This window comes from Pleurodeles waltl, chromosome 1_2 (genome assembly GCF_031143425.1).
Source record: "Pleurodeles waltl isolate 20211129_DDA chromosome 1_2, aPleWal1.hap1.20221129, whole genome shotgun sequence".
NCBI lineage: Eukaryota > Metazoa > Chordata > Amphibia > Caudata > Salamandridae > Pleurodeles > Pleurodeles waltl.
This window is the reverse complement of record NC_090437.1, coordinates 293,909,731-294,486,446: the sequence shown is the minus strand read 5'-3', so window position 1 is coordinate 294,486,446 and position 576,716 is coordinate 293,909,731. Positions and strand designations below refer to the sequence as shown.

Below are 576,716 nucleotides of genomic sequence, written 5' to 3'. Positions count from 1 at the left end.
CTTAGACTTCGACCTCACTGAAATAATACACCCCAGGGCTTCCAATTGGATTCCACCACCTGAGGTGGCTCAATATGTCCAAACTAATTTAAGAAAGAGCTTCGATAAAGAAGTCAGATCGCGATTAAAAGCTGAATGCCCCAGACCAGACCTGGAAGGCAAGGTATCCGACACTCCAGAGATAGACCCTACCATGGTAACTTTTATGAAAAAATTTGCAAAAGATCCCAAAAAAGGCCTGGATCGATCCTGGCGTAGTTGCCAAGACAAATTACTGGATCTGTCTGGTCCGCTGACCAAAATCCTGGAGATGGCTTATGTGGCCAAATAATCAGGCTCCCCAGTGGACACGGATGTCCTTATCGGTTGGGCACAAAGATACATCTGTCTTTTAGGTAATTCTAATTGCGCTAATTCTGCAGAACGCAGAAAGTCAGTACTACTGCGCATAGATCCAAAATTGTCTGATCTTGCATCCTCGGAAGCGGGCCCTTCGGCGGAAGGTCTACTCTTCGGATCATCCTTTATTAAAGACTTGGCCAAGTTCTGCGCTACCTTTTCTTCCCTTGACAAAGCCCAAATGTCACTCAAGAAGGTTTTCAAAAGAGGCCTTTTTGTCAGGGCCGATCGTTATGGAGGACGTATGCCCGGCCGCGGCTCCTACACTAGTCCCCAAAACTATTATCCGAGAGGCAGAGGTGGTTGGTATGGGGAACAGGACTCCACCTTCTACCCCACCCGCCCCAGAGGAGGACGTCCTCGGTTCCGCAGGGGCCACCGCAGAGGACAGCAAGGAGCCATACAGGACTCAAACTTCACAGGTGAGCATTATTCATTACTCTCAGGTAAAGCTTGGGGGCGGAGTAGCATTTTGCTTGGATCTTTGGAAACGGATCTCTGGAGATCCATGGGTTCTTCAAACAGTCAAAGGGTTTCGACTAGAGTTTATCAGTAGCCCCTCTCAACTCTCCCCTCCAACACAGATGTGTTTTTCCCTAGCAAATCAAAATTTTATAGACAAAGAAGTGCAGGCTCTCATAGACAAGGGAGCAGTCCAGTTTACTTCCCCTCATCCTTACGGTTTCCTCAGTCCTATTTTTGTTGTGGACAAGAAAGGAGGAGGTCACCGGTTAGTCTTGAACCTCAAAGAATTCAATCAGTAGATCCTCTACAGACATTTCAAGATGGAGGGCATCCACATGCTAAGAGATATTCTCCTAGAAGGAGATTGGATGGTAAGGCTGGACTTAAAAGATGCCTATCTTTCGATTCCAATTTTCCCCCTCACAGGAGGTTCCTACAATTCCTATGGAAAGGACATTGTTTAGAGTTTCTTGCCCTTCCGTTCGGTCTGTCGTCAGCCCCTTGGTGCTTCACGAAACTCCTGAGGCCGGTGATGGAAAGGCTCCGAGCCAGGGGAGTCAGATTAATAATATATCTGGACGACATTCTACTGATGGCACAATCCCCTCAAGTCCTTCTAGATCATTTACATTGGACCATCTGTCTTCTGCAAGATTTAGGTTTCCTTATCAATGCGCAGAAGTCACTGTTGAAGCCCTCTCAGGTGATAGAGTTCCTGGGGTTCCAGATAAATTCTATTCTATGTCTCCTTCTTCTTCCCTCTCAAAAGATGCGCAACATCAAGAGGGAACTGAGATCGACATTTTCCAGTCACACGGTCTCCTTGAGGAAGATAGCCAGAATAGTGGGCTTGTTAGCTTCGTCTATTCAGGCGATCTTCTCTGCACCCCTACATTATCGAGCACTACAGAGGCTCAAGATCAGACATCTACAACAAGGTCTGAGTTATTCGGAACAGATCCCATTGACTGCCGAAGTGAAATCGGAGATTCAATGGTGGCTTCATCATATGGAGGCTTGGAATGGCAGAGCGATTTTCGGCTCTCACCCGGAAGTGGTAATAGAATCCGATGCCAGCAGATGGGGCTGGGGGGCACGTTGCAACTCCCTTGTGACGGGGGGCAGATGGTCGGAATGGGAACAATCCCTTCATATCAATTGCCCGGAACTTCTAGCGGGATCCTTTGCCATAAAGAGTCTCTCTCTGCAGAAGACAGATTGTTGCATACTCCTGCGCATGGACAATGTGTCAGCAGTGAGGTATGTCAACAAATTAGGGGGCACAAAGTCTCAGATTCTGGCAGAGATTGCCAAGGACTTTTGGCATTATTGCCTAACTCAACATCTAGTAGTCATAGCAGAATACCTTCCTGGGGACCAGAACATCGTAGCGGACTGGAACTCCAGATACCTGTCGGATTCCAGCGACTGGAAATTGGACCCTCTGATATTTTCTCAGCTAATCAGAGAATGGGGCAGTTGCGAGGTGGATCTCTTTGCATCACGTCTCAATTGTCAAATTCCAAAATTCTACAGTTGGCGTCCCGACTCTTGTGCGATAAAGACAAATGCCTTTCTTCAGGATTGGTCCCAGTTTCGAGGGTATGCTTTTCCTCCATTTCGGATGATTGCCAGGGTCTTGTCTCAGGTGCGGAGACAGAAGGTAGAAATTACTCTGGTGACCCCCTTTTGGAGAGCACAGCCTTGGTTCCCCATAGCTCTTCATTTAGCTTGTGCCTCTCCTCTTCTAATTCCTCCTCGTCAGAATCTTCTATTGAGTCCGGAGGGCCATCAAACATCCACTGCTCTTGTCAGGGAAGTTGACTCTACTAGCCTGGTTAGTCTCAGGTCTAGATGGAGTGCCCCAGATGTTTCAAAGCAAGCTGCGGACTTCATTAAGCAAGCTTGGGCCGGTAGCACCCATAAGAGATATGACTCAGCCTGGCGCAGATGGTCTAGTTGGTGTGACGGAAGGGGCGCCAATCCATTGGAGGCGCATCTTGGCCTGATTGTTAATTTTTTGGCAGACCTAGCTAGTTCTGGTCTGGCTTATCGGACGGTTAATAACTTTAGATCAGCTATTTCAGCTCGACATTCTCTTATAGAAGGTAAACCTATTGGAGAACATCCGTTAATTTGCAAGCTTTTGAGAGGTATTCGTCTCACTAAACCTCCAAAACCTAAATATTCTGCTTTATGGGATGTTAACATTGTTCTAAAATTCTTAGATTTCTGGCCTGCTAACAAGTATTTGTCCCGTAACCAGATTTCGGCTAAGTTGACCATGCTCTTATGTCTTATCTCTTGCAAAAGAGTTTCAGACGTCAGAGCTCTTGATTTAGCTGATAGAACTTTTTCTCCAGAGGGTGTCACTTTTACCGTGACAAGAAGGACTAAAACAAATTACAGGTCGGTATCATATCCAATATACACTGAAAATTCAAAGCTATTTGTAGTTCAATGTTTAAAGGATTATGAGGCGGTCACGGAAGAATTTAGGCAAGATGTTAAGGGTCAATTATTAATTGCGTTACAAAAACCTTTTAAACCAGTTACCTCAGCCACTTTGGCGAGATGGATGAGATGGCTGATGAGTGAAGCAGGTATTGATACCTCTGTATTTGGAGCCCATTCGGCTAGAGGAGCTATGGCTTCAAAATCTTTTGCCTTGGGTTCACGGTTGGAAGACATTATGAAGGCAGCAGATTGGTCTTCAGTAAATACTTTTCGTAAGTTTTATCACAAGCCTGTATTAGATGTAGCTACTGTGGTAATAGAACAGCTTTAAACTAGCATAATCGGAGCCTCCGGTCCTGACATAGAACAAAAAAAAATTCTAGCTATTGCGTCAAGAATTTTCAATTGTATTAAGGACACAGAGGCGAGGATTATCCCACCCCTTGTCTTAAAAAACCACAATGAATATGGAATATCAATTATATGAATATTTGGGTTATTGTTATTATCCCTCCCATTTTGTGTCTTTTACAGAAACATAAAGTTTATTTGAGACATTCTCAATTGTGTTGAGATATTACCTGCCTGTTTGTTGTTACAGGTTCTGAGCAGAAGAATTCCTGAAATTCTTATCGTTATGGGAAATAGATTGGTTGTAACGTTTTACCTCCGTTGAGGCTCCAGTGTTGAGTTTTCCAGGAGAAGGAGATCCAGGAAGAGAAGATGTTCATATCTCCAGACTTCTGGATGGCGTTAGAAGTTTAGTTTTCAAGTTGATCTTATCTGTTCTGACCAAAGAAAGAGGAAGTGACATCAAAGGTCAAAGGACTTATTACAGAGGACATGGATAGTGATTGGACCATGTGATAGGATGTTATGGCATCATGGGATGTGTAGTCTTTTCTTTTACTTGTATTGATTGGCTGCTGTTTTAAGTCAGTAAAGAAAGAGAAAGCATATTCCTCGCCCCCGTGTCCTTAATAGAATTGAAAATTCTTGACGCGATAGCTAGAATTTTTTTTATCCTGCTGAGCGATGATGAAAAAGGCATTGGAAACAGGGTGGTGTGTAGTTAGAGTGCCAATGAACAGTCACATGGAAAATGAGGATTGCAAAGCTGGTTGATGGTGGTTCATGCCAACTGAGAGAATGGGATTCACAGCAACACCGCCTCTTGGTTGTCAGTATGTAGCCTGAGAACCACGATAGCGCAACCTATTGCGTTAAGCATAAAAATGAATAAATAGTCCAACAGAGAAGGACCCTCCCTTTTTGGTCCATTGGGCAGATGCCTATACTACCTAGAGAAGATGTCATAAATGCTGTACAATTCATACAGACTGCCTCCCAAAACCTATGAAGTATGGGATATAAAATAGGCAAATAGTTTTCTCCTGGCTACAGTGGTGTGAAGTAGACTTTCAAGAGATCAGGATATGAGGAATTGGAGACAGGATGAATGTTTGTTATGTGAATGAGTCCACAGTGATAGGCATCCTAATGAAAGCATAGAAGACCAGGCAGGTTTTTGGGGAGGTATGTTCTAACGTCTTGTGAATCTGGGATTTCAGCCTGCCCTAGAAGTTAGGGTTCAGTGGGATTCTAGATTGAACACTTGCCATATTGAACATATATGCACTATGCCACCTCCAAACCTCCCAACCCCTATGGAGCTCTCACCTAATAACAGATGAGGTGGTGAAGACCGTGAAATGAGCATGCAGCAGCCACACCCAACAGATTTGGGAAACAGCACAGCTAGCTCTTGCCCCCGTATCAAGTGTCTTATGTGTGCACACTTCTTTTTTATATGTTTGTGTTTAGTGCATAGAAGGACAGAATGCCATTGGTTATAGTTAGAGACTTTATTATGTCTCAGAAGTAGAGAGAAGTCATGACTGGTTCCTCACACCACCATAGCCACTGTTAGAATGAATGCGTTGTACAGTAACTCCAACGAGCAAGAGGCCAGAACGCTGGCCACCATTGAAAACAAACATTCCTAAACAACTCCTGTGCCTCTTGGAGTGCAACACGCGATGAACAGATAATTCATATGCATACAACATTTTGACAATATTACTTGTGTCAGAGCAATAGATTTTTACATTCTCTTATGCACACTGGCTAAAATCTTGTTCCACATTGACCTTGCATGTTGAAATGTTGGAGGAATTAAAATATCCAATATAACAGCTTCTGTTTGGTTTATAAAAACAAACAGAAGCATTGTTTTCTATTCTGTGCAACAGATGCAGGATCTGGCTTGAAGCCTCTTGACATACCACTGTATGGGTGGCATTACAAGACTTGAAAATATGATGCTAAATTAATAATCCAGCTGTGAAGCTGATGTATTTATTATAGTCATGGGCTTATAATAAAATGCTAGGAATGTCTGATGAGCACTATTTAGAGGGCAGTTTCACTCATTTAATTTTTGATTAGTGAGCTAATATTCATTCTGGAATAGCTGACTCCAGAATCAATAACCCCATAGTGAAATCTAGTGCCTTCTCTAATTCTAAGTCAAAGCCCCCTGACCCACAGAAGTCCTGGGGGCTGCCAATGCACCTGAGAGATTCACATGGTAGGGATCTAAAGCCCATAAGCTTTTAATGCAAGCTCTAAAGAAAACCCCTCAGGTTCAAACTGAAGTAGCTCAGGCTGGGGAACATTTATAAAGAGGCAACTGCAAGAAGGAAGCTTGAACACAGGGAAAAGGCTTGGAATTACTTACCCATTGCTAGTAAGGTAAAAGACTTGGGGGGTCATTACAACATTGGCGGTAAAAGCCGCTTACCGCGTGCAGAAGACCGCCTATACACCGCCGCGGAATACCGCCACAGCTATTATGACCCACACCTCGAAATCCGACAAAATTCAGACACCCACACAAGTCCGCCACACCAAAGGTCAGTGATAAACTGGCGAAAACAAAACCTCCACCGTCACGCCAACAGAAAACGCCCATGCTATCACGACCCACAAATCCACGCGGTGGTCTTTCAACCGCGGTATTCCGTTTGCGGTACACACCGCCGCGCTCAAAATACACACACATCTCCAAAACACTGCCACATTGGACATTTCGAAAGACACACACCTGATACACATATACACCACTCCCACACACTCAATACTATATAAAACACACACCCACATCACTCACAAACCCCTACAACCAAAAATGTTGACGAAGGCCAGAGAGACAGCACAGCATAGACAACCCCACCACACAGAGGCACACAACACCATCCCCCACACTACTTCCACGCACAAAACACCACACACCACTACATATCACCACACTCATCACCACATACACCACCCCACACATCACCTACACCACCCCATGGCACGGCAAAGACACCCCAGGTTCTCGGAGGAGGAGCTCAGGGTCATGGTGGAGGAAATCGTACATAGCTGTAGAGCTACAGCTATTTGGGGCACAGGTGCAGCACACCTCCATTGCAAGGTAGATGGAGCTATGGCGAAGAATAGTCGACAGGGTCAACGCAGTGGACAGCACCCAAGAAATCGGGACGACATCAGGAAGAGGTGGAACGACGTACGGGGGAAGGTGCGTTCCGTGGTTTCCAGGCACAACATCGTGGTACAGCGGACTGGCGGTGGACCCTCACCTCCTCCCCCACAGCTAACAACATGGGAGGAGCAGGTCTTGGCCATTATGCATCCTGAGGGCCTCAGAGGAGTCGGTGGAGGAATGGACTCTGGTAAGTCAAATCTTAACTATCATATCCCCCCACCCTACCTGCATGCCATCACATACCCTCACCCTCACCCCTATCACTCCAACTCCTCACATATGTACTAATAACACAAACCACCCATCCCAACACCAAGCCCTGCATGACACAACAAAGCATGGACACCCATCACTAAAGCATGCCCACAGCACATACCCATAACACCCCCGCAACCATCATCACACAAGTCCCCACACAGGAATGCTAGCACTGGGGTACACGCTCACCCACCCATTGCACACCATGACACACACAGATGCAATAATCATGCCTTTCCACCCCTGCAGGACCACTACCCAACGTCACCAGACAGGAGGGTCCAGACATCTCTACCCCACCCACAGAAGAGGCCAACAGTGATGACAGCAGCTCTGTCCAACTGGATCCAGATGACCAGCCCGGACCATCGTGGGCCTCTGGACAGTCGGTTCCCCATACCCAGTCACAGGCCACCACAGACCTTCCACCCTCTGGTGACACCAGCACAGCACCCACCCAGCGGGCCCATACCTCCGTACCCAGGACACGTCAATCAGCTGTGTGTCCACCACTACAGGGAACCCAGGATAACCCACCACCCCAACAAACAACAGGGATCTGGGGGCAGTGGCAGTGGGCACATGGTCCAGGGGACGGAGGCCCAGGAACACAGGGGAACTGGGAGGGCTGCTGTGCGACAGGGGGCGGACAGGAAAAGGGAACCCACTCTCCACGAGGCCCTCTCCTCCATCATGGGAGCATACCACCACTCCCAGGAGACGATGGCAACGGTCCTGCCCAAGTTTCAGGAGACCCAGCGCCTGCAGGAGGAACAGTATTTGGGCTTCAGGGAGGTACTCAGATCCATCAACTCCACCCTGGGCACCATCGTAGGGGTGCTGAAGAAGATACTGAACACCAGGAGAGACACCGTGGCACTCCAAGGGGCCCCTGACATTAGCATGGACGAAGAACTGCCCACCACCTCCGCCGGCGCTAGTGGACAGGAGGCACCGCCACAGGACCACCACACCAGCACCCCACCCCCTGCAGACGGAGAACCACCCCGCAAGTGGTCCCTGAGATCCAGGAACAGGACAGAGAAGGATGCCAAGACCCTCGCCAAGAAATGAGACCACCCTGATTGTCATCCCACTGTCCCACTTTGTAACTCTGTCCATATTGGAACTGCCCCAGCTACACTTCCTATGCCCATATGGGCAGTGCACCTGTGAGACTAATAGACTGGACTCTGCCATGGACATTCCTCCACCATCACCCCTCACCATTTTACCACCCCCCTCCAATATTTAGCACTTCAATAAACACCCTTGAACCACAAAACAATCTGGAGTCAGTCTGTGATTTTGAAAATGTGTATTACCAATGACAGTGACAAAATCCGTTCTCAAATGTAATGTCAACATACCTATGTCGCACATCTCAAGTTCATGAGGAATCTAAGCAGATGACACACGTTGGTAACCACACCTGTGAAACCGTAAGGGAAATGTACACTCAGTTACCATATACTGGTTGAAATCGACAGACAGGATAGAGGTAGAAGTGTGAAAGTACTTGTAGTAGGCAGGAATGTGTTCTCACCTGTGTGTCACTGGAAATATTGCTGGATAACTGAGTCCCTGTTGTCAATGTCTTCTTCCTCTGCTTCCTCCTCATCACTGTCCACAGGCTCCACAGCTGCCACAACACCGCCATCTGGACCATCCTCCTGCAGAAAAGGCACCTGTCGTCGCAAAGCCAGATTGTGAAACATACAGCAGGCCACGATGATCTGGCACACCTTCCTTGGTGAGTAGAATAGGGAACCACCTGTCATATGGAGGCACGTGAACCTGGCGTTCAGGAGGCCGAAGGTCCTTTCTATCACTCTCCTAGTCCGCCCATGGGCCTCATTGTAGCGTTCCTCTGCCCTGGTCCTGGGATTCCTCACTGGGGTCAGTAGCCATGACAGGTTGGGGTAACCAGAGTCCCCTAATAGCCACACCCGGTGCCTCTGCAGTTGACCCATCACATAAGGGATGCTGCTATTCCGCAGGATGCAGGCGTCATGCACAGAGCCAGGGAACATAGCATTTACCTGGGAGATGTACTGGTCTGCCAAACATACAGAACTACATGGGTCCCATCAATGGCACCTATGATGTTAGGGATATGTCCCAGGGCATAGAAGTCACCTTTAACTGTAGCCAAATCCTCCACCTGAGGGAAAACGATGTAGCTCCGAATGTGTTTCAGCAGGGCAGACAACACTCTGGACATCACGTTGGAAAACAGGCTGGGACATCCCTGATGCCATGGCCACTGTTGTTTGAAATTACCCACTTGCTAGGAAATGGAGCACTGATAGCACCTGCACTTGAGGGGGGATCCCTGTGGGATGGCGGATTGCTGACATCAGGTCAGGCTCCAACTCGTCCTGGATTCCTGGATTGTGGCACGGTCAAACCTGTAGGTGATGATTAAATGTCGCTCCTCCATTGTCCACAGGTCCACCAGCGGTCGGTACACCGGAGGATTACGCCATCTCCTCACATGTCCCAGCGGACGGTGCCTAGGAAGGACAACAGCGACCACAGAGTCAACCAACTCAGAGGTATGTACCCACAGTCTACACAGAACACGAAACATAATCCAAAAAGTTGTCTGTATGTGTGTTGAGTCTAGGCCTAGGTATGTGTGACGCTGTTGAAAATGAAGCCATGTGGGCCCCTGAAATGGCGGCTGCCTGACCTCTAAACTGGGACAATGGGATGTGAGGTAACTGCGCTGGCGTTCTACACCGTCGCGGTAGGCGGTCGAAGACTGCGGCGCAATGCTGCATTGGTTAACATTGGACCCTATGGGGCCCAGGAGCCAATGATGAAGTGCGCCGGCGGTTATGATACGCACCGCCACGGACGTCACCGCCATTTTCTATCTGTTCAATCACTTGATACCTGATCTTCGACAGGAGAGGACCTACACTGCAAGTGCTGCTGTGACCTCGGTCTGGAAGAGACAATGGCTCGTGCGTCTGGGGAAAGGGCCCCTGCCTTCACTGCACAGGAGTTGGAGAAGCTCGTGGACGGGGTCCTCCCCCAGTACACTCTACTCTACGGTCCTCCAGACCAACAGGTAAGTACACAGGGAGCACCTTGTATGGGCTATGCCTGAGTGGAGGGGGCTGGTTGTAAGAAGGAAGGGGCCACAGTTCTGCGTGCATGAAGGACTGTGAATGCATGTGCCACATGGCAAGGGTAGGGATGTGGGCCACTCACTTTGACGGTGCAGTTGGTAATGACTTCTCTTCTTCCCCTGTCCATGTCATGTAGGTCAGCACCCACCAGAAGAAGGATATTTGGCGTGCCATTGCCAAGGACGTCCGGACCCTGGGGGTCCACCAGAGACGGAGCACCCACTGCCGTAAAAGATGGGAGGACATTCGCCGCTGGAGCAAGAAGACGGCGGAGGCTCAGCTGGGGATGGCCTCCCAACATGGGAGGGGTGCCCGTCGCACCATGACCCCCCTGATGTTCCGGATCCTGGCGGTGGCCTATCCTGAGTTGGATGGGCGCTTGAGGGCATCACAGCAGACACAAGGGGGTGAGTCAAACATCATTCTGCTGACTTTGCACGCAGTGAAGGTGTCTGGGTGGGGGAGGAGGGCTGTGGGTTTCCCTAGGCCAGGGCGAGTTCCGTAGGCTAGGCCCCTCCGTAATGCAGGCCATGTGGCACTCCACCCCACCTCTGTAGAGTGCCAAATACAGGTATACATGCCCCTGTGTCATCTATGTGTGAAGATGTCGACCATAGCCATGTAGGACCTATCCCAGGAATTGCATCTGTAGAGCCCAACAGCGCTGCGTAGTGCAGGGGGCTGCTGTGTCTGTATTGTCCGCCAATGGTAGCAGTAAGCCATACACTCAACCTGTCTTTCTTCTGTCGTCCCCCCCCCTTTTTTTGGTCTCCCTCTTCTTGTGTGCATCAGCATCATCAGGCGGAGGTACAGTGGCACCGGAGCATGAGGGAGCTGCATCCCACATGGCCATGGAGGGCCACACCACGGACTCAGAATACACCAGTGGGACGGAGGGTGAGGGGAGCTTCACGGCGGTCACCGGATCTGCAACCAGCGACACGCACTCGTCCTCCGATGGGAGCTCCCTTGTGGTGGCGGCAAAATCTGTGCCCCCTACTTCTGCAGGTACAGTCGCCACCCCCCCCCCACCAGCACCGCCCTTCCAGCAGCCCCTCAGCCTTCGCCCCGTGCCCGCTCACCCAGGAGGGTGGGCATCACCTTCGCCCCAGGCACCTCAGCCCCTGCCACCTCTGCTGCCCTCAGTGAGGAGGCCATTGACCTCCTCAGGTCCCTCACTGTTGGGCAGTCTGCCATTTTGAATGCCATCCAGGGTGTAGAAAGGGAATTGCAACACACAAATGCATTCCTGGAGGGCATTCATTCTGGTCAGGCTGCCCTTCATCGAACCCTGCAAACTCTGTCCTCAGCACTGATGGCAGCCATTGTCCCTGTCTCTAGCCTCCCCCCTCCAACTTCCTCCACCCAGACCCAATCCACTGTACCCCTGCCTATCCCAAGCACACCATCAGACCAGCCTGCACACACCTCAACACACAAGGGAAGCTCAGGCAAACATAAGCACCACACATCCCACAGGCACTCATGCAAGCATCACACACATACAGACACAGCAACATCCACTGCCTCCACTGTGTCCCCCTCCTCGTCGTCTCCCTCCTCCCTCCCAGTGTTCTCTACACTCTCACCCGCATACACTACCACTACAGCCACTAGGTCCCGCACCAGCACACCCACCACCACACCCCGCTCACGTGCAGTCACCACCCCACTACCATTTACACGTCCCCTGTGTCCTCTCCCAGTGTGTCTGTGACGCCCCCTCCCAAAGTACACAAACGCAGGCACACACCCGCCCAACATACATCCACCCCACGACAGCCTCCAGCGCATGCACCTGCACCAAAAGCCACAAAAGTTACACCTCCTACAACCACCTCCTCTTCCTCCACTCCCAGACCCTCTCCAGCTACCCGTCCCAGTGTACCGAAGAAACTTTTCCTGACCAAGCTTGACCTCTTTCCCACCCCCCCTCCAATTCATAGGTCCCGTACTAGCACCTCAGACAAAAAATCTCCGGTACCAGTGGTGCCTGTTAGAGGTATGTGGAGTGCACCGGGCACCAGGGCAGCCAGTGTGACACGGAGCCACAGCACAGCCATTCCCCCCCCCTGTGAAGCACCAGAAGTTGGACAGTGCCCGGCGGGAGTGGGGAAAGACTCCAGCCAGCAAAGCCTCTCACAAGGGTCCCGGGGGGAGTGTCCACTCAGCTGTGACTCCTCCCAAGGTGGGGAAGGGGCAGAAGAAATCGCCAAAGTCTGGGAAGAGCAGCACGGCGGAGAAGACCGCCATCATCCCCGCTGCCCAGGAGGCCACCGCCAGCCCCATCGTCACTGGCCAGGAGGCCACCGCCAGAGTCAGTGCCCAGGAGGGCAGTCCCATCGTCACTGGCCAGGAGGCCACCGCCAGACTCAGTGCCCAGGAGGGCAACCCCATTGTCACTGGCCAGGAGGCCACCGCCAGAGTCAGTGCCCAGGAGTGCAGCCCCATCGTCAGTGGCCAGGAGGCCACCGCCAGCCACAGCCCAGCTGCCCAATGAAGGACCGCCAGCCCCAGCCCAGCTGGGCAATGAAGGACCGGATGGCAAGCACCGCTGAACAGGTCAGACACTGCAAACTCAAGCACCGCTGGACAGGGCAAAGACCGCTGAACAGGGCAAAGACCGCCATGGCAAGCACCGCTGAACAGGTCAGACACTGCAAACTCAAGCACCGCTGAACAGGGCAAAGACCGCTGAACAGGGCATGGACCGTCAACTCAAGCACCGCTAGCCCATGAGCGGCAGGGCCAGTGACGGAACTGGGTCCGTCACGGGGAGAGTGATGCACTCTGGGCACCAGTCCCCCTCCAGAACCAGTGGAGACATGTATCCACTACCTCTGTCCTTCACAGGATGAAGCACTCTGGGCACCAGTCCCCCTCCAGAACCAGTGGAGACATCCATCCACTACCTCTGTCCTTAACAGGATGAAGCACTCTGGGCACCAGTCCCCCTCCAGAACCAGTGGAGACATGCATCCACTACCTCTGTCCTTCACAGGATGAAGCACTCTGGGCACCAGTCCCCCTCCAGAACCAGTGGAGACATGCATCCACTACCTCTGTCCTTAACAGGATGAAGCACTCTGGGCACCAGTCCCCCTCCAGAACCAGTGGAGACTGTCATCCACTTGAGAGACTGTGGCTTTACACTCCCCAGGATGGTCCAGTGGGCAAACCACCCACTGTAGAGACTTGAGAGACTGTGGCTTTGCACTCCCCAGGATGGTCCAGTGGGCAAACCACCCACTGTAGAGACTTGAGAGACTGTGGCTTTGCACTCCCCAGGATGGTCCAGTGGGCAAACCACCCACTGTAGAGACTTGAGAGACTGTGGCTTTGCACTCCCCACGATGGTCCAGTGGGCAAACCACCCACTGTAGAGACTTGAGAGACTGTGGCTTTGCACTCCCCAGGATGGTCCAGTGGGCAACCCACCCACTGTAGAGACTTGAGAGACTGTGGCTTTGCACTCCCCAGGATGGTCCAGTGGGCAAAACACCCACTGTAGAGACTTGAGAGACTGTGGCTTTGCACTCCACAGGATACGGCAGTGGGCAAACCACCCACTGTAGAGACTTGAGAGACTGTGGCTTTGCACTCCCCAGGATGGTCCAGTGGGCAAACCACCCACTGTAGAGACTTGAGAGACTGTGGCTTTGCACTCCCCAGGATGGCCCAGTGGGTAAACCACCCACTGTAGAGACTTGAGAGACTGTGGCTTTGCACTCCCCAGGATACATCAATGGGCATGGAGCCCCATCATGGATCTGGTGTGGTGCACTCATCCAGCTGAGGTGCCCCCCCTTCCCTTCCCCCTGAGGTGCCTGTTGTATTTCTATCTGATGCCCCGGCAGTGTTCTCTCCGTTTTGATTAGGTATCTGATGTGGGCCTCGCCCATGCATTTTGGGCCCAGTGGTCCACGGACAATGAATGGTGCATTACCTGCACTACTAATCGTGATGTATGTTTTGTTGAATGTGTATATATATCTGTATATATTTGCTTCCTGTATTTTGATATATTACAATGGTTGAACTCATTTCCTTTTGTCTTTGCATTCTTCCGGGGGGTTTGGGGGTTGTTACTGTAATGTTTGGATATGCATTGGTGTGTGTGTTGTAGTGGGTGAGGGTCGGGGTGGGGGTGGGGGTGTTGCGTGTGTGTGTCCCTGACTTTTGCCTCCCCCTCCCCTATGTCGTAGGTGCAGTACTCACTGTTGTCTTCGGCACCGGCGTTGATGATGGTCGTACAGGAGCAGGAAGACTAGTGCAGGAAGTATTTGGAGTTCCGGCTCCATGGTGTCCTCCTTCTTCGTGGAGTGCGTAGAGGTGAGCGTTTTCCCTTTGAAATGGCTGTTTCCGCCTTGTTTTTATCCACGGTGAATCCGCTCCGGTAAAGGTGGCGGATTGGTAGGTTGTGATACTGTGGGCGGTACTTTGTCTCCCGCCTGTCTGTTGGCGGTGACCGCCGTGCTGTTTGTCTGTACCGCCGTGGCGGTCGGAGTGTTAAAGTGGCTGTCTTTGTTGGCGGTTTCCGCCACGGTCATAATTACCATTTTTTAACTGCCGGCCTGTTTGCGATCTTACCGCCGCTTTAACACCGTTCGCCAGGGTTGTAATGACCCCCTTGCTCCTTTTTTGGCTATTTATAAACTCCCTTAATCCTTTAGGTGAGGCCCTGCCGAAGGTTTAGGGGCATATTTATACTCCGTTTGCGCCGAATTTGCATCGTTTTTTTCGACGCAAATTCGACGCAAAACTAACTCCATATTTATACTTTGGCGTTAGACGCGTCTAGCGCCAAAGTTTATGGAGTTAGCGTCATTTTTTTGCGTGAACACCTTCCTTGCGTTAATGATATGCAAGGTAGGCATTCCCGTCTTAAAAAATGACTGCGATGCATATGCGTCGTATTTATACTCCCGGGCAAAAATGACGCCCGGGAGTGGGCGGGACTAAAAAACCTGCATTTGCGCCGGATTTTAGCGCCTGGGTCAGGGCAGGCGTTAAGGGACCTGTGGGCTCAGAATGAGCCCAGAGGTGCCCTCCCCTGCCCCCAGGGACACCCCCTGCCACCCTTGCCCACCCCATGAGGACACCCAAGGATGGAGGGACCCACCCCAGGGACATTAAGGTAAGTCCAGGTAAGTTTTTTTTTTGTTTTTTTTTGTGGCATAGGGGGACCTGATTTGTGCCCCCCTACATGCCACTATGCCCAATGACCATGCCCAGGAGACAGAAGTCCCCTGGGCATGGCCATTGGGCAAGGGGGAATGACTCCTGTCTTTGCTAAGACAGGAGTCATTTCAATGGGGGATGGGCGTCGTAAAAAAATGGCGCAAATCGGGTTGTGGCGATTTTTTTGCCTCAGCCTGACTTGCACCATTTCTGGACGCCCATACGCCATTTTCCCCCTACGCCGGCGCTGCCTGGTGTACGTCGTTTTTTTTAACGCACACCAGACAGCGCCGGCGGCTAACGCCGGCTAACGTCATTCAATAAATACGGCGCCCGCATGGTGCTTCGGAATGGCGTTAGCCGGCGCTAATTTTTTTGACGCAAAACTGCGTTGGTGCAGTTTTGCATCAAAAAGTATAAATATGGGCCTTAATGTGTAATTCCCTGTCAAGAGTGGGTAGCTTACTTTTCTAAAAACTTTGGTCCCAAAGAACAGCTTTCTAATGTAGACTCTGGGAAGGATGTTACCTGTGATTTGAGTGCTAAGTTGGAATTATGCGATTCATTCACTGTGTCTGATGTAATGCTAGCCATCAAGGGCTGTCCGTCAGGGAAGGCCCCAGGACCGGATAGAATACCATCTGATGTATTTAAATCCTTCACACAGGTTTGGGCACCATTATTAACTAGTGTTATAAAAAGTGCAATAATGGGCCCTTTATTTAAAATTTGACAGGAGGCCACTATAATACCTGTATTAAAAAAAGGGGATAAGAGTCAACCCTCCTGCTACCACCCAATCTCGCGTCTAGAAAGTACAGTGAAGATTTTAGAAAGGGGGTGTACTGCCCAAACTGGAAACGTGGGCAACAGAAAATCATGGGCTCTCAGACCTGCAGTTCGGATTCAGGCCAGGCTTGGGGACAATTAAACAGTCATTAAATCTTTCCTTAATTGTGTAGAAATACACCAAGGCCAAGAAAGTGTGCGTCCACCTTGCTTTTATGGACTTAACATTAGTTTTTGGTATGGTAGACGGTCCAAAGTTATGGGCAATAATGCTGAAGCTGGGTATAGGCTGTGCAGTTCTCTTTGCTTAGTAGGCTTCATACTTATACTACAGCTAGTGTCCGCTATAGCAGATCTGTGGGACTTTCTGAAGCTTTTCCTTCAGTAACCGGGGTCAGGCAAGGGTTTCTCTTGGCACCTTTCTTATTTTTAGTTTATATTAATTCCCTGGGAGAGGATTTGATAAAGATCGGGAAAGATAATCCAAAGACTGGTTCGCATGAAACTCCTGTTCTGCTTTATGCAGACGCCACCTGGACAGCTAATGCCCTTCAGTTATTGCTAGACACTTTCAATAGTTTCATGTCTAGCCTAGGACTCAGGACACATTGTACAAAGTCCTTCATAATGAAATGTGGTCTAAACTATCAAAGTCCAGAAAATTCTTATGTAATGGTGAAGAAATTAAGGAAACTCCACATTTCACATACTTGGGTATTCCGTTTGATGTAGATTTTAGCTAGGAAGTTTTTACTGAATGTTAGAGTTGTGCAACTTCAGCTGGCAATTGAGGCAGTTTTTAGATTTTACCGAAGGTTGGGTCACAAACCAACAAGAGACATCCTTTGTATTTTTAGAAGAAGTTGTGTATCCATTGCTGCGTTTGGTGTGGGAGTATGGGGGTATGTAAACTGGAAAGCATTACAAATTATCGAAAATACGTTTCTGAGAAGACTGCTAGCAGCTTAACAGTCTACTTCAGGGTCTTTTTGCCATGAAGCGGTTGGGATTCCCTATGTTAAAGATCTTGTTAAGCTGCGACCCGTGCTACCATGGCATAGAATCTGGAAGAACCCAGAACCCCAGCTTTGCAGAGCAATACTAATGGGCTGTCTGAAGTTGGATAACTGTCTAGAAATCCAATGGCCTAGATACATTTAAAGTAACTTTGAAAGGTTGGTCTTGGGTGTTTTGTGGACCTGTTTCATGATATGCTGGCCCAATTTCTACTGTTGTTTTCCCTTATATTAAGACAAACAGTGACTGGAGGAAGTTATAATGCATGCCGCCTTCCAAACCTTGCAAAAAATTTATACATTCCACTAATTGGGGCCACTTTTATTTTGGTGCCCTGGCCTAATTTCTGGCCCAGTCTGGCCCTTCTTTCTAGGAACTGGAAAAAGGCAACATCCAAACCTGCATGCTACAACCCTTGCTCAAAACCTATCTCCGCTTACATGAAATATCCTCTAGTTGTGAACAGTAAACTCCCCTCTGTCGGCGGAGTTCACTGAGTTTTGAGTTTGGCAAATACTCCACCTGAAAAGCAAGCAGTGGTTCCCACACACTAACAAGGAATGGAGAAGATGTTCACGCCGTGCCCGAGTGATGAGATCAAGCGAAGCGGTACAGAGAGATTGCAGTATAAGCAGATTGCAGTACAGGCCTGTAACATCCAGTGCACTCTGAGCAGAGAGGCTGGGCATCCTGCTGCTTGCCATCTTGTGGCCTGCAGGAGGAGCAAGAATTAAAGCGAGGCCCGGGTAAATTAGATTGACAGCCCGCAATGGGTCTCCGTCATCTGGAGGTGCATCACCCAGAATGAGGTGAGCCAGCAAAATGGGTTATAAAAGTGAGTCTCACCTTTCTTAAGTTATTGAAGAGCCAACACCTGCTCCAGGCATCAAAAACAAGCGGTATTAACAAGCACACTGGAGGGTTAATGCTTGTTACAACGGCTGATGTGGTATAGTGAGTGCCTTGAGTTGTTTATGTGGTGTACCTACAACTTAGGTCGCATAGTACTCGGGCTGACTGCAGTCAGTCCTGCCCCCCTATTAGAGCTGTCGCTGGGTGGTATTACTAGCCCATGCATCTGTCGGTACCCCTCATCCCTCAGTTCTGCACTGCTCTGTCTCCCACAGGCTCTAAAGCCAGGCTGCGTCCCGGCAAGAAAGGATTTAGAGCAGAAGCAGACCAAACATTAGATCTTCCCACACTCATCCATCCTTTCAATGGACCCGCTTCAGGATACAGCAGCAGCTATATTTCAATCTGCCCATCAACTATAGATGGCAATGTTAACAAATAAGAGATAGTTCAGTGTGCTATGCTTGCAGTGGCAGCAACATCGTCATCCTGGGCCTTTTTTCCAGTTAGGCATAGGAATGTATGAATCACAGTAGACCCCATTCACCGGGCCGGGCACACACCTCTGCAAGACTCTTGAAGAATAGCGGCTGTTTTGCTTTCACTAATGACCAAGCTGAAAACAATCTCTGGAATGCACTTCTTAGTTTAAAGAAGACATTTATTATTACTTCACCACGAGGTTCCTGAGAGAAGAGATTAGTAGGTTGGAGGCACACGTTTAAAAGTAGTCACAGCAATGATAGGAAAATATATCAAAGTGATTCTCAATTGCAATGTACACAGCACATATATGTGATTATATTATAGAATAACTTCAAAGCAAAGAATAAAAGTCAAAATTCATCACCGTAGTAGGGCCCACCAAATGCTTCATCTTTCTCATGCCAGCAAGAAGAACAAGTCCTGTACCACTGCGAGAAAGAGATTTTCCACCCCCACGGGACACGTCAGACAGCTGGCGCTCGCTCCTGACTGAAGTCTCGGAATTTCACGCTACTGAACAGTCATCTTTTTTATATCTTTGAATAGAGAACTTTCTAGAAAGCCCTCCCCCTTAGAGGAGAATTATAAAAAATAATGCTGGCTACTGTAATTCAGAGTTGGGGAAAAAAACAAGCGTTGAAGGTTGGCCAGGTCTCCAAGGTCCGTTCTTTTCCCAAGACTGACTAGAGGGAAAAAAACACAAAATATGCACTCCCTTATCATGCTAGGGTTCGGTGAGAACAAAATACAGGAAAAAAACACAGCTTGGTCTACCATGTGGAAAAACACAGCTCATCTGCAATGTCTCAGCTGCAATGCCTAATGCCACGATAAAGCCAATAGGCAGCTAAACTTAATACAGAATGTCTAATGCCACGTTAAAGCCAATAGGCAGCTAAACTGAATACAGAATGTAATGTCTATTGGTGAACATTGAACAACTAATATGCGCAGTGGTGAAACACAAAGTCAGTGGTCAAACATACTTAATGGCATAACAGCGGCCTCTCGAAGAGACAAAGGACGCCTCATAGATCAATACAGGTAGTTTACAAGGTGGGCGGAACTCCGCAGAATGGAGCGGAGTTTGTATGTGACTGCGGAATTCCACAGAGTACAACTCCGTGAGTTCTACCAACCCCTAATATCCTCATATTGATGCTGAACAAATTTTCTTTTTCACATTGAACTCTTCTTGACACTATTAACCATGTAACTTAAACAAACATTTTCATTAATTCTCTCCCCAGTTTAACTTTCTATCAAAACCTTCAAAACTTCTGGAAGACCCTGAAACGATATTTGGGCCAGATGTACATAGAGGGGATTCACTGAAAGTAGTTGCAGATTGCATACTGACTTTTAGTGTATTCAATGATATTTTGCACATCAACCTATGCACTAATAGATCTGTTCACAAAATATCGAATTGTAGTGGATCATAATTCACCCTACCTCATGTATATTAATGAGACAGGTTGCAAATTGAGACCCACTATGATTCACTGCTATTTTAGGGATGATGACCTGCTGGAGTCAGCAGATCACCATGTCTGTAATTGCTTTCAAATGAGGCAAACAAATGTTTTAAATGCAACCCGTTTAATGCCTTTTCAAAAACATGCAACGTTTTACAAACTTTTTTGAAGAAGAGGCAAAAGTCTATGGGGCCACTGCCTACTTCTAAAAAATAAGCATTCACAAACAACAAGGGGACCCTTGGGGACCCCTTCCTGTTTGCAAATGGGTTACCACCACCTCGAGGTATCAGCAAAATATCGAATTCCGGTTACACAACATGAATACATCCCATTGGAAGACGCTATTTTGAAGGGATGCTCCAAAACACCCCTCCACATAGCAATTCATTATGGTTTCCTAAGCCCATTTAGTAGCCTTTTAATGAATCACTAAATGGCGTTAGTGCATTTGAAAACATACGTACGCATGACCCTTAGGGGCATATTTATACTTTTTGGTGAAAAACTGCACTAACGCAGTTTTGCACCAAAAGGTTTAGCATTGAATTGTGCAATTCCTGAGCACCAGCCGGGTGCCATATTCATGGAATGCCACAAGCCGGTGCAAAGGGTGGGCTAGTGTAAAAAAAAAAAGATTTCTTTAGCCGGGTGGGGCAGGTGGTATGGGAGAATGGAGTTTTGCCCCAAAAATTACTTTAGGCTGGTTAGAGTAAAAAAAAAGGTGACTCTAACCAGCCTAACGTCATTTTCTGATGCAAAACCATCCATACCACATGACTCCTGTTTTAAAAAAGATAGGAGTCATGCCCACCACCCCAATGGCCAGCACAGGGGACCAGTGTCCCCTGGGCGTGGCCATTGCAACCTGTGCCATGCAGGGGGCTACAAGTTGGGCGCCCGATGGCATTTTAATAAAAAATAATAATACTTACCCTACTTACCTAGGATGGGGTCCCCCATCCTCCAGTGTCCCTCTGAGGTATGTGGGGGTGTTCCTGGGGCTTGAGGAGGGCTCCTGTGGACCCATTCCATGGTGTTTAACCATGGAAATGGGTCCACAGGTCCCTCAACGCCTGGTCTGACCCAGGCTTTAAATAATAGTGCAAAGTAAGCTTTGCACCATTATGTAGCCCCTCCTCCCACCCATGTGTCATTTTAGCACCGGGGGATCAATATGGGGCGATGGGGTTAGCACAATTTTTTAGATGGAAACTCCTACCTTGCATCTCATTGACGCAAGGTTGGTGCACGCATCCAAAAAAGGGTGCAAACTCCAATATTTTGATGTTAGACTGGTCTAACGTCAAAATATAAATATAGAGTTAGTTATAGGGTATAGATATTCCCCTTAGTCCATATCTATGGACTCTGAGACCTTCAAAACATAATCTAGCAGGCTCTTCTTTGGTTTCATATAATTGTTGGATAAAGAGGGTCTTAAATATGTCACAAATGGCATCATCAGTTGGCACTTATTTTCTTTTACACTCACAGCAGCTCTCGGCCTTCAGTTCTAACAAAAACAGGGCGTAGCACAAACTTTTCTAAGCGCAATGGAGTTCTGCATAGTACGACCTCCAGGCGCAAGAACTGGGAGAGAGGTGACGACTCAAAATCATGTTCCTAGCATCGGTTTGCAGAGGGAATGAAGCTCCTTGGCATTAGCTTTCGTTAGTGGAGAAGATTCAGTGGCACCGGGAGTGAGTAGGGCCAACTGCACCCCAATTATGGATGTATTTTACTACCCAACAGCGAGTAAGCAGCCCTTTTCCCATTGTGGCAATAAAGCCCATGGCGCCCTGACACTGTGTGCGAGACTTGAGAGAGTGTGGCCTGTATCAGCTGATTAGATGCTTCTTAAAATGTTCGGATTCAATAATTCTTTAAAAAGATGTGTTTTAAGATCTTCCTTGACCTGACAGAGTAAAGGAACAAGTCTCTTGTGAGTCGGAAAAATTGTCTCACATTCTGGATGTGTACATGATGTACACCTTCAGTTGCTACTTCTTAAAGCACAGTTAAAGCAGCTCTCAACATGTTTCTGTGTGTTGCCATTTTTTGTTGTTGCAATTCTTCATCCCACCAAACTCGTGATGCCCAGCTTCTGTGGTTCTTTGACTCTTGAAGATGTGGCATGCTTCTGCCAAGCGTGCCGGAGGAAGGCTGATTACTATAGGCTTGTATATGACGCCGCTGGCCTTGAAGTTGATGCAGTTTTGAAGTGAGAGTAAATTAGATCTTTGAGGGTAAATAATAGGTAGTTGAATTTCTTTAGTTCGTTCTTATTGTATTAATTGTGCACAAATGTTGAAAAATACTTTATGTTTTTCAGAGACTCAGACCCTTTTACGGCGTTACATTACATCACATATCTCCCCGTGAAAGGCAGTTCTTTGACGAATGGGTGACCTAATAACAATGACCTGAGCCACACCCTCAAAGGTTATAATGCATTATATAACCACTAAAAACTAAGAAAAATACAGCTCCAGTAAGTGTCACTTAGTCAAGATGTGCTTCATTCCTACGCATCTTATAAATCCACTCGCCTCATCTTAAGGATTTTGGGGGACCTGGGCAAGACATACTTTATGGGCCCATGTTTGGAACAGATTTGCATATTATCAAGCATTTTATGCTAACTGAAGCCCTGTGATGCCAACTAATATTGACTAAGATATTAAAGGTTGAGAAGGAAAAATAGCTAGATGTCAGATAGAGAGAGACTTCACTTTCCCAGGGTGGCCCTTGGAAGGTGAGGGCCCGGGGCAATAGCCCACTTTGCCCATGCCTTAAACCATGTCTACCCCCGTATATCTTTAGGTCTCACCAAGATGTCGACCAGCTCACAGTATGTCAGTTTTAAAATAGTAGGTCATGGTATGCAACCTGTCTTGGACTTTTGCACAGGGGCCTTCAAGCTAGGTCATAAGTATCCTTCAATTTGTCAAAAGCCTTGAAAATCTGAATCAATCTGCTGAAAGCTCACCAAGCCTTATATATCCCGCCTAAACTTCAGAGTACAGAAACTGAAGATGCATGTAGGGTATAGTGGACATAATGTGAAAATTTTCTCAGTTGTCATCCATTAAGTCCTCTGCCAAATCCCTTCCCTATGTCACCAGTCATATCTAGAAATGCAAACTCTAATGACAAAACACTCCTTCCCTTGCCAGGTGTGGAAACGAGGTTACATTTGCTAAAATGTGCAAAGTATTGCTGGGACATAATGTCTCCTGGGCCTACCATGCCATACCAAAGTAGTCAGTGAACACAATACAGCCTAACACATTTAATCAAAAAGGAGTCACCTCACCTTTAAGTAAAATGTTGCATAATAGTTTTCTCCTTTTCATCATGCCTTCATCTTGAAGAAATCATAATTTCCTGGAAAGCAAACACTCCACTGTATCTGGTACAAGAACACCAGAAATTCAAAATCCTCAGAGTAGAATACATATAGCAAACTCCAATGATGACATAATTGTCACCCGATATGAAAAATTATATGTGGTCTGATCAATTGTTCAGTATAATTTTGTTAGTGCCTACATTAACAGCTGAATCAGTAAAGCTGTATATTTAAGTAAAGCAAATATAATTCTCACAAACACCAGCTTCTAATAAAGACTCAAAGGGCACTCAAAGGCAGACTATAAGAGGCAGCCAGACCAAAGACTCAAGCAGAGTCTGGCTGTAACTCAACAACTAGTAACCAAAATCAAAAACCTAGCCCTCATCACTCAGGAAGCAAACTTCAGCAGAATGACAATGAAGCATTAATGTAGGGAAAAGCAGAAAACTTAGAGGATGAAATATCAGACTGAGTCTCAAGTAAAATAACTCATGCTGCCTCCTCAAGCTGGGATAGTATAAAAGATGGATTAAACTTGAAATTTCAACAAGAAAGTCTTACAAAGACCTCTACCACTACAAAAAGAGCAAATGGTGTAGAAACAGCAATGAAAATGATGTTTTTTAAAGCAGCAGCATCAAGAAGAAACTAGTGCAAATTGTTTAAAAGAAATAACCACAAATGTAGAATGTAGTAGAAACTTGTAGTATAACATAAAAGAGTCTCAGAACTTGAAGACAGACTTAATGAAACAGAAGTTACCATCTCTCATGCAGTCAGATGCTTAAATGTTTTCTGCTCAAATCCAAGTAACTCAAAATAATTTAGAAGACCTGAGAAACAGACAATGATGAATAACCTGCAAATCTTTGGTATAAAAGAAGGAAGGGAAAGAGATATCCCAAGGGTTTCACCACTGCCCTCTTAACCAAATAATTTCGAGATTTAAACGAATATGGGCGAGATATACAAAATTCTAATTTTGCAACTCGCAAATAGAGATTCCGTAGAACTCACAAATTGGTATGTAAAAAGTGTGCGATTTCCTAATACTGATTTCTATGGAGTCACAATCGCTATTAGAAAATCGGCATTTAAGAAATTGTTGAAATTGCAACTTAGGACATGAAGCACAAAATACAGCAAAAAAGTTGGTTGATGATGTCACAGCCTTGGTGGATGATAATTACAGGGTGCAGCCACCAGCTGGATGCCTTACCCACCTACTGGAAGCAGTGAGTGGCCCAGAAACACTGCTGCCAACACAGGGAAGCCAGAGCACACCACACCATGGCTGCTGAGAAGGGAGGGAAGCTGGAAGCAGCAGAAAACATAAATTTAAGTTTTATGAGAGGGAGCTTGAGGTGCTGACAGAGGAGTGTGTTGGTAAAATGGGCCAGCTATTGAGGTAGGCCTTCTTTTCAGTTTCTGAGGCTCAAACAAACAAAAGTTGGAAGGGATATCAGACAAAGTAAATGTGCAAGTATGACTTGACTAGTCAGTCTGTACCTGTCTATGATCTCCTCCTCTGTCAGGTTACAAAGGCTGGCCTCCATCATAAATATCCTCTCCTGTCTCTCCCTACTCCTGTCCCTCACAGCCAGAATCCTCTTCTTCCTCACCAAGATATATAATGACACCATGGGGAAAGAGCCAGAAGCATTTGGGGGCACTTTTTATAGTTTGCACATGGTTATCACCTGTATTGAATCAGTGGTAAATGCATTTTCTAAAATCCCATTTTATGCCTAGTCGCAAATAGGAAATCCTTAGTACATGTGGTTGCAATTAGCAAATAGGAAATCGCAATTAGCAATTTCCTATTTTACTGATTTCCAAAATGTCTACAGGGTAGATCGTGTGTTTTGCATTTGAACATACCGAATGCAAATTTTGCATTTCTTAATGGCCCTAAACAGCAATTTGGTCAGTTAAGAAATGCAAAATCGTTTCATACAGCTGGTGCTATAGCTTTCCCAAAGTACTCCACTGTGCACGTGGCCTTCCTCTACAACCTCTGAAGGACGCCATCACAATATGCCCTTTTTTTATTAATATACAAGACTTTGTTAGCATGAGCTCTTACAAAGGAAAGCTACTTCCCACTACCCAGGAGTAATGAAAGAAGTTGGTCCAATCTTTGTTCGATGTGAGTTCTCAAGATTCACAATGGCAGAGCTCTGGCAAATGAAAGGCTTAATTGACAAGTTCATTGCCAGTTGTGTAGAAGTAAATCTACAAGAACCAAGCAGATTAAAATTGATGTACAAGGGACAAACATAATTTTGTTACGAAGTTACAAAGGGTTAACTTTAATTATTGAGGATTGTTGATGGAGAGAAAAAAGCTAAAGTATAATAATCTTGAAAATGTTAGCGAGAGAGTTCTTGTGAAGTCATAAATAATCTGTTCTTTTTGTCTTTCTTCAAATAACTGGTACTGCACTCATTATTGTGCAATGGTGACAACCTCAGATACTGTTGGGCATATCCCCAAACAGGTGCTCCTAAAGAAAAATGGCCCATAGGTCATCTGAATGGTGGGAAGTTCATTGGGAGGGACTATGGTTGGGATGCTACTTCCAGGGAAAAACTGATGACCAGTCACACCTTTGTATAACTAAGTTTTCCTTCTATTCAACACTAAAAAGCTAATAAAGGTTCTAACATGGACAATCAGGGGTCTAAATGAGTTAGTAACTGAAGAACTTAATTCGTTTTTATTGATATTTTTTCTTTATAAGAAACTCATCCTGAAACAATAGAACTGGGAAAATATTAATTTCTATGGGTTTAAAAACTACCTGTTCTCATCTATGAGCTCAGCAATTTGGAGGCTGGCATAAGGTATAATCAATAAAACCAGACAAATAATTAGGTCAAAAACGGACTTGGCAGCAAGATGGATAATCTCTCAAATAGAAACAGAAATGAGTCTGGTCACTATATGCTGCATTAATGCACTGAATCATGAAGATGTTGGATTTGGACACAAAATAGCAAATGAATTAGCAACTTGAGAAGCCCTTGTATTAATCTGTGGTGATTTTTACTGCATTTTAAATATAGACATAGGTATTTCCAATCCTGGCCACACTAAGAGGTTTTAAAAGAGCAGGAAACACAAATAGAGCTATGATGAGTATGCTTGGCTTGATTGATGCCTGAAGAACTCAACAGCCACAAGAAAAACATTTTACTTTTGTTCTCAATCACGCATAAATAATATTCACAATTTGCCATGGTGTTAACATCACATAAAGTAGCTAATCATTGTCAAATTGGAATATACCAAATAGTCAACTCAGATCACTCTGCATTTTATATTAAAACCCAAGAGATAAATAAAAACAGTCCCAATGAAGTTCATTAAGCATAAGCATTTGTGAGGATTTGAGTGAATTATATAGTATGGCTGTGCGGCCTTACCATGTAATACACTTGCAAAAAATGTCTTGCGTCTAGTTAGGCTAATTTGTAAAACCTTAAGCTCAACCCTGGGTAGCTATGGCATTACAATGCAAGGCTTAAACAAAGGAACTAGTGTAAGGCACTTAATAGTGCCAAACAATCAAAATAAGAAAGCCACATGACACGAACGAAATCAGACACTAATTTAAACTAGATTCTAGTCTTATGAATTTAAAGAGCCCATGATGAGCAAAATTAACTGGAGGGTTCTGTGGAAACAGATTTAGTAATGTCTGTAAAGTTTGTAAACTTTTAAAAAGTTCATAAGAGTTGAGCTCGACTACTGCGACCTGGCTTGGGCAACCAAATCCAACAGGTAGAAGGCCTGGGGGCCCAAAGGAGTATTTGGACAATTACCTTGTCCCCAAAGCATTTTCCTGTCCATTTCCAAACTTTATAGCATGACCGCCACAGACTTCAAAGAAGTGGTCCTGATGCTGCAGATGCAGGAGATGGAAGATGCTCAAGGATGTTCTGGGTGCTGTGTGGTCGACGGGGATGCCTCTGCAGTTATTCCTTGGTCCATGGGTCAAGTGGGGAGACTTTGACCACAGAATTCGGGACCCCTTGAGTCCCCTTTGAGACAGTAGAAGGCCAGCCACGCTGGGCTACTGGTCTTCGTCCACAGCGGTTCCAGCAATATCCTTTGTTGGCGACTGATGTCCCCCTTGGACAGCCATTCTCGACTCAGACAACACTCCTGGGTCTGTCTGACTCTGGTTCAACTTTTGACTGCTGAGGATCGGTCTCTTTGGGCACCCAGGTCAGTCAGCAGAGATTCTTCTGGAGCAGTGCTTAATTTGTAAATAAAAACATGCCAGTGCCCAAAACAGTCCTCTTAAACATACCGCTGCTGCAATTAAATGTGCGAGCACAGAATGCTGAGGCAGCATAATCCCGAAGCCATCTCGGTCCACTTTAATCCATTTACAGCCACTCCCTGCCCATTCAGCTCACTCCTGGAGCTTTCTGCTTTCTCCCAGTGTGACACTTTTTCATTTTTCTCTTCCTTTGGCTTTCCCATATCTGTCTTTTGCTCACAGTAAATGTTTGGGGCAGAAAAATAAGTGCAAGCCCTCAAAAATAAGTGCTGGTGCCCTGCACCGGAAAAAATAAGCACAAATTAAGCACTGTTCTGAAGTGACTACTGACTTGCCGAGTTCGGCTACTTCAGCTTTGTTGGCCCTGGTGCTGGTTCCATGCATAAGCCAATTGATCCTTGGAGTCATTTGTTTAGTCTGGGACAGGGAAGCAACTTTTCCCCAAGCCAGAAGCCACAGGCACAGTCCTCTCTTCGCTAGCCCTAGGTGTGGCACGTGCAGTCCAGCAGACAGTGTAGTCTCTCTTTGCCAAGTCTAGGGGTCAGCAGGGCAGTCCTTCTTCAGTCCTTGTTCCAGATCTGGTGTGATCTGAGGTTCTGAGTGCCAGGGGTACCATATGTTTCCCCAGAAAGTGCCCTTGGGGGAATATGTGGTCACTAGCCAAGGGGCTCCCAGGTTCCCGCCCTCTAGGTGATGACTTTCCGGCTATGTGTGACATTTAGCAATCCCAGAGTGCATTATTCTACTCACTCTCAAGATGTCTGAACACTTCCTCAGATGTTAGGAGCTTTGTAGCCCAGACTAGAGGTGTGGCTACCTGTGGGCTACACGCCCACGGGAAATCCACTTTGGCACTGGTCTCTCCTCTCTGTTCCCACTGCCAGCTTGTCTACCTGAACAAAGGGCACCCCCTCAAGAGTGTGACTGCCATTTGCCCACAAAAGGCGGCTTGACTTTTGAAGCTCGCCTTTTGGGGCCATAACTCTGAGTTGCTTCCTGCAAAGGGTCTAGATTAAGAAAATTTGCTATTAAATGTAATTTTGGTGAGATAATGAATGAAATAATAAAGGATCAATCAATTGTGCAATGTCATAGTAAAACATGGTACGAGGGACTGTGAGAAGCATGTAATCCATCCCTCAAATCAATTGTCTTAGTGAAAACTGTTGACCAGTCAAATTTATGCACGAAAAAGATGGAGCATGTGGAGAGAAAGAGGAACCAGGAAGTAGCTGTGATGGAGAACACTTACAGTAATATTGTGATTTATAGGAGACCATGTACAATAGGAAAGGGGTAGTAGCAACAAATAGCTAAAGGAACAATGCCCAAAGTAGAAGTGTTGGGGGGGGGGCAATGTTTGCCATATGTTTGATAGTAACTTTGACCAGACAGACTCTGAAAACTATTTCTCTGGTGAATGGAGTGTAGAAAATGTGGTAGGAGGGTTCACTCTGCACGTCAACCCGAATGTGCAAGGATGGTAGGCACAGGGTAGGTCAAATGGGTGTTCGCAGTGAGGTGCCAGAGTATTGTGTTTGAGGGACAAGTTGAAAAATCAGGGAAGGAAGAACAGGATGAGAGCAGAGATGAATATTAAAGGATGATTGTGTGGAAAATTGTATGTGTACAAAATGTGAAAAAAAAAGATTCAAAAGCGACTTAAACACAAGTCCAAAATCACAAACAAATATACCAAATCTTCAGTCACTATACAGAGAACGGGCCATCAGTAGCTCAAGCGACATACTTAATAGTAGAGGAACAACCAAACAACTTTGAAGGGGAAAGAACATGAAACCTTCTTCAATGGGAATCATTTCAGATCAACAACTGCAGATAGAGAAACTCTGGGACTCAATATCTGCATGTATTTTAATTGTTTCATATTCATCTATTAATGATCAAGAATCATGATAGAATCAATGTGTGTACATGAATTTACTGGTACACAGATTTACCATAGATTTACCGTAGATGGCAGTGCTTTAATTGGGCCGGTACTCACCGGTACGGAGTACCGGCACTTTTTTATTTTCTCCCCTTGAGTACCGGAACTTTTCCTCTCAGATGGAGAGTACCGGTACTCACAGGGGTCCTGGCATTGACAAGTGGTGCTGCTCATTAATTCCTGCCTCAGCAGCAGTTTCAGTTTCAAATGCCTCTCGGAGAGTGGAAGCCGGGGCTGAGCTGGTGTAAGAGCGCCGAAGCAGCGGCTCTTGTTTGTAGGCTTCGGTGAGCTATCTGAGCTGCATTGGAAGTTACCAGGGGAGGGGAAGGGTGTGGCTGCAGGGCGTTATCTTCAGCTTAAAAGGTGATTGTGAAACCTAATGGGCAGGGGTGTGGGAAGCATTGTTCAGGGCAGGGAAGCTTGTTTAGTAAGCCCGTTGTTTAAGATGCCTGCACATTTTCACCCATCAGCGTTTTTAAAGTGAAGGCGTTTGCGTGAAAGAAAATCTCTGCCCTCTCCACCATCTTTCCCGATTAACCTCAAAGAAAAACGACATTAGAGGCAAAATAAATGATTTTTTTTTAGCGTTCTACAAGTGGCAATCTCTTGCTTTAGAGTATGAAATGGATGTTTAAGTCAGGGACATCTTAAGGTTTTGTGGCCCTTGGCCAAACGTATTTAGGGTGCCCCTGTTTGGAACAGCTTTGAATTTATGATCCAGTTTCAGCTCTTTTTTGGCCAGGACACTGTCAGTGCACAGACACACTTGGCGAAATTCTAAATGTGTTTACATCTAGTATTCTGGGAAAGTGACCTGATTTTAAGTTTGTAACACAGCATCAGCTCACTATTACTATAAATAATCTCAGTGACACCCTCCCTTTTCTCATGTGTGAGGTACTGGTTTGAAATACAATAAACTTTTTTATGGAGGTTGCATTAAACATAAACACAACATTTGCCTGTAAAATGCAAACACCACCTACATTAAAAATATATTAAAGGAAAAGACTATTTAATACAGTCTGTTTAAGAATCAGTCAAGGTCATCAGGGCAAGACTCTCTCCAGAACAGAGCTGGCTCTATCAGAGGCCCCCCTGGAAGGCTGGATCAACATGTCTGCCATAATGCTGTCAGCCATAATGCACAGAATGAATCATGCAGATCACAGATTTGTTTATGTAGGTAGCTCAGTTGGTTATTGTTTTTGCTGCAGAGATCCTTGTGTTACCTGTCGTTAAAATCCTTGGGATATAGCTTAATGATTCATGAACCTGCATCAAGGAAATACATGAAAACAGCAAGGCATACATTGGGAATGTTGCTGTTTTTTACTCAATACATTGTTATTCTAAGATTGCTAAAGAAGGATTACTTTGGTTAATAATCACCACTTCTTTAATAAGTACTATATAAATGGCCATTAGTGTAATAACTCATGGACAGATACATCGTTCATTCTTACAGTGCACACAGATTTCTGGCATACAAAGCTTAGAATGTCCAAAAACCTAGCCCCGCCCCTTGCCCCGCCCTTAGCACCACCCTTATGCCCACCCCAAACTCCACCCCAGTCCACCACTCTTTTTGGTGAGTACCTGCACTTATTTTTTTCCATTTAAAGCACTGGTAGATGGTACATAGATTTACTGGTACATGAATTTACTGTCACATGCCGATATGAGGTTTATTCATTGTTCACACACATATACAATCACGGTGCTAGGTACATAGACTTCGATTGAGGCATTTTGTAACAAATATCAATGTGCTTTCAATTCAAATTCCAAATGTATTGCCTGGTCGTACATTCTTTTACTTTTTGCCCATTGGGACACTCTTTATGGTTACATGGTTATGTGGATAAGGTATCTTTAAATTTGTGCATCAACTCTTGTTTTTCTTCATACCATTCAATGTATATTTTCACACAATACTTTACAATTCTTTGCGTTCTGAGTCAACATCAATCCTGAACTTTAAAAAAAAATGTATTTATTGTTTTCAACTTTTAACCCCCAAGCGGAGGAAGCAACAAGTAACTCTTCTCACACGACATACATATCAGTATTAGTTACATTGGTTATATTACCTATGTTACAGTGCCACAATCGGAGTGTTCAGTTAATATACAAAAGGGGTACAAAGTATAGCAAGACATGTCTTCGCTCTCAGCACCACAAGCCATGGCAGTCCCCCATCGGCCCACACCCGGGGCCAGTGTCCCCAGCATCGCAGACACACCGAGAGCAACTGCACTATGAATTAGTAGTAACAGGGGCAGCTGCTGACTCTGGCGATCTCAGATATTCTCCCTCTGCCTCTCCGGTATCCGTACCAATCAGGTAAGTCTGGTATGGGCCCCAGTAATTTTTAGGGCAGATTTGTGGAGGGGTCTGCTCATTGTACCTATCTGTCTGGGTGTTGCAGTAAATCTTGTCAGCATGCCAGTGCCTTATTGTAGGCAATGACCCCCGGTCCCACCTCATCGCCACCCGTCGCATTGCCAGCAACAGTCCCATAGCCACCAGCCTCCTAGCTCCCTTCTCCAAGACTTTGTCATAGCCCAATAGCGCTAACAATGGTGTGGCCATCAACGCGGTACCCACTATTTGTTCCAGCTCTGCAAATATTGCCAAACAGAACTCATGGACTCCCGGCAGGTCCATGCCATGCGGAGGAAGTTGGCACCCCCCACCCCTACACATCTCTGGCAATCAGCAGAGGCACAAAGCACATATTTCTGAAGTCTTTCGGGGTGTAATAAACTTGATTAAGATATCTGAAGTGGATCAATCTGTGTCTCCCGTTTGATGATATGGATCATGTCATTGAGCAGCAGTATGCCCAATGAGCATCTGTTAGTACAGTTCCTAAGTCCCTCTGCCAATCAAGTCTGTCTTTTAATAAACCAGGCCTACGAGCCTCCTTTGCAAAGGCATATAATCTGGTGACCAATTTCTCTGGCGCTACTTCTTGTATCAACCATGAGAGGGCATGCAGTTCAGGTGACTCAAGGAGATTGTCTCCGACTATCTCACGGAATGTATGCCAGACTTTATAATATTGATATTTCCTGAGTGTAGTTCTTATTATAGTGTAGTCAGTGTAGACTTCCTAGGGGCACATTCTACCATCTTGGAAAAAATCACCAGGACACAAATACCTAGTGTACCAAATGCCGCAAATGCACCCTTATCTTTGCTCAGTGGGAACCATGTGCACCAATCTACTCTCACATGTGGGAGTACAATTGGGGAAGTGCTTGCCAGGCCATGAGTCTGTGCCATGCATGTGTTGTAGTGTTCAATGAGCCTCAAACCAAAGTGTCGCATTGGAGAAGAAATATTTGCTGCAGCAGTGTGTGCAGGATTGAGATGTTGCACTTGATGTAGGCATTGAGTGCGTCCTGGGGACCATGGATTCAGCCATGTGCTAGCATGTGGGTAGCAGCTTTATAATAAGTCTCTGAGTCAGGGGCGTTTAGTCCTCCCATTTAATATGGCAGTGTGAGTATGTTCCATCGGACCCCAGGTTTTTCCCCTGCCCAGGCAAGTCTCACCAGCAGAGATCTTAGGGGGTCATTCTGACCCTGGCGGTCACCGACCGCCAGGGCCAACGACCGCGGAAGCACCGCCAACAGGCTGGCGGTGCTTCCTGGGCCATTCTGACCGCGGCGGTAAAGCCGCGGTGAGAAAAGGGGAACCGGCGGTTTCCCGCCGGTTTTCCGCCGGGTTTCCCCTGGCCCAGGGAATCCTCCGTGGCGGCGCTGCTTGCAGTGCCGCCATGGGGATTCCGACCCCCTTCCCGCCATCCTGTTCCTTGCGGTTCTTACCGCCAGGGACAGGATGGCGGGAACGGGTGTCGTGGGGCCCCTGGGGGCCCCTGCACTTCCCATGCCACTGGCATGGGCAGTGCAGGGGCCCCCTAACAGGGCCCCATAAAGATTTTCAGTGTCTGCTGTGCAGACACTGAAAATCGCGACGGGTGCCACTGCACCCGTCGCACCCCTTCAACTCCGCCGGCTCCATTCGGAGCCGGCTTCATTGTTGAAGGGGCTTTCCCGCTGGGCCGGCTGGCGGCCTTCTGGCAGTCGCCCGCCGGCCCAGCGGGAAAGTCAGAATGACCGCCACGGTCATTTGACCGCGGTACGGTCTTTTGGCGGTTCCTGCCAGGCGGGCGGCTTCCGCCGCCCACCAGGGTCGGAATGACCCCCTTAATGTCTTAAATGTTGTCTTGGGGAGTAATATTGGGACATTTTGGAATAAGAATAGGAATCTCGGAAGGACCAACATTTTCACAAGGGTAATGCGCCCCATCAGAGAGAGGGGGAGCCTGAACCATCTGTCCACCGCTTCCAATAATTTTTGTATTGCTCTGCCATAATTATCAAGCAGGACAACTGTCGGGTCGGTGTGTATCTGAATCCCCAGGTAGCCGACAGAGTCTGTTATATACGTAAGAGGAAAATCCAGTACCACCGAAGTCATGGTTGGAGTGAGGGGAACTATAATAGATTTGTTCCAGTTATTCTTTAAGCCGGAGTAGCCTCCAAATTGGACCACCTCACAGAGCAATGGCAAAAGGTTACGTTCTTGGTCACAAACATACTACAAAGGATCATCCACATGACCCTGTACCCTGGGAAGCGAATACATCTATGGCTGTGGTATTCCAGTATGGCGCATGCCAATGGTTCTGCCACCAGTTCTTACAGGAGGGGCGACAATGAGCATCCCTGCCTAGTACCCCTGGTGATTCCTACACATCTGAAACTGTGACATTAACCTTCACCCGCACCATAGGGTTTTTGTAGAGGGTCCGCACCAGCTGAAGAAATACATCTCCCACTCCGATTCGACGCAGCACCTCAAACATAAAGCTCCATTCAACCGAATTGAACGCTTTTTGTGCATCCAAAAAGACCACTTAAGTCCGTACCGCAAGGTCGATCTGCTGCATAATGCCAAATAAGGTTCTGAGATTCATTGTAAGACTGCGACCCGGTATGAAACCTGCCTGTCCTGGCTTAACCAACCTGGGGAGGAGGGGCGCCAACCTATTTGCCAGGATTTTAGCATATATTTTGTGTCTAGATTAAGTAGAGAGAGAGAGACTGGTAGTATGAACATTGTTGGGGATTTTGCCGGGCTTGAGTAGCGTGACAATTATGGCTTCTCTCATTGATGGTGGCATGAGGGTGTCACTAGCGATTTCACCAAAGAGGGTCTGCAAATGAGGAATAAGAATCTCTTGGTAGGCCTTGTAAAAATGCCACCATGAGATCATCGGAGCCCAGGGCCCTCCCTACTGCCATATCTCTAAAAGCCCTACTGATCTCCGCCGGCTGCAACAGGAACATAAAACAATTCCTGTCATCATTTGTGAGCCATGCCACAGCAATATGTTCTAAATAATCTTTGGTGTCCGATTCATTGTGTGTTGGCTTAGACGTGTATTAGTTCACCTAGTAATCTTCAAATCTATATATGACGCCCAGGGGGTCACAGGTTAGTTGCCCCTCAGCTGTTTCTACTTTGAAAACTACATTGAGTTCCGTTTTAGGTCTCATCAGTGATGCCAGCATCACACTGGGACATTCACCTTCCCAATAGGAGCAGGCTATTGTGTATTTACCCATGTGTTTCACTTCATTTTGGGCAGGGGTGTGTCGAATTCAAAGAGTTTCTCCTTAATTTGACCCAGCAGATTATCATCCGCTGAGTTTAGGTGTCTCCTCCCTAATTCGGCTACCTCTCTCTCCAATCGGTCCAATCGTACTCGTACTCCAAACTCCTGCGTGTTTAGCAATGGTGATCCCCCTAAAGTATGCTTTGAAACCCTTCCATACCACACTAAAATGGAAACCGTTCCAATGTTATTGCGAAAGAATTCTTCTATAGTCTGTTATAGGTCACTTTTGAACAACATAACCAATAGTGCGTAGGGTGGGAACCGCCACATGAAAGGGGCAGTCCTGCTTTTGCGAGCCTCTAGTGTCAGGAGAACTGGTGAGTGATCAGAGTACATCCTAGGCAGTGTTTCACAATCAATTATTCGTGATGCTAGACTCCTGGACACCAGCCAGTAGTTGATGTGTGTGTGTAAATTATATACTGCTGAAAAGTGTGTGTAGCCACCCGTTGTGGGGTGCCTATGCCGCCATACATTGATCAGCCCTACATCTATCACTATCTTACTTACTGCGCAGGCTGCAGCCAAGGAGCGTCTTGGTGGTCCAGAGGAACGATCCACCAATGGATCCAACACACACTTAAAATCACCCCCCACCTCATCTGTGGCATATCTCCCCATCTAGCCAACGTTGCAGACAGGTCTTGATAGAATTGGGGGTTATCATAGTTAGGTCCGTAGAGCCCCACTAGCAAAATTGTTAGGTTATCTTTTTTACAGTGGATAATAGTATAGCTGCTGTTCTGGTCACAGGCGAGTTCTTAGATCTGCACAACCAAAGTCTTACCAGTCTAAATCAAAACCCCTTGGGAAAGTGAGGTATATCCAGTGGCTACAAAGTGACCCTGCATTCTACGTGTGGTAGTACCAGACTATATGGGGCTCAGTGGGTTTCTTGGAGTATTGCAACGTCTACATGATGTTGCTTAAGATATGCAATAACTGTCCGCACTTTTCTATGGTTGTTAAGGCCCCTGATGTTGCAAGTCAGGAGCCTTAGAGGTATATGATAAATAGAGTCTTCAGGCCCAATACTGACCCCGTCATGTGTCGCTGGTGGGTAATATGATTGACGTAGCGCTGTTGAGTAAGGTGTTAGTTGTCATGTGCTTATTGCAAAACCAAAACCAACAATCAGAACATTTCCAATGTCCCAAACCCCCTCCCACGACAGGCAAACCCACAACTAGCTTGTTGATTAATGGAAGCACTAGCCCTGCCCTCCCCCACTCCATTCCGATGAGAGCTCCCAGATTCTGTGGTACACAAACATGGCCAGATGTTACCAGCCAGTAATACAGTAGGCACTCCCATGTGTCGCTCTTCATTATCATCAACAGGGTTGAAATGTATCTCCCTAATGCATTATGCAGTTAGTGTTTTATTGTTTACAGTTAGTGGTCCTCTTGGCCAAAGAAGCTGCAGCAAACCACGGTAACAGCAAGGTTGAGAAAACCGCGCACAATTTTCTCTGGTCCCTAATTATTTAAGCCAGTTGGCCAACCATCTGAACCAGATAGAGCTAGGGCCCAAAACCATACAGATGTAAAGCAACCTAGTCAGCAGGGGCCACACCACTAAGGAGTGGAAGCATGTGAGTGGTGTTGCATCGGCGACCGTTCTGCGTTTTAAGAAGTGCTGCAGCATGTTTATGATCAGTGAATAGCAGTGGTTTACCATCCACCACCACCCTGAGCTTAGCTGGATAAAGCATGCAGTATTCCAGCTTAGGTTCTTGAAGTTGACACTTAGCAGGGCGAAACAGTTTCCTGCCCTGCTGTACGTGCTGGGTGAAATCAGGATAAATGAAGATATATAGGCCGTCATGTTGCGGTGTCTTAAGTTCTGGCGGTCTCCTGTAATTTAAGGGTTTTGCTATCACAGTGCGTGGCTGCACCCCTGGCGGCGGCCTGGGCACCAACCAGCTGTGGGAACGTTCCACTACAAAGATATCTGAGGAGGTCTCTCCTCCCAGCAGTGTGATGAGGAATTCCTCGATGTAGCACTCCATGTTGTCAATAGCCATCGATTCTGCTGTAGCCACCACTCGTATGTTGCTTCTGTGCCAGCAGGATTCTAGATCTTCGACTTTTGTTTGCAATGCAGCCACTGTCTTGTCCGTTTTATTTTGTGCCAGGACAACAGTGTTATGGTTGTCTTCAATTGCGAAGATTCTGCGTTCTGCTGCGTCTCTTCTCTCCACCTGCTTGTCCAGTCATTCAGACATCCTGTCCATCCTGTGGGACAGGGAGTCTATTTTGCCATTGAATGTGGCCAAACTTTGCTGCATTGCCATGAGCATATGTTGCAGCTCGGGCTCCATATCAGATTCAAGGTTCTCCGAGGCCTCTCCCGATTACTCTGTATGCCCTTCTCTGGTCCTGGGGGTCGTGCGCCTCTCAAAGTGCAATTTGGTCTGCGTCTTATCCGCCTTGCCCATCTTTTAATGGAGTAAGATCGACAGCCACTCGAGGTACAGACGTAAGCAACCCAGCGGAGCTCCACACTCTAAGAGGTAATCTCCTAAGTCCCAAGGCTACATTTAAGTTCTGTCGGACCCTCAAGGCCACCGGGGACCCCCAACAGTGTTTCAGGATACCTCAGATAGTGTTTGGGGGCTGGCACCTCAGTTCATTTGCGCTTTTATCAGTTCAGAGAGCCTGTCAATTCCGGGAGAGCGAGGGGAGAGAGCGTTCCATCACCCCGGGCTCTGGGGCGATCCCCAGGTCCTCAGAGGACCACCGTTGAACAGAGACAGCACCACTAGGCTGCAGGTGCTGTTGCACTCCCCTGGCACCACGACCGGTCACAGTAGTGTTGGATCAGGGGCCCAGCCTCACCAGTTGTCAGGGCTCCCACTGTGCAACCCCCCTCCCCCCTGCTGCAGGATCGCTTCCTGCAGGCCTCTCCTCCGCCGGCTTCCTCTCTCATCAGGTCTTCACCACAGGGCCGCACGTCTCAACGACCCTGTCTGCCTGCTAGCCCTAGCGCCTCCCTCGGCTTCCCAGGAAGGGTACTACTTCTCTCTCGCTGCAGACGACCTCAGCAACAGCGGCATCTCCAGTGACCTCGTCTGCAGGATTGTCTCTGCCGACTCGGGCTTCTCGTCTGATATCCATGACCACAAGTCTCGTCTGCCTGCCTGCGGCCGCCCAGGTAGGCTGCTTCATCCTCGCTACAAGCAATCAGCGCATTGGGCGATGATCGGCACCCCTGACCCCACCACATCAACCGCAGGCGTACAATCAGTATTGTTTGAGGTGATACAACATATTAGGGCTGCAGGAATTTGAGGGATTATGTAGCGACCACAGTAGCAGAATTAATCTGCGGCCATCTTGCTGCTAAGCAAGCTGCGCCCCCATCAATCCTGAACTTGCCGTGTGAGGTGCAACATTTTATTTCACTGAGGCCTCTTTGAAAAGATGACAAAGCATTTTTTCTGAATTCATACATTAGTTACCAAGACTAACTTGATGCAAGATCAGGTCTATCTTAAAATTCTGTTTTTTCTTTAAACAAAGTCTAATGCATGGTCACAGTTATGTAGGGAACCAAATACTTATCTTGAAACACATTATCTTTTCAACTTACTCTGACTGCACAGAGCAGGAGCATTGTCAATACACATCTAGCCATCACTGAAATAAATGATGGGCTCCACGTATTGGCCTTTCTGACAGAGCACTAGTCACCATGTGGTTTTGTGCCACTTCCAGGCTGGAGCAGTTGGTTTGTCAGACCTCTCAGTAATTTATCAGGTATGCCCATTAGTGTCAACCTTACTTGAAGTATATCTCTTTGAGAGAAAATATTGAATTTTATTATTCATGGGATTCTTATTTATCAACCGATGCTCAGAACACCATTTTAATATAAGAACAGAACAGTGAAGCACCTAAGCAAATTAGTTGTTTCTGATTCATCAACAAAATGTTTACCCACCTTTGTTCAAATGTGTGGTGAACAGAAAACGTCCCAACACATAGGGCCTCATTCCTACTCTGGCCAGACGGGAACCGCCAATTGGCCGCTACGCGGTCAAAAGACCGCTGACGGCATTCAGACCTTCCCGCTGGGCCGGCGGGCGCTAACTATGTTAGCGCCCGCCGGCCCAGCGGGAAGGAGGGCTGCAACACAGGAGCCGGCTCCGAATGGAGCCGGCGGTGTTGTGGCCGTGCGACGGGTGCAGTTGCACCCGTCGCGCTTTTCACTTTCTGCTAGGCAGACAGTGAAAAGCTGGCTGGGGCCCTGTTAGGGGGCCCCTGCACTGCCCATGCCAGTGGCATGGGCAGTGCAGGGGCCCCCAGGGGCCCCAGGACACCCGTTCCCGCCAGCCTCTTCCTGGCAGTGACAACCGCCAGAAACAGGCTGGCGGGAAGGGGGTCAGAATCCCCATGGCAGCGCTGCTTGCAGCGCTGCCATGGCGGATTCGCCCAACCGGGGCTAAATCGGCGGGAAACCGCCGGCCCCGGTTTTCTGACCGCGGCTTTACCGCCGCGGTCAGAATGGGCAAGGAAGCACCGCCAGCCTGTTGGCGGTGCTTCCGTCATTCGTGGCCCTGGCGGTCGTAGACCGCCAGGGTCAGAATGACCCCCATAGTGTTGCCATAAGTCTACTGAGAAACACACCACTTCACATTGTGGTACACCTAATGGAATGAAAAGTATGATCATGTTAAGTCAATCACGTGTCAATGTGGTCTTCACAAGGTCACAGTTTTGGCCTGTTATTGTCCCATGCAAGAGACCCCGCCACAAATGTGGAGTACCTATTAATTAAGAAAAATGTGGGATGGTAGGATGTTTGCCATTTGCCAGATGTTCTGGAGTTTTTTGGAACAGAAAACTGAAGAACTGTGATTTTTGTGCATTCTAACTTTGACAAATGCAGAGGATTTGCAGTAATTAAACATGTTTGGATTCATGCAAACCACACAATGGTGTATTCTACTGGGTCATTAGGTTTCACAAGTGTCAGTGGTTGGTAGATTTCCCTGGACCAGAGGCTAAATACTGCAGTCGTTTTTCCAATAAGGCCCACCGTCAAAGCATCCATCTTGTGTCTAGTGTGAGGATCCCTGCTCAAACACATTGAAAACTCACATATATGATATCCATACAGTCAGGAGGCCCTAGGGAAAAAAGATGTGGGTCAAGTCATGGTAGGAATATCATCCTGCAAGAGAAAGCCTTAAGGGGATTACCAAGCTTTGGAGAAAAAATGCTAAAAATATACGAAAGTTCATGTTCAAAACATTGTCCTGGCTGGCAAATCAGAGTGCAGGGGGTGTTGCAAACAACAATAGAAACATTAGGGCGTGTAGATGTTGAAAAAACATGGTTGTGTTAAGTTTTCATACAGTTCATGGTGACACTTGTGAAAAACAGAGGTACCCTAAAAGGGCATTTTGCCTTCAGTTGACTTCCAAATTTTCCAGATGTACTGCACCAAGAATTTTGCCTGTGGACCAAAAAAACTCATGGAAAAACCATAAATGTGCAGCACCCCATGCTCTAGAGAACCAAAGGAACACAATGGGGTCAGTCCAATTGCAGGGAGGTGTTACTACATCAGGAAAACTTAAGTGAATTACAATGTTGTTGAAAATAATTATACATATCTGAGAAACATCATGCTTAGGGTGCTCTGCCAGGCAGCCAAACAGAGCAAGGAAAGTCTGGCAACCTATGACAGAAACCTTAGGTTAAGCAGATGTTGAAAATATATAGTTGTAGTAGTGTTCCATAAAGCCCATTGGAGATACTTGGTACCAAAACACGGGTATCCTAAACAGGCACTTTGCTTCCAGTTGCTTTCCAAATTACCCAAATGCACTGCACCTAGTTTATCATCTGTGGACACAATTAACCCATGGAACTCCAATACATGCTGTAAAGCCTTGACAGGATTTGTTCCTGTGAGAAGGAGATAAAATATGATTGTCATGTTTTAGAAAAAACATTGCTGAAAATCTGAAAATTTTCATTTTTGCATATTCTCCAGGCCTGCCATTTAAGACAAAAGAGGTCTGGTCTGCATTATCAAATTCCTTAGGGTGTACAGAAAACATATTTTTTTATACTTTCTATACAGTCCTGTGTTTTATATCTGTCATCAAATGAAAAGTGCACAATAAACAGTGACTGCCAAAATATAACGATCTCATCTAATAATACATAATTGTTGGTGCAAGCTCCATTCCATTGGAAAACCCACATATGTTTGGTATGGCCAGACTACAGATATCCAGGGCAACAATTTCTTGGTCATCGTTCCTGGACTTTTGTTGTGCAATTTGATAAATGTAAACAAATGTGTTAAAGAATTAAAAATATGTCTTCATTTTTTGTTTTATGTTCATGCTGCAATGAGATGTTGATTCTGCGGTGACGCCAACGCAAAGCCCTGAATGTGCAAACAAATATAGTTTGGGTTCACGGAGAGACATACAAGGTACATGTGTTTTGAGCAACCTAATGTCTCTTCTTTTTTTAAAGTCCTCATGTAGGGAGGGAGCAAACAGATTAAACGTAGAAAGCCTCTTGAAACAATCCCTTCATTTATTTGTTAATTTTAGTTTCATAAGTACTTTTCAGAAATACTACGAATCTGAGGTGACGACAGAGAAATATTTTCTTAGGAAGAGCCATGGGATCTGAATGTAACTTGTACAAAGTATTCTTGATGATGACCCTAGTTAAGAATACAATTTATATGGTAAATAAATATAACACGTGTGTTTGTATGTGTGCGCGCGCGCGCGTGCTGGAGAATGAAAACTGCAAGCTTCACAGATTGTGCGGGTGTATTAAAATTACAAAAATCCATGATATAAATATAAAATAAAACATATCTAGCTAATAGACAAGTGTGTAAGTGGTCTGAATATTTTATACACAAGTTCCCAGAGGTCAAATGCCAGAAAATCAAGGGCAGGGTATTTCTTTTAGCTTTGCACTGACCTCATACCCAGTGCCACACTGCAGAGAGAGACAGTTCCTACACTTTTTAGGTTGCGCGCACAAGCGCTTTGATGTGTTGTAATCTCTGTGTGGGCTTTTAACCACGCCCATCATACACCCATCACTGTCACTTGTTCCTGTGCTTGCCGTTCAAAAATTATTTATCATTGATAAATGCTTTACGTTTGTCCCTCCTTGGGCAGTTGTATTACCGCCTTGGCCATAGACCCTTTTGCATGGATAATTGCACGTTTGCCGATACTTTTGACTGCAAGCAAACTTCTTTTTCCTTTTATGTCTTTCCTTCGCGCTCAGGCTCATGGCGGGTGTGACACTTTGTACTGGCTTGTTTATGTCAAGTGTTTTACTTTTCATTTTCAATTTATGTGGCAAGAAAACTCCTGTTAGGAATTTACAATGCTAATAGCTCTAACTCGAGCAAAAGCAAGACCAAATGCTTGTTTGTATACCTGGAGCACAGATGTTATTCAGTAACTTTGTTCTGAAATTTGCATTTAAAATAAATACCATTAATTCCATGTACAATTACTTCCTCACTATGAAGTGTTGTAAAAAAGTTGCAGAGCATTTTAAAGTATAGGCAAAGTGGACAATTGTCCATGGGGCCCATGGCACACCTGGTCCCCTTCAAAACTCATTGGTACAGTCAGAAGGCCATGTAGTAATGGTGTGCATGGAAAATATGTTTTTTTTTCATTTGACTGCTATTCTTCATAGAAGCTTAGGGCCAGATGTAGGAAGCCTTTTGCGCATCGCAAACTGCGAAAAACGCAGTTTGCAAGGCGCAAAAAGCTTAACGCGATGCACAACCTCAAATTGCGAGTCGGTACCGAAACGCAATTTGAGGCTGCGACTCGCAAATAGGAAGGGGTGTTCCCTTCCTATTTGCGACCGTATCGCCATGCTGAGTTGGTTTGTGACCACAAATGCGGTCGCAAACCAACTCGCAGTTACCATCCACTTGAAGTGGATGGTAACACATTCACAAAAGGGAAGGGGTCCCCATGGGACCCCTTCCCCTTTGAGAATGCCAAAACAAATATTTTTCAGAGCAGGCAGTGGTCCTATGGACCACTGTCTACTCTGAAAAAAACGAAACAAAAGGGTTTCGGAATTCTTTCATTTTGCAGCTCGTTTTCCTTTAAGGAAAACGAGCTGCAAAAAGAAAAAAAAAAGTGCTTTATTCAAAAGCAGTCACAGACATGGTGGTCTGCTGTCTCCAGCAGGCCACCATCCCTGTGAGTGCTTTGACTCGCTATGGGGTCGCAAACTGCGACCCACCTCATAAATATTCATGAGGTGGGTCTTTGCGACCCCATAGCGAGTCACAGAAGGTGTCTGAGACACCTTTCTGCATAATATTTTGCGAGTTGCAAATTGCGAGTCGCTATGACTCGCAATTTGCAAGTCACAAAATATTTTTTTACTACATCTGGCCTTTAGTGTCCACACCCAACCTGCGCAACATAAACCTTCACTGTCTCAGGTAGCTGGCTCTTAAATGAAAAACGAATGTGTCACATATCTTTCTCCTTTCTTCACCTCACCTCTTCCAACTCACCCTTTCTCTCTTTATCTCTCTTTCTCGACCTCTCTCTACATATCTGTGTACCTAGACTCTTGCTGTACCTTCACTCGCTCTATCTCGCCTATGTTAACCTTACATCATTCTTAATGCTCATCTTTCTATCATATATCTCTCTAACTCTAACTCTTGCTTGACCTCATCTCTTTATTTAGCACTCTCTGTGCCTACATCTACATCCCCACCTCTGTATCCTCTCTCTCTCCTTTACCTCTCACTCCACCTCATATCTCTGTGTTCTGTTTCTATTTCACCTCCCTGTATCTCTCTTACATCTATTTCCACTCAACTCTCTTTACCTCACCTTGCTCTCTTTCATCTCTCTTTATCTCATCGACCACCTCACCTCATTTATGTCTCTACCTCACATCTTTCTCACTAACTCATCCCTGGACCTTGGCTTGCTATTTCTTACTACCTAACCTCTTAGTTTACCTCATAATTCATGCGCTACCTCATCGCTCACTCTTTCTCCTCTCCCTGCCTCAACGCTCAATGCCTTACTCCTTTCTAGCTGCTTGTCTTACTCTAACTACCATTCTCTCCTCTCTCCCCGCTCTCGTTCTCATCTCTCTCTTTGTCTCCTTTTCTATTTCAACTCACCTCTTGTTGTCTCTCTCTATATGCATCACTCTACTTCGTTCATCTAGCTCTACCACACTATGTACCTCACAATTGTCTCTAAATCTCATCCTCTATCTCCCTCCAACCTTCAAAGCAATCTTTCTATTTTCTTTTCTCGCCTCAGTCTCGCTACTTTACATCTTCTCTCTATATATCTCATCTCTTTCAACACTTCACCTTCTCTATCTTTATCTTTTCTTAACTATTCTTCACTTGACCAGTTTCTATACCTCTTCTCTTTTTACCCTTCTCACTACTTTACTTCTATCTCTCTCCCTATACTTCACCCACTAACTCAACTCTCAACCTATCTGCCTCTGCCACTTTTTAACACTTACTCTAACTCATCTCACTTACTACCTCACCTTTCTCTGACTCAGTCCTAAATGTACCTCATCCAACTATCTTTCTCATCATTTACTCTTCCAGGTCACTGCACCAAGTCACTGTAAGTCACCCCTACAGTAGGTCCTCCGAGCACAGAGGGCAGGGTGCATTGCACTGGACTTCGTAAGTGTGGGGACGGCATTTTAAGCGTGTACTGGACACAGGTCACTACCTATGTCCAGCTACATAATGGTAACTCTGAACCTGGGCAGGTTTGGTATCAAACATGTCGGAATCATACCCCAATACTGGTGCCAGTACTGGTTGTATAATTCCATGCACTCTGGGAGCTCCCTAGAGAACACCCCACTATTGCTCCTACCAGTCTTCCAGGGTTTTGTAAGCAACCCCCGCTGCTGCCACCCTCCAGATGGGTTTCTGCCCTCCTGCTGCTTGACCAGCTCAGGCAGGGGAAGGCAGAACAAAGGATTTACTGTGGGAGAGGGAGGCAACACCCTCTTCCCTTGGAAATAGGTGTGACATGGCTTGGATAGCCTCACCAAGTCACCTGTATGCTTTGAAGGGTGAATTTGCATAAACTGGTTTGCACCAGTCCAAGGACCCCCAGTCCCTGCTCTGGTGCAAAATTGGACAAAGAAAAGGGGAGTGACCACTCCCTTGTCCATCATCACCCCAGCTGTGGTGCCCAGAGCTCCTCCAGGTGGCCACTTTATCTTGAATCCAAGATGTGCAGAGACCCCTGAGAGCATCTGAATGGCCAGGTCAGGTAGGTGATGTCACAGCCCCCTCCTGATAGGTGGTCACCCTGCTAGGTGACCAATCCCTGTTCCTGGGCTATTTAGAGTCTCCCTCTTGAGTGGGTCCTCAGATTCGATCTGCAAGATTCCACCAGGGCTCCTCCGCCTTGTTTACTTCATCTTCTGGTCACTAGTTCTGCATCTGGACCCTCCAGGAACCAACAATCTGCAACCCTGGCAAAGACTTCACTTTGCAACATTGTTTTACCGGCTCCTTCCAGCAACTGCAACTTTTCACCAGCTGCGCATCCCCTGAAGTCAGAAAGACTTCAGTCTGCTTGAAGAAGCAAGAAGTAATATCTCTTGGAGTGAAGGAGTCCCTCCCCTGCATCTGCAAGCACCAGCTGCGTGGATCTGCTCTCTTTTGGAACTACATGGATTTTGCATCACAAGTGGTGGTCTTGAGTGGTCCCCTTGATCCTCTCTGCCAGCTGTCCAACGTTGGAGATGGTAAGCCTTTACCTCTCTTTGCAGGACAGTATCCCTGTGCACTGCGACTCTTGCTGCACCCAAGACTTGTTTGCTCCTGCTCCAAGGGATCTTCACGCTCTGTGTAGCCCTGGCCTCCAGCACTTCTTTCTGCCAAGCACAGTCTCCTCTCTGCTGCTTCAGCGACGTGGGACTCCTCTTCAGTTGTGCTGAGTGGGCCTCACTGCAACTGCTGTGCCTGCTGCCAGTGGGTTGCCTGTGGGGGCTGCATCCTCTTTTCATGACTCTCCTGAATACAGAGGGTCACTCTAGACTCCCAACGAAGAGTTGAGTCCCCTGGACCTTGCTGGTCCTCTTCAGTCTTGCAACTCTTCTTTTTATTCTCCTGCATTCTCCTGCATTCGCCAAGGTGTGTTGGTGGTTCTTCTGACCAATTGCAACTTAACAGATGGCGTGGGACAACATGTGCATCACTTCAGGAACTCCTCTTCATCTCCTTTGCTGCGCAGCTGGTATTCTTCGTCCCTCGTTGACCTGGTCCTGCATCCACAGAAAAGTGGATAGTGGCTTCTGCCACGACCGGACACTCCATCATGAACTGGACTTGGTCCCCTTCCTTTGCAGGTCCTCTTCTGCCGGAATCCACCTTTGGGTTATTCCAGTCTGGTTTGGGTCTTGCATAATCCTTTTCCAAAATCCTTCTGTTGGTTTTGGGGAAAACCAGGTACTAACTTCTGCTCTCCTGGTCGTTGGGATGACCCTGGTACTCACCTCTTGGGGTTCCTAGTTCCTCCAGCTCCCCTCTAATTATTCCACATCCTTGGGTGGGGGACTGTCTTTCACATTCCACTTTCTTAGTATATGGTTTGGTCCTCCCCTAGGGCCTACATTATTTTCTAATACTGGTGCCAATGCTTGTTGCTCTTATGCTCTTTTACTGGTTGCAAATTTGTATATGATAGTGTGTTTACTAACTTCCAGTTAGGGGACTGCCTATTAGTATTCTAATATATGTGTTACCCTAATAAAGTACCTTTGTTTTTGTACCACTGTTTGATTCTTTCACGTGTAAGAGTGCTGTGTGGCTACAGTGGTATTGCATAAGCTTTGCCTGTCTCCTAGATAAGTCTTAGCTGCTCATCCTCAGCTACCTCTAGAAAGCCCTGGCTTCCTAGATACTGCATACACTTCACTAATAGGGTATACCTGGACCTAGTATAGGGTGATAACTCCATAGGTGTCCACCACACTCCAGGCCTGCTTCATACATTGGTGGCAGTGGTGGGATAAGACACTTGCAATAGCCTTACAACTTTGCCACTAGTCACTTTCCACAGGAAAGACCATTACTGCACTTAGTGATCAGAATCTCTAGTCTCCTAGTTTGGGTAAGTTGGGGGTCTAGCACAGCCCTTTCTCCATATCTTTCTTGGGAGCCTAGTTGTTAGAGTAGTTAGATGCACTCACACAACTCTGGCAAGATGTTTTCAGAGGATGACACAGCTCAGGTCTCAGATTCTCAAGATGATAATTGCACTTTTGAGGAATTGAGGGAGATGTGTGCTTCCAGGAAGCTGATGGCAGGGAGAAATCCCAACAAAAGTATACTTCAAGGGTTCCTACTGCAGGCTGACAAGGACAACGCAGATGTAGAAGAAGTAGGGGGACGAAGAAGTAGAAACTGACTCTCCTGTCCTAGACAGGGTAGATTTGTGCTACACTGGGGAGGGTCAGGAAGACTCTGGGGAGCATAACAGCCCTGTTAGGAGCACTGTAAGTAGTGAAAGGGGGTCATTCTAGTACACCCACTTTTACTCTTACGGAGTTGGTTCAGAGGGTCCTCAGGAGGAGGGATAGGTCTTTCTCATATGGCTGCTCTCAGGTCACATCAGTGTCTGATAGGACCCACCACTCCAAATCAGGGGAGGACTTTATAGATAGGGAACTCAGACAGCTGAGATTGGAGGAGGCCAAACTGAGGCTGCAGCAGCAGTTAGCCTAGATAGGGAGGCCTTAGCTGTGGAGAGAGAGAGACAGGATTTGGGGCTAGTTCCCTATGGTGGCAGCAATCTTAGCTCTAGGGACACCTGGGTCAGGGAGGACTACTTTGATTCCAGGACCCTGTGCAAGATAGTCCCACCTCACAAGGTGGAAGATGACATTCATAAGTGGTTCACTGCTTTGGAGAGGACCTGTAAAGTACAAAGGGTCCCCCAAAGACAGTGGGTAGCAATCTTGTGGCTCTACTTCTCTGACAAGGATAGAGAAAAACTCCTTACTGTCAGAGAAGGAGATGCAGATGATTATTCAGCACTGAAGGATGCACTCTTAGATGGGTTTGGGCTAACCACTGAACAAAATAGGATCAAGTTCAGGGAGACAAAGGAGGAGTCCTCCCAGGATTGGACAGACTTTGTCAACTGCTCTGTTAAAGCTTTGGAAGGCTGGTTGCATGGAAGCAAAGTGAGTGACTACCAGAGCTTATACAATTTGATCTTGACAGAGCACATTCTTATTAACTGCATTTCTAATCAGCTGCATCAATGCCTGGTGCACTCTGATCTGACCTCTCCCCAAAAATTGGGAAAGAAGGCAGACAAATGGCTCCGCACCAGGTGGGTAGAAAAACTCACATAGGGGGTGACCATAAAACGAAGGAAGCAGGTAAGCATCAGGACAAGAGTGGGGACAAAAACAAACCAAAAAAGTCTTCATCAGGCCACAAAACTGTTCTAGTATTGGGTCTAAGTCCTCTTTCTCTTCCAACAAGAAACCTTGGTGCTACATCTGTAGGCAACCAGGCCACAGGGCAGGTGACAGCACTTGTCATAGAAGTAGCACCAAGCCTGCTACTACTACTACCACTACTATCATTAGTACCCCTAGCTGGGGTCTCCTTAGGGACAGTAGTGGGCACTGGGGTATATAATCACAAAAGGTGTGGGGTAGTGGGAACAGGGGGTAAGACTGGGTTAGTCTTTTAACCAGTGTCTGGTTATTTAAGGTTGCTGGATAAGGGGTGCTGTATTGACCTACAGGAATGACGGGGGATTTTCCTTTACGGACTAGGTGGTCTCACACACATAGTAGTGTCATGCTTCATCATATGACCACCTAGCCCCACCTAAGTAAGATGATACTACTCAGGCGGACTCGACCTCTGGTTAAAAGAACCAGAGGGAGTGCTGAAATTAAATTGACTGGATAATTACAGTGATCCAGAGGGGGTGAATAATAAAATTACCTAACATGTCACCGGTGGCTCTTATTAATTTTAATAGTGGTGCATGTTGGTAAGACTAAAACTAAGGGGAAAGGCTCGTTAGAGGATAATGTCTCTTGGAGTCTAAAAGGGGTTGTACATGACCAACATGTTTCTGCCCTCACTAAGTGCTGGTAGGTCAGGGGCATTCGTCAGGGTCGGAGCACGTGTAGTCAATACGGTGCTCAAAGTAAACGTGTGTGTCCTACCTGAACAGGTAGTTCACGGTGGGGTAGGCCCCGGAGCTGGGGGCGTGTTGCCTCTGGTCTGGCTAGAACTGGGGGGGGGGTTTTCCCTTGTAGTCACACTCACGCCAAAGGGAATACCATGGGGGTTACCTACGTGCCGGAGCCAGGCCGCTCACGTGCTCCGACCCTGACGAATGCCCCTGACCTACCAGCACTTAGTGAGGGCAGAAACATGTTGGTCATGTACAACCCCTTTTAGACTCCAAGAGACATTATCCTCTAACGAGCCTTTCCCCTTAGTTTTAGTCTTACCAACATGCACCACTATTAAAATTAATAAGAGCCACCGGTGACATGTTAGGTAATTTTATTATTCACCCCCTCTGGATCACTGTAATTATCCAGTCAATTTAATTTCAGCACTCCCTCTGGTTCTTTTAACCAGAGGTCGAGTCCGCCTGAGTAGTATCATCTTACTTAGGTGGGGCTAGGTGGTCATATGATGAAGCATGACACTACTATGTGTGTGAGACCACCTAGTCCGTAAAGGAAAATCCCCCGTCATTCCTGTAGGTCAATACAGCACCCCTTATCCAGCAACCTTAAATAACCAGACACTGGTTAAAAGACTAACCCAGTCTTACCCCCTGTTCCCACTACCCCACACCTTTTGTGATTATATAGTTTCTTTTGGGAAGCGGTGTGGGTTAGCCTTGCTTCCCTTGCTCTCTTTCTGTGTATTTGTGGGCACTGGGGTAGCCATAGAAACCCCTGAGACAGTTATTGTCCCTAAGAGTGGCAGTGGCCTTTCAACCCTTGCAGCTTGTCCCCTTAATAGACAAAGACTGTGTGTAGAAGGGTTATATGTTGGAACCACGGGAGCCTAAACCATCCGTGGCTCAACAACGAGTTCGGAACAACGACCTCAATCTAAACACTAATGCCTTTACCACTAATGCGTTTACAACAATTTTACCGTTGTAAACGCATTCCTGCTAAAGGCATTACCAATCAGCATGCACGACCCAGCATGCTTCCACCCAAGCTCCCCCACCCCTTAAACCTAAACCCTGCCCCCCAAACCCTAATCACCCCCAGCACCCCACCCTACCGCAAAAACTAAAAATACCCTGAGTCTCCACCCCGCCCCTAAAACCTAAACCCTGTCCCCTAAACCCTAACCACCCCTCACCCCCCCAAAACAGCCCCAGTCCCAGCCCAACTTACCTCCTCCTTCACCGCGTCCACTCCGACTCCCTTCTGTACCTTAACCACGCATGTACGTTGTTCAGACATGCGTGGTTAAAGTACCAAAACCAGGAAATCGTGGAAAATGAACGTTTTTTACAACCTCATGGTTCCTGACTCGTTCTTCCAGGTGTTTCCCGTGTAGAAGAGTGGTACGCTCGAGCGAGTTGTGCGTCGGAACTGCAGAAGTGTGTTGAGCTGCTGTAGAGACCTCCGGGAAGAGAAGGGAGGAGGGAGGAGGAGCGTAGGCCGCGTTGCCTCGGCCGAGCTGCTCCAGCCGAGTCGCGTTTACTGCTGGTCGCCATCATCCGTAATCGCCCCCACTGCCGTAACTGCCGTAATAGCATTCGGACAATGCTGGTCCTTTTGATTAAGCCGCCCGACCCCTCCCTGGCATAGGGGAGTGGAGTGGGGATCAGAGGGCCAGCGGCATTGATGGCCGTTACAGCCGGACCTATAGCATGCTTCCACCGGCATCGAGCCCAGCTTTCATCAGTGGCCCAGCAGCAAGCACAAGGCGAGGGGTGGAAATCGGCCAGAAACTGCAAGCAAACGGCTCCTGGTGAGAGCATTGGGTAAGAGCAGTTATGTCTGGAGTGCCCGGGGTGAGCGGGATGCACTAGGCTGCAGCCAGTTTCATAGGAGCAGAAGAAACTGGTGTTAGGCCAGTGTGGCTTGCCATGCATAGCTGTCCTGCTCCACTTGCCCCCAGCTGTCCACAGATACCAGGCCGCTGAGTGCCCCGGAAGTGCTCTGGAAGTGGTTTGTTCTGCTACTCAGGGAACAGGGAATTCAGACCAGACTGGAGGCGAGAGGAGAGGAGGGCCCACAAAGTGCAAGCCATGGAGCAAGTGCCATGCGACAAGAATTGTTATTACAAGACAGTCTACAGGACCCCAGATGCCAGGCTCCCCCGGTTCTGCATGCTCCAAAGGCCCTTTAGGCTACTGCCATAGATTAAGGTTAGAGAATACTTTGTCACCTCCCTGTCTTGACTTGGAGCTGGTGGATTGGAGGAGAGGCCAAAGACTATGGGGGTCATTTTGACCTAGGCGGTCTTTTTTGAAGACCGCCAAGGGACCGCCGTGCGGAAGACCGCCATTGGTGGCAGTTTTCCGCTCGGCCTATTATGACCGTTGGCAGCTCTCTGTCCTTTTACGGACGGAGAGCCGCCAACAGCCATACTGGCGGGAGGCGGGGAAGTGGAGGTTGCTCCACCTCCACCGCCACGCCAACAGAACACTGCCCAGCGAATCACGTCCTGTGATTCGCCGTGGCGGTGTTCTGTTGGCGGTGTGGTGTCGGCGGAGCTGCCCCCATGGCTCCCGTCCCCTCCCGGAGGATCGTCGGACCAGGTAAGTCGATCTTCCGTGAGGGGAGGGGGGTTGTGTATGTAGAGGGGGGTGTGAGTGCGTGTATGCCTGCGGGGGTGTTGTGTGTATGGGAATGAGTGCGTGTATGTCTGTGGGTATGTCTGTATGGATGTGTGCGTGTATGTTTGAATGTGGGTGTGCGTGTATGACTGTGTGTGTGGATGTAGGCATGTATGTCGGCGTGTGTGCGTGTAAGTATGTAGGTGGTGCCTGCGTGCGTGTCGTCTGGGTATGGGTGAAGTGATGTTGGGGTCGGGGTGGGGAGGGGGGACCTGCCACCTTTGGGGGGTGGCAGGGGTGGTGGGGGGGTAAGGGAGGGAGTCGGGGTGGGGATGGGGGAGACCTCTATCAGTGCCAGGGAAGGAATTCCCTGGCACTGATAGTGCTTACCGCCATGGATTTCATGGCATTTCAAACCGCTGGAAATCCACGGCGGTAAGCCGGGTCCAAATACCGTCAGCGGTATAGTGACGGCCGCCGGGCTGGAGACCCAGTTCTCCAGCCCGGCGGGCGGAATGGAGAACCGGCGGATGACCATGACGGTAACCGCCATGGTCATAATTCCACAGAGTAAGACCGCCAGCCTTTTGGCAGTCTTACCGCCGGTTCTCTGCCTTTCGGCCAGGGTTGTAATGACCCCCTATGACCTTAAAGAAATTGCACTCCGGGCCCTTGCTCCCAGGAAGGACATGTATAAAACCTAAATCTAATTCCCTAAGGAATAAGGCTAATTCGGCCTTGCGGGTGAAGGGCCAGAATACATTTTTTACTTTGTGGGAAAAGAAAAGATCCTTCAGGAGGAGCAGAATCATGTCATACTACCCGGCATGACGTCCAGCATGGAGCCAAAGGGAATCCTGTCAAGGGGGGTTTCAAAGAAGTCCTTGTCCCTCATCTTCCTCCTCCCCCACTTTCTTGTTAGTCCTTCCCCGCCCCCAGTGGCACATGTAGGAATGGTTAAATCTGCCAAAATTCATCAGGAGATTTCTTCCCAATAGAGGGCATTTGTTTAGCAGCACCCTGTCCATTCATGGCTCTGTGTACTCTCACCTGCCTGTGACTCCGGCTTTGGATGTAAGTGGTAACCTGCCTAGTAAACCTCCAGATGAGGAGGCTAGGTTCTCCACTTCCCCGATTAGCCTAGAAAACCTACCCTCTTCAAGTTTAAAACTTTTGGAAAAATTTGTAGAAGGGACTGATTGTATTCTAGATTCTGTGACAGCCATCTTGAAGGAATTGTCTAAAGAGGACAAAATTGGGATTTCAAACCAAGGCCTCTCAGGGTCATCAGGTATCCCCCCCCCGTTGTCATCAAAAGAGCTGGTGAACATAATTATTTGTTCTTGTGTGGATGTTAGTACTCAGGCAGGTAAATCCTAGAGTAAAGAGACTATCGCTAAAGGGGCTCTGTTTGAAAGCCCAGTGGACTTGATACGTTTTATTTTTTATTGCTCCCCGGTTAAGAGTAAGCGGTTGGCAAAGACTATCTCCACTGATTCAAAGCATTGTTTAGTCACAAGAATAGTTCTGTGGTGTCCTCCGTTCTCTGCCAATAGTGGGAAAGAAAAACAAGAGGAAAAAATGTAAAGGGTTGAAAAGACCAGTTCGAAGGATCACTAAGAAAGGCAGAAGGAAAGTACACTTTTCTGAGGTGATAGATTCCCTGCAAAAATGCATGGAGGTTTCTTGCGTAATTACCCCCTCCCCCTTGGTGGCAGGGGCTGCATCTGGGACTATTGGCATAGCCGCCAGGGAGTTAGCGAGGGAGTCTGTGATTGAGCCCTTCAATGATCGCCTTTCTGGGACTTCTTGCATTGAACCCGACAGCCCCGACATTTACGTTGCCCAGTTTGAAAGGAGACTAACGGCTTTGATCATTTGGAAGGTATTCCCTCAACTGGTTGCATTGTGGATTCATGTATAGTAGCCTTTATTCCAATCTTTGACGCAGACTTAATCTTGAATAGATCTACGTTGTTAAATTGTTTTTTGGATACTGGCCCTTTGAGGTCAATTCAAAGATGCAACATTGACCTTGTTTCTTTATTGTATTCTAAAGTGGGTTTTAAGTCAAGGATTTCCTTTTGTTCCAAGTGCTTGGCCAATCTGGTCCTATGAAATGCTGATTATTTGCAGTGTTGTGGTATTGATATCCCCTATTTGGATATGAAACAAAATGGTGCTAGTGGAGAGGTGTTAGGGGAAAGGGATAAAGAATGTTATATACAACCTGAGTCCCCCAACTCTAATGACCAGCATGAGTGTAGGTCCTCGATAGATTTGCAGGACCTGACAGTTTTTCTAGGAGGGAATGGTGGGCAGGTGTCACTGCAGGAAGCATCATTTGCTTCCGATCAAAGGATCAAAGAAGCATTAATGATTTGAATGGGTGGGTCTGGGTCCCGAATATCTTAAATCAGGAGCGGGGGTCTAGGTTCTTGTTGCAACCCCACAAGTAGCGTTGGCCTAAAAGTTGTCTCATGGAATGCTGCAGGGGTAAAATATAGTAGGGAGAAGTTATTTTTTTTACAGTTCTTTAAGTCCTGACTTGATTGGCCTCCAGGAGGTATGGACTGACAGGGATTGCTGTGGGATGATTACTATGTTATATATTGTAAGGCCACTACTTCTAGAAGGGGCATGCTAAAGGGGGAGCCGCCTGTCTGCTATAAACTAAACTCACGTTGAAGTATGATTGTTATAAAGATCCTAGCAATCTTTTTATGGTCTTAACCTTTCAGGTTCATGATCCAGGGTTTTGCCCCCCTGTTACTGGTCAATGCTTATATCCCCCTGAAGCAGTCTATGATGCTCTGCTGCAGAAGGTTTTCGCTTATATAAGAAACGCTCTTGATAGCGAGCAACCCCCCTGTGCGGTTCTAGTAGGAGATTTAAATTGCAACATATCCAATCACGGCCTGCTTCAAGTCCGCGAGGTTGAGAGAGAGGAAGCCCTGCGAATCCCACCCATTGTTTTTCCCCATTCGATAAGAACAAATAAGAGAGGAAAACTCCTACTTGGTCTCCTCAGGAGAAATGACAGTATCATAGCAAATGGGAGGTCTCTCTTGGATTTGCCAGCTTCAGATAAGCATGTCTCTCCATGAGGAAATACAATATTAGATTATCTAGTGCTAGGTTACACCTCATTTTCGTTGTCAAGAGACTTAAAGATCATACTCCTGTTAGTGACAATAATTTGCTCATTTTCTCACAGGATCTGAACATGCTAATGATGGGGTCTTGGGAGTTAGGCGGGCTAGTCCCTAATTTTGAGAAAAAGACAGGGAGGACCCAGTGGGATCATAGAAGGATCTCAAGTGTGTTAGAGATTATAAACTTTGCTGTTGCAAAGATTGATAACTGGGTGGGTAATGAACTGGAACACACTGCTGAGTTTATGAAGCAGCTGTTAATTAGATCTTCTATAAGATCCTCTAAAAGTAGACATAAGGTGATTCCTCGTCCATTACTCACCTTGAATAGGGAAATAAATTCTCTGGTTAGGATTCAAACTTCTCAGCACAATAAATGAGCACTGATGCCAGTGAGACATTTATTGTAAAATGCACCCAGAGGGCATGTTAGAGATGCCCCCTGAACACCAATCCGACTTCTAGTGTTAGGCTGACCAGTTTCTGCCAGCCTGCCACAACCAGATGAGTTGCTGGCCACATGGGCAGAGTGCCTTTGTAACTCTGTGGCCAGGAACAAAGCCTGTACTGGGAGGAGGTGCTTCTCACCTACTCCTGCAGGAACTGTAACACCTGGCGGTGAGCCTCCCCCCTTTGTTACAGCACCACAGGGCATCCCAGCTAGTGGAGATACCCGCCCCTCCAGGCACTGCCCCCACTTTTAGCGGCAAGGCTGAAGGAGATAATTAGAAAAACAAGGAGGCGTCACCCACCAGTCAGGACAGCCCCTAAGGTGCCCTGAGCTGAGGTGACCCCTGCCTTTAGAAATCCTCCATCTTAAATTTGGAGGATTCCCCCAATAGGATTAGGGATGTGCCCTCCTCCCCTCAGGGAGGAGGCACAAAGAGGGTGTAGCCGCCCGCCAGGACAGTAGCCATTGGCTTCTGCCCTCCCAGACCTAAACACACTCCTAAATGTAGTATTTAGGGGCACCCAAGAACCCAGGAAACCTGCAACCTGAACTAAGAAGAAGGACTGCTGACCTGCAAGCCCTGCAGAGACGACAACTGCTTTGGCCCCAGCTCTACCGGCCTGTCTCCTGACTCGAAAAACTGCAAAGTGCGACACATCCAACAGGGACCAGCAACGTCTGAAGCCTCAGAGGACTGCCCTGAATCTAAGGACCAAGAAACTCCCATGAGAAGCGGCTCTGTTAAACCACAAGCAACAACTTTGCAACTTTCTTGCAACTTCTAGAGACTTCACTCTTCCCGCCGGAAGCGCAAGACTTCACCCTCTGCACGCGGCGCCCCCGGCTCGAGATCCAGAGAACCAACCGCACAGGGAGGACTACCAGGCAACTGCGACCCCGTGAGTAGCCCGGGACGACCCCCCTGGATCCCCACAGCGACGCATGCAGAGAGAAACCAGAGGCTCCCCCTGACCGCGACTGCCTGTAGCAAGGGACCCGATGCCTGGACCAAGCACTGCACCCGCAACCCCCGGGACCAGAAGGAACCGAACCTCAGTGCAGGAGTGAACCCCAGGTGACCCTCTGCCTATCCCAGGTAGTGGCTGGCCCAAGAAGCCCCCCTGTGCCCTGCCTGCACCACTAGAGTGACCCCTGGGTCCCTCTTTTGAATCCAATACAAGACTCGACACCTGCTTTGCACACTGCACCTGGCCACCCCTGTGCCGCTGAGGGTGTGTTTTGTGTGCCTACTTGTGTCTCCCCCAGTGCTCTACAAAACCCCCCTGGTCTGCCCCCCGAGGACACAGGTACTTACCTGCTGGCAGACTGGAACCGGAGCACTCCTGTTCTCCATAGGCCCCTATGTGTTTTGGGCACCTCTTTGACCTCTGCAACTGACTGGCCATGAGCTGCTGGTGTGGTAACTTTGGGGTTGCCTTGAACCCCCAATGGTGGGCTGCATGTGCCCAGGAACTGAGACTTTTAAGTGTCTTACTTACCTCACAATCTAACCAATACTTACCTCCCCCAGGAACTGTTAAGTTTTGCACTGTCTACTTTTAAAATAGCTTATTGCCATTTTAACAAAAACTGTACATGTGATTGCTCTACTTCAAAGTTCCTAACCCACCTGCATGGAGTACCTTGCATTTTATGTATTTACTTCAAATCTTCAACTTGTGCTTCTAAAAATAAATAAAGAAAATATATTTTTCTATATAAAAACTATTGGCCTAGAGTAAAGTATTTGAGTGTGTGTTCCTCATTTATTGCCTGTGTGTGTACAACAAATGCTTAACACTACCCTCTGATAAGCCTACTGCTCGACCACACTACCACAAAATAGAGCATTAGAATTATCTAATTTTGTCACTGTCTTACCTCTAAGGGGAACCCTTGGACTCTGTGCACACTATCTCTTACTTTGAGATAGTATATACAGAGCCGACTTCCTACATTGGTGGATCAGCGGTGGGGTCTAAGACTTTGCATTTGCTGAACTACTCAGCCAAAACCTGATCACACGACTAAATTCAAAAAAATTTCATTAGAAACTGATTTTTGAAATTTGAGCTATTTTTCTAAATTTTTAAAAGTCCTGCTAGGGCCTTGTGTAAGTCCCTGTTAGCATTTCTCTTAGAGTTTAAAAGTTTGTAAAAGTTTGGATTTAAGTTCTAGAAGTAGTTTTTAGATTCTTAAAAAGTAATCCCAACTTTTAGAGAAATAATGTCTAGCACAGATGAGATGGTGGTGGAACTCAACCTCACCCCTTACCTGCATCTAGGGATGTCAGAGTTAAGGACTCTCTGTAAGCTAAAAAATATAAAGACTGGGTCCAACCCTACCAAAGTGAAGCTCCAGGAGCTTTTGGCAGAGTTTGCAAAGGACAACCCCTCTGAGGATAATCCTACAGAGGGAGAAGTTAGCGACCAGGAAGATGACTCCCTCCTGTCCTAATTAGGGAGACCAGGGTCCCTCAAACCCTGACTCCACAAGTGATAGTCAGAGAGACTGGTTCTTCCACAGGGGAGACCAGTAACTCTGGAAGTATTGAGGGCAGCCTCAATGAAGATGGCCTCCTGTTTGCCAGGATGGCCAAAAGATTTGCTTTGGAGAGACAGCTCCTAACCATAGAGAGGGAAAGACAAGAGATGGGTTTAGCTCCCATCAATGGTGGCAGCAACATAAATAGGGTCAGAGAGAATACTGACATCCTAAAAATCCCCAAAGGGATTGTAACAAAATATAAAGATGGTGATGACATCACCAAATGGTTCACAGCTTTTGAGAGGGCTTGTGCAACCAGAAAAGTAAACAAATCTCACTGGGGTGCTCTCCTTTGGGAAATGTTCATTGGAAAGTGTAGGGATAGACTCCTCACACTCTCTGGTAAAGATGCAGAATCCTATGACCTCATGAAGGCTACCCTGATTGAGGGCTTTGGATTCTCAACTGAGGAGTACAGGATTAGGTTCAGGGGGGCTCAAAATTCCTCGAGCCAGACCTGGGTTGATTTTGTTGACTTCTCAGTCAAAACACTGGATGGTTGGATAAATGGCACTAGTGTAAATGATTATGATGGGCTGTATAACTTGTTTATGAAAGAACACCTGTTAAGTAATTGTTTCAATGACAAACTGCATCAGCATCTGGTAGACCTAGGTCCAATTTCTCCCCAAGAATTGGGAGAGAAGGCAGACCATTGGGTCAAGACTAGGGTGCCCAAGACTTCCACAGGGGGTGACCAAAAGAAATGAGACACAAAGCCTTCCCAGGGGAAGAGTGTTGAGACATCCAAGGGAAAAAGTAAAGAGTCTTCTACAGGGCCCCAAAAACCTGTTCAGGAGGGTGGGTCCAAAGCCTCTTCACAATCCTCATTTGGGTATAAGAGTAAAAACTTTGATCTCAAGAAGGCCTGGTGTCACCTCTGTACTCAGCATGGACACCAAACTGGAGGCAAGGCCTTTCCCAAGAAAAGCCCCACAATTACTACTCCAGTTAGCACTGGATTAGCCAGTCTCCAGGTGGGAACAACAGGGTGCCCAGAGGAATTCAGGCTTCACACTGAAGCTACATTAGTCTCAGAGGGTGGGGTGGACCTAGCTACACTTCCTGTCTGGCCGCCTAACATGCAAAAATACAGGCAGCAGCTCTTAATCAATGGCACTAGAGTAGAAACCCTGAGGGATACAGGTGCCAGTGTCACTATAGTGACAGACAAACTGGTTTCCCCAGGACAATACCTGGCTGGACAAACATATCCAGTCACCAATGCTGACAATGAAACTAAAGTCCATCCCATGGCAACTTTAGAATGGGGAGGGGTCACTGGCCTGAAACAGGTGGTAGTCTCTTCTGCAATACCAGTAGAATGTCTGCTTGGAAATGATCTGGAGTCCTCAGCATGGGCTGAGGTAGAACTCAAAACCCATGCAGCCATGCTGGGTATCCCTGAACTGGTGTGTGTCAAGACAAGTGCACAGTGCAGGGCTCAGGGTGCAAAAGAAGTGTTGGAGTCTGGAATAATGGCCCAACCTTCCAAGACAAAAGGAAACAAGACTGGGGAACCAGCTTCAGCACAGCATAAGAAACAGAACCTCTCTTCAAAGGAAGATGATCTATCCCCTGAGGGAACTGAGTCCATGGAGCTGGGACCTTACCAGGTTGAGCTCTTGGGCCCAGGGGGGCCTCAAGGGAACAGCTGTGTAAGAGGCAAGAAACCTGTCCCTCTCTTGAAGGCCTAAAACAGCAAGCAGCTGAGCAAGAAAAAGGAAATGTCAGTGGAACACACAGGGTCTATTGTGAATTTGGACTCCTTTACACTGAAACAAAAGATCCCAAACCTGGTGCCACTAGGAGAGTGGTAGTGCCTCAGGAGTTTAGGCAGTTCATTCTGACCTTAGTCCATGACATTCCCCTTGCTGGGCATTTGGGACAAACCAAGACATGGGAGAGGTTAGTCAACCATTTCTATTGGCCCAATATGTCCCAGAAGGTTGAGGAGTTTTGCACCTCCTGTGTCACCTGTCAAGCCAGTGGTAAGACAGATGGGCATCATCCAAAGCTCCCCCCTCATTCCACTTCCAGTGGTGGGGGTCCCCTTTGAAAGAGTGGGAGTGGATATAGTGAGTCCACTGGAACCTCCCACAGCATCAGGGAACCAATACATCCTAGTAGTAGTGGATCATGCTACTAGGTACCCTGAAGCTATTCCCCTTAGGTCCACTACTGCCCCTGCAGTAGCCAAAGCACTCATAGGTATGTTTACCAGAGTTGGATATCCTAAGGAGGTGGTTTCTGACAGAGATACCAACTTCATGTCAGCAGACCTGAAACATATGTGGAATGAGTGTGGGGTGACTTACAAATTCACCACACTAAACCACCCACAAACCAATGGCCTTGTTGAGAGATTCAACAAGACATTAAAGGGCATGATCATGGGGCTCCCTGAAAAACTCAAAAGGAGATGGGATGTCCTCTTGTCATGTCTGCTTTTTGCCTAGAGAGAGGTGCCTCAGAAGGGAGTAGGGTTTTCCCCCTTTGAACTTCTGTTTGGCCCTCCTATTAGGGGACGACTAACTCTTGTAAAAGAAGGCTGGGAGAGACCTCTCTATGAGCCTAAGCAAGATGTGGTGGACTATCTACTAGGCCTACGTTCAAGGATGGCAGAGAACATGGAAAAAGCAAGCAAAAACCTTGAGGCCAGCCAACAGTTCCAGAAGATGTGGTATGACCAAAAGGCTGCTATGGTTGAGTTTCAGCCAGGGCAGAAAGTCTGGGTTCTGGAGCCTGTGGCTCCAAGGGCACTTCAGGACAGATGGAGTGGCCCTTACCCAGTTCTAGAGAAAAAGAGTCAGGTCACCTACCTGGTGGGCCTAGGCACTCGCAGGAGCCCCAAGAGGCTGATCTATGTGAACCGCCTCAAACTCTTTCATGATAGGGCAGACGTAAACCTGTTAATGGTTAGAGATGAGGACCAGGAAGCTGAGAGTGAACCTCTCCCTGATCTCCTCTCCATTGACCCGAAATATGGCTCAGTAGATGGAGTGATCTATTCAGACACCCTCTCTGGCCAACAGCAGGCTGACTGCAGGCAAGTACTCCAGCAGTTTGCAGAGCTCTTTTCTTTAACCTCTGGTCAGATACACCTGTGTACCCATGATGTGGACACAGGAGACAGCATGCCTGTCAAAAACAAAATATTTACACAGTCTGACCAAGTTAAAGAAAGCATCAAGATGCTGGAGTTGGGAGTGATTGAGCACTCTGACAGTCCCTGGGCTAGCCCAGTGGTCTTGGTCCCCAACCACACACACACAATGGCAAGAGAGAGATGAGGTTCTGTGTGGACTACAGAGGGCTTACTTCTGTCACCAAGACAGATGCTCACCCCATTCCAAGGGCAGATGAACGAATAGACAAATTAGGCGCTGCCAAATACTTAAGTACCTTTGACTTAACAGCAGGGTACTGGCGAATAAAAATGGCACCTGGAGCATAAGAGAAAACAGCATTCTCTACACCTGATGGGCACTACCAGTTTACTGTAATGCCCTTTGGCTTAAAGAATGCCCCTGCCACCTTCCAAAGGTTGGTGAATCAAGTTATTGCTGGCTTGGAGTCCTTTAGTGCAGCTTATCTTGATGATATTGCAGTCTATAGCTCCAACTGGCAGGATTGCCTGGTCCACCTGAAGAAGGTTTTGCAGGCCCTGCAAGCAGCAGGCCTCTCTATCAAGGCATCTAAATGTCAGATAGGGCAGGGTACTGTGGTTTACTTGGGACACCTTGTAGGTGGAGGCCAAGTTCAGCCACTCCAACCCAAGATCCAGACTATTCTGGACTGCGTAGCTCTAAAAACCCATACTCATGTCAGGGCATTCCTTGGCTTGACTGGGTACTACAGGAGGTTTGTGAAGGGTTATGGATCAATAGTGGCACCCCTCACAGAAATGACCTCCAAGAAAATGCCCAAGAAAGTGAACTGGACCGTTGACTGTCAAAAGGCCTTTGACACCCTGAAGCAAGCAATGTGTACAGCACCAGTTTTGAAACCTCCAGATTACTCTAAGCAGTTCATTGTGCAGACAGATGCCTCTGAACATGGGATAGGAGCAGTCCTGTCCCAAACAAATGATGATGGCCTCGACCAGCCTTTTGCTCTTATTAGCAGGAGGCTACTCCCCAGGGATCAGCATTGAAGTGCCATTGAGAGGTCTGGTCCCTGAAGAAGTTGAGACCATTCCTTTTTGGCACTCACTTCATAGTTCGAACTGACCACAGACCTCTCAGATGGCTAATGCAAATAAAAGGAGAAACCTCTAAACTCTTGAGGTGGTCCATATCCCTACAGGGAATGGACTTTGTAGTGGAACACAGACCTGGGACTGGCCATGCCAATGCTGATGGCCTTTCCAGGTTCTTCCACATAGAAAATCAAGACTCTCTTGGGAAAGGTTAGTCTCATCCTCTTTCGTTTGGGGCAGGGGGGTTGAGTAAGGAAATGCCTCCTTGGCATGGTTACCCCCTGACGTTTTGCCTTTTGCTGATGCCAAGTTATGATTGAAAGTGTACTGGAACCCTGCTAACCAGTCCCCAGCACCAGTGTTCTTTCCCTAAACTGTACCCTTGCTTCCACAATTGGCACAGCTCTGGCCCTCAGATAAGTCCCTTGTAAATGGTACCCCTGGTACCAAGGGCCTTGATGCCAGGGAAGGTCTCTAAGGGCTGCAGCATGTCTTATGCCACCCTGGGGACCCCTCACTCAGCACATGCACACTGCCTCACAGCTTGTGTGTGCTGGTGGGGAGAAAATGACTAAGTCGACATGGCACTCCCCTCAGAGTGCCATGCCAACCTCTCACTGCCTGTGGCATAGTAAGTCACCTCTCTAGCAGGCCTTACAGCCCTAAGGCAGGGTGCACTATACCACAGGTGAGGACATATGTGCATGAGTGCCTTTGTCACTCAGTGGCCAGGAACCAAAAGCCTGTACTGGGTGGAGGTGCTTCTCGACCCCCCCACCCCTTTGCAGGAACTGTAACACCTGGCGGTCAGCCTCAAAGGCTCACCCCCTTTGTTACAGTGCCACAGGGAATCCCAGCTAGTGGAGATGCCCGCCCCTCCGGGTACTGTCCCCACTTTTGGCAGCAAGGGTGGAGGAGATCATTAGAAAAACAAGGAGTCACCCACCAGTCAGGACAGCCCCTAAGGTACCCTGAGCTGAGGTGACCCCTGCCTTTAGAAATCCTCATTCTTAAGTTTGGAGGATTCCCCCAATAGGATTAGGGATGTGCCCCCCTCCACTCAGGGAGGAGGCACAAAGAGGGTGTAGCCACCCTCCAGGACGGTAGCCATTGGCTACTGCCCTCCCAGACCTAAACACACCCCTAAATTTAGCATTTAGGGGCACCCAAGAACCCAGGAAATCAGATTCCTGCAACCTGAACTAAGAAGAAGGACTGCTGACCTGCAAGCCCTGCAGAGACGACAGAAGACGACAACTGCTTTGGCCCCAGCTCTACAGGCCTGTCTCCAGACTCACAGAAAACTGCACAGCAGCACTGTTCACCTACAGCAACATTTTTGCAACTTTCTGACAACTTTCAAAGAACTCACTCTTCCCGCCGGCAGCGTGAGACTTCACACTCTGCACCCAACGTCCCTGGCTCGAGATCCAGAGAACCAACACCACAGGGAGGACTCCCAGGCAACTGCGACCCCGTGAGTAGCCTGAGACGACCACCCTGGAACCCAACAGTGACGCATGCAGAGAGAATCCAGAGGCTCTCCCTGACCGCGACTGCCTGTAACAAGGGACCCGACGCCTGGACCAAGCACTGCACCCGCAGCCCCCAGGACCAGAAGCAACCGAACCTCAGTGCAGGAGTGACCCCCAGGAGACTCTCTGCCTAGCCCAGGTAGTGGCTGGCCCAGGAAGCCTCCCTGTGCCCTGCCTGCACCACTAGAGCAACCCACGTGTGTTCCTCATTTATTGCCCACGGGTCCCTCCATTGATTCCAAACAAAAAACCCGACGCCTGCTTTGCACACTGCACCTGGCCACCACTGTGCCGCTGAGGGTTTGTTTTATGTGCCTACTTGTGCCCCCCCCAGTGCTCTATAAAACCCCTCCTGGTCTGCCCCCGAGGACGCGGGTACTTACCTGCTGGCAGACTGGAACCGAAGCACCCCTGTTGTCCATAGGCGCCTATGTGTTTTGGGCACCTCTTTGACCTCTGCATCTGACCGGCCCTGAGCTGCTGGTGTGGTAACTTTGGGGTTGCCTTGAACCCCCAACGGTGGGCTGCCTATGCCCAGGAACTGAGACTTGTAAGTGCCTTACTTACCTCACAATCTAAGCAATACTTACCTCCCCCAGGAACTGTTGAGTTCTGCACTACGTCTACTTTTAAAATAGTTAATTGCCATTTTAACAAAAACTGTATATGTTATTGCTCTAATTCAAAGTTCCTAAGTTACCTGTGTGGAGTACCTTGCATTTTATGAATTGACTTCAAATCTTGAACTTGTGGTTCTAAAAATGAATTAAGAAAATATATTTTTCTATATAAAAACTATCGGCCTGGAGTTAAGCCTTTGAGTGTGTGTTCCTCATTTATTGCCTGTGTGTGTACAACAAATGCTTAACACTACTCTCTGATGAGCCTACTGCTCGACCACACTACCACACAATAGAGCATTAGAATTATCTAATTTTGCCACTATCTTACCTCTAAGGGGAACCGTTGGATTCTGTGCACACTATCTCTTACTTTGAGATAGTATATACAGAGCCAACTTCCTACAGAGATTTAAATCATGTACTACTTGCCTGCTGCGCAGTCTTTCATTTTGGCATAAGTGGTTAAGACTCATTTGTCTCCAGGTCTCTATTCTGTCTGTACCAGAGTTTCTTCAATCCTTGTATGATCCTCCCAATTAATTGTTTTGTTTTAGAGTTTGTGTTTTTTTAAGTGTTGTTTACCTCTATTTTAAGCATATGGAAGTTAAAGATGTTGTATTTCATATGCTGGCTCCAATGTTTGTGGTGTGAGGGGTGAGTGGGGATTTTGTAGTGCAAGGGATATGGGGCCGTTTGGGAAGTTTTCTTATTTCTTAAATGCCTTTTTTAGTGAATTGTTCTGATTTACAATTATTAATCTTTCTAAGTGCTTTCTAATCTAGTATATGGATTTTAAACAAGATGCACTTTATTGGTGGAGTACAACGTCGGTTGGGTGATTCATTTGTTTGCTTCTGTATATATTTATTCTTTTTTCTTTTGACTTTTATGTGGACCTCGTTAAGAGTTCCTTATCATAAATAAACACTTGAAACTTGAACTTGTCCCCTTAATATGGATAAGTACAAGCAACATCCCTTGATAAATGGCGTTGAGGTTGAGGCCTACAGGGACACAGGTGCCAGTGTCCCCATAGTAACGAAGAAACTGGTGTCACCTGACCAACACCTACTTGGTCACAAGTACCAAGTCACTGATGTGAATAGCTCCACTCAGTGCCTCCCCATAGCTATGGTAGACTTTAGCTCGGGTGGGGTTACTGGCCCTAAAAAGGTTGTAGTGTCCTCTAACTTACCCGTATATTGCCTCTTAGGTAAAGACTTAGACACCTCAGCCTGGGCTGAAGTAGAGTTTCAAGCCCGTGCAGCCATTCTGGGTAACCCTAAACACCTCCTTGCCCTAACCATAACACAGGCTTAAGAACAAAGAAAGCAAGGATCTCTGGATCCTGGAATAATGGCCCAGGGCCCTCCTGACAACAGAGACAGGCAGGATACAGAGGTACCCCCTGTGCAAACTCCCACTGAGTATCCCACTCCTCTAAGGGAGGAACCCACTCCCTGGGTGGAACTTACACCACAAGAGCCCAAGGTTATACCAGCTGAGCTCCTAGGGGTAACAAAATCCCTCTGGAAGGAACCTAGGGTAGAACAGCAACCCTGTCCCACTTTAGCAAACTTGGAACAGTCATCCTGTCCTCCAATGGGAACTTTGGGGCAGCAACTCTGCTCCACCCCAGAAACTTAGGACAGCAATCATGTCCTCCTCTCGAGCCTTTAGGACAGCAACCTTGCCCTGTTCTACACCCCTTAGGACAGCAACCTTGCCCTACTATACACAAGGACAGCAATACTGACCTCCTCTAATACACCTGAGCTCACAACCCGCAACTCAAGAACCAGAGGGCGTGCATTTTAGATATATTACAGGAGAAAATCCCAAACTGATAGGGTTGGCCATCTCCCCACATGGAATGGACCATGCAGTGGTAAATAATAATGGGAGTAAGCACTCCAATGCAGATGGACTCTCCAGATATTCACACTTAGACAATAAGGACTCATCTGTCCAAGGTTAGTCTTATTGTTCTTTGTTTTGGGGGAGGGGTGTTATGTAGGCAAGTACCCTCTTTTTGGCATGGTTACCACCACTTTTTGCCCACTATCAGTATGCTTTGACTGTTTTCATTGGGATCCTGCTAACCAGGACCCCAGTGATTGTGTTCTCTCCCTTTAAATGTGTTTGTCTAGGACTTTGCACACCCCATAATTGGCATACTGGTGCCCCCATATAAGTCTCTAGTATATGGTACTTAGGTAACCAGGGCATTGGGGCACCAGGGGTTCCCCATGGGCTGCAGCATTTATTGTGCCACCCGTGGGAGCCCATGCAAAATGTGTCTGCAGGCCTGCCATTGCAGCCATCGTGAAAAAGTACATGCACCCTTTCACTACATGTCACTGCACCAGGTCATTATAAGTGACCCCTATGGTAGGCCCTCCTAGCCGAGACGGCATGGTGCAGGTCCCTGTGTGTGAGGGCTCCATGAGCAGAGATGACCCTAGGAACTCCAGCTCCATTGCACTCGACTTCATAGGTGCGGGGAAGTCAATTTACCCGCATACTGAACACAGTGTCCTGTTATATAATGGTAACTCAGAACCTGGGTATGTTTGCTATCAAACATGTCAGAATCATACCTGAATACTGTTGCCAGTATTGCTTGCATGATTCCATGCACACTGGGGGCTCCTTAGAGGACCCCCCCAGTACTGCTCCTACCAGTCTTCCAGAGCTTTTCAAGCAGCCCGTGCTGCTGCCACGTTCCAGATGGGTTTCTGCCCTCCTGCCGCATGACCAGCTCAAACAAGGGAAGACAGAACAAAGGATTTCCTGAGGGAGAGGGAGGCAACACTCTCTCCCCTTGGAAATCAGTGTGACATGGCTTGGGAGTGCTTGCCTCCCCAAGCCACTGGTATGCTTTGAAGGATGCATTTGGTGCCCTCCTTCATAAACCAGTTTGAACCAGTCCAGGGACCCCGGGTCTCTGCTCTGGGGCGAAGCTGGACAAAGGAAAGGGGAGTGACCACTCCCCTGTCCGTCACCATCCCAGGGGTGGTGCCCAGAGCTCCTCCAGGTAGCCACTTGGTTCTGCCATCTTGAATCCAAGCTGTGCAGAGGCCCCTGGGAGCATCTGAGTGGCCAGGTCAGGTAGGTGATGTCACAGCCCCCTCCTGATAGGTGGTCATTCTACTAGGTAACCAATCCCCCTTCCTGGGCTATTTAAAGTCTCCCTCTTGGGTGGGACCTCAGATTCACTGAGCAAGATTCCACCAGGACTCCTTACTTCATCTTCTGGCCACTGGAACTACGTCTGAACCCTCCAGGAACTGACAATTTGCAACCCCAGCGAAGACTTTGCTTTGCAACATTGTTTCTCTGCTCAGTCTCTTGTTCAGTCCTTCCCCTGCATCTGCAGGCACCAACTGCAACCACGACTGGCTGTATAGATCTTCTCTCCTCTGAAACTGCATGGTCTGGAGTGGTCCCCTTGGTCCTTTTTGCCACCTGTCCAACTTTGGAGATGGTAAGTCCTAGCCTCTCCTTGCAGGACAGTACCCTGTGCACTGCGACTCTTGCAGCTACCAAGACTTGTTTGCTCCTACTCCAAGGGATCTTCAGGCTCCGTATAGCCCCAGCCTCCTGCACTTCTTCCTGACAAGCAAAGTCTCCTCTCTGCTGCTCCAGCGACGTGGGACTCCTCTTCAGGTATGTTGAATGGGCCTCACTGCGACTGCCGTGCCTGCTGCCAGTTAGTTGCCTGCGTGGGCTACATCCTCTTCTTATGACTCTCCTGACTGCTGAGGGTCACCCCGGAGTCCGCTCCAAGCGTTGAGTCCCCTGGACCTTGCTGGTCCTCTTCAGCCTTGCAACTCTTTTTGGTTTTTCTTCACCTGCATTTGCCAAGGCTTGTTGGTGGTTGTCCTGTACCACTGACCAACTGCAACCCGACAGACGATGTGGGACACCATCTACATCACTTCAGGGACTCGTCCTTCAGCTCCAGTGTTGCACCACTGGTCTTCTTCGTTCCTCATCGACCTGGTCCTGTATACACAGAAGGGTGGGTAGTGGATCCTGCCATGCCCGGACACTCCATCACAAACTAAACTTGGTCCCCTTCCTTTGCAGATCCTCTTCTGTCAGAATCCACCTTCCAGTCTGATTTGGGTCTTGCAGAATCCTTTTCCTAAGTCCTCCTGTTGGCTTTGGGGGAACCAGGTACTTACCTCTGCTCTCCTGGTCGCTGTGTATCACCCTGGTACAACCTCTTGGGGTTCCTAATTCCTTCAGCTCCCCTCTAACGATTCCACATCCTTGGGTGGGGGACTGTATTTCACATTCCACTTTCTTAGTATATGGTTTGGTCCTCCTAGGGCCTACATTATTTTCTAATACTTTTGCCAATGCTTGTTGCTCTTATGCTCTTTTACTGATTGCTAATGTGTATATAATAATGTATTATACGTTGGGGGACTGCCTATTAGTATTCTAGTATTTGTGTTACTCTAATACAGTACCTTTATTTTTGTAACACTGTGTCGTTCTTTCATGTGTGAGAGTGCTGTGTGGCTATCGTGGTATTGCATAAGCTTTGCATGTCTCCTAGATAAGTCTTGGCTGCTTATCCACTGCTACCTATAGAGAGCCCTGGCTTCCTAGACACTGCCTACACTTCACTAATAGGGGATATCTGGACCTGGTATAGGGTAATAACACCATAGGTGTCCACCACACACCAGGCCAGCTTCCTACAGTGTGTCTCGCATTTTTGTGAAACCACTTGAAAGTTTTACGTAACACGTGAAGGATGGAGAAGCAGGAGGATGACACGGCATTGACTTGGGTCCTCATTGTGAGGTTTCTGTCTAGGACGATACCAAGATTCCTGGTGTGCTCAGCTGGGGTTGAAGTGGGCACCAGTTCTGTGGCCAACCAGGAGATATTCATGGGGGAATTGTCGCTGTCAAAGATCAAGACTTCTGTCCTGTCTGTTTTGAAATTGAGGCAGTTATTCCTTATCCAGTTGGTGATGCTGGTCATGCATTGGTGGATGTTGTCTCTGGCAGCGGTGGAGTTTTCATAGAGGGAGAGGATGAGTTGCATGTTGTCAGCATAGGATATAATGTTGAGTCCGTGGGATCCAACTAGGCTGGCAAGGGGGGGCATGTTGATGTTGAAGAGGGTAGGGCTGAGTGATGAGCATTGAGGGACTCCACAGATGACTGGTTTGGGTTCGAAGGTGAAGGGTGGTAGGTGGATTCTTTGTGTTCTGTCTTTTAGGTAGGAGGCGATCAATCTAAGGATGAATCATTGCATGTCTATGTTGTGAAGTCTGGCAATGAGGTTGTGGTGGGAGACATCGGTGAAGGGTGCTGAGAGATTGAGGAGGATAAGGATGGCTAGCTCCATTGTCGAGAAGGGCCCAGATGTCACCTGTCACCACAATCAGGGCTGTCTCGGTGCTATGGTTGCTGAGGATCATCCAGAAGGTGATTGTGTGTCCAAGTAGATTGTAAGTTGTTGGTTTATGGCTTTTTCAATGACTTTGGCCGTTTAACTTTGAAGCACAATGGGAGGGCTTTTTTTGTTTCATGTGTTGACAGTTGTGTAGGTTGAGTGCTGATTTATAGGGGGTTTTGTCAGCTAGGTTTTTTTTTCCTGTGCCTCCTTCTCTCGAGGTGCTTGCAGAAGTGTTTGGCTGTTCTGAGTTCCTCGGTGTATGAGCTGGCTTATTTTGTGGATCTCCTGTGTTTATTGTTCTCAATTGGGGTGACGATGTCAGCACCATTTGACAGCCTAATTCATGTTGTTGTGATGTTTGGGTGGGTTTATGTTGATCCATTCGGTGTCTGAGGCCTTGCTACAGCTGTGACGGGCAGCGCTGGATTGCATTGTGGGAGGGACTGTGGTTGTCATATTGAAGTGGACGACTGAGTTGTCTGTTCATGTGAGTTCAGTGGTGTGGCTATATTTGATGCGGTTGCTGGAGGTGAATATGGGGTTAAGCATGTCTCCTGTGATGTACACAGGGTTTTGTATGAGTTGGGTGAGGCCAATGTTGTTCAGGCTGTCGAGTAGGTTGGCAGAGTTAGGGGCTGTTAAGTTGTCAGGGAGGAAGTTGAGGCTGCCCAGGAACACCTTCGAGACGATGGTGAGGGAGGCAACGAAATTAGTGATGAGGTGGCAGAAGGTAGTTCAAGTTCCCAATGGAGGGTATGCGAAGGTTCCATAAGGGTGGATTTCTTGCCAATTTGGATAGTAAAGCTGAGGTTTTCCATCGCTGGGATTGTGTTGTCTGTGGTGGTGGTGAATCTGATGGAGTCTCTCTGGATGATGGAGGTTTCTCCGCCTGGCTTGTTGATGCAGTTGCGGTGGGTGATTCTGTATCCTGCTGGTATGCGCTGGCAATGTCGGGGCTGATGCAGTGTTGAGCCAAGCCTTGATTAGGAAGATGATACTGGGCACTAGAGTGTCAATAAGGTCCCAATCCTCTGTGGCGTGTTTGCTGAGTGAGCGAGTGTTGTGGAGTGTGCATGTGAGCTGGTGGTGGGTAGGTGGTATTGAGCGTCAAGTGGCCTGGGTGTTGCTGAGAAGGATGGGGGCGTGCATGTCGTGGTAGGTGAAATGGCAAAGGGTGCAGGTGAAAGGTCTTACTGTGGAGTGTGATGCGGAGCGATGGTAGTGTTTGTGGTGGCTTCCAGGGTCGAGGGTGCAGAGGGCAGTTGAAGTGTAGTTGTGAACGGTGGTTGGACCAGGGCTCCTGGTGCTGGGTGCAGTCCAGGCACGGACGGGTGCAGGCAGGCGTGCCTTTGGTGCGCTAGTAGCTTACATAAGGCCACTGCCGTTGCACAGCAGCTGTCATTAAGTAGGTCCTGGAAGATGGGAAGGACACTCAGAGGCTTCAGGAGATGGGGAGTGGGAGAGAAATGTGGTTTATGGTTAGATGGATGGAATGCTAGGGGAAAGAGCTAGGGGCTTGTGTCACTTTTTGCCACGGCAACGTTTGTTTGCTAGTCTGGCCCAGCAGGCAGAGACTGGTTTCACACGTCAATAAAACTATTGAACGGCTGTTTCTACATTTCTACAACAATGAAATCGTTTTCACTTTTTAGCCCAACGGCTGTCAGCAGATGGCGCACCAAGGCTAAAATTCAAAAGCATTACCAACCCTTCTGTGCAAACCAGGTTCCTTAGGAAATTCTAAAATGCATGTCTGTTTAAAACTACAAGAGAAACTTCCTAACGTTTCGGAAGACCACTGGTATCTTTGGCAGAGAAGTATGGGACAGAGACCAGTTTATCAGACAAAAAATACAGCTCTGAGAGAGGGAGCGCAGTCTGGGGAAGGGGCTGCAGCGCGCTCCTTTGGCCAGCAGGTAACGCTGTTGTCGAAAGCTGCGCGCGCACCCTGCCCTCCCCGAAGTTCAAGTCTCTTTCTCCGCCCACCTCGGCCCACTTCGTCCCTCGCAGGCACCCAGCAGAGAGCAGCATGGACACCGCGGGCAAAGTAAGAGCCGAGCCCAGGAAGGGAGCGGTGGGGTCAGCGCAGGAGGCGCGGCGGGGAGATCTCCAGGCAGGCGTGTTTTACTTACGCTCGAGGCTGGCTGAACGTTTAGGGCAGACACGACGTTGCAGTGCGGTGCAGTAATTGTAATAGTATACTTTGCTGATTGCACGGGGCTGGCCGCGGGGCTGTACGTGGGTTGCTCACTCACATGCGAAACGCATGGTGCTCACTGATGTGCAGCGCTGAGTCGTGGTCCCGTTGAGGTTCAGAGTACGGTTTGTGTTTTCTCAACCATGGCGGGGTATTGGGATCCTCGGTGTATTGCACAGTCGGTCCCTAGTGTGCACAGTTTCCCTCCTGACTCTTTCTGGCTCAGTAATTAACCTTATTCAGTGAACAGAATAACTTGCGTTTGAGTCCTACAACTCCAGCCCAACACCCGTTGCGCGCACACATTCCGTGCTCAGCATGACGGCAATCTGGTCATTTCTATGGGAGCGTGGAAGAGCCATGCTGCCCAGTGTAGAATGTTTTTTCTGTGTTTGTAAGTGGATATGGTTTTAGGGAGTCTGGTCAAAAGAGATCTACAGTAGTATATTCTGGAGATCACAAGTGTATGAGCAAGAGATTTAAGATCCTGTTTCGGAATGCAATTGCGGATTCCCCACAGAAAACGTAGTTGATAGCAAATGTTTTTGGCCATGGTGGCTATTTTAGAATGTACGTTCTGCCTTTTGACTTAGAGGTCTCTCAGAGTCAGGGCACTCTCAACATTGTGGGGTTTACTGTTGAGTACGTTGTGTGTGTCTAACCAGGATTGTGGCAGTGATGTTGATTTCAAAGGAGAGGTAAGGAAAGATTCAGTTTTAAAAGGGTTTAGCTATAGGTTTATGAGAGGGCATCCAGTCGTGAACTGAGTTTAGAGTGGTGCACGCAGTGCAATATCGATTTGTGATGAGACCTTTATATAAAGTTGTGTGTCATTGGGTAGTGGTGATAGAAGGTCCCCGACTTCTTAAGAAGAAATCAGAGTTGCTGTTTGTCTGGGTTGGGGTAACAATCGACCCCTGGGAGACCATTTGATCCACCATAGTCGGTGTATAGAGACGATAATCAATTTTTACTCGTTGTGACCTGCCGATGAGGAATGAAGTGCACCATTTCATCACCATAGCCTCAACGTACATTTGATTTTTGAGTGTGTCTAGTAGCGTGTGGTGGTTGACCATGTTGAAGGCTGGTCATTGAGTAGCCGGATTAACAGATGACTCGACCCTAGCGTCTAGAAGCAGAAGATATCTGGTCATCTGTTTAATCCGGTTACGCAATGACCATGACATTTGGGTACTTGGACATCCGGGGGGTTGTGATACGCAATGCACTGGATGTTCTGTCCGCAATATGAATAAGAATATAACTGCTTAATATGCATTGAATTTATGGCCTTGGAAGAAGTCTTTTTATGGACGAAACGCGTTGGCTGTCTTTTTATTGTGATGTCTGGGTTATTTTAAAGAAAGATAAGAAGAATGAAGAGAAGATTTAACTGATATTAATGAATTGGACTCTTTGAATTTTGTTTAGGGTGGTGCACTGTCAACATTTGATTTGTTTACATTCCCCCTTGCAGGATTGCACCTAGGCAGCAGGTGTTTGAATGTTTGCACACATTTTTCCTATTTTGAGTGTTCTAATAATAGTAAGGAGATAGTGATTAGGTGCATGGAGCTATATAGCCCGCTGCCTTCTGTTGCATACATTATTTTCTCTCCTAAAGTATGTTGAAATGTGAGATTTCACAGAATATGTATTAGCCTGCAGCATTTTATACTGATGTAATGATGGTTAATATGTGCCTGGGACCAACGGAAAGATCGTCCAGGAAGTGTTGATGTCTGACTTTAGGGCGCCCTGCATGAAGTTTTTAAAACTACGTAAAACTCCAGGTGTGGCTTAAAAGAAGTTTTCACTAAACCCCATACCCTGACTCACGCTTTTAGATTTTTGTGGTGAGTGAAATGACATTGTACAAAATTTAAAACCTAAAGTGGGGTTCGTTTTTTGATTTATTAGTATATTTTTCATAATGGACCAAATTCCATTGAGTGACAGCCTTAAGGAATGGCATTAAGCAGAAATAATAAGTAGGATTAACTAACACAGATTTGCACAAAATATAGGTAATCATTTCAAACTGTAATTTTAAGGTCCCAAACAGACTTTTTCAGAGATTCGTATTATCATCAAACTCTTTAAAAAGCAAAAATAAAACAAGGATTTGCAATGCAGTGGGTCTCGTGTTTGCTAGAGCAATTAGCATTGTAAACTCCTACCTGGACTTTTCTTGCCACATACGTTGAAAAATAAAAATAAAACAGTTTCACATAATTAACTGGACTTTTCTTGCCATATAAACTGAAAAGTAAAAGTTTCACATAAGCGAGCCGACAGCTGCTATCAGCGCAAAGCAGACACACAAAGGGAAATAAAAGTTCACTCGCAGTGAAACATATCGGCAAAAGTGCAGTTATATATGTAACAGGCAAAAGTGCAATTACCCATGTAACAGGATCAGTGTCATGCAAAGAACTCAACAACTGTCCAGCGACGCGCTATTAAATAAAGAGAAAGTAGTCCAGAAACCGGATGGAAAACATGGAGCCTCGTATGTTTTCAGTAGTTGGTGCGCTTGAGGAGGGCTAAGCACCGGAAGAGGCATGACGTATGCATGCCTTCCACTAATGAAAGCAAGCAGATTTTAAAATACAAGCCCACGAACTAATGAAAGAGACTGACGTGACATGGGCATGGTTTGAAGCCCCAAGAAAGATCACAACACGGGACGGAGTGCTTTGCGTTCGTCCCTAAAAACAAACAAGTTCTTAAAATTAAAGATGCATCTATATTCATAGCTAAGCAAGTGGAAAGAACATATTGTTAATGAACAGTTTAACAAGTTAGGAAAGAGTGCCAGAAAGTGAGAGATGTGTTTACTTCCATTTAACAAAACCACTTGTTGAATCCTCTTTGTGCTGAAGGGTTTTACTTATTTCCACACTGATCTCATCGCAGGGATGTTCACTTTTTGTTTAGTTGGGTCCGATACAAACCACATATCCAAATAAAATAAATATCCCTATGTTTTGTTTAAGTTGAATAGTCAGTGGTTATTCTGCAACCCTCATGGATCTGAGCATCAGACACTTTCATTGGATTCCTTGGCCTTGGGTAGCGGTAGATAACTTGTGCTTCTTTAAAGCATTTCTTGAAGTCCAAGTAACAAAATGGGGCCTACCTCATCCATCCAGAAATTAGCACAAAGCACCCATCTGAGCCACTAACGTGCTATTACAGCCTTGAAAGAGTAAATGGTGGGCACGTTCCTCCGAAGGTATTAGCAGTTTGTCAACAGTTTCATCCTTTATTTGCTCTTATTTGAGCAAAACTGTCTCATTTTAAAGGCAACTGGGGAAGCCAAATTGAAAGTGCATGAAGTGAAGTATTATTTTTGCCCCAACATATATTGAGATGAGGTAAAAGATGACTCCACTATTCAGGTAACATTAAAGTTATTCACCCTCTTCTCCATTCGGTTAAGAGGCTATTGTCCTTTGCCTATAAATAGTAAGGGGTCATTGTCCACTCATACCCACCATCCAAGCATACCCCTTTTTTTACAATGTTACAGTGCATCCTTCTCTACTAGATTTACTCCATTCACTGCTTTGCCTATCCATATTTTATGTGAGCTAGTGGTGCAAGGGATTACACGCCCCACAACCCTTCTAGACCCTTTATGACTGCATTGGAGGAGGCAGGGCCAACAACACCTCGCTACATAGCACTGTCCTTGTGCCTGCTGTGTGGGACTTCACAACTCGGGGGAGCAACGGACTACATGTCCCACAACCCTTCTGGGCCCTTCTCGACCACCTGTTAGGAGGTGTGTGCCTGCCATACTGTGCTTCATAGCTCCAGCCACAGTCCTGCTGTGTGGGACGTGTCCAGGTCAAACTCAGGTCCGTCTGCACCCGGACGAGGCTTGGGTCGGCCACCCCTCTTTGCTTTTGGACAGAGATTTCAGCTTAGGGTAGAACCTTTTCTATTAGCTCTGCTGTTCATCTGTATCCACAAAAATGGGGAAGAAAAAGCTTATCCGTCAGCCCAAATCAGGTTACAAAGGAAACTCTTTATCCCTCGTTAATACCATTATATTTATCTTGCACCATGGGGGACATTTCTACGGAGCTAAAGCTCGTAGAGACGCTGTCTAAAAGCTGACTAAAGATCTAACAACTCATCTAGGTAACATGTGGGTTGATCTTCACAAAATGCCATTAACTGCAGAAAATGTCACCCAACCAAGAGCCCCTTCAGCTGGTCACCAACTGTCAGCTTCTGTCCAATCTATAAATCCTTGTATTGTGCATGACTCCACCCAACCCCAGATGATATTTCCATTGTTAGTCCAAGTAGTCCCCATTCAGATACACACAAATCTCCACCCCCTAAGGGTAATCGAAGTGATGGAAAAATCCAGTGGGGTATAACTAAAATTCATAACTCATACCCAAAATCGGCATTACATTCTTAGGACCTATTCAGAGTCTGCATCCCAAGAAACAGCTCTTCCGTGACTTCGAATTTAGTCCTGACTCCTAGTGATCCCAGCCTGCCCATACCTAGCCTTGCAAGATGTTCAAATAGTCAGCAAAATATTGCCATCAGTTGACCAAGTGCCATCACCTCAGACCATCACCAGTAACCTGACAGCACAAGACATGAACCTGCTAACAGGGGGCTACTGGCCCGCCTTTACTACCTGAGTGTACACCTTATGTTATAGTTCTCACATGCATTCTTCCTATTAACAGGTATACTCACAAAGACCAACAGAGTCTAAAATACAAAGTTGCTCACTGGTGCAAAAGGAAATTAGGTGGGCCTACTGATTAGATGGATGAGATTCTCATGGTGCAGAGGGTAGTATGGCTTGGTTATGCTCCCAGAACACCAACAGGGGATTGTGTGGTAATGAACTTTAGAAGTTTTTGGCTGGTGAGCGCACTACTACATTGCCTAGACCATTTAGCAAATAATCAGGACAAAACACATATGCTTCCTTTGGGCTTTTTTTATCGTCCATCATTTTGAGCAGCTTCTAGTAGCATGAAGCCTAGCCAGGGCCCCCAACTGGTTAAACTGTCTTCAGACCCACCTACCCACGAAAACCGCTTTACACTTCTTTCTGGTCTGTCAGACATTGACTGACTAGACATCCCTTTATACCTCTATTTAACATTGCCATAATCTGTACATGAACCTCCTATTTGTTTTGTTCATCTTGGATTCAAATGTCTTGCTGTCCAGTATCAATGATCACAATCCAGTTTCAGTCTGCCTAACTTGTCCTGATAATAAGACCCAAAAACCTGTCTGCATTTCTAAATTGCACCTTTGTCCAAACAAGGGGATACATATTAAATGGGGAAACTCTGGATCATAATAGTTTTTGGAGGATTTGATTATTGAAAAGAAAGTAAATGTGATGTTGTCTATCAAATGAAGCCAAGCCACAGGAAGTTTTGATAACGCCGGTAAAATGGTATCTAACAGGATGATTGTTAAGAAATCTTACGCTGAAACCACTACCCATAGATGGTTTAACCATGCCTGTTCTACTGCCCTAAAAACCTTGAATTAACTATCAGGATGCTACCCTGTAATATATTGAGGTCGTTAGATGCACTAGGAAAATTTATAAGGCAAATTTGGAAGAGAGAAAAAGAGAAATAAGAGGGAGGGCCTAGGAAGACTTACAAGCAGCATCAGAATCTATGTAGTCCAAGGTTTTCTGGGAAGTTATTAATCAGCGTTTCTTCTCCAAAGCGAAGTACTTTAAAAGAGAATGTCAGATCCCTTCAGAAAATTGGGTATCCCACTCTTCAAGAATCTTTGACCATGAGGCTTTTAATCCACCATCCTTAGACATATCCTGTACTGCGTTGAATGGTGCACACCTTTTAGCTATTTCCATTGATGTAAGTGACATAGCTTTGGCTAGCACAAAGAGCCCTGCCAGTAAGGCATCTGGCCCAATGTGGTACCTATAGATGTTTTAGGTAAAATTCAGCATTTTGGGCCCTTTTACTTCCAAACATGTTTTGTGCTGCAAGCAGAGATGAAATCCCAAGTTCTCTGAAGAAATCTACTAATGTCCCCATATTCAAAAAGGGTGATAAAAGGCAGCATCATGCTAGCGCCCAGTCTCCTTTTGGATTCCTCTTAAGATCTTAGGGATGGTGATCCTCAAAAAATTAGGAGACTGGATGGAGGAAATAAATTATTTCTCAGAAGTACAATATGACTTCCACCCAGGTGTGGGTACCTGAACTTTCTCTTACTAACCGGAAAGTATGTTAAACCCAAGGGAGGCTCTCTATGCATGCCATTTATGGACCTCCCTAGTCCTTTAGATCTGGTAGATAGGGGCAAGTTATGGGACGTGATGAGTGAGGCAAGAATTGAAGACCCCCTGATAGAACGCCTCAAACGGCTACACAGCGGTACGATTGCACAAGTCCGATATGGCCAAGTTGGAGAATGCATGCCCCCGTTTTAAGACTAAACGGGGGGGGGGGAGTCAGACAGGGATGTGTACTAGCTCCCTTTTTTCTTTTCTATATTAAACCTCTTGACCAAGTGTTGGTGGCTAGAGGGAAGGATTCTCTCATGGTGGAACGCCGACCTGTGTCCATCCTCCTCTATGTAAACGATGTGGTGTTAATTTCCTACACTGCCAACAGGCTACAGTTATTATTTGATTCCTTTCTTGAATTTATGGAGGAACTCAAAGGTTAACCATCAAAATAATACAGCATGATTTGTGGGCCAAAGAATACACGCTCACGTAGGTTCAGTATTGGTGAGATCTCTATTACTGAGGTCCAGAATTTTAATTAGCTTGGAATCATGTTGGTCACTAACCTAAAGTGGGACAAGCTTTTGACACGGGGGATCATCAATTTGCAGGGGCAGTGAATGCTATTTTTGAATTTGTCAGGAAACTCGGCCTATTAAAGAATTAACTTTATTGTATAAAGTCGAATGGCTTTCCCTGGGTACATTTAGCGGAGGCGTGTAGGGTTTCCCTGACCTAGGGTCAGAGGTGTGGAATTCATATAGCCCGATGCCCTGGATATATTGTTTGGGAACAAGGACAAGAAGTTTTCATGTCTGTTTTGTCCTTAGTAGTAGTCTTAAGCCCCTGTAGCACAAAACCTTTTGCTGCTAATTTACAGTATCAGGAAAGGGCATTGTAACATTTGTGTCCCTAGATAACATTTGTGTCCCTAGATAACATTTGTGTCCCTAGATAACATTTGAGTCCATATGTTAATGCTGTTTAAACTTCATTATTTAATGCAAAACCTTAATTATTAGGCTGAGCGCTCCAAGGAAATGTTGTAAGCCTCGGACTTCACTACTGACAGGTTCCAGTATAAAAATGTATAAGCACGTGTCTGCAAAGTTGAACAATATGAGGCTATGTTTAATGCTCCCATTATGCACTTTGACTAGATGTCAATGTTTGCAGAGTTTTGAAAGCAAGATTCATCATTCTTTGCTTTCAAAATAAATAGTTCATAAAAAAATGCAACTAGAATAACATGTTTTGCTAAACTTCTGTGAAATTTTAGGTACCATTTCTATGAAGCATCATCTAGTAAAATGTGTTGATGCATGCTAGTATTTCCCCAAAATATTCGTAATTGAAAATCAGGGTAACCAGTTTCAACAGGATTATGAAAATCATGAAAATAAACCAGCATTGGCAATCGCATGATACTGGTGGTCTGCCTTGTGGTTTTGTCAGTGCATATATTGTTTTGACATGGTTTTTGCACAACTTTATAGCTGTGGGAGTTGTCGGAACCCTCACCATCATAACTAACATTGACGAAAAAAAATTTTTTTTTGTTCTCGCACATAAAAACAGTGTTGCGGGCACTGAATAAAACTACTTTGTGTGCCAATATGCTCCTTGTGAAAGAGCAAAATGAGGTCACTCAGTGAAGTCAGTCTATAGATAATGAAACAGAACTGTAATAACAACATTAGGTCATGGTAAACACCAGACGTAAAAAAGGGGCTCAATTCTTAAAGCCATAAAAGTGCACCCATGATATATCCTTGCATTTGTGCAGAATTAATGGTTTAATTAATTCACAGGAATTTGCATAAGTAGGTTAGGAAACTGTAGTCCTAGAAAATATTTGTGAACTGCATTTTAGCATAAGTAAACATGCATGTGTAGATTAGCTCAATGTGAAAATCAATCAATAAATGCATTTATAGAGTGCGCTACTCACCTGAGAGGGTCTCAAGGCGCTGGGAACGGGGGTGGGTTACTGCTGCTCGAAAGCCATGTCTTGAGGCGCTTCCTGAAGGCGAGATGGTCCTGGGTAGTTCTTAGGTGTGCGGGGAGGGAGTTCCATGCTTTGGCTGCCAGGTAGGTGATGGATTTTCCTCCTGCGGTGGTTCTGCGGATACGTGGGACGAGGGTGAGGCTGGCTGAGCGAAGCTGACGGGTGGGCGTATAGAACGAGATGCGGATGTTGAGGTATTCAGGGCCCATGTTGTGGAGAGCTTTGTGTGCGTGGGTGAGGAGCCTGAAGGTGATCCTCTTGTTGACGGGGAGCCAGTGCAGGTGTTTCAGGTGGGCGGATATGTGGCTGTGGCGAGGGATGTCGAGGATGAGGCGTGCGGAGGCGTTCTGTATGCGTTGGAGATGTTTCTGTAGCTTTGCGGTGGTCCCTGCGTATAGGGTGTTTCCGTTGTCCAGACGGCTTGTGACGAGAGCATGGGTAACTGTCTTTCTGGTTTCGGCGGGGATCCATCGGAAGATTTTTCAGAGCGTGCGTAGGGTGTTGAAGCGTGATGACGAGACGGCGTTGACTTGCTTGGTCATAGTGAGGAGGGGGTCCAGGATGAATCTGCGGTTGCGTGCGTCGTCTGAGGGTGTTGGTGCGGTGCCCAGAGCCTTGGGCCACCAGGAGTCGTCCCAGGCGGAAGGGGATTGTCTGAGGATGAGGACCTCCGTCTTGTCTGAGTTCAGCTTTAGGCGGCTGAGCTTCATCCATTCCGCGACGTCTTTCATTCCTTCCTGTATGTTGATTTTGGCGGTGGTTGGGTCTTTGGTGAGGGAGAGTATCAGCTGAGTGTTGTCGGCGTAGGAGATATGTTTAACTTTTACAAGTTTGTTTTCTCTCCCACCACTTTTTCCCCAACCCTGGGAGAAATTTTACTCCAGCCTTTGTCAGGAGCAAATTTCCAACCTTTCTCAGTATGAGGAAAAAATAAAGAGCTGTTGAAACCCCCTAAAAATGCACTTTAGTAGGGCATTGCAACCCAGGAACTATTAGTTACCCCTACTGCCAGGCCCAGTATTTAGATCTACAGAAAGGTGGCAAAATAAGGGAATTGCTGGTATTCAAACCATACTATATTATGAGCCCTGGCATAATCAGAGAGGCTATAATCAGAGCTCTTATGCAATGACATTTCTGCCATAATTTGTCACTGCACTAAGTGACACCAAAGGGACAAGTGGATTTCTTTTACTGGCAAGTATATTTGGAAGCAGCCTGTCCCGTGGACAAGTAGATATTTTGTCAAACTCTACAAACCTGCCAGGGTGTCTGCAGGTCATAAAAAATGAATCCCTAAGTAGGCTGTTAGCAGTTCCCTAAGAGCACCAGAAGCTTTATTACCCATACATAAGTTGACCTTGCCTATGTGGATGACACGGTAAAATTGAGCCGCTTTTATTATAGTTGTAGATTGAACATTCCCCCTAATACAGGATTTTCCCATCAAGTCGGTGAAGACTGTGCCACACTAGACCATAGGGATTCTATCCCTTGTCTAGCCTATATACAAAGAACTTTTACAGAACACGTACTTCCTAATCCTTTCCATTCCTCAAATTAAATTGATAATATTTCAAGGCCTATGGTATAAACTCATTCACAGCTACAGAATACATATTAGAACCACCAAGATTAAGGCAACGGACACAGTCCACTGCTACATAGAGATTGTGACCACTGAAGGGATAGAACCTTAATTATTATGGATATCTAACCTTGAACAGAGATTCTGTGTAACCCATTTTAGATTGTGCACAGTTCATAGGTATTTATCCTAGCTTGATACAAATAAAGGGCTGCTACCATATATTCTTCAATTGCCACATTGTTTGTTCTGTTTTTTTAGTCAAATGACAACCTGAACCATTCCATCTCAGCAGTTTTTGACTCCCAAATGGTTGTAGGGCTTGGGTCATTCCACAGTCTTGGGTTTTGTTTTCCAAGGAATCCTTCTCCATCAATGCTTTACCTAATTGAAGGAGGTCAAACGACGGCCTGTGGCAGTGTTGCAAAATTATTCTTAGTTCTGGCACCAGTAAGCATTATATGTGGTGCACAGAATCCTTTTGCATCAGAGCTCATTTGAAACACGTGGGTTGACAATGTAGCAGGTTTCTCACTTGATTTAGTTTCTCGGAATTCGCAGTTTGTCTGCCAGATTCAGTAGACTCTCTTTTTTTGTGTGGACGTGGCAGTAAAGAAAATGCTCCAGTACCAAGGTTCTGGTTGTTTCCAACATATAATTGGATGCTACGGGAGGCTCTTGACCCCCACCTGTAGACCGCAAGAGTCGAATACCCTCCTGGTTCAGGGTGGCAGGGAGAGCATATGCAAATTTAATTAGGAAATCCTATTACAGATTATTTTGGATATAGAATCTTTTGGGTGACTACCCGTCTGGTACATGATCTTCCTCTTATAATAGCTGTTACAATTGTTCACCAAGGACACTTTTAAAGAAGATTTAACCTTTTAATGAGTACTTGGTGAACCATTGTTTTTTCCGGCGTGTAGTTACCGAGGTTTCTCCAGATTTATGGGTTGCTTCTGTGTTTTATACAGCTTTTTTTGTTTAATAGGGACATAACCGACTCCTCGTCAGTGATGTTGCCACATAGTTCGCTATTGTGCAGTTGACATATAAAAGTGAATAGAACATCCATTGTTCTGATGCTTACCCTAAAATGTCTCTTTGATTATGTCAAATGTTGTAAAAGCATATTATGGTGTTTGTCTTTTTAAAAGCACACTCAGTTATCTGTTGGACTTGGCTCATGTTTTCTTCGGTTACAATTGTTACATTCTACTTGTTGGTGCAGTAAAATTCAAAACTCAGTACTTTTGCTTCTATTTTTTCTCAGTTTACAAACCCATATTTCTGCTTTTCATACATCTACCTATATATAATTTGCTGAAATATTCAGGATTTCGAATTAAGATATAACGGATAATGGTATGGTTAATGTTGTAGACTATGTATGTGGTCTTTCCTATTTTCAGGCAGTAAGGGACCGAGGTAACTGGCAGTTCAGACATAAAGGCAGACTCAAGTCATGTATTTTGTAAGATTGCTGGCTAACTGATCACTTAATCGAGATGATGCATCAAGCAAAGAATGCCTACTGGAGGCCTGAAATTTGGTGATCAAAGGTACCTAAAAAGATTATAAATGCCACAGATGCTCTGGGGAGTCCTTCAACCCCGGATGTGTAATTTGTTATGCATGATATTTTCTATCAGGCACTTACATTCTTTGTTGATGACATACCTGTGCTTAGTTAATCAAAAGATGGCAGTTGGTCCAACTGCTGGCTTGGTCAGCGTTTCTGGCTGAGTGTGGTACTCGCAAACCTGCATAGCTCACCCAGCAGTGAGTTTGTGACTCTGTTTTTTTGTTGTTGTTTTTTTTTACTTAACCCCAAAGTTTGCTTTGAGAGCTCTAGAATGACTGGTTAGAAATCCTGAAGCACAGTATACTCGGTAGGTCTTACTATTGTCAGTATCCGCAGTATTGACTGAAAAATAAGTGCGATGGAGAGTACTGCCCAGAGGAAACACTATGGAGCTGGGTGCAGAAGGTGAGAGCACACTGCACTTGGAGCTGAGTGGATGGATGTGATCTCTCTGGGTGACAAGTAACTGAGGAGAATTCATATACAAAGAGTCAAAGTCTGTCTAATCAACCTGATTGATAACTATACAGTGCTCGGCCAGATGTTCGATTAAGCACAAATGAAGAAGGCTGGTAAAACACTAGACCCTAATACCTTAGTTTAATATGCCATTATGAGGCCACTCTTCCACCCTGGGTTTGGGGGTCTGAACTGGGATCTGTTTTATTCTGGAATCAGCAGACAGAATAGTTTATAGGGCTCACAGGGTGAAGATGAAGAAACCGCCAGTGAAAATGCCAGAGGGCCATAAACTGATAAAAACCATGCATAAGAAATTTGAAGTGTAAATGTTTATGGTAGGGAAGAACATAAGAAAATGGAAACTAGGATTGAAGGATCTGAGACTAGATTAGGGCTGCAACAGTACAGTTGAATAGGGATTAAAAACAAGTACCCAGATTAAAAAGAGAGGGGCTGTAAAAGGCCCCCATTTGTCAGACCATATTAGTATTGTTATGGTAGATAAGTGTTCGATAGAGTGGTTGAAAAGTGCAACAAAAGCAGGGTGTTTGTGAGTCAGAGTCTTTCTGTAGGTGGACGGTGGCAAATGCCTCAAAGGAGCACCACAGGAGGGAGTTCTTCAGTGGCCAGTTACACTGACCACCCAGAATAGCTCTTGGAATGAAACCGATGATCCTTCCCAGACCCTTTTTCCTCTCATCCCACATATCTGAAAGATGCTGCCCTACCCCTCAAAAGTGTGCAGAAACAGCCATGATAAGCCCCAAGTTCCCCGGGGAAAGGGTGATTATTGAGGAGAGTCACCCTGAAGAATAGTAATTCATGCATGCTGGTTGGTGGATAATGTTTTCAGCTTTTCGGACTTCAACTCAAATTTTCTTTAGAAAGTAAGAAATAAGAGTGATTCAAAATGAAATATCCCACCTGAGCATATTAACTGTTGAAGCTGATGAGAGCATGCTGAATAAGTATAAATAAACTCTCAGTAACTAGGTACTGTGTCTTTGTAAGACCTGTTGATGGGGCTAGATAGTACACTTGCAGATAATTTCGCTAGAACAAGGTTTCAAGTGTTTGGGTAACAATGGGGGATAGATGTAGCTTATAGTTGAGAGACACTTCTCTATGTATTCATTGTTTGATTTGAGTCCCTGTCACCTCCCCGGGGGCTCCTCAGCCGCCATTTATTTAATTTCTGTCTTTTGTAGATACGGTTCTTAGGAAAGGGTTGACTACATTTTGTTATATGACTAGAAGAGAGCCACAAAGGTCATAGGGCTCACCCTATAATGGAGATAGTTGTGTTTTAAATCTTATCTTGCTGAAACACATGTAATATTTACTGTTTCTTACATTAATCAGAAGTAGTTCACAGGCTTTGAAAAATCATAAAAATGTTACTAGACCTGCAGGTCGAGTAGTTTGAACAATCTACTTGACCTGACTGTAATGTACTTGACCTCGAAACGGGTATCAAATTGTGTGATCCTATGCAATATTGTATTTTCCAGTCGCCATTTTCTTCATTCTCAAACGAGTGTACCTTCAAATATGTGAGTTCAGCATTTCTGCAGTAAAAAAGTCCTCTTCTGTTTGATTAAATACACTAAACGTTTGCTCAGTGTTTAATAAAGCTAGCCCACATATAGGGTATACATGATCCATGCATGACTTGCCCCTTAGTTTACTAACAGCTTTGCCATCAGGGCAGGAGTGTTTCTCAGTTATGTTTAAACACTCACTTTTAATAAGTATATTACTAAAGCATGATGTGGTAGCGTGCTGTCATTTACAGTCAGTACATTTCCAAGAAATGTCCACAAACCTTCCCACTAACTTGCAGCTTTACTGTATAGTGTATTAACAATAATCTGTGAAAATTAGGTTTCAGAAAAAAATATGTATCATTTGCACATCACCAAGTAGTGATCTGACTTTTTTTCATCCTATCAAAATATTTACAGAAGTACAGAAAATGTTCTTTCACAGCTACTGATTTTTTTTTTTTAAATGTTTGTTAAGTTGACTTGGTTATATAAATGTTGTGTGTTAGGAAAGACCTGATACCCCTTTTGACCTCTGTCTGGGAACATAGAGCAAATGTGACTAGAATAAGATTTAAAGGCATCTTAATTGCTAATTCAGTTTCTGTCTGAACAGAACACCTGTCCACTTACCAGAAGGGTTGAGTAGTTTCTAAAAATAGCTCAACCTCATAAAAAATGACTTGGATTTTTCCAGCCCTGGTTCAGGTTGACTGGGATCTAACTGACCCCTATCTAGCTGCACATACATGTTTTGGTGCACCTATGTGCATTACACGAGATCAGAATAGTTTTATCAGGAGACATGTTCTAACTTGTGATTCTCTTCCTGGGTAAAGTGCCTCAAAATGCACCTCGAATTGGGGGGTTCTGGCATTAGAAACAGGCCCGGTGTTTGGTTTAGGGGCTCCATGGCACTGGAAATGCTATAGAATTTATTTAAGAGAGGTTGTGGCTGTAGCTTGTGCAGGAACAGTTCTGCTGGATATTTACTGGGTAAATGGCAGTTGACTTGAGGGGACTGGTCCATCTTGGCACCTGATGAAAAGTGTGTGCTCTGGTCGCCAAGCAACCTTTGTTCGCTTGGAAAGTCAGTCTCCTCTAGCCTCGCTGAACTGCTGCATGATCTTTGCCTCGCCCATCTAACCCCGAAAATGGTGCCGGGCTACCTTTTTCTTCAGTGGTGGAGGGAATGTATCCCGTGAGTGGGCTTTGGAGCTCATAATTGAATGAGGGGTGGAGGAGGGACGTTGCTTACATAACTGTTCCTAGTCCTATGTTTGTCCTCCAAATTAAAGCCCTGGGTCATGATGAACATAGGGCTTGCAACAGGGGACCCAGTTTTGGTCCATTTGCCTAGGCAAATCTCTCCCCCAACTTGTCACAGAAAGAGTTGGGGAAAGGTTGGGGTGGAGGCTGCAGGCAGGAAGCAGAAACATCAAGTCTGTGCAGTCACTCATAAGACACTGTGCAAACTCAAGTTATCTGCTTCCCACACTGATTTTTTTTGTGCAATGTCTTTGCTGCGCAAGACAGTGAGGCAAGTGTGTGCTGCTGCAACAGTTAAGTAATGCAGTCTAGTTTTTTCCGGTGCTCCTTGGCATTGCAGAGGAGGAGACTTGGAGTCCAAAGGAACAAATCAGATCAGCTGAGGGAAATAAGGAGAGGCCAATAGGGAGAAGGTGTCGGGAGACTGCACTGCATGAAGTAGATCTGAAAGGAGGGCAGGGGGAGTATACTGGGCCACAACTCTCAAAGGTGAAACATGTTAAGAGGTACCAGGCCTAAATTCGTGAGGGAGCCCTGTTCGAGGGCACCGCAAGCCTGTAGGTGTTGGTGTGGTGTTGCCTCGTGCCTCAGTGCGACCCCACATTAGCAAACGGCTAATGTCGTCACCTAGATGTGCAAAGGGTCATTTTTTTTCTTCTTGCTAGCAGCATTCTCATTATTGCTGACAACAATGTGGTGGGGGTGGGGTAATCTTAACTGCAAGGGAAGGAGAATGCTGCACGCTGTTAGATAGAAAAATACGTGTAACAGATTCACTTTTAAATCAGGTATGTTTCGTTTCTAAGCTCAGATAGGGTTATGTGGAAAACAGGCATGCCATTTTAAAGAAGTAATCCAAATGAAAATGTAATTGTTTTACATTCGAGAATACGTTTGTGCTTTTATAAATTGCAAGCGATTCCTCAACAATAGAGAGAACACGCACAAACCTCATGCACGTCATGTTTTTAGAGTACTTCACAATTTATATGACATGACACCAACTAATTTCCACATATAAATGAGGATTTTAAGAATGTTTACCCTACTCAGTTCGTGGCGCTTTTTTTGAGAATGTGTGTGCACAGTTAATAAATAAATTGCCTTTGTCCATTATACATGTAGATACCGTATCTTATTGTTGACAGTAAAGTTCTCTTTTAGGTCGGAGATCTGCTAGGTCTCTGACTGCACTTCATGGGAGGGGTCACTCGTGTGGCAGGTAACGATTTACCTTTGCTAATTAGTCCCTCGCTGTATTTTATAAAGCTGTGTTGATTTTGTAACTAAGGGAACCAGGTCGAGTCCCGCCATCGGCTCTACTGCTGTAATTCTGGGCAAATCAAACAACCTCCACGTGCACTTAAAAACAAAATCAAATTTGGCCTCATGTAATGTAACTGGCGCTTATGTAAAGCGTGCTGATGTCCTTTGTCCAAGTTGGAGATATATAAAACTGCCATAATTAAAAACATTAAAAAGAAATACCTTCGGAAATATGCAGTACCTTCACTTGGCATAGTGGGTCATGAAGCTATGCAGCCATTCTCCGGGAACTGAAAGCGGGCCGGAGTCGTTTCATTATTATAAAAAAATAGGAGACATGTAATTATGAAGTTTAATTTAATTAACTGCTGAGTAGTTATCCCAAATCTCCGAAGGGAACTCTTTTTAAATCTGGCGATTCCTTTCTGTCTTATAGATGTGTACATGCTTCTCAGGCCTGGGTTCTGTCTTCGAAGTGTGCCGGTTTGAGAGACCTTATTTTTGTGATTTAAGTGTGCCAGCTTTCGAGACCCTGTTTGTTCTTTTTTTTTATTTTAAAACATTGTAGTAAGAAATGCATCATTTTATCCCGTTGTTTTTTTTAAAAAAAACATTAGCCTTCCAAAAATGATGTGCCCTCCTTAACATGAACCCTGATGTTCCCACTCTGCAGCCAATGCCAGCCCCACCACCCTCAAACGTCACCAGCCGCTACTGGTATAGAAAATGTTTTTTAAGAAAAAAAATGCAATAGAAATACTCAATGGGCTTTGTCTAATACTCGATATTGGGATTATCTTTTTGAGGGGGTGCTCTACAGATGCAAACACAAGCTTGTTTGACAAGTATTTGCTAAGCCAATAGGTCTGACTTTCATGTAGTAAAGCATGCAATCGCAGGCACGCACACATGCTTTGGTGGTACTAGTGATAATTGTGGGGATTGTAGTAGTATTGGTGACAGTGATGATTGTAGTAAATGTGGTGAAATGACCAACACTTGAGCCATGACAAAAACATATTTTTAAAAAGTATAAAAATACAAAAAGTTTTTTTTTGTATACGGTGCATGTATGGTATAAGCGTGATGTGATGCTTGAGTGTAGTTTTCATATGTAAAAATGCTCTTATGCAATCCCTAGAAAGTGCAGTGACACACCAGACGGCCAATAGGATGAGGTTGGAGAGTATTACTCCTCTGAGTGGAGCCAAAATCCACCCTATCTAAATGTTAAAGAACTGGTAACGGCTGCAATGTCAAGTAAGACCCAAAAAAGGGTGCTCTTTTGGGTCTGAACTAGATGGCTATCGTCAGTCGTCCAGTTAATGCACATTTATAAAGTGGTTACCTGAGCAAAATGTTCTCTGTCCCTGAATCTTTGTGGCATTTACACAGTGTCAATCAATCAGCGTTTGCAAAGTGCAGCACTGTCACCGATGGGGGTATCTGGGCGCTGAGGGTGCCAGGTCTCTGTCGAACAGCCAGGTTTTGAGTTAATTTCTGAAGTGTGCCATGAAGTCCTATTCATTTTGCATAAATACCATGCAGTGAGCTCACTGTTCTTGTGAGATGGGTAATGCCTGTGATGCTTTTGCTACAAAGGAATCATGCTGTCACTGACTGACCTCTCATCACCACTAGGTTATTCACTGCAAGGCTGCTGTTGCTTGGGAAGCAGGGAAGCCTCTTTCCATTGAAGAGGTGGAAGTAGCACCACCAAAGGCTCATGAAGTTCGGATTAAGGTGCGTTTTACTTCATTGTCTTAATGTGGTTTGCCATTCTATAAAGCAAGAGAAGTTTGTACAACCTTAAGTGTTTTTAATGAACACGTTCATAAGAGAGAATGATCTTGTTGACTGTTTCATCTGCCTACTATGATAGACCAGACATTTTTTCCTTTCAGCACCCGGATACTAGGGTAAATAATTGTATTTGTTACTTGTTTTCTGAATCTTTATTTTGTTACATCTAAGCTAGAGGTCTCCATCCTTTTCTTTAATAAGAACAACTTGCGTTCAAAGAAAATCATCCTAAGATACTGATATTATTAGTTTCCTAGTAGAGTCCCTATCAGACAAAATTACATTAGAGACCACCGTATGCAGGATTACTGCCAGTGACTGCCTAGTTGCATAAGGCTTCGTTGGCAGCAGTAATAAAAAAAAAATAAAAAAAGTTTTCAGTTTTGAATGCCTGTACATGGGTAGTAAATAAAACCCTCAGCTGCAAGGTCCCTGATACTAGTAAGAGAGTCCTCTCCCACACAAGGTTTATCTCTCAAAGATGAGATTTAAATATATTTTAGAAATTCAAGCGTGAACTTACGATTTAGGACACAAATTCACGATTTCGTTTCAAATACACATTTTTTTATGTTGGTATGAATATATTCAATCAAGCAAAAACGTCTAAGTTAGTAGGTTGGGCTGCATAGAGAAGAGTTACTTGCATGTAGCTGCAGAGCTGCCTCTAACCCACAAGCTACTCGTTAGAGCCTGATCTAAGCTATTACGATAGTCACTCTCTGAAGAACTGCCTCTCCTTGAACAGGATTACTAGATGTAGCTCTGTGCTGATGCACCTCCCATGAACATATTTGAACTTGCACAAAGTTACTTCTTGATAATTAAACAGTTAAGGCGTTATTTGCCTGGGAGCTGACCACCACACAAGACTTAATGGCAGTTCACCTGATGTTTGTGAGCTTGCTTTTGAAAGTGGTTGTTAATTGGTTTAAGGACTAATCACTGTTGGTGTACCATCAGCTTCCAAAATGTTCTAGTAGAATCACAGAATTCCCTGCATGTCAAGAATTCCCCTGTATGGTTATTGTTGAGGCCTTCGTCATCATCATCATCATCTTCTGAATCTATAGCAGTCCTGGATCTGAATAATCTTCCTGATTTCTGAAAACAGAGGAGGTGTACCAGTCTCCTTTGCTGGGAATCTCACCAGGAAGTGCCTGAAGAATTGACATCATCCGAACTCTAGAGGTACACCACAGACTCTGATTGCTGTCCCGCACCATTATCCGAACTGGTTGCTGTAGGAGGCTGGCCTGGCTTATAGTGGGTGCCTTGTGGTACTTACACCCTGTGCCAGGTCCAGTTATCCCTTATTAGTAGAATAGAGGTGTTTCTAGCAGCTTAGGGTGATAGATGGTAGCTATGGCAAAGCAGCTTAGGCTGAACTAGGAGACATGCAAAGCTCCTACTATACCACTTATATCATGTAGCACAATATAATAAGGAAACACAATACTCAAAGTTACTAAAAATAAAGGTACTTTATTTTAGTGACAATATGCCAAAAGTATCTCAGAGGATATCCTCACTTAAAAGGTAAGTAATATACACAAATTATATGTACACAAACCACAAACAGGTAAGTAACAGTAAGAAAGGTAGTGTAAACAATGTAGAATCACAATAGGATGCAATAGGTGGACATTGGCCTAGGGGCAACCCAAACCATATACCCCAAAGGTGGAATGCGAATCACGAATGGACCCCAGGCCTGTGGGAGGTTGTAGAGGGTCGCTGGGACTGTAAGAAAACCGTAAGGGTGTCCAAGATACCCAACCCCAAGACCCTGAAAAGTAGGAGTAAAGTTACCCTGCTACCCCAGAAAGACAGAATAGTTGTGATAGGGGATTCTGCAAGAACCACAAGCACCAGCAAAACACTGAAGACGGATTACTGGACCTGAGGACATGTAAAGGAAAGGGACCAAGTCCAAGAGTCATGAAAGTGTCCAGGGGGGGGCAGGAGCCCACTAAACCCCGGATGAAGGTGCAAAAGGGCTGCCTCCGGGTGGAAGAAGACGAAGATTCTGCAACAACGAAAAGGGCTAGGAACTTCTCCTTTGGATGAAAGATGTTGCATGCCGTGCTGAAGGTTGCAGAAGTGTTTCCAGGCAGAAATACCAAAAACAAGCCTTGCTAGCTGCAAGAGTCGCAGTTGAGGATTTTGGGTGCTGCTGGGGACCAGGAAGGGCCAGGATGTCGCCCCTTAGAGGAGACAGAGGGGGCGCTCAGCAACTCCGAGCCCCCGCAGAAGCAGGCAGCACCCGCAGAAGTACAGGAGCAGGCACTTAGAAAATCTGAGGACAGCGGTCGACTCAGTCACAAAGGAGGGTCCCACGACGTTGGATTTCCACTCAGCGAGTTGGTCAATGCAGGACGGAGTGCTGGGGACCCAGGCTAGGCTGTGCACAAAGGAAGTCCTAGAAAAATGCACAGAAGCCGGAGCAGCTGCAAATCACGCAGTAGACCGGTTTGCTGTCTGGCGTGGGGAGGCAAGGACTTACCTCCATCAAATTTGGACAGAAGGGCCACTGGACTGTGGGAGACACTTGGACCCAGCTCTTGTGTTCCAGGGACCACGCTCGTCAGGATGAGAGGGGACCCAGAGGTCCGGTGATGCAGTAATTTTGTGCCTGCGTTGGCAGGGGGAAGATTCTGTCGACCCCCAGGAGATTTTCTTCTTGGCTTCCAGTGCAGCGTGAAGGCAGACAGCCCTCAGAGCATGCACCACCAGGAAACAGTCGGGAAAGCCAGCAGGATGAGGAGCTACAATGTTGCTGGTAGTCGTCTTGCTACTTTGTTGCGGTTTTGCAGGCGTCCTGGAGCAGTCAGCGGTCGATCCTTGGCAGAAGTCGAAGAGGCAAGTGCAGAGGAACTCTGGTGAGCTCTTGCATTTGTTATCTGAGGAATAGCCCAGAGGAGAGACCCTTAATAGCCAGAAAAGGAGGTTTGGTTACTAAGAAAGGAGGCTTGGCTACCTGAAAGAGGTAAGCACCTATCAGGAGCGGTCTCTGACGTCACCTGCTGGCACTGGCCACTCAGAGGAGTCCATTGTGCCCCAACACCTCTGAATCCAAGATGGCAGAGGTCTGGGACACACTGGAGGAGCTGGTCAGGGGAGTGGCCACTCCCCTTTCCTTTGTCCAGTTTCGCGCCAGAGCAGGGCTGGGGGATCCCTGAACCGGTGTAGACTGGCTTATGCAGAGATGGGCACTATCTGTGCCCATCAAAGCATTTCCAGAGGCTGGGGGAGGCTACTCCTCCCCAGCCCTTCACATCTATTTCCAAAGGGAGAGGTTGTAACACCCTCTCTCAGAGGAAATCCTTTGTTCTGCCTTCCTGGGACTGGGCTGCCAAGACCACAGGGGGTCAGAAACCTGTCTGAGGGGTTGGCAGCAGCTGCAGTGGAAACCCCGGAAAGGCAGTTTGGCAGTACCCGGGTTCTGTGCTGGAGACCCGGGGGATCATGGAATTGTCACCCCAATACCAAAATGGTATTAGGGTGACAATTCAATGATCTTAGACATGTTACATGGCCATGTTTGGAGTTACGATTGTGACGCTGCACATAGGTAGTGAGCTATGTGTAGTGCACTCGTGCAATGTTGTCCCCGCAATCACAAAGTTCGGGGAATTTGCCCTGAACAATGTGGGGGGACCTTGGCTAGTGCCAGGGTGCCCACACACTAAGTAACTTAGCACCCAACCTTTACCAGGTAAAGGTTAGCCATATAGGTGACTTATAAGTTACTTATGTGCAGTGAAAAATGGCTGTGAAATAACTTGGACGTTATTTCACTCAGGCTGCAGTGGCAGTCCTGTGTAAGAATTGTCTGAGCTCCCTATGGATGGCAAAAGAAACGCTGCAGCCCATAGGGATCTCCTGGAACCCCCATACCCTGGGTACCTAGGTACCATATGCAAGGGAATTATATGGGTGTTCCGGTGTGCCAATGAGAATTGGTAAAATTAGTCACTAGCCTGCAGTGACAATTTTAGAAAGCAGAGAGAGCATAAACACTGAGGTTCTGGTTAGCAGAGCCTCATTGATACAGTTAGGCACCACACAGGGAACACATACAGGGCATACATTATGAGCACTGGGGTCCTGCCTAGCAGGATCCCATTGACATATGGGCAAAAACAAAAATACATACAGTGAAAATGGGGGTAACATGCCAGGCAAGATGGTACTTTCCTACAGTTGCAAGCAACATCTGCAAAGTCATTGTGATTGGCACACCTGCCTAGCTTGCTGACCAGCTCCACCACCTTCACTTGCTTTCTGTGTGCCTGTAACCAGTACACCATTAGACTGGAGGTGAAGTATGTGTGGGTGGAGGCAAAGGCCTTTCGTAATCTGTGCACACAGGATATGTAATGACATTATGTATTCATAAGGATTTCCCCCAATACTGCTGCAATTTAGGAGAGCTGAACACACATTTAAAGTAACTCTGTCAGAATGCAGAAATGATCAACTTCCACTCTCAGAACCCAGCAACCCTTCCAATTGCTTGTTTACTATGTCTTTGCCTGTGGCTCTCTATAGTGCTGCACTGCCTTTCAGCTAACCATGACTAAGTAAATAGCACATACTTCCTTAAATATCTACCAGAGTTAGGTCAACATGCTTCCCAAATTAACCCCAAACCAAGTTTTTTGTTGTGCTCCCACTTTGCCATTCTTGCATGCTTTGGGGGACTCCAAAACCTGAAGACCTCTGTTTAGTGGGTCACATAGCTACCAAGTCACACAGTCTGCATATTTTCTTTGGTGGTATTCAGTACCGCAGAAGGTTAAACCTAACACCTCAAGAATTTAACTTTCATCAGAAGACGGTGACAAGGTGCCTTCTATGATGAGGATACAAGCAAGCCAGTACCATTTCCGTGAGCCTGTCAACCATATTTGGTGGAGAGATGGAAGAGTTTCAAAAGCCACAAAAAGTGAACCAACAGAAAAACCATCACCTTTGGTTTTGGGTGGCAACTTGTACTTTTCAGTCAGTCGTGGCTGCACAGTGTTTAGCTTTCCTGTATTTGTAAGTGATGTGTAGAGTTGGCCAAGAAATGTGTTTCCTGAGCCTAGCGTTTATAGGCAGAATATCAAAATATTGAGGGACTTGGCATATGTCTGGACAAAGAAAAATTACACTTTTTTGTTGTTGTTTTTTTTTATATCAAATCTGTTTGTCAGTAATACAAACGACTGAGACATAGCTTGATAGTGCATTATGACACAGTTAGAGAGATCCATATGCTGTACCCCGACATCCCCCCCCGACAAATTCCAGTTTACACATTTATCAGTTGGCAATCATTTTGGGCCTGGGACAACCAGGTCATACCATCAAGTGTCCCACAGAAGTAAAGTCATTACAGATGCTGCCTCTGTAGGCGTTCCAAGATCCCCAAATCTTTGTCAATTTTCTGGGGCAATCTCGACCCTCATACCCTGCCCTTTCAGCTAATATAATCCATTGCATATCATTGTTCCAGTCTCCCAACTGGGGTGACTGCTCTTCCTCCCAGATTCTCGCAATGTTACGTTTGGCCACTATAAGACCTACAGCCTCATTAAGAGTCTGGCAGTCCTTGGCCTGCCAGACTTGCAGCTGCAATCGGACCACTGCCAAAGCAGCAGTCCGCCCCCCTCATTATGACCCCGGCAAAGCTGCCAGGGTCCGACCGCCGGCTTCGCCAGTTCGCTACCGGTCAACAGCCTGGCAGTGCTGGCGGTCCTAATCCGCCAGGGCAGCGATGCCCTTGCGATTACGAGTCCCCTCCTTGCTGGCTTTTGCATGGCGGTTCCACTGCCATGTAAAGGCTGGCGGATACGGAGTGCAGTGGCCCCATGGACAGCCCGTCATGCTTTTCAGTGCCTGAATTACAAGCGGTGAAAAGCGTGATGAGTGCTGTCGCACCCGACGCACTGCAACATTGCCACCGGCTCGATTATAAGCCAGCGTCAATGTTGTGGCCCAGTGGGAAACTCATAATAGGGCCAGCAGACTGAATACCGAAGTGGCAGTTTTCCGTCCTAAAGAGTTTAACAGGCGGCCTCCGCTGCCCACCAAACTCAAAATGAGTGCCCTAATGTCTACCATAGCTGCAGAAAAATTCTGTAATGTTTGCTCCCAATTAATTCCTCCCTGAGCAGAAACAAACAATTTACTGCTTTTAAATTCAACCTGCCACATTGTTGCAAGTCTTCAGCCCCAAGTATAATCCACAGCCATCATGACATTTCAGTTTTTTCTCGAAACTCTGTAACCAGGTCGACTAGAACTCTTGTTGTTTTGAACTTATCTATGTTAGCTTTTCCTTTTCTGTCCTCTTCAGCTAGGAGCAAATCTTGCGCTGCTGCTGCCCCTGTCTTCTTTGTGTACAAAGGCCTGCTCTCCCTATTTATGTGGGTGACGCTTGACTGACAGTTCTTTTCCTATTGAAAAACACAATGCTTTGTTTTGTCAACTTATCCTTTGTTTCCAGCTGAACCCCAGCCATTTAATTTGCTGTCACCATTTTTGAGAGTTGATATTTTCAACCATGCTGACTGGGTTAGCAGAGTACTTACTTTACAGAATATCATTTGACAATATCTCTTTTGTAGGTGTCCACAATTGTAATTTTATTAATTTTTATGGTAGTCGGTTGCTGCTGAGCATAAAGTTCAAACTCATCTTGTTACATCTTCAAACTGTTTGCCCAAACCAGCTGCATTCTCTTCGTAAATTGTTCAGCACGAACAACCTATTTGATTGTTTAGTTAAACATTAATGTCTGGATGCCTTTTATGGGAAAAGTACTTCACTTTATGGGCATGGAGTTCTTTTTCTCCGGGTGACATCCTTTGTCCTCTGTCAGTGTTACCATTTGTAGGGAGTGGAAGTAGCTTTCTTATCTTCCCTTTTGCTTGTTAGAAATTGATGTTATTTACTCAGTATGCAGAAAACATAATATAACTTCCATTTCTTGCAGATTGTTGCCACTGCTGTGTGCCACACTGACGCCTACACCCTAAGTGGTGCTGACCCCGAAGGTTGCTTTCCAGTCATCTTGGGCCATGAAGGAGCTGGAATTGTAGAGAGTGTTGGAGAAGGAGTGACTCGAGTTAAAGCAGGTCTGAGAATTACTTTTGCAGCTTCTAAACCATAGAATAGTGTGTGCTTATATTTTTAAACTGATGTTTGTGAATGCAAATCTACTGTAGGTTTGCTGAGAAAGTGTAGGCTGTTTGGGTTATTGGTGGTACAAACCAAGTACCCTTGCATGCAGCAAGATACACTTTTAACTGAGCTAAAACTATTCACTTTGGGTGAGGTTAAGATATGCATCCTTCCTGTAGGCCGTCGTGGGCATCCCATAAGTGCTCATTGTGAGAAAGTAGCCTCTTTCTACCCTTGTTACCCCCACTTTTGGCCTGTTTGTGAGTATATTTCAGGGTGTTTTCACTGTCTCACTGGGATCCTGCTAGCCAGGGCCCAGTGCTCATAACGAAAACCCTATGTTTTCAGTATGTTTGTTATGTGTCACTGGGACCCTGCTAGCGAGGACCCCAGTGCTCATAAGTTTGTGGCCTATATGTATGTGTTCCCTGTGTGATGCCTAACTGTCTCACTGAGGCTCTGCTAACCAGAACCTCAGTGGTTATGCTCTCTTCTTTACAAATTGTCACTAACAGGCTAGTGACCAATTTTACCAATTCACATTGGCATACTGGAACACCCTTATAATTCCCTAGTATATGGTACTGAGGTACCCAGGGTATTGGGGTTCCAGGAGATCCCTATGGGCTGTAGCATTTCTTTTGCCACCCATAGGGAGCTCTGACAATTCTTACACAGGCCTGCCACTGCAGCCTGAGTGAAATAATGCCCACATTATTTCACAGCCATTTACCACTGCACTTAAGTAACTTATAAGTCACCTATATGTCTAACCTTCACCTGGTGAAGGTTGGGTGCTAAGTTACTTAGTGTGTGGGCACCCTGGCACTAGCCAAGGTGCCCCCACATCGTTCAGGGCAAATTCCCCGGACTTTGTGAGTGCGGGGACACCATTTCACGCATGCACTATACATAGGTCACTACCTATGTATAGCGTCACAATGGTAACTCCGAACATGGCCATGTAACATGTCTAAGATCATGGGATTGTCACCCCAATGCCATTCTGGCATTGGGGAGACAATTCCATGATCCCCTGAGTCTCTAGCACAGACCCGGGTACTGCCAAACTGCCTTTCCCGGGGTTTCACTGCAGCTGCTGCTGCTGCCAACCCCTCAGACAGGTTTCTGCCCTCCTGGGGTCCAGCCAGGCTTGGCCCAGGAAGGCAGAACAAAGGACTTCCTCAGAGAGAGGGTGTTACACCCTCTCCCTTTGGAAAAAGGTGTCAGGGCTGGGGAGGAGTAGCCTCCCCTAGCCTCTGGAAATGCTTTGATGGGCACAGATGGTGCCCATCTCTGCATAAGCCAGTCTACACCGGTTCAGGGATCCCCCAGCCCTGCTCTGGCGCGAAACGGGACAAAGGAAAGGAGAGTGACCACTCCCCTGACCTGCACCTCCCAGGGGAGGTGCCCAGAGCTCCTCCAGTGTGCTCCAGCCCTCTGCCATCTTGGAAACAGAGGTGCTGCTGGCACACTGGACTGCTCTGAGTGGCCAGTGCCAGCAGGTGACGTCAGAGACTCCTTCTGATAGGCTCTTTACCCGTGTTGCTAGCCTATCCTCCTTCCTAGGTAGCCAAACCTCCTTTTCTGGCTATTTAGGGTCTCTACTTTGGGGAATTCTTTAGATAACGAATGCAAGAGCTCATCAGAGTTCCTCTGCATCTCTCTTCACCTTCTGCCAAAGGATCGACCGCTGACTGCTAAGGACGCCTGCACAACCGCAACAAAGAAGCAAAGACGACTACTGCAACCTTGTATCGCTGATCCTGTCGCCTTCTCGACTGTTTCCTGGTGGTGCATGCTCTGGGGGTAGCCTGCCTCCTTCTTGCACCAGGAGCTCTGAAGAAATCTCCTGTGGGTCGACGGAATCTTCCCCCTGCAACCGCAGGCAACAAAAGACTACATCACCGGTCCTCTGGGTCCCCTCTCAGCACGACGACCCTGGTCCCTGGAACTCAGCAACTCTGTCCAAGTGACTCCTACAGCCCAGTGACTCTTCAGTCCAAGTCTGGTGGAGGTAAGTCCTTGCCTCCCCACGCTAGACTGCATTGCTGGGTACCCCGTGATTTGCACCTGCTCCGGCTCCTTTGCACTCTTCCAGGATTTCCTTCGTGCACAGCCAAGCCTGGGTCCCCGACACTCTAACCTGCAGTGCACAACCTCCTGAGTTGTCCTCCGGCGTCGTGGGACTTCCTTTTGTGTCTTCGGGTGAGCTCCGGTTCACTCCTCTTCGTAGTGCCTGTTCCGGCACTTCTGTGGGTGCTGCCTGCTTCTGTGAGGGCTCCCTGACTTGCTGGGCGCCCCCTCTGTCTCCTCATCCAAGTGGCGACATCCTGGTCCCTCCTGGGCCACAGCAGCATCCAAAAACCCTAACCGCGACCCTTGCAGCTAGCAAGGCTTGTTTGCGGTCTTTCTGTGTGGGAACACCTCTGCAAGCTTCTTCACGACGTGGGACATCCATCCTCCAAAGGGAAAGTTTCTAGCCCTCTTCGTTCTTGCAGAATCCACAGCTTCTACCATCCGGTGGCAGCTTGCTTGCATCCTCAGCTGGCATTTCCTGGGCATCTGCCCAATCTCGACTTTGTCGTGACTCTTGGACTTGGTCCCCTTGTTCCACAGGTACTCTCATCCGGAAATCCACTTTGGTTGCATTGCTGGTGTTGGTCTTCCTTGCAGAATTCTCCTATCACGACTTCTGTGCTCTCTGGGGAATATAGGTGCAATTTACACCTACTTTTCAGGGTCTTGGGGTGGGCTATTTTTCTAACCCTCACTGTTTTCTTACAGTCCCAGCGACCCTCTACAAGCTCATATAGGTTTGGGGTCCATTCGTAATTCGCATTCCACTTTTGGAGTATATGGTTTGTGTTGCCCCTATACCTATGTGCTCCTATTGCAATCTACTGTAATTCTACATTGCTTGCATTACTTCCTTTTGCTATTACAGCATATTTTTGGTATTGTGTACATATATCTTGTGTATATTTGGCATCCTCATACTGAGGGTACTCACTGAGATACTTTGGCATATTGTCATAAAAATAAAGTACCTTTATTTTTAGTATATCTGTGTATTGGGTTTTCTTGTGATATTGTTCATATGACACCAGTGGTATAGTAGGAGCTTTGCATGTCTCCTTGTTCAGCCTAAGCTGCTCTGCTATAGCTACCTTCTATCAGCCTAAGCTGCTAGAAACACCTCTTCTACACTAATTAGGGATAACTGGAACTGGTACAGAGTGTAAGTAACCCTTGGTACCCACTACAAGCCAGGCCAGCCTCCTACACTCATCCATAAGTTTTCTGCTAGTCTGGTGCTTTTTCCTTCTTCAATTTCCACCTCCAACCTCTTTGCCCTCCAAATCACCTTTTGCATTTTCACTTAGCATGCCAAATTCTCCACTGAAAAGACTGAGGCCCTCAGTATGTGTTAGACAGAGAGCAATTATCTCATGGAATTCCATTTAACCTGATACCAAGTGAGTTGGTTTTTCCATATCCATTTTTTTCTGGCTTTTGGCTTGGTGGACCGTATTTTACAGTGCAGAAATTTTGCATGGTAAATCAAATGAGGCGCTAGCTGCAGCAAGACCGATGCCTTATTGACAGTTTTTTTTCTTATGGGGGAAGCATACAATATTCCTTTGTCAGAAAGCACTGCCCCTCTGATCACGACCCACATATCCTGCAACATTTACCATCTGCTCAAAGCAGGTGATAAATGTGTGTTAATCTTCACAGAACTGGAAATTCTATGCAAGTCTAGAATCAGAAAATTCTGACCCACACAATAATTCCCTATCTTGGCAGGATTCATTTGTGATTGCATGGTACTAGGGCGGGATTTCATGCATGGTAACTGTAAAATCACATGCAGTTTTACAGTGGTCTCAGTACAGTGCAGCTCTGAATTAGGATTTAAGCTTGAACATGTCTGCCCCACCATATTACTTTCTGCTCAGTCTGTCCACTTCTGTTCCTTTTCATATGGTGGCTGGCTAGGGAACATCTCTCCATCTACCCAGCAAGCAACTAGATTGTTTGTGCATGGGAGAAATTATTGCTGTTTTATTTTTGTTAATCTTAATCATTGTCTACATTGTTTGGCCTTACTGCAAGGGTTACTGGTTTCCCATTCTGGGAACAGGTAATAATTTGCCCCTTCTAAAGAAAAACATTTCTCCTACTCGCCATATGTCTAAAATGTAATTAATTCTCAGACTTCAGATAAAAGGGTGACAGTACCGTGTCCTGAGGGCTTTAGGCTGAAAAGATGGAATCACTGGATTTGCTGGATCTGGTACCAGTGATAGAGCGGAAATTTTGGTAATGCTTTAGTGGCACAGAAGTCAGCATTAGTTGACTTTATATTTGCATTTAAAAGCCTAACTGAGATGCACTTATATGTATTTTAAAGTGTACAAGTTTTGTTTGATGATGGACATTGTTCCTACAATAGGTGAGTATTGTGTTTACCATGACAGACGTTGTGCCCATTAGTGTTTTATTAAAATGCTAACCTGATTTACAACAATGTTTGAGAAAATATTTCATTCTAATGATTAATTAATCAGTAGAAAATAATTCTGATTTATGTTGATTTAGGTTAAGGTTACATGTGTGCAGAAAAATAAATGCAAGTCTTTGTCATATTTAGTATAATTTGTTGACAAAGATTGCAATTAATACTGAAATGCTTGCATATTTTATGATATAGTATTAATGAGATATATTAATGAGTTTTTTTTTAATGTATAATTTACATGTTTTATTATTGATTTTACTAATTCATTGCGTTTCTTGTGTTAAACTGAAGTTTCATATTCGAAGCAGTAATGAAAAGGCTGAATAATTTCTTTCAGGTTAAAGGGAATGTTTCCATTAGGTCGTTTCACATGTTTAGCAAAGAGTTTTGTTGTATTGTGTATAAGCTCAATTTGCAATAGCCTTGAAATGTTGCAACACTAAAACATGAGGACTGGAAAGTAAAGCAGTACCATTGTTGGAATGCTTTTTCCCATGTGACAGGAGAAAACTGTTGTGAGCCAAGGGAAGATTTTGGAATGTTTCATCTATTGTACAGAGTTACTAGTTATTGTCATCGTCACATGGAAAGAGAGATGACTTCAGACCTACCCTGAGAGAATCTGGAGATGTTGCAAACTTAATGGGTGTTCTAAATTTCATTGGATATTGTTCTACACAGTGGTCCAGTCAAATTACATTGGATATGTCTAGTTAGGCAGAGACCTTTGTAACTTTTAGTCCGTTCCCTCCTTGCCCCTCATGTTGTTCATTCTTCACCTTGTCAAGCCCATCTTGTACTGCTACGTTGCCCATTTGAATTTAATTGTTAATTTATCCCATGCCTGTTCCTGATATGCAGCTCGTGTTCTGCGTTTTCCACTGGTGATGTTCCTTATGTACTCTGCTGGATCTGATATGTTTTGCTGATTAACCTAATCTCTATGCTGTTTTCGGGAGAGGTATAAAATTGCCAATGTTATTTGCCCCCTTGCATTATTCTAATTAGCTTAGCATGCTGACACCCGATTCTTTGGATTTTTATTAGTCTAATCTAACCCGAAATAGATTATTTTTCCAAATTATTTTTGTCTTCTTTTTCTTTTGCCAGCATGTGTTAGTCTGTTCCCACACATGCTTGTTCTAATTTGAAGTAGAAATGGGGATAACCACCTTCATAAAATTTGATGTATTAAACTTTGAATTCCGATATTGACTGATGTCACCATCTAATTAATTGAAATCTCTTTGTTACACAAATATTATCATTGCTTATGTGCGTAATATTGATGGAATGGTTAATAGTATTGATGATGAGTAAACTAAACTTGTTTCGCAGATTTGGCCAGCCTATTGTTTTCATTTATCTTTATAACCCAGTTTTACGCACTACTTACATGACTTTGGCTTTGTGGTTGTAATAAAGCTTTGAAACGTCATTTATTGGAGTTTTGGTTCCATGGCCCAGTTGGTTATGACTTTTAAATTTGTTGTTTAATTTAAACTTGTTTGATTGAGATTTGAGTGAATGTGTTTCGTTTTACCACACTCTTCACTGGGTCTAAAAATCTCATTGAACTTGGTGCAAGCATTTTGGAAACCTGACCTGGAGGAGAAAAAGCACTCTCACCAGCATGTGAGCTAATCTTTCTGAATAGTTTGAATGGCCCTGTTACACAGTTTCCAGACACAATGCTTTCAAGCAACAAAATCCAAAACACCACTTCTACTGATTGGTGGGGGGGGTGGGATGGTGGGAGGGGAGGAGGGAATTAAAAACAAATATACATATATCTGAATGGGGCTAAATTTCAGTGTCCCGAACAGCCTATAACTACCAGAGGAGAGCCTAGAAAGGAAATGAAGAGAACAGCAGAATGCTATAATTCATATCTAAGTGTAAGGAAGGAGTCTGGCTTCAAAAGTTTGTGTGTGTGTATATATATGGATATAGATATTTATATCTATATCTATAACATTTTCCTAAAGGCATTAGTGGTTGCCTCCTCGTTCATCTACACAGACGGGGAAAATGCAGTAACTCATCCTGCAGGACTTGAAAAATCAGCTCTAGCTTTCAGTTAATGTCAGCGTATTGGGGGATGTATTGATTTCAAAAAAGAAAATAAAGTGCCCTGTGCTTGACACTGACAACCAAAGTTTTGGGTCATCAAGATTTCTATATAAAAATTGCTGTCTCCTAGGAGAAAACGTGATGTCCTGCCCTTCCAGTATCTATGGCAAGAGGTCAAGGAATAGGAGTTCTGTGAGGTACTTAGTGAGACAGGTAAGGCAACACCACGATCTTCAGACACCCCTGCGCTAGTCAAGAAAGAGACCTAAAGTGTACCCACAATTGAAAAAGGAGCTATAAACATACAGTTCGACCCTTCAATCTGGATGGTAAAAGGACCTTTAAAAGGGGATGAATGGGAGGGAATCCATATAGCACCCCCTGGACACGGGAAGGATATCACATTCAGGCTTGAAGGGAGAAGAGATTGAGCAAAGAAATAGCCATGAAGGTATTGTTCTCGGAGGTAAAGAGATCGAAGTATTAAAATCTGTAACATTTTTGTAAATTCACAGGTAATTGCTTACCAAGAAGTCTAATTTGTTTCTGACTACAGCTGTGCGCCTATTCTCCCCTACTTCCGGGTGCTGCTCTGCCCACAGCCACTTGTCACAAATGGAAGCCAGAATCTAGAAACCCACCTATTGTTTTGATTAAGCACTGCCTTTGCCTGAACATGGGTAGCAAAAGACCGAAGAACTACTTAACTGGCTGACATCTCCCTCCAATTCGAAGAATGACATGCATACACCTGCAACCACATTTCTGGATCTCCTTGTTATCCCAGCTTTTCTCCCAGACACCCCTGTCTAGAATTGATGGTGAGGACTAAAGGAATGCATTGGAACAGGACAGCTTATGTCAGGATATAAGTAGGTGCATTGCTCATGTCAACACAGGCGGTGTTGAGTGGAGTTTCGTCTGCTCCCCTACACATGTAGATGACAGCATCTCCTTATGCATCCTCAGCAACTCACTGTTTTTCCAGGAGAAAGGATATGGAACTACTTCTACATTATTCATCCCCGGGGACAAATGCCCTCTTAAGTTTGTCCATAAGAGGACTTTGATTAAGGCTGGCCATGTTGAAATTGTAAAGTATGGGTTGGCAAGTTGATCAGACAGTGTGATTACAACACTCCGCACACAAGATTGCTACCTCACCTTGATAAAGCAGACCCAAATTACACCATTCAAGAAAGAAAAAAAACTCGACCCCTCTTTTCATGCAACAGTATCACTATTTTGATAGTATCCTGCTAAAATTTCTTCAAGCTGATTGTGTGGAGTAGCAAGACTGCAAACTGAGATTGATACTAGGACGGCAAAGTGGAGAAAACGTAACAGCCAGAATATGCACCAACGTTCAAGTAAGCACTAATGGACATGTAAAATGTTAAGAGTTTCCTTGCCTGAAGTAGAGGAATTCTGCCCTGCAAAGTAACACTTTCAATTAAGCCAATACTGCGTGACAAGAGGATGTGAGTTGAGGACCATCTATGGGCCACCATCAAGCACAAGTGTTGTAGTCTTGAAAGGAGAACGAGGTTCATAAAGGCATTGTAGGAAGTTGGCTCTGTATGTGCTATCTCAAAGTAAGGATAGCATGCACAGAGTCCAAGGGTTCCCCTTAGAGGTAAGATAGTGGCAAAAAGAGATAATACTAATGCTCTATTTTGTGGTAGTGTGGTCGAGCAATAGGCTTATCCAAGGAGTAGTGTTAAGCATTTGTTGTACATACACATAGACAATAAATGAGGTACACACACTCAGAGACAAATCCAGCCAATAGGTTTTGTTATAGAAAAATATATTTTCTTAGTTTATTTTAAGAACCACAGGTTCAAATTTAACATGTAATATCTTGTTTGAAAGGTATTGCAGGTAAGTACATTAGGAACTTTGAATCATTTCAATTGCATGTATACTTTTCAAGTTATTGACAAATAGCTACTTTAAAAGTGGACACTTAGTGCAATTTTCACAGTTCCTGGGGGAGGTAAGTTTTTGTTAGTTTTACCAGGTAAGTAAGACACTTACAGGGTTCAGTTCTTGGTCCAAGGTAGCCCACCGTTGGGGGTTCAGAGCAACCCCAAAGTCACCACACCAGCAGCTCAGGGCCGGTCAGGTGCAGAGTTCAAAGTGGTGCCCAAAACACATAGGCTAGAATGGAGAGAAGGGGGTGCCCCGGTTCCGGTCTGCTTGCAGGTAAGTACCCGCGTCTTCGGAGGGCAGACCAGGGGGGTTTTGTAGGGCACCGGGGGGGACACAAGCCCACACAGAAATTTCACCCTCAGCAGCGCGGGGGCGGCCGGGTGCAGTGTAGAAACAGGCGTCGGGTTCGCAATGTTAGTCTATGAGAGATCTCGGGATCTCTTCAGCGCTGCAGGCAGGCAAGGGGGGGATTCCTCGGGGAAACCTCCACTTGGGCAAGGGAGAGGGACTCCTGGGGGTCACTTCTCCAGTGAAAGTCCGGTCCTTCAGGTCCTGGGGGCTGCGGGTGCAGGGTCTCTCCCAGGCGTCGGGACTTTGGATTCAAAGAGTCGCGGTCAGGGGAAGCCTCGGGATTCCCTCTGCAGGCGGCGCTGTGGGGGCTCAGGGGGGACAGGTTTTGGTACTCACAGTATCAGAGTAGTCCTGGGGTCCCTCCTGAGGTGTTGGATCTCCACCAGCCGAGTCGGGGTCGCCGGGTGCAGTGTTGCAAGTCTCACACTTCTTGCGGGGAGCTTGCAGGGTTCTTTCAAAGCTGCTGGAAACAAAGTTGCAGCCTTTCTTGGAGCAGGTCCGCTGTCCTCGGGAGTTTCTTGTCTTTTCGAAGCCGGGGCAGTCCTCAGAGGATGTCGAGGTCGCTGGTCCCTTTGGAAGGCGTCGCTGGAGCAGGATCTTTGGAAGGCAGGTGACAGGCCGGTGAGTTTCTGGAGCCAAGGCAGTTGTCGTCTTCTGGTCTTCCTCTGCAGGGGTTTTCAGCTAGGCAGTCCTTCTTCTTGTAGTTGCAGGAATCTAATTTTCTAGGGTTCAGGGTAGCCCTTAAATACTAAATTTAAGGGCGTGTTTAGGTCTGGGGGGTTAGTAGCCAATGGCTACTAGCCCTGAGGGTGGGTACACCCTCTTTGTGCCTCCTCCCAAGGGGAGGGGGTCACAATCCTAACCCTATTGGGGGAATCCTCCATCTGCAAGATGGAGGATTTCTAAAAGTCAGAGTCACCTCCGCTCAGGACACCTTAGGGGCTGTCCTGACTGGCCAGTGACTCCTCCTTGTTGCTTTCTTTGTTCCCTCCAGCCTTGCCGCCAAAAGTGGGGGCCGTGGCCGGAGGGGGCGGGCAACTCCACTAAGCTGGAGTGCCCTGCTGGGCTGTGACAAAGGGGTGAGCCTTTGAGGCTCACCGCCAGGTGTCACAGCTCCTGCCTGGGGGAGGTGTTAGCATCTCCACCCAGTGCAGGCTTTGTTACTGGCCTCAGAGTGACAAAGGCACTCTCCCCATGGGGCCAGCAACATGTCTCTGGTGTGGCAGGCTGCTGGAACTAGTCAGCCTACACAGACAGTCGGTTAAGTTTCAGGGGGCACCTCTAAGGTGCCCTCTGGGGTGTATTTTACAATAAAATGTACACTGGCATCAGTGTGCATTTATTGTGCTGAGAAGTTTGATACCAAACTTCCCAGTTTTCAGTGTAGCCATTATGGTGCTGTGGAGTTCGTGTTTGACAGACTCCCAGACCATATACTCTTATGGCTACCCTGCACTTACAATGTCTAAGGTTTTGTTTAGACACTGTAGGGGTACCATGCTCATGCACTGGTACCCTCACCTATGGTATAGTGCACCCTGCCTTAGGGCTGTAAGGCCTGCTAGAGGGGTGTCTTACCTATACTGCATAGGCAGGGAGAGGCTGGCATGGCACCCTGAGGGGAGTGCCATGTCGACTTACTCATTTTGTTCTCACTAGCACACACAGGCTTGTAAGCAGTGTGTCTGTGCTGAGTGAGGGGTCTCTAGGGTGGCATAAGACATGCTGCAGCCCTTAGAGACCTTTCTTGGCATCAGGGCCCTTGGTACTAGGAGTACCAGTTACAAGGGACTTATCTGAATGCCAGGGTGTGCCAATTGTGGATACAATGGTACATTTTAGGTGAAGGAACACTGGTGCTGGGGCCTGGTTAGCAGGGTCCCAGCACACTTCTCAGTCAAGTCAGCATCAGTATCAGGCAAAAAGTGGGGGGTAACTGCAACAGGGAGCCATTTCTTTACAGGCATCATGTTTTGTCCAAGTCGCAGTTCTTCGACTGAAGGCTTTTCTTGTTGGTGAGAGAGTACATAATATTTATCCTCCACACCTCAGCCATTTCTTACATCTCCTATTGTAAGAGACATTTATTTCCGGTCTTGGGAAATGTATGTCCACTGAATGTCCTAAAAACTGAGTGGGAGTGGTTTGGAGGACCTGATTGCGCAAAGTTCAGTTTTGGCTCTGTTAGGGTAACAGAACTTCATGTAGGTGTGAATGGCCTGGTAGCACTGACGACTGAAGTTACTGGTTTCTGTTTCCAAACTATCAACCTGCAGGTTACCATAAGTGTAAAACTCAAAACAAACATACATTCCAAATGAGGGATGAGTTACATGTTGGAGAGGAGATAATTGCATGCCGTGAATAGTACAGGGAAGGGGAGATGGGGTGGACTAGGAAGTACTAAAGCATCTGGACCAGGCAGTATGAAAGCCTGTGTAGCATCTACGTCAGCAGGCTCTCAGCCATTGATAGGTGTGGGTCTTGCACTTGCCCTCCATTGGTCTGTCATACAACCTGTTAGCTGACGTCATAATCTGTAGTCTTGTTGTGTAATATTTATTTAATATCACGTCTGACCAGTTCTGGCGCTTCTATTTGCATAGGAACATTGATAATGAAATGCATACATTGTTCGATCTGAGTGTTGCTGCCTTCTTATAGGTTCCCGTCTTGTGCAGTTAGGCTTTCCCAAGCCAGACGAATTTTAAAATTAGGAAAAGCAAGGTAAGGAAACTTCTTTATAGAGTCCCTGTGTGAAGTAGCAGTTCCCTTTTTGTTAATTTTTCGGAGTCTTTAAGCACATATATCGTTCCCACTATACTAGCGACAACCTTGAGGTTTTCTTGAGTCCTAGCAGTCATCCCATGGTGCAGAGCAACCTTTCACCAGAGCATTCTCCGAGGTGCCACGTGAATTTATTTAAACTGGAAAACTTTGTGAAATTCAAGTTGGGCCTTAAAATGGCTTGTAATGCTGTCCGAACTTTACCAGCACCAAGTGTACAGTAACTTAAGCCTGAGCACTCCGAGGATGGGAAATGTAGTACTTCTTTACATCCTGTAAGTCTTCAGCACATAAAGAAATCACTCCTAGGCTGGCTGACTGTCCCTTATGTTGCAAGTCATGGTGCTGGGGGCCTGCAGATTTCTTTTCAGCACACAGATATAACACCTAAACAGGTTCACTGTTCTTTATGTTGCAATTGATGATGGGGGGGGGGAGTGGGGGGGGCAGGGAAGGTCTGAAGAAAACCTCTAGTTTCATGATGAGACCTATAATAGACTCCACTGTGTGTGCCACTAAATAGCCCTCACATTTCTGTTCCTAGTTCCCCAAGAATGAGAGCCATTGGCTTTCTGCAAATTGTGGAACGAGACCGAAATCATGGATACCGTCCCCTTACGGAGGGCTGTCCTTTAGAAGGGCTTTTCATTGGAGGATGCAAACAGTTGGGCCATTTTGGTTTTGTACTGCTACCCTCTACTGCCTCAGGCTTTCGATGGCTCTTCTGTGCAGATTCCTGATGAAACTTCTTGCCAAGGTGCATTTCTCCTCCTCCGCCACGCATTATAGCTCTCGGATATTATCACAGTACACTCCAGTGCACCAGCAGCCATTTTGACTCTTTCACGCCTGCTCCCTGGCCTCGTTCATGTTGATGTTTTCTTCAAGAAACCCATAAGCTTTTGGGAATGTGAACTTAATCACTATATTTGAAACTCTCATAAAGCCCCTGTCAAGGAAGTCTTCTTCAGAATACCACTGTGTAATTCCTGTTCCCATCAACTAATTTGGTGTGTTCGGAGTTTTCTGGGAACCTGTGTCTGCAAGCACTCAGTTTTCCTAAACCAGCATGGCAATCACATTATCAAATGTAAAACAGATTAAATACAGGCATAAGCTTAATATAAGTTACTAGGAGTTAAAAACATGCAAAAGCAATGTAAAGTTTCCCTTAGTAGGATCTTGAATAGTCCAGATTAATTTACTTTTTTGCGCAGTAAAATGAAAGTGGTGGAAGACCATAAATAAATCTATAACAACATAAAAATCCTAATTTGTCTTTGATATAGTGACCCTTTAGGTGGCAGGATAGTGTTATTTGTGCATGGATTACATAGACGACTGTAGAGTAGACTACCATGCTCCCAGTTCATGTTGGTTCAGATTTATAGAGACAAACCTTTTCCCCACAGAGCCTTTTATCCGAATGTGAGATGCTCTAGGCCACATTGCCTGCGCCGCATAAGACGTAAGCTCAAGACTGCCTAATGTGAAACAAAATCTTTATTGGCATCTTTTGATTGGAGAAGCGGTTGTAACCTCAGAGGTAAGACCAAGAATAGATTTAGAAGGAGAAATGCTGTCTTTGTAGGGACTTGTCTCTGTGAGTTACTTTATTTTTTAACTCGCCGAGCTCAAAACAAGTTTTCTGTGAAATGATTCATTTCTTTCAATCTATTTGACTAAATAGTGGCGATGTACTCTCAATCAAAGACTAGATAAGTGGGTTGTCTGATGACTTTGGAGAAGTGTATTATGGTGGGAGTCTTTGTGACAGCGTGAGCGATTCAGATTCCAAATTGGAGCACACACTGCCTTTCTCAACATTGTCTTTTTGCCTGCGTTTACTATTGACACTGTTTTTGACTGCCTTTTTGTTTGTGTAGCCATTCGATTTACTGATAATTTTATAAGCAAAAGAATGCCCGACTGTTTGATTTCTGTAGGACGCTATAATGTGAGGCACAGAGTTTAACTGATTAAATTCATAACGTCAGGAGTTATAAACTTTAGTATTACAACTGGACTTTAAGTTCTGGGTTAGCAAAGGCAACTGGGGTCTCTGTCCACTAGGTCCTTTCTCAGCAATATGTCCAGAGGACTGAGCAATTTCGTTGGGTTATATTTTAGTAACTACAGTGGAGGATTAAATATGACAAACAGTAGCTGTTTGGAGTTGGAAAATGTACTTCTCGCACCCAGAAGAGAACTCAAGGAGCTTGGAAAAAAGGTATTTTTCAATATATAGCCATTATTCAGTCGTTGTAGAGTATCTTCCAAAGTGCCCCTTAGCTCATTTAAAGGATTTGCAAGATCCATGCCCCATACCTCCTTAGGAGGCCTCTGTTTGCCTGAGATATTCTCATCTTATTGTTCCATAAATATTTTGATTTGATAGCCCTGCCCTCACTTGAGTTTGATTTTAAACATGTTGAGCAGATGGTGGACTTGTGACATAACCATCCTGTTCCATCAGAAGTGTTTGGTAAGCTCTAGTTCTAGAAGCACCTCGACATTATTCACTAGTAATATTTTTATTTAAGAGCTTTTTCTGTGCATCAGTACACTATGTACCCGGTATTTTAAGGTTTCTGATTGCCATCCCAAACTTGGCACCGCAAAAGTGCAGTCTGGTTTAGTCCGTTGCTCGTTCGGAACAAAATCTGCAGCCCCAAACCATGTAAAAGATTGTTTCAGTTATTAATGGTAGCTGGTAATGGTGACTCGGCTTTAAATAAGGTTAATCCGCATAAGATTACATGTCATTGTTTTTAAAAACAAAAAAATCTCTACTGAGCGCCACATAACCTCCATGTCATTACCAACTACTAAACTCTTTCTTATCAGTCAATTAGTTGTCTGGATAAAAGTACTTCGCGTTTTCAAACGCACAAAAAATGCAATGGCTGTGCGCTTCACCAAACTGATCCTTTTAATAGCTAAATGCACACTAACAGGTCTCGAAAAGCACCCTATTACAAATGAATGGGAAGACATGCTCTCTATTTAAACAAGCATTTGCAATGCAATTGGTCTCGCATTTGCTCGAGTTAGAGCTAATAGCGTAAATTCCTAACAGGACTTTTCTTGCTATATAAATTGAAAATAAAATGTAAAACAGGTGACATAACCGAGCCAATTCAAAGCACCATGGCCGCCATGAGCATGAGCGCAAAGGAGACACACAAAAGGAAAAAGAAGTTTGCTTGCAGTTGAACGTATCCGCATTCGTGCAGTTATCCATGTAACGGGGTCGATGGCCAAGTCAGTAACAAAACTGCCCCAAGAAGTGTCGCGTAGGCTCTCATTATTCTAATGAGACTACTGGATTTTGAGCAGCAGAATCACCTGCGGTGTGGGAGACTGAGTCTGACCCACTACAGGTGACACCTGTTGCCCTGATCCGGGTTTTGCTCCGGCTAACCAGCAGTGCCTCATTTCTACCCATAAGCAAGGATGATTGGGCAGCCGAGCGCATGACATAATTGATTTCTCAGGGAAACCGTGGTTACTCAGGTCTCATCTGTTTCTCTCAGTTACATTAGTCTCACATACACAATGACAAACAGAGGCAGTATATATTTCAGTATGATTTTAATGAAGCAACTGCATCTTAGATAGCAAAGCATGTGCTGCAATAACCAGGACGATACAGCATGACAAGATTAAAATTGTGACACGGAGAGTAAAGCATAGAAATAACGCTACCATATTGTCACTAGAGTCAATAGACTAATTCCTACCTAGGCTATAACAAAGCACAGCATGTTAAGCTCTAATTCTGCCCTTCTGGTTCCCCTGGGAAGACATCATCCCCCATACCCGAGCAAAGGCCTGAAATCTGCATGAGCATCTGTAGCGAAGTGTTCAGCAATCAGCATACAGTTGTGGTTCTCTGGCTGGAATCTCCCTCTAACCTGTAAGGGACAGGGAAGTGTTTTTTATAATAAAACAGCTGATGTTCTGAGAAAATGTCCCTACGTAAGGATGTGTGTTTTTCTGTGAATGTCTGAGACAAAACTTGTACCACATTCACCGGCAACCTATCTTACTGCAGCCTTGAAAGAAGCACAGAGTGAACAAGAATGTCTTGTTTAAGAACATAGTGCTGGTCTAAGCAAAAACAGCTGGATAGAAATAAAACAAGAACGCAAAAAGTGGCTATGGTAAGAATAATAAAACAAAGCTGAATAAAATATATCTAGGCTAAAGTGCACAGCGGCAGGCCTAGCATGCTAAAATAACATGCATGGAGCTATAACTAAAATGGCTACACAACAGGAGGGACAAATATAAACCATTTACCAATGATGACAAAGGAGTTTTGAAAGGCAAGCTCATGGACGAGTGATAGTGATAAGCGCGCGGTGGGCGTGGGTAAAAGCCCACAGATAGATAATAACAGGCCAGAGCACTTGTGCTCGACCTAACAATGGGGTAAGAGTTGACACACCATAACATGTCTCAACCCAGGCAGATATCCCCTTGGGAAACATCTGGGCCATAGTAATAATGAATATCATCCTTGCTGCCTGGGGCTTGTGCTCCCTTACCCAATACTAATGCAGCAATATTATTAAAAAGAGAATATCTCGCCTGGGACACATCATGCACTTTCAGCTTAGTTATTTTGGTGTCCTCCACCTCCATCCAAACTCCAATGCCACAGTACCCCTCCCAAACTCTTTCCCACAGCACTCCCACTCGCGTTCACCAGTTTCTCTGTGCTCCTTGTTGTTGTGCTCCTTGCTTATCCTGCCCCTTGTCCCTACAAATGTTTTAGACTCCTGTGCTGTAGCACCTATCCATCCACAACTTGCTCCACTGTCCTGTCTTACTTTTCTTTATTTTAAAATGCATACAACTATTTGAGATCTTGGCTGTGAGAATCTTTGATACTCTTATTCTTACATATGATCAGGATGCCACTGGTATTCCAAAAGTTCCCAGTTAGTGCATTAATTCTGCTGGTCCGTGACAGGTATCACCAGAGAGCCATTGCAAGAGGCGCCTGGGAGGCCGGATAAAGTTTTGCAACTTATACATGTTAGGTGTTACTTCTACCACATGTTTTGAATGGATGGTCGTTTTGGTGAGTGACCAGTGGTTTGGCCAGTGAATGACTTGGCCATGATCACATGGCTTCTTGTAGATTCCATTTACTGTCTTTGCTCTTTCAGAGCGGGACTGGTTGATCAGATGTGACCCAGTGTTGTTTGTAACACAATGCGTATTTGAATTAAAGGCACTTCTAGACTGTTGATCATCATTCATGCATTAAGTATCTGTTTCTCCTGTGTTTGATTTAGTTTTCCAATTTCTGTGCTAGGAGAGGCATTGTGTGGCAAAAATGGTGGTTTGAAGTTGCTATAAAGGGAGAACACCACAAGAGTGGCACAGTACTTCTAATGAGGCATTTTGTATTTTAAACTTGTTCAGTGGCACTTCAGAAAAAATAGTATGTGTAATTAAATCAAACACTGAAATGCTTCCTAGATTTGTCTTTAGTCTGGGAAATAAAATGCAAATAAATATCTTTATTGCTTCCTTTCTAGGTGATCATGTCATTCCACTGTACATTCCACAATGCGGAGAATGTAAGTTTTGCTTAAACCCAAAAACCAACCTCTGCCAAAAGATCAGGTACCTATGTTATTACATTTTTTAATCCAATGTAGACATCTGCTATGACTGTTTTTAATTACAACTGGGGACCCTTAGCTTCATATACACAAATCAGATGACCTGATATCCATCTTTTCAAGTAACACATCCAGTCTCTGCTTTTTCTGCCATTGGTTTTCTGCCAATCCTGCAACTTATTATTTATATATGTATATGTTATTTCTATAGCACTAACCTAGCCAGAAGGCCTGGAACGCTGTACACTGTCAAATGCAATCCTAAAGTCAACTAGTAATCTGAGTGGAACCTGGGTTGTGGATAGTTGAGCGTTGAGTCATCAATTCTTTCCCAAATTGAGGCAGTGCTGGGCGGTCCTGATGGATACAAGGATGTGTTCCAGATCATAGGACATAGATAGAAAAAGCCTGTTACGTTCTTATAACTTTTTTTTACACATCTTAGTTTGCACTCTGATGGTGACCTGGCTTTGGGTGTGTTAGGAATCACCAGAGTTGGTGAGCTTATCTTCAAGGTAGGCCGGAGTGCTGGTTGTGATGATTTTGTTAACGATGCAGCTAGATTTGAAGATAGTGTGGGCCGGTAGGGGAAGCCAATGGAGTTTCATCAAGATGGGGGTTGTGGTGATCCAAAAATCATGCCTGACCATGCAACCAGCTCTTAATCATCAACTCCCGTTACGCTAACCGTTACAGCTGTATTTTCCATTCTGTTCCAACATTCCAACATTGATATTTTCCTTCTCATACTCCAGTCACTAGACTTGTCTCATCACGAGCTGCGCATGAGAGAAGAATGCCACACATCTCCCAGTTTACAATAGCCATTGAAGTCCCTATATTGATTTATATAAGTTCATCATATAACAGAGCACTAAATCATTCAATCTCATACATTAACCTAACATACATGTTTGAACGATTCAAAAAACCTTTTGATGAAAGTACAACAGTTACATATCCACAAAATCCTTAAGATATTCTGGATGTTTATTTATTCTCATACTTTCTCTTTGTACCATATATGTTCCTTTGTATGAACTACTATATTGATCTACTGCACCATTCTGACTTAGAGAATCTGTTTTCACTCGTACTCTTAGGCACTTCTTAATTTTCCATATGGTTTCACAACCACAATGCAACTTAAATTCCACACCCAACCATCATCAATGTTCACAGCATTTTTAAAAGACTTTGACTGTGTACTTTTGTGTATTTTAACCATGGTGCACAAACCACTGGTGCCTTTATTTTCACTAAATCACCCACTCTCACCAAAACCTGCTTTACTTTCTTTTGTTCATCATACAATTTTTCCCTAATTTATTGCTGTAGTTTCTCTGTTTCTCTCCAAACCATCGCTGTCATGCTTTTCACCCCTTTGTTCTAGAACATCCACCTGGGACACAACTGTTTAGTGACCTCCCTTTAAGTAATTCAGATGGAATTGTACCTGCCTGAGTGAGGAGTCATTCTATGTGCCATGATCCTATTCTGTAAATATTGTTTCCAATACAATCCATTTGCTTTCGCCAATTGTATACTCTCCTTTAGAGTTTTATTCAACCTTTCTATGGCACCATTTGTTGTAGGATGATATACTGAACACTTTTTGTGTCCTACCCTTCTATTTAAAAAAAACAAAAAAAAACTCTCAAACAAAACTGAGGTCCAATATCAGATAATAACAATTTGGGAAAACTTTCCCTCTTAAAGGCTTCATTTAAAACGTCAGAATACCAGTGGAAGTTATGTCACACATACGCACTTCACTTCCAGCCACTTTGAATATAAATCCAGTAATGCAATCAAGTATGGTGTACGTTGTTCCCCCACCAAGAGGACCTATAATGTGAATTGATATTTCATCCCATGGATTGGTACGTGTGTTTTTTTTTATTTTTTTTTAAAAGAATTTTGTCACTAAGATTACACTCCATGCATCCACTTCCACAGCTATTCCAGGCCACCACAAATTAGACTTCAACCTCTCCTTCATTTTAACAATGCCCTATGTGAGCTAACACAATCTCCCTGTTTCTAAGCAAACAAGGTGGAATCAATCTTGAGTCTCTTAGCAAAATGTAATTGTCTATTGCCACTTCTTCTTTTCTCAAACTCCACACTTTTCCTTGCTTATTCCAGTCACTATTCACTTTTCTTAACTCACACACGTTTGTATGCAACATTTCATCATGCAGAAGAGCTGATTTCCTTTCCTCCTTTGTAATCGCTCCATTGGTCACTTCACATATGCTCACATCTTTAACTTCTTCATCCTGATAATTTCTGTTTCCCATTTTCTCTTCAACTGGTTCAACCAACCTTGGTAAACATCTGCAGGTTGATTCTTTATGCCTGGAAACATACTCCCCAGAGAATTCTATGTCTTGTAAAGCAACTATCCATCTCCTGATTCTTGAAGATATCTCATCTAAACTCTTTTTAAAAAAAACATTTCTCTAAGGTTTGTGGTCAGTTTGTACAGTAACTGGCATAACCCAAACTAGATTCCTGAATTTAACACCCAATGCAGTACCTAAGCTTCCCTGTCAGTGACAGAATAATTATTCTCTGATCCTCTTAAACCTCTAGCGACACAGGTTCTTTTACTTCTCTCTTACCCAGAATAGCTTCTAAGCCTTTTGAGCTCACATCCGTTATCGCAAACCTTTCATTTCCAGATATGAAACTTTGCAGATTAGGTGCCTTTTCTAAATCTCTCTTTAAGGATTCTAATTTTAATGCACACACCTAATACCACATAAATTCTCTATTTTTGACCAAAAGCTTCTTCAAGGGGGCTGATTACTTGGCAAAATGTTTTATATATTTTCCATAACATTCCACCATTCCTATAAAGGAAACGAATTCCTCCTTACTTGATGGTGACTTCACATTAAGAAAAGTGTCCACCAAGTCATTTTTATGTGCCACACCTGAATTACATATTTTGTGCCCAGGATAGTTTACTTCTGAGATCCCAAAGCTACACTTATCTCTAATAAATGTTAATCCTGCTTGCATCACCCTATCAAGTACTAAATTAACTCGATCGTGTTATTTTTTTAATCCTTACCAAATATCAGTAAATCATCTTGGTACATTGTACCGCTTCTATACCATGCAACACTTTTCCCATCACTCTTTCAAATACAATGGGCGTGGTATGAGTCCGAAAGGCATCCTTTTAAACTTAAAGGCACCAAATGATGTTAGGAAGACTGTTGGATCTTGTGGCTCCTCATCAAGCTCAATTTGAAGATATGCTGAGGCGAGATCTAGGGTCGTAAAATATTTTGCTCCTTTTAGTGCCCTAATCATTTCATCTGTATTTGTTAGTGGAAATCTATCTACCACGACTTCTTGAGTTAACACTCTCACTACCACACATAACCTAATGGCTCCTTTTTCTTTCTTGGCAACGACTATAGGAGCCAACCGCTCTGCGCCTTACACAGTTTCAATCACTCCCTTCTCCTCTACTTCTTAATAAACACATTTTTGCAAACACACAGGTATATGCATTACTGTGGCCATCGCTGGTACAGTACCTTTCTTTAGTTTTATGTGAAGCTTGTATCCCACCAACAAACCCATAGAATCCTCAAAACAAACTGCTGTACTCCTGTTCATATTCACCCTTGTCCTGGGCAATCGTCTGAATCTGCACATGTGGGTCAGCATTTGGATCCAGTTTAACACCCATTTGTTACTGGTGTGGCCAACCTATTAATTCATCTCCTTTGAGCAACACACACACTTTTCCAACAGTTGTGTGCGTACCTAGTTTCAAATGTGCCATAAAATATCCCAACATCTCTATCTGGAGCCCTCCATATCTACCTGGCTTAATGTTCATGTTGTTTAACTCAACTTTTTCCTTAAATCCAGACTTTGATAAGATTTGTCAATTAGGAACATGAATCAGACTGCAGCGAATCATGGTCTCATTGATTTGAACAAACTCACTTGGCTGATTATTTTTTCCTTTTATACCCATCTCCACAACTTGAAAAATATTTTTTTGTGTTGTTTCCTTCACCTCCCTTGGTGCCATTCTTTTAGCAACTTTACTATTACAACACTTGCTAAAATGTTCTTTCTTCTTGCATGTATTACAAGTCGCTTGCAAGGCTGGGCAGGTGCTGGAATTCACCTTGTGACCTGATCTGACAAATCTGAAACATTCACCCAAAAACCTATTTTAAGGCCATTTGTTTTCCACTTTTCTCTTTTTGCCACATTAATCACTTCATCAAGAGGTGGTTCATCTTTGATCCACATTTCCGCACATATTTTATCACTGCTACGCTTTAACAAAAATTGGTCTCTTATTCTCTCTTCCAGCGTGCAGGAAAGTACCCTCTTTCTTGGCATGGTTACCCCCATTTTCTGCCTGATTGTCAGTTTGTTTAACTGTTCACTGGGATCCTGCTAACCAGGACCCCAGTGACTATGCTCTCTCCTTTCTAAATTGGTAACTGTACCTTTTTCTTCCCACAATTGGCATACTGGTACACCCATGTAAGTCCCTAGTATGTGGTACCCAGGGCATTGGTGTACCAGGGGCTCCCTCTGGGCTGCAGCAGTTATTATGCCACCCATAAGGAGCCCATGCAAAGGGTTCTGCAGGCCTGCCATTGCAGTCGGTGTGAAACGAGTGCATGCTCCTGTTTTCTCTTCAGGTCACTAAGTCACCCCTATGGTAGGCCTGCTCAGCCCAGAGGGCAGGTTGCAGGTGCCTGTGTGTGAGGGCACCCCTGCCCTTGAATAGTCCCTGCCGCCTCATAGCATTGGACTAGTGTATGTGTACCTGAACATTTTGAGCATTAATGCTGGAACTTACAATATTCTTAGGCACACATACCTTTGTTGAAGTCCCAGCACACACATGTGGTTCTTCCCTGTGTTTTTTTCATTGCCCCACCCCACCCCACCCAGGATGGGACAGGCCTGGAAGGGGCAGTACACAGTTGGCAGCCCACTGTCTGTAAAATAATCTTGCCAAATTAGCTGGGCCAATCTTATGCTGCCATAAATCTATATCAATTTCCATCCAATTTACTTCAGAGTCCACTGACAATCTCGTCCAAAAATCTTCATCATATTGCGCCCAGGTGTTGCCTCAAATTATATCTGCGCTTTACGGATCACATCCATGTATTTGAAGAAGGCAACGCACCTCTCAGGGTGCCTCTCACAGTAGACTCTGGCATATATTAAAAAGGCGGCTGTCTAATTTTCAATTGTCATAGGTACTCTAGGATGCATTCCCAGTTCATTCTCTTCCTCCCTGGAGCCTTCCTTCACCCTCACTTCCCTATGTAATAACTTGAACGTTTCAACATACTTTCCTTTCCATAATCTTCTCTTTTGTTGTTAACTTAAGGTGCGCCCCCAACGGTTTTGTCGCTCCCATGTATGGGAGTTTTTTAATTTTCAATTCCTTCGGTTCCCCTCCTTGCTTACCGTTTCTTGCTTCGACTGGCTCAGCAGCCTGTATGCTTACCTGTTCTGACCCCGCCTTGGATTCCTTTTCCGTGTTGCTTTCTGTAGCTCCACCCCAACTACCTCCCCCTAACTCAGACGTCCCTACCTCTCTGTCCTTTACATATTTACCTCTGTAAAGTTTTGTCTTCCAGGTCCTGCCCACTCCCTGTGTCCTACCCTTGATCCGTGTTATCCGTCTTACCTGGCCGCAAAAGGGACGTCCACTCCAAAGCTAGCCGCTTTGTTTCTGCACTGGCTCTTTCCGTCTCCACCTGAGGTCTTTGCACTGTTATCATCCGCAAGACACTATCTCGAGAACAGTTATTGTGACCCCGCCCCCATCCCTAGACACTCTCACCTGCAATCTCCCCTTCCTCCATACTCTCCATCATAATCTAATTCCTCTGGCTCTGAAAATTTTCTGCGCTCCCATAAGCGCTTTGCCCCTGCCTCACCTTGTGGCTTTGTTGCCTCTTTTAACGAGGTGCTGTCTACTGCTACCTTCAATGCCTTTGCTGCCAACATCTCCATGCCATTTTGTCCCGTTGGGATGGTCCAAATTACCCTGAGGAGCTGTAACAAACTCACTTGTGTGTGGCTCCCACAACAACTGGTGTGCAGCCGATGATGTTGCAGGTTCCCACTGTCATCCCTGTGAGGCCTTAACTGATCTTCATGGGGTGCTTATCTCTTTGTCCCACGCCAATGTCCAGCTGGCAGCACGCCATGCTTTCCCTTTCCCTCGAGGACTGTAAGCCACATTGTGCTCTCACAAGTCCGCCTGTCTGCTCACCCCCGGAACCTGCAAGAAAAAAAAGTAAGCCTGGTGTGCAGTGCCCCTCAACTTCACTACCTCCTTGCTCCCAGCTATCTTTTGGGGCTAAAGATGGTGTCTCCGGCCTGAGCCTAGTTTCTAAATGTTGCAGCTTAGCGCCCCTCTTCCGAGCGTATACCTTCTGAGGTCTCCTTCTCCCCTCTCAGAAACGTGCCAGTTCCCCTTCATCCTCACTCCATTCAAAAGCTGCTACTTGCTGTGCCCTCTCCCACCTCTTATGTCTGCCACTCCTTTGCCCCCTTACTGCTCTGCTCCCGCTGAAGCCTGCTTTCCTTTCACTGTTTCTGCATCTCTACCAGGGCCTGTGCCAACCATTCCCAGTAACCCATTGATGGGCTCACCTCTACCCCACCACTGACCTGCTTGTCCTCCTGCCACCATGCAGTTCCCCTTTTCTGTGCCCTTGCTGCCGGTAGCAACACTGCCTCCTGTTGCTCTATGCCTGGGCTGCTGCCTGTCCTCACCGGGAATTGCCCTGCCCCACTTTCTATTGTACTTTTGAGGCCTCCAGGACTGTAAGACCTTCTAGCTCATCTGTGTGGGCGGAGTTACCCAAATTCCCTGAAGTCCTCTCTGCCCCGGCCACTCTTCTGCTGCCTCCCACGTGTCTCACCTTCTTATACCTCACCCGGCCTCCTTATTGTGCCATTTATTATCCGTAGCCCTCCCCCACTTAGTCCATCCCTCTCGTGCTTGACAGTGCCGCACGTATGCAGGCGGCCTCTCACTCCTACCTGAGGCCCAGAAAAAGGAGAGTGAATGCGTGGGGGCGAGCATGCTAAAACTGCCACGCCACTGGAAGCGTGTTGTGCTGACGCACTCTCACCAATGACAATATCCAGGCGTCCGGCCTCTGACTGCAACCGCAGCACCTCCTGCACTCCCAGATCCTGTTATGTGTTGGCCACCATATGTAAGGAATTCAGCCTTATTTTATGTATTTATACCTTTTGGTAACATGTGGGTGCGCTCTGCTTCAAGCAATGATCCTGTTAGCCACTGGATGCCTCGCGCTTAATCTCCATTATCACACAATACTCCCGACAGCTACACTACGCTAGATCCTGACGACAACCTCATGCAAAAATTACTGCCTGAAACTAACTACGGGGCTGCCACTGTGCACACCTGTTATATTGTCCCACTTGGAGTTCTCGTGCTGCACCTGGGCTGGCGTCCACGCCTTCTGTGTTTCAAAAATTGATGCATCAATTGTTTGGGGAAGAGGAAGGAGTGTTGATGTATCAGGATGAAATATTTATAAGTTCTGATTCAGTTCAATCTCATTTGGGCAAATTAGACAGAATTTTTAACATTCTTGAGGTTCATGGGATGACGGTGTCTAAACAAAAATGTAAATTTATGTTGGAAGAAGTAGAGTATTTGGGACATAAGATTAGTGGACATGGCATTAAACCCAAGAATGATCTTCTGTCTGCAATTGACAATTGTGCGCCACCGAAAGGTAAAGACCAATTGAGATCATTTTTGGGTTTGTGTGAATATTATTCAAGATTTGTACAGAATTTTGCTTTACAATGTGAACCTTTACGGAAATAGTTGTGCAAAAATGCTAAATTCGATTGGGGGGGAGAACAAAGTGAAGCATTCAAAATCTTGAAGAAACTTATTATGTATGCACCTGCCATATAACCTGTGGATGCAAGTAATGCTGGGATTGGAGCTGTTGTCGCTCAACTTTTTGAAGGTCGTGAACACAGTTGCTTTTGCTTCACACAGGTTAACGACGTCTGAGAACAATTACATCACTATTGAGAAAGAAGCCTTATCTTGTTTATGGGGGGATCCATAATTTTTCAACGTATTTGTGGGGCCGAGAGTTGGTGGTGGTCACAGACCATAAACCGTTGATGGGAAAAGCAAGTCCTCGTTTGATTCGGTTATTATCTAAAAATGCATGTATTTAACTTCAGGATGAAACACATTCAGGGAGAACAGAATTGCAGGGCAGATTTCTTATCGAGATGTCTTGTTACTGGTTAAGTTAATGCCTTACTTGTTGGAATAGAAGACAAAGAAGTGGTCATTGGTATAGTTGATGGGTTGGTGATTTCGAAGGAGAGTTGGGAGAAGGAGGTAGAAAATTATTGCATATCAAATATCTTAAAGGATTATATAAGGAATGGTTCTCCTAGGGAAGGTCAGGTGATGGAAGATGTGAAACCATTTTTCAAGCTCAAGGAAGAATTGAGTGTGGAGGGTAATTTAGTAATGAGAGGTACAACATTGATTCTTCCTGTTGAGCTGAGACATAAACTGGTTAGGGTGGCCCACAAGGGGCATGTAGGAGTTACAAGTACCAGCTAGAAGCTTTGCCTGTATTATTGGTGGCCTGGAATGGATGCTAGGTTGGAGGTGGTGGTTGGCAGTTGTGGTGTGTGTGCGAAAGCCGAGAAGTCTGTATGTGTACAGAACACTCCGATGTGCCCAGTGAGGTTTCCTGAGTCGCCTTGGGAGAAAATTGGCATGGATTTTATCCGTCCTATTAGTGGCATGAATGAGGGTAGGAGATTTGTTTTGGTTGTGGTGGATTATCATTCTAAATGGGTTTCATATAAGTTTTTGAGAGAACTTAACACAACTGAAGTAATAAGATTTATGAAGGAACTGGTTCATTCAGAGGGTGTTCCAGGGTTTGTGGTAACGGACAATGGTGTGCAATTTGTGTCTCATTCCATGAGGAGGTTTCGGGATAAATTAGGAATTAAAACATTTGACAATGGCATTATATAGTCCACAAAGTAATGGCATGGTGGAAAGGGTTAATTGCATGTTTAAAGAAATGATTCAGGTGGCAGTGGAGGCTGGTAATTCCATTCAGGAAGCAGTTGCTGAAAGAATATGGTGTTATATTACACACCTCACACCACGACTGGCGTTACTCCTTTTGCTTTGTTGAGGGGTAGACACTCATTCAGTTAGTTTTCTCCCAAGTGGGTGATTGAGAAATCTGAACCGGACAAATGTGGAAACTATCAGGAACAAAGTGGAGGAGTCTCAAAGTAAGGCTAAATGCAGATATGAGGAACTTAAAAAAGCAAAAGAAGTAGATTTTTCAGTAGGGGATTGGATGAGAATAAGAAGCCCTTATAAGTTCAAGGGTTCTAAATATTTCCCGGCGAATAAGGTGGTGCAAGTTTCTAAGCATTCTGTCATGGTTGCAGGAGGGAAGTGGTGGAGCGAGAGTAAAATGGCCAAGGTGGAGGTGAAGGGTGATGCGCATAGAAGTTTGAGGGAGGACAGGGTTTCTGGTGGAATATCGGGAGGAGATATGGAGGATGTGGTTGCCATGAGTAGGGTGGTTGTGGAGGAGTGTGAGGAGAGTTCAAGTTTGGATCAAATGTGTGGAGAAGAAACAATGGCTGATCTGGATGGTGAGGTTTTACAAAAATCCAAAAGGGTTGTCAGGAAGCCCAAATATCTGGAGGATTGTGTGTTGGGTTAATTTATTTTGTGCTGGGATTTTTGTTTTTGCTGTGTAAAGGGGAAAGATGTGTTATATTGTCCCACTTGGAGTTCTCGTGCCACACCTGGGCTCGTGGGTGCATAGGGAACAGCAAGTGGAATGTTTGGGTTTGATGGAAGGATGAGGTTCGAAGATGGTTTGGGGCAGCAGTTGTGAAAATGGTGGGTCGATGAGGGACACGCAGCATTTCCCGCACTTGATGAAAAAATAAAAGCATTGGATGTTTACTCACCACTTTGTGATGCCTTCTTTTTCCCGCCGTGCACATAACAACACCTACCCAAACAAAATGATGGGTGGCAGCCCCAAAATGGAAAGTATTTAACCATTCGGCTACCTCCTTTACCAGATGTATCCCGAAGGTGGCACAGTCACCTAGACTGTGCCAACCCATGCCTAAATGTCCAAGGGAGACAGGTCGGCTGTCCCCCACCCTCTCATTATCACAAGATTGCATCCAAATAAGCGCCCAGTAGATGGTGCTGTTGGCAAATGAAGCTCGCTTTAAAGTATTTAACTTGGATGAGCAGCACTGAGATAGGAGTCGGAGGACTTTAACAAAGTAAATCAGGCAGTTTTAAATAACTTCAGTGCTCTGCCAGAGATCCGTTTAACCTCTTGTGCGTGTAGTGAATCTTTAATCTGCTTGGCAATACGGTGAAACAGAGTGCGCTGCACACTCTAGCACAATTGATAAAGTAGCGTGTGCTCAGAGGCACTCAGGCCGACCTGTCATTTGAAAAGAGCGTAACTGTGCTAATAAATAGCTATGGCCCCTTAATACACTGCTGAAATGAGAGTACGTTTAGTCTGGACTGATTCTACCAACCTTCGCCACCGAAACTCCTCGCTGCAAGGGCTGATCAGTGCTAGACATCAGCTGATTGGACTCGCACATTAACGCAGTCTTGCTCAGGCCGTTGGGGTGTTAAGCACTCTCATCCTGAAAGGGATCCCATCCTCTGTCACCAGTGTTGTGATCCAAAAATCACGCTACACCACATGAAGTAAGTTGTAAGGAGAGTATTTGTAATAGGTGATGTAAATACATTCTTAGTTAGGTGATGTATTATGTGTAGCGTGGTTAGCATTCTTTTATTAGTGTTTTTATTGTCATGACATTCCATGTTCTGCAGTGCGCTCGAGCTGCTGGTTCGACGGGAAGTTCAGCCGTTGATCTGGTAGCTGGAGGCAGCTGGCTCTGTTGTGGGTCTGCATTTTAGAGAATAAACTTCAGATCTTCTTTTATTTGCAAAATCGACTTTGTGGTCATTCACCCTACTTTACAATTGGTACCAGGAGTGGGGTGACCATTTTTTTTTTTTTTTTTTTTTTTTACATTTCTGCGAACTACCGACAGATTTACTATGCCTAACGGAGTGAACAGACGGATTCTTTAACGACTTTCACTGATAATTGAGCAGATTTAAAGACACTCAGTTTGACTTTTATTTCGTTCATTCCCAGGTGAGCTATTTTTTTTTTTTTTTTGTGGCATAATTTTTCATTGGTTCCTGCGCATGAGGGAGAGTTCATCAAGTGGTTGCCTAGCAACGTGTTTCTTTGGATGCCATAGATCTACGCGCGAGAGGGTGCGCTCGTTTGAACAGCTGGGTGCCTAGCAACGCGTTCTCGTGACTGCGTGAGTTTGTTTATCAGCCGGTTGCCCAGCAACGTGCTCCTGACATCGGATTGGAATTCTACATGCGCGGAAAGGTGCGCACGCCCATCATTTCAAGCCGTTTCTTTACAATACGTCTCTCACGCGCCAATGATGATGCAATGATTTATTGATATCATTATATCAACGTGGTGACAATTGCCCAACAATTTTGTTATTTCTTTGTGCATTTCTTCAACTTATTGATTAACATTTGTCCAGAACGTGCTACAAATTACCTAGTACTTTACTTCAATTTAAGTTGTAACAGCTACCATATTGTTTTATTTTTATTACGATTTTTTATTTTATTTTTTTTGGCACCATTTTGGCAAAACAAATTTCAGTTTTATTCTAGTGACTTGTTTTTCTTATTAAATGGCTGCCACACATGGAATAATACAACTACAGCTTTTTTGCAAAAGCCAGGAAAACCAGATATCAAATGGACTGAATGGCTGCGTATATTTGATGATTATCTTACAGCCATTGATGCGAATGAATATTCCCCAGTTAGAAAAATGGCCATACTTTTCAATCATCTTGGAGTTGCAGGCCCACGTGTTTTTGACAATTTACCTCCTATCACCCCACCAGCTGGAGGTGATAATGCATGGAACTGCTACGCTGAAGGTTTGGCAAGAATGAAGAAACAGTACTCTGATGAGCCCAGTGTTTTACTGGAGAGGTTTAACTTCGCTATGTGCAAACAATCTTCTGATGAATCTGTCGAGGAATATGTCGCCAATCTACGAGTCTTAGCTTCCAAATGCGAACTTGGAACCAATGTTGATACCTACATTCGTGATCAATTTGTTTTTATTGTTTTCACACGAAAATACAAGAGAGACTTTTAGCATGCCAGAACCCTACTCTTGAGGAGGTGATTGACCTCGCTAAGAGCATTGAGAGGTCGATAACTACCTCAAGAGTCTTAGCTAATCAGAATGCTACTGTTGATTGTGTAATTAATGATGATACTGTTTGTGCTGTGTCTGACAAGCAAGACAGAGTAGGGAAATTCAGTTCTCGTGGGCGAACTGGGAAGACTCCTCGTATTTGCTTTCGTTGTGGTTCCAAACTACACATTGGCAATGATCCTTCTTGCCCTGCAATAGGGAAAAGGTGCAATTCCTGTCGCAAGATAGGTCATTTCCACAGTGTTTGCCTTGCTCACAACACCAACAAAAATTACTCAAATAAAGTTAAGATTAGCACAATAGAGCTTGATGATGAAGTTGCTCAGTGTTCCAACAAGTTTTTGAACGTGCTATTAGCTGTTGATCGTCCGGATGACACTAGTGCAAAACCCGTGAAGGTTATTAAGGCTGCTTTATGTGATGTTTTTATAGATTCTTTTAAGATTCCTGTATTTTGCAGATTCAGGAGCACCCATTACAATTCTTGCTGATCTGACTTTCTTCAAGTTTTGGCATGACACTGTCAATTTACTCACTACTGACATTACTCCGAAAGCATTCGGTGGATATGCCATAGATCTACTTGGATATTTTTGGTCTGATTTGACATGTTTAGGTAGAACTATTCATACCAAAATTTACGTTGCTGTCAAAGGGCGAGATATTATTGGCTGGAAAGATTTAGCATGTTTAGGCATCATTCTCAGGCCTGGTCATGACTCTCCCCATCATTTTAGGTGACTTACCAACCTCTTTGTCATCTAGCCACATTGCTAATGTCACCGTTCTTAATGATACTATGACCTAAATGATTAGCTCATTTCCCGAAGTCTTTATGGATCATGTAGGTAGTGTGAAAGGTTATGAACACTGTATTAAGCTAAAGAATGGTGCAGTTCCCGTAATACACAAGGTAAGGCCTGTTCCGTTGAGTGTCAGGGCAGATCTAAAAGCATTGCTACACAAATTACAGAAGGCTGGTATAATTACCCCAACTGATTCCTCAGAATGGGTTTCTCCCATTGTAGTCACAAAAAAAAAGGATAATAGTTTGAGGCTATGTGTGGATTTAAGATCAGTAAACAAAAACATAATTGTTGATTGCCATCACCTCCCACACATTCAGGAGATGATTTCCGAGGTCGGAGGGTCAAATTTTTTTTCAACCATTGATTTGCACTCTGCTTACCACCAAATCTCTTTGACTGAATCATCTCAGGATTTAACTACCTTTGTGACGCCATTTGGTGCATATAAATACTTACGCTTACCCTTTGGTCTTGCCTCCGCGGGTAGTGTATTCCAGAAACTTATGGATCAACTTTTCAGTGATTTACCTGAAGTACAAGCATTTCAGGATGATATAATAATCCACACTGACACTGAGGCCAAACATGTAGAAGTGTTAAACAAAGTTCTAAGTATTCTGAAAGACAGAGTCATGACAGTCAGGCCTAGCAAATGCAAATTAATGGTAGAAGGTGGAGCATTTGGGACATAGCATTTCAAGCACTGGTATTAGACCTAAGTGTAGCAATATAGATGCAGTCAGGAAAGCATCACCTCCAACCGACAAAGATGCTTTAAGATCATTCCTTGGTCTTTGTGAATTCTACGCTAGATTTGTTCCTGGATATGCTATGATTGTTCAGCCTTTACGATCAATGCTCAAAAAAGGTATCAAATTTGATTGGAATGAGAATGTTAGTGAAGTATTTGAGAAGGTGAAAGATTTGGTTGCAAATGCCTCTGCTTTACAACCTTTCAATCCATCGCATAAATCATTTATCATGGTTGATGCAAGCTTAAAAGGCTTAGGTGCTGTTCTCAGTCAATGGGTGGATGGTAAAGAAAATACTGTAGCTTTTGCTTCCAGGACTTTATCAGGGGCAGAGACACATTACAGTACGATTGAAAGGGAAGCGTTAGCCTGCACATGGGCAGTTCAGAAATTTAAAACATACATTTGGGGAAATTGTTGCGATTTATATACGGATCACAAACCCCTCACTTTCCTTTTGAATGGTGATGGGTTGGGAAAAGCATCTGCATGCCTGGTTTGTTTGTTATCAAAGTTACAAGAATACAATTTAAACATTAAGTACATACAGGGTGGGAGGAACTTTCGAGCTGATTGCTTGTCTCAGCTACCTTTACCAATTGATGCTTCTGTGGGTACTGATTCGGGACAGGAATGTGTTGTAGGCTTTCTGGATATTTTGGCAGTTGCAGTTAATAATATTACTGAGCAAGAGTGGAAAAATTTGATGTTAAATGATGAAATTCTATCCAAAGTGGTGGTGTTTTTGAAGACTAAATGGCCTCCAGAGAAGAAATTGTCACATCAACTCAGATGTTTCAGCCAAGTAGCTAAAGAACTTTCTTCTGAAGGCGAAATTTGCTTGAGAGGTGATCTTGTGGTTCCTCCCGTTGATTTCAGAGACAGAATTGTTAAAATAGCACATGAAGGTCATCTGGGTATTTCCGCTACCACTAAAAGGATTAAATTATCCTTCTGGTGGCCGGGCTTGGATAAACAAGTTTTCAACTACATTAATAGGTGTCCTGAATGCATATTGTCTGATAAACATTGGAAGACGTCTATCAAACCTATGTTTCCCGTTCCACTTCCACAGAATCCATGGGATAAAATTGCTCTTGATTTTTCAGGTCCTTATCACTTATTACCTAAAGACATGAGATACCTTATAGTTGCTATTGACTACTTTTCTAAGTGGGTCTACTATGCTTTTGTATCAAGTCCTGATTCTGACGCTGTTGTTTTGTTTTTAAGTAAACTATTTAAATTAGAAGGCACGGTTGGAACCGTGGTTACCGATAATGGTACACATTTTGTCTCTAAAAAAAAATCGGATTTTCTACTTTCACATGACATTAAACACCTTAGAGTGGCATTATATAGCCCTTCTTGTAATGGCTTAGTGGAAAGGATCAATCGATTTTTCAAAGAAAGAATTCAATCTGCATTAGCATCCAATGCTGATGTGGCTGAGTTTATACAGGAAAAAATGTGGGCTTACTTAACTACTCCTCATTCTACCACTGGGGTTACTCCTTTCAAATTATTAAGGGGAAGGAATCCTAGGACCAAACTTGCCCCGAATTGGTTATCTGATTTTCTACATGAGAAATGTCATGCACAAGAGGAGGGTCTGGAGGAGGATGTTAATCTAAGAAATAGAATTTCTGACAAACAATTTAAACAAAAGGTGTATTATGACAGAAAGAACAATGTTAAAACAATTGATCTTAAAGTTAACGATTGGGTTCTTATCAAAAAACCTTTTAGTGTATGTAAGGGTGACTCAAAATTTTCTGTTCCGGTGAGAATTATAAAAATTTCCAAATCTTCTGTTCTAATCGAAGGCAGAGGATGGTGGTATAAGAATAGTGTCATACCGCTTAATGCTCAAAAAGTCCAAATCTTTAAAAATGTTTATCGCTCTATCTGTGATGGAGGTTCTATGCTGTCGACTGATGTTAGTGGCTATGGACCATCAAAAGCTAATGTTATACAGTCTAAATCAAGTTTGGAGTCGAGTACGTGCTCGAGAATTGAACCGACATATTCTCCAGGTGATGTGTTATCTGATACCTCAGATATTGTGCAGTATGAAGGTTCAAACTCTGCGGTTGTTGCAAAGCCTTCGGAATCTACTGTGGGTGCAACAACAACTCGTAGCTCTAGAACAGTCACATTACCTCCAAAATTTCAGGATTTCATTCTTGTATAAATATGTATATAGGTATAGCTTTATCATTTATTTGCGTTGTATAAAGGGGGGGAGGTGATGTAATAGGTGATATAAATACATTCTTAGGTGATGTATTATGTGTAGCGTGGTTAGCATTCTTTTATTAGCGTTTTTATTGTCATGACATTCCATGTTCTGCAGTGCGCTCGAGCTGCTGGTTCGACGGGCATTCAGCCGTTGATCCGGTAGCTGGAGGCAGCTGGCTCTGATCTGGGTCTGCATTTTGGAGAATAAACTTCAGATCTTCTTTTATTTGCAAAATCGACTTTGTGGTCATTCACCCTACTTTACAGTATTTTTTGTAAACACCCCAGCTGGCTTTTAATCGCCAACTCCCGTTACTCTAACCGTCACAGCTGTATTTTCCATTCTCTCCCAACATTCCATCATTGACATTCTCCTTCTCATGCTTACGTCACTAGGTATGTCTCTTCACTAGCTGCGCACAAGAGGGGCATACCACAGGTGGATGTGATCATATTACTTCAGTCTCTGGATGATACGTGCTGCAGCATGTAGCATGCTCCTAAGGGCTGCCAATGTGGAGTGTTGCAGTAGGGTATTACCGCTTTCCAGAAGCGAGAGTACAAGGGCTTGAACAGTACATGTAGAAATGTAATCAGTAATGTGAATTGCATCTGGGTATGCTTTTTTCATACGCCATTTGGTAAGTATGCTTTTGATCTAATCACAGCCAGACATGTTCATTATGCTGCAGCTCATCGTCCAGGCACATGTTCATTGTGTATCCACAGACATAACGGCTAAGCTCATAGGTTTATTCAGCTATTCTAGTCACTTGCAGATGTTTTTTTAGATTCATACACGCTCCACCCTTGCTTGGGCAGTAGTTTGCATTCTACAGTTAATGTAATCTGTTTCTGCTGTTACCTTTAACCACTAGAAGCCATATATCCATTGGCGTTCATCCAATCAAGAAAACTCTTGCCTTATATTGAAAACACAAACAGATTTCCTTGCCATGCTCCAGGTCCCCTACCCGAACCTCTCCTCAATTCCATCTCTTGTGCTTTTATCAAGAAGGCTGAGTGGTAGGGATCCTGACATCTTTGTGCCTAGAACACTCATTGATCCCTCCAACAAAATGACAGAACCCACTCCTCTGTGCTGACGGTGAACTGGATAGGTGCGGTGCAGGCAGACCTGTACCCTTGGCCTAAGTGTGACTACAGGGTCGAGCCCGTTCCCTCGAAGCTGAAGAGGTCTGAAAGAAACCCAGAGTGAGTTCCAACATTAATATAAGACCAGGTAATAGTCTTGTGCCTCCTCTCGAACACTTTCCCATTTAAAAAGGGGTAGGCATGGGGATATAGAGGCCCCAATGAAAGCCAAGTGGCCCATATGAGCAGGCCTTTTCAGCAGAAACATGTCAACAATATAGGATGTTCATTAAACATGCCAGCCTCCGATTTTTAACTATGTATGTACACCCAGTAAACAAAAGCAGACATCGGGGGCATACCCCTATCTACCTTTTTAACTGGAGCCCTACATTTGTCCAGAAAAGGAGCCTCTACAAGCTACCACTGGGTTGGTTGAACCCATCCAGATGTTAACCTATCCAGATGAGGGTATACACTATTGATGAAGCATGACACTGGTAGGTGGATGAGGTGTCTTCTCCCATAATTTATATAATCCTCCAAGGGTCTCCAATCTTTTCTGCAGTAAAAGCTACTTATGTTCAATGAAAATCATCCAGAGCTACGAATTTCATTGGAGTTTTAATACTGACCACATCAGACCGGTTTACGTGCTTGTTTTGAATATACACTTTTCAGTTTTTGTAGGCTGGGCTACACACAGTAAAGCTACTTAAGGGTAGCTCGAGAGGTGCTAGTAGCTCACGACCTCCTCATTGGAGACACCTCCTGTAGGTTATCAGATGGTATAGCCAGTGGTGTTCAGCTGTTATTAGGCCCTTGCAGTATGTTGGTATGATTAGTTTTAATTGGTAGGACGTACAGAGGTCATAGACAATCACCTCTCTTTGTACATGAAGCTACTTGATATTGTTTGCCCCTGATAAGAAAAGTTAGACTCTGGATTGTCTGTCTTGATTGCCCTGACCAAGCACAAGAGATCAACAAAATGATGAGAAGGTTGATTTGATGGCAAGTGTGAAGGATATGTGTGTACTACAAAAAGTGTCAATAACCAACAGTCGTCATATGTTGAAAAATGTAAGAATGACATTTTTCAGCGCATGAGAGTACACCTGTAAGGCATGGCCATCCACTAAGAATCAAGAAGCACTCTATTCGTCCAGATTTCACAGTGTTGCTTAGAGTTTAGTTTTCAGAAATGACAACATAAGGCATCTGTAAATTCATTGCCCAGACTAGTCACAAGATGATATTAGCATGCCTGCCCTTAAGAGCTTATTAAGAAAAGATTTTTGATGGCCAGGATTGGATGCAGAAGTAAATCACTTTGTGAGAAGCTATCAGGAATATGCGGGATGTGATAAGAATCTGAGGAATACCACTTTACCTTTGCACCCTGTACCATGGCTGGAGCTTGCTTGGCAAAGATTATGATTTTATATTTCTGTTCACGAAAGTGCCAGCTCCTTTATAATATGCATTTGTTGTTGTAGACTACTCATCAAAGTTGCCTGAAATCAAGTTTGTCGACGGAGTGACCACTTCAAAAAGTTTTAAATTTCTGAAGAAAGAAATTGCCTGAGGTAATAGTCACCGATTGTGGGGTGCAAATTACTTCCAGTGAGGTGTATGAGTTTCTTTGGTTGCATGGGATTCATTTTATGTGATGACCACTGCAATTGTGTTGTGTAAAGTTGTAGCCATTAGTTGGAAGATATTGTACTTTTAGGCATCCAAACCCCATACCATTGTGTCGTACCTGTCGTATCAGGGAGAGGTTGTGGGTTTCACCCGATACTGTGGCGAGTGTAGGCCCATTTCAGTTACTTAAAGGAGACTGGTGGTCTCAAACATACATGTGTACCTTGTTGTTCAAGAATAAGTTTCTTTTGAAAAAGAGAACGAGACAGTGATTGACCTCAGTAGAGTAAGATCAAGGGTTGAGGAACGTCATGCCAAATCTGAACAACAGTATGATGTCTGGAAAAAAGTTGTGGAGTCTCTGTGGAAGATGTAGTTAAAATAAAACATTAATGATTTTAGGCAAGAAAAGAAGCTGCCCGTTTTCTAGGCCAATGAAGGTTGTATGAATAATAAAGGGAATGTTCTCACTCAAGATTATAGATGTTGGTATATCGGAAATGTGGTCCAGCATGCGTGCAAGTTCTTTCCCTGTCAGGGTGAAGGAAACTGTTTCTGAACAGGGGCATAACTATTTTGATACTCCAGTGGTGGTTACTGATGAGAGTAGTGAGTAAAACTGTTGACGAGAGATTGAAACATGCTTGTACTGAAACAATGAATCCTCTCACCACTGGTCCTCACGCTCTTCCTGTTTGAGGACCTGCTGGGAGAAGGTTCTGTCTCAGACCGTGTCCAGCATTTCTTGACAACATGCACACCATCATGGAACATCCTCAAGGGGTAATTTGTTTTATTCTTTTAATTGTGCAGCTGTTTTCCTGTTTTGAGGGGACAGATGTGTTGTATTCCTTCCTTTGTTCTTCCTTTTCTTCATTTTTTCCTTCCTCTGATTCCTCTTTTAAAATGCCATCAAACCTTCTATAGATGATAGTTCAGTGTTTTCTAGAATGTTTATCTAACTGGTACTGTGTGGGATGCTGCTCTCAGATTTTCTGTCTGTCAAGTTTTGAAAAAAATCAATTTTCTCCAACTTACCTCAGTGTGATTACTAGACAAAGCGCACTGTTTATGAAGGTGTGTGTTTTATATAAATGTTGGCCTTTATCAATCAGTTTTAAACGGGGATTCCAAATTTTCAACCCTGCATGCTGTCCGTAAACTGGCATTCTTTGCAAAGTATGTCTTCTACAGTTACAAGCTCCATGTAGTTGCTTCCTACTTCCTATCCAGTTTAAAGACTGTTAACCCATTGATTTTTGTCCTTTTTGAACATGCTGTATAATTAATTTTCTGGAGTATTTTCTGAATTATCGATGTTGTATCTCACCTAGCCCATTCTGTCTAGAGGGCCTTCATCACAACAATGCAAAACATTTACCTGTATCCCGATCATGTACACAATCGCCAATTATGTAATTGTAAAGCTGTTCCTACGTATGACCAGACATGATTATTTAACATAGACTCCAAGATATATGTATCCAGTTGAAACGGAAGGACAAGTTTTTTTGTTTTTTTTTTTGTTTTTTTAAATCAATCCAACATAGTTTAAAAACCTAGTAATTTGTGCTGTTATTTATAACTAGGCTCTCTCCCTTCGACCTTCACGCATGTAACCCAAGGATTTTCTTTGACTGGGTAGGATGTACGTGGAAATTTGGCAGCCTGTACGGTGTGCCTACGGCATAATAAGCTTGAAGATGCATACATGACTTATTGAGATCCGGGCTAATGGTTCTCACCTACAGTATACGCATAATGATTTGTGATAAAAACTGGAAATTCATTGTGTACGGATTTCCCAACGAAGGGGGAGAGACTGGTTATACACAGGAACACGAATTGGTAGGTTTGATGGGTTTAAAGGTGGTTGCCATACTTTTATGTTACCCTGTTAAGGGACGTCATGGTAACAGAGGTCTAATATTGTGTGAACAGCAGTATTTGACTAACTAGGACTATACTTTACATATCTGGATATGCAACACTGATACCTCAGTTGCCTAGCTTTTTTTTTTGTATGATTGTATACATTTTACCAGGTTACAATACGTTCTATCTTCTTGATGTCATTTTATAGAAAAAGCTCTTCATTTAAATAGACTAATGGAAGTGTCTATGCCTAATCTTATTTTTACTGGTAACTACCAACTTCAAGAGCGAAGTGCTGCCTTGGTAAACTTCCTGATAGGACCCAGAGATTAAACCACAAACTAAAGGCATGTTTGCACAGGAGTTCTTTTCCCTCCTTGGAAACTTCAACCTATAATGAAGCCTCAGAGTTTGAATGGAAGAGTACAGGTTGCACCATTACCTTTTGCCAAATGTGCAGTCAATCTACGTAATTTTACAAGACATGTTTAAGAAATTGGATTATTAATTGGGGTGAGTGACTCCCCAACTCAAGGGACTGTCGCAGCCCTTATTAGGGTGAACCCTCAGTCGCTAAACGAATCGGATCTCAACCTCATGGATGCTATGGTACAGAGCAGTCAGGCTTAACCTAGAGTAAAGTTTAAAGTATTAATGCAGTATGAAAACAGTAATAAAGTCAAAATGCAAAATAAATCTCAATCTGCATAAGAAAAAAAGAATAAAATGTAATAAAACTGACAATTTCAAAAAAGGGAACTGGAGATAAGAATTTTTAAATTTTTAGATACATATAGTACCTCAAAGCACCAATCATAGTCTCTGGTTGCGGTACACAAGGACCTAGACGCAATTTGAGGCTAACTATGATGGATCATGGGTCGAAAACATCAACCAGATTTGTCCTGGGCAGAGCATTTACCTTCTGTCTTAGGCTTTTGAGTCCCACCGAACTACAGGAGTTCACTCCTAAGGCCCCCAGGACCCCAGGGGAGGCACTTAGAGGCTCACAGGGTGCTACACAGAGGCCAACAAAAGGGCCAGTTCCAAGACTAGTTGCCAATGGTCAGCTGGGTACTTCCAGGAAAAGGCCTCTCGCAGTTTCTCGGCTTCCTGTAGCCACAAAGGAGGTCAGCCTTGCAGGCCTCTGGAGTCCACTTCTTTGTCCCAGGTACAAGGGAGGAGCAGATCCAGTCCTTCAGGGATCCTCTCTGGTTACAGACAGCAGACCCAGTCCTCAGATCACCTTCCACAGTTTCAGAAAGTGTTCTGTAGTTGGTGCCTGAAGGTGCCAAATTTATGGCTAAAACTAGCCAGTGAGTGGTGGAGACATGTGACACCTGACCCTCCATAACTAATGAGGTGAAAGTTCCCATGCCTGGTCTAACTACTTTTGCAGTAGTTCCTGATTGCCCTATTGCACCTATTCAAATGCATTGTCATGGCATTTGCAAGATGATGAAAGGCTTTGGCTACACCTATCGTGGGCTGTGTGTGTAGGGGAGGGGAGAGTGTCCTGCGCTAATCAGAGTGTCCTTACACATCTAACTCTAAAATCCAGTTTGAGGCAGGCACTATACCCACAACACCCGAGAGACAAAAGTCTGGTAGGTGATGCACAAGAATTGTCTTTGCAGCCTGTTCTCTCCCTTTTAAGTGTGCCCCAATTGTTACATGTAGCTCAACAGACATGCCAAGCAGGTTTTGACACTGTGCTGTCAAAAGGAGGCCCACAGCCCCTACCCTGGATATTCTTCGAAACTGTGAGAAGTCATCTCTGCCTATACAGGCCAACCTGTTGTTTACTCTTGGTTGGCAATTCACAACTATTTAAGGCTAATCACTGGCAGGGAGAAGCTGGAGAACCAATGCAAGTTAACCTCCAGGAACTTCAGGCAGGGAAAATGTAACATTCCAATAGTTAATTTTCCTTAATATTTATTAGAAACCTGACTTCTTTATTGAATTGGATTATTTTATAACTATTTAAAACATGTTTTCTAAAAAAATAAATAAAAAAAATAAAAAATTCTAGCTGGTCCCATACCAAAGATATAGTAAAAGTATTTTAATCCGTACTCTGGCTTTCTGCATAAGACAGCTAGGCCTACCACAGTGCAAAAAGCTTTTTGGGACTCATCACTGCATGGATGCTGTAATATTAACTTTCTACGGGTCTTACTTTTAAATATCATGCACCCTACCTTATAGACTGCAAGGCTTGCATAGGGGTGACTTACTAATATTTAGAATGGAGGTTTCTACCTGTCAAAACAGATCATTTTGCCAGATCCCATTGCAGGATGTACACACAAAAGTCAAGGTACAGTGGTAGGCCTGAAGCCTTGCTTGCACTACCACTGTAGTGAGTAGCACAATGTGCTGCACTACATTAGTGGCCTTTAAGTTCCAAGGCCTCAGTAGACTTGGTACACCGTATACTAGGCAGGTTAAACATACCAGTTAAGTATATGCCGGTTCAACCATGTTTAAAGGGGGGGGCACAGACACTTTACAACTGATTAGTAGGGGTAAAGACAGTTCTAAAGGCAACCAAAATAGCATCCAGCAAGAGCTAAAAAAAAAAAATCAGGCATGACTACACAGAAAAGGCAGATATCCCACACAGTTAAATGATGGAGCACATAATTTAGAGGTGAGTAATCTTTAACGTTTAAATTCAGTTTGAGCTGCCTTTACCATATCTAGCATGTTGGCTGTTTTTCTAAAAAGCAACAATAACCTACCATAGGTGCCCCTGTATTAAGCATATTTTGTAAATTTAATTCGTTTAGATTTTGGCCATGTGGAGAAGTTAAACATAGTCCATGGTCTTCTGTACTTTCAATCCATAAACTTATGATTTATTGAATGATTAAATACAGTAAACCAGGCATGTCTTTGCTGCTACTTAGAGAGGCCATTTATTCTCCACTTGATGTCCCACAATAATACCCACAACCCTGCCATGGGACCAGGATGATCTCAAAGTGTTTTTATGTATTTAACAGAGTGACTCAAGGGAGAGGAATGATGCCAGATAATACCAGCCGCTTCACTTGCAAAGGGAAATCACTTTTCCACTTCATGGGAACCAGCACCTTCTCAGAGTACACCGTGGTGGCAGATATTTCTGTTGCAAAAATTGATGCCTCTGCTCCCTTTGACAAAGTTTGCCTGCTTGGCTGTGGCATTTCTACAGGCTATGGTGCTGTTGTCAACACAGCCAAGGTGAGATATTTTTTTTAATGATGTTTTCCTACATTATGATCATTCTTTCTTGTACAGGTTGGCATATAGAATGTTCCATAGCTGTGTATGGTCAATTCAAGACCATATCATTTTTTTTATTAATACTTGTTGTAGAACATTTCTGTGTAATTGCAACATCTACGAAACCTCATGACTTTCAGGAAAAAGCTATGAAGTTTCCCATCTACAAAATGGGGTTACATCAGTCCTTGCTAATGTTCGCCTTTTTGATTTTATCAGGTTATGGGACCGTGGAGTGCTTAAAAAGACTAGGGGGTGGAAAAAAATCAATTATCACTGAATGCCAGTGTAAAGGTGATTGAAGTTATAATGTGCAACCTGGGAGATGGTAGTAAAGGGCATCAATGTTTACATGCCTCTTATGAATCTGGATAACACGTTTCAGTGTGCAGCAGGGCTAAACTTCGAGTTGCTGTTTAAGGGACCCATTTGTAAGGAGTCAAAACAAATTCGAAATGTACCTACCATATAATTAAACCGATTGGTCTACAGTTCACATGTTTTTTATGAATTCCAGAAAACAACCAGTGGTACACTTGGAAAGCTACAAACGTTGTGCTGCCCCATACCTGTGCACTTGTCACTGTCCATGATCCTGTAGATTGCCTTACACTGTCAAAAGGGTGGTGGATTTCTGTATTTTAAACCAAAAAGTTAGTATGTTGTGCTTTAGTTTCTCCACAGTGCTTTTCCCTCTGACAAAAACTTTCGAAAGTCTTTAAGAAGTTTAGACATGATTCTCACTCCTTCTCATCCTGCAAAACCGCTTCCTTTTGACTTTAAGTGTTTTATTTTACACTGTGAGAAGCAACCAGCAAAATATTCTTAAAGACTCCCATAAACACAGGTTTCACAGTATTCGGCACGGGCACCCAGTTTTCTACATTGAACCTAGTAATGCAGGCAGTCTGCCTTACAAGCACTGCTGAGATTCACCTATGGGTCTAAAGGTTCAAGTTCTGGTGCTGTGAATCAAAATGTTTGCACTACACCTGCCGATTTGCACACTAATGCTCCACTTGGATGCACAAACAGTTTCGAAATGTGCCATAAGATGGATGTAGCTAACTATATGGAGTTTAATTGTTTATTCACATATTGACAGTGGACGTGTGTTGTGTTTTTTTTTTTTTTTTTTTTTTTTTTTTTTTAAGCAGGGCAGCGTACAAAATCTTTCATAATTCGAGAGGTGATTGTGAATCTGGGTTCTTGAATCTGTTTTTTGACCTGTATGTGAGTAACAAAAGTAACATTCTAAGTGAACGGGCCTTGACATTTCAAAGGTAGGTAACAGGGAAGTGTCTGTCCTACTGTATACCGAGTCCTCTGTTTTTACTCCAATAAAATCACTACTAAACATTTCTAAGAACATTATGTAGATTTAGGGCCAGATGTATCAAAGGGTTTTACCCATTCTGTCTCTTTGGGAAAATGCGTTGGTACATATGGCCCTTACTCTTTTAGTATTAACGTCTGATGGGCCTAATGTAGACCTTGGCAGACAAGTTACTCAGTCACAAACATGACAGACATTCCGTCCACCTTAGTACAAGTGGCATAAAATGCAATACAGTTGTAATAAGGTGGTTGAATAGACATTATGTCTTAAATTGGGTAACACGCCTGCCGAACTCTAAATTAGGCGCTGTCTTTAATGAGTATAAACGCCTTTGGTTATATTGAACTGAAAAGGAAACCAGTATTGGCTAGAATTATAGTTTTTGCCGTTGGATGTTTAGAACGGTTTTCTGGCTGGTTGGGTAGTCATTCGGGTCTGCTTTCAATAAAACTGTGAAAGAAAAGTTATGGCAGTGTACTGCAAATACCTTTAGATATGGTTAATGTCACTCTTCTGGATACCGAAAAGGTGTGTATAAGGACATTTGTAATAAGTAGTAAATATAACCAAAGATAATGTAATGAATTTTAATGAAGGAGCTCTGCTACCTCGCCGCACAGCTCCAACATGCTGCATCTTGGCGCGATGAGGATGGCAACTGGGAGAAGCAGCTGTTTAGTGGAAGGATGCAGGGGGCAGTTCTGCCAGGAACACTGAGGAAAGGCAAGAACGCACCCAAGCTGAGCCCGTACTTACTGTGTCCGATGGCACTGGCATGGGTGATGGCAGTGACGAGGGTGTTGCAACACCCTGTTCTCGAGATCTCTTAACATAAAATCGTTTTAGCCCTTTCGAAATATTAGCAGGGAAATGATAATAGCTCAATGGAGCAAAAGTGGCTGCCGCACTGGGGAGAGCTACACCCGATGTGTTTATTTTCTTCATAAATGCACAGGAGCAATTTGGAGTGAGGCTCTGTCAATTCTTTCTTAATGCTAAATTGGCAAAAACAGCAAAAGAAATGTGAAGAGAGTTCCCGAGCAAGGGTGGGGAAGACCCAAACTGGTCAAAAAGTGTGATAGACCCAACATCCTTAGCATGGGTGACCCATTGTGTAGGCAGAGCTGTCAAGCGGCAGGCTGGTTTGAGCAGTTCTTTATTCGGCAGGGCTGAATGGGATTTCCATAAACACTTCTACCCAAGGTACATGGTATTACAAAGGCATGGTCAATAAAGGCTGCCTGCCACCAAAACCACATGGAGATGAACCTTCATCTTGCCCCCACAGTTTGCAGTTCTTCAGGGAGGACACTATCCACACGTGTATACATTTAGCTATTTAAAACAGACAAAACTGTGAGCTCTGCTCACTACATTCATTTGAAAATGGAAGAGCCCAGTCGGTGGGGGAGGGGATTGAATGAAATTAACAAAAAAATGGTTTGTGCCCCTCCCCACAATCTCAGCTGCTACAAGCTGTCGTCCCTTTGACCTTATGAGGTCACTACTGTTAATGTGTGGTCACTTTGGGGGCCAGCATATCCTCGTGCTTTACTACTGGAGTAACATAAAACCACATTGAGTGCCTACAGTGAGTTGCTAAGTGTTGATACCATGAATTGGCAAGAAAGTTAAACATAAGTGTACGATAGCACAGCTGCGTGCGTGGTGTAAAAAACATCAATCTCTGTACAGAAGTTCTAAATCACAGCACGATAACCTAGCAGGTTTCCCAACTTGCAATAGGAATGAAAGTTCAACCAGGAAGTCCTAGGCACTGTTGAAGGAGTCGAGATATAGATGCCTTTTCAAAGTGTCTGGCTAGAAGGTAATACAAATTTGCATCTTGAGTGGGCACAAGTCCAGGATCCTTTGGGAGACTTGCTAATGCTGATCAGGTTTAACAAGTTGCTCATCTCTTGAAATCTCTTACGAGGTCTTCCCCAAGAAGTGCAGAACCAGCCGACTTGGGGTTCTTAGTCATCGAGGTCTCCCAATCCTACTCGTCCAAGTACTTGTTCTAGGATATAATACACCTGCTCCACAGGGTGGCCATTTGTCTTCCTCCATAGCAAGAATTGTTGACGATGATGAGGGTATTGCTTCAGCACATGTTTATAGGACCTATTTTCCTCCAAGTCCTCCGATATTGTGGGTGTTCTGGTGACTGTCAGAAATTAGGGGTGTGGAATTCTTATATACTGACACCTAGGACATTTGGTTCGGGGTTAAGGACAACCGGTTTTCATATATACTTTGTCCAGTGGGACAGGTAGGGCTGGCCCAACCCCCGGCAGCACAAACCCTTGACCGTGTGATTGCAGGAAACAGGATTGTCTGCTACTAATGATAGGTTCAAATCCATCTGTATACGTTGTTCAGAAACGTATACATGATTCATTGATGCAAAATATTACGTAAAGAGTGAGTGATCTAAGGAAATGCATGGAGCTGTAAGCTCAGTTTATACTATAGACACTTTTTCCAGTTCTAATTCATGGACAAGTTCGCAAAATTTGAGAAAGGTTACAATGCTCCATGAAGCATGAAAACAAGGCTGATTGTTTCTGAACCGAAATGTAGGCAACAAATTGGGGACTCGAAAATACAGTTTTTCTAAAGTAACGTTACTTTAAATCTCATTTAAGAACATATATTTAATGCATGGCCATATTTAACAAAAGGTTAAAGAATAGTACAAATCCATAATAGCCACCATTACTGGAAGAAGGTAAAAAGGTTGACCTTTAGGTTTATGATCTTGCTTTGGTGCAGATGTATGCCTTTCAGAAAATCACAAAAATGTACCAAAGCTGTCCTGGAAATCGTACTCCTGGCAACATTTGTGAATTCCAGTTGTGTATCTGCAAATATACACATTTGTTTCCTCGTGTGAGTATTTGCTGAACAATTGCAAATTCACTTCTTTTTTCGTATTTATCCAGGGAGAAAAATGTCACCCCATGGAGAAACTTTTTTGCCTTCTACTCCTTTTTTCCCCCACTCTGGAATAGGTTTACTTTTGCCATTGTCACGAGTGAAAACAGATTGGAGAGTTGAATAATCTTTTTTTCAACTCTTTTTATTATTTTCCAAACCATGCTCATCATACAGGTTACACAATCATGCTTGTCACATTGTAACACACATATGGCAGTTTTGAAAGCAATGACAGTCGGATCAGGACACATGACCTAATTAGGAGAGTTGAGTAATCTTAACTTGTAAATTTGTGGGGGTGTGCCCGAATTTAATGGCACTCTAGTTTACACTTCTGCCTACTTCAGCCCCTGTCCCGAGTTTTACAGAGGTGACCAAATAAGAGCCCTGTTAAAATCCATACCTTGGCATAATGAGACAGGCTATTTATTATCAGAGCGCCGAAATAATGAGAATGCTGCCATAATTTCTCACTTCCGTGCATAGCACCGAAAGTGACAGGAAATCACCAAATGGTCTGTGTGCACGAGCAAGTGGTTGTGTTTTTATTTTGGATCTTCTTCATGGACGTTAATACTCTAACCTGCCCTTTGAAACCTATCATTTTACCAGTGTATGGTGGAATGGAGTGTTCAGGTGAACAAGTTCAGAGCCTGAAAGGCAGCAAATGGAACTTTGCTGTGGAATGAATACTTCTGTGTCCTGGTGACAGGACAGTTTGCGATGAGAACATCCCTATGGCCTGGAGAATGAGGGACAAAGGATCTTCCATTGCAAGATGGTTTACAGGGAGTTATTATTAAAGGTACTTTGTGCAGAGTGCCTCAGTTGCAAATATCAAGGATTTGCAAAAGTGAGTTCTCTCAGCTGTTTGAATCTGTAGAAAATGAAAACCTTTGCTCGGAGAAACTGAAATTTGAATTATTATAAGGACCACTTTTCTTTTTGTTCTTACTTAGTATGGCCAAATGTGTGAGACTGCTCTTCTAACTGGTGTGTAAGTTCTATCTCAAACTCCTTTCTAGAAGATAGTTTTTATTGTTTACGTTACTCTTACCAGAAAAGTTAGTGATGTGCATGTTTTGAATGGATTAATATCTGATTGCCCTCCATGGGCATGAGACGGTCATTGGGCCCAAAACATTATTTCTCCCAAATGTTACCAAATATGCAATGTGGGAATGGGTGATCTTATCCACGTTATATGGACCTCTCTAGTAATAATACCTTACTGCCGCAAAAGTATTCATTGACTAACCACAGTGCAGCGGAGACTAATTGCCTTTTTACTTAAGGTGATTCTATGAAGATTTTGTTGTTGGTTTTGGAAGATATTGGGGGAGCCAGAGGGGATAGAGAACCATTGTGTGTTTGGGTGCATTGTTTGAAGATATTTAAAGACATTAGAGGTTGGGGACTGCAACTACACATGTGACATTGCTAAGGAGCTTGGCATTGTGCTTGAAAATAGAAAAAAAAGAACCAATTTACCAGTCCATAGGGTGCCCAGATAAACACTTGCCCTTTAAAGGTCCAACCACTCTCCCATATCTGAGGGGCTTGTGTTTCCTCATCTTGGGAATGGGGCGTGGAAGGGGGCACGGTGTGTCTGTGTGCATACTGGATGTTGTACCTGTTTATGTTTAACCTCAGTGGAGAGGTCTCTAAATATCAGAATGGGTGGGTGAGCTATAGCTGATTATAAGTGACAAGTTCAAACAGTTTGAAAGCAGTAGTATCCATGAACAAGTCAGTAGTAAAAGGGGGTGGATGGGAGTATGGTGCATATGGTGAAAACAGAAAGGAGGGTTCACTGTACAAAAGCGCCTCATGAGTTCTGTGAGATTTGCTAAAGGATGGTAGATAGTTTGAAAGAGGTACTTGCAGACTAACAAAGGACATCCGTGCCCTAGAGCTAAAGTCCTTAATGCTAAATGATCAGAGTTCGTTAAAGGTTAAAAAAAATAGTGGGTTCAGGGTCAGTGGAGGTCGATTAACTTGTGCCTCTTGCTGCAAAATATTTTGAAAAAATAGACCAGAGATTGTTGTCATAAGTGTACTGTATCTGAAAACAGCACGCTGAGCATGGCACAGCAGCTGGCACACACTGGCATCTTGGGCACGAGATGTGCTGCTTACTACAGTTCTAGAGCTGCCAGGGCTTCCTTGCCTTCACAGGAATATCCTATTATCTGAGATCGGACCTAAAAAAAAAATTGTGCAGTGTCTCTTGTCGCTCTGCGATTGAAGTACTGGCAAAAGTCCTGGACACACTTTAGATTGTAATATCTTTTTGGAGGACGGTGGTGGGGAGCGTGGTGTTTAATAGAGCCCGAGAACGCATGAAAGCAAAAAATTATAGTAGAGGTGTATGGGGGCTTTTTATTGAAGAATAATTCTGCAGACTACAATACTTTGTGCACTCAGTAATCCGTGGGCCAATAGATCAAAATCAAACCTGAGCATTGAAAGATACATCCTGTAAAAAATATGTGTACATCCCTTCCACTTTCCCAAACAATATTGTTCTAACTTTCTTGTTTTAGTGCGGGCAGGTGGTTCTTTAGAGGCATTTACAAGCCGCACACCTTAGTGGTTCAAAGGACACGTGCATTATATACTTTATGACTTTGAATGTCACATTTTTCATCGTTGTGTTCCCCTCCCCCCCCCCCCCCCCCCCCCCCCCCCCCCTTTTTTGTATTTTTTCTTGCCTTCATGTTCGCAGGTAGAGGCCGGTTCAAACTGTGCTGTCTTCGGATTGGGAGGGGTCGGCCTTGCAGTGATCATGGGCTGTAAAGTAGCCGGTGCTGCTCGAATCATCGGTATTGACATTAATACAGACAAATTTGAAAAAGCAAAAGAATTCGGAGCCACTGAGTGCATCAACCCGAAAGACTACGACAAGCCCATCCAGGAGGTGCTGGTTGACCTAACCGATGGGGGAGTGGACTATTCCTTTGAGTGCATCGGCAACGTTGGTGTGATGGTATGTACCTGTCGCCTCCTACTGCAAAGGCTGCAGCCGTGCACGTCAGTATATTGGTAAAGAGAATGTACGTTACTAGACTTTTTGACAACTGTCATGCTGTGGCATGTTACATGTATGGAAGTGAACTTCTACTCCTCTCTCTAGTATTATTTTTTATACTTGAATTCTCAGCACACCCACACACACCCCTTGCCTTGCACTCCACCCCCATCAATCAAACATGGAGAAAAATAGATTTCTCACCCATACGCTTGGATAGCCTTCTATTACCCACAATACGTGACTCTGACATCACTTCAGCATTCTGTAATAGCCTGAGATGATAGCTATTGTGTATACCCGATTGGTCAATACAAGGCCTAGAGCACTGCAGTCCTGTGTGGGAAATCCCTCGTCCTTATTAATTACATATATCCTTACGCAACACCATCCCCGACTCTATGGACCAAAAATCCTCCTTTGCATCTGTCTTCAACTTTTTTCAGTCTGCCCGTTTTCCCAGCCTCGGTGCTCAGTTGAGCAGCAGGAATTATGGCAACATGACTTGTTTATGCAGTCAGTGGTTTTGTTTTGGACAGAACCCCGAAAAAGCATGGTCTGTCCCTGCTGTGTAATCGGATCCCCACAGTGACATACAATGTGTTTTTTGAAAAGGCTACTGCAAGGCAAACTCATGAAGAGCTGGAAAATAATTTTAACTACTTTTTTGTAATTTAAATTTCTGTGATCAACCTGATTTCCGAACAACGTAGCCTGGTCTTTTTCGCCGATTCTCACGCTGCTGAATTTGTTTCAAACTTCCCAATTCAACTGAAAAATGCTATGCTTTTTGTTAGTTTTGATGCTTTTGATTTTACATGATTTTAAAACGTGTCTCAAAGTCTTGGAATAGGTATGGCTTGCATGTGGTTCTCAGACGCCCAGGTTAGCCCCTTTAAAATAGAGCTTTTCAAGTAATATTGTGTTTACTGTTTTTTTGTTGCAAAGAGAAAGTGCATCAGCTGTTTGCGTCACACTTCATTGTTACATTGTGCAGCCGTGATGTGCATCACTCAGGTGACCCTACTCTTGAAAAACTTCCTCCATGTAGGACAGTTTTTTCATTCTCATCTGCGAGTTTCCCAGGCCCATCTCTCCTCAGCCATGATCCTTGAGCCGGCTCATGCTGGACTTCACCTTATGAAATACACCTCTGCCCTATAGACCCTCTACAACACCACAAGATGTACCAAAAGGTTTTACCCATTCTGTGTCTATGGGAAAATGTGTTTGTACATATGGCCCTTAATGTATTTTATTTGTTTGTATGCAAAAGCGAGCTGCTCTGGAGGCCTGCCACAAAGGATGGGGGACCAGCGTGGTGGTGGGAGTGGCTGGATCCGGACAAGAGATTTCTACCAGGCCCTTTCAACTTGTCACTGGACGCACTTGGAAAGGCACTGCCTTCGGAGGTAACTTTAGTTTGTCCCCTCAGCTTCTTAGTATGTATGCATATTTTTGATGGCCTCATTTGTGTTTTTTAGAACTAGAACCGAAACATCCCTGAACTTAATTGAGGGTATAAAGGTGCCGAACAGCACCGCGTGTTCTGTTGTAACATAACCTAGCGATGACAAAGCCAAGCGCTCCTGCTTTATCTTCAGGCTGGTACCGCCTTCTACAGGCAAGCGTTGCCATCTTACTGTCTGGCGCAGGCCAAACTCAGATTGAGGTTGGAGTGATTGCGATGTGAAGAATCTGTAAGGGAAGGCCTCTTCAGTCTGTTTGTAGCAACTATCAGACTTTGCTCTGCTGGCCAGCTGTTTTCCTGGAATCGGTGGGACTGACTACGAGTAATAACTTAGCAAAGTAGGGCAGAAAACTGGTGATGTGAAGGAGAGATGAGGATTGACGTGTATGTGTATCGCTAGACATTAGTAGCAATCCAGCCTATCAGCGCACAGTCTGCCACATCCGGCTCCAAAAAGCCCCCTAGAGGCAAGTGGGCGGACCAAGAACCAGCCTGCTCATGCATAACATGGCACGCTTATAGGGAAGGCCCCGACTGCACCCAATGAAGATGATAGTTCGCCAATCTTTACCCTGTGGGACATGAGCTGTTGTCTTTTGCCTACCAGCGTGCGTTGCTGCAGCCTCGGTTGAGTTAAAACCACCAGTCTCACCCCCTCCCCACGTATTCCCTTTCTGGTATTGGCTAGATTTATTGTGTCTTTTTTTCCTCTTCTTTAGGTTGGAAGAGTGTGGAGAGCGTCCCAAAACTCGTGAGTGAATATATGGCAAAGAAAATTAAAGTTGACGAATTTGTGACACACACCCTGCCATTCACTCAAATCAATGAGGCATTTGAACTTATGCATCAGGGGAAAAGGTACGTTCACATCGTTAGTGGGTGCGCAGAAGTACATAAAGCAGCATAAGTTGGAAAATAAATATGTATCACTGGCTGTCAACCTATTGAACAAAATACCCCTTTCTTTGTGACAGGATACAGTAGTCCTACAGCTGTTGGTGTTTTGCTGTTCAGTGACTGACAGTTGTTATGCATAATGCCTTTTCACCTCACCAGTATGTATTTGCTCTACGATATTCGTAGTTAGCCAGTTTTTCAGTTTGCTTTTGAGATAGTTCCGCGTGTGCATTCTCTGTATTTGTGAACTTTCCATGACTATCATATGACAGTTTGTGAGACAAGAGATGCGCTCATGTTTGTAAAGATTCTATCACAAATTGTCCCTTTTTGTATTGTAAGGATCTAGAAAGAACCTTAAAACAGTTGTGGTGATTGCAAGAATATGCAAGCTTTATCATTTGTCTTGCTTCAGCATGGCTTTGAGCACTCTGCAACAATTTTCCTTGCATCCTGGTCCACGTTGCTTCTACCAGGGCTTTGCCAACCTAGATTACCGGTTGCATCAGAAAAGTTCTCATTTGCAGTACCTCCTTCTAACCCAGTGACACTCACTGCACCCACTCCTCCTGGCCACAAGTGCAGGCGTTCTGCATTTTGCCTTCGCTGCCTTCTTGCTGTTATCAGTCCTCTTAACCTTCAAACTTTCTCATAAAGGTTTAGCGCAATTTGGGTCTGCAGTGTGTTTTTCTTAATTTCTGTTCTGGTCTTACATAGAGCAGACTAGTTAAATGTTTCTCCTATTTATAATATGGAATAGTTTAAAAAGACAATAGAGTTCAACCCATATGTGAAATAGTGTGAAAAATAATGTATGGACTGGCTTGAAGCACTTCACTTATCATTGAATGTTTATATGTAAATCTGAGGCCAGTGCCAGAGTGCTGCAAATATGTCACTCCTGAAGGAAAGTATTGTCACCTATTTACCCATCATCAGTCTGAGCAGCTACTGAGTACTGACAATGATTTGCGGAGAAGACACTGGCAGGTGAGCTCCAAAAACCCTTTGCCAGCTTTCTCCCCACCCCTGTCGAATTCTTCACCAGCCCTCCATGTTACACCAGACAATGTGATCTTGATAGTCGATGCAGCACCCTCCTTCATGCTGCATTGACCTGGAGAAGACTAGTCCTGAAGAAGACCAATCACCCCTTCCCTAGCTGTAAGGTCTGCCCCACCCCTCTGACTGTGTACGTGTAACTCATCAGCCCCATCCAGGCAGTGATACCATGGATTGTGATCTGGGGCTCTTCGGAATGCTTCCATTTAGGTTGATGGCTCCCAACTTCAGCATGCAGGAAGCAGCAGGAGAAGATACTCTGGGATCCACAGTGACAAACTCAGCCAGCATGCGCCTGGGACTGGCCGATGCTGCGCCAGTTGGCAAGCTCAGAATCCAGACTCTTGGCCGAGCTTATGCTAGGGAGCATGAGACTAGTGGCTCATCCCCCAGAGCCCCAGCTGACATACTGCTCAGCTTCAGCAATCCCAGCTGCAGTGCCAGCCAGTGCACCTCCCACCTTTCTCCATTTAAGTTTATGATTTTCATCATACTCGCAAGCTATAGTGAATTCCCATTGGGCCAACAAGTATCTGGTAACCATCTTTTAAAACTAATTTGAACTTTAAAAACAATTTGTTTTGATTATAAAGTGTTAAGCATTGGCAACACTGCACGGGGAATAGAGGTCCTGTGCCAACCCCTCCCTCTGTTAGAAGTACTTCCCAGGTTTCATACTTGATCCAGTACATGTTGTCATTTTGTGGGGTACCAAACACTGCCATAGTAACATCATTTGTTCAGCCTTATAGCCACCTCGCTCTCAAAACAGTTGTTTCCGCTTATGTTATTGTATACTTTTTTCATGTGCCACAAACACTAAGAATCTGGTATAAAATGGGTTTGATAGTTCAGTATTGCCCCTTGGGTCTAGGCAGAGTACAGCACAAAAGCTGCGGAGTAAGAGTGGTCCCATGTGGGATTTAGCCCGTAACCTCACCCCTCTCTGCCCTCCTAAGGGGCAATAATGAACTTTGAAACGTAGTTGGAACATCCTTCTTTCTCCGTATCACAGCAGGTATAGCAGGCATTAGTCTGTTGGGGATACCCATTTTACACACCACATATCTCATGTAGGGGTAGGATAGGGTTATTTCCTTGGTCCTGAATGAACACCAAAGACCCAGTTGGGCCACACGGTGTGAAACATGTCGACTCTCACTGTGAGGCTGTCGAGCCAAGGGGTCCACTCCATTAAAAATGACTAGGTACCACTTAGGTTAAGAGCTAGGTGAATTAAAACTGCCTATCACACCACCCTACACTCACCATACCCTCAAGCACATTCATCATTGCAGCAAATCAGAAGACCTCTGACAAAGAGCCGCCTTGCAGGGCCCATTGGGCATTGCACCGCTGGCCCAACAAGGAGCAGCCCAATGATGAAGCTTGACACACATTTGGGTTTGTGGGGGCTCTCCCTTCTAATCATTAGGATCCCTCTGCTTCCATAGGGTTCTAACTGATAATAACCGTTCACTGTCTTAGAAGAACATCCCCCCACTTTTTGTATGTCTAAAAGGTTTATTTTGCCAGGTCGAAATGGCAGTTTTAAACTGCACAGACAGGCTTGAGACAGGTTTCTCTGAAGGAGGCCAGGAAGTGTTGGAGGGCCTCGACCCAAAGGGGATACAAACAAGGGGGCAAGTCTGGCAAGCTTCTCTATTGGCTGGCTTCCGGGGACACAGCCTCTAAGATCGTGCCCTCAATTTGAGACTCCGCAAACTGTCTTCATGATCGAACCACAGAGGTGGTACAGGTCTTTGTGGACTATGACTGTAAGCTTTACACAGCAACACCCAGGCCTCAGCAAGAACTTGAACATCTGATACTGTGAGATATCCCATTACCCTCAATTCCTAAGTCTTTGACCCACGACCTTGTCCTTGGGGTCAGCGTAGACAGTCTCCCCAATGGTTGAGAAGATTGGGGAGACTGTCTACGCTGACCCCAACGAAAATCCTGAGTCCAGACAGCTTTCTGGTTGAGTATTTCAACTGCGTTAGGTCCCACCTACTCCCTCACCTGAAGTAGTGGAATGTGGGTTGCTATCCCCTGGAGTTAGACACAGCATCTATTGTAGTGAACCCTAAAACATGCCAGCCCCTGAACCGATGTTCCTCACATAGGCCCATCGCCCTTATTAATGCTGGTCTTAGACAAAAGAGTGCCGGTTACCCCCTTCAACCTCTCATACACGCCAATCTAGCCTGCACATTATTTCCATAGTGTAGCTGGATTATTATAGACAATAATGGATCTTGCTAATGCTTCATTATAGACCGTAATTTACATCGTGGGATCAGGTCAAATGCTGACCAGTAAATGTAACCTACAGATGGCCCTGCTGTAAGATTGTTTTCCAGGATGTAAGTAAACAAACTAAAACTCTGGTCAGTGGTGCTCACTTCTGATTTCTGCCTTGACAGAATGTTCAGCACTACAGTCATTTCTAATATTAAAATCTGGTGAGGTGCTCAAATATGGAGCCCCTGAGTGGTTTAGCCAGTCATGAGGTTGAATACCAGATTCTTCGATATAGTATGTATAGGAACGATTTATACAACTGGTGAAATATGACCGGTGGCAACCAAAGATTCCCTGCAGACTCAGTATCCTATTTAAGGTGTATGTTCAGTGGACACAAGTTTGATCTTACAAAGGCACACTTAGCTAGGATCCCCTGGTTTTTAAGGGGGGAGAGGTAAAGAGGGGGTGAAAAGCAGATTACATTGATTAACATGGCATTTTGTGGATCTTGAACATTTCAACCAAAAAAGAGCACAAGATATTTGGGTGTAGACTCACCTGCTACCTAACCAATTGTTGCAGCAGGACAGAAAGGTTGAGGGATACACCAGATCATCTTTAAAAGAGCTTACAGGCCAACCATACCATTCCATAGCAACTTCAGCAATTAGTTTGCCTTCATGAGAGGCCACCAGTAGATTAACATGTGACCACACCACTATCCTAATGGATTTATTTCGAAGTGCACATCTCCACTTAGGGGAATGCTGAGGGCTATCTGAATAGGTGGATGGATATCACCTCAGACCACTGGGTCCAGTTGATCATAGAATCTGGATACCACCCTGCACTTCTCAAATAGCTTTTAACTACTTCACAATGTATTACCCAATACAGGCATGTTGAAGAGAGAATTGGAAACTAGTGTTGAATGAGGTCTTGAAAATGTCCCATCAAGAGAACTCCGAAAGGATGCTACTGCAGATACTTACTGGCCAACAAGTTAGTTGGATGTATTTGTACTTTCCCGAAATCACATTTCGAAACACATTTCTAAAGAAACAGAGGCTTGAGTTGGTTACTTTTGCCCAGACACTTCACACATTGGGAGCATGATTGCATGTGTCATTGGAACGGCAGAACACTGTTCACCTTAGTGTTCACTGCTGTCCATGTTGCTACCCAAAGCATGTGGAAGGGAGAAATGTACCCAATGTGATGCTCTAACTTTTGACCTTATTTCAGTTCTGAGGGTATTCACCAAGGTGATAGTGATTGTTTATCTGTACGAGCAAGGTGTGCATATGCCTTCTGTATTTAGAATGCTGGCTAGTGAAATCACTGATGTAGTGGGAATCCTTCTATGACTCACATGTGACTTGCTTCAGAGGGTAATTTTATCACGGAGTTAAACAAATTCTTTGCTGATTCCGGTCACCTACTACAATTAATTGGCAGTCCTGGATGAAGTCAAAAGGAACCTTTCACACCATAGAAGTGTGGACAACCTTCTCAATAAGTGAGCTACTCATAGCCGAGAGCAGTCTAGTGTATAGTAACATGCTTGTGTTTCCTGGACTGATCTTGCCTTGCAGATATTTGGTGCTTCCGGCAAGGCTAAACATCAGCTTGCTGCATTGTGTGCTGTTTGGGCTCATTGAGGTCAATTCAGCAAGGAACTTAGCAAGGGTGTAATCAACTCGGATACATTAAGCCAGGATCTGTATTGGTATTAACCCTCGCAGAATCCACATTTGGTTGAGGGACATTCTGGGAAGAATGAACCCTGGTCACACTTAATGGACTTGAGTGAGTACAGGATTCACATTGCTTTTTCAAAAGTTAATTTCTGTTTGGTAAGTGATGGATGTTCGTCACTTCTTTGTGTAGAAACATCGAGTGCTTACAGACGGCTGTGATGCTTTGTGTGAACATTGGTAGTGTCAAGGGTGTACCAGTTTTATCAAATAGTACAACAAAGTGATGCAGTCTCTTGAACTCTGGATCTGCAAGTATTGGTTTCAAGCACTGCATGGGTGGTTCTCCAAGCAGGAAGAAATCATTCACGTACAGATAGAAAATCTGGTCTACGGCATACTGCTGAAACTATCACACTGGGTGGTGGGGAGAGCAGGTGGAAAGTGGAGAGTGGAGTTGTTTGTTTACCTCTTTGCCAAAGTTGACAATCGCACATGTTCACTATTATGCTTCCCCTTGAGAAGCTATCTTCAGAAGTGGTTCCTAACCTGTGGTACGGGGACCCCTGGGGGTCCGCGAGAGCCTAGAAAATTAATAAATATTAACAAATATTGACAAATTAGGTCCCCAGCTTCCAGTAATGACTCAGGCGGTGGTCCCCGGATTCCCATGATGATTCAGTGGGGGTCCTTGGGTTCCATTAATGTTAAAGTGGGGGTCCACAGAAATCAGGTTGGGAACCACTAATCTACAGGTTGCATTGAGTGTGCGGTGGGATTTCAAGTTTAGTATGCCTTCCATTGTTTTTAGAATTCGCAGGATGGGGCTAATCTCATTGTGTTGGATTGAGTGATCATTCCCCGTGCTGCAAAATGCCATAACGGAGTCAATGCTTCTTGGTTCACTACATGTGAAACAGTCGGTTCAGTTCTTAGAGGCGAGCCAAAATTGGACGATGCAACCGGATAATGATTCACACCAGTAAATCTGACTGAACAGCCCCGAAAGTTGTGAAGTGGGCCAAAATTTCTTCCATGCACTGACAGTGATAAACTCTTAGAGAAAACGGTTATTTCTTCTAAAGTAGGTTCCACACATTACTGAATTTACCATGTCTGCTTACTTTTTCGCATAAGGCTACAGATGTTTTTTTCAATTATATTTTTTACAAACAATGTCAGTTAATTTTGGTTGCATTTGTCACATGAGCTTAGATGTATCTAATTTTTGGATTTGGAGGCCTAGATTAATGTGTTCATATATGTGTGTGGCTGTGTGTGCATATATGAATCTATTTGAAACAATAGAATATCCTGTGTAGTTTTTTCCTGTCACTGTACGTACATAGACAGCAACGGTGGCTGGTGACTTGTGAAAGTGGTAGGGCGTAAACTCTTGCCTGGAATTACAAGGATCAGCTACCTAACGGGACGCTAGTTGGAAAATGTCCTGATCACTCCAGTTTCCTGCATTTCAAGTCTGTACATGCTTTTTTTTTAACCAGAACGCTTCACATTGATTATAAACTCTCCAGGCTTCTACTCTGTGGGCTGTCATTACCATTATATATTGCTACATATTCAGCCATTAATGAAAAGGGATTTAAACATTGAATGCCCCTTTTGTTGTATAGTTAATGTCAATTACTGTGCCACAATATGAACAAGCATAACGTATGATGAGGCGCTTTTTATTGGAGATGACCTTAGCTTTCCTTCACAAAGCTGGAGACTGGCACATTCCAGCGACTGTTAAAACGTGGCATCTCTAAAAACAACCCTCTTAAAGCTAGTGAGTTCACACGTGCTGGGATGTGCCCGCTTTGAGCTGTGAAGGAAAGCTGAGGCAGGCTGCAGAAAGTTTCAGCAAACATCAGAACTTTCATAAGTTAAATTTTTTAATTACCTCAGCTGAAAGAAATACTATGACCCAACGCGTGTATGCTCAGCTCTGACTGACAAGATGCTGCTGCACAGAGCTAGACAGTAAACGCGTTGTTTACCAGTTTCCGACAGTGTAAGTCTGAAGAGAGTGGCAAGATGAAAGGACGGGCTCAAGACTTCTTGGCATCGGTGAGTTAGATCCTGGAGTGCAGCACGTCCTGCTAAAACACGCACACTTTGATGCAACAAAAATATCTGGAGCTGGTACCTCTTCTGAAGCCCTCTCTGTCCCACCTCATCACAGGGAGAGATGGGATCAGTGAGTCTTGCTGACCCACCCCTCCCCTGTGATGAGATCAGGTGGGGGTGCGCATCCTCGCTTATTGGCACAGCCTTTGAAAGCACTGGGCTGTAGCCTAATGCTCCCGGCCTGTGGCCAATTAGCGAGTCAGCATTAACTCAGGGACTGTGGTCCTAAAGCCTGACGGCCACTGAGGTATATGGTTGAACAAAGGTAAGCCCGGCAAATAATGGTATGGAAGGCACAAATGCACTAGTGCATGTGCCTGCAAAAATAGTGCCCGACTGCCTCTTTGGACGAGTATAAATAGCACAGTTAAAAAGGGTCAGGAAACAAGGAGGGAAGGACCCCTTACAAGGAACCTTCGCTGATGGCCTGCCTGTATCTGCTCCATGCATCCAATCACCTCTCTTCTAAATCAACATGAATTCAAGTAACCTTTCTTCATGAGGCAATTGATTTGTCTGGGTCACACATGCACATTATATTCTTTTATTTTGTAGGGCCCCCCAAATATTTTTTCTAATTGATATTGGCTTGTCGAATGAGTGCTGGCTGTTTGTTGAGTACCTTCTGTCTTGTGAACTGCATTGAAGTAATAGTTCTAAACATGGTATGATGCTTTGGGAAGTGAGGTGTTGCAGGTTCCTGAAATAGACTTAGGCCCTCATTTCAACATTGGCGGGCAGCAACCGCCGCCCGCCATGTTGAAACCACTGGGGGCGGCCGCACTCCCGCGGTGTCTATTTGGAGATCCCCGCTGGGCCGGTGGGTGGAAACCTGGTTTCCGCCCACCGGCCCAGCCGAGATCTCGGCCACAACATGGGAGCCGGCTCCAAATGGAGCCGGCGGTGCTTTCACTGTCTGCTGTGCAGACAGTGAAAAGCTCCATGGGTCCGTGGCAGGGGGCATGGGCAATGCAGGGGCCCCGCAACTCCCCTTTCCGCCAGCCTTTTCTTGGTGGTTCATACCGCCAAGAAAAGGCTGGGGGGAGGGGGACTCAATCCCCTGAGCAGCGCTGCTGGGGGATTACAACCGCTGGGACAAAAGTGGTGCGAAACCGCCGGTGCCGGCAGTGCGACTGCAGTGCTTCTGCCGCAGTCGTAATGCCCTAGTTTGTACCGCCACCCTGTTTGGGGTACAAACTCCAAAACAGCCCTGGCGGTCTTTGACCGCCAGGGTTGTAATGAGGGCCTTATTCTCTTACAAATGCAGCACTGTATATAAAATTGTATCTATGCAGCACTGTATATAGAAGTATATTTAATCTTTTAGGAACATTTCAAACAGATTTTTTTTTTTTCTTCCCTTTTAGCATTCGAAGTGTCCTCGTAATTTAGGCAACCTGGAGTTGGAGTTGAACAGTAGCGCTGCTATTCTTCGCTGTATTCTGCAGAGGGCTTCATGATCATGTGGACACACCTTCATTAAATCCGAGTTTGAAATCAAAGTAGTCTGTATTAGGAAGGATCGGCAACTCTAAACACGGAGACGTCTTTAACTCTCACAACCATTTGTTCTGGAATATTATAGATTTAATAAATATTTGCAAAAAAAAAATGGTTAACATTTTTTGTTTTTAAATCAGAATTTCGAAAAAGGAGCTAGCGCTATAATGTGTCCATTCATTATCATACTTTTGAGTAGCATGGATCTAATACGCCTCTGATCTGTTGATAGGCAAGCATGCTCTGTAATTACCAGAATTCTTCATCAACATTAGTGTCTTCGGTATTAAAGCTGCTAAAAAAAAAAAAAGAGTCCTGCGCCTGCCACAATTTTTACCCATGCTCTGCGCAGCCCGAATGACTCTGTACTCCCGAATGACTCCGTACTCCCTCATGCTTTGCATGCCTTCAGTCATACACTATACACCCTCCCAATATCAACCACAGCATACAGCATAGCAGTGTTCTTCTCCAGGTCAATCACAGCATGTGCTCCAAAGTCAGCTAGAGCAACACAGCTCACACACACTGCACACCCAAGTCAGGCTCAGTTGACGCACTTTTATCCTTCCTGCATATGATCACACCTCATCCCATTGGCCATGCTCTAGCCTCCTCCGCTCCCTTGCTTGGTTTTTAAGCCACGCTCATATAAGGAAGAGAGAGAGAAACAAATTGATTACTCACAACCGATCTTGGGAATAGACTACTGGAGCGGATAACGGGTGTTTTGGGAAAGCTGGGCTGAAAGAGGTCATAAAGAAGAAAAATATAAACACTCTACCTGCTGTTCCCAGACACGGACTGTCAGCAGCTGGAAGTTACAGACGGGGTACATTAATATGTTTGTACAGTACTGCAAACTGCAAGGGCGAGATACAAAGGTCAATGACCGGTTAAATAAGGAAAGCACAAGCAGGACAGCTGTGACCAGTCTATCAATCTGTGTCCTCTACCAGTGTCAGCTCCAACAAATGGAAAATATAAGTAGCCTCTTGGGCAACCTGCAGAAACCCTGCAGAGTGTGGCCTGTTTTCAAGGAGAACAGAATCTCATGAGTATTGCGAGGTCCAGAGAGCGACAGGCGATTCAAACTGTCTTAGTTAATGGTAGTGAATCCAAGAGTTTGCAGCAACATCTAAACTAATTTAAGCTAAAGGGCATGCTTCTGATGGATACTTCTACCTACTGATTCCTCACATTTTGAGTCTCCTACAGGTACCAAACTGGATCCAGAAAAACTGAAATGGCTCATTATAGTAACCCACACAAAGTACTAAAAAGTTGTACTTGTTTTTTTTTTTCTTTATTCCTTGTGATAACACAACAGCGCAGTAACCTCCAGCTGAACAGCACAACAGAACTGCACTTATAATACTCCCCACATTCCCGTTCCAAGAGAATCATCACAAGTGCATGCATCACAATATTAGTCCTGTATCCCAAGCCATCTCCACACATCTCCCCCTTTTGTACATGAATGTAGGAAGTTGGCTCTGTATGCACTATTCCAGAGTAAGGAATAGTATGCACAGAGTCCAAGGGTTCCCCTTAGAGGTAAGATAGTGGCAAAAAGAGATAATACTAATGCTCTATTTTGTGGTAGTGTGGTCGAGCAGTAGGCTTATCAAAGGAGTAGTGTTAAGCATTTGTTGTACACACACAGGCAATAAACGAGGAACACACACTCAAAGACAATTCCAGGCCAATAGGTTTTTGTATAGAAAAATATATTTTCTTAGTTTATTTTAAGAACCACAGGTTCACATTTTACATGTAATACTTCAAATGAAAGGTATTGCAGGTAGGTACTTTAGGAACTTTGAATAATCAAAATAGCATACACAGTTTTCATATAAATCACATATAGCTATTTTAAAATTAGACACAGTGCAATTTTCACAGTTCCTAGGGGGAGTAAGAGTTTGTTAGTTTTTGCAGGTAAGTAAACCACCTATGGGGTTCAAGTTTGGGTCCAAGGTAGCCCACCGTTGGGGGTTCAGAGCAACCCCAAAGTTACCACACCAGCAGCTCACGGCCGGTCAGGTGCAGAGGTCAAAGGGGTGCCCAAAACGCATAGGCTTCAATGGAGAAGGGGGTGCCCTGGTTCCAGTCTGCCAGCAGGTAAGTACCCGTGTCTTCGGAGGGCAGACCAGGGGGGGGGGTTTGTAGGGCACCGAGAGGGACACAAGTCAGCACAGAAAGTACACCCTCAGCAGCACGGGGGCGGCCGGGTGCAGTGTGCAAACACGCGTCGGGTTTCCAATAGAAATCAATGGGAGACGAAGGGGTCTCTTCAGCGATGCAGGCCAGGGAGGTCGGCTCCTCGGGGTAGCCACCACCTGGGCAAGGGAGAGGGCCTCCTCGGGGGTCACTCCTGCACTGGAGTTCCAATCCTTCAGGTCCTGGGGGCTGCGGGTGCAGAGTCTTTACCAGGCGTCGGGATCTGAGGAGCAGGCAGTCGCGGTCAGGGGGAGCCTCGGGATTCCTTCTGCAGGCGTTGCTGTGGGTGCTCAGGGGGGGCAACTCTGGCTACTCATGGTCTCGCAGTCGCCGGGGAGTCCTCCCTGAAGTGATTGTTCTCCACAAGTCGAGCCGGGGGCGTTGGGTGCAGAGTAGCAAGTCTCACACTTCCGGCAGGAAACGCAGGTTGTTTTAAAGTTGCTCCTTTGTAACAAAGTTGCAGTCTTGGGTGAACAGGGCCGCTGTCCTCGGGAGTTCTTGGTCCTTCTAGAGCAGGGCAGTCCTCTGAGGATTCAGGAGTCGCTGGTCCCTGGGGAAAGCGTAGCTGGAGAAGTGTCTTTAAAAGGGGGGAGACAGGCCGGTAGAGCTGGGGCCAAAGCAGTTGGTGTCTCCGTCTTCTCTGCAGGGTTTTTCAGCTTAGCAGTCTTCTTCTTAGGTTGCAGGAATCTGAGTTCCTGGGTTCTGGGGAGCCCTTAAATACTAAATTTAAGGGCGTGTTTAGGTCTGGGGGGTTAGTAGCCAATGGCTACTAACCCTGAGGGTGGGTACACCCTCTTTGTGCCTCCTCCCAAGGGGAGGGGGGTCACATTCCTATCCCCATTGAGGGAATCCTCCATCTGCCAGATGGAGGATTTCTAAAAGTCAGTCACCTCACCTCAGCTCAGGACACCTTAGGGGCTGTCCTGACTGCCCAGTGACTCCTCCTTGTTATTCTCATTATCTCCTCTGGCCTTGCCGCCAAAAGTGGGGCCGTGGCCGGAGGGGGCGGGCAACTCCACTAGCTGGAGTGCCCTGTGGTGCTGTAACAAAGAGGGTGAGCCTTTGAGGCTCACTGCCAGGTGTTACAGTTCCTGCAGGGGGAGGTGTGAAGCGCCTCCACCCAGTACAGGCTTTGTTACTAGCCACAGAGTGACAAAGGCACTCTCCCCATGTGGCCAGCAACATGTCTCTAGTGTGGCAGGCTGCTAAAACCAGTCAGCCTACACGGGTAGTTGGTTAAGGTTTCAGGGGGCACCTCTAAGGTGCCCTCTGGGGTGTATGTTACAATAAAATGTCCCCCTGCATCAGTGTTCATTTATTTTGCTGAGAAGTTTGATACCAAACTTCCCAGTTTTCAGTGTAGCCATTATGGTGCTGTAGAGTCCGTGTATGACAGACTCCTAGACCATATACTCTTATGGCTACCCTGCACTTACAATGTCTAAGGTGTTGCTTAGACACTGTAGGGGCACAGTGCTCATGCACTGGTGCCCTCACCTATGGTATAGTGCACCCTGCCTTAGGGCTGTATGGCCTGCTAGAGGGGTGACTTATCTATACTGCATAGGCAGTGTGAGGTTGGCATGGCACCCTGAGGGGAGTGCCATGTCGACTTACTCGTTTTGTCCTCACCAGCACACACAAGCTGGCAAGCAGTGTGTCTGTGCTGAGTGAGGGGTCCCCAGGGTGGCATAAGACATGCTGCAGCCCTTAGAGACCTTCCCTGGCATCAGGGCCCTTGGTACCAGAGGTACCAGTGACAAGGACTTACCTGGATGCCAGGGTGTGCCAATTGTGGAAACAAAAGTACAGGTTAGGGAAAGAACACTGGTGCTGGGGCCTGGTTAGCAGGCCTCAGCACACTTTCAAATCATAACTTAGCATCAGCAAAGGCAAAAAGTCAGGGGGTAACCATGCCAAGGAGGCATTTCCTTACAATGAATAAATGCAAAATAATTACACCGTATTACAGGAAAAATAACATAAAAACACTAGGAATCCTATACTGTAACAACAATTAAATAGTTTTAACTATATTTATTAACTTCAAAAGAATGCACATAATACGCAGTTAATCACTTAACACATGGTCAAAGATATCATTTCCCCAGTGCCCTAGCCTTACACAAACTCTCAAAACTCAATTCCTTCCCATCATCTAACATCACCACAGATCTCTTCACCTTCATCACTTTCTGTGGTTGGAAGAACTTAAACTTTCTCTTTTCATCAGTACCTGCTTTTCTCACCACCACCCAATTGCTACACTTCAAATTCATATTCTTCACACCCTTACTATTGTCGTAATTCTCTTCACAAGACTTGCAAACCCGCTATTCTCAGTTTCATACCTTTTGGATCCACCCACACATAGCTCTTCTCTTGTAACCACATAGGTGACTCTTTAGTAGCGGGTTCCCTTCCCTTGAGAGCTACAAATAGAGGCTCTCCAGTCATGGCATGAGGTGTCACTATGGGCTCTCATCATCTTGTTCAACTCAATTCTCCATGACAAACCATTAGCCACCAATAGTTTACATTATAATACAATTCACTCTAAACTAGACAGTTGGCCTGTGGTCTAAACAATGCTACCTTCTTATGTTTGATGGCCATCCCCTTTAGAAACTCCGTGATGACTGCAGAGACAAATTGCACCCCGTAGTCAGTAACCAGCACTTTAGGTATTCCTTCCTCCAAGAACACTTTCACCTTGGATACTTAACTCATACATTAACACATTAACCACAACACTTTGTTTCACACTTTCATTCAACACCATTGACTGTTGCCATTCACTTGTAATGAGTAATTTCAGTTCATCGTACACCACATAATTTCTTGCTGCCTCTTTCCATTAATCCTCACTCAGAGCAAGTTCCCCCTTTAATACATACTGTAGGATTCTGATTATTTTTTTTATGGATGAAACATCTTCTACTGGTAATCTTGATAGACAGCTACAGTATTCCTTTTACCGTTCACATATTCTATTGAAAAATTTAGATCCATGACAGACATTAACCACTTTCCTATACAAGGTGTTTCACTGCCCTCCTAACCCCAACCACATTTGAAGACGTGCAGCAAAGGTTTGTACTCTATTCTGAGGCCAAAAGACAAAGCCACAGATATTGAAAATGATTCATATTCCAGCAATATGCCAATGCCTCTTTTTCTATGGCGGAATAGGATTGTTCCGCTCCTTGTAGTCGACGGGATGCAAAACAATAAGTGCTCCTCCCTATACATCCTTTGAGATAATATTGCCCCAAGACCCACGCTGCTGGCATCAATTGTCAAAATAGTCTCTTTGTTGATGTCAAAATAACCTAATGTAGGTGCTTGAATGATGGATTTCATGATATTGTTAAATGCAGTTACATTACGTTCCCCATTCAAATATGCACCCCTTCTTCAACAGTACCCTCTTAAGTTCCACCATATCAGTAACATTGGATATGAATGTCGAGCAGTACTCTGCAAAACCTAAGGCGGATTTAAATTGTTCTTTGCTCATTGGTTGAGGGACATCCTCAGTGGCTTTCACAATTCTCTTTTTGGTTCCTGATATTTCATGCCCCTAAAAATGTGTTTGTTCTTTCTTCAGCTGACACTTTATAGTTAATCAGTGTTTACCAGTTTTTAGCAGTACTCCCTACAAAACCTTGTTGTGCTCTTCCATCGACTCTCCCACTACCATTACGTCATCTTAGAAACAGAGTACCTTGTTCATACCCTCAAATATATTTTGCATTGTTCTTTGGAAGACAGCAGAAGTTAATACTAAGCCAAATGGCATCCTGCAATACTGGTACACCCCCAATGGTTTGATGAAAGAACTTTTTTTCCCCTGCAGTACTGCTTTCTTTCTTTTGCATAGAATCTTCTATTTAATGTACTGTAAGTACGATTTCTTGTAACTCCTTGCTCTGATCATTCACTGTTTTCTGCATCCTGCATTTTGCATTTAGATCTGCAGACTTTGGCTAAGTCTGCTTTTTTCCACAAGATCTATGGATCACTGCGTCATACAAATTAATGTGTCCTGGACAATCACACCTGTAGCATACACAATGCCTATGTTCATCAATGCTCTTATTGCCAAGGATTCATATACTTAATTGCTTTTTTCATTCTCATCATGACCTCTTTCACCTCTACCATGGCTTTTTACTATAGTACTGACATTGTCCTTACTCATGTCAATCTCTTTCATCCATACAGTAGTATGTTCCATACTTCTTGCAGTCTGAGTAGATTCTTCCAAACTAGGGTCTTTGGACAGTAACTTTTTCTATTACTTTTTTGTTTTTTTACTAACCAAATATTATTTGATATAACACTTTCCGGCAGCATCCACTGACATTAAAAATACATCGTATCTGATAGAAATTTCTAGTTGCAGATTCTTTACCTTAGAATGTCTCCCAGGCGTCCAACTGGATCCGGAGATTTTTCTTCGAGCAATACCCATGCGCGTCGGTAGGTGGCGTCGGTCGACTCCACGGGCGTCTTTGGTGTCTTGGTTGCCGTGATGATGTCGGTAGTAGTATATGGACGCCGCCTTCGCGCAGTGACGTCAGTTCTTTTATTTCCGCGCCACACGCTGATCCGGAGAAGAGCAACCCTGGTCTGTTTTTTACCAAATTCGACCATTTTGTCGAGTTTTCCAGTGAGTTATTTGGTGCATCGAGGATGTCCCGAAGACCAGATTCAAGCCATGCGAGGACTGTCACCGCACGATGTCAGTGATGGATCCTCATTGGGTTTGTCTGTGGTGTCTCGAGCGCGACCACAACCCGAAGTTGTGCACCGAGTGCCAGGCCATGCACCCGAAGGCTTTGAGGGACCGGTCCCTAAAGTTAATGGCGGCACGGCACCCGACTCCGCTTAAGTCTCCGTCTCGTTCAAGTGGAAGTCATCACCACTCGTCTTCTTAAAAATCCTCGGGTCAAAGTAAGAAGAAGTTGAAGAGATCCCATGGCTCTCTGACTTCGCCCTGTCGCTCGGCTGACGCGACGAGGGAAGAGCGTCGACGCTGAAGGCCTCTGTCTGCGGAACCTGTGTCTGGGTTGGCTCAGCGCTTCCCAGAGTTTCCCGGAGCTGGAGCGTCCCCCGCCAAACTTAAAGAATTTTATGAGGCTATATGCCTCATCTTTGGGCAGACCGACTCTGATACGGCGCCTTCAGGGCCAAGGTGTTCGGTAGAGGGGCCTTCGGGTTCCGCACTGGCGACTTCGGCTCCAGCCACCGAGGTTGCCTCCAGATCCGCTTGCAGATCCACACTGGCGCCAGTTGCACCTTTGAGACCTTCCCCGGCGCGGGTCAATTGTCGACGCTCTCTATGTCGGTAGTGTCCACTATTGGTGTCAACCAAGTCCTTCTCTCCACTGACTCTGAGTCAGAGCAGCGTCGGCTGACACCACCTTTGTCTTCGATGGGGCCTATTCGCCTCAGGTCAGATTCAGACCCTTTTTCCTATTGGTACGAATTTGGGGAGGGATTGGAGGGGGTCCCTGGACCCTTATGAATACCAGGATGACCCCTCTATGGACTGGGCTCAGGAATTGGGCAACGCAAGTGGTCTGGATACTTCTCATGATGCTGGCATGCTGTCTCCTCCTACAGTGGCTACGGCGGAGGGAGCGACTTATGTTATGGTGGTCAGTAGGGCAGCTGAGGTCCTTGGCCTTGAGCTTCCTACGGTTGAGTTCAGGTCTAATCTCCTGACAGAGGTACTTCAGCTTCTACTTCAGAACCCCTTTTGCCATTCAATGAAGCCCTTACCAATGTCCTTTTGGGTACCTGGTCCAAACTCAGCATTAATATACTACTCCCGACATCATCACAGCGGCTACGTCGCCTGCGGAGTCGACCGATGCCACCTACCGATGCACAAGGGTATTGCTCGAAGAAAAATCTCCGGATCCAGTCTGATGCCTGGGGGAAATTCTAAGGTAAGGAATTTGCAACTGGAATGTCTCTACAAGATATTTCGTTACCGAAGGTAAGTAACTTGTACTTTTCGCATCAAACCGTAGTACATAATATTCACATTAATCACATCGCCAGTCCATGGTACGCCCACCAGCTACCCCACACCTTCTCATGCTTTTGGGGCGTCCCGCTTTTCATAAATGGGTTTCTCCTGGCTTGCACACCAGTCCACTCCCCTCCACTGTGCCAGAGAGGGGGGTTCTGGACTCTTCCATGTGAAGGTATTGTTTTGCTTGACCACCAGGGAGGCTACTCATAAGAAAACCTTTTCATATCTCAGTCTCCCGGCCTCCTCCAGAAGACCACGTAGGGCTTCATTGGGACCCAAGCTAACAAAGCAGCCCAGAACCTCTGAAATCTCCTGCTCTATCCCGCTCCTTTTATATATGGAAAAAGTCAGTGGCAGGGAGAGAGCATCTTGCACATGTAGCTTGGGCTGCATGGCCCATCTGTTACAATAGTGGGGTGATCAGATATCACATGAAGTAGTTGGTTTGCTCCATCCAAAACTGTGAAATCGCCAGTTCTCCCAGGGCCAGGCAAGCTTCTTTCCAGTCGCAACAAGGGGTTGGCGGGGGGGCTGGGAAAAGGACTCTCGTTAACATGGACTTGGGCAGCAGGGGCATTGTACAGGAGACCCACAAGTCTACAGAAGTAGGGTCCAAACCAAGCCCATTGGAGTGTGGCCTCCAAAAACGACCATTAAACCATGTTTCAAGGGTCCGTCCACGTGGTTTGATTGGGAGAGGGCCAGCTGCACCCTCTGATTACAATGTCTTGTGCTACTTCCTGGCATAAACCCACACTGGTCTGAATCTATTAAGTAGAGACAGTGTCCGACCCAGCCTAGTCAATAAGACTTTTGCAAAGATCTTGATGTCTACATTAATAGGGGAGATTGGTCGGTAGGAAGAGCAGCAGTCAGTAGTTTGGTCCACATTTGGTGTAATTGTCTAGATCGGGGGGGAGAAGCCTCAGCTCAATGCCCTTACATCAGACAATATTGTTCCAGCTCCCAGAAAACACAGGTTTCTTGGAAGGATGGTAATTAGCCAGATGACACTCACCACAGGTGGTAGTTGAAAGGAAACCTAGGTGTCCTCGCTCAGTCTCCAGGCATTAATGTGTAAACTGTGAAGATTAGGCTGCAGGACAATCTCCCTCCTTCCCCAGACACACACATCCCTGACTGGGATAGAAGATCCACCCTGAGAGAAAGTTGGGGAGGGAGAACAGGGAGAAGTCAGAAGGTCTGCGTACCACCCAGTTCTTAGCCAACCAAGGTGATGAGAATTAGTTGAGCCACATCTTGTTAAATCTTTCTCCGAACTGGAGGAATCAAGGGTATTGGGGGTGGGGGTATATAGTGAAGCAGAAAGTTCCACCGCAACTGAAACAAGTCCAAACGGAAACAGCACCAATAATTATTAATGGGTGGAACCTACGACAAACTGCAGGTACTACCCATGCAACTGCAGAAGTGAGGACATCAACCAGTCTCCCACTTCCGAGGCCAACAGGACTTCAGCTAGCTAGGGTCAGCATCTGGACTTTTTCCTTCCTGAGGAAAACATTAAGGAACCTATAGTTTAGGATTGGACACAGGCAACTATCCGTGGGAACAAGGAAGTATCTCAAGTAGCATCCTTGCCCAATTTCCTGCTCTGGCACCAACTCCACTCCTCTTTAAAAGCTGCAGTGCCATCTCCTCCTGCACGATGGAGAGGTTATCTACAGACAGGGAAGAAGGTTGAGACGATAGGGGAATAATCTGCAGAAATCGTAAGGCACGTCCTGTTTCTTCTATTCTTAGGACCCACTGGTCCAACGTGATGGCTTTCCAGGCCGTAGAAAGGATACCTGGCATTTGCTGCTGGTGCTCTGGTAGGAGCAAACTACAGCTGCTTCCCTTGTGGGGCATTGGAGGAGGAGATAGCTAGACCCTGGGAATTCTGCCCCTGTATTGCCTGAAGAGCGGGTTTTGGGATAGCTGCTGCTGATTAAAATTGAAGTCCCTCAAGAAGCCTAAAAATTTTAAAAATTGTTTGTAATCTCTGAGGGTGTATTGCAAGCTTAGGGATCTAGCTGTCACCATGCCAGCTTTTAATATGCTTTGTTGCAAGAGAGGCAGGAGTCATCAAATGCAAGACAATGGTCTCTAGTCCCACTTTAATGATATGCCGAGAGGCATCTTCGTTGGCCTTAATAGCCACTGAGAAATGGACCTTGAGGTCATCTGGAACATGAGGGACAACTAGGTGGGCTATATTCCAGAGGGCATGTGGTGAGGAGACACCTCACATTTAGGGATATCAGCGCCATCCTGCCGGCAAAAAAGATTTCTTGCTCCATGCGCTTAGACTGTCTGACTCAAGGGAAAGAAAAGCTCCAGAGACCTGTCCTGAAGTACATAGGTTTGAATCACCCAGATTTCTGGAGAAGAGGTTGCAGACCAGAAGAGGCTGGGGGTCCCCATGGGTTGGATGATGGCATCTTGGCAACAACCTATTCAGCTCTGCCGCAGTAGTGAATTTCCCCAATGCACCACCTGGTGTCTTACCTCTTAAGAAGTGATTCTAATATTTCCTTCTCCTGCTGGGGGAGTGTGAAGTCCATGACCTCGAGATTTCTCTGGAATGATGGCCCCACCCAATAAAATGTTTTGGTTGCCTCTTAATTTCCTTAGAGTGCATACAGATGCACGACAAGAGGATTTGGAGTCAACCTCAGGCAAATAGAGTAAGGGTTGGTGATGGACCTCTGTCCCTCTAAGTCCCACCAAGGCTTAAAATCCAAATACTTTGAAAAATACATCTTCTCCACTCCCCTTGATCCTTTTTTTTTTTTTTTATTTATATTTTTTAGTGCTAAGGCGCTAAAACTCAGTGAGCTCTGGAGCCATGTCAAAGGCACAGAAAAAAATATATTGATGCAACAGGGTGCCAGCTATATGGCTTCGGTGACGTCGCAAAGTGTCACTATTGGCGCCAGTACTCCCCTAAAACCTCCGCTTTGGAGTTTCCAGATCCTATGATACACTGGGGATTATTGAACATTTATTATTCAATCTGCACGTAGAGGTATCCATGAGAAAATGTTTCCTTCGGTGAGGCTGAATCTTCACACGAGTCATATGTCTGCTGGCATGTATTCTCGCACTCTTTAGGAGATGGCATAGCTGGTGATTTCTTTTTTTGCTGGACCAAGTGAGTGGACACCTTACTGAAGGAGTTTTTGATGGTTTTGGGGTTTTTAGACAATATTGGTTTGGTCTTGACACTGTAGATTAAGTGGTCAGGTCTATTGGTTCTTTGGTGTTCCCTTGCAGGCAAGTTTGGTTGAGCTCTATTAGACCTGGCAGCTTTTTGGCAAGTCTCCCCTGTCTTTTTGCTTGCTGACCTCCTGTTTTCATGGTTCACTGGACTCTGTTTTTGCTGGTTTATTGTCTCTGCACGCTTTACAACTGCTGAACAGTGCTAAAGTGCAAGTGCTTCCTAAGTAAATTATACTGTTCACTGGTCCACATAAGTAGCCCTGTAAACATGGCTCATACCTGCCCCTGCAGTGTCTGTGTGCAGTTTTAAACTGCCGATTCGACCTGGCAAGTGTACCCACTTGCCAGCCCCAAACCTTCCCTTTTGGTATATGTAAGCCACCCCCTAGGTAGCCCCATGGGCAGGGTGCAGTGTATTTAAAAGGTAGGACATGTACTGGTGTGTTGTACATGTTCTAACAGTGAAATACTGCCAAAATCGGGTTTCACTGTTGCAAGGCTTATCTCCCTCATATGTTAACATGGGGGCTACCTGCAAATAACTTTAATGTGCAGATTCCCTTTGAGGGTAGATAGAAATATTGAGTTTGGGGTCTCTGAACTCACAATTTAAAAACACATCCTTTAGTGAAGTTGGTATTTAGATTGTGAGTTTGAAAATGCCACTTAGGCATTTTCTTGCTTAAACCATTCTGTGACTCTGCCTGTTTGTGGATTCCCCGTCTGGGCCAGTTTGACAGTCGGGCTGTTCACACCTCTCCTCAAGACAGTGACACAAAGGGAGCTGGGGTATAGCCTGCATAACTTGATGAGCCATCTGAGCTAGAGTGGAAGGGGGAGTGGTCACTTACACCTGAAAGGGCTACGCCTGCCCTTACACAGTGTAGGCTCCAACCCCATGGTGTGTGTCTGGGGCCTGGCCTGGACAAGGAAGGATCTTGCACACTTGAGACTTTGCTTTGAAGTTTGCCAACTTCAAAGGCAGAAAGGGGTATAAGAAGAGGAGCCTAAACCCCAGACTTTTAGAATCTTTCTGGAATCAAGAGGAACCTCTGCCCAGGAGAAAAGCTGAAGGAGGAGTACTGTCCCTTTGCTGTGTTGCTTTGCTGGACTGGCCTGCTATTGCTGCTTCTGCCTGAAAAGAGTACAAAGGGTGTACTTTGCTATGATTCCTGCTTGAGAAAGTTCTCCAAGGGCTTAGAGTAGAGCTTGCCTCCTGTTGGAAGCCTCAGGGACATCAACAACGTCAGTTTCCTCTTCCACCAGCACTGGGAACTGTGTGTGTTGTGCTGTTCAAGGAGAAAACCACTGCGACGCCGTCAATGATGCTGCTGGCCTGCACCGTGACCTGCTGATGCCACATGGAGCTGCACTGTCCCGCTTCACTTCACTGACACTGTCATTGGATGACTTCACTGAGCCGCTGCTCGCACCGTGACCTGTGGGGCCTGCAACCTGTGTGCCCCGCACTCCAGCATCGCCTGCTCACACTGCAGCCTGGGAATCACCGACGACGACGCTCCGGCTAACTCCGGTGCTGTTGTCTGCACCGTGGCCTGTGGACAGCGTTCGTGAGGTACATGAAGCACCGCCCTGTCCCGCACCGAAGCCCCAGTCCACAGGCGCCTGCATGATTGACTCCAGTGTTGTCACCAGGCACCCTACCTGCACTGAGGCCTGTGGACACCGCTCGCAAGGGTCACGAAGCGCCACCTGCACAGTTGGCTTGGGCCCACCGATAACAGCGCTTCAGCAACGATGACGGTGCTGCCTGCACCGTGACCTGGTGACACTGCACGTCGCATTGTCCTGCTTCGCACCGCAGCCCTGATGCCATCCACGCCAGTGCTCCGGACTTCATCAGCCCGGAGTTCGATCTGCAACGCGTGCGACTTCAAGGGCCCAACGACCCCCGCACCGACTCCGGAACCGACACTGCAACGCCACTGACACTGCTCTCCGGAGCTCACCACAAGGATCATGACGCCTTGCAAGTCCAAAGGTACTGTTTGCGGGTCAGGGTGCAAATAGAGACCCCATTTCTAGCAAGCTCCTTCACAAAGATATTTACACAGGACTGCTGGTCGTGGCCCTTGATAGTGCTTTTCTCTTTAACAAACTTCCCTGGTCATAGATGATGTTACTAGAAAATGTGCTTGTGTTTGGTCTTTGGGAGTACCGTATTCTTTGAGCATGTCCTGTGGACGACTTGGGAGGCCCAGAAGTTTTGCAGGGTTGTGGCCTTATAGGTGTCTGAAACACTCCTGTTCTGATCACCAGTTGTTTCTGTGTTCCATACATGCTGGGGTCTTGTGCTGTGGTTGGGTACAGTTACCAGAAGCAACAACTTTTAGATGTCTTGTGGAATACTGTCACCAGGTCACTTGGTGGGAAAGTCTGGTTCTTTCTGACCTTCCCACATTTTACCAGCATGTAATAGCTGTATGGGATTCATTCTGTTCTTTGTCGCATCGCATTGTTTCATGCTTCGACTTGCAGGGCTGATCATCTCCCTGGGTCTGTATCACATTTCTTCTTGATTTCCTCCTCCGACCCCCCTGCACTTTTCAGTGCCTTATTGTTTCTATATTGATTCAAGAGTGGATGAATATGCAGATAGAAGTATTTACTGGAGAATAAGTTACTTACCTTTAGTAGCAGTGTTTCTGGTGGTACTCTATCTACTGCAGGATCCTTACGTCCCATTTTAATGAGTTATGTATTAAATAGTGTTCCACATTAGTTTTTGCATTGCATTTTTTTTTATCTTCGTCAATCTCTTCTACTCCTGTTAGGGAGCTGTACAAAGGATGCAAACAGAAAACAAAGTGTTAGGATGATGCTGTATATGGGTCTATGACATTACTGTCAAGGAACCAGAGTAGAAGTAGTGCTGTGGCACCACCAACTGGCACTGGAGAGCTGTTTCTGGATCCAGCCTGGAAGAGTTTTAAGAGGTGAGGAATCAACTGGTAGGTGAAGTATCCACCGGAAACATCTTTAAGTAACTCATTTTTGGGGCTGGACTAGTGGTTGAGTTGTGAAGTTTTGTTCTAGGGCACCCATGCTCATCATATTTCTGTTCCTTTAATATGTGTTCACAACTGTTCTCTGTGGTTTTGCTGAAGTTGGAGTCTACTCTTCCTGCAGTAAGATATCTGCTGTTTTATCTTTATTCTATAATAATTGGTTCCTGAACGAAGTGGATAACGTGTCCTATAATACCATGGTTGCCTTTTCTTAGAGTTCCAGTCTTTACTTGTTAATTTGTAGCTTCTGTTTATGCGTCTGGTAACAAATTAAGAAATGAGCATCCTGCAGATTCAATCCCTCCTAAGGTGTCGTCCCAGAACACGCCATATGGTGTAGGTGGTTCATGTTATATTATCTTTCAGCTAGTACAATCCCGTGTCTGTTAGACTGAAGGATAGATAGACTTGTAATATGTGCACTTTAGGATTTCTGGGAGCAGTAATTTCAGAATTCAAAAGCACATAAAGTGGAACGGGCCTGGTCTTGGTCCATTCAGTGCTGTCTTGACTGCTTGAGGTATGCCTTAAGAAGCATCATCTTACTGGCCACAGAGGGTAACCCCCCAAAAAAACCAAGGGGTCTGGGTAGAAATGTATATAAAACAAAGACCCCTGAGGGATCACTTATATTCAGGAATAATTCCAACATTCATATTAACATATGCAGCACTTAGGAGAACATCCTTTATTATTTCAACAAAATATATACTTTCTCTATATATATATATATATATATATATATACAATCCCCCATCATGACAGAAAAAGGACAGACCAAAGTGTTAATGAAACAAGTGCTCGTGATTCAGGAAAGAAAGAGAGCAGGGTAATGAATCTTACATAACAACAATCCAAGAAATGTTTAAAAAGAAACTGAATAAAAGCCTGTTGGTTGTTCCTTCTACTATATTGAATCGCAATCTTATTTTAAACAGGAATAGATCCACAATTGCGTCCTCCAACAAAATAAACCAAATCCAGGCTAAAGCAACATCGTTGACGTTTCAACCCCCTTTCCCTCTTGGGCCAACTCCTGGCTCCAACACGGGTCTTCATCAGGACTTCACAACAGGGGACATCTACATTGCCTCGTATCACATCAAAATCTTCATCTCCACCATTTCCGCACAGTCCACCAATCTCAACTCTATACGCTTGTTGTTATGGAAGAGTCATTATCCTTCTCTCTTTCTTTCCTAAATCACGAGCACTTGTTTCATTAACACTTTGGTCTGTCCTTTTTCTTTTTTTGTCATGATGGGGGATTGTATATAGTGTGTGTATGTGTATATATATATATATATATATATATATATATATATATATATGAAGAAAGTATATATTTTGTTGAAATAATAAACGATGTTCTCCTAAGTGCTGCATATGTTATTATGAATGTTGGAATTATTACTGTTTATAAGTGATCCCTTAGGGGCCTTTGTTGTTTTGTATCAAGAAGCATTAGGCCGATTGTCAATCAGCCTTTAGTTTCAAACCATGAAACGTAATTATATTGACACACTAGAGTCTGACTGGGTAAATCAACTGCTTTGTTTAGTGGCTAAGAGCCATCAGAATGGCTCTTTTGCAGTTTAAGTAGATTTATAAATAATATTCGAAATTGATTACAATTTCAGTGCAGATCAGATTTAAATTTGCAGTATAGAATGGTGTAGCACAGCTGTTCATGACCACCTCACCTTTTTGGGTCCCCCCACTGAATCACTACTGGAAGCCCAGGACCTTAGAAAAAAAAACATTTTTACGATTTGATCCTCAAAAAAATACACAAAAATACAGATACAAGTACATCAAACACATACACAAATAATGAAATATTTTATTAAATTAGCAAACCAAAAATAAAAAATCAGTTTAAAATGCTGCTTTTATTTCTAAAAAAAAGCAAGGCAATATACAAGACTAAGTGTGTCACTGTCATTTTTGTTTTGAATACATGCTCTTTGTGTTTGGTGGCACCAATTGAACCACTGGTATGCATTGTCGTCTATAGTAGATTCTGTGTTCTGTACACGCGCTGCTCCCTCAAATCAAGCTAAAGATACCATCTTAGGCTCAGTACTGCTAAAATTTTGTTTCGGGTTGGGTCAGTTTTGTGGCACAGCCCTGATGCAAAATAATTTTTGGCCATTTATGAAGCTGCTTTGGGTGGTTTAGTATTTAAGGCATTCCTTTGTGCTGCATTACTTTTTGAGTTACTTTGAGTTAGGTGGATGTTACATGAATATTGAATGGGTATTTCCATGCATCCACACATGGATTTTGATAGAAATCCAGACTTACAAAGACTTGTAAACCTGGGTTTATGCCTAAATGTTGTGCCTACCTGACAGAGGCATAACAAGGAGAAATATCTTTATTTCTCCTTGTTAGTCCCTTTTTCCATATGTAGTACATTCTGCCTCTAAGGATTGATTTTGTGCAGGAAGGTACTCCTTCCTGCACAAAATAATCCTGCCCATTGTAGCGTCTTCCCCAGCTTAGGTACCCACCAATGACTATACCAAACATGGAGTTGTAAATTACATGTCTATTATTCTGTCTCTCCCTCTGAACTCTAACATTCTAAACCAAGCTTTCATTACATTCCACTCTAGCAATTATGTCCATAGCTACAGGGTGTCTTTAGAGCCAAAAGGGTTCTGTCATAAGACTTGCAAGACACTACATCTCCTCCTCTGTTAAATGATTATATACACTTGTAAATTATGGAAACAAAGATATAGTGTCGCCCAAAATTAAATTTCCAGAAAGTGGTTTGAAAATTCAATAGACCCGGTTAAATGGAGCCTGCATTAGGGATTCACCTTTTTTACACTGTGGAGAGGTGTCAATGGCTTATGGAACTCTCAAAGCCTGTTACACTATTCTTATTGCATTCAAACTTGAAGGCAAGGAAAACCAACATTTCATTGCTGTTGTGCATCGTGTATCCTAACTATAGTAGTGATTTTCCTCTATGTCCGACAAAAAGTCATACTTGGATATTCCTGCAATTATTTAATGAAAAATGGTAAAGCTTCTTCAGTCCATCTCAATTAACACTCTGTAAACCCTCATATAAGGGCTGAGTGGCAATAACAATCAACTTTCTGAGTATAGGGTGAAGTACTCATAGTATAAGGAATTATCACCAACTCCAGCAAATATATAAAACAACATTAAACTGTCAGATCATTAATCAAAAGGAACAAAAGTTGAACATCAAAATTGTTGCATCTTATCCACATAGCCAATGTCGTTTTCAGTTGACATCACGCCACCAGATTTGACCTGTTAAAAAAAAAAAAAAAAAAAAAAAATACAAATGTGTACACAAAATTATATAAAAATCAAATCAACACTGCAAAAACTACATGTACAAATTGACAAAACAAACAAATCATCTCAAGAAAACAGTCCTGTAACATTTACAAACCCATTTATAAAAAGACCTGCAGGTCCCTGTATTTGTTACATTACAGGCAAAGATTCATGAGTGGGTATTATAAGTGCACATATAATTCCTCATCTGCATTAATCCCATCTGTAATCATACACCTGGCTTCCAGGATGAATCTTGATTCCAATCTATGAAGATATAGTACCCTATTGCCTCCCCGAGGGTGCTGGAGTTCCGTGTCAATGCCAAAAAATCGTTCCTGTCTCCAAACTCTCTGATGTGATTCACTGAAGTGTTGTGCCGTATTTTATGTCACTGTTGGTTATTGCATACATGTGCTCTAAACTACGTTTCCTAACTTGGAAAATGGTGGAGCCTATATATCACTTTTCACATGGGCAAATAATGACATAAACCCCAAAGTCAGTCTTACATGTAATGTGTTTTTTAATATGCCATTTTTTTCCCGTGTACGGGGCAAACTTACCTCTTACTGATTATTACTGTACTCACATGCCTTACAATGCCCACAATGGATTAAACCTTTCTTGGATTTCAGCCAATTCTTCTGCTGCGGTGGAAGGAAACAATGCATCAAACATCTTTTAAGTATGTCAAGTAAAAGGGAAGATGATGGAGGATGCCACAGCGCTCGCACATCAACACAGGTTTCAGAGCAGTGTCCTTATATCAGTCTTAAAGCACATACAGCAAGTCCAGTGGGTGCCAAACTGGCCGGGCACCTCCCACCAAAGGTGTCCCAAGATCACTGACTGGGAAATGGTCAGTGAATATCAAATATATGAACAGCAGGCCAGGGCACACCAAAACAAGTTCTGTGTGGTTGATCCAAGTTGTCAATCAAGTAAAATCAAAGTCCAGGGAATAGGTGAAAATGAATACTTATTGACTGAGGAACAAGTGTGGTCAATATACAGGTCAAAGACCACATGTGAGACTGACTGCCTAATCTTATTCGGCTAACCAACGCCTCGGGCACGTCTTCATGCTTTCATCGCGGGGTTATCATGGCCTGTTATTGCCTCCATGTTTCTGGATTTTATTGATCTGTTTGGAGACTGTATTTCAGGCATACTTCTCGTGGGGCTCACATTCTTTTTACCTACACTCTGAAGCCTTGACAAAGTCTAGAAGACGAAACACGTGTCGGCTGCTTTTCAGATTATTGGTCTCACATTGCATAATGTACTGGTCTCTCATGTCCTAATGGAAATATAAGTCTATTGTAAAATGATCCAGTATCGTCCCATCATCCTTACTATCCTCGTGTAATCGTTACCTTCTGGTACCATTCACCTTGGCTGTTCAGGCTATTTTCCATAGATCCCACTCTCTGAATCCATGATAGATCACACATTTCTTTCCTGGACTTTGATTAAGGCAGAGAATAGGTTTCTGCATACCTCTTTGTATAGGAAGCTCACAGAAAGGAATCATCTTCTCATGTACTCCAGCACCACTCGAGAGTGCCGATAGACAATCTTCCTTTAGGGCAGTTGTTAAGGATCAGGAGAAACTGGATTCATGGAAAAAAAAATCCTCTTTTTATAACAATTTACTCATCTCTCGCCTTGCAGAGAGAGGGTATCCTATGGGGTTACTCTGGGGATATTGGAAGCCGGCTTGGTACACACACATACGGAACATCTACTGGTCCAAAGGGGTCGGGGGAATTAGGAGACCGTCTGATTTTTGTTAGCACTTAGAATACAGACAGTAATGCCATATGCAGTATCATTTTCAAGCATTGGCCGCAAGTGAATGATATAACTGACCACATAAATATGACCCTTTGTTCTTTCGAGCAGTCGCTTTGTGTTATAGCCTTATTAGAGTGGCTCTACCAAATGTAGGTCCCCGGACTATTTATACGCAGTGGGGTTTACCACCGATCCTGGGTCACTATAAATGTGGCCAGTGTGCAACATCCTATGTGTATTGAAACAAAGGTTTTTTCACTTGGTGATGTACCATATACTTTAGGATCACTATCCAATTATAATTCCCAGAATGTTGTATATGCTGCCTTTGGGAGAAGATTTATGTAGGACAAACCTCTCAAAAGGTGAAGATCCTTTCTTACAGCATAAGAGTCAGATCAATTTTAGTATGCCCAGGGCACCTCTAGGGGAACGTTACAAAAAAAATCTAGTGGCAAGTCATTGAAATGTTACGACCAGACCCAAGAAGAGGTGACTGCAACACCAGATTGCTATCACTTGAATGCTGCTGGATTCAGAGTGGGATCTATGGAAAATGGCATGAACAGCCCAGATGAATTGTGCCAGCTGGTAAGGATTACACAAGGATAGCAAGGATGATGGGGGCGATACTGGATCATTCTACAATAGACTTATATTTCCATTAGGACATGAGAGACCAGTACATTATGCAATAATGTACATATAGGTTTATGCCTCCTATAGTACATTAGAAGCAGGTGCAGTATGTTATTATGTGTGATACCTGCACTAGTGTACTTTGCATTTATGATCGATGCCATCACTGGATCATTTGTGTAGGAAGTTGGCTCTGTATGCACTATTTCAAAGTAAGGAATAGTCTGCACAGAGTCCAAGGGTTCCCCTTAGAGGTAAGATAGTGGTGAAAAGAGATAATTCTAATGCTCTATTTTGTGGTAGTGTGGTCGAGCAGTAGGCTTATCACAGGGTAGTGTTAAGCATTTGTTGTACATACACATAGACAATAAATGAGGAACACACACTCGGAGACAATTCCAGGCCAATAGGTTTTTGTATAGAAAAATATATTTTCTTAGTTTATTTTAAGAACCACAGGTTCAAGATTTACATGTAATACTTCAAATGAAAGGTATTGCAGGTAGGTACTTTAGGAACTTTGAATTAGCAAAATAGCATATACAGTTTTCACATAAATGACATATAGCTATTTTAAAACTAGACAGTGCAATTTTCAACAGTTCCTGGGGAGGTAAGTTTTTGTTAGTTTTTGCAGGTAAGTAAACCACCTACGGGGCTCAAGTTTGGGTCCAAGGTAGCTCACCGTTGGGGGTTCAGAGCAACCCCAAAGTTACCACACCAGCAGCTCAGGGCCGGTCAGGTGCAAAGGTCAAAGTGGTGCCCAAAACGCATAGGCTTCAATGGAGAAGGGGGTGCCCCGGTTCCACTCTGCCAGCAGGTAAGTACCCACGTCTTCGGAGGGCAGACCAGGGGGGTTTTGTAGGGCACCGGGGGGGGAACACAAGTCCACACAGAAAGTACACCCTCAGCAGCACGGGGGTGGCCGGGTGCAGTGTGCAGACAGGCATCGGGTTCGCAATAGGAATCAATGGGAGACCAAGGGGTCTCTTCAGCGATGGAGGCAGGCAAGGGGGGGGGGCTCCTCGGCGTAGCCACCACCTGGGCAAGGGAGAGGGCCGCCTGGGGGTTGCTCTTGCACTGGAGGTCGGATCCTTCAGGTCCTGGGGGCTGCGGGTGCAGTGTCTTTACCAGGCGTCAGGTCTTTGAAGCAGGCAGTCGCGGTCAGGGGGAGCCTCGGGATTCCCTCTGCAGGCGTCGCTGTGGGAGCTCAGGGGGGTCAACTCTGGCTACTCACGGTCTCGTAGTCGCCGGGGAGTCCTCCCTGAAGGGACTCTTCTCCACAAGTCGAGCCGGGGGCGTCGGGTGCAGAGTGGCAAGTCTCACGCTTCCGGCGGGAAACGCGTGTTGTTTCAAAGTTGCTTCTTTGTTGCAAAGTTGCAGTCTTTGGTGAACAGAGCCGCTGTCCTCAGGAGTTCTTGGTCCTTCTAGATGTAGGGCAGTCCTCTGAGGCTTCAGAGGTCGCTGGTACCTGTGGAAAGCGTCGCTGGAGAAGTGTCTTTAGAAGTGGGGAGACAGGCCGGTAGAGCTGGGGCCAAAGCAGTTGGTGTCTCCGTCTTCTCTGCAGGGTTTTTCAGCTCAGCAGTCCTCCTCTTCTTAGGTTGCAGGAATCTAGTTTCCTAGGTTCTGGGGAGCCCCTAAATACTGAATTTAGGGTTGTGTTTAGGCCGGGGAGGGCAGTAGCCAATGGCTACTAGCCCTGAGGGTGGCTACACCCTCTTTGTGCCTCCTCCCAGTGGGGAGGGGGGGCACATCCCTAATCCTATTGGGGGAATCCTCCATCTGCAAGATGGAGGATTTCTAAAAGTCAGTCACCTCAGCTCAGGACACCTTAGGGGCTCTCCTGACTGGCCAGTGACTCCTCCTTGTTTTTCTCATTATCGCTCCTGGACTTGCCACCAGAAGTGGGGGCTGTGTCCAGGGGGCGGGCATCTCCACTAGCTGGAGTGCCCTGGGGCATTGTAACACGAAGCCTGAGCCTTTGAGGCTCACTGCTAGGTGTTACAGTTCCTGCAGGGGGGAGGTGTGAAGCATCTCCACCCAGAGCAGGCTTTTGTTTCTGTCCCCAGAGAGCACAAAGGCCCTCACCACATAGGGTCAGAAACTCGTCTCTCAGCAGCAGGCTGGCACAGACCAGTCAGTCCTGCACTGAACAACTGGGTAAAATACAGAGGGTATCTCTAAGATGCCCTCTGTGTGCATTTTTTAATAAATCCAACACTGGCATCAGTGTGGGTTTATTATTCTGAGACGTTTGATACCAAACTTCCCAGTATTCACTGTAGCCATTATGGAGCTGTGGAGTTCGTTTTTTACAGACTCCCAGACCATATACTCTTATGGCTACCCTGCCCTTAAAATGTCTAAGGTTTTGCTTAGACACTGTAGGGGCATAGTGCTCATGCACCTATGCCCTCACCTGTGGTATAGTGCACCCTGCCTTAGGGCTGTGAGGCCTGCTAGAGGGGTGACTTACCTATGCCACAGGCAGTGTGTGTTTGGCATGGCACCCTGAGGGGAGTGCCATGTCGACTTAGTCATTTTCTCCCCACCAGCACACACAAGCTGGCAAGCAGTGTGTCTGTGCCGAGTGATGGGTCCCTAGGGTGGCATAAGACATGCTGCAGCCCTTAGAGACCTTCGCTGGCATCAGGGCCCTTGGTACCAGGGGTACCAGTTACAAGGGACTTACCCGGGTGCCAGGGTTGTGCCAATTGTGGAGACAGCGGTACATTTTAGGTGAAAGAACACTGGTGCTGGGGCCTGGTTAGCAGGGTCCCAGCACACTTCTCAGTCAAGTCAGCATCAGTATCATGCAAAAAGTGGGGGGTAACTGCAACAGGGAGCCATTTCTTTACACAAGCCCCCCCCCCCCCAGCCCACAGGCCAGGAGACTCAGCCAAAGCTAGGAGAGTCTTCCTAGTCTGTCAGGCGAGGAAGAGTAGAGGAAATAGGCTGGTTTGTTGCAGGGCCTACTCTGCCTTACATCCTCCCGTCAGGTCATTCCCTCTGGGGAACTGACCCACTTCCACAGTGATAGGACCTAGTCTGAATTGCCTCTTGTCTGTGTCTTTAATGTCTCCACCCATTCTCTCTATTTTGGGGTTAGAGGTATCCACCTCTGCTAATCTTATTTTAGCCAGGGTCACCCCTAGCTTACCCAGAGGTTACCCAGAGCTGGAGTAACCCCACCATGACCAACAGGGTCAGGGGGCCTAACTTGCTATTTGGCATGGGGTCAGACCACCATGCCAAGGATAGTGCAGCCATAAAGGCTAACACCCAGCAGAGGCCACTGACAGCTGTCAGTGCCCAGAAGCACACCTTTAGCTCTTCACCTACAAGGGAAGGGGCTAAGTTACAGGCTTCTTTGGGTTCAGGGTGCCTGTCTGCTGTATTAGAGTGGGGGGTTACCACATCTTGTAGTAAACACCCTTCTTCCACTCTTTCTTCTATTAGCTGAGGAGCCACCCACTCAGGCTTAACAGTTGCCTGACTAGCCAAGACTTCCTGTGGGTCAGGTTGGACGTTACCATTGCCACTTTAGGAGTTCTCCCCTACTGGAGCAGAATCTCCTTGGCTTGCTGGAACCTTGGCTAAAGGTTGTCCACCCTTCCTACACTGTTTTCTTTTTCTTCTGGAGCCAACTTGCAGTTACTGCAGAGGCAGCACCTTCAGAATCCTTGGGAGGAATGGCACTGGACCAGTTCCTCTCTTGGGCTCTGACTAACCTCTGGGTAGTCATTTCCAAGGAGATAATCAAGGGGGAGGTCTGTACTGACTACCACCCTTCTCCAGCTAAAAGTCCCACCCACTTCTATGGGCACAAAAGCCACAGGCCTATCAGTGACCCTGTCTGGGCTAACTCTTACTCTGGCAGTCTTACCTGGGATGTACTGGTTTGAGAACACCAGCCTGTCATGCACAATAGTGAGACTGGCACAAGTGTCTCTCAGGGCAGTGGCTGGGATTCCATTCACCAGTAGGTGGTGGTAGTGTCTACTTCCCTCTGGAATCTCCAACTCACCTGTTGGGCCCTTCCATTTGAAGGCTATGAAGACCTCCTCATCTGAGGAGTCATCCCCAATGGCTACACTGGTCACCCCTGGGATTTTGCTAGGGGGTTTGTTTTTGGGACAAGAATTGTCTTTGGTGTGGTGCCCTGTCTGTCTACAGTTTTGGCACCATGCCTTAGTGGCATCCCAGTTCTTACCCTGGTACCCACCTTTGTTTTGGGTTGTGTCTCGGGCCCACCAACCTGGTCTGGTTTTTGGGGGCCTACAGAGGACTCTTTTTCTTTGTTTCTAGTGTCACCCACTTTCTCCTGGGGAGGCTTTGTAACCCCTTTCTTTTGGTCACCCCCAGTGGAAGTTTTGGTTACCCTAGTCTTGACCCAGTGGTCTGCCTTATTTCCCAATTCTTGGGGAGAAATTGGACCTAGGTCTAGGCTAGGAGCTGTTTCTCTAAAGCCAATCTTTTGACCATCCTGGCTAACAGTAGGTCATCTTCACTGAGGCTGTCCTCAGTGATTCCAGAGGTGCTGGACTCTCCTGTGAGAGAAGGAGCATCTCTGACTATCACATTTGGAGTCAGGGTTTGAGGGACCCTGTTCTCCCTAACTAGGACTGGAGGGGGGAAATTCTCCTCCACATCACTAGCTTCCCCCTCTGTGAGGGCATCATCAGAGGGGTTGTTTTTAGCAAACTCTGCCAAGAGCTCCTGGAGCTGTTCTTTGGTATGGTTTGATCCAGTTTTTATTGTTTTGATTCTGCAGAGTGTCCTTAACTCTGACATCCTAAGATGCAGGTAAGGGGTGAGGTTGAGCTCCACCACTGTCTCTTCTGCAGTAGACATTATGTTTCTAAAAGTTGGAATACTTTTTAAGAATCTAAAACTATCTCTAGAACTTAATTCAAATTTTTACAAAACTTTTAAACTCTAAAAGAAATGCTAACAGGGACTAACACAAGGCCCTAACAGGACTTTTAAAAAATTTGAAAAATAGCTCAAATTTCAAAAATCTGTTTCTAATGACAATTTTTGGAATTTAGTCGTGTGATCAGGTATTGGCTGAGTAGTCCAGCTAATGCAAAGTCTTGTACCCCACCGCTGATCCACCAATGTAGGAAGTTGGCTCTGTATGCACTATTTCAAAGTAAGGAATAGTATGCACAGAGTCTAAGGGTTCACCTTAGAGGCAAGATAGTGGCAAAAAGAGATAATTCTAATGCTCTATTTTGTGGTAGTGTGGTCGAGCAGTAGGCTTATCAGAGGGTAGTGTTAAGCATTTGTTGTACACACACAGGCAATAAATGAGGAACACACACTCCGAGACAATTCCAGGCCAATAGGGTTTTGTATAGAAAAATATATTTTCTTAGTTTATTTAAAGAACCACAGGTTCAAGATTTACATGTAATACTTCAAATGAAAGGTATTGCAGGTAGGTACTTTAGGAGCTTTGAATTAGCAAAATAGCATATACAGTTTTCACATAAATGACATGTAGCTATTTTAAAACTAGACACAGTGCAATTTTCAACAGTTCCTTGGGGAGGTAAGTGTTTGTTAGTTTGTGCAGGTAAGTAAACCACCTATTGGGCTCAAGTTTGGGTCCAAGGTAGCCCACCATTGGGGGTTCAGAGCAACCCCAAAGTTACCACACCAGCAGCTCAGGGCCGGTCAGGTGCAGAGGTCAAAGTGGTGCCCAAAACGCATAGGCTTTAATGGAGAAGGGGGTGCCCCGGTTCCAGTCTGCCAGCAGGTAAGTACCCGCGTCTTCGGAGGGCAGACCAGGGGGGTTTTGTAGGGCACCAGGGGGGGGGGGGACACAAGTCCACACAGAAAGTACACCCTCAGCAGCACGGGGGCGGCCGGGTGCAGTGTGCAGACAGGTGTCGGGTTCGCAATAGGAATCAATGGGAGACCAAGGGGTCTCTTCAGCGATGCAGGCAAGGGGGGGGGGGGGGCTCCTCGGGGTAGCCACCACCTGGGCAAGGGAGAGGGCCTCGTGGGGCTGGAGCAATGGCTATATTTGCTTTTTACATTTTGTTTTGATGGCACATATTACAAAAATCCAAGAAAAGCAACATATATTGCCACCTAAGCATGACTGCCATAAACCTGCAATAAAAAAAAATGAACATAAATGCACCATTATATATCATTTTAATAGAATGGTGCAGGTACTTATGTGCAAGCAGGTTTACTCCAAATAGTTTTGAATCGGCATCACAGGAAACATAGGGCGTCATGTGCATGGGCATGTTCAATGTTGAACGCATGTGTCAGTGCAGTGAGTGTGTAGCACATGCGTGGTAGTAGACCTTTGTTTGTGGTATGAATCTGAGTACTGGTACATGTTGGATCCATTAGGGACCCTGATTAAGCATGGCACAGGATGGAGGATGAGGACAGCTTCCACAGACAGTGGAAGTGTATTTCCTGTATTTCCTTAGTCGGATGACTTAAATCCAGACCCTGGGGAGAAGGACGAAGGAGACATGGCTTCCTTTAGAAAGCCAATGATTGCTTGTTAGCAGGGTGCTGAATATTCTTGCTGATCACTGCTATTTTGTAGATGATGAGTAAGGAGGTGGACTGCAGTTTCTGTAGGACACGTTTAGGAAATTTTATGTCTCTGGTTGCTGCTTGAAGAAGGCTGATGACATCCAGGTGCAGAGAGATTACTCTTCCTTGTGCCCTTGGTTTTCATATGTGTGCTTGAAGCCAGTCCCATTGCTACCTGATGTGGCAACTGTAGGAAGTTGGATCTGTATGTACTATTTCAAAGTAAGAAATAGCATGCACAGAGTCCAAGGGTTCCCCTTAGAGGTAAGAGAGTGGCAAAAATAGATAATTCTAATGCTCTATTTTGTGGTATTGTGGTCGAGCAGTAGGCTTATCAGAGAGTAGTGTTAAGCATTTGTTGTACACACACAGGCAATAAATGGGGAACACACACTCAAAAGACAATTCCAGGCCAATAGGTTTTTATATAGAAAAATATATTTTCTTAGTTTATTTTAAGAACCACAGGTTCAAGATTCACAAACAATACTTTAAATGAAAGGTATTTCACTTAGGAACTTTGGGAACTTTGAATTAGCAAAATAGCATATACAGTTTTCACACAAATGGCAAATAGCTATTTTAAAACTAGACAGTGCAATTTTTAACAGTTCCTGGGGGAGGTAAGTGTTTGTTAGATTTGCAGGTAATTAAACCACCTACAGGGTTCAAAGTTGGGTCTAAGGTAGCCCACTGTTGGGGGTTCAGAGCAACCCCAAAGTTACCACACGAGGAGCTCAGGGGCGGTCAGGTGCAGAGGTCAAAGTGGTGCCCAAAACGCATAGGCTTCAATAGAGAAGGGGGTGCCCTGGTTCCAGTCTGCCAGCAGGTAAGTACCCGCCTCTTCGGAGGGCAGACCAGGGGGGTTTTGTAGGGCACCGGGGGGGGACACAAGTCAACACAAAAAGTACACCCTCAGCGGCACGGGGGCGGCCGGGTGCAGTGTGCAAACAGGCGTCGGGTTCACAATAGGATTCAATGGGAGACCAAGGGCTCTCTTCAGCGATGCAGGCAAGGGCGGGGGGGGGGGGGGGGGCTCCTCGGGGTAGCCACCACCTGGGCAAGGGAGAGGACCACCTGGGGGTCGCTCCTGCACTGGAGGTCGGATCCTTCAGGTCCTGGGGGCTCTGCGGGTGCAGTGTCTTTGCCTGCTTCAAAGACCGGACGCCTGGTAGTCGCGGTCAGGGGGAGCCTCGGGATTCCCTCTGCACGCGTCGCTATGGGGGCTCAGGGGGGTCAACTCTGGCTACTCACGGTCTCGTAGTCGCCGGGGAGTCCTCCCTGAAGTGATTGTTCTCCACAAGTCGAGCCGGGGGCGTCGGGTGCAGTGTGTCAAGTCTCACGCTTCCGGCGGGAAACGCATGTTGTTTCAAAGTTGCTTCTTTGTTGCAAAGTTGCAGTCTTTGGTGAACAGAGCCGCTGTCCTCAGGAGTTCTTGGTCCTTCTAGATGCAGGGCAGTCCTCTGAGGCTTCAGAGGTCGCTGGTCCCTGTGGAAAGCGTAGCTGGAGCAGTGTCTTTAGAAGTAGGGAGACAGGGCGGTAGAGCTGGGGCCAAAGCAGTTGGTGTCTTCATCTTCTCTGCAGGGTTTTTCAGTTCAGCAGTCCTCTTCTTCTTACGTTGCAGGAATCTAGTTTCCTAGGTTCTGGGGAGCCCCTAAATACTGAATTTAGGTGTGTGTTAAGGCCTGGGAGGGCAGTAGCCAATGGCTACTGTCCTTGAGGGTGGCTACACCACCTTTATGCCTTCTCCCTGAGGGGAGGGGGCACATCCCTAATCCTGAGGATTTCTAAAAGTCAGAGTCACCTCAGCTCAGGACACCTTAGGGGCTCTCCTGACTGGCCAGTGACGACTTCTTGTTTTTCTCATTATCTCTCCTGGACTTGCCACCAGAAGTGGGGGCTGTGTCCAGGGGGCGGGCATATCCACTAGCTGGAGTGCCCTGGGACATTGTAACACGAAGCCTGAGCCTTTGAGGCTCACTGCTAGGTGTTACAGTTCCAGCAGGGGGGAGGTGTGAAGCACCTCCACCCAGAGCAGGCTTTTGTTTCTGTCCTCAGAGAGCACAAAGGCTCTCACCACATGGGGTCAGAAACTCATCTCTCAGCAGCAGGCTAGCACAGACCAGTCAGTCCTGCACTGAACAATTGGGTAAAATACAGGGGGTATCTCTAAGATGCCCTCTGTGTGCATTTTTTAATAAATCCAACACTGGCATCAGTGTGGGTTTATTATTCTGAGAAGTTTGATACCAAACTTCCCAGTATTCAGTGTAGCCATTATGGAGCTGTGGGGTTCGTTTTTGACAGACTCCCAGACCATATACTCTTATGGCTACCCTGCACTTACAATGTCTAAGGTTTTGTTTAGACACTGTAGGGGCATAGTGCTCATTCACCTATGCCCTCACCTGTGGTATAGTGCACCCTGCCTTAGGGCTGTGAGGCCTGCTAGAGGGGTGACTTACCTATGCCACAGGCAGTGTGTGTTTGGCATGGCACCCTGAGGGGAGTGCCATGTCGACTTAGTCATTTTCTCCCCACCAGCACACACAAGCTGGCAAGCAGTGTGTCTGTGCTGAGTGAGGGGTCCCTAGGGTGGCATAAGACATGCTGCAGCCCTTAGAGACCTTCCCTGGCATCAGGGCCATTGGTACCAGGGTTACCAGTTACAAGGGACTTACCCGGGTGCCAGGGTTGTGCCAATTGTGGAGACAACTGTACATTTTGGGTGAAAGAACACTAGTGCTGGTGCCTGGTTAGCAGGGTCCCAGCACACTTCTCAGTCAAGTCAGCATCAGTATCAGGCTAAAAGTGGGGGGTAACTGCAACAGGGTGCCATTTCTTTACAATTTGGAACTAGTAAATGAACGTGAACTGTTCATAAGTGCATTTTAAATTAGAGTAGGTTATAAACATACCTCATAGTTTTTTTCTACATTCTGTGTTCTCTCTTTTTTTTTTGTGGACTTTATACATAGCTGGTGGGCTTAGATATCTAGCCTTAAGCGTTTCTTACCTCGCACATGTGTGATGAGAGGTTAGTCAGCATTGTAATGTAGGTGTAGTCCCTCACTTCTGGTATGTTTTTACAGATTCTGACACTGGGATAGGTGGTCTGTTTATCCAACTGGAGCGGGACGCTTTCCCCACTTCCTCTTTCAGGGATGTTCTAGCCCCGATTTGTGGAGCAACTGCAAGCCCACCCACTCTTTTTCTCACTTCCTTCTTGAGGGACGCTCTAGCTCTGATTTGTGGAGCTCCAGTAAGCCCGCCCACACTCCTGTTCTTTATCTCTTGAATTTCTGCGTTTTTACAGTTATCTCTTTGGCAGTTTGAGTAGATGGGACGCCTAGTGAGAGGAACTTTGCTCCCCTCCTCCTTTGTTTATGTGAGATACAGGGGCATTTTTATACTCTGTCTGTGTCGAATGTGTGTCAAAAATTTTGACACACATTCAGCCAAACCTTGCCCCATATTTAAACTTTTGACGCCCGAGCCCGCGGACGTCAAAATCCCGCTGTGTGCGTCATTCTTTGGATGTAGAAACCTGCCTTGCGTTAATCATATGCAAGGTAGGTGTTCCTGTTCAAAAAATGACTTAAACGGCCGTGCGTTGTATTTATGCTTTTGGGCAAAAATGCCGCACAGCCGGGTGGTGGAGCTGGAAAATGACGCACAGCCCGATTTGCGTCAAAAATTAACGCCTGGGTCAGGGCAGGCATTAAAATGGAGCAAACACACCTGTATTTAATCAGAACACACAGAAGCAACAGCAGAGCAGCAAAAGGGAGACATGGAGGTGCTTCTCATCCAGCGTGCACGCATACGCAGAGCCCAGCAACAACAACAGCAGCAGCTACCACAACACCAGCAGGGACCCCAAAGGCAGCGCAGAAGGCAGGAGAGGATATTCCGCACCAGCCATTCATGGCCTCAGGGAACATGACATCATCCAGATGTACAGGTTGAATTGGTAGGCCATTCAGCAGCTGCTGCGCTACATTGAGCCACAGTTGGCAACCACCTTGCTAACACCCGCACCATCCCAACAGAAACCAAGCTGCTTGCCGTACTTCACATGCTGGTAAGTGGCACTTTTCAAACAATTGGTGCCCTGGTTGCCGGACTATCACAGCCATCATTCTCTGCCTTTTTGCCCAAAGTCCTGGATGCCATCATTGGACTCACACCCCGCCACATCTGCTTCCCTAACACACTGCAGAAGCAGCAGGAAACAAAACAGGGGTTTTACCTCATTAGTGGCTTCCCACATGTGCTTGGTGCAACTGACTGCACACCTGTACGCCTTGTGCCACCTGCTGCAACTGAACACCTCTACCGCAGCAGGAAGCACACACATTCCATCAATGTGCAGGCCATTGTCGATCACCAAGGATTGATCACCAGCATCGTGGCAAAGTATCCTGGGAGTGTCCATGACTCATTCATCTTCCGTCACTCTACCATCAATCAACACTTCCAAGATGGACGGTATGGCAATGGACTACTTGTTGGTAAGTACAGAAACCTACTTATATACACACTGCACAGCAACCCTCTAGGACACACAACACATACCCACAACAGCAACATGTCGACAGGAACACACTGAGGTCGTGAAATCGCTAGCCATGTTTCATAGGTCAGCATTGAACCTGTCAAACATCTGAAATGAGTGTAAAGTCTAATGTTAAGACGTCAATGATCACAACGTTTGGAGTGGTTTGCCTAATTGTCACCTTGCAAAATGTAAGCGTCTCAATGATGTTTAAATTAATCCATTGCATAAGTTTAAAGGTATGGGATGTCCATGGTACATTGATGTGAACGTGTTAACAACACTGTCAAAAGGAATCTGTGTGTGGAACTATCATCTCACCCCCAGTGAAGACACAGGGACACCTGTATCACAAGTCACAATGCTAGGGAGGGCACACTGTACTGCAAATCCCAAAACATACTGCTGACAAACGGTCAGCAGACAAACTCTAGTTCAGACAAGGAAACAACACAATACAGATGGTACATCCTACAAGCCTAGGATGCAACACAATAACACAAAAGAGTCACAGACAACACAAGACACCTACTGCCATGCAAGGTGATATCAATGGGGCAAGCTACATCAACATGATCCCAATCATTTTCTCTTTCAGCTGATCAGTGGGTCCAGCCATGGATAATGACACCATTTGGCAACCTACGCACTGCAGCAGAGCGTGCCTACAATGATGCACATAGGAGGACACGCAGCATAGTCGAGAGGACCTTCGGCATCCTCAAGTCGAGATTCAGGTGCCTCGACATCACTGGTGGTAGCCTCCTATATTCCCCTGAAATGGTCTGTAAGATCATTCTAACATGTGCCATCCTGCACAACATTTGCATAAGAAGGAACATTCCCCTCTTGGAACCAGAGCCACACATGCCTGAAGAGGAGGAAGAAGAGGATGGTGGCCTGCAACATGAGGGGGAACAACAAAACACGGCTGCTGGATTGCGTAGGCGGCAACATATTGTGAACAATTTCTTTTACAAATTATCACCATCACCACTGTATTAACTAATGTAAATAAACACCAATAATAATCACCATAGCATGGTCTGGCTAATCATGCTCACCTTTATCTCTAACTATCAGAATAAGAGTGTAGCCTTATGGAGCATTGCTGATATACCGATCAGGACACAGAAAATCCCAGAGCAATTGTGATGCGTATCATACAACAGTCACATACACAAACACTGTAAATAACATATATCCTGTACATTTCACCTTTGAAGGGCAATAGCAGAGGACCGCACTTATTTCACACATACATGTTGGAAACATGGTTCATCGCAGCATATGGCACACAACTAAGACACCATCACTCAATAAGGGGAAAACAAGCCTCATGCATGAGGCAGTTGATGTGCTATTGCATTGGCAACAGGAATGTATGACCAGACCCTTGACAGCAGTAAGTCCAACTGCATCCAATCTTTGCAAGGACTATCTGTGACTAGAGTTCCATATAAGCAGAACATAGACAGTACAAGTGCCACACATATGTCAAGCATTGCGCACATGACATTCCATGTACATGTCAGCCCATTTCCTAACTCCTGACACACCCATGCTCCTGGTCACAACCCACCTGTCTGAAGAGGTCCCTGGAATAGTAATATGTGTACCCCGATATTTCCTCCTCTACACACACAGACAAACAATAGTAATCCAGTGTGCTACACCCTTTCCTATGGTATACCATTGTCATAGTACATCTGACTGCATGGACGTCAGGTCAATTAATACACTGGCTTGTAGTTACTAAGCCCTGTTAGCACCTGTAGATTGCTTCCCATGTGAAAGATACTGTTGGCCATTTGAATTGAAGAATCACATACAGGACTTGTGAGAAACAGTTGCAACACACACCTGTGATCACCTCCATGCACACCACCCATCTGAGCATGCACAGCCCCTGCTGATGCCTGGAACAGCATAGAAGTTGCCATTTTGTCAAATACACCGTTATGCATTGCTAGTAATTAAGCCGTGTAACACAGTCCTTCGGTTCATGCGTCACCTTCAAAAACACAGGACATACACAGTTTTCCATGTCAACTGTCTTGTTCTTCCTCCGACCAGTCTTAGTCAGACCACTGATGATGTAACTTGTGAAACTGCTGGATCCTGATTGACCCTGCATCCTGTCAGCCTGAGTGGCACCTGTCTGTGCGTTACCCTAAAGATTCCTTGTGGCCACATATATACCACACTTGCTTTACCAAACCTCTCATTCCTCAGAGGGTATTTTGTCATGTCCTACATCAATGCATATCCAAATACATTGTATAGCATCATCTGCCTTTTAATAGTACCATATTTGTTAAATTGTCTTTGAATATCAAAATCATGGTCCATCACTTGTCTGGGTCTCATGTATGCATGAAAGACAAAGGGCCATATTTATACTTTTTGATGCACAACTGCGCCAATGCAGTTGTGCGTCAAAAATTTTAACGCCGGCTAACGCCATTCCAAAGCGCCATGTTGGCGACTTATTTATGGAATGAAGTTAGCCGGCGCAGCTGACTGGTGTGTGTCAAAAAAAATGACCCACACCAGGCTGCGCCGGCGTAGGGGAAAATGGAGCTTGGGCGTAAAAAAATGGGGCAAGTCAGGTCTGAGGCAAAATATTGGCCTCAACCCGATTTGCACCATTTTTTTTTACTCCCAACCCCCATTGAAATGACTCCTGTCTTAGCACAGACAGGAGTCATGCCCCCTTGCCCAGTGGCCATGCCCAGGGGACTTATGTCCCCTGGGCATGGTCATTGGGCATAGTGGCATGTAGGGGGGCACAAATCAGGCCCCCCTATGCCACATAAAAATAAATAAAAAAATACTTACCTGAACTTACCTTAAGTTCCCTGGGATGGGTCCCTCCATCCTTGGGCGTCCTCCTGGGGTGGGCAAGGGTGGCAGGGGGTGTCCCTGGGGGCATGGGAGGGCACCTCTGGGCTCTTTCCGAGCCCACAGGTCCCTTAACACCTGCCCTGACCAGGCGTTAAAAAATGACGCAAAAGCGGCTGGACGTCATTTTTTTTTGACCCGCCCACTCCCGTGTGTCATTTTTGCACGGGAGTTTAAATAAGGTGCACATGCCTTGGAGTCATTTTTTAGACGGGAACGCCTACCTTGCATATCATTAACGCAAGGTAGGTGTCCACGCTAAAAAATGACGCAAACTCCAAGATCTTTGGCGCTAGACGGGTCTAACGCCAAAGTATAAATATGGAGTTAGCTTTGTGTTGGATTTGCGTAAAAAAAAAACTACGCAATTCCGGCGCAAACAGAGTATAAATATGCCCCAAAGTGTGACAGTGTACCAGGGCTGTATGCAGGGATTGGGTACGGTGCCTCCAGCAGAACCAGCTACCTCTGATAATGTCCATGAAAAGTCCACACGTGTTAGGACCCTGACAGTTCACATGCTGAATCACATTGCTCACAACATATTGATGGGCCGTGCGTGGTGAATAGCTGTGAGAATAATCAGCACAGAGGCTATGATGTTCCCAGATGCAGTGGGAATTTAAGAGGCCAACCTGTGTACAAATGTTGTAATGACACCTGCCGGAACATGACTCCTGAGACATTATCTCACTCAGCACACCAAGGTTGCCCTGTTGACAGTCTCATAACACGTCTTCAGTGACAGGGTGGGACCATTCCCATGTAGGTTCTCATGTCCTCATTGACTTTACTCACATTGATCTCCGAAGGATACTCAGTAGATACAGGAATAGCTGCCACTGACTCATGATGAGACCTGGACGTAACTGTGACAACATACACCCCTAAAAATATACAGGATCAACATTGGACCACACACATGAACAAGACACCTCTGTGCAATTGATCACTGGAAAAATGTAGACACGTGCTGCCTCGTCTGCTGGTCCACCACAGCCACTGGAGAGTTGTGGCTCAGTTATTTGACCTCAACTGTGGCGTCATATTACATTTGTGGTTCACCTTTAGCTGTCTGGGCCAATTACATGGTACCCACTTCATCTATGCATGTGCCTGACTCACTGTAGGATTCACCAACAAGTGACTAGGAAGCAGTTACCAAAAATCTAGGACATGGGATGGGCAACTTGTGGACCATTGACATGAACAAGCGTCTGCCATCTATCTGGTGCATGCTTTGTCATTTGTGGTGTCTACGTTACCCAAAATCTTGGAAATGCACACAACAGATGTTGCTACATGTATAATTAGCACATGTCCTCTCTCATTTCCACAATGACTTGCATCTAAAGTTTGGACACATTGACTTCACATTCATACAAGCATATTTGCAATAATGCATCTTGTGATGTGCACACACACTGGGGTCGACTAATACATTAGTAGCCACTGCACACACATTGAGCCACAGGCATTGAGGTATTGTACTCATGTGCGTCACCTTGCTATCCTCTCCTGATGCCAAACATGCCCAAATTGTGCAATACATATATGTAGGCCACACATATGGCCATCTAGTACGTCAGCCAAGCGTCAAAATCCCGTTAAGGAAGTAGCGCGTCATGGTCCGTTACAGTATGATGTCTCACATGTGAGCATACACCATCAACACCAAAGTGGGTGCAATCAGCCTATCTCAGTTGTGTCCCAGATGTAGCATAACATTAAAATGGAAAAAAATACCCAAAACCAGTTCATGCCCTAAAATTTCGACGTTTTTATCGTTATGCATCATATTTTTTCACGCATACAGATTGTGCGTCATATTTTTCGACGCACAGGAGTGAAAATTAGGCTGCATCCAAATAATTGTAAAGACTATTTACTATTATTTGGATGCGGCCTAATTTTCACTCCTGTTTACAGATTATGTACAGTGGGTGTACTTTCACTTTGAACACAGCCACACAGTCTAGAAGATTCACAGACTGCAGAGTGTTGTCCAGTGATTTTGTGCTTTTGTGTCCTGTGTGCTACCTTACTTGTTACTTTGTGAAATAAATATTGTTGTTGTATACTCTCTGAGTGTGTTTTGTTTACAATTGTCCGGTATTGTATTGTATTTGTGGGAGTCTGTTGTGGGTAGTGCTAGTTTGGGGATAGTTGGGCTCTTTTAGTTGTTAAGTTTACTTATTTTTTGTACTTCTACTTTCCCCCTTTTCTCCTTTCTTCTTCATCCCCTATTCCCCTTTTCGGTGCTGAGATGTTGGGTAGGCCACGTCTTGGCAGGATGGGTGAGGAGGAGCTTGGGGGGTTTAGATGGCTGGTGTGCCATTTCCTCCCACTGATGATCGACGCAGGGGGCAGGGTGATACAGGGGTATCACACTGAGGTGCGACGAATCCGGTGGGGAAAGGTGCTGCATCACTTGCAGCGTGTGTATGGGAGCCAGAGGAATGACCACCAGCTGAAGCACCGCTGGGCTGACATCACCAGGGAGCAAGATCTGCTGGACCACCCGGGAATAGTGATTGGTGGCACTGTTGGTGAGTACAAATCATGTAAATCTGCACAATAAAAAGCTCTGTAGTGACATCAGATGATTTGTACAATATCTGCCGGCTAAGTTGCTGACTGTGTGGAATGCTGCGGAAACATACAGGGTCATTGATGGACTATGTGAAGGACCACAATTGCTAGCTGTCAGGAAGCACGTGCTCTGCAAACTTAGCGAATAAGTTTGCTTAATGTAATTTGGTGCCGCCTTTGTGTCAGACAGCAACACAAAATAGGAGCCAATCATGTCTATGGAAGTTCTATGAATGTTAGGGATTATTTTGGTCCTTCATCATTCTGGATAAATGTCAGATCTGGATTTGAAAACATCGGGGTAAGGTGCCCTCAGCTAACATCTTACAATGGTATTTGGAGTTTGTTGTGCCACATTCCAATTAGGGATGGCAGTGCAAAGGTATGCACATGGGTCCATATCTCTGTTTGGTGCAAATCGCCATTGCTGGGCCACATCAAATGAAGAAACTGTAACAACATGAGGGCTTACAAAAGTCCCTGCCCCTCTGTACATTGTACCTATGTGTCATAAATGTGTCATGGCCACATAGGCTTTTTGACTGGTAATGCAGTCCTCAAGTAACCAGGCATTGGATGTCTCTCTTGGATGCACATGATGCGACAATTACACTCCATTATTATTTCTGCTCACTAATGAAGGAGCATGTTTGCCACCACATGATAGTTAGGCCACTGCATGTGTGCAGATGTGTGTAATTGTCACAGGAGACCCATGCTATGTACATGTTAGCCATGCTATGTCAGATGCAGCATCATCTTGTCTGAATGGCTTTAATTATTTATATCATCTTACACATTGTTTTTGTCTTTGGAATTGTTGGTCAGTGCACAGATTTTGAGCACATTTCTTCCTTCCATGCCTTACAGGTGGACCGGCACCCTACACTGTGGGAGAGGTGGCTTCATTTGAGGACCCCGACCACTCCAGTAAGTGTCTATGTGTTGTGTTTGCTGGTGATGGACTCCTGTGTGTTGAACACATAGTAAGGTATGAAGCGCTGGGCAATCATTTGTCTTGTTCCATGAGTGGGATTTCAGTTTCTCACAATTTTTTAGTTGGCCAATGCTTATCCTATTGTATCATCTAGGGATTGTAGGTCATTCCTGTAGGCCCCGCAATGAGAACTGGGGTGAGTCATATGGATAACACTTGTATCAACAAGAGTCGCACTGGAACTCATCTCAGAATTAGTCTGCCTGTCAGACCCACATTCTCCCAGATTGGGACTGCAAATCACTTTCAACAGACTTCTGCTTCCCTATTCACCAAAGTACTTATTAAAATGTAGGTTGAACTTCCTAACAGCATGTAGCTCCACATGTAGTGCTACAACTATGTGGCACTTGAGTGCAATGGCCTAGGTGTGCATACAAATCATGATCATGGGTGTTCTTGCAACTCTGTGTTTGTTGTAGGTCATGCCTTACTGGAAGTATATGATGTGGACAAAGGTCTGCATTTCCTGACGTGTGGCGCTAGGATTGGTCAATGGTTTGCTGTCCCCTATTTGTTGATAGACCTTACCTGTGGTGTGTGTGTGTGTGTATAGCCAAACACATGTCCAGCTTTCTATAGACTCCTGGGTGTCCATGTTGTTTGGAATTGTTATTTTTTTTCTCCATCCCCCCACCCTCAAACACAGGCATGGATTTGTGAATAGGGTACCTAGGACTGATGCTACCAGTATGTTACACAGACATGTGAATGTTTGGTCGGAACCTAGTATACACACTCAGGTATGGCACATGAGTACTATACTAGCAAGTCCAATTACAACTTGCAGATCATGTGGCTTTAGATTTCCATCCCATACACTGACATCTGTAGCCCTGGCATTGGCGGAGGATGTGCAGCATGATTGTTATCTGACAACTGGCAGAACTCAATGCCAAATTAATGCCAGTTGTTACCCATCTTGTAGGGTTTGGATGTGCTATGTGTGATATGACCTTTGTAGGCTGCCCTGCCATGTACTTCCTCAGGGACATTCAATGATCTGTATGATGATTTGAGCTGTTACAAGTACAGTAGATGTACTGTCTGATTTACTTCTTGTGCCATTTCACACAATGCAGTTCCTAATGTAAATTGCTTGCCTTTGTCTTCACAGCTTCGAACATGACACCCATCCAGGTCCGTGAGTTCCAGAGGCGGGCTATGAGGTACCAGCATATCCTGCTGGTAGAGTCGGGGTTGAGATGGATGGCCCGAAGATACCGGAACGAACGGGCCTCCAGAGCATGGAGGGCTTTCCCACAGGGTGGCCCTACTTTGCCCACCACAGCCACCACCAGCACAACCACCACTTCCACCCAGGTGGCACCACCCACAGCTGGGACTGTTGTCCCGTCTGCAGTTGCTCCAGTTCCTAGCAGTGGAACACTGTAGGAAGTTGGCTCTGTATGCACTATTACAAAGTAAGGAATAGTCTGCACAGAGTCCAAGGGTTCCTCTTAGAGGTAAGATAGTGGCAAAAAAGAGATAATACTAATGCTCTATTTTGTGGTTGTGTGGTCGAGCAGTAGGCTTATCAAAGGAGTAGTGTTAAGCATTTGTTGTACATACACACAGGCAATAAATGAGGAACACACACTCAGAGACAATTCCAGGCCAATAGGTTTTTGTATAGAAAAATATATTTTCTTAGTTTATTTTAAGAACCACAAGTTCAAAGTTTACCTGTAATACTTTGAATGAAAGGTATTGCAGGTAAGTACCTTAGGAACTTTGAATAATCACAATAACATATATACTTTTCAAATAAAACACATATAGCTATTTTAAAACTAGACACTGCAATTTTCACAGTTCCTAGGGGAGGTAAGTAATTGTTAGTTCTTGCAGGTAAGTAAACCACCTACGGGGTTCAAGTTTGGGTCCAAGGTAGCCCACCGTTGGGGGTTCAGAGCAACCCCAAAGTTACCACACCAGCAGCTCAGGGCCGGTCAGCTGCAGAGTTCAAAATGGTGCCCAAAATGCATAGGCTTCAATGGAGAAGGGGGTGCCCCGGTTCCAGTCTGCCAGCAGGTAAGTACCCGCGTCTTCGGAGGGCAGACCAGGGGGGTTTTGTAGGGCACCGGGGGGGACACAAGTTAGCACAGAAAGTACACCCTCAGCAGCACGGGGGCGGCCAGGTGCAGTGTGCAAATACACGTCGGGTTTTCAATTGGAATCAATGGGAGACCAAGGGGTCTCTTCAGCGATGCAGGCAGGCAATGGGGGGGGTGGGGGCTCCTCGGAGTAGCCACCACCTGCGCAAGGGAGAGGGCCTCCTGGGGGTCACTCCTGCACTGGAGTTCCGATCTTCCATGTCCTGGGGGCTGCGGGTGCAGAGTCTTTTCCAGGCGTCGGGATCTGGGAAGCAGGCAGTCGCAGTCAGGGGGAGTCTCGGGATTCCCTCTGCAGGCATCACTGTGGGGGGTCGGGGGGGGCAACTCTGGCTACTCACGGTCTCATAGTCGCTGGGGAGTCCTCCCTGAAGTGTTTGTTCTCCACAAGTCGAGCCGGGGGCGTTGGGTGCAGAGTTGCAAGTCTCACGCTTCTGGCGGGAAACGCAGTTGTCTTGAAGTTGCTTCTTTGGAAACAAAGTTGCAGTCTTTGGTGAACAGGGCCGCTGTTCTCGGGAGTTTCTTGGTCCTTCTAGAGCAGGGCAGTCCTCTGAGGATTCAGAAGTCGCTGGTCCTGGGGAAAGCGTCGCTGGAGCAGTTTCTTCAGAAAGGGGGGGGGGGGGGGGGGGAAGAGACAGGCCAGTAGAGCTGGGGCCAAAGCAGTTGGTGTCTCCGTCTTCTCTGCAGGGTTTTTCAGCTCAGCAGTCCTCTTCTTCTTAGGTTGCAGGAATCGGAGTTCCTAGGTTCAGGGGAGCCACTAAATACAGAATTTAGGGGTGTGTTTAGGTCAGGGAGGGCAGTAGCCAATGGTTACTAGCCCTGAGGGTGGCTACACCCTCTTTGTGCCTTCTCCCAAGGGGAGGGGGTCACATTCCTATCCCTATTGGGGGGGATCCTCCATCTGCAAGATGGAGGATTCCTAAAAGTCAGAGTTACTTCAGCTCAGGTTGCCTTAGGGGCTGTCCTGACTGGCCAGTGACTCCTCCTTGTTTTTCTCATTATCTCCTCCGGCCTTGCTGCCAAAAGTGGGGCCGTGGCCGGAGGGGGCAGGCAACTCCACTAGCTGGAATGCCCTGTGGTGCTGTAACAAAGGGGGTGAGCCTTTGAGGCTCACCGCCAGGTGTTACAGTCCTGCAAGGGGGAGGTGATAAGCATCTCCACCCAGTACAGACTTTGTTACTAGCCACAGAGTGACAAAGGCACTCTCCTCCCCATGTGGCCAGCAACATGTCTCGAGTGTGGCAGGCTGCTAAAACCAGTCAACCTACACAGGTAGTTGGTTAAGGTTTCAGGGGGCACCCCTAAGGTGCCCTCTGGGATGTATGTTACAATAAAATGTACACTGGCACCAGTGTGCATTTATTGTGCTGAGAAGTTTGATACCAAACTTCCCAGTTTTCAGTGTAGCCATTATGGTGATGTGGAGATCGTGTTTGACAAACTCCCAGACCATATACTCTTATGGCTACCCTGCACTTACAATGTCTAAGGTTTGGCTTAGACACTGTAGGGGCACAGTGCTCATGCACTGGTGCCCTCACCTATGGTATAGTGCACCCTGCCTTAGGGCTGTAAGGCCTGCTAGAGGGGTGACTTATCTATACTGCATAGGCAGAGTGAGGTTGGCATGGCACCGAGGGGAGTGCCATGTTGACTCATTCATTTTGTCCTCACCAGCACACACAAGCTGGGAAGCAGTGTGTCTGTACTGAGTGAGGGGTCCCCAGGGTGGCATAAGATATGCTGCAGCCCTTAGAGACCTTCCCTGGCGTCAGGGCCCTTGGTACCAGGGGTACCAGTTACAAGGGACTTACCTGGATGCCTGGGTGTGCCAATTGTGTAAACAAAAGTACAGGTTAGGGAAAGAACACTGGTGCTGGGGCCTGGTTAGCAGACCTCAGCACACTTTCAAATCAAAACATAGCATCAGCAAAGGCAAAAAGTCAGGGGGTAACCATGCCAAGGAGGCATTTCCTTACACAATCCCCCCCCACCCCCCCAAACGAAAGAGGATGAGACTAACCTTTCCCAAGAGAGTCTTCATTTTCTAAGTGGAAGAACCTGAAAAGGCCATCTGCATTGGCATGGGCAGTCCCAGGTCTGTGTTCCACTATAAAGTCCATTCCCTGTAGGGAGATGGACCACCTCAATAGTTTTGGAATTTCACCTTTCATTTGCATCAGCCGTCTGAGAGGTCTGTGGTCAGTCTGAACTACAAAGTGAGTACCAAAGAGGTATGGTCTCAGCTTCTTCAGGGACCAAACCACAGCAAAGGCCTCCCTCTCAATGGCACTCCAACGCTGCTCCATGGGGAGTAACCTCCTGCTAATGAAAGCAACAGGCTGGTCAAGGCCATCATCATTTGTTTGGGACAAAACTGCCCCTATCCCATGTTCAGAGGCATCTGTCTGCACAATGAACTGCTTGGAGCAATCTGGAGCTTTTAGAACTGGTGCTGTGCACATTGCTTGTTTCAGGGTGTCAAAGGCCTGTTGGCATTCTACAGTCCAGTTTATCTTCTTGGGCATTTTCTTGGAGGTGAGTTCTGTGAGGGCTGTCACTATGGATCCATATCCCTTCACAAACCTCCTGTAATACCCAGTCAAGCCAAGGAATGCCCTGACTTGAGTCTGGGTTTTTGGAGCTGCCCAGTCCAGAATAGTCTGGATCTTAGGCTGGAGTGGCTGAACTTGGCCTCCACCTACAAGGTGTCCCAAGTAAACCACAGTCCCCTGCCCTGTCTGGCATTTGGATGCCTTGATAGAGAGGCCTGCTGATTGCAGAGCCTTCAAAACCTTCTTCAGGTGGACCAGGTGATCCTGCCAGTTGGAGCAGAAGACAGCAATATCATCAAGATAAGCTGCACTAAAGGACTCCAAGCCAGCAAGGACTTGATTCACCAACCTTTGGAAGGTGGCAGGGGCATTCTTTAAACCAAAGGGAATAACAGTAAACTGATAATGCCCATCAGGTGTGGAGAATGCTGTCTTTTCTTTTGCTCCAGGTGCCATTTTGATTTGCCAGTACCCTGCTGTTAAGTCAAAGGTACTTAAGAATTTGGCAGCACCTAATTTATCAATCAGTTCATCAGCCCTTGGAATGGGATGGGCATCTGCCTTGGTGACAGAATTAAGTCCTCTGTAGTCCACACAAAACCTCATCTCTCTCTTTCCATCTTTGGTGTGATGTTTGGGGACTAAGACCACTGGGCTAGCCCAGGGGCTGTCAGAGTGCTCAATGACTCCCAGTTCCAGCATCTTGTGGACTTCCACCTTGATGCTTTCCTTAACTTGGTCAGACTGTCTGAATATTTTGTTTTTGACAGGCATGCTGTCTCCTGTGTCCACATCATGGGTACACAGGTGTGTCTGACCAGGGGTTAGGGAAAAGAGCTCAGCAAACTGTTGCAGGACCTTCCTGCAGTCAGATTTCTGTTGGCCAGAGAGGGTGTCTGAATAGATCACTCCATCAACTGAGCCATCTTTAGGGTTTGATGAGAGGAGATCAGGGAGAGGTTGACTCTCAGCTTCCTGGTCCTCCTCTGTTACCATCAACAGATTCACATCAGCCCTATCATGGAAGAGCTTAAGGCGGTTCACATGGATCACCCTCTTGGGGCTCCTGCTATTGCCTAGGTCCACCAGGTAGGTGACCTGACTCTTCTTCTCTAGCACTGGGTAAGGGCCACTCCATTTGTCCTGAAGTGCCCTGGGAGCCACAGGCTCCAAAACCCAGACTTTCTGCCCTGGTTGAAATTCAACCATTGCAGCCTTTTGGTCATACCAAAACTTCGGGAGCTGTTGGCTGGCCTCAAGGTTTTTACTTGCCTTTTCCATGTACTCTGCCGTCCTTGAACGTAGGCCAAGTACATAGTCCACTATGTCTTGTTTAGGCTCATGAAGAGGTCTCTCCCAGCCTTCTTTCACAAGAGCTAGTGGTCCCCTTACAGGGTGGCCAAACAGAAGTTCAAAGGGTGAGAACCCTACTCCCTTCTGAGGCACCTCTCTGTAAGCGAAAAGCAGACATGGCAAGAGGACATCCCATCTCCTTTTGAGTTTTTCAGGGAGCCCCATGATCATGCCTTTTAATGTCTTGTTGAATCTCTCAACAAGGCCATTAGTTTGTGGATGGTAGGGTGTAGTGAATTTATAAGTCACTCCACACTCATTCCACATGTGTTTCAGGTATGCTGACATGAAGTTGGTACCTCTGTCAGACACCACCTCCTTAGGGAAACCCACTCTGGTAAAGATACCAATGAGGGCCTTGGCTACTGCAGGGGCAGTAGTCGACCTAAGGGGAATAGCTTGAGGGTATCTAGTAGCATGATCCACTACTACTAGTATGTACATGTTCCCTGAGGCTGTGGGAGGTTAAAGTGGACCCACTATGTCCACACCCACTCTTTCAAAGGGGACCCCCACCAATGGAAGAGGAATGAGGGGGGCCTTTGGATGTCCACCTGTCTTACCACTGGCTTGACAGGTGGTACAGGAGACACAAAACTCCTTAACTTTCTGGGACATGTTGGGCCAGTAGAAGTGGTTGACTAGTCTCTCCCACGTCTTGGTTTGTCCCAAATGCCCAGCAAGAGAAATATCATGGGCTAAGGTCAGTATGAACTATCTGAACTCCTGAGGCACTACCACTCTCCTAGTGGCACCAGGTTTGGGATCTCTTGCCTCAGTGTACAGGAGTAAATCTTCCCAATAGCCCCTATGTGTTCCAGTTTTCTTGCCATTGGACTCTTCAGCAGCTTGCTGCCTAAGGCCTTCAAGAGAGGGACAGGTTTCTTGCCCCTTACACAACTGCTCCCTTGAGGGTCCCCCTGGGCCTAAGAGCTCAACCTGATAAGGTTCTAACTCCATAGGCTCAGTTCCCTCAGAGGGCAGAACTACTTCCTGAGAAGAGAGGTTCTCTTTTTGTTGTTGTGTTGCAGCTGGTTTCCCAGTTGTCTTTCCTTTCCTCTTGGTAGGCTGGTCCCTTTTTCCAGGCACCAGCTCTACTTTTTCACCCTGAGCCTTGCACTGTGCCCTTGTCTTGACACACACCAGTTCAGGGATACCCAGCATGGCTGCATGGGTTTTCAGTTCTACCTCAGCCCATGCTGAGGACTCCAGGTCATTTCCAAGCAAACAGTCTACTGGGATATTTGAGGAGACCACCACCTGTTTCAGGCCATTGATCCCTCCCCACTCTAAAGTTACCATAGCCATGGGATGTACTTTAGTCTGATTGTCAGCGTTGGTGACTGGATAAGTTTGTCTAGCCAGGTATTGACCAGGGGAAACCAGTTTCTCTGTCACCATGGTGACACTGGCACCTGTATCCCTCAGGCCTTCTACACTTGTCCCATTAATTAAGAGTTGCTGCCTGTATTTTTGCATGTTAGGAGGCCAGGCAGCCAGTGTGGCTAAGTCCACCCCACCCTCAGAGACTAATGTAGCTTCAGTGTGACACCTGATTTGCTCTGGGCACACTGTTGATCCCACTTGGGGACTAGCCATTCCAGTGTTAGCTGGAGTGGAGTTAGAAGTGGTACTTTTCTTGGAACAGGCCTGGTCTCCAGTTTGGTGTCCAGGCGGATTACAGCTACGACACCAAGGCCCTTTTGGGATCAAAGTTTTTACCCTTGTACCCAAAATTGTTTTGTGAAGAGGCTCTGGGCCCACCCTCCTGTGCAGGTTTTTGGGGGCCTGAAGAAGACTCTTTACTATTTTTGTTTTTGGATGTCTCAACACTCTTCCCCTGGGGAGGTTTTGTGACCCCTTTCTTTTGGTCACCCCCTGTGGAAGTCTTGGTCACCCTAGTCTTGACCCAATGGTCCGCCTTCTTTCCCAATTCTTGGGGAGAAATTGGTCCTAGGTCTACCAGATGCTGATGCAGTTTATCATTTGAACAATTACTTAATAGGTGTTCTTTCACAAATAAATTGTACAGCCCATCATAATCATTAACACCACTGCCTTGAATCCAACCATCCAGTGTTTTCACTGAGTAGTCCACAAAATCAACCCAGGTCTGGCTCAAGGTTTTTTGAGCCCCCCCGAATCTAATTCTATACTCCTCAGTGGAGAATCCAAAGCCCTCAATCAGGGTTCCCTTCATGAGGTCATAAGATTCTGCATCTTTTCCAGAGAGTGTGAGGAGTCTATCCATACACTTTCCAGTGAACATTTCCCAAAGGAGAGCACCCCAGTGAGATCTGGTTACTTTTCTGGTTACACAAGCCCTCTCAAAAGCTGTGAACCATTTGGTGAGGTCATCACCATCTTCATATTTAGTTACAATCCCTTTAGGGATTTTTAACATGTCAGGAGAATCTCTGACCCTATTTATGTTGCTGCCACCATTGATGGGACCTAGGCCCATCTTTTGTCTTTCCCTTTCTATGGCTAGGATCTGTCTTTCCAAAGCCAATCTTTTGGCCATCCTGGCTAACAAGAGGTCCTCTTCACTGAGGCTATCCTCAGTGATTTCAGAGGTGCTGGCCCCTCCTGTGAGGGAAGCAGCATCTCTGACTATCACAGTTGGAACCAGGGAGTGAGGGTCCCTGGGTTCCCTAGTTAGGACTGGAAGGTGGGAATTCTCCTCCAGTTCACTATCCTCATCCTCTGGGTTGTCATCCTCAGAGGGGTTGGCTTTCTCAAACTCTGCCAAAAGCTCCTGGAGCTGTTGTTTGGAGGGTCTTGAGCCAATTGTGATTTTCTTTATTTTGTAGAGAGACCTTAGCTCCCTCATCTTAAGATGGAGGTAAGGGGTGATGTCGAGTTCCATCACATTCACTTCTGCACTAGACATTATGTTTCTAAAAGTTGGAATACTTTTTAAGAATCTAAAACTAGTTCTAGAACCTAATTCAAACTTTCACAAAACTTTTAAACTCTAAAAGAGATGCTAAACAGGGAATAACACAAGGCCCTAGCAAGACTTTTAAAAATTTAGAAAAAGAGTTCAAATTGCTAAAATCAATTTCTAATGACAATGTTTGGAATTTGTCGTGTGATCAGGTATTGGCTGAGTAGTCCAGCAAATGCAAAGTCTTGTACCCCACCGCTGATCCACCAATGTAGGAAGTTGGCTCTGTATGCACTATTTCAAAGTAAGGAATAGTATGCACAGAGTCCAAGGGTTCCCCTTAGAAGTAAGATAGTGGCAAAAAGAGATAGTACTAATGCTCTATTTTGTGGTAGTGTGGTCGAGCAGTAGGCTTATCAAAGGAGTAGTGTTAAGCATTTGTTGTACATACACACAGGCAATAAATGAGGAACACACACTCAGACAATTCCAGGCCAATAGGTTTTTGTATAGAAAAATAACTTTTCTTAGTTTATTTTAAGAACCACAGGTTCAAAGTTTACATGTAATACTTTGAATGAAAGGTATTGCAGGTAAGTACTTTAGGAACTTTGAATAATCACAATAGCATATATACTTTTCAAACAAAACACATATAGCTTTTTTAAACTAGACACAGTCCAATTTTCACAGTTTCTAGGGGAGGTAAATAATTGTTAGTTCTTGCAGGTAAGTAAACCACCTACGGGGTTCAAGTTTGGGTCCAAGGTAGCCCACCGTTGGGGGTTCAGAGCAACCCCAAAGTTACCACACCAGCAGCTCAGGGCCGGTCAGGTGCAGAGTTCAAAATGGTGCCCAAAACACAGAGCTTCAATGGAGAAGGGGGTGCCCCGGTTCCAGTCTGCCAGCAGGTAAGTACCCGTGTCTTCGGAGGGCAGACCAGGGGGGTTTTGTAGGGCACCGGGGGGGGACACAAGTTAGCACAGAAAGTACACCCTCAGCAGCACGGGGCGGCCGGGTGCAGTGTGCAAACACACGTCGGGTTTTCAATTGGAATCAATGGGAAACCAAGGGGTCTCTTCAGCGATGCAGGCAAGGGGGGGGGGGCTCCTCGGGGTAGCCACCACCTGGGCAAGGGAGAGGGCCTCCTGGGGGTCACTCCTGCACTGGAGTTCCGATCTTCCAGGTCCTGCGGGTGCAGAGTCTTTTCCAGGCATCGGGATCTGGGAAGCAGGCAGTCGTGGTCAGGGGGAGCCTCGGGATTCCCTCTGCAGGCGTCGCTGTGGGGGCTCAGGGGGGGCAACTCTGGCTACTCACGGTCTCGTAGTCGCCGGGGAGTCCTCCCTGAAGTGTTTGTTCTCCACAAGTTGAGCCGTGGGCGTCGGGTGCAGAGTTGCAAGTCTCACGCTTCTGGCGGGAAACGCAGTTGTCTTGAAGTTGCTTCTTTGGAAACAAAGTTGCAGTCTTTGGTGAACAGGGCCGCTGTTCTCGGGAGTTTCTTGGTTCTTCTAGAGCAGGGCAGTCCTCTGAGGATTCAGAGGTCGCTGGTCCTGGGGAAAGCGTTGCTGGAGCAGTTTCTTCAGAAAGGGGGGGGGGGGGGGGGGGGGGGGAAGAGACAGGCCAGTAGAGCTGGGGCCAAAGCAGTTGGTGTCTCCGTCTTCTCTGCAGGGTTTTTCAGCTCAGCAGTCCTCTTCTTAGGTTGCAGGAATCTGAGTTCCTAGGTTCAGGGGAGCCCTTAAATACTAAATTTAGGGGTGTGTTTAGGTCAGGGAGGGCAGTAGCCAATGGCTACTAGCCCTGAGGGTGGCTACACCCTCTTTGTGCCTTCTCCCAAGGGGAGGGGGTCAGATTCCTATCCCTATTGGGGGGATCCTCCATCTGCAAGATGGAGGATTCCTAAAGGTCAGAGTTACTTCAGCTCAGGTTGCCTTATGGGCTGTCCTGACTGGCCAGTGACTCCTCCTTGTTTTTCTCATTATCTCCTCCGGCCTTGCCGCCAAAAGTGGGGCGAGCAACTCCACTGGCTGGAATGCCCTGTGGTGCTGTAACAAAGGGGGTGAGCCTTTGAGGCTCACCGCCAGGTGTTACAGTCCTGCAAGGGGGAGGTGATAAGCATCTCCACCCAGTACAGGCTTTGTTACTAGCCACAGAGTGACAAAGGCACTCTCCCCATGTGGCCAGCAACATGTCTCGAGTGTGGCAGGCTGCTAAAACCAGTCAGCCTACACGGGTAGTTGGTTAACGTTTCAGGGAGCACCCCTAAGGTGCCCTCTGGGGTGTAAGTTACAATAAAATGTACACTGGCATCAGTGCATTTATTGTGCTGAGAAGTTTGATACCAAACTTCCCAGTTTTCGGTGTAGCCATTATGGTGCTGTGGAGTTCGTGCATGACAGACTCCCAGACCATATACTCTTATGGCTACCCTGCACTTACAATGTCTAAGGTTTGGCTTAGACACTGTAGGGGCACAGTGCTCATGCACTGGTGCCCTGACCTATGGTATAGTGCACCCTGCCTTAGGGCTGTAAGGCCTGCTAGAGGGGTGACTTATCTATACTGCATAGGCAGTGTGAGGTTGGCATGGCACCCTGAGGGGAGTGCCATGTCGACTTACTCGTTTTGTCCTCACCAGCACACACAAGCTGGCAAGCAGTGTGTCTGTGCTGAGTGAGGGGTCCCCAGGGTGGCATAAGATATGCTGCAGCCCTTAGAGACCTTCCCTGGCATCAGGGCCCTTGGTACCAGTTACAAGGGACTTACCTGGATGCCAGGGTGTGCCAATTGTGTAAACAAAAGTACAGTTTAGGGAAAGAACACTGGTGCTGAGGCCTGGTTAGCAGGCCTCAGCACACTTTCAAATCAAAACATAGCATCAGCAAAGGCAAAAAGTCAGGGGGTAACCATGCCAAGGAGGCATTTCCTTACAAACACCTTCAGGGCAGCCCACAGGCAGTGACTCTACACACCCACACACATCCTCAGCCGGTACCCAGACTGCCCCAGCTGCTACAGTTGACCCTGCAGCTTTTCGGGCAATGGAAAGAAAAATGGACCCTGTGCTATGGAAAATCAGTCACCTGCAGCGGGATGTTCGACATATGAACAGGCGTGTGCGGTTCATAAAGCAGACCCTCCGGAGGGGCAACCTCTAGACTTTTAATATGGACATGATTCCCTCCCCTCCCTCCTCTTTCCTTGTTCTTATACTTAATGGGCTTAGTGTTACGTTAGTATAGGATGTTTGTTTAGTTAGTGTTAGTGGGTGGGGGGGTCCTGATTCTTTCTATTTTTTCTTTTTGAGTGTGTAAAGCTATGTTGGGGTTCTTGTGTGTTTAAAAAAAAAAATTAACAAATACAAACAAAAAAATATATATATATTTGTTTAGGATAGTATAGTATGTGTTTAGGTTAGTACCTGTTGTCCTCCATGTGTCCCATCTCATAAGGGGGGTCGATGTTTAGAACGTTTCGTTACATGTAACAAGTAAGTTTAGGTTAGGTTAGTTAGGGACAGTGGTGGGTACTGAGTAGTTAGGGTAGATTAGGGTAGGTAAGACTTTTCCCCGAGTTTCCTCTTCTGTTATTACCGTTTAATAAATATATAGTCAACCCTTTACAGTATGTGTTAAATGCCTATTGATCAGGGACTTGGCATAAGTGTACATGAATTTTGTTCTATTACATTTGTGTCCTATGCTACGAACAAATCCCAACTGAGCTGTAAGATTGGCAGCTACCCCAGAGCTACCTTGCAAAGATTCCACCACTCATTGCAACCACCAATCACAGTTAATATGGATCCCAACGTGTTTTTGTCAATAAGTATGTTTTCAAGGTCACAAACAGTGCTTCCAGATTTGGTATTGGGGGAACTGTTTTAGGTGTGACTGCAGTGTGATGTTCAAGGACACCCTTATAAGTTGAGTGGTAGTAAGCACTCTTGTAGTATCGTCTTCATGACTCTCAGACATTTGTGACACTGTTCAGCATGATTACTTATTTGGATGTAAACTCACACATTTATTCATGCAGTTTTTGGAGTGTTTGCTTAGATTTGTGGGCACTGTTATATGTGTTAGTATTGCATGGTGACAACATTTTGCTGCCACTATTTGATGACTTGGATATCCCTTGAGGAAGCTTTATTCTGTCCAACACAGCATGATGGTGTATGGTTACTCACTTCATCAGATATTACCCTCAGGAAGGGCAGACTATGATGTAATCCTGGCCACTGTGCAAAGTTATCTGACTACATAATTTCAGGACAGTTGTATTGTCAAGCTATGTAATTTGTCAAGAGTCACGTTTCAGTTATCTACTGCACAGTTGATGTGTCACATTACACAGTGACAAAGTTGTTGTGTAAGTGCTATTTATTGAAAAGTGCTGTAGTGCTTTATGTACATGTCCATGATTGTGAGTCCATTATAGAGACATTTTCCATTGTGATCCTACACAAGTGGTAAAGGAAAATGCTTTTGACATGCTGGGGTGATGTGTCAAAGTGCAGAGGGACAGGATTTGCCAATGAGTAAGTGAGAGACAATCACTGGGCAGGATGACAAGATTAACAGTGGTTTGCAGAACAGTCATTGAGTACAGTTGTTGTAAGACTGACATGTTACAAAGCACAGGACCATGGTAATAGTTGGCCATGTGGCAGGGACTAGTGCTTTTGGGTACTTTTCCGTGTGAAGGTGATCTGTTCCATGTCTTCTTCTGATGTGTGTGTTGCCTCCTCTGTCCTTGGTGGTGATGGTTGTGAAGGGGCAACACACACCTCAGTGTTAGAAGACGTGGAGTCAGACATCCCGGTCACTGCTACCTGTGAAGGTCTTAAGGGCAGTACTGCTGCACAGAGGATCTGCTGATTCTTAAGAATACCAGCCACATCACGATGGTAGGTAGCCTTGTCGGCCCTGAGGGGTTCATGATTGCATTTGTGCATGCAATGGAAGGTTTGGGGTGCGAGGTGTTGTGGCAACCCCCTTACTGCAGAGGCGAATTACTTGACAGTTTCTTGTAGTCCTTGCAGGATGGATGTTAGGGCTTGCATAGCTGCTGCCTGATCTGCAGATGACATCATGCACGAACGCACCCCCTCTAGGCTGGCTGCCATAGTTTGCATCCCCACCCGCACCTCATTGGCCAGCTCCCGCTGTACTCTAACAACAGTTCTCTCAAAGCTGGTGCCTGTGTTGTCTGAGTCCTCAGCTGTATTGGAGCTGGCAGGTCTTACAATTGGGGTGTGTAGGAAGTTGGCTCTGTATGCACTATTTCAAAGTAAGGAATAGTATGCACAGAGTCCAAGGGTTCCCCTTAGAGGTAAGATAGTGGCAAAAAGAGATAATACTAATGCTCTATTTTGTGGTAGTGTGGTCGAGCAGTAGGCTTATCCAAGGAGTAGTGTTAAGCATTTGTTGTACATACACATAAACAATAAATGAGGTACACACACTCAGAGACAAATCCAGCCAATAGGTTTTTGTATAGAAAAATATATTTTCTTAGTTTATTTTAAGAACCACAGGTTCAAATTCTACATGTAATATCTCATTCGAAAGGTATTGCAGGTAAGTACTTTAGGAACTTCAAATCATCAAAATTGCATGTATACTTTTCAAGTTATTCACAAATAGCTGTTTTAAAAGTGGACACTTAGTGCAATTTTCACAGTTCCTAGGGGAGGTAAGTATTTGTTAGGTTAACCAGGTAAGTAAGACACTTACAGGGCTTAGTTCTTGGTCCAAGGTAGCCCACCGTTGGGGGTTCAGAGCAACCCCAAAGTCACCACACCAGCAGCTCAGGGCCGGTCAGGTGCAGAGTTCAAAGTGGTGCCCAAAACACATAGGCTAGAATGGAGAGAAGGGGGTGCCCCGGTTCCGGTCTGCTTGCAGGTAAGTACCCGCGTCTTCGGAGGGCAGACCAGGGGGGTTTTGTAGGGCACCGGGGGGGACACAAGCCCACACAGAGATTTCACCCTCAGCAGCGCGGGGGCGGCCGGGTGCAGTGTAGGAACAGGCGTCGGGTTTGTAATGGAAGTCAATGGGAGATCTAGGGATCTCTTTAGCGCTGCAGGCAGGCAAGGGGGGGGTTCCTCGGGGAAACCTCCACTTGGTCACGGGAGAGGGACTCCTGGGGGTCACTCCTCCAGTGAAAGTCCGGTCCTTCCGGTCCTGGGGGCTGCGGGTGCAGGGTCTCTCCCAGGTGTCGGGACTTAGGAGTCAAAGAGTCGCGGTCAGGGGAAGCCTCGGGATTCCCTCTGCAGGCGGCGCTGTGGGGGCTCAGGGGGGACAGGTTTTTGTACTCACAGTCTTAGAGTAGTCCTGGGGTCCTTCCTGAGGTGTTGGATCGCCACCAGCCGAGTCGGGGTCGCCGGGTGCAGTGTTGCAAGTCTCACGCTTCTTGCGGGGAGCTTGCAGGGTTCTTTAAAGCTGCTGAAAACAAAGTTGCAGCTTTTCTTGGAGCAGGTCCGCTGTCCTCGGGAGTTTCTTGTCTTTTCGAAGTAGGGGCAGTCCTCAGAGGATGTCGAGGTCGCTGGTCCCTTTGGAAGGCGTCGCTGGAGCAGGATCTTTGGAAGGCAGGAGACAGGCCGGTGAGTTTCTGGAGCCAAGGCAGTTGTCGTCTTCTGGTCTTCCTCTGCAGGGGTTTTCAGCTGGGCAGTCCTTCTTGTTGTTGTTGCAGGAATCTAATTTTCTAGGGTTCAGGGTAGCCCTTAAATACTAAATTTAAGGGCGTGTTTAGGTCTGGGGGGTTAGTAGCCAATGGCTACTAGCCCTGAGGGTGGGTACACCCTCTTTGTGCCTCCTCCCAAGGGGAGGGGGTCACAATCCTAACCCTATTGGGGGAATCCTCCATCTGCAAGATGGAGGATTTCTAAAAGTTAGAGTCACTTCAGCTCAGGACACCTTAGGGGCTGTCCTGACTGGCCAGTGACTCCTCCTTGTTGCTTTCTTTGTTCCCTCCAGCCTTGCCGCCAAAAGTGGGGGCCGTGGCCGGAGGGGGCGGGCAACTCCACTAAGCTGGAGTGCCCTGCTGGGCTGTGACAAAGGGGTGAGCCTTTGAGGCTCACCGCCAGGTGTCACAGCTCCTGCCTGGGGGAGGTGTTAGCATCTCCACCCAGTGCAGGCTTTGTTACTGGCCTCAGAGTGACAAAGGCACTCTCCCCATGGGGCCAGCAACATGTCTCTAGTGTGGCAGGCTGCTGGAACTAGTCAGCCTACACAGACAGTCGGTTAAGTTTCAGGGGGCACCTCTAAGGTGCCCTCTGGGGTGTATTTTGCAATAAAATGTACACTGGCATCAGTGTGCATTTATTGTGCTGAGAAGTTTGATACCAAACTTCCCAGTTTTCAGTGTAGCCATTATGGTGCTGTGGAGTTCGTGTTTGACAGACTCCCAGACCATATACTCTTATGGCTACCCTGCACTTACAATGTCTAAGGTTTTGTTTAGACACTGTAGGGGTACCATGCTCATGCACTGGTACCCTCACCTATGGTATAGTGCACCCTGCCTTAGGGCTGTAAGGCCTGCTAGAGGGGTGACTGACCTATACTTGCATAGGCAGTGAGAGGCTGGCATGGCACCCTGAGGGGAGTGCCATGTCGACTTACTCGTTTTGTTCTCACCAGCACACACAAGCTGGCAAGCAGTGTGTCTGTGCTGAGTGAGAGGTCTCCAGGGTGGCATAAGCCATGCTGCAGCCCTTAGAGACCTTCCTTGGCATCAGGGCCCTTGGTACTAGAAGTACCAGTTACAAGGGACTTATCTGGATGCCAGGGTCTGCCAATTGTGGATACAAAAGTACAGGTTAGGGAAGAACACTGGTGCTGGGGCCTGGTTAGCAGGCCTCAGCACACTTTCAATTGTAAACATAGCATCAGCAAAGGCAAAAAGTCAGGGGGCAACCATGCCAAGGAGGCATTTCCTTACACAACCCCCCCCCAAACGAAAGAGGATGAGACTAACCTTTCCCAAGAGAGTCTTCATTTTCTAAGTGGAAGAACCTGGAAAGGCCATCTGCATTGGCATGGGCAGTCCCAGGTCTGTGTTCCACTATAAAGTCCATTCCCTGTAGGGAGATGGACCACCTCAACAGTTTAGGATTTTCACCTTTCATTTGCATCAGCCATTTGAGAGGTCTGTGGTCAGTTTGAACTAGGAAGTGAGTCCCAAAGAGGTATGGTCTCAGCTTCTTCAGGGACCAAACCACAGCAAAGGCCTCCCTCTCAATGGCACTCCAACGCTGCTCCCTGGGGAGTAACCTCCTGCTAATGAAAGCAACAGGCTGGTCAAGGCCATCATCATTTGTTTGGGACAAAACTGCCCCTATCCCATGTTCAGAGGCATCAGTCTGCACAATGAACTGCTTAGAATAATCTGGAGCTTTTAGAACTGGTGCTGAGCACATTGCCTGTTTCAGGGTGTCAAAGGCCTGTTGGCATTCCACAGTCCAGTTCACTTTCTTGGAGGTGAGTTCAGTGAGGGCTGTCACAATGGATCCATATCCCTTCACAAACCTCCTGTAATACCCAGTCAAGCCAAGGAATGCCCTGACTTGAGTCTGGGTTTTTGGAGCTACCCAGTCCAGAATAGTCTGGATCTTGGGTTGGAGTGGCTGAACTTGGCCTCCACCTACAAGGTGGCCCAAGTAAACCACAGTTCCCTGCCCTATCTGGCATTTGGATGCCTTGATAGAGAGGCCTGCAGATTGCAGAGCCTTCAAAACCTTCTTCAGGTGGACCAGGTGATCCTGCCAGGTGGAGCTAAAGACAGCAATATCATCAAGATAAGCTGTGCTAAAGGACTCCAAGCCAGCAAGGACTTGATTCACCAACCTTTGGAAGGTGGCAGGGGCATTCTTTAAACCAAAGGGCATAACAGTAAACTGATAATGCCCATCAGGTGTGGAGAATGCGGTTTTCTCTTTTGCTCCAGGTGCCATTTTTATTTGCCAGTACCCTGCTGTCAAGTCAAAGGTACTTAAGAATTTGGCAGCACCTAATTTATCTATGAGCTCATCAGCTCTTGGAATTGGATGAGCATCTGTCTTGGTGACAGAATTGAGCCCTCTGTAGTCCACACAAAACCTCATCTCTTTCTTTCCATCTTTGGTGTGAGGTTTGGGGACTAAGACCACTGGGCTAGCCCAGGGGCTGTCAGAGCGCTCAATTACTCCCAATTCCAGCATCTTGTGGACTTCCACCTTGATGCTTTCCTTAACATGGTCAGACTGTCTAAAGATTTTGTTTTTGACAGGCATGCTGTCTCCTGTGTCCACATCATGGGTACACAGGTGTGTCTGACCAGGGGTTAAGGAGAAGAGTTCAGGAAACTGTTGTAGGACTCTCCTACAATCAGCTTGCTGTTGGCCAGAGAGGGTGTCTGAGTAGATCACTCCATCTACTGTGCCATCTTTTGGGTCTGATGACAGAAGATCAGGGAGAGGTTCACTCTCTGCCTCCTGATCCTCATCTGTTACCATCAACAGATTCACATCAGCCCTGTCATGGAAGAGCTTAAGGCGGTTCACATGGATCACCCTCTTGGGGCTCCTGCTTGTGCCCAGGTCCACCAGGTAGGTGACCTGACTCTTCCTTTCTAGCACTGGGTAAGGGCCACTCCATTTGTCCTAGAGTGCCCTGGGAGCCACAGGCTCCAGAACCCAGACTTTCTGCCCTGGTTGGAACTCAACCAGTGCAGCCTTTTGGTCATACCAAAACTTCTGGAGCTGTTGGCTGGCCTCAAGGTTTTTGGTTGCCTTTTCCATGTACTCTGCCATTCTAGAGCGAAGGCCAAGTACATAGTCCACTATGTCCTGTTTAGGCTCATGGAGAGGTCTCTCCCAGCCTTCTTTAACAAGGGCAAGTGGTCCCCTTACAGGATGACCAAACAGAAGTTCAAAGGGTGAGAATCCTACTCCCTTCTGTGGCACCTCTCTGTAAGCGAAAAGCAGACATGGCAAGAGGACATCCCATCTCCTTTTGAGTTTTTCTGGGAGCCCCATGATCATGCCTTTTAATGTCTTGTTGAATCTCTCAACCAAGCCATTAGTTTGTGGATGGTATGGTGTAGTGAATTTGTAAGTCACTCCACACTCATTCCACATGTGCTTTAGGTATGCTGACATGAAGTTGGTACCTCTGTCAGACACCACCTCCTTAGGGAAACCCACTCTGGTAAAGATACCAATGAGGGCCTTGGCTACTGCAGGGGCAGTAGTCGACCTAAGGGGAATAGCTTCAGGATACCTGGTAGCATGATCCACTACTACCAGGATATACATATTTCCTGAGGCTGTGGGAGGTTCTAGTGGACCAACTATGTCCACACCCACTCTTTCAAAGGGAACCCCCACCACTGGAAGTGGAATGAGGGGGGCCTTTGGATGCCCACCTGTCTTACCACTGGCTTGACAGGTGGGGCAGGAGAGGCAAAACTCCTTAACCATGTTGGACATATTGGGCCAGTAGAAGTGGTTGACTAACCTCTCCCATGTCTTGGTTTGTCCCAAATGTCCAGCAAGGGGAATGTCATGGGCCAATGTTAGGATGAACTTCCTGAACAGCTGAGGCACTACCACTCTCCTAGTGGCACCAGGTTTGGGGTCTCTGGCCTCAGTGTATAGGAGTCCATCTTCCCAATAGACCCTATGTGTTCCATTTTTCTTGCCTTTGGACTCTTCAGCAGCTTGCTGCCTAAGGCCTTCAAGAGAGGGACAGGTTTCTTGTCCCTTACACAGCTCCTCCCTTGAGGGTCCCCCTGGGCCTAAGAGCTCAACCTGGTAAGGTTCAAGCTCCAAAGGCTCAGTTCCCTCAGAGGGCAGAACTTCTTCCTGAGAAGAGAGGTTCCCTTTCTTTTGCTGTGTTGCAGTTGGTTTCCCAACTGACTTTCCTGTTCTCTTGGTAGGCTGGGCCATTCTTCCAGACTCCAGCTCTACTTGTTCACCCTGTGCCTTGCATTGTGCTCTTGTTTTCACACACACCAGTTCAGGGATACCCAGCATTGCTGCATGGGTTTTTAGTTCTACCTCAGCCCATGCTGAGGACTCCAGGTCATTTCCAAGCAGACAGTCCACTGGGATATTTGAGGAGACCACCACCTGTTTCAGGCCATTGACCCCTCCCCATTCTAAAGTAACCATTGCCATGGGATGTACTTTTCTCTGATTGTCAGCGTTGGTGACTGTGTAAGTTTTTCCAGTCAGGTATTGGCCAGGGGAAACCAGTTTCTCTGTCACCATGGTGACACTGGCACCTGTATCCCTCAGGCCCTCTATTCTAGTCCCATTAATTAAGAGTTGCTGTCTGTATTTTTGCATGTTAGGCGGCCAGACAGCTAGTGTGGCTAAATCCACCCCACCCTCAGAAACTAGAGTAGCTTCAGTGTGGACCCTGATTTGCTCTGGGCACACTGTTGATCCCACTTGGAGACTAGCCATACCAGTGTTACCTGGATGGGAGTTTGGAGTGGAACCTTTCTTGGGACAGGCCTTGTCTCCAGTTTGGTGTCCATGCTGTTTACAGCTATGACACCAGGCCTTTTTGGGATCAAAGTTTTTACCCTTGTACCCATTGTTTTGTGAAGAGGCTCTGGGCCCACCCTCCTGTGCAGGTTTTTGGGGGCCTGTAGAAGACTCTTTACTATTTTTAGTTTTGGTTGTCTCATCACCCTTCCCCTGGGGAGTCTTTGTGACCCCTTTCTTTTGGTCACCCCCTGTTGAAGTCTTGGACACCCTTGTCTTGACCCAATGGTCCGCCTTCTTTCCCAATTCTTGGGGAGAAATTGGTCCTAGGTCTACCAGATGCTAATGCAGTTTATCATTGAAACAATTACTTAACAGGTGTTCTTTCACAAATAAATTGTACAGCCCATCATAATTACTTACACCACTGCCTTGAATCCAACCATCTAGTGTTTTCACTGAGTAGTCAACAAAGTCAACCCAGGTCTGGCTCGAGGATTTTTGAGCCCCCCTGAACCTAATCCTGTACTCCTCAGTGGAGAATCCAAAGCCCTCAATCAGGGTACCCTTCATGAGGTCATAAGATTCTGCATCTTTTCCAGAGAGTGTGAGGAGTCTATCCCTACACTTTCCAGTGAACATTTCCCAAAGGAGAGCACCCCAGTGAGATCTGTTCACTTTTCTGGTTACACAAGCCCTCTCAAAAGCTGTGAACCATTTGGTGATGTCATCACCATCTTCATATTTTGTCACAATCCCTTTGGGGATTTTTAACATGTCAGGAGAATCTCTGACCCTATTTATATTGCTGCCACCATTGATGGGTCCTAGGCCCATCTCTTGTCTTTCCCTTTCTATGGCTAGGAGCTGTCTCTCTAAAGCCAATCTTTTGGCCATCCTGGCTAACAGGAGGTCATCTTCACTGAGAGCATCCTCAGTGATTTCAGAAATGTGGGACCCTCCTGTGAGGGACTCACTATTTCTGACTAACACAGTTGGAGACAGGACTTGAGGGGTCCTGTTCTCCCTATTTAGGACTGGAGGAGGGACATTGGCCTCCAAGTCACTAATTTCTTCCTCTGTGATGTCATCATCAGAGGGGTTGGCTTTTTCAAACTCTGCCAACAGCTCCTGGAGCTGAATTTTGGTAGGTCTGGAGCCAATGGTTATTTTCTTTATATTACAGAGAGACCTTAGCTCCCTCATCTTAAGATGGAGGTAAGGTGTGGTGTCGAGTTCCACCACCTGCATCTCTGTATCAGACATTATTCTGCTAAGAGTTGGAATACTTTTTAAAGAATCTAAAACTGTTTCTAGAATCTAATTTCAAACTTTTAACAAACTTTTAAACTCTAAAAGACAATGCTAAACAGGGACTTAACACACAAGGCCCTAGCAGGACTTTTAAGAATTTAGAAAGATTTCAAATTGCAAAAATCAATTTCTAATGACAATTTTGGAATTTGTCGTGTGATCAGGTATTGGCTGAGTAGTCCAGCAAATGCAAAGTCTTGTACCCCACCGCTGATCCACCAATGTAGGAAGTTGGCTCTGTATGCACTATTTCAAAGTAAGGAATAGTATGCACAGAGTCCAAGGGTTCCCCTTAGAGGTAAGATAGTGGCAAAAAGAGATAATACTAATGCTCTATTTTGTGGTAGTGTGGTCGAGCAGTAGGCTTATCCAAGGAGTAGTGTTAAGCATTTGTTGTACATACACATAGACAATAAATGAGGTACACACACTCAGAGACAAATCCAGCCAATAGGTTTTTGTATAGAAAAATATCTTTTCTTAGTTTATTTTAAGAACCACAGGTTCAAATTCTACATGTAATATCTCATTCGAACGGTATTGCAGGTAAGTACTTTAGGAACTTCAAATCATCAAAATTGCATGTATACTTTTCAAGTTATTCACAAATAGCTGTTTTAAAAGTGGACACAGTGCAATTTTCACAGTTCCTAGGGGAGGTAAGTATTTGTTAGGTTAACCAGGTAAGTAAGACACTTACAGGGCTTAGTTCTTGGTCCAAGGTAGCCCACCGTTGGGGGTTCAGAGCAACCCCAAAGTCACCACACCAGCAGCTCAGGGCCGGTCAGGTGCAGAGTTCAAAGTGGTGCCCAAAACACATAGGCTAGAATGGAGAGAAGGGGGTGCCCCGGTTCCGGTCTGCTTGCAGGTAAGTACCCGCGTCTTCGGAGGGCAGACCAGGGGGGTTTTGTAGGGCACCGGGGGGGACACAAGCCCACACAGAGATTTCACCCTCAGCAGCGCGGGGGCGGCCGGGTGCAGTGTAGGAACAGGCGTCGGGTTTGTAATGGAAGTCAATGGGAGATCTAGGGATCTCTTTAGCGCTGCAGGCAGGCAAGGGGGGGGTTCCTCGGGGAAACCTCCACTTGGTCACGGGAGAGGGACTCCTGGGGGTCACTCCTCCAGTGAAAGTCCGGTCCTTCCGGTCCTGGGGGCTGCGGGTGCAGGGTCTCTCCCAGGTGTCGGGACTTAGGAGTCAAAGAGTCGCGGTCAGGGGAAGCCTCGGGATTCCCTCTGCAGGCGGCGCTGTGGGGGCTCAGGGGGGACAGGTTTTTGTACTCACAGTCTTAGAGTAGTCCTGGGGTCCTTCCTGAGGTGTTGGATCGCCACCAGCCGAGTCGGGGTCGCCGGGTGCAGTGTTGCAAGTCTCACGCTTCTTGCGGGGAGCTTGCAGGGTTCTTTAAAGCTGCTGAAAACAAAGTTGCAGCTTTTCTTGGAGCAGGTCCGCTGTCCTCGGGAGTTTCTTGTCTTTTCGAAGTAGGGGCAGTCCTCAGAGGATGTCGAGGTCGCTGGTCCCTTTGGAAGGCGTCGCTGGAGCAGGATCTTTGGAAGGCAGGAGACAGGCCGGTGAGTTTCTGGAGCCAAGGCAGTTGTCGTCTTCTGGTCTTCCTCTGCAGGGGTTTTCAGCTGGGCAGTCCTTCTTCTTGTTGTTGCAGGAATCTAATTTTCTAGGGTTCAGGGTAGCCCTTAAATACTAAATTTAAGGGCGTGTTTAGGTCTGGGGGGTTAGTAGCCAATGGCTACTAGCCCTGAGGGTGGGTACACCCTCTTTGTGCCTCCTCCCAAGGGGAGGGGGTCACAATCCTAACCCTATTGGGGGAATCCTCCATCTGCAAGATGGAGGATTTCTAAAAGTTAGAGTCACTTCAGCTCAGGACACCTTAGGGGCTGTCCTGACTGGCCAGTGACTCCTCCTTGTTGCTTTCTTTGTTCCCTCCAGCCTTGCCGCCAAAAGTGGGGGCCGTGGCCGGAGGGGGCGGGCAACTCCACTAAGCTGGAGTGCCCTGCTGGGCTGTGACAAAGGGGTGAGCCTTTGAGGCTCACCGCCAGGTGTCACAGCTCCTGCCTGGGGGAGGTGTTAGCATCTCCACCCAGTGCAGGCTTTGTTACTGGCCTCAGAGTGACAAAGGCACTCTCCCCATGGGGCCAGCAACATGTCTCTAGTGTGGCAGGCTGCTGGAACTAGTCAGCCTACACAGACAGTCGGTTAAGTTTCAGGGGGCACCTCTAAGGTGCCCTCTGGGGTGTATTTTGCAATAAAATGTACACTGGCATCAGTGTGCATTTATTGTGCTGAGAAGTTTGATACCAAACTTCCCAGTTTTCAGTGTAGCCATTATGGTGCTGTGGAGTTCGTGTTTGACAGACTCCCAGACCATATACTCTTATGGCTACCCTGCACTTACAATGTCTAAGGTTTTGTTTAGACACTGTAGGGGTACCATGCTCATGCACTGGTACCCTCACCTATGGTATAGTGCACCCTGCCTTAGGGCTGTAAGGCCTGCTAGAGGGGTGACTGACCTATACTTGCATAGGCAGTGAGAGGCTGGCATGGCACCCTGAGGGGAGTGCCATGTCGACTTACTCGTTTTGTTCTCACCAGCACACACAAGCTGGCAAGCAGTGTGTCTGTGCTGAGTGAGAGGTCTCCAGGGTGGCATCAGACATGCTGCAGCCCTTAGAGACCTTCCTTGGCATCAGGGCCCTTGGTACTAGAAGTACCAGTTACAAGGGACTTATCTGGATGCCAGGGTCTGCCAATTGTGGATACAAAAGTACAGGTTAGGGAAGAACACTGGTGCTGGGGCCTGGTTAGCAGGCCTCAGCACACTTTCAATTGTAAACATAGCATCAGCAAAGGCAAAAAGTCAGGGGGCAACCATGCCAAGGAGGCATTTCCTTACAGGGTGGTAGGTGGATCCTCTGCAATGGCTGCTTGTTATGTGCTCCTCCTTGTGACAGAAGGTGGGGTCTGGAGGGTTCCAAGGACATCTTGGATGGTCTGCTGGGGAATGTTTGTCAGCTCTTCATCCATGTCATCAGGGTATTCTTGGACAGGCATATGCACAGGAGATCCATCGTCCTCTGAAATGAAATGGGGTACAATTAGTGTGTGTGTGTGTGTGTGTGTTGTGGCATTTGTGATGTGACATGCCTGACTTGTGATGAATTCACATTGTGATCTTGTTTCCTGTTCATTGCTCCAGTCCTTTAGATGGGCCTTCTCCCAGGCCTATGGCCCACCTGCATGTCACATGAATAGTATTAAGTTATTGGACTTGTCAGCATCATCTCCTCTAGTGTTGTTTTAGGCCAAATGATGAATTGCCACCTTCTTGTCCTACTCAAACCTCCATCTACATCCATTCTCATGGTGAGACCTTTCACTGGCTGGGGGTGTTCTGATGGCACTGGCACCACACTTAATCTGGACCTGCCCCGTCTCTGATCTTTCACATCCACTTATATGTAGTTGACATGTAGCGTATCCTATGCATAGCATTGTTATGGCACGATATGGATGTTGGCATTGGTGATGTGTACAGCTGAAGTTGGGGAATGTGTGGAGATTGGATTGCCCTGATAGTCGTAGCAGTGTCCTATTTCCTCCTCTGACTGTGCAGGTGTATGTCAATGACCAGTTACATGTGTTCTCCCCCTCAATGCTGTTGTCTGAGCAGTATGACATTTGGGATGTTGCATTGTGACCCAGGCACAGGATGGACCATGACATATGCAGCATGGGTGTGACCTTAGTGCTGTGTAGCTCCTAATGTTGATGACATTGGCTGATGTTTGTGACAACTATTGGCAATCACATTTGACAGGACTGGAGCCTTTGTCTTGTTTCAGGGGATTGTTGGAGTGGTCATCCTCAACCCTCTAATTTAGGTGTGTATGATCCATGGGGATGTTACTGCCATTGGCTACTTGAGCTGCACACAGAGCGGAGGTGGTAGTGGCAACGGTTGTCACTGTTACATTCCAGTTGTCGGTATAACTAGAGGTTGTTAATTGAGCCCTAGTTATTGTAGGGGGTATAGTGGCTGACGTGCCGGGATGTCAGTTTGACGTTGTGGCCTTCCCTCCTGGCGTGGCTTTACCTTTGCTCCATCGTTGGCATGGAAGCATGCCCGCATGGGACTGTTGTTGGTGTAGTGTTATGGTGTGCCCCAGCTTTTCTCTGTGCTGGCCATGCCCCCATGATGCCTTACCCCTTTACCCATGCCACTCCATGTATATGATGACTTCCATGCATTTTGTGGTCCGTATCCCCCCCTGCCTACAGTTGACATTAGTGCATTATAATTCCCCATGCGACTTACCGTGCATGTGTGTTGTCTGCGCTGTCCTGTCCTTGAATCCCTGTGACGATCTCCTCAGGGATGATGGCTGCGACCATCTCCTCCATGTGGGGGCCTCCTGGTGTGCTGGACTCCCATCTCCAGTCTGCAGTGCTGCCTTCCTGTTCCTAGCCATCTTTTCCTTGGCCCTGCGCTTGCAGTCATGCCAGCGTTTCTTGCACTTGATGACTGTTCTGCGTACTTCTGCCACACTGTTAATCTTATCAACAATTTGTTGCCATATTGCCTCTCTCCTACTGATTGCCAACTTTGAGGTGACAAACAGTTGGTGCTGGTGTTCCGTCACCTCTTTAACCAGAATTTCCTGTTCCTCAGCACTGAAGTGACACTTTCTTTTCTTCTTAAAAGTGTCCTGGTTCTTGTGTGGGTCCTCCTGACTGTTTCTAGGTCTGTTGTCATCTTCCTGGGGTCTGTCCAGGCATCTGGGATCCATTTTGCCTCTCCTCTGCTGAAATGGCTGTGCTTGCGGGGAATTTTGACGCTATTGGATCAAAAAACGCTGCATATTTGATTTGCGGTGTCGTAAATCGACCCACAGTAATTTCTGCCGCGTTAACGTCGTTTTGCTTTACGACTTGACGCTGCGGTGTGCGTAAAAAAAAAAAAAAAAGACTTACACCTGTGGTTTGCCCCGCTGTGCGTCAAAGTATAAATTTGACTCCCGCACGGCCCACCGAAATGGCGTTAGCCGGCGGTAATATTTTTTACGCGAAACTGCGCCTGAGTGAAAACAATTTAAGAACAATAAAATAAGTAGGCCTGGACAATCTAATTTTGACATCTCTCACTGACTTATTTCTTTGATTTTCCATTTGAATAATTATTTTATTGTGATTAATCTAAGTGTGCTCTCATCACATAAAGAAGTAAAGGAAGCCATAAAATCATGAAGGCCATTGAACGTGGTGGATTGTGCTGTAGACAATACATTATTTATGTACCATATGTTTTCATTTATGTTGAGCCCGTTCAATTTGTATTCATCTGACTTTCAATACAATTTTGTAAGAAGCATTTACACTTGCCTTAGTGATTTATTCATCATTCTCGCACATCATGTTCTTTTTACACAGCATGACCAATTTTATGATCATTATCACCGGGTACCTAAACGAATACCTTGTTGGTACTTTCGTTCCTTATATCCGACCAGCATGCAGCAGCATTTCTGGAAGAATATGCCAGATCCAGTCTGGTACCTGGGGATATCTAAAGGTAAGGAATCTGTTGTTTTCCACCAGAAATCGCACTACTGGTGGCTACTTACTCGGTGATCTGAGGTGCCCCCCACTTTCCACCTCCCCGTATTAACCTGAAGTGTTCATAAGAACATAGGACCTTGTTGGTTTGAGCTAACTAACTTCAGGTTTATGAGCTAGATACTAACAATCAAGAACCTGGCTATCAGCAACATGCAGTGATAGTTACCCACTGCATATTACAAAGCCTATGATTTGCCCTGGCCACTCACTGCTGAATGAAATGGAGTCAGCTTTCTGCAAGAGGCCTTTGATCTCTACTTCTCCCAGATGCCCCTGGTATCAATCCAGCAGTGATAAATCTGTCACCACTGTGCACTCTGAGTGGTAAAGAGAGCAGCGTCGAATGAGTCAGTTTAGTAACTACCACCCATCACACACTGTCTCCCTTTGGATCCGAACTGATTCAGAGAAGCAACCATGATACTAGTTTCATTCATATCTGAGGGTCTACTACAGGGCATAAAAGTGAAACCTGCCCTTCAGGATAAGGAAAATACACGAGTTAAAAGGCCATGAAACCCCAGAGCCATTCTCCCCGAAACCCAGAACTGATCCAGTATGCCAGGATTATATTCTGAATATCCTGGACTCTCTGTTGTGAAGGCAAGGCCTTGAATGCCACTGTGTCCATAATTGCCTGGTGAATGCAATCCTTAGCATGCTGTCAAGTTGGAATTCGGCTTGTTGATGCTAAACAACAAGAACGTCAGGAGTTTAGCTGTCGTCCAGATGTGATTTACAAGTGACTATTGCAAGGCTGCTTTCAGCAACCAGTCATCCAGGTATGGGAATACAAGTACTCACGACCTCCAAGATGGTCACTGTAGGAAGTTGGCTCTGTATGCACTATTTCAAAGTAAGAAATAGCATACACAGAGTCCAAGGGTTCCAGAGGTATGATAGTGGCAAAAAGAGATCATTCTAATGCTCTATTTTGTGGTAATGTGGTTGAGCAGTAGGCTTATCAGAGGGTAGTGTTAAGCATTTATTGTACACACACAGGCAATAAATGAGGAACACACACTCAAAGACAATTCTAGGCCAATAGGTTTTTAAGTAGAAAAATATATTTTCTTAGTTTATTTTAAGAATCATAGGTTCAAGGTGTACAAACAATACTTTGAATGAAAGGTATTTCACTCAGGTATCGTAGGAACTTTAAATCAACACAATAGCATGTACAGTTTTGGCAAAAATGGCAATAAGCTATTTTAAAACTAGACAGTGCAAAGTTCAACAGTTCCTGGGGGAAGTAAGTATTGGTTAGTTTTGAAGGTAAGTAAAGCACCTACAGGGTTCAAAGTTGGGTCCAAGGAAGCCCACCGTTGGGGGTTCAGGGCAACCCCAAAGTTACCACACCAGCAGCTCAGGGCCGGTCAGGTGCAGAGGTCAAAGTGGTGCCCAAAACGCATAGGCTTCAAGGGAGAAGGGGGTTCCCTGGTCCCAGTCTGCCAGCAGGTAGGTACCCATGACTTCGGAGGGCAGACCGGGGGGGGAGGGGGGGGGGGGGGGGGGACAAGTCAGCACAGAAAGTACACCAGGGCTTCAGGTCAGCAGTCCTTCCATCTTCAGGTTGCAGGAATCTGTCTTCCTAGGTTCTGGGGCCCCGAAATACTCAATTTAGTGGTGTGTTTAGGTCTGGGGTGGTTAGTAGCCAATGGCTACTAGCCCTGAGGGTGGTTACACCCTCTTTGTGCCTCCTCCCTGAGGGGAGGGGGGCACATCCCTAATCCTATTGGGGGAATCCATCTGCAAGATGGAGGATTTCTAAAAGTCAGAGTCACCTCAGCTCAGGACACCTTAGGGGTTGTCCAGACTGGCCAGTGACGACTCCTTGTTTTTCTCATTATCTCCTCCGGCCTTGCCGCCAAAAGTGGGGCCATGGCCGGAGGCGTCGGGAATCTCCACTAGCTGGGATGCCCTGTGGCGCTGTAACAAAGGGGGTGAGCCTTTGAGGCTCACCGCCAGGTGTTACAGTTCCTGCAGGGGGAGGTGAGAAGCACCTCCACCCAGTACAGGCTTTGTTACTAGCCACAGAGTGACAAAGGCACTCTCCCCATGTGGTCAGCAACATGTCAGGTGTGTGGCATGCTGGCAAAACTAGTCAGCCGACACTGGAAGTCTGGTATGTTTTCAGGGGGCATCTCTAAGATGCCCTCTGGGTGTATTTTACAATAAAAGGTACACTGGCATCAGTGTGCATTTATTGCGCTGAGAAGTTTGATACAAAACTTACCAGTTTTCAGTGTAGCCATTATGGTGCTGTGGAGTTTGTGTATGACAGACTCCCAGACCATATACTCTTATGGCTACCCTGCACATACAATGTCTAAGGTTTTGCTTAGACACTGTAGGGGCATAGTGCTCATGCACCTATGCCCTCACCTGTGGTATACTGCACCCTGCCTTAGGGCTGTAAGACCTGCTAGAGGGGTGACTTATCTATGCCATAGGCAGTGTGAGGTTGGCATGGCACCGTGAGGGGAGTGCCATGTCGACTTAGTCATTTTCTCCCCACCAGCACACACAAGCTGGCAAGCAGTATGTCTGTGCTGAGTGAGGGGTCCCCAGGGTGGCATAAGACATGCTGCAGCCCTTAGAGACCTTCCCTGGCATCAGGGCCCCTGGTACTAGGGGTACCAGTTACAAGGGACTAACCTGGATGCCAGGGTGTGCCAATTGTGGAGACAAAGGTACAGGTTAGGGAAAGAACACTGGTACTGGGGCCTGGTTAGCAGGCCTCAGCACACTTTCAAATAATAACTTGGCATCATCCAAGGTAAAAAGTCAGGGGGTAACCATGCCAAGGAGGCATTTCCTTACACAAACACCCCCCCCCCCTGCCAAACGAAAGAGGAGGAGACTAACCTTTCCCAAGAGAGTCTTCTTTTTCTAAGTGGAAGAACCTGGAAAGGCCATCTGCATTGGCATGGGCAGTCCCAGGTCTGTGTTCCACTATAAAGTCCATTCCCTGTAGGGAGATGGACCACTTCAACAGTTTTGGATTTTCATTTGCATAAGCCATCTGAGATGTCTGTGGTCAGTTTGAACTACAAAGTGAGTACCAAAGAGATATGGTCTCAGCTTCTTCAGGGACCAAACCACAGCAAAGGCCTCCCTCTCAATGGCACTCCAACGCTGCTCCCTGGGGCGTAACCTCCTGCTAATGAAAGCAACAGGCTGGTCAAGGCCATCATGAATTTCTCCCTGTACTTTGGGTCTTTGTGGGAGTGTACCACTGCTCCAGGCACCACTCAACCCAATGTCAACTCTGTGTGGGTGTCCTACCCTCTCTCCCTTCCCCCTTGATGGCAACCACTTTATTTAAAAAATAAAAATAAAATGATGCATTTTCCTCATGGCGTATCGGGAGAATGGCAGCCCCACGAACTCCTTTGATCGTTCTCTGTTCTTGTAAGCCTCCCTAGTGTGCAACAGCTAATACTGGTCATTACAGTTAAACCTACCCATTTGGGGTACTCAACATGGCCTCCACTTGACCCCCACAGCCGGCTTCTATGACTGCACAACACACTTTCAAACAGTACCAGGTGGTGGAGCAGACTCCACTACTCTTTCCTAGCTTCTGGTCCTCTATGGCACGCAGAGCAAATATACTATGGTTATGGTAACGCAGGAGTAGGCACACCAACATGGTCACTCTCTGCCCCAGGACTGCACAGACCTTGAGCGGTGGGTTGAAGTCTATGGCCCCCATATATTGCAGGAGACCATATTTCTCCACCTATACAAATGGGGCAAGTTCCACACTACAGTGGGCTTGTGCCCCAGGTTGGACCACAGGTAAAAGGGCCACCTAAGAAGAGAGGACCTCACACGTGGGTTTCCTTGAGGTTGCAGGTATCACTAACTCCAAGGAATCCCCAACAGCTTACAGTTGGTTTTATCTTGGGGCAGACAGGGCCGATTTCAGAAAGGTTTTCAATGGTTAATCTGGGTAGTGTGACCCTGCTTTCACACTTCTAGGTTTCACATTGACTATTTCCTACTGCCTTCCACAGCCATTCGCACTGCTGGCTTCTCCTTAGCATTGAACATGCTCTTCTATCCAGCGCAAGGCTTCCCAGGTGGCCAACTTCACTCCTTGCCTACACACCCAGACCTTCTGCTACTTGAAGGGTGACTGAGCATCAACAAGAGCGTCCAGTGCCCATTTCTGGAGCAGCCACAATAGAACCATTGCAACCGAAGTCCAGGGGACCTCTCCCATAGCATTCAGTGACCCAGTCTTCATTCGTGTCCGAACAGAGACTGATCTAACAAGGGTTGGGGAGCTCTTCTCATGGACCATTCTGTTTCTTGCATTGTTCATTATCCTAATCATTGCAACCCATGCAATTTACAGTAGATGGCAGTCTTGTTATTAAAAGCTATTGAAAACTTTACTGCATCTCTTTCATTGTCTGTGTATGACTGAGAAATGCTGCTCATGTGAAAAAAGGGTAATCTTTGTTCAACCACAACCTTCCTGAGATGTCACACTCAAGTCCATGCGTAAAGGTTGCCACAAATCACCTTTTACTGTTTGGGTTTTGGTGAGGTACTGCTTGTGAACAGGGAATCATTCCTAAACAAGCAGTCTTGCCTACAGCAGGAGTCAAACGATGAGAGCCAACTATAAGTCTCAGCCCACTGAATTTCCCAACCCAATGCTGCAGTCTGGGAAAATTAACTGCAACCGCTCACTAAAACTGTAGCACATTTCCGTCTGAGCCAACCTCTATCCAGATTTCTTGCCTCCAAAACATCACACAAGCCATCTGTGATGATTGGCATCAGAATTCTATCTGCCCTCCCTCCGACTCATATAGAACCATCCTTTGTGCTACTTTACAGGGAACAGCTTCTAATAGCTACAGCGACCAATACCCTCACCTTCTGTCTCCAGCAGAAGACAAATCTCCATGAAATGTGGATGCTGCAGCAGAGCAATTACCTTTCCAGCCAGACAGTTCAGACCACAAATAAAGTGCTGTCACTGAGAAATACGTGGAAAAATAAAATATGTAACATGATCTAAATGTGTCAAACCTGATCCCATATTTGGCGTCTGGGCCCAATAATCAGTAAATAAGGCAGAGATGCTGACACATATTTCAATATGGGACTAGAGTCCAACACAATTTACATATACAATGCACAATAAAGTATTACCTTGTTACAATCTACCCAAAATAGAAGACCACATACTCTTTTTGTTTCCAGCTGAACCATTGGTTTCATCTGGTCCTCATCAGCTACAGGGCTATCTGTGCACAGATGTCAGGTTATATCAAACAAGTCTTCCTCCCCCAACAAGCACACTTTGGAATACCTAACCCCTCACTCAAGCTGACCACTGCAGCTTGTCTTTTTTTGTGTGCGCCCAGCGCACCCCAGTTTCACCAAGAGTAGTAGAGTAGTTGACTCCAAGAAGGGCAGGGGGGCGTCCAAATATCAGAGGTCTAAAAGGGGAAAAAAGTGGTGGGTTCACAAGTTTGAACAAGACATTTTAGAAAAAAAGATTATATTTCATGTAATTTCTTTGCTTTGTGCTCTGAAGAATGGTGGTTTGCACCCTCTTTCATCCCCGTTTAACCAAAATAGATCAATTCCTACCTGCTATCTTTTTCCGTGCAGTTCTTTCAGGTGTTCAGTTAGGCAGCAATGCAGATAAAACATTCTATGTTTTCAAAATGGCAGCATTCTGCATTGTTATGTTGTCAACCCTAAAGGTGGTTTGTCATAAACGTAAAAGAAGGTACATCTCTTTTTCGTTATTATTGTTATGCCTCTTGTGTGTTTACGGTTTACACTTGTGTGGCATTGTACAGAATCAAAATATAACTAACGTAATACTTTGGAAATGATGTCCTCCATGTGTGGCAAAGAAAAGTAAGTATGGGGCACTGTCAGATCAAATTTTACTAATACATTGGTGGCACAATGGTTAGCATTCAGTAACTTATGTTCATTTAAAAGCCTAACAGAGAAATTAACACAAAATTTAAAATGTGCACATTTGAAATATTGTGGACAATGTGACCACCATTCGTATTTGACATAGCATGCTGCCATGAAAGATGTTGGGCATTCATAATTGAGTGAGCTATTGACATGTATTAATATCAAAAGTATTATTCTCAGAAGAATATTAAAAATAAAGTATGAGTATATTATGAATTAATCATAATTATATTGATTTGAATGAACGTATTAATGTGGGTTACATGTGTGCAGAGAAATAAATGCAAATTTAAACTGAGTTCTAATATGTTGTGAATAATGTTTGCAATTAAATAATTTGCTTTGCGTATGAGTCAAATTGTAAGGTGAGCAACAGGATGTATGTGTTTTAATTGTATTAATGTGTATTTAGGCTTTCTTAGCTAAACTAGGCCTGAAGATTAATTTTTGCAGCAGCAGAGGAAAAATACATATTCATTCTGTTTCCCTCTGACCTGAATTACTTCCTAGGTTGGTGACGTATTAAAAAAAAAGACCAAGAACATATTTAGATGTTAAAAAAATGTAGCAGTATTTGTTCTAGCTGTCAAACAAGACAGGAAGCCTTATAAATTTTGTATGAGAACTGTTCAATTCATCCTGTGTACTGTGAGAAAGAATCCCAAAGTTGCAGTTAACAAAAGAAGTATCATATAATGGCGGAACTATACAGGGAGTGCAGAATTATTAGGCAAGTTGTATTTTTGAGGATTAATTTTATTATTGAACAACAACCATGTTCTCAATGAACCCAAAAAACTCATTAATATCAAAGCTGAATATTTTTGGAAGTAGTTTTTAGTTTGTTTTTAGCTTTAGCTATGTTAGGGGGATATCTGTGTGTGCAGGTGACTATTACTGTGCATAATTATTAGGCAACTTAACAAAAAACAAATATATACCCATTTCAATTATTTATTATTACCAGTGAAACCAATATAACATCTCAACATTCACAAATATACATTTCTGACATTCAAAAACAAAACAAAAACAAATCAGTGACCAATATAGCCACCTTTCTTTGCAAGGACACTCAAAAGCCTGCCATCCATGGATTCTGTCAGTGTTTTGATCTGTTCACCATCAACATTGCGTGCAGCAGCAACCACAGCCTCCCAGACACTGTTCAGAGAGGTGTACTGTTTTCCCTCCTTGTAAATCTCACATTTGATGATGGACCACAGGTTCTCAATGGGGTTCAGATCAGGTGAACAAGGAGGCCATGTCATTAGATTTCCTTCTTTTATACCCTTTCTTGCCAGCCACGCTGTGGAGTACTTGGACGCGTGTGATGGAGCATTGTCCTGCATGAAAATCATGTTTTTCTTGAAGGATGCAGACTTCTTCCTGTACCACTGCTTGAAGAAGGTGTCTTCCAGGAACTGGCAGTAGGACTGGGAGTTGAGCTTGACTCCATCCTCAACCCGAAAAGGCCCCACAAGCTCATCTTTGATGATACCAGCCCAAACCAGTACTCCACCTCCACCTTGCTGGCGTCTGAGTCGGACTGGAGCTCTCTGCCCTTTACCAATCCAGCCACGGGCCCATCCATCTGGCCCATCAAGACTCACTCTCATTTCATCAGTCCATAAAACCTTAGAAAAATCAGTCTTGAGATATTTCTTGGCCCAGTCTTGACGTTTCAACTTGTGTGTCTTGTTCAGTGGTGGTCGTCTTTCAGCCTTTCTTACCTTGGCCATGTCTCTGAGTATTGCACACCTTGTGCTTTTGGGCACTCCAGTGATGTTGCAGCTCTGAAATATGGCCAAACTGGTGGCAAGTGGCATCGTGGTAGCTGCACGCTTGACTTTTCTCAGTTCATGGGTAGTTATTTTGCGCCTTGGTTTTTCCACACGCTTCTTGCGACCCTGTTGACTATTTTGAATGAAACGCTTGATTGTTCGATGATCACGCTTCAGAAGCTTTGCAATTTTAAGAGTGCTGCATCCCTCTGCATGATATCTCACTATTTTTGACTTTTCTGAGCCTGTCAAGTCCTTCTTTTGACCCATTTTGCCAAAGGAAAGGAAGTTGCCTAATAATTATGCACACCTGATATAGGGTGTTGATGTCATTAGACCACACCCCTTCTCATTACAGAGATGCACATCACCTAATATGCTTAATTGGTAGTAGGCTTTCGAGCCTATACAGCTTGGAGTAAGACAACATGCATAAAGAGGATGATGTGGTCAAAATACTCATTTGCCTAATAATTCTGCACTCCCTGTATGAATTCACTGACAGGACCACAGTAAACACTCTTGTCTTCTGTCTCATGAGGAGAAGTATAATCTACAATGTGATTTATGGTTTCCTTTTCTCCTAAAATAATTATGCTAGAGTATTTTATAGTGAGTTACCTTAGTTAGATTTTTTTATTATTTTATTATTTGCCTTTGTTTTTTGTTTTGCCAGCATGTGTTAGCCCAATCCCACACATGCAAGTCCAAATTCGTGTTAGAGATAAGGGTGGCCCAGCTCTCAAACTCATTGTTATTAACTGTATTTTTATGATTTACTGTCACCACCATCTGCTTTGAAATCTGAACTTAATGGGCATACTATAGTTTTGATAATTTGTGTTTCTTTTGGAGTGCTTAACAATATTGATGCTAAGTAGGCTTAACCTCTTTAGAAGTTTTGGTCAGGCTGTGATTTTCATGCATGTTTACAAATTAGTCTTGAGAACCATTTATGTAACATTAGCTCTGTGGTTGTAATAAAACTTTGAAACGTTATTTAGTTTGGAGTTTTGGTTTATGGTTACATTTGTCATGGTGTTTATGTATATCCTGTTGTCTAAACTGTATGAATCCATTTAAAACACTCCTCACTGAATCTAAAAATCAGGTCGACTTCTAGTAGGTGGGAAAAGGTATGGTGTCTCAGAGTTGGGAAGAAGACCTCCGCGCGCCAACCATCAGCATTTAAGCCAAGACAAATTGGGCAAGCCATAATATTGCCTAATCCGGTTATACAATCCTTCTGCAACAAGATTCCTGGAGTTCATTAATAACTGTTCCTCCTAAGGTAATTGGTAGTTTCACAAATTTAATTCTATTAGGCTGTGCGTAAATGTTTAACCTATCTCATGGCCAAAGACCTACGTGGGTGCTCCTCACACACTGAAAATTCAGGATCTTTGTCCTCTGAATTGTCTCTCTCCTGGGGCAAAGACAAAAAGGTGGAACATTTAAGCTCTGCCACTTGAAGATTTTAATGACTAAAACACTGTTGTTGTAACTTATTAATATGGCACCAGTAAATCTGCCCCACAAAGTAGTTTACATTTTGTATGCAAAACAGGAACACATTTGTGGCCATGGGTGGAGTTTGGGTGATATGTCAGTGAGTTTGTTGAAAACGATACCTCTACCTTTGGTGATTGTGACTGGAACACTGAGATAATAGTAGCATAGATTATCTCAAGTTCACTTAGGCGCAGGCTGGGTTTCTTCTACTGGGATCTAATCATTGACTACTTTTTAGTCAATGCTGCTACTGTCAAACTATGCAGGAAGCATGCATTATAACTGAATAATCTGAGGCTACTTCTGTAAAGTGTCTGATCAAACATTCTGTTTTTGAGATGGCCCTTAAGGTCTTGAGTCATTTATATAAAGGCCAAAGGGGTATATTTTTTTTCTTTGGCACGCTTGTAATTATGTCACTTGCGATGGAAAGAGGCACAAGCTACTCCAAACACAAAACATTCTGGCAAACTTCAAATAATCTGAAAGTGTCTCCCTTTCCGGTCATCTGAAAAACTATTTTCCACCTGTGAAGTGACATCTGCAATCTGAGCGCTGAATCTGCCCAGTGAACAAAGGAGTGGTCAAGTGTTCTGTTTTGCACAACAGGATTTACAAACCCATGGTCCTCCCTGAGTAGAATGATCCTTTTAATGTCTTGGTTGCTAGGCAAAAAGGTTTGCACTCATGAGGAGCAGGTTTATTTGAAGAATTCCACAGGTATTGGTTCTTGTGAGGAAAGGACATCTCCTGCTCCCTGAAACAAAAACTCCAAGAACAGGGTTTGATCCAGGGAATAAAAAGAGCAAATCCCCAACCCTAAACAGATGGAGGGATCAGTTCTTAAAATTCCAATCTTTCACTCTTTAATAGATCTCTTCCCCCCCCAACCCCCTCCCCCCCCCACATCAGCACAGGTTATGCACAAGATGTAAGAGGCGCACACAGTTGAGAACCCCTGTCCTGATAGGAAACACTGGAGTGGGTTAGAGTGGATTGAGGTAGTGGGATGGATTGGGGTGGAGTGGAGTGGATTGGTGTGGGATGGACTGGACTGAGTGGGGTGGACTAGTGTGGGGTGGACTGGACTGAGTGGGGTGGATGGGTGTGGGATGGACTGGGATTGGTGCAGTGTGGACTGAACTGAGTGGGGTGGATGGGTGTGGGATGGACTGGGATTGGTGCAGGTGGGGTCAGGTGGGCGGGAATGAGGTGGATTTGAGGGGAAGGAATAGATTACATTGGGGTCTGTGCTTTTGATTTGAGTATTAGGGCTGAGGTGGGATAGGGTGGATTGGACTGGCGTGGGCTAGACTGGAATGTGATGGACTGAATTCACTGGCCTGGAGTGGGGTTGTTTGGGCTGGAGTCAGGTGGCTAGGATTGGAGTGAGGTGGAGTGGATTGGAGTGAGGTGGGGTGGATTGGAGTGAGGTGGGGTGGATTGGAGTGAGGTGGGGTGGATTGGAGTGAGGTGGGGTGGACTGGAGTGAGGTGGGGTGGACTGGAGCGAGTGGATTGGAGTGAGCTAGATTGGAGTGGGGTACATTTAAATGGGTTGAGGTGGATTGGATTGAGTGTGGTGGGCTGCAGTGGGATGGACTGGAGTAAAGTGGGGTGGACCGAACTAGGATAGATTGGGGCCGATTGGAGTGGGTTGTTTGTAGTTGGGTGGAGTGGATTGGAGTGGAGTAAGCTGAACAGACTGGATTGGATTAGAGTGTGGTGGACTGAACTGGGATGGGGTAGAGTGGGGTGAATTGCATTGACATGGGGTGGATGGGTTTGAAATACTGTGGTGTGGATTGGGGTGGGGTTGACTGAAGGGGTGGATTATTGGAGTGTGCTGGGGTTGTTTGAGGTGGGGTGGATTGGATTGAGGTGGATTGGATTGATGTAGGGGTTAACTGGATTGGAGTGGGGGGACTGGGGTGGGGAGGGGTGGACTGGGGCCACCGGAGTGGGAGGGAAGAGTGGTGGGGATACGATTGGTGGGGATGGATCAGAGTGGGGGGAGTGGATTGGAGTAAGGTGGATTGGACAGGAGTAGATTGACGTGGGTGGGATTGGATTGGGGTGGACTAGATTGAAGTGAGGTACATTAAGATGGTTTGGAGTGGATTGGACTGGACTGGACTGGACTGGAGTAGGGTGGACTATTGTGGACTGGAGCGGATAGATGAAAATGTTTTTTATTAGAGTGAGATGGACTTGGGTGATAAGGGTGAATTTGATTGCAGTGAGGCAGATTGGGTAGCAGTGGACTTAATTGGAGTGGGGTGTACTGGAGTGGAGTAGGTAGGTTGGATTGGGGTGGGATAGATTGAAGTGAAGTGGGGTGGATCATGCTGGAGCGAGGTGGATAAAACTGGAGTGGACTGAGTGTGGTTTATTGGGGAGGGATGGACTGGTGTGGAGTGGGCTGAAGAGAGGTGGATTGAAGTGGAGCAGGGTAGATTAATGTGGAATGGATTGGATTGTAGTGGGATGGATTAAAATGGATTGCATTGTAGTGGACTGGACTGAGGTGGACTGTAGCAGTGAATTGGAGTGCAGTGGATTGGACTGGAGGAGGTAGGTTGGATTGGAGTGGTAAGGGATGGAGTGGGGTGGATCATACTGGAGTGCTTTGGGATGGGGTGGACTGGGGTGAATTGGGTGGACTGGAGTGGGGTGAACTGGACTGGAGTGGGGTGGACTGGAGTGGGCAGTGCTTAATTTGTGCTTGCTGTTTCCGGTGCGGAGCACCGGCACTTATTTTTGAGGGCTGGCTCTTATTTTTCTGCCTCAAGCATTTACTGCGAGTAAAAGAGACATATGGGAAAGGCTGAAGAAGAGAAAAACGAAAAAGCATCACAATGGGAGAAAGCAGAAAGCTGAAGGGGCAGGGAGTGGCTGTGAATAGATTAGAGAGGCCAGAGGTTGCTTCAGGATTACGCTGCCTCAGTATTATGTGTTTGCACATAATTGCAGCAGCCGCGTGTTTAAGAGCAGAGCTTTGGGCACCGGCACGTTTTTATTTACAAATTAAGCACTGGGAGTGGGGTGAATTGGACTGGAGTGGGGTTGATAGGATTGGTTTGGATGTGTGTGGGGTGGAATGGATTGGTGTGGGGTGCATTGACTGGAGAGAAGTGGACTGGAAGAAGAGGGGTAGATTAAGGTGGTTTGGAGTGGGGTGGATTGGACTGGAGTATGGTGGATCAATCTAGACTGGAGTGGGATGGTTTAAAATGGATTCTAAGAGTGGGATGGACTGAGGTGGTGTGAATGAATTTGGAGTGATGTGGACTGGGGAGCAGTGGACTTGACTGAGTGGGGTGGGGTGGAGTAGGTAGGTTGGATTGGGGTGGGATGGGATGGGATGGACTGGATTGGGGTGGGGTGGATTGGAGTGTGGTGGACAATGCTGGAGCGAGGTGGATCATACTGGAGTGGGGTGGATCATGCTGGACTGGATTAGGGTGGGGCGGAGTGAGGTGGGCTGGATGGCGTGAAGAGGACTGGGGTGAAATGAACTGGACTAACGTAGATAGGACTGGAGTTGGGTGGATCAGATTGGTCTGGGTGGACTGGAGAGAGGTGGGTGGATTTATGCGGGGTAGATTAAGGTGGTTTAGAGCGGATTTGAATAGGATGGATTAATGTGGACTGGATTGTACTGAGTGGGATGGACCAGGGTGGTGTGGGTTAAGTAGACTGGAGTGAGATGGACTGGGTAACAGTGGATTGGAGTGGGGTGGATTGGATTGCAGTAGGCAGCAGTGGATTTGGGTAGGGAGGGATGGATTGGGCTGAACCATACTGGAGTCAGGGGGACTGGACTGGAGTCAGGGGGATTGAATTAGGGTGGGGTGGACAGAAGTGGGGTGAATTGGGATGCAGTGAGTGGATTGGAGCAGATTGTTTTGGAGTGTGTTTGGGATTGGAGTGGGGTAGGCTTGAGTAGGCCAAGTTATTTTGGATTAGAGTGGGCAGACTGGAGTGGGGCAGACTGAAATGGATTGGAGTGGAACAGAGTGTTTTGGATTGAAGTTGGGCTGATCAGAGTGGGACAAATCTTTTTGGATTGGAGTGGGGCAGATTGTTCTTGATTGGAGTGGGGCAGACTGTAGTGGGCAGATTGTTTTGGATTCGAATGGGGCAGATTGGAGTGGGACAGATTGTTTTGGATTGAAGTGAAGCAGTTTGTATTAGGGTGAGTTTGAGTGGGTGGATTGAATTGCATTGGGGTGGATTATGTTGGTGTGGGGCATACTGTTTTGGACTGGAGGGGGGCAGTTTAAAGAGGGGTCGACTGGAGTGGATTGGAAGGACTGTTTTGGATTGGAGTGGTGCAGAATGGAGTGGGACAGACTGTTTTGGATTGTATTGGGGCAGATGAGAGTGGGGGGTACTTGAGTGGGGCATATTGTTTTGATTAAAGTGAGGCAGATTGGAGCGATTCAGATTGGAGTGGGACATTGTTTTGGACCACAGTGAGGTAGATTGGAGTGAATCAGAATGATTTGTATTGTAGTGCAGCAGATTGCAGTGGGGCAGATTTTTTGGTTTGGGGAAGACTGGAGCATGCAGATTGCTTTAGATTGGAGTGGGCAGATTGTAATAGGACAAAATGTTTTGGACTAGGGCAGATTGTATTATGGTGGACAGGAGTAAGGTGGATTGGATTGGAGTGAGGTGGACTGGATTGCTGTGGGGTGGATTAGGTTGTTGTGGGGCATATTGTTTTGGACTGGAGCAGGGCAAGAAGTGAGGCAGATTGTTTTGGATTGGAGCGGATTGGACTGGGACAGTGTTTTCGATTGAGGGCAGATTGTTTTGGATTAAAGTGGGGCAGATTGGAGTGATGCAGACTAGAGTGGGGCAGATTGTTTTGTATTGCACTAGGACAGTTTGGAGTGGGGAAGACTGATTCGGACAGAAGTGCAGCAGATTGCAGTGGGGCAGATTGTTTTGGACTTTAGTTAGGCAGATTGCATCAGGGATAATGGGAGTAGGGCATACTGTTTTGGATAAGAGTGTGGAAGATTGTTTTGGATTGAAGTGGGCAGATTGTTTTGTAGTGGTGCAGATTGTTCTGGATTAGGTTGGGGCGAATTGGAGTGGGGCAGATTAGACTGGAGTGGAGTGGAGTGGAGTGGGGTGAGTGCTTTCGGTTGGAGTGGGGTAGATTTGTCTGGGGTAAGGTGGGGTGGATTGGAGTGTACTGCACAATTATGTGTTAAAGCATCATTTCAGAAATTACACGTAATAAAAAAAAGAACGTTGCTTTGCATTATTTCAAACAAAATAATCATCATCTTTTGAGATGAGCGCCCACAAACAAAAAAAAGGAAACATGAGGGGAAGTAAGAAAACAGGAGAGGAAGTGAGAAAAGACGACTTGGCAAAATGAAGTTAGCTATAAAAAAAAAAAAAAAGTTAGTAATTTTGTTTGCCCAGCTGGGCACTTTTTTGCCAGTCACAAGCCTTCTGTTTGCAGGGCCCTAGAAGATAAAAAGAGCAAAATAGTACCTCAGTCTTGTCAGGAGCAGCAGACGGGCACCGATTAAGTTGAATCAATCAGTGTTTGGTCACTGCTCTACAGAGAGGAACAGAAATTATGCTTGTTCTGCAGTGACGAATTACAAGGCTGTAAAGAGGAGCCCATGCAAGCCAACAAATGGTAAGTGAAAGTCTGGCTCCAACCCTTTACTGTACACAACAGTCTTGGAAGCAAGAGACATGTGCTAGTGCATGCACTTGCACAGTCAAACCTAAAAAATTGAGTAGCTCTACAACTGTCTGGCCAGGTTGGTGGAATGACTTCCATGGTTTGCACAAAGATGAAAACTTCAGCAGAAGTTAAACTGGATTGACTTCGATCTCTCTACAAAGGAGTCTGAGGTGCATTTTCGTAAATGGCCTACACGAGACAATATTTGTCCCTTGTTGAAAGAGGAATTCTAAGGGAGTCCCTGGGGAAGTATAAAACAGCTATCAAGCTTGCTAAAACGACATTTTTCCAATACTATAAGAGGGGCCTTGAATTCACCGAGGGAATTGTTTAAGACTGTTCGTTCTTTAACCTCTCATTCAGCAGAAGTCACCCCACTGGTTAACTCCCCGCTATTTTGTCGGTCAGTAGCGGATTTTTTCTATAATAAAGTTATCACACTGCTGAATAATTTTAGTCCCCCACTTTCGGTTTGGATTGATGATGTGAATACAGCTTCCACATGCACGGTTAAATCTCGGGACACACTGGATAATTTTCAATCACTTTCCATAGATAAAATTAGAGACTCTCTTATGGCCCTTAAGTCAGGGGCACCTACTGATCTCTGCCCACCAAGGATATTAAAGCTAGCTCCTCAGATGATGGCTGAGGCTCTAGAACCAGTGTATGCAGAAATTCTTCAGGAAGGAATCTTTCCTAAAATTTTGAAACAAGCCACTGTTATTCCTCTCATAAAAAAACCAAGGAAGGAGGTGTCAGACCTCTCTAATCTTCGCCCGATTTCTCTACTCCCGGGGCTGTCCAAAATATTAGAAAAACATCTAAACTTTGAGTTGTCAGTCTTCCTGCAGGATAACGGTGGTCTAGATCCTTCATAGCACGGTTTTCGAGGTGCCCACAGTACGGAAACTGCACTTATTTCCACGACCGACATGATTCGGAGAAGAGGTGATCTGAAAGAGGGGTCGATCCTGGTCCTGCTAGATCTGTCAGCAGCGTTTGACACCATCTCCCATTCTATTTTATGTAACCGGTTGGCACAAGTTGGAGTGAGAGGGAAGGCCTTGCAGCTTCTTAGCTCTTTCTTGATGAGCAGATCTTCTACGGTAGCATTCGGGGATTATAGGGACTCTCCTTTCCAACTACCCTGTGGTGTCCCGCAGGGATCTTCACTTAGTCCGACACTGTTTAATCTTTATATGGCACCTTTGGCTCACGTGGTTCGTTCATTTGGGGCCCAGATTGTCTCTTATGCAGATGATACGCAGTTGATTGTACCTATTTCCCATAATATAAAGGACATGAAGGAAAATTTCCAACGCTGCATGTTAGAGATTAACAAGTGGATGACTTGCAATTGGCTTAAACTCAATGGGGACAAAACAGTGATTATGTGTTTTGGCTATAATGATTCCCCTTGGGACAACAACTGGTGGCCTCCAGCCTGTAGGGGTTGTCCGTCGCCTGTGCCAGCGGCAAAAAATGTGGGCATTATCTTCGACGACTTATTGTCGTTTAAGTTACAGATTAATCACTTGGTCAAGGTCTGTTTCTGGACATTAAAAACTCTTAAGAAAATTTTATATCTTTTAGAGGATGACCTTAGACGGCCGGTCGTATTGGCAATGGTTACATCTAGACTGGACTACTGTAACTCATTGTTGCTTAATGTGAATTAATCTGCCTTAGATAAACTACAGTCTATTCAGAATGCAGCAGCCCGTTTAATTCTAAATCTTCCTCATACTATCTCTGCTAAGAGATGTGTGATCTCTCTACACTGGCTTCCTATTAGGAAGAGAATCATGTTTAAAACACTTTGCCTCACGCACAAAGCTCTGCAGTTGGGGGGGGGGGGAAGATGAGATTACTTGAAATCTTTTGTTGTTGTTTTATCTTCCCTCAAGACACTTGCGATCTGCTTCAAAATATTTGATCAAGGTACCACGCTGTAAAAAAGTGAGATGGGGCGATCAGGCTTTTACGGTGGAGGCAGCCAGACTATGGAATGGCTTGCCTCTCTCGTTACGCCAAATATCAAATCACTTCCTTTTTAGGAAGAGTCTTAAAACCTGGCTCTTTGTAAATTAAACTTTAGGGATAGCTGGTGTTCGTCTTTCTTTAGTCATGGTCTGCTTAGCGCTTCGATGCTTCGGCCGGAATGCGCTCTATAAATGATTTAATACAATAATAATACAGTACAATTTGTAAAATATGGAGCCAAAAAAGTTAATACTATAAAGAACAATATAATCCATTACCACCTGCATTAATGTGATGGAAGTGAATACATTCTAGTTAATATGTAAGGTTTCTTACAGCAATGGACCCCTGAAATAATACTTACAATTTACTGACAAGGCATCACATGTAAGGAAGCCACATAATTCATTAAAATTATTCCTCCACTAGAACAATTGAAGGCTTTATTACTTGAAATGCAAAAGCTGTCAAGCCCACTCACAACACGAGCAAGGCAAGACACTGCATGGGTACAGTTAACATGTTACGTGTGCGAAACATTTCCAGTGTGTGAGATCTGGATTTTCTTTACAACCCTTATTTTGTTATATTACTTTTCAGTCAATACAGGTCACTCCAAATACTGCAGCCTGCCAAGTTAAAACCTCCTACAAACACACCTAATCACTAATGTACCTTTTTGAGGCCACTTGAAAATTATAATGATGAAGGCAATGCAAAGGTGATCACAACAGCAGATTACAGCACAAAAAGGTCCGAGGCACTCTAGAAAGGATAATTTCAGTCCTTACAAGTACCCATATCGCAGAGAGAATTGTGGGAGATCTGGGGAAGAATAAAGGTCATTGCATGGACATGGCTTCATTTTCAAAAGCACTATTCTAAGACTATTAAAATAAAGATTTATAAAATCTAAATTTATCAAAACAAATCTAGCGAACATAAACATTTCATATATGAGATTTAAAATTTCAGTTTGCATTTCACAAATTCTAAGAATCTGAAGGAAAAATGCAGGAAAAATTCACGAATCGAGCAGAGGGGCCCAGTTTGAAAGTACCTACTGTCACCACAACCTCTTCAATGTGTATGGGTGCAACTGACTTCACAGTGCCTCATTAGACATTCTCTCTTAAGGCTTTATGGTCTTAGTACTGCAGCAGGCTTTGCTGAGTGTTTCCACTGCAAATATAGGTCTGCTAACTGTCCCTAAATGCAGAGAAAGCTGGAGGAACATAGGTAGTCATTCTTAATTTTGGTTGATAATCTAGCACCACTGGGATTCACGCAGGGAACTGTAACCTTTCTTAGTAAAGAGATCACGTCCACTAAGCATGGTACTTTTGTTTTTTTTAAATTAAAGTGGGTCAAACTGCTAACTTACCACTGAACACGTCTCGACCACACTATTCCACCTGCCCTTGATGCATCAGTGACCTAAGCCTGCCATCACAGAAAGCAGTTATTCCTGCCGGGGATAAACCACACCAGCTGAGATGATAATGTGAGAGCAGGTCATGGATTAACTGAAATGCACACAGGAGATCGGAGTTTTCTGGATTAACTAAAGCAACAGATGAACCCCCAACCTGCCAACAGAGGAGACTACAGCTCACTACACAGGAATTTCGTCCAGAAGACAAATATGCCATCAAAAGATAGGGGCAAGAATCTGCCATCAACAGATGGCATGGGAGAGGTAGGATAAAATAAAATATCACTCGAATGATCAACTACCCAAGTAGGACTGAAATCTGTCTTTGGTGGTGCAGAGGCATCCAGACAGGCTTCGAATGCCTGCAAATGTTGCTCTTCTATGGAAGAAAAGTGCTAAAAATGGCAATAAGGCTGTAAGGAGAGAGTGAAGGTAAGCAATATTGTAGGGAGATGACAGAAATAGGCTAATCAAAGGGCAAAAATAGTTTTGAATAAAACAACCTTTTTGCCTTTTCTTTTTGGAAAAGAAAGTTTGTCGGGATATGACTTTGCAAAACAAATATCCTTCTGTCAATTACAGTCAACGAGAACAAAACAAATGATAAAATCCCTATTTTCTGTACTTTCTGTGCTTTCAGAAAAAAGTGATAAGTACAGACACCAAAAAAGACACCATTCAGATCTTCCAGTTCAGTGGAGAAACTAAATCTGACACATGAAGTGAGGACGTCCATTGTCTTCAAACCGCCTAGTCAGAATCTCACAGCCAGTCTCTGTAACTAGTAGTGTGTGTTCAAACTGCGCCGTCCTCTTCCCGTCCCTTGTTACTGCTGTCCAGCCATCGGGCCACGTCTCATCTTGCCACCCTCCTGTCCAAAATGAAAAAACACAACTCTTAGGAAGACACAAAACTATTCTAGATTTAGATTTAATTAAACTTTGCAAGTTAAGCGAGGGTGAGTGGGGAGAAAAATCGGGGAAGACAATTTTTGTAGCTACTGAACACCAAAAAAAAACAAATTATGTATAAAGTGCATAGAACTATAGTGATTATACAGGGCAATGATTTGCTGGAGAAAAAAAAATCACTTGAAAGTTACACAGAAGAATAAAGCTTTGTTATCAAGCAGGATCTATAAGAGAAAGTATTCCCCTACACCTTAGCCATGCTTTAAAGAGACTGATACATTTACAAAGGGGTTCTACAAACAAGATGACTGAAGAGGCATGACATTAGAAAAAATGTCTTCTAAGCCCTGTAAGGAGCTCTGTAGATACATGAAAGCGTTTGGTAAGATTAGTACTTACATTTCACAGCACATCAAACCGACAATACACTTTTAGAATACTATGCAACCCAAGGAAACAACTTGAGTAATGCGTGGTCGGGGGTGAGCTACCCTCAGTGGAGTTACCACTGGAGTATTACGGAAATGGAGGACCAAACTATTGACAAGCATGATTTAATTATATGGCAAAGGCAAATCTTTCAGCACATATGCTATATAAGATACCAGTTGTGGCACACTCTGGCATTAATCCACCGTTTTGGCATTTTTAACAGACTATGCAAACGGAATTGAAAGCACAATGGTTTCTATACATTCAACAGATCTTATTCAAAACATTATTCGTCGCAAATGTGTTTTGGTCTAGCATGGAAACTGCACCACCACTACATTAACACTGCACTTTGTAACTTTGAGAGCAAAATATTTACATAAAATATGCAGTGTTATACTCAGCATAACACGTGCTCACTTTGCTGTAATAAAATGAATGCCTTTATTTGTGCAACATTTGTGCATACTCGGTCTTAACACTTTTGGGGCAGTCTTAATATATATCTTTATAATGAACGAGCCCTGCTGAGACGCTTTGTCTCACATTTTAGTGAAACCTAAATTAACAGGATAGCTGTCAACACGATGGCGCGTGACAACCTCTTCAACTAACTAATTTGAAAATATAAGGAAATTACAGAATAACACTAGGTAAAGATCAACAGCAGCCTCTGTAAAATGCATGAACTGAAATTAGTTCTTCGGAGCTTTATATGTTATGTGATGCATCTAAAACAATGGGTAATGTTTTAAGAGAAACGGTGGTAGAAGGCACAGTTACTCGAAACTTGTGAGGAAATGTTAATACCCGGGACTTTATTTCAGGTCCGCATTACTAAGGACTGACCATGTAGAACAAAAGCACACAAGTGCTATCCCCAATGATAAACAGAATCTTAGCTTCTTTGTTCGTGCTGGTAAGCAGAAGATTGAATTCTGAAGCACGTCTGCGAAGCAAAGGTTCAGGGAATCACCATTCAGTCAACATATGTGGCCATGAATATTTCTAACAGAATTTGCAAGAACGAATACAAAGCATATGACCAGCTGGTAAGATCTTGGTATCACATACAAAATGTCTCGAATACCTCTTGCAAATGATACAGCCCTAACCCTGAAATACAGTGGACCTCTATAGTCCATAAAGATTTTTTAACATCACAAAACATTGCTAGTACACTGCTCGCTGAGTGAATGATCAAACCAAACGATTCTGGATTAAATCTTTAATGACCATGACCTCCCACACACAGTTGCCTTCTCCGGGCCTCACTGGTTTTGCATTACCAGAAACTTAACTTTTAACCTACTGGACCAATCGAACCTAGGGGTACCAGCACAGAGGGTGAGCCTGTAGGTTCTTGATTGCCAGTTTCTAAATGCAAGATGTGGGGTACGTGTAGACCGGCATGCGTGGCTCTTCATCCTGGTGTCTGTCACAGTTCAGCAATTGCCCAGCACCCTCACAACAGTCTGTGGCATCAGCAAGAAAGCCTACTTAAAGCGACCTTGAGGCCTGCAATCCTGGCTGTATTGTTCTGCCTCTGGCTTTCTTTGTGCATGAGGTCTGTCTGGATCCTAGTTCATTTGCTTGCCTCTGTGGAAGTCACTCGGTGTGCTTTCCTATGGTTCCTGCATGTCTGCCTTCTGTTCCTGGGAATCTAAGCGTCTGCTTATTATATTGGCTTGGAGTAAGCACCTAACATTTAGACTGTGATGATGAACTAAGACTACAAGCTAGTGCTAGGCTTATGTTTGATGGATTACTTAGTTTAGCTCCTTCATTCAGCAGAATAAGTTATTTACATTTGGTAGCGCTCTTTCTGGTGGGTACCCCAACTGCAGATTTTTGAATACTCCCAGGCACCAGACGATCCCGAAGCTTCCGAAGCTTCCAAGGCAGTGCTTCTGATATCACTACATGATGCTGTGCAACGCCACATTGACTTTATTCCTTCATGGAAATGACTGAGCGGTACTACCCATTGCCAACCCAATGCACCAACATCAGTTTCTTGACTCTTTCAGTGCCCTCGGATGCAGAGCACAAAACAACTGCAGGGAACATCTGTGGGCAGCCAGAACTTTGGCCAGCATGAGCATTCTAAAGTTGTACTTCCATTGGGAGGCATTCAGAGGGCGAATAGCTGAAGTAGGACAAACACCTTCGTCCTTCAGCATGAGGATATTGTGTAAATAACAACCAATCCCTATTTGCTGGTCAGGTACACTTTCTATGGCACGTTTGGGCAGCACAGCCAGCACCTTTTGCAGCAAGATGGACAGACGCTACTCCTGGAGCTGCTCTGATGCGAGTGGAATATGCACCGGGTCAGCAAGAAAGTGATGCACATGGCTTAGTTAAATTATCAGGAGGACCCATCTGTCAGACATGCTAGTGTGCCACCCTTGCAGAAAATGTTTCTTCCTGCCTCCTACAGGATGAAAATGAGCTGCTAAGAGTAAACTATTGAGGGTTGGAGGCTGATGCTATAGGTCTAGCTGACAGGGAATGTCACTGTCCCTGCTGACCTGCCTGAACCTCGATTCGGTAAAGGCTGAAGACTGCAGATGGGGAGGGGGACGGTGGTGGTTTCTGGCGTTGCCGGTACGTCCAACCTCTCACGTAGTCTCAGAAGGGCCAAAACTAATAAGTCAACTCTCTGGCAGTTGCAAAAAGGCCCTAAGCCTGTGCTGTGGCACAGCTTTCTCAAAAGAACTATAGGGCAGGCTCAGCTTTTCTGCTAAAAAGGTGGGATCCATCAAAGGCAAACTCACAAGGGATGCCTGTACATCATCAGAAAGGCCTGTGGCTATCATTCATGCGTGGCACTAAAGCATCATACTATTGCCAACTGTTAAGCCCAAACAATCAGCATACTTGGCTGCTTACTAACCATTTTCAATATACTGGGTGAGGGGAAGCTCTAAACTCTTCTGGGACTGCCGTCAAGATCTTGCAGAAAATGTCCCAGAGGGGGTGCATATATCGTCCTAGTAAGCAACTTGTGTTAACTGACTATCACACCAGTCTAGGTGAAGACAACATTTTGTGAATTCACTCACTCTGTTCTTGTCCGCAAGTCCGTAGGAACTAAAATGGGAATCACCTTGCTGGTTGGAGCCAGGACCACCAGACTATCCAGAGTAGGATGTTGAGTCGAAAAATCAGGGTCGCCTGGTGCTAGTGTGTGGCCTCTGGCTACTTGCCTGTTCACTGGCAGGCAACAGCAAGGATTAGACCAAGTGCCCATCAATGTATAGGATAATGTTTTGTGGAATGGCAGCAAGGGCTCAAAGGAGAACTGCCTAAGATAAAGAGTTTAAGATCCAGAACCTCAGTAGCACACCTAATCACTATAGCAAAAGAAGAACTCTCTTCAATTGGTGGCCCAAGGGTGGCGGGCAGAGGGACAGTATTAGGTGAATTTTCAAGCCTACTGGCCTCCTACCAGTCCATATGCTAGATTTCATCATAATGTGGAAGAAAATCATCTCCATTATCTTCACAGTCCTTTCCTAATGGCAGCTCACACTGATCGAAGTCTGAACTGAAAATCTGGTGGTGCAACTGACGGCGGCTCGGTGGTAGAGAACGTTTTTTGTCTGACTGTACAGGAACCAGGTGCGTAAGAATAAATTTGGGAAGTGACTTCTGTCGAGCCAAGACTAGTTCAGCTTGGTGTCTTATATCAGCAAAGGCCCCCCCCCCCCCCCCATCTGGTGTCAGTGACGTTGGGACCAGCATTGATGTTGAAGGGACTGGAATTGGTTTTGAAGCCAGAGAGGAAGTTGGTACTGGAGTAGAGTGTAAGAGGGCCAGAGAGCACAGAAGACAGATCCACTAGCAGTAACCTGAATGGAGGCCCTTGCAGACACATGGGACGCACAGGTGCATCGGAGAGAGCCACAAGAGTGCCAAAAATGCCTAACATGAATGAAAACCCTGGGGAATTAGGAGTACAACAGGATCAATTATGGAATCTGCTCCTCAAGTAGTAATCGCAAGCGAGACTCACACTTTTGCATCCTCGCAACTTCTCTGAAGATACAGAGAGGCGGGATGGCGATGAGATCAAATTGGTCTTGTTTTCACTTAAATCTGGAGTTTGACTTTGCAGGCGACCCTGACCACAAAGAGGGCATGCTGCAAGAGTGCCATCATGAGTAGGAACAGATCTATCCTACTGACTTCATTGAGTTAGACAGGTAAGAACACTGCCTTGGTTTATGTTATTTTGCCCATACTGATCGGCGTTTTGCCTTTTTGCTAATTTCACCCCCTCTCCCACATCCACTCCCTCGCTCCGTTGCTATATTTCGAGCAGCATATGAGTACTATGTTTTCGGGTCTTACGGCAGCGCCAGTTTTTTGATGCTTACTGCTGTCTCCCACCTCTACTCCCTCGCACTATACTAATTTTTGAACAGCATACAATTACCAGAAGGAAAAGTGGAGAAGTGTGGCACAATGGTTAGAGAGGCAGACCCTGATGCAGAGATCTGGCCTGGGACCAGGGTTCAATTCCCGCCTCAGCGGTTCTTGGGCTCAATTTCCCTGGACAGGATATTTCTCACCTCGGTGCCTAAACTAACTCATGGGTCTCACTCTGCAACTCTGGGCAATAGCTTGCTTAATCTCCACAACGGCCCCAACAGCGCTGGGATGCCTGGCTTCACCTTGGGGGTTGCCCAGGACTGGGCATCTTACAGGGAAAGCCAGGAGGGGTTCCACAGCGGTATGCGTTCAGCACCTCGATACCTCCGGGTCGGAGTGCGCTTTACAAGTACACATTTACATTACATTACATTTACCATGTTTTCCGTTCACTTGGAAACATAGTCTGTACGACAGCGCCCGTTTTTTACTACAAACCGCTGTCATGGTTTTCCTAGCTTCATTTCTTAGCTTTCCATCCACACCTCACCGCAGCTGAGTGAGCGCTCTTTACCCCCCAGTCACCACCTGTTTGCGTGCCTACTCTACCGGCACTCCATTATTACGTAGTTGCTGCGCGCTGGGCCCCCGTCAGCACGTTAGCATTTAATACAAGACTTTTCACAGACTCTCACGTTTTACTTCCCCTTTTCCATTTTGCTGCGCAGATCAAATATGCCTCTTTTCTACCTCATCCCCCTATTGAAGCACTTTTTGACTTACGTTGATCTTTTTAACCATTTCCCTATTAAGACTACTGCACCGGTTTTGCGAACCCTTGACGACCCCCATTGTTCTATCTCTCTGTTTATCTCTCGTTCACAGGCTTATCAGGGCCTTTGTCATTCCTTACCTTTGGATTACCGTTGGCCATACTAGGCCAGATCCTCAATTCTGCCCTGGATGGCTCAACTTCACTCTAATAATTAGATCACTTTTTGTTCTAGACCTTATCAGGTATTACATCTGATGTAATCGTTATCATTCTATGCATTTACTGCTTAAGACTTACGTTTTTTTCCAACTCTATGAGGTTTCGATTTCACATCTATTACATGTACTTTAACCACCTGGGCACCTCAACAATACTTTTCAGATTAATCTGTTCTTACTGTTCTGCATTTAGCGCTCACAGAGCATTTATTGTTTCACAACACATGACAGTACTATATTCATTCTCTCGTTACGTCGCACTCTGATCACTTTAATGCTTGCGACACTATTTCCACATGGTGGTTTAGCATCCCTACCTTTTGGTGTTTACACTTTTTTTGGTCTTGGTTTTCACTGTCACATACATTGCAGATTTCCTCTGTACCACTGTACCAATGTTTGCACATTATCTATCTAATTCACAGCCTTGACAAAGTCAAGGAGACGAAACACGTGTCACAGGACTCCCTCTGGTGTGCCCTGGCATTCTGTATATTCATTCGTCAGTACTGACTACCCTTAGTCAGTTACTTTGGACACCTGTGGTGGACAGGTGGACCTACCGGGTTGGCACCCACCCTATTTCTGACACTTGCTGTCACTAAGGACCTTCCTCAATAACATTGTTCTCACACATAGTTGGCTGTGCGAGCGCCTTTGGCATTCTCCACCCTTGTTGTTTTGTGTTGTACGTGACTTCAAGTGGGAGCAGGGTTTTCCAATGTGCCACAACATACCACTTTGTTTCACAGTCTCAGATCGCCTTTGGGTTCATGAGAGTGCATTCTTCACATGATTTAGTTGTTCCCCGAGCTGGCCTGTCGTGACATGGTTTTAACCCTGTAGTTTTAGGTGGGGTCATGTTCCTTTGAGCACTGGATTTAAATTTTTTGAAGACAAATGTCTGTGAGATTGTCAAAAATAAGGAGTGGAACTTAAAATCCATATTCTAAGGTTCAGAAATTAAGGAACTACTGTCAGCGAGCAGGGGTGGCACTTATACCTTGTGGCGAACAGGAGCACTGCTGTGAAAACGTGCGGATCCAGTCTGGCACATAGGAAAATTGTAAAGGAATCTGCAGTTATAAATATCCATCATGTTTTCTACATTTTCATTTCACATTTTTCGTACTCTTGGATTTAGTCATATTCACTGCTGTCATGGTAACCAAAGCTCTAGGCAAGCATATGTAAGCAGGTGTTGAATAGCAGTTAATTTTTGCTCATCTCTCATTTCAGCTTGTAGCTATTCAATAATGTCGATCACAACTCCCAGTACTCATCACAGGCTGAACCATTTGGCTTTGAAACCTTCCCTCTTTACATACTGGTGCATCCTGTTTTACTGCGTGTACCCATGGATGAGGTGGTCTGACATGATCAGTCTCTGATCACAGTCTCCTTTGATAAAGATGTGCCCCAGTGAATGAGTGTGGAAATACTTTAGCTATTAGCATTCTGTGCATGGCAGTATGATTTGAAGCATTATTTAATACTCATAATAAATACTAAAGTCAGGCATACTTCCCTAAATTTTCAAAATGTGTGGAACTTCACTGGCAAACGGCTTGGTCACACATACAGCAGAACTCAAGCCTTTGATACACTGTGCAAAAAGCACTACACGCTCTGTTGGTGTCTTAGCTGTTTGTCCACTTTCAATGTGAGCCCATAGAAAATGTATGACTTTTTAAACAAAAATGTACAAAATCTATTCAGTATGCTATGCAGATTTTGTAAGACCCAACAGCAGTTATATCCACCACAACAAGATTTTTTTTTTTTAATTCGATATGCACCATGAGTACCTACACTCGCTTAGGAATAGATCATTTATATTTCCAAATAATAAATAAAAAAACAAAGGGATGTGCTCAATTTGGGTTCAGCAACAAGTGCAAAAGGAATTTTACTCAAAAGGAAACAGAAATTTCCAATATAAAGCAGAATATCCCTCAAAAGAGCTCTTCTGCAATGTAACAGAAGCAAACAGCTGCAGTAGCAGCACAACATACACCGGACTCTAGAAATTCACAGTTCGCTTTCAAACGTTAGTGCTCAATACCCATAAAGGACTATTAGAAACCAGAGAGGCCCGAGGTCAAAGGATACTGTTCGGACTCTCCTTATAAATCTTCACGAGACAGTGAACCAGTTGAAATCATCTATCGGAACCACCTTAGACTCTATGTCGGAGCGCCTAAAGGGGGTGGAGTCTAGGCTTGAGGCAGGTTTTGTAATAATAAAATCCCTACAGCAGGAACACATGCATACTCAAAGCAAGGACCCCAGAAGTAAACCGCGCTCCCCAGGATGCGAGAACACCAGACACTCTATTCTACACAATAGGCCAATCAGTCCACACCAAATCATTAATCCTCAGACTGAACTTCGTGCTCAAACAATAACTCCCTCGCTGTATCACTCTATCCAACCCTCCTTTCTAGCTACTACATCACATAATCTTTCTCCAGATAACAAAATTCTAAACCCCACACTTTGCAAGACAGCAAGTAGTGCTACGCATAGGGCAGCAACTACCTATCACCACCCAAATTCAGGGAGAAACACAACCAGTAGGAAAAAAAACCCGAACCATATCTTCCTCCCTAGCGACTTGCTACACCTCCCCCCGGAGGTCACACCATATGTTGTGGTCTTGGCTAATGTCCCTCCGATAGACGATCAACAACACGAAACATGGTCAGCCTTGAGAAACAAGGCGCTCAATTGGATTGGGACCCGAATGGGCCCTGGCTCAGTGAAGACCCTTTTTGACGACATAAAAATGGTCAGAAGAATTAAATGGATAGGGAACAGCAGGAAAGTACTAACTGGAGATTGTGTGGTCCTTTCTTTTGGTTCACCAAACTTAGTGAATAGAATCATCCATGACTTAGGAGCCAGACAAGTTACCCTACAGGGAATCTCGCTATTACGCCTGGGTTACTTCTACCAAAGACCATTGGGGAACAACTTCACCCATTCACAGCAAGCTGTAGCATCCTCACTCAGCCCAGACTTATCTATAACATGCAATAGATTCTACCCCCTTTCAACGTTGGAAAATATAGATTGACTGGATATGAAACAGTCAGCTACCCCCGCAAGAGCAGCCAAAACAACTTCTTTACTAGGGACGGACACACATAAGGAACCCATATCACACACTATGGTTCCTGTAAGAAATGAGAGTTTACCTTATCTAGCCCAGGACGATGATACCAAACGTATACTAAACTCGACCAACAGCATTACCCCCTCTTCCCCCCCAAAGGACCAGCACCGTAACCCTAAGCAGTACCCTAATCGGAAACCGGAACTAGCTTTACTATTCTGGAACATTGCAGGCTTAGCCAATAAGCTAGACAATGAGATTTGGGCCAATTTTTTAGTAGATTACTCATGTGTTTGTCTACAAGAGACATGGCTCCTAACTCCCTCCCATATAAATGGCTATAAAACATTTCATACTCCTGCCGAGCAGTCAAGGCATGGTAGACCTAAAGGGGGACTGTGCACATATATTTCCAACAAATTACCCCTACAGAATTTAGAGATGCAATTTACGAGTCCATATTACCAATTGATTGAGAGTAACCTGGACCACAAGACCCACTTAGTCATTATCAATTTTTATAATAATGCTGTTCCAAGAGAATTATCCAATATTTTAGCGGGAATGGAAAATGATAAAAAAAAATATTCGGAAAAAACAAATCGAGAGATCCTATTGATATGGGGGGTGATTTTAATGTCCATCCGTGTGAAGAAATTTCAGATAAGATATGTGGTTGGGACTCGGAAGGCATAGGCACAAGCCTCCACTTCTCTCATAATGCTCAAGGAGAGGAAATGAACTTACTGGCTCAAACCTATAACCTCTCCTTTGTAAACGAATTAGTTCTGGCCGATCCACAGTTTAAACCAACATATAACGGAAGGGGCGCAAATACAGTGATCGATTATGTCCTAATGTCTACTCACTTCGCTCACTCTCTTACAAACTACTCATTGCATGACATCGCAATTAGTGATCACTATCCTCAGAGTATGACTCTCTTAATTTCTCCCCTTTTAGCAGCTAGGGAAGATAGTATTATACTGGCAGATTATATTGAACTGGCAACGCGCAATGGATATACTATGAAGTGGGCCCAGATAGACCCCAAGTCTTTATTGAAACAGGTAATACACCAATGCAAACATGCCTTGGCAGACTGTCTAAGAGAGAACCCACATCCAGGGCAATGTCTAAGTGTGTTTACAACGATTACACAAACCATAAAAGAAGTCCTCACTATTAAAGGCAGTAAGGTAGAGAAAAAAAGGATGTGCGGATGGTTTGACCATAACTGCACATAAGAGACTGAAAAAGGCCCTCCATGCCCCAAAAAGGTGCTGGAGTGATATACGCAAACGCAGACAGGAATATAAGACAGCAATAAAGAAAAGGAAATTGACCATAAAAACAAACTTGTGGGAAACCCTCCATATAGCAAGTCGCAAGAAAGATAACATACTCTTCTGGCAGACAATAAATTCCTCTATGCTAGGGGACAGTGACACTCCTAGGATGGAAATTGCTATCTCCGAAGAAGACTGGGTAGCACATTTCTCTAATATATATTCCCTGACGAGTGACACACTAGACCATACCCACGACCACGATGCACAGGAAAGTCCGCGCCTAATCATAACCCCCCAATTTAGCCTTCAGGAGGTAGAGGAAGCTTTAATAGAAAGTAAATCAGGGAAAGCGCCAGGCCCTGATGGCGTTCCGATTGATTTATTCAAGGCCAACATGGAGCTGTGGGGGCCTGTACTGACGCAGACATTGAGGGCTATCTGTACATGCGGACCCCTACCATCTTGGAGAGACTAACATAATCCCAATATATAAAAAGGGTGACCGCCTCAATCCAGCCTGTTACAGGCCAATCTCCCTGCTGGACACAACAGCTAAAATAGCAGGGAGAATAATTCTGAACAGGCTACAAACATGGGCAGAGGAAAATAATGTTCTAACCCCGGTCCAGTATGGATTCCGAAAAGGAATCGGAACAGTGGAACAAAGTCTAAATCTAAGACTTATTATTGCAAAGTATACTAAGATCAGAGCAGGCAACCTGTACCTGGCCTTTATTGATTTATCATCAGCCTTAGACTGTGTGATTCATGATAAATTATGGGATATTTTAAACAGCATGGGGGTGGAACCGGCCATAATTCAATTTATTCGTGAAATGTACACAGGGAGCAGAGCAAGAGTGAGGTACGGCCTAAAAGGGGAATGAACTCGCCCCTTTGGTTTATACAGAGGAGTGCGCCAAGGCTGCGTTCTTGCTCCGTTCCTGTTCTCAATGTACATAAACAACCTAGACAAAGAACTGGCCACTAAATGTAAAGATCTACCCCAAATAGATAACCGAACTGTCCCGTCATTACTTTACGCAGACGACGCAGTACTAATGGCTAGGACCCCAATAGCTCTCCAGAAACTCTTAACAACCTGCATTACATACATGTCACAGCTGGGTCTTACTGTCAACCGCTCAAAAACTTTTATCATGAACTGCGGTGGGAAGCGCGGGAAGTCTTATAACATCACTATTGCAGATAGCAAGGTCGAAACCGCGCAATGTTTTTCATACTTGGGCATAACTCTTGATAAGTTGGGTTCCTGGGCCAACTGCAGGAAGATGAAGAGTGCACTTGATTAAAACAACGATGGCACTACGACTCTTCTCCAAAAGGCTTGGGGGGATTACACCACCTAACATGGTAAAGATCTACAAAGCCAAGTGCATTCCAGCTGTTACGTACGGGGCAGGAATTTGGGGTCATACAAACTGTGATCTAGTTCAGACTGTGGAGAATGATTTCCTATGACATCTGTTGAGGGTACCAAAAGGTACTTCATCGTACGTCACGCACTTGGAACTTGGGGTTCCTTTCATTGCAGACCTGATAAAGATACAGCCATTGCTATTATGGCATAAAGTCTGGACCTCGGAGCACACCAGTTTTAATAAGGCCATTCTTACTGACTGTACGAAGTCATTATACACATCAAGGGTACCATGGTTAAAATACATCATGACCTTTTTTGAAAAATTGGGCAACAAAGACTACTACTCAAATCCAGCCTCGTTGCAGAAGATATCTAGGAAGGACCTGAGCAAGCTGGCATTAAAACACCTAGAAGACATACGTTGGGGTGTGGAATAAAAAAAAACTTCAGTCATTCATAACCAAATAATTTTGACGGCGGAGGGCATGCAGCCTTACTTGGCAAACATGGTACTCCCTCGCCACCGTTATGTCCTTACCAGACTTAGGCTAGATACGTTTCATCGCCTAGTTTCATTTCCAACTATGAATGATTGGTCAATCTTGTTAAAACCATGCCCCTGTGATGCAAAAACACTGCAATCGACAATTCATGTGGTCTTATTTTGTCATTTTTACGCCTACCAGAGGAAACGCCTAGTTGTTCCACTTTTAAGGAAAATTAATCTCCCCCAATGTCGCACAGCCTATGCCTGTCTCCAGTCACTCTCTTCCATAGAAACGTATGGAATTTTAGCAAATTTTTTATGTATGGTATTAAAGATAAGGAAATCTATGGGGGAGATGTTCAAAATATAATCTAGCGTGATAGGTTTCTTCCATTGTTGTGTTTCTTTTCCTTCTTTTACTACATTTTTACTATATTTTTATAGTTTTATCTATTTTGACTTTTTATTCTTTATTGAAACACATGTATTATAACCAGAGATCTTTTTTATGACTTATGTCTTTTATGACTTGGTGAAAGTCGAATAAAGATTTTGTACTACAAAGGATACAAAATGTTATTTAAAAACGCTAAGAAGCATTTATATCCAAATATTCTGCTGTCATTAGATTATTCTATGTGTTTGAGACATAAATGTATGTATGTGTGCTTCTAACAATTTTTTTTCATCTAAAGTGACAATGTTTTCTTTGATGGATTTCTCCACGTTGACAAAGCCAAACTGGAGAAAATCATTTTTGAGGAAATGTGTTACTTCATTTTTTGGAGAGGCTTCACCCCCCTTAATGCAACCCTCTTTTTAAGGAGAGTTTACCCCCCTTAATCCCACTGCACCTTCCCTTCCTTTAATTACCATATGTCTTTTACCTACCACACTTTGCTTTTTATGTTTCACTTGAGACAGCACATGTGCTGTGCTTGTGAGACATTTTGTTACCTTACAGTGGGCTTTGAGGCCTGCTATTGCTTACAATTGATTGGCTAAATTGTCACTCATTTCCTTGCTTCTCTTTGGTCAACATGTGTCGACTTCACGTCTTCTTTCGGTGTCTGCCCCTCCCATAGAATATGGTCCACTGCTCAAACATTCGGAGACACTTATCTGAAGAAGTCTCTAAGAGTGCATGTGTTTGTGGGCCATTTCTCTCATGTGCTTCTACCCCTATCCCACATCGTGTTGTTTCTTGCCCCCCACCTTACTCTCCCTCTGTCCGAGTGGTGTTGCTTGCCCCCACTCACCATTTCTGTGTTGTTGCTTGACCCTTCCAATACCTCCCCGTCCTAATGCTTGCCCTCCATTGTTTGCCCCTTCCCACATTGCTGCTCTCTCCTGCACCCCAGTACTTGCGCCCTTCTTCCTCATCCAGCATTGTTGCTTGCCATCTTCCACTTGCCTGCCCCATCTCTCATTGCTGCTTGCCACCCTTACAGAAAAACATGCTAGGCGCATCAGAGCTTTTTTTTTTTTTTTAATTGCTGGTGGGAAGGCAGAGCGGGAGGCATTTATATCCTCTGCGAAGCACCCCAACCCTCTCACCAAAGATAAAAGATTTTTAAAAAAAAAACACAACTTTCAGTCATACTGCACAGCAGCTGCTCTTTCATAGGCAAGACCTATTGGCTTTGCGCCCATGATTGTTTTAATTTTACTTTTACCCCTACCCTTTCAACACTTTGCTATACTATAACCTCTCCCCATGTTACCTTACACTTGTACCTCATTTTCTTTATTACCCCTGGCCTTCTACCCTCTGCACTACTCTTAATTTTACTTTTAGCACTTGACCCGACAGTTCTACAATACCCATCCTATACAATATCGCTATAATACTTTCCCTTTTATTTCCCCTTTAAAATGTCGTGTCCTTTTCTGCTTTACTTTTTTTTTAAAAACTTTTACATCTACATTTATGTTTTCCCCATTCTATAAGGCCTCCCCTTTAAAACTTTTCCTCGTTGCTCCTTTCTATTCTTTTGTGTCCTTTCCTTTCTTTAAAACTCCTACATCTTCTACCCTCCTGCTTTACTCTATTAAAAGAAATAACCTGTATTACTTCATACTACTCCATCTATATTTTCCCTCAACCTGTACATCTGCCCCTCTTGTTTGCTTACCTTTCTCTTGAGGGCATGGGCCTTTTTCATGTCTGAAATTATTTTATCATTTTGGCATTTCTCTGACTTGTAGTTTCGTCAAGTTGTCTTTATTCAGATTCAAAAACTGTCAAAATGATGGTATACCCATACAATACAAACAAAAATATCAGGAATCTACAATTAACTGTGGCCATGCAATGGAAACAAACAAAAAGTACTGGAGGTATAAAAAAATGTGCAATGTATAATATACGCAGATCATGAAGCTGTGGAGCTTTTTGCTTACCTTCACAGATCATTGGCTCAATTGTAAACACATGGCCAGGCTTTATCACGCCTACAGCTTTATTTTCTGAAACAAACAAAATACCAGTTAATCACTGAGTCTTCAGAGCAACAAAGTGCGAGTTATATTCAAATGTATTTGATATTTTAATTCTCATATTTTTATTTTATATTAGGATATCTTTTACCACATTCATAAACTGAATAAATAAAATGCAGGGGACCTTTTTCAATTAATATATATATAAGATGACTGTATGTATGCACTTTTTGTATACAAAAGAATGTTTTGTAAATAAATACTGATCCTCTTGTTGATTAAAAAAAAATCATGATTTGTTTTTTTCAGGCGCAAAAGATCAAAGAAGGGTTGCTAGCTTACGTGAACTACGAATTGTGCAATGTGCTTGATATTCAACCTCGACAGTCACCAATCATAGAAGATAACTTAATTTTGGCATTTCCCAGTAACATCTACTTTTAACAACCAAATCTAGGCTATTTGCAGTCATGGTCTCTCAGTGTGGTCGTTCCCAAGGTCAGCAATTTGCAGACATGTTCTGCAGATGTATACATGAAACAATGAATTTTGGTCTGATGAATCTGAGTGAGTTTGCCAATATTGCCAATCTCATCTTCTACTCACTAGGTATCACTGTCTTTGCCAGAGTAGCTCACCACTCCACATATTTCCCTTGTAAGCAGTTCAAACAGAACCAGTGTATCAAAGTTAAATGATGAGTGGTGCATAGGACTTTTACCAGTCACTGGTCAAGTACTAGAATATGTGGAGTATCTACCAGTTTCATAGAGACACCATGATGTACTTAGTCCAAGAGATAATCATGGGCAGTGGCAGCTGGTAATTTTAGGAGGGACGGGTGAGGTGGGCAACATACACACAAACAACCACACATTGACACGTGCAAACCCCCCCCAATTCACAGCGCACTCAAATTCATCCATTGAAACATACACACATGCACCAAACAATCAAAAACATAAGACTTACCTGTGCTGCAGTTCGGGAGCAAAGCCTTGGAAGTCCCAGGAGGGTTGGGCCTGCTGCCTGTACGCAGTGGTTGACCTTAGGTCAGCCAATGAGAACAGGCAGTCTCTCTCACTCGTCACAGAGTGTGATGGGGTCAGTGAGACTTCTGACCCCCAACCCATTCTGTGATGAGGTGTCACCAACTGACATTCCGTCCTGGGAACTACAGGGCTTAAAACTGAGGCACCCAGATCCAAGGCAATCAGTGAGGCTCTCTCTCGTCAGAAGGGGGAGGGCCTTGAAGCACTTTTGCCAAGCTGAGGAGATCACACCCACAGGGCTGTGAAATCCTCAGTCTCGCAAATTTCTGCTCAGACAGCCAGATGCCTGCACATTTATCACATGTACAGCTCCTGGCTGCCGGACCTGAACAACAAAAGTGTCTGTCAGGCTGACCTTTCATCAGCCTGACAGACACTCTTGTTGTTGGGGGCAGGGAGGTGGTGTTAGTCTGCTTGTACCGATGGGCTGCGGCTGGGCATGGGGAAAGACGAACAGAAGAAAAAGGGTTGCTGCTAAAGGAGGAGGCATTTTGAGAAGTCAGGGCACGTAGTGGTTAGCACTGAGATATGCAAGAACCGAAAATAATCTGAATGGCAAAAATGAAGCAGACATTTCATTTGGGTGTTAAAGCAGTTAGTCATGAATATAAAAATGAGGAGGGCTGAAGAGGGAGAGTGTTGGTCTGAAGTAAGTGGGGAAAAAACGAGGCCATGCATGGATTTGAATACTAAAATGCAGTGTGGTGCACAGCAAGCTTGTGCTTAACACCCTCTCAGCTGCCAAGACCTCCAGGGGCTCATCCTGAATTTAACAAATTACATTGCTGGCACCACCTCAAGGAAACACAAATGAGGCTTAAGAACCACAACACAAATCAAGTCCGTGAAAGCAACACTCAACCCTCAGCTACCATTGCTATTGCTGGCCTTGAATGTTTTAGCGCACTGCTTGGTTAGTCATTCTCTAGCATCATTCCAACTAATTCTGGGCACTGTGCCCCGGTTACCGGTTTATTGTGATGTTTGCTCCGAAGTAATCTGTTGAAAAATCTATCGGAAAAAAAGAAAAACTATCTCAGTTGATATGCCACAAAAGGTAAATAAGTAGAACCTGGCGCAAGTGAAATTTGACAAATTTAACCTCTAAGGAGTTTAATTTCCCCATGGATTTTTTTTTTTTCTAGAAAAATATTTAGGCTATGATGTTGATCACTCAAAGAAAAGGCATTTGACTGGCACTAACAACTGGCAAAAAGGAAGTTTGCTTAAATGTTGTGTTTATTATTTTGGAAATCTAGTTCTACCATTTAAAAAAAAAAAAAAAAGTGAGCCGATAGTTAATACATTTGAAATATATCAACAGCCATCACCCTTCTGGTTCTAAGCTAACTGGACTATACGCATAATGCTGGTAGTGGGATTCTACCTACTGGAGCACAAGACGCACATCCAGGCTGCTATGACAGACTCAGGAGAATTATTTTCTACTAAGGAAACACAAAAACACAATTTTTCTAAAGATTTTGAGGCAAAGATGAAGATAACTAGTCAATCATAGGAGAGCATTGCACCAGCTAAATTGGAGCCTTTTTCATATGATCATACCTTAGAACAGAAAGATGGGTATGATCGGTGAGATATATGCAGGTAGAGTATCCACCACAAAGATTGTTATGGAGCTTTCTTCAGATGGATATTTCTACTGGCAAATACTTCACCTTTGAAGAGATACCTCTTCTCAAGTGGTGGGGTCAGATAAGAAAATCCTGATGCAAAGAAAGAGCAAAATGGCCATCCCTTCTTACAACTGAATCCAAACCGCAGTGCTAAATGAATGTGTGAAATGACGCAAATGTCACCACACAACAAATGTCAGCCAGAGTTACCTCCCCTCAATCCCCAAACTAGGAAGCACCAAGTAAAGACTTTCCTCTAGTAGAATGGGTGCAGATTCCATGAGGAGATTCCTTTTTGATAAGGCCATAACCCATTTTTATGCACAAGATTATCCAGCGTGATAGTCTTCTTCTGGACTGTCTTGCACTTTTTTCTGCCTACACCCAATGAAGAGCTGATCTGACCTAATTTCCCTCATTCGGTCAATATAGTAACTAAACGCCTGGCCCCTTCCTCTGAGGTCCTGTTGGGTAGTCTATCCACCTCTTTTGCAGGGAGGGATTAAGAAAAAAACAGTGCAAAGGTTAAGGATTGGTCCAGATGGAAAGGGATCCAGACCAGAGGCAGGAAAGGCGCTTTAGTCCTCAAGACTAGTTTGTCTTAACAGAAACACATCAAAGGCAGGTAAACAGTGCTGAAACTGGCTGACAGGTCTGGCCAAAGGAATGACTAAAAAAAAAAAAAAAAAAAAAAACGTTCTTAAAGTTAGTCACAGTAATTCCCAACTTTAAAAGGGCTTAAATGGAGCCCCTATCAAAAAAGATCTAAACGATTCAGATCTCACTGGGGCATCACAGAGTTTAGGAGAAGACATGTTAGTCCCTTCAAAAATATGATAATAGTTGTGATTTGAACAAAGATAGCCCATTAGGGACACAGATTAATGATTAGAGCAGCACTGCATCCTTTAACAGTGCCCAACGGACAACCTTGTTACATCAGCTGCAAAGCAAAACGTAGCACTTTCTATGGAGGTGCCTTCAGTGGATCTATACTTTGCGTCACACACCATGTGACAAATAGATTTCACCTTCCTGAGCAAACATTTTGTGGAAGGGCAACCAGTTTACATTACGACGTTGTTCACCTTTCGGGTAGTTGGAAGGAGCTCATGTTTTCCTGCCCAACCTACAAGAATAAAGGTGGAGGCTCTGGAGATCAGGGATGCAGAAACTGCCCCTCTTACAGCGAGAGAGATTTCCACTTAGAGGCAGTAGGAGAGTCACTGGAGGTCCACATACCACATCCTCCTTGGTTAGTGTGGGGTGAAGAGAATGCTTTGGGCCTGGACAAGCTTCCTCAAACCCAAGTCATTAAGCATAAGTGTATGTGTGTGGTGGTTGAGGGGGTGGCGGGGAGATAAAGTGAAGCGGAATATCCCACTTCAAAAGAAATTTCCCTCCAAGGCTCCTGAAAGATCCCCTAAGGCAACAGGAAGCGGTGGGCAAAAATGTAGGTAGTGACCTTTCTCTTGAGTGACAAAGCAGTCCATCCGAGGAAAGCTCACCAGGACAAATATTCTGGGCCATCTCTTGGTGAAGATTCCACTAGGGGTAGGCAAGATGACACCAACTCAGTGTGTTAGCTGTAGTGTTCTGTGACCCTGCCAGAGAGTTGACAACCAGTCTGATTCCATACATATGCACCCAAGAGACTCAGTGCTTTCTGCCAGAGAATGTGATACCCCATTCCTCCCCATTTGTTTTTATATTGTCCAACTAGAACTGAAGCCCCCAGTACTGTCCATATGAACAGGAGACACAGAGGGCTCTAGAAAAGGGTATATTAAAGGAAAAACCTAAGTCGAACAGCAGATACATTGTAGACTGCAGATGGTCTGACACCGGCTGCAGCAAGCTCACCTCAAGCAGTCAATCAGCAAGGTACAGGAATACTGAGATTGGGGACCTTCTCAGAAGGGCAGCAAAAACCACCATCACCTTTGTGAAGACGCAGCGTGGCAAAGTTTGCATAAAACTGAAGGACCACAAACCACAGATACCTTCTGTGTGACTGCAGGATTGGAATGTGGAAAAACAAGTCTTCCAAATATAGAGACACCACCTAGTCATCCACTTCCAGCACCAGCAAGGACTGGCGCAGGGTCAGCATCTTTAACTTTTCTTTGCAACAGGATCATCACTCAGCCCGATGCTTTTCAGCATCTACATAGCCCTGCTAACCAAGATCATCAAACAACACGGGCTAAACAATCTCCTACGCAGACAATACCCAAATTATTCTCTCCCTATCCGATGACTCTGCAAAGGCCAAAATAAATTTCCACAATGGGATGAGAGCAGTCGCCACCTGCATGGAAGCCAGCTGCCTCACTCAACTCGGACAAGGCAGAGATCCTCATAATCGGCTCCACCACTTCTGCCTGGAACGACTCCTGGTGTCCCACCACACTGGGAAATGCCTCCATTCCCACAGACCACGCACGTAATCTGGGCATCATCCTGGACTCCTCTCGATCCATAACCCACCAAAACAACATTGTCTGATTGTCACGCTTCCACACAGCCCGACTCCTGCAAAAGATTTTCAAGTGGATCCCCTCTGATACAAGGAAGACAGTCACCCACGCACTCGTCACTAGCAAACTGGACTACGACAACGTACTATGCCAGTATCACCAAGAAACTAAAATCAAGACTATGAAAATCCAGAATGCAGCAGCCAAACTCATCCTGGACATACCCCAACACAGCCACATCTCATCCCACTTCAGAAACCTACACTGGCTCCCAATCAACAAGCGCATCACATACAAACTCTTGATCCACACCTACAAGGCACTACACAACATAGGACAGGTATACCTCAACCACCACCTCGCCTTCCACGTACCCAAAAGACATTTCCGTTCTTCCCAGCTCACCTGTGCAGCCACTCCCAAGATCCGGAAAAGCACAGCAGGAGGAATATCCTTCTCTGACCTCGCTTCCAGGACATGGAACACGCTACCCCTCAAGCTCAGGCAGACCGCATCACTGAAGCAGTTCAGGAAGGCCCTCAAGACTTAGCTCTTCGATTGAGCAGCACACCCTCAACAGCACCTTGAAACTGTACAGATGATTAAAATGCTTTAAAAATCACTAATTGATTGATTTGCACCGGTAAAATTATAGGAGCCTAAGGTCCAGGACCCAAAGCAGACTGTCATCTATCTTGGAGCCAGAGACTACAGTAAATAGCACCTCTGCTCTGTACCAACTTTATTGGCTCTGCAGCAGGACTGCTCCGTCAAGTTACAGTATCCACAATAAATTGTCAGACTGAAGGAACTAAGTGGAAGGAGTCTGCAGTAGGTGAAGGCCATACCATATTTCTATAACCTGCAAGACCCAACTGATCTTGGGTTAAGGCCTTCCATGCAACAGAAAAGAAGACACTCTCCCTCTAACCAGCCACACATGCTCCTTAAGGAAGCAGCTATCCAGGTGATGCTGGGGAGGATAAGAAAGGAGAGGAGACCTACTGGGCATGATAACTCTGTCTTGGCTCTGCCTCTGTACTACCCTTTGGAGAAGCCACAAAACTGTCACTGTCACTAGCGTTGGGTCAAGGATTGGAGTCACAAATATTGGGCAGTTGGTCTTTCTGCCTCAGGCCTCTCCAAGGGCAAGTAAGCCTTTTCTTCATAGAGGCAAGCCCCATCAAAAGACATGTACTTGAGATTCATCTGTACCGCTGCAGAACAATTAGTAGATTAAGGTCATGCGTGCCTCTTCAGGGCCATGAAGGAGCCACAGAATCCACAGTGTCCAAACCCCCTCTGATGGTTTGTTTAGAGGTGTTCTACCGCTCCCTCACCACTTTGATGTAATTATCTTGACAGAGGTCAAGCGAGCTCAGGACCACAGCACTCACAATATCCCACAAGGCATGGATATACCTGGCAAACAAGCAAGCTGCATTAATTAATAGGAGAGCTAAATTGCATGGGGAGCGCTTTACCTACATTAGCCAACTTTTTGGGTTCTAGGTCCAGTGGGGCTGAGGGGAACGCACATAAATTTCTTCTGTGGTCTTTCACATGACAGCAAACCGCTGCCTCACTACTGGCATCATCATGGAATCACTGCCCCATGCATTTAGAGGTGGTCCAAGCAGAATCCAAAGAGGTCCTGTATAGGTTGCCATTAACACTGGCACAGCATATGATCATGTTGTGATTGTTTTATATATGTGGCCTCTTTAGCTATCATCCTGACCTCCACCCTAGGTGCGTTAGAATTGCCTTTGTCTTTGATGGCTGTTCCTGTGGAGGCGTCAGAGGGACCCCTCGCATGGGACAGGCACTGGGATGACTCCAGCTGGAGCCAGGTGTGTTCCCTGATGGGCTGCCCTAAGCTGAAAGGTGCTTAAGGTAGAAATGCCAGTGGAAAACCAATGAAGCCCCAAATGGGTCCATAGGGACTGGAGGTACACCAGAGGTAACTGCTGCTTTCCTGAATAACACCACTGCATGGAAGAATTGAGCCAGGTTGAACCCATGCAATGAGAATTCAATTAAGCTGGCGCTGGCACTGGCACCTTGAGTGGTACACCCACTGGCTCTGTGGTAGGCACTGGAGTCAGCAGTACTGCCAAAAGCTCCTCCATGGGTGGTGTGATGCCAAGAAGCTCCATCTCCAAGGAGGACTACTGAAAAGGGAAAGCGTCAATGTGACCTACATCAAGAGACTTAAAGTATTGCAATCTCTTCCTCCTTTTCTTTTGTTTCCTCATCTTCGTTTTAAAGGACTGAGAGGACCGCAGCTCTGAGGTTGACCTTGACTATGAGCGTGACCAGGATGAGGCCGAATGCTCGTCCCATACAGGTCATAAGCATGGCATCTTTAATGGCCTTGAAGCGCATGCGGCAGAATTTGCTGAGTCAAGCTTTGGCCCCAAGGATTAAAAAAAAGTGAAGTATAAATGCTTGATTTCAGCTCAGCCACTATTAATTACTCGGGCTGCATCCCAGTCTATTTATTTTGGTCTACCATACAGCCTCAGATTAGACTGAAATTTTTAAGAACTCTGTTGAAGAAAATCATGAAAAATAACAGAGCACCTCCAGATAAAAGAGAACCGATGCTGCACCAGGGTGGAGCTAAATGGCTCAGGGGACGTCATGCTTGCATTGTTTACAGCAGAGATGGAGCCAAAGCCACCTTTTGGCACAGAATAGCTATGGAAAGTTTTCGGATACATTAAGGTGCCTGGGATACACTGAAAAGGTGAGGAATCTACAGAAGAGCATGCATCAGAAGAACAAGGCACCTGCTTAACTACTGCAATGGGAAATAATTCCCCCCAGTCCCCTCCAAAGTATGAGACTCCCTTACAAGGGCCTGCATTTTAAAATAGAGAACATACAAAGTGATCATTCCAACCCTCTACTATACACTCCTAACACTGATACATTCTAAACTAGAGATTGCAGCCACAAGAGCACACACTGCTCGGTGTAACTTACGGATAGGGCGATCGAACTATGTTTTCTGACACACATGAAAGGGAACTCAGGGAAGCTTGCTAGAAGTTATTGTACTTTATAAGGTTTACATCATTGGTACTGGAACTCTTCTAAACTCTTTAAGGTAAAACTGAATAGATACACTATGTGCTGGAGATGTAGAACACCCAGATGCAATCCCATTAACATACAAGTGTTTTCCACTCCTAATATGCTTTTGGGCAGGAGTATTGGGCAGTTCGTTACTGGAATTAGTGAATTCACATTCACACCATCTACTAAGCTTGCAATGCTACATGAGACCTCTGACATTGTTGGCAACTCCTCACACTAGAGAAGGTGGCGATCCACTGGATCAGCAAAAATATGCATCTTAAAGCATTGGCTTTCACCAACCGTGCTGTCTCTAAAAGAATGGGTTGTTGAACTGATCAGCTTAGCCACACAAACATAACATATATATAGGTTACAAGACCAATCATCGATGTTTGGTCGCATATGGGGCCTATGCTTAGAATATAAAACCATGGCAGACCCTATAATTATTCATAGCACCAGGGCTCATCCAATAGAGATTTCAAATATCTTGTTAGTCGACTATATGAATCAATTCCACAGAATGGAGATCAGGGTGGGTTGGTGAGGAATCTTCAGTTAGATAGTCTATCTACCAGAAAAAGCCTTACTGATGTGCTTTTGATAGATGGAAAATGTCACTTACCCAGCAGACATCTGTTCGTGGCATGTAGTGCTGCAGATTCACGTGCTTTGCATAAGCCCGCCATCTAGTGTTGGGCTCGGAGTGTAAGAAGTTTTTCTTCGAAGCAGCTTTTTTTCGAGTCACAAGATCGAGTGACTCCTCCTCTCAGTGATAGTGCGCATGGGCATAAAGTTCTTTGTTAGATCGTTTTGCAGCAGGAGGGTGAAGTAAGGAGTGAAGAAAGGTATATGTACATATACATATAGTAAGAAAAGATGTCCATGCATATACATATTTACATAAAGAAAGTACAATGCCTACGGGCTTCCCAGGAGGATGCATGTGAATCTGCAGCACTACATGCCACAAACAGATGTCTACTGGGTAAGTGCATTTTCCTTTCAATGGTATGTGTATCTGCAGATACACATGCTTTGCTTAGACTGAAAAGCAGTCCCCTCCTAAAATAAGCAGGGGCTAGCCTGTAGGAATTGGAATAGTGTTTTAAGCACTACTTGACAAACATTTGCCTGTTGGCAAGACAGCACATCCACATAGTAGTGTTTAGTAAATGTGTGTGGTGTGGACCAACTAGCTGCTTTGCATATGTCTGCTATTGGTATATTTCCTAAGAATGCCATTGAAGCTCCTTTCTTTTGAGTAGAATGTGCTTTAGGAGTTACTAATATTTGTCTTATCTTCAAGATAGCAGGTTTGAATACCTTTTACTATCCATCTGGCTAATCCCCATTTTGAAATAGGATTACCCTTATGAGGCCGTTGAAAAGCCACAAAAAGTCGTTTAGATTTTCTGAAATCTTTTCTTCTGTCTATATAATACATGAGCGCTCTTTTGACAAAGAGTGTGAAGAGCTATTTCAGCAGCTGAATCTGGCTTTGGAGAGAAGACTGGCAATTCCACTGACTGATGTGAAATGGTGAAACCACTTTGGGAAGGAATTTTGGATTTGTCCCAAGTACTATTTTGCGTTTGTGAATTTGGAAGAAAGGTTCTTCTAAAGTGAATTCTTAAATTTCACTAACTGTCCTTAAAGAAGTAATTGCTACTCGGAAAGCAACTTTCCATGAGAGAAATTGGAGAGTGCAAGAATGCATGGGTTCAACTGGTGGAACCCATAAGCCTTGTGAGCACAATGTTAAGATCCCAGGTAGGAGCTGGTGGAGCTCTAGGGGAATAACTCTTACGGTCTTCCGAAAAGGTTTTATGACAGGAATCCTAAACAGAGAAGTATGCTGTTTGTTTTGGAGGTAGGCTGATATTGCTGTTAAATGAATTTTAATAGATGAATGTGCAAGATTGGCTTTTTGTAAGTAAAGCCAATAACAGACAATATCCTGTACTGATGCTTTAAGTGGATCAATGTTTTTGGGTTGGCAGTAATATACAAACCGTTTCCATTTATTTGCATAGCACTGGCTAGTGGTAGGTTTACATGCTTGTTTTAGAATGTCCATACATTCTGATGAAGATGTAAGTATTTAAATTCTATGACCTCAGGAGCCAAATTGCCAGGCTGAGCAAACTGGGATTGGGATGCCTGATCTGACCTTTGTTTTGAGTCAATAGGTCTGGTCTGTTTGAGAGCCTCTGATGTGGTACTACAGATCGACCCAACAGTTGTGTACCAGTGTTGAGAAGCCCATGTGGGAGCTATGAGTATCATAGTGAGGAAAGTATGACGTATCTCGTTGACTAGAAACTGAATTAATGGAAGAGGGGGGAAAAGCGTAAGCAAATATCTCTGAACAATTGGTCCATAAAGCATTGCCCTTGGATCAAGGGTGTGGGTACCTGGATGCGAAGTCTGGTCATTTTGCGTTTTCGCTTGTTGCGAAGATGTCTATGTTTGGTGTTCCCCACATTTGAAATTTATATTCAATTATTTGTGGGTGAATCTCCCATTCGTGTATTTATTGCTATGTCCTGCTTAAGAGGTCCGCTAGCTGGTTTTCTATCCCTGGGACGTATTTCGTTAGCAGGTGAATGTGATTGTGAATTACCCATTTCCAAACTGTTTGTGTTAGAAGGGACAATTGGGATGAGTATGTCCCCCCTGTTTTTGCAGATAATATATTGTTGTCATGTTGTCTGTCCTTATTACGACTGTTTTGTGTATGATCTGTGGCTGGAATGCTTTGATGGCTAAGAACACTGCCATCAATTCTAAGCGGTTTATGTGGTAAGATTGCTGGATTGAGTCCCATTACCCCTGTATAGTAAGACTGTTGAGATGGGCTCCCCAACCTGTTATAGATGCATCTGCTATGATTATGGTGTGTGGCACAGGGTCCTGAAATGGTCGCCCTTTTAATAAGATGGTTTGATTCCACCATTGCAGAGATTTGTAAGTTTGGCGGTTGTAGGAAGTTGGCTCTGTATGTACTATTTCAAAGTAAGGAATAGTATGCACAGAGTCCAAGGGTTCCCCTTAGAGGTAAGATAGTGGCAAAAAGAGATAATTCTAATGCTCTATTTTGTGGTAGTGTGGTCGAGCAGTAGGCTTATCAAAGGAGTAGTGTTAAGCATTTGTTGTACACACACGGGCAATAAATGAGGAACACACACTCAGACAATTCCAGGCCAATAGGTTTTTGTATAGAAAAATCTCTTTTCTTAGTTTATTTTAAGAACCACAGGTTCAAATGTTACATGTAATACTTCAAATGAAAGGTATTGCAGGTACTTTAGGAACTTTGAATAATCAAAATAGCATATACACTTTTCACATAAATCACATATAGCTATTTTAAAACTAGACACTTAGTGCAATTTTCAACAGTTCCTAGGGGGAGTAAGAGTTTGTTAGTTTGTGCAGGTAAGTAAACCACCTACAGGGTTCAAGTTTGGGTCCAAGGTAGCCCACCGTTGGGGGTTCAGAGCAACCCCAAAGTTACCACACCAGCAGCTCCGGGCCGGTCAGGTGCAGAGGTCAAAGTGGTGCCCAAAACGCATAGGCTTCAATGGAGAAGGGGGTGCCCCGGTTCCAGTCTGCCAGCAGGTAAGTACCCGTGTCTTCGGAGGGCTGACCAGGGGTTTTTTGTAGGGCACGGGGGGGGGGGGCACAAGTTACCACAGAAAGTACACCCTCACCAGCATAGGGGCGGCCGGGTGCAGTGTGCAAACACGCGTCGGGTTTGTAATTGAAATCAATGGGAGACCAAGGGGTCTCTTCAGCGATGCAGGCAGGCAAGGGGGGGGCTCCTCGGGGTAGCCACCACCTGGGCAAGGGAGAGGGCCTCCTGGGGGTCACTCCTGCACTGGAGTTTGGATCCTTCAGGTCCTGGGGGCTGCGGGTGCAGACTTTACCAGGCGTCGGGATCTGCGGAGCAGGCAGTTACGGTCAGGGGGAGCCTCGGGATTCCCTCTGCAGGCGTCGCTGTGGGGGCTCGGGGGGGCAACTCTGGCTACTCACAGTCTCGCAGTCGCCGGGGAGTCCTCCCTGAAGTGTTTGTTCTCCACGAGTCGAGCCGGGGGCGTCGGGTGCAGAGTAGCAAGTCTCACGCTTCCGGCGGGAAACGCAAGTTGTTTTAAAGTTGCTCCTTTGTAACAAAGTTGCAGTCTTGGGTGAACAGAGCCGCTGTCTTCAGGAGTTCTTGGTCCTTCTAGAGCAGCGCAGTCCTCTGAGGATTCAGAGGTCGCTGGTCCCTGGGGAAAGCGTAGCTGGAGAAGTGTCTTTAGAAGGGGGGGGGGGGCAGGCCGGTAGAGCTGGGGCCAAAGCAGTTGGTGTCTCCGTCTTCTCTGCAGGTTTTTTTTCAGCTTAGCAGTCCTCTTCTTCTTAGTTGCAGGAATCTGAGTTCCTAGGTTCTGGGGAGCCCTTTAGGTCTGGGGGGTTAGTAGCCAATGGCTACTAGCCCTGAGGGTGGGTACACCCTCTTTGTGCCTCCTCCCAAGGGGAGGGGGTCACATTCCTATCCCTATTGGGGGAATCCTCCATCTGCAAGATGGAGGATTTCTAAAAGTCAGTCTCACCTCAGCTCAGGACACCTTACGGGCTGTACTGACTGGCCCCTGACTCCTCCTTGTTTTTCTCATTATCTCCTCCGGCCTTGCCGCCAAAAGTGGGGCCGTGGCCGGAGGGGGGGGGGGGCAACTCCACTAGCTGGAGTGCCCTGTGGTGCTGTAACAAAGGGGGTGAGCCTTTGAGGCTCACCGCCAGGTGTTACAGTTCCTGCAGGGGGAGGTGATAAGCATCTCCACCCAGTGCAGGCTTTGTTACTAGCCACAGTGACAAAGGCACTCTCCCCATGTGGCCAGCAACATGTCTCTAGTGTGGCAGGCTGCTAAAACCAGTCAGCCTACACGGATAGTCGGTTAAGGTTTCAGGGGCATCTCTAAGGTGCCCTCTGGGGTGTATGTTACAATAAAATGAACACTGGCATCAGTGTGCATTTATTGTGCTGAGAAGTTTGATACCAAACTTCCCAGTTTTCAGTGTAGCCATTATGGTGCTGTGGAGTTCGTGCATGACAGACTCCCAGACCATATACTCTTATGGCTACCCTGCACTTACAATGTCTAAGGTTTTGCTTAGACACTGTAGGGGCACAGTGCTCATGCACTGGTGCCCTCACCTAAGGTATAGTGCACCCTGCCTTAGGGCTGTAAGGCCTGCTAGAGGGGTGACTTATCTATACTGCATAGGCAGTGTGAGGTTGGCATGGCACCCTGAGGGGAGTGCCATGTCGACTTACTCGTTTTGTCCTCACCAGCACACACAAGCTGGCAAGCAGTGTGTCTGTGCTGAGTGAGGGGTCCCCAGGGTGGCATAATACATGCTGCCTCCCTTAGAAACCTTCCCTGGCATCAGGGCCCTTGGTACCAGTTACAAGGGACTTACCTGGATGCCAGGGTGTGCCAATTGTGGAAACAAAAGTACAGTTTAGGGAAAGAACACTGGTGCTGGGGCCTGGTTAGCAGGCCTCAGCCCACTTTCAAATCAAAACTTAGCATCAGCAAAGGCAAAAAGTCAGGGGGTAACCATGCCAAGGAGGCATTTCCTTACAGCGGTCCAACACCACTAGATCCTGTAGTTGACCCTGTGCCTGAGACCATTGTTGCGAGAGACACTGTTGTAGTGGTCTCATGTTTAGACGTGCATTTAGCACTATTGCTATGCATGATGCCATCACTCCCAATAGCCTCATGACAAACCTTACTGTCTAAGTTTGATTGACCTGCAATTGTCATTAAGAGTGTGAAACGCTTGTATCCGTTGTGGATTTGGGTAGGCTTATGCTGACTAAGTGTTCAGAATTGCTCCTAGATAAAGTTGAATTTGTGTTGGCTAAAGGTGAGATTTCTGGTAATTGATTGTGAACTCAAATTTGTGTAGGGTATCTATTGTGTGTTGTGTGTACTGTTGACAGTTTTAAATGGTGCTTGCTTTTATTAGCCAGTCTAGAAAAGGGAAGACATGTATGTGCTGCCTTCTGAGGTATGCTGCGACTACACCTAGGCATTTTGTGAATACTCTTGGTGCTGTTGTTACCCCAAAGGCTAGTATTTTGTATTGATAGTGCTTGCCTTCTATTACAAACTTTAGGTATTTGCGGTGAGCTGGGTGTATAGGATTGTGGAAGTAAGCATCCTTTAGGTCTAATGCTGTCATGTAATCTTGTGTTTGTAACAAGGGAATGACATCCTGGAGAGTGACCATGTGAAAATGCTTTGACAGTATGTATTGATTTAGGTACCTGAGATAGAGGATGGGTCTGAGAGTAACATCCTTTTTTGGTATGAGGAAGTATAGAGAATATACTCCTGTCCCTTGTTGACTGATGGGAACTATTTCTTTGGCCTCTCTTCGAAGTCGAGATTGTTCCTCTTGTTTCAGCAGAGCAGTGTGTTCGAGAGAGAGCCTGTGAAAACAGGGTTGAATGTTTGGTGGAGTAGAGATGAGTTCTAGGCAATAACCATAGCGGATAATTGATAGTACCCACTGATCTGTTGTCAGTGAGAATGGAAATGCTGCAGGTTTCCTCCCACAGGAAATGTCTGCTGCTGTGGAATGGATGGGAAGTGTAAAGAAATGGCTCCCTGTTGCAGTTACCCCCCACTTTTTGCCTGATACTGATGCTGACTTGACTGAGAAGTGTGCTGGGACCCTGCTAACCAGGCCCCAGCACCAGTGTTCCTTCACCTAAAATGTACCATTGTATCCACAATTGGCACACCCTGGCATTCAGATAAGTCCCTTGTAACTGGTACTTCTAGTACCAAGGGCCCTGATGCCAAGGAAGGTCTCTAAGGGCTGCAGCATGTCTTATGCCACCCTAGAGACCCCTCACTCAGCACAGACACACTGCTTACAAGCCTGTGTGTGCTAGTGAGAACAAAATGAGTAAGTCGACATGGCACTCCCCTCAGGGTGCCATGCCAGCCTCTCACTGCCTATGCAGTATAGGTAAGACACCCCTCTAGCAGGCCTTACAGCCCTAAGGCAGGGTGCACTATACCATAGGTGAGGGTACCAGTGCATGAGCACTGTGCCCCTACAGTGTCTAAACAAAACCTTAGACATTGTAAGTGCAGGGTAGCCATAAGAGTATATGGTCTGGGAGTCTGTCAAACACGAACTCCACAGCACCATAATGGCTACACTGAAAACTGGGAAGTTTGGTATCAAACTTCTCAGCACAATAAATGCACACTGATGCCAGTGTACATTTTATTGTAAAATACACCCCAGAGGGCACCTTAGAGGTGCCCCCTGAAACTTAACCGACTATCTGTGTAGGCTGACTAGTTTTAGCAGCCTGCCACAAACCGAGACATGTTGCTGGCCCCATGGGGAGAGTGCCTTTGTCACTCTGAGGCCAGTAACAAAGCCTGCACTGGGTGGAGATGCTAACACCTCTCCCAGGCAGGAATTGTCACACCTGGCGGTGAGCCTCAAAGGCTCACCTCCTTTGTGCCAACCCAGCAGGACACTCCAGCTAGTGGAGTTGCCCGCCCCCTCCGGCCAGGCCCCACTTTTGGCGGCAAGGCCGGAGAAAATAATGAGAAAAACAAGGAGGAGTCACTGGCCAGTCAGGACAGCCCCTAAGGTGTCCTGAGCTGAAGTGACTCTAACTTTTAGAAATCCTCCATCTTGCAGATGGAGGATTCCCCCAATAGGGTTAGGATTGTGACCCCCTCCCCTTGGGAGGAGGCACAAAAAGGGTGTACCCACCCTCAGGGCTAGTAGCCATTGGCTACTAACCCCCCAGACCTAAACACGCCCTTAAACTTAGTATTTAAGGGCTACCCTGAACCCTAGAAAACTAGATTCCTGCAACTACAAGAAGAAGGACTGCCCAGCTGAAAACCCCTGCAGCGGAAGACCAGAAGACGACAACTGCCTTGGCTCCAGAAACTCACCGGCCTGTCTCCTGCCTTCCAAAGATCCTGCTCCAGCGACGCCTTCCAAAGGGACCAGCGACCTCGACATCCTCTGAGGACTGCCCCTGCTTCGAAAAGACAAGAAACTCCCGAGGACAGCGGACCTGCTCCAAGAAAAGCTGCAACTTTGTTTCCAGCAGCTTTAAAGAACCCTGCAAGCTCCCCGCAAGAAGCGTGAGACTTGCAACACTGCACCCGGCGACCCCGACTCGGCTGGTGGCGATCCAACACCTCAGGAGGGACCCCAGGACTACTCTGATACTGTGAGTACCAAAACCTGTCCCCCCTGAGCCCCCACAGCGCCGCCTGCAGAGGGAATCCCGAGGCTTCCCCTGACCGCGACTCTTTGAACCTAAAGTCCCGACGCCAGGGAGAGACCCTGCACCCGCAGCCCCCAGGACCTGAAGGACCGGACTTTCACTGGAGAAGTGACCCCCAGGAGTCCCTCTCCCTTGCCCAAGTGGAGGTTTCCCCGAGGAATCCCCCCCTTGCCTGCCTGCAGCGCTGAAGAGATCCCGAGATCTCTCATAGACTAACATTGAAAACCCGACGCTTGTTTCTACACTGCACCCGGCCGCCCCCGCGCTGCTGAGGGTGAAATTTCTGTGTGGACTTGTGTCCCCCCCGGTGCCCTACAAAACCCCCCTGGTCTGCCCTCCGAAGACGCGGGTACTTACCTGCAAGCAGACCGGAACCGGGGCACCCCCTTCTCTCCATTCTAGCCTATGTGTTTTGGGCACCACTTTGAACTCTGCACCTGACCGGCCCTGAGCTGCTGGTGTGGTGACTTTGGGGTTGCTCTGAACCCCCAACGGTGGGCTACCTTGGACCAAGAACTGAACCCTGTAAGTGTCCTACTTACCTGGTAAAACTAACAAAAACTTACCTCCCCCAGGAACTGTGAAAATTGCACTAAGTGTCCACTTTTAAAACAGCTATTTGTCAATAACTTGAAAAGTATACATGCAATTTTGATGATTTGAAGTTCCTAAAGTACTTACCTGCAATACCTTTCGAATGAGATATTACATGTAGAATTTGAACCTGTGGTTCTTAAAATAAACTAAGAAAAGATATTTTTCTATATAAAAACCTATTGGCTGGATTTGTCTCTGAGTGTGTGTACCTCATTTATTGTCTTGTGTATGTACAACAAATGCTTAACACTACTCCTTGGATAAGCCTACTGCTCGACCACACTACCACAAAATAGAGCATTAGTATTATCTATTTTTACCACTATTTTACCTCTAAGGGGAACCCTTGGACTCTGTGCATGCTATTCCTTACTTTGAAATAGCACATACAGAGCCAACTTCCTACATTGGTGGATCAGCGGTGGGGTACAAGACTTTGCATTTGCTGGACTACTCAGCCAATACCTGATCACACGACAAATTCCAAAATTGTCATTAGAAATTGATTTTTTGCAATTTGAAAAGTTTTCTAAATTCTTAAAAGACCTGCTAGGGCCTTGTGTTAGATCCTGTTTAGCATTTCTTTTAGAGTTTAAAAGTTTGTAAAAGTTTGAATTAGATTCTAGAACCAGTTGTAGATTCTTAAAAAGTATTCCAACTTTTAGAAGCAAAATGTCTAGCACAGATGTGACTGTGGTGGAACTCGACACCACACCTTACCTCCATCTTAAGATGAGGGAGCTAAGGTCACTCTGTAAAATAAAGAAAATAACAATGGGCCCCAAACCTACCAAAATACAGCTCCAGGAGCTTTTGGCAGAGTTTGAAAAGGCCAACCCCTCTGAGGGTAGCAACTCAGAGGAAGAGGATAGTGACTTGGAGGAAAATTCCCCCCTACCAGTCCTATCTAGGGAGAACAGGGTCCCTCAAACCCTGACTCCAAAAATAATAGTCAGAGATGCTGGTTCCCTCACAGGAGAGACCAACACCTCTGAAATCACTGAGGATAACTCCAGTGAAGATGACCCCCTGTTAGCCAGGATGGTCAAAAGATTGGCTTTGGAAAAGCAGCTCCTAGCCATAGAAAGGGAAAGAAAAGAGATGGGCCTAGGTCCCATCGATGGTGGCAGCAACTTAAATAGGGTCAGAGATTCTCCTGACATCCTAAAAATCCCCAAAGGGATTGTAACAAAATATGAAGATGGTGATGACATCACCAAATGGTTCACAGCTTTTGAGAGGGCTTGTGTAACCAGAAAAGTAAACAGATCTCACTGGGGTGCTCTCCTTTGGGAAATGTTCACTGGAAAGTGTAGGGATAGACTCCTCACACTCTCTGGAAAAGATGCAGAATCTTATGACCTCATGAAGGGTACCCTGATTGAGGGCTTTGGATTCTCCACTGAGGAGTATAGAATTAGATTCAGGGGGGCTCAGAAATCCTCGAGCCAGACCTGGGTTGATTTTGTAGACTACTCAGTAAAAACACTAGATGGTTGGTTAACTGGAAATGAAGTGTGTGACTATGTTGGGCTTTATAATTTGTTTATGAAAGAACACATTTTAAGTAACTGCTTCAATGAAAAGTTGCATCAGTATCTGGTAGACCTAGGTCCAATTTCTCCCCAAGAATTGGGAAAGAAGGCAGACCACTGGGTCAAGACTAGGGTAACCAAAACTTCCACTGGGGGTGACCAAAAGAAAGGGGTTACAAAAACTCCCCAGGAGAAAGTGGGTGACACTAGAAACAAAGAAAAAGAGTCCTCTGTAGGCCCCCAAAAACCAGAACAGGTGGGTGGGCCCCAAGACACAACCCAAAACAAAGGTGGGTACCAGGGTAAGAACTGGGATGCCACTAAGGCATGGTGCCACAACTGTAAACAGTCTGGGCACCACACCAAGGACACTTCTTGTCCCAAAAACAAACCCCAGAACAAAATTCCAGGGGTAACCAGTGTAGCCATGGGAGATGACTCCTCAGATGAGGAGGTCTTCATAGCCTTCAACTGGAAACAGGGCCCAACAGGTGAGTTGGAGATTCCAGAGGGAAGTAGACACTTCCACCACCTACTGGTGAATGGAATCCCAACCACTGCCCTGAGAGACACTTGTGCCAGTCACACTATTGTGCATGACAGGCTGGTGCTCTCAAACCAGTACATCCCAGGTGAGACTGCCAGGGTAAGAGTTAGCCTAGACAGGGTCACTAAGAGGCCTGTGGCTTTAGTGCCCATAGAAGTGGGTGGCACTCTTAGCTGGAGAAGGGTAGTAGTCAGTACAGACCTCCCCCTTGATTGTCTCCTTGGAAATGACTACCCAGAGGTTAGTCAGAGCCCAAGAGAGAAACTGGTCCCGTGCCAGTCCTCTCCCAAGGATTCTGGAAGTCCTGCCTCTGCAGTAAATGCAAGCAGGCCCCAGAAGAAGAAGAAAAGAAAACAGAGTAGGAAGGGTGGACAACCTTTAGCCAAGGTTACAGCAAGCCAAGGAGATTTTGCTCCAGTAGGGGAGAACTCCAAAACTGGCCCTGATAAAGTCCAACCTGACCCACAAGAAGTCCTGGCTAGTCAGGCAACTGTTGAACCTGAGTGGGTGGCTCCTCAGCTAACAGAAGAAAGAGTGGAAGAAGGGTGTTTACTACAAGATGTGGTAACCCCCCACTCTAATACAGCAGACAGGCAACCTGAACCCAAAGAAGCCTGTAACTTAGCCCCTTCCCTTTTAGGTGAAGAGCTAAAGGTGTGGTTCTGGGCACTGACAGCTGTCAGTGGCCTCTGCTGGGTGTTAGCCTTTATGGCTGCACTATCCTTAGCATGGTGGTCTGACCCCATGCCAAATAGCAAGTTAGGCCCCCTGACCCTATTGGTCATGGTGGGGTTACTCCAGCTCTGGGTAACCTCTCTGGGTAAGCTAGGGGTAACCCTGGCCAAGATAAGGTTAGCAGAGGTGGATACCTCTAAGACCAAAATAGAAAGAATGGGTGGAGACATTGAAGAGGCAGACAAGAGGCAATTCAGACTAGGTCCTATCACTGTGGAAGTAGGTCAGTTCCCCAAAGGGAATGACCTGAACAGAAGGATGTAAGGCAGAGTAGGCCCTGCAACTAACCAGCCTATTTCTCCTACTCTTCCTCGCCTGACAGACTAGGAAGACTCTCCCAGCTTGGGCTGAGTCTCCTGGCCTGTGGGCTGGGGGGGGCTTGTGTAAAGAAATGGCTCCCTGTTGCAGTTACCCCCCACTTTTTGCCTGATACTGATGCTGACTTGACTGAGAAGAGTGCTGGGACCCTGCTAACCAGGCCCCAGCACCAGTGTTCCTTCACCTAAAATGTACCATTGTATCCACAATTGGCACACCCTGGCATTCAGATAAGTCCCTTGTAACTGGTACTTCTAGTACCAAGGGCCCTGATGCCAAGGAAGGTCTCTAAGGGCTGCAGCATGTCTTATGCCACCCTAGAGACCCCTCACTCAGCACAGACACACTGCTTACAAGCCTGTGTGTGCTAGTGAGAACAAAATGAGTAAGTCGACATGGCACTCCCCTCAGGGTGCCATGCCAGCCTCTCACTGCCTATGCAGTATAGGTAAGACACCCCTCTAGCAGGCCTTACAGCCCTAAGGCAGGGTGCACTATACCATAGGTGAGGGTACCAGTGCATGAGCACTGTGCCCCTACAGTGTCTAAACAAAACCTTAGACATTGTAAGTGCAGGGTAGCCATAAGAGTATATGGTCTGGGAGTCTGTCAAACACGAACTCCACAGCACCATAATGGCTACACTGAAAACTGGGAAGTTTGGTATCAAACTTCTCAGCACAATAAATGCACACTGATGCCAGTGTACATTTTATTGTAAAATACACCCCAGAGGGCACCTTAGAGGTGCCCCCTGAAACTTAACCGACTATCTGTGTAGGCTGACTAGTTTTAGCAGCCTGCCACAAACCGAGACATGTTGCTGGCCCCATGGGGAGAGTGCCTTTGTCACTCTGAGGCCAGTAACAAAGCCTGCACTGGGTGGAGATGCTAACACCTCTCCCAGGCAGGAATTGTCACACCTGGCGGTGAGCCTCAAAGGCTCACCTCCTTTGTGCCAACCCAGCAGGACACTCCAGCTAGTGGAGTTGCCCGCCCCCTCCGGCCAGGCCCCACTTTTGGCGGCAAGGCCGGAGAAAATAATGAGAAAAACAAGGAGGAGTCACTGGCCAGTCAGGACAGCCCCTAAGGTGTCCTGAGCTGAAGTGACTCTAACTTTTAGAAATCCTCCATCTTGCAGATGGAGGATTCCCCCAATAGGGTTAGGATTGTGACCCCCTCCCCTTGGGAGGAGGCACAAAAAGGGTGTACCCACCCTCAGGGCTAGTAGCCATTGGCTACTAACCCCCCAGACCTAAACACGCCCTTAAACTTAGTATTTAAGGGCTACCCTGAACCCTAGAAAACTAGATTCCTGCAACTACAAGAAGAAGGACTGCCCAGCTGAAAACCCCTGCAGCGGAAGACCAGAAGACGACAACTGCCTTGGCTCCAGAAACTCACCGGCCTGTCTCCTGCCTTCCAAAGATCCTGCTCCAGCGACGCCTTCCAAAGGGACCAGCGACCTCGACATCCTCTGAGGACTGCCCCTGCTTCGAAAAGACAAGAAACTCCCGAGGACAGCGGACCTGCTCCAAGAAAAGCTGCAACTTTGTTTCCAGCAGCTTTAAAGAACCCTGCAAGCTCCCCGCAAGAAGCGTGAGACTTGCAACACTGCACCCGGCGACCCCGACTCGGCTGGTGGCGATCCAACACCTCAGGAGGGACCCCAGGACTACTCTGATACTGTGAGTACCAAAACCTGTCCCCCCTGAGCCCCCACAGCGCCGCCTGCAGAGGGAATCCCGAGGCTTCCCCTGACCGCGACTCTTTGAACCTAAAGTCCCGACGCCTGGGAGAGACCCTGCACCCTCAGCCCCCAGGACCTGAAGGACCGGACTTTCACTGGAGAAGTGACCCCCAGGAGTCCCTCTCCCTTGCCCAAGTGGAGGTTTCCCCGAGGAATCCCCCCCTTGCCTGCCTGCAGCGCTGAAGAGATCCCGAGATCTCTCATAGACTAACATTGAAAACCCGACGCTTGTTTCTACACTGCACCCGGCCGCCCCCGCGCTGCTGAGGGTGAAATTTCTGTGTGGACTTGTGTCCCCCCCGGTGCCCTACAAAACCCCCCTGGTCTGCCCTCCGAAGACGCGGGTACTTACCTGCAAGCAGACCGGAACCGGGGCACCCCCTTCTCTCCATTCTAGCCTATGTGTTTTGGGCACCACTTTGAACTCTGCACCTGACCGGCCCTGAGCTGCTGGTGTGGTGACTTTGGGGTTGCTCTGAACCCCCAACGGTGGGCTACCTTGGACCAAGAACTGAACCCTGTAAGTGTCCTACTTACCTGGTAAAACTAACAAAAACTTACCTCCCCCAGGAACTGTGAAAATTGCACTAAGTGTCCACTTTTAAAACAGCTATTTGTCAATAACTTGAAAAGTATACATGCAATTTTGATGATTTGAAGTTCCTAAAGTACTTACCTGCAATACCTTTCGAATGAGATATTACATGTAGAATTTGAACCTGTGGTTCTTAAAATAAACTAAGAAAAGATATTTTTCTATATAAAAACCTATTGGCTGGATTTGTCTCTGAGTGTGTGTACCTCATTTATTGTCTTGTGTATGTACAACAAATGCTTAACACTACTCCTTGGATAAGCCTACTGCTCGACCACACTACCACAAAATAGAGCATTAGTATTATCTATTTTTACCACTATTTTACCTCTAAGGGGAACCCTTGGACTCTGTGCATGCTATTCCTTACTTTGAAATAGCACATACAGAGCCAACTTCCTACAGGAAGTCACTGCTATATCTCAGGTTTAAAACCTGAGGATCTTAACTAAGCATGTCGCCTGATGGTAATGCTGGTGTTTCTTCTTATAGCTGCAGTATCAGCTGCATCTAATGCAGACCTAATTTGATTGTTTGCGATAGCTTTCCCTTCCTCCACTATTTGGTGCGCTCTTGTTTGATGTTCTTTGGGAAGATATTGCAAGAATTCTTGCATCTCATCCCAATGTGCCCTGCTGTGCCTGGCTCAAAGGGCTTGGGAATTAGCAATACGCCATTGATTGGCTGCTTGTGTTGCCACCCTTTTACCTGCTGCATCAAATTTGCGTGTCTCTGTCAGGGGGAGGAATATGCCCAGAGGACTGACTGTTTGCACGCTTCCTGGCTGCACTGACTACAATGGAGTCTGGTGGTAACTGCTGTGATATAAACACAGGGTGTTAAAACACTGGCTTTAACAGGCTCCTTAAAAAAGTTATCTGCATGCTTGAGCATAGGTAAACACTGGTACTGCTTGTGATGTGAGGATAGGGTGTTGAAAAGGGAATCATCCTCTAATGGTTCACCATGCATTTGCACCCCATGGTAAGCGATTGCCCTGGAAATAACCCGACTGTACGCTGTAGTATCCTCGGTGGAGATGGTCTTGCGGGATACAAATCAGGATCGTTGGGTGGGATTGGATCGGAGTCATACATATCCCAGGGATCTATGGTATAACTAGTATCACCTCTATCTTCATTGTGTGAGGAAGTATGAGTGTGTGTGTCGGTGAAGGTGGTGGAATAAGAGGTTGTGGAGGAAAAGAAAGTTGAGGCAAATGTGGTGGAGAAAGCTCAACAGTGTTTAGCTTTTCCTTTTGTTTGTATTTTTGCTGGTGAAGGGGCAGTATCCAGAGTTTCCTGGATTGCTAATTTCCTTTAGATAAGTGGAGGAGAAGCAATAATTTTTCCAGTCATTCTGGATTTAAATTCTCCTTTGTTTGTTGTCCACAACCTCCAGAGAGGGTTGAATGTCTGATTCATGCCCTTGTTGTTCTAAAGCATGGTTTGTGCCTTTAATAGAATGTTCTGTAAGTTTCCTGGCAGTATGCTTCATTCAAGTCGAAAGTCCAGTTTCCTCTGTATATTAGGAAGATGTTTTCGGCTCCAAAGGTGGACTCCGATGTTTCGACTCTGAAGAGGAGCGCAGTTGTTTTGGCTGTAGCTGGGCACCAACTCGGTTCTGAGGTGGAAGCCTGTATCTTTCGGCTTGACCCAGACCACAAAACACGTTTGGTAGTCTGTTGGGGGAGTGTCTTGACCTTTTTCAGAGCCAAACCAGAGGGTTGGTCGAAGATTGTTTGTTTACAGGTGGAACCATGGCTAAGAACAGTGGTGCACCCAAAGATTTGCGTGGTTGGGGCTGGTGTTCTCACTTTCTGTGGCACAGATATTGCCTGGCTGTCCTCGTCCGAATCTCACTCTGAGTCCGAATCTGGAATGGAAACTGCCATTTGTGCCTGTTTTTCGCCAAGGATGTCGGTGGTGGGCTCTGAATTTCGACGCCATCTCCAATCATCTTGCTCTTCGATCACGTAAGGTTTTCTTCGATCGTAAAACCGACAAGCCTCACAGCTTTCTTCCTGATGGTCTGGAGAAAGGCAGAGATTACACACCAAATGCTGGTCGATGTATGGAAACTTTGCGTGGCACCGAGGACAGAATCGGGATGGATTCCGATCCATGAGCCTATGACGCAGTAGGACTGAATAGGCCAGAGAAGGGCGCAGGCTCCCAAAAGGGCGTGTAACCGATCCTGATGGTCAGATAGGATCGAGTACAGTGGGAAACCACATATGAAACTATACTGACGGTAGGAGAAAGGATAGCAATTTCAGACAAGTACCAAACGGAAAATCCAGGAGCGAGAGGGAACATGTCCGAACCCGACAGTGAAAAGAAAACAATCTAACAAAGGAGTCTTTGCACATGCGCACTATCACCCAGAGTAGTCACTCGATTCAGTGACTTGAAAAAAGCCTCTTCGAAGAAAAACAACTTGAAACACTCCGGGCCCAACACTAGATGGCGATATATGCACAGCATGTGTATCTGCAGCTACACATGCCATTGAACATATGAATACACACGTGCATACACATATATACACTGAAAGGCCAAAGGTTAAACATTAGGTGAATTTCGCAGGGACTACATTAATGTCCTGAATTAATAGAAACACAAATTAACCAGTTATAATTAGCAAAGCTAACTAGAACTTGCACCCCGACATGCATTTGATATGACCTCACATATTACATCCCTCATGATATGTTCTATGACATCACTGACCACATCAACCAAGCCTCTTTTGTACAAATTTCTCTGTTAACGAGTACAGCATTAGAGCTCTGAAATCAAGAATAAAATAGTTCAGAAGAACATGAGGCACAGAAAAATCTCCCTTAGGTGTAGAAAGTGTGGGTTATGTGCCACATTGACTCTATACCATGCACTTTACGGGTAGCGTAGTTCACTTTAACAAATATCCACAGATATATGGGAAACCCTCACTGCATATAGTGTTCAATCGCTATACAACTGTTCAGAGGAAGCCAAGTTCCTTAAAAAAAAAGAAAAAGAAAAAAGAAAAAACTACTGATCCAAAAAGAACACCCTACTACGGACAGCTTTTATCTGTACCAAAACCCTGACAATCACCAAACCTACATTGAAAAATTAAGTTGATATGAGTAGATAAGTGGGTACTGTAAACTGTATGGCGAGAGTTTACCTTGTACCAAACTGTTTGCAGACAGCGAAACTCATGAGAAATACACTCCAGAGTATTAAAAAGTATCTATTAAGAATGGTGTACACTATGCAACACTTCGCAAGAAAGACACTATTCACCAACTCCTGAAGATTATACTACCTAAGCATTCATACAGTGGTGAAAACCATATTAACCTTTGGGGACCACCTACCCCAGGGCCTTTTATTTATTGAAAGGAGGTTAGGCTGTGTGCCCCCCCCTTGAGCCTTATAAGGCCCTGGGGACCCCATCCACCAAGGCCATACTTCTATCTTAAAAGGTAAAAGCAGTTATCGGCCCCAGTGACCCCATCCCTCGGGCCCTCAATACTTGAAAGTGGGTCCAGGTGCCACCCAGGGCACCCACCATACAGTTGGTGGGGGCTGTGGTCAAAGCCCCAAGGCCCATGTGGCCCCATTGTACTATGGAACAGCTGACCTAACTATAACTACCTAAAGGATGATCACCACTGGACAAAAAAAAATTCTCTCTCTCTATATGTAGTATGAGCATAAGGTGTGTATAATAATATTTGAGTTTATTTAGAGATTATGTAGTAGTTCTACATGGCCACATTGTAGTTTAACTTTAGAAGTAGAGATGAGCAGCTCAAGCGTGCATTTGTATATAGGTGGTGCTAAAATGTGTTACTGTGGACATAAATTCGGAAACATGAACCCTCAACCGGAAATGCCCGTGATCAAGGTCCTTGAGACCGAAACGCGTAGGGCGGGCAGTTTTTCTGCTGAAGACGAATTGAATGGAGCCTAAATAAGGAAAATGTCACTTACCCAGTGTACATCTGTTCGTGGCATTTGTCGCTGCAGATTCACATGCTGTGCATAGTCCGCCGTCTGGTGTTGGGTCAGAGTGTTACAAGTTGTTTTTCTTCGAAGAAGTCTTTTCGAGTCACGAGACCGAGGGACTCCTCCTCCTTTGTTTCCATTGCGCATGGGCGTCGACTCCATCTTAGATTGTTTTCCCCGCAGAGGGTGAGGTAGGAGTTGTGTATGTTAGTAATAGTGCCCATGCAATGGAATGAATAAGTATGTACAAAATAAAGGTTAAGGTAATATATTTACAAATGTACAAATGTTCAAGATCTACTTCCAAACGGCTACAGGCTCCCGGGGAGGCGGGTGGGCGCATGCGAATCTGCAGCGACTAATGCCACGAACAGATGTACACTGGGTAAGTGACACTTTCCGTTCGGTGGCATGTGTAGCTGCAGATACACATGCTGTGCATAGACTAGTAAGCAGTTATCTCCCCAAAAGCGGTGGTTCAGCCTGTAGGAGTGGAAGTAGTTTGAAATAAAGTTCTTAGTACAGCTTGACCTACTGTGGCTTGTTGTGCAGATAGCACGTCTACACAGTAGTGCTTAGTAAATGTGTGAGGCGTAGACCATGTTGCTGCCTTACATATTTCGTTCATTGGAATATTTCCTAGGAAGGCCATGGTAGCGCCTTTCTTTCTGGTTGAGTCTGCCTTTGGTGTAATAGGCAGCTCTCTCTTTGCTTTAAGGTAGCAGGTTTGGATGCACTTAACTATCCATCTGGCTATACCTTGTTTTGATATTGGGTTTCCTGTATGAGGTTTTTGAAATGCAATAAATAGTTGTTTTGTTTTCCTAATTAGTTTTGTTCTGTCAATGTAGTACATTAGTGCTCTTTTGATGTCTAATGTATGTAGTGCCCTTTCAGCTATTGAGTCTGGCTGTGGAAAGAACACTGGTAGTTCTACTGTTTGATTTAAGTGAAACGGTGAGATAACTTTTGGTAAGAATTTTGGATTGGTTCTTACAACTACCTTATTTTTGTGTATTTGAATAAATGGTTCCTGTATAGTAAACGCCTGAATTTCACTTACTCTTCTTAGAGATGTAATCGCAATGAGAAATGCAACTTTCCACGTTAGGTATTGTATTTCGCAAGAATGCATGGGTTCGAAAGGTGGACCCATGAGTCTTGTTAAGACAATGTTGAGGTTCCATGAAGGAACAGGTGGTGTTCTTGGTGGTATAATTCTTTTTAGGCCTTCCATAAATGCTTTAATGACAGGTATTCTAAACAGTGAAGTTGAATGAGTAATCTGCAGGTATGCAGATATTGCTGTGAGATGTATCTTTATGGAAGAGAAGGCCAGATTTGATTTCTGCAAATGTAGTAAGTATCCTACTATATCTGTTGGAGATGCATGTAATGGTTGAACTTGATTATTATGGCAGTAGCAAACAAATCTTTTCCATTTACTTGCATAGCAGTGTCTAGTGGATGGCCTTCTAGCTTGTTTTATGACCTCCATACATTCTTGTGTGAGGTTTAAGTGTCCAAATTCTAGGATTTCAGGAGCCAAATTGCTAGATTCAGCGATGCTGGGTTTGGATGCCTGATCTGTTGTTTGTGCTGTGTTAACAGATCTGGTCTGTTGGGTAGTTTGACATGAGGCACTACTGACAGGTCTAGTAGTGTTGTATACCAAGGTTGTCTTGCCCATGTAGGTGCTATTAGTATGAGTTTGAGTTTGTTTTGACTCAATCTGTTTACTAGATATGGAAGAAGAGGGAGAGGGGGAAAAGCGTACGCAAATATCCCTGACCAATTCATCCATAGAGCTTTGCCTTGAGACTGCTGGTGTGGGTACCTGGATGCGAAGTTTTGGCATTTTGCGTTCTCTTTTGTTGCAAATAGGTCTATTTGAGGTGTTCCCCAAATTTGGAAGTAAGATTTTAGAATTTGGGGGTGAATCTCCCATTCGTGTACTTGTTGGTGATCCCGAGAGAGATTGTCTGCTAGCTGGTTCTGGATCCCTGGAATAAACTGTGCTATTAGGCGAATGTGGTTGTGAATTGCCCACTGCCATATCCTTTGTGCTAGGAGACACAGCTGTGTCGAGTGTGTTCCCCCTTGTTTGTTTAGATAATACATTGTTGTCATGTTGTCTGTTTTGACAAGAATGTATTTGTGGATTATGATGGGTTGAAATGCTTTCAACGCTAGGAATACTGCTAACAATTCGAGGTGATTTATATGAAACCTTCTTTGATGTACGTCCCATTATCCTTGGATGCTGTGTTGATTGAGGTGTGCTCCCCACCCTGTCATGGAAGCATCTGTAGTTATCACGTATTGTGGCACTGGGTCTTGGAAAGGCCGCCCTTTGTTTAAATTTATACTGTTCCACCATAGAAGCGAGATGTAGGTTTGGCGGTCTATCAACACCAGATCTAGAAGGTGACCCTGTGCATGTGACCATTGTGATGCTAGGCACTGTTGTAAGGGCCTCATGTGCAATCTTGCGTTTGGGACAATGGCTATGCATGAGGACATCATGCCTAGGAGTTTTAACACCATCTTTGCATGTATTTTTTGTGTTGGATACATGGCTTGTATGACTTTGTAAAAATTTTGAACCCTTTGTGGACTTGGAGTGGCTATCCCTTTTGTTGTGTTGATTGTCGCTCCCAAGTATTGCTGTGTTTGGCACGGCAGAATGTGTGACTTTGTATAGTTGATGGAGAACCCTAGTTTGTAGAGGGTTTGTATGACATAATCGGTGTGGTGTGTACACTTTGTTAGGGAGTTGGTCTTGATTAGCCAATCGTCTAGGTAGGGGAACACGTGTATTTGCTGCCTTCTGATATGTGCAGCTACTACTGCTAGACATTTTGTAAAGACTCTCGGTGCGGTTGTTATACCGAACGGCAACACTTTGAATTGGTAATGTATTCCCTTGAATACGAACCTTAGGTATTTCCTGTGCGAGGGATGTATCGGTATGTGGAAAAACGCGTCTTTTAGATCTAAGGTTGTCATGTAGTCTTGTTGTCTCAACAGTGGTAATACGTCCTGTAGCGTGACCATGTGAAAGTGTTCCGATTTGATGTAGGTGTTTAGTGTTCTGAGATCTAAGATTGGTCTCAGTGTTTTGTCTTTTTTTGGTATTAGAAAGTACAGTGAGTAAACTCCTGTGTTCTTTTGTGGACCTGGTACTAATTCTATTGCGTCTTTTTGCAGTAATGCTTGAACTTCTAGTTGTAGAAGGTCTAAATGCTGTTTTGACATATTCTGTGTTTTTGGTGGGAAGTTTGGAGGGTGTTGGAGAAATTCTATGCAATAACCATACCGGATAATTGCTAAGACCCAAGTGTCTGTTGTTATCTCCTCCCAAAATTTGTAGAACTGGCTTAGTCTTCCCCCCCACTGGTGTTGTGTGAAGGGGTTGAGTGACTTGTGAGTCACTGTTTGGATGGTGGGGTCTTGGGACCCTGAAATTTTCCCCGGTTTCTAGGGAATTGTCCCCCTCTGTATTGGCCCTGAAAGCCTCCCCTTTGGTACTGTCCCTGGTAGGTAGACGGTGTTGTTTGTGAGGTACTAGCTTGTGTGGTTTGACCTCGAAACCCCACTCTGAAGGTTGTTTTGCGAAACGTGCCAAAAGTGCCTCTGCCCTGCGGGGAATAGTGCGCGCCCATGGCCTTAGCTGTGTCAGTATCTTTTTTCAATTTTTCAATTGCCGTGTCCACTTCGGGTCCAAACAATTGTTGTTCATTGAACGGCATATTGAGCACTGCCTGTTGTATCTCGGGTTTGAAGCCGGATGTGCGCAACCATGCGTGCCTCCTTATGGTTACCGCAGTATTTATTGTTCTTGCAGCTGTATCCGCTGCATCCATAGAGGAACGTATTTGGTTGTTGGAGATATTTTGTCCCTCCTCAACCACTTGTTTTGCCCGTTTCTGGAATTCTTTGGGTAGATGCTCGATGAGATGCTGCATCTCGTCCCAATGGGCTCTGTCATATCGCGCTAGGAGCGCCTGCGAGTTAGCGATGCGCCACTGGTTTGAAGCTTGTACTGCAACCCTTTTCCCAGCTGCGTCGAACTTGCGGCTCTCCTTGTCTGGAGGTGGTGCGTCGCCTGATATGTGCGAGTTGGCTCTTTTACGAGCTGCTCCTACGACAACTGAATCTGGTGGCAGTTGTGATGTGATAAAAGCAGGGTCCGTGGGCGGTGCTTTATATTTCTTCTCCACCCTTGGAGTTATAGCTCTGCTTTTGACAGGTTCTTTAAAGATCTGTTTAGCGTGCCTTAGCATTCCCGGGAGCATAGGGAGGCTTTGATAATTGCTATGGGTGGAGGAGAGGGTGTTGAAAAGGAAGTCATCCTCGACAGGCTCTGAGTGTAAAGACACGTTATGGAACTCTGCTGCCCTAGCTACCACCTGTGCATACGCTGTACTGTCTTCAGGTGGTGAGGGCTTAGTAGGGTATGACTCAGGGCTATTGTCTGATACTGGGGCGTCATAGAGATCCCACGCATCCTGGTTATCTTGTCTCATAGTGGTATGAGCTGGTGAATGTGACGGAGTCTGTGCCAGTGATGTATGAGTTACCGGTGGTGGAGTTACCTTCTTTACCACTTTTGCTTGTGGTGACTTTTCTTGTGGTTGGAAATCGAGTTTCCTTTTCCTCCTGATTGGGGGAAGAGTGCTGATCTTCCCTGTACCACTTTGTATGAAGATCCGCTTTTGGGTGTGGTCTACATCTGTGGTTTGTAAATCTTCCTCAAACCTGTGTTTGCGCATTTGGGAGGACAGTGATTGTTCCTCTGAGTACGAACTGGCTGTCGGTTCAGTTGCTGGTCGTTTAGGCACTGAAACCGTGTCTTTTGTTGTTTTCGACTCCGACGAGATTTTTCTCTTTTTCGGTGTCGAACTTTCTCGGCGTCGGCCATCTTCGGTGCCGCTGTCTCTGTGCCGAGCAGCCTCAGTGGTGCTGTCTCGGTGTCGACCCTTTTCTGCAGCACTTTCTCGGTCCCGAGATTGCTGCGTGCCTGTGTCTCGACCCGAGTCGGACGACCTCGGCACCAGTTCGCCTTTTTCCGGTGCCGATGGACGGTCACCTACTTTATGGGTTGAGCCATGGCCTGTTGGCAGTGGCGTCCCCTGGGCTTTGTCTGTTTTCCCGTGTGGTGCTTGCTTCGACATCTTACTCACGGTTTCTTCGACGTCGAATTCTTCGGAGTCCGATTCATGGATGGAGAAGGCTTCTTCTTCTCCCTGTTCCTCGAACCCTCGTTGTCCTGTCGGCATGGACGCCATCTGCAACCGTCTGGCTCTTCGGTCACGGAGCGTTTTTCTCGACCGAAACGCTCGACAGGCCTCACACGTTTCTTCCTTGTGCTCGGGTGACAGGCACAAGTTACAGACCAAATGCTGGTCTGTATAGGGATATTTACTGTGGCATTTAGGACAGAATCGGAACGGGGTCCGTTCCATCAGTCTTGATGTTGCACGCGGTCGGGCCGACCAGGCCCCGACGGGGGATCGAAATTACCCCGAAGGGCTACCGGAGCTCTTCAGGATTCGGTGTCGATTCTAATCTAACCCGATACCGAATGAAACAATACCGACGTAGTTTTCCGAAGTTATGACTATCTTTCCTTCCCGAAACACAGAGCGAAAAGGAACACGTCCGAACCCGATGGCGGAAAAAAAACAATCTAAGATGGAGTCGACGCCCATGCGCAATGGAAACAAAGGAGGAGGAGTCCCTCGGTCTCGTGACTCGAAAAGACTTCTTCGAAGAAAAACAACTTGTAACACTCCGACCCAACACCAGACGGCGGACTATGCACAGCATGTGTATCTGCAGCTACACATGCCACAGAACATGAATTTTTGAAATACGAGATCTCAGAGTGCGGTGGTTCCTGAAGAAATCTAAGGAATGTTATGTTGATTTATTACGGGGTGTCCTACCGTTAACCTACACCGCCGCTGAAGAAAGTGCGCTGAAACATGCAAAACGGGGACAGAGTTGTGGTTTTGTGGAAAAACAGGTGTGAGCGGCCACCATTATAAGGAAGTGCACATCGATAGCTACCGGAGCTTTGGAAATTTACATATAGTGATTGGAGGAAAGCATTTTGCAATCTGAAATCTGGTAAGCGTTAATTATTACCTTGGCATGGTTAAATGCGGTAGCGTGAAACAAAACTGCTACATTGTTTTACAGGAGAGTTTTACTTGGTCGAAGAATCTCGTCATAATAAAAGTTGAGACAAGGGCTTGTGTGATTCATATTACGTTTTTCAAGCATACTGAACTTAAAGTGCAATGGATTCAAGGACAGAAAAACGGTGCTTAATGGCACAGGAAGTTTTTAAGGACATGTCAATTAATTCCAAAAACGATAATGGAGGAACAGGTCAAGGCCCTTTGAATGTCAAAACTATGTTGCGTGAATGGGAGAAACTGTCTCGGAAAGAAATCAACAAATGGTGGGAAGTGCTAACTATTGAAAACATACATCGAAGTAAAGCGAATACCTAGAGGCCTGAGAATAAGAATTATGCTGAGTTATCAGGACGCTAGCAGCGCCTTATTGGAAAAGTGGGGAACACACATTTTGGAGTCATCAAGAGGATTAACTGAAATTCATTAAACATGCAGAAATAGCATTGGAAGAAATTCAAAATGAGTTAAAAAAAAATCTTGAAGATCTGGACTCTCTAACATTGACTGAAGAGGAAAGGAAAATCAAAAATGATCTCAGCCTGAAAATACAGCAACATGAAGAAACTGTTATAGCACGCAAGCAATTCAAATTCCGCAGTGATAATGAAAATGTCACTTACCCAGTGTACATCTGTTCGTGGCATCAGTCGCTGTAGATTCGCATGTTTTGCATAGCTCGCCATCTGGTGTTGGGCCGGAGTGTTACAAGTTGTTTTTCTTCGAAGAAGTCTTTCGAGTCACGGGACCGAGTGACTCCTCCCTTTGTCTCCATTGCGCATGGGCGTCGACTCCATCTTCGATTGTTTTCCCCCCGCAGAGGGTGAGGTAGGAGTTGAATTGTAGTAATAGTGCCCATGCAATGGAGTGACTAAGTATGTACTTATTGAAGGTTGAAATGATATATATACAAATAGTTGAAGGTAACTTCCGAACTGCTACAGGCTCCCGGGGAGGCGGGTGGGCACATGCGAATCTACAGCGACTGATGTACACTGGGTAAGTGACATTTTCAGTTCGATGGCATCTGTCGCTGTAGATACGCATGTTTTGCATAGACTAGTAAGCAGTTATCTCCCCAAAAGCGGTGGCTCAGCCTGTAGGAGTGGAAGTAGCCTGAAACAATGTTCTTAATACGGCTTGACCTACTGTGGCTTGTTGTGCGGATAACACGTCTACACAGTAGTGCTTGGTGAATGTGTGAGGCGTAGACCATGTGGCTGCCTTACATATTTCTTGCATTGGGATGTTTCCTAGAAAGGCCATGGTAGCACCTTTCTTTCTGGTTGAGTGTGCCCTTGGTGTAATGGGCAGCTGTCGTTTAGCTTTAAGGTAGCAGATTTGGATGCATTTAACTATCCATCTGGCTATACCTTGTTTTGATATTGGGTTTCCTGCATGAGGTTTTTGAAATGCAATAAATAGTTGTTAGGTCTTTCTGATGTTCTTTGTTCTGTCAATGTAATACATTAATGCTCTTTTGACATCTAATGTATGTAGTGCCCTCTCAGCTACGGTATCTGGCTGTGGAAAGAACACTGGAAGTTCCACTGTTTGATTTAGATGGAACGGTGAAATAACCTTTGGTAAAAAATTTGGATTAGTCCTTAGGACAACCTTATTCTTGTGTAGTTGTATAAAAGGTTCTTGTATTGTAAATGCCTGAATCTCGCTTACTCGTCTTCGGGAAGTAATGGCGATGAGAAATGCAACCTTCCAGGTTAGGAACTGTATTTCGCAGGAGTGCATGGGTTCAAAAGGTGGACTCCTAAGTCTAGTTAGGACAACATTTAGGTTCCATGAAGGAACAGGTGGTGTTCTTGGTGGTATAATTCTCTTAAGGCCCTCCATGAATGCTTTAATGACTGGTATCCTATATAGGGAAGTTGAATAGGTAGTCTGCAGGTATGCAGATATTGCTGCAAGGTGTATTTTAATGGAAGAGAAAGCCAGGTTAGATTTTTGTAAGTGAAGCAAGTAACCCACTACATGTTTTGGAGTCGTGTGTATTGGTTGGATTTGATTAATATGGCAGTAGCAAACAAACCTCTTCCATTTACTTGCATAGCAGTGCCTGGTGGATGGCCTTCTGGCTTGCTTTATGACTTCCATACATTCTTGGGTAAGTTGTAAGTGCCCGAATTCTAGGATTTCAGGAGCCAAATTGCTAGATTCAGCGATGCTGGATCTGGGTGTCTGATCTTTTGGTTGTGTTGTGTCAATAGATCTGGCCTGTTGGGCAATTTGATGTGGGGTACTACTGATAGGTCTAGCAGCATTGTGTACCAGGGTTGCCTTGCCCAAGTTGGTGCTATTAATATGAGTTTGAGTTTGTTTTGACTGAGTTTGTTTACCAGATAAGGAAGGAGAGGGAGAGGAGGAAAAGCGTAAGCAAATATCCCTGACCAGTTCATCCATAGGGCATTGCCTTGGGACTGCTTGTGTGGGTATCTGGATGCGAAGTTTTGGCATTTTGCGTTCTCCTTCGTCGCAAACAAGTCTATTTGAGGTGTTCCCCAGAGTTTGAAATAGGTGTTCAGAATTTGGGGGTGAATTTCCCATTCGTGGACCTGTTGGTGATCTCGAGAGAGATTGTCTGCGAGTTGATTCTGAATCCCTGGTATAAATTGTGCTATTAGGCGAATTTGGTTGTGAATTGCCCAACGCCAAATTTTTTGTGCTAGCAGGCTTAACTGCGTGGAGTGTGTCCCCCCTTGTTTGTTTAGATAATACATTGTTGTCATGTTGTCTGTTTTGACGAGAATGTATTTGTGAACTATTATTGGTTGGAAAGCTTTTAGTGCTTGAAAAACTGCTAGCAGTTCTAGGTGATTTATATGCAGTTTTGTTTGATGTACGTTCCATTGTCCTTGTATGCTGTGTTGATCGAGGTGTGCTCCCCACCCTGTCATGGAAGCATCTGTTGTTATGACGTATTGTGGCACTGGGTCTTGGAAAGGCCGCCCTTTGTTTAAATTTATGTTGTTCCACCATAGAAGCGAGAGGTAAGTTTGGCGGTCTATTAACACCAGATCTAGAAGATGACCCTGTGCTTGTGACCACTGTGATGCTAGGCACTGTTGTAAGGGCCTCATGTGTAGTCTTACGTTTGGGACAATGGCTATGCATGAAGACATCATGCCTAGGAGTTGTAATATAATCTTTGCTTGTATCTTTTGTGTTGGATACATGCGTTGTATGATGATGTTGAAATTTTGGATTCTTTGGGGACTTGGAGTGGCTACTCCTTTTGTTGAGTCTATTATGGCTCCTAGGTATTGTTGTACCTTGCACGGCAGAATGTTGGATTTCGTGAAGTTGACGGTGAACCCTAGTTTGAAGAGGGTTTGTATGATCTGATTTGTGTGGTTTGAGCACTCTATTAACGAATGGGCCTTGATTAGCCAGTCGTCTAGATATGGGAACACATGTATTTGCTGCCTTCTGATGTGTGCAGCGACTACTGCTAGACATTTGGTAAAGACTCTTGGTGCGGTTGTTAATCCGAAAGGCAATACCTTGAATTGGTAATGTATTCCTTTGAATACAAACCTTAGGTATTTCCTGTGCGATGGGTGTATCGGTATATGGAAATACGCGTCTTTGAGGTCTAAAGTTGTCATGTAGTCGTGTAGTTTTAGCAATGGTAACACTTCTTGTAGTGTGACCATGTGAAAGTGGTCTTATTTGATGAATGTGTTTACTATTCTGAGGTCTAGGATTGGTCTCAGCGTTTTGTCCTTCTTTGGTATCAGAAAGTACAGTGAGTAAACTCCTGTGTTTATTTGTGTGTTTGGTACTAATTCGATTGCATTCTTCTGCAATAGTGCCTGCACTTCTATCTCCAGGAGATTGGAATGATGTTTTGTCAAATTTTGTGCTTTTGGTGGTATGTTTGGAGGGAATTGTAGAAATTCTATGCAATAACCATGTTGGATAATTGCTAGAACCCAAGTGTCTGTAGTGATTTCCTCCCATGCTTTGTAATAATGACCTATTCTTCCCCCCACTGGTGTTGTGTGGAGGGGGTGAGTGACATGTGAGTCACTGTTTAGTAGTAGGGGTTTTGGGGCTTTGAAATTTTCCCCTATTCCTAGGGAATTGCCCTCCTCTATATTGTCCCCGAAAACCTCCTCTGTACTGTCCCTGGTAACTGGACGGTGTTGCCTGTGAGGTGCTGGCTTGTGTGCCCTGACCCCGAAACCCCCCTCTAAAGGGTGTTTTACGGAATGTGCTGTAATTCCCTCTGCTCTGCGAGGAGTAGAGTACGCCCATGGCTTTAGCAGTGTCCGTGTCCTTTTTGAGTTTCTCAATCGCCGTGTCCACTTCTGGACCGAACAGTTCTTTTTCGTTAAAAGGCATATTGAGAACTGCTTGCTGAATCTCTGGTTTAAATCCAGACGTTCGTAGCCATGCATGCCTTCTGATAGTTACAGATGTATTAATTGTCCGTGCAGCTGTATCTGCAGCGTCCATGGAGGAGCGTATTTGGTTGTTTGAAATGTTCTGTCCCTCCTCAACCACTTGTTTTGCCCTCTTTTGTAGGTCCTTGGGCAGATGTTCAATGAGATGTTGCATCTCATCCCAATGGGCTCTGTCATAGCGCGCAAGTAGTGCCTGAGAGTTAGCGATGCGCCACTGGTTTGCAGCTTGTGCTGCGACTCTCTTACCAGCTGCATCGAACTTGCGGCTTTCTTTATCTGGGGGTGGTGCATCTCCAGATGTGTGGTGTAGGAAGTTGGCTCTGTATGTGCTATTTCAAAGTAAGGAATAGCATGCACAGAGTCCAAGGGTTCCCCTTAGAGGTAAAATAGTGGTAAAAAGAGATAATACTAATGCTCTATTTTGTGGTAGTGTGGTCGAGCAGTAGGCTTATCCAAGGAGTAGTGTTAAGCATTTGTTGTACATACACATAGACAATAAATGAGGTACACACACTCAGAGACAAATCCAGCCAATAGGTTTTGTTATAGAAAAATATATTTTCTTAGTTTATTTTAAGAACCACAGGTTCAAATTTAACATGTAATATCTTGTTTGAAAGGTATTGCAGGTAAGTACATTAGGAACTTTGAATCATTTCAATTGCATGTATACTTTTCAAGGTATTGACAAATAGCTACTTTAAAAGTGGACACTTAGTGCAATTTTCACAGTTCCTGGGGGAGGTAAGTTTTTGTTAGTTTTACCAGGTAAGTAAGACACTTACAGGGTTCAGTTCTTGGTCCAAGGTAGCCCACCGTTGGGGGTTCAGAGCAACCCCAAAGTCACCACACCAGCAGCTCAGGGCCGGTCAGGTGCAGAGTTCAAAGTGGTGCCCAAAACGCATAGGCTAGAATGGAGAGAAGGGGGTGCCCCGGTTCCGGTCTGCTTGCAGGTAAGTACCCGCGTCTTCGGAGGGCAGACCAGGGGGGTTTTGTAGGGCACCGGGGGGGACACAAGCCCACACAGAAATTTCACCCTCAGCAGCGCGGGGGCGGCCGGGTGCAGTGTAGAAACAAGCGTCGGGTTTTCAATGTAAGTCTATGAGAGATCAAGGGATCTCTTTAGCGCTGGAGGCAGGCAAGGGGGGGCTTCCTCGGGGAAACCTCCACTTGGACAAGGGAGAGGGACTCCTGGGGGTCACTTCTGCAGTGAAAGTCCGGTCCTTCAGGTCCTGGGGGCTGCGGGTGCAGGGTCTTTTCCAGGCGTCGGGACTTAGGTTTCAGAGAGTCGCGGTCAGGGGAAGCCTCGGGATTCCCTCTGCAGGCGGCGCTGTGGGGGCTCAGGGGGGACAGGTTTTGGTACTCACAGTCGTAGAGTAGTCCGGGGGTCCTCCCTGAGGTGTTGGTTCTCCACCAGCCGAGTCGGGGTCGCCGGGTGCAGTGTTGCAAGTCTCACGCTTCTTGCGGGGAGTTGCAGGGTTCTTTAAAGCTGCTTCTTGAAACAAAGTTGCAGTCTTTTTGGAGCAGGTCCGCTGTCCTCGGGAGTTTCTTGTCGTCGTCGAAGCAGGGCAGTCCTCAGAGGATTCAGAGGTCGCTGGTCCCTTTGGAAGGCGTCGCTGGAGCAGAGTTCTTTGGAAGGCAGGAGACAGGCCGGTGAGTTTCTGGAGCCAAGGCAGTTGTTGTCTTCTGGTCTTCCTCTGCAGGGGTTTTCAGCTAGGCAGTCCTTCTTGTTGTTGCAGGAATCTAAATCTTTAGGTTCAGGGAAGCCCTTAAATACTAAATTTAAGGGCGTGTTTAGGTCTGGGGGGTTAGTAGCCAATGGCTACTAGCCCTGAGGGTGGGTACACCCTCGTTGTGCCTCCTCCCAAGGGGAGGGGGTCACATCCCTAATCCTATTGGGGGAATCCTCCTTCTACAAGATGGAGGATTTCTAAAAGTCAGAGTCACCTCAGCTCAGGACACCTTAGGGGCTGTCCTGACTGGCCAGTGACTCCTCCTTGTTTTTCTCATTATCTCTCCTGGACTTGCCGCCAAAAGTGGGGGCTGGGTCCAGGAGGCGGGCATCTCCACTAGCTGGAGTGCCCTGGGGCATTGTAACACGAAGCTTGAGCCTTTGAAGCTCACTGCTAGGTGTTACAGTTCCTGCAGGGGGGAGGTGTGAAGCACCTCCACCCAGAGCAGGCTTTGTTTCTGTCCTCAGAGAGCACAAAGGCTCTCACCACATGAGGTCAGACACTCGTCTCTCAGCAGCAGGCTGGCACAGACCAGTCAGTCCTGCACTGAACAATTGGGTAAAGTACAGGGGGTATCTCTAAGATGCCCTCTGTGTGCATTTTTTAATAAATCCAACACTGGCATCAGTGTGGGTTTATTATTCTGAGAAGTTTGATACTAAACTTCCCAGTATTCAGTGTAGCCATTATGGAGCTGTGGAGTACGTTTTTGACAGACTCCCAGCCCATATACTCTTATGGCTACCCTGCACTTACAATGTCTAAGGTTTTGCTTAGACACTGTAGGGGCATAGTGCTCATGCACATATGCCCTCACCTGTGGTATAGTGCACCCTGCCTTAGGGCTGTAAGGCCTACTAGAGGGGTGACTTACCTATGCCACAGGCAGTGGGAGGTTGGCATGGCACCCTGAGGGGAGTGCCATGTCGACTTAGTCATTTTCTCCCCATCAGCACACACAAGCTGGCAAGCAGTGTGTCTGTGCTGAGTGAGGGGTCCCTAGGGTGGCATAAGACATGCTGCAGCCCTTAGAGACCTTCCCTGGCATCAGGGCCCTTGGTACCAGGGGTACCAGTTACAAGGGACTTACCTAGGTGCCAGGGTTGTGCCAATTGTGGAAACAATGGTACATTTTAGGTGAAAGAACACTGGTGCTGGGGCCTGGTTAGCAGGGTCCCAGCACACTTCTCAGTCAAGTCAGCATCAGTATCAGGCAAAAAGTGGGGGGTAACTGCAACAGGGAGCCATTTCTTTACATGTGGGAGTTGGCCCTTTTCCTAGCTGCTCCTACAACGACAGAGTCTGGTGGCAGCTGTGTAGTGATGAAAACCGGGTCTGTAGGAGGCGCCTTATACTTTTTTTCCACTCTTGGTGTGATTGCCCTACTTTTGACCGGCTCCTTAAAGATTTCTTTTGCGTGCCGGAGCATACCAGGGAACATAGGCAGGCTTTGGTAGGAGCTGTGGGTGGAGGAGAGGGTGTTGAATAAAAAGTCATCCTCGACCTGTTCTGAGTGGAGGCTTACATTGTGAAATTGTGCTGCTCTAGCCACCACTTGAGAATACGCAGTGCTGTCCTCTGGTGGAGATGGCTTCGTAGGGTATGCCTCCGGGCTGTTATCTGACACTGGGGCGTCGTATAAGTCCCATGCGTCCTGATCTTGGTCACCCTGGCTCATGGTGGTGTGAGCTGGGGAATGTGATGGAGTTTGTGCTGGTGAGACGTTAATTACAGGTGGAGGAGAGGGTGGTGGAGTAACCTTTTTCACCACCTTTGTTTGTGGTGTTTGTTCAGTTTGGAACTCCAATCTTCTCTTTCTTCTAATAGGGGGAAGGGTGCTTATTTTTCCTGTCCCCTCCTGTATGAAAATACGCTTTTGCGTATGGTCTACATCAGTTGATTGTAGCTCTTCCTCAAACCTATGCTTTCACATTTGGGAGGTTAGCGATTGCTCTTCTGTATAAGAGCCTGAAACTGGGTCGGTTGCAGTCTGTTTTGGCACCGAAACCCTGTCTGCATCTTTTTTCGGCTCCGAGGTGACTTTTTTCTTTTTCGGGGCCGAAACCTCTCGGCGTCGATCTTCGTCGGTGCCGCTGTCTCGGCGTCGAGCCGTGTCTACACCGGTATCTCGGTGTCGATGCTTGTCTCCAGCACTTTCTCGGTCCCGAGAAGGCTGCGTGCCGGTGTCTCGACCGGAGTCGGACGATCTCGGCACTGTTTGGGCCTTTTTCGGTGCCGACGGTCGGTCACCGAATTTATGGGTCGAGCCATGGCCTGGCGGCAGTGGCGTCCCCTGGGCCTTGTAAATCTTCTTCTGAGTGGTTTTCGACGTCTTACTCACGGTTTGTGTATCGTCGAATCCTTCGGAGTCCGATTCGTGGATCGAAAAGGTTCCTTCCTCTTCTTGTTCCTCGAACTCTCGGTGGGCTGTCGGCGCGGACGCCATCTGAAGTCTTCTGGCTCAACGGTCTCTGAGTGTTTTTCGGGACCGGAACGCACGACAGGCCTCGCAGGTGTCTCCACTGTGCTCAGGTGACAGGCACAGGTTACAGACCAAGTGTTGGTCTGTATAGGGGTATTTATTGTGGCATTTGGGACAGAAGCGGAACGGGGTCCGTTCCATCGGCGTTCTTCTGCACGCGGTCGGGCCGACCAGGCCCCGACGGGGGATCGAAAAACTACCCCGAAGGGCACCGGAGCTCTTCGATCTTTCGACGCGGTGTTGAATCTAACTACGCCGATCCCGAACGCAACAATACCGACGAAAATCTTCCGAAATTAGCTATCTTTCCGTTCCGAAACTCGGAGCGACAGGAACACGTCCGAACCCGATGGCGGAAAAAAAACAATCGAAGATGGAGTCGACGCCCATGCGCAATGGAGACAAAGGGAGGAGTCACTCGGTCCCGTGACTCGAAAGACTTCTTCGAAGAAAAACAACTTGTAACACTCCGGCCCAACACCAGATGGCGAGCTATGCAAAACATGCGTATCTACAGCGACAGATGTCATCGAACACAGGATTACGCAGAAGGGCGAATTTTCACGTTTTCGCGTAAATTTCAGAGTATTAAACAGGGAGTTCAAATAGATCTGTCACAATCTGAAAAAACGGAACACTCATGCATTGAATATCTATCTGCGTATAATGATACCAGCGAAAGTGAGAATGGAAGTGTAACATCACATGAACCGAATACCACACTTTTAAACTAAATGCGCCTCGCCCTCCAACAACAATCCAAGGACCAACAGAGCAGCAGACTAGGACGGGACGCAAGAAAAACAACTGCACAAGAAGGGGACAGAGGGGAAATTCCAAGAAACACCAGAGCGAAAACTGCAACATTATTCAAGAACTAAATGTGATAAACCTCTCTCACAAAGCAATGTCATCACAAGAAGAGTCTTTATTGAAAAAAGGCCTACATTTCTGTCCAGCTATCAATATTGATTTAGTACAGACACGCATTGATTTATACAAATTCATACGGAAAATCAAATTGGCTAAGTTTCATAAAGATGCGAATTCAATTGGCAAAATCAGTACCACTACACCAACATATGAACTAACAGTACAAGATAAAGGCACCCTAATGACTTTAATAAATCTGGATTGCACACAGGATGAAAAGCCTATTAATAAATCAAAGGTAATAATACCATTAGGAGCAGGCTTAACTAAAAAAAGACCAAAGTCCAGGTTTTGTCCAGCACTACCAGCAGGCAATACAATTTACTTATTTGCCGAAATTGTTGTTGATGACCTATACAAAACAAAAAGGAATTGTTGTAAAAACAACCTCACAATAATAGAAGTACAAACTCTTCGTGATTTGCAAATGGATGAAACGTTGGTAATTAAACCTGCAGACAAAGGCGGGAATATTGTAATTCAGAACAAATGCAATTATGTACAGGAACCGATGCGGCAACTATCAGATATGACCTATTATCAACCCATAAATAACAATCCTACGAAACAGTTGGCAGTCCAAATTCAATCACATTTACAGAATTGGATAGATCATGGCCTCGTTGATCAAGATGAAGCTAAATATTTAACAGTAGAACATCCGGTCACTCCGTCAATTTATTTTCTCCCCAAAATCCATAAAAATCCCAAGAATCCACCAGGGCAACCAATAGTTTCAGCTAATGAATCTCTATTGGAACCTACATCCAACTACATTGATTTCTTTTTAGCACCAGTGGCACTTAAATTCATACTTGAAGGACACAGGGGACTTATTGAGACACCTAGATGGCATCCCTTGGCAGGATTCTTACAAACTGATAACGATGGATGTGATCTCCTTATACATCAACATTGAACATCAATTAGGCATTCAGGCATGTAGACACTTTCTAAGCCAAAGAAATATTCAATTTGCCCAACATAACGAAATGCTCTTAGAGATGATCAATCTCTGCCTCACCAACAACTTCTTCCAGTTTGATCAGCAGTTATTCTTGCAAATAAAAGGAACAGCTATGGGCTTTTCCTTTTCCCCAAATTTTGCGAATCTAACAATGTGTTGGTTCGAACAAAGAATAGCATGGGCAGAAGAAAACGAAGAACTCCAGCAGAAGGTGATAAGTTGGTTAAGATTCATTGATGACCTATTCCTGATTTGGGATGGTACAGAAACTGAGTTTAAGGAGTATTTCAATATTCTGAACACCACTGCAGCAAAATTGCAACTCACTTATGAAATAAGTACCACGAAAGTGACGTTCCTGGATACTGAAATCTATATAAAAGAAGGAGCGATACATACCACATTACACAGAAAGATCACGGCCACTAGTTCAGTGCTACATGTCAATAGCTTTCATCCACCTAATACCAAATGGAATATACCATATGGTGAATTATTACGGATCAAAAGAATTTGTTCAGAATCTGGAGGATTTGATAAACATCTGAAAGCCTCAGAAGAAAGATTTATCAGACAATACCCTAGGAAATGTATCAATAAGGCAAAACAGCGAGTTGAAGAAGGAATTAGTTCATAAAACATCTCTTCTTTGCCTAAAAGTAAATCGGATGATCAAATACGATTCATCACAACATACTCAAGTAATGCCTCCCAGATACGTAAGATCTTAACAAAACATTGGTCTATCTTCCAATTGGATTCAACAGCAAGAGAGATCATGGGAGATTACCCCAAAATGACTTTCAGAAGGGCACCAAACTTGCGGGACAGAATAACAAAAAGTCATTTTAGTACCCAGAAAAAGGGTAATTGGCTTAAAAAAAACAGGCTTCTGGAAATGTGGCAATTGCTAAGCGTGCAGAATTGCTAGAAATACTAAAGAATATACCATTGGCAATGAAGGCCTAAAAAGCATTAAACAACATATCACCTGCAAGTGTCATTTCACAGTATATGCCATTGAGTGCTCTTGTGGCTTAAAATATGTTGGGAGCACTATATGATAAATGAAAAAAAAGGATATTAGAACAAGTTTGTGCCACTGTAAATAGACAGAAGTTACGCCACAGCCAAACATATGGAGCTAGTACATGACAGCCAATGGGAAACAATGATTTTTTATGCAATTGACCACGTTCCCATTAATGAACTAGGAGGGGATAGAGAAAGGAGGAAACGACAACTACAGTCAAGACACATTTTGGAGATTCGCACCCTGACCCCTCTGGGCATGAACCAGGATGAAGAATTATTTGTACATCTGTAACTGCTCAAATTAGCAATTGTAAATAATACAAATGCCGTACGTTCTATATAGAACTTTTTGTAGCTAATATTCAGTTTGCTTGATATTTTTAGTTTTTTAATTTTGGGTGTGAAATATATATAATGTCACAGATACACATTAATTAGGCGAATACTGATCAGATGAATTAATCAGGATCAGGTCAATATATTTACAAACTGCGTTTGTCTGGTAGCAACTACAACTCCCAGAATGCTGTAGTAACATGAACCCTCAACCAGAACTGCCCGTGATCAAGGTCCTTGAGACCGAAACGCGTAGGGCGGGCGCTTTTTGTGCTGAACACGAATTGAATGGAGCCTACATAAATGAATTTTTGAAATACGAGATCTCGGAGTGCGGTGGTTTACGAAGAAATCTAAGGAATGTTATGTTTATATGGAAAATGTCACTTACCCAGTGTACATCTGTTTGTGGCATGAGACGCTGCAGATTCACATGTTTTGCACATCCCGCCATCTAGTGTTGGGCTCGGAGTGTTACAAGTTGTTTTTCTTCGAAGAAGTCTTTCAAGTCACGAGTTCGAGGGACTCCTCCCCTTTCGGCTCCATTGCGCATGGGCGTCGACTCCATCTTAGATTGTTTTCCCCGCAGAGGGTGAGGTAGGAGTTGTGTATTATAGTAATAGTGCCCATGCAATGGAGTAAACATGTATGTACATAATGTAGTTTAAAGTGATATATTTACAAATTTACAAATGTTGAAGATAAACTTCAAAACGGCTACAGGCTCCCGGGGAGGCGGGTGAGCGCATGTGAATCTGCAGTGTCTCATGCCACGAACAGATGTACACTGGGTAAGTGACATTTTCCGTTCGATGGCATGTGTAGCTGCAGATACACATGCTTTGCATAGACTAGTAAGCAGTTATCTCCCCAAAAGCGGTGGTTTAGCCTGTAGGAGTTGAAGTTGTTTGAAACAAAGTTCGGAGTACTGCTTGTCCTACTGTGGCTTGTCCATGCAGTAGTGCTTGGTAAACTTATGAGGCGTAGACCATGTGGCTGCCTTGCATATTTCAGTCATTGGAATGTTTCCTAGAAAGGCCATGGTAGCACCTTTCTTTCTAGTTGAGTGTGCCCTAGGTGTAATAGGCAGCTCTCTTTTTGCTTTGAGATAACAGGTTTGAATGCATTTAACTATCCATCTAGCAATGCCTTGTTTTGAAATTGGATTACCTGTATGAGGCTTTTGGAAAGCAACAAATCATTGTTTTGTTTTCCGAATTTGTTTTGTTCTGTCAATGTAGTACATTAACGCTCTTTTGATGTCTAATGTATGCAGTGCTCTCTCAGCTACAGAATCTGGCTGTGGGAAGAACACTGGTAGTTCTACTGTTTGATTCAAGTGGAACGGTGATATGACTTTTGGTAAAAATTTAGGATTTGTCCGTAGAACTACTTTATGCTTGTGTATTTGAATAAATGGTTCTTGTATGGTGTAGGAAGTTGGCTCTGTATGTGCTATTTCAAAGTAAGGAATAGCATGCACAGAGTCCAAGGGTTCCCCTTAGAGGTAAGATAGTGGCAAAAAGAGATAATACTAATGCTCTATTTTGTGGTAGTGTGGTCGAGCAGTAGGCTTATCAAAGGAGTAGTGTTAAGCATTTGTTGTACATACACACAGGCAATAAATGAGGAACACACACTCCGAGTCAAATCCAGCCAATAGGTTTTGTTATAGAAAAATCTTTTTTTAGTTTATTTTAAGAACCACAGGTTCAAATTCTACATGTAATATCTCATTTGAAAGGTATTGCAGGTAAGTACTTTAGGAACTTTGAATCATTACATTAGCATGTATACTTGTTACATAAAACACAAATAGCTGTTTTAAAAGTGGACAGTGCAATTTTCACAGTTCCTGGGGGAGGTAAAGTAATGTTAGTTTTAACAGGTAAGTAAGTCACTTACAGGTTTCAGTTTTGGGTCCAAGGTAGCCCACCATTGGGGGTTCAGAGCAACCCCAAAGTTATCACACCAGCAGCTCAGGGCCGGTCAGGTGCAAAGGTCAAAGAGGTGCCCAAACCACATAGGCTTCAATGGAGAGAAGGGGGTGCCCCGGTTCCAGTCTGCCAGCAGGTAAGTACCCGCGTCTTCGGAGGCCAGACCAGGGGGGTTTTGTAGGGCACCGGGGGGGACACAAGTCAGCACAAAAAGTACACCCTCAGCAGCGCGGGGGCAGCCGGGTGCAGTGTGCAAACACGCGTCGGGTTTACAATGGTTTTCAATGAGAGATCAAGGGATCTCTTCAGCGTTGCAGGCAGGCAAGGGGGGGGCTCCTCGGGGTAGCCACCACCTGGGCAAGGGAGAGGGCCTCCTGGGGGTCACTCCTGCACAGGAGTACCGTTCCTTTAGGTGCTGGGGGCTGCGGGTGCAGGGTCTTTTCCAGCCATCGGGAAATGGAGTTCAGGCAGTCGTGGTCAGGGGGAGCCTTGGGATTCCCTCTGCAGGCGTCGCTGTGGGGGCTCAGGGGGGACAACTTTGGTTACTCACGGTCTCGGAGTCGCCGGAGGGTCCTCCCTGAGGTGTTGGTTCTCCACCAGTCGAGTCGGGGTCGCCGGGTGCAGTGTTGCAAGTCTCACGCTTCTTGCGGGGATTTGCAGGGGTCTTTAAATCTGCTCCTTGAAACAAAGTTGCAGTTCTTTTGGAGCAGTGCCGCTGTCCTCAGGAGTTTCTTGTCTTTGTTGAAGCAGGGCAGTCCTCAGAGGATTCAGAGGTCGCTGGTCCCTTGGAAAGCGTCGCTGGAGCAGGTTTCTTTGGAAGGCAGGAGACAGGCCGGTAAGTCTGGGGCCAAAGCAGTTGGTGTCTTCTGTTCTTCCTCTGCAGGGGTTCTTCAGCTCAGCAGTCCTCTTCTTCTTGTAGTTTCAGGAATCTAAAGTTTTAGGTTCAGGGAAGCCCTTAAATACTAAATTTAAGGGCGTGTTTAGGTCTGGGGGGTTAGTAGCCAATGGCTACTAGCCCTGAGGGTGGGTACACCCTCTTTGTGCCTCCTCCCAAGGGGAGGGGGTCACATCCCTAATCCTACTGGGGAATCCTCCATCTGCAAGATGGAGGATTTCTAAAAGTTAGAGTCACTTCAGCTCAGGACACCGTAGGGGCTGTCCTGACTGGCCAGTGACTCCTCCTTGTTGTTCTCATTATTTTCTCCAGCCTTGCCGCCAAAAGTGGGGGCCGTGGCCGGAGGGGGCGGGCAACTCCACAAGCTGGAGTGTCCTGCGGTGCTGGCACAAAGGGGTGGGCCTTTGAGGCTCACCGCCAGGTGTGACAGCTCCTGCCTGGGGGAGGTGTTAGCATCTCCACCCAGTGCAGGCTTTGTTACTGGCCTCAGAGTGACAAAGGCACTCTCCCCATGGGGCCAGCAACATGTCTCGGTTGTGGAAGGCTGCTGGAACCAGTCAGCCTACACAGATAGTCGGTTGAGGTTTCAGGGGGCACCTCTAAGGTGCCCTCTGGGGTGTAGTTTACAATAAAATGTACACTGGCATCAGTGTGCATTTATTGTGCTGAGAAGTTTGATATCAAACGTCCCAGTTTTCAGTGTAGCCATTATGGTGCTGTGGAGTTCGTGTAAAACAGACTCCCAGACCATATACTCTAATGGCCACCCTGCACTTACAATGTCTAAGGTATTGCTTAGACACTGTAGGGGCACAGTGCTCATGCACTGGTGCCCTCACCTATGGTATAGTGCACCCTGCCTTAGGGCTGCAAGGCCTACTACAGGGGTGACTTATCTATACCTGCATAGGCAGTGAAAGGCTGGCATGGCACCCTGAGGGGAGTGCCATGTCGACTTACTCGTTTTGTTCTCACCAGCACACACAAGCTGGCAAGCAGTGTGTCTGTGCTGAGTGAGGGGTCTCCAGGGTGGCATAAGACATGTTGCAGCCCTTAGAGACCTTCCTTGGCATCAGGGCCCTTGGTACCAGGGGTACCACTTACAAGGGACTTATCTGGATGCCAGGGTGTGCCAATTGTGGATACAAAAGTACAGGTTAGGGAAAGAACACTGGTGCTGGGGCCTGGTTAGCAGGCCTCAGCACACTTTCAATTCAAAACATAGCATCGGCAAAGGCAAAAAGTTAGGGGGTAACCATGCCAAGGAGGCATTTCCTTACATATGGTAAATGCTTGGTGTAAGGAAATGCCTCCTTGGCATGGTTGCCCCCTGACTTTTTGCCTTTGCTGATGCTATGTTTACAATTGAAAGTGTGCTGAGGCCTGCTCACCAGGCCCCAGCACCAGTGTTCTTTCCCTAACCTGTACTTTTGTATCCACAATTGGCAGACCCTGGCATCCAGATAAGTCCCTTGTAACTGGTACTTCTAGTACCAAGGGCCCTGATGCCAAGGAAGGTCTCTAAGGGCTGCAGCATGTCTTATGCCACCCTGGAGACCTCTCACTCAGCACAGACACCCTGCTTGCCAGCTTGTGTGTGCTAGTAAGGACAAAACGAGTAAGTCGACATGGCACTCCCCTCAGGGTGCCATGCCAGCCTCTCACTGCCTATGCAGTATAGGTAAGACACCCCTCTAGCAGGCCTTACAGCCCTAAGGCAGGGTGCACTATACCATGGGTGAGGGTACCAGTGCATGAGCATGGTACCCCTACAGTGTCTAAACAAAACCTTAGACATTGTAAGTGCAGGGTAGCCATAAGAGTATATGGTCTGGGAGTCTGTCAAACACGAACTCCACAGCACCATAATGGCTACACTGAAAACTGGGAAGTTTGGTATCAAACTTCTCAGCACAATAAATGCACACTGATGCCAGTGTACATGTTATTGAAAAATACACCACAGAGGGCACCTTAGAGGTGCCCCCTGAAACTTAACCGACTATCTGTGTAGGCTGACTAGTTTTAGCAGCCTGCCACAAACCGAGACATGTTGCTGGCCCCATGGGGAGAGTGCCTTTGTCCCTCTGAGGCCAGTAACAAAGCCTGCACTGGGTGGAGATGCTAACACCTCTCCCAGGCAGGAATTGTCACACCTGGCGGTGAGCCTCAAAGGCTCACCTCCTTTGTGCCAACCCAGCAGGACACTCCAGCTAGTGGAGTTGCCCGCCCCCTCCGGCCAGGCCCCACTCTTGGCGGCAAGGCCGGAGAAAATAATGAGAAAAACAAGGAGGAGTCACTGGCCAGTCAGGACAGCCCCTAAGGTGTCCTGAGCTGAAGTGACTCTAACTTTTAGAAATCCTCCATCTTGCAGATGGAGGATTCCCCCAATAGGGTTAGGATTGTGACCCCCTCCCCTTGGGAGGAGGCACAAAGAGGGTGTACCCACCCTCAGGGCTAGTAGCCATTGGCTACTAACCCCCCAGACCTAAACACGCCCTTAAATTTAGTATTTAAGGGCTACCCTGAACCCTAGAAAATTAGATTCCTGCAACTACAAGAAGAAGGACTGCCTAGCTGAAAACCCCTGCAGAGGAAGACCAGAAGACGACTACTGCCTTGGCTCCAGAAACTCACCGGCCTGTCTCCTGCCTTCCAAAGATCCTGCTCCAGCGACGCCTTCCAAAGGGACCAGCGACCTCGACATCCTCTGAGGACTGCCCCTGCTTCGAAAAGACAAGAAACTCCCGAGGACAGCGGACCTGCTCCAAGAAAGGCTGCAACTTTGTTTCCAGCAGCTTTAAAGAACCCTGCAAGCTCCCCGCAAAAGGCGTGAGACTTGCAACACTGCACCCGGCGACCCCGACTCGGCTGGTGGCGATCCAACACCTCAGGAGGGACCCCAGGACTACTCTAAGACTGTGAGTACAAAAACCTGTCCCCCCTGAGCCCCCACAGCGCCGCCTGCAGAGGGAATCCCGAGGCTTCCCCTGACCGCGACTCTTTGAATCCTAAGTCCCGACACCTGGGAGAGACCCTGCACCCGCAGCCCCCAGGACCCGAAGGACCGGACTTTCACTGGAGGAGTGACCCCCAGGAGTCCCTCTCCCTTACCCAAGTGGAGGTTTCCCCGTGGAATCCCCCCCTTGCCTGCCTGCAGCGCTGAAGAGATCCCGAGATCTCTCATAGACTAACATTGCGAACCCGACGCCTGTTCCTACACTGCACCCGGCCGCCCCCGCGCTGCTGAGGGTGAAATTTCTGTATGGACTCGTGTCCCCCCCGGTGCCCTACAAAACCCCCCTGGTCTGCCCTCCGAAGACGCGGGTACTTACCTGCAAGCAGACCGGAACCGGGGCACCCCCTTCTCTCCATTCTAGCCTATGTGTTTTGGGCACCACTTTGAACTCTGCACCTGACCGGCCCTGAGCTGCTGGTGTGGTGACTTTGGGGTTGCTCTGAACCCCCAACGGTGGGTTACCTTGGACCAAGAACTGAACCCTGTAAGTGTCTTACTTACCTGGTAAAACTAACAAAAACTTACCTCCCCCAGGAACTGTGAAAATTGCACTAAGTGTCCACTTTTAAAACAGCTATTTGTGAATAACTTGAAAAGTATACATGCAATTTTTATGATTTGAAGTTCCTAAAGTACTTACCTGCAATACCTTTCGAATGAGATATTACATGTAGAATTTGAACCTGTGGTTCTTAAAATAAACTAAGAAAAGATATTTTTCTATATAAAAACCTATTGGCTGGATTTGTCTCTGAGTGTGTGTACCTCATTTATTGTCTATGTGTATGTACAACAAATGCTTAACACTACTCCTTGGATAAGCCTACTGCTCGACCACACTACCACAAAATAGAGCATTAGTATTATCTATTTTTACCACTATTTTACCTCTAAGGGGAACCCTTGGACTCTGTGCATGCTATTCCTTACTTTGAAATAGCACATACAGAGCCAACTTCCTACATTGGTGGATCAGCGGTGGGGTACAAGACTTTGCATTTGCTGGACTACTCAGCCAATACCTGATCACACGACAAATTCCAAAATTGTCATTAGAAATTGATTTTTGCAATTTGAAAAGTTTTCTAAATTCTTAAAAGACCTGCTAGGGCCTTGTGTTAGATCCTGTTTAGCATTTCTTTTAGAGTTTAAAAGTTTGTTAAAAGTTTGAATTAGATTCTAGAACCAGTTTTAGTTTCTTAAAAAGTATTCCGACTTTTAGAAGCATAATGTCTAGCACAGATGTGAATGTGGTGGAACTCGACACCACACCTTACCTCCATCTACAGATGAGAGAGCTAAGGTCACTCTGTAAACTAAAAAAAATAGCAATGGGCCCCAAACCTACCAAAGTACAGCTCCAGGAGCTTTTGGCAGAGTTTGAAAAGGCCAACCCCTCTGAGGATGGCAACTCAGAGGATGAAGATAGTGACTTGGAGGGAAATTCCCCCCCTCCAGTCCTACTTAGGGAGAGCAGGGCTTCTCAAGCCCTGACTCCACAAATAATAGTCAGAGATGCTGGTTCCCTCACAGGAGGGACCAACAACTCTGAAATCACTGAGGATAACTCCAGTGAAGAGGACATCCAGTTAGCCAGGATGGCCAAAAGATTGGCTTTGGAAAGACAGATCCTAGCCATAGAGAGGGAAAGACAAGAGATGGGCCTAGGACCCATCAATGGTGGCAGCAACATAAATAGGGTCAGAGATTCTCCTGACATGTTGAAAATCCCCAAAGGGATTGTAACTAAATATGAAGATGGTGATGACATCACCAAATGGTTCACAGCTTTTGAGAGGGCTTGTGTAACCAGAAAAGTGAACAGATCTCACTGGGGTGCTCTCCTTTGGGAAATGTTCACAGGAAAGTGTAGGGATAGACTCCTCACACTCTCTGGACAAGATGCAGAATCTTATGACCTCATGAAGGGTACCCTGATTGAGGGCTTTGGATTCTCCACTGAGGAGTACAGGATTAGGTTCAGGGGGGCTCAAAAATCCTCGAGCCAGACCTGGGTTGACTTTGTTGACTACTCAGTGAAAACACTAGATGGTTGGATTCAAGGCAGTGGTGTAAGTAATTATGATGGGCTGTACAATTTATTTGTGAAAGAACACCTGTTAAGTAATTGTTTCAATGATAAACTGCATCAGCATCTGGTAGACCTAGGACCAATTTCTCCCCAAGAATTGGGAAAGAAGGCGGACCATTGGGTCAAGACAAGGGTGTCCAAGACTTCAACAGGGGGTGACCAAAAGAAAGGGGTCACAAAGACTCCCCAGCAGAAGGGTGATGAGACAACCAAAACTAAAAATAGTAAAGAGTCTTCTACAGGCCCCCAAAAACCTGCACAGGAGGGTGGGCCCAGAGCCTCTTCACAAAACAATGGGTACAAGGGTAAAAACTTTGATCCCAAAAAGGCCTGGTGTCATAGCTGTAAACAGCATGGACACCAAACTGGAGACAAGGCCTGTCCCAAGAAAGGTTCCACTCCAAACTCCCATCCAGGTAACACTGGTATGGCTAGTCTCCAAGTGGGATCAACAGTGTGCCCAGAGCAAATCAGGGTTCACACTGAAGCTACTCTAGTTTCTGAGGGTGGGGTGGATTTAGCCACACTAGCTGTCTGGCCGCCTAACATGCAAAAATACAGACAGCAACTCTTAATTAATGGGACTAGAATAGAGGGCCTGAGGGATACAGGTGCCAGTGTCACCATGGTGACAGAGAAACTGGTTTCCCCTGGCCAATACCTGACTGGAAAAACTTACACAGTCACCAACGCTGACAATCAGAGAAAAGTACATCCCATGGCAATGGTTACTTTAGAATGGGGAGGGGTCAATGGCCTGAAACAGGTGGTGGTCTCCTCAAATATCCCAGTGGACTGTCTGCTTGGAAATGACCTGGAGTCCTCAGCATGGGCTGAGGTAGAGCTAAAAACCCATGCAGCAATGCTGGGTATCCCTGAACTGGTGTGTGTGAAAACAAGAGCACAATGCAAGGCACAGGGTGAAAAAGTAGAGCTGGAGTCTGGAAAAATGGCCCAGCCTACCAAGAGAACAGGAAAGTCAGTTGGGAAGCCAACTGCAACACAGCAAAAGAAAGGGAACCTCTCTTCTCAGGAAGAAGTTCTGCCCTCTGAGGGAACTGAGCCTTTGGAGCTTGAACCTTATCAGGTTGAGCTCTTAGGCCCAGGGGGACCCTCCAGGGAAGAGCTGTGTAAGGGACAAGAAACCTGTCCTTCTCTTGAAGGCCTTAGGCAGCAAGCTGCTGAAGAGTCCAAAGGCAAGAAAAATGGAACACATAGGGTCTATTGGGAAGATGGGCTCCTGTACACTGAGGCCAGAGACCCCAAACCTGGTGCCACTAGGAGAGTGGTAGTGCCTCAGCTGTTCAGAGAGTTCATCCTAACATTGGCCCATGACATTCCCCTTGCTGGACATTTGGGACAAACCAAGACGTGGGAGAGGTTAGTCAACCACTTCTACTGGCCCAATATGTCCAACATGGTTAAGGAGTTTTGCCTCTCCTGCCCCACCTGTCAAGCCAGTGGTAAGACAGGTGGGCATCCAAAGGCCCCCCTCATTCCACTTCCAGTGGTGGGGGTGCCCTTTGAAAGAGTGGGTGTGGACATAGTTGGTCCACTGGAACCTCCCACAGCCTCAGGGAATATGTATATCCTGGTAGTAGTGGATCATGCTACCAGGTATCCTGAAGCTATTCCCCTTAGGTCGACTACTGCCCCTGCAGTAGCCAAGGCCCTCATTGGTATCTTTACCAGAGTGGGTTTCCCTAAGGAGGTGGTGTCTGACAGAGGTACCAACTTCATGTCAGCATACCTAAAGCACATGTGGAATGAGTGTGGAGTGACTTATAAATTCACTACACCTTACCATCCACAAACTAATGGCTTAGTTGAGAGATTCAACAAGACATTAAAGGGCATGATCATGGGGCTCCCAGAAAAACTCAAAAGGAGATGGGATGTCCTCCTGCCATGTCTGCTTTTCGCTTACAGGGAGGTACCACAGAAGGGAGTAGGGTTCTCACCCTTTGAACTTCTGTTTGGTCATCCTGTAAGGGGACCACTTGCTCTTGTTAAAGAAGGCTGGGAGAGACCTCTCCATGAGCCAAAACAAGACATAGTGGACTATGTACTTGGCCTTCGCTCTAGAATGGCAGAGTACATGGAAAAGGCAACCAAAAACCTTGAGGCCAGCCAACAGCTCCAGAAGTTTTGGTATGACCAAAAGGCTGCACTGGTTGAGTTCCAACCAGGGCAGAAAGTCTGGGTTCTGGAGCCTGTGGCTCCCAGGGCACTCCAGGACAAATGGAGTGGCCCTTACCCAGTGCTAGAGAGGAAGAGTCAGGTCACCTACCTGGTGGACCTGGGCACAAGCAGGAGCCCCAAGAGGGTGATCCATGTGAACCGCCTTAAGCTCTTCCATGACAGGGCTGATGTGAATCTGTTAATGGTAACAGATGAGGATCAGGAGGCAGAGAGTGAACCTCTCCCTGATCTTCTGTCATCAGACCCAAAAGATGGCACAGTAGATGGAGTGATCTACTCAGACACCCTCTCTGGCCAACAGCAAGCTGATTGTAGGAGAGTCCTACAACAGTTTCCTGAGCTGTTCTCCCTAACCCCTGGTCAGACACCCCTGTGTACCCATGATGTGGACAGTTCTTGGTCCAAGGTAGCCCACCGTTGGGGGTTCAGAGCAACCCCAAAGTCACCACACCAGCAGCTCAGGGCCGGTCAGGTGCAGAGTTCAAAGTGGTGCCCAAAACACATAGGCTAGAATGGATAGAAGGGGGTGCCCCGGTTCCGGTCTGCTTGCAGGTAAGTACCCGCGTCTTCGGAGGGCAGACCAGGGGGTGTTTCGTAGGGCACCGGGGGGGACACAAGTCCACACAGAAATTTCACCCTCAGCAGCGCGGGGGCGGCCGGGTGCAGTGTAGGAACAGGCGTCGGGTTCGCAATGTTAGTCTATGAGAGATCTCGGGATCTCTTCAGCGCTGCAGGCAGGCAAGGGGGGGGTTCCTCGGGGAAACCTCCACTTGGGCAAGGGAGAGGGACTCCTGGGGGTCACTTCTCCAGTGAAAGTCCGGTCCTTCAGGTCCTGGGGGCTGCGGGTGCAGGGTCTCTCCCAGGTGTCGGGACTTAGGATTCAAAGAGTCGCGGTCAGGGGAAGCCTCGGGATTCCCTCTGCAGGCGGCGCTGTGGGGGCTCAGGGGGGACAGGTTTTTGTACTCACAGTCTTAGAGTAGTCCTGGGGTCCCTCCTGAGGTGTTGGATCGCCACCAGCCGAGTCGGGGTCGCCGGGTGCAGTGTTGCAAGTCTCACGCTTCTTGCGGGGAGCTTGCAGGGTTCTTTTAAAGCTGCTGGAAACAAAGTTGCAGCTTTTCTTGGAGCAGGTCCGCTGTCCTCGGGAGTTTCTTGTCTTTTCGAAGCAGGGGCAGTCCTCAGAGGATGTCGAGGTCGCTGGTCCCTTTGGAAGGCGTCGCTGGAGCAGGATCTTTGGAAGGCAGGAGACAGGCCGGTGAGTTTCTGGAGCCAAGGCAGTTGTCGTCTTCTGGTCTTCCTCTGCAGGGGTTTTCAGCTAGGCAGTCCTTCTTCTTGGAGTTGCAGGAATCTAATTTTCTAGGGTTCAGGGTAGCCCTTAAATACTAACTTTAAGGGCGTGTTTAGGTCTGGGGGGTTAGTAGCCAATGGCTACTAGCCCTGAGGGTGGGTACACCCTCTTTGTGCCTCCTCCCAAGGGGAGGGGGTCACAATCCTAACCCTATTGGGGGAATCCTCCATCTGCAAGATGGAGGATTTCTAAAAGTTAGAGTCACTTCAGCTCAGGACACCTTAGGGGCTGTCCTGACTGGCCAGTGACTCCTCCTTGTTTTTCTCATTATTTTCTCCGGCCTTGCCGCCAAAAGTGGGGCCTGGCCGGAGGGGGCGGGCAACTCCACTAGCTGGAGTGTCCTGCTGGGTTGGCACAAAGGAGGTGAGCCTTTGAGGCTCACCGCCAGGTGTGACAATTCCTGCCTGGGGGAGGTGTTAGCATCTCCACCCAGTGCAGGCTTTGTTACTGGCCTCAGAGTGACAAAGGCACTCTCCCCATGGGGCCAGCAACATGTCTCGGTTTGTGGCAGGCTGCTAAAACTAGTCAGCCTACACAGATAGTCGGTTAAGTTTCAGGGGGCACCTCTAAGGTGCCCTCTGTGGTGTATTTTTCAATAAAATGTACACTGGCATCAGTGTGCATTTATTGTGCTGAGAAGTTTGATACCAAACTTCCCAGTTTTCAGTGTAGCCATTATGGTGCTGTGGAGTTCGTGTTTGACAGACTCCCAGACCATATACTCTTATGGCTACCCTGCACTTACAATGTCTAAGGTTTTGTTTAGACACTGTAGGGGTACCATGCTCATGCACTGGTACCCTCACCTATGGTATAGTGCACCCTGCCTTAGGGCTGTAAGGCCTGCTAGAGGGGTGTCTTATCTATACTGCATAGGCAGTGAGAGGCTGGCATGGCACCCTGAGGGGAGTGCCATGTCGACTTACTCGTTTTGTCCTCACTAGCACACACAAGCTGGCAAGCAGGGTGTCTGTGCTGAGTGAGAGGTCTCCAGGGTGGCATAAGACATGCTGCAGCCCTTAGAGACCTTCCTTGGCATCAGGGCCCTTGGTACTAGAAGTACCAGTTACAAGGGACTTATCTGGATGCCAGGGTCTGCCAATTGTGGATACAAAAGTACAGGTTAGGGAAAGAACACTGGTGCTGGGGCCTGGTTAGCAGGCCTCAGCACACTTTCAATTGTAAACATAGCATCAGCAAAGGCAAAAAGTCAGGGGGCAACCATGCCAAGGAGGCATTTCCTTACACAACCCCCCCCCAAACGAAAGAGGATGAGACTAACCTTTCCCAAGAGAGTCTTCATTTTCTAAGTGGAAGAACCTGGAAAGGCCATCTGCATTGGCATGGGCAGTCCCAGGTCTGTGTTCCACTATAAAGTCCATTCCCTGTAGGGAGATGGACCACCTCAACAGTTTAGGATTTTCACCTTTCATTTGCATCAGCCATTTGAGAGGTCTGTGGTCAGTTTGAACTAGGAAGTGAGTCCCAAAGAGGTATGGTCTCAGCTTCTTCAGGGACCAAACCACAGCAAAGGCCTCCCTCTCAATGGCACTCCAACGCTGCTCCCTGGGGAGTAACCTCCTGCTAATGAAAGCAACAGGCTGGTCAAGGCCATCATCATTTGTTTGGGACAAAACTGCCCCTATCCCATGTTCAGAGGCATCAGTCTGCACAATGAACTGCTTAGAATAATCTGGAGCTTTGAGAACTGGTGCTGAGCACATTGCCTGTTTCAGGGTGTCAAAGGCCTGTTGGCATTCCACAGTCCAGTTTACTTTCTTGGGCATTTTCTTGGAGGTGAGTTCAGTGAGGGCTGTCACAATGGATCCATATCCCTTCACAAACCTCCTGTAATACCCAGTCAAGCCAAGGAATGCCCTGACTTGGGTCTGGGTTTTTGGAGCTACCCAGTCCAGAATAGTCTGGATCTTGGGTTGGAGTGGCTGAACTTGGCCTCCACCTACAAGGTGTCCCAAGTAAACCACAGTTCCCTGCCCTATCTGGCATTTGGATGCCTTGATAGAGAGGCCTGCAGATTGCAGAGCCTTCAAAACCTTCCTCAGGTGGACCAGGTGATCCTGCCAGGTGGAGCTAAAGACAGCAATATCATCAAGATAAGCTGTGCTAAAGGACTCCAAGCCAGCAAGGACTTGATTCACCAACCTTTGGAAGGTGGCAGGGGCATTCTTTAAACCAAAGGGCATAACAGTAAACTGATAATGCCCATCAGGTGTGGAGAATGCTGTCTTTTCTTTTGCTCCAGGTGCCATTTTTATTTGCCAGTACCCTGCTGTCAAGTCAAAGGTACTTAGAAATTTGGCAGCACCTAATTTATCAATGAGCTCATCAGCTCTTGGAATTGGATGGGCATCTGTCTTGGTGACAGAATTGAGCCCTCTGTAGTCCACACAAAACCTCATCTCTTTCTTTCCATCTTTGGTGTGAGGTTTGGGGACTAAGACCACTGGGCTAGCCCAGGGGCTGTCAGAGCGCTCAATTACTCCCAATTCCAGCATCTTGTGGACTTCCACCTTGATGCTTTCCTTAACATGGTCAGACTGTCTAAAGATTTTGTTTTTGACAGGCATGCTGTCTCCTGTGTCCACATCATGGGTACACAGGTGTGTCTGACCAGGGGTTAAGGAGAAGAGTTCAGGAAACTGTTGTAGGACTCTCCTACAATCAGCTTGCTGTTGGCCAGAGAGGGTGTCTGAGTAGATCACTCCATCTACTGTGCCATCTTTTGGGTCTGATGACAGAAGATCAGGGAGAGGTTCACTCTCTGCTTCCTGATCCTCATCTGTTACCATCAACAGATTCACATCAGCCCTGTCATGGAAGAGCTTAAGGCGGTTCACATGGATCACCCTCTTGGGGCTCCTGCTTGTGCCCAGGTCCACCAGGTAGGTGACCTGACTCTTCCTTTCTAGCACTGGGTAAGGGCCACTCCATTTGTCCTGGAGTGCCCTGGGAGCCACAGGCTCCAGAACCCAGACTTTCTGCCCTGGTTGGAACTCAACTAGTGCAGCCTTTTGGTCATACCAAAACTTCTGGAGCTGTTGGCTGGCCTCAAGGTTTTTGGTTGCCTTTTCCATGTACTCTGCCATTCTAGAGCGAAGGCCAAGTACATAGTCCACTATGTCCTGTTTAGGCTCATGGAGAGGTCTCTCCCAGCCTTCTTTAACAAGGGCAAGTGGTCCCCTTACAGGATGACCAAACAGAAGTTCAAAGGGTGAGAATCCTACTCCCTTCTGTGGCACCTCTCTGTAAGCGAAAAGCAGACATGGCAAGAGGACATCCCATCTCCTTTTGAGCTTTTCTGGGAGCCCCATGATCATGCCTTTTAATGTCTTGTTGAATCTCTCAACCAAGCCATTAGTTTGTGGATGGTATGGTGTAGTGAATTTATAAGTCACTCCACACTCATTCCACATGTGCTTTAGGTATGCTGACATGAAGTTGGTACCTCTGTCAGACACCACCTCCTTAGGGAAACCCACTCTGGTAAAGATACCAATGAGGGCCTTGGCTACTGCAGGGGCAGTAGTCGACCTAAGGGGAATAGCTTCAGGATACCTGGTAGCATGATCCACTACTACCAGGATATACATATTTCCTGAGGCTGTGGGAGGTTCCAGTGGACCAACTATGTCCACACCCACTCTTTCAAAGGGAACCCCCACCACTGGAAGTGGAATGAGGGGGGCCTTTGGATGCCCACCTGTCTTACCACTGGCTTGACAGGTGGGGCAGGAGAGGCAAAACTCCTTAACCATGTTGGACATATTGGGCCAGTAGAAGTGGTTGACTAACCTCTCCCACGTCTTGGTTTGTCCCAAATGTCCAGCAAGGGGAATGTCATGGGCCAATGTTAGGATGAACTTCCTGAACAGCTGAGGCACTACCACTCTCCTAGTGGCACCAGGTTTGGGGTCTCTGGCCTCAGTGTACAGGAGTCCATCTTCCCAATAGACCCTATGCGTTCCATTTTTCTTGCCTTTGGACTCTTCAGCAGCTTGCTGCCTAAGGCCTTCAAGAGAGGGACAGGTTTCTTGTCCCTTACACAGCTCCTCCCTTGAGGGTCCCCCTGGGCCTAAGAGCTCAACCTGATAAGGTTCAAGCTCCAAAGGCTCAGTTCCCTCAGAGGGCAGAACTTCTTCCTGAGAAGAGAGGTTCCCTTTCTTTTGCTGTGCTGCAGTTGGTTTCCCAACTGACTTTCCTGTTCTCTTGGTAGGCTGGGCCATTCTTCCAGACTCCAGCTCTACTTGTTCACCCTGTGCCTTGCACTGTGCTCTTGTTTTCACACACACCAGTTCAGGGATACCCAGCATTGCTGCATGGGTTTTTAGTTCTACCTCAGCCCATGCTGAGGACTCCAGGTCATTTCCAAGCAGACAGTCCACTGGGATATTTGAGGAGACCACCACCTGTTTCAGGCCATTGACCCCTCCCCATTCTAAAGTAACCATTGCCATGGGATGTACTTTTCTCTGATTGTCAGCGTTGGTGACTGTGTAAGTTTTTCCAGTCAGGTATTGGCCAGGGGAAACCAGTTTCTCTGTCACCATGGTGACACTGGCACCTGTATCCCTCAGGCCCTCTATTCTAGTCCCATTAATTAAGAGTTGCTGTCTGTATTTTTGCATGTTAGGCGGCCAGACAGCTAGTGTGGCTAAATCCACCCCACCCTCAGAAACTAGAGTAGCTTCAGTGTGGACCCTGATTTGCTCTGGGCACACTGTTGATCCCACTTGGAGACTAGCCATACCAGTGTTACCTGGATGGGAGTTTGGAGTGGAACCTTTCTTGGGACAGGCCTTGTCTCCAGTTTGGTGTCCATGCTGTTTACAGCTATGACACCAGGCCTTTTTGGGATCAAAGTTTTTACCCTTGTACCCATTGTTTTGTGAAGAGGCTCTGGGCCCACCCTCCTGTGCAGGTTTTTGGGGGCCTGTAGAAGACTCTTTACTATTTTTAGTTTTGGTTGTCTCATCACCCTTCCCCTGGGGAGTCTTTGTGACCCCTTTCTTTTGGTCACCCCCTGTTGAAGTCTTGGACACCCTTGTCTTGACCCAATGGTCCGCCTTCTTTCCCAATTCTTGGGGAGAAATTGGTCCTAGGTCTACCAGATGCTGATGCAGTTTATCATTGAAACAATTACTTAACAGGTGTTCTTTCACAAATAAATTGTACAGCCCATCATAATTACTTACACCACTGCCTTGAATCCAACCATCTAGTGTTTTCACTGAGTAGTCAACAAAGTCAACCCAGGTCTGGCTCGAGGATTTTTGAGCCCCCCTGAATCTAATCCTATACTCCTCAGTGGAGAATCCAAAGCCCTCAATCAGGGTACCCTTCATGAGGTCATAAGATTCTGCATCTTGTCCAGAGAGTGTGAGGAGTCTATCCCTACACTTTCCTGTGAACATTTCCCAAAGGAGAGCACCCCAGTGAGATCTGTTCACTTTTCTGGTTACACAAGCCCTCTCAAAAGCTGTGAACCATTTGGTGATGTCATCACCATCTTCATATTTAGTTACAATCCCTTTAGGGATTTTCAACATGTCAGGAGAATCTCTGACCCTATTTATGTTGCTGCCACCATTGATGGGTCCTAGGCCCATCTCTTGTCTTTCCCTCTCTATGGCTAGGATCTGTCTTTCCAAAGCCAATCTTTTGGCCATCCTGGCTAACTGGATGTCCTCTTCACTGGGGCTATCCTCAGTGATTTCAGAGGTGTTGGTCTCTCCTGTGAGGGAACCAGCATCTCTGACTATTATTTTTGGAGTCAGGGTTTGAGGGACCCTGTTCTCCCTAGATAGGACTGGTAGGGGGGAATTGTCCTCCAAGTCACTATCCTCTTCCTCTGAGTTGCCACCCTCAGAGGGGTTGGCCTTTTCAAACTCTGCCAAAAGCTCCTGGAGCTGTATTTTGGTAGGTTTGGGGCCCATTGTTATTTTCTTTATTTTACAGAGTGACCTTAGCTCCCTCATCTTAAGATGGAGGTAAGGTGTGGTGTCGAGTTCCACCACCGTCACATCTGTGCTAGACATTTTGCTTCTAAAAGTTGGAATACTTTTTAAGAATCTACAACTGGTTCTAGAATCTAATTCAAACTTTTACAAACTTTTAAACTCTAAAAGAAATGCTAAACAGGATCTAACACAAGGCCCTAGCAGGTCTTTTAAGAATTTAGAAAACTTTTCAAATTGCAAAAATCAATTTCTAATGACAATTTTGGAATTTGTCGTGTGATCAGGTATTGGCTGAGTAGTCCAGCAAATGCAAAGTCTTGTACCCCACCGCTGATCCACCAATGTAGGAAGTTGGCTCTGTATGTGCTATTTCAAAGTAAGGAATAGCATGCACAGAGTCCAAGGGTTCCCCTTAGAGGTAAGATAGTGGCAAAAAGAGATAATACTAATGCTCTATTTTGTGGTAGTGTGGTCGAGCAGTAGGCTTATCCAAGGAGTAGTGTTAAGCATTTGTTGTACATACACATAGACAATAAATGAGGTACACACACTCAGAGACAAATCCAGCCAATAGGTTTTTATATAGAAAAATATCTTTTCTTAGTTTATTTTAAGAACCACAGGTTCAAATTCAACATGTAATATCTCATTCGAAAGGTATTGCAGGTAAGTACTTTAGGAACTTCAAATCATCAAAATTGCATGTATACTTTTCAAGTTATTCACAAATAGCTGTTTTAAAAGTGGACACTTAGTGCAATTTTCACAGTTCCTAGGGGAGGTAAGTATTCGTTAGGTTAACCAGGTAAGTACGACACTTACAGGGCTTAGTTCTTGGTCCAAGGTAGCCCACCGTTGGGGGTTCAGAGCAACCCCAAAGTCACCACACCAGCAGCTCAGGGCCGGTCAGGTGCAGAGTTCAAAGTGGTGCCCAAAACACATAGGCTAGAATGGATAGAAGGGGGTGCCCCGGTTCCAGTCTGCTTGCAGGTAAGTACCCGCGTCTTCGGAGGGCAGACCAGGGGGGGTTTCGTAGGGCACCGGGGGGGACACAAGTCCACACAGAAATTTCACCCTCAGCAGCGCGGGGGCGGCCGGGTGCAGTGTAGGAACAGGCGTCGGGTTCGCAATGTTAGTCTATGAGAGATCTCGGGATCTCTTCAGCGCTGCAGGCAGGCAAGGGGGGGGTTCCTCGGGGAAACCTCCACTTGGGCAAGGGAGAGGGACTCCTGGGGGTCACTTCTCCAGTGAAAGTCCGGTCCTTCAGGTCCTGGGGGCTGCGGGTGCAGGGTCTCTCCCAGGTGTCGGGACTTAGGAGTCAAAGAGTCGCGGTCAGGGGAAGCCTCGGGATTCCCTCTGCAGGCGGCGCTGTGGGGGCTCAGGGGGGACAGGTTTTTGTACTCACAGTCTTAGAGTAGTCCTGGGGTCCCTCCTGAGGTGTTGGATCGCCACCAGCCGAGTCGGGGTCGCCGGGTGCAGTGTTGCAAGTCTCACGCTTCTTGCGGGGAGCTTGCAGGGTTCTTTTAAAGCTGCTGGAAACAAAGTTGCAGCTTTTCTTGGAGCAGGTCCGCTGTCCTCGGGAGTTTCTTGTCTTTTCGAAGCAGGGGCAGTCCTCAGAGGATGTCGAGGTCGCTGGTCCCTTTGGAAGGCGTCGCTGGAGCAGGATCTTTGGAAGGCAGGAGACAGGCCGGTGAGTTTCTGGAGCCAAGGCAGTTGTCGTCTTCTGGTCTTCCTCTGCAGGGGTTTTCAGCTAGGCAGTCCTTCTTCTTGTAGTTGCAGGAATCTAATTTTCTAGGGTTCAGGGTAGCCCTTAAATACTAACTTTAAGGGCGTGTTTAGGTCTGGGGGGTTAGTAGCCAATGGCTACTAGCCCTGAGGGTGGGTACACCCTCTTTGTGCCTCCTCCCAAGGGGAGGGGGTCACAATCCTAACCCTATTGGGGGAATCCTCCATCTGCAAGATGGAGGATTTCTAAAAGTTAGAGTCACTTCAGCTCAGGACACCTTAGGGGCTGTCCTGACTGGCCAGTGACTCCTCCTTGTTTTTCTCATTATTTTCTCCGGCCTTGCCGCCAAAAGTGGGGCCTGGCCGGAGGGGGCGGGCAACTCCACTAGCTGGAGTGTCCTGCTGGGTTGGCACAAAGGAGGTGAGCCTTTGAGGCTCACCGCCAGGTGTGACAATTCCTGCCTGGGGGAGGTGTTAGCATCTCCACCCAGTGCAGGCTTTGTTACTGGCCTCAGAGTGACAAAGGCACTCTCCCCATGGGGCCAGCAACATGTCTCGGTTTGTGGCAGGCTGCTAAAACTAGTCAGCCTACACAGATAGTCGGTTAAGTTTCAGGGGGCACCTCTAAGGTGCCCTCTGTGGTGTATTTTTCAATAAAATGTACACTGGCATCAGTGTGCATTTATTGTGCTGAGAAGTTTGATACCAAACTTCCCAGTTTTCAGTGTAGCCATTATGGTGCTGTGGAGTTCGTGTTTGACAGACTCCCAGACCATATACTCTTATGGCTACCCTGCACTTACAATGTCTAAGGTTTTGTTTAGACACTGTAGGGGTACCATGCTCATGCACTGGTACCCTCACCTATGGTATAGTGCACCCTGCCTTAGGGCTGTAAGGCCTGCTAGAGGGGTGTCTTACCTATACTGCATAGGCAGTGAGAGGCTGGCATGGCACCCTGAGGGGAGTGCCATGTCGACTTACTCGTTTTGTCCTCACTAGCACACACAAGCTGGCAAGCAGGGTGTCTGTGCTGAGTGAGAGGTCTCCAGGGTGGCATAAGACATGCTGCAGCCCTTAGAGACCTTCCTTGGCATCAGGGCCCTTGGTACTAGAAGTACCAGTTACAAGGGACTTATCTGGATGCCAGGGTCTGCCAATTGTGGATACAAAAGTACAGGTTAGGGAAAGAACACTGGTGCTGGGGCCTGGTTAGCAGGCCTCAGCACACTTTCAATTGTAAACATAGCATCAGCAAAGGCAAAAAGTCAGGGGGCAACCATGCCAAGGAGGCATTTCCTTACACATCTGTAGTTATTACGTATTGAGGCACTGGGTCTTGAAAAGGCCGCCCTTGGTTTAAATTTATATTGTTCCACCATTGAAGCGAGGTGTATGTTTGTCGGTCTATCAACACTAGATCTAGAAGTTGACCCTGTGCTTGTGACCATTGTGATGCTAGGCACTGTTGTAAGGGCCGCATGTGCAATCTTGCGTTTGGGAGAATGGCTATGCATGAGGACATCATGCCTAGGAGTTTCATTACTATTTTGACTTGTAGTCTTTGGTTTGGATACATGACCTGTATTACATTGTGAAATGTTTGTACTCTTTGTGGACTTGGAGTGGCAATCGCTTTTGCTGTGTCGATTGTTGCCCTTAAGTATTGCTGTGTCTGACACGGCCGAAGGTGTGACTTTGTGTAGTTGATTGAGAAACCTAGTTTGTGTAGGGTTTCTATGACGTACTTTGTGTGTTGTAAACACCGGTCTAGTGTGTTGGTTTTGATTAACCAATCGTCTAGGTATGGGAACACATGTATTTGCTGTCTTCTGATATGCGCAGCTACTACTGCCAGGCATTTTGTAAAAACTCTTGGTGCAGTTGTTATTCCGAATGGCAACACCTTGAATTGGTAATGTACCCTTTGGAATACAAATCTCAGGTACTTTCTGTGTGAAGGATGTATTGGTATATGGAAATATGCATCCTTTAGGTCTAGTGTTGACATGTAGTCTTGTTGTTTGAGCAGTGGGATTACGTCTTGTAATGTCACCATATGAAAGTGGTCTGATTTGATGTAGGTATTTAATGTTCTGAGATCTAATATAGGTCTCAGTGTTTTGTCCTCTTTGGGTATTAGAAAGTACAAAGAGTAAACTCCTGTTCCTTTCTGTTGAATTGGTACTAATTCTATTGCTCCTTTTTGTAGCAATGCCTGGACCTCTAGTCCTAGAAGATCCATGTGTTGTTTCGACATATTGTGTGTTTTCGGTGGGACGTTTGGAGGGAATTTGAGAAATTCTATGCAATAACCATGCTGGATAATTGCCAGTACCCAAGTGTCTGTTGTTATCTCCTCCCAATGTTTGTAAAAATTGCTTAGTCTCCCCCCCACAGGTGTTATGTGTTGGGGATTTGTGACTTGTAAGTCACTGCTTGTTTTGAGGAGTTTTGGGGCTTTGGAACTTCCCTCTATTTTTTTGGAATTGCCCCCCTCTATATTGTCCCAGAAAACTTCCCCGCTGATATTGGCTTTGATAAGTGGGCCTTGCTTGTGAGGTTGTGGGTTCTGTAGGTTGACCTCGAAACCCCCCTCTAAATTGTGTTTTGCGAAATGTGCCTCTGCTCTGTGGGGAGTAGAGTGCACCCATGGCTTTTGCCGTATCAGTGTCTTTAAGTTTCTCGATAGCAGTGTCCACCTCCGGCCCAAACAACTGCTGTCCATTATTATTCAGCACGGCTTGTTGTATTTCCGGCTTGAATCCTGACGTACGCAACCATGCGTGTCTCCTTATTGTTACTACAGTATTTACTGTCCTTGCAGCTGTATCTGCTGCATCCATAGCTGACCGTATCTGATTATTTGAGATACTTTGTCCTTCCTCCACCACTTGTTGTGCCCTTTTTTGGAACTCTTTGGGTAAGTGTTCTATGAAATGCTGCATTTCGTCCCAATGAGCCCTATCGTATCGTGCCAGAAGTGCTTGTGAGTTGGCAATGCGCCATTGGTTTCCTGCTTGTGCTGCAACCCTTTTCCCTGCAGCGTCGAATTTGCGACTCTCCTTGTCTGGAGGTGGTGCGTCTCGAGGTGTGAGAGTTTGCTCTTTTGCGAGCTGCCCCTACAACCACAGAGTCTGGTTGTAATTGCTGCGTAATATACACAGGGTCTGTTGGCGGTGGCTTGTACTTTTTCTCCACCCTTGGAGTTATGGCCCTGTCTTTCACAGGCTCCTGAAATACCTGTTTGGTGTGTTTTAGCATTCCAGGTAGCATAGGTAAGCTTTGGTATTGGCTATGAGTGGAGGATAGTGTATTAAACAAAAAGTCATCCTCAATCGGTTCTGCATGCAAGGTGACGTTATGAAAAGCAGCTGCCCTTGAGACCACCTGCGTGTAGGATGTACTGTCCTCAGGTGGCGACGGTCTCGCTGCGTAACAGTCTGGGCTGTTATCTGATACCGGCGCATAAAGGTCCCATGCGTCGGGATCATCTTGACTCATTGCAGTATGAGTTCGGGATTGCATCAGTGGTGGAGTGGCTACCAGTGATGTGTGCATTGATGGTGGCGGAGTTGTTTGTCTTGCCACCTTTGCCTGTGGCTGCTTGTCCTTTTCTTGAAAGGCAAGTCTTCTTTTCATTTTAGTTGGGGGAAGAGTGCTTATCTTCCCTGTGTCCTTTTGAATGTGGAGCCTCCTTTGAGTGTAGTCTGGCTCCATTGATTCTAGTTCTTGTCCGAACTTATGTCCTTGCATTTGGGAGGACAATCCCTGTTCCTCTGTGTAGGAACCTGATTTCGGTTCAGAGGCTGGATGTTTCGGAATCGAAACCTTTTCGGTCGCCTTTTGGGGCTCCGACGAAACTTTCTTTATTTTCAGTGTCGTGGTCTCTCGGTGCCGACCCATTTCGGTGCCACTGTCTCGGTGCCGAACTTGTTCGGAGCTGCTGTCTCGGGCCCGAGATTGCTGTGTGCCGGTATCTCGACCGGAGTCGGATGACTTCGACACAAGCGTGCCCTTTTTCGGTGCCGATGATCGGTCACCTATTTTTCGGGTTAAGCCATTGCCTGTTGGCGGTGGTGTCCCCTGGGCTTTTGTGGTCTTCTCGTGAGTTTTATGTCTCGACGTCTTACTCAGGGTTTTAGGCATTTCTTTGGGATCGAGCTCGTCCGAGTCCGACTCCTGGATGGAGAAGCTTTCCTCTTCCTCCTCCAAATGCCTTTGTCCTGTTGGCGCCGACGCCATTTGCAGTCTTCTTGCTCTTCGGTCTCTTAAGGTCTTCCTCGACCAAAACGCTCGACAGGCTTCGCACGTCTCTTCTTTGTGTTCTGGAGACAAACACAAGTTACAGACCAGGTGCTGATCTGTATACGGACACTTGTTGTGACATTTTGGGCAGAATCGGAATGGGGTCCGTTCCATCAGTCTTGAAGAGACACGTGGCCGGGCCGACCAGGCCCCGACGGGGGATCGAAAAAACCCCAAAGGGCCACCGGAGCTCTTCAAAAATCGGTGTCGATCTGTAGTAACTAACCCGATACCGAACGCAAACAATACCGTCGATTTTTCCGAGATTCTAACTAACTTTCCGAACCGAAACACAGATCGAAAAGGAACACGTCCGAACCGGATGGCGGAAAAAAAACAATATAAGATGGAGTCGACGCCCATGCGCAATGGAGCCAAAAGGGGAGGAGTCCCTCAAACTCGTGACTCGAAAGACTTCTTTGAAGAAAAACAACTTGTAACACTCAGAGCCCAACACTAGATGGCGGGATGTGCAAAGCATGTGTATCTGCAGCTACACATGCCATCGAACAATATATATATATATATATATATATACACACACACACACATACATACATATACACACTTCAGTCATGCTACAGGACATTAATTTTAGGATTCAATTTAAAATAAATGTTGGTATCAATTACAACATTAAAGGAAATTCTCATGAAGGGATGTTTTTACTCATTCAGATATTGCATAATGATTATCACGGACAGTAAATTGTCAGCACAAATAACTGTTTGTTGGAACAGCCAACCAAAACGAATGATGTGTATTTTTTTTAAAGTGTCTCTTGCTAACATTTATCTTCAAGTTATAAATGGGGGGCGGGTTTTTTTTGCTACAAAAGACAACTGCTGAAAAGTCATTTAAGAAGGGGGAAACATAAATTTCTACTTGATATACTGTCATTTAACTGGTTAAACAACCTAGGGTTTGGACAACCGTTTTCTGCATTTAATTAAGGCACAGTGATCTTGATATCAAACATTTAGTCTAGCATAGGAACAAGGCACGTTTCATCATTGATGGTCAACCAGATTGGTTCTAGACCATATTACTCGGTCTGCTGCTTAAATGCACATAAATAGAATATGTTCTAAGAAACCTATTTAACATATGAAGATGTAGCTATTTCTTGTTTGGGCTGCCTCAGTGTAAGGAAATGCCTCCTTGGCATGGTTGCCCCCTGACTTTTTGCCTTTGCTGATGCTATGTTTACAATTGAAAGTGTGCTGAGGCCTGCTAACCAGGCCCCAGCACCAGTGTTCTTTCCCTAACCTGTACTTTTGTATCCACAATTGGCAGACCCTGGCATCCAGATAAGTCCCTTGTAACTGGTACTTCTAGTACCAAGGGCCCTGATGCCAAGGAAGGTCTCTAAGGGCTACAGCATGTCTTATGCCACCCTGGAGACCTCTCACTCAGCACAGACACACTGCTTGCCAGCTTGTGTGTGCTAGTGAGGACAAAACGAGTAAGTCGACATGGCACTCCCCTCAGGGTGCCATGCCAGCCTCTCACTGCCTATGCAGTATAGGTAAGACACCCCTCTAGCAGGCCTTACAGCCCTAAGGCAGGGTGCACTATACCATAGGTGAGGGTACCAGTGCATGAGCATGGTACCCCTACAGTGTCTAAACAAAACCTTAGACATTGTAAGTGCAGGGTAGCCATAAGAGTATATGGTCTGGGAGTCTGTTTTACACGAACTCCACAGCACCATAATGGCTACACTGAAAACTGGGAAGTTTGGTATCAAACTTCTCAGCACAATAAATGCACACTGATGCCAGTGTACATTTTATTGTAAAATACACCACAGAGGGCACCTTAGAGGTGCCCCCTGAAACTTAACCGACTATCTGTGTAGGCTGACTAGTTTTAGCAGCCTGCCACAAACCGAGACATGTTGCTGGCCCCATGGGGAGAGTGCCTTTGTCACTCTGAGGCCAGTAACAAAGCCTGCACTGGGTGGAGATGCTAACACCTCCTCCAGGCAGGAGTTGTCACACCTGGCGGTGAGCCTCAAAGGCTCACCTCCTTTGTGCCAACCCAGCAGGACACTCCAGCTAGTGGAGTCGCCCGCCCCCTCCGGCCAGGCCCCACTTTTGGCGGCAAGGCCGGAGAAAATAATGAGAATAACAAGGAGGAGTCACTGGCCAGTCAGGACAGCCCCTGAGGTGTCCTGAGCTGAGGTGACTCTAACTTTTAGAAATCCTCCATCTTGCAGATGGAGGATTCCCCCAATAGGGTTAGGATTGTGACCCCCTCCCCTTGGGAGGAGGCACAAAGAGGGTGTACCCACCCTCAGGGCTAGTAGCCATTGGCTACTAACCCCCCAGACCTAAACACGCCCTTAAATTTAGTATTTAAGGGCTACCCTGAACCCTAGAAAATTAGATTCCTGCAACAAGAAGAAGGACTGCCCAGCTGAAAACCCCTGCAGCGGAAGACCAGAAGACGACAACTGCCTTGGCTCCAGAAACTCACCGGCCTGTCTCCTGCCTTCCAAAGATCCTGCTCCAGCGACGCCTTCCGAAGGGACCAGCGACCTCGACATCCTCTGAGGACTGCCCCTGCTTCGAAAAGACAAGAAACTCCCGAGGACAGCGGACCTGCTCCAAGAAAAGCTGCAACTTTGTTTCCAGCAACTTTAAAGATCCCTGCAAGCTCCCCGCAAGAAGCGTGAGACTTGCAACACTGCACCCGGCGACCCCGACTCGACTGGTGACGATCCAACACCTCAGGAGGGACCCCAGGACTACTCTGATACTGTGAGTACCAAAACCTGTCCCCCCTGAGCCCCCACAGCGCCGCCTGCAGAGGGAATCCCGAGGCTTCCCCTGACCGCGACTCTTTTGAACCTAAAGTCCCGACACCTGGGAGAGACCCTGCACCCGCAGCCCCCAGGACCTGAAGGACCGGACTTTCACTGGAGAAGTGACCCCCAGGAGTCCCTCTCCCTTGCCCAAGTGGAGGTTTCCCCGAGGAACCCCCCCCTTGCCTGCCTGCAGCGCTGAAGAGATCCCGAGATCTCTCATAGACTAACATTGCAAACCCGACGCTTGTTTCTACACTGCACCCGGCCGCCCCCGCGCCGCTGAGGGTGAAATTTCTGTGTGGACTTGTGTCCCCCCCGGTGCCCTACAAAACCCCCCTGGTCTGCCCTCCGAAGACGCGGGTATTTACCTGCAAGCAGACCGGAACCGGGGCACCCCCTCCTCTCCATTCTAGCCTATGTGTTTTGGGCACCACTTTGGACTCTGCACCTGACCGGCCCTGAGCTGCTGGTGTGGTGACTTTGGGGTTGCTCTGAACCCCCAACGGTGGGCTACCTTGGACCAAGAACTGAGCCCTGTAAGTGTCCTACTTACCTGGTAAAACTAACGAAAACTTACCTCCCCCAGGAACTGTGAAAATTGCACTAAGTGTCCACTTTTAAAACAGCTATTGTCAATAACTTGAAAAGTATACATGCAATTTTGATGATTTGAAGTTCCTAAAGTACTTACCTGCAATACCTTTCGAATGAGATATTACATGTAGAATTTGAACCTGTGGTTCTTAAAATAAACTAAGAAAATATATTTTTCTATATAAAAACCTATTGGCTGGATTTGTCTCTGAGTGTGTGTACCTCATTTATTGTCTTGTGTATGTACAACAAATGCTTAACACTACTCCTTGGATAAGCCTACTGCTCGACCACACTACCACAAAATAGAGCATTAGTATTATCTATTTTTACCACTATTTTACCTCTAAGGGGAACCCTTGGACTCTGTGCATGCTATTCCTTACTTTGAAATAGCACATACAGAGCCAACTTCCTACATTGGTGGATCAGCGGTGGGGTACAAGACTTTGCATTTGCTGGACTACTCAGCCAATACCTGATCACACGACAAATTCCAAAATTGTCATTAGAAATTGATTTTTGCAATTTGAAAAGTTTTCTAAATTCTTAAAAGACCTGCTAGGGCCTTGTGTTAGATCCTGTTTAGCATTTCTTTTAGAGTTTAAAAGTTTGTAAAAGTTTGAATTAGATTCTAGAACCAGTTTTAGTTTCTTAAAAAGTATTCCAACTTTTAGAAGCATAATGTCTAGCACAGATGTGAATGTGGTGGAACTCGACACCACACCTTACCTCCATCTACAGATGAGAGAGCTAAGGTCACTCTGTAAACTAAAGAAAATAGCAATGGGCCCCAAACCTACCAAAGTACAGCTCCAGGAGCTGTTGGCAGAGTTTGAAAAGGCCAACCCCTCTGAGGATGGCAACTCAGAGGATGAAGATAGTGACTTGGAGGGAAATTCCCCCCCTCCAGTCCTACTTAGGGAGAGCAGGGCTTCTCAAGCCCTGACTCCACAAATAATAGTCAGAGATGCTGGTTCCCTCACAGGAGGGACCAACAACTCTGAAATCACTGAGGATAACTCCAGTGAAGAGGACATCCAGTTAGCCAGGATGGCCAAAAGATTGGCTTTGGAAAGACAGATCCTAGCCATAGAGAGGGAAAGACAAGAGATGGGCCTAGGACCCATCAATGGTGGCAGCAACATAAATAGGGTCAGAGATTCTCCTGACATGTTGAAAATCCCTAAAGGGATTGTAACTAAATATGAAGATGGTGATGACATCACCAAATGGTTCACAGCTTTTGAGAGGGCTTGTGTAACCAGAAAAGTGAACAGATCTCACTGGGGTGCTCTCCTTTGGGAAATGTTCACAGGAAAGTGTAGGGATAGACTCCTCACACTCTCTGGACAAGATGCAGAATCTTATGACCTCATGAAGGGTACCCTGATTGAGGGCTTTGGATTCTCCACTGAGGAGTACAGGATTAGGTTCAGGGGGGCTCAAAAATCCTCGAGCCAGACCTGGGTTGACTTTGTTGACTACTCAGTGAAAACACTAGATGGTTGGATTCAAGGCAGTGGTGTAAGTAATTATGATGGGCTGTACAATTTATTTGTGAAAGAACACCTGTTAAGTAATTGTTTCAATGATAAACTGCATCAGCATCTGGTAGACCTAGGACCAATTTCTCCCCAAGAATTGGGAAAGAAGGCGGACCATTGGGTCAAGACAAGGGTGTCCAAGACTTCAACAGGGGGTGACCAAAAGAAAGGGGTCACAAAGACTCCCCAGCAGAAGGGTGATGAGACAACCAAAACTAAAAATAGTAAAGAGTCTTCTACAGGCCCCCAAAAACCTGCACAGGAGGGTGGGCCCAGAGCCTCTTCACAAAACAATGGGTACAAGGGTAAAAACTTTGATCCCAAAAAGGCCTGGTGTCATAGCTGTAAACAGCATGGACACCAAACTGGAGACAAGGCCTGTCCCAAGAAAGGTTCCACTCCAAACTCCCATCCAGGTAACACTGGTATGGCTAGTCTCCAAGTGGGATCAACAGTGTGCCCAGAGCAAATCAGGGTCCACACTGAAGCTACTCTAGTTTCTGAGGGTGGGGTGGATTTAGCCACACTAGCTGTCTGGCCGCCTAACATGCAAAAATACAGACAGCAACTCTTAATTAATGGGACTAGAATAGAGGGCCTGAGGGATACAGGTGCCAGTGTCACCATGGTGACAGAGAAACTGGTTTCCCCTGGCCAATACCTGACTGGAAAAACTTACACAGTCACCAACGCTGACAATCAGAGAAAAGTACATCCCATGGCAATGGTTACTTTAGAATGGGGAGGGGTCAATGGCCTGAAACAGGTGGTGGTCTCCTCAAATATCCCAGTGGACTGTCTGCTTGGAAATGACCTGGAGTCCTCAGCATGGGCTGAGGTAGAGCTAAAAACCCATGCAGCAATGCTGGGTATCCCTGAACTGGTGTGTGTGAAAACAAGAGCACAGTGCAAGGCACAGGGTGAAAAAGTAGAGCTGGAGTCTGGAAAAATGGCCCAGCCTACCAAGAGAACGGGAAAGTCAGTTGGGAAACCAACTGCAACACAGCAAAAGAAAGGGAACCTCTCTTCTCAGGAAGAAGTTCTGCCCTCTGAGGGAACTGAGCCTTTGGAGCTTGAACCTTATCAGGTTGAGCTCTTAGGCCCAGGGGGACCCTCCAGGGAAGAGCTGTGTAAGGGACAAGAAACCTGTCCCTCTCTTGAAGGCCTTAGGCAGCAAGCTGCTGAAGAGTCCAAAGGCCAGAAAAATGGAACACATAGGGTCTATTGGGAAGATGGACTCCTGTACTCTGAGGCCAGAGACCCCAAACCTGGTGCCACTAGGAGAGTGGTAGTGCCTCAGCTGTTCAGGAAGTTCATCCTAACATTGGCCCATGACATTCCCCTTGCTGGACATTTGGGACAAACCAAGACGTGGGAGAGGTTAGTCAACCACTTCTACTGGCCCAATATGTCCAACATGGTTAAGGAGTTTTGCCTCTCCTGCCCCACCTGTCAAGCCAGTGGTAAGACAGGTGGGCATCCAAAGGCCCCCCTCATTCCACTTCCAGTGGTGGGGGTGCCCTTTGAAAGAGTGGGTGTGGACATAGTTGGTCCACTAGAACCTCCCACAGCCTCAGGAAATATGTATATCCTGGTAGTAGTGGATCATGCTACCAGGTATCCTGAAGCTATTCCCCTTAGGTCGACTACTGCCCCTGCAGTAGCCAAGGCCCTCATTGGTATCTTTACCAGAGTGGGTTTCCCTAAGGAGGTGGTGTCTGACAGAGGTACCAACTTCATGTCAGCATACCTAAAGCACATGTGGAATGAGTGTGGAGTGACTTATAAATTCACTACACCCTACCATCCACAAACTAATGGCTTAGTTGAGAGATTCAACAAGACATTAAAAGGCATGATCATGGGGCTCCCAGAAAAACTCAAAAGGAGATGGGATGTCCTCCTGCCATGTCTGCTTTTCGCTTACAGGGAGGTACCACAGAAGGGAGTAGGATTCTCACCCTTTGAACTTCTGTTTGGTCATCCTGTAAGGGGACCACTTGCCCTTGTTAAAGAAGGCTGGGAGAGACCTCTCCATGAGCCTAAACAGGACATAGTGGACTATGTACTTGGCCTTCGCTCTAGAATGGCAGAGTACATGGAAAAGGCAACCAAAAACCTTGAGGCCAGCCAACAACTCCAGAAGTTTTGGTATGACCAAAAGGCTGCACTGGTTGAGTTCCAACCAGGGCAGAAAGTCTGGGTTCTGGAGCCTGTGGCTCCCAGGGCACTCCAGGACAAATGGAGTGGCCCTTACCCAGTGCTAGAGAGGAAGAGTCAGGTCACCTACCTGGTGGACCTGGGCACAAGCAGGAGCCCCAAGAGGGTGATCCATGTGAACCGCCTTAAGCTCTTCCATGACAGGGCTGATGTGAATCTTTTAATGGTAACAGATGAGGATCAGGAGGCAGAGAGTGAACCTCTCCCTGATCTTCTGTCATCAGACCCAAAAGATGGCACAGTAGATGGAGTGATCTACTCAGACACCCTCTCTGGCCAACAGCAGGCTGATTGTAGGAGAGTCCTACAACAGTTTCCTGAGCTTTTCTCCCTAACCCCTGGTCAGACACACCTGTGTACCCATGATGTGGACACAGGAGACAGCATGCCTGTCAAGAACAAAATCTTCAGACAGTCTGACCATGTTAAGGAAAGCATCAAGGTGGAAGTCCACAAGATGCTGGAATTGGGAGTAATTGAGCGCTCTGACAGCCCCTGGGCTAGCCCAGTGGTCTTAGTCCCCAAACCTCACACCACAGATGGAAAGAAAGAGATGAGGTTTTGTGTGGACTACAGAGGGCTCAATTCTGTCACCAAGACAGATGCCCATCCAATTCCAAGAGCTGATGAGCTCATTGATAAATTAGGTGCTGCCAAATTTCTAAGTACCTTTGACTTGACAGCAGGGTACTGGCAAATAAAAATGGCACCTGGAGCAAAAGAAAAGACAGCATTCTCCACACCTGATGGGCATTATCAGTTTACTGTTATGCCCTTTGGTTTAAAGAATGCCCCTGCCACCTTCCAAAGGTTGGTGAATCAAGTCCTTGCTGGCTTGGAGTCCTTTAGCACAGCTTATCTTGATGATATTGCTGTCTTTAGCTCCACCTGGCAGGATCACCTGGTCCACCTGAGGAAGGTTTTGAAGGCTCTGCAATCTGCAGGCCTCTCTATCAAGGCATCCAAATGCCAGATAGGGCAGGGAACTGTGGTTTACTTGGGACACCTTGTAGGTGGAGGCCAAGTTCAGCCACTCCAACCCAAGATCCAGACTATTCTGGACTGGGTAGCTCCAAAAACCCAGACTCAAGTCAGGGCATTCCTTGGCTTGACTGGGTATTACAGGAGGTTTGTGAAGGGATATGGATCCATTGTGACAGCCCTCACTGAACTCACCTCCAAGAAAATGCCCAAGAAAGTAAACTGGACTGTGGACTGCCAACAGGCCTTTGACACCCTGAAACAAGCAATGTGCTCAGCACCAGTTCTCAAAGCTCCAGATTATTCTAAGCAGTTCATTGTGCAGACTGATGCCTCTGAACATGGGATAGGGGCAGTTTTGTCCCAAACAAATGATGATGGCCTTGACCAGCCTGTTGCTTTCATTAGCAGGAGGTTACTCCCCAGGGAGCAGCGTTGGAGTGCCATTGAGAGGGAGGCCTTTGCTGTGGTTTGGTCCCTGAAGAAGCTGAGACCATACCTCTTTGGGACTCACTTCCTAGTTCAAACTGACCACAGACCTCTCAAATGGCTGATGCAAATGAAAGGTGAAAATCCTAAACTGTTGAGGTGGTCCATCTCCCTACAGGGAATGGACTTTATAGTGGAACACAGACCTGGGACTGCCCATGCCAATGCAGATGGCCTTTCCAGGTTCTTCCACTTAGAAAATGAAGACTCTCTTGGGAAAGGTTAGTCTCATCCTCTTTCGTTTGGGGGGGGGTTGTGTAAGGAAATGCCTCCTTGGCATGGTTGCCCCCTGACTTTTTGCCTTTGCTGATGCTATGTTTACAATTGAAAGTGTGCTGAGGCCTGCTAACCAGGCCCCAGCACCAGTGTTCTTTCCCTAACCTGTACTTTTGTATCCACAATTGGCAGACCCTGGCATCCAGATAAGTCCCTTGTAACTGGTACTTCTAGTACCAAGGGCCCTGATGCCAAGGAAGGTCTCTAAGGGCTACAGCATGTCTTATGCCACCCTGGAGACCTCTCACTCAGCACAGACACACTGCTTGCCAGCTTGTGTGTGCTAGTGAGGACAAAACGAGTAAGTCGACATGGCACTCCCCTCAGGGTGCCATGCCAGCCTCTCACTGCCTATGCAGTATAGGTAAGACACCCCTCTAGCAGGCCTTACAGCCCTAAGGCAGGGTGCACTATACCATAGGTGAGGGTACCAGTGCATGAGCATGGTACCCCTACAGTGTCTAAACAAAACCTTAGACATTGTAAGTGCAGGGTAGCCATAAGAGTATATGGTCTGGGAGTCTGTTTTACACGAACTCCACAGCACCATAATGGCTACACTGAAAACTGGGAAGTTTGGTATCAAACTTCTCAGCACAATAAATGCACACTGATGCCAGTGTACATTTTATTGTAAAATACACCACAGAGGGCACCTTAGAGGTGCCCCCTGAAACTTAACCGACTATCTGTGTAGGCTGACTAGTTTTAGCAGCCTGCCACAAACCGAGACATGTTGCTGGCCCCATGGGGAGAGTGCCTTTGTCACTCTGAGGCCAGTAACAAAGCCTGCACTGGGTGGAGATGCTAACACCTCCTCCAGGCAGGAGTTGTCACACCTGGCGGTGAGCCTCAAAGGCTCACCTCCTTTGTGCCAACCCAGCAGGACACTCCAGCTAGTGGAGTCGCCCGCCCCCTCCGGCCAGGCCCCACTTTTGGCGGCAAGGCCGGAGAAAATAATGAGAATAACAAGGAGGAGTCACTGGCCAGTCAGGACAGCCCCTGAGGTGTCCTGAGCTGAGGTGACTCTAACTTTTAGAAATCCTCCATCTTGCAGATGGAGGATTCCCCCAATAGGGTTAGGATTGTGACCCCCTCCCCTTGGGAGGAGGCACAAAGAGGGTGTACCCACCCTCAGGGCTAGTAGCCATTGGCTACTAACCCCCCAGACCTAAACACGCCCTTAAATTTAGTATTTAAGGGCTACCCTGAACCCTAGAAAATTAGATTCCTGCAACAAGAAGAAGGACTGCCCAGCTGAAAACCCCTGCAGCGGAAGACCAGAAGACGACAACTGCCTTGGCTCCAGAAACTCACCGGCCTGTCTCCTGCCTTCCAAAGATCCTGCTCCAGCGACGCCTTCCGAAGGGACCAGCGACCTCGACATCCTCTGAGGACTGCCCCTGCTTCGAAAAGACAAGAAACTCCCGAGGACAGCGGACCTGCTCCAAGAAAAGCTGCAACTTTGTTTCCAGCAACTTTAAAGATCCCTGCAAGCTCCCCGCAAGAAGCGTGAGACTTGCAACACTGCACCCGGCGACCCCGACTCGACTGGTGACGATCCAACACCTCAGGAGGGACCCCAGGACTACTCTGATACTGTGAGTACCAAAACCTGTCCCCCCTGAGCCCCCACAGCGCCGCCTGCAGAGGGAATCCCGAGGCTTCCCCTGACCGCGACTCTTTTGAACCTAAAGTCCCGACACCTGGGAGAGACCCTGCACCCGCAGCCCCCAGGACCTGAAGGACCGGACTTTCACTGGAGAAGTGACCCCCAGGAGTCCCTCTCCCTTGCCCAAGTGGAGGTTTCCCCGAGGAACCCCCCCCTTGCCTGCCTGCAGCGCTGAAGAGATCCCGAGATCTCTCATAGACTAACATTGCAAACCCGACGCTTGTTTCTACACTGCACCCGGCCGCCCCCGCGCCGCTGAGGGTGAAATTTCTGTGTGGACTTGTGTCCCCCCCGGTGCCCTACAAAACCCCCCTGGTCTGCCCTCCGAAGACGCGGGTATTTACCTGCAAGCAGACCGGAACCGGGGCACCCCCTCCTCTCCATTCTAGCCTATGTGTTTTGGGCACCACTTTGGACTCTGCACCTGACCGGCCCTGAGCTGCTGGTGTGGTGACTTTGGGGTTGCTCTGAACCCCCAACGGTGGGCTACCTTGGACCAAGAACTGAGCCCTGTAAGTGTCCTACTTACCTGGTAAAACTAACGAAAACTTACCTCCCCCAGGAACTGTGAAAATTGCACTAAGTGTCCACTTTTAAAACAGCTATTGTCAATAACTTGAAAAGTATACATGCAATTTTGATGATTTGAAGTTCCTAAAGTACTTACCTGCAATACCTTTCGAATGAGATATTACATGTAGAATTTGAACCTGTGGTTCTTAAAATAAACTAAGAAAATATATTTTTCTATATAAAAACCTATTGGCTGGATTTGTCTCTGAGTGTGTGTACCTCATTTATTGTCTTGTGTATGTACAACAAATGCTTAACACTACTCCTTGGATAAGCCTACTGCTCGACCACACTACCACAAAATAGAGCATTAGTATTATCTATTTTTACCACTATTTTACCTCTAAGGGGAACCCTTGGACTCTGTGCATGCTATTCCTTACTTTGAAATAGCACATACAGAGCCAACTTCCTACACTCAGCAAGGGCAAAGTTACTCCACAGCTTCGCACAAATGATAGTAATACAAACAGGATCAAACACCTATTCTTATCTGTCCACCTAAGGACAGCAACTGATACTTAAATGAATTCTCATCTTCACTTGGGCAACACTAAACTAGCAGATATCTCTGGCTCCTCTGGAGGATGTTTGAACTTCACAGCAAAATGCTTATCCTCCAAATCAAAACTCAATCCCATGCACTCAGGTATGCACGGGAAAAGTTCAAAGTCTGTATTCTTCTGTACGAGTACAACCATTCATTCAACCTCCTACCCAGTTAATATATTATGTGGGGCAGATAGGGATATCTCAAGAACAAACAACTCTAAACCATCAAGGGGTGAGATTAAGATATTGTCCAAAGTGCAAAAGCAAACTGAGAAATTCTGGAGCAAGGTTTGGAACTCCCTGTAAGTGGACAAAAACACAATCAGCTGTTGCCCCATTCAGGAAAAAGGTAAAACTCGATTTATTTTCTGCCTCTTCCTGAAATAAGTAGGAAATGTGTGCCTTTCTGTTTACTATCAGTATTCTACTCTTAGTTTTCCATGAGGTGTCTCGATTTCATTAGAATAAAAGCACAATTTAAACTGCTAAATATATAAATCACTGTAAAGGAGAGGGCTCAAAAGGTTTCTATAGATGCAACACATGAATAGAATCTATTCAGCCTTGGTAATACTCACTGGCATAATGTGGCACATTGGGAGCAGTGTGGAAAAGTTTGTGGATTCCGTGTCCACAATAGCTTCGAACAACAGAAAATCCATTTGCCTGAGCATGTTTCTGAATAATATTTCCAAGTTCTCTGTATCGAACACCAGGTTTCACTGTAGAGAAAAAAACATTTTGCATTCATGCATTTGCAATACTTTGATCTGTATTGAGCCAAAAAAAATATAAATAAAACCTGTTAACAAATGAATAAGCCTGTAAGCTACCAAACCTAAACAAGTTACTTATCTTCGGTAATGCTCTTTCTAGTGGACACTCTGCCTAATAGTAGATTCCTCCCCTTCAGAAAATCCCCAGGCACCAGACTTGATCCGGAAAGCTTTCACATTAGTGCTTCTCCAAGCTACAGGTGGCAACATGCAGCTCTGTTCTGCTCTGGAAGTGACGGAGGAGAGCACCATATAGACGCCATTATTGCTCACAGAAGCCAGTTTCTTTCAGGCTCTGTCCATACCCTCGAATGCAGAGCTCAAAACGCGAAGTGTGAAGGTCTCCAGTTTGGAACCTTTTCTCATGGAAACAGACCATTCCACAATACACGAAGACAGGAGGGCGGAGGCGCCACAAGGTAAGTAACTTGTTCTTCTGATGGCTACTTCGGATCACAAATTTGTCACTTTTAGAATAGATAACACGGGACAACCAATCAAGGTGGAGGATTTGTAAATTGGGTCAACGTACTGCAACACTAAACAGGCAAAAAGTGTCTCCAATTGCACCTATCATGTACAAGGATGCCCAGTTAGCAGCCTTGGCCCTGGTGCAATGAGCCCTTTGACCTTCTGAAATCTGTTTTTTGGCCAATTCCTAACAGTTCTTAAGAAAAAGTATTATCCACCTTGACAATGTCCTTTGCTGAACAGTTGACCCTTCTTTGCCCAAAAGAACCCTACAAAAAGTGCTGATTGTCTCCCTGCCCCCTTGAGGCAGTAGATTTAATACTCTTTTGGGGACCAGATGATGGCGTCTTTTCCTATTGCGAGGGGTGAGGCAGAGGAAAGAACATTGGGAGGATGATGATTTGACAACATGAAAAGGAGTCACAACTTTTGGTAGTATCGGTCTATCTGAGAAAAAGGAAGTGTAATGTTTTTCACCAAGAGCCAGTGGCTCATGAGATGAAGTAAACGCAACAAGGAAGACTATTTTTAGAGTCAGACGATGTAGCAAGCAGCTGTGCATCACCTAGAAGGGAGTAGATAGGAGAAAAGTCGGTCCAAATTGAGATCCCAGTGTGGCATTACAAACAGTTTAGGAGATAAACAAGTGGGTTAAACTTTTTGTAGACCTCATCACAAACTCTGATTTAAACAGAGATGGTTAGCCCGACAAATGCAAAACAATCTGAAAGGACTGAAATATGTCCATGCTGGGCCAAAGACAAATCAATAACATATGCAACAGAGTGCCTGTAACTGGTCTATGTTGTGGGCTCCACACCAGGCAATTTTTCTCAGCTCCTGGCATACATGGAGTTTGTAGAAGGACACCAGGCAGTAAGTATAACATCCAAAACCTCAGCAGGTAGGTCGAATAAAGTTAACTGTCGCCGCTCAATCTCCATGCATCAAAGTAAAGACTGTAGACCCGTCTGCAGAACCATGCCCTGTTGCTGTGACAATACCCTCCTCTACTGGGAGCCCAATCAAAGGACAAATGCTCGTGGCCAGAAATTCAGGTACCACACTCCTGGCTTCAACTAGGATAACTTATGTCTGGTCATTTCTGAACTTCTTCAGAACTCGGGAATGGAAAGGCAGAGACAAAAGATGTACAGGAGTCCCTTGCTCCATTATCTGGAACACATCTACCAGAGACGGTGTATAAAATTGCCACTGTTGGCATGGTCACCCCCCACTTTGAACAGTGTTAATGCCAGCTTTGATTGGAAGTGTGCAGGGACCCTGCTAACCAGGCCCCAGCACCAATGTTCTTTCCCTAAAACTATACCTTTGTTTCCACAATTGGCACAGCCCTGGCACACAGTTAAGTCCCTTGTAAAAGGTAACATAATACCAAGGGACTGTGGTCCGGGATGGTCCCCAAGGGCCGCAGCATCTATTAAGCTATCCTTAGGGACCCCACACTCAGTACATGCACACTGCCTTGCAGCTTGTATGTGCTAGTGGGGAGAAAAGACAAAGTCGTCATGGCACTCCCCTCAGGGTGCCATGCCTACAAACCACTGCCTGTGGCATATGCAAGTTTACACTCTAGCAGGCCTCACAGCCCTGATGTAGGGTGCACTATACCACAGGTGAGGGTATAGCTGCATGAGCACTATGCCCCTACAGTGTACGTCAAACCCTTAGACATTGTAAGTGCAGGGTAGCCAAAATGAGTATATGGTCTGGGAGTTTGTCATTACGAACTCCACAGCACCATAATGGCTACAATGAATACTGGTAAGTTTGGTATCAAACTTCTCAACACAATAAACCCATACTGATGCCAGTGTGGGATTTATTGAAAAATGCACAGAGGACATCTTAGAGATGCCCCCTGTATGTTAGCTCAACTGATAGTGTAAGGCTGACAGGTCTATGCCAGCCTGCCACTTCCAGACACGTTTCTGACCACATGGGGTGAGTGCCTTTGTGCACTCTGTGGTCAGAAAGAAAGCCTGTACTGGGTGGAGGTGCTTCACACCTCCCCCTGCAGGAACTGTAACACCTGGCGGTGAGCCTCAAAGGCTCAAGCCTGGTGCTACAGTGACCGAGGGCACTCCACCCAGTGGTGATGCCCGCCCCCACGGACAAGTCCCCAGGGATAGTGAAAAAAACAAGGAGTCAACCCCTCAGCCTGGACTGCCCCTAAGTTGTCCAGAGCTGAAGTGAACCCCCTCCTTCAGAAATCCTCCATCTTGCTTTGGAGGATTAGGACCAATAAGGATGTGTGCCCCTCCCCAGAGGGAGTGGGCACAAGGAGGGTGTAGCCACCATCAGGGTAAGTAGCCATAGGCTACTGCCCCCTGACCCTAACACCCCCTTAAATTTAGTATTTAGGGGCAACCCTGAACCCAGCTCTCCAGATTCCTGGCGACCTCAAGAGAAGGACTGCTGAGCTGAAAACCCCACAGAAAAGAAAAGGAGATAACTGACTCAGCCCCAGCCCTACAGGCTTGTCTACTGCTTCAAAAAGCTGCAAGAGAAGAAGCAGCGCGCTCTGCAGGATCAGCGATCCCTGAAAAGCCTCCAGGGGACTGCCTGCATCAGATAAAGAAACTCGTGGACAGTGGACCTGTCCAAAAAGAAGACAAAGAAACCATCTTTAAAGGGACTCTCGCCTCACTCCAGAAACGGGAGTCCAATTACTTTGCACCCAACGCCCCCGGCCCAGGTCCAGAGAAACCAAATAGTCAGAGAGGAACCCCAGGCGATTCAGACTACGTGTCCACCCTGGGCTGACCTCTCTACACCCCCACGACGACGCCTACAGGGGGAATCTCAAGGTCCCCTCTCTCCCCCCTTGACCACGACTGCCTGGGATGAAGATATCCATCGCCTGGAGAAGCACTGCAACCGCAGCCCCCAGGCCCGAAAGAAACTGAACACAGGTGCAGCAACGACCAGCAGGCGGCCCTCACCTTTGCCAGTCGGTGGCTTGCCAGAGAGGCCTCCCTGTGCCCTGCCTGCAGCACCTAAGTGACCCCCGGGTCCCTCCATAGAGTTCTATTGAGAACCTGATGCCCTTTTTGCACACTGCACCCAGCTGCCCCCGTGCCACTGAGGGTGTGGTTTTTGTGCCTCCATTACTCCTTCAAACCCCCTGGTCTCCCCTTCGACTACACAGGTACTTACCTGCAAGAAGACCAGAACCAGAGTACCCCGTCTCCATGGGGGCCCGCGTTATTTTGGTTCCTGTTTGACCTCTGCACCTAAGTGGCCCTGTGTTGCTGGTACTGGGTGTTTGGGGTTATCTTGAACCCCCAATGGTGGGCTACCTATGCCCCAGAAATTGAACCCATAAGTTTGTTACTTACCTCAAAAACTGTACTTTACTTACCTCCCCCAGGAACTGTTGAAAATTGCAGTGTCCAATTTTAAAATAGATTTTTGCCATTTTAAAGAAAACTGTGTACATTGTTGATTCCATTCAAAGTTCTAATTATTACTATGCAAAGTGCCTTTCATTTAGTGTACTTACCTGCTAAATGAATCTTGTGGTTCTAGAAATAAATTAAGAAAATAATATATTTCTACATAAAAACCTATTGGTCTGGAGTTGTCAAAGAGTGTGTTTCTCTTATTTTCTGTGTGTTTACAACAAATGCTTAACACTACCCTCTGATAAGCCTAACTGTTCGACCACACTACCACAAATAGAGCATTAGTATTATCTATTATTGCCTCTGTCAAACATCTTGGAGAACCCCTGGACTCTGCGCACACTATATCTCATTTTGATATAGTATATACAGAGCAGTCTTCCTACAGACAGCCTTTTTGGAAACTTCAGTGCACAAAAGTTTTGCTATTGCAAGTTTTTGAAGGTGGCGAGTAGATATATCCAGGGTTCTCCTCACTGTTGCAAGATGCCCTGTGCCACCTTAAGATGTAATTGCCATTTATGATCCACCAGGCGCTACCAGCTGAGCCTGTCCACCCTGGTGTTTAAAGACCTCGCCAGGTTCATGATCAAGGAGATGCCCTGATGCTCCAGCCAGGTCCAGAAACGTAGAGCCTCTTGGAACATAACCTAGGACCCTAACCTGCTGGTTGCAGTACTACATTTCAGTAAGACCTGGTACAAGCCTACCCTTGATGGGCGGTAGCATGGCCTTCAAAGCCAGGCAAATAGCCTGCCAACTCCAACAGACTGATGAGGAGTCAGGCTTCTGCTGGAGACCAGGGTCCTCTGATCTCCACGGCCTTCAGATGAGCCAGCAATGATGCATCTGTAACCACCATTAGCTCTCAATGGAGTAGGAAGAGGGGTCCCACGCTGGTCCAATTGCAGTCCACCAGTCAACAGCAGATCTGTTGCCGTCTACCTCGAAACCTGGATGGAATCCAAAAGGCTTCTTTGGTGATAGGTCCATTGAGACTGCAGATTCCACTGCAGATCCTGCAAATGCCATGTCTACAAGCAAGATGCAGGAGGCCAAGCAGCCTCAGAGTTACTCTTATTGAGACGCAGGACTGAGGCTGAAGCATCAGGATCATAGCTTGAGTGTGCTGGACGAACTGCACCACATCGAAGACAGCTCCTATGAAAGGAAGGACCTTCAAAGGAGTCGGGGTGACTGGGAAGTTGATCGGGAACGCAAAGAATTCTAAGAAGTTCACCATGGAGGTCGTCTACGACTGACTCTGGCAAGCCGGCTTTCAACAGGCAGTCATCAAGGTAGGAGGAAACTAGTACTAACACCTCCCAAGATGTGCAGCAATCACAGCCGTCACTTTCATGAACACCCAATGGTTGCTGGTAAGGCCAAAGGGGAGCACAACAAACTGAAAATGCTCCTAGCTTACCTTAAACCAAAAAGGTATCATCCGTGGGGATGCAGGATGGCTAGATAAAAGTACACCCCCTGTAGGTCCAATGCTACAATCTATCCAGGGGAGACAGAACCTGGGTTAGTGAAAGCATTTTGTATTTGTCCTCCCACAGAAAAGCATTCAGAGGCTTAAGATCTCAAATAGTACAAAGACCTCAGTCCTTTTTTGATACGAAAAAATAGGAGTGCAAACAGCCCAGACGTCTGTATTCAGTACACTCTATGCCCCCTATGGAAAGTAGGGATGCACTTCTTCCAACAAGGTTGACAGGTGCTCCTACGAAAGCAGCTCTGATGCAGGCGGAAGATGCAAGGGGCAGAAAGGAATTGAAGGGCACAGCCCTGTTGAATAATCATCTGTCAGATGACTTATCACCCTTGGAGGAAACGTCTGATCTTGCCTCTTACAGAGTAGTTGTGTGCAACTAAGGGCAAACTAAAGCAGATTGGATGCTGATGCTGCAGAGAAAGGGGACTGGCAACATATGTGCCACATGGGATCTGCACACTTCCTGCCTAGACTCCTGTCCTAGAAGGAACAGGTTGACTTGGGGTGAGTAGCCCTAATGTTGCCTGTACACCAAACATCACAAATAACTAAAATAAAATAAATTGTTGAGAAACTATGCCAGGGTCAAAAGGCCCAAAGAACACGCTGTGGCCAGACTCTCCTTGAAGCATTCCAGGTAAGAATCTGCTTTCTCACCAAATAGGCAAAATCTGTTGAAAGGCATCTCCATAATGGCTGAAGCCAGTAGACCTCATTCATGCATAGAGAATGAGCACCACACTAGTGTTGAAAACTCTTGAAAACTCTTCAAGCAGTCTGTGGTGTCAAGCTCTGAACAATCGGCTGCATTTTGGCCATCCTGAATGGTTTAAGCTAGGGAGGACCAAAATCTCTCAGAGACAACTGGCAAAATCTCACTGATTATGTCCCAGATGGCAGGTGTGCAACGTCTAAGTAGGTAAATGTCACTGGCCGACCTTAAAGCTAGGCTTGCTAGCCAGCAGGAACATTTTTTTCTTGGATGCCTCAATCTTTTTTTGATTCATTGTGCTAGGAGAGAATTAATTGGGGGTTCACCTTGCTAGTGGAAGCCTGTACCACAACATTTTCTGAAGTAGGACAGAGTTCAAGTCAAACAAGCATCGCCAAAGCTAATAGGTCTCACCTTTCAAGAACTATTACCTTTGCCAATGTGTTTTGGCCATGTTGTTCAGCAGCGTGACTGTTGTTCAGCATAGATAAAAAGTTAGTTACATAAAGGAGAGTGGTGTGGAGTGATGCAGTTGTGCAGTGGTATACAGTCTTGCGGCATGGACTGCAGGGTGGGTGGGTGGAGTCTTGCGGCATGGACTGCAGGGTGGGTGGGTGGAGTCTTGCGGCATGGACTGCAGGGTGGGTGGGTGGAGTCTTGCGGCATGGACTGCAGGGTGGGTGGGTGGAGTCTCGCGGCATGGACTGCAGGGTGGGTGGGTGGAGTCTCGCGGCATGGACTGCAGGGTGGGTGGGTGGAGTCTCGCGCCATGGACTGCAGGGTGGGTGGGTGGAGTCTCGCGCCATGGACTGCAGGGTGGGTGGGTGGAGTCTCGCGCCATGGACTGCAGGGTGGGTGGGTGGAGTCTCGCGCCATGGACTGCAGGGTGGGTGGGTGGAGTCTCGCGCCATGGACTGCAGGGTGGGTGGGTGGAGTCTCGCGCCATGGACTGCAGGGTGGGTGGGTGGAGTCTCGCGCCATGGACTGCAGGGTGGGTGGGTGGAGTCTCGCGCCATGGACTGCAGGGTGGGTGGGTGGAGTCTCGCGCCATGGACTGCAGGGTGGGTGGGTGGAGTCTCGCGCCATGGACTGCAGGGTGGGTGGGTGGAGTCTCGCGCCATGGACTGCAGGGTGGGTGGGTGGAGTCTCGCGCCATGGACTGCAGGGTGGGTGGGTGGAGTCTCGCGCCATGGACTGCAGGGTGGGTGGGTGGAGTCTCGCGCCATGGACTGCAGGGTGGGTGGGTGGAGTCTCGCGCCATGGACTGCAGGGTGGGTGGGTGGAGTCTCGCGCCATGGACTGCAGGGTGGGTGGGTGGAGTCTCGCGCCATGGACTGCAGGGTGGGTGGGTGGAGTCTCGCGCCATGGACTGCAGGGTGGGTGGGTGGAGTCTCGCGCCATGGACTGCAGGGTGGGTGGGTGGAGTCTCGCGCCATGGACTGCAGGGTGGGTGGGTGGAGTCTCGCGCCATGGACTGCAGGGTGGGTGGAGTCTCGCGCCATGGACTGCAGGGTGGGTGGAGTCTCGCGCCATGGACTGCAGGGTGGGTGGAGTCTCGCGCCATGGACTGCAGGGTGGGTGGAGTCTCGCGCCATGGACTGCAGGGTGGGTGGAGTCTCGCGCCATGGACTGCAGGGTGGGTGGAGTCTCGCGCCATGGACTGCAGGGTGGGTGGAGTCTCGCGCCATGGACTGCAGGGTGGGTGGAGTCTCGCGCCATGGACTGCAGGGTGGGTGGAGTCTCGCGCCATGGACTGCAGGGTGGGTGGAGTCTCGCGCCATGGACTGCAGGGTGGGTGGAGTCTCGCGCCATGGACTGCAGGGTGGGTGGAGTCTCGCGCCATGGACTGCAGGGTGGGTGGAGTCTCGCGCCATGGACTGCAGGGTGGGTGGAGTCTCGCGCCATGGACTGCAGGGTGGGTGGAGTCTCGCGCCATGGACTGCAGGGTGGGTGGAGTCTCGCGCCATGGACTGCAGGGTGGGTGGAGTCTCGCGCCATGGACTGCAGGGTGGGTGGAGTCTCGCGCCATGGACTGCAGGGTGGGTGGAGTCTCGCGCCATGGACTGCAGGGTGGGTGGAGTCTCGCGCCATGGACTGCAGGGTGGGTGGAGTCTCGCGCCATGGACTGCAGGGTGGGTGGAGTCTCGCGCCATGGACTGCAGGGTGGGTGGAGTCTCGCGCCATGGACTGCAGGGTGGGTGGAGTCTCGCGCCATGGACTGCAGGGTGGGTGGAGTCTCGCGCCATGGACTGCAGGGTGGGTGGAGTCTCGCGCCATGGACTGCAGGGTGGGTGGAGTCTCGCGCCATGGACTGCAGGGTGGGTGGAGTCTCGCGCCATGGACTGCAGGGTGGGTGGAGTCTCGCGCCATGGACTGCAGGGTGGGTGGAGTCTCGCGCCATGGACTGCAGGGTGGGTGGAGTCTCGCGCCATGGACTGCAGGGTGGGTGGAGTCTCGCGCCATGGACTGCAGGGTGGGTGGAGTCTCGCGCCATGGACTGCAGGGTGGGTGGAGTCTCGCGCCATGGACTGCAGGGTGGAGTCTCGCGCCATGGACTGCAGGGTGGAGTCTCGCGCCATGGACTGCAGGGTGGAGTCTCGCGCCATGGACTGCAGGGTGGAGTCTCGCGCCATGGACTGCAGTTGTGCAGTGATGTAGAGTTGCACAGTGGCATGGATTGCAGTTGGGCAGTGGCGCAGTGTGGCTGGTTTCTGAGTAGAGTGAAGTGGCGTAGAGTGGTGCAGGGTAGAGTGCTGTTGTGTGGATTGGCAGAGTGTAATGGCAAAGTGGTGTAGAGTGAAGTGGCATAGAGCACAGTGGTGAAGAGTAGAGTGCAGGGGCATAGAACTGAGTGTTAAAGTGCATTGGCTTAGAGTCCAGTGGCGTAGAGACCAGTGTGCAGTGTTGCAGAGTGGCAGAGTACTGAGCACAGAGTGAAGTTGTGTAGAGTAGATTGGAGTCATGTAGAGTGCAGTGGTGAAGAGTGCAGTAGTGTAGAGTAGAGTAGCGGTAAAGTAGAGAGGTGTTGAGTGCAGTGGCATGAAGTGCTGCGAAAAGCAGTGGAGTAATCTAGTGGATTGGTGCACAGTAAAGTGCTTTCAAAAGCACAACACAGTTTAAATCCTGTAGTTTCGGGAGGGGGCACTATTGTCTTGCACACTAGTTTACAATTTGTTTGGGAGAAAAAACTTGTTAACCAGATGAGAAAATAGGGGAGCAGGGCTCTGGATCCGATTTCAGAGAAGGAGAAAAAAAGGAATCAAAATCAGCACCCAGCTGTGGCACCTACTCTACACTTGTGCTCCATTCTGTCACTTCCAGGGAGGAGCGCAGTCACTGTGGAGCCATGCAGAGTCACCAGCCATTTTAGGGGTGCACTACTGTGAAAGCTTTGTAGACCTAGTCTGGCACCTGGGGATATTCTAAAAGAGGAATTTGCAATCAGAAGTCATACATCAGAATAAATCAGACCCCCCCCCCATGTCCCCACCACCTCCCATTGATGTGCTCCTGATTTCAAACTGTACTTTTTGGCTGCGCAGCTCCAATAGATCACTCGGTGGCGCTCACAAGGAGGAGCTGGGCTTGGTGGGGTTATCCGCACATCTTGGTGCTTTGCTGGCTAAACTACTTTGTCCAGCGGTGGGAATAAGGAAGTAGTGTGAACAGACTCCTGTACTGCGCTGGTTTAACGGCACTGGTTGTAAGGCCCCTGTGGTGAGAAGTGCCTGATAGTCTTCCGTAAGTAACTAGATCTAGTTATGCAGTGATGACTGTGTGCGAGGTGGAATATTTGGAGGTGTGGAAGTGAGCTCCAAACAATAACCATGTTGGATAACATCCTACACCCACTGGTAGGAGGTGATGTTCCGCCAGACAATACGAAACCTTTGTATTTGTCCCCTGACAGGTGTGGAGGTTGGTGGGGATGTTTGGCGAGTCAAGGTTTTTTTGAAAGTGGGAGTTGGATTGTTGAAACCGTCCTTACCTCTGCCTCTGGAATTGTTGGAGTCAATTCCTCTAGCCGCAGTGTCAGCCACGTCAGGGGTGCAGCTGATAGAAGTATTGGCAATTGGTTTGCCCTCAGAGGCATTCTCATATGCCCTTTTTTACATTCATTTAGGAGATGCTGGAGGAGCCCCACCATAACGCCCCAGTGAGCTCTGTCACAGTGGAAGAGGAGGCACTTCACCAGTGGTTAGCAGACTGGGCCGTCACCCTATTCCCTGCTGCATCTATCTTCTTACTTTATTTATCTGGTGGGTGGGCCTCACCAGATGTTTGCAGGTTTGCCCTGTGTGTCTAAGCATACCCTTCAGCATCAGCAGCTACTGCATTGAGTGTTGACTAGAGAAAATGGTTTCAAATTGAAAATCATCCACTAGTTGTTCTGTGTAGAGTTGAACGTATGATACACAACTTCCCTAACTATGATGTCATGATAGGCAGGGGTGTCTTCTGGGGGAGAAGGCTTTGCCTGGTAAAGATCGGGGTCAGTGTCAGCAGGATGGTCTATATCATGTGTCTCCCACGGGTCAACTGGTGGTGGAATGGAGTACTGGTTGCCTTCATCCCCGTCAAAAAAATGACTAGAACCCTCTTGGGAACATGTGACTGGTGAAGGTGGTGTGACAGGCAATAGTGGTGGGATGTGTGCACCAGGCTAGTAGCCTTGTCGTCGTCCTTTATGTGCTTTGGTGGCGTATGTATATCCAAAGCATCCTCAAATGTTGTCTCTTGGTTGGTTGTGCACCAGTATAGGGAGGTCTTGCCAGCATATGTCCATTGCCTGAGTGACTGACCAGGTGCCTTTGACTCGAGTTTATTTCTTCCTGCATCTATTGGAGCACAGGTTCAACAATCTCTGATCTGGCTGCATGTTTTGCTAAGCATTAAGATTTCAGCTCGGAAGCAACTTTCTGCGCCGAAGGTTGCAATGCAGAGGGTTGTGGATGCTCCGTTGTTCATTTAGATGCTGAGGTAGAGTGATGTTTCGGTGAAGACATTCGCTTGCGATGTTTGGCTTGACTCTGGCGGTGTGGGAGTTGGTTCAAGAGCATGCTTCTTCTGCTGTTTTTCTTCGGTACAGAGCTAGGGTTGGACATTTCTGATAGAGCTATTCCGTGCCAACCACGGCCCAAGGGTATTGGTGGACCAAGTGAAGACTTTAGGCGGTCTAGACCCTTTGGGATGGTTTGGTGATGTTGGGGCCAAGAGGGAGGGGGCACGGTACTTACAACTTCACCTGGAGTGATCTCCTGTTTCTCCATTTTGGAGCCTGAACTGTGTTCAGGCAAAAAGGTGCCCTCATCTGATGCAGACACCTGTGCATGGGCCTCCTCTTGAGTGTTCTTGAATCCAAAGAGGTCCAGTGTTTTTTTAGAGGCTGCGTTGGGACATCAAGTCATCAAGCTTGTTGATCACGCAGCAACTTCTTGGCGTTAAAGGCCTTGTAGGTTGTTTCCTGACGGTCCGGAGAGAGGCACACGTTATACACCTGGTATAAGTCAGTGCTTGAAAACTTCATGTGGCATCGAGGGCAGAAACGAAAGGGCATCTGTTCTATCACCAAACGGACATGGGGCGGACAGGATGTCAAAACAGAAAAAAATAAATTAAAAAACATTGAGACTGACATTGACTAACGACCGAAGAAGGATGGATTGATAACTGATTGAAAACAATACCGACGTAAGGCCTAAAAACTAGGAAACGATGATGTTGAGACACAGCACACCTCGAACCAGAAGGTAGAAGAGAACAACCGAACATTGGCGCCGATTACCATACCCGTTACCAGCAAGAGGAGGAGTCACCATACTTCGTGACTTTCTCAAAAGAAAATACAACTTGCACAAATTCGAGCCCAATACTAGATGGCAGGATTATGCTAAGCATGTGTACCTACAATCACATATACCTCAAACTGTAGTGTTACTTCTGTGGTTGTTTAGCAGATAGTTTACATTAACAAAATGAAGAACACAATTCTCACTTGTTTGTTCTTAAAATAATTTTAAGGAAAGTGTTTTTTTTACCCTTTAACACTTAGAGGATACTTGCATTGACTCCCAAGCAGAGAACTTGTATTGCCACATTTTTCTGATAAGGTTAACCACACTTTTTTCTAAACAGAATAATTGTGGCAAAAGCACTTCAAGCCACTTTCTGAAGATTTTAGATCTGTCTACCGCTTGACAAAGTCTAATTGTAGGCAATAGTGTGCAATAACTCTCTGCCTACTCCTGCAGTAACCCATTAAAGCCCCAAATTAAACCCACATTGAGCTTACCTTCATCAACTGCTTGCATTAGGCACTCGTAAGTTGTTTGGACAAGCTTCTTTGATCCTTCATCTACATCCCCAACATAAAATGTCTCATTCAGATCTCCATGGTAGCCATTATGATAGACCGTGATGTCTACTACACAGTGTAAAAACAAAACATTTTCTTTTATTAAATCTGAGATACACAATATTCCACCTGAGACCACTATCAAATACTGCCCACCACCCTTTTCTTAGTAATATTAGCCTTTTGAAGCATAAGCCACAAACTGTCTCATTCTGCTTAAATAATGATGAGCAACTTTGCATCTCATACTTAACTTGATATTTCTGAACTGTTTAATACCAACTAGTGTTCTAAGGTAACTATAACAGCAAATATTATATTGATATTATCAATAATGTCATGAGTGCCGTAATATGTGGGGTAATTAGCAGTGCATGGTGAGGTAGCGAGAGTTATAGTTACCTTAGGGCATGAGTTATAGTTAATTGAGAAAACTAATTAAAACTGGTGAATTTCTATGGTTTCATGCATTTAAAATGTGCAGCCTAACTATAATTTCCCTGTAACCTTTGTTTTTTTTAAAAGGAATTTTTATGTTCTTTTTGTAATTCTACTTCATAACGTCCCTGTAACCATTGTTTTTTTAAAGTAAATTTCTCTATATTTTTTTTAACGTATAGGAATTTTCTTTACTATACGTTAATCCAACCACTGCATTGCACCGCCTTCGGCCATGCATGGCACCAGTTTGACAGGGCCTGGCTTTTGGCCTACCACCTATAAGCACCAAATCTTGCACTGTGCAATGCCTTTACCCATGCACAGGGGAAGTAGCCCCCAAGACCTGGCCTGCAGTCAGACACTGAGGCCAACTCCCCCAACCACATGCTGTGCACGGTCCTTTGGCCTTGTGCGGCAGGAGTTGGCTGCGGCCTCTTGGTGTGAGAATAGGCGAGTGGGGTGTATAGGTGAGAATGGCTGTCAGGTTGGGTGCGAGAGAGTACATCAGTGTTTTAGTGGATCTGTAAATGGTTGCCTGAGGGTGTCAGTAGGGCTGTGAGCGGGTGTGTGACCGAGTGGGTGCTTAAGTGTCTGAATGGTTCTGTGAGCGGGTGTCTAAGTGGGTGTGTGAGGGAGAGAGATAAAATGTTTTTAAGGCTTTGATATATGACATACTTAGAATGACATATTTCTGGACAAACTAAGGAGAAAAATGTATTTGTCACTTAAAAAGAGTCAGATTACCTTTCAGTGTGAGCCTTAAAAATTTGTAGGAAAAAAAAAAAAAAAAAAAAGAGGCAAACAAGTCCGGCTGGACCCTCACCTTCACACTGAGCGTTGATGGTTCGAGACCTTCACACTGAGCTATTAATTTGTTTGGAGTTTTTGTTTTTACATTTTTTAAGCCCTTTATGGGCTAACTAGGACCGTGGGGGAGCCTTAAGGTGGGGGATTTGGTGGGCGACTGGTGTTGCCTTTGGGCCCATCACCCCCCCCCCCCCCCCCCCCCACCCCCAAAGCTAAGGGGCCAGGGTGTCCTACCCAGGCCCCTTTGAATTTTTTTCTGGGACTCAAACAACTGAACGGATTTACACCAAAAGAAAAAAAGGTTGCAGTAAAGTTTGTTGACGCTGGAAAGAAATCTAGCAGGATCTCGTAAGGAGCTCCAGACATCCCAGAGCTCTGCATTGCATTCCAACGAACTGCTTTCGGTAAGGTTCTCGGATAGGCATGATGTGTGCATGCTCACTACATTTCATGATGAGAGCACTTCCAGCCTTCAGGGTTTGTGGTCAGATGGACGAAGCTCACAGGCCCTCCTGTATACTTGATTAAATCAAGGACATGGGCAGAGTGGATAAGAGCAACCAGGTTCTCCAGATATACAATGCAAGTCAAACCTCACACTTGGTACAAGAAACCTTTTACCCATGTGACCCAGATGGCAACATACAATGCGTGTGTTTTGTGCCAGACAACCACAGGAAGACTCATGTCTTTCCTTGACATTCGGTTGTCGATTATTGAAAGTCTTACTGCTACTGAAGCAGCAGCCTCCACTTCATATATCCTGGAGGATGTGGAAAGGCTGCTGGAGCGACACTTTGCTAACCACATTCCTCAACAACCTAAAGAGGCTAGACCATATAGTTGTTGTAAAGCCTGCTCTAAGCACAGAAAGAGGCAGGAGAATTGTGTTTACTGTCCCCCATCTCAGACAGCCCTGTGTTTTCCTACTTGCTTTATGCTGTATCATACAAAAGGAAAGTACTGGTAAATTGACTAAGGTGGAGCTGCTGTTAGGTAAACCTTTCAATGGCTGTGAATGGATACCTACCTTCCATGGGCCGCTAATTTACTAGGCAAGCAGCCGCTGAATTTTATTTCCTCTACTTGAGGAAATAATTGACTACCTTATGGCCTACTCAACATCTTTATCTGCAGTCGGAACATATTAGGTGTTCTTTTCACCGACTGACAAGTGTATTATAGTTCCCACACTGCACTTAATGGTGGCAAAACATATGCCACGCTGTCACGGACTACCCTTTGTGGCATCATTTTAAAGGCTTGACTGGAATTTGAAGTGCTTTTTAGGGAACTTATGTATACTACACAAGGGGCACCCTGATTGCCCACGAAAACCACAGTAAGTGTAATAAGTCAAACAAATGTCCTGTGGGATTTATTTACCAACATTTCTACTTGCTTTGAAAGTGTGAAAACTCAATTAGTAACTTGTATCATAACCAACGTTACTGTAAACGTGTACAGGACACTATATCTTGTATGACTGTTTTCACATCTTGTATTAACGAAGGGAAAACAATCATACAAGATACTGTGTCCTGTACCCTTTCAATAACATTGTCTATGATACAAGTTAGTAATTGAAAAAGTAGGTGTCTGTGAATGAGTCCTAGAGGACATTGGTTTGGCTTATAACTTTAGCTAACTTATGCAATATTCCCCAGCGTGTGTGCTTTAGTTTCAATGGTAGATATGCTTGCTCAGGCTGAGGAATGAGGCCTCAGAAGGCATACTCTGACCCCCCCACTTGCATCCACAAACTGGAAGGAGATGGATTTAGCACAGTAACTGCACTTAAGGTGCATGAAATACATTTTCTAGAGCTTCAAGTAGCTAGAGATGGAAGGCATTAGAGTACAGGTTCACTTGGCAAGTATACAGGATTAGTCAGGACTCCGATGAGGACAGAGACATGAATGGGTAAGGAAAGTTTACGGTAGGTGTGCTTTCACAGGGATATTGCTTAGGTAGAAGGCCGATAGTAAAGGCAGTACAGATACACGTCATGACCATCTTTACCTACGGATTCAAACCCACTGGTGCCACACTCAGCCCAATACTGAATTACTATGTCACATATGGGTAAATGCTTGACCTGCTTGCCATGTTCATTCTCTTTCAAAATTTAGTAGATGTTCAGTTTGGTGTATGATAAGTGCATTACAGTCACAGCACTGCACATAACAGTGGATGGGACATAAGCTATGTTCTCGTGGACTATCCTGTGTCACAAACTAAAGTAACTCTTCTTTGTTTATGAGCTTCTCTTTAGGGAAATTCAGCAGTATTCCCCAGCATGTCTGCATTAGTTTCAAAGGTAGATATGCTCACTCAGTTTCAGGAATGATGCCTCGGAGGCATAATCTGACATCCACAAACTGGAAGGAGTTCGATTTACCACGGTGAGTGACCTAGGACACATTTAAGAAGTCTTCCTGCACACCATGTTGCTGTCAAGGGAGCCATTAGTAAATGATCACTAGGCATGCGTTTGGTAAAGTTCTGAAAGAAGGAGGCGTTTATATGACTGCAAAATGTAGTCAATAAGTCGAGCTAGTTTGTTTAATAAGAGGCTTGAAAGTATCACTAATTAACTTTTGTTTAGGATATAAAGCCAGTTCAAAAGTTATTTCATTAAGCGTTAATTTACATGAAACTGAATCAGAGTGCACACAGTGGCATTATGTAATGACAGGTAAGCACTATTTCTAAATAGGAACAAAAGGTGAAGCATACTTTAGTGTGTGGCCACCTCCTCATGCAACAATCTCAGAAAGTGGTTAGCCTGCTCCAAAACTAAAAGGCCTGGTGTGACATTCTGCACCCACACTGCCCAGAAGTACAAATCAGATAAACTACAGCACAGCTGTCAGGGAGATGTCATCCTTTGTAAGTTTTGCAGCTCCTGTTGATAGGTCAGTATTATTTGTGAGGGCATAGGAGTTGGCCCCCCACAAAACTGGCAAGAGGCTACTTTCCAAGTGCTGCACCATTGTGTAAAGCCAGACAGATATGTCCTCTACTCATACTGGCTTCCGCAGCTGGGGCTGCAAGCAGTATAAATGCATCAAGGAGCCGGCTCCTGGGCACAACAGAGTTATCTCCTTACCAGTTCCAAACAGACTGTTTCTAAAGCTAAGTGGAAAAAGCAGAGCAGACCCCCACTGGCATTACTGCTCTTTATTCCTTCCTTCCTCATTCACAAATAGGGGTGGCACTGGAGAAGGGGCCTTGGAAGACCACCAGTATTTGACATACTGGCGACCAAGAGCGATTGATGGTCGGAATGTGCTACACAGCCTCTCTCCACAGCCCCTCCCCCACCACATGGTAAATATGTAGGGGTTTAGGTGAATGAGCAATATAGAAGCCTTTACATTTTGTTATCTTTTTTGCAAAAGCTGTATTTTCAAAAACATAGGTCAAGTGTCAAGCAATGTCTTCTGCCAAACCACGGTTTATGAATGGTATTTGCTTTTCCTTCTTTTGTTTGCAAATTGAGCTAAGTTTGTAATAAGAACCTGATGACAATCTTGTTGAGGCACAAAGTACAAAAGGAAAGGTTGCAGGATGTCAAACGTTTTCTAAAGGAACACAAGTGTAATTCTTGTGATTTAACTATACACAACTTCAAAATGTATCAATAGCGCGAAATGTTCAGACTAGGCTTGTTTTTGTAATTCTGAAATGTTATGGCAACAAACCTTGTAGTAGGATCAAAACAACCCAAGACACTTCACTTGTGGTATGTGCACATGATAAATATGCACAGAAAGCCACATAGTTTGTGCGTCATACAAGCTTAATAGTAATGCAGTATGACTGATGCAAGTTTAATAGCCATTTTAATGGAATTGTGCTCTCTGCAAAAAGTAGTAGCCTAGCACACCATGCTTTAATCATATATTTGAAACAATGTGCTCCAGAAAGCACTTCTGGAACTCCTATTACTCCCTTACCAGTTTCTTGTTGAATTGGCATGGCTCATTTGCTATACTTTGTGTAACACTTTGATTTCTTTACTGTTCTAACATTGATGGCAGCAGTCCCACTCTGAAACCTGTTCCAGTACCATGGCTAGGGACCTGAATGGATGTATGCTCACTAGGCACTTCTCTTTTTCAGAGTGGAGGAGAAGCAATACCTCAGAGTGCAGTGAATAATGCCAGTGAGCCAACGTATCAAACAAGCATTTGCAACGCAATAGGTCTTGCATTTGCTTGAGTTAGAGCTACTGGCTTTGTAAACTCATAAGTGGACTTTTCTTGCCACATAAATTCGTTAACCTTGCCGCATAATTTCGTATTTTCCTGCCTTATAATTCCAGTGGCCCTGCATATACCTAAAGCACTTCCATTTACCTTCTTCCTTTATCTGACCACTCCCCTGTCTATCACCACCCCAAGGGTGGTGCCCAGGGCTTCTCCAGGTGGCCATTTGATTCTGGCATCTTGTAAACAAGATGTGTAGAGGCCCCTTGGAGCATCTGGTTGGTCAGGATAGGTGACTGACGTTAGTGACTCCCCTCTGATAGGTGGTCACCATCCAGAGTGACCAAACCCCCAGTTAGGGATATTTAGGGACTCCCTTGTGGATGGGATCCCAAATTCAGCGTTCAAGACTCCACCAGAACTTCTCTGCATTGACCCTTTCTGCTCCTGGCCACCAGAACCGCTGCTGGACTTCACAGGAACCAAACAAGCCTGCAACTCACGAGACAAACTCATCTGGCAACATTGTTTCTTTGGCTCCTTCCAGCAATTGCAACATTTCCAAGGCTGTGCATCCTCTGCGGTTGGCAAGACTTCAGGTGAACCAAAGAAGCAAGAAGGAACCTCCCTTGAAGTGAAGGAGTCACTCTCCTGCATCCACAGGCACCTAAGGAAATGACGTCCGGCAGCTGGGATCTGCTCTCCACAGGAACTGCGTGGATCCTGCAACACAGGTGGTGATTTTGAGTGGTCCTCTTTGCCTTCTTTCCAACTTTGGAGACTGAGCCCTTGGCTCTCCTTGAGGACAAAATCCCTGTGCACCGCGACTCTTGCAGCAACCAAGGCTTGTTGACTCCTGCTCCAAGAGATCTTCAGGCTCAAAGTAGCCCCGCCTCCAGCACTTTTTAGTTGCAAAGACAGTCTCCAGTCTGCTTCTCCAGCGGCATAAGACTTTTCTCCAGGTCTGCTTACTGGGCCTCACTGCAACTTACTGTGCCTGCTGCCAGTGGGGGCTACGGCTGCTGCTATTGGCTCTCCCAACTGCTAAGGGACAGTCCAGACACCCCCCACCCTTGCCCCTCCAGACACACACACACACAAGGATCAAGTCCCTTGGACCTTACTGGCCCTCTTCTCTGCAAATCCTCTTCTGCCGAAAGATTTGCATTTGCCAATGCTTGACAACAGTCCTCCTGACCACTGACCCGACTGCAGACTGACAACCGGTGTGAGACAGCTTCTGTACAACTTCAGGGGCTCCTCTTCAGCTTCTGGGCTCCACAGCTGGCCTTCATCTTCCATCGTCGACCGGGATCTTAAACCACAGAAGGTGGGTAGTGGCTCCTGTCCCACCTTGACACATGTGTGGACTGGACTCTGTCCCCTTCTTTTGAGGGTCCTCTTCTTCCGGAATCCACTGCTGGGTTCCACTGGACTGGTCCTGTTATTGGAATCTTCCTTTTCCAAGTCACCTTGTTGGTCTTTAGGAAGACCAGGTAAATTATCTCTGCTCTCCTGGTCGCTGGGAGTCACCTAGGTTCTCACCTTCGGGGGTCCCAAGTTCTCCCAGCTCCCCTTTAAAAACTCCACATCCTTGGATGAGGGACTTCACTTCGCAACCCACTATTTTAGTATATGGTTTTGCCTTCCTATACGGCCCCAGCTATTTTCTGCTATATCTTGTCAATGCTTGTTTCTCTATGCTAGTTCCTATTACTTAGTGTGTATATATAGTGTGCACTTACCTCCAGTTGGAGGACTGCTTATAAATGATCTAGTTCAGTGTTACTGTAATAAGGTACCTTTATTTCTGCAACACTGTGTGGTTCCTTTCATGTGAGATAAGTTGCAGTGTGAGTGCTGTGCTACACTCCTCTTAGATCTTAGATAGCCTGGACCTGGTATAAGGCACCAACACCATAGGTGTCCACCACATACCAGGCCAGCTTCCTACACTGGTGGTGCAGCAGAGGGATAAAGACACTTGCAAGTGCCTTACCACTCTGTTACCACAGTGAATCCACCACTAGTCTATAGGGTACACTAAACTTGGTAGTTAGGACCACTAGACTTCTAATTTAGGTAAGTTGGGGATTTGGCGTAACAATGTCTATAAACTCTTAGAAAGTCTAGTCTAGAGTAGGTAGGTACACCCACACTACTCTAGGGAAAATGTCTTCAGTATAAAAAACACAGCTCAGGCCCCAGTGTCACAGTACGAAGGCCTTACTTTTCAGGAATTGAGGGAGATGTGTGCTTCTAGGAAGCTGAAAACAAGGACAAATCCTAACAAATCTCTCCTCCTAGGATTGCTCCTGCAGGCCGATAGCCAGAGCACTGCAGGCCAGGAAGAGCAGGGGTAGAGCTTGACCTTCCAGTATTAGATTTGGTAGACCTAGATTTCACTGGAGAGGACCATGACGAAACTGGAGATGCTAGTCCTGCAGAGAGCACTCATGGCAGTAAGAAGGGGTGGGGCACACCAGTAGGCCCACTTTTACTCCCCGGAGGTTACTGCAAAGGGTCACCAGGAGGAGGGGTAGCTCCTCCTCATCTGCCCATACCCATGTCTCAGAAGTATCTGATAAGACTAACCACTCTAGCTCAGAAGGGAAGACCCTAGATAGGGAATTCTGCAAACTGAGGCCAGAGGCGGCCAGACTGAGGCTGCAGCAGCAACAGTTAGCCCTAGAAAGGGAGGCCTTGGTAGTGGAAAGGCAGAATTTGGGACGAACACCCCATGGTGGCAGCAACAATGTTAGGGACACCAAGGCAAGGGAGGACGCCTATGACTCCAATTTAACCTAAGTAAAACTGTCCCACCTTACAAAGTTGGGGATGACATTCACAAGTGGTTCACTGCCTTGGAGAGGGCCTATGAGGTACAGAGGGCTCGTCAATGACAGTGGGCAACCATCTTCTGGCTTTCCTTTTCTGACAAAAGCAGGTACAAACTCCTCACTGTCTGGGAGAAAGATGCAGATAACGATCAAGCCCTTAAGAATGCACTACTTGATGAATTTGGCTTAACCACATAGGAACATAGAAGCAAGTTCAGGAAGACTAGGAATGAGTCCTCCCACGATTGGGTAGATTTTGTGGGCAGCTCTGTCAAGTACTTGGAAGGCTGTTTACATGGCAGAAATGTGCACGATTTTCAGGGCTTGTACAATCTTCTTGTGAGAGAGCACATTCGTAATAATTGCATATCTGATAGACTGCACCAGTTCCTGAAGAACTCAGATCTGACCACTCCCCAAGAATTGGGGAAGATGGCAGACAAATGGGTTAGCACCAGGGAGGGTAGGAAAATGTCCACAGTGGGTGACCACAAGAAGTAAGATTATTCCAAGAATCAGGACAAAGGTGGGGACAAACCAATCAAGAAAGTTTATCAGGCCCACAAAACTCTTCTGGGGGTGGGTCTAAGTCCCCTTCCTCTTCCCACATGAAACCATTGGTGCTACATCTGTAAACAAAAAGCCCATGGGGAGGTGACAACACCTGATCCTAAAAAGAGCATTAAGCCTGCTACTACCCCTGCTACCCCTAGTGTCCCTAGCAGTAGCAATAGTCGTCAGTCCAAGAGTATAGCTGGGCTTACCCTGGAACTCTAGTGGGATCTAGGTTAGTCAGAGAGAACACAGTCAGTTTTGGTCTCTGAGGCTGGCATTGACCTTGCCACCCTAGCTGCTTGTTCCCCCTAATATAAGTAAGTACAGGCAGCATCCCCTCAAATGGTGTTGAGGCTGAGGCCCACAGGTGCCAGTGTCACCATGGTGACTGAAAAACTGGTGTAATCTGTCGAAAACAGTTACTTGGTCACGCTTACCAAGTTACTAACGCTCACAACAAAACACTGTGCCACCTGGTGGCTGTTGACCTAAGCTTTGTTTTTTTTTTGGGGGGGGGTGGGGGGGGGGGGGGGAGGAGGGGTGTTGGACTGGGTGAGTTACTGGCACAAAGAAACTTGTGGTACCCACTGATCAATCTATAGAATGTCTGTTAGGTAATGATTTGGAGACTTCAGCAATGTTGGGTATCCCTGGGCACATCTTTGCTTTAACCAGAGTACATGCCAAGAAGCATGGAGAGCAAGGAGTACTAGAGCCTGAAACAAAGGCCCAGTAAGCTCCTGTAAGGAAATGCCTCCTTGGCATGGTTGCCCCCTGACTTTTTGCCTTTGCTGATGCTATGTTTACAATTGAAAGTGTGCTGAGGCCTGCTAACCAGGCCCCAGCACCAGTGTTCTTTCCCTAACCTGTACTTTTGTATCCACAATTGGCAGACCCTGGCATCCAGATAAGTCCCTTGTAACTGGTACTTCTAGTACCAAGGGCCCTGATGCCAAGGAAGGTCTCTAAGGGCTGCAGCATGTCTTGTGCCACCCTGGAGACCTCTCACTCAGCACAGACACACTGCTTGCCAGCTTGTGTGTGCTAGTGAGGACAAAACGAGTAAGTCGACATGGCACTCCCCTCAGGGTGCCATGCCAGCCTCTCACTGCCTATGCAGTATAGGTAAGACACCCCTCTAGCAGGCCTTACAGCCCTAAGGCAGGGTGCACTATACCATAGGTGAGGGTACCAGTGCATGAGCATGGTACCCCTACAGTGTCTAAACAAAACCTTAGACATTGTAAGTGCAGGGTAGCCATAAGAGTATATGGTCTGGGAGTCTGTCAAACACGAACTCCACAGCACCATAATGGCTACACTGAAAACTGGGAAGTTTGGTATCAAACTTCTCAGCACAATAAATGCACACTGATGCCAGTGTACATTTTATTGTAAAATACACCACAGAGGGCACCTTAGAGGTGCCCCCTGAAACTTAACCGACTGTCTGTGTAGGCTGACTAGTTCCAGCAGCCTGCCACACCAGAGACATGTTGCTGGCCCCATGGGGAGAGTGCCTTTGTCACTCTGAGGCCAGTAACAAAGCCTGCACTGGGTGGAGATGCTAACACCTCCCCCAGGCAGGAGCTGTAACACCTGGCGGTGAGCCTCAAAGGCTCACCCCTTTGTCACAGCCCAGCAGGGCACTCCAGCTTAGTGGAGTTGCCCGCCCCCTCCGGCCACGGCCCCCACTTTTGGCGGCAAGGCTGGAGGGAACAAAGAAAGCAACAAGGAGTCGTCACTGGCCAGTCAGGACAGCCCCTAAGGTGTCCTGAGCTGAGGTGACTCTGACTTTTAGAAATCCTCCATCTTGCAGATGGAGGATTCCCCCAATAGGGTTAGGATTGTGACCCCCTCCCCTTGGGAGGAGGCACAAAGAGGGTGTACCCACCCTCAGGGCTAGTAGCCATTGGCTACTAACCCCCCAGACCTAAACAAGCCCTTAAATTTAGTATTTAAGGGCTACCCTGAACCCTAGAAAATTAGATTCCTGCAACTACAAGAAGAAGGACTGCCTAGCTGAAAAACCCCTGCAGAGGAAGACCAGAAGACGACAACTGCCTTGGCTCCAGAAACTCACCGGCCTGTCTCCTGCCTTCCAAAGATCCTGCTCCAGCGACGCCTTCCAAAGGGACCAGCGACCTCGACATCCTCTGAGGACTGCCCCTGCTTCGAAAAGACAAGAAACTCCCGAGGACAGCGGACCTGCTCCAAGAAAGGCTGCAACTTTGTTTCCAGCAGCCTTGAAAGAACCCTGCAAGCTCCCCGCAAGAAGCGTGAGACTTGCAACACTGCACCCGGCGACCCCGACTCGGCTGGTGGAGAACCAACACCTCAGGGAGGACCCCCGGACTACTCTACGACTGTGAGTACCAAAACCTGTCCCCCCTGAGCCCCCACAGCGCCGCCTGCAGAGGGAATCCCGAGGCTTCCCCTGACCGCGACTCTCTGAAACCTAAGTCCCGACGCCTGGAAAAGACCCTGCACCCGCAGCCCCCAGGACCTGAAGGACCGGACTTTCACTGGAGAAGTGACCCCCAGGAGTCCCTCTCCCTTGCCCAAGTGGAGGTTTCCCCGAGGAAGCCCCCCCCTTGCCTGCCTGCAGCGCTGAAGAGATCCGTTGATCTCCCATAGACTAACATTGCGAACCCGACGCTTGTTTCTACACTGCACCCGGCCGCCCCCGCGCTGCTGAGGGTGAAATTTCTGTGTGGGCTTGTGTCCCCCCCGGTGCCCTACAAAACCCCCCTGGTCTGCCCTCCGAAGACGCGGGTACTTACCTGCAAGCAGACCGGAACCGGGGCACCCCCTTCTCTCCATTCTAGCCTATGCGTTTTGGGCACCACTTTGAACTCTGCACCTGACCGGCCCTGAGCTGCTGGTGTGGTGACTTTGGGGATGCTCTGAACCCCCAACGGTGGGCTACCTTGGACCAAGAACTGAACCCTGTAAGTGTCTTACTTACCTGGTAAAACTAACAAAAACTTACCTCCCCCAGGAACTGTGAAAATTGCACTAAGTGTCCACTTTTAAAGTAGCTATTTGTCAATAACTTGAAAAGTATACATGCAATTGAAATGATTCAAAGTTCCTAATGTACTTACCTGCAATACCTTTCAAACAAGATATTACATGTTAAATTTGAACCTGTGGTTCTTAAAATAAACTAAGAAAAGATATTTTTCTATAACAAAACCTATTGGCTGGATTTGTCTCTGAGTGTGTGTACCTCATTTATTGTCTATGTGTATGTACAACAAATGCTTAACACTACTCCTTGGATAAGCCTACTGCTCGACCACACTACCACAAAATAGAGCATTAGTATTATCTATTTTTACCACTATTTTACCTCTAAGGGGAACCCTTGGACTCTGTGCATGCTATTCCTTACTTTGAAATAGCACATACAGAGCCAACTTCCTACAGCTCCCAAAAAGAGGCAGACGGGGTAAAAAAAAAAAAATTACCCCCTGTTCATACTTCTAATGAGGATCCCATTCCTAAGGGAGAGGAACCTACCCCTTGGGTGAAGCCTACACCAGAGGAACTTAAAGTTGATACAGCTGAGCTCTTTGGTGCAGGACCCATCAGGGAAGAGCTTAGTCTAGAGCAGAAGTCCTCACCTACTCTAGAAAGTCTGAGGCAGCAAGCTGCAGCTTATGGAGCAGGGAATGTCAGTGGGACCTATAAGGTCTACTGGGACAATAACTTCCTTTATTCAGAGGCCAAACCTGGTGCGACCAGGAAGTTAGTCATTCCCCCCAAATTTAGGGAATTTTGATTGACCTTGGCACATGAAATTTTCTTTGCAGATCATTTTGGGGCAAAGCAAGACTTGAGACACTTGTCCCTCACTTTCACTAGCCCCATATGTCTGAGGATACAAAGGAGGTTTGTGGCTCCTGTGCTACCTGCCATGCCAGTGGCAAGGGTACCCTCTGAGAGGGTAGGGGCAGACATCGTTAGCCCCCTGGACACCTCCAACTGCCTCTGGGAATAAGTTTAAGCTGGTGGTGGTGGTGGACCATGTCACCAGGTACCCAGAAGCAATTCCCCTTAGGACCACTACAAGTCCTGCAGTGGCCAAGGCCCTCCTAGGAATATTTTCTAGGGTGAGTTTTTCTTAGGAGGTGGTGTCAGACAGAGGTGCCAACTTCATTTCTGCATACCTTAAAGCCACGTGGGAGGAGTGTGGTGTCAAATTCACCACCCATCATCACCCACAAACAAATGGATTAGTTGAGAGATTCAACAAACCCTCAAAGGCATGATCGTGGGACTCTCAGAAGATTTCCGGAGGAGATGGGATGTACTATTGCCTTGCCTCACCTTCATCTACATGGAAGTTCCACAAAAAGGAGTAGGCTATAGCTCCTTTTGAGCTTTTGTTTGGACATCCTGTTGAAGGTCCACTTGCCCTTGTGATGGAAGGTTGGAAGCAACCTTTCAAACCTCCCAAACAGAACATAGTAGACTATGTGCTAAGCCTAAGATCCAGAATGGCTGAGTACATGAAGAGGGCGTCTAAACCTTGAGGCCAGCCAAGAACTGCTAAAGCAGTGGCATGACCAAAAGGCTGTGCTAACAGTTTACCAGCCAGGACAAAAGAAGTGGGTCTTGGAGCCTGTGGCTCCCAAGGGCACTCCAAGATAAGTGGAGTGGCCCTCACACTTTTGTGGAAAAGAAAGGTGAGGTCACCTACGTGGTTGACCTAGGCACTCCCAGAAGTCCCCACAGGGTGCTTAATGTGAGCCACCTGAAGTCTTACTATGAGAGGGCTGACACATGACTTTACTCATGGCCACAGATGACGGTCAGGAGAAAGAGAGCGACCCTCTCCCTGACCTCTTCTCCCACAACCCAGTATATGGCTCAGTACAGGGATTAGTTCTTGCGGACTGCCACTCTGACCAGCAAAAGGAGGACTGTAAAAATCGGTCAGATCCCTGGTCAAACCACCTAGTGTGAACATACCATTGACACAGGTGACAGTCTGCCTGTAAAAAGCAAAATATATAGGCAGCCTGACCATGTCAGAGAATGCATCAAAGCAGAAGTGCAAAAGATGCTTGACTAAGGAGTCACTGAGCCTTCACCCAGTCCTTGGGCTTAGTCCTCTAGTCTTGGTACCCAAAACTCACTCTCAAAATGGCAAGAGATGAGATTGTGTTGACTACAGAGGCCTCAATACAGTGACACCAGGACTCATGGTCATCCAATCCCTAGGGCAGAAGAGCTGATAAATACTCTGGCTGCTGCCAAGAAACTCAGTACATTTTGACTGCTGGATACTGGCAGATCAAAATATCAGAGGATGCCAAACCTGAACCAGCATTCTCAACACCTAGTGGGCATTATCACATTACAATGATGCCCTTTGGTTTGAAGAATGCCCCAACCACATTTCAAAGGTTGATTAACAAAGTTATCCAAGGCCTGGAAAGCTTTAGTGCAGCATATCTATATGATATAGCTGTCTTTCGCTCCATCTGGGAGGATCACCTGGCCCACGTCAGTAATGCACTTGAGACCATAAAAAAAGGCAGACCTCACTATCAAGGCATCAAAATGCCAGACAGGGTAGGGCAAAGTCATTTATTTTGGGCCATCTGGTAGGTGGAGGCCAAATTCAGCCATTCCAGGGCAAAATCCAGACAGTCATGGACTGGGTTGCCCCTACTACTCAAGCCCAGGTCAGAGCCTTCTTAGGCCTGACTGGGTACTACAGGAGGTTCATTAAATGCTATGGCTCCATTGTAGCACACTCAAATGACCTCACATCCAAAAGGATGCCAAAGAAAGTCTTGTGGACAGCTAGCTGCCAGACGTCCTTTGATGACCTGAAACAGGTCATGTGCTCTACTCCCATTCTAAGAAGCCCTGATTACTCCAAACAATTCAATGTCCAAACAGATGCTTCTGATGTAGGGATAGGGGCAGTTCTTTCACAACTAATTGAAGGGGGCCTGGATCAACCTGTTGATTTTATAAACAGAAGGCTGGCCACCAGAGAAAAGCGTTGGTCAGCCATTGAGAGCGAGGCCTTTGCTGTGGTCTGGGCCTTGAAGAAGCTGGGGTCATACCTATTTGGCACTAACTTCTTTGTTCAAACAGACAAGCCCCTCCTACGGCTGAAACAAATGAAAGGTGAAAATCCCAAATTGCTGAAGTGGTTCCATCTCCCTAAAGGGAATAGACTATACCGTGAAATACAGACCTGGGATTAACCACCGCAATGCAGACAGACTCTTTAGATACTTCCACTTAGACAACGAAGACTCAACTGGGCAAGGTTAGTCTTAATATCCTTTGTATGGAGTGGGAGGGTGTTGCGTAGGAAATTCAATCTTTTTGGCATGGTTACCCCCACTTTTTTTTTCTATCAGTGTGCTTAGACTGTTTTCACTGGGATCCTGCTAACCAGTACCCCAGTGATTGTGCTCTCTCCCCTAAATTTGTTTGCTTTGGTACCCTTTACACCCCACAATTGGCACACTGGTTTACCCCTGTAAGTCCCTAGTACATAGTACTTAGGTACCCAGGGCATTGGTACACCAGAGGTCCCCCATGGGCTGCAGCATGTATTATGCCACCCATGGTAGTCCATGCAAACTATGTCTTCAGGCCTGCCATTGTAGCCTGTGTGAAAAGGTGCATGCACAATTTCACTGCTGGTCACTACGCCAGTGGACATAGAAGTGGACATAATTGAGTGTACTATGCATTTAGCAGACATGTACCTCATTAAATAGGCATTAACGTTTTAATGAAGCATGAATGTGCATTTTTTATTTCAAACACCTTATTTTATATGACGTGCTCTTATAGGCATACGTGTCTCCGATGTCCAAGCATTTGTCCTTGCACAGATGAATCATTACCTGAATCCACTTCCTTTATTGACCAAAGGTCATCTATTTCGTATGGACTACCTTTCAATGTGACACTGAGCCACCATTTTTTAATCCACCACATCCCTCCCTTACCAGATGTTGCAGAAGTACAGTAGTGTACTGACCCGTTCTGGGAGCTGCAGTTGGCCATTAGCTTCACAAAATCTCAGTTTATTCTGCTACAATTCCTACAGTTTCTGGGCATAATTCACAACTCAGACAGCTTAACGATTCAACTTGTAGGAAACAGGTTTAGGGCTTTTTTTAATTTTTATAAAGATGTATGGATTTCAAGCATCAAAGCACGCAAGCAGCGATGCAGGGTGAGAGGGAGCAAGCAACAATGCAGAGTTGGAGGGGGCAAGTGACAACACGGGTGGCAGGTGATAAGAATACTGGACAAGCAACAACAAAAAAAGAACCTGACCTTGTGCTCAGGTAAATTCCAATGCTGTTGGCCTGATTTCACGATATATAAAACAATTTGCAACGTGGAGTGGGGCAGATGGGGACACAGGAGGAAGTAAACAGCCTGCAAACTTATGTAGTCTTATACAGTACTGTAACTGTAATCAAAAAGTAGTTTTGAAAGCTAGAGCAGTGGCAGAACATTGGGCTAAGAAGCGGTACTTGGGTCATGCTCCAGGGAAGGCTCAAACACACGAAGAGGAAGTGAAACCAGCAAGCACTGACCGAAAAGAAGCAAAGCAATTACGATGATGATAAAGCCAACCAATGGTAAGCAATGGGGGGACTCCAAAATCCCTGTAAGTAAACAAAATGTCCTGCAAGTGACACCGCATACGCTGCCCCAGGCGAGACCCAAAAATATTGTAGAGTAGGGTACATTACTGCAAAGGAAGGGCTGATGTCAACATCCAACATCAGAGAAGCTGCAACTCATTGCTATTTCACAATTAATTATACCAGCTGGAATAGCCTTTTTGTGGAAATAAGTTAACTTACCCGTACCTATGGTTCTGCTAACATGTAGAGGCACTTTATCTTGGGAATGGGTCTGCCTGAAACCAGACCCTTCTGAGTAGGCTTCAAACACCCCCAAACACCCCCCCCCCCCCCATTTACCCTGTTGTGGGACATACCGTTAGATTTTATTTTTTTCCTGTCATGGAGTACAGTGAGTGCAGAAAAGAAAGGTCAATAAAAAACAGAAGTAAAGGAAAAACACTTTGGCAATCTAAGAGTAAAATAGGTGGTATGAAGAAAAGGGGGTATTAAAAAAACAAAAAAACAAAAAAACAAACAGGAGTTTATTTTCCAAAATGCTTACGTTTTCCCAACTGTTTTAAATATTTCTTTAATGACCAGTTTTTTTTTTAATTTATTTTTTACACAAGAATGAAGGAACATGTCTAAGACACTGCTTGTTGAGTGAAAACCTGAGAAACGATTACAACAGCCTACCATGTTCACAAACTTAATGTGAGATCAGCTACACTGCAAGAGGTACAGCAGCCATATACTTGCTTTTAAAGTCTAAAAAAACATGACTTTGCAGTGCACCTGCAGCACGTTTCACCTCTGTGTTAATCATCTGTAAGGACCTCTACATGTTGACAGCCTTTTAACATGGACATATACATTACATTGCATGATACTAAAGGAGCATTTCATCGCCATATAATGTAAACTGTAGGATGTCAATGGCATTAATGAAATATGCAAGTTCACAAGAAGTGCATGATAGTGTGCAGCAGGACGGCATAGCTGAGAAATGGGGCGTCCCATTGTTTTGAGGAGGCGAATAATAACGATAACACCCCTTCAACCTATGTTTAGAGAACGTTAGGCTCAAACCAAAAACAAAACCTTAGGTGAAAATTAGACAACAGTCTAACTCTTAGCATGCTCTATTTGTTTTGAAAGTCAAGTTACTGATTTTCCCACCTCATGATTACCTATTTAAGAGTTTGTAAGGAAATGCCTCCTTGGCATGGTTGCCCCCTGACTTTTTGCCTTTGCTGATGCTATGTTTACAATTGAAAGTGTGCTGAGGCCTGCTAACCAGGCCCCAGCACCAGTGTTCTTTCCCTAACCTGTACTTTTGTATCCACAATTGGCAGACCCTGGCATCCAGATAAGTCCCTTGTAACTGGTACTTCTAGTACCAAGGGCCCTGATGCCAAGGAAGGTCTCTAAGGGCTGCAGCATGTCTTATGCCACCCTGGAGACCTCTCACTCAGCACAGACACACTGCTTACCAGCTTGTGTGTGCTAGTGAGGACAAAACGAGTAAGTCGACATGGCACTCCCCTCAGGGTGCCATGCCAGCCTCTCACTGCCTATGCAGTATAGGTAAGACACCCCTCTAGCAGGCCTTACAGCCCTAAGGCAGGGTGCACTATACCATAGGTGAGGGTACCAGTGCATGAGCATGGTACCCCTACAGTGTCTAAACAAAACCTTAGACATTGTAAGTGCAGGGTAGCCATAAGAGTATATGGTCTGGGAGTCAGTCAAACACGAACTCCACAGCACCATAATGGCTACACTGAAAACTGGGAAGTTTGGTATCAAACTTCTCAGCACAATAAATGCACACTGATGCCAGTGTACATTTTATTGTAAAATACACCACAGAGGGCACCTTAGAGGTGCCCCCTGAAACTTAACCGACTGTCTGTGTAGGCTGACTAGTTCCAGCAGCCTGCCACACCAGAGACATGTTGCTGGCCCCATGGGGAGAGTGCCTTTGTCACTCTGAGGCCAGTAACAAAGCCTGCACTGGGTGGAGATGCTAACACCTCCCCCAGGCAGGAATTGTCACACCTGGCGGTGAGCCTCAAAGGCTCACCTCCTTTGTGCCAACCCAGCAGGACACTCCAGCTAGTGGAGTTGCCCGCCCCCTCCGGCCAGGCCCCACTTTTGGCGGCAAGGCCGGAGAAAATAATGAGAAAAACAAGGAGGAGTCACTGGCCAGTCAGGACAGCCCCTAAGGTGTCCTGAGCTGAAGTGACTCTAACTTTTAGAAATCCTCCATCTTGCAGATGGAGGATTCCCCCAATAGGGTTAGGATTGTGACCCCCTCCCCTTGGGAGGAGGCACAAAGAGGGTGTACCCACCCTCAGGGCTAGTAGCCATTGGCTACTAACCCCCCAGACCTAAACACGCCCTTAAATTTAGTATTTAAGGGCTACCCTGAACCCTAGAAAATTAGATTCCTGCAACTACAAGAAGAAGGACTGCCTAGCTGAAAACCCCTGCAGAGGAAGACCAGAAGACGACAACTGCCTTGGCTCCAGAAACTCACCGGCCTGTCTCCTGCCTTCCAAAGATCCTGCTCCAGCGACGCCTTCCAAAGGGACCAGCGACCTCGACATCCTCTGAGGACTGCCCCTGCTTCGAAAAGACAAGAAACTCCCGAGGACAGCGGACCTGCTCCAAGAAAAGCTGCAACTTTGTTTCCAGCAGCTTTAAAGAACCCTGCAAGCTCCCCGCAAGAAGCGTGAGACTTGCAACACTGCACCCGGCGACCCCGACTCGGCTGGTGGCGATCCAACACCTCAGGAGGGACCCCAGGACTACTCTAAGACTGTGAGTACAAAAACCTGTCCCCCCTGAGCCCCCACAGCGCCGCCTGCAGAGGGAATCCCGAGGCTTCCCCTGACCGCGACTCTTTGAATCCTAAGTCCCGACACCTGGGAGAGACCCTGCACCCGCAGCCCCCAGGACCTGAAGGACCGGACTTTCACTGGAGGAGTGACCCCCAGGAGTCCCTCTCCCTTGACCAAGTGGAGGTTTCCCCGAGGAACCCCCCCCTTGCCTGCCTGCAGCGCTGAAGAGATCCCAAGATCTCCCATTGACTTCCATTACAAACCCGACGCTTGTTTCTACACTGCACCCGGCCGCCCCCGCGCTGCTGAGGGTGAAATTTCTGTGTGGGCTTGTGTCCCCCCCGGTGCCCTACAAAACCCCCCCTGGTCTGCCCTCCAAAGACGCGGGTACTTACCTGCCAGCAGACCGGAACCGGGGCACCCCCTTCTCTCCATTCTAGCCTATGTGTTTTGGGCACCACTTTGAACTCTGCACCTGACCGGCCCTGAGCTGCTGGTGTGGTGACTTTGGGGTTGCTCTGAACCCCCAACGGTGGGCTACCTTGGACCAAGAACTGAACCCTGTAAGTGTCTTACTTACCTGGTAAAACTAACAAAAACTTACCTCCCCCAGGAACTGTGAAAATTGCACTAAGTGTCCACTTTTAAAACAGCTATTTGTCAATAACTTGAAAAGTATACATGCAATTTTTATGATTTAAAGTTCCTAAAGTACTTACCTGCAATACCTTTCGAATGAGATATTACATGTAGAATTTGAACCTGTGGTTCTTAAAATAAACTAAGAAAAGATATTTTTCTATATAAAAACCTATTGGCTGGATTTGTCTCTGAGTGTGTGTACCTCATTTATTGTCTATGTGTATGTACAACAAATGCTTAACACTACTCCTTGGATAAGCCTACTGCTCGACCACACTACCACAAAATAGAGCATTAGTATTATCTATTTTTACCACTATTTTACCTCTAAGGGGAACCCTTGGACTCTGTGCATGCTATTCCTTACTTTGAAATAGCACATACAGAGCCAACTTCCTACAGAGTTGTTCCAAGCTCAGCAACAAAACGAAAGAATAATGCTTGTATATTTATAAGAAACAGGCTATGTGGTTCACAATGTGTCGCACCAGCTACCATGGGTGATCAATTCGACAATTCACAAAACAATCTGAAATGTGAGCTCCCAGCTACATCTGCGTTTACACGCCATTACAACTGAATTCAACCACGGAACATGAAACTATATGACAAACTTAAAGAAATAAGTTGGGAAGATGCCTTTCAAAACATGGCAGGGACTGATTGTAATTAATGAGGAATGAACGTAAATGAAAAGGGGGTACCGAAATGGGGAATTTCAAATTAATAGATCAATTAGAAAGAAGCATGGGACTGTACTTTTACTCTTTAGCTCCTAATAAAAATAAGCGTTTCTAACCCATGACAACTCCCAGTTTTTCACTTTCTAACCTCTTGTATCTGGCTCTCCCCTGTGTGGTAAGCATCCCTAATAGAGTTTCTCATAATGTAGGCTCGGTTTAAATTGTATCATGAATTGTAACCTGAAGTGCTGGGGTTTTAAGGCAATGTACCTGCATGTGGACAGCTAGGGCATGGATCTCTCAGTAGGGTAAAACAAGCGGTATGTATACAGAGCGCATGTGCTCTGGACATGCTTTATGTGTAGTTCGGTGGGTGTCGAGTGTACATGTAGCACTTTGCTGTGCAGTGACAGGATCTCATTTTCAATTTCCTGTGGGTGAATGGTTCACGAAGCTGAGGATGGCGAGAAACTGCCAGGCAGGGATGCAGATCCTAGGAACATCCCAGAAATACCTTTGAAGTGTAGCAAGCTTGTGAAACAAGGTAGACTGATGCCCCGTTGCAGTGTAGGGGCACAGTCCCTTCCTCTCCTACTTCATTCTTCCGTGAAGTGTTATCGTAGACAGTGCTTTGTAGTCGGTATGTGGAATGGTCTCTCCCCTTTTAGCACTTTTTTTGTTTTATTTTTGAAGTTTCTTTGACAGAGAAGAGCCACTCCACTCCGTCTAACTAATGAACTTTAAGAGATTTTTGTTTAGCTTGGACAGTTTGCAGCTCAAACAAAATGCTAGGAACTGTCTAAAATCAGCTTCAAAGCATATTCTTTGACATCCACAGTGTTCCCGGGGCTCGATCCCAGGTCAATGTATACGTTTTCACATTGACAGATGACAGGGCTGTCTCAGTGGAGTTGGGGTGAGGGGGATTACTTGAGACTCAGTCATTAACCCTCGTTGCTGGCTTCCTACCAGGTGGGGACAGCGCAAGGGCCCTGCTATCAGAGTTGCACACTGCCTGGAGAAAAGGGATAGCTAGACTACATTCACCAAGAGGAAAAACCTGCATTAAGTTATCAACCCAGATGCAGAGTGACTAAGGAGCTCTGCAAGGGACTTGGATCCTAACCCTGCTGAAGCAGCTGTACATGATTTTTGTAAGAAACCAAATTAGCTGTGGAAAAGTGTGCTAGAAGTATGCCTTGAAGGAGTAAGCCCTGTAGAAAACGAGACAACCGCTGTGCATGAAGGACAAAATTGAGTTCAACTAAGTATGGGGGTCAGGACCCTGGAAGGTGGTGCTGGTGGCTCAGCCCACCAGGAAGAAAATGAAGATGCCTATAAAAAGGAAGGTACTTGTTTAGAGCTGCATTCTAGAATCTAACTTATGTAGAGGCCCTGCTAGAAGTTACATGGTCCTAAGGGTTGCTAAGCATGAGTTACAGAGATGTTGTGGCCCTAATGGTGGAAAGTGGAGTCTAACCAGACTTCTGCTTACCATTTGCAGGAAAGCCCATTGTTGATAGTACTCTGTATAAATGCATTACGAGTACCTATAGGATGTTTTAGGTCACTTTAGGCTGAGGCCTTAGGTTAATATTTTGATTTGTGTTAAAGCCTGCGAGTAACAAATGTGAAGGCACTGTCCGAGGCAGCCGGCCTTTCTTATTGTGACTACTTTGCAAATATGTAGGCCTAACTACGTTGATCAATAAGAGGTAATGTTTTTGCAATAAGCCCAGTTAGAGATATTGTGGTTTTCCATTTTAGGGACTGCAGGCCACCCCAAAGCACTTTTCTGTGGACCCTTGAAATAATCTGCCTTCCCTTCCGGGAGAGCCAAGTGCTTCAAGGGAGGGAATGGATTTCAGTAAGAGTGATAATGGTACAGGGCCCGTGGGGCACCTAAGATGAAAAAAAACCTTAGGTAACAAAATTAAGGCCCTGTAACCTGTGGATGCCATTCGGCCACCCCTAACACCATCCTTATAACCCAATTGACTGTAAAACAGGTTTTAGGATAAAATATCGCAAACTACCTGTGGACATACTATACTCCGCAAATATTTACCTTCCCTTTTACCTACCATTGACTATATCACCATCTTGCAAAGGCCGCCTGTCCGGAATTCCATGGCAGATCACCTCGTTCACAGACGTGCAGCAGGACTTTGGAAAATTATAGTAGTTCAAGGGTGAAGGATAGCAATGTCTGGAAATACATGCCTAAACAAATGATATAATACACAATAAGAATTGAATAAAGATAAACAAAATTAATCTCACACTGTATGGTCAGTGTAAGGTGACTGACGTCATTGCATTGTACTCTATACAGAGACATTGTTAATTGTAGCAACACAACATATACATATATATATATTTATAAAAATACATGTCTTTCGCTTTACATATATTTGTATATCATAGTGCATAATTGTAAGGAAATGCCTCCTTGGCATGGTTAACCCCTGACTGTTTGCCTTTGTTGATGCCAAGTTATGATTTGAAAGTCTACTGAGGCCTGCTAATCAGGCCCCAGCACCAGTGTTCTTTCCCTAACCTGTACCTTTGTTTCCACAATTGGCACACCCTGGCATCCAGGTAAGTCCCCTGTTACTGATACCAAGGGCCCTGATGCCAGGGAAGGTCTCTAAGGGCTGCAGCATGTCTTATGCCACCCTGGGGACCCCTCACTCAGCACAGACACACTGCTTGCCAGCTTGTGTGTGCTAGTGGGGATAAAAAGCCTAAGTCGACATGGCACTCCCCTCAGGGTGCCATGCCAACCTCACAATGCCTATAGGTATAGATAAGTCACCCCTCTAGCAGGCCTTACAGCCCTAAGGCAGGGTGCACTATACCATAGGTGAATGCATAAGTGCATGAGCATTATGCCCCTATAGTGTCTAAGCAAAACCTTAGACATTGTAAGTGCAGGGTAGCCATACGAGTATATGGTCTGGGAGTCTGTCATGCACGAACTCCACAGCATCATAATGGCTACACCGAAAACTGTGAAGTTTGGTATCAAACTTCTCAGCACAATAAATGCACACTGATGCCAGTGTACATTTTATTGTAACATACACCCCAGAGGGCACCTTAGAGGTGCCCCCTGAAACCTTAACCGACTATCCGTGTAGGCTGACTAGTTTTAGCAGCCTGCCACACACCAGACATGTTGCTGGCCACATGGGGAGAGTGCCTTTGTCACTCTGTGGCTAGTAACAAAGCCTGTACTGGGTGGAGGTGCTGCTCACCTCCCCCTGCAGGAACTGTAACACCTGGCGGTGAGCCTCAAAGGCTCACCCCCTTTGTTACAGCACCCCAGCTAGTGGGGTTGCCCGACCCTCCGGCCACGGCCCCACTTTTGGCGGCAAGGCCAGAGGAGATAATGAGAAAAACAAGGAGGAGTCACTGGCCAGTCAGGACAGCTCCTAAGGTGTCCTGAGCTGAGGTGACTCTGATTTTTAGAAATCCTCCATCTTGCAGATGGACGATTCCCCCAATAGGATTAGGGATGTGCCCACCCTCCCCTCAGGGAGGAGGCACAAAGAGGGTGTAGCCACCCTCAGGGCTAGTAGCCATTGGCTACTAATCCCCCAGACCTAAACACACCCCTAAATTGAGTATTTAGGGGCTCCCAGAACACAGCAAGATAGATTCCTGCAACTTAAGACGAAGAAGGACTGCTGAGCTGAAAACCTGCAGAGAAGACGGAGACACCAACTGCTTTGGCCCCAGCTCTACCGGCCTGTCTCCCCACTTCTAAAGACACTGCTCCAGTGACGCGTTCCACAGGGTCCAGCGACCTCTGAAGCCTCAGAGGACTACCCTTCATCTAGAAGGACCAAGAACTCCCGAGGACAGCGGCTCTGTTCCACAAAGACTGCAACTTTGCAACAAAGAAGCAACTTTGAAACAACACACGTTTCCCGCCGGAAGCGTGAGACTTTGCACTCTGCACCCGACGCCACCGGCTCGACTTGTGGAGAACAAACACCACAGGGAGGACTCCCCAGCGACTACGAGACCGTGAGTAGCCAGAGTTGACCCCCCTGAGCCCCCACAGCGACCCCTGCAGAGGGAATCCCGAGGCCCCCCCTGACAGCGACTGCCTGCTTCAAAGACCCGACACCTGGTAAAGACACTGCACCCGCAGCCCCCAGGACCTGAAGGATCCAACCTCCAGTGCAAGAGCGACCCCCAGGTGGCCCTATCACTTGCCCAGGTGGTGGCTACCCCGAGGAGCCCCCCTTGCCTGCATCGCTGAAGAGACCCCTTTGGTCTCCCATTGAAACCTATTGCGAACCCGACGCCTGTTTGCACACTGCACCCGGCCGCTGAGGGTGTACTTTTTTGTGCTGACTTGTGTCCCCCCGGTGCCCTACAAAACCCCCCTGGTCTGCCCTCCGAAGACGCGGGTACTTACCTGCTGGCAGACTGGAACCGGGGCACCCCCTTCTCCATTGAAGCCTATGCGTTTTGGGCACCACTTTGACCTCTGCACCTGACTGGCCCTGAGCTGCTGGTGTGGTAACTTTGGGGTTGCCCTGAACCCCCAACGGTGGGCTACCTTGGACCCAACTTTGAACCCCGTAGGTGGTTTACTTACCTGCAAAACTAACAAACACTTACCTCCCCCAGAACTGTTGAAAATTGCACTGTCTAGTTTTAAAATAGCTATATGTCATTTGTGTGAAAACTGTATATGCTATTTTGCTAATTCAAAGTTCCTAAGTGAAGTACCTTTCATTTAAAGTATTGTTTGTAAATCTTGAACCTGTGGTTCTTAAAATAAACTAACAAAAGAGATTTTTCTATATAAAAACCAATTGGCCTGTGTAAGGAAATGCCTCCATGGCATGGTTGCCCCCTGACTTTTTGCCTTTGCTGATGCTATGTTTACAATTGAAAGTGTGCTGAGGCCTGCTAACCAGGCCCCAGCACCAGTGTTCTTTCCCTAACCTGTACTTTTGTATCCACAATTGGCAGACCCTGGCATCCAGATAAGTCCCTTGTAACTGGTACTTCTAGTACCAAGGGCCCTGATGCCAAGGAAGGTCTCTAAGGGCTGCAGCATGTCTTATGCCACCCTGGAGACCTCTCACTCAGCACAGACACACTGCTTGCCAGCTTGTGTGTGCTAGTGAGGACAAAACGAGTAAGTCGACATGGCACTCCCCTCAGGGTGCCATGCCAGCCTCTCACTGCCTATGCAGTATAGGTAAGACACCCCTCTAGCAGGCCTTACAGCCCTAAGGCAGGGTGCACTATACCATAGGTGAGGGTACCAGTGCATGAGCATGGTACCCCTACAGTGTCGAAACAAAACCTTGGACATTGTAAGTGCAGGGTAGCCATAAGAGTATATGGTCTGGGAGTCTGTCAAACACGAACTCCACAGCACCATAATGGCTACACTGAAAACTGGGAAGTTTGGTATCAAACTTCTCAGCACAATAAATGCACACTGATGCCAGTGTACATTTTATTGTAAAATACACCACAGAGGGCACCTTAGAGGTGCCCCCTGAAACTTAACCGACTGTCTGTGTAGGCTGACTAGTTCCAGCAGCCTGCCACACCAGAGACATGTTGCTGGCCCCATGGGGAGAGTGCCTTTGTCACTCTGAGGCCAGTAACAAAGCCTGCACTGGGTGGAGATGCTAACACCTCCCCCAGGCAGGAGCTGTGACACCTGGCGGTGAGCCTCAAAGGCTCACCCCTTTGTCACAGCCCAGCAGGGCACTCCAGCTTAGTGGAGTTGCCCGCCCCCTCCGGCCACGGCCCCCACTTTTGGCGGCAAGGCTGGAGGGAACAAAGAAAGCAACAAGGAGGAGTCACTGGCCAGTCAGGACAGCCCCTAAGGTGTCCTGCGCTGAAGTGACTCTAACTTTTAGAAATCCTCCATCTTGCAGATGGAGGATTCCCCCAATAGGGTTAGGATTGTGACCCCCTCCCCTTGGGAGGAGGCACAAAGAGGGTGTACCCACCCTCAGGGCTAGTAGCCATTGGCTACTAACCCCCCAGACCTAAACACGCCCTTAAATTTAGTATTTAAGGGCTACCCTGAACCCTAGAAAATTAGATTCCTGCAACTACAAGAAGAAGGACTGCCTAGCTGAAAACCCCTGCAGAGGAAGACCAGAAGACGACAACTGCCTTGGCTCCAGAAACTCACCGGCCTGTCTCCTGCCTTCCAAAGATCCTGCTCCAGTGACGCCTTCCAAAGGGACCAGCGACCTCGACATCCTCTGAGGACTGCCCCTGCTTCGAAAAGACAAGAAACTCCCGAGGACAGCGGACCTGCTCCAAGAAAGGCTGCAACTTTGTTTCCAGCAGCCTTGAAAGAACCCTGCAAGCTCCCCGCAAGAAGCGTGAGACTTGCAACACTGCACCCGGCGACCCCGACTCGGCTGGTGGAGATCCAACACCTCAGGAGGGACCCCAGGACTACTCTGATACTGTGAGTACCAAAACCTGTCCCCCCTGAGCCCCCACAGCGCCGCCTGCAGAGGGAATCCCGAGGCTTCCCCTGACCGCGACTCTTTGAATCCTAAGTCCCGACGCCTGGGAGAGACCCTGCACCCGCAGCCCCCAGGACCTGAAGGACCGGACTTTCACTGGAGAAGTGACCCCCAGGAGTCCCTCTCCCTTGCCCAAGTGGAGGTTTCCCCGAGGAACCCCCCCCTTGCCTGCCTGCAGCGCTGAAGAGATCCCGAGATCTCTCATAGACTAACATTGCGAACCCGACGCTTGTTCCTACACTGCACCCGGCCGCCCCCGCGCTGCTGAGGGTGAAATTTCTGTGTGGGCTTGTGTCCCCCCCGGTGCCCTACAAAACCCCCCTGGTCTGCCCTCCGAAGACGTGGGTACTTACCTGCAAGCAGACCGGAACCGGGGCACCCCCTTCTCTCCATTCTAGCCTATGTGTTTTGGGCACCACTTTGAACTCTGCACCTGACCGGCCCTGAGCTGCTGGTGTGGTAACTTTGGGGTTGCTCTGAACCCCCAACGGTGGGCTACCTTGGACCAAGAACTGAACCCTGTAAGTGTCTTACTTACCTGGTAAAACTAACAAAAACTTACCTCCCCTAGGAACTGTGAAAATTGCACTAAGTGTCCACTTTTAAAACAGCTATTTGTCAATAACTTGAAAAGTATACATGCAATTTTTATGATTTAAAGTTCCTAAAGTACTTACCTGCAGTACCTTTCGAATGAGATATTACATGTAGAATTTGAACCTGTGGTTCTTAAAATAAACTAAGAAAATATATTTTTCTATACAAAAACCTATTGGCTGGATTTGTCTCTGAGTGTGTGTACCTCATTTATTGTCTATGTGTATGTACAACAAATGCTTAACACTACTCCTTGGATAAGCCTACTGCTCGACCACACTACCACAAAATAGAGCATTAGTATTATCTATTTTTACCACTATTTTACCTCTAAGGGGAACCCTTGGACTCTGTGCATGCTATTCCTTACTTTGAAATAGCACATACAGAGCCAACTTCCTACAGCCTGGAATTGTCTTTGAGTGTGTGTTCCTCATTTATTGCCTGTGTGTACAACAATTGCTTAACACTACCCTCTGATAAGCCTACTGCTCGACCACCCTACCACAAAATAGTGGCAAAAAGAGATAATTCTAATGCTCTATCTTACCTCTAAGGGGAACTCTTGGACTCTGTGCATGCTATTTCTCACTTTGAATTAGTACATACAGAGCCAACTTCCTACAATAATTAAAACATCTTATTTACATAATACATAAGTGGGTGAGTGTGTATATGGCTTTATGCTTCAATGTCATAGTATGTAAATCTGTTAAAAGTAGTACCCATTACAGTATTAAAATATATTTAGATAAAAAATGACATACTTGTGTATATACACACACATATATACACACACACATATATATATATATATATATATATATATATATATATATATATATATATATATATATATATATATGGAAAATGTCACTTACCCAGTGTACATCTGTTCGTGGCATGAGACGCAGCAGATTCACATGCTTTGCACATCCCGCCATCTAGTGTTGGGCTCGGAGTGTTACAAGTTGTTTTTCTTCGAAGAAGTCTTTCGAGTCACGAGATCGAGGGACTCCTCCCCTTTCAGCTCCATTGCGCATGGGCGTCGACTCCATCTTAGACTGTTTTCCCCGCAGAGGGTGAGGTAGGAGTTGTGTATTATAGTAATAGTGCCCATGCAATGGAGTAAACATGTATGTACCTAATGTAGTTTAAAGTGATATATTTACAAATTTACAAATGTTCAAGATCAACTTCGAAACGGCTACAGGCTCCCGGGGAGGCAGGTGGGCGCATGTGAATCTGCAGCATCTCATGCCACGAACAGATGTACACTGGGTAAGTGACATTTTCCGTTCGATGGCATGTGTAGCTGCAGATACACATGCTTTGCATAGACTAGTAAGCAGTTATTTCCCCAAAAGTGGTGGTTCAGCCTGTAGGAGTTGAAGTTGTTCGAAAAAGTTCGTAGTACTGCTTGTCCTACTGTAGCTTGCTGTGCTGTTAACACATCCACGCAGTAGTGCTTGGTAAACGTATGAGGCGTAGACCATGTGGCTGCCTTACATATTTCAGTCATTGGAATGTTTCCTAGAAAGGCCATGGTAGCACCTTTCTTTCTAGTTGAGTGGGCCCTAGGTGTAATAGGCAGTTCTCTTTTTGCTTTGAGATAACAGGTTTGAATGCATTTAACTATCCATCTAGCAATGCCTTGTTTGGAAACTGGATTTCCTGTATGAGGTTTTTGGAAAGCAACAAATAATTGTTTTGTTTTCCAAATTTGTTTTGTTCTGTCAATGTAGTACATTAACGCTCTTTTGATGTCTAATGTATGTAGTGCTCTCTCAGCTACAGAATCTGGCTGTAGGAAGAACACTGGTAGTTCTACTGTTTGATTCAAGTGGAACGGTGATATGACTTTTGGTAAAAATTTTGGATTTGTCCGTAGAACTACTTTATGCTTGTGTATTTGAATAAATGGTTCTTGTATGGTAAATGCTTGGATTTCACTAACTCTTCTTAGAGATGTGATGGCAATTAGAAACGCAACTTTCCATGTTAAATATTGCATTTCACATGAGTGCATGGGCTCAAAAGGTGGTCACATGAGTCGTGTTAAGACAATGTTGAGGTTCCATGAAGGAACTGGTGGTGTTCTTGGTGGTATAATTCTTTTTAGACCTTCCATAAAGGCTTTTATGACTGGTATCCTAAACAGTGAATTTGAGTGGGTAATTTGCAGGTAAGCTGAAATTGCGGTAAGATGTATTTTAATGGATGAAAAAGCTAGTTTTGACTTTTGCAAATGTAGCAAGTAGCTTACGATGTCTTTAGCAGATGCGTGTAAGGGTTGTATCTGATTATTATGGCAATAATAAACAAACCTTTTCCACTTATTTGCATAGCAATATCTAGTGGTTGGTTTTCTAGCTTGTTTTATGACTTCCATACATTCCTGTGTAAGGTCTAAGTTTCTTAACTCTAAGACTTCAGGAGCCAAATTGCTAGATTCAGCGATGCTGGATTGGGGTGTCTGATCTGTTGATTGTGTTGAGTTAACAGATCTGGTCTGTTTGGTAGTTTGATATGAGGCACTACTGAGAGGTCTAGTAGTGTTGTGTACCAAGGGTGTCTTGCCCAAGTTGGTGCTATTAGTATGAGTTTGAGTTTGTTTTGACTCAACTTGTTTACTAGATATGGAAGGAGTGGGAGAGGGGGAAGTTGCGGCATTTTGAGTTTTCTTTTGTTGCAAACAGGTCTATTTGTGGTGTTCCCCAATTTTGGAAGTAAGTGTGTAGTACTTGGGGGTGAATCTCCCATTCATGGATTTGTTGGTGATCCCGAGAGAGATTGTCTGCTAATTGATTCTGAATCCCTGGAATGAACTGTGCCATTAGGCGAATGTGGTTGTGTATCGCCCAATGCCATATTTTCTGTGTCAGGAGACACAACTGTGTTGAGTGTGTTCCTCCCTGTTTGTTTAGGTAATACATTGTTGTCATGTTGTCTGTTTTGACAAGAATGTGTTTGTGGCTTATTATTGGTTGAAATGCTTTTAACGCTAGAAGTACTGCCAATAGTTCTAAGTTATTTATGTGAAGCTGTTTTTGCCGAGAGTCCCATTGTCCCTGAATGCTGTGTTGATTGAGGTGTGCTCCCCACCCTATCATGGAGGCATCTGTAGTTATTACGTATGGAGGCACTGGGTCTTGAAAAGGCCACCCTTGGTTTAAATTTATATTGTTCCACCATTGAAGCGAGGTGTATGTTTGGCGGTATATCAACACTAGATCTAGAAGTTGACCCTGTGCTTGTGACCATTGTGATGCTAGGCACTGTTGTAAGGGCCGCATGTGCAATCTTGCGTTTGGGAGAATGGCTATGCATGAGGACATCATGCCTAGGAGTTTCATTACTATTTTGACTTGTAGTCTAATAATCAAATTCAACCCTTACACGCATCTGCCAAAGACATCGTAAGATACTTACTACATTTGCAAAAGTCAAAGCTAGCTTTTTCTTCCATTAAGATACATCTTACCGCAATTTCAGCTTACCTGCAAATTACCCACTCAACTTCACTATTTAGGATACAGTCATAAAAGCATTTATGGAAGGCCTAAAAAGAATTATACCACCAAGAACACCACCAGTTCCTTCATGGAACCTCAACATTGTCTTAACACGACTCATGGGGCCACCTTTTGAACCCATGCACTCTTGTGAAATGCAATACTTAACATGGAAGGTTGCATTTCTAATTGCTATCACATCTCTAAGAAGAGTAAGTATATACCATACAAGAACCATTTATTCAGATACACAAGCATAAAGTAGTCTTACGAACAAATCCAAAATTCTTACTAAAAGTCATATCACCGTTCTACTTGAATCAAACAGTAGAACTACCAGTGTTCTTTCCACAGCCAGATTCTGTAGCTGAAAGAGCACTACATACATTAGACATCAAGAGAGCGTTAATGTACTACATTGACAGAACAAAACTAATTCGAAAAACAAAACAATTATTTATTGCTTTCCAAAAACCTCATACAGGAAATCCAATTTCTAAACAAGGCATTGCTAGATGGATAGTTAAATGCATTCAAACCTGTTATCTTAAAGCAAAAAGAGAACTGCCTATTACACCAAAGGCACACTCGACTAGAAAGAAAGGTGCTACCATGGCCTTTCTAGGAAATATTCCAATGACCGAAATATGTAAGGCAGCTACATGGTCTACGCCTCATACATTTACCAAACACTACTGTGTAGATGTGTTAGCAACGCAACAAGCCACAATAGGACATGCTGTATTAAGAACATTATTTCAGACAACTTCAACTCCTACAGGCTGAACCACTGCTTTTTGTGGAGATTACTGCTTGGTAGTCTATGCTCAGCATGTGTAGCTGCAGCTACACATGCCACATTTTGTAAAAACTCTTGGCGCAGTTGTTATTCCGAATGGCAACACCTTGAATTGGTAATGTACCCCTTGGAATACAAACCTTAAGTACTTTCTGTGTGAAGGCTGTATCGGTATATGGAAATATGCATCCTTTAGGTCTAGTGTTGTCATGTAGTCTTGTTGTTTGAGCAGTGGGATTACGTCCTGTAATGTCACCATGTGAAAGTAATCTGATTTGATGTAGGTATTTAATGTACTGAGATCTAATATAGGTCTTAGAGTCTTGTCCTTTTTGGGTATGAGAAAGTACAGAGAGTAAACTCCTGTTCCTTTCTGTTGAATTGGTACTAATTCTATTGCTCCTTTTTGTACCAACGCTTGGACCTCTAATCCTAGAAGATCCATGTGTTCTTTTGACATCTTGTGTGTTTTCGGTGGGACGTTTGGAGGGAATTTGAGAAATTCAATGCAATAACCATGCTGGATAATTGCTAGGACCCAAGTGTCTGTTGTTATTTCCTCCCAATGTTTGTAAAACTTGGTTAGTCTCCCCCCCACAGGTGTTATGTTTTGGGGGATTTGTGACGTGGAAGTCACAGCTTGTTTTGAGGAGTTTTGGGACTTTGGAACTTCCCTCTATTCTTTTGGAATTGACCCCCTCTATATTGTCCCCGAAAACTTCCCCGCTGATACTGGCTCTGGTAAGTGGGTCTTGTTTGTGAGGTTGTGGGTTCTGTGCTTTGTCCTCGAAATCCCCCCCCGAAACGGTCTTTCGAAATGTGCCTCTGCTCTGTGGGGAGTAGAGAGCGCCCATGGCTTTGGCCGTATCTGTGTCTAAGTTTTTCGATGGCAGTGTCCACCTCCGGCCCAAACGACTGTTGTCCGTTGAATGGCATATTCAGCACGGCTTGTTGTATTTCCGGCTTGAATCCTGATGTACGCAGCCATGCATGTCTCCTTATTGTCAATGCTGTGTTTACAGTTCTAGCAGCTGTGTCTGCAGCGTCTATTGCGGACCGTATCTGATTGTTTGAGATACTCTGTCCTTCTTCCACTACTTGCTGTGCTCTCTTTTGGAACTCCTTGGGCAAATGTTCTATAAAGTGTTGCATTTCGTCCCAATGAGCCCTATCGTATCTGGCCAACAAAGCCTGTGAGTTTGCAATACGCCACTGGTTTGCTGCCTGTGCCGCCACTCTTTTTCCTGCTGCATCGAATTTACGACTCTCTTTATCTGGAGGTGGTGCATCTCCTGAAGTGTGTGAGTTCGCCCTCTTGCGAGCTGCCCCTACTACTACTGAGTCCGGTGTTAGCTGTTGTGCGATGTACACGGGGTCTGTTGGTGGCGGTTTATATTTTTTCTCCACTCTTGGAGTAATGGCCCTTCCTTTTACAGGCTCCTCAAACACTTGTTTGGAGTGCTTTAGCATGCCAGGTAGCATGGGGAGACTCTGATACTGGCTGTGTGTGGACGACAGCGTATTAAATAGAAAGTCGTCTTAAATTGGCTCTGAATGCAGGTTGACATTATGAAACGCCGCTGCCCTTGACACCACCTGTGCGTAGGCTGTACTATCTTCTGGTGGTGACGGTCTAGCTGGATAACAGTCAGGACTATTATCTGACACTGGCGCATCATAAATATCCCACGCGTCTGGATCGTCTTGACTCATCCCTGTATGAGTCGGGGATTGCATCATTGGTGGTGTGGCTACCGGCGATGGTTGCGGAGAGCGTGGTGGAGACGGTGGCGGGCTTACTTGTTTAGCCACCTTAGCCTGTGGCTGCTTGTCCTTCTCCTGGAAGGCAATTTTGCGTTTCATTCTAATAGGAGGGAGAGTGCTGATCTTCCCTGTTTCTTTTTGAATGTGGAGTCTTCTTTGGGTGTAGTCTGGCTCCATTGTCTCCAGTTCCTGTCCAAATCTATGTGTTTTCATTTGTGAGGACAGTCCTTGTTCCTCTGTGTAGGCTACTTTTTTCGGTTCCGACGCAACCTTTTTTATTTTCGGCGTCGTGGTCTCTCTGTGCCGACCCATTTCGGTGCCGTTGTGTCGGTGCCGAACTTGCTCGGAGCCGCTGTCTCGGGCCCGAGATTGCTGTGTGGCGGTATCTCGACCGGAGTCGGATGACTTCGACACCAGCGTGCCCTTTTTCGGTGCCGATGATCGGTCACCTATTTTTCGGGTTAAGCCATGGCCTGTTGGCGGTGGCGTCTCCTGGGCTTTTGTGGTCTTCTCGTGAGTTTTATGTTTCGACGTCTTACTCACGGTTTTTGGCGTTTCTTCTGGATCAAGCTCGTCCGAGTCCGACTCCTGGATGGAGAAGGTTTCTTCTTCCTCCTCGAAACGCCCTTGTCCTGTCGGCGCCAACGCCATCTGCAGTCTTCTCGCTCTTCGGTCTCTTAATGTTTTTCTGGACCAAAACGCTCGACAGGCTTCATAAGTATCCTCCTTGTGCTCTGGAGGCAAACACAAGTTACAGACCAGATGCTGATCTGTATACGGATACTTGTTGTGGCATTTTGGGCAGAAGCGGAATGGGGTCCGTTCCATCAGCCTTGAAGAGACACGTGGCCGGGCCGACCAGGCCCCGACAGGGGATGGAAAAAACCCCAAAGGGCCACCGGAGCTCTTCAAAAGTCAGTGTCGATCTGTTATAACTAACCCGATACCGAACGCAAACAATACAGACGATTTTTCCGAGATTCTAACTAACTTTTCGACCCGAAACCCAGAGCGAAAAGGAACACGTCCGAACCCGATGGCGGAAAAAAAACAATCTAAGATGGAGTCGACGCCCATGCGCAATGGAGCCGAAATGGGAGGAGTCCCTCGATCTCGTGACTCGAAAGACTTCTTCGAAAAAAAACAACTTGTAACACTCCGAGCCCAACACTAGATGGCGGGATGTGCACAGCATGTGTATCTGCAGCTACACATGCCATCAAACATATTTACTGAAAAAACAAGGTTAAGGTGACGTTATTGTTAGATGTTGAAGAGAGAATGGAACTAACCCAAAAACCTCTGAAATGCAGCGGTTATATAGTTTAATCAACTAGCGATAATTTGTGACCTAGTCATGCACTGCTTAATACCCCACATATGACATCACACAAAAGTACCGAAACCGTGCGTGCACTCATTTTGAACCCTTCATTGCCTCTTTTTTCCCTTTAAGTTTTGTGCTTTGAGGGCCTTGAATGAGCTTATTAATCAACAAAGCCATTTAACATGCCATAAGTGATGTAATATGTGAGGTCAAGCAGTGCATGATGGGATTGCAATTTATCTCATCAACCTGTGGCCGGAAAAGGTGCTATCCGTTTAACGGGAGGCTGAGAAAATGCTGCTGCACCTCTAGTTTAAACCTGGGGATAGAGACCCTGGTGTGGCACCCAAAGATGACACTGACATTGGCATCATCCCTGGGGACCTGCTGAAGATGACCTTGCCCTCAATCACTATCGCCTCCCCACTTCTTAAACTGCTTGTTTGGGAGGTGTTTAAGGAGCTCTCATCTCTTCTCATTGTTCCCTGTCATACCTAAATAGGAGAGAGAACAAACTGGCACTGAGTAGCTACTTCCAAGGTCACTCTCCTGCCTGCTGCATCTACCCTTTTGCTCTAGTCTGTAGAAGGATCATTGCCAGTGGGTTGGACAGGGACACACGCAGTGTGGACTGCCAGGAAATCTGGGTGAACCGGTCCACTAATGTATGTAAGGTCACTAGGTCAGTGGGCGAGGGCATGAACATTTTTTCAAACCTAGGGGTGATTACCCTGGTTTTAACATATTCCTTGAAGTTGTCAGGGTTGAATTTAGCATGCCCTAGACAATGAGGGTAAATTGCGTTCTCATGAAAAAGCTTCCCTCATAAATTATCCTCCTGAATGAAAAGCATTTAGTATGCCACCACCCAGTTATGACCTCATGGTATTGTGCTTAGACTTTTTCACTGGGATCCTGCTGATCCGGACTCCAGTGATTGTTCTCGCTCCTCCAAATGTGTGTGTTTTTGGTACTTCATACACCCCACAATAGCCATACTGGTGTACCCCTGTAAGTTCCTGGTAGATGGTACTTGGGTACCAGGGCATTGGTACACCAGGGGTCTTCCATGGGCTACAGCATGTATAATGCCATCCATGGGAGCCCATGCAAACTGTGCCTGCAGGGCTGCCATTAGCAGCCTGCGTGAAATAGTGCATGCACCCTTTCACTGCTGGTCACCACACCAGATCACTAAGTCATCCCTATGGTAGGAACTTAAAGGGCAGGGTGCAGGTCCCCTAGTGTCTGGGCACCCCTGCATGAGCAGTGGTGCACCTGCGAACTCCAGTTACAATTCCCTGGGCTTCGTAAGTGTGGGGAAGCCGTTTTATCTATGTACTTGCCGCTGATCGCTACGCGTTGGCCAAGCTACATAATGGTAACTCCAAACCTGTGCATGTTTGGAATAAAAAAAAAATTCTGAATCATACGCCAATACGGATTCCAGTATTGGTTCCATTAGTCCATGCACTCTCGGTGATCCTTAGAAGATCCAACTGTTCTGATCCTACCAGCTTTTCAGGGACTGCGAGCAGCCGCACTGCTGCAGCCCCCATACACGATTCTGCCCTCCTGCTGCTTGACCAGCTCGAGAACGGGACAGCAAAAATAAAAAAAGGATTTCCTGTTGGAGAGGGGTGCAACCTCCTCTCCTTTAAAAATAGATGTTACTGGGTTGGAGAGGGGTAGCCTCCCTGCGCCAGCAGAGTGCTTTGAAGGGCACATTTGGTGCCCTCCTTGCATAATCCGGTTTGCACCAGTCCAGAAACCACTGGTCCCGCTCTGGCGTGAAACACAAATGAAAGGAGTGACCGCTCCCCTGTCCATCTCCACCCCTGGGGTGGTGCCAACAGCTCCTCCAGGTGGGCACTTGGTTCTGCCATCTAGGAAACAAGATGTGCAGAGGCCTCTGGGAGCATCTGATTAGGCAGGCCAGGTAGCTGAGGTCAGTGACCTCTACTGATAGGTGGTCACCCCAGAGAGTGACCAAACCCGTTTTAATGGGCTATTTCGGGACTCCCTTGAGTCGTGCAAGATACTGTAAGGAACTCCCTGCAACACATCTGCTCCTGGCCTCTGGAACTGCTGTTGGGCTACACAGGAACCAGACAAGACTGCACCGCCTGAGAAGACTTCTCTTTCCAACATTGTTACATTGTTTCCATGGCTCCGGTCAGCATTCTGCAACATCTCCAAGGCTGTGCATCGTCTAGGGTCGGAAAGGGTTTGACTGCACCTGGAAGCAAGAAGGAATCTCCCTTGGAGTGAAGGAGTCTCTCCCCTGCATGTGTAGGCACCTAAGGCAACAACGTCCAGTTGATGGGATCTTCTGCCCATGGTATCAGCGAAGATTCTCCAACACAAGAGGTGGTTCTGAGGGATCCCCTGGGTCCTCTCTGCTTGCTGTCCAACATGGGACACTGAACACCTGCCATTGGGACAGAACCCCTGTGCCCTGCAGCTGTTGCACCAACCAAGGCTTGTTGACTCCTACTCAGAGGGATCTTCAGGCTCCAAGTAACCTGGACCCCAGCACTCTACCTCTGCAAGGACAGTCTTTGCAGCTCCAGCGACGTGGGACTCCTCTTCAGGTGTGCTGACTGGGCTTCACTGTGATTAACTGTGCCTGTTGCCAGTGAGTTGCTTGTGGGGGCTCAAACTTCTGGCTTCCCTGCATCCTGAGGGGCAGCCCAGGCTCCCCTCGAACGTTCGAGTCCCCAGGACCTTGTTGGTCCTCCACAGCTCTGCAAATCCTCCAACAGCTCCTCTTGCATTTGCCTGTGCTTGTTGGTGGTCCTCCTGAGCACTGACCCTCCTGCAATCTGGCGACCGGCGAGTGACAGCTCATAGGTGACTTCAGGGACTCCTCTGCAGTTTCTGGACCCTGTAAGCTGGGCTTCATCCATCATCGACAACCCAAATCTTCAGCTGCAGAAGGGTGGGCATTGCCTCCTGCCCCAACTTGACACACCTGTGCAGACTGGACTCTGCCCCCTTCTTTTGCAGGTCCTCTTCGCCTGGGATCTGCCCTTGGGATCCACCAGCCTGGTTCTGTTCCTGCATTTCTCCAACCATGATGTACCCATGTTAGCCTATTGGAAGACCGGGTAACTTATCTCTCTGCAGCCAACCACTGGGGATCTTCTAGGTACTTACCTTCCCAGTCTTCCCCAGCCCTTAGCTAACTACTTCTACACTCTGGTGGGGGACACCCTTTCAAATCCCATTTGTTTTAGTATATGGCTTGCACCCTCTCCCCCCCCCCCTTTTAGGGCCCTTGCTAATGTATGCTTTTCCTGAGTACTTGCTAGTGTATATTCTGTGTTCATACCTCCAGAGGGAGGTATACCAATAGTCTAGTTTTGTGTGCCTAAAATAAAGTACCGTTATTTTTGCAACACTGTGTGGTTCCTTTCATGTGTGATAAGTTAGTGTGTGACTACTGTGGTACTGCAAGTGCTTCACATGCCTTCTAGATAAGTGTTGGCTGCTCATCACAGGTACCCTAGAGAGCCCTGGCTGTCTAGACAATACCACTAATTAGGATTGCCTAGACCCAGTATAAGAGGTAACACTATAGGTGTCCACCACACACTGGGCCAGCTTCCTACAGGTTCAAAATAATCATAGGAGCTTCCTAGTGGTAAGCTAAGAAGGGGACCCCTCAGATAACTCTGGCAGAGGCAGCAGTGGAGGGGTGCAAGGCCAAAGTAATGGCAGAGAAGGTGGAGTGACTGAGAGGAGAGATCTAGTGGTTGTAGCTCTATCTTTTGGGTGGAAGTTCTACGGAAGGAGGTGTTAAACTAGCGTCTACCTTAAAAGCAAGTCTCCTCTTGAACCAGGTCAATGTCCTCTCTCCGGTTGTCTGACTCATTAAACAAGATGGACTCAAGGCTGGGAGTAGGTTGGGCCAGTGTGCGCACCAAATGCTGGCATTAGGGCGTCAAAGATTGTGTATGTCAAAACAGAATAAAACCGAGCTCAAAGGAGCACAAGGCAGTACCAGTAGAGAGAAACATCAACTAACAAGGCCCTGCGCCCAACCTCATGCCACGCACAGCCAAAGGCCTGCACAGAGGGTAGTTGGACAAATACAAGGGTTGGGAGAAGGGTCTGGCCACAGACCAAGCCCTGTTACCAACCACACACAGTGCAAGGCCAAAGGCTGTGTACAGCAGGTCAGGTAGATGCCAGATGGGGTTGAGAGCAGGACCAGAAGCCACGCCCTGTACCTAATCCATGCCACTCACTGCAATGGACATCTTACTTTTTATTGAAACAAACCATAGAAGTTCACTGAAAAAAAACAAAGGTTAAAGGGACATTACAGTTAAGTAAAAATGTCAGCTACAACATACCATTTCAAACAAAACCACTAAAATTCACTAGTTATAACTATCTTACATACAATAAATATATATAAATAAAAGCAAAGAGGCCTAATGCCACCTGAACCCTGAGGTGGTATTATACAACCATATTACTTGTTGCTCTTTGCATATCTTTTATATCACATGGTTTAATAAAAAATGTTAGCAATCTTTAGAAAGATTAAGAGCATTGGAGCATCATACATTTAGTATTCTTTGCCTGAGACTGCGGACATGTCTCTCAATGTTTTGAGATGTGTAGGTTTTTGTTGGGGAAAATGTCCTAATACTTAAAATGTGTCTTAAGAAACAATGTGTATTAGTCACATTTTAAATGAAAAGGGCATTGTAACAAAGTAAAAACATGTATATAAAACAAGCCTTTTTTGTACTACATTGTCGGTATAGAGTCGGTTTAACAAGACCTATGTTTAAAAAATGTTTTTAAAAAGCAACCTTTTGCGGAAAGGTGTGGACGTTGTCGACTATTTTTATACACTGGGGAGGATTCATCAGAAGTTGCTTGCATTAAGAGTGGACCTGCCAAGATATACTTGTTAAGTGTGCGGATTAACGCTTGGGTAGCAGCGCTGTCATTATCAAAGTACTTTATTCCCCAGTAATGGAAGAAAGGAAAAAAAATGCTGTGCTAACCATCAACTTTTTTTAAGCAAGCTACACGTCCTACAAATTAATTCGGCATAGTAAATTAAGGAAAATAATTCACAGTTAACACTTCTTTCTAAAATATAAGCTTTTAAACTACTAGTTACCATTCAATATCAAGGGTTTTGTGTGTGTAAACACACACACACGTGTTAATCCCGTCAGACAGAGGGAGGAATGGCACAGCAGTGGATCAATGACCCCCAGGGTTTGCAGAAAAAAAAAGGAGAAGCAATGGAAGGCAGGTACTGTCGCTGTAATTACAATGTGGTTGTGCACTGGTGAGGTATTCCAGCTAGCAAAGGAAACACCAACAGCAGTTTCATCACACTTAATGCAGTCTCCTTTGTTCACTTATTTTCAACTGAATCTACTTCGTTCACTTCTGTTTACATGAATGTTCTTGTCCTCTACTGAGTCTCTCCAATATGTGCAACTAGTAGATGACCAAGCCTCAACATAAAGAAGCTCAGCAGATCTATTCCAGCTCTAGCATGTAAACTACAAAATAGTTTGAATCCACACTTATGTCTACAATTCTGAGAAAGGTTCAAGGGCAGTACAGCAAGAGCGACAGCGCATCAACAAGCAACGACTTTCTGCACAAGCAATAAAATACCCTCCTTTACCTACATTGTAGATATACAATCAGTACCACTGGCATTTCTGTAACTATTCTTCAACTCGTGTCAATACCATCTAACCGACCAGGCAGTTATGTAGCCCAAACTGTAGTTGGTGGACTAGTACTGCATAACTGCCAGACTCAAAATAGGCATTTGTGAGATAGAACAGTTAACGTAAAAAACAAACAGAAAAAATAACTTACTAAATGGACTGTGTGGTCTATTTCTTCAGTAGTTACACCAGCTCTAATCATCATGGCAGCAATGTCCAAAACTTCCCTGGCAAGCTGAAAAAGAACACATTTACAAAGTATGAATTCACCCAAAATGCATTATGCTGGGTTACCTACATGGAGCTTGCAAAGGTATAACATGGGGGTAGAGTTAAAATGTAAAATGTGGAATACTGATGGTTGGGATGACCAGATATCCAAGTACAATTCTAAGGTGTACATGTCTTCCACCTAGGTCACAGCGGAGTAGATACAAGGATGAGGAGTTAAAGAACAGGAAGCGATTTCAGTAAATGCAGGCATATGTTACAATATATTCGTATTAAATGTTACTTATCTGTAAGTGTAGCATTTTGTTATATTTGGCTGCTTAGTTTGCTAAAACACGACATGGTTCAATTTAGGAGTGCATTCTGGTCAGTTAAATAGATGTGGAAACACACCATTTTTTCAACTATTTATTCTCAAAACTAAATCAATATGGATAAACACAAAAACAGACGGCCAAAAAAAAAATATGGATAAAAACAGAAGAAAATGTTAAAAAAATAAATACCATATGTAAGGAAATGCCTCCTTGGCATGGTTGCCCCCTGACTTTTTGCCTTTGCTGATGCTATGTTTACAATTGAAAGTGTGCTGAGGCCTGCTAACCAGGCCCCAGCACCAGTGTTCTTTCCCTAACCTGTACTTTTGTATCCACAATTGGCAGACCCTGGCATCCAGATAAGTCCCTTGTAACTGGTACTTCTAGTACCAAGGGCCCTGAAGCCAAGGAAGGTCTCTAAGGGCTGCAGCATGTCTTATGCCACCCTGGAGACCTCTCACTCAGCACAGACACACTGCTTGCCAGCTTGTGTGTGCTAGTGAGGACAAAACGAGTAAGTCGACATGGCACTCCCCTCAGGGTGCCATGCCAGCCTCTCACTGCCTATGCAGTATAGGTAAGACACCCCTCTAGCAGGCCTTACAGCCCTAAGGCAGGGTGCACTATACCATAGGTGAGGGTACCAGTGCATGAGCATGGTACCCCTACAGTGTCTAAACAAAACCTTAGACATTGTAAGTGCAGGGTAGCCATAAGAGTATATGGTCTGGGAGTCTGTCAAACCCGAACTCCACAGCACCATAATGGCTACACTGAAAACTGGGAAGTTTGGTATCAAACTTCTCAGCACAATAAATGCACACTGATGCCAGTGTACATTTTATTGCAAAATACACCCCAGAGGGCACCTTAGAGGTGCCCCCTGAAACTTAACCGACTGTCTGTGTAGGCTGACTAGTTCCAGCAGCCTGCCACACCAGAGACATGTTGCTGGCCCCATGGGGAGAGTGCCTTTGTCACTCTGAGGCCAGTAACAAAGCCTGCACTGGGTGGAGATGCTAACACCTCCCCCAGGCAGGAGCTGTGACACCTGGCGGTGAGCCTCAAAGGCTCACCCCTTTGTCACAGCCCAGCAGGGCACTCCAGCTTAGTGGAGTTGCCCGCCCCCTCCGGCCACGGCCCCCACTTTTGGCGGCAAGGCTGGAGGGAACAAAGAAAGCAACAAGGAGGAGTCACTGGCCAGTCAGGACAGCCCCTAAGGTGTCCTGAGCTGAGGTGACTCTAACTTTTAGAAATCCTCCATCTTGCAGATGGAGGATTCCCCCAATAGGGTTAGGATTGTGACCCCCTCCCCTTGGGAGGAGGCACAAAGAGGGTGTACCCACCCTCAGGGCTAGTAGCCATTGGCTACTAACCCCCCAGACCTAAACACGCCCTTAAATTTAGTATTTAAGGGCTACCCTGAACCCTAGAAAATTAGATTCCTGCAACTACAAGAAGAAGGACTGCCTAGCTGAAAACCCCTGCAGAGGAAGACCAGAAGACGACAACTGCCTTGGCTCCAGAAACTCACCGGCCTGTCTCCTGCCTTCCAAAGATCCTGCTCCAGCGACGCCTTCCAAAGGGACCGGCGACCTCGACATCCTCTGAGGACTGCCCCTGCTTCGAAAAGACAAGAAACTCCTGAGGACAGCGGACCTGCTCCAAAAAAGGCTGCAACTTTGTTTCCAGCAGCCTTGAAAGAACCCTGCAAGCTCCCCGCAAGAAGCGTGAGACTTGCAACACTGCACCCGGCGACCCTGACTCGGCTGGTGGAGATCCAACACCTCAGGAGGGACCCCAGGACTACTCTGATACTGTGAGTACCAAAACCTGTCCCCCCTGAGCCCCCACAGCGCCGCCTGCAGAGGGAATCCCGAGGCTTCCCCTGACCGCGACTCTTTGAATCCTAAGTCCCGACGCCTGGGAGAGACCCTGCACCCGCAGCCCCCAGGACCTGAAGGACCGGACTTTCACTGGAGAAGTGACCCCCAGGAGTCCCTCTCCCTTGCCCAAGTGGAGGTTTCCCCGAGGAACCCCCCCCCTTGCCTGCCTGCAGCGCTGAAGAGATCCGTTGATCTCTCATAGACTAACATTGCGAACCCGACGCTTGTTTCTACACTGCACCCGGCCGCCCCCGCGCTGCTGAGGGTGACATTTCTGTGTGGGCTTGTGTCCCCCCCGGTGCCCTACAAAACCCCCCTGGTCTGCCCTCCGAAGACGCGGGTACTTACCTGCAAGCAGACCGGAACCGGGGCACCCCCTTCTCTCCATTCTAGCCTATGTGTTTTGGGCACCACTTTGAACTCTGCACCTGACCGGCCCTGAGCTGCTGGTGTGGTGACTTTGGGGTTGCTCTGAACCCCCAACGGTGGGCTACCTTGGACCAAGAACTGAACCCTGTAAGTGTCTTACTTACCTGGTAAAACTAACAAAAACTTACCTCCCCCAGGAACAGTGAAAATTGCACTAAGTGTCCACTTTTAAAACAGCTATTTGTCAATAACTTGAAAAGTATACATGCAATTTTTATGATTTAAAGTTCCTAAAGTACTTACCTGCAATACCTTTCGAATGAGATATTACATGTAGAATTTGAACCTGTGGTTCTTAAAATAAACTAAGAAAAGATATTTTTCTATAACAAAACCTATTGGCTGGATTTGTCTCTGAGTGTGTGTACCTCATTTATTGTCTATGTGTATGTACAACAAATGCTTAACACTACTCCTTGGATAAGCCTACTGCTCGACCACACTACCACAAAATAGAGCATTAGTATTATCTATTTTTACCACTATTTTACCTCTAAGGGCAACCCTTGGACTCTGTGCATGCTATTCCTTACTTTGAAATAGCACATACAGAACCAACTTCCTACACCATAGAACCCGGAGGCCCTATTCACAGATAGTGGCTAAGTAGGTCAGTTCACCCTCAAAAAATCTTTTTGAGGGGCTTAGGAGAATAAAAACATAATTTCAGTGACGGTGAAATAATATTCTTAAAGCTTCAGCTCTACATTCATTGCGTTTGTTTGGATTAAGGAGAGTAGTTTCATTTGCGATATTATTTAGCACGGAATAGCGTTCCAGGTGGTAGTCACTGCCCAACCTGTACAGTAAAGAGCAGGCCACGTCTTCACATGGCCCCTTTACTGGTAAAAAAATGTAAACCTAGTTTTGAGACGCAAAGGAGACACCATTCAAGATATTGATGACTTTGCAGTTACTGTCAAACACTCGGTTCCAAGCATAACAAGTATTTGCAATGCAATGAGTCGCTCATTTTAAAAAGCATGCAAATCATAGTGCAATATTTCAGAGTTTCTTGTAGAGCTCAGAAACGTTTTCCTAGAGGGGCTGGTGTTAGAAAGTATGGAACAGGAATAACAATGTAAAGATGCTAGCATGGATGAAAACAAAAAGGTAAAGAGCTCTCCAGACCCCAAGGAGGAAGTTGTTCTTTAATTTAGAACTCATAAAATTAAAGAAAGGTTGTCGAGATGAAATAAGCACCCATGAAGGCACAGGTCTGTATTGTTCACAAACAGCATAGCAGAATAGCCTCTTCAATTAGAATCAGGCTAGTCCAGTTTCAGACAAATCCCTAGCAGTGAATAATACTTAAGAGCACTGATTTGCTGAGTGGCTAAAGACGCAAACAAACACCTATTCATGGAGAGACCACAATTTTAAACAAACGTGGGCACACAAGGTAGGAATAACTTTACAAATGCACACTGCTGTCCCGTGTATCTTAGTTCTAGGCAGATCACTGAAAAAGTGATCCTTGCGAGAGACCAAAAATTGAGGCTGCTTCATCTATAAACTTCGATTTTAAAAAACAAAAGACCAGGAGTTGTCAGGGCTAAGGTCTCCAAGTTGGAGAAGTTTTTACATAACTCCCTCTGACAATAGTAACTCATTCTCGAGTGCAGATTCAAAATCGAAAATGTTTGTTATGCAGTTCATTTGCTGGGATATTATTCCACAATACTTTAGACGATAACCTTTTTGCTCTAATCATTTCTGTATTAAATACTTATTTCTTTTTAAGCTAAGGAGGTAATCGACTTTCTAATATACTAACCTGTGCTCATTATTGTAACACACTTTTTTGAATTTGTAATTTAGTGTGCAAGCGCCAATAGTCTGCATCCTTCATACAGTGTGTGTTTATACGATGCGCTAGCTACTTTGATCTGAATACACCGAAGGTTAACAGTAACAATCAAGTTAATAGGTCGAGTGACTAAATATAACTTTTGACGCCAATCAAAAACAGCTGTGACACTTCCAATTGCAAGAACACATACACCTTCGTAGCACCTATAGTTTAGCCATGGGCCATTTCATTCTGGCTTGGGCTGATGTCCAAAAAAAAAAAAATCCAGACATTTTCCTGAACAGAGGAATGGTTTCTGGATTATTATTGCAATACACTATGTGATATTCAGGTTGGATGTTTACCACAGGCCCGATACTTAACCGTTCATAAAGAGGAAATTCTGAAATCTTTTATATTAAATAATGGTTTCTTATGCATTTGGAATTCAGTCTTTGTATACAAAACAGGATATCATCCCCGGCATTTCCGCAAACTGAATTTAAAAGCACAATGACACACATGTTGCTTGAAAGGAATCTTTCATCAGGTGGAAAACATCCTTGTTTTGTTATTGCTAAATTGCTCATGTTAATGTCCAGGGTGGTCACCTTACTTTCTATAGTCACAATGTTCTCCTGTAATCTAGACACTAATCCTTTTAAAACCTCAGTGAGAAATGTGGCCACCAATGAGCTCTCTTCCTTACAGACCAAGAATCAACGTCGGAGCACCTAATTTATATTCTCTGTTACAATTGTTCCAATTTGTTGCAGAGTTACCATCCACACACACCTTAGTTTCTCGTTTGGTAGAATAGTACTTCCATTTTTATAGCCTTTTAGGTGCGACTGCTGTGTGACCTTCATCTAGCAGGTAGTCTTGCATGAATGAGATAGGGAGGTGCGCTACACATTCCTGACAACATTAATGCCTTCCCAGCCCATATGCTACAGCCGTCTCATACACTTCACAACATTTTTGGGTCCCTTCAATCCCCGCTCAAACCACTTTTTTATTTTATTTACCATCACCCTGGTTATGCCAGGCCACACCTGCTTTGTCTCCAGGCCTTTAGTTAATTCCTGTAACCAAGTGAAGCTGGGTAGACATCACACATTGGCTTAGAAATCCACGGTAAGGATCAGTGTCAGGTCTTAGCAGGTTAATACAAGCGTTGCAAGTACTATCTTGCCACAATCTTTCCACACTCTGCCTGGCACAGTGAAGTCATCGTGTAAACTTCCCCCACCCCCGCCAAATTACGTCACGGTTGCCAATGCTGCAGCGGCAGAGACTTAGAATAAGAACAAGGTTTATTAAAGAAGAATGCAAAGGCTTAAACAAAAGTAGGGATATTTATTATGGATTGGCACATTGGAAATCATTCCTATTTAAATCAGATGGCCTCTTGGATCACAAATCAGCCCTACCAACTATCATACTACTATGTTGTTAATTTTATAGTTTTAGCCAAAAACATTTGACACATTCCATAGGCAATAATTTTTTTAACCTTAATCACATCATAAACATTGTAGTAATCGCCAAATATATACCTTAGACAGTGATATTTAAAACAAAAGTACATTCACTATGTATATTCAACAAAGTATTCCAAATCCATAGTATTTTCCCCTCCTGTCCATAGCTTGTATGTGTCCTTTGCCAGATCGTAATTCATACTGAAGAAGAATTTTATACTCTTGTAGGGTCTGCTGCAACATCTGCCTCGGGACACAGTCTTACAAGTTAACTTCTTAGTGGCTCGCAAATATCTTTAGGCCGAGATGTCCTGGGTTGCAATATACTGTAAAGTACAGAGTGCATGTTCCACATTTCTCATAGTAGTATTTTACATCTTAGTGGTTATTTTATTAGTAATCGAGCCAGCAGCAACTAGGCATAGCAGACACCTATCTTCTGGCTCTGTGGGAAAAGCCTCCTTAACATATTCTTTTAATCTACGGTGTAGGAACTCATCTACAGGTGTGGAGCACCCCTTCTGCAAATATTCAGCTAGTGGCGATTACAACGTAGCTATGTTGCATATACGAACCAGTTGTGCTCAAGCCCATATTGTGTAACTCACAACATGGATTACATTCCTTGGTCATATCGGGATCTTCAATGACAGGTGTGAGCCTATTAGGTGTCACTAATCCCAATTCTAGGTCCCAGTGAGGTACTTGTCTGCTATTATGAAATCAGTGTGTGCCAAATTGTGCAATACAATAAGCTTCAAAATGTTGTGCTCCAAACCCTTCCTGCTCATATGGCCTCCGCAGAACTACATCACCTGCACTTTCGTACAATGTCATACTCACTGGTATATTTTGTGTAATACATACTAGCAATGGGAACCCTCTCAGTCTCTTGTGTTCTCTGGATAGAATTCACGAAATAGGTCATTACTGAATTGGTGGACTTCCCCAACAGGTTATATGGTGTCCCACATGCTAAAAGACTCCCAAAGAATATTTAAATATAGTAAGTGGTTCTCAAACAGGGGTGGCGTGTCCAGCCCACATGTGAAGGTGAACTTGGGTGTAACTCTCAGAGTGCTTCCGAGTGTATTGCTTGGGCCTCCTCTGAGACCACGGGCAGCACTTAAGCAACCAAGTCCTAGACAGTATGGAAATAGCTGTCCAAGAGGCATGGGGTGTTCACAGACTGCAGTGCCAGGCTGACAGTAGAGAACATACTCTTACTGACTGTATTCAGCCTTTTGGATTTCCTGTCAGGTGGAGGGGAAGGGAATACGTCGGGTTGATTTTGGAGGTAAAGGCTTGGATCACCAAGCTCAGTGGGGTGCGGGGTAAGGAAACTGGGGTCCCCTGGAGCAGGCGATGCGGTCAGCAATTGTCCTATGGAGAGGAGCCTTTGTGTAGGGCTTGAACCAGGCTCCGATTGGGACGTCAGTAAGGCCTTTATTGAATCTGAGTAATGGTGCAATGGGGGCAACTCCCGGCTGAAGCATCTACGTCAAGACATTAAGTCTTGACTGCCACTGAGGGCAGAGTAGAGTCCAGGACCTCGGCCACCCTCTGCATTACCACTGCAATCGAGGAACCTTCCTCCATGGCCACGGCAGAAGAGCCCAGGCCAGTGGCTGGGAGGTGGGAAGTTCAGCAGCATCCACCAGATCCTCATACCAGTTGTCATCAGGATCTTCTAAAGACTAATATCAGTAAGGGTCTGTAGACCCCTTTCCACTAATTACCCAGTCCAAGCCTCTCATAAGAATAAGGCAATAGATCTGGTATGAGAAGTCTGCCCCCGGTTCGCACCAGACAATGCCCATCCGGCTTCGTAGCGGAGTCGAGAATGATGATAGGTGCAGCACCACCGCTAGGAGTTGGAAGCGCAGGTACTGGAACGGGCACCACTCAATCCATCAACGGATCCCTAGGGCCCGACTGGTGCTGAGAGCGAACCCGCTGGTAGAAGACCAGGCGGGGCCCCTTCCAGACCCATGAGGCGCGAGGGCACTCCAGAGGAGTTAGGCTATCCAAAAATGAGGTGCACGGCCTCAAAATTCCTTTACCTGGTGTAAGGAAATGCCTCCTTGGCATGGTTGCCCCCTGACTTTTTGCCTTTGCTGATGCTATGTGTAAGGAAATGCCTCCTTGGCATGGTTGCCCCCTGACTTTTTGCCTTTGCTGATGCTATGTTTACAATTGAAAGTGTGCTGAGGCCTGCTAACCAGGCCCCAGCACCAGTGTTCTTTCCCTAACCTGTACTTTTGTATCCACAATTGGCAGACCCTGGCATCCAGATAAGTCCCTTGTAACTGGTACTTCTAGTACCAAGGGCCCTGATGCCAAGGAAGGTCTCTAAGGGCTGCAGCATGTCTTATGCCACCCTGGAGACCTCTCACTCAGCACAGACACCCTGCTTGCCAGCTTGTGTGTGCTAGTGAAGACAAAACGAGGAAGTCGACATGGCACTCCCCTCAGGGTGCCATGCCAGCCTCTCACTGCCTATGCAGTATAGGTAAGACACCCCTCTAGCAGGCCTTACAGCCCTAAGGCAGGGTGCACTATACCATAGGTGAGGGTACCAGTGCATGAGCATGGTACCCCTACAGTGTCTAAACAAAACCTTAGACATTGTAAGTGCAGGGTAGCCATAAGAGTATATGGTCTGGGAGTCTGTCAAACACGAACTCCACAGCACCATAATGGCTACACTGAAAACTGGGAAGTTTGGTATCAAACTTCTCAGCACAATAAATGCACACTGATGCCAGTGTACATTTTATTGTAAAATACACCACAGAGGGCACCTTAGAGGTGCCCCCTGAAACTTAACCGACTATCTGTGTAGGCTGACTAGTTTTAGCAGCCTGCCACAAACCGAGACATGTTGCTGGCCCCATGGGGAGAGTGCCTTTGTCACTCTGAGGCCAGTAACAAAGCCTGCACTGGGTGGAGATGCTAACACCTCTCCCAGGCAGGAATTGTCACACCTGGCGGTGAGCCTCAAAGGCTCACCTCCTTTGTGCCAACCCAGCAGGACACTCCAGCTAGTGGAGTTGCCCGCCCCCTCCGGCCAGGCCCCACTTTTGGCGGCAAGGCCGGAGAAAATAATGAGAATAACAAGGAGGAGTCACTGGCCAGTCAGGACAGCCCCTAAGGTGTCCTGAGCTGAGGTGACTAACTTTTAGAAATCCTCCATCTTGCAGATGGAGGATTCCCCCAATAGGGTTAGGATTGTGACCCCCTCCCCTTGGGAGGAGGCACAAAGAGGGTGTACCCACCCTCAGGGCCAGTAGCCATTGGCTACTAACCCCCCAGACCTAAACACGCCCTTAAATTTAGTATTTAAGGGCTACCCTGAACCCTAGAAAATTAGATTCCTGCAACTACAAGAAGAAGGACTGCCTAGCTGAAAACCCCTGCAGAGGAAGACCAGAAGACGACAACTGCCTTGGCTCCAGAAACTCACCGGCCTGTCTCCTGCCTTCCAAAGATCCTGCTCCAGCGACGCCTTCCAAAGGGACCAGCGACCTCGACATCCTCTGAGGACTGCCCCTGCTTCGAAAAGACAAGAAACTCCCGAGGACAGCGGACCTGCTCCAAGAAAAGCTGCAACTTTGTTTCCAGCAGCTTTAAAGAACCCTGCAAGCTCCCCGCAAGAAGCGTGAGACTTGCAACACTGCACCCGGCGACCCCGATTCGGCTGGTGGCGATCCAACACCTCAGGAGGGACCCCAGGACTACTCTAAGACTGTGAGTACCAAAACCTGTCCCCCCTGAGCCCCCACAGCGCCGCCTGCAGAGGGAATCCCGAGGCTTCCCCTGACCGCGACTCTTTGAACCTAAAGTCCCGACGCCTGGGAGAGACCCTGCACCCGCAGCCCCCAGGACCTGAAGGACCGGACTTTCACTGGAGAAGTGACCCCCCAGGAGTCCCTCTCCCTTGCCCAAGTGGAGGTTTCCCCGAGGAATCCCCCCCTTGCCTGCCTGCAGCGCTGAAGAGATCCCGAGATCTCTCATAGACTAACATTGAAAACCCGACGCTTGTTTCTACACTGCACCCGGCCGCCCCCGCGCTGCTGAGGGTGAAATTTCTGTGTGGACTTGTGTCCCCCCCGGTGCCCTACAAATCCCCCCTGGTCTGCCCTCCGAAGACGCGGGTACTTACCTGCAAGCAGACCGGAACCGGGGCACCCCCTTCTCTCCATTCTAGCCTATGTGTTTTGGGCACCACTTTGAACTCTGCACCTGACCGGCCCTGAGCTGCTGGTGTGGTGACTTTGGGGTTGCTCTGAACCCCCAACGGTGGGCTACCTTGGACCAAGAACTAAGCCCTGTAAGTGTCTTACTTACCTGGTTAACCTAACAAATACTTCCCTCCCCTAGGAACTGTGAAAATTGCACTAAGTGTCCACTTTTAAAACAGCTATTTGTGAATAACTTGAAAAGTATACATGCAATTTTGATGATTTGAAGTTCCTAAAGTACTTACCTGCAATACCTTTTGAATGAGATATTACATGTAGAATTTGAACCTGTGGTTCTTAAAATAAACTAAGAAAATATATTTTTCTATAACAAAACCTATTGGCTGGATTTGTCTCTGAGTGTGTGTACCTCATTTATTGTCTATGTGTATGTACAACAAATGCTTAACACTACTCCTTGGATAAGCCTACTGCTCGACCACACTACCACAAAATAGAGCATTAGTATTATCTATTTTTACCACTATTTTACCTCTAAGGGGAACCCTTGGACTCTGTGCATGCTATTCCTTACTTTGAAATAGCACATACAGAGCCAACTTCCTACACTATGTTTACAATTGAAAGTGTGCTGAGGCCTGCTAACCAGGCCCCAGCACCAGTGTTCTTTCCCTAACCTGTACTTTTGTATCCACAATTGGCAGACCCTGGCATCCAGATAAGTCCCTTGTAACTGGTACTTCTAGTACCAAGGGCCCTGATGCCAAGGAAGGTCTCTAAGGGCTGCAGCATGTCTTATGCCACCCTGGAGACCTCTCACTCAGCACAGACACACTGCTTGCCAGCTTGTGTGTGCTAGTGAGGACAAAACGAGTAAGTCGACATGGCACTCCCCTCAGGGTGCCATGCCAGCCTCTCACTGCCTATGCAGTATAGGTAAGACACCCCTCTAGCAGGCCTTACAGCCCTAAGGCAGGGTGCACTATACCATAGGTGAGGGTACCAGTGCATGAGCATGGTACCCCTACAGTGTCTAAACAAAACCTTAGACATTGTAAGTGCAGGGTAGCCATAAGAGTATATGGTCTGGGAGTCTGTCAAACCCGAACTCCACAGCACCATAATGGCTACACTGAAAACTGGGAAGTTTGGTATCAAACTTCTCAGCACAATAAATGCACACTGATGCCAGTGTACATTTTATTGTAAAATACACCACAGAGGGCACCTTAGAGGTGCCCCCTGAAACTTAACCGACTGTCTGTGTAGGCTGACTAGTTTTAGCAGCCTGCCACAAACCGAGACATGTTGCTGGCCCCATGGGGAGAGTGCCTTTGTCACTCTGAGGCCAGTAACAAAGCCTGCACTGGGTGGAGATGCTAACACCTCCCCCAGGCAGGAGCTGTGACACCTGGCGGTGAGCCTCAAAGGCTCACCCCTTTGTCACAGCCCAGCAGGGCACTCCAGCTTAGTGGAGTTGCCCGCCCCCTCCGGCCACGGCCCCCACTTTTGGCGGCAAGGCTGGAGGGAACAAAGAAAGCAACAAGGAGGAGTCACTGGCCAGTCAGGACAGCCCCTAAGGTGTCCTGAGCTGAGGTGACTCTGACTTTTAGAAATCCTCCATCTTGCAGATGGAGGATTCCCCCAATAGGGTTAGGATTGTGACCCCCTCCCCTTGGGAGGAGGCACAAAGAGGGTGTACCCACCCTCAGGGCTAGTAGCCATTGGCTACTAACCCCCCAGACCTAAACACGCCCTTAAATTTAGTATTTAAGGGCTACCCTGAACCCTAGAAACTTAGATTCCTGCAACAACAAGAAGAAGGACTGCCCAGCTGAAAACCCCTGCAGAGGAAGACCAGAAGACAACAACTGCCTTGGCTCCAGAAACTCACCGGCCTGTCTCCTGCCTTCCAAAGAACTCTGCTCCAGCGACGCCTTCCAAAGGGACCAGCGACCTCTGAATCCTCTGAGGACTGCCCTGCTTCGACGACAAGAAACTCCCGAGGACAGCGGACCTGCTCCAAAAAGACTGCAACTTTGTTTCCAGAAGCAGCTTTAAAGAACCCTGCAACTCCCCGCAAGAAGCGTGAGACTTGCAACACTGCACCCGGCGACCCCGACTCGGCTGGTGGAGAACCAACACCTCAGGGAGGACCCCCGGACTACTCTACGACTGTGAGTACCAAAACCTGTCCCCCCTGAGCCCCCACAGCGCCGCCTGCAGAGGGAATCCCGAGGCTTCCCCTGACCGCGACTCTTTGAATCCTAAGTCCCGACGCCTGGGAGAGACCCTGCACCCGCAGCCCCCAGGACCTGAAGGACCGAACTTTCACTGGAGAAGTGACCCCCAGGAGTCCCTCTCCCTTGCCCAAGTGGAGGTTTCCCCGAGGAACCCCCCCCCTTGCCTGCCTGCAGCGCTGAAGAGATCCCGAGATCTCTCATAGACTAACATTGCGAACCCGACGCTTGTTTCTACACTGCACCCGGCCGCCCCCGCGCCGCTGAGGGTGAAATTTCTGTGTGGGCTTGTGTCCCCCCCGGTGCCCTACAAAACCCCCCTGGTCTGCCCTCCGAAGACGCGGGTACTTACCTGCAAGCAGACCGGAACCGGGGCACCCCCTTCTCTCCATTCTAGCCTATGTGTTTTGGGCACCACTTTGAACTCTGCACCTGACCGGCCCTGAGCTGCTGGGGTGGTGACTTTGGGGTTGCTCTGAACCCCCAACGGTGGGCTACCTTGGACCAAGAACTGAACCCTGTAAGTGTCTTACTTACCTGGTAAAACTAACAAAAACTTACCTCCCCCAGGAACTGTGAAAATTGCACTGTGTCCACTTTTAAAGTAACTATTTGTCAATAACTTGAAAAGTATACATGCAATTGAAATGATTCAAAGTTCCTAATGTACTTACCTGCAATACCTTTCAAACAAGATATTACATGTTAAATTTGAACCTGTGGTTCTTAAAATAAACTAAGAAAAGATATTTTTCTATAACAAAACCTATTGGCTGGATTGGTCTCTGAGTGTGTGTACCTCATTTATTGTCTATGTGTATGTACAACAAATGCTTAACACTACTCCTTGGATAAGCCTACTGCTCGACCACACTACCACAAAATAGAGCATTAGTATTATCTATTTTTACCACTATTTTACCTCTAAGGGGAACCCTTGGACTCTGTGCATGCTATTCCTTACTTTGAAATAGCACATACAGAGCCAACTTCCTACACCTGGGCAGGGTCGCTCTGGCTACAGGAAATTCAGGGTGGTGTGAAAACTGCCCAGGCACAGGCTCCACCCCAGAGCTAGCCCTTGGAGAGCAGACAGTCCTTTGACTCAACTGAGGGCTTGTGTGGTGAAGTCACGTACCCTTTTGACTTTTTTCTTTTTGTGGGAATTGCCCAACAAGTTGCAGCGGGAAAACGATCTCCAGGTATGACTCTGCAAACAATCTTGGGAACTTCCTTGCGACCGAGACCTGGAGTGTAGCGGCGACAATTGATATTAGGCAGCCGGGAGCATGAGGAAGCACTCCCTCAGCACCTCAGGATGCATGGCAAACCAGTCCTTGCAGGTCTTGGCATCACGGTCACTATCAAGTCAAGAGACCAACCACATGTGGGTCCTTCACCAACATTTGTCGATGGCAGATGCCACATGGCTTAAAACCTGCTTTTCTGGTGGACATCCTTTACACCAGGAGACAAAATCTTGAAAAAATCTTTTACAAAAAGTCGAAAAAAAGTCTGTCAAAAAAAGACTGGAGTTAGCTAGATCTACGATGGCTGGCACAGAAAGAAAATAACTGATGTCAGCGTGCTGCGGTCGTACCTATATGGGCACTGCGTACGACACTTCCAGCACAAACAATGCCACACAGAGCCAAACGATGACACCTAACGGTTTGCAGGAGTACTGCTCACCCAAAAATTTCCAGATCCAGTGCAACACTTGGGTAATATTCTAAGGTAAGGAATCTGCGGCTAGAAGTCTATCAGTTATTCAGGGTACCCTTTGCATCAGAGATATGGCTCCTACCAAAGAATATGCATTAGCATACATACACTGCTAATACTGCTCCACTTGACAATTTACCTCATGATACCATGGTGTAGCCCAAATTAGTTCCATTTTCCTACCATTTGCAAACTGTATAAATGCATGAATTGCCATAATGATTGTGGAATAATTTAAGAAAAGGTTAAGGCTATTTAAGTGAAAGATACACACATGTATATGACAAAAAGAAGAGCAAACTCAAGATTAGGTGTAGCAGCAACTCAACTCCAGTACAGAGCACCCTACAACACCTGCAACACTCTAAATTTGCTCACCTCAAATGTCTGATTTTCTAGCAAACTTTTTAAGCATAGGATTAGCATAGGGCCATCCACGCTGCGCTGTAAAATGGCAAAAGCCTTTCGCTACTCCAGGCACAGTATTACAGTTTTGGATTGGTAAACACATCCAGCCCAACCTGGAATGAGCAAAAGCAACCGCTTGACGCATGTTTTGCTATTATAGCTCTTTAGAGAGGTTTAGCTTTCTCCAGACACAAGGGAGCACCCAGAACAAATCAAAACACCACCCTGGGTCAGGCTTAGAATGATGCATAGATTATGCAAAAAATGAATGGAGAACTCTGGTTAGTTCCCAACTGTAGGTGGCCTCCAGTACAGAGCACTCTACAACACCAGCAACACTAAATTTGCTCACCTCAAATGTCTGTTTTTCTAGCAAAGTTTTTAAGCACAGGATTAGCACAGTGCCATCCACACTGATCCAGAAAAAGAAACCCAGCAAAGCCTTTAAGAAATATGCATGATTTTTTTTTTTTTTTTTACAACTTGTAATCCACCTCACTCCCCTAAAGATTTTTGCACAATATAATAACCCGAAGACAAGATTTGTAGATTTGTGAAATGTGGTCTCAGAGGTGACTGTACTAATTGTATACAGAAGTGCCATCTACAGACCAGTCTGAATGTGTTTAATCACTATGCAAACGAAACAGTAATTTCCCAATATCAGCACACATCCCAAAGTATGCGATTCCACACACGTTTCGACATTAGAAAGATATGCGCACTCTAGGGACTACGTTTCAAAGCATTCTCAGGAAAGCGCATGGGTGTTACAGAGAATTACAGATCCTGATGTTTGACTGGAAAAGCAGACAACACTAGTGATTGACACATGCACACGAAGCAGCGTCCTATGCAAGAAAGCAAGTTTAATACACAAGATCTTGTCAAGCAAAGCAATATTCTAAGAGCTCACGCATGAAACAAGTTGTACTACTCCGAACCCAACACCAGTAGAATGCAAGCTTATGCACAGCCACATGCCATCGAACATATATACATAAATATATATATGGAAAATGTCACTTACCCAGTGTACATCTGTTCGTGGCATGTAGTGCTGCAGATTCACATGGTATGCATAATTCCGCCATCTAGTGTTGGGCTCGGAGTGTTCCAAGTTGTTTTTCTTCGAAGAGGTCTTTTCAGAGTCACAGGATCTACATATGTACAAAAGAGAAAAATGCACAGACTACAGGCTTCCAGGGAGGAGGGAGGGTACATGTGAATCTGCAGCACTACATGCCATGAACGGATATACACTGGGTAAGTGACATTGTCCGTTCAATGGCATGTGTAGCTGCAGATACACATGCTATGCATAGACTACAAAGCAGTTACTCTCCCCAAAAATTGCAGTGGCTAGCCTGTAGGAGTTGGAGTTGTTTGAAATAATGTTCTTAAGACAGCTTGACCAACATTGGCCTGTCGCTTTGAAAATACATCTACACAATAATGTTTTGTAAATGTATGTGGAGTATACCATATGGCAGCTTTACATGTCTACCATTGGTACATTTCTTAAAAATACCATAGATGTAACTTTCTTCCTAGTGGAATGTGCTTTAGGTGTGATTAAAAGCTGTCTTTTTGCCTTAATGTAACATGTTTGTTTACATTTAACAATCCATCTTGCGAACCCTTGCTTAGAGATAGGATTCCCTTTATGTGGTGGTTGAAAGGCAACGAAAAGCGGTTTTGTTTTTCTGAATTAGTTGGTTCTATCTACATAGTACATTAGAGCTCTTTTAAGGTCAAGAGTATGAAGGGCTCTTTCTGCAATTGAATATGGCAGTGGAAAGACGACTGGTTCTAAGTACAACTTTATGTTTGTGTACTTAAAAAAAATTTTCTTCAAGAGTGAATGCTTGTATTTCACTAACTCTTCGCATTGAAGTAATGGCCACTAGGAACGCAACTTTCCATGTTAAGAATTGAATCTCACAAGAAATCATGGGACCAAAAGGTGGGCCCATCAGTCTGGCGAGTACAATATTTAGATTCCAAGTAGGAACAGGTGGTGTTCTAGGGGGAATAATATGTTTCAGTCCTTCCATGAAGGCTTTTATAACTGGGACTCTAAAGAGAGAGGTATGTTGAATAGTTTGCAAGTATGCTGATATTGCAGTAAGATGGATTTTAATGGATGAGTGTAAGGAAATGCCTCCTTGGCATGGTTGCCCCCTGACTTTTTGCCTTTGCTGATGCTATGTTTACAATTGAAAGTGTGCTGAGGCCTGCTAACCAGGCCCCAGCACCAGTGTTCTTTCCCTAACCTGTACTTTTGTATCCACAATTGGCAGACCCTGGCATCCAGATAAGTCCCTTGTAACTGGTACTTCTAGTACCAAGGGCCCTGATGCCAAGGAAGGTCTCTAAGGGCTGCAGCATGTCTTATGCCACCCTGGAGACCTCTCACTCAGCACAGACACACTGCTTGCCAGCTTGTGTGTGCTAGTGAGGACAAAACGAGTAAGTCGACATGGCACTCCCCTCAGGGTGCCATGCCAGCCTCTCACTGCCTATGCAGTATAGGTAAGACATCCCTCTAGCAGGCCTTACAGCCCTAAGGCAGGGTGCACTATACCATAGGTGAGGGTACCAGTGCATGAGCATGGTACCCCTACAGTGTCTAAATAAAACCTTAGACATTGTAAGTGCAGGGTAGCCATAAGAGTATGTGGTCTGGGAGTCTGTCAAACACGAACTCCACAGCACCATAATGGCTACACTGAAAACTGGGAAGTTTGGTATCAAACTTCTCAGCACAATAAATGCACACTGATGCCAGTGTACATTTTATTGTAAAATACACCACAGAGGGCACCTTAGAGGTGCCCCCTGAAACTTAACCGACTATCTGTGTAGGCTGACTAGTTTTAGCAGCCTGCCACAAACCGAGACATGTTGCTGGCCCCATGGGGAGAGTGCCTTTGTCACTCTGAGGCCAGTAACAAAGCCTGCACTGGGTGGAGATGCTAACACCTCTCCCAGGCAGGAATTGTCACACCTGGCGGTGAGCCTCAAAGGCTCACCCCCTTTGTGCCAACCCAGCAGGACACTCCAGCTAGTGGAGTTGCCCGCCCCCTCCGGCCAGGCCCCACTTTTGGCGGCAAGGCCGGAGAAAATAATGAGAATAACAAGGAGGAGTCACTGGCCAGTCAGGACAGCCCCTAAGGTGTCCTGAGCTGAGGTGACTCTAACTTTTAGAAATCCTCCATCTTGCAGATGGAGGATTCCCCCAATAGGGTTAGGATTGTGACCCCCTCCCCTTGGGAGGAGGCACAAAGAGGGTGTACCCACCCTCAGGGCTAGTAGCCATTGGCTACTAACCCCCCAGACCTAAACACGCCCTTAAATTTAGTATTTAAGGGCTACCCTGAACCCTAGAAAATTAGATTCCTGCAACTACAAGAAGAAGGACTGCCTAGCTGAAAACCCCTGCAGCGGAAGACCAGAAGACGACAACTGCCTTGGCTCCAGAAACTCACCGGCCTGTCTCCTGCCTTCCAAAGATCCTGCTCCAGCGACGCCTTCCAAAGGGACCAGCGACCTCGACATCCTCTGAGGACTGCCCCTGCTTCGAAAAGACAAGAAACTCCCGAGGACAGCGGACCTGCTCCAAGAAAAGCTGCAACTTTGTTTCCAGCAGCTTTAAAGAACCCTGCAAGCTCCCCGCAAGAAGCGTGAGACTTGCAACACTGCACCCGGCGACCCCGACTCGGCTGGTGGCGATCCAACACCTCAGGAGGGACCCCAGGACTACTCTGATACTGTGAGTACCAAAACCTGTCCCCCCTGAGCCCCCACAGCGCCGCCTGCAGAGGGAATCCCGAGGCTTCCCCTGACCGCGACTCTTTGAACCTAAAGTCCCGACGCCTGGGAGAGACCCTGCACCCGCAGCCCCCAGGACCTGAAGGACCGGACTTTCACTGGAGGAGTGACCCCCAGGAGTCCCTCTCCCTCGCCCAAGTGGAGGTTTCCCCGAGGAAACCCCCCCTTGCCTGCCTGCAGCGCTGAAGAGATCCCGAGATCTCTCATAGACTAACATTGCGAACCCGACGCTTGTCTCTACACTGCACCCGGCCGCCCCCGCGCCGCTGAGGGTGAAATTTCTGTGTGGGCTTGTGTCCCCCCCGGTGCCCTACAAAATCCCCCTGGTCTGCCCTCCGAAGACGCGGGTACTTACCTGCAAGCAGACCGGAACCGGGGCACCCCCTTCTCTCCATTCTAGCCTATGCGTTTTGGGCACCACTTTGAACTCTGCACCTGACCGGCCCTGAGCTGCTGGTGTGGTGACTTTGGGGTTGCTCTGAACCCCCAACGGTGGGCTACCTTGGACCAAGAACTGAACCCTGTAAGTGTCCTACTTACCTGGTAAAACTAACCAAAACTTACCTCCCCCAGGAACTGTGAAAATTGCACTAAGTGTCCACTTTTAAAACAGCTATTTGTGAATAACTTGAAAAGTATACATGCAATTTTTATGATTTGAAGTTCCTAAAGTACTTACCTGCAATACCTTTCGAATGAGATATTACATGTAGAATTTGAACCTGTGGTTCTTAAAATAAACTAAGAAAAGATATTTTTCTATATAAAAACCTATTGGCTGGATTTGTCTCTGAGTGTGTGTACCTCATTTATTGTCTATGTGTATGTACAACAAATGCTTAACACTACTCCTTGGATAAGCCTACTGCTCGACCACGCTACCACAAAATAGAGCATTAGTATTATCTATTTTTACCACTATTTTACCTCTAAGGGGAACCCTTGGACTCTGTGCATGCTATTCCTTACTTTGAAATAGCACATACAGAGCCAACTTCCTACATTGGTGGATCAGCGGTGGGGTACAAGACTTTGCATTTGCTGGACTACTCAGCCAATACCTGATCACACGACAAATTCCAAAATTGTCATTAGAAATTGATTTTTGCAATTTGAAAAGTTTTCTAAATTCTTAAAAGACCTGCTAGGGCCTTGTGTTAGATCCTGTTTAGCATTTCTTTTAGAGTTTAAAAGTTTGTTAAAAGTTTGAATTAGATTCTAGAACCAGTTTTAGTTTCTTAAAAAGTATTCCAACTTTTAGAAGCATAATGTCTAGCACAGATGTGAATGTGGTGGAACTCGACACCACACCTTACCTCCATCTACAGATGAGAGAGCTAAGGTCACTCTGTAAACTAAAGAAAATAACAATGGGCCCCAAACCTACCAAAATACAGCTCCAGGAGCTTTTGGCAGAGTTTGAAAAGGCCAACCCCTCTGAGGGTGGCAACTCAGAGGAAGAGGATAGTGACTTGGAGGACAATTCCCCCCTACCAGTCCTATCTAGGGAGAACAGGGTCCCTCAAACCCTGACTCCTAAAATAATAGTCAGAGATGCTGGTTCCCTCACAGGAGAGACCAACACCTCTGAAATCACTGAGGATAGCCCCAGTGAAGAGGACATCCAGTTAGCCAGGATGGCCAAAAGATTGGCTTTGGAAAGACAGATCCTAGCCATAGAGAGGGAAAGACAAGAGATGGGCCTAGGACCCATCAATGGTGGCAGCAACATAAATAGGGTCAGAGATTCTCCTGACATGTTGAAAATCCCTAAAGGGATTGTAACTAAATATGAAGATGGTGATGACATCACCAAATGGTTCACAGCTTTTGAGAGGGCTTGTGTAACCAGAAAAGTGAACAGATCTCACTGGGGTGCTCTCCTTTGGGAAATGTTCACAGGAAAGTGTAGGGATAGACTCCTCACACTCTCTGGACAAGATGCAGAATCTTATGACCTCATGAAGGGTACCCTGATTGAGGGCTTTGGATTCTCCACTGAGGAGTACAGGATTAGGTTCAGGGGGGCTCAAAAATCCTCGAGCCAGACCTGGGTTGACTTTGTTGACTACTCAGTGAAAACACTAGATGGTTGGATTCAAGGCAGTGGTGTAAGTAATTATGATGGGCTGTACAATTTATTTGTGAAAGAACACCTGTTAAGTAATTGTTTCAATGATAAACTGCATCAGCATCTGGTAGACCTAGGACCAATTTCTCCCCAAGAATTGGGAAAGAAGGCGGACCATTGGGTCAAGACAAGGGTGTCCAAGACTTCAACAGGGGGTGACCAAAAGAAAGGGGTCACAAAGACTCCCCAGCAGAAGGGTGATGAGACAACCAAAACTAAAAATAGTAAAGAGTCTTCTACAGGCCCCCAAAAACCTGCACAGGAGGGTGGGCCCAGAGCCTCTTCACAAAACAATGGGTACAAGGGTAAAAACTTTGATCCCAAAAAGGCCTGGTGTCATAGCTGTAAACAGCATGGACACCAAACTGGAGACAAGGCCTGTCCCAAGAAAGGTTCCACTCCAAACTCCCATCCAGGTAACACTGGTATGGCTAGTCTCCAAGTGGGATCAACAGTGTGCCCAGAGCAAATCAGGGTCCACACTGAAGCTACTCTAGTTTCTGAGGGTGGGGTGGATTTAGCCACACTAGCTGTCTGGCCGCCTAACATGCAAAAATACAGACAGCAACTCTTAATTAATGGGACTAGAATAGAGGGCCTGAGGGATACAGGTGCCAGTGTCACCATGGTGACAGAGAAACTGGTTTCCCCTGGCCAATACCTGACTGGAAAAACCTACACAGTCACCAACGCTGACAATCAGAGAAAAGTACATCCCATGGCAATGGTTACTTTAGAATGGGGAGGGGTCAATGGCCTGAAACAGGTGGTGGTCTCCTCAAATATCCCAGTGGACTGTCTGCTTGGAAATGACCTGGAGTCCTCAGCATGGGCTGAGGTAGAGCTAAAAACCCATGCAGCAATGCTGGGTATCCCTGAACTGGTGTGTGTGAAAACAAGAGCACAGTGCAAGGCACGGGGTGAAAAAGTAGAGCTGGAGTCTGGAAAAATGGCCCAGCCTACCAAGAGAACAGGAAAGTCAGTTGGGAAACCAACTGCAACACAGCAAAAGAAAGGGGACCTCTCTTCTCCGGAAGAAGTTCTGCCCTCTGAGGGAACTGAGCCTTTGGAGCTTGAACCTTATCAGGTTGAGCTCTTGGGCCCAGGGGGACCCTCAAGGGAGGAGCTGTGTAAGGGACAAGAAACCTGTCCCTCTCTTGAAGGCCTTAGGCAGCAAGCTGCTGAAGAGTCCAAAGGCAAGAAAAATGGAACGCATAGGGTCTATTGGGAAGATGGACTCCTGTACACTGAGGCCAGAGACCCCAAACCTGGTGCCACTAGGAGAGTGGTAGTGCCTCAGCTGTTCAGAGAGTTCATCCTAACATTGGCCCATGACATTCCCCTTGCTGGACATTTGGGACAAACCAAGACGTGGGAGAGGTTAGTCAACCACTTCTACTGGCCCAATATGTCCAACATGGTTAAGGAGTTTTGCCTCTCCTGCCCCACCTGTCAAGCCAGTGGTAAGACAGGTGGGCATCCAAAGGCCCCCCTCATTCCACTTCCAGTGGTGGGGGTTCCCTTTGAAAGAGTGGGTGTGGACATAGTTGGTCCACTGGAACCTCCCACAGCCTCAGGAAATATGTATATCCTGGTAGTAGTGGATCATGCTACCAGGTATCCTGAAGCTATTCCCCTTAGGTCGACTACTGCCCCTGCAGTAGCCAAGGCCCTCATTGGTATCTTTACCAGAGTGGGTTTCCCTAAGGAGGTGGTGTCTGACAGAGGTACCAACTTCATGTCAGCATACCTACAGCACATGTGGAATGAGTGTGGAGTGACTTATAAATTCACTACCCCATACCATCCACAAACTAATGGCTTGGTTGAGAGATTCAACAAGACATTAAAAGGCATGATCATGGGGCTCCCAGAAAAACTCAAAAGGAGATGGGATGTCCTCTTGCCATGTCTGCTTTTCGCTTACAGAGAGGTGCCACAGAAGGGAGTAGGATTCTCACCCTTTGAACTTCTGTTTGGTCATCCTGTAAGGGGACCACTTGCTCTTGTTAAAGAAGGCTGGGAGAGACCTCTCCATGAGCCAAAACAAGACATAGTGGACTATGTACTTGGCCTTCGCTCTAGAATGGCAGAGTACATGGAAAAGGCAACCAAAAACCTTGAGGCCAGCCAACAACTCCAGAAGTTTTGGTATGACCAAAAGGCTGCACTGGTTGAGTTCCAACCAGGGCAGAAAGTCTGGGTTCTGGAGCCTGTGGCTCCCAGGGCACTCCAGGACAAATGGAGTGGCCCTTACCCAGTGCTGGAGAGGAAGAGTCAGGTCACCTACTTGGTGGACCTGGGCACAAGCAGGAGCCCCAAGAGGGTGATCCATGTGAACCGCCTTAAGCTCTTCCATGACAGGGCTGATGTGAATCTGTTGATGGTAACAGATGAGGATCAGGAGGCAGAGAGTGAACCTCTCCCTGATCTTCTGTCATCAGACCCAAAAGATGGCACAGTAGATGGAGTGATCTACTCAGACACCCTCTCTGGCCAACAGCAGGCTGATTGTAGGAGAGTCCTACAACAGTTTCCTGAGCTTTTCTCCCTAACCCCTGGTCAGACACACCTGTGTACCCATGATGTGGACACAGGAGACAGCATGCCTGTCAAGAACAAAATCTTCAGTCAGTCTGACCATGTTAAGGAAAGCATCAAGGTGGAAGTCCACAAGATGCTGGAATTGGGAGTCATTGAGCGCTCTGACAGCCCCTGGGCTAGCCCAGTGGTCTTAGTCCCCAAACCTCACACCAAAGATGGAAAGAAAGAGATGAGGTTTTGTGTGGACTACAGAGGGCTCAATTCTGTCACCAAAACAGATGCCCATCCAATTCCAAGAGCTGATGAGCTCATTGATAAATTAGGTGCTGCCAAATTTCTAAGTACCTTTGACTTGACAGCAGGGTACTGGCAAATAAAAATGGCACCTGGAGCAAAAGAAAAGACAGCATTCTCCACACCTGATGGGCATTATCAGTTTACTGTTATGCCCTTTGGTTTAAAGAATGCCCCTGCCACCTTCCAAAGGTTGGTGAATCAAGTCCTTGCTGGCTTGGAGTCCTTTAGCACAGCTTATCTTGATGATATTGCTGTCTTTAGCTCCACCTGGCAGGATCACCTGGTCCACCTGGGGAAGGTTTTGAAGGCTCTGCAATCTGCAGGCCTCTCTATCAAGGCATCCAAATGCCAGATAGGGCAGGGAACTGTGGTTTACTTGGGACACCTTGTAGGTGGAGGCCAAGTTCAGCCACTCCAACCCAAGATCCAGACTATTCTGGACTGGGTAGCTCCAAAAACCCAGACTCAAGTCAGGGCATTCCTTGGCTTGACTGGGTATTACAGGAGGTTTGTGAAGGGATATGGATCCATTGTGACAGCCCTCACTGAACTCACCTCCAAGAAAATGCCCAAGAAAGTGAACTGGACTGTGGAATGCCAACAGGCCTTTGACACCCTGAAACAGGCAATGTGCTCAGCACCAGTTCTCAAAGCTCCAGATTATTCTAAGCAGTTCATTGTGCAGACTGATGCCTCTGAACATGGGATAGGGGCAGTTTTGTCCCAAACAAATGATGATGGCCTTGACCAGCCTGTTGCTTTCATTAGCAGGAGGTTACTCCCCAGGGAGCAGCGTTGGAGTGCCATTGAGAGGGAGGCCTTTGCTGTGGTTTGGTCCCTGAAGAAGCTGAGACCATACCTCTTTGGGACTCACTTCCTAGTTCAAACTGACCACAGACCTCTCAAATGGCTGATGCAAATGAAAGGTGAAAATCCTAAACTGTTGAGGTGGTCCATCTCCCTACAGGGAATGGACTTTATAGTGGAACACAGACCTGGGACTGCCCATGCCAATGCAGATGGCCTTTCCAGGTTCTTCCACTTAGAAAATGAAGACTCTCTTGGGAAAGGTTAGTCTCATCCTCTTTCGTTTGGGGGGGGGTTGTGTAAGGAAATGCCTCCTTGGCATGGTTGCCCCCTGACTTTTTGCCTTTGCTGATGCTATGTTTACAATTGAAAGTGTGCTGAGGCCTGCTAACCAGGCCCCAGCACCAGTGTTCTTTCCCTAACCTGTACTTTTGTATCCACAATTGGCAGACCCTGGCATCCAGATAAGTCCCTTGTAACTGGTACTTCTAGTACCAAGGGCCCTGATGCCAAGGAAGGTCTCTAAGGGCTGCAGCATGTCTTATGCCACCCTGGAGACCTCTCACTCAGCACAGACACACTGCTTGCCAGCTTGTGTGTGCTAGTGAGGACAAAACGAGTAAGTCGACATGGCACTCCCCTCAGGGTGCCATGCCAGCCTCTCACTGCCTATGCAGTATAGGTAAGACACCCCTCTAGCAGGCCTTACAGCCCTAAGGCAGGGTGCACTATACCATAGGTGAGGGTACCAGTGCATGAGCATGGTACCCCTACAGTGTCTAAATAAAACCTTAGACATTGTAAGTGCAGGGTAGCCATAAGAGTATGTGGTCTGGGAGTCTGTCAAACACGAACTCCACAGCACCATAATGGCTACACTGAAAACTGGGAAGTTTGGTATCAAACTTCTCAGCACAATAAATGCACACTGATGCCAGTGTACATTTTATTGTAAAATACACCACAGAGGGCACCTTAGAGGTGCCCCCTGAAACTTAACCGACTATCTGTGTAGGCTGACTAGTTTTAGCAGCCTGCCACAAACCGAGACATGTTGCTGGCCCCATGGGGAGAGTGCCTTTGTCACTCTGAGGCCAGTAACAAAGCCTGCACTGGGTGGAGATGCTAACACCTCTCCCAGGCAGGAATTGTCACACCTGGCGGTGAGCCTCAAAGGCTCACCCCCTTTGTGCCAACCCAGCAGGACACTCCAGCTAGTGGAGTTGCCCGCCCCCTCCGGCCAGGCCCCACTTTTGGCGGCAAGGCCGGAGAAAATAATGAGAATAACAAGGAGGAGTCACTGGCCAGTCAGGACAGCCCCTAAGGTGTCCTGAGCTGAGGTGACTAACTTTTAGAAATCCTCCATCTTGCAGATGGAGGATTCCCCCAATAGGGTTAGGATTGTGACCCCCTCCCCTTGGGAGGAGGCACAAAGAGGGTGTACCCACCCTCAGGGCTAGTAGCCATTGGCTACTAACCCCCCAGACCTAAACACGCCCTTAAATTTAGTATTTAAGGGCTACCCTGAACCCTAGAAAATTAGATTCCTGCAACTACAAGAAGAAGGACTGCCTAGCTGAAAACCCCTGCAGCGGAAGACCAGAAGACGACAACTGCCTTGGCTCCAGAAACTCACCGGCCTGTCTCCTGCCTTCCAAAGATCCTGCTCCAGCGACGCCTTCCAAAGGGACCAGCGACCTCGACATCCTCTGAGGACTGCCCCTGCTTCGAAAAGACAAGAAACTCCCGAGGACAGCGGACCTGCTCCAAGAAAAGCTGCAACTTTGTTTCCAGCAGCTTTAAAGAACCCTGCAAGCTCCCCGCAAGAAGCGTGAGACTTGCAACACTGCACCCGGCGACCCCGACTCGGCTGGTGGCGATCCAACACCTCAGGAGGGACCCCAGGACTACTCTGATACTGTGAGTACCAAAACCTGTCCCCCCTGAGCCCCCACAGCGCCGCCTGCAGAGGGAATCCCGAGGCTTCCCCTGACCGCGACTCTTTGAACCTAAAGTCCCGACGCCTGGGAGAGACCCTGCACCCGCAGCCCCCAGGACCTGAAGGACCGGACTTTCACTGGAGGAGTGACCCCCAGGAGTCCCTCTCCCTCGCCCAAGTGGAGGTTTCCCCGAGGAAACCCCCCCTTGCCTGCCTGCAGCGCTGAAGAGATCCCGAGATCTCTCATAGACTAACATTGCGAACCCGACGCTTGTCTCTACACTGCACCCGGCCGCCCCCGCGCCGCTGAGGGTGAAATTTCTGTGTGGGCTTGTGTCCCCCCCGGTGCCCTACAAAATCCCCCTGGTCTGCCCTCCGAAGACGCGGGTACTTACCTGCAAGCAGACCGGAACCGGGGCACCCCTTCTCTCCATTCTAGCCTATGCGTTTTGGGCACCACTTTGAACTCTGCACCTGACCGGCCCTGAGCTGCTGGTGTGGTGACTTTGGGGTTGCTCTGAACCCCCAACGGTGGGCTACCTTGGACCAAGAACTGAACCCTGTAAGTGTCCTACTTACCTGGTAAAACTAACCAAAACTTACCTCCCCCAGGAACTGTGAAAATTGCACTAAGTGTCCACTTTTAAAACAGCTATTTGTGAATAACTTGAAAAGTATACATGCAATTTTTATGATTTGAAGTTCCTAAAGTACTTACCTGCAATACCTTTCGAATGAGATATTACATGTAGAATTTGAACCTGTGGTTCTTAAAATAAACTAAGAAAAGATATTTTTCTATATAAAAACCTATTGGCTGGATTTGTCTCTGAGTGTGTGTACCTCATTTATTGTCTATGTGTATGTACAACAAATGCTTAACACTACTCCTTGGATAAGCCTACTGCTCGACCACGCTACCACAAAATAGAGCATTAGTATTATCTATTTTTACCACTATTTTACCTCTAAGGGGAACCCTTGGACTCTGTGCATGCTATTCCTTACTTTGAAATAGCACATACAGAGCCAACTTCCTACAATGAGAAAGCTAGATTTGACTTCTGCAAATGAAGTAAATAGCATACAATATGTTGTATTGATGCTGTAAGTGGATCAGTATTTTTAGATTGACAGTAGTAAACAAATCTTTTCCATTTGTTAGCATTGCATTGCCTACTTGTAGGCTTACATATTTGTTTGAGAACTTCCATGCGTTCTAATGGAAGTTTTAAGTATCCAAATTCTATGACTTCAGAAGCCAAATCGTTAAGTTGAGAGCACTGGGATTTGGATGTCTGATTTGTCCTTTGTTTTGTGTTAACAAATCCGGTCTGTTTTGAAGTTTGTAGTGAGGTACTACTGACCGGTCTAGGAGTGTTGTGTCCCAATGTTGTCATGCCCACTTTGGGGCTATGAGTATCATGGTGAGAGAGGTCTGACAGTTTGTTGACCAGAAAGGGAAGTATTGGGAGAGGGGGAAAAACATAAGCAAATATCCCTGACCAGTTGATCCAGAGCATTGCCTTGGAAAGAAGATGTGGCTGTCTGTATGCGAAGTTTTGGCATTTTGCATTTTCGCTTGTTGCGAATAGGTCTATTTCTGGTGTTCCCACTTTTGAAAGTACTGTTGAAGTACCTGAAAGTGAATCTCCCATTCGTGTGTCTGCTGATGTGTCCTGCTTAGGAGATCAGCTAGCTGATCGTGTATTCTTGGAATGTATTCTGCTAACAGATGAATGTGATTGTGAATCGCCCATTTCCATATTGTGTGGGCTAGAAGGGACAGCTGAGATGAATGTGTTCCACCTTGTTTTTTCAGGTAATACATGGTCGTCATATGGTCTGTTTTTATCAGAACAATCTTGTGTTTGAGGAGGGGTTGAAACGCTTTTAGGGAAAGGAACACAGTTAATAATTTTAAATGGTTTATGTGAAAATGTCGCTGTTTTGAATCCCAATCCCCTTGAATGGTAATGTTGTTGAGATGAGCTCCCCAACCTATCATTGATGCATTTGTTATTGTGGTCTGAGGCACAGGGTCTTGAAACGACCGCCCCTTCATTAAAGTGCTGAGATTCCACCATTGAAGGGACTTGTGCGTTTGGCAGTCCAACAACACTAGATCTTGCAACTGACCCCTTGCTCGAGACCATTGCTGTGAGAGGCACTGTTGTAGTGCCCTCATGTTTAGTCTTGCATGCAGTACTATTGCTATGCAGGATGCCATCATTCCTAATAGTTTCATGATAAATCTTACAGTGTATTGTTGATTTGGCTGCATTTGTGGTATGAAATTTTGGAAAGCTTGTATCCTTTGTGCATTTGGACAGGCTAAAGGTGTTTGCATATTTAAAATAGCACCTAGGTAAGGTTGCACCTGTGCCGTCTTAAGATGGGATTGTTGGTAGTTGAGAGTGAACCCTAGTGTATGTAGGGTCTCTATTACATATTGAGTGTGTTGTTGGCATTGTATAAAATTGCTTGATTTTATTAGCCAGTCGTCTAGATATGGAAAGACATGCATGTGTTGCCTTCTTAGGTAGGCTGTTACTACTGCTAGACATTATGTGTATGCCCTTGGAGTTGTTGTTATGCCGAATGGTATAACTTTGAATTGATAATGTTTTCCTGCTATCACAAACCTTGGGTATTTTTTAGGAGCTGGATGGCTAGTAGCAGGGATGTGGAATTCCTATCGCCCGACGCCCGGGACATCTTGTTTGGGGTCAAGGGCAACAAGTTTTTATGTTTACTTTGTCCTTGGACCAAGTAGGCCCAACCCTCTGCAGCACAAACCCTTTGGTTGCCTGTTTACAGAGAGTGGAACTCTCTGCAGTTGAGGTAATGTGTTTCCAATAGATAATGCTGTTCGAACTTGTATTTATGGTTCATTATTTGAAAGCCTTCATTATTAGGGTGAGTGCTGTAAATAAATGTTTTAAGGTCACACTTCACTACTGACGTTGGTTCCAGTACAAAAAAAAAAAAAAAAACGTGTATACACATGTTTGAAAAGTTTAGGCTATTAGGCTAAGTATAATGCTCCCAGAATGCTCTCTGATTAGATGCAAATGAAGTGTCATTTAGTAAAATGTTTTGATGCATGCTAGTATTTCCCAAAAATATTTCTAATGGAAAATCAGTGTAACCATTTTCAACACGATTATGGGAAGCATGAAAATAAACAAACACTGACAAAGCCAACTGATCTGACATATTTTTATAAGTCTTTTAGTTTCATCAATGCGTGTCTTGTTTTGACATGGCTTTTGTAACACTTTATTGTTGTGGGAGCTACCAGGCCCTCAACATTGTAACAAACACTGGCAAAAAAACCTCAAAACGTTTTTTAACTCTAAAAGCACACGTTGCCACCAGTGGCATAACAAAGGCCCCGCAGCCGCCCTCCAGGGGGCCCCTTCAGCACAGCACCTGCCCTGAGTGAGTCTGGATAGGGGTCTCCTCCATGTTCTTTGCAAAGGGGCACCTTCCAGTTTCGTTACGTCACTGATTGCCACTGTAGTTCCTGACACTGAACAAAACTACTTTGTGTGCCAATATGCTCCTTGTGGAAGAGCAGAATGCAATCACTCACAGTAAAGCCAGCCAAAAGAGAGAGAAATAGAAGTTTAATAAAAACAAAATGTCTTTGTTAACACCAGACCTAATTAGGGACCAAGACCCACATGTAGGTAGCTTTTTGCATGTCACAAACAGCGACTTTCGCTGTGTGCGACGTGCAAAAAGCACATTGCGATGCACAAACCCAGTTTTGCGATTCGGTAACCTGGTTACCGAATCGCAAAACGGGTTTGCAACTCGCAATTAGGAAGGGGTGTTCCCTTCCTAATTGCGACTTGCAGTGCAATGTAGGATTGTTCTGCGAACGCGGGCGCAAACCAATCACAGTTTGCACCCATTTCAAATGGGTGGAACACTTTCGCATTGTGAATGTCACTGTAAACATTTTTTCAGAGCAGGCAGTGGTCCTAAGGACACTCCCTGCTCTGAAAAATGAAACGAAAACGTTTCATTTTTGTAATGCATCTCGTTTTCCTTTAAGGAAAACGGGCTGCATTACAAAAAAAAAAAAATGCTTTATTGAAAAGCAGTCACAGACATGGTGGTCTGATGTCTCCAGCAGGCCACCATCCCTGTGAGGGCCGCCATTCGCAAGGGGGTCGCAAATTGCAACCCACCTCATGATTATTCATGAGGTGGGCATTTGCGAAGCCCTTGCGAATGTAGGATGGTGTCAGGGACACCATCCTACATTCGGATTTGCGACTCGCAAATTGCGACTCGCTCTGACTCACAATTTGCGGGTCGCAAATCTGAACCTACCTACATGTGGCCCCAGATTCTTAAAGAAAGTCACAAAAGTGCACCCATGGTATATGTCGTACCCCTATAAAATATTTGTGAACTGTATTTTAGCATGGGTAAATACGCATGTGTAGATTTGCTCATGTGAAAATCTATTGAGCATTTGCAAGTTCATTTTCCCTCCCGCCACTTTCTTCCCAACCCTGGAAGAAGTTCTAATTCTGCCATTGTCAGGAGTAAATGTCCAACCTTTCTTATTATGGGAAAATATTAGAGAGAAGCTGGTGAAAATCTTTAAAACATGCAGGTTAGTAGGTTTGCAGACTCAAAGGCATTCCAGCCCTGGAACTATTGCTTACTGCTTCCTCCAGCCCCAGTATGCAGATCTGCAGAAAGGTGGCAAAATAAGGAAATTGCTACAGTAGGGATTGAAACTGCAAGTATTCAAGCCCTACTATGGCAGTAGCCCTGGCATAATCAGAGAGGTTATTATCAGAGCTCTTATATAATGAGATTGCTGCCATAATTTGGCGCCACACTACATGGCACCAAAGGGACAAGTAGATCATTTTACAGGACAAGTAGATTTGAGAAGCAACCTGTCCCCTGGACAAGTAGATATTTTAATAAATTCCACAACCCTGGATAGGTATATGGAAATACGCATCTTTGAGGTCTAATGCAGTCATGTAATCTTGTTTTTGTAGTAGTGGGATGACGGCCTGCAGAATAACCACGTGAAAGTGTTCTGACAGGTTATTTAGATTTAGGGATATGAGGTCTAGGACAGGCCTGAGAGTGCCATCCTTTTTGGGAATTATAGTGCGTATACTCCTGGTTCCTTGTTGAGAATGTGGGACCAATTCTATTGCCTGTTTTAGTAGTAGCGATTGTACTGCTTGCTGTAATAGAACACTGTGTTCTGGGGACAGCTTATGGTAACATGGAGGGATGTTTAGAGAGGCAGTAATCAATTCTAGGCAATAGCCTTTGCAGATAATTGACAATAACCAATGGTCTGTGGTGATATTTTGCCAATGGGAGTGGAATTGCTGCAGTCTGCCCCCCACAGAAGATGTGTGGGGTTGAGGGATGGTAAATAAGTCACTGTTTAGATGGAGTAGTGGCTTGTTTTGACGTCTGGAACTTGCCTCTAGTTCTAAAGTATTGGCCTCTATAAGACCCTCTAAATCCTCCTCTCTGGTTCTGCTGTTGCAGTTGCTCTGGTTTTGCCTGGGAGGTAGAAGCCTCTCTGGATTGTGGCTTGAATCCTCCTCTGAGTTTTTGTCTGGGAAAGGAGCCTCTATAGGGTGCTGTGTATAAGGCTCCCATTCCTTTGGCAGTGTCTTTTCTCAGTTTTTCCTAGGGCTGTGTCGACTTCAGGGCCAAACAGGTGCTTTTTATTAAAAGGCATATCCGCACTCCCTGCTGTACTTCTGGTTTGAAACTAGAGGAACATAGCCATGCATGTCTGCGTATAGTGATGGCAGTATTCACGCTTCTAGCTGCTGTTTCTGCAGCATCAAGGGCAGATCGTATTTGATTGTTGCTTATGGCCTGACCCTCTTCCACAATCTGTTGTGCCCTTTTTAGGTGCTCCTTTGGGAGGTGTTGTAGGAGTTCCTGCATCTCACCCCAGTGGGCTCTATCATACCTTGCTAGCAAGGCTTGCGAGCTTGCAATTCACCAATGGTTGGCAGCTTGTGTCGCTACCTTTTTGCCAGCAGTATCTAATTTTCTACTCTCCTTGTCAGGGGGAGGACTGGCTATTAGCCCTCTTTCTAGCAGCACTCACTACCAATAAGTCTGGAGGAACTTGGTGGGTAATATAATCAGGGTCTGGAGGAGCAGGTTTATATATTTTTTTTAATCAATGCGTGGTGTTATAACCCTAGCTTTGACTGGCTCACTGAATATTTGATCTGCATGTTTAATCATGCCAGGTAGCATTGGAAGGCATTGATATTTTGAGTGCGTGGAGGATAATGTGTTAAAGAGAAAATCCTCTTCTAGGGGTTCAGTGTGCATAAGCACCCCATGGTACGCTGCTGCCCTGGAAATAACCTGCGTGTATGCAGTAGTGACTTCTGGTGGAGAAGGCTTAGAAGGGTACAAGTCTGGGTCATTGTCAGGCATGGGATCTGGATCGTAGAGATCCCAAGGATCAACCGTATCACCATGAGAATATTGTGAATGAGTTGGCAAAGGTGGTGGGCTAGTGGGTGGTGGCGAAAAAGGAAGTTGTGGTGAATGAGGGGGATAAGTATGTATAGGTAATGGCTTCTCCTTCTGTTTGTAAATCTTTGCTGGTGGTGGAGCAGTGTCTAAATGTTCTTGAAAGGCCAACTTTCTTTTGGTCTGTAGAGGAGGTGCAATAATTATTCTGCCAGTCTCTTTATGGATGTGAATCCTTAATTGTCTTTCATCCATGATCTCAAGGATAGGTTGGATCTCAGTGTCCTCAGAAACATGATCAGAAGGTCTATAACACTGTTCCATCCAGTGATTTTGAGCTCCATTTAAGATGGCTCGAAAACCCTTGCTCTTCTGAATAAGAAGACTTTTTCGGCTCCGACGATGGTATTTTTTTTGGGCCTGAAAATACAGCCAGTTGCTTCAGTTCCGAAGGCTTCGACTCTGAGGAGGGAGGACGCTTGCTTGTGTCGAAAGTTGAACTTTTGATGGACTTACTCGACTCAGATACCAATGGCGGAGTGGCTTTTTTCTACGCTAAACCCAAAGGTCAGTCGACAAGTCTTTTTCTGGTCGAACCATGGCTCTGGCAGTGGTGTACCCAAGGCCTTTGAGGACTTTTTATAACTGGGCGTAGGGGCAGACGTACTCACATGCTGACCAGCAGTGATAGGCATATCGTCTTCCGATTATTCTTTGGATTTGGTGTCTCTGAAGGAAACCGCCATCTGCGTCTGTTCTTCCATGGTGTCGAGAGGTTCTGTACTCTTCGAAGCCATTTCCAATCTTCCGGCTCTCCAATCACACAGGGTCTTCCTGGATCGAAACGATCGACTGGCCTCGCAATCCTCTTCTTTGTGATCGGGTGAAAGACAGATTACATACAAGGTGTTGGTCTGTGTATAGAAATTTTGCGTGGCATCAGGGACAAAATCGAAATGGAGTACGATCCATCCGGCTTCGGCACGAACAGGCCGAGCCAGGAGCACACAGCCAGAAGGGTGAAATTCTGTTTGACAGTACTATCGGTTCGAGGCTAGGTGGAAACGCAATCGAAACAATACCAACGATTAAGGGAGTTTTCTAAAGTTTACGATTCGAATTCTCAGAGCGAGAGGAAACACGTCCGAACCAGACAGCGGAAAGAAAACAATCTAACAACGGAGTCGATGCCCATGCACAGTAGGACCAAGAGGAGAAGTCAACCAATCCAGTGACTCCGAAAAGACTTCTTCGAAGAAAAACAACGTGGAACACTCAGAGTCCAACACTAGATGGAGGGATCATGCATAGCATGTGTATCTGCAGCTACACATGTCATTGAACATACATATAATAAACAATGTTTGCCTACTACACGTCCTTCATAAAAGTTAGTAGACACAATTTTCCAACTGACTGACCAGCCTGGATATAGTATGGACGCATGTTGTGAGGGAGAGATTGTGAATAGTTAGTGACGTAGGACAGTAGAGATCCTGGTCCTAAGGAGAGCCATGAAAGCCACTTAGGGGTCTATGTAAGGCTGAAACATGTGCACCAAAACTAACAAAGGCAGGGGTAATGCACTCCCATTCGTCACACCCCTGTTTTTAACCATCTTTGGACCCCCTCTAAAAATTAGGAGGAGATATAAGGAAGGGTCAGAGATTTCTATCTCAACATTTTGGATGAAGAGGCATGACATCCAGGATGGTGTGTGAGGCCTTGTCTTATAATTTTATAAATAGCTGGGGTCCTTTTGAATAGGGAGATATTCAGGACGTTAGGTGTCCACAAGTTGAGGCTTACGTTTTTTTCTGGTGAACACAGAAATCCCAATGTTATAGCCCTGTTTGCTGTTTTTGGTGCTTTAGAAATTAGTCTGGGAGGATGCAGACAAGGTCCGCTGATTACCTCTTGTTCCCTCAGTTCTAGAAAAATGGATTCTATGTGTTAGTGATATTAGCCTATGAAAAACAGAGGCTGCTGATGCCAACCAAAATGGGTTGTGGCAAAACTGATAGAAGCCAAAAAGTGTATACAACACTAGTAAAGTCCTACAATTGGAATGTAGACATATGTGGTGACAGCCAGAAGACATCAAGGTAAGATCTACTTCATACCTCATCAACAATAACATTTTGTCAACTCTGGACAGAGGGAATTGGTCCACCACAATGTTGCTGTTCAAGCATCTGAGAGTTAGATTAATTTTACCATTCGAAGGCTGTGCTACTAAATGCAAAATAAACTCATGATTCAACTGGCTCAATGATTTTATGCATCCTGTAGCTTCTAAGCTCGTTTCGCCAAATTGCTAAAAATGAATGGAATGTTCCTCTCAAAATGTTTGGTTTAGCATGAGATTTCCCAAATAACTTTAAAAGCAAACCCATTAAGCGTACTAACTGTTTACTCAAAACACTTTAGAAATCCATCCACATTAGGCAGGTTTAAGAGTCCTTATTCTCACATGCCTCCAGTTCCTGGTCAGAACTAGTCTGGTCAATAGAATGTGTCATTCCCTCCATTATAGAACTGACCGAACCATATTTGGCATGATAAGGTTTACACACAGCTGTCCTGTTTTAAAACTTAAATACCCAAGGCCTATAATCTAACACATCTGTGCTGTATCCATGGCAACTCTCAGGGTAGATGTCATAAGATTCTAATCCACTTCTAATGTCACGGTTGGGCTGATCTTTTCTTTAAAAAAATTGCGCTAATAGCATATGGCAAACTGGAGTACATGACCATGTGCAGCTAATGTGATCCAGCACAAAGGTTTGTGGGAACAGAGTTCACCATAGTTATTTTTTTAGAACCATCTCACATTTGTCTTCCAAAAGTTTTAAAGTTACTATCACTCTCTGACACACTTGCATTATTCTCTGCAACATACACCAATTGGTACTTTGTTTTACAAACCATTGTAAAATGGTCTGTAATGCCAAATTACAAACATTCATCATTGCACATAAAATACTTGGCAAACTGAACAGAGTGCTTTAGGTTGCCACACTGATAGCCAAATGGCCATAACTCCTTGACTGTATTAAGGACTTTTATGGTAAATCCTTTACATCCTTCTGCCTTACCTTTCATCAAAAATGTATTCAGAGAATTACTTTATTATCTTCCTCCTTTCTGTAAGATGGTGTTTGCACATCTTTTCGATAATTTTTTTTTTCATAATCTCTGTATTATCCTTAAGGAGAGAATTGCTGCTGATCCAGAGTCTCCCTTGATGAACTAATTGTAAATATGCATTACTACCTGGTCACATATGAATTGATTGTGGATAGTGCCAATTACAAAGACATCACCATCATCCGCTCCTCTCCTTTTGCATTTGTAGTAAGATTCAGATTTTTTTTCTCTTTTCAGAAGGCAAGATACCATATTCATCTTCCATAGTGGATATGGAGTTGAGGAAACATCCCTTCCATTCTACACAATTCATAATGGGTTCTCCTGGTGCCGGTGAAAATTAATCTGAGGTATTCAGTGTAAAATGCTGCAAGGATGTCATAAAAAAAATAAAGCTAAAAGTAATTGTAGAATAAACAACGAAAAAAGTGTCAAATCAGGGTTATAAGAATTTCCATCTATAGAATGGTGTTCCGTATCCTGGCAATACTTTTAAATTCATTTGGAGATGGATATTTGTTATGCCCAAAACCGCTGTACAAATGTTTTTTGTTTTATACATACATTTTCTAATTCATGGTGTGATGCCAATTTAATATCCAAGTTTAACTTTGTTGCACTTTTTTTCACATTCCTCTTGAACAGGGAGTAAAGTCACTGATATTCAAAATCTGTAGATCAGTGGGGGCTTCCCATGGTCACTCGTTACTTTAGTGACCCCATACACATGCATATCTTCTTGAAACAGGTTTATTTGCAAGAAGCACTCAGCTTGTCAGTAGCCATCCAGGTGCTACCAGACCTCCAACAATCTTCTACAATCCCTCCATCTCACAAGCTATTTGGGAACATGTGGAAACCAACCTTCCACTTAGGTAATAATGGAGCTGAAGACAGAACAGGGATTACAAAATTATACAATAGCAACAGTACATAAAACATACTCCCTATAGTACGAAACCTTAGTGCTTTATGTGGTTTCCCTCACATGGCCAGGTAAACAGATGAGCGGATACTTTGGAAATACATGAGAATGTCAAGACAAAGCCTATGCCAAAGTTTCCATTAGGGAACAGTATCAGTCAAACAAATTATCAGATGTCAGTCCCTTCAGTAGTCCTCACAGCTAGCAGTAATTAACAGAAGCCGCAGTAAGGTGCTTGTATAAGACTAGAAAGGATTGTAATGAGAAACTCCACCGTCCCGACTGACACTACAACCTACTAGATGCTATATGCACGTTCTCTTTAGGTAATTGGAAAACCTAAATTTGGTACAAAGGGGTAGGGCTCTTAATGTTATGGTGCTGGTAGTGGGGAAGCTGGGCCTGGAGAAGAACTGAAAGGAACCCTTGGCTCCCTCATACACCATTTGGTTATAGATTGGTTCATTAACGCTAAACAAACCTGTGAAGTGATATGGCACCCTCAAACGTATATACATTTCTGGTGATTGTGGAAGTTGCATTTTCTTTTAAACTCCTAGTAGGAACACTAAAAAAGGGCAATAAAGAAGACTCAAAGCAGAGATAACCAACTCAATGAACAAAACGTCACATTTTAGTGTATGGGGGACTACTTGAACAGTGTTGGCGTTAAACATGCTTTGTTGCCGACTAGTTATACTGATGATGTCTTAGTGCTATACTTAAGATGGGTGATGTTTATGAAGAAGTAATAAAGTGCTTACTTTTTAAAAAACACACACACAAACTGAACCTTTTGCCTTTTAGAACTGCTAAATAACGCATCAAGAACGCAGTCACAGGGATTTCAAAACGTAACAAGTCATGTAAATAAACTTCATGTATTATACTTCACAACAAAAGTACCACCTTATTTTACCACGAAGCCAAGGTGTGGTGTCCAGGCACATATCAAGATCACATTTTTCTGCAATGATGGGGGCAACTCTGAAGTGGGCATAATAGGGCATTTTTGGTGCTGAACAAAATGTTAACTAAAAATATGTGGAGAGCACAATTATTAGACAGTCTGCTACATGTTTAACATGCATCATTTTAACACAAGTACTTTCATATGATGAACATTTCCACTCACCCTACAAACTTGCCGCATCCCTTCTATGTCTTCAGTACACAACACTTTTATTTGTGATGTACCCTTTAATGACTGCTCAGATTCAGAAACACCTACAAAAGAAAAGGGCTGGTAAATCTATCAACCTATGAACCATTGTGTTCTGTTTTTGTTTTTTTAATTTAAAATCGCTATCTTAATTCCAAGGCCAGATTACTGTTATACAAACTTGATTTACCTATTACAGTCAATTTGGGCTTGTATTGTTTTAAGTGACACGCTGTGCCTTTTCCTTTTCTCCCAAACCCCACTACACCTTAGATTATATTTTTCTTCCCCCATCAGAGTGCATGCATAGTTCATGTCTAGTACTAATCTGTATTCAATATAAATAATTCCAATAATACTTTCCTATATGCACTAAAGTGGAAGGGTTTCATTTGAATTTACATTACAAGCAGCAAATCAATTGGTAAAGGTAAAGGTAAACAACCTTTGCAACAAGTGTTTAGGCAGACTTAATGCTGTGCATAATCTTTAGTTTACTAAAGCTAGGGATAACCTTAAACTCAGTAGAAGCTGAGGAATTTTATTACATCAAAATCAATGACTCACCTGCAATTCGCGAACTCTTGAGCACAACCAGAAGATATTTTAGAATTATAATTCAATTAATCAACTAGCGCGAAGGAGAACGTTACCCTGTAAGCGTCTGTTTTAGTGCGTAGCGCAGCAGATTCACATGCTCTGCATACTCCTACCATCTAGTGCTAGCTTGGACATTTGCAGCTTTTTTTTTTTTTTTGCTTGAAGAAGTGTAGGAGGCTGGCTCTCTAGATGGCGTGCAAAAAAGATGTGCACTGTGTAGAGTCCAAGCAACCCTTCTTTGGTATCCAGAGGTAAAAAGCAGACCACCTACTACTCTCCTTTTGTGGTAGTGTGGGCCAAAAGTTAGGCTCATCTTGGAGATGTGCTAAGCAATTGTTATACTCACAGTATCAATAAATGTGGACACAAACTCAAAAAAATAACTCAAGACTAATCTACAAAAATACTTTTATAAAACTTGTAACACATTAAATACAAATTTTAAGACCAAGATCATCTACATCGGGTACGTACTTTTTAAGTTAAATTTTTTTTCCTTTTTTTTAAAGTTTAGCAAAAATTGTCTTTTGTGCGTAATTATGCCCTACATGAATCAATAGGAAAAACTTTAAAAATGCATACAAAATCAGGCAATGTTCACAAAAGTGTCACCTTCTGTTTTTAGGTCGAGGTCGTCGAGATGTCCTGTGGGCCAGCCGGAAAAGTGTAGGTGGTTCCCTGTTCAAGCAGGAGCAGCAGCTGAAATTCTTGGAGCTGGTGCAGAACAGAGAAGGGGGCCACTTGGATACACTGCACAGAAGGACTTAAGTGTGGTGGTTCCCGTTGGAGTGTAGAAGTTGCAGGGGGTTAGGGACCCTTAGGGTACAGCTGGTTTTCCAATGCAGGGGCCAGGGAGACCTTGACACACGACCATTGGCTGACCTGTCTGCACTGCACACAGAGTCTTTGAAGCCAGGTGCAGGTCACTTTGAGGGTGGATTGCAGGTCAGCCTGGTTAATTCAGTATCCTTTACACCCCACAATTGGCACAATGGTGTACCCCTGGAAGTCCCTAGTATATGGTACTTCGGTACCAAAGGCACTGGTGCACCAGGGGTCCCACAGGGGCGGCATTTTTATTTTTTTCTCACCCACAGGGGCCCACGCAAACTGTTTGCAGGCCTGCCATTTGCAGCCTGCATGAAAAGGTGCATGCACCCTTTCACTACAGGTCACTCACTACACATGGTCGCTATAATTAACCTGTAGGAATTTGGCTCTGTATATACTATCTAAAAGTGAGAGATAGTGTGCACAGAGTCCAAGGGTTCCCCTTAGAGGTTGATAGTGACAAAATTAGATAATACTAATGCTCTATTTTGTGGTAGTGTGGTCGAGCAGTAGGCTTATCAGAGGGTAGTGTTAAGCATTTGTTGTACACACAGGCAATAAATGAGGAACACACATTCAAAGACTTAACTCCAGGCCAATAGTTTTTATACAGAAAAATATATTTTCTTAATTTATTTTAGAACCACAAGATTCAAGATTTGAGGTAAGTACATAAAATGCAAGGTACTTCACACTGGTAATTATGGAACTTTGGATAAAAGCAGTAGTACACACAGTATAGGTTAAAAGGGCAATAAGCTATTTTAAAAGTGGACACAGTGCAAAAAAAATCAACAGTTCCTGGAGGAGGTAAGTTTAGTTAGTTTTCTCAGGTAAGTAAAGCACTTACACAGTCAGTTTCCTGGGCATAGGCAGCCCACTGCTGGGGGTTCTAGGCAACCCCAAAGTCACCACACCAGCAGCACATGGCCGGTCAGGTGCAGAGGTCAAAGGAGGGCCCAAAACACATTGGCGCCTATGGAGAACAGGGGTGCTCCAGTTCCGGTCTGCTGGCAGGTAAGTACCTGCATCCTCGGGGAGCAGACCAGGGATTTGTAGAGCACTGGCGGGGGGAGGGAGGTGGGGCCACAAACACACACAAAACACACCCTCAGCGGCACAGGTGCGGCCAGGTGCAGTGTGCAAAGTAGGTATCGGGTTTGCTATTGAAAGCAATGGAGGGACCCGAGGGTCACTTAGGCGGTGCAGGCAGGGCACAGAGGGGCTTCTCGGGCCAGCCACCGACTGGGCTAGGAAGAGGGCCGCCTGCTGGTCACTCCTGCACTGGAAGGTGGTTCCTCTCGGTCCTGGGGGCTGTGGGTGCAGTGCTTGGTCCAGGGGTCGGGTTCCTCATTACCAGGCAATCATGGTCAGGGGAGCCTCTGGATCAGGGGCTGTACTGACTGGTGTGAGACTCCTTGTTTTTCTCATTATCCTCTCCTGCCTTGCCGCCCAAAGTGGGGCAGTGGCCAGAGGGGCGGGCATCTCCACTAGCTGGGATGCCCGGGGTGCAGTAACAAAAGGCACAAGCCTTTGAGGCTCACCGCCAGGTGTTACAGTTCCTGCAGAGGGAGGAGAGAACCACCTCCACCCAGTACAGGTTTTGTTCCTGGCCACAGAGTGACAAAGGCACTCTTCCCCATGTGGCCAGAAACTCGTCTGGTTGTGGCAGGCTGGCAGAAACCTGTCAGCCTACCACTAGGAGACGGACTGGTATTCAGGGGGCATCTCTAAGATGCCCCCTGGGGGTATTATACAATAAATCCCACACTGGCATCAGTGTGCATTTATTGTGCTGAGAAGTTTGATACCAAACTTTCCAAATTTCAGTGCAGCCATTATGGAACTGTGACATTTGTGTCTGACAAACTCCCAGACCATATACTCTATGGCTACCCTGCACTTACAATGTCTAAGGTTTTGCTTAGACACTGTCGGGGAATAGTGCTCATGCACCCATGCCCTCACCTGTGGTATAGTGCACCCTGCCTTAGGGCTTTGAGGCCTGCTAGAGGGGTGACTTACTTATGCCACAGGCAGTGTGAGCTGGGCATGGCACTCTGAGGGGAGTGCCATGTCGACTTAGTCATTTTCTCCCCACCAGCACACAAGCTGTGAGGCAGTGTGCATGTGCTGAGTGAGGGATCCCCAGAGTGGCATAAGACAAGCTGCAGCCCTTAGAGACCTTCCCTGACAACAGGGCCCTTGGTACCAGGGGGACCAGTTACAAGGGGCTTATCTGTGTGCCAGGGCTGTGCCAATTGTGGGAACAAAGGTACAGTTCAGGGAAAGAACACTGGTGCTGGGGCCTGGATAGCAGGGTCCCAGCACACTTTCAATCATAACTGGCATTAACAAAAGGCAAAATGTCAGGGGGTAACTGTAAGGAAATGCCTCCTTGGCATGGTTGCCCCCTGACTTTTTGCCTTTGCTGATGCTATGTTTACAATTGAAAGTGTGCTGAGGCCTGCTAACCAGGCCCCAGCACCAGTGTTCTTTCCCTAACCTGTACTTTTGTATCCACAATTGGCAGACCCTGGCATCCAGATAAGTCCCTTGTAACTGGTACTTCTAGTACCAAGGGCCCTGATGCCAAGGAAGGTCTCTAAGGGCTGCAGCATGTCTTATGCCACCCTGGAGACCTCTCACTCAGCACAGACACACTGCTTGCCAGCTTGTGTGTGCTAGTGAGGACAAAACGAGTAAGTCGACATGGCACTCCCCTCAGGGTGCCATGCCAGCCTCTCACTGCCTATGCAGTATAGGTAAGACACCCCTCTAGCAGGCCTTACAGCCCTAAGGCAGGGTGCACTATACCATAGGTGAGGGTACCAGTGCATGAGCATGGTACCCCTACAGTGTCTAAACAAAACCTTAGACATTGTAAGTGCAGGGTAGCCATAAGAGTATATGGTCTGGGAGTCTGTCAAACACGAACTCCACAGCACCATAATGGCTACACTGAAAACTGGGAAGTTTGGTATCAAACTTCTCAGCACAATAAATGCACACTGATGCCAGTGTACATTTTACTGCAAAATACACCCCAGAGGGCACCTTAGAGGTGCCCCCTGAAACTTAACCGACTGTCTGTGTAGGCTGACTAGTTCCAGCAGCCTGCCACACCAGAGACATGTTGCTGGCCCCATAGGGAGAGTGCCTTTGTCACTCTGAGGCCAGTAACAAAGCCTGCACTGGGTGGAGATGCTAACACCTCCCCCAGGCAGGAGCTGTGACACCTGGCGGTGAGCCTCAAAGGCTCACTCCTTTGTCACAGCCCAGCAGGGCACTCCAGCTTAGTGGAGTTGCCCGCCCCCTCCGGCCACGGCCCCCACTTTTGGCGGCAAGGCTGGAGGGAACAAAGAAAGCAACAAGGAGGAGTCACTGGCCAGTCAGGACAGCCCCTAAGGTGTCCTGAGCTGAGGTGACTCTGACTTTTAGATGGAGATGGAGGATTCCCCCAATAGGGTTAGGATTGTGACCCCCTCCCCTTGGGAGGAGGCACAAAGAGGGTGTACCCACCCTCAGGGCTAGTAGCCATTGGCTACTAACCCCCCAGACCTAAACACGCCCTTAAATTTAGTATTTAAGGGCTACCCTGAACCCTAGAAAATTAGATTCCTGCAAACTACAAGAAGAAGGACTGCCTAGCTGAAAACCCCTGCAGAGGAAGACCAGAAGACGACAACTGCCTTGGCTCCAGAAACTCACCGGCCTGTCTCCGGCCTTCCAAAGAACTCTGCTCCAGCGACTCCTTCCAAGGGACCAGCGACCTCTGAATCCTCTGAGGACTGCCCTGCTTCGAAAAAGACAAGAAACTCCCGAGGACAGCGGACCTGCTCCAAAAAAGACTGCAACTTTGTTTCAAGAAGCAGCTTTAAAGAACCCTGCAACTCCCCGCAAGAAGCGTGAGACTTGCAACACTGCACCCGGCGACCCCGACTCGGCTGGTGGAGAACCAACACCTCAGGGAGGACCCCCGGACTACTCTACGACTGTGAGTACCAAAACCTGTCCCCCCTGAGCCCCCACAGCGCCGCCTGCAGAGGGAATCCCGAGGCTTCCCCTGACCGCGACTCTCTGAAACCTAAGTCCCAACGCCTGGAAAAGACCCTGCACCCGCAGCCCCCAGGACCTGAAGGACCGGACTTTCACTGGAGAAGTGACCCCCAGGAGTCCCTCTCCCTTGCCCAAGTGGAGGTTGCCCCGAGGAAGCCCCCCCTTGCCTGCCTGCAGCGCTGAAGAGATCCGTTGATCTCTCATAGACTAACATTGCAAACCCGACGCTTGTTTCTACACTGCACCCGGCCGCCCCCGCGCTGCTGAGGGTGAAATTTCTGTGTGGGCTTGTGTCCCCCCCGGTGCCCTACAAACCCCCCCTGGTCTGCCCTCCGAAGACGCGGTGTAGGAAGTTGGCTCTGTATGTGCTATTTCAAAGTAAGGAATAGCATGCACAGAGTCCAAGGGTTCCCCTTAGAGGTAAAATAGTGGTAAAAATAGATAATACTAATGCTCTATTTTGTGGTAGTGTGGTCGAGCAGTAGGCTTATCCAAGGAGTAGTGTTAAGCATTTGTTGTACATACACATAGACAATAAATGAGGTACACACACTCAGAGACAAATCCAGCCAATAGGTTTTTGTATAGAAAAATATCTTTTCTTAGTTTATTTTAAGAACCACAGGTTCAAATTCTACATGCAATATCTCATTCGAAAGGTATTGCAGGTAAGTACTTTAGGAACTTTAAATCATAAAAATTGCATGTATACTTTTCAAGTTATTGACAAATAGCTGTTTTAAAAGTGGACACTTAGTGCAATTTTCACAGTTCCTAGGGGAGGTAAGTTTTTGTTAGTTTTACCAGGTAAGTAAGACACTTACAGGGTTCAGTTCTTGGTCCAAGGTAGCCCACCGTTGGGGGTTCAGAGCAACCCCAAAGTTACCACACCAGCAGCTCAGGGCCGGTCAGGTGCAGAGTTCAAAGTGGTGCCCAAAACACATAGGCTAGAATGGAGAGAAGGGGGTGCCCCGGTTCCGGTCTGCTTGCAGGTAAGTACCCACGTCTTCGGAGGGCAGACCAGGGGGGTTGTGTAGGGCACCGGGGGGGACACAAGCCCACACAGAAATTTCACCCTCAGCAGCGCGGGGGCGGCCGGGTGCAGTGTAGAAACAGGCGTCGGGTTCGCAATGTTAGTCTATGAGAGATCTCTGGATCTCTTCAGCGCTGCAAGCAGGCAAAGGGGGGGATTCCTCGGGGAAACCTCCACTTGGGCAAGGGAGAGGGACTCCTGGGGGTCACTTCTCCAGTGAAAGTCCGGTCCTTCAGGTCCTGGGGGCTGCGGGTGCAGGGTCTCTCCCAGGCGTCGGGACTTTGGATTCAAAGAGTCGCGGTCAGGGGAAGCCTCGGGATTCCCTCTGCAGGCGGCGCTGTGGGGGCTCAGGGGGGACAGGTTTTGGTACTCACAGTATCAGAGTAGTCCTGGGGTCCCTCCTGAGGTGTTGGATCTCCACCAGCCGAGTCGGGGTCGCCGGGTGCAGTGTTGCAAGTCTCACGCTTCTTGCGGGGAGCTTGCAGGGTTCTTTCAAGGCTGCTGGAAACAAAGTTGCAGCCTTTCTTGGAGCAGGTCCGCTGTCCTCGGGAGTTTCTTGTCTTTTCGAAGCAGGGGCAGTCCTCAGAGGATGTCGAGGTCGCTGGTCCCTTTGGAAGGCGTCGCTGGAGCAGGATCTTTGGAAGGCAGGAGACAGGCCGGTGAGTTTCTGGAGCCAAGGCAGTTGTCGTCTTCTGGTCTTCCTCTGCAGGGGTTTTCAGCTAGGCAGTCCTTCTTCTTGTAGTTTGCAGGAATCTAATTTTCTAGGGTTCAGGGTAGCCCTTAAATACTAAATTTAAGGGCGTGTTTAGGTCTGGGGGGTTAGTAGCCAATGGCTACTAGCCCTGAGGGTGGGTACACCCTCTTTGTGCCTCCTCCCAAGGGGAGGGGGTCACAATCCTAACCCTATTGGGGGAATCCTCCATCTGCAAGATGGAGGATTTCTAAAAGTTAGTCACCTCAGCTCAGGACACCTTAGGGGCTGTCCTGACTGGCCAGTGACTCCTCCTTGTTGCTTTCTTTGTTCCCTCCAGCCTTGCCGCCAAAAGTGGGGGCCGTGGCCGGAGGGGGCGGGCAACTCCACTAAGCTGGAGTGCCCTGCTGGGCTGTGACAAAGGGGGGAGCCTTTGAGGCTCACCGCCAGGTGTCACAGTTCCTGCCTGGGGGAGGTGTTAGCATCTCCACCCAGTGCAGGCTTTGTTACTGGCCTCAGGGTGACAAAGGCACTCTCCCCATGGGGCCAGCAACATGTCTCTAGTGTGGCAGGCTGCTGGAACCAGTCAGCCTACACAGATAGTTGGTTAAGTTTCAGGGGGCACCTCTAAGGTGCCCTCTGTGGTGTATTTTACAATAAAATGTACACTGGCATCAGTGTGCATTTATTGTGCTGAGAAGTTTGATACCAAACTTCCCAGTTTTCAGTGTAGCCATTATGGTGCTGTGGAGTTCGTGTTTGACAGACTCCCAGACCATATACTCTTATGGCTACCCTGCACTTACAATGTCTAAGGTTTTGTTTAGACACTGTAGGGGTACCATGCTCATGCACTGGTACCCTCACCTATGGTATAGTGCACCCTGCCTTAGGGCTGTAAGGCCTGCTAGAGGGGTGTCTTACCTATACTGCATAGGCAGTGAGAGGCTGGCATGGCACCCTGAGGGGAGTGCCATGTCGACTTACTCATTTTGTTCTCACTAGCACACACAGGCTTGTAAGCAGTGTGTCTGTGCTGAGTGAGGGGTCTCTAGGGTGGCATAAGACATGCTGCAGCCCTTAGAGACCTTCCTTGGCATCAGGGCCCTTGGTACTAGAAGTACCAGTTACAAGGGACTTATCTGAATGCCAGGGTGTGCCAATTGTGGATACAATGGTACATTTTAGGTGAAGGAACACTGGTGCTGGGGCCTGGTTAGCAGGGTCCCAGCACTCTTCTCAGTCAAGTCAGCATCAGTATCAGGCAAAAAGTGGGGGGTAACTGCAACAGGGAGCCATTTCTTTACACGCGGGTACTTACCTGCAAGCAGACCGGAACCGGGGCACCCCCTTCTCTCCATTCTAGCCTATGCGTTTTGGGCACCACTTTGAACTCTGCACCTGACCGGCCCTGAGCTGCTGGTGTGGTAACTTTGGGGTTGCTCTGAACCCCCAACGGTGGGCTACCTTGGACCAAGAACTGAACCCTGTAAGTGTCTTACTTACCTGGTAAAACTAACAAAAACTTACCTCCCCCAGGAACTGTGAAAATTGCACTAAGTGTCCACTTTTGAAATAGCTATTTGTGAATAACTTGAAAAGTATACATGCAATTGAAATGATTCAAAGTTCCTAATGTACTTACCTGCAATACCTTTCAAACAAGATATTACATGTTAAATTTGAACCTGTGGTTCTTAAAATAAACTAAGAAAAGATATTTTTCTATACAAAACCTATTGGCTGGATTTGTCTCTGAGTGTGTGTACCTCATTTATTGTCTATGTGTATGTACAACAAATGCTTAACACTACTCCTTGGATAAGCCTACTGCTCGACCACACTACCACAAAATAGAGCATTAGTATTATCTATTTTTACCACTATTTTACCTCTAAGGGGAACCCTTGGACTCTGTGCATGCTATTCCTTACTTTGAAATAGCACATACAGAGCCAACTTCCTACAGTAACCATGCCAAGGAAGGCCTATGGTAGGCCCTTTCAGCCCAAAGGGCATGGTGCAGGTTCCTGTGTGTGAGGTCACCCCTGCATGAGCAGAGGTGCCCCTATGAATGCCAGCTCCAATGCACTGGACTTCGTAAGTGCGGGGAAGCCAGTTAACTTGTGTACTGGCCACAGGCAACACTGAAACTAGGAATGCTTTGTCTCATACACATTGGAATCATACCCCAATACTAATGCCAGTATTGGTGGCATGACTCCATGCACGGGAGAGGAGGGGAGCTGGGGAGGGGGGGGGCAGCTTCTTAGAGGACCCCCTAGCCCCCTAGTATTGCTCCTACCAGTCTTCCAGGGTTTGCAGGTAACCAATGGTGCCGCAGCCCCTCAGACAGGTTTCTGCCCTCCTGCTGCTTGACCAACTAACAGGGGAAGGCAGAACAAAGGATTTCCTGTGGGAGAGGGAGGCAACACCCTCTCCCTCAGAAATAGGTGTTACATGGCTGGGGAGGGGTAGCCTCCCCGAGCCACTGGCTTGCTTTCAAGGGCACATTTGGTGCTCTCCTTGCATAATCCAGTTTGCACCAGTCCAGGGACCTCCGGCCCCTGCTCTGGAGCGAAAGCACACAAAGGAAAGGGGATTGATAGGTGGTCACCCTACAGAGTGATCAAGCCCCCTGTTAGGGCTATTTAGGGACTCCCTTGCTGGTGGATCCCTAGATTTGGCATGCAAGACCCCACCAGGACTCCTCTGCATTGACCTCTTCTGCTCCTGGCCACCGGAACCGCTGCTGGACTCTTCAGGAACCAAACACCTGCAACTACCGAGATTACCTCACCTTGCAGCATTGTTCCTTCTGCTCCTTTCAGCATTTGCAACGTTTCCACAGCTGTGCATCCTCTGGGGTTGGCAAGACTTCAGCTGCACCAAAGAAGCAAGAAGAAATCTGGGGCGGCTGCAACTGCTGGCTCTCCTGACTGCTGAGGGTCAGCCCAGACTTCCCTTCGAGGGTCGAGTCCCCTGGACCGTGCTGGTTCTCTTCTTCACTGCAAATCCTCCTTTGATCCAACTTGCATTTGCCAAGGCTGGTTGGTGGTCCTCCCGACCACTGACCATCTGCGACCCGACAACTGGCGTGGAACATCATCTGCACGACTCCAAGGACTGCCCAGCAGCTCCTATTCCTATTATTCCTATATATACACAGTAAATAATATTCCTATTATTTACTGTGTGTATATATAGTGTGTATGTACTTATCTCCAGTTGGGTAGATTGCCTACAAGTAATCTAGTTCAATGTTACTGTAATAAGGTACCTTTATTTTCGCAACACTGTGTGGTTCCTTTCATGTGGGATAAGTTAGTGCGTGGCTGCTGTGGTATTGCAAATGCTTTACACTACTCCTGGATATGGCTTGGGTGCTCACCACAGCTACCATTAGAGAGCCCTGGCTTCCTAGACACTGGCTTCATTCACTAATAGGAGTTGTCTGGACCTGGAATAAGGTGCAAACACCATAGGTGTCCACCACACACCAGGCCAGCAGCTTCTTAAAGTGCTTGCTTCTGGTCCTCGAACAGTCCGTAGTGGACTTTTCTTCTGAAAGGGTCCAGTACCCTGCTCAATGGCACGTCTCAGACACTGGAGTTTGCAGTGCCACCAAACTTGGCACACTTGCAGAGTTTGTCCACCGGGTGGAGTTTGACCTTGCTGCTGTGTCCAATTCATTGGTCAGCGGCCAGTCAGTGAACTAGACTTCACTGGCTTCTTGCTTGCAGGGAGTGATATCTTCACTCCGAGGGAGGTTCTTGGTAATTTTTATAAGTTTGGGGGTCCTCTGGGGTTTCTTAGAGTCCACCCGATGCCCAGTCGACACCTCTGCGGCGACTGAGGAGTCCTGGGTGCAGCAGGCAGGGTTTGGCACCTTTTTCTTCTTGCAGCAGGACTTCTATTCTCAAGCCTTGGGTCTTCTTTGTCGCTGGTCTTCTTGTGTCCGTCAAATCTGATCTGCAGGTCTAGGGATACCCACTAAATACGGCATTTAGTGGATGTTACAGGAAGTACCCAGTAGTGGCCAATGGCTACATCCACTATGTGACCACTTCCTGTGGGAATGGGAAAAGGTCACATCCCTAACTCCCGATTGGCTATTTTCCTGTCATCCAAGATAGAGGAAAATTAAATGAAGCGGTCACCTTGCCTGCCACACCTGAGGGGTGGTGCAGGCTGGAGAGGGCCACTCCCCACCTATGCTCAAAGTGTAGGGGAGTGGGGCACAGTCTGCTTCTAGCAGCAGAGTCCGACGTCAGATTTCAAAGCTGGTAAAACCTATGAAGTTGACCACTGGGCCAGGGTGCCTCCATGGGGGAGGAGGTCTAACACCTCCACCGAGAAAAGGCTTTGTGTTCTGTCTCCTGAGAGCAGATGCTCTCACCCCAGGAGTACAGATTTCTTTCGGATGGTGTCAGACTGACTGAGACCAGTCAGGAACCATGCCAGAGCTCTTAAGTTTTGCAGGAAGCATCACTAAGGTGCCCTCTGGGTACATGCAATAATAAATCCAACACTGGCATCGGTGTAGGTCTATTAATCTGCGTTGTTTGATACCAAACAACCCAGTATGCAGAGACATCATGTAGCTGGGGAACTCGTAATGACTAGTGTCCAGCACATGTATTTGCTATGGCTTCCCTGTACACTTACTATGTCTATAGGTTTTTTTAAAGATATAGAAAGGGCATATTTGAAAACATATGCCCTCGCATGCATTGTAGTGCACCCTGCTTTTGGGCTGTAAGGCCTGCCAGAGGAGTGACTTACCGTGGTGAGTGCCATGTCAAGTGTGCAACTTTTAAATACACCTGGTCATGCACTTGCAATGGCAGTCTGCATAAGGTTGGTGTGGGGCCTCGCAGAGTGACACGATTGATGCTTAAGCGCTGGGGGGCCCTCTTCAGTACCCATGCCCTAGGTACCAGGGGTGACATTTACTAGGGACTTACGAAGGTGGCTGAAGTGCCAAACATAGTACAGTTTTGAGGGAAGAGATCTGGGGGGGTGAGGGCTGTACTACAACCAAAAGCCAGCTTCCCACAAGAAGTCTTTCGAGTCTCAAGGTATGCTGACTCCACCATTAGTTGGCAATGCACAGGACAACTGGCCCCACTGTTAAATAATTTTTTGCCAGGGGGTAAGGCAGTGTGTAGGACATTGAAATCGCCATGCGTTAAAGTGTATAGAAAGGTGAAAATCTGTAGCAACCACTGGTTCTTGGGGAGGTGGGTAAACATAAATCTACAGCAAACATGCTCTGCAGAAACTGTAAAATCAGTGCTCCTTCAAGCAGTAGTCAGTCAATGGATTATGCAGACTGTTCAAAGTCATTAAAACTGCTTGACTAAATCTAGCTTGTTGGTGAGCTAGCACATTCACACAACAGTGTTTAGTGAATGTGTGTAACAATGTAGCTGCCTTGTAAATGTCAGATATCGACATGCTACCCAAGAAAGCCATGGTGGCTCCTTTCTTACAAGTACAATGTGGCCTGGCCCAGCCGGCAGTCTTCTCTTGGCTTTGAGGTAGCAGGTTTGGATATGCTTGACAATCCACCTGGCTATGCCAAGGGGTGACCTTTGTGAGGCTTGGCAAATGCAACAAAAAGTTGTGTTTTGCGATAAAACTGGTTCTGTCATTTTAAGACATCAGAGGGCGTTTTAAATCAATGGTCTGAAGTGCCCTTTCTGCTACAGAGTCTGGTTGAGAGGAAGAGACAGGGAGCTCAATAGTCTGGTTGAGGTGGAAGGAGGAATATGACTTATGGGAGAAATCGGAGGTTAATCCTATGGATGAATGTCGTTATGGACCTAAAAAAGGCTCATAGAAGGTGAGGGCCTGAAGCTCACCAATACAACTTAGGGATGTAATAGTGACAAGGAAGACAACCTTCTGAGAGAGGAATTGTAAGGGGTACAAGGGTAGTGGTTCAAAATGCGGGCTCACCAGTCTACTGAGGAGGACATTAAAGTTCCAGACTGGGGCAGGAGGAACTCTAGGTGGGATGATTAATTTAAGGCTCTCCATGAAACCCTTGATAACAGGGATCTTAAAGACGAATGTTTCTGGTTCTGCATGTTTGCTACAATGGTGGCCATGTGGAGGTGTAGGCTAAATTTGACTTTTATAAGTGAAGGGGCTAACAGACAATTCTGAACTGCTGGTGTGAGAGGGTCCAAGCGTTTTGAAATGCATAAGTAGACAAACCTTTTCCACCTAGCGGCGTAACATCCACATGTAGTGGGCTTGTATGCATCCTCGACAATATCCATGCATTCTTGAGGGAGACTGAGATAAACTCTAGGACCTCAGGAGCAAAATCACTAGATTAAAGTTGTCTGGGTTTTCGGACTCTGATCTTGCCATTATCCTGTGTGAGGTCTGCCCTGTTGGAGGGCTTCTTGTGGGGGTACAACATTAATCACCTGAAAGGGTAAGCACTAGGGTTGTATGGCCCATGTGGGAGCCACCAGGATGAAGGTAAGAGGTTTGCCACAGCTTCCTGACCACATCCAGAAGGAATGGGAGTGGATGAAAAGCACGGGCAAAGATCCCTGGCCTGTTCATCCATATAGCATTGTCCGTGGACTGAACGTGTGGAACCCGGGAGGCAAAGTTTTGCCATTTTTCACTGAGAGCGGTGGCAAAAAAAGTCGACTTTAAGGATTCCCTCAACGACTGGAGTACACAAACTTGTTGCTGCATCCTGATGAGCAGGTCTGCAAAGTCATTGTCCACCTTGGGGAGGTACTCCACCAGGAAGTGTATCCAATGGTGAATCAGATACAATGCCAAGTACTGTGCCCTAAAGTAGCGCCTGGATACCCAAGCGGGGTAAGTGATATGTTGCTATCATATTGTCCATCTTTACAAGGACCACTTTGTGTTGGATGATGTGAAGGAAGGCTTTATGAGCTTGCTGGATAGCTAAATGCTCCAGGTGAATGAATGATGTGTAGACTTGCTGATGTGGTGATCAGCCAATTATCAATACATGGGGAACATGTGGGTACCCCCACTTTCTGGGAAGTGCGGCCACTACAACTAAGCATTTGGTGAACTCTTGGGGGCGTGGTGACTCCAAATGCCAATGCTATGAATTGATAATGTTGACCAGTTACACCACAGCGCAGGTAGAGGCTGTGAGCAGGATGGACGAGTATGTGTTAACAGGAATCATTTCCATCAAGAGCAGTCATTAAGAGCCTTGCTGCAGCAGCAGAATGACATCCTGTAACATAGTCATGTGAAAGTGTTCTGACAGGATGCATCTGTTAAGGGGCCTGAGGTCAAGTATGGGTCTCTGATTTCCATCTCTTTTGGGAAAGAGAAAGTATTGGGATAATACTCCCTTGCCATGGTGGTCTGGTGGATTTGGCTCTACGGCGTCCTTAAGAATGAGTGCATGAACTTCCTCTTGAAGGCAGCCCTGGTGTTTGGGGCTAAAGGAGTGCTTGAGGGACGCCATGTTTTGTGGGTCTGAGGTGAGTTTGAGGCAATACATGTGCTTTAGGATGGAGAGAAGTCACTGGTCAGAGGTGAACTCTGAAGTCTGCTCAGCACTCCCACCGCCCCTTCCTTCTTGTGAGTGGTGGGGGCTTGGGGGGCAGGGACATGAGGGGTAAGTCATGGTTTATAAGTAGAGGCTCTCTTAGGGGGAGTGCCTCCGTGTTTACCTCTAGGGTTGTTATCCCGGAAGGAACCTCTCATGTAACCTCTGCCCCCCCCCCTGCTGGTAGTAAATCTGCTGTTGTGGCTGATAGGTTTGGGATTGCTCACCGACAGGTGGTCTTGGAAGTGCCTTTACCTTGCTGCCTCCGAAAGGAGCCCCCAGCTCACTGTGTCTGAAGGGCACCTATGACTTTAGCTGCGCTCTTCTCCTCAATTTTTTCTACCATCTCATCACCAGAGGTCGGTGGAGCTTGCAGAGTTACATAAAAGCTCAGTGATATTTCACGGAGTTCCACTAATGTGTAGAAATACTCATGTTGCATTTGTCGTGCTGTAATGTATTGTAAGCAGCAAAAAATCTGCACAAATGCCACCACGCTTTGTGCAAGAGTGCACAGCCATTTGAGTTCATTTTGCTGCCATTCCAGTAGAAAATCTACTCGAGCTGCGGCAAATCTACTCGAGAAATAGCCCTCTGACTGCAACCATTTAGGATGGCCCGCGTTAGAAAACAGCGCCGGGGATGCAAAATCTTGCTCGTATTTCTTGAGCCTAGCGGGGGAAAATTCAGCCACCCAGTGATTGGCTGAACTTGCCCAGAACTTCATGTTACAACAGTAATGTGGAGTCGCCAAATTCTGTGGGCAGAATTAAACATTCGACCCACCCCTACTGATCAGCTTGTGGCTCTAAATGGTGTTCCCATCAAAGGACAAGTTGATGAGACAGTGCTGGTCTTCTAGCTTGAAGCTAGAGGTGCGCAGCCTACAGTTGTGATGTACGAAGATGGAGTGTAGGAAGTTGGCTCTGTATGCACTATTTCAAAGTAAGGAATAGTATGCACAGAGTCCAAGGGTTCCCCTTAGAGGTAAGATAGCGGCAAAAAGAGATAATACTAATGCTCTATTTTGTGGTTAAGATTGGGGTCCAAGGTAGCCCACCGTTGGGGGTTCAGAGCAACCCCAAAGTCACCACACCAGCAGCTCAGGGCCGGTCAGGTGCAGAGTTCAAAGTGGTGCCCAAAACGCATAGGTTTTGTAGGGCACCGGGGGGGGGGGGGGGGACAAAAGCTCACACAAAAAGTACACCCTCAGCGGCACTGGGGCGGCCGGGTGCAGTGTGCAAACACGCGTCGGGTTTCCAATGTAAATCAATGGGAGACCAAGGGGTCTCTTCAGCGATGCAGGCAGGCAAGGGGGGGGCTCCTCGGAGTAGCCACCACCTGGGCAAGGGAGAGGGCCTCCTGGGGGTCACTTCTGCACTGAAGTTCCGATCCTTCAGGTGCTGGGGGCTGCGGGTGCAGGGTCTTTTCCAGCCGTTGGGATTTTAGAGTCAGGCAGTCGCGGTCAGGGGGAGCCTGGGGATTCCCTCTGCAGGCGTCGCTGTGGGGGCTCAGGGGGACAACTTTGGTTACTCACAGTCTCGGAGTCGCCGGAGGGTCCTCCCTGAGGTGTTGGCTCTCCACCAGTCGAGTCGGGGTCGCCGGGTGCAGTGTTGCAAGTCTCACGCTTCTTGCGGGGATTTGCAGGGGTCTTTAAATCTGCTCCTCTGTAACAAAGTTGCAGTCTTTTTGGAGCAGGGCCGCTGTCCTCAGGAGTTTCTTGTCTTTCTTGAAGCAGGGCAATCCTCTGAGGATTCAGAGGTCGCTGGTCCTGGGGAAAGCGTCGCTGGAGCAGGTTTCTTTAGAAGGCAAGAGACAGGCCGGTAGGTCTGGGGCCAAAGCAGTTGGTGTCTTCTTTTCTTCTTCTGCAGGGGTCTTTCAGCTCAGCAGTCCTCTTCTTCTTGTAGTTTCAGGAATCTAAATTCTTAGGTTCAGGGGAGCCCTTAAATACTAAATTTAAGGGCGTGTTTAGGTCTGGGGGGTTAGTAGTCAATGGCTACTAGCCCTGAGGTTGGGTACACCCTCTTTGTGCCTCCTCCCAAGGGGAGGGGGTCACAATCCTATCCCTATTGGGGGAATCCTCCATCTGCAAGATGGAGGATTTCTAAAAGTGAGTCACTTCAGCTCAGGACACCTTAGGGGCTGTCCTGACTGGCCAGTGACTCCTCCTTGCTATTCTCATTATTTCCTCCGGCCTTGCCGCCAAAAGTGGGGCCGTGGCCGGAGGGGGCGGGCAACTCCACCTGCTGGAGTGCCCTGCGGTGCTGGAACAAAGGGGGTGAGCCTTTGAGGCTCACCGCCAGGTGTTACAGCTCCTGCCTGGGGGAGGTGTTAGCATCTCCACCCAGTGCAGGCTTTGTTACTGGCCTCAGAGTGACAAAGGCACTCTCCCCATGGGGAGAGCAACATGTCTAGAGTGTGGCAGGCTGCTAGAACCAGTCAGCCTACACAGGTAGTTGGTTAAGGTTTCAGGGGGCACCTCTAAGGTGCCCTCTGGGGTGTAGTTTACAATAAAATGTACACTGGCATCAGTGTGCATTTATTGTGCTGAGAAGTTTGATACCAACTTCCCAGTTTTCAGTGTAGCCATTATGGTGCTGTGGAGTTCGTGTTTGACAGACTCCCAGACCATATACTCTTATGGCTACCCTGCACTTACAATGTCTAAGGTTTTGCTTAGACACTGTAGGGGCACAGTGCTCATGTACTGGTGCCCTCACCTATGGTATAGTGCACCCTGCCTTAGGGCTGTAAGGCCTGCTATAGGGGTGACTTATCTATACTGCATAGGCAGTGTGAGGTTGGCATGGCACCCGGAGGGGAGTGCCATGTCGACTTACTCGTTTTGTTCTCACCAGCACACACAAGCTGGCAAGCAGTGTGTCTGTGCTGAGTGAGGGGTCCCCAGGGTGGCATAAGCTATGCTGCAGCCCTTAGAGACCTTCCCTGGCATCAGGGCCCTTGGTACCAGGGGTACCAGTTACAAGGGACTTACCTGGATGCCAGGGTGTGCCAATTGTGTAAAACAAAAGTACAGGTTAGGGAAAGAACACTGGTGCTGGGGCCTGGTTAGCAGGCCTCAGCACACTTTCAATTCAAAACATAGCATCAGCAAAGGCAAAAAGTCAGGGGGTAACCATGCCAAGGAGGCATTTCCTTACATGGAGGTATTAAACCCTCTAGATGACGTTCAGCAGCATCCAGGGTACCATAGATAGAGTTGGAATGGAGTTTCCCTTCTGCTACTATCTTGGCCCCTTTTTTCCCCCATGTTCTGCGGGAGGGTGCTGGAGCAGGTTTTCCATTTCGTCCAACTGTGCTCTGCTGTAACAAAACAGTAGATACACGCAATCAGTGGTTTGCAGCACTTATGGCTACCCTCTTGCCCAGAGCGTCAACCCGCTTACTCTCCTTTTCCAAAGCAGGCAACTGTTCTGTTGCTCGCCTGCAGGCAGTGGCAACCAGGAGGGCAGGTGATGCAGGTAATGTACAAGGGTCCAGAGGGAGAAGGGTTATATTTCTTCTCCATCCTGGGAGCGACGACTAGGGATTTCACTGGCTCCTTGAGTCCCTGTGGCGGCCTGAGCATTCTCTTAACTATGTGAAGGAACTAGAGCGAATGCTCCGTTCTGTGACTGCCAATGAGTGACTGCAGTGAGGGAGGTGTGCCGATTGGTCATCCCCAGTTAACAAGGAGCATAAGGAAGACCTGTGGAATATATCAACAACCTGAGGATCAGGGGGACAGGTTGGCTGCCCTAAGAAGGAAAAAGGGGCAAAACGTATTTGACAAAACGCATGCCAATGCTTTTGTATATTGAGCAAAGCCCAAAGGCCTTGGCGATGTGAGAGCTATTGGCTTTGTTAATGTATTTTATCTATGTAGCTCAAGAGCACAGAATTTAAGCAGGATAGCCGTCATTTATCCTCGTTTTCTGGGTTTGCCCCTTTATTTTTTATTTATTTTCTGTTTTGTACAAACTGCGCTAAGGCAGCTGTAAAGACAAAAGTCGCAGTTCAAATTTCTTTTGGTGCTTATATGTATTACCCAACTACCCAGCAGTGACTGTGTAAGGACTGTTGGTGCCTGGGTAGGCATCCTGCCCTACTCCCCCTTGAGTGCCCATTCTCTATTCTGATGATATCGCAGTGCAACAAATGGGGACGCTCGATTGCCTCGGAGCAACCTTACTTTCGTACCATGAGGCACACATAGCTTGGAGGATTGATGCACCTGCTGGAGAAATATATATGCATGCTGAAGGATGCCTTGGGGACGATTCGGTTACGTGCTCCTGTCTGGCACTTTACCTTTAAGGACAAATAAAATGCAGAGGATGTGGGGCATGTGACGTTTCTATTTTTATTCCAGCACCTCCCCCTCAAACACCGATTCTGGCCTAATTACATAATCTCATTATCTTCCGTTTCCCTCCTTTTTCTAAACGTTGAGACCATGAACACAAGTGGTTAATGGAACCAGTTTAGCTGCCAGATTGATTACATTTGAAGGCTTTTTCCATGCTCAATGTCCCATGGGTTGAGCGCTCGCTGCAGAGACCCACGTGTAAGAATCTCCACTGTCCTGCACAGGCGGACATTCATACTCTTGTTGTGTTCAGTCCAAAAAAATCCCTTGTTTTAGGCAAAGTGTAGCTGAATGATAATGCAGATGTGCTCTACGGTGATTGGGAGAGCGGTCTGCCAACCACCTCCGATTCACATCAATTCTGTGCAGGGGAGGAGGTTGCCATTTGCAGGCGGTCTTCTCATGAGAAATCTTCTTCATCTTGAACGAGGCACGGTTTAAAGCGGGGGAATGGCTTGCTTCTGTTCTGTAAGGCCTTAGTCACTAGGGCTGGCTAATCAATATGTGAGTGTAAGGAAACAATTAAGAAACCAGGGCGGGTTCTATGTATCCCTTTGGCGACAAAGAGCATGTGCAAGTGGGTGAAGTGAGCGCTATGTTTGCTTTATAAAACGGTCTGCCTGCTCTGATATGACAACTGTATGTGTCCATACAGTCTTGGAAAGGTGCTTTGTAGTTGTGTATCAGACATGCTGTTAGAGGTTGAGGTCACTTTTAGGCAACATCAGAAATGGAGGTGGTGTTACGGCCAGAGCTGCCGACTAAGGAGCTGGGAAACCGGATTTGAGTCTCTGCATTGTATCAACATCCAGGGATTCTGGGCAAATCACTTAATCTCCTGTGACGACAAAAATGAATGTGTCCTCGTATAAAGTAACTGAAATCGCTTTAATAATACCTTTGGGTGGTGTTGCGCCATATAAAACTGCATTAAAAAATAAACAGGGGGTGGAGGACAGAGCGAGTGAAAACATGAGCACTCGCACGGAGTGTTCCAAGACAAAGAAAAACAAAGCAGGAAATGGAGGACGGAGCGAGTGAAAACAAGAACACTTGTATAGAGTGCTCCAAGGCAAACAAAAAAGTAGTTCCCAAAACGGCAGCAGTGGATGACACGCAGTTGTTCAATGCTCTGGGGGAGTGAAGAGGGTTGACTCATTCATGCCATGCACAAACGGGGACAAAGGATTTGAGAGCGACTATGGAACGAGCAAATGGGTAGCCTATGGGTGGGCTGAAGCCACAGATTGAACACAACACGTCTTTTCGAGACTGTGCACGTGCTGTCCAGCCAAGACCTAACAAGGAGTAAACATCTAAGTCACAGCCAACCAATGTGGGGGTATCACATTAAAAAGGGGACTACACTGAACAAGTACAAATGGCACAGCGTTAAAAGGTAGACAAAGCCCTTAGGTGTCACACTGGTACAACTGGGTTTAAGAGAATGAGGACATGTTGCTGATTGGAATTTTAAAGAGGAGGATCATAAAGTCATTAAAATATATTGTGATGTTAGTAATGGCGAGATGGACCAAATGGCACGAAGGCAGGGTTTCTTCAAGCAGTGAGAAATACATGTGTACTTTCCATGCCTAAAAAATATACTTAACCCAGGTTGGGATATTTACCTGGTGTAGTAAATAACTCCTTTTCAGAGTGTTCTATGGGGGAAATGAGGGATAACAAGCAGATTTTGTATTAACAGCACTAAATGATCTACATATTGCCTTTTATACTTTCCTTTACCCTTCTCCCACCGCAAAAAAAAAAAATGTGTCCATGTTTTTGCTTTTGAAAATCAAATCAGAGAAAGTCCGTAGAGTACACTAATTACTGCACTACTTTGAATTTCCATCTCTATGCAAACTCCTATTTAGACAGTGATCAGAATTGAACGCATTACTTGTAATCAAGGCTTAAGAAAAGGGTACCATAAGCGTAGGTGAGAGAACATGGGCATTTTGCTATTCCTACACTGCTCAGAGACTCAGAAGGGTCAAACTGAGGAACCTGTGCATCAAATCAAAAGAAGCAAGAATTATGCCACTCTCTGATCACATTAGACACTGCCTGAAGAGCTTCAATTTGGATGTAGAAAACATCTGTTAGAATAACGTGCAAGGAAGGTGAATGACTAAAGAAGTGCCGCTATGTTTGGGAAAAGTGCTGTGATAAATGGTGCATCTAAAGAGTCACAGGTCATGGAACCCAAATGGAATTTCATAACAGAGTGATCTGACGGACTGAGGCAGGCTGACAGCTCAGAGAAATCACAGATTAATTAGCAGGCTCTGAAAATTGGAAGTATTGTTGCAATCAACACGCTTTAAGTTGCCAAGTATTCAATTCAAATAAATAGAACCTCTCCCCTCTGGGTAAAATGGAAAAGACCCGATTACATATCTGTAGCACCATTAAAAGTAGCAAGACAGACACTGGAAAACTTCAATGTTAAGTGGATAGGTGAATAGGTGAACTGGACAACAGAGTGGGAAGAAGCACTCACTAGCCCTCAGAAGATAACAATACAATCTCACAAGACGATACTTCAAGATCTTGTATATTGTCTATCATAATAACTCTAAACAGTACAAAATAGGACTGGTTGAAACAACCTGTAATGGGTTTGGGTGCAAGGTAGGCTCACTCCTCCAAACGGTTCCATGGTGTGAAGTTGTCAAAGGTGCATACTCAATTAGCAGCGGTTTTAAAAGCACAGTTGGACCTCAGCCCAGATACTCACACCAATGTGTTAACCTACACCATACAAGGCTTTGAACCAAGTCCACCGTAAGGAAATCTTTCTAACACCAAAAATCTATACCTTTCTAGATTAAAGTCAGAATTAGAAAATGATGGCAAAGCCAGAGATGGATCGCAAGCTCCACCTTCGCTGATAAATATAAACTTTGGCATCCAAGTGTCCAAGCATTCAACCCGGTTAAGGTTGTGGAAACACTTAAAAGCATGGCAAGCCAATTAAAACTGGATCTACTTTGAAACCGGAAGCCAGAGAAGCTTTTTCAAGACCTAGAAATATTTTTCTCTTACTTCCTCTGAACGCAGGGCATCTCCCCGATTCTTAGCTTTCTGATGCTTTCTTAGATGTTGTTCTATGAGCCCATAATAAATTGAATTGGAGACAAATGGTCTGCAATGCTGGCCAATGGTGTTAAGCACGAGATAGAATATTGCACTCCTAGACACTGAATGATCACTTTTTGAGCTACTGCTGTATGGGACTTACTTGAAACATCCGGGCCTACAAACGCAGTCAAGCTTTTCTCTTTGTCTGTAATTTAAAGTTCTTCATACATTAAAAGAGTGGCACCAAGCCACATCGTGTGATTCTAGAATTAGAAATGTCTGGCATGGGCTATCTCAGAATATTCCCTCACGGATAAGGACACTAGGACTATATCAGAAAAGAAACAGTCAAAGTAACGTTTAAACACAAAGGAAGTACATGATCATACTGTGGCAGAGTCCATCACAATGGATAAGTACTCAATTTGTTTCACACAATAAGAGTTCCGTAGATTTGCCAGTACACCTATATAGTCATGCAGCTCAAAGTGTAATAGGTCAGCAACCCAAACCTGGAACTTGGTAGGTAAGTTGAAAAAAGGAGGCGAATACTGGAACCTGGCTACACAAGTAATGACGATTCATTACCTGGAAATGCAAAAGTATGATGATGGAAATAAGGTGAGAAAGTGCATGTCCTGGCTTGGGAAGCTAGGCAGAAATACAATAAAGGATGTCTCATGAACCAGGGGCAGAAGAGATGTACTTGAGTATTTGGTTTAACAGTTTATTTCACTCAATCACTGGCATGCTGGTTTAGCAAAAATCCTTTGATCTGCAGGTTACATTGGATGCTTGATGGGCATAAAAGGATGTCACTGCATGCAGAGTACATCCTTCTTTATCCTTTTTATGGTGCAGACCCAAAGAATTCCATTCCCCAAAAAATGTGCAATATTTCAGTGCAAAAGTAACACACATTTGGGAAGCCAGAATGCAATGCTTTTACAACTTAATTCTGTAACAGCAAGACAAAATTCTTCTCTCATACCTAAAGGATGATCAGCATAGTCTGGCCTCTGAATGTAGCTAGGCACCAGCCTCATTGGCATCTACACGAAAAAAGGAGAAGTGTTCAACTATACAAAGCTAGAATTGCATATTAGACATTATTTAATGGAATTAAGTTACATGTCAATACGTATTTTCCTTGTATTATAAAAATGCAACCTAAATATATTTCATCATAAAATAAGAGACATTTGCAGAGATGTGTTCGATTCTTTTAAAAACAAACATACCAGATATATCACATTGAGGTGACTCCCAACACTAAGTAAACACCTGTGCCTGCCATTTGCTAATGACAGCACATCATGACAAGAGACTTAATGGACGACCTCAGACAGTGAACTGCGTAACACCATACAGATGATAACGCCCAACCCCAAATGAGTCAGACAATCGCGTGGTGTCACATATATAGCACTAAGCTGAGTTATCATTACTCATCTCAATGCAACACTTTGCCGTACTGCACATAATGTATATGGTGGGACTTGGTCAAGTGGATGCCAGGGCAGTGCACAAAGGAACCATTTAGGAGGAATCAAAGTGTTAAATGTACGAATGGATTGTGAGTAACCTATTAAAATACAGATTTTTTTTGTCACATTCTCCACCCAACCTTTGAGGGTTGGTTGTAACCTATTTTGGCAGTCACTTCCTTTTTCTCCCCCCACGGTAACTCTCTGCCTTCATCTACTTAAACTCCTCAATTAACTATGCCCTCTCCGTCTCCACCCAGAGTAACCTAGATTTTTAAAGTTAGGAAATGGCAATGACCGAAGAGGATTAGATCCCCATATGCACCACCACCAAACTCTTTCCCCCCCAAAATGACTTCCTTCAACTTGGCCTCCTCATTCCACTCACCATCAGCCAAGCACCCCCGCTCCCTTCGCCTGTTCTTCAGCCACCAAAATGCTGGGTTAGCTTAAAGACCAGAGGCTTTCGCCACTACACCCATTCCCTCTCCTCTAGACTGCCTTTGTCCATCTCTACCCTTTCATTCCGTAAACCTCCAATACACTCTTCAGAATCTCAGGACTGAAGGGGCAACACTGATAATGGATATAATCCAGTGTCCCCCAATATATTTTCCATGAGCTCTAAAATTATGAGATTGACCAATAAACTAACTTACTACTAGTTGGGATTTGGAACGCAGAATTCTTAGTTTTGTTTTAACTGTAGTAGAATTTTAACTTTCAAGAAGTACTAAGACAATGGAGATCTGAAACAGAGAATACAATATCAGGTATATTTCCAAATAAAATAAGGCAGAAGTGACTATGCCAGGTGATTTGGTCTTGGTCTTCTTAAATAAAAGAACACATGGAAACAAATTTCTCTGAGTTTTTGGGAGAGGAGTGGAAGGCAGCTTGGAAGTAGATTCATCTACGCACGAATGCAGACAAACATAGGTCCTTTTAAAAATCCCTGGTTATGGATGTAATGAGGCAAAGCACTGCACAACAGACTAGCAACAGATCAACTGCTGTGCACACAGGCACCTTAGCACGTGGACCTTAAGGAATGAACAGACAGGAGCCATGTCACTTCCCTTAGTTCCATGAAATTTTAAAAGAATGTAGGTGAGCCCCATTGTGCAAAGTTATCTTCATGTTCCTTTTTTTGGAACGAACAAGATCGCCCAATGTCAAAGATCTTCCGAAGTACATTAAGTCACAGTAACTACTCAGCTTCTCACAGAAACAAAATATGTGTAATGTCTGGTCTAAAAGAAAGAATGCTGTCAATGTCTACATTTTCAACTTTCAAAACAGGAATAGGGGAGGGACCTATATCCAAAGGGCCATCAGCTTTAAGTTGCAAGAGCCTGCCATAATAAAAAAAACTTGTTCTTGTCCAAAGCATAGAGTTCCTTCCAAAAAGGAATTGTAGGGGCAGTTTTTAAAACCGAATACTTCAACCTAAGGGGTCTTCTAAGTAAGTTAATTGCACATCATCTATATACGTCATGACAATTAAGCGTAATCAGGTGTGCCAGGGCACCCATATCAAAATTAAATAAAGAAGGAATTAAAGAAGAATCCAAGTCATGCCAGGCCGTACTAGCTAAGTCAGAATGATGAGAAAAGATTTTCACAGCTTACTTCTGCCTTGTAAATAGATGAGCCATGCCAAAGCATTATCATGAGCACCATTATCGTGAAGACGGAATAGTCAAGTGTCATGGGTGATGGTACTGAATGTGGCCAAACAGTAACAGCACTATGTGCCTCTGTCAAGCAACCAACATAACTCGACCACCACTGTAACAGGTGCCGATTTCATACTGTGCAAAGTTCTAAAGCCAAGATGGGCGCTGCGGATTTGTAATCACGAAATGCAGAGATAAGCCTGTTTGCGTGCTTTTCCATGAACTGTAGAAAGACTGGAAGCTGTGCAACTGGCCCTTAGTTGCTCAAGATTTTTAGGTCTGCCATGGGTTGCTTTATTAAATGTGTACAAAAGCTTGCTTCAATGCCACTAACACCTAGGCAGAAGAAAATAAAGGATTACACACAGAATTGAGCAGGGGTTTAGAGCATTCAATTCCCAAAATGCATGATCCACAATGAGTAGATTTCCAGTGGATATAAAGATTTTACCGAGTAAGAGACATTGTAGCTTCCACAGTTGATGTGCAACATAAGTAGACTGGCTACTGATAACAGTGATGAATTCAATTTGTTTTAGAAAGAATAAGAGCTGTTGTAGTTTCCACAGTTGATCCCCAATACAAGTAGATTGGCCACATGCAACAGTGATGAAAGTAGTGCCAGCAGAGCTAGACTGAATTTATAAGGTCCTGTAGGGTGGTAGAGAAGGATCCCACTATAGGTAGAGCATGGTATACAAGAAGCCTAAAGATAAAAATTGGGGCTGACCCAAAGATGCTTAGTGCAATCAGAGGAAACGTATGGGAGTCTTTGAAAACTACTGCTAACCTGCCTCCATTTTTTTACGGAGACTTCGCAATCAGAAGAACCTTTTAGCTATCTGAGATGGCCTAACATAAATAATGGTTAGTAAATATCAATTTAATAAAAAGAAGAAAAAAAAATCATGACTTTCCAATTTATTCTTGGTTAGTGTGTGTATATTTAAGAGAATGCAAAGTATACTTCTATTTTCCCTACAACATTTTCCTTACCAATGTTATGCAAAGCGGTGTGTACAAAAGCCCCTAGCACGTTAATCTGAGTATCAGCAGCAGATTGAGGTCCATCCATTCTTAACACATCGCTGATGCATTTAGAGACTACTAATCTTCCAACCACATATCTAGCACTGAGTGCAGAACAGCAAGGCGGGGGTACAGTGCAGAACAGAAAGAACAAACCAGGTAATGCAAAGCAGCAGGATCACTACATGCGCAAGTTAGCTACTGACCACAAACATTCCTTAAGTCTGGACACATGTAACAAACCCATGCACAAACCCATGCACAAACACGTAAGTGCCAAACTACTGAGACTTGAACACAGTGATTCACTATTTGAAGGGGTCACGAAGGAGTTTTTCCTTTTTCAAAATATTTTAATACATTTTACAAGTAGAAAAATAAAAAATGGTATTAGGCACACTCGAATAGGAGGTAAATTTCAATACTGGTTCCGAATGTTAAAAAGGTGCTGAAGAATACTATTAAAGATCATAATTTTGAGAAGGACTGCATTTTAGCAGCGGAAAGTAAACAAGGTGAAGGTGTTGGTTTTTCACGGTCTTTGGTTCCCCAAAGGTGTCCAAACTTTAGGCACGAAAAATATTTTTCAGGGTTCACAACCCAGAAAAGCAAACGTTTAGGGAATGGAGCTCCGTATCATATACTTTATGCTAATATTTAGAAGCATTAGCAAAAAGGAAAAAAAATGGTGTTAAGACTTGACATGCAGAGAGCTACTGACGCCTATGGCGTTCAGTAAGCTTTCACAGGCCCAATGGCTTATGCGTGCTCCTAGTGAATAACTAAGGATCCATTTTAATTTTATTTACCTACTGAGAAACGGTGGTGGACATCACTTGCTGCAGTAAATAATGATGTATAGAAAAGCGCTTTTAAGCAAACGGCGCGACCCAGCAATAAATGGGAGCCGCTGGGCCAGCTTATAAATGTTCAAAATATAAACGTGTGCACACACGTGTGCTGGGGAGCAACAGAAAAGCAGGTGAGGAGAAGCAATGTGGAGCAGGATTGAATATCTATAAAAGCCAGGTAGGAAACATAGAAAAAGCATTTGACACGTTAGGTTGGGAATATCTCATGAACACTCAAAGCTATGGGATTTGGTCCAGGATACATTAGATGGATTAAAACATTATATGCTAAACCCACTGCCCGTGTTAAAACTGGGCAGGTCATCTCTGCCTCATTCCCAATGGGAAGAGGAACTAGACAGGGCTGTCCATTATCCCCTTTATTGTTTGCAATCTCTATGGAGCCTTTGTCTGTCAAATTGCGCGCGCAGGCGCAGATATGGGGCATCCCGAAACTAGACACACACCACATTATCTCCCTATGCGCGGATGATGCCCGGATATATTTACGTAGTCATACCGACTCAATGTCCAGGGTGATGACGATACTTGATACTTTTGCATCCATTTCTGGCCTCCGCACCAATTGGTCCAAATCGTGTATCTATCCTCTCTCCTTTATACCTTCGGAAAAACGGGCATCCCTACCGGTTTATCAATTGCCATGGTGCTACTCCACTTTCAAGTACTTAGGGGTACAGATCTATCACTCAATCGACAATCTCCGAGACGGTAATAGACAGGCTCATACGTTCAACCCGTGGCTCCCTACCGTTCTGGGTGTCGCTCCCCCTGTCCCCCATGGGACGGGTTGCCATAGCCAAAATGCTCATCCTCCCCAGATTCTTATATTATTTTATGGCGCTCCCGCTAATTTTGCCGCGTTCGTTCTTTGAATCTCTGCAATCGCTACTGACAGACCTACTCTGGGGCAGGGACAGACGCAGAGTGGCACTATCCATAACACAATATCCACAAGAGAAGGGCGGACTGGGAATGCCTAACTTTGAATTATATTACACTGCTGCACAACTACAATGGCCAGCAGTTTGGCTTAGTGAAGCCCCATCAACAGAGCATAAAATATTAATGGACACGCTGGCTCCGCGTTCATTACTAACCTGGTTGTTGGATAATACTAGTCGCCCACCAACCGGGGCTGTTCTACTTAATGTTGCCCAATCATGCTGGCAAAGATATGTCCATGGCAGTAATACCCTGATGCCATACTCCCCTCTGGTTCCATTGTCATAATTACCAGGGGATCAAAGAATTGCAAAGCATCATGACATGTGCGGAATAGGACAGCTAAACATCGGCAAATACTACCCTGACTCCTGTCTAGTGTCCTTCGAGACACTTATGAAAACAACAGGGACCTGTATAGGTGTTTTTCTAACATATTATGCAATTAAACACTTGCTTATTAATACATGGAAACAGGGTAACACTGAGCCAACCGAATCGTCGCTCTTTACTATGATCCTCACATCCGGTAATACTAAACGCACTATATCAACACTATATAAAACACTGCTGGTTGAAGCCTGCCCCAAATTATCTCGGGGCAAGGCTTGTTGGGATGCGGCACTTCTTTCCCCACTACCCCATAGCAACTGGTTCTCTGCATTATCCAGGTTTAAAACTGTTTCACGTAATCCTAGACTTCGCTACACTCAGTTTAACTACATGCACCACTCATATCTACCTCCGTTCCGCGTTAAAAGGATACACCCTGGATCAGACCCGGCGTATCCCAGATGCACGCTGCCAGCTGCAGATTTTTATCATATGTTGTGGAGCTGCTCCCTACTAAACTCGGCTTGGCGGCACATTACTGACACTATAACAGAGATTACTAATCATACTTTGAATTTTACACCACAATCTTGTTTACTAGGTCTGCGCCGCCGCGCCAAAGGTGACAAACACTTACATAAATTCATTGATCTAGCCTTTATAGTGTTTACACACGCCTGATAGCCACGCATTGGAAGGCTCCACACACCCCAGAATACACTAATTGGTTACGCGCTCTGCTACAGTGCTCCCATGCGGAGGCTCATACACTACGACACCTACAACAAAAAGGTTTGATTTGTGGAGGTGCTGCGATATGGGATGCCTTCATTGTAAACACTGAAGCTAAGAATGATGTATACCCACCTTGAACTTCGCTATCTATTCCGGGACATTACATCCATTACATTACCCCACCCACTGATCGTGTTCATGTTACAACAGTAAAGTTATGTTCCTTATCTACCTTGCACGATTTGTTTCACGCACATTCATTGCCTTGCCACCATGTCATATTAGTTGCATTACATGGGTGACTGGTGGGCCTGCTCCGGGCTGCCCCGTTCCCAGTGTGTCACAGGACCAAACATGTCAATATACTTGTAAGTATTTATAAGCATGTGTACCCGATACCTAGTCTTCCCCTCATTTATTATTGTATATAACCTATAGGTTTTTTTTTCATCATAGCCACAGGCAATTTGATCAGTCTTTAAAATGTTATATTTTATATAATTGTTATTGTTTAGACGCAGTTTTATAGTTTTTATGTATTGAAGTATTTTACAGTACATGAGTAAAGGAAATGCAAGACATTATGTTAATTTCTATGTGATGTTGAGTGCAATCCTTGTTTGTGTTTCTTCGTTTATTCATAATGCGAATGTGCTGTTCATGGATATGTTCAATAAATAGATTTAAAATAAATAAATAAATAAAGCCAGGTAGGAAGAGAAGGGATATCAGAAGTGAAAATCATCACACAAGGAAGAGAGGAACATGGACCAAAGGTGTGGTTTGGAGAGGGGGATGGGGGGAAATTACATGAGACAGCACACAAGAGAGACAGCAATGTGGAGTGAGAGGTGGGTATTTGGACTAGGGGAGGAACCACGAGGGAGAGAGCTGGAAAACGTACTCACACAAGCTGTTCAATGAAAAAGAAAAAAGTAGTTCCCTAAAAATGAGCAGTGGAAGGCTACACATCAGCGATTAAAAGCATGGTCTGGAAACTAGGCTTTGGGGGGAGAGGGTGTGTGGGAACCATTGAATAAGAAACAAGGAAATATGAGTGACAAAGTAATCAAATGGCAGCAATATGTGGGATATACACCCACTGTAAATATTTCGGATACATCACAAGTTGTCCGTTGCAACCAGACAGCTAAGTTTGTCTGATAGGGAAGATCTTTATTTAAAAAAAAAAAAAAAAGAAAAACCCTAATCATCAAATAATCTACACCAAACCTTTAAAACGTTAAAATGCTTAAAGGCATTGATATTGGCTGGTCCCAAACCCCCTTGCAAAAATGACTGGTCTTCACAAGGGCATTGATTGTGTCAAACCATCCACTTTTCACAAAAATTGTTGTTGGGGGCTGATCCTTATATTGCACACCTACAAAAGATGAGTCAGAAGGAGACTGCTGACTTCTCCATTGCTTCGGCTATCCCACCTTATGCATTTCGTCTCTTAAGGACTGGCTTGGATGTGTGCATTATCTACTGATACATAGACTGGGCTTTGGCTCCACTCCAAAGGAGCAGTACCTTATCAGCTCATGCTTTTAGCTGTATTCAGCCGCCTCCAGTGGTGTTTGCACTGCAATGCATAAGGGACTTTAACACCCTGAAGCACATTGATACAGCGAAAACATTTTTTTTTTTACCTCACACGCTTTGTGGAACTTGTGGGGACTCGAAGTCCCAGAAGGCCTCAGGACAAGGGACGGAGCAGCATCACCATCAGCCCGGCGAGCGCTACATAAGTGCATTGGGAAACCCACAGCGCGAGACGTTTTGTAGAGCTTGTGGGGACTCAAAGTCTCAAATGCCCCAGGACAGGGGGCAGAGCAGCATCACAATCAGCCCGGCAAGAGCTACATAGGCGCTTTGGGAATCCTGTAGTGCGGGACGCACGCAGGCCGCGCCATGGCAAAGCTCGGGCCAAGGGCAGGCTGGTTCTTGCCAGTCAGTGGCCGGAAGAGGCTGGGCTGGGCCACCCCTTTGACACATGGCAAAAGCAGAGAGATTGCTAGATTTCATTTTTATTAAGCCAGTTGTAGGAAGTTGGCTCTGTATGCACTATTTCAAAGTAAGGAATAGTATGCAGAGTCCAAGGGTTCCCCTTAGAGGTAAGATAGTGGCAGAAAGAGATAATACTAATGCTCTATTTTGTGGTAGTGTGGTCGAGCAGTAGGCTTATCAAAAGAGTAGTGTTAAGCATTTGTTGTACATACACACAGGCAATAAATGAGGAACACACACTCCGAGACAAATCCAGCCAATAGGTTTTGTTATAGAAAAATATATTTTCTTAGTTTATTTTAAGAACCACAGGTTCAAATTCTACATGTAATATCTCATTTGAAAGGTATTGCAGGTAAGTACTTTTGGAACTTTGAATAATTACAGCAGCATATATACTTTTCACATAAAACACAAATAGCTGTTTTAAAAGTGGACACACTGCAATTTTCACAGTTCCTGGGGGAGGTAAGTTATTGTTAGTTTTAACAGGTAAGTAAATCACTTACAAGTCTCAGGTTTGGGTCCAAGGTAGCCCACCGTTGGGGGTTCAGAGCAACCCCAAAGTTACCACACCAGCAGCTCAGGGCCGGTCAGGTGCAGAGGTCAAAGAGGTGCCCAAAACACATAGGCTTCAATGGAGAGAAGGGGGTGCCCCGGTTCCGGTCTGCCAGCAGGTAAGTACCCGCGTCTTCGGAGGGCAGACCAGGGGGGTTTTGTAGGGCACCGGGGGGCACACAAGTCAGCACAAAAAGTACACTGTAGGAAGTTGGCTCTGTATGTGCTATTTCAAAGTAAGGAATAGCATGCACAGAGTCCAAGGGTTCCCCTTAGAGGTAAAATAGTGGTAAAAAGAGATAATACTAATGCTCTATTTTGTGGTAGTGTGGTCGAGCAGTAGGCTTATCCAAGGAGTAGTGTTAAGCATTTGTTGTACATACACATAGACAATAAATGAGGTACACACACTCAGAGACAAATCCAGCCAATAGGTTTTGTATGGAAAAATATATTTTCTTAGTTTATTTTAAGAACCACAGGTTCAAATTTAACATGTAATATCTTGTTTGAAAGGTATTGCAGGTAAGTACATTAGGAACTTTGAATCATTTCAATTGCATGTATACTTTTCAAGTTATTCACAAATAGCTATTTTAAAAGTGGACACAGTGCAATTTTCACAGTTCCTGGGGGAGGTAAGTTTTTGTTAGTTTTACCAGGTAAGTAAGACACTTACAGGGTTCAGTTCTTGGTCCAAGGTAGCCCACCGTTGGGGGTTCAGAGCAACCCCAAAGTTACCACACCAGCAGCTCAGGGCCGGTCAGGTGCAGAGTTCAAAGTGGTGCCCAAAACGCATAGGCTTCAATGGAGCGAGGGGGGTGCCCCGGTTCCAGTCTGCCAGCAGGTAAGTACCCGCGTCTTCGGAGGGCAGACCAGGGGGGTTTTGTAGGGCACCGGGGGGGACACAAGCCCACACAGAAATTTCACCCTCAGCGGCGCGGGGGCGGCCGGGTGCAGTGTTAGAACAAGCGTCGGGTTCGCAATGGAAGTCAATGAGAGATCAAGGGATCTCTTCAGCGCTGCAGGCAGGCAAGGGGGGGCTTCCTCGGGGAAACCTCCACTTGGGCAAGGGAGAGGGACTCCTGGGGGTCACTTCTGCAGTGAAAGTCCGGTCCTTCAGGTCCTGGGGGCTGCGGGTGCAGGGTCTTTTCCAGGCGTCGGGACTTAGGTTTCAGAGAGTCGCGGTCAGGGGAAGCCTCGGGATTCCCTCTGCAGGCGGCGCTGTGGGGGCTCAGGGGGGACAGGTTTTGGTACTCAGTGTCGTAGAGTAGTCCGGGGGTCCTCCCTGAGGTGTTGGTTCTCCACCAGCCGAGTCGGGGTCGCCGGGTGCAGGGTTGCAAGTCTCACGCTTCTTGCGGGGAGATTGCAGGGTTCTTTAAAGCTGCTCCTTTGGATAAAGTTGCAGTCTTTTTGGAGCAGGTCCGCTGTCCTCTGGAGTTTCTTGTCGTCGTCTAAGTAGGGCAGTCCTCAGAGGATTCAGAGGTCGCTGGTCCCTTTGGAAGGCGTCGCTGGAGCAGAGTTCTTTGGAAGGCAGGAGACAGGCCGGTGAGTTTCTGGAGCCAAGGCAGTTGTTGTCTTCTGGTCTTCCTCTGCAGGGGTTTTCAGCTAGGCAGTCCTTCTTCTTGTTGTTGCAGGAATCTAAATTCTTAGGTTCAGGGAAGCCCTTAAATACTAAATTTAAGGGCGTGTTTAGGTCTGGGGGGTTAGTAGCCAATGGCTACTAGCCCTGAGGGTGGGTACACCCTCTTTGCGCCTCCTCCCAAGGGGAGGGGGTCACATTCCTATCCCTATTGGGGGAATCCTCCTTCTACAAGATGGAGGATTTCTAAAAGTCAGAGTCACCTCAGCTCAGGACACCTTAGGGGCTGTCCTGACTGGCCAGTGACGACTCCTTGTTTTTCTCATTATCTCTCCTGGACTTGCCGCCAAAAGTGGGGGCTGGGTCCAGGAGGCGGGCATCTCCACTAGCTGGAGTGCCCTGGGGCATTGTAACACGAAGCTTGAGCCTTTGAAGCTCACTGCTAGGTGTTACAGTTCCTGCAGGGGGGAGGTGTGAAGCACCTCCACCCAGAGCAGGCTTTGTTTCTGTCCTCAGAGAGCACAAAGGCTCTCACCGCATGAGGTCAGACACTCGTCTCTCAGCAGCAGGCTGGCACAGACCAGTCAGTCCTGCACTGAACAATTGGGTAAAATACAGGGGGTATCTCTAAGATGCCCTCTGTGTGCATTTTTTAATAAATCCAACACTGGCATCAGTGTGGGTTTATTATTCTGAGAAGTTTGATACTAAACTTCCCAGTATTCAGTGTAGCCATTATGGAGCTGTGGAGTTCGTTTTTGACAGACTCCCAGCCCATATACTCTTATGGCTACCCTGCACTTACAATGTCTAAGGTTTTGCTTAGACACTGTAGGGGCATAGTGCTCATGCACATATGCCCTCACCTGTGGTATAGTGCACCCTGCCTTAGGGCTGTAAGGCCTACTAGAGGGGTGACTTACCTATGCCACAGGCAGTGGGAGGTTGGCATGGCACCCTGAGGGGAGTGCCATGTCGACTTAGTCATTTTCTCCCCATCAGCACACACAAGCTGGCAAGCAGTGTGTCTGTGCTGAGTGAGGGGTCCCTAGGGTGGCATAAGACATGCTGCAGCCCTTAGAGACCTTCCCTGGCATCAGGGCCCTTGGTACCAGGGGTACCAGTTACAAGGGACTTACCTAGGTGCCAGGGTTGTGCCAATTGTGGAAACAATGGTACATTTTAGGTGAAAGAACACTGGAGCTGGGGCCTGGTTAGCAGGGTCCCAGCACACTTCTCAGTCAAGTCAGCATCAGTATCAGGCAAAAAGTGGGGGGTAACTGCAACAGGGAGCCATTTCTTTACATACACCCTCAGCAGCACGGGGGCGGCCGGGTGCAGTGTGCAAACACGCGTCGGGTTTTCAATGATGTTCAATGAGAGACCAAGGGATCTCTTCAGCGGTGCAGGCAGGCAAGGGGGGGCTCCTCGGGGTAGCCACCACCTGGGCACGGGAGAGGGCCTCCTGGGGGTCACTCCTGCACAGAAGTTCCGTTCCTTCAGGTGCTGGGGGCTGCGGGTGCAGGGTCTTTTCCAGCCGTCGGGACTTTAGGTTCAGGCAGTCGCGGTCAGGGGGAGCCTCGGGATTCCCTCTGCAGGCGTCGCTGTGGGGGCTCAGGGGGGACAACTTTGGTTACTCACAGTCTTGGAGTCGCCGGAGGGTCCTCCCTGAGGTGTTGGTTCTCCACCAGTCGAGTCGGGGTCGCCGGGTGCAGTGTTGCAAGTCTCACGCTTCTTGCAAGGAGTTGCAGGGGTCTTTAAATCTGTTCCTCTGTAACAAAGTTGCAGTTCTTTTGGAGCAGTGCCGCTGTCCTCTGGAGTTTCTTGTCTTTCTTGAAGCAGGGCAGTCCTCAGAGGATTCAGAGGTCGCTGGTCCCTTGGAAAACGTCGCTGGAGCAGGTTTCTTTGGAAGGCAGGAGACAGGCCGGTAAGTCTGGGGCCAAAGCAGTTGGTGTCTTCTGTTCTTCCTCTGCAGGGGTTTTTCAGCTCAGCAGTCTTCTTCTTCTTGTAGTTTCAGGAAATCTAAAGTTTTAGGTTCAGGGAAGCCCTTAAATACTAAATTTAAGGGCTTGTTTAGGTCTGGGGGGTTAGTAGCCAATGGCTACTAGCCCGGAGAGTGGGTACACCCTCTTTGTGCCTCCTCCCAAGGGGAGGGGGTCACATCCCTAATCCTATTGGGGAATCCTCCATCTGCAAGATGGGGGATTTCTAAAAGTTAGAGTCACTTCAGCTCAGGACACCTTAGGGGCTGTCCTGACTGGCCAGTGACTCCTCCTTGTTATTCTCATTATTTCCCCCGGCCTTGCCGCCAAAAGTGGGGCCGTGGCCGGAGGGGCGGGCAACTCCACTAGCTGGAGTGCCCTGTGGTGCTGGAACAAAGGGGGTGAGCCAGGTGTTACAGCTCCTGCCTGGGGGAGGTGTTAGCATCTCCACCCAGTGCAGGCTTTGTTACTGGCCTCAGAGTGACAAAGGCACTCTCCCCATGGGGCCAGCAACATGTCTCGGTTGTGGCAGGCTGCTGGAACCAGTCAGCCTACACAGATAGTCGGTTAAGGTTTCAGGGGGCACCTCTAAGGTGCCCTCTGGGGTGTATTTTACAATAAAATGCACACTGGCATCAGTGTGCATTTATTGTGCTGAGAAGTTTGATACCAAATGTAAAGAAATGGCTCCCTGTTGCAGTTACCCCCCACTTTTTGCCTGATACTGATGCTGACTTGACTGAGAAGAGTGCTGGGACCCTGCTAACCAGGCCCCAGCACCAGTGTTCCTTCACCTAAAATGTACCATTGTATCCACAATTGGCACACCCTGGCATTCAGATAAGTCCCTTGTAACTGGTACTTCTAGTACCAAGGGCCCTGATGCCAAGGAAGGTCTCTAAGGGCTGCAGCATGTCTTATGCCACCCTAGAGACCCCTCACTCAGCACAGACACACTGCTTACAAGCCTGTGTGTGCTAGTGAGAACAAAATGAGTAAGTCGACATGGCACTCCCCTCAGGGTGCCATGCCAGCCTCTCACTGCCTATGCAGTATAGGTAAGACACCCCTATAGCAGGCCTTACAGCCCTAAGGCAGGGTGCACTATACCATAGGTGAGGGTACCAGTGCATGAGCACTGTGCCCCTACAGTGTCTAAACAAAACCTTAGACATTGTAAGTGCAGGGTAGCCATAAGAGTATATGGTCTGGGAGTCTGTTTTACACGAACTCCACAGCACCATAATGGCTACACTGAAAACTGGGAAGTTTGGTATCAAACTTCTCAGCACAATAAATGCACACTGATGCCAGTGTACACTTTATTGTAAAATACACCACAGAGGGCACCTTAGAGGTGCCCCCTGAAACTTAACCAACTAGTTGTGTAGGCTGACTGGTTCCAGCAGCCTGCCACACTAGAGACATGTTGCTGGCCCCATGGGGAGAGTGCCTTTGTCACTCTGAGGCCAGTAACAAAGCCTGCACTGGGTGGAGATGCTAACACCTCCCCCAGGCAGGAGCTGTGACACCTGGCGGTGAGCCTCAAAGGCTCACCCCTTTGTCACAGCCCAGCAGGGCACTCCAGCTTAGTGGAGTTGCCCGCCCCCTCCGGCCACGGCCCCCACTTTTGGCGGCAAGGCTGGAGGGAACAAAGAAAGCAACAAGGAAGAGTCACTGGCCAGTCAGGACAGCCCCTAAGGTGTCCTGAGCTGAAGTGACTAACTTTTAGAAATCCTCCATCTTGCAGATGGAGGATTCCCCCAATAGGGTTAGGATTGTGACCCCCTCCCCTTGGGAGGAGGCACAAAGAGGGTGTACCCACCCTCAGGGCTAGTAGCCATTGGCTACTAACCCCCCAGACCTAAACACGCCCTTAAATTTAGTATTTAAGGGCTACCCTGAACCCTAGAAAATTAGATTCCTGCAACTACAAGAAGAAGGACTGCCTAGCTGAAAACCCCTGCAGAGGAAGACCAGAAGACGACAACTGCCTTGGCTCCAGAAACTCACCGGCCTGTCTCCTGCCTTCCAAAGATCCTGCTCCAGCGACGCCTTCCAAAGGGACCAGCGACCTCGACATCCTCTGAGGACTGCCCCTGCTTCGAAAAGACAAGAAACTCCCGAGGACAGCGGACCTGCTCCAAGAAAAGCTGCAACTTTGTTTCCAGCAGCTTTAAAGAACCCTGCAAGCTCCCCGCAAGAAGCGTGAGACTTGCAACACTGCACCCGGCGACCCCGACTCGGCTGGTGGAGATCCAACACCTCAGGAGGGACCCCAGGACTACTCTGATACTGTGAGTACCAAAACCTGTCCCCCCTGAGCCCCCACAGCGCCGCCTGCAGAGGGAATCCCGAGGCTTCCCCTGACCGCGACTCTTTGAATCCCAAGTCCCGACGCCTGGGAGAGACCCTGCACCCGCAGCCCCCAGGACCTGAAGGACCGGACTTTCACTGGAGAAGTGACCCCCAGGAGTCCCTCTCCCTTGCCCAAGTGGAGGTTTCCCCGAGGAACCCCCCCCTTGCCTGCCTGCAGCGCTGAAGAGATCCCGAGATCTCTCATAGACTAACATTGCGAACCCGACGCTTGTTTCTACACTGCACCCGGCCGCCCCCGCGCTGCTGAGGGTGAAATTTCTGTGTGGGCTTGTGTCCCCCCCGGTGCCCTACAAAACCCCCCTGGTCTGCCCTCCGAAGACGCGGGTACTTACCTGCAAGCAGACCGGAACCGGGGCACCCCCTTCTCTCCATTCTAGCCTATGTGTTTTGGGCACCACTTTGAACTCTGCACCTGACCGGCCCTGAGCTGCTGGTGTGGTGACTTTGGGGTTGCTCTGAACCCCCAACGGTGGGCTACCTTGGACCAAGAACTGAACCCTGTAAGTGTCTTACTTACCTGGTAAAACTAACAAAAACTTACCTCCCCTAGGAACTGTGAAAATTGCACTGTGTCCACTTTTAAAACAGCTATTTGTGAATAACTTGAAAAGTATACATGCAATTTTGATGATTTGAAGTTCCTAAAGTACTTACCTGCAATACCTTTCGAATGAGATTACATGTAGAATTTGAACCTGTGGTTCTTAAAATAAACTAAGAAAAGATATTTTTCTATACAAAAACCTATTGGCTGGATTTGTCTCTGAGTGTGTGTACCTCATTTATTGTCTATGTGTATGTACAACAAATGCTTAACACTACTCCTTGGATAAGCCTACTGCTCGACCACACTACCACAAAATAGAGCATTAGTATTATCTCTTTTTACCACTATTTTACCTCTAAGGGGAACCCTTGGACTCTGTGCATGCTATTCCTTACTTTGAAATAGCACATACAGAGCCAACTTCCTACATTGGTGGATCAGCGGTGGGGTACAAGACTTTGCATTTGCTGGACTACTCAGCCAATACCTGATCACACGACAAATTCCAAAATTGTCATTAGAAATTGATTTTTGCAATTTGAAGAGTTTTCTAAATTCTTAAAAGTCCTGCTAGGGCCTTGTGTGTTAAGTCCCTGTTTAGCATTGTCTTTTTAGAGTTTAAAAGTTTGTTAAAAGTTTGAATTAGATTCTAGAAACAGTTTTAGATTCTTAAAAAAGTATTCCAACTCTTAGCAGAATAATGTCTGATACAGAGATGCAGGTGGTGGAACTCGACACCACACCTTACCTCCATCTTAAGATGAGGGAGCTAAGGTCTCTCTGTAATATAAAGAAAATAACCATTGGCTCCAGACCTACCAAAATTCAGCTCCAGGAGCTGTTGGCAGAGTTTGAAAAAGCCAACCCCTCTGAGGAGGACTTCACAGAGGAAGAAATTAGTGACTTGGAGGGCAATTCCCCCCTTCCAGTCCTAAATAGGGAGACCAGGGCCTCTCAAGCCCTGTCTCCAAAAATGATAGTCAGAAATGTTGCTTCCCTCACAGGAGGGTCCAGCATTTCTGAAATCACTGAGGATGCTCTCAGTGAAGATGACCCCCTGTTAGCCAGGATGGTCAAAAGATTGGCTTTGGAAAAGCAGCTCCTAGCCATAGAAAGGGAAAGAAAAGAGATGGGCCTAGGTCCCATCAATGGTGGCAGCAACTTAAATAGGGTCAGAGATTCTCCTGACATCCTAAAAATCCCCAAAGGGATTGTAACAAAATATGAAGATGGTGATGACATCACCAAATGGTTCACAGCTTTTGAGAGGGCTTGTGTAACCAGAAAAGTGAACAGATCTCACTGGGGTGCTCTCCTTTGGGAAATGTTCACTGGAAAGTGTAGGGATAGACTCCTCACACTCTCTGGAAAAGATGCAGAATCTTATGACCTCATGAAGGGTACCCTGATTGAGGGCTTTGGATTCTCCACTGAGGAGTATAGAATTAGATTCAGGGGGGCTCAAAAATCCTCGAGCCAGACCTGGGTTGATTTTGTAGACTACTCAGTAAAAACACTAGATGGTTGGTTAACTGGAAATGAAGTGTGTGACTATGTTGGGCTTTATAATTTGTTTATGAAAGAACACATTTTAAGTAACTGCTTCAATGAAAAGTTGCATCAGTATCTGGTAGACCTAGGTCCAATTTCTCCCCAAGAATTGGGAAAGAAGGCAGACCACTGGGTCAAGACTAGGGTAACCAAAACTTCCACTGGGGGTGACCAAAAGAAAGGGGTTACAAAAACTCCCCAGGAGAAAGTGGGTAACACTAGAAACAAAGAAAAAGAGTCCTCTGTAGGCCCCCAAAAACCAGAACAGGTGGGTGGGCCCCAAGACACAACCCAAAACAAAGGTGGGTACCAGGGTAAGAACTGGGATGCCACTAAGGCATGGTGCCACAACTGTAAACAGTCTGGGCACCACACCAAGGACACTTCTTGTCCCAAAAACAAACCCCAGAACAAAATTCCTGGGGTAACCAGTGTAGCCATGGGAGATGACTCCTCAGATGAGGAGGTCTTCCTAGCCTTCAACTGGAAACAGGGCCCAACAGGTGAGTTGGAGATTCCAGAGGGAAGTAGACACTTCCACCACCTACTGGTGAATGGAATCCCAACCACTGCCCTGAGAGACACTTGTGCCAGTCACACTATTGTGCATGACAGGCTAGTGCTCTCAAACCAGTACATCCCAGGTGAGACTGCCAGGGTAAGAGTTAGCCTAGACAGGGTCACTAAGAGGCCTGTGGCTTTAGTGCCCATAGAAGTGGGTGGCACTCTTAGCTGGAGAAGGGTAGTAGTCAGTACAGACCTCCCCCTTGATTGTCTCCTTGGAAATGACTACCCAGAGGTTAGTCAGAGCTCAAGAGAGGAACTGGTCCAGTGCCAGTCCTCTCCCAAGGATTCTGGAAGTCCTGCCTCTGCAGTAAATGCAAGCAGGCCCCAGAAGAAGAAGAAAAGAAAACAGAGTAGGAGGGGTGGACAACCTTTAGCCAAGGTTACAGCAAGCCAAGGAGATTCTGCTCCAGTAGGGGAGAACTCCAAAAATGGCCCTGATAAAGTCCAACCTGACCCACAAGAAGTCCTGGCTAGTCAGGCAACTGTTAAACCTGAGTGGGTGGCTCCTCAGCTAACAGAAGAAAGAGTGGAAGAAGGGTGTTTACTACAAGATGTGGTAACCCCCCACTCCAATACAGCAGACAGGCAACCTGAACCCAAAGAAGCCTGTAACTTAGCCCCTTCCCTTTTAGGTGAAGAGCTAAAGGTGTGGTTCTGGGCACTGACAGCTGTCAGTGGCCTCTGCTGGGTGTTAGCCTTTATGGCTGCACTATCCTTAGCATGGTGGTCTGACCCCATGCCAAATAGCAAGTTAGGCCCCCTGACCCTATTGGTCATGGTGGAGTTACTCCAGCTCTGGGTAACCTCTCTGGGTAAGCTAGGGGTAACCCTGGCCAAGATAAGATTAGCAGAGGTGGATACCTCTAAACCCAAAATAAAAAGAATGGGTGGAGACATTGAAGAGGCAGACAAGAGGCAATTCAGACTAGGTCCTATCACTGTGGAAGTAGGTCAGTTCCCCAAAGGGAATGACCTGAACAGAAGGATGTAAGGCAGAGTAGGCCCTGCAACTAACCAGCCTATTTCTCCTACTCTTCCTCGCCTGACAGACTAGGAAGACTCTCCCAGCTTGGGCTGAGTCTCCTGGCCTGTGGGCTGGGGGGGGCTTGTGTAAAGAAATGGCTCCCTGTTGCAGTTACCCCCCACTTTTTGCCTGATACTGATGCTGACTTGACTGAGAAGAGTGCTGGGACCCTGCTAACCAGGCCCCAGCACCAGTGTTCCTTCACCTAAAATGTACCATTGTATCCACAATTGGCACACCCTGGCATTCAGATAAGTCCCTTGTAACTGGTACTTCTAGTACCAAGGGCCCTGATGCCAAGGAAGGTCTCTAAGGGCTGCAGCATGTCTTATGCCACCCTAGAGACCCCTCACTCAGCACAGACACACTGCTTACAAGCCTGTGTGTGCTAGTGAGAACAAAATGAGTAAGTCGACATGGCACTCCCCTCAGGGTGCCATGCCAGCCTCTCACTGCCTATGCAGTATAGGTAAGACACCCCTCTAGCAGGCCTTACAGCCCTAAGGCAGGGTGCACTATACCATAGGTGAGGGTACCAGTGCATGAGCACTGTGCCCCTACAGTGTCTAAACAAAACCTTAGACATTGTAAGTGCAGGGTAGCCATAAGAGTATATGGTCTGGGAGTCTGTTTTACACGAACTCCACAGCACCATAATGGCTACACTGAAAACTGGGAAGTTTGGTATCAAACTTCTCAGCACAATAAATGCACACTGATGCCAGTGTACACTTTATTGTAAAATACACCACAGAGGGCACCTTAGAGGTGCCCCCTGAAACTTAACCAACTATCTGTGTAGGCTGACTGGTTCCAGCAGCCTGCCACACTAGAGACATGTTGCTGGCCCCATGGGGAGAGTGCCTTTGTCACTCTGAGGCCAGTAACAAAGCCTGCACTGGGTGGAGATGCTAACACCTCCCCCAGGCAGGAGCTGTGACACCTGGCGGTGAGCCTCAAAGGCTCACCCCTTTGTCACAGCCCAGCAGGGCACTCCAGCTTAGTGGAGTTGCCCGCCCCCTCCGGCCACGGCCCCCACTTTTGGCGGCAAGGCTGGAGGGAACAAAGAAAGCAACAAGGAAGAGTCACTGGCCAGTCAGGACAGCCCCTAAGGTGTCCTGAGCTGAAGTGACTAACTTTTAGAAATCCTCCATCTTGCAGATGGAGGATTCCCCCAATAGGGTTAGGATTGTGACCCCCTCCCCTTGGGAGGAGGCACAAAGAGGGTGTACCCACCCTCAGGGCTAGTAGCCATTGGCTACTAACCCCCCAGACCTAAACACGCCCTTAAATTTAGTATTTAAGGGCTACCCTGAACCCTAGAAAATTAGATTCCTGCAACTACAAGAAGAAGGACTGCCTAGCTGAAAACCCCTGCAGAGGAAGACCAGAAGACGACAACTGCCTTGGCTCCAGAAACTCACCGGCCTGTCTCCTGCCTTCCAAAGATCCTGCTCCAGCGACGCCTTCCAAAGGGACCAGCGACCTCGACATCCTCTGAGGACTGCCCCTGCTTCGAAAAGACAAGAAACTCCTGAGGACAGCGGACCTGCTCCAAGAAAAGCTGCAACTTTGTTTCCAGCAGCTTTAAAGAACCCTGCAAGCTCCCCGCAAGAAGCGTGAGACTTGCAACACTGCACCCAGCGACCCCGACTCGGCTGGTGGAGATCCAACACCTCAGGAGGGACCCCAGGACTACTCTGATACTGTGAGTACCAAAACCTGTCCCCCCTGAGCCCCCACAGCGCCGCCTGCAGAGGGAATCCCGAGGCTTCCCCTGACCGCGACTCTTTGAATCCAAAGTCCCGACGCCTGGGAGAGACCCTGCACCCGCAGCCCCCAGGACCTGAAGGACCGGACTTTCACTGGAGAAGTGACCCCCAGGAGTCCCTCTCCCTTGCCCAAGTGGAGGTTTCCCCGAGGAACCCCCCCCTTGCCTGCCTGCAGCGCTGAAGAGATCCCGAGATCTCTCATAGACTAACATTGCGAACCCGACGCTTGTTTCTACACTGCACCCGGCCGCCCCCGCGCTGCTGAGGGTGACATTTCTGTGTGGGCTTGTGTCCCCCCCGGTGCCCTACAAAACCCCCCTGGTCTGCCCTCCGAAGACGCGGGTACTTACCTGCAAGCAGACCGGAACCGGGGCACCCCCTTCTCTCCATTCTAGCCTATGTGTTTTGGGCACCACTTTGAACTCTGCACCTGACCGGCCCTGAGCTGCTGGTGTGGTGACTTTGGGGTTGCTCTGAACCCCCAACGGTGGGCTACCTTGGACCAAGAACTGAACTCTGTAAGTGTCTTACTTACCTGGTAAAACTAACAAAAACTTACCTCCCCTAGGAACTGTGAAAATTGCACTAAGTGTCCACTTTTGAAACAGCTATTTGTGAATAACTTGAAAAGTATACATGCAATTTTGATGATTTGAAGTTCCTAAAGTACTTACCTGCAATACCTTTCGAATGAGATATTACATGTAGAATTTGAACCTGTGGTTCTTAAAATAAACTAAGAAAAGATATTTTTCTATACAAAAACCTATTGGCTGGATTTGTCTCTGAGTGTGTGTACCTCATTTATTGTCTATGTGTATGTACAACAAATGCTTAACACTACTCCTTGGATAAGCCTACTGCTCGACCACACTACCACAAAATAGAGCATTAGTATTATCTCTTTTTACCACTATTTTACCTCTAAGGGGAACCCTTGGACTCTGTGCATGCTATTCCTTACTTTGAAATAGCACATACAGAGCCAACTTCCTACACCAAACTTCCCAGTTTTCAGTGTAGCCATTATGGTGCTGTGGAGTTCGTGTTAGACAGACTCCCAGACCATATACTCTTATGGCTACCCTGCACTTACAATGTCTAAGGTTTTGCTTAGACACTGTAGGGGCACAGTGCTCATGCACTGGTGCCCTCACCTATGGTATAGTGCACCCTGCCTTAGGGCTGTAAGGCCTGCTAGAGGGGTGACTTATCTATACTTGCATAGGCAGTGAGAGGCTGGCATGGCACCCTGAGGGGAGTGCCATGTCGACGTACTCGTTTTGTTCTCACCAGCACACACAAGCTGGCAAGCAGTGTGTCTGTGCAGAGTGAGGGGTCTCCAGGGTGGCATAAGACATGCTGCAGCCCTTAGAGACCTTCCTTGGCATCAGGGCCCTTGGTACCAGGGGTACCATTTACAAGGGACTTATCTGGATGCCAGGGTGTGCCAATTGTGGATACAAAAGTACTGGTTAGGGAAAGAACACTGGTGCTGGGGCCTGGTTAGCAGGCCTCAGCACACTTTCAATTCAAAACATAGCATCAGCAAAGGCAAAAAGTCAGGGGGTAACCATGCCAAGGAGGCATTTCCTTACACCAGTGAAATAGTTTTTTTTTTTTTTTTTTTTTTTTTTACCCATACAGCTGTAACTGTTCAACCGCCTGAGAAGCATCTCTGGGGTAACAAGTGTTGGATAGATCATTAGGATGGGTAGGAAGAGGACTTTGCAGAATGACTAACAAGCCGTCGGGGTAGGGGACCCCCTAATTCTACTCTAGACTCCTTTCTAGCCCGAGAGGTTGGGGTAGTTGCAAAGGAGATAGACTTGGCAGAGAGGCATCTTTCAATGAAAATGAGTGACTGGCAACGAGTACCGCCCAAAGATGAGGTTCATGAGCTTTCTGATAATGAAGAGGGTCGGCATCTAGTACAGCAGGGGGGCTTGTTTAAATCCCCCCTGCTTGCAGCTGGAAAAGAAAATGCTGTGGATGATCTTCCAAGAAGTAGCAAGGGAACTTTATCTGACTCTCCTCCCGGATGTAGTAGCCCTTCACCCAAGAAAAAAAAAAGAAAAACAAAGTGGCACTTCCTGAAAAACTGAGCTGCTCTGGTACCCTGGAAGGAACTCATGCCAGCCACTGCCAAGCTCCTTGTTTTGAAAATCTCCTGGAAAAAAATAAATAAATCAAGGAGCTTGCTTGGTGCCGGTAAAGGAAAAACTGCAGGCCTCAGAGGACGCAGTCTCCCTGATGTACTCTGGTGGGGTGGGGGTGTTGGGCACAGTCTGAAAAAAGTTGGGACCTTTGGATTTTGAGCATTATGGTCCCATAGTGGGAGAGGAAACTTTGCTGGATGAAAATCCACCAATGCAGAAGAGAGATATGCAACAGCTCCCGCACCATGCTAACTCAGGGATCCCAGCTAAGTCGGTTGTGGAAATTCATGTAGGGTTGCAAAAGATTCTGGCAGAATTGGTTTCGGAAAGAGATTTGGTCTGGAGAGAAAACAGTGGTGATCCAAGAACAGAGGAGAGATCAAAACCTGCACCCTGGAAATTACCCCCCACTCATCTGTCTGGAGCTCCCACCGGACTGTGCCCCGTATGTGGTAATATTTAAAAATGTTTCACCATTAGCTCCGGGCGTAAGTGAATCCACTGAACAATTAAATAGCAAGACAGGACACTGGCTGTGCAAAACTTGTGATTTTATTTGTAAGGATATCAGGGATATTTTGTTTGTCAGAAGGATTGGGTGGGTAGGCCCTCTGGAAAAGGAAGGACATGGGGACTGTATTATTGTGAACTGTAGATACCCAGTGAAGGAGGCTGGCCTGGCTTGTAGTGGGTATCAATGGTACTTACACCTTATGCCAGGTCCAGTTATTGCTTATTAGTAGAGTGTAGTAGTGTTCTAGCAGTTTAGGCTGATATAGGTAGCTATAGCAGAGCAGCCAAGGCTGAACTAGGAGACATGCAAAGCTCATGCAATACCACTTATATCATATAGGTACTATATCATAAGAACAACAATAGTCACTAAAAAATAAAGGTACTTTATTTTAGTGACAATGTGCCAAAAATATCTCAGAGGATATACTCCCTTAGGAGGTAAGTAACAAACAAAATATACGCAACTAACCAAATCAGGTAAGTAAAACAGTCAGAAAGTAGTGCAAACACTGTAGAACACAACAGGATGCAATAGGCCTAGGGGCAACACAAACCATATACTAAGAGTGTGGAATGCGAACCACAAATGGACCCCTAGGCTAGTGTAGTGTGTAGAGGGTCGCTGGGAGTGTAAGAAAACACTAAGGGTGTAAAGGAGACCCCACCCCAAGACCCTGGAAAGTAGGAGTAAAGTACTACTATTTCCCCAGAAACACACTAAAGTTGTGATAAAGGATTTAGCAAGGACCACAACAGACTGCAAAGCACTGAAGACGGATTCCTGGACCTGAAGACCTGCAAAGGAAGGGGACCAAGTCCAAGAGTTGCTAAAGTGTCTGGGGGGGAGAGGAATGGGGGGGGTGGGGGGGGGGCAGGAGCCCACTAAACCCCAGATGAAGGTGCAAAATGGATGCCTCCGGTTGGAAGAAGCTGCAGGTTTTGCAACAACGAAAGGAGGTAGGAAGTTCTTCTTCGTGCAGAAGATGTCCCACGGCATGCTGGAGGATGCAGAGTTGTTTCCTTGGCAAAATACAGCAAACAAGCCTTGTTAGCTGCAAGAGTCACAGGTGGAGAAAAAGGGTGCTGCCCGGGCCCAGGAAGGAGACAGAGGGAGCCCTCAGCAACGTAGAGAGCCCTCGGACAGGAAGGAAGCACCCGCAGAAGTCCGTGAACACGGTTTCAAGAAGTTTGAACACGGCGGTCGTCTCAACACTGCGAAGAGAGGTCCCACGACATAGATCAACTCAGGGAGCTGAGCACCAGAGGATGGAGTCCGGGGGACCGAGGCTCGGCTGTGCAAGCAGGATTTCTTGGAAATGTGCACAAAAGCCCTTGTCGCTGCAGATCACACGGTGCACAGGATTACTGTCTGGGGAGGGGAGGCAAGGATTTACCGCCTCCAAATTTGGACAGTTGGACCACTGGACAGTCTGGGTCACTTGGGTCCACTACCTGTGTTCCAGGGGCCACGCTCGTCAGGATGAGAGGGGACCCAGAGTACCGCTGAAGCTGAAGTTTAGTGCCTGCTGGAGCAGGGGGAAGATCCTGTCGACCCACAGGAGATTTCTTCATGGCTTCCAGTGCAGGGTGAAGGCAGGCAGGCCCCAAAGCATGCACCACCAGGAAACAGTCAAGAAAGCCGGCAGGATTAGGCGCTACAATGTCACTGGTAATCTTCTGGCTACTTTGTTGCAGTTTCGCAGGCGTCCTGGAGCAGTCATCGGTCGATCCTTGGCAGAAGTTGAAGAGAGAAGGTCACAGGAACCCTGATGAATTCTTGCAAGTCGTAATCTGAGGAAAAGCCCACTGGAGAGACCCTAAATAGCCCTCAGAGGAGGATTGGCCACCTAGTCAGGTATGCGCCTATCAGGAGGGGTCACTGACTTCACCTGCTGGCACTGGCCACTCAGAGGCCTCCAGAGTGCCCTCACACCTCTGGAAACAAGATGGCAGGGGTTTGAGACACACTGGAGGAGCTCTGGGCACCACCCTTGGGGTGGTGATGGACAGGGGAGTGGTCACTCCCCTTTCCTTTGTCCAGTTTCGTGCAAGAGCAGGGACTGGGGGTTCCCTGAACCGGTGTAGACTGGCTTATGCAAGGAGGGCACCATCTATGCCCTTCCAAGTATTTCCAGAGGCTGGGAGAGGCTACCTCTCCCCAGCCTTTAACACCTATTTCCAAAGAGAGCAGATGTAACACCCTGCTCTCAGAGGAATTGCTTTGTTCTGCCTTCCTGGGACTGGGCTGCCGAGACCCCAGGAGGGCAGAACCCTGTCTTTGGGGTGGCAGCAGCTGTAGCTGCAGAGAAACCCCAGAGAGCTGGTTTGGCAGTACTGGGGGTCCATAGTGGAGCCCCCAGGATGCATGGAATTGGCTCCCCAATACCAGATTTGGAATGGGGAGACAATTCCATGATCTTAGACATGTTACATGGCCATATTCGGAGTTACCATTGTGAAGCTACATATAGGTATTTGACCTATATGTAATACAGGCGTGTAATGGTGTTCCCGCACTCACAAAGTCCAGGGAAATGGCCCTGAACTATGTGGGGGCACCTTTGCTAGTGCAAGGGTGCCCTCACACTTAGTAACATTGCACCTAACCTTCAGCAAGTGAAGGTTAGACATATAGGTGACTTAAAAGTTACTTAAGTGCAGTGAAAATGGCTGTGAAATAATGTGTGCGTTATTTCACTCAGGCTGCAATGGCAGTCCTGTGTAAAGGTCTGTCTGAGCTCCCTATGGGTGGCAAAAGAAATGCTGCAGCCCATATGAATCTCCTGGAACCTCAATACCCTGGGTACCTAGGTACCATATACTAGGGAATTATAAGGGTGTTCAAGTATGACAATTGAAATTGGTAAATGTAGTCACTAGCCTATAGTGACAAATTTAAAGGTAGAGAGAGCATGAGCACTGAGGTTCTGATTAGCAGAGCCTCGGTGACACAGTTAGGCACTACACAGGTATACACATTCAGGCCACAAACTATGAGCACTCCTGGCTAGCAGGATCCCAGTGAGACCGGCAAAAACATACATGTAAAATTGGGGGTAACATGCCAAGAAAGATGGTACTTTCCTACACCCAGGTTTGGCCTAACATCTTCTTTTGACACGATATACAGATCCTCAGGCGAGTGGAAAGATTGGTATGGCTCCTGTGGGCTTTTTCTACAGGCATACTCGGCCCTTAGATGGGTTTCGAGCTAGGGGTCCCGCCAAATTGCAGGAGGGACCGCAACCATCTAGAATGGATATCAGATTTACTGTACTCTCTGATTTGGAAGAAAATGATTGACTGTGTGTTTCCATCAATACAGGAGGAAACAGGCAAGGCAGTTTTGAGGTCTTCTAATATAACCCCAGGTCTGGGGAGATGTGGCGAGGAAACTTCCCTGACCCACCTAATCTCCTGGAACGTGGCAGGGTATGATGCCAAGCTCCAAGATGGGGACAGGGTTAAATTCATGTTAGTCTACAATTTTATTTCACTCCAGGAAACTTGGTCAGACGGAGATGCAGTATGGGATGGATTCCAAAGGTTTGCTGTACCAGCTGAGCGATTATTTGGTTATCACCCAAAAGGGTGTTTGGTCACCATGGTTTGCACCTCTAAGATTGCTAAAGCATATCCGATAATTTGTAATCATCTGGGACTCCTCATTGTATGGGTAATTTATCCAAATAAGTATAATATAATGTCCTTTTGGTAAACTTCTCCAATGCAGTATGGTATTCTGGCTGTCAAATTGGGGCCCTTTTCTCGACATTGCAGATACTGAAGGGAAGATTGGAGGTCTATGGCATGGAATTTTGTGCTATTGTATCTGATGATTTTAATGCTATATTAGGCGGCTACTGTACTGCGGAGAATCCCTTTGAGCAGGATTACAGCGTGCATGTACCTGTGGGTATAGAGGGTGCGAGGGGAAGGACCCTTATTAAAGGGTTACAGAGTCTCGGTTTGTTGAATATATGTGACCTAGAATCTGTTTGTGGAGATCAGGAACCAACTTTTGAGGGGAGAGAGGCCGGGCGACAACTGATTAAATTTTCGTGTCCACTTCATTGAGAAATTTGGTTCAGTATGGAGAGGTCAAATGGCAGCACTTTAGTGATCATAACCCCCCTTACAGTTTCTCTAAATTTCTCATACAATGAGCGAAAATAGGAAATTGGTGGGCTGGTTTCTTTAAGAGTAAAGGATCAGGGCAGAATTGGGTGGAGACATGCGAGTATCCCGCAGGTAGTGGAGAGGGTAGCAAGCCAAAATTGAAATCTGATAACAGGGATTATTTTGGCTGAATCCCCGTTACCAGGGGAAGTAATCAATGCTGTGACTACAGTAAATGAAGCCATTAAGGAGTTTATGACCAAAATCGAAGAGCTCAGTCCTAAGCATCAGGGAGGGTGGTTTAGCAAACCCTGTTATGTGGCGAGAAAAACCCTGAAGAGGGCATTAAAGGCAGAGCCCAGGGATAAGGCCATTGTGAGTAGAGTGCGAGCCCAATACAAATTTGTTTTGAAGGAAAGAAAACAGCAGCTCAAGGAGCAGGCCTGGATCTGGAGCGTTTATCGTGCACTAAGAAACCAAACCGGTTCTGGAAGATTGTAAATAGGGGCATCTTTGAGAGAGAAACATCTGAAGGGCTGGGCTGTAATATCCCCCCTGATGTGTGGGTGAGCCATTTTTGTAGGGTTTTCCTAGGGTATACCCAAGGGGAGGAAATGGATGAGCTGTTAGGATATACCCCAAATTTGGCTATTAGATTCACACTTGATGAGGTGCTTGCGGCTATACAAGACAGTTTGAGTCACAAAGCACAGGGCCCAGCTACTATCCCAATGGATTTACATAAAAGCTGTTCTCAGCTGTGGGCTCCTATAATGCTTAATGTTTTAAATGCAGGAATCCCATCTTCTTGGAAATCTGCATGTATTGTCCCAGTTCATAAAAAGGGAAACCGGAGTGATCCCAAATCCTATCGCCCAATCTCACTCTTAAGATTCCTTGGTAAACATTTTGGGGCAAATTTTTTACGACGTATTGCAAAATGGGTGAGTGAGAACGATGTGATAAGTAAGGTGCAGTATGGCTTTAGGGATGGTGTAAGGAAATGCCTCCTTGGCATGGTTACCCCCTGACTTTTTGCCTTTGCTGATGCTATGTTTTGAATTGAAAGTGTGCTGAGGCCTGCTAACCAGGCCCCAGCAGCAGTGTTCTTTCCCTAACCTGTACTTTTGTATCCACAATTGGCACACCCTGGCATCCAGATAAGTCCCTTGTAAATGGTACCCCTGGTACCAAGGGCCCTGATGCCAAGGAAGGTCTCTAAGGGCTGCAGCATCTCTTATGCCACCCTGGAGACACCTCACTCCGCACAGACACACTGCTTGCCAGCTTGTGTGTGCTGGTGAGAACAAAACGAGTAAGTCGACATGGCACTCCCCTCAGGGTGCCATGCCAGCCTCTCACTGCCTATGCAAGTATAGATAAGTCACCCCTCTAGCAGGCCTTACAGCCCTAAGGCAGGGTGCACTATACCATAGGTGAGGGCACCAGTGCATGAGCACTGTGCCCCTACAGTGTCTAAGCAAAACCTTAGACATTGTAAGTGCAGGGTAGCCATAAGAGTATATGGGCTGGGAGTCTGTTTTACACGAACTCCACAGCACCATAATGGCTACACTGAAAACTGGGAAGTTTGGTATCAAACTTCTCAGCACAATAAATGCACACTGATGCCAGTGTACATTTTATTGTAAAATACACCCCAGAGGGCACCTTAGAGGTGCCCCCTGAAAGCTTAACCGACTATCTGTGTAGGCTGACTGGTTCCAGCAGCCTGCCACAACCGAGACATGTTGCTGGCCCCATGGGGAGAGTGCCTTTGTCACTCTGAGGCCAGTAACAAAGCCTGCACTGGGTGGAGATGCTAACACCTCCCCCAGGCAGGAGCTGTAACACCTGGCGGTGAGCCTCAAAGGCTCACCCCGTTTGTTCCAGCACCACAGGGCACTCCAGCTAGTGGAGTTGCCCACCCCCTCCGGCCACGGCCCCACTTTTGGCAGCAAGGCTGGGGGAAATAATGAGAATAACAAGGAGGAGTCACTGGCCAGTCAGGATAGCCCCTAAGGTGTCCTGAGCTAAAGTGACTCTAACTTTTAGAAATCCTCCATCTTGCAGATGGAGGATTCCCCAATAGGATTAGGGATGTGACCCCCTCCCCTTGGGAGGAGGCACAAAGAGGGTGTACCCACCCTCAGGGCTAGTAGCCATTGGCTACTAACCCCCCAGACCTAAACACGCCCTTACATTTAGTATTTAAGGGCTTCCCTGAACCTAAAACTTTAGATTCCTGCAACTAACAAGAAGAAGAGGACTGCTGAGCTGAAAGACCCCTGCAGAGGAAGAAAAGAAGACACCAACTGCTTTGGCCCCAGACTTACCGGCCTGTCTCCTGCCTTCCAAAGAAACCTGCTCCAGCGACGCTTTCCAAGGGACCAGCGACCTCTGAATCCTCTGAGGACTGCCCTGCTTCAAGAAAGACAAGAAACTCCCGAGGACAGCGGCACTGCTCCAAAAGAACTGCAACTTTGTTTCAAAAGAGCAGATTTAAAGACCTCTGCAACTCCCCACAAGAAGCGTGAGACTTGCAACACTGCACCCGGCGACCCCGACTCGACTGGTGGTGAGCCAACACCTCAGGGAGGACCCTCCGGCGACTCAGAGTCCGTGAGTAACCAAAGTTGTCCCCCCTGAGCCCCCACAGCGACGCCTGCAGAGGGAATCCCGAGGCTCCCCCTGACCGCGACTGCCTGAACCTAAAGTCCCGACGGCTGGAAAAGACCCTGCAACCGCAGCCCCCAGCACCTGAAGGAACAGAACTTCTGTGCAGGAGTGACCCCCAGGAGGCCCTCTCCCTTGCCCAGGTGGTGGCTACCCCGAGGAGCCCCCCCCCCTTGCCTGCCTGCACCACTGAAGAGACCCCTTGGTCTCCCATTGAAACCTACAGAGAACCCGACGCTTGTTTACATACTGCACCCGGCCGGCCCCGCGCTGCTGAGGGTGTACTTTTTGTGCCAACTTGTGTCCCCCCCGGTGCCCTACAAAACCCCCCTGGTCTGCCCTCCGAAGACGTGGGTACTTACCTGCTGGCAGACTGGAACCGGGGCACCCCCTTCTCTCCATTGAAGCCTATGTGTTTTGGGCACCTCTTTGACCTCTGCACCTGACCGGCCCTGAGCTGCTGGTGTGGTAACTTTGGGGTTGCTCTGAACCCCCAACGGCAGGCTACCTTGGACCCAAAACTGAGACCTGTAAGTGATTTACTTACCTGCTAAAAATAACAATACTTTACCTCCCCCAGGAACTGTGAAAATTGCACTGTGTCCACTTTTAAAACAGCTTATTGTGTTTTATGCAAAAAGTATATATGCTACTGTGATTATTCAAAGTTTCTAAAGTACTTACCTGCAATACCTTTCAAATGAGATATTACATGTAGAATTTGAACCTGTGGTTCTTAAAATAAACTAAGAAAATATATTTTTCTATAACAAAACCTATTGGCTGGATTTGTCTCTGAGTTTATTGCCGGTGTTTATGTACAACAAATGCTTAACACTACTCCTTTGATAAGCCTACTGCTCGACCACACTACCACAAAATAGAGCATTAGTATTATCTCTTTTTGCCACTATCTTACCTCTAAGGGGAACCCTTGGACTCTGTGCATGCTATTCCTTACTTTGAAATAGCACATACAGAGCCAACTTCCTACAGATGGGCTAGGGACTCAAGAGCAAAGTTTACATTTGCTCATGATGATTGTTATATATACGCAGGCAATATGGATCTTAGCGGTACATTTGATAAAGTAAACCGCAGCAAGCTATGGGAACGGCTAACCTTGATGGGCATGGAGCCCCAAATTGTAGAATTGCTCCATTATTTACACTCGGGAACAAATGCAACCGTGAGATATGGGATGCATGGGGAATGTATGGAAGGTTTTGGTTTTAGAAGAGGTGTGAGACAGGGGTGTGTTTTGGCCTCCACCCTATTTCTTTTATACACAAATGTGTTGCACAAATTCTTATTAGAAAGATGCAAGGATGTTCCCACAATAAATGGGAAGAGTGTGCTGGTGCTGATATATGCAGATGATGTGGTGCTTATGGCCCGGACTATGAATGGTCTCCGCGAGGTGGTTAAGGCGTATGGTAATTTTATGTTTGACTTGGACTTAGAGGTTAACAGCAGTAAGTCACATTTCAAGGTCTGAGGAAAATCATTGAGCAAAGTGGGCGCGCTGAAGATTAATGACCAAATCATTAGCCGTGTACAGGACTTTCCCTATTTAGGGGTAACCTTTGATGATAAGGGAACATGGAAGCCCTGCATTTTGAGATGATGCACACGTTCTAATGCCACTGTAGGAGCATACTTTTGAATTTGCCTCAAGAGTGGGGAATAAACCTATACAGCCTCTGCTCGAGGTATATAGACTTAAATGTCTCACGTTTCTTACGTATGGGCCACCACTCTGGGGCTATTCGAGCGGCAAGGCCCCCCCAACAGAGGAAAATCGATTCTGTAGAAGGTTATTGGTTGTGGGGCAAAATACTTCTGGGTTCTGTCTACATGAGGAACTGAATTTGTAATCTGAGGATGATAGTATTAAGATTTTTTGTTATGGATCTCAATCTGGTAAAATGAGTGTATCTCCCTAAACAGGGAAATATTGCGTGACTGTTAGACATGTAATCGTGCACTGGATATCCCCTGGTTGACATATATAAAAGAAGTTGCTATTTGCCTTGGCCACCCAGAAATGTTTAATGCTGCACAGGGCCTAACATGCTATGAGAAAGGTTGGGCAAAGGAGAATTTATTTTAAATTCTGGGAGCCAAAAGGGAGGCAGAGGAACTAAGGAAACAGATGGTGAAGGATTTCTCAATGTTAACGATGCAGGTGGGTCCAGAGATGTATCTTTTGAGGGTACAAAATGTTTGGGAAAGGTCACTCTTCATTCATTTCTGCCTAGGGGTAATTAGAAGTAATTTGTGCTTCTATCTTGGCCAGTACGATTTGAAATTTATGCAAATTTGTCCATGTGATGGGGTGTTTTTACAGACCTTAATCCATTTTACCCTGTTCTGTGATTTTTACACACCATTTAGACGGAGAATTTTAGCCCCCCCTTTTGAGAAAAGAGGGTTATGCACAGTACCGCCTGTGGTTGTGTATGGTCCCTGATGTGCTGGTGTGTTGGGCGGTGGGATCTTTTTTAAAAGGAGCAATAAATTGGCACTACAGTGTAAATTCTTTATTTATATATTTCTTATCTTTTGAATGGAAAATGAAATTGTAAGTATTTTAAGCTTTTAAATATTGTGAATTTTTAGCCTGTCTTGAATGTTTTGTCATGTATTTAAGAGATCCATGGTTAATATATAACCGAATAAAGAATTTGATAAGAATACCTCACAAATGGATTAAAAAAAAAAAATCCTCTTTTCTTTCCACTAAAGAAATGCAAACTAGATCTATAAGTTTTGCATTTTTTTTTTTATCATGTCAGTCTCAATTCTGAGAGTAATCCTGCCTTGCAGTCATACTCTTGGTCAATGAACCATGCCAATTTGTGAGTCTTCAACAATGCTTTTCTTTTTTTCATTGTAAATCCACATTGTCTGATCATTTTTCTTGTGTTGCATTGTTTGCGCAATAATGCACAGGGCTGTCAAGCTTACACTCTGAGGCAAGGCCTACTGGTTTTCTTCATTTTTTTTGCGGGGGGGGTGAATGTACCATGTGGAAGCCCATCAGCACTAGATGATTGTAACAATGCGAATAAATACTGTACCTATTTACAGAAAAATTGTTGTGCATCTGACGAGGCCTAAATGTCTCAATGCATGGCAAGGTGCTTATTATAAAGAATAAAGGTAGTCCTTTACGAATTCTTTAGCGCAACAGCTTCCTGATCACTGGCCCTTAGGATATCAACGACTTGCAAGTCACAGCAGTATTAATACTTCTAACTTATTCAGTATGAGACCGAGTCAGTTCATTTTCACATCAAAAGGTGTTTCATTTCAAGGAAAAAGCAAAATGTCAGTCTCACCTGCTCCAGCAATTTACTATGTTAGCTTTCAAAGCTTTTCCCAATGCGGTTTAGGCGTTTGGGAGTCCAAGTCTGCTATACAGAGCAACCATAAGGTAGATAGGACACATTTTGAATATAGTACTCCTGTCATCTTCTAAAATTGTTTATCCATACATCAAAGATTAATAGCAATGTGAAGCTGCAGTCTATTCACTGCCGCGGTCAGCTTTAACTGTAGGCTTATTCTTGAAACACAGTGGTGGGCAGAGCTGTGATCTGAGAGGCGGTCTGAGTTGAGGGTCATAAACAAAAATACGGAACATGACTGTCTTCACTCTAGCATGGCCTTTTAATGAAGTGAAGACAAATTATATTAAGGCAAGAGAGTTCAAGCACTGACTAGGTGGACAGCACTCTGCTTTTGAGTTTTTGGACTGCAAGTAAAGAATCCTGTTACAGCATGAGGGGTGAACCATTAGTGTTTCACATGGGACAATTGACCTCTCCATGCGATCCCTTTCATCCTGTTCTGTTAACTAGGCTCAATTTCTAGAACAACTCGCGCTCTACGAATGCAACAATGGGTGTGCTTGGGATTTTTGAGCCAGGTAAGTCAGCGCGGGTCACCTTTCCAAAAGGTTGTGCTATGCATCTTGTTGCAGGAGGGCATGGCAAGATGGCAGTCTGAGTGGACATTTGTCTTGATGCTCTGAGTGCAGCCCTACAAAATGCTGCCTTATCCTGCCCCCATCAATTTCAGGAATCCCATCGCCTAACCAGGAAATCACAGCAGAGGGCAACATGATTGGAGAGCTACTAGGGCTCCTGTATCAGAGAATGTATATTCCCAGGCACTAAGGAGGTGCCCAGGCTGTGGAAGCAGTGAGGGAGCCTGACGGGAGACTGCAGCCCTGCATAGGTAAAGGTGTAGCGAGAAGCACTCGGTGGTACCCGAGAGCACAGCACTTGGAAGCAAAGAGGACACACCCAGGGCCAGATTTGACAGCACTAGTGGAGCGCTAGAGATGGCAGTGGAGTCTGGGTGTGGACTCAGGCAGGGCCAAGGAGCAGGGCCTGCAGGGGGCTACCACCCCAGGCGTGGGAGGGTCCCGGCCCATTTAATTGACTCACCCTCAACAAGAGCGATACGGCCTAATTGGTGGGGCCCGGAGAGTAGGAAACAATGTACCTTGAGCGAGGTGACCCACTAAACCGGCCAGAAGTCTGCAACAGGGCTGAGGACAGCACTTGAAATCATCTCTAGCATCAGGTGACATCCCACATGACAACCAGACGGCATCCCAACAACATACTGCGAGAGACAGCTGGAGGTCACGCTACCCAGGACTTTATAATTTATTTGGGAAGGAGGAAGCTTCCCCACCCACTATTCACTAAGGAGAACCCCTGCTGAGGGAGACGCAGAACTCACAAACTGTCCTTCCTCTTTATACAGGCTCCAAGCGGGCAGCCTGCCCTGGCCCCAGGGAGGACTGGGAAGACTACGCAGTGCAAGTAATCTCCCCTGTGCTTCATGACTCGACTGGGGGAAGGCACCTAGGCCACGGTGGTGAAAACTAGAGCAACGAAAATGTGGCCCAACACCCCCTTCAATAATGGAGACATGCTCCTGACCAAGCTGCTGGGAAAGCAACTGGGAGGGGGAGGGAAGGATCAGTTGGAATGAACCCTGGAGAAACACTCCATTCAATTTGAACGGATCCTACAGGCCATACAAGAAACTAAAATTACATTGGAGTAAAAAAAAAAAAAAAAAAAAAAGAGGACACTGTCGCATAAAAGGTATCCCTACTCCGCACAGAGGTGTCCCTACTCCACGATGACCACCAGAAGTTGTAAGAGAGGGTGGAGGACTCTGATTTGTCTCTTACTGTTCTACGCCCCACAGTGAAAGAGATGCAAGATCAACTGAGGTACATAACTAAGGATGTTAAGCAACTCCAGGACCTGACCCCAGGTGCTATAATATTTGTTTCATGGCAATACCAGAAAGTGCAGAGACCCATAATAGCCCTTGTCCCTTTGATATGACTCTGTGAAAAATTGTTGTTTTGTGGTTTTATATTATTAGAGAAGTAGTTTAGATTGGGAAGACATTGCCAATCTGGTCTGATTTTTTTCTGAACAACATTTTTAAAAAAGGTGGCTCAGTTGCAGTGATGAGGTGATACTTCAGGATCCATAACACCTATGAATTTCATTTTGGTGTCAAAACATAGGTTTGGTGGTCATGTAGTCTCAGAGACAGGCAAATATATCCTCAGATCATCCCTTCTGCCGATTTTCAAAATGGCGGCTCTAAACTGATTTTTTTTTAGCCATCATATTGGTATTTTTATGTTAATATTCTTTTTGTTTCAGGTTTTTCATGGATTCAAATTCGTAAACATGAGCGATGCAGGTAACAGCAGAAGACCTTTACCTCCTGAGAGAGTGTTGCTAACTACAAAATCTAAGGTCTCCTTCAACAAAGAAAAATTAGTTATATGACAAACTAATCTGAAAGAAAAACTAACAACTGCGGCTGGACAGAAGAGAGCTCAAGATGCTGCAGAAACATGGCAAGACGAAGATCACAAAAGACAAACTGATGGGTGAATAGGATCAAAAATGTTATAATTGTAACAACAAGTGCTACAAATCGTATACAATGGAAAAGCCTGGAAATAATTTGTCTAAAAAATAGCAAAAACCTGTAAGTCACAACAAGAATCAGACTTCTGAGAAATCGACAACAACCAAATCCAATGCTTATCCATTTAGAAAATGGACGGCTACCCCTAGCCCACCTCCATCAACTGATCAGAAAGCAGAGGATCTTTAACATGCTATCAGTGGTTTAGCCAGAACAAGGGCCAAAGGGATTGATGAATGAACAAAGTACAGAATACGCAAGTCTCCAAGGGCAAACATGTTTTTATCTGCAGCTAGCTTCTTCCAAGATGAAGTTTTCAGTTGAGGAGCTGATCTAAACGGTGGGGTGAATGTATTTGCAGCAGATTGGCATACCCACCCGACCTGCATGTGTGCTTACATTTGAAAATATGAATGTACAGTGAGCTCCCAGTAGAAACTTAACTGCCAGCCTTCAGTTAAGTTTGCACTCTTTGTAAAAACAAATGAAGTTTAAAAGCCACTTTTGAGTGCTGGCTACGGGTTCACACTCAGTGAGATCAGAGAAATAATGGTCAACATTAAAGAAACTGTATTGGTCCATAATAATGAAATTATGTTTTTTCTGCTAAGAATCTACAATGACGGAATTAGTTTTTGTCATTCTAACAAATTGAATGAGCCACTTGGTGTTCTCAGGTGATTAGACTCCTGAATGTCTTGCTTCCAAAAGAGAACAGGATGCAGTACAATTGGCAGCAACTGTTTTAAGAAACTTCCTGAAAGATTTAGTTTTTGAATTTAATGACCCCAGAGATCAGCAGATAAGGGGAAACAACAAGAATGCCTGATGTTGTCTTAACATGTTTTAAATCATTGCTTAATATTGGCAAAGCAAAACTGTTACAAACTATAGTTCTGGAGTTTGGAACAGAAGCCGACAACATTGATGATGGCTTTGAAGATATAAGCGAAGAAGTGGAAGTCAAATCCATGAATCGACAGGCTAATGCTGTGCAAATGTACTGTCTTTTCCAAGTCATGATTTATGAATATCATCATGGCAAAAGGAAAACTCCACTACACATAATGACTGTCCACACAATCTATGATAAGTGTAAAAATAGAGAGCTAATCGCTTAAATGAATAAGATTTGTGTATCAACAAGTTATGACATAGTACAGAGCAGGAACTTGTTAACAGCTCTTGCTGTAAACTCTTGTGAATCCGACAGCACACCATGTTTACATCACTTTAACAGTAAAGAATTTACAATTGCTGCTCTTGATAATTTTGATTTTGAAGACAGCTCTTGTTTGTATGGAACATCCAGCACACATGAAACTGCCATGGTGCTTGTTCAAGACTACCAATGAAGTAGCTGCTGGAAAACAAGCTGTGTCAGCGGTAGGCATAAACAAACACAGCTGCTAACTTATAACCCAACTGCTTTGCCAACGTGTGCAAAGTCACTAAGATATCAGCACGTCTCAGCCTAAAAAAAATTTCAAAGTGGCTGAGGACATGGATCTTCTACCTAATGCTGCAGTTCGAAAACCTGATTCAACTGAATTTATCAAATTGCTTATTCCATGCGGACTGAAAAATAAAGAAAAGCCAGTTCCTTCGTGGGCTGGAATTCATGCTCCTATCTCCCAGAATATCGTCCACTGAAGGAGGTTAGGTTTTTACCAGTAATACCATATCCAGTCACAAACTACGCAACAGTGCACACAGCTCTAAAAATAAAATAAATAAAAAAATAAAAAATGTGTGCGCTCAGCTTGAAGACCAGCCTATCCTGCTAATTTTCTGCAATTAAGCTGTTTGCCGTATCGTAGCGGACACTTTTATGAGCAATTCAGTAGGATTTGATGAGCTTTGTCTAATGATGGGTGTTTTCTACATGACAATAGTTGTGCTGCAGTTCAGGAAGTTATCTCAGTGGATGTGGCATAGATTATGCACTTACTGAGGCTGAAATTTTTGGAAGCAAAACTGTCCAGTCAGTATTGAGCAGAACTCAATATGTTTGTTCGTTATAAGGCATGCTTATCATATTTGAAACATCTATCATATAGAAACATTACGCTGGAATACTTTTAGGAACAAGAATGACAAATTAGGCCTCGCATATCATCTCAGAAATTCACAAGGTACAGGCTGCACTTCATTCAAAAGACAAAGCAAAGCCAGGCAGTGTTCAATACTCTCAATCCAAAATCAGAAAACCAAGTTGGTAGAGTCTTTCAAAGAATGTGAAGAAAAATCAGAACTTTGCAAATACTGGGGACATACTTGACCCAGGATAACTCTAGCGAAAAACTTGGTACATGCTGATCAGGAAGGTGACTGGGAGCTGCATGTGAAGACTGTAGAGTCACTGATTACTGTGTTTCGCAAATTCGATTGCATAAACTATCTGAGATATGGGCACTGTTATTTGGAAAGAATGAAGAAGCTAGAGGTGAAAAAATATACCTGTACAGAAAATTCATCCAAAGACATTTAGTAATGAAAGAGAGGGAAGTTTCAATGCTGTGTCTCCAGATATGATACTGGAACAGACAATCCAGAGATCACAGAAAAGCTTCAAGGGAATTGTTGGTCAGATACGCAAAAGGGAATGTGTTGCTCAATGGCAGCTAGTTTACCATACAGCCCTTTCTATTTGCAATGTTTTCAGGGAGATGGCAAATTTAAAATTAATGGATCATTGTGAAACTGTTCCTCATCACGAACCTGAGGGAAAGAGAGGGGAATGTTTTAGTAAACATGTTGACAGCTTTCTTCCTTTCATGCAGCAGCAAGGAAACGCCTTTGAAATTACTGAGCATGTGCGACTACACAACTTTGAGACCTAACAATATGTGGAAAATGATATAAAGACATCTACGATATCTTGGAACACTGATCTAAACTAGATGCAGAACTAAAGCAGGAGAGATTTGTATTGAAAGAGAAAAAGCTGTTTAACATAATCACTATAGCTAACCGCCCACGCTTTAACTGCCATAGTAAGATTTTCATCCAACGAGCCACTACACAACAAGTTACAAAAACACAACTTCCACAAGCGCTTACAGATGGATGTAGCAAAAGAAAGGGGTGAATTTACCAAATACTTTGTTGCATGATCTTCCTCCAAACGACACATTATTTGATGTACATGCTGCAACCAAACCAGTGAAGCACAAACTTGTATAAGAACTTGAAAAATAACTTTCACAAGAAGAATCTCAATTTCAAAGGGTGTCCTCATTGAAAACAGGTGTTGTTTGTACTGTATGTCATAATTGTGAATGGTCAAGATTTCATCCATTCAAAAGTTCAGAGAGGTCGTTCAGACTGTTCTACAGATATCAAAGTCAGTGTGCACCTTGCAAGAACTGCCGCCTGGGACACATTGTTTGGGGTCAAGGGCAACAAGTTTTCATGTTTATTTTGTCCTTGGGCCAAGTAGGCCCAACACCCTGCAGCACAAACCCTTTGGCTGCCAGTTTACAGACAAGGCAACTGTCTGCAGTTGAGGTAATATGTGTCCATATGTTAATGATGTTCAACTTATATTTCTGATTCATTAATGAAAAGCCTTTATTATTAGGGTGAGCGCTGTAAATAATGTTTTATGGTCACACTGCACTACTGACAGTCTTTCCAGTAAAAAAAAACAACAACAAAAAAAGGAATTTTTAAATGTGCATACGTTTAAAAAGTTTAACAATATGAGGCTAGGTATAATGCTCCCAAGACTGCTCTGATTAAATGCAAACGTCTGCAGAAGCTTGTAAGCAAGAGTGATGATTTTATGCTTTCAAAATAAAATGTTCAGGAAAAAAGGAAGTAGGAAAAAAAAAGTTTTGCTACTATAAAATTTTAGGTGCTATTTCTTTGGAGCATCATTTAGTAAAATGTGTTGATGCATGCTAGTATTTCCAACAAATATACCTAATGGAAAATCAGTGTAAACCTTTTCAACAGGGTTGTGGGAAGCATGAAAATAAACAAGCACTGGCAAAGCCAACTGATTCTGACTTTTTATTTTATTTTTTTGGTTTTGTCAATGGTTGTCTTGTTTTGAAATGGCTTTTGTAACACTTTATTGATGTGGGAGTTGCCAGGCCCTCACCATTGTAACAAACACTGGCAAAAAGAAAATAAAGTTTTTGTTCTCAAAAAGCACACATTGACACCATTGGCATAACAAAGACCCTGCAGCCCCCGTCCAGGGAGGCCCTCTTAGCACAGCATCTGCCCTGATTGCCACTGTAGTTTCTGGCATTGAACAAAAATACTTTGTGTACCAATATGCTTCTTGTGGAAGAGCAGAATGTGATCACTCACAGTAAAGCCAGTCCATAGAGAGAGAGAAATAGAAGTTTTATAAATACAGAATGTCTTTGCTCACACCAGACCTAATTAGGGGCCCAATTCTTAAAGAAAGTCACAAATGCGCACCCATGATAAGCGTCTTTGAATTAATGGCTTTCATGAATTCACAAGAACTTACAGAAGTTGACCAGAAAATCGTTTTCTTAGAAAATATTTGTGAACTGTATTTTAGCACGAGGTATTATGCATGTGCAGATGTGCTCATGTGAAAATCTATTGTGCGTTTACAAGGTCACTTTCCCTCCAACCTCTTTTTTCCTAACCCTGGAAGAACGTCTACTTCTGCCCTTGTCAGGAGCAAATTTCCAAACTTTCTCATTACGGGAAAAGATCAGAGGAGAGCTGGTGAAAATCCTTAAAACATACAAGTTAGTAGATTTGCAGACTCAAAGGCAATCCAGCCCTAGAACTATTGCTTACTGCTTCCTCCAGACCCAGTACATAGATCTGTGGAAAAATGCCAAGTTAAGGAAACTGCTATAGTAGGGATCAAAATTGCAAGTATTCAAACCCTACAATAGTAGTCCTGGCATAATCAGAGCTCTTATATTATGACATTGCTGCCATAATGTGTCACCGCAGTACATGGCACCAGAGGGACAAGTAGATTTTTTTTTTTACAGGACAAGTAGATTTAAGAAGCAACGTGTCCCATGGACAAGTAGATACTTTAATAAATTCCATGTCCTTGCCAATGTGTTTGACAGTATCTTGAACTGTCACGAATGTAGGAAAATCAGGCGAATGTCTATAAATGGAACAATTCACCATTCCTGCATCAAAATTCGACACTTACCGGTGCAACTTGATAAATTCTGGTCATCACTTTCGAACAAGCTGAACTTGGAGATGTTAACTCGACAAAACCTTGCTTATGCTTCAGTGAACACTGAATTTGCAATTAGTCCAAGTGAAATGACTGTTAAGGAGGCGTTGATGCCTAAAGAGAGATGTTCAAAAGGTACGGCCCATATTGGTCAAGATTGTAACAGCAAATTGGAGGAAGCTGACCTTCATGCTGTGCCACATGTTGAGTGGGCTGTCTGAGATGGGTCCAATGGAGTCATTGTACTGACAAATGACACAGATATTGTGCTACTTAGATTTGTTGAAAGTTCATAAGTCAAGGATTGTCAGCGTTATGGAACAGACGAGAAAAGACACAATCACACTTCATATTCTGTACAAGAAATTTGACCCAGAGATGCCCAGTGTTCTTATCAAGGCACATATTCTTATGGTTGATGACACTATGAGCAAAACTGAAACAAAGCGCGGCGCCTTAACTGCTGAAACCTGTGAAGGTTCTAAAAGGATTTGCGGATACAGAGGACGTAGAAAAATACCTTGTGCGTGTGTCAAAAATGGGTCTCGACTATCAAGCATTTGATGATCTTTGGTACAGTGAGTACAAGAGATCAGTCAAGCTAAGTGACCATCCACCAATGTAAAATTCTGTGCGTGGATACATTAAAAGAGCGTTCTACTTGATCAGAAGATGTGTAAACGTTTTGAATCATGCATAGGTTGAGAAAGATCTGTGTGAATTTGTGGGAAGATATTGATGGGGTGTCAAAACCTACAAGATTTCTAAAGACTCTACCCACAGAACTTACACATACTTGCAAAACCTGTGCTACAAAAGATGTCCCTGCCAATATGCTCTTCTCAAATATTCAACATTCTGCAAACATACCGCAAGTGATTGCCAAAACAAGTAAATAAAGTGAACTATGAAAATGTGTCTAAAACAGGAGTGATCCACATGTTTTCATATTCAGATCATAAACACTGTTTGGTGTATACATAAAAGGATTAAAAACCATTATTTGTTTAATTTCTAAATAGATCTCTTCTTCCTCTGTTATAGCCGTTATTTTGGAGTTTTTTTTTGTCTCTACAAGACTACTTAACCCCCAAAACCTGTTTTGACACCAAAATGACCTATAGAGATCTCATGGTCCCTGTAATATTACATTGTCACTGCAACACATCCTCAATTTTTAAAAATGTCCAGAAAATGTTGGCCGTGATAAAGGTCTACCTAACCTATTTTACCTCTCTAATGATCCCAAAATGCATATCAAAAATGAAAACCTCTTGGCAACAATTATTATTATTTTTCTTACAGAGGTTTATCAGGGGGCCAGGATGTAATGTGGAGTTGTTTCTGGAGCATTGGCTGACAGATGGCAGTGGTTGGCAAACATCCTGGTTCTTCTCCACTGGTCGCCTGCCACAGCTGGAATTAGTCCCATGATCAATCTCGTTCCATGATTACTAAATTACAGATACTTACTTTTACAGCTCTTTTGCCCTAAAAGACCCTGGCAGGTGGAGGGGTCTATTGTGACCAACTAAGACAAAAAAAAAAAACACACCTCCCCAAAATATTCAATAATCGCTGTATCATCATTCTGTATTATTTTCTTATATATAAACATTTTCATTTGAGGGTAATATAAACATGTTTTCATTTGAGAGAAAGTTTCATTACAAATCACAAAGTGCGGAATTCAAAGTGCAGAAAACAAAATGCAGTTTCATCAGTCTCCCCATATTGCACACATCCACCCCTTCTTTAAAAAAACAAACAAGTACATTCATACCTCACACATCCTCATTCATAACATAATATGTACATCGACAGTGTCCAACAAAAAACTGTTCTCTTTTTAAAATTGTCGTGAATATCATATGCCAATCCTGTTCATATGTATTAATATCATCCAAACGTTGATAATATTTTCTTTCTCTTGATAACCAATTTTATCATATTGTTTTATTTTGCAACTCCCTAGTCATCTATATATGTCATTTTAAACATGTTGTGACTTCAGTTGATGTACTCTGGTAATTATCTGACAATTTTCATCTTGTGCTGAAGTGCGTTTGTGTCATGCGGCAAACACCATACACGTTCCTCAGGAAACAAAAAGACCAACACAGAGTGCAGAGGGAGGCTAGGACAGTGATAAAAAAAATTACCTTTAAAAAACAAACAAACAAAAATATGTACATATCCACAACACTACAACATATCGACTTCCTACAACCACTTATGTGTCTGCCGCAGAGCATAAATCTCTAAGTGAACACTGATCCTCAAATAAATTCTCCACCAATACACCCTAGTGAACAATCACTAGGAAGAACAACAGATAATCACACAGACCACTACATAACAAATTATAATTTGACATTTTAATTTTTGATATCTGTCTCAAGATTACATCGTAATTATAGTAAAGGCAGACATTCCCCCAACTTTCCAACAGTGTACATTCAGCATGCCAAGAAACGTCTCCATGTCCATCACCAAAATACATATTTTAATACCAATTTACTAAACACACCGTAATCCAAAATAGCATATTATGCAAACCGAGAGCATACCTGTCAAGACACAAGGTTGTTAGCTAACCTCATCCTCTTTATAAAAAAAGTAAACAAAAAATGTATAAAAACGGTAAACAATTAAAGAAGCCAAAACACCCTTTATGCTGAGGTTTCTACCTATGTATGTTGTCACAACAGTAGCATCTGCCTATCCCACACAGGGTGCCAGGTGCATAACACTCTGATAAACAACACCCTACACAGGAGGTTTCCTGCATTCTATGCTCTGTGTCATGATATTTCTACTAAGGGGACATTTTTAAGAAATCCGAGTCAGTCCCTACATTCATGATCTCATTTGTCTGCCTCCCCAGTAAAACCTACAAAAGAGCCCCCAATATATCCACGTTAACAATTAACAAACAGCCAGCCCAAACCATAAACAGCCATAGGTGCCACACTCTTCTTGGGACCGTTTCCTACTCAAGAGGCCTCCAACAGCGGTTGTATGACGGAACAACGCAAGTAAAAACATTGCACGCCTTTACAACTCATTTTTCACCCCACATTTGCTTTAGCACCCATGGGTTTTTACTTCACGCCATTAGCAACCCTTATTAGTCTAGCTAAGGTATTAGTAAGGTAAGGTTAAATAAATATATGTTTATATATATTTATTTTTTATCTTTTTGGGGGTGGGGGAATGCCCAAACCCCCATACTTACCTTGAAAGCATGGTAAAGCCATGTGTGGTAAAAACTTGAGTGGTAATAAATGTGTTGTAAATGTTCCACAATGTAAAAATCGCGTTGTAGAGACAGTTTCCCTTCAACAGCATACCACTGGACAGAAACCGCCAAACAATTCCTAAACGCCCCCTCTACAGCCCAATGTAACTGATCAAAATACTTTCTAATTCCTGATACTCTGACGTACTGGGGTGGCCATCTTACAGTGGAGTAATGGCTCCCTTAATGCCATCTCATTATCATAAGGAGCCGTCATAATGGTTCTGTTGTATTTATACTCCTGATACAGAAAGGTAGGTCACCCGCTATATAATCAATGACAAGTTTGAAAACACGTTAATAAATAATTGGACTCTTCAAAGTAGTTTTTTTTAATGAAAGGAGCACACTATCTAAATCATGTGACTAACAACAAAACCTAGGGTCTCAGCCTTCCTGCACCACAAACAGGCATCCATCTGGGAGAGAAACGCTCAGGGTTATTATATTGCCTACATGTGGTGGAAGAATTGCTGGGGAGACCGCTGGGGGGAAAGCCCTGCCTCCCCGCCCCCAAAGGAAAATACTACAGCGCTTACTGCTAGCATTAGTGGGCCTACCTCTACTTCAAGGGGAAGGGACCTGGGTCTACGGGCACTACTGTGCACTAACACACAAGTGCCCTCCGCCGGGAATCTCCTGTTGCCGTCACCACTTGCCCTGGGATTTTAGCTGTACTGCACAGTCCTCTACGATTAATAACCAGTGACTGAAAAGATGGTGAAGCAGCCCAAGAACTGCCAGGGGTGCGCAAACAATGGAGTAGCGGGCGTGTGTGTGGGGGGGGGGGGGGGGGAAGCAATGGGGAGGTGGGTGAGGGCGGTGGACTTTAAAGAAACTAAAGCCAGGTTGGGGAGAAGAGATAATGGAGGGGAAAATTAAACACATATGATCAACAAGACCATAGGTGTACATGAACAAGAGAGAAGGGAGTAGGGAGAGGAGCACACGGAGACACAGCAGCGCAAAAAGGAAACCAGTGGATGAGAGCACGCAGCATGGAGAGCAAACAAGGGCGAGAAGCACACAAGGAAGACAACTGAAAAACACACGCACTTGCTAGTGCTTAAGCAAAAAGAAAAAAAAGCAGTTCCCTAAAAGTGAGCAGTGGAAAGATACAAATAGGGACTATGCTCCAAGGAGGGGAAAAACACAAGATAAACAAGGCAAGTCATTGAATAAAAAGCAAGGAAAATACATTGATAATAAAGCCAACTGATAGTAAGCAGTGTAAGCTGAAAAAAGGTCTTTTGTAACTAAATAGCAGTGCTGTCTGGTAGGGTCAACTTAAAAATGGGGCATAAGGTCCACAGAAAAAGGTAAACAAGCAAGAACTGAACACAGCTCGATGCCACAGGGAAAGGGTCAGAAGATGGACTAAATAACTTGAGGGAATACCACAAACATTTTCTCAATGAATATTGCAACATGTGCATCTATTCTGCTATCAAACATTTTACTCCAAACAAGTTAGGACAGAGTTAGAATAGTAAACTGACCCACAGGCAAAAAAATCTCACTGAATTTAGGAATTACATTGTTGCAATTTTGATAGGTCATTTAATAACACCATATTTTTGGAATCGATTTTTTGTAGTTCTTTTTTAGGGTTGAGTCTGCGCTTGCGCATGCGTATCGCTTGCAAGAAGCTTTAGTAGTTAGCAAAGAGCTTGGAGCCCCATCCATGTCACGTCAGTGTCTTTCATTGGTTCGTGGGCTTGCCTTTTAAAATCTGCCTGCTTTCATTAGTGGAAGGCATGCATACGTCATGCCTTTTCAGGTGGTTAGCCTTCCTCGAGCGCAGCGACCAAGTACTGAAAACATACGAGGCTCGCTGTTTTCCGTCCGGTTTGTAGACTACTTTTATTATCTTTTTACGCAGCGCGATCTCGCTTGGTAGAAGTCGAGCGCTTTGCAGGACATCGACCCTGTTACATAGTTAATTGCACTTTTGCCAATTACATAGATAATTGCACTTTTGCCGATAGGTTTCACTACGAGTGAACCACAGCAGCGGGATTGCGCTCTTTTTTTCCATTTAATGTGGCAAGAAAAGTCCAGCTGGGAGTTTACAACTGCTAATAGCTCTAATTCTGAGAAATGCGAGACCCGTTGCATTGCAAATGCTTGTTTCAGTTTGGCTTTATAGAACCAATTACACATTTAAAACTCACTGATGCGAATTCGATTGACTGTGATTTTATATATATATATATATATATATATATATATATATATATATATATATATATATATATATATAAATAAGAGCAGTTGACATATAAACAGCTGGAAACCCATCTCTCTGAAAGCAACTTCTCTTTCCCACTCCATTACGTGCACTTTGTGATCCGCTTGGTACACGTTTTCTGCAGTAGGCATATTAACCCTCTGGGCTACCTTACGACGAGTCAAAACTTACAACAGGCAAACTCCGATCCCGCAGAAAGAACATTACTCACTGCAGTCATCTTGACATTTTTATTATTGCCTTAAAATTGCTTGTGGCAAGAAATGAGGCAGCAGGTGCTTTAAAACCACAATTGATTAGCAAACAAGGCAACCCCCACCCAAAGTCAGCACCCGGTGCGGTGGCACCGGTCGGACCACCCTAGAGCCGGCTCTGCCACCATCCCCTGCATAGGGGCTCCTCAGGCACACATTCCGGTCATGTGTTAGAGATGAGCGGCTCCCAGTCCGACTAAAAATCTGAGGCCCGTGAGGTCGCAGCAGTGCTGGCGCACACGGAGCAGCCCTGATAAAGCTCACAGAATCAGTGCTGCTTCAGACAGGTCAGTAGCAGCAGGGCTGGGGCATGCACGTGTGATGACGGGGACAAGCCTGCCGGACTGCAGACGGAGGAAGTCATTAATACCAGCTGTTGCACGATAGATGCAGGCCCGGAATGTCAGAAAAGGGGGGGCAGCAGCACAGTGAAATAAACCTAGGTTGCAGCCAAAACTAACACGTGAATTGGCACTTCTGTGCCTTTCTCGGAGTCTTTTCTCCTTTCGCGGGTGCAGGATCTCGGACGGAGGCAGACAAGATGACTGCTTGGCTGGCAGTAGCGTTCCCTGCTGCTGTGACTGCCTGCACACAGGGCTGAAAGGGATGGACAGCAGTGGCAGGCGGTACAACAAAATCCAGCACCGGCAGTGCACCTACACCTTCACCCTCTGCTCAAGCAGGATGCTGGCTGCCAGGAGGGCGCCATCACGGCGCAGTAGAACGCCAATACGCTACAGCGGGATGCCCCGCACGTGGACCTGAGCTGCCCTCCCAGAGGCTGCAGCACCTGGAGAACGCCATGGAGAACTACACGCAGCCGTAAACACACAGGGCGCAGTGGTGAATGCCTCCATGCTGTGGTGCTCACGTTGGGTTTGTAAAAGATGCAAAAAAGTACCTGCAATGGGACGTAGCCAGTGGAAGGATACTGGCATTCAGTCAATATGTGTGACCGGAAGCTGTACTTCGTCCGGATTCCACGTTATGGCATCCACAGCAAAAGCAGAGCAGGACCTGAAAGCAGGCGACGTGGGATGACATACTGGCAAATAAGAAGCAAGTAAAAAAGATCTTTCTTTAACAAAGAGCTGTAAAGCTCTAACCCAAGCCAAGCCAAGCATCGTTGGGACTCTGTTCTTCCCGCACCAATGACGCAAAAATCCTGGGACATGGCCCTCACCTCGATCAAATCCGTATCTCGCAACTTTAGACTAAGATACACGCAATTTAATTATATGCATCACGCATACCTTTCCCCTGCTCGTATTCATAAAATATACCCAGGAGCTAATTCCATATGCCCAAGATGCGCTATCCCTGCAGCCACTTTTTACCATATGGTCTGGGAATGTCACATGATCAATACTGGCTGGAATCAAATAGTTGCTACATCTGCAGACCTAGTAGGCCAACCACTGACCCCTACTCCAGAATCCTGCCTGCTTAACGTACGGCATCGTACAAAAAGTGATAAACATAAGCATAGGTTTATAGATTTAGCATTCGTGACATATAAACATCTGATAGCTACACATTGGAAGGCCCCAAACGCCCCCTCCCAGTCCCTCTGGTTACGAGACCTATATGATTATACACTGGCGGAATCTCGAACCTTGAGGCAATTACAGCACAGAGGTCAGGCACAGAGCGGGATTGACAGTTGGGACCTCTTTGTAGTTGGAATTGAATCCAAAAACGACAAATACCCACCTTGAAGCAATCTCTTCAAAATTCTAAAGATACGCTAATACTAAAACTATCCATAGCAATCGAGATTGCCGTAAACTGCCTCATGCCATTGTAACATCAGGTCTAACCCATTATATATCTGCCCAGCGGTTGCGCTATGACAATGTTATTCCCCTATACCAAAGCACATACACTAAAAAAGGAGTATCCACGACCTGTACAGTTCCCTGCTTTTACCATAATAATCGACGCCAACATATATATTTTAGAACAACAAATCTCCATGTTATGTGTTATAAGTTATATAATGTTTATGAAAATCAGTACATTCAGATACAGTTTTGTTGTGCAGTATATTGTACAAATGTTAAAAAAAAAAATTAAAAAAAAAAATGGAGAAGTGCCGGATACTCTCTCAACAATTCATACGTAATGTACTGATACTTTTGCATTTTGTTTTGTATTAAGTTTAATAAACCGATTTAAAAAAAAAAAAAAAAAAAGATCTTTCTTACTGAATGGCAAGTTCATGTAAGTACGTAGCGGGTTCGAAGAACCTTTTAACATTTTTTTTCCTTCACAAAAGATTGCACAAGCGCGTGCAGGAGAAACCTAAAAATGAGTTAGCATCATTTCCCCGGTGTAAAAATGTACACGTGACCTTCTCCACTCCGTCCCTCAAAACTTTGAGATAGATGCCAAATGAGTACTTTAAGAGACTCAAGTTTGAAAATGAAACGAACAACTTTCAACAGATTTGCCACAATCCTTCCAAGGAACCTCAATATTGTAAATATGGTTTTGCAGTGAAGAGTCAGTCTGATGATTCGATCCTTTGAGGATATTTCCTTCAGAAATCCATTTGGTTACTTCAGACGAACTAAATCTAACAAATAATCAACAATAACAAATCCTCTGTGTGGGTGACTAAAAGGGGAATTTCTTTATTTTTGCATAATAATAAAACTCAGCCAATAATGTTTAGGGTATTTTTGTGAAAAAGGATGTAAAGTTTCATAAATATGCATCTGCAATGTTCCTAAGCCCCAGAATCTTTTGGAACTTATCTCAATAATTCTGCCATCCCAAATCATTTGTTTTTTCTGATGGTGGTTCTGGAGGGTGACAGCCTAATATCCAAAGGCAGTGCAGTCAAATAAGAACAGAAAGGGGCAATTTGATGACTTACCTGGAACTTGTTTTTAATCTTGAGCTCAATTCTACGGTTGTAACGTTTTAGCGAGCGGTACAGATAAGGTGGAGACCTGATTCCAAACAACATTCAAAGAGCATGAAAGCCACTCTAAAGCAAACATGGCCTGCTACCTGAAGCAAATGTACATAGCTACAAGCAGAAGAAAGATGATATAATTTTCCTTGACAGGTGCTGGCACTAATGGATGCACATTTTAACTCTGTAGTTGTCAAGAGATACTGTGGCAGCTTGGCACATGGTGCATTATAGTAGCAGAGAATTATTGTTATTATTATTTTTAATATGAACAAAAATATCAGCTTGTTTTACCCCTCAACAGGCAACAATGGTGCCGAAGGAATAGAGCTCCAAAATTACAAATCACTGATTGTTGATCATTTGCATAATTTCCAATTTTTTTAAATACTCACCAATGGATAATATGGCCGCAGTTTCCCAGTGTATCTATACCCAGGCCAAGGATCTGTATTTATTTCACCTTCCATCGACCATGGAGAAACCTCTCCTTTTGCCTTGTCATCTTCTAGAAAACCATTGGGGACAACACAGAATATTGTGTTATTGGAGATAATTAAACCATGAAAGAAAATAACTCATCAGCATTAACAGTGTAAGTAATTATTATTGAAGACCGTGTCACATGAGATTATCCATCAAATATTCCGCACAGTCCCTCAAGAGATAAACCTACAAGTATGGGAGTACCGGCTTCAGTTAATCATATATGAAGAGGTCAAACCCAGTCAACATTTATTCCACAGGCAAAAGAAAGAACTGTGTCAATCTACAGAAAACAGACCTCATGCACAGTTCTAAAAGTATAAGCTGCTACAGTTGTAATTGTAATTTTTACCGGTTTATGTATGTTCAGACTGCCTTCGAGCAATCTGGCATTTCGCATTATTGAAAAGTAAATGAACTCCTAATGCCACCAAAAGTAAGGGCAATTAAGAAAAACGATTGAGCAGCTAAGGACCAGAATAGACCAGGGATTTCTAGATATGGTAGCCTAACTGAATACATTGTGCTCCATAAACAATCTCGTTTTGAAACTTACCTAGATTTACCACGCAGTCAATACTTGGCCAAGATTTTGTTTATTTTAATTCAGATTTGATTAGGCATTTTACCATTAACAGTTTTTAAAAAGGACAAATGTCTATAACTATCACAGATCTGTTGCAATCATCAACCTGAAACAGTGGTGAGGTTTATTATGCTTTGCCCCCTCTATCTTAAAATTAGGAAGAGGATTATTCAGATATTTCAGAAATTGAGGATTCACAGTAATGGGAACGTTTTTAGAAAAGCGTGTCACCTCATCTGCATCGAGTTTTGTTCTGTTGTGGTTCCTACCAAAGGTATAGAAAAAAAATAAGAACAGAGTGTCTTGAAATTGTACAACAACACATGAAAGATTCATTTTTTTTTTTAACACTATTCTTTTGGTACAGTAACCATCACATGTTGAGGCTTCTAAATTAATGAATTTGCACACTGAATTAATATTTTAAGGGAATGCCTCATCTAGATCTAAAATATTGTTTTGTGTAGACAATTAACTTTAGAATGGATAAGGTTTTAATGAACATTGGGAGTGGTGTATCCCTACTGCTCTTTTCCAGTGTACGTTTTACATTTTATTCTTCTTTTTTTTTTTATATTCCTGTCACTTTGTCTAAAATTGTGTCAATGTTTGTGGTTTTATGTTTGTTTAACTAAAACATTTCTGAATTGAAAATCTGGTCTAGAGAAGGAGACCTCACTAGGCATTACAAAGGTGCACCACTTGGAAGCAAAGATGTGCTGTGAAGAGTACCACTGGAAACAACAGTCTTGACCTTTTGTGCAAGGGCCATCGTGTTAAAGGTTTCTTCGTTTAGAAACTGCCTTAGATTATACTGATTCTCTATGGGCTATAGCTCTCCAGATTTCTTCTCAGCAAGAGGCAGCAATGATAAAAGTATACACCCAAAACATGTTTATGTTCTAAAAGGAGAAGCAAATCTTTTTATGAGAGCGTTCAGAAATTCAGGAATGCGACTTAGTTGCTGTCATTTATGGGGATATACCAATTGTTTAATGTGACAAAGCCTTGGAAGTGCAAAATGCAGACTTTTTAGAAACTTTGAGGGAAGTTAATAGTTGGCTCGATTCGGGGTGAAATATATGCAGCTTAAGAGACAGATTATCTAATTTAAATATTTATAGAGATTAGGAAGTCTGGAAAAAAGTTATGATTGGAGGCTTATAAACTGCAGTATGGCTTCATAACAACTTCTGCTTTGTCAGTAAATACGTTCATTCAAAAGATAAACCAGAGACGTTGAATAGCCCTGAACCATTTTACAAAAAAAGCAGGTGTCCTTGTGCGAACACCAAAATTCATATGGCATGCCATTTTATCTGTTAGTTTGATATTATGAACAAGTATTAAAAAGCAGATGGTGGGAAAAAAAAAAAAAAAAAAATCACAATTGGATTATTCCAGATTAGTAGTTCATCCCACATATCCAAGGAATAAAATGTCACAACAGCAGACATTCACATGTCAAGGTGTTCTACAAATAGCTTTCCAAAGATTTTTTTCTTCATCTCACCAACACTTTATACTCGTTCTTCAGGACTGGAGAATAAAATGTAGCCCTTGGCAGAAGAGTTAAAGCAAAGCAGGTCGGTTGCCAAGCACAAACGCTGGTTTAGCTCTGTACATTCGATCTTCAGCATAGAATCTCTCACCACTTGGTTTAGTTCTCAGTTAGTTTTTCAACCTCAGCTGTGCTCTTGCACAACAATGCCTCTTTGCCATACTTAGAGAAAGGAAATCTTGTGGAGCAATAAATAACAAACGGTGGGCCTTTGAAGAGGAGCAGTTCGTATGGCACCTTGTTCCGATAGTTATTACCACTTCCTTAAATTTGTACAGACTCCATTAGCCAAATCCAAACCATATTTTTGACAATGTGTCGAATCACAAGGACAAATCTGAACGGACGGTGCACGTCTGGGAAGAAAAATTTAAATATATTGGGCAATGATTCATGCGCATGGGGACAAAGCCAATCGTAAACCGAGAATATGCGTCTTTTTTTAAAGAGCTCTGACAAAACTGCCTTTGAGAGGCCTGATGTCGCATATCAGGAACTTACAAGCCACAGAGGGGGGTGGGCGGGCACTAGTTTGAGTGGTAGTCAGGTCCCACTGTCAGCAACGTAAGTGAGACCTTAGAGTAAACTGTTCATTAGTGAGCTAAACCTCTAGGCCAGAACAAAAGAGGTTACTGTCATGCCAGTGTCTGTGGCATCTTCTAAGACGATGTCAAGGGCCACATGTAGACAGAGCACAGTGCTGGGAAAAGCTGCTTCGAGGAGATAGTAGCACCCTTCCAAGGGAAAAAAACAACACTGTCAGATAAGCTATTCGGTCACTGAAACCTTCAGTATGAGAGATTACTGCAGTGAGTGCCACCCTGCGCAGAATTGGGCGGTACCTGAAACCAGCAGGGTAGGACCAGTTGGTTGTCTTCTATGCTTCAATCACATCACTAACAACCTAAGTAAACAATTTGGCTAAATGCCTGATCAGAAGTTGATTCACTGCCCAAAGATAGCTTTATATTGGAAATCAAGGACAAGAGAACATTCCAATGGCAAAACAGACCAGCACTTCATGTAATTGAAGTTTATGATAACTTTTTTTTTTTAAGAAGAACTTCCAACCACATCTCTTACTAGCTCCAGACCCTATTAAAAGTCATATCAAAAACATTATAAATATGCACATTGTTCTTGGCAAGTGGGGTACATTTGAGGGGCATTCCTTCCAAAAATTGATTAGGAAATAGAGAGTAAACTTTTCAGTAAGAGGGGAATCACATTAGCTTTTTAGAAGTATCCCCGAGTCTTCAAGAAATCTTTTAAACTGGACTGTTCCACTTCTCTATGCTTTAATCACACCACTAACAGCCCAAGTAAACACAATGGCTAAATGCTGCAGTGAGGGCCCTGGCTTACCACCGGCGCAGAAATGGGCAGTACCTGAAACCAACAGGGTTGGACCAGTTGGTTGTGCTCTATGCTTTATTCACATCCCCAACAACCTAAGTAAACACTCTGGCTAAATGCCTGATTACCAGAAGTTGCTTCACTGCCCAAAGATTTTTTTTTATAATGGAAATCAAGGATACGTGAACATTCCAATGGAAAAACAGGTCAGATATCTGTTATATTAAACCAACAATTTACACATCTTATAAATATTAATACACTCTACCAACAATATAAGCAAAGTGTGTAAAATACAAAGTAAATAAATCTGGAACTGTGGCAACATGGTACAACGAAAAAAATAAGACGATGGAAGATAAAAAACAAACTAGCAATTAATTGGTGTTGTGGGAATGCAGGAACAGATACTGAGTTTTTAGTGAAAAATGTGTTCCCAAAAGCCACTCTTGTATGATGGTCTGAGTTTCAAGAAAATTAAAAGGGCAAAACCAGAGGCTAACATTAAAATTGAGGGATATAAATATTTCTTTATGCAAATTATTTCTTTATGTAGAGCTCAATTCATATTCTGAAAAGGCATACGAAAGTGTATCTAAAAAGGTTAAAGAAGGAGGCAGAATGCGAACACATTTTAAAGGGACCAAAGCAAAGTACTACAAGAGAATTACATGAATTACTTACTCCTTGCATTGCGGAATATGTGCATACTTCAGAGTCGAGGGGTTTAACTGTTGGGGGGGGGGGGGGGGTCACTTTGTTTTTCTATTTCATCGACACGGAGGAATACACTTTTCACTTGGGTACACAATATAATCCAGGCTGTAAAGAAATGGCTCCCTGTTGCAGTTACCCCCCACTTTTTGCCTGATACTGATGCTGACTTGACTGAGAAGAGTGCTGGGACCCTGCTAACCAGGCCCCAGCACCAGTGTTCCTTCACCTAAAATGTACCATTGTATCCACAATTGGCACACCCTGGCATTCAGATAAGTCCCTTGTAACTGGTACTTCTAGTACCAAGGGCCCTGATGCCAAGGAAGGTCTCTAAGGGCTGCAGCATGTCTTATGCCACCCTAGAGACCCCTCACTCAGCACAGACACACTGCTTACAAGCCTGTGTGTGCTGGTGAGAACAAAATGAGTAAGTCGACATGGCACTCCCCTCAGGGTGCCATGCCAGCCTCTCACTGCCTATGCAGTATAGGTAAGACACCCCTCTAGCAGGCCTTACAGCCCTAAGGCAGGGTGCACTATACCATAGGTGAGGGTACCAGTGCATGAGCATGGTACCCCTACAGTGTCTAAACAAAACCTTAGACATTGTAAGTGCAGGGTAGCCATAAGAGTATATGGTCTGGGAGTCTGTCAAACACGAACTCCACAGCACCATAATGGCTACACTGAAAACTGGGAAGTTTGGTATCAAACTTCTCAGCACAATAAATGCACACTGATGCCAGTGTACATTTTGTTGTAAAATACACCACAGAGGGCACCTTAGAGGTGCCCCCTGAAACTTAACCAACTATCTGTGTAGGCTGACTGGTTCCAGCAGCCTGCCACACTAGAGACATGTTGCTGGCCCCATGGGGAGAGTGCCTTTGTCACTCTGAGGCCAGTAACAAAGCCTGCACTGGGTGGAGATGCTAACACCTCCCCCAGGCAGGAGCTGTGACACCTGGCGGTGAGCCTCAAAGGCTCACCCCTTTGTCACAGCCCAGCAGGGCACTCCAGCTTAGTGGAGTTGCCCGCCCCCTCCGGCCACGGCCCCCACTTTTGGCAGCAAGGCTGGAGGGAACAAAGAAAGCAACAAGGAGGAGTCACTGGCCAGTCAGGACAGCCCCTAAGGTGTCCTGAGCTGAAGTGACTCTAACTTTTAGAAATCCTCCATCTTGCAGATGGAGGATTCCCCCAATAGGGTTAGGATTGTGACCCCCTCCCCTTGGGAGGAGGCACAAAGAGGGTGTACCCACCCTCAGGGCTAGTAGCCATTGGCTACTAACCCCCCAGACCTAAACACGCCCTTAAATTTAGTATTTAAGGGCTACCCTGAACCCTAGAAAATTAGATTCCTGCAACTACAAGAAGAAGGACTGCCTAGCTGAAAACCCCTGCAGAGGAAGACCAGAAGACGACAACTGCCTTGGCTCCAGAAACTCACCGGCCTGTCTCCTGCCTTCCAAAGATCCTGCTCCAGCGACGCCTTCCAAAGGGACCAGCGACCTCGACATCCTCTGAGGACTGCCCCTGCTTCGAAAAGACAAGAAACTCCCGAGGACAGCGGACCTGCTCCAAGAAAAGCTGCAACTTTGTTTCCAGCAGCTTTAAAGAACCCTGCAAGCTCCCCGCAAGAAGCGTGAGACTTGCAACACTGCACCCGGCGACCCCGACTCGGCTGGTGGCGATCCAACACCTCAGGAGGGACCCCAGGACTACTCTAAGACTGTGAGTACAAAAACCTGTCCTCCCTGAGCCCCCACAGCGCCGCCTGCAGAGGGAATCCCGAGGCTTCCCCTGACCGCGACTCTTTGAACCTAAAGTCCCGACGCCTGGGAGAGACCCTGCACCCGCAGCCCCCAGGACCTGAAGGACCGGACTTTCACTGGAGAAGTGACCCCCAGGAGTCCCTCTCCCTTGCCCAAGTGGAGGTTTCCCCGAGGAATCCCCCCCTTGCCTGCCTGCAGCGCTGAAGAGATCCCGAGATCTCTCATAGACTAACATTGCGAACCCGACGCGTGTTTCTACACTGCACCCGGCCGCCCCCGCGCCGCTGAGGGTGAAATTTCTGTGTGGACTTGTGTCCCCCCCGGTGCCCTACAAAACCCCCCTGGTCTGCCCTCCGAAGACGCGGGTACTTACCTGCAAGCAGACCGGAACCGGGGCACCCCCTTCTCTCCATTCTAGCCTATGTGTTTTGGGCACCACTTTGAACTCTGCACCTGACCGGCCCTGAGCTGCTGGTGTGGTAACTTTGGGGTTGCTCTGAACCCCCAACGGTGGGCTACCTTGGACCAAGAACTAAGCCCTGTAAGTGTCTTACTTACCTGGTTAACCTAACAAATACTTACCTCCCCTAGGAACTGTGAAAATTGCACTAAGTGTCCACTTTTAAAACAGCTATTTGTGAATAACTTGAAAAGTATACATGCAATTTTGATGATTTGAAGTTCCTAAAGTACTTACCTGCAATACCTTTCGAATGAGATATTACATGTAGAATTTGAACCTGTGGTTCTTAAAATAAACTAAGAAAAGATATTTTTCTATATAAAAACCTATTGGCTGGATTTGTCTCTGAGTGTGTGTACCTCATTTATTGTCTATGTGTATGTACAACAAATGCTTAACACTACTCCTTGGATAAGCCTACTGCTCGACCACACTACCACAAAATAGAGCATTAGTATTATCTCTTTTTGCCACTATCTTACCTCTAAGGGGAACCCTTGGACTCTGTGCATGCTATTCCTTACTTTGAAATAGCACATACAGAGCCAACTTCCTACACAGGCCCTTTAGATCAATATGTTAAATAGCACACATTATTTCGACAACAGTAAATAAGAAAACAAAATGTGGCAACATGCAACAAGAAATAGTTTTCAATCTGGGATTTTAGTAGATGAAGAAAAGATTAAACTGAGAAGCCCAAAGCACACAACGTGAAAAAACTTGTTCTCATTGGCCAGAAGCCCAGAGCCCCTAAACTACTGAAGGCAGCCAAGTTTTCAACTACTGAAAATCACTTACAGATTATTTCATGCTCTTCATTGTTTAGAACAGTAATGGCTTTCGGGTCTGGCATTTCCTTTTCTCTTCTGCTCTTAGTGTTTAGCAAAGTATTAAACAGGGATATCATTTTCGTCACTAAATATTAATGTAGGAGGCTGGCTCTCTGTGTAGTGTGCAAAACATTGAACTCTGTGCAGAGGGTCCTAGGCAATCACATGTTGGTTTACAGAGGTAAACACTAATGCTCTAATTTTTATGGTAGCTTTGTCAAGCAGTTAGACTAATCTTGTACTCATCCAAGACACGCACTCAAAGGAATACTCTGAGACCAATTTACAAAAATACTTTAGATTTATATAAAAAATGTTAAGCCCAAGATCATTAAATTCAGTTAAGTACTTTTTAAGTTATGATTTTTTTTAAAGCTTAGCAAAAATTGTCTTTTTGCGTGTGTAATTACGCACCATCGGAATCAATGGGTGAAAACTTTAAAAAAATACATATAAAATCAAGCAATGCGTTACCAATGTCTCCTTCTGCATACAGGTCGAGGTTGCCAAGAAGTCCTGTGGACCAGCCGGAGGAGTTGGGCTGTTACTGGTTTTGGTAGGAAGAGCTGCTGAAAATTCCTTGGAGGACCACTGCGGGATACCACTTGGAAAAGCAATCCACAGGTGGACTTCAAGGTGAGTCTGGTGGGTCCCTGTGAAGTGTGGAGATCCCAAGGGGTAGGAGACCCTTACAACACAGCTGGTTCTTTGGTGCAGGGCCCAGGGAGGCCGGGTGCAGAGCAGAGAGATGAGCCAGGAGCTGTGCGCAAAGGTGCTTTCGGAAGCAGGAGGGAGGTCACTTTGGAGGGTTGCTTGCAGGTCAGCATGGCCACTCTGGTGGGCAGTTCTGGTGGTTTCTGAAATCCCTCAACTGAGGCTCCCATCGGGTGTCAAATGGCGAATGTTCAGTACCTGGGGCTATTGCACCGTGACCCACTGGAGGTAGCAGTGCCCCCAAACTTTGCACACTTGCAGGTTTTGTCCTCACGGTCCGCCGGGGGAAATTTGATCAGGCTGTGGCATCCGGTTCCTTGGTCAGCAGCCGGTCAGTGAACTGGACTTAACTGGTCTTTTGGTCTCTGTTGCAGGAGAGTCTTGGGATTTTTATAAGAGTGGCCGTCCTCTGGATTTTTTTTTTTTTTTAAACCGAGTCCGTTCGATGTTTGAGCAACCCCTCAGCAGCAATTTTGGAGCCCTGGGTGTAGCAGGCAGGTTTTGGCGCCTTTTTCTTTGTGCAGCACGAATGCAGTTCTCGCACCCTGGGTCGTATTTGTTGCTGGTCTTCTTGTGTGCTTGGAATCTAATCTGCAGGTCTAGCATGCCCACCACATATTGCATTTAGGGGGAAGTTTAGGGGAGTACCTAGTAGTGACCAATGGGCCATCTACCTTAGGATGGTTACACCCACTATGTGACCATTTTCTGTGGGCAGATGGCACTTCCCGGTCCCTCATAGGAACATAGCCTACCATGCAAGATGGAGGAAAATGAAACGGAGGGGTCACCTCCCGTGCAACACCTCAGGGGTTTTGCAAGCTGGGGCGGCTGCCACTCCTGTCCTTTGTATGTTTTCCCAATGTTGCTCCTGCCAAAAGAGGGAGTTTGCACAGGGGCGGCCATATGCTGCTAGCAGCAGTGTTGGGAGTCAAGTTTCAAGGGTTGTAAGCCCTTTGAAGCTCAAAGGCAGGGCTGTGCACACTGCTGGGGGTGAAGGTGCAACGCCTCTGGCCAGGAAGGGCTTTGTTCTCTGGACCCAGAAAGCACTGGCTCTCACACCAGGCTTCCAGAATTCAGCCTGGTGGTGGCAGGCTGGTTGTGACCGGCCAGCAACCATGCCATGGTAGTGTGTAGTGGACAGGGCACACAGGCTGTGTTAGTTTTGCATTTTAGAATTGCACCAGGACACGCAGCTTGCAATGGCAGTGCTGAGTGCACTTGGATGCATGGTCCCTGTGGGTGGCACAATCAGGGGCCTCATGCCCTGGGTACCTTAGTACCATTTACTAGGGACTTATAGGGGCACCTAAAGGTGTTTTTAATTGTGCCAATGCATCACAACAGTTTTGTGAAAGAGATCTGGCCCAGTGAACATGATTAGTAGGGGCCCTGAGCACTAACAACTTTGAAAGCACATCAATACCAGGCAAAACATGGGAGCTAACAATGTCAAAAAGAGGCCCTTTCTCACAATTACACAAGCAGGCTATGGGTGAAAGTACTTTGAGACGAAGAAATTACTTACAAGAAGCAACCATCTACCGACAGAGTGAAAGTGGAAGAATAGACCATAACAGCCCATGTAATTTGATAGATCGATTGGGGCTAATGCTCCCATGACAGATAACCAACATCTTTGACATAGCTTTAGGACAAGCAAAGTTCAGAAGCTCATACACAATAGTGATATTTAAGATTCACTTCTATCAATCTGCGTTAAGATTCTTTATTCCATATTTTAATATTTAAGATTCTAAAATTTAAGTCACACATAACAAGCAAATAGAACTCAGGGTCCCACCAGAATAGTTTGACCAAGAGATGAGGTTTTGATTAGCATAAGTCTATGCTGGTCCACAGATTGCAAGTGTCAATTTATACTGAATGTAACTTATACTTAGGCCAAAAAAAAATAATTCTTCACCTTGGGATAAGAGGCAGGCAGGAAAATGCCCAGAATAAGGGGAAAGTTGAGGTCACTTTTTTCAACACTGCCCTAAGACAACTGAATACATCGGCCATCTCAAATTCTAACACTTGACAGCCAGACATTTTTGCTGGGCTTCAAACTGGTACATGTACATTCAATTTAGGTACCACCTCCAAAGGGTGAAAAAATGTTCTTAAAATTTGCAGTCTTGGGCAGCTATTCAACAGCTGGGTGTGATTGCTGCCATTTCTAGAAATAAGTATTAAGATTTATAACCAAAGAGGCACAGTTTGCTCCCTAAGTGGTCTAGATTTACACATAAAACAAAAGGCCAGAAGCAATGCAACTTGTATTAGCTGGTGGTCCTCCTCTCTACCCCCACACCTAGTGCTAAGCCCTTTTTTGGCTATTTGGGGTAGTTCGTGCTTAGGCCTCCATACCTTTTGTCCACATAAGGTATCAATGGCAAATTTGAGTTAATTTTTTTCCCTTGGAATTCTAAAGGTTCTCAGGGTTTGTGGATTCCCCTGAAAGGAACTGAGAAAATAGCCAAAATATAGCAGAATTTTTAGTTTTGGGGAAAAATAGGAAAAAAGTGCTCTGGATACAAGTGTGTATTTTTTTCATGAAAAAAAAGGCATCAATAAATGATTTGCTGCGCTAAAGTCACCATCTTCCTAGCTTTCAGAAACATGCAGGGCTGAATTATGGGGAAAAAACGCTTTTAACCACAGTTGGGGCATTTTTTAAAAGAGGCAGCCCATTTCTCTTATATTTTGTGCTTTTAACCTACTACCGGTTTGTGGTGGAAACCAGTGTGAAACCCATAGGTGATCAAGAAAAGCTACATGTTTCTGAAAAGTGGACAGCATTCTGAATTCAACTAGGGGTAACGTGTAGCTCCCTCAAGGTTTTCTTAAATAAAATAAGGGCCTCATTATGAGTGTGTTGGTCCTAAGACTGCCACACTTGTGTTGATGGTCGGACTGCCACACTCAGGCTGCCCAATTATGATCCTGGTGGGCGGAGGACATCCGTCCCCACTGTAAACATTGTTCCAGATGGGCCGACAGCACTCTAGATTGTAGTCAGCCAGGGTGGCGCTGAACTCAGCGTCACCTGGCTGATTACAACCTTGTTCACTGCCAGCCTTTTCATGGTGGTTTCCCGCACACCAACATTAGCAGAGGCTCCACTTGGGGACGCTGTCAATGTTAAGGCCCTTTTCCCTGCTGGGCCGGCGGGCGGAAACACTGTTTCCACCCGCCGGCCCAGCAGGGAAAACATACGGCGGGCAAGTCGTCGCACTGGTGGTCTTCTGTTGACCGCCAGCGCTGATCTCGGCACTCTTTACCGCCGAGATCATAATGAGGGCCTAAGTGTTGAAATAAGGAAATATTGAACAGAAGTAGAAAAAAACAGCCATTTGTAACAACCTTTTAATCTGTAACTTTTTTTCTACGATGGCCAGTTTACAGAAGCAAAGTACCATAAATATGCTAGACCCTTTTGGTTGTGGGGATATATAGGATTTGTAGGTTCTCCAAGATTCCAAGGTATCCAGAGCCAACAACTTAGCTGCTCATACAATGGTTTTTCGTTGTGTTCTAAGTACACACCAATTCATATGGTAAAATATATAGTGTGGTAAATTCCTAATCAGACTTTCCCTGCTACATAAGTTGAAAATGTAAAGTAAAACAGTTGACATAAGCGAGTCAATTCAAACATCTAGTAATTAGAGGGAGTTTTTTTTACCTGCCAATTTATAGATCTGACCCACAAATCTTTTTTTAAAATTTGCAACATTTCCCACTATCTTCCAGAATAGAAACGCTTGATATTTATGCACAGGAGTGAGTGTGGGATAGCTTATGCACTGTGGCCCATGGGTTAAAAAATTGCCTTGCAGTGCACACTTACCATGAAAGTATGCAACCCTAAGCCTCGCCACACAATTAAACTGACATTTCCTGCTAAGGCTGAGAACACTAGCAAAACAGTGTGAGCTTTTGTTTTCGCTAGTACTATTAGACAAAACAAGCACAGCTCCCCGCATTTTGCTCAAGGCACTTACTCCAACAGCTCTCTGCTGTTATTAGTCGCTGGCAAGGAAGCTCAGCGTGTTAATGTGCTTACTTCAGCGATATGTGTACAAACTGCATTTAGAAGGCCTCTGTTTCTCAGGATTAGATTTTCACCCATCTGAGGGAGATACAATGTGTAGCAGAGTCTGTTGGTTGGTAATAGTCGTCAGTCACCCAAATGTGTAAAGGGCACATGGAAAGCTTTTTGTGCTTCAGGAGCATCTTTAATGAGTATAAACAGAACCCAGGTATGAAGGTTCAATTCTCCAAATATTGTAAACTAGGGGGGATTTCTGGGTTACTGTAACTTTCTGCTGCTGGTGCAGTTTTGTTGTTTATAGTCTATGTGCCAAGCAACTACAAAGCAATAGTGAGAAAATAAAACTAGATACAGAAATTATAAGCATTTGCCATGTAATGGGTCTCGCGATTGCTCGAGTTAGAGCTATCACCATTGTAAATTCCTAACTGGACTTTTCTTGCCACATAAATTGAAAATGTAAGTAAAACAGTTGCAAGTCAATTCATAGCACCACGGCCACCATGAGCGCAAAGGAGAGACAAAAGGAAAAAGAAGTTCGTTCGCAGTCAAACGTATCGTCAAAAGTGCAATTATCCAAGTAACAGGGTTGATGGCCAAGGCCGTAACAAAACTGCCCCAAGGAGGGACAAACGTAAAGCATTTACCAGTGATGACAAAGGATTTTTGAAATTCAAGCCTGTGAGGGAGTGATAGGCATGGTTAAAAGCCCACATAGATACCAACACTTTGGAAAAGTAGCGCTTGCATGCTGCTATGCTTGACCTAAAAACAGAGAATGAGTGAAAAGAAAAATATGAATGCAAATAAAGTGTTGTCCCATGAGCCCTGGCACTGAAGCACACTTCTTTTTATGCGGATTATGTGCCTTTGCAAAATGCCATAACTTATGGCACAAGACAGCCAATGGCTAAAGAGGGTCGACCCACTGCCCCATGCAGAATCAAAATGTGAATGAACGCTCGTTGACTCAACTGATGAAGAGGGCGACGCAAATCCTCCCTAAATTATGTAATTTTTGTTTCTGCTTTTCTTATTACAGGAGGCTGGCTAAAAAAGTAAAACTGTCCATAGGCCAGAGCTATAAAACTAACAGAACTTAGTCCTAGGAAACTCCACATTAACAGCTGAGTCATCAATTCAAAACTATCCTAGTGACACAATGGAGATGCGGTCTGACCAAAACCACTCTGCCATAGGTAAAATAGAAACCCATAAAGATGTAACCGTGTAAAGTTTAGGTGGCAGATGTAGGTGAATCATTGCTCCTAATGGTTCTGGGCAAGGTCCTGCATTAGAGTATCCTACAATGAGTAAGGAACATTTATATTTCTGGGCAAAATCTGGAATTTAAAAAAAGAAAACACAACATCTTGCATGCACAAGATTGAAAGCCTCTGGTAGCAACATCATCCTTGTTTCCTTCAGCATGAGGATCGTCAGCTGAGAATTGGGACATGTTTCTTCCTAGCCCAATGCATGTCTTCTACACCATATAACATTGTGAGTTATGCCCTTGATGGTTTATCTTTCACTCCTAAGCAAGCCATGAACTTCACCTTTCTGCACTGAATCTTTCCACAAGTAGACTAAACCTTAACTCCTACCCATAACTCACTCTGTGCTCTACTAAAGCTCACGATGTGTCTTATCACCTTTAAATTTGTTTTCTTCTTCTAAATATTTTATTGGCGTTTTTAATAAAGAGGAACAATACAAAAAAATGAGAAACAGATAAAAGCGAACACAAATGGAGAGACATGTATGCAAGTGAAATATACAGGAGCATGGCAATCAAATAAAACAGAGCTTATAGTACTTGAAAAATTTGCAGGACATTAGAAAACAACTTTGGAATGACTGGTGAATGAATGTACGACAATAAGAAAATAAAATGTAGAAGGGACAAAAATGGTTGATACGTGTGTGGGATTAGTTATGCGGATGGCTCCTGCGAAGTGTCCCTGAGTAACGTACATGTTACATATATGTCATAATAAATGTAAACAAGGTAGAGGGTAAAAGAATAGGAGGGGGAGGTCATGTGAGACAGTGGAGGAATTATTTTGTCATAGTTGCAACCAGGGGATATGGTCAAATGGTAGTGATTAGTAGGTTCCTCATTAGGGGGGTAAATTGCGAGTAAAGATATTGAGTGTTTTCCATATGCATTGTGAGATTATAGGATGGCCTTTTTTGAGGGATTCAGTTATATGTGTGCTCCTCAAGTAGGTAACCCAAGCCCACCAAGTATGGTGAGATACATTGTTGATGGATTTCCAATCGATTAAGATTACTTTTAGGGCAACAGTGAGTAGAAGATCAAGTAGCGTAGTTCCGAATCTAGTAAAATCAATTGGAGAATCTGCCAGGCGTGGACCCAGGATAATAAATGGAAAAGATAATGGAATGGTTCTCTTGAAAATGTTGTACAATTGGAATCTTTGAAGATTTTCTAGGAGTGGCTATACGAATGGTGTGACATTGTCATATTGGGTAGTAGAATGAAAGGATGGCAGACTGAGGACTTCAAGTCAAGCCATAGGGTTTATTTTAATGGGTCCCTGTCAAACCAACTTGAGCCTTGAGCAGCCAAGTATGCAGTGTGATAAGTATTCCAATTTTGGAAACTGCAACCTCAGTTTGAGGGGTGTTCTCAGTTTCCCAAAACGGATTCTGGGTTATTATCCGAAAGGAAACCCGGGATGACTATCGGTCTTAAGATAAAATCTTGGGATAGGCGGACTAGGTAAGAAATTAATCGGAGGTGATAAATTCATTTTGATGGTATTGAGACTTCTCCACCATGAAATAGGTTTAGGTGACCATGCAGACAGCAGGTTCTTTCAGCGATTTGTTTTCATTGATGGAGACAGATTCAGAAAGATCAATGCAGAACCAGATGACAAGATATTTGATAGTAGATTTCCGATTAAATTTGGAGGAGCCAATAACTGAAGAATTGTAGGATCCCCTTTAAACATTACCAGAGCCACAACATTCAACGTGCCCTTATTTGTCCTCTTACTACCTCAAGCAACACTAATCAAGATGACCTGCGAACCACAGTCATTTGAAGAAGAGAGCTGCTCAGTCACTGCAGCTCCCATTCCCTCTGCTGAGCCAGAACATCTGCTTAATGGGGTCAGACAATCAGTTAGTGCGTGACTGACACCACCTGCTTTCAAATGGCTCCCTATTAGCGTTGAACTAAACATGTGCCTTACGAAAGAGCAGCCTCTACCGCCTCGTCACACCTGCGTAGGATGTCAATAAGCCGCAGAGTTATTTAAAACCAAAATGGTAGAAAGAGCTAGGTTGTGATCCAATAGAATGAAGAAGGTGGGGTGCTAGCATAAAATGTGGCACAGGGTGCACAATCAAAAGGGGACTTTGCTAAACATGGAATATTCCTAAGCCTGAAAAAACTATACATGCCACTTTTACTGGAATTGCTTCAATGATAAAGCATCCCACACTACTGTTGCTCACTTTAACTATTCAATTAATAAATTGAGTAGATATGAATTTACACACTGTTTTTAACCAGTAAATTGAGTCAGAAAAAACTGAAAGGAAAAAAGGTCAGTTTCTACAATTTAACGAAATCGGGCAAGCAACCGCAACTATTATGCTGAATAATCCTTTGGAAGTCTGGCAGTAAATTAACCAGCAGCCGACTGCGTGACTCCCAACCAATTCAGGCACCCAAAATCGGAATTTCAAGTACTTACCGCACGTTTTTTTTAAATGCCTGCAAACGCATCTCAGTCCAAAGATTTGAACCTACTTCACCACTTTAAGCTCTTCGGAATACGTGCCCATTCTGCAGCACAGTACGAGGCAACAACACGCAGTCAGAACATTAACCTAGGCAGTTGGTGCTAGCAATCACCATGTGAAATAAAACTTGGACTAACTATAGAAGGCATGGCAGAGGCTGAAGACAAAGAACTGTACATTTATAGATAAACATGCAAAAAAAATCTATACCAGTGTTTCCCAAACTGTGGTCTGCAGACCCCCAGGGGTCCGTGACACATTCCCAGGGGGTCCGCAGGCCTGGAATGACCGAAAGATACTTCTCCAGCTGGGGCCTGACAGAAACACATGCGTGTTTTTATTTGTGCAGCAGTTGTAAAAGGGCTTCAAAGTTCCTTGCATAACAAGCAACTTTCGGGTGAAAATAAAAGCGTCAAAATATCCTTGGTGATTAATGTACCTGCTGGAGAGAGATGGGAGTTTTGTCTAGTGACAGTTTCTAAGGTAGGCAGATGGTTAATGTGCCTGATGCAGAGAATGTGTATCATGCAAAGAAAATTATTTTATGTGCGTAGCACAGTGGCTTACTGCTTCTGTCACAGAGATTATTTTGTTATTGTGCAGTTCATAAGTTAGAATCGTATTCTAGCACAGTGAGCTATGAATTGCCAAAGAGTTGTATGCAAACTGCATGGCACAAATTAGAAAGTTTTTTTTTCTCTGCCTTTCATTATCCTTATGCTGCTAAAAAAATAAAAAAATTGCTTGAGTACAAACACATTCCTATTAAAGCCCACGCTAACCACTGTGTTATGTTCTGAATCCTGAGTTTGTGCTTCTCCAGACCAAGCACTCTTAGAAAAGGCCTACCACTGTGAATGACATGTGAATTCTACACCTTGTAGTCAATGGAAAAGTGCTCCAAAACCCTACACTGGTATGCGAGGTGCTATAAAACAAATGAATTACATGAGACAGATAGGCTATGGAAACTTGAGAGGTCCTTATGGTTTTACTTCCTTTCCCCACCACATATTTATGTGAAAAAGCTTTCTCAGATCTTATATACCTAAAAAAACATAAAAACCGAAATCGCTTGGCAAATGCAGAATCTGACTTGAGGAGTCAGCTTTCCTAAATAAAACCAAATAAATAAAAGTTAGTCACCAAGATGCAGCAGCAAACTTCTCATTCAATTGTTTTGATTTCTGCATAAGTTTTCAATATAAAATAATTATATAATTAGTAATTCGAGTATTTGTTTGGTGTGTACTTGTTTGTGTATTTTTTGTCAATTACTGTTTTAATGTTTGAAATGTAAATTGTAAGCATTGTTTGGGGGTCCACGGCTTCCAGTAGTGATTCAATGGGGGTCCTCAGGAGTCAAAAGGTTGGGAACCACTGATCTATACAATATCAAGTTGATTTAAAAATAAAAGCCAATAGGTTTCACCAATGTGAGAGCTACTGCTTTTGCCAAAGTCTTTTAGCAATTAAGTACAGCAGGGGCAGCGGAGTGGCGCTGTGGAGTGGAGTGGTACTCTGTGGCGTAGAGTGGGGGGCAGAGTGTTGCAGGGGTGAGTGGCATAAAGTGCAATGGCGTATAGAGTGGTCCAAAGTAGAGTGGAGTGCAGAGCAGAGTTGCATAGAGTGCCGTTGCAAAGTGCAATGGCATAGAACAGTGTGTTGGGGCATAGAGTGAAGTAGCTTAGACTGGTGTAGAGTGGCACAGTGCAGACTGCAGCGTCGCAGAGCACAAGGGAGCAGAATAGAGTGGTATAAAATGCAGTGGCGGGACTTAGAGTGCAGTCGCCTAGAGTACAGTGGTGCAAATGCATAGCGTAGTGGTGCAGAGTAAAGCATAGTAGAGTCCTGAGCCATATAGTGGGGGAGAGCAGCCTGGCATAGAGAGCAGTGGTATATAGTAGCGTGGTATAGAGTACAGCTGAATAGCATGAAGTGCAGTGGCACAGCGTAATGCAAAGTAGAGTGGCGCAGAATGCAGTGGCGTAGAGTGGAGTGGTGCAACAAAGACCAGAGTGGTGTAGGTTGCCGTGGCATAGTGCAGTGGTGTACAGCAGAGTGCAGTGTAGTGACGTACAATGTAATGGCATAGAGTGCAGTGGCACAGATTACAGGGCGGTAGGGGTGGGAGGAAAAGAAGTAACATGAACTGGGATATGGGAGACTGATTGAATGCATAAGCACTAATTTGGAGTAATTGAACATAAAGAAAAAAGTAGCTCCAAAAACGAGAGCTCTGGTAGGATACAAGTACATGGTCAATGTTCCAAGGGAGGGCCAAACACAAAAAGACATGACCTTGCATCCCGTAAAACTGGGAAGAAGGAAATGAGAGCAACTGTGAAGCTAAGAAATGGTAAGCTATGGGCGGGCTGTAAGCCTACTGTATGTAGACATGTCTCGCAAAGACACAGCAGGCACTGCCTAGACAAAACTCAAAAAGGGCCTAAATGTAGTGTATTATTTCCAAACAGAGAAACAGCGGTTGTGCACCAAATAAATTAAGCTTCAAAATCCGGGGTAAACTAGCAGACATCACTTACTTGCTTTCTTGTGTAGTTGTTTATGGGTGGACCAACTTCCCTTAAAGCACTCCTAAAAATGTCAAACAATAGAAGAAATTATTAATAGTTGGCACATGCAAGTTGAACTTTATAGACAATAAATAAGAAGGGCATTTACATTTTTACCATGCAATATTGCATTACTACTGAATGTGTAGGCTTTCACAAACAATTTGAATATATTTTCTACATGTATTTTAAAATCTTTCAAGATAACGAAAAACATTTTTAGGTGTTTGTTATAATAAGTATTTCTACTTCAAGTTTTAACAACCATTGGCAAAACCGGTTAGGCTTGCTTCGCAATGCTTGTTTTGTGATCATTACTGGCTTTGCCAATGCTTGTACATTTGCAGTACAAGCACTCGAGTGCAAAGCCAATGGTGTCATCCAGCGATCTTAGAACATTATTTTCTATATTTCCACAATGGCAGTCACATAAAATGAAGGGGATAAAAGGAGCACCCACCCTCATTCCTTCATGTTTTTCCCTTTTCAATGTGCCCCTCCCGCCCCTGCTTCTTAAGCTCCCATTCGTGCACTGTGGCTGCTAACGTTTTGCCAAATGGGATGGGAAACTAAAAAAACTAAAAAGAAAATCAAGCTTGTAAGCATTTTTTTATTTTATTTTAAGAGAACAGGAAGCAGGTATGAACAATGACAGAAGCAACGAGGGACGAATCCTAAGCAACATAGCGGTTAAAGACTACACAACAAGGGAGACCGAGAAGGACAAGAAAGCCTAATAACATGGGGGAAGGAGGGAAGAAGCAGGAAAGGCTAAGCAACACAGGGGAGGTCAGGAAGGATGGGAAACCAACACAAATGATGCACAGAGGCAACCGGAAGAAGGAAGCACTCAGGTGACAACAGTTCGATGGATCCTCTTGAGTGCTTCACAAAAAAGAACAAGCATTTGCAATGCAAAGGGTCTCGCATTTCTCAGAGTTAGAGCTCTTAGTAGTTGTAAACTCCCAACCAGACTTTTCTTGCCTCACTAAAACTAGCGAGATCGTGCTGCGAAACAAAGAGAAAAAGTAGTCCACAAACCGGACGGAAAACATAGAGCCTCGTATGTTTTCAGTAGTTGGTCGCTGCGCTCGAGGAGGGCTAACCACCGGATAAGGCATGAGCCCCTTTCTAACTACTACAGCGTCTCGCAAGCGATACGCAGGCTCGACACTAAAAAAGTAATGCTTGAAAGGCAAGCACTGAAAGCAGCCAACCAAAGAGACAGTAAAGAGGCAATACTCATTGCGAGGGATAAACGCAAAAATTGACAAGCAGGGACACAAATAGGAGCATAGCAAAAGAGGAACAAGAAAACCTAACTAATGCTAAGCAGTGGGCAGGCTCCAAAGCCCTCTACATAATTGGTAAGCCACAATATGCCTTGCAAGATACTATTCAAGTGCTGTCTAGAGGCTCAACCTAAAAAGGGAGGTTGGTGCAACTTAATCTCCCTTGCACTGCTACAAAGCAATTATAGTAAAATTAGGTCTCGAACACTGCACTCCTATAAATCACGGTGCCATTATTCCCTTTGTCAAATATGGGATTAATCGAATTTATTTTGAACACTATGTGCCGAAGACATTAAACTGGGAAGTTGGACCAATTAAGCAACCCCAAAGAGTCACCTTTAAGCAACAGATTCAAAGTACCTTTTAGGGTTTAATTTAGCACAAAATTCACTGACAAGAAAATCACGATATGGTTGTCAGCGAGATCACCACAAGAAAACTATCCTATGCTCTTATCCTTCACAACATGATCACACCTTGAAAAGTGAAATGTGCATTATTCTCACATCAATGTATCAAGTCGGAGTGCAAGGTTTTTTTTATGAGGTAGATGTTAATCACTACTCTACAAGAAAACTTGTGAAACTTTTGAGTGTTTTTAATAATTTGCCTCAAGTCATTTGCAACATATTTGCGTCTTTTCAATTTCAGGAAGATTCTGATGCACTTAAGCGATCTCTAAATATGACTCAAGTTGCCCTGCAAACAAATACACAGGAAACTCAGGTGACTGCTAAAAGCTGCGCTATAAAGGTGCTATTCAAATAGCATAAGCTATGACTTGGCACCCACACCTATGGGATCGCTAATGTACCGGATAATTAGTGGGTCTTTAATGTAATCCACCACTGCAAGTCCCAAATACTTCGACTCCTCTTCGTCAGACTCAAAACTGCCCGCTTCTGCGTGTACCACAAATCCTTTCAGTTACACTACTCATCTGATTCCAGTCCACCACGCCAAAGAGGTGATCAAATATCAATCTCACTTATGACTGAAATACATCTCATAAGCCCAATGTGCAGCCATAAAAATATATGTAAAAACAATCAAAGAAAACAAAATCCTTACCCAAAAGACCTGCATATTCAGATCAATCACTATTGTACACTTTTGAGAAAAAAAAAAAAAAAAAAGCAGATGGCTATCTAACTGAGCTTTACCTTCTGTAAACGTTCGCCTAGCTAATTTACACCCAGGCTTTAGAAGTGGAAACCGTATAAAGCCAGATACCATAAAGGGAATGAAGAGGACTTAATAGTACATGAGGAACATGCTGGCTTTCTAGTTGTCCTTCAGCTAATCTAAATTTCCCATAATATACATCACTATGCATAATTAACATCTGTCAATCACTTTCTATTACTAGGTACATAGCATTATCAGTTTACCTCCTTTTCCTGCAGAACAACAAATCCTAATGTCATTTTTGTTGCTTTCAAATCACTCTTTTGGAGCTCCTCGGGTATCTATACTGATCATGCTGTCTCTTAATAAATACTTGGAACGGTTTGGTAACTTAATAAGAAACCTTGGCTAATGGTTCCTCTACTGAATTATATCCAATCTTGCTAACTGCTTAGCAGAAGCATAGCTCTTGACGGTTCAATGTTAAGTCAGTCCAAACGCTGCAAAAACTGAATTATACAAACTTCTTCAAACTCTCACACCTTAAAAATGGGCATAAAAATGCCCTCTTCTATATTATACTCAAATATTGTGAATAATAATGCTCAATCCTTTCATTTCACCCCTTGACAAACTACATTTTGACCTTAACGAAAAGGCCATCACCAACACTGCTCAAAAGCAAATAATTCTCTCTGAAAACAGCGGTCCAGCAGTCACTGGTCCTTTCAAGGATCAACTATAAAATATGTTCTGATATGGTGCACCCTACATAAATAAGTAAATAACTAAATCAGGCAACCATGTTTAAAGGTTGCACTGCACATTGCTGCCAATCTACACTCCATCTCATGCAGCTGCGACCATGCCTACGAGCTCTCACTTAGCTCCCCTTGGAAACCACATGCCCATTCAAGATTGCATGTCTATCTCAACACACTGCTCAAAAGCATCACCAAAGTTATCCCACAAATAAGAAATATCTGGATGTAATAATTCCCTGAGAAGCATGGCATGCTCCTGGGTATATCCTCCCAGGCCACGAGTAACCAGGCACTAACATTAGGAATGAGATAAATACTCTACTTGGCAGAGCCATTATGTGACTGACAAAATATCACACCAATAGCTGAAAAGGCTGGATGATTAAAGCCAGTGGCTGAAAGGGGACGACCCAAAACTTACTCTCCATGTTTTGTTGGCCATGACAGTTTGACAGCTGTGCTGTTAAATCACAGACCTAAAAAAGGTAAGAAAACTAGTACAAAATCACGGACTGTTGCTGTGAAGTGGAAGTAACTAAGTTCTGAACAAAATATTGTAACATCAGATAAAGTCATGCAATATAAATAAGAAAGGACTGGACTCAAATTTCAAGGTTAAAAATAGTAGGAAAAGCTCGACTCTGCCATACAGCACCCGGAAAATATAAGTTTCAAAAACATCCTTAATCAAATGCATCAGAGTACTGAATAAATGTAGCAATACTTTAATATGAGTGCCAAAAAATAAAAATAAAACATTGGCAAAGCCTTTAAATCAACCATTTAGAGTATTTGTAAAGTGCACTACTCACCCGTGAGGGTCTCAAGGCGCTGAGGTGAGGGGGCACTGCTATTGCTCAAACAGCCATGTCTTGAGATGTCTCCTGATGGTAAGTAGGTCCTGTGTCTGCCGCAGGTGGGTGGAAAGAGTGTTCCACGTCTTGGCGGCAAGGTGGGAGAATGATCTGCCCCCGGCGGTCGTTCTCTGGATGCATCGGACGGTGGCGAGGGCAAGGTCGGCAGAGCAAAGCTGTTGGGTCGGGGTGTAGAAGGAGAGCCGTCTGTTCAGGTATTCTGGTCCTGTGTTGTGCAGTGCCTTGTTAGCGTGGGTGAGGAGTTTGAACGTGATTCTCTTGTCGACAGGGAGCCAGTGTAGGTCTCCGAGGTGGGCTGTGATGTGGCAGTGGCGGGGGATGTCCAGGATGAGGCGTGCAGAGGCATTCTGTATACGTTGCAGTCTTTTCTGGAGCTTGGCCATTGTTCCTGCATAGAGGGCATTGCCGTAGTCCAATTTGCTGCTTACGAGGGCTTGGGTGACCGTCCTTCTTGTTTTAGTGGGGATCCATTTGTCGATCTTACGAAGCATTGCAGAGGGTGTTGAAGCAGGAGGAGGATATGGCATTGACTTGCTGGGTCATTGATAGTGAGGAGTCCAGGATGAATCCCAGGTTGCGAGCGTGGTCGGTGGGTGTCGGGGCAGTTCCCAGTGTGGCAGGCCGTTAGGAGTCGTCCTATGCGGAGGGGGTGGAGCCGAAGATGAGGACCTCAGTCTTGTCGGAATTCAGTTTCAGGCAGCTGTTCTTCATCCATTCGTGATGGCCTTAATTCATTCGTGGAGGGTGGTCTTGGCGATGGCGGGGTCCTTGGTGAGGGAGAGGATCAGGTGGGTGTCATCGGCGTATGAGACAATGTTGAGGTGGTGCGATCGGGCGATGTTAGCAAGCAGAGCCATGTAGACGTTAAAGAGGGTCGGGCTGAGGGACGATCCCTGGGGTATGCCGCAGATGATTCTGGTGGCTTCAGAGCAGAATGAAGGAAGCCGGACTCTCTGAGTGCTGCCGGTGAAGAAGGAGGTGATCCAGTCCAGGGGTCTGTTGCGGATTAGTTGAGGCATGTGCATAGGGTGTGGTGGCAGACGGTGTTGAACGGGGCTGAGGGGTCCAGGAGGATGAGGGACACGGCTTTGCGTTGTCAAGTATGTTCCTGATGGTCATCTGTGGCGGCGATGAGGGTGGTTTTGGTACTGTGGTTGCTGTGGAATCTGGATTGGGATGGGTCCAGAGTGTTCTCCTCGAGGAAACGGGTCAGCTGTTTGTTGACAATTTGCTCTATGACTTTTGCCGGGAAGGGGAGCAGGGAGATGGGCCGGAAGTTCTTGAGGTCCTTTGGGTCTGCCTTGGGTTTCTTGAGGAGGTCGTTGATGTTGGCGTGTTTCCAGCTCTCTGGGAAGGTGGCTGTCTTGAAGGAACTGTTGATGATCTTCCGGAGTTGGGGTGCGATGACGGGGCTTGCTCTGTTGAAGATGTGGTGAGGGCAGGGTTCAGATGGTGAGCTGGAGTGGATGGTATTCATGATTTCAATGGCGTCGTTGTTGTGAGTCCAGAAGAGTAGGAGGCTGGTGGATGGTGAGTCTGTGGTATCTGTGGTTGCCGGGGGTTTCTGAGTACTGAAGCGGTCATGGATGTCTGCGATCTTGCGGCAGAAGGTGGTGGCTAGGGAGTCCTAGAGGTCTTGTGATAGTGTGGACGTTGGAGCCGGGGTTGGAGAGCTCCTTCACAATGTTGAAGAGCTCCTTGTAGCAGGGTGCGTGGTTGTCGATGCATTCTTTGAAGGCAGTTTTCTTGGTGGTTCAGATACGTTGGTGTTGTCTGCGGAAGGCGTTCTTGAAGGCTTTGTGGTTGTCCGGTGTCTGATCTTGGTGCGACTTCTTTTCGAGTCTTCACGTTTGCTTGGATTCCTGAAGGTCGGCGGTGAACCAGAAGGCCTTTCTTTTGGTGCGTCTGTTAGAAGGTTTCTTGATCGGGGTGAGAGTGTTGGCACAGTCGTCAATCCATTGTCGGAGGTTGCGGGCTACTGTGTCAGTGGTGTCGATAGGTTCTTCTGGGAGAGGGTAGTGATCAGTTTGTCTTCCGTGACCTTGTTCCATCTGCGGTGGTGAATCCATTGCAGGTGATGGTGTGTTGTGGGTTTCTCGAAGGAGAAGTTGATGCAGCAGTGGTCGGTCCAGTGGAGTTCAGTGGTGTGACTGAAGGAAACGTGTTTGCTTGCAAAGAAAATGGGGTCAAGCGTGTGTCCTGCAGAGTGGGTGGGTGTTGTGACGAGCTGCTTGAGGCCGAGGTTGTCTAGCAGGGTGGTAGAGTTGTTGTTGTTGGAAGTCCGAGTCCCCGAGGAGTATGTAGTCTGTGGATGCGAGAACGTGCGTGCTGATGACGTCGGTGATGGAGTCGCTAAAACTGCTGTGGGGGGCTTGAGGGGTCTGTAAACGAGGGTCCCTCGAAGGGTGGTGTTTGGGTCGGTGTAGATGTGGAAGTGCAGGTGTTCGGCAGTGCTGAGGGGGTCATCAGTGCTGGTCATGATTCTGAGGGTATTCTTGTGGACAATGATGATGCCTCCTCATGGTCTGTTCGTACAGTCCATGCGGGTGATCTTGTAGCCATCTGGGATGGCTATGGCGATGTCGGGCGCTGAGGAGGGGTTCATCCAGGTCTCAGTCAGGAAGGCGACGTCTGGGAGGCTGTTGAGTAGATTCCAAAGTTTGACGGCGTGTTGTGGACGGAGCGGGTATGGAGTAGGATGCATCTGAGATAGTTACATCTTGCCTTGGGTCGTTGGCGTGGAGGCTGGTGAAGGTGCAGGTGCAGTTCCGGCAAGAGAAGGGTCCGCGGGTGAGCTGTGGGGTTGCTTGATGGCAGGTGGAAGAGCGGTCGGTGTTGAGTGCATGGAGGGCGGTGGCATTGTAGTGGAGACGGGTGTAGCAGCAGGGGGGGGGGGGCGATATGGGGTTGGGGTGTGAGTACTAGAGTTTTGGCACTGCGCGCGGTCCAGGCGCCGACAGGCTTCCCTTAGTGCCAGCCATCAAGTGGGGGGGGGGGATGGGAGAGGACAGCTGGGAGGCGGGAGCAGGGCAAAAACTGCACAAAAAGGGGGGGCGGGGCCAGCAGCAGCAGGAGTGCAACACGAGAGGAGCCAATAGCAATGCAGGATGCCAAAAAGAGTACGAGGGACTCAGCAATTTAAGCTTGCATGGTCACTGAACTTTATACCTTAATTTTTGGTTGATCAAGTCATTTTGTGCAAAATGCAACAGCTGCATGAATTGGAGTAAATTCAGAGGATCACAGTGGGTCCGCCGTTAGTGGTGTTTCTACAATCACATTCCTGCTTTATGTTATATGGTGTACATTATGCCACTGGAACAGCTTCACAATAGCAATTGGGTCTGTCATCGACCTGGTTTCCAGGATACCACTGCAACATGGTCGAGTGGTGTTTTTTGCAGTTGCAGCAGGTAGTATGATGTGTGAAATGTATTCTTAAAATATCTGTCCTCTTCACCCGAAAGCAGAGCAAAAGAAGTCTCACTACTATCCAAAGAAAACATTAGTAAGTGAAGAACAGCACACTTGTTTCTGGCTACCTGCCCATTATGACCACTAACTGTGGTGGGCTATTTGCATTGCATGAGCACACTGTACAGTTAAGGTGCTGCTATTTTGGTGCACTAACTAGCTGAATTTCTGCTCTCTATCAACCTGTCCGTGGCTACCTTTGCGAAGAAGCATCAACGGATTACTGATCCTTTGCTTTGTTACTTATTGAAAGTTCTTAATTTGTGACATTAGCAAGTTTGTGCTTCAAAATTTGCATGTATAAGTAAAAATGCAAGAGCGTTTGTAACATCTCCAATGACTCTTACACAGGACGTAGTTGCATAACTTCCCCACAATCATAGTAATTACTTAACAGTCTACAGGCCACTATGCACAAGTCATTGAAATCCATCAGATGAAGGCTAAGTAGTCCCCCATTTCCTTCATTCATGGAAAAATTGAAGATCAGGATGCAAAAAGGGCGCTTAGGCAGCCTGGCCAAATTAAGCATCAGCTTCCAAGTGGACACCCATACATTAATGTTTCTATTTCATGTGGCCTTGTCCAGGCAACTACCTCGACAGAACATGATGCTAAAAAGGTGAGAACCAGTCTTGGCTCTCTCACTTCATGTACACAGACCCCCTTTGGAAGGGCGGTTCCAGCAATCTTGTAGCATTCAAAAATGCAAGAGAACTTCAAAGAGACAACCAAAACCTTGTAGAAAGATTTCCTAGAATGGAAGAGCTATCATGTCAGAGGATTAAACATCTTTAGTCCTGTAGAAAAAAGAATCACATTCAATGGTTGCAGAGGGCAGTAAACGTTGTTGGTATGGAGGATAAATACAAAGACAGCATAATCTCCTGATCAACACGGAAACCCAACAGGACCTAGGGTCTGTTAAGGAAAACCCTTGCATGTTGAATAGTGTGTAGGGTCCAGAACAAGAAACCAATTACAGTATATTCTCTTCAGTAAGAAGTGATAGCATGTCAAAAACACAACTTTCAGGGCCACCACTTTAATAACATTAAAAAAAAACAACTGAGGTTACACGAATGACAACGCTGCAAATGGAGACAAATTGCAAAGTTTTAGAAACGGTTGTTGTAAGGAAATGCCTCCTTGGCATGGTTACCCCCTGACTTTTTGCCTTTGCTGATGCTAAGTTTTGATTTGAAAGTGTGCGGAGGCCTGCTAACCAGGCCCCAGCACCAGTGTTCTTTCCCTAACCAGATACTTTTGTTTCCACAATTGGCACACCCTGGCATCCAGGGAAGTCCTTGTAACTGGTACCCCTGGTACCAAGGGCCCTGATGCCAGGGAAGGTCTCTAAGGGACGCAGCATGTCTTATGCCACCCTGGGGACCCCTCACTCAGCACGGACACACTGCTTACCAGCTTGTGTGTACTGGTGAGGACAAAACGAGTAAGTCGACATGGCACTCCCCTCAGGGTGCCATGCCAACCCCACACTGCCTACAGGTATAGATAAGTCACTCCTCTAGCAGGCCTTACAGCCCTAAGGCAGGGTGCACTATACCATAGGTGAGGGCACCAGTGCATGAGCACTGTGCCCCTACAGTGTCTAAGCAAAACCTTAGACATTGTAAGTGCAGGGTAGCCATAAGAGTATATGGTCTGGGAGTCTGTCATGCACGAACTCCACAGCACCATAATGGCTACACTGAAAACTGTGAAGTTTGGTATCAAACTTCTCAGCACAATAAATGCACACTGATGCCAGTGTACATTTTATTGTCACATACACCCCAGAGGGCACCTTAGAGGTGCCCCCTGAAACCTTAACCGACTACCCGTGTAGGCTGACTGGTTTTTAACAGCCTGCCACACACCAGACATGTTGCTGGCCACATAGGGAGAGTGCCTTTGTCACTCTGTGGCTAGTAACAAAGCCTGTACTGGGTGGAGGTGCTTCACACCTCCCCCTTGCAGGAACTGTAACACCTGGGGGTGAGCCTTTGTGAGCCTCAAAGGCTCACCCCCTTTGTTACAGCACCACAGGGCACTCCAGCTAGTGGAGTTGCCCGCCCCCTCCGGCCACAGCCCCACTTTTGGCGGCAAGGCCGGAGGAGATAATGAGAAAAACAAGGAGTCGTCACTGGCCCCAAGGTGTCCTGAGCTGAGGTGACTAACTTTTAGAAATCCTCCATCTTGCAGATGGAGGATTCCCCCAATAGGATTAGGTATGTGCCCCCTCCCCTCAGGGAGGAGGCACAAAGAGGGTGTAGCCACCCTCAGGGCTAGTAGCCATTGGCTACTAACCCCCCAGACCTAAACACACCCCTAAATTCAGTATTTAGGGGCTCCCCAGAACCTAGGAACTCAGATTCCTGCAACCTAAGAAGAAGAGGACTGCTAAGCTGAAAAACCCTGCAGAGAAGACGGAGACACCAACTGCTTTGGCCCCAGCTCTACCGGCCTGTCTCCCCACTTCTAAAGACACTGCTCCAGCGACGCTCTCCCCAGGGACCAGCGACCTCTGAAGCCTCAGAGAAATGCCCTGCATCTAGAAGGACCAAGAACTCCCGAGGACAGCGGCTCTGTTCACCAAAGACTGCAACTTTGAAACAAAGAAGCAACTTTGAAACAACTTGCGGTTCCCGCTGGAAGCGTGAGACTTGACACTCTGCACCCGACGCACCCAGCTCGACTTGTGGAGAACAATCACTTCAGGGAGGACTCCCCGGCGACTGCGAGACCGTGAGTAGCCAGAGTTGCCCCCCCTGAGTCCCCACAGCGACGCCTGCAGAGGGAATCCCGAGGCTCCCCCTGACCGCGACTGCCTGCTTCTAATATCCGACGCCTGGTAAAGACTCTGCACCCGCAGCCCCCAGGGTCTGAAGGATCCGACCTCCAGTGCAGGAGCGACCCCCAGGTGGCCCTCTCCCTTGACCAGGTAGTGGCTACCCCGAGGAGCCCCCCCCCTTGCCTGCATCGCTGAAGAGACCCCTTGGTCTCCCATTGAAACCTATTGAGAAGCCGACGTGTGTTTGCACACTGCACCCGGCCGCCCCCGTGCAGCTGAGGGTGTACTTTCTGTGTGGACTTGTGTGTCCCCCGGTGCCCTACAAAACCCCCCTGGTCTGCCCTCCGAAGACGCGGGTACTTACCTGCTGGCAGACTGGAACCGGGGCACCCCCTTCTCTTCATTGAAGCCTATGTGTTTTGGGCACCACTTTGACCTCTGCACCTGACCGGCCCTGAGCTGCTGGTGTGGTAACTTTGGGGTTGCTCTGAACCCCCCCCAACGGTGGGCTACCTTGGACCCAAACTTGAATCCCATAGGTGGTTTACTTACCTGCAAAAACTAACAAACTCTTACTATCCCCAGGAACTGTTGAAAATTGCACTGTGAAAACTGTATATGCTATTTTGCCAATTCAAAGTTCCTAAAGTACCTACCTGCAATACCTTTCATTTGAAGTATTACATGTAAATCTTGATCCTGTGGTTCTTAAAATAAACTAAGAAAATATATTTGTCTATACAAAAACCTATTGGCCTGGAATTGTCTCTGAGTGTGTGTTCCTCATTTATTGCCTGTGTGTGTACAACAAATGCTTAACACTACCCTCTGATAAGCCTACTGCTCGACCACACTACCACAAAATAGAGCATTAGAATTCTCTCTTTTTGCTACTATCTTACCTCTAAGGGGAACCCTTGGACTCTGTGCATACTATTCCTTACTTTGAAATAGTGCATACAGAGCCAACTTCCTACAGTTTTTTGTGGGCAAATACATTTAAGCTGAAATTCACGATAGCTGATATGAAGGGACTTGAATTAAAGTAAAATGCCAATCTGTTCAAGAGGGAAATAACCGAAAATACTTTAAAGATTCAAGGTAACTGAATAATGACCTTCATCAGGCCAGTGTTCTGCTTGGGCCTACACTGCATCTTGGTGGACGTTATCACTTCACACGTTTTACAAGCTGACCGCCCTCAGACAGTCCTAAATAAACATGTTATGCTCTCAGAAAACCAGAGGTTAAAGCAATACAATCTTGAAGCCGTAACAGTTCATATCTTTAACATCCGGGCTAGCTGTCTGGTGTTTGTAAAATTGTCAGAAAATAAGCTACATTTCTCAAATATTATGCCTTTCGGGAAGACAAATGTGGCAACTGCATAAAATATGGATCTTTGTGACTGGGGAGGAGGCAGTATTAAAGGTATGACTTCCAGTAAGAAGAGTCTTTCAGTACAAAAGCGAGGTGCCATCTTGGTCAAGTTGTTACCATTGTTCCAATACACGGGAAGCAGGACTAGAATCAAAGAGAACTTAACAGATTTTTACACAACTCCAGCTCCTACATTTAAAATGTATGGCAAGTGTAATTTTCTCGACAACTGCAAATTAGAGGCACTAGCAGGTCATGGATATGATCCAAGAAAGTGGGTATCCGGGAGTCAAGAGGGTATTTTTGCAAGAAATCGACAATAGCACCCAATTAAGATGTGCCTTCACACAGACGCCCAATGGGTCTTGCTAGCTTACCTTACCCAAATGGACGTCTTGCACTTGACACATAAAAATATTTTCTCTGTGGTTAGTGAGTCATTTCTCCTCAGCAGCACGGTTAGGATTATGTTCTACAGAATGAAAATGTCACTTACCCAGTGTACATCTGTTCGTGGCATCAGTCGCAGTAGATTCGCATGTTCTGCAATAGCTCGCCATCTGGTGTTGGGCCGGAGTGTTACAAGTTGTTTTTCTTCGAAGAAGTCTTTCGAGTCACGGGACCGAGTGCCTCCTCCTTTTGTCTCCATTGCGCATGGGCGTCGACTCCATCTTCGATTGTTTTTCCCCGCAGAGGGTGAGATAGGAGTTGAATTGTAGTAATAGTGCCCATGCAATGGAGTGACTAAGTATGCACCTATTTAAGGTTGAGATGATACATATATAAATAATTGAAGGTAACTTCCAAACTGCTACAGGCTCCCGGGGAGGCGGGTGGGCACATGCGAATCTACTGCGACTGATGCCACGAACAGATGTACACTGGGTAAGTGACATTTTCAGTTCAATGGCATCTGTCGCTGTAGATACGCATGTTCTGCATAGACTAGTAAGCAGTTATTTCCCCAAAAGCGGTGGATCAGCCTGTAGGAGTGGAAGTAGTTTGAAATAATGTTCTTAATACGGCTTGACCTACTGTGGCTTGTTGTGCGGATAACACGTCTACACAGTAGTGCTTGGTGAATGTGTGAGGCGTAGACCATGTGGCTGCCTTACATATTTCTTGCATTGGGATGTTTCCTAGAAAGGCCATGGTAGCACCTTTCTTTCTGGTTGAGTGTGCCCTTGGTGTAATGGGCAGCTGTCGTTTAGCTTTAAGGTAGCAGATTTGGATGCATTTAACTATCCATCTGGCTATACCTTGTTTTGAAATTGGGTTTCCTGCATGAGGTTTTTGAAATGCAATAAAGAGTTGTTTAGTCTTTCTGATGTTTTTTGTTCTGTCAATGTAATACATCAATGCTCTTTTGACATCTAATGTATGTAGTGCCCTTTCAGCTACGGTATCTGGCTGTGGAAAGAACACTGGAAGTTCTACTGTTTGATTTAGATGGAACGGTGAAATAACCTTTGGCAAAAATTTAGGATTGGTCCGTAGGACGACTTTATTTTTGTGTAGTTGTATAAAAGGTTCCTGTATTGTAAACGCCTGAATCTCGCTTACTCTTCTTAGGGAAGTAATGGCGATGAGAAATGCCACCTTCCAGGTTAGGAACTGTATGTCGCAGGAGTGCATGGGTTCAAAAGGTGGACCCATAAGTCTAGTTAGGACAACATTTAGGTTCCATGAAGGAACAGGTAGTGTTCTTGGTGGTATAATTCTCCTAAGGCCCTCCATGAATGCTTTAATGACTGGTATCTTATATAGGGAAGTTGAATAGGTAGTCTGCAGGTATGCAGATATTGCTGCAAGGTGTATTTTAATGGAAGAGAAAGCTAGGTTAGATTTTTGTAAGTGAAGCAAGTAACCCACTACATGTTCTGGAGTTGTGTGTAATGGTTGTATTTGATTAATATGGCAGTAGCAAACAAACCTCTTCCATTTACTTGCATAGCAGTGCCTGGTGGATGGCCTTCTGGCTTGTTTTATGACTTCCATACATTCTTGGGTAAGTTGTAAGTGCCCGAATTCTAGGATTTCAGGAGCCAGATTGCTAGATTCAGCGATGCTGGATCTGGGTGTCTGATCTTTTGGTTGTGCTGTGTCAACAGATCTGGCCTGTTGGGCAATTTGATGCAGGGTACCACTGATAGGTCTAGCAGCGTTGTGTACCAGGGTTGCCTTGCCCAAGTTGGTGCTATTAATATGAGTTTGAGTTTGCTTTGACTGAGTTTGTTTACCAGGTAAGGAAGGAGAGGGAGAGGAGGAAAAGCGTAAGCAAATATCCCTGACCAGTTCATCCATAGGGCATTGCCTTGGGATTGTTTGTGTGGGTATCTGGATGCGAAGTTTTGGCATTTTGCGTTCTCCCTTGTCGCAAACAAGTCTATCTGAGGTGTTCCCCAGAGTTTGAAATAAGTGTTCAGAATTTGGGGGTGAATTTCCCATTCGTGGACCTGTTGGTGATCTCGAGAGAGATTGTCTGCGAGTTGATTTTGGATCCCTGGTATAAACTGTGCTATTAGGCGAATTTGGTTGTGAATTGCCCAATGCCAAATCTTTTGTGCTAGAAGGCTTAACTGCGTGGAGTGCGTCCCCCCCTGCTTGTTTAGATAATACATTGTTGTCATGTTGTCTGTTTTGACGAGAATGTATTTGTGAACTATTATTGGTTGGAAAGCTTTTAGTGCTTGAAAAACTGCTAGAAGTTCTAGGTGATTGATATGCAGTCTTGTTTGATGTACGTTCCATTGTCCTTGTATGCTGTGTTGATCGAGGGGTGCTCCCCACCCTGTCATGGAAGCATCTGTTGTTATTACGTATTGTGGCACTGGGTCTTGGAAAGGCCGCCCCTTGTTTAAATTTATGTTGTTCCACCACAGAAGCGAGAGGTAAGTTTGGCGGTCTATTAACACCAGATCTAGAAGGTGACCCTGTGCTTGAGACCACTGTGATGCTAGGCATTGTTGTAAGGGCCTCATGTGCAGTCTTGCGTTTGGGACAATGGCTATGCATGAAGACATCATGCCTAGGAGTTGTAATACCATCTTTGCTTGTATCTTTTGTGTTGGATACATGCGTTGTATGATGGTGTTGAAATTTAGAATTCTTTGTGGACTTGGAGTGGCCACTCCTTTTGATGTGTCTATTATGGCTCCTAGGTATTGTTGTACCTTGCGCGGCAGAATGTTGGATTTTGTAAAGTTGACAGTGAACCCGAGTTTGAAGAGGGTTTGTATGATCTGATTTGTGTGATTTGAGCACTGTATGAACGAATGGGCCTTGATTAGCCAGTCGTCCAAATATGGGAACACATGTATTTGCTGCCTTCTTATGTGTGCAGCGACTACCGCTAGACATTTGGTAAAGACTCTTGATGCGGTTGTTAATCCGAAAGGCAGTACCTTGAATTGGTAATGTATTCCTTTGAATACAAACCTTAGGTATTTCCTGTGCGATGGGTGTATTGGTATATGGAAATAAGCATCCTTGAGGTCTAAAGTTGCCATGTAGTCGTGTAGTTTTAGCAATGGCAATACTTCTTGTAGTGTGACCATGTGGAAGTGGTCTGATTTGATGAAAGTGTTCACTACTCTGAGGTCTAGGATTGGTCTCAGTGTTTTGTCCTTCTTTGGTATCAGAAAGTACAGTGAGTAAACTCCTGTGTTTATTTGTGTGTTTGGCACTAATTCGATTGCATTCTTTTGCAATAGTGCCTGCACTTCTATCTCCAGGAGATTGGAATGGTGTGTTGTTAAATTTTGTGCTCTTGGTGGTATGTTTGGAGGGAATTGTAGAAATTCTATGCAATAACCATGTCGGATAATTGCTAGAACCCAAGTGTCTGTAGTGATTTCCTCCCATGCTTTGTAATAATGACCTATTCTTCCCCCCACTGGTGTTGTGTGGAGGGGGTGAGTGACATGTGAGTCACTGTTTAGTAGTAGTGGTTTTGGGGCTTTGAAATCTTCCTCTATTTCTAGGGAATTGCCCTCCTCTATATTGTCCCCGAAAACCTCCTCTATACTGTCCCTGGTAACTGGACGGTGTGGCTTGTGAGGTGCTGGCTTGTGTGCTTTGACCCCGAAACCCCCCTCGAAAGGGCGTTTTACGGAATGTGCTGTAATTCCCTCTGCTCTGCGGGGAGTAGAGTGCGCCCATGGCTTTGGCAGTGTCCGTATCTTTTTTGAGTTTCTCAATCGCTGTGTCCACTTCTGGACCGAACAGTTCTTTTTCATTAAAAGGCATATTGAGAACTGCTTGTTGAATCTCTGGTTTAAATCCAGACGTTCGGAGCCATGCATGCCTTCTGATAGTTACAGATGTATTAATTGTCCATGCAGCTGTATCTGCAGCGTCCATGGAGGAGCGTATCTGGTTGTTGGAGATGGTCTGTCCCTCCTCAACCACTTGTTTTGCCCTATTTTGTAAGTCCTTGGGCAGATGTTCAATGAGATGTTGCATCTCGTCCCAGTGGGCTCTGTCATAGCGCGCAAGTAGTGCCTGGGAGTTCGCGATGCGCCACTGGTTTGCAGCTTGTGCTGCGACTCTTTTACCAGCTGCATCGAACTTGCGGCTTTCTTTATCTGGGGGTGGTGCATCTCCAGATGTGTGAGAGTTGGCCCTTTTCCTAGCTGCTCCTACAACGACAGAGTCTGGTGGCAGCTGTGTAGTGATGAAAGCCGGGTCTGTAGGAGGCGCCTTATACTTTTTTTCCACCCTTGGTGTGATTGCCCTACTTTTGACCGGCTCCTTAAAGATGTCTTTTGCGTGCCGGAGCATACCAGGGAGCATAGGCAGGCTTTGGTATGAGCTGTGGGTGGAGGAGAGTGTGTTGAATAAGAAATCATCCTCGACCTGTTCTGAGTGGAGGCTTACGTTGTGAAATTGTAATGCTCTAGCCACCACTTGAGAATACGCGGTGCTGTCTTCTGGTGGAGATGGCTTTGTAGGGTATGCCTCCGGACTGTTATCTGACACTGGGGCGTCGTATAGGTCCCATGCGTCCTGATCTTGGTCACCCTGGCTCATGGTGGTGTGAGCTGGGGAGTGTGATGGAGTTTGTGCTGGTGAGACGTTAATCAGAGGAGGAGAGGGTGGTGGGGTAACTCTTTTCACCACTTTTGGTTGTGGTGTCTGTTCCGTCTGGAACTCCAACCTTCTCTTTCTCCTAATGGGGGGAAGGGTGCTTATTTTCCCTGTCCCCTGCTGTATGAATATACGCTTTTGCGTATGGTCCACATCAGTTGCTTGTAGCTCTTCCTCAAACCTATGCTTTTGCATTTGGGAGGTTAGCGAGTGCTCTTCTGTATAAGAGCCTGAAGCTGGGTCGCTTGCAGTTTGTTTCGGCATCGAAACCCTGTCTGCGTGTTTTTTCGGCTCTGAGGTGACTTTTTTCTTTTTCGGGGCCGAAACCTCTCGGCGTCGATCTGTTTCGGTGCCGCTGTCTCGGCGTCGAGCCGTGTCCACACCGGCATCTCGGTGTCGAGGCTTGTCTCCAGCACTTTCTCGGTCCCGAGAAGGCTGCGTGCCGGTGTCTCGACCGGAGTCGGACGATCTCGGCACTGTTTGGGCCTTTTTCGGTGCCGACGGTCGGTCACCGAATTTATGGGTCGAGCCATGGCCTGGTGGCAGTGGCGTCCCCTGGGCCTTGTAAATGTTCCTCTGAGTGGATTTCGACGTCTTACTCACGGTTTGTGTATCGTCGAATCCTTCGGAGTCTGAGTCTTGGATCGAGAAGGTACCTTCCTCTTCCTGTTCCTCGAACTCCCGTTGGGCTGTCGGTGCGGACGCCATCTGCAGTCTTCTGGCTCGACGGTCTCGGAGTGTTTTTCGGGACCGGAACGCACGACAGGCCTCGCAGGTGTCTTCGCTGTGCTCAGGTGACAGGCACAGGTTGCAGACCAAGTGTTGGTCTGTGTAGGGGTATTTATTGTGGCATTTGGGGCAGAAACGGAACGGGGTCCGTTCCATCGGCGTTCTTCAGCACGCGGTCGGGCCGACCAGGCCCCGACGGAGGATCGAAAAACTACCCCGAAGGGCACCGGAGCTCTTCGATCTTCGATGCGGTGTGGAATCTAAGTACGCCGATCCCGAACGCAACAATACCGACGAAAATCTTCCGAAATTAGCTAATCTTCCGTTCCGAAACTCGGAGCGACAGGAACACGTCCGAACCCGATGGCGGAAAAAAAACAATCGAAGATGGAGTCGACGCCCATGCGCAATGGAGACAAAAGGAGGAGTCACTCGGTCCCGTGACAAGTTGTTTTTCTTCGAAGAAGTCTTTCGAAGTGACCGAGTGACTCCTTCGAAGAAAAACAACTTGTAACACTCCGGCCCAACACCAGATGGCGAGCTATTGCAGAACATGCGTATCTACAGCGACAGATGCCATCGAACATGTAAGTTCCAAACTTTAAAACAGGTCAAATTAAACCATTTAATACTTAAAAGTGTTGCACTTACAAACCTAAGTTTTTTTTAATTCACTGAGCACTTTGGAAAGATAAAGACACGTACGCGCACCTTTCCATTCACTTACATTTAATGCAATGTCGTGGCCTTGATTACTTATTGCAGTATAACATGTGACTGAGCAGTAATGACATTGGGCCTGATTCACAATGATTTCGTTCATAATTTGGACTTACTTTTTTCGAGATCATCAAGAGGAAGTCAGGGTTAGGTCACATTTACTCAAAGAGCAGTCTCTGTGAATCAAACCTATTAATGAGAACGACGGAGCAAGGGGTGGGGAGGTGGGGTGGGGGAGGTTCTCCACGTAGGTCAGACTAGATAGTCTGTCCGAATTTGAAAAACACACTCTAAAATGCGATGCAAAAAGCAAGTGCGGTTGTCAACCAGCTTTGTTTCGAGTTTTGTAATGGAGGAGATTATGCAACACTGTTAGGGAGGGCGGAGAAGGGATACTCTATTTTTGCTAGAATATCCTAGAGATACAATGAGCAGAACCAGAGGATCACTGCAGGAGGCCTCCTACAGAAATAATAATGATAATGATTCAATCTGACTGGTTTGGTCCAAAACAGGAAAGACAGGTATGCCTGCTTCAGTTAATTAGGGGTAGCAGGATATCACGATGGAAGAAGTAGTAGAAGACAAAAAGAAGAAATTCCAAAACTAACTAGGGCACTTCCCTTGTTACAGCCAGCGAAACCCAACAGGGTGCGAAGGAGCTGGCTATAGTGCACCACGAGATAGAAGCAATTTAAATCAAGTTATAGTGATATTCGTACGAAAGCTAAACAGGACACTGTAGAGCTGAGGTTTAGTGAACCCAGCGCGAAAGGAGCTAAGAGGTAAGCAAAACAAACAGACCCTGGCAGGAATGGAGGATTAGCCGTTGTCCGAGTCAAGAATCACCTCTAGTTAACTTATGCTGACCTGAACAATTATATGACCAAACGCAAGCTGATATACTACTGTGGAGGAGTGCAATGCTTATAATAGATGAGTCCGTTTGCGTGGGAAAAACACCCATAAGCCACCTCAGTTGGGCGTGCAGATATTAGCTGCTACATGCTTAAGAACAGTGTTCTACAAAAAAGTGTTCCCTGGCATTCTTACGCTCACCAAAACAAAATTATAAATCTCACACACACTTTCCAATACCCACTTTGAAAGTTCAAAGTCCAAACATTTTTCTCAATATATAAATACAACCATTTATCTCTCTCAGGTTTATAATTTGAAAACCATTAAATTGTTTATTACTAATCCCTTACAGCAGTGTTAAGATCTATGTAACTCACAACTGGGTGTATGTGTGTTTTAAGAAGAAATGAATGAAGACTAAATCTCGGAGTTTAAGCCTGAAAATGGTAGTGTCCCACCACCCACATCTCAAAGGTCTCATATCGGGCTATACTAACTCTTCTGCCTGTAGGGGTAGGGGTAGGGAAGGCAATGCCTAGTAATGCGAAGGACATTAGGAAAAGCTCTAAAAAAACAATGACACTAAAATAGGAGAAAGTAGGATGGATACCAGAGGCAGAGAACTCAAGATTTTCCAAGTGCTTCCTGTAAAAGACTGAGTAGTAGTATGTGTTCTTTTGAAGGCTGGTGGCTAAAGCAAAAAAGTGCAGACCCCACTGAAACAATTTCTGAGCCAGATGGTTTCAGGTACTGAAATATAGGGCAATATGTACCATTCTGAAAAGTCTCCTAGCTTTGATCTAAAGTCTCTGAAACTAAGGGGGACTGATCAACTGTACTGTAATTTACTCCCTAAAAAACAAAATTACAGCTGTATACCACGCAGCTAATGAGGAGGGATAAAGGGACCTTTAGAAATACCTGTGACCCAAGCAATTCTATAATGAAGTCTAGATAAGAATAAGTATTGTACAACATTCTTCAAACCTGTTTCAGGTTTTTATTCCTAAATCCAATGCATTTTGCGATTTGAATATTTAATAACTTCAATTTTACTATTTTTATCAAGTCACACAAAGACAGAATTAGGATATCACCTTGAGGAGAAAAAAGAAGCTAAAAATCAGTTTCAACTGGGTTGAAATTGTGGTGATGAAGGGTTTGGGAGTTGCACGATGTCATGTGAACAGAATACCATCGGACAATAAGAACCTTTCCGAAATTCATTCTTTTGGTTTGCAAAGCTAGACATTTTTCAAGAGCTACGTCCATGAGGTGCAGGTCCATAGAGGGGCAAAACACACACGTCTTCCATATTAGAGCCACATTTTTTCTTGAGGAGATGCCACAACAGGAAAGCTTATGATAAAGTTACTCCAATATAAAAATATCAATGTTTTAATAGTGGGGCAGTCTAGAGTCCGACACTGCTGATGCAGCTTAACAGCAGAGACTTAACTGAAGTTGACTTTGAAGCTCAAGCAGAGATAAGGGGTTCCCAGGTAGTCTGCCTGAAAATCTTTTTAGTTGAATTTAATGCAGGTACCCTGTAGTGTGCTTCTATAGCACAACTGAGAGTCACTATGCTGGTGTGAGACACACTCCAGGTCTTGCAAATTCACCATAGGAGGTATGCGTATGTAGTTGTTGATGACAACAACCTAGTGCCGCGCTGTTATACAGGAAGTTATATAGAACAAATAAGGGCTTACTTCTGGTTTCATATATATATATATATATATATATATATATAAATAAAAAATAAGCTTCAGTAAGTCTATGTTAATGTGATGGAAATACCACTATACTGACTGTCTTGGTAAAGGTACATACATAACATGTATGAATGTAGTGAATAAGTGTCAGGTATATGAGGAAGTAAGAGCCTCCTGGGTGGTAGTCGAGGTAGACAGCAGTCTTCCATTCCAATGTAAATCTGCTAAGGTGCAACGGAGAGAACCTTTCCTGGAAATACCAGAGTTCAGTTAACTTCTTACTGGGCTATCTGAAAGTTCTAGTAGAATACACACAATACTTGATTCCGTAAGTCAGGAACAGAAATTAATAAGAATATAATGCAGACCAACCAACCACTATTCAGAACAATGGGTACCGATCTATAATCTACACTGAGTGCCTGCTACTAAAACTGAAATATTCTAATAGCTGGGAAAAGCGAAAAGCCCTCCACAAGCAGAGCCACACACAGCCCATCCAACTAAACTTGAGTGGTGGGCCTGATACTTCATTCTCGATAGTCACAGAAAGCCTCTTCCCCAAAGGTATATCTAGCTTTGTTCTGCACATTTCAGCCAAGGACTTGCAGTCATCAAAATACTGCTTACCTTCAAAGTGCTGATTTTAATTATAAACTCGAGGCTTGTCAAATCTTTAGTGAGGACCATATTATACAACACTTTATAGCCAATTATGGATCACATGGTCTGGTTTAAGGCAACATCAAAGGCGTATAGTACATATCACAAAAACGCAATGCACTTTTAACTGGTGTTCGACATTATTTAGCGCGGGCAAGCTCTTAACTTAGAAAGAGTGAGATGAAAAGCAATCCTGTCAATATTTACACCTGAAAATCTCTTGCATGCACACAGACGTTTGTAGTGCATACATTAAAACAAAATTCATTTTAATATTTCACAGAACGGGACGCCTCAGACACAAGTGTGCGAGGAAAAAGAAAGAAGGGGGGGAAGTGAAGAAGGCGGCAATAAAGAAACATAAGGTTTTGAGGAATGTGGGGAAAATTTTTAAGCGAAAGTAAGGAAGAAAAGAATGAGGGGAAAAGGGAAAGCAATGACTTGAAGGGAGGAATTCGAAAAGACAGAAGAAAGTATAGCAGTGATTTTATGTCATATTCACATATCTTGGCATACATGGGCTAAAAAAAAAAAATATCAAATTTCATAATATCAAATTTACAGACTCCGGGTCATGGGCAATCAACCAATAAGACGATTTGCCAAAATTTGTATTTACAGTAACAAGAAAGTATTCCATTTGTTAGGTGTGACCAGGCAAAATACAGTCAAGTCCCACAAACTTCTCCATGGATATTCACAAACTATTTGCAAATTGTTCGCCCACAAAGGAAGTACACAAAAATATTGCTTTAAAAAGCTGGAAAAAGAGGGAAAAAAGAAAAAGAAAAACATATCTGGATTCAGAGCAAATAGGACATTTCCATTTAAATTGTTTCCTGTGAATAAAGTAACTAGGGAATGTGAGAGAGGGGAAGAGTTGCTGCATATGCAGAGTGCCGTATCGAGATCTTTACACATGGGAAATCTACAATTCATGTAGCATTCCATTCAAACTCCTCCTGAACTTTGACCATAAGCAAAATATCTGTGAATCTAAGGAACTCAAAGTCTGCAATTTGTTCATTTATCTACATGCCAGTACCTCAGATCTAATAACTTTAAGAACACTTAAAAACAAGTGGCACACCTTAACTAAGCAAAACATTTAAACAAGTTTACTGTAGAAGAAAGGAGAACAACTGACATACTATTTTTATGCAAGTCTGTCATTTGCCCCAATAAAATGTCCTTCCTAATAGAAGTGAAATGGAGTGGATCTCACAGTTATTCCCAGGCATGGCAAACAGAGCAAAACATTTCACAGTAGGGCTTGAATCTTCAGATTAGGAAACCGACTAATGAGTCAGTGTTAAAATAGAACCCCAAAACACCAAAAGTATTCTGGTATCGCATCAGTAATCTATGTGCCAGGTAAACTGTAGCCGAAGTTGGTTTTGGGTTGTCCATGTGCTATCCACGCTAAACTTTAGTGTACTACCTGAAGACAATAGCGAAAGCACTTAACTAGAGTTACACATATATAATTTAAAGGATAAACTCCTGAAACCTCTCTTTTTTTTATTTAAAGTTTGGAATCACTTGCTACAAGGTCTCGTTTATGGCAAGCTATTGGCTTGGAGGATGGGAGGGCGGATGACAGGAGGGAACAGGACAGTTAAAAAAAAAAAAAAAAAACTTTTTTAAAAGCATTATGATGCAGCCAGCGCTGGCCAAGTTTCAGCATTTTTTATGTTCACTATAGTGGTTGGGGGAAGAAATAAGCAAGAAGAACAATGAGGGGTGCTGAAGGGGATTTAAGCAACACTGACGGGAGTGAGGTGTATGGGAAGGAAATAAGCAACACAGACGGGGGTAGGATGGTAAGAAGCAACAGACAGCGGGATAAGAAAAGAACAAGCAAACACAGACGGGGGTAGAAGAATTAGAAGCACGGACATGGATGCCCAAAGAAGTAAGAAAATTTAAAAAAACAGCATCTAAATCACATTGCCAACAGCAGAAGGACCTGAATCCAGATTAACTAATCAGTATTTGGTCCGTGCTCTACCCGATAAAAGAGGAAGCGAAGCTGGCTCACGCTGCCCAATTATAAGGCAGCCAATGAGTGACAATTAAGGCCACAAATGGTAAGCAATGGACGGGCTCCAAGCTCCTTGTTGAACACAATGGACCTGATTACAACTTTGGAGGAGATGTTAATCTGTCCCAAAAGTGACGGATATACCACCAGCCGTATCACGAGTTCCATAGGATATAATGGACTCGTAATACGGCTGGTGGGACGGATTAACAACTCCTCCAAAGTTGTAATCAGGCCCAATATCTTTTGCAAGCTACAGTGCATGCTCTAATTAGGCGAGACCTAAAAACTGCTGGACAGAGTTACAGCAAATAAAAGCATAGCTTTGTAGGGAAGTTCTACCTTCATGTTCCCTAAATCAAATTAACTGTTTTCACGCAGCAATGAGTAAGATTTACTAGAGGAGCGAAAATGGAAAACATCAATTTTGCCCCTTCTCTTCACTTTTTTCACTGCATGAAAAGTGGCATGCAATACCAGTGCTGCATGAGCTAAGCAAGTGTCAATGTTTCTGCACAGCAGTCCATGAAGACTGCATATAAAGGCAAATAAAAAAATGCTTTTTCAATGGAAATATGTCCAGAACCATTACAATATAGTATTTTTACTCAAATAATATTTAGTGGCAGCGTTCCATGTAGTATAACCGTAATGAATGGTCTGAGTATGCTTACAAGACGTAGTACCTTCTCCCAATATACTCCTTCTCGGACCCCACAGAAGGGGAATTTAAATTAAAGGAGTCCAACAATCTTAGTGAGCATTCACTTTAAAAAATAGTCCAGGTCTACAAACTGCTTGAGTTCAGGTAGGCAACCACAGAAAACTACAATGTAGACTACAAACCCAGAATACGTTCTCTACTAAGCAGATTTCATCCTGCTCAAAGGAACCTCAATAACTTACAGCACAAACTAAAGGGAAAACGCTGGTTATTTTCCTTTAACAGTGAAGGGACAAACTAGGCTGGAAAAAAACACAGTGGCATCTCTATTTTGTTTAATATTTTATCACACAACATGCAATGTCATCCTGATCTACCACACACATATAGAATTCAATGGACATAAGTCAGACTCAATTCTTATTGTCTACCACACAAAGGACATGATATATTACTCAATGAAGATTAAGAATTACACCACAATACTCATAAGGCTGACCCTTAGAGGCCCTTCTTCGGTGTGGCAGCTGGGTGGTGGTTAAAAAGACAATGTATGTGTCTGAAGGGCAGCATCTCTTCACTAGATTGGTTTATATTGGCTTAAAGACAAACCGTGGGATCTGCTCTTGTGTGGTGGTAGGCTGGATTCAGAAGCTTTACTAATAGTTATACAAAAGAGTAAAACATTAAACATAAGTTGTGTGAAGTCAGTACTCCATTGCCAAAAGGTTTATGTTTTTACCAAACTGCAATTTAAAACTATAAAAAAAAAAAAATATATATATATAAAACATTTGGGTTATGAGAAAACGCTCTAAAAGGCATACAATAAGTACTGTGGTCTGACGTGCGAAGGCAAGGGGAACTGGGTATTTTACCCAGGGGATTCCATTTGTTAGTTATTTGTTTTTTTCCATTCTAATTTGTATAATTTTTCTTTGTACACTTGGATTTGGTAACAGGTTAATTACTATGGAAGATGATTTTGAAAATCAGAGAAAAATGGCTGCTGAAGCATTATTTGCTAAGACTACTATAAGAGGAAAATTGCCTGGGAATGATGCAGGTCGTAACAGTGATTTGAATACATTTTTATATAAATTGGAGAAAATGTGCAAACAAGAAATATCTAAATGGTGGGAAGCTACTTCTTTACAGAATTATATTGATCAAAATATGGTTCCGAGAGGATTGAGAATTTTTATTACACCAGCATATGAGTCATCTAACCCGGAAATGTTGAGAGTGGGCGGAGAATTCGGCAGTAAGTTCCAAACATATGCTTGAAATTCCGGTGAAATATGCCTGGCGTGATAGGGAGACTTTACTAGTAGACATCAAGAAAATGAAAGAGGACTTTGCCTCTAGACCTGAAAAAGAATTGATTGCTAGTTTTTATGAAACAATGAAGATGAAGTTGAAAAAATATGAAGATGATATAAAGACTAAAAAACAACAAAAACTTCATAGGGACATAGGTGATTATGAAAGCGGAAGAATTTTGACTTTCAGCAGGAAATATGATCACCTTTACAAACCAGGGTCAAATTATTCTACACCTGTGGGCCAACCTTCTACTTCTGAAAGTGAGCTGGAGAGTACAAGAGAGATTGATTCTCTGAGTTCAACTGACAGTAATTTCAACATTAGAAATTTCACTAACAAGCCGGCTACTTTTTTAGACTAGTATCGCCTGCTACGACATGGCAGGCATGTTTCGTACAAACAGAAAGGAGAGGAACAGAACTACAGGGGCAGACCAAGGGGCCGAAGAGGAAGACGAGCCGGAGTCAAAAGAGGAGAGAGAGATTTAGAAACCGCAATAAGAGGAAATCTAAATTTGGCGCAAGTGGGAAAAACAAAAGGCTCTGATGCGTCGACATAATGGATAGTGAAACGGTGAATAAGACTATTATTAATTTATCAGATCACTAGTTAACAGAGGAAGATAAAAAAAACATTATGCCTAGGCCTTTCTTTCTGTCCTACTGTACGATTCAATTATGCTGAAACTCGTATTGATCTGTTTAAATTTATAAGGAAATTGAAACAAAAAAAATGGTTTAAATTGAAAGGAAATGTCGGTAATTGTTCAGAACCTCTCATGATTAATGATAGTGGTGAACATGTTCTATCCATTGGTGATGTCGATACGTTGTTAACCCTTCATGAATTAGTACAAGATCAACGGGCGAAGATTAATGAAAAAGATCTATATCAAACTTTTGATGATTTGGGTATTGTATATGATCTGGCAGCTCAGTCTGGCTTCAAACCCAAGTCGACATTTTCCCGAATATGAATCATGACAATATTGACACCTTCTAGGATATGGCAGTTCAAAGTTTGATACATTTTCAACATCGTACATGGTTTAAGCCTAGACACAATAGTAACATGACATACAGTCAAAGTGAAACTATTAGATTGTTTGCAGAGGATAGTGATACTATTATCTGCCCTGCTGACAAGGGAGGCAATATAGTACTTTGGAAAAAACAAAGATATATTGAGGAGGTTATGCGCCAACTGATTAATTCTCAATTCTATAAGGTTGTAACCAAAGATGTATACACGAAGAGCATCACGGGAATTTGGCACCTCCTGACAGAGTGGAAGGACAAGGGCCTTCTACTATGGGAAGAATATGGTTTTCTGAAAAAGGGATGATCCTAAGTTACCCATACTATATATTCTTCCTAAGATTCACAAAGATAGAGACAATCCTCCAGGGAGACCAATTGTCTCCTCGTGTGGGAATGTATTGGAAAATGTGTCTAAATATGTGGACTTTGTTCTGAGGGAATTTGTTATGAGTTAGCCCTCTTATGTTCGAGACACTAAAGATTTCCTTGGTAAATTAGAAGGTATTATCTGGGAAGACGATTTCTTACTTGTTTCTTTAGATTTCAATTCTTTGTATACGATCATTGATCATGAGAAAGGCATACAAGCATGTAGACATTTCCTGCAGACAAGATCTTTAAGATATCTGGCACATACTGATATGCTAATTGAGATGATAAAATATTGTTTGACGAATAATATTTTTCTATTTAATGGCAAGCTCTACTAACAAGTTCTTGGAACTGTAATGGGAACTTGCTTTGCTCCCAGTCTTGCCTGTTTATTTATGGGCTTATGGGAAGAAGGGATTTTCAAAGACGAAGAAAAATATCCAGAAATTAACCAGGCCATATTATGGCTTAGATATATTGATGATCTTTTTATAATTTGGAAAGGATCTGAGAATGAGGCTATATGTTTTATTGAGAAACTTAATGAGAATGAGTGTAACATTAGATTGACATATAACATCAGTCGTCTTTCGATTGATTTTTTGGACACAAGGATCAAGGATAAGATGATCCATACTGAACTTTTTCGTAAAACTACAGCAGATAATAGCTTACTGCACGCTACCAGTGGACATCCCGATAAACTTAAATGGAGTATTCCTTATGGAGAATTATTAAGGGCCAAAAGAATAAGCAATACAGATGAGGCTTTCGAAAGAGAACAGAAAGATATGACTGTAAGGTTTAAACAAAGGGGTTACCCGGATTGGGTAATCAAAAAGGCTACAGATAAAATCAAGAAAGTGGAAAGAATTCAGACACTTTTTGATAATACTGGGAAGATGGAAAATGATAAGAATGAGGACATCAGATTTTTCCTAACCTACAATGAAGATACTACACAGATTAAAAAGATCATTTCTAAACATTGGAGTATTTTGAAAAGTGATCTTACTATTGGTAAAGAGATTCAGAGGTGGCCCCTAATTATTACCTATGGAAGAGGGTGTAATCTTCATGATAGGTTGAGATCAAATGATATTACACCTATGTCTCAAGTAAAAGAACATAATCTGCAGGGATTCTTTCCATGTGGCCACTGTAAAGCATGCCGCAATAGTGTGTCTAGGAAAGAGTATTCTACAAGTAAACCAGGAACAAATAGACAAATCAAGCAGTTTGTTACATGCAGTACTCTGTTTACCATCTATGTATTGGAATGTCCTTGTCATCTTAGGTATGTGGGAAGTACGAAACATGCAGTGAAAAAACGTATTTTAGAACATATGCGTGCTATTACAACAAGGGATCCACATTATCCTGCAGCAAGACATTTTCAGGACTATCACAACTCTGATACCACTTTGTTATCTTATTTTGGTATTGAACATGTGCCACTACATCACAGAGGTGGCAATAGAGAGTTGATTTTACGGAAAAAAGAATCCCGATATATCGTGGATTTAGAAACTAAAATACCGAAAGGATTGAATATTGGAGAAGAGCTGAATACCCACCTATTTGATAATTAACATGATGAATTATTAAATATAAGTAACTGGTGATTCTGCATCTTAGACTTTATGGCACTTATATTATGATTAGTAGGGATGTTTTAATCAGTCTTCATTTCTCGAATTATTTCTTATTATAATGTATTTATTCTATTTATGTCTCTTCAGAATGGTGGGGTCCGGATGGATTCCTGATTCGTGAATTGATTAGTGCTTGTTTCTTCACATGGTGATGGGTATTGGCCATATAGAAATAGTGATGAGTACTTTCTCTATAAATTTTATAAAGATTAAAAAGGGAGAATTAATTTTAATTTTCCTAGAATAAGAACAATATTGATGTTACTTAATGATTGGTGTTTTTGGTTGAAGGAAGAAGTTTTAAACAGTATATATACATGGTATGTGAATTTTAATATCTTGGGTAGAAGGGAATGCGATTTAGAATTGTGATACTGGTCTCATCTATATTATGAAAAATAATTTCTCTAAGAGAATCATTTTATTGGATGTATATATGAGCTGTATCTATATTTATATAGATATTATTTATTGATATACGAGTGTTCCTTGATATTCTAGTTATTTATATATGGTGATGTATATATATTAATTTAATATTTTCTATTTATTCATCCTTATACCCTTTAGTTTATATTGATATATATATTTTTATACATGTATCTGTGTGAAAAAGAAAATGGTAATTTTGTAGAAAAATTCAGTCCCGTTTCTGTGGCCATGTTTGTTGGGTATTTAATGCTGTATGTATTGGTTGATTTATACACGTGACCAAGGCTGCTAGTCAGCCGAAACGCGTTGTGTTAAATAAACAAATTCTACTTTTGATTTCCTGAGCGTACGGCTATTATAAAATAATTTGGAAGAGAGAAAGAGAGAAAGAGAGAAAGAGAGAAAGAGAAAAAGAGAGAAAGAGAGAAAGAGAGAAAGAGAGAAAGAGAGAAAGAGAGAAAGAGAGAAAGAGAGAAAGAGAGAAAGAGAGAAAGAGAGAAAGAGAGAAAAGAGAGAAAGAGAGAAAAGAGAGAAAGAGAGAAAGAGAGAAAGAGAGAAAGAGAGAAAGAGGGAGAAAGAGAGAAAGAGAGAAAGAGGAGAAAGAGAGAAAGAGAGAAAGAGAGAAAGAGAAAGAGAAAGAGAAAGAGAAAGAGAAAAAGAGAAAGAGAAAAAGAGAAAGAGAAAGAGAAAGAGAAAAAGAGAAAGAGAAAAAGAGAAAGAGAAAAAGAAAGAGAAAGAGAGAAAGAGAAAGAGAGAAAGAGAAAGAGAGAAAGAGAAAGAGAGAAGAGAGAGAAGAGAAAGAGAAAGAGAAAGAGAAAGAGAAAGAGAGAGAGAGAGAGAGAGAGAGAAAGAGAAAGAGAGAGAGTGTGTGTGTGTGTGTCTTCATCTTCCCAGGTCACACCAACTGGATGCTTCAGTCATTAAACGCTGTGGCTCGAAGCCGACATAATATGTTCACTCAAGATCCGGCTGTACGTCCAATGAGATGCACTCCCACACAGATATGTAAATACAGCCAGGTTGAGGAGCACAGATAAAAATCTGGAACTGCTACTGTTACATTTCCGCTAATCGGGATCTATAAACAAGAAATTCACTTTTAGCACTCCCGTTCTGAGGAGCATATTTTCAATGTGGGGTTTGGGATAGGGGAACATAGTCTGGTTCTTTATATAATGTTCACAGCTTAGAGTGGTCCAATTGGAGAAAGTAGTGGTAAATGGAGCAGGGTGCGGTCACCTTTGATACAAGCCACCCAGTGTATTTGTTCTCAAGGGAAAACAAACCCCTTCTAAACAGTTCATTAGCACCGGTCTCATATATCCGTTCGCTAGACCAAATTCCAACATTCTGAACAAAACAACATAATTACACAACACACAAATTAAAAGCAACTCCATATTGCAGTCTAAAAAAATGCACCACAGCCACCTACCAACATAAGGTTTCTACAAAAATAAAACTGTTGCCCACTAACTAGCAACTATATATTCACAATGAAAATTATCTCTTGCCAGCACACCACCTGTAAAATTGCCTTTGCCTAGAAGGCTGTAAAGCTTGGATTTTTTTTCTCCCACAAGATTCCCACAAAACGTTACTTAAGCTGATTTGACCTACTTTTGGAAGCACTGTGTTAACGCCAGAAATTACAACTGATAAAAGCAGTGGGAAATCTAATAGGCCACACCTTTGCTAGACGAGTGCCGGCCTACTGGCTTTGTCAATGCTTGTCTGCATCTGTACTCTTCCAGACATGTGCATGATTTGCATTCTAGGTGCATGCATGTGCCCACAAGACAACTATGGTGCCAACACTCCAAGGTGGCCACTGTGTGCACAAATGTATCTGAGTAAGTTGCAACATGTGAGAATATGTGCCACGATGCTACATACACATCCATCATGACGTGCTAGTGGCCATTTTTAAAATACCATTCCAACATGTCTAATGACTATGTAGGAATGGTCTTAGAGCACTTGAAAGTTAAGTGTCTCTGTTGCAGTCAGCAGGTAACATGCACCTGAAGGGGGGAGGGGGGGAGAATTATTAAAAAACAGGCATTGGCATAGCAAATAGGTTTCGTCTTTGGGACCTTAAGAGTGTTTAGCCAGAGCCATTTGCTCTGACAATGTCTTAAAACTATGCTGTAAAGCGGTGTACAGCAGGTTGAAACGGTATAATAAAAAAAGTGTTATAATCAATACAATATCTCATAACAAAAATAATATGGGGATTTAAGCAACAGCAAGATTCATTCCACCAGGGCATTGCAAACCAAACAATGACTGATAAATCTAAAGATCTATATAAAAAGGGAAAGATGAAACAACTGCAAGTCGTAGACCAGAAACTTCAGTAAAAACTATTGCCCTCCAAGACCATCGTAGAGCTGTTCAATGAGATTTTAGAAAGACTTATTTATTGTTTTTCAATTAAAAGATTGACAACAGCAACATCGGGCAAGGAGCAACAAGTATTTAACAGGCAGATTAAAACACAAGGTAAATTCCTTCTGAGGCTGGTTGTTGTAGGAAGTTGGCTCTGTATGCACTATTTCAAAGTAAGGAATAGTATGCACAGAGTCCAAGGGTTCCCCTTAGAGGTAAGATAGTGGCAAAAAGAGATAATACTAATGCTCTATTTTGTGGTAGTGTGGTCGAGCAGTAGGCTTATCAAAGGAGTAGTGTTAAGCATTTGTTGTACATACACACAGGCAATAAATGAGGAACACACACTCAGAGACAATTCCAGGCCAATAGGTTTTTGTTATAGAAGAATATCTTTTCTTAGTTTATTTTAAGAACCACGGGTTCAAATTCTACATGTAATATCTCATTTGAAAGGTACTGCAGGTAAGTACTTTAGGAACTTTGAATAATCACAATAGCATATATACTTTTTACATAAAACACCTTTAGCTGTATTAAAAGTGGACAGTGCAATTTTCACAGTTCCTGGGGGAGGTAAAGTAATGTTAGTTCTTGCAGGTAAGTAAACCACCTACGGGGTTCAAATTGGGGTCCAAGGTAGCCCACCGTTGGGGGTTCAGAGCAACCCCAAAGTTACCACACCAGCAGCTCAGGGCCAGTCAGGTGCAGAGTTCAAAGTGGTGCCCAAAACGCATAGGCTTCAATGGAGAGAAGGGGGTGCCCCGGTTCCAGTCTGCCAGCAGGTAAGTACCCGCGTCTTCGGAGGGCAGACCAGGGGGGTTTTGTAGGGCACCGGGGGGGGGGGGGGGGGGGGACACAAGCTCACACAAAAAGTACACCCTCAGCGGCACTGGGGCGGCCAGGGGCAGTGTGCAAACACGCGTCGGGTTTCCAATGGGAGACCAAAGGGTTCTCTTCAGCGGTGCAGGCAGGCAAGGGGGGGGCTCCTCGGGGAAGCCACCACCTGGGCAAGGGAGAGGGCCTCCTGGGGGTCACTCCTGCACTGAAGTTCCGATCCTTCCGGTGCTGGGGGCTGCAGGTGCAGGGTCTTTTCCAGCCGTCGGGATTTTAGAGTCAGGCAGTCGCGGTCAGGGTGAGCCTCGGGATTCCCTCTGCAGGCGTCGCTGTGGGGGCTCAGGGGGGACAACTTTGGTTACTCACGGTCTCGGAGTTGCCGGAGGGTCCTCCCTGAGGTGCTGGTTCTCCACCAGTCGAGTCGGGGTCGCCGGGTGCAGTGTGGCAAGTCTCACGCTTCTTGCGGGGATTTGCAGGGGTCTTTAAATCTGCTCCTCTGAAACAAAGTTGCAGTCTTTTTGGAACAGGGCCGCTGTCATCAGTAGTTTCTGGTTCCTCTTGAAGCAGGGCAGTCCTCTGAGGATTCAGAGGTCGCTGGTCCTGGGGAAAGCGTCGCTGGAGCAGGTTTCTTTAGAAGACAGGAGACAGGCCGGTAGGAATGGGGCCAAAGCAGTTGGTGTCTTCTTTCTTCTTCTGCAGGGGTTTTTCAGCTCAGCAGTCCTCTTCTTCTGTAAGTTGCAGGAATCTAAATTCTTAGGTTCAGGGGAGCCCTTAAATACTAAATTTAAGGGCGTGTTTAGGTCTGGGGGGTTAGTAGCCAATGGCTACTAGCCCTGAGGGTGGGTACACCCTCTTTGTGCCTCCTCCCAAGGGGAGGGGGCCACATTCCTATCCCTATTGGGGGAATCCTCCATCTGCAAGATGGAGGATTTCTAAAAGTTAGAGTCACTTCAGCTCAGGACACCTTAGGGGCTGTCCTGACTGGCCAGTGACTCCTCCTTGTTTTTCTCATTATCTCTCCTGGACTTGCTGCCAAAAGTGGGGGCTGTGTCCAGGGGGCGGGCATCTCCACTAGCTGGAGTGCCCTGGGGCATTGTAACACGAAGCTTGAGCCTTTGAAGCTCACTGCTAGGTGTTACAGTTCCTGCAGGGGGAGGTGTGAAGCACCTCCACCCAGAGCAGGCCTTGTTTCTGTCCTCAGAGCACAAAGGCTCTCACCGCATGGGGTCAGAAACTCGTCTCTCAGCAGCCGGCTGGCACAGACCAGTCAGTCCTGCACTGAACAATTGGGTAAAATACAGGGGGCATCTCTAAGATGCCCTCTGTGTGCATTTTTTAATAAATCCAACACTGGCATCAGTGTGGGTTTATTATTCTGAGAAGTTTGATACCAAACTTCCCAGTATTCAGTGTAGCCATTATGGAGCTGTGGAGTTCGTTTTTGACAGACTCCCAGGCCATATACTCTTATGGCTACCCTGCACTTACAATGTCTAAGGTTTTGCTTAGACAGTGTAGGGGCATAGTGCTCATGCACATATGCCCTCACCTGTGGTATAGTGCACCCTGCCTTAGGGCTGTAAGGCCTGCTAGAGGGGTGACTTACCTATGCCACAGGCAGTGTGAGGTTGGCATGGCACCCTGAGGGGAGTGCCATGTCGACTTAGTCATTTTCTCCCCACCAGCACACACAACCTGACAAGCAGTGTGTCTGTGCTGAGTGAGGGGTCCCTAGGGTGGCATAAGATATGCTGCAGCCCTTAGAGACCTTCCCTGGCATCAGGGCCCTTGGTACCAGGGGTACCAGTTACAAGGGACTTACCTGGATGCCAGGGTTGTGCCAATTGTGGAGACAATGGTACATTTTAGGTGAAAGAACACTGGTGCTGGGGCCTGGTTAGCAGGGTCCCAGTACACTTCTCAGTCAAGTTAGCATCAGTATCAGGCAAAAAGTGGGGGGTAACTGCAACAGGGAGCCATTTCTTTACAGTTGTCAATTAGTCATTACATTAGCTGTGGTGTGAATGATGAAAACATTCTACATTCCATTATGCTTGATGAGCAGACCTTCAATCAACAAGGTCAATGGCAAGAACCCATGGAGCGCTCTCAGCCCGTACACACTGGAAATGTCACAAGCTGTTACTTAAAGCTCTTACAGACAGTAAAAGAGCTGTGTGAAGCACCAAGTAAAAAACACAAGCCTTTGCAATGCAATGGGACTTGCGTTTGCTCGAGTTAGAGCTATTAGCGTTGTAAATTCCTAACAGGACTTTTCTTGCAACATAAATTGAAAATAAAGACTAAAACAGTTGACATAAGCAAGCCAATTCAAAGTGCCACGGCCGCCATGAGCATGAAAGAGATACTAAAGGAAAAAGAAGCTCGCTCCCAGTCAAACATATTTGCAAATGTGCAATTATCCATGTAACAGGGTTGATAGCCAAGGCAATAACAAAATCGCCCCAAGGTGGGACAAACGTAAAGGCATTTAACAATGATGATGAATGATTTTTGAAAGGCAAGCCTATGAACGAGTGATCGTGCTGGGCTTGAGGTGGGCGTGGTTAAAAGCCCACAGACAGATTACGACAGGCCAGAGCGCTAGCGCGCTCAACCTAAAAATAAAAAAGTTTAAAAAAATGCATTCCTAATGATGTAATTGTATTGCACTTTAAGAGTTTTGTAGCAGGCGCATGAACCGAGTGGGCAATCTCACAGGTTACCGGTAATAGTGCTTTGATACTGCCCATCTGAGCGCTATAACAACATGTGCTTATTAAAAACAAACGTGCCTGCCTCTTTCCAGCTCGATCCCTGTTCCTCCGATTCTAATGACGGTGGTACAAAACAAAAAATAAAAAAATGGCACAAGCTGCAGAACAAGCACTAGAGTTAAAAAACAAAAATACAAGCCCACAAGAAGTCTAGCCCAGGAAGAGAAACCTGAAACAATCCCATTCCCAAAACAACGTTATGACAACACTGAAGGCAATGTTGACATACATCTTATTTCACCCATCTACGTTAGAATGGTATTAGTTCATTATCATTATGAGTATTATGATGATGATGTCTGGTATTTTGGGACATTGAGAGAGCAGAATAAACAAGCATCAGTAATGTCACCTTTCATCAAAACAAGTTTGCTTTTCAGGTTAGGGGTCTGAGAGGACGTGGCATAATATACAAAGCTACCAGCTTTTTGTACTGGGGGACCGGGTTCAAGACTCTACATTGGCTTTCTCACACACAAAAAAACAAAAAAACACATGCTGATCGTAACAAATAAAACGTAAACAATGGCAATCAAAACCAAATAGGAACTAAACAAAATTATAATTGCCAATCCAACTACGGCAATGGTTGTACCAATGGTTGAACTCTCTTCATGAATGAAACAGCGGTGCTGATGCAACAGACGCTGTGAAAATGGCAAATGCTGATCCAACTTCAGCAATGGTTGAATTCTTTGTGAATGAAGCTGCATGTGCTGATGCAACAAAAGCCGTATGGGCTACAAAAGCCGTATGGGCTACAAAAGCATTTAAATGTGGACACTTGTCCCAGCTCACCTAGGTCCTAATGCCGCCGGCAGAGCATGTTTCGCTGGCTGAGCATAAAACTCACAAAAAAAAAAGAATAATAAGAGCACAGAAGTGTCTGTAAAGAGGCACTAACACATGGGCAGCTGCGAATGCTTTTTCGATCAAACATGCCTATGGGAAAGAACAGTTTGGACCTAACGGTCCTAAGCCGAAATCTAATAATAAGTGAGCTTCCCCTCACGTTATCTAATGTTAACCCCTTCGATGCCCTGGACATAACTTACATTCTGGGAAGCACCGCTCGGGTGCCCAGGAAGTAACCATTATGTCCTGCAACAGGTCCTCCCCGCCACCCCCCATGGCAGGTCTGGAAGGGGAATCGCTTCCCCTTCCGTCCCCATCCCCACCCCCCAGTGACATCTGATGACAGAGTGAGATTGCGCACTGACCTCATCAGAGGCCGCCCGCAGATCAGGAGAGAACTGCTTTTGCTTTCTCTTCCGATCACAGGCTGGGAGAGGCATCAAAGGAAAGAAAAGGCTTTTCCACAGTGTTTTGGGGGTATTTCCTGTCATGGGCCCCAGGCCTCTCAACACAAGTGAGGTACCATTTTTTTTTTTTTTTTTAAATCGGGAGACTTGGGGGAATTCTGGGTGGAAGGAAATGTTTGACTACTCTCAGATTCCAGAACTTTGTCACCGAAATGTAAGGAAAAAGTGTTTTTTGCCACATTTTGAGGTCTGCAAAGCATTCTGGGTAACCAAACCTGGCGAGAGCCCCATAAGTCACCCCATCTTTGATTCCCCTACGTGTCTAGTCTTAAAAAATGCACAGGTTTGGTAGGTTTCCCTAGGTGCCGGCTGAGCTAGAGGCCAAAATCCACAGCTAGGCACTTTGCAAAAAACAGGTCTGTTTTCTCTGGGAAAATGTGATGTGTCCATGTTGCATTTCCTGTTGCAGGAATAAGGCCTACCCACGCAAGTGAGGTACCATTTTTAATCGGGAGAATGGGGGGGGGAACATAGAATAGAAGAACAAGTGTTATTGTCCCTTGTCTTTCTCTACATTTTTTCCTTCCAAATGTAAGACACTGTGTAAAAAAGACAACTATTTGAGAAATGTCCTATAATTCACATACTAGTATGCGGACCCCGGAATTCAGAGATGTGCAAATAACCACTGCTTCTCAACACCTTATCTTGTGCCCATTTTGGAAATACAAAGGTTTCCTTGATGCCAATTTTTCACCCTTTATATTTCACCAACTGAATTACTATATAACTGGTAAACAATGAAAACCCATGGCAAGGTGCAGCTCCTTTATTAGCGCTGGGTACCTAGGGGTCTCAATGAACCTACAAGCCCTATATATCCCTGCGAACCAGAAGAGTCCAGCAGACGTAACAGTATATTGCTTTTAAAAATCTGACATCGCAGGAAAAAGTTACAAAGTAAATTTCAATATTTTATCGTTTCAGCTGTTATTTTCTGTAGGAAAACCTTGAAGGATCTACACAAATGACCCCTGGCTGAATTCAGAATTTGGTCTACTGTTCAGAAATGTTTAGCTGTCCGGGATCCAGCATTGGTTTCACACCCATTTCTGTCACCAACTAACTAGGCTAAAAGCACCAAAATAAATAGTAAAACTGGGGTATGTCCCAGTAAAATGCCACAATTGTGTCGAAAAATTAGTTTTTTTCCCCGATTCAAGTCTGCCTGTTTCTGAAAACTGGGAAGATGGCGATTTTAGCACCGCAAACCCGCTGTTGATGCCATTTTTATGGGGAAAAACACAAGCCTCCTTCTGCAGCCCTTTTTCCCCCCCATTTAAAAAAAATTCTAATTTTTTGCTGCATTTTGGCTAATTTCTTGGTCTCCTGCAGGGGAAACCACAAACTCTGGGTACCTCTAGAATCCCTAGGATGTTGGAAAAAAGGGCACAAATATGGCATCAGTAGGTTATATGGATAAAAAGTTGAGGGTCTAAGCATGAAATGCCCCAAATAGCCAAAAAAAGGCCTGGCACCTAAGGGGGGAAAGGCCTGGCAGCAAAGGGGTTATTAAATAGGCCTCAATCCCTGGGTTAACCTTGATCAACAACAAAATCAGTCAGATGGGTTCAACAATTCCTTATCCCCCCCCCCCCTTCTTCTCAGCATACATTTTTTAAATTCCTGCTTAGCCCGGCGCTTGTCAGATCGTCTTGCAAGGAGTGGTGAGTAAAAAACCTCAGGGCGCCCCAACAAAAGTGCCATGTCCTTTATATAATTTAGCCATGGAATAGCCCCGCCCTTATCGCAGGACAGTCAACAATAACCTCCCAGTTAAAAAAGCTCTCTCATTAGAACAGACAGAAATGCATAGTAGCAAAGAGATTAATTTAATACTGTCCTCCACATAAAACTTAAATCCAGTTCCTCACGCAGGCAAAACCTCGGCCTATTTGGACCCACGTCTAACAATGTTCTGCAAAACCGATCTTCTATTTGGGCAGAGGAGCAGTTCCAATAACAAAATAACAGTGCCTCATACCTCAAGATGGGCAAACATTTAAGCCTATAAACCTCTAATAAGGGAATGACCGGTTTTCATGCGACCCTCACAAAAAAAAAAAATCCAAGGTTGCACCAACTGCAGCATTAAAGCGCAAAGAGCGCTTGAAAATACAGGAGCACCAATTTGTTTTTTCATCAAAGATAACCCCCAAATACAGTAAATCCTGGACACAACTAATAATACAGCTTTGGATAATCACGGGCCCCAACTTGCTCTGGGGCTTTGCCCCACACAATATGGTGCATCTGAGATTTTTACTTCCAAATCTAAATTAGCCATGAAGTCCACAAAAGCTTGAACTGCCCAAGTAAACCTTTAATGGTACGTGCCAGGAGGACTCCGTCACCCGTTTATAACAGAGTTGCCACCTTTTTTCCATTAATAGTGGGGACATCTTTGCATCTTTCTAACAAGAAATCATTTAGACCATTAATATATAAAAGAAACAGCAGTGGAGCAAGAATGCACCCCCGATGGACCCTTCTTTGAAGGTTGAAAGTGCATTCACCATTCTGCCCATACCGAACAACTGCTTTGTCACCATCATGGAGGATGTGCAAAAGATCAAAATATCATTAGGCAATTGCATATCGTATAGTGAGCCCCAGAACCTGTCTCGATTTACCCGATCAAAAGAGCTACTGAAGTCCATGAAGGCAAAATAAAGGCCTTGGCAATTGTATATTTTCTAATAATTAGCATCAAATTCAGACATTGTTGCGGTGTCCCCTGCCCCTCCCTGAATCCGTACTCTAATGGTCTCATAATACCCTGATCAACCACCCATTCCTCAATCTTCTGCAACACAATATGGCCAAAGATCTTCACCAGGGAATCTAACACGGAAATAAGGCAATAACATTTGGGGTCACCACAATTTCCCTTTTATTTTATTTTTTTATTTTTTTAAACACAGGCACTATGCATGCAGATTTTCACTAAACTGTGATCCCTTGGCTCATGGCAGCATTTAAGATGTTGAACAATAGGCACCCAAAAGAAGACGTTTTCTTTCAAGAGATCCACTGGGATGCCATCGGGCCCCAGCGCTTTTTTAGAAGGGTTCTCCTGCACCAGGGCAATCACCTTGTTCAAGCCAATCCTAATATCTAAACTTGCAAATGGTTTGCCCATGGGCTTACCAGCTATCACAGGAGCATCAAATAAATTTAGCAAAAATAGTTTACCCATCTTTCTGGTGGATCTGGTGGATATTGCTCCTAAAACCATCAGATGTTCCCTTGTTAAGGCTACAACTTATCCTCTTCCTAGATCTCAGCATAAACTTGTATTGTGCTCTTGCCTCAATAATTAGGCCTCTAACTCAGGGTACCAAAACAAGTTCAATGCGCAACTTCTGTCTAGCGGCCCTACATGAATCAATAAACCATCCCAATGCTTATCAGAATGGCTGCTTGCTGCATTAATAATGGTTCTAATAGAATCAATCATATCAGCCATGGCACCCATTACCATCTTACGCAACAGATTATCCATGAAAAAAAAAAAACTAGAAACAAATACAAGGGCTCTTTTACTAATAGCTCACAAACTCAAGAAATATTGGCCTGCCACCAGCACACCCTTAAACCCTGGTTCTTTGATTCAAGACCCTAAGTCCCATTTCCACACACAGCAGACTGACAGTGGGCAAAACATGACACAGCAGAAGAGGGTTGTCATCACTGCAGTTTTGATCCATAAAAACACCACCCTGACATACAAGATGACTCACGTTTCCTGACACAAAAACATAATCAATGATAACCTTGGCACCCCTCCCCACAAAAGCAGGGGCCAGATTGTCAAAATCAAGGACCAATTCAGCAGCATTGATCAGACCCATATTAAGAAGAGCATTGAATAAAGTCACACCTCTCTGATCCCATGGCCTATCCCTAGTTTGTGTTATGATCTCCAACGACGTCGACATGGAATTCACAAAAAATAGATCCCAATCTGGCTTTAAGGATTGGCAGGGCTAAAAATAACTCTTGTATTTGGCAATCCGAATCCTACAGTGCATTATAAAAATTTACAAACAGGATAGTCAATTTATGAAAGAAAATTACCCAAACGATCAAAATACCCTGATGGTTACATCAAATCTGAAATTCCCTATAGCTTTTGGAAATACGGACGAGCGTTACCAACCTGCCCTTGTGACTTTGACTGGGCACAGACAGCGGGGACTCCAAATCTTTGGAACCAGCCCCACCTGGCCTCCCCTTGAGACCAGGTCTCTTGTAACAAAACAAAATCAAAAGAGGAGCTATATGCTCACCCATTGCTCGCCCTGCTGCTTTAAATCATGCCATGCAACATTCCAACAAATGAGATGTAAGATAGAACAACCTTCACCCCTATGCTCACAACCCAAATAAAAGGGGAGAGTAGGTCATACACCCATTTATATGACCCCAAGAAAGCTCATCGTGAGAGGAAAGACTAGTAGCGCTTAAAAGTCAGTCACTGCCCTCCATGCTGGCTAGGGCCGTAAATCTATTAGCAAGTGGGAGAAATGGCTGAGAACTGTGTGGTCTGCCGTCCGCTCATGGAAGTGAGACTTCTCACATACATGGCAGTGTGGTCAGTGACATACTCAAGGGTCTGCAGAAAAAGCCCAAAGGAACCAGCTTAATACTATCATTCGCAGTAACACGTGGCACCCAAGAAGCAATCAGTCGATGGGCTACCTCAGGAAATTTACCACAATACAGTACCCTTTTATGGTCTTTGCCCACCCAACCCAAATGTCTAACAAATAAGATATTTGCCAGTTCATTGGGATGAAAAACACAATTTTCCCCAGCCAATGTCCACACTTGTTTTGAACTGAAGTAGAGATTCCTGTATACCAGGTGAAAGCGAGGGCACATTAGTAAGGACTGACATGTATGGAGCATAGTCCGGTGGGAGGTTTAAACATGGATGGGGCTCCAGCTCATTCTTTTCTAACAGAACTGCAGGCTGCCCCCTTTGTAGAACTCCTCATGAATCACAATTACAAGCATGCTCTGCTGCCGGAACCTTGCCCATTGATTGACAGGGATCATTATTAATACGTCTCCCAGTAGAGCCGGCTGGCAGTGCAAACCCTCCCTAATATCTCGGTCCGAAGGCCTAGATGCCCTCGCAGCTGTCTTAGTAACAGAAAAACACATGGCAGCTGGGACTCTTGGGGGCATGGAATCCCCACCACAACTGTAATAATCACCTAGTTTGGCTGACAACGCATTAAATGATGACTCCACAGAGTGAAGTTTCTCCTCCAGGGGGGCCAGGGCAGACTCCAACGAAGCCTTGAACTGGTTTAAGAAAACAATCCATACTGTTGGAAATGGCCCTTTTTGCAGGTTCTCTCTAAACATTTTGTCTTCTTCCTCCAATTTTTTTTCAGGCCTGTTTTTGCTGGTTTATTGTCTCTGCCCACTTTATAACTGCTAATCAATGGTAAAGTGCAAGGCTCCCTAGGTAAATTGTATTGGTGATTGGTTTATCCATGATTGGCATATTTGATTTACTGGTAAGACCCTAGTACAGTCCACTAGAGGTGCCCAGGGCCAGTAAATCAAATGCTAATTGTGGGCCTGCAGCACTGGTTGTGCCACACACATTAGAAGCCCTGTAAACATGGCTCAGGCCTGCCAATGCAGTGTCTGTGTGTGCAGTTTTAAACTGCCAATTCGACCTGGCAATGGTACCTACTTGCCAGGTCCAAACCTTCCCTTTTTAAACATGTAAGGCACCCCCAAGGTAGACCCTAGATAGCTCCATGGGCAGGGTGCAGTGTATTTAAAAGGTAGGACATGTACTAGTGTGTTTTACATGTCCTAACAGTGAAATACTGCGAATTCGGGTTGGACTGTTGCAAGGTCTCCCTCTCATAGGTTAACAAGGGGGCTGCCTTTAAATAGCTTTAAAGCACAGATTCCCTTTGAAAGCAGATATAAATATGGAGTTTAGGGTCTCTGAACTCACAATTTTAAAATACATATTTTAGTGAAGTTGATTTTGGGATTGCAAGTTTGACAATGCCACTTTTAGAAGGTAGGCATTTTCTTGCTTAAACCATTCTGTGACTCTGCCGGTTTGTGTATTCCCCGTCTAGGTCAGTTTGATGGTGGGGCTGTTTAAACTTCCCCTCTAAACAGTGACACAAAAGGGAGCTGGGGTGTAGCCTGCATATCCTGAAGAGCCATGTGAGCTAGAGTGGGGGGGAGAAGGAGTGGTCATTGGCACCTGAAAGGACTGTGCCTGCCCTCACACAATGCAGTCTCCAACCCCCTTCTGTGTGTCTGGGGTCTGACCAAGGAAGGATTTTGCAAACACTTGAGACTTTGCTTTGAAGTTTGCTAACTTCAAAGACAGAAAGGGGTATAATAAGAGGACCCAAAGCCCCAGAATTTTAGAATCTTTCTGGAATCAAGAGGAACCTCTGCCCAGGAGAAGAGTTGAAGAGCTGGAGGGGGAGTACTGTCCCTTTGCTGTGTTGCTTTTCTGGACTGACCTGCAGTTGCTACTTCTGCCTGACAAGAGTGCAAAGGGTGAACTTTGCTGTGTGTCCTGCTTGAGAAAGTGTCCCAGGGGCTTGGAGTAGAGCTTGCCTCCTGTTGGAAGTCTCAGGGACACCAAAGACTTCAGTTTCCTCGACCTGCAGCACTGGGAACTGTGTGTTTTGTGCTGTTCAAGAGGAGAAACCACTGCGATGCTGCCAACGATGCTGCTGGCCTGCAACGTGGCCTGCACCATGGCCTGCTGACGCCACACAGAGCCGCACCTCCCCGCTTCGCACCGTGACCCTGGTCTCACCAACGCCATCATCGGACTACTTCACCAAGCCACTGCTCGCACCACGACCTGGTGGCCTCGCACTCCGGCATCACCTTCAGGGATGTGGCATTCAGATAGCCCGATGCCAAGGACATATTGTTTGGGGTCAAGGGCAACAAGTTTTCATATTTATTTTGTCCTTGGGTCAATTAGGCCCAACCCTCTGCAGCACAAACCCTTTGGCTGCTAGTTTAGTGTACCACATTATGGATCAGAGACGGGTATTTTCTACAGTAAAGGTAACATTTGTGTCTGAATGCTAATGCTGTTCGAACTTGTATTTGTGGTTCATTAATGCAAAGCCTTTAGTTATTAGTGGGCTTAGGAAATGCTGTAAGGTAATGCTGCACTACAGATAGTAGTTCCAGTATAAAAATGTGTACACACATTTGTAAAGTTTAACGATATGCAGCTACGTATAATGCTCGCAGAATGCTCTTTAATTAGATGCAAACATTTAGAGAAGCTTGAAAGCAACATTGAGGAGTCTTTGCTTTCAAAATCAAAACGTTAATAAAAAAATGCAACTAGGAAAGAAAAGTTTTGCTAAGCTACCGTGAAATTTTAGGTACCATTTCTTTGAAGTATCATTTAGTAAATGTTTTGATGCAGGCTAGTATTTCGAAAAATATATCTATAATGGAAAAACTCAGTGTAACCAGTTTCAACAGTATTTTGAGAAACATGAAAATAAACAAGCATTGGCAAAGCCAGGAGGTTCAATTTTGGTAGTCAGCCTTTTGGTTTTGTTAATGCGTGTTTTATTTTGCCATGGTTTTTGTTAAACAAAATTGTTGTGGGAGCTGCTGGGCCCTCACTATTAAAACAAACACCAGCAAAAAGCAAAAATATTTATGGCCTCAAAAACCACACATTGCCACCATAGTACCTGGCATTGAATAAAACTACTTTGTGTGCCAATATGCTCCTTATGAAGCAGCACAAAGCTGCCACTCATAGTGAAGCCAGCCAAAAGACCGATAGAGACAGAATTTTTAAAAAAGCAAACGTTATTGGTTAATACCAGGCCTAATTAGGGGCCTAATTCTTAAAGGAAGTCACAAAACTGTACCCGTGGTATACATTCTTGCAATAGTGCAGATTTACGGAAGTAGGCCAGGAAAAGGAAATTTCTAACAAAATGAATTGTTTATTGCATTTTAGCTCAAGCAAATTGCTCATGCAAAAATCTGGTGAGCATGTACAAGTTCACTTTCCCTTCAATTACTTTTGCTCCCAACTATTAGTAATACATTTCCGAGCTTTCTCAGTGTGGGAAAAGATTAGAAAAGAGCTGGCAAAAACCCCTAGAACATGCAAGTTCATAGGTTTGCCCAGACTCAAAAGGGCAATCCACCCCTGAAGCTATTGCATACTGCTACCTACAGCACCAGTATGTACACCTGTGGAAAGGTTGCAAAATAAAGGATTTGCTAGTATTCAAACCCTACTATAGTATGAGCCCTGGCATAATCAGAGAGGCTATTATCAGAGCCCTTACATAAAGAGATTGCTGCCATAATTTGTCACGAACTGCCTGGCATCAACGGGACAAGTGGATTTTATTATGGGACAAGTGGATTTTGTTACAGGACAAGTGGATTTATAAAGCAACCTGTCCTACAGACAAGTAGATATTTTAATAAATTCCACACACCTGACCATGCTCACACCACTGCCTGGACATCCAAGACGACGACGCTTCTGCTGACACTGGCGCTGCTGCCTGCACCGTGGCCTGTGGACACAGCTCGTGAGGTACACGAAGCACCGTTCTGTCTCGCACCGCAGTCCCGGTCCACTGACGCCAGCATCATCCACTCCAGTATCGTCACAGGCATCCCTGTCTGCGCCATGGCCTGAGAATCACGAAGTCCTGACCTGCTGGCCTGGGCCTATCAACTACAGCACTTCAGCAACGCCGCCTGCACCGAGACCTGGTGACAACCGCACTGCCCCGCTTCACACAGCAGCCCTGGTCTCACCGACGCCGCTGGACACTATCACTGTGCCGCTGCCTGCACCGTGACCTGTGGGCACCACACGTCGCATCATCCCGCTTCGCACCGCAGCCCCAATGCCATCCATGCCAGCGCATCAGCCCAGAGTTTGATCTGCAACATGGGTGATTTCAATGGCCCGACGACTCCTGCACGAACTCCAGAACAGACACCGCAACGCCTGCGACACCACTTTCCAGAGCTCACAGCGAGGATCACGATGCCCTGCAATTCCAAAAGGTACTGTTTACGTGGCTTACTGACACCGTAGCTGTCCCGCAACGCCGCGGCGGGCCTGAACTATTGGTTTTGTTGATCACGAAGCCGTGACAGCCCCAGGTGGAGCTATCAACTTCAAGGAACTGTATTTTTGAGTAAACCTTGCAGAATTCATATTTTTGTTACTGTATGTTGGATTTTTATCGTATTTGGTCTTGTTTTGTATAGATAAATATATATATATATTTTTTAACTGGTGTGGTGTCCTTTTGTAGTGTTTTCAGTTATAACTGTGTGTTATGTACAAATGCTTAATGCATTGCTTCTAAGTTTATCCTGACTGCTCGTGACAAGCTACCAAGGGGGTGAGCAGGGGTTATCTGAGCGGATATCGCCCTTATCCTGACTGGAGGGAGGGTCCCTACTTGGACATGGTTGATCTCCTTCGCTACAACCTCAACAGCTCTCGCAAAAAACAAAAAAAAACAAAAACTCAAGCATGGAGCTGGATGAGGTCTCTGTCCGCCACAGACTGATCTCTACCACCCTGCTGCTTACTCTCCCCAATCCTAAACAATCAACTATACACAGGGGAAAACAAGCTGGACCCTGCAAAAGAGTTAACACAGGTAGTAAATTGCTAACTCCACAGATGTAAAAAAAAACACAAGGGGTGGCCCAGCCTCCGACAGCCTTCACCTGGGCGGGTCCCACGCTGAGGGAAGGCACCACTCCAGATATACGCAGACACCCCCTTATGTCTGAGTGAGCAAAGGGCATCTACGAAAAGTAGTTCAGCACAGTGGGCCTCCCTCCAGCCAAACCACACACAGGAAGAACAGTGTTTCCACAAGCATGTCCCATCAAATCATTAGCAGCCCTGCATTTACAGAGTGTTTTGTATTTCTTTTTTCACATGCCATTCATTGGTTTATAGTCCCCGGAGGCTAACAGGGGGAAGGCAGTTGGTCCCTCCCCTCGAATAACAAGAAGAAAGATAACTTCTTAACCAAGTGAAGATGATGCCTCCCCAAGGGGACGAGAAGAATTACTCCCTATGACCAAGCCAATAGCTCTGGCTGTGCCCGGGTTGCGTTCTCTCACTGCTCCTGCTCAGTCCAAACCTCACTCTGTGGTTGACAGCGGCACTCTGGCATGCCTTTCTGCTCTAACCGTTCCTGTCACTAGACCCACCCACACAAGTGATGCAGCATTAACACAGATACCCACTTTGCAAAAAAATGGGTCAGTATTCAGTGCAAAAATCTGATTTATCGATGTTGCATTTTGGGCCATTTCTTGTTACAGGCACTAGGCCTACCCACACGTGAGGAACCATTTTTATCACAAGACTCAGGAGGATGCTGGGTGGAAGGAAGTTTGTGGCTCCCCATGAATTCCAGACCTTACCATCACAGAAGTATGAGTGAAATGTGTTTGTTAGTCAAAGTTTAAGGCTTGCAAGGGATTCTGGGTAAAACAACCTGGTGAGAGCCACGCAAGTCACCCCAACTTAGACTCCACTAGGTGTCTACTTTTAAAAAATGTACAGGTTTGTTAGGTTTCCCTAGGTGCCTGCTGAGCTAGGGCTCAAAAATCACAGCTACTCACTTTGCAAAACATGGATTAGTATTGCATGAAAAAATTTATGTATCAATGTTGCATTTTGGGCAGTTTCCTGGCGCAGGCACTAGGGCCTACCCAACACAAGGCAGGTACCATTTTTATCAGGAGACTTAAGGGAACACAGAATAGTAGAAAAAGAGTTATTACCAACTGTAGTTCTCTGCATTTGCACCTTCCACATGTAAAACTATGTATAAGAAAGAACTCATTTTGAGAAATGCCCTCTAATTCACATGCTAGTATGTGTACCCACAAATTCAGAGATGTGCAAATAACACCTGCTTCAAAAAAAGAAAAAAAAAAAAAAAAAGACATTGTGTGCCTATTCTGGAAATATATAGGTTTCCTTGATACCCATTTTTCGCTTTTTATATTTTAAAAATATTAGTTGCTCTATACATGGTACACAATGAAAAACCAATGCAAGGTGCAGCTCAGTTGGCAGCTCTGGATACCTTGAGTTCTTGGTAAACCCACAAACCCTATAGATCCCCAAAACCAGAAGGTTCTAGCAGATGTAATGGTATATAGCTTTTGTAAATCGGCCATTGTGATGCAAATTTACAAATTAAAATGTTGTCACAAATGTTTGTTTTTTCCTACTACTTTTCAATATTTTTTTTCCCCAACACTTGGTTTCTTTGGGAAAAAACAAGGTGGAACTACACAAATGACCCCTTGCTGAATTCAGAATTTTGCCTATTATTTAGAATTGTATGGCTGTCTGGGAATCCACAATTGGTTTCATACCCACTTGCACCACAAACTGGAAAGAGGTTGAAAGCACACCAAAAAAAATAGGAAAAATGGGCTATCGTCCAGTTAAATGCCAAAATGGTGTTAAACTGTGTTTTCTTAATCATGTCTGCCTGTTCCCGAACGCTGGGAAGATTGTGATTTTAGCACCACAAACTTTTCATTATGACTTGCAGGAGGGAAAAAAAAAAAAAGAAAAAAAAGAAATGTCACTTTCTTCTGCAGCACTTTTTCCCCATACTCCCCCCAAAAAACAAATTAAGCAATATTTTGCCTAATTTCTCAATCCCTTTCAGGGGAATCCACAAACCCTACATACCTTTAGAATCTCAAAGATTTTGGTGGGGAAAAAGGATACAAACTTGGCGTGGATAGCTTATGTGGACAAGAAGTTAAAGAGGCCTAAGTGGAAACTACTCCAAATAGCCAAGAAAAAGCTTAGCACTGGTGGAGAGGCGGCCTACCAGTTAAAGGATTAAAAGGTGATGACGATTTAGCACACTTAAGTTGTTTTATCCACATTGGAGCACAGACAAAGATTATCAGCCCTATGAAGTAAATTAATACTGTAGTGCAGGTCGAATTGGGGATCCTGTCACGTCACACACCAAAAACAACATCTCCAGATGCATCAAACATTATTCCACAAACAGAAAATACCACAACTTCTTGGAGAGACATCTCTTGGAGTAAGATCAAATTTATGCTCCATTGTCCTTTGAGATGTAAGCCACAGTTATTCCAGGAACCTGCAGAAGAGTATGATCATCTCACAAAACTAGTTAGAAGTCTAATTCAGGGCTCCAAAAATCCACTTGCATTGGCAAGTCTTATTTGATCATCTTGAGCTATTTTTAATACTTACTTGTCCCTTCTGGCAAGTTGACACTGAACAGGTGTTCTGTTCAGTTGAAAAGTGGAGGGGCAATACAAGATGCCTTTAAATCTTGTTCTTGTGTCACTTTGCTCTGTGTTCAAAGACAGAGGTCAAAAGTCAGTTTTTCTTAAAATTAATTTTCCTTCTGACAGCAGAGTTCCAGGACTTTGTAATGTGAACTGGGTGACCTGCTGCTTAGAATGTAAAATAAAAGGATATAGGGTGTCAGGTTTTTCCTAACACACATTTAAATGACTAAGTCAACTGTGCAAACATTTAAAAATATATTTCAGTAGTTGGGAAAGCCCCTTTTTTATATTTCTGCATGATGAAAAATATTTTAATAGGATGAAAACAAATCAGAATACTTTACATGTTGATGTGCAAAGGATATGTTTTCTGAAACCCAATTTTCACAGATTGTTATTACACTATATAGTTTTATCAATAAAGCAGCAAGTTAGTGGAGAGATTTTTGTACATTTCTTGGAAAGTTACTTTGTGCAGATGACAATATGTTACCACATTATGGTTTAGAAATATATATATTAAAATTGAGTGTTTAAACAAACGGAGAAACACTCCTGACCTAATTCTAATGTTGTTAGTAAACTAAAAGAAGTCCTAGGTTATGTGGGCTAGACCTCATGGGTATGTAGGCCAGATTCTTGTGAAGCATGCGGCAAACTTTAGTCTACTTAATCAAACAAGAGGTTTTTTTGTACTGAAGAAATGCTGAGCTCACATATTTGAAGGTGCAATCATATGTGAGAATTAAGAAAAAGGCGACTAAACTATTTGCCTAGGATCACACAATTTGAAACCAATTTAAGGGTCAAGTACATTACAGTTAGGTCGAGTAGATCAGTGGTTCCCAACCTTTTGACTTCTGTGGACCCCCATTTTATCAGTACTGGAGCCCGCGGACCCCCACTGAATCATTATTGGAACCCGAGGACCCCCACTGAGTCATTTCTGATAGCTGGGACCTAATATTATTATATTTTGTAAGCAGTCACGGACCCCCTGAGGAGGCTTCGCGGACCACCCAGGGGTCCCCGGCCCACAGGTTGGGAACCACTAGAGTAGATTATTTAATTTACTCGACCTGCAGGTCTAGTAACATTTTTATGATTTTTTGAGCCCTGTAACTGTATGTAGTCAACATTCCAATTCATATTCACCCAAAAGTATTCCTACACTACAAATCAGATTTAACAACTTACATGACTCATGTCCACTTCTGGATAATGGAGAGCTTATATTCATTTGATTGAAACAAAGACAGAAATCCTGATAACCAGCAGCACTCCCAACAAGTAGTCAGTCTTGTTTGAATGAGTGTGTTAAGATTGTGCTGGAGCTGGGGTAGCCTATCACTAAAAACTCCCAAGGGTTTAGTATGACAGATCTCTCATCTGTTTCTGGTTAAAACAAAAAGCATTAAGAGACTCCACCTCTGATTTTTTTTACAAAAAAAAAAAAACGTAAAATAAAAACAATTCAAAAAACACCCTACCTCATCCAGTGATACCATCTCTACCAAACTTGTCAAATAGCACGCATAACTCCTCGCCCCATTCACTACACTCCTTATGAACTAGTTGTTAACCAAGCATGTATCAAAACAAGCCATCTTCAAAGTCCTTCGCAAAAAGGCCAACCAAACTGAAGTGGACCCTACTTTTTTTTAATTCCTCCATCTTGTTAAGAAGGAATTAGGCCAACATATTCCCAAAATGAAGTGGTCATAAGAAGGGTGTAGTCATCATAAAGGTGAGTGGCCCATTTACTACCACCTGGCACCTCTTTAACACCCCTAAATTCAGTATTTAGGTGGCACTCCTGAACTGTAGAACTCAGATTGCCAATAACCTAAGAAGAGCTGGACACTACAGAGTCACACCAGCAAAGAAGACTACAGACACCAACTGACTTCGTCCCAGTCCTATCGGACTGTCTACAACCCTTGACAATCCTGCACCAAAAGACGACCTATCCTATACCCCAGCAACCTCCAAAGTTTGGGAGCACTACTTGCTTTTGATAAGGGTCAAGATCTCCTGAGAACGGCGGACCTATTCAAGAAGAAAACAACTTTAAAAGAAAAAGAACTCTGCCTGAGGAACCGTGAAATCACCTCCAGATGCAACTCTGCACTCGATGCCCATGGACTGAGTCAAAGTGGCCCTCCGGTCCTGCGAAGGTTCCGTAGCCATCCTGAGCCCAAGTCCACTGTGGGCGGACCCTTGCTGGACTCTGCCTCGAAGCCTGCAGCCTCAAACCTAAGACTCCCCCTGACTGCGACCTGCCCGGTAAGCTCTTCCCAATGCCAAAGGACACCCCTGCACCCATAGCACTAAGGCATTGGGGAGTTGGACAGTCGGTGGTCCTGCGTCCCCTAGCATCAGAACTTACCTGGGCAGCAGTGGGTTTTCTTCGTTCAGCCTCCTGGCCCAAGCCTTTACTCAAAACTGATCTCCCCAATTGATTTGCATTGGCCACCCAACACTATGTTGGCACTCTGCACCTTGCTGCCTCTGTGCTGCAGAGGATGTAAGTTTGGTGCTGCCTTGTGGCCCCCCTTGTGCTTACCTCAACTCCCGGAGATAAAAAAGAGACATCCTTTTACTCACCTATGAGCACCGCATATTCGTTCACACCCAGTCCCCATTGGTTAACACTAGATCCAGAATTTAAACTCTGCACCTGGCCGCCGCTGCGGGTGCACTCCTGGTGTTGATTTGAACCTTGCCTGGTGTAGACTTAAAAACCCAAGGACTGGATTTGTAAGTTGAGTACTTATCTGAAAAACTGCATTATTGCCATAGATTATCAGTGAAGACTCTAAAAATTGTATTGCGTCTATTTTTGAAACTGAAAAGTATTTTTAATTTAAAAACTGCTTCCCTTATAACAAAGTTCTTTGGTTCAAAGCATATATAAAAGGAATTGTTATTTTTCTAATTTGGTCTTGGATTTGTTCTTGGAGTGTGTGTGTGTCTCATCTATTACCTCTGTGAGTACGACAAATGTTTAACAAAACTCATTAATAAGCCTAACTACTCGCCCACCCTACCACAAATAGAGCGTTAGACCTACCTATTCCTGCCTCTGCAAACCTTGGGGGATCCACTGGACTTTCTGGGCGGTGTACTTCATTTTAGTGCACCAAATAGAGAGCCAGCTTCCTACACTACCCACATTCAAAAGGTATATCAACACCCACAATCTCTTCAATTGACTTCAGTTCGACTTACACCTTCAGCACAAGACAAAAAACAGCATTGAAACATGGCACAAGGCCTCAATTAATGTGGTGCATGCTTGCTGGTGCTTATATAATGGAGCAAACTCAATGCCATAAGCCAGAATACCCTGCTCAGTTGCTTATGAAAGGAATGCCAAGTTAGAGGCTCCCCTTCTTGTTCCAGCCCTCCTTATTCAACAGAGCTTAATAACTGAAAATGTGCCTGTCCTTCTCAAATTGTCTACAGACCTCATAAACAGGTCCATAACATTTACTATACCTACACTCGTCAACATCTTCTCTAGACCAACAGACATGAAATCATGTTCCACTTTTATAGCACCATGCTACACATCAGTAAAAAATTCAAATACACAATTAACAGCAAATGCAACAAAATTTAGATAAATGTACTGAAACCCAGAGTACATACTTCCTAAAACTCACAAGTTATTAAAAATGAACTGTCCCTCAATTACCTCTAAAACTTAGGCCAAACGTCATACAAGACCATGCCCAAAACACTGATGAGTCATTCTCAACTTGACTATATAACCAGTCATGTGTTCTTACATCATACATATCAAACCAACTACACAATCAATGAAAAGATAAACAACTTTTAATTTCCATACTGCATCGGTCACTTGTTGCATCACAATTATTTTCAGAGACATATTATTGTTCAGTCATGAACTTTTTCATGAGATCAGTCAAAATGCTAATATTTCCACCTCCAAATAGCCCAGACTGCCAGAACCCAGGACTTAACGTAGAAGGAACCCTGGCTGCCTTGACAGCACCCATGACAATGGCTTTGAGTGAATGTCTAAGTCAACTTATAGACCTTCTGCCTTACCTCCAAATGTGATAACAGTGGGTGTGGATAGAGTATTAAATTGTTTCTGAATGGCACCTACAAGATTACTGCAACAACTTAATTTCATAGTATGACCCATCTGTTTATGGAACTATATTCAAGCCACAGCTAGCAGTGTGAGTCAAGTGTCAGATGCTGGGAGGTAAAATGATTGCATGTACTTATAATGACGGCACCGAATAACAAAGCATCCTGCTTTATTTAAAGTGACAAATTGGCTCCCAGTGGATTATCGCTACATTTGGAGCACTTAAAAAAAAAATTATAAAAAAAAAAATAAAAAACAGTAATTCATAAAAGTTACCAGCAATACTTAAGGAAATCTATGAGATATGAGGAATTGGGTCACTCTGCTATTGTGTGAGAACAACTGCATTCCTAAATATAAAATTCAGCAGCCAGTTTTTAGGTCGCAGCTTACCAAAAGACATCTTGGGAACTTTTAGAAAGTTAACCCAGGAATACTTTTCTCTTGTTGATTACCATTGGCTTTTTGGATTGTAACTCACACTTTGTTTTTTCTTTTGCTGGCTTTATTTGCTTTAGGCTCTCCAGGTTCAGTCTGATCATCCTGTTGCCTAAACCATGTTTTCTGTATCCTTCAATGAACTCGCTTTGTGTTAACAGGCCTTTATATCATGTTCTTGTTACATCACATTTGCTGTGCATTCAAAGACCAAGGTCAAATGTCAGGCGCTGTCTTCCAAGGATGCTTGATTACTTTACTTTCTCAGACTTCAAAGTGAGAGGATTTATGTGACACTCTTGCTGCATAAGAATGTTGTGGTTTTCCAGCGCACGACAATGTTTAAATAAACTTTGTAAGTATTTCCGAATGTATCAGAATTATGAGTGCTCAAATGAAGCACATTTTTTGTTATTTCGGAAGAGTGGTGGAATCAAATACTTTAATACGATCAAAGCAAATAATTAAACTAGGTGATGCAATTTCCACACATTTTCGTCTGGGCACTGTATATTTTTATGAGTAAAACTGTATGTCTGTGCAGATTGAATATATGTTGTCTGTAATCACAGTGTGTCAGCACACTGCCAATACTCCACACCACTCAACGCCACTGTACTCTGCACCACTGCTGCAACTCTGTACCACTATGCCAAGGCACTCTTCGCAACACTACACCAATGCACTCTTGGCCACTGCAATCTACACCACTCCAGTTTAGGCCACACCAGTCTACTCTACACAACTACACGTCACTCTGCAACACTGCATTCTATGCCAATGCACTTTTCTCTGTAACACTCTACTCTATGCTCCTGCACTCTAAGCCAATCCACTTTACGCCACTCTAATCGACTCTGCACCACTGCACTTTCTGCCATATCACACTACGCCCTTACTCTACCACTCTACGCCCTTACTCTACCACTCTACGCAACTGTACTCAACCCTGCATCACTCCACTGTGAAACAATCTACTCTACGTCACTGCACTCAACATCACTGTACTTTACTCCACTGCTCTCTATGCCATTCTACACCACTGCACTGACACTACTCTGCAACACTGCACTATCTGATACTGAGCTCTATGCCGCTCTAGTCTGCACTCTATGGCACTATACTCTGCACCACTGTGTTACTGCACTCTGCACCACTGTGTTACTGCACTCTGCACCACTGTGTTACTGCACTCTGCACCACTGTGTTACTGCACTCTGCACCACTCGACTTTATTCTGCGCCACTGCACTCTATGCCAATCGACTCTGCGCCACTGTCCAATGCACCGCTCCACTCAGCGCTGATTAATTAAACACCACTGCACTCTACACCAGTCCGCTTTACTCAATGCCACTGCAGTGTATGCCATTCTACACAACTCCACACTATACCACTGCAATACATGACACTGTCAGAACACTGTACTCCTTTCTTCACCATGCCACACTACAACACTCTATGACACTCTCCCCTATGCCAATTACTTTTAGGCATGCTGAACAGCAGCCACGCTGGTGAACAACATGACTAAAACATATTGGCAAAGCCAATAGCTCTCGCATAGGCGAGACCTATTGGCTTTTCCAATGTTTGTCTTATTTTGCTACTACAAAGTTATCATTTTGTGCACCTTAGTTCCACTTAGATGCCGAAAATTCTTTGTGAATCAGCCATAATGTGCACCACGAATGCATAAGTTAAATAATAGCCTCAAGGTGATGCTGTTTCACAAAAGACAAGCATTTTTTATTTGTTTACCTTTTTTTGTATTTAATGTATCTGCTGTGGAAATCTGCATAGAACTTGTAGGTTTATCCCAATTCAGACATACAAACATTCACAATCCTTCACCGTAACCATTACACATTTAAGTATATTGCACAAACGCCATACTATAACTAACGTATTGCACAGTAGCATTTGCATAGCGCTTAGTACCCTTTTGTGGCCCGCTGAAGCGCTTACCCACACCGATTACAACCTACACAATGTAGGGTGTTTTTGTTTTGAGCTCATGTGGGAAGTACTTCGCTTTGAGCATAATGACCACAGACGTGTGGGTATCTTTCTCTAAAACACTGCATAAAGTGCCGCCATTTGTTAATATCAGAAACTGCTGAAGGACTCAACCCCTCCAGCAACACATGGGAAAGTCTGTCATTGACGTTACTGGTGCTGCTGACCCAAAGAACTTGGTAATGTTTCCGGTGGCACAGAGCGTTGCCTCGGGGTAGCGGGCAACGTCTAGGTAATGGGTCAAACGAGACAATTAATAAAAAATAAAAAAACACACCTCTTCCCGACAGAGCAGCAATATATTTTCTAATTATTTTTAAGGGGTAACATAATTTCGGGATACACTAGAAATTAAGAATACTACAATTGGTAAACATGACAGCGCCTGGAAAAGGAAAAAAAGAGACATGTGGCCCACGTGCAGAGAGACTGACTTTAAAAATCCCGAAGTTAAGGCAACCCGGCACGGCGGCCAGGTCAAAGTTGTAAATAGATGGAGGTTTATTGAAAATCAGAGATGTCTAGCAAAACCTAAATAAAACTTGTGAAGCCAAATGGATTTTACGAAAAACTAAGGAGAAAAGAGTGCTTACGTGTAACTCGCAAATGCATGAAAGGTGCAAGGATGCTCGGTCAAACCCTATATACTGACACATATTCCAACTCCCCCACCCTCTGAGCGAAGCGAGGGGGGGCTGGGCAAGGCCCTTTTGCACCTGCACAGGGGCAGCACCCGGCTCAAATGGGGATGGCGCCGCCCTCTGACATACGCGAAGCAAGCGTCCTGTCCGTGCACCTCACCCAGAGCAGTGCCCCGGCAGGGTGTTGAGTGCTGGCAGTGTGAGTGCCGGCGCTTGGGTTTCCTCTGCACGCACCCTACTGCTCCCCACAGCCCCGAATCCCTCCCCTACCTGCGAGCAGAAGTAGGAGCCCTGGATGCCCAGCTTGATGCAGGTGGGGCACTGCAGCTTGGCTTGGCTGCTGCAGCCCTGCGTCTCGCACACTCTGCTGTTCTCCACGGCCGCCATGCTGCAGCTCCTCCTGCCGCTGGCAGTGCACTCAGGACGGGAGTGGAGGGAAGGAAGGGGCGGTTCTAGGCCCAGGCCCGCCCCGGCTGCAGCGGGGAGGGGTGGGCAAAGGGAGGCCCACCGGAAGGGGCAGACGCATCTCCGTCTCAGCCCACCTCTGACGTTTGCAGGCTGACACGAGGGTTTCTAGAGGCATAACCTCAGGTCTGTGTTGAGGCTTCCATCCATCTTGGTATATTTACAACCATGTAACTATTTGTTTAAAAATTGGCTTCATTGTCTTTTAAAACTATATTTTCTGCAGGTTTGAAAGGTGTCAGATGACTCGCATCACCTGCGACATGTTCCAGTCCTGCGCGTTCCTTTTCTAAATCATTTTCATGCGTAGTCTTCCAGTTGGTTTACACTTTTACCATGAATACCACTCAAATGATGTAATAGATTAAAAACGCACAGCAAGGGAATAAAACATTGTGGCCCTGGTGGTACGTAGTCATCTGCTAACCGGTTTAGATGTCTCTATAAAAATTACGTTAAACCCTCTACCCTCAGTAA

The 576,716-nt window shown here is 45.7% G+C and overlaps 2 protein-coding genes across 2 annotated transcripts; one reads left to right on the top strand and one right to left on the bottom strand.

Annotated features, from left to right (window-relative positions):
* The first annotated feature begins 72,046 nt into the window (after nucleotides 1-72,046).
* On the top strand, nucleotides 72,047-157,137 carry LOC138299780 (alcohol dehydrogenase class-3). The gene is made up of 9 exons (XM_069238334.1): nucleotides 72,047-72,190; nucleotides 89,978-90,079; nucleotides 97,125-97,266; nucleotides 114,539-114,626; nucleotides 138,454-138,673; nucleotides 145,723-145,983; nucleotides 147,302-147,437; nucleotides 148,216-148,354; nucleotides 156,903-157,137. The coding sequence occupies exons 1-9, from the start codon at nucleotides 72,173-72,175 to the stop codon at nucleotides 156,925-156,927; spliced, it is 1,131 nt and encodes a 376-aa protein (XP_069094435.1). The 5' UTR covers nucleotides 72,047-72,172; the 3' UTR covers nucleotides 156,928-157,137.
* An 82,535-nt stretch (nucleotides 157,138-239,672) lies between these two features.
* METAP1 (methionyl aminopeptidase 1) lies at nucleotides 239,673-576,262 on the bottom strand. The gene is made up of 11 exons (XM_069238322.1): nucleotides 576,045-576,262; nucleotides 519,825-519,876; nucleotides 501,343-501,455; nucleotides 451,506-451,566; nucleotides 428,245-428,336; nucleotides 390,410-390,493; nucleotides 372,094-372,232; nucleotides 349,291-349,422; nucleotides 336,689-336,832; nucleotides 256,079-256,144; nucleotides 239,673-241,549 (listed from the first exon to the last, which is right to left on the bottom strand). The coding sequence occupies exons 1-11, from the start codon at nucleotides 576,159-576,161 to the stop codon at nucleotides 241,383-241,385; spliced, it is 1,167 nt and encodes a 388-aa protein (XP_069094423.1). The 5' UTR covers nucleotides 576,162-576,262; the 3' UTR covers nucleotides 239,673-241,382.
* Nucleotides 576,263-576,716: the final 454 nt, after the last annotated feature.

Excerpts from the sequence above, each read along its gene's own strand:
- METAP1 (XM_069238322.1), bottom strand. The coding sequence starts at position 576,161 with ATGGCGGCCGTGGAGAACAGCAGAGTGTGCGAGACGCAGGGCTGCAGC. Across the intron at positions 451,567-501,342 it reads TGCGGCCATATTATCCATTG|ATGCCAATGAGGCTGGTGCC; the intron begins GTGAGTATTTAA and ends TTTTTCGTGTAG. Across the intron at positions 390,494-428,244 it reads GGATGCGGCAAGTTTGTAGG|CTTGCCAGGGAAGTTTTGGA; the intron begins GTGAGTGGAAAT and ends GTTCTTTTTCAG.
- LOC138299780 (XM_069238334.1), top strand. Across the intron at positions 114,627-138,453 it reads AACCTCTGCCAAAAGATCAG|AGTGACTCAAGGGAGAGGAA; the intron begins GTACCTATGTTA and ends TGTATTTAACAG. Across the intron at positions 138,674-145,722 it reads CTGTTGTCAACACAGCCAAG|GTAGAGGCCGGTTCAAACTG; the intron begins GTGAGATATTTT and ends TCATGTTCGCAG.